General features: G+C 42.0%; 4 protein-coding genes across 7 annotated transcripts; 1 reads left to right on the plus strand and 3 right to left on the minus strand.

The window, feature by feature from the left end:
• Positions 1-58,646: 58,646 nt before the first annotated feature.
• On the minus strand, positions 58,647-65,658 carry spry4 (sprouty homolog 4 (Drosophila)). Its single transcript, XM_061739458.1, has 2 exons — positions 65,410-65,658; positions 58,647-63,195 (listed from the first exon to the last, which is right to left on the minus strand). Exon 2 carries the CDS (start codon positions 63,142-63,144, stop codon positions 62,002-62,004), a length of 1,143 nt encoding a protein of 380 aa, XP_061595442.1. The 5' UTR covers positions 63,145-63,195; positions 65,410-65,658; the 3' UTR covers positions 58,647-62,001.
• Positions 65,659-155,380: 89,722 nt separating this feature from the next.
• LOC133460212 (putative fibroblast growth factor 1) lies at positions 155,381-165,156 on the minus strand. Of its 2 annotated transcripts, XM_061740789.1 has the most exons (4): positions 165,008-165,156; positions 159,005-159,224; positions 158,507-158,610; positions 155,381-157,287 (listed from the first exon to the last, which is right to left on the minus strand). In XM_061740789.1, exons 2-4 carry the CDS (start codon positions 159,171-159,173, stop codon positions 157,105-157,107), a joined length of 456 nt encoding a protein of 151 aa, XP_061596773.1. In that variant the 5' UTR covers positions 159,174-159,224; positions 165,008-165,156; the 3' UTR covers positions 155,381-157,104. The 2 variants fall into 2 exon arrangements, with proteins under 2 accessions (XP_061596773.1, XP_061596772.1); XM_061740788.1 differs by lacking the exon at positions 165,008-165,156 and having other exon boundaries at positions 159,005-159,275.
• A 13,613-nt stretch (positions 165,157-178,769) lies between these two features.
• On the plus strand, positions 178,770-344,159 carry LOC133459484 (rho GTPase-activating protein 26-like). 2 transcript variants are annotated; one of them, XM_061739459.1, is made up of 24 exons: positions 178,770-179,333; positions 235,864-235,959; positions 241,882-241,943; positions 242,281-242,352; positions 253,529-253,630; positions 253,708-253,818; positions 254,881-254,985; positions 256,103-256,232; positions 259,632-259,732; positions 261,750-261,844; positions 265,303-265,381; positions 267,161-267,197; positions 267,337-267,402; positions 269,146-269,220; positions 269,876-269,960; positions 271,977-272,035; positions 277,266-277,371; positions 283,464-283,623; positions 285,137-285,281; positions 285,496-285,685; positions 336,196-336,231; positions 336,305-336,427; positions 338,517-338,608; positions 342,030-344,159. In XM_061739459.1, the coding sequence occupies exons 1-24, from the start codon at positions 179,180-179,182 to the stop codon at positions 342,116-342,118; spliced, it is 2,370 nt and encodes a 789-aa protein (XP_061595443.1). In that variant the 5' UTR covers positions 178,770-179,179; the 3' UTR covers positions 342,119-344,159. The 2 variants fall into 2 exon arrangements, with proteins under 2 accessions (XP_061595443.1, XP_061595444.1); XM_061739460.1 differs by lacking the exon at positions 178,770-179,333 and adding an exon at positions 184,558-184,717.
• A 734-nt stretch (positions 344,160-344,893) lies between these two features.
• LOC133459486 (glucocorticoid receptor-like) lies at positions 344,894-444,086 on the minus strand. 2 transcript variants are annotated; one of them, XM_061739461.1, is made up of 10 exons: positions 443,600-444,086; positions 440,787-442,009; positions 385,925-386,094; positions 383,277-383,303; positions 369,808-369,924; positions 366,568-366,840; positions 360,791-360,935; positions 358,254-358,384; positions 354,750-354,907; positions 344,894-350,839 (listed from the first exon to the last, which is right to left on the minus strand). In XM_061739461.1, exons 2-10 carry the CDS (start codon positions 441,998-442,000, stop codon positions 350,678-350,680), a joined length of 2,397 nt encoding a protein of 798 aa, XP_061595445.1. In that variant the 5' UTR covers positions 442,001-442,009; positions 443,600-444,086; the 3' UTR covers positions 344,894-350,677. The 2 variants fall into 2 exon arrangements, with proteins under 2 accessions (XP_061595445.1, XP_061595446.1); XM_061739462.1 differs by lacking the exon at positions 383,277-383,303.
• Between the last annotated feature and the right edge of the window lie 30,914 nt (positions 444,087-475,000).

Below are 475,000 nucleotides of genomic sequence, written 5' to 3' on the forward strand. Positions count from 1 at the left end.
GTGTGTCTGTGTGTCTGTGTGTCTGTGTGTCTGTGTGTGTCTGTGTGTGTGTGTGTGTGTGTGTGTGTGTGTGTGTGTGTGTGTGTCTGTGTGTGTGTGTGTGTGTGTGTGTGTGTGTGTGTGTGTGTGCTCATCCCTGTGCACATTTCAAATGGCTCCACACACATGTAGGTATACTTTGAAAGTGTTGGACTATTTGCTGTCAAAGCGGATATACAGTATGTATATATGTGACAGTATTTGTGTGTGTATGTGTGTGTGTGTGTGTGTGTGTGTGTGTGTGTGTGTGTGTGTGTGTGTGTGTGTGTGTGTGTGTGTGTGTGTGTGTGTGTGTGTGTGTGTGTGTGTGTGTGGACATGTGGATGTCACGCCAGCGTTTTCTACGGTGGCCGACAAGGGCTAAACACACTGCAACGGCCTAATGCGTCTCAGTTAAGGAAAACGGCTTCAAGTACAGAAACAATTCAAATTCACAAACTCAAAACGAGGTACAAAAAGAGGAACATGGTGCAAATGAAAAAAACCTGCTGCAAAAAACAAAGACAAATGCAGCATCATCAAACGCTGCAAATAGAGAAACGATGCAAAGCACAAAACGATATAAAACCAGAAACCATCTTCAAAAGAAAAACGCTTCATAACCGGTCACTACAACCGGAAGTGCTCCAAACCTGCAGGGGGCGCTGCTGACTGAACCACAGTGTTTACATCAATGGTTTAAACATACAGCGGGAACGGTAATGGGATTTTTATCTGACTATATTTATATATGATGTTTATATCACTGTACAACGCTGCACATTGTATCGTCTGGTGTAAAATATAATAAAGAAACGTCTCGTAATGTACAGCGTTGTTCTATTTGCAGCGCGTTCAGTCAGCAGCGCCCCCTTCAGGTTTGGAGCACTTCCAATTCAATTCAATTCAATTCAATTTTATTTATATAGCGTCTTATACAACAGAGTTGTCTCTAGACGCTTTACAGAGACCCATACCCAGAACATGACCCCCGAGCAGTTATTACATAAACAATGGCAGGTAAAAACTCCCCTAGTGGGAGAAAGACCTTAAGCCAAACAGTGGCAAGGAAAAACTCCCCTTTAGGAGGGAAGAAACCTTGAGCAGGACCAGGCTCATCAGGGGGGACCCTCCTGCCGAGGGCCAGACTGGTGGGTCAGGGACGGCAACAGCACAGCAGGCAGGTGGAAGCAGCAACGGGATGACCAGGGGTGGGGACCGCAGGCCAGCACGCAGCTCCCGAAGCTCCGGCCCAATCAGCAAGTCCCAGGTTGGGGTGCAGGGTCAGGAAAAGACTTGTGCTCCGTAATGCAAGCTACAAGCCACCCACGACCACCTGCAGGACAAAAGAGAGAAAAGGGAGGAGAAGGGGGGGCCAGCAACGGGATGACCAGGGGTGGGGACCGCAGGCCAGCACGCAGCTCCCGAAGCTCCGGCCCAATCAGCAAGTCCCAGGTTGGGGTGCAGGGTCGGGGAAAGACTTGTGCTCCGTAATGCAAGCTACAAGCCACCCACGACCACCTGCAGGTTCCGGTGTCCGGCAAAGGATGCTGCAACATGGACAAAAGAGAGAAAAGGGAGGAGAAGGGGGGGCCAGCACAAGAAACCACAGGAGCGACTCTGACACACTAAAGTTTACACTACCTAGAGATTTACCAACACCAGCTAGAGGTTTACTAAACAGAAAGGTTTTAAGTTTAGTTTTAAAGGTGGAGGTGGTGTCAGCCCCCTTAACCCAGATTGGAAGTTGGTTCCATAGTAGTGGTGCCTGATAGCAGAACGCCCGCCCTCCAAATCTACATTTAGATACTCTAGGAACTACGAGTAAACCTGCACTCTTCCGGTTGTAGTGACCGGTTATGAAGCGTTTTTCTTTTGAACATGGTTTCTTGTTTTATATCGTTTTGTGCTTTGCATCGTTTCTCTATTTGCAGCGCGTTTGATGATGCTGCATTTGTCTTTGTTTTTTGCAGCATGTTTTTTCATTTGCACCACGTTCCTCTTTTTGTACCTTGTTTTGAGTTTGTGAATCGTTTCTGTACTTGAAGCCGTTTTCCTTAACTGAGACGCATTAGGCCGTTGCAGTGCGTTTGGCCCTTGTCGGCCACTGTAGTTTTCTGATGCAACAGCTATTAGAGAGTTTATTATGGTTGTGAGATGCACCGTCATTTCCATTAGTTCACCTACGAGAGGTTGATGTGTTTGTATTTCGTGTAGCACTGAACAATCTGCCGTGTCGGGAAACAACCACACAGGCAAGAAAACTATAGGAACCTCATGATATAAAATGCTTTAAGTCCTAAAATGTGCTTTGATCCTCGTCTAAGTTACAACAATATTCATTTTTTCATTTCATTTATTGATTCATTCCAGACATGTCAAAACCATTGTATAACAACGTTAACTCTAGTATGAATCTATGCATCTACGGGTATATACAAATATTTATACATGTACACACATGCATACACACACATTTTGAACATACAGAATCCCTTGTAAGTAAATGTATATAAATAAATGAATCTATTTTAACTGAATGGGCACAAAATGAATACATTTATAAAGTAAATCTATACCCAATGTGCACACACCTACCTACATATACATACCTGTCTACATGCGCACGCATAACAATACACATAACACATCTTAACACATCTTTTTGTGAGTCATGGTACACATTAGCAGTCTCAAAATGATTGTTATCAATTTAACGAGCACAAAACCTCCCAAGTAATTTCATTATTTGGACACAAGGGGAGAAAACTACTAACTAACAAAGCAACTTCGCAAGTTTAAATAAGAGTCAAACTTATGTTACCAAATGTTCTGTTGGAATGACCGGTCAAAATATAAATGTAAACTTCAGATAAGACTTTAAATCCTGTTTACTCTTTATATTCTCGGGTTGTCAACACACAGAGGGAGAAGGAGAGAAAGCAGGATGGAGTCATAGCAATCCTGCCTCTGTTTCACCGGCATTCATAACGATTCCAGCTAAACTAACCAGCAAGTTGAAATAATGTTGCAAATTGTTTGATTTCACGAAGGCCGCGGTTCATTGTGTTCTGTACTTTGAGAGCTGCAGAAAAAAGGGTGGTTGATTGCAAGAATAGCAAGAGTTAAAGGGAGATGGATGAACAGTTTGGGTAAATTTAGCAAGAAGGTGAGAGACAGGAGAAGAGATACGCTAGCAGACCTTAATGATAATAGGATGTGATTTGAATAATGCAGAGGAGGGGTTGACACAAGGATTTACTAATTCACCATCCTTTTTGGTCCTTTTTTGGTCCTTCTAAGAAAGAGTTAATTACCTCATAGTAAGAGTGGTGAACCGATGCTAAAAATCTTTTAATATCCATTCATTCACAATACTTGCTTTACTCTGTTCAGGGTCTGAGAGCCTATCGCAGCCTTAGAGTTTAATAGGGGTGTAACGATACACTAATCTCACGATACGGTACGATACACGATATTGAGGTCACGATAACGATACGATATTATAGCAGTATTTTTTTAACAACCTTGAATGAGGAACATATGACTGGAAAAAATTGTCTTTTATTTGAAATACACAAAATACAAAACAATACTGTGCATTTGCCCTATTGTTCCAGTTTGTAATGCTTTATAACTGTTTAAGTTTTAAAGAGAAAGCCAGGCCAACCATTTTCCACAAACTGAACTAAAAGTAAATGTCAGGTTTGCATTATGCATCTTCAGTTTCATACCAGTACAAATATTTTACCACAAACTGAATAGTTTCTCTCATGTATGATTTAACTTTTTTCTTTTCAAGAAATGTATCAACTAAAATCAAATAAATAAATAAAAGTAAATAAATACATACAATTTTACATCATAAAACAGATTGATTCATGCTCACCTTATAAGTGTAAGAGGAGATTTATTTTTGTTAAGAAGGTTATTTTGGTAATTCAGGGTTGATTATTTTATAAATATATTCTTTATATTCTGATGTAAATCAGGGACTATAATGACACTATTCAGTTTATCTGTAGTGATTAGTCTGTTTTAGATTGGGCGGAGTGATATGCCACAGTACGGCACTAGGTGCTGTGTTGATGTTCTAAAATCCTACACTGTTGAGGGACATTAAAGTACACTGGAACTCAGCAGAAGTTTCCCCGTGTTTATCCTACTCACGACCCCAAAAAGGTTTAATTTAATAAGGTAAGGCTTAACTCTACACCAGCCTTACATAAGTAAAAGTTCAGAGCTCAAAACCCTGCAAGAGTCCCGTGATCGGGACCAAAACGGGACTAGTTTCTTCTGAGCGGAGGAAGATTTTGGTCCGCGGGTCGAGGCGCGGTCAGATGTGCGTTACTAGTCAACACAATAGATTAACATTAATAATCCAATATCAGATACAGTTTGTCACCTCCACGACACGTATCGTGACATTTTTGTATCGCGAAATTTCGTGGCACGATATATTGTTCACCCCTAGAGTTTAAGGATTTGATTTTCATTTTAAAATATCAGTTTTAATTTCATCTGAAGAAATATTTGATTGCTTTTAGGAACCATCATCTTGCACTTGTGCTGTACCATCCCTGCAGACTCCTTCAATAACTGTGTATTGCTTTACCGTAGCGTGCCAAATATCAGCTGCGATGAAACAAACCGACAAGGCTACAGTGGGCATGAAAGTAATGGAAGAAGAGAGACATTAACCTCCACACCCATAGGGGGAGCCAGCAGGCCAAACACAACTAATACTACTACAGGTCATTTAGGTGTATTTCTTTTGACTGATGGACATCACGGGGACAACATCCAAGTTTCACAAGCAAGAACTACAGCTGGGACACAACTCAGTTACTACCACGTATCTCAGATTGATTCAGTTTTTTAATCATCAAACTATACTTTGAAAAATGTAAAAGGTCCGTCATTGAGCCAATATTATAATTAGAGAGTTGAATGCCGAAGGTGGATGCTGGAGTTTGCTGCAACTCCTTATTTAATCTTGAAATGACGTAGATGGTCTGCTGTGTTGTTCATTATGTTTTGGAGCTTTTGCAACAGTCTTCTTTACACAATCACTCCCCTCTTGGGTTTCTTTAGTCCTTGGCACACAGCTCTGGTACTGTTTGCCGTGTGAAATGCACAGAGGTGGAACATTTCTGCTTCAGTTTTGCCTGGGGAGCTAGACTAGTAACAGCGGCAAAAAGTAAGAAAGACTAGCCAGTAATGCTCCCGTCACTCATGCCATGTTTAACGCAGCTTTCCAAGAGGAGGACACTGTTCTGCTATTTTGATGCTGTTACTCCGACAGATGACGATCAAAGACTAACAGGAGATGTGGAAGGAGACGATACCATGTCCCCTTCATGTGGAAACTTTTATGTACAGTAATCCCTGGTTTTTCGCTGGGTTACGTTCCAAAATGAACCCGTGATAGGAGAAATACGTGAAGTAATAACCTTTATATTTTTTACAATTATTATATGAGGCTTCAAATCCTGGAGATTAGCCCCGCCCACCGCCACCCGAGTGATTGAATTTTTAGCGGGAGAATCAGTGCAGAACGTTTTGTCAACATTATGGGTTTTGGAGAAAATGTGCAAACTTAAATTTGGCAAGCTGTTTTACGTACATGTACATATTAAACCATAATGTTATTGACACACAGGAAGTGAAGAAGCGGGGAGACTGTTTAGCCAATCAGAATGCAGAACACAATGCAAATTTGTGAAGCAGCGAGACCGGTGTTGTAGCGAGGGATTACTGTAGTTGCTTTTGCCGGTTTACACAACGATATGGTAGGAAAGCGTGAGCCGTGGTTCTTTCAAGGAATAACCTCATGGAAACGCAAATGTACAGGATTTATGTGATGATAAAAAAGATGTTTGTGTTACATTCTGTGTCATTGACTGCGTTTCCATGCATCAATAACCCTTTTAAAACCTGAATATTGGCAATAACCCGGCACGGCCATGTAAACACCAATAACCCCTTTGAATAACCCGAATTTGCTAATTTGCAAGGAATCCTGGTATTTTGAGTCCAGGACGTACTTCTAAACACGGAGAAACGCAAGACCACGCCACAATTTCGGAGTGAGGAGAAGACAAATTATTTTATAAATGTAATGAAGGATATGAACATTTCTGCATTTGTAGACGGTAGAAAGTACCGGGATAGAAGATTTAACACAAGGTGAGCAAAAAGTTGCGCAAATCAGCATTTGTTTTGAATTTGGATACAGGAAGAAGAAGAATGACGGGAATTGTGTCTTGACGTTCTCCGTGCGTCGCTGGTTTGATCCAGATATCCCAAATGAATAATTACCATGTTTCAGTAACCGGAATATTAGCAATAACCCGAATTTTGACTGCGTGTAAACGTATTCAATGTCTTTTCAGGACAGTAGGTTATCAGCATTTGTTTGCCAGATTGGTGCAGGGAGTAACTGATGTAAGGTTTTTATACGATGTAAATCTGTAGTCAAGTATTAAATCAGTACCACAGCTCAGGAGATAAAAGTTGTCAAACTGCATGTCAATTCAGTCAAATTCGCAACTCTGAACCCCAGGCTCACTTCTTAATATATATGGGTCTTTGTTATGCCAGGTAGTTGCTCCACCTCTTTTCACTCGGCCCTCTCGCACTTTTCTCCTCCTTCCTGCCTTCTCTCTGCCCCATCCTCCCAGCTAAATGAGAACCAGACGCGCAGCAGACCTAATCAAGATGCCCTCCGCTGAATGAGCCTTAATATGGGATGAGTAAACAGAGAGTTCCGATGTTGCCGGGGGGATGAAGTCCCGGGACAACCCGGGGTTGATTAACAACAACAATACTGACAACAACTCACAAAGCTGCAACTACTGTTTTGATGTGCGAAGGAGGAGAAGAAGCAGATCCCCTCAGGATCCAAGTAAAGCGATATATTCATCTGGAAATGGAAGCGATTGCAGATTAAGGTATCAGGGCTGGCTGTAGCAACAAGTCGTGCAGCAAAGTGCAAAGATATCCGCTTTATAAAGCTTAAGGGCATCAAATAGCACATCAGTTGCATGATATGGCGTCACACGGTGGACCTGGTTCGGGTTGCTGCTCTTCCAGACCGGCTCACGGGTTCCAGGATGGAGTTTGTGGAGGGCCAGCGTTTCCTCTGGATTGCTGATTTGATTCGGCTGCTGTAAACTCGAAGCTGTGCTTGTTTTGTTCGTAATTGCGAGAGGCCATTTAGGCCATTTAGACTAACAACCTGTACATAAAGCATGGCTGTAAAACTTGTGAGACTGCTGAGAGCTGGCTATCTCAGCCTTTATACGTCTAATCCTAAACGCACACGGAAGGAGTTGTTTCCAGTGTGTTTTGGGAAAAAAAAAGATAAGATGTACTTAAATAATCAATCAAAGCCATCAAATGCCTCGGAAAGGCTATTTTCACTGAAAATCCTGACTTTGTGTGACGTTTAAACTGGCTCCCTTGCACAAAGTCTGAATAATGTCTGAATGAGCCTGTGAGCTTTTTACGCTTTGAGTGAAATTCTAGACACTTCTGATTGTTATAGTTCTATTTATTATACCGATATAAAACGAGTCATCATTGTGCACAACGTATCAGCCTAACTTGCTATTGTATTCTCAGTTATAATGCTGGAGTATTTGGAGGAGCAGGAACACTCCTGCCATCTTGTTATTGTGTGAATGGAAGCGTCTCAGTTCAGGACCTGCTCCCTTTTGGATGCAGGACGTGGAGTTTTGGTGGAAAAACATAAAGTATATTGATAATTACAAAGATATCAACTTATTCCAAAAGGAAAACCCTTTTGTTATTATTTCAAAGACTGTAATAGTAATCTTAACTTTAGACCGTATCACTACAGGGACATCTTTATCCACCTGGTGCTTCCAGACTATGTGAAAGAATTAAGAACGTCAAAATCTGCTAACATTGACTGTGTTTCCATGCATCAATAACCCTTTTAAAACCCGAATATTGGCAATAACCCGAATTTGCACGGCCATGTAACCACCAATAACCCCTTTGAATAACCCGAATTTGCTCATATTTGGGTTTTTAAAAACCTGAATATGACCCCTGGGTTACTCCTTTTAAAACCTGAATATTGGGTCATGTAAACACCAAACAGAATATCCCCATCAAACGGAACAGGAATCTGTTTTCTGCTCATGCTCTGATCACAAGGAATCCTGGTCTTTTGAGTCCAGGAAGTTCTTATAAACACGGAGAAACCAAGACCAGGAGGAGACTAATCACTTCATAAATGTGATGAAGGATATGAACATTTCTGCATTTGTAGACGGTAGAAAGTACCGGGATAGCAAGATTTACAAGAAGGTGAGAGAAAAGTTGCGCGAAGCAGCATTTGTTTTGAATTTGGATACAGGAAGAAGAAGCGGAAATGACGGGAATTGCTTCATCATGTTCTCCGTGCGTCGCTGGTTTGATCCAGATATCCTGGATGATTAATTACCATGTAAACGGAATATTCCCAATGTTTTAGTAACCGGAATATTAGCAATAACCCAAATTTTATTGTATCATATTATGCACACACTGTCTACTTTTTAACCACTTCCGAGTCACATATTATTACGACTGAACCCTCCGTGCCGTTCAACTCCTTTAAAAGCGAGTGCTTACATCTGATGATGTGATGCACTGGCAAAATGGGAAAGAGGAGAGAGCAGTTGCTTCCCTGAAACCGATATCCAAAGCCAGCCACAGAAGCACTTTCACTGACATAACACATCCCATAAACTCATGCTCTTCTCAAACAGGATGTTGTCCCTTCATGAACTACTTTTACGTCATTGTAAATGAGCCCTGGACCGTCCGTGCAGTGATCTCTCACCTAGCTGGTAGTTGAAATGAGCCGAGCTTTGACCTTCCTGTACAGCGAGTTACAGCGAGTGCTACGGCACCTTCGGTCAACACTCTGCAGCCCGTCTGACAGACATCCAGTTCACCGGGGGTTTGGCAGGCAGACGTTTATTGCAAAATGTCCCAAGTAAAACATGTATCAGATCCCCCACCTCAACCTTGAACACACAAGAGGCACGTGCAACACAAAAACAGGTGACTCTGTATTAGTGGTGGGGAAAAAAATTATATTATATAATTATATTTTATTGCAATATATTTTTGTGCTCTCTGTCGCAATAAATAATCGATAAACTGAAGGCAAATATCGATATTTTATTACAACACACATAATGGATTTACGCGGTTGTCACCGCACTATTGTTCATGCACTTCAGTTTGTCCAGCTGTTCAGTGTTTACATTTACAAGACTAGGAGACAGTGAGCTACTATGCAAAATTAAGTTGCTTACTGACTTTTCAGTATTAGAAACAAAGCAGTGCACTGTGGTTTATATAAAACACATTATTAATGTTCATGCACTTTAATTTGTCCAGCTGTTCAGTGTTTACATTTACAAGCCTAGCAGGCAGTGAGGAAATATACAAATGCACTTTCTTTGTACATTGTATGAAGTTTTGGCATTGAATAAATGCATAACTACAGAGGTTTTCCTTTTTATGAGTATTTTTTCTTTTTCAGTCACATAGATCGTGATGATGAAATTTCTTACAATATATCGAATATGGTAGATATGGTGTATCGTGATATTATCGTTATCGTGGGCCACATATCGCCACAGTATTGAATCATGAGTTACCCGTATCGCCCCACCCCTACTCTGTATGTCATATAGGCTGCAGAAAACAAAGTATTTGGTTTAAATACGACCCAGATAAAGACTGACTGTTAAAACACTGAATGGTTGAACATCTCACTGGAAATAAAGGCTGTTAAAAACTGTGTTTCCTGGTCTTGTATTTTGCCTTTCATTCCTCTCAGGGCTGTCTGTAGCTTATGATTACCTGTAGCGCAACAGAAACCTCTCCAGGAGTGTCTGGGTGTTGCACAACTCACACACGAGTGCAGGCTATTGCGTGTTTCGTAAGGTACCGGAGAAACACGGGAGGACTTTTGACTGTCAGTCTTTGATGCATGCGTGTTCGTGGCATCTAGAAATTAGAGGAAGTTAAAAAATGAAGACCTTTTGTGATTCTTGGCTGCATTTTTGCACAACCTCTGCAAGGAAGTGCATGTGAAAACAAACTGATAATATTACCCAATCTTTTCTGACCAAAGTCTGGAGTGCAGATCTTGTATTAGGTGTAACTATTAGGTTCATATAAAGACTAGGCCTCCCAATGTGGCCCCTCTGTTGACAGCAGCTCAACACAAAACCCTTATCATAGGTAAACACCGAGCGGCCACTCAGCCATCCGGCCACAGCAATAGGCAGGGAGAGATAAACATCTCTGAGCTGACACGTAGAGCTGTGCGAAAACTCAATTTTGGAGGCTTGTTTATGTCCAAAAGCATCTGGAATATGAGCATACCCTTGGAAAAAAAGATTTCTGGCATACCTCATGCAGTGACCACATGTGTCTCTGCCATACGAGAGCGAGCATGTGTGTTGCAGGCCGAGTCCCAGACAGAGAGATCGGCTTGTACGTGCGCTAATATTTGGCTGCTTGATTGTTTTGAAAGAAATAAAATAATGAATTAATTTTACATTTAATTTCACGTGCGCGGCCAAAATCTTCATCAGTGTGGAACTCGAAAACATGACAATATTTTGTGGGCGCTCAGAACTTCATTAAAATTTGAAACCTGTTCTTTTTCATTTGTTTAATGGGGCGTATCGTTCCAGGATCAGGCTGCTGCTTTTATATTCTAATATTATTCAAAATGTCCACACGTGAATTTCTTCTATTACTTATGAAATAACCATAACCTATAATAGTTCAGTGAACGAACACACAAAATTAAGACTACTGGAAGGCAGTTGGTTTGGACCACAGACATGTGACCGTTGGCTGACTCCCCGGCCCGGCTGAGGGGTTGCCAGCGCTGGGAGGACTGGGAGGACTGGTGACCAGTTTGACACACGACTGGCTACATAAGTCGGAATAACTAATGTTATCAGCTCTCAGTATCTTATTCATTGCTGCTTTCGACCACTGTGCATTGTTTTTGACCTCGGGGTCTCGCTCGCATAAAACCCAATGAAAACCAGTTTTTGACTTCAAATCTAAAGCTCAGGTGAAGACGATGGTTTTCTCTCAGAGTATCTCAGAAGTATCTGAGAACACTGTCTCTCATATTTCTGGTATCCACTGGTGCATGAAAGCACAGAGCTGATGTTGATTATAATTATTTGCCTCGTCATTTAAAGGAGCATGAGGCAGGATTTATGAAAAAAATTAGTATACGTTTTAAGTTTTCTAGTAATAATGTCAGATGAAGCGTTCCAAACCAAATTCTGGGCCTGAATTTCCCGCGCTGTCCTGCGGGTGTGACGTCAAATGACGCTGCATGAGCGTTCTCGACGGCGCTCGGCTTGGATACAGGAAGAAGACGAGCGCGGTGGATCCAAACTTCTGTTTGGGTAGACATGGATTCTTCCACAGCCGGCAAACAACCCAGCGCCACTCAAAGCCCACTAAACCGTGCTACCAAGAAGAAAACGAAGCCTTTATCAGAGACAAGTCGAAAGGCGAGTCGAAAAGAAATTACGAGCAAAAACGGGCAGGCACACTAGTAAACATTGGATACGCGTTTGAGTCATGGAAGCAGCTTCAACTTGAACTGGGACTGAAAACAGATGCTGACATGGCTCATTTCCTACTGACCAGGTAAGATAACATTGTAAGTTATTTAGAGCTTGATTTGAAAATCACATGAGATTACCAAGGAGTCGGAGTGGCCTAACGTGCTAAGTAGCATTAGCCGCAAAGAAGTAACTTAGTCCACAGCTGTGTAGCAGACAGTGAATGGTTGCTGACGCCATACTTGTTTACTAAAGTTAGACTAAAATGAACATTGTTAGTTACTTACTTCGTGGCTTGACATGATGCTTGAAGAGGTCTTGCACACGTCACGTAAACAGCGTGAACAACTCAGTCACATCACCTGCAGTGCTGTGAGGAGTCCGTACGCGCTCCCGTGCCGGCTTCGCTGTTGGCTGCAGGAACCCCGACGGTCGTGGTGGCGCTAATGAGTCTCATTTCTTATTCTTGCCTCATGCTCCTTTAATGCAACTATATTTCAATGATATGTTTCCTGGTGTTTCGATAGACATACGGCTTTAAAGACCCCCGATTTCTGGAATTGGTGCTTAATTGGGAGTTTGTTGAGAATCAAGCATCTCCTGCTTCGGTGTAAAGCACCTGCGCTCGTGTGACACATGAAACAAGGAACAAGCTCTATTTTCAGTCCTCAAACTGTGAAACTTGATCTTAACTCAGGGGAACTTAATTCACACATTATGTGGGTTTATAGACTTTGCGTACGGTCCTCTGATGCTTTTTTGGGAGGGTGCGTTACCACACAAAGCCTGTTCCTCACAATGAACCTGAAACCAGAGTAGACTGGAAGGAGCGCTGTTGTAAAAAGTCTAAAAACAACTCCCTGCATGCTTATTTTGCTCTTGTTTTTCTGAAGCACACCAGTTTTTCATTTCGGGGAGGGATGGAGGAATGGAGTGAGGAGAGGAAAGCAGGCTAGAGAGCGTAGCGCTGACAATATTTATAGCCGAGTGTTCTGACCAAAAGTATCAGTGTACCACAAAATAACTTCCTCTGGCCTCACCGCTAAATAACAGGAAGCCTTCAATTGTGCATATTTATTAATTTTAACACACAAAGTTGGTGAAAAGTGCTCACACAAACAGCACAGTAAAACATACTCTGGAGTACACATGCATATGCAGTAAAGGTTTGCAGTCTTTATAAATAGAGCCGCTCCTGCAGCTCTGCAGAGCTGGCTGTGTAAACTTCCTCCGCTTCATGGGGTCACTTTTTCTTTGTGCTCACATTCAGACTGTAGTTAACCGTCCGCCACGCTCATGCTCACGCAGACGAGCACTTCTGGATCCGAGCACACCTGAAAGCACATACACAAACATCCCCCCCAAGTCTGGCCTCCATTAAAGGCTATTCAGCAGAGTTTGGGGGTCAAAGGCGAGAGTGCGTTAATAGGTGACATGGGGGGCCGTCTCTGCTTGAATGACCGTCCCTGCCGTGAGCACAAGCACGCACGGGAAAATAAACGCATGCATTTATACATTTTTTTACGTAAACTTGGGTTCCTTCCCGCCATCACCGCCGTCTCTTCCCAGGCTTTGCTTTGGGTCTGTAAATCACAGTTTGGATGTTTCAGCAAAGTTCAGAATCCAGTTGCACCTAGAGCAGTGGTTTCCAAACTTTTTTCCTTGTCCCCCCCCCTACTTGTACGTACTAGCACCAAAATAGTCTTTAATTAAAAAAATAAACATTAATTATGTTTTTTTGATACATTTCTCTTTGGTTTACTCTGTATACATATGACTTTGTTTTTCTCCAATGTCACCAATGTATAAAATACGCACAAAAGGACATAAAAGGACATACAAATATTTCTGAAAAATGTCTCTTTTAATACGAGACCAACATTTTTTAACATTTTTCCTTTAACAACCTGTCGGTGTAGATTAAATGTTGAGTAATGATATAATAATAAGGAATGAAATAATTTCCTGCGTTTGTCACCAGTGTATAAAAAACACAAAAAATACATTCATAAACATTCATAAATTATTCCTAATAATGTCTTATGAATGATTCATTCGCAAATATAATTTTTACGACTGCATAATTTCAAAGCAGACAAAGTTTCGCGCCCCCCTCAGAGATCTCTGGCGCCCCCCCAGGGGGGCCCGGACCCCCTGTTGGGAACCACTGACCTAGAGGACACGTCGGTGAGGAAAACTTTGCACTGGTAATACGTTAGCGGGACACAATATGATCAATAAGACAATATTCTTTTTTTTCCCCCTTCTTTTTAAAAAAAAATACATTTTCTCATTTAATTTCTCCATCTTGTTCAGTAACACAACAAAGGATTAAAGAGTAAATGGGGTGAGGATTTCCTGTCATCATGTCGGAAGTTAACCAGTAAACAGTAATCAGGATACAGCATGTTTAACTGACATTGTTATTTGCTGAATAAACCGCTGCATGGCAGTAATAAAATACAACAGATTAACCAGAAACATTTCAAGAACAAGTGCCGCTATCAGAAGAAGGCTTTATCTTATTCACAACACCTCCTCACAAAAAGGCAGGAAAACAGTGTTCCACATACCTGCAGATATGTACGACACACTGTGCTTATCTTTAATCTACCATAATAAAAATCTATTATTGCTCAGAGCATTCCCCCCCACACATCCACCATGCAACCCTTAATGGCAGGATTTCAGAGTTATGACTATTTTCTACTATATACTAAACTTGTGTGCCTTCTCAGTCAGAAATGCAAAAAAAAAAAAAAAAAATGAAAAGGTTGATAAGGATCATTCTCTACTATAAATCTGCCACATGCCTCGTCTAGACCAGGGGTCGGCAACCCGCGGCTCTAGAGCCGCATGTGGCTCTTTAGCGCCGCCCTAGTGGCTCCTGGAGCTTTTTCAAAAATGTTTGACCTTTTTTTTTCCTTTTTTTCTCTGTTTTTTCTTCTTTTGCTTTTTTTCTTCCTTTTTCCTTTCCTTTTTATGACATTTTGACTTTTCTCGACATTGACTTTTCTCAACATTTCAACTTTTTTCTCGAGATTGTACTTCAAGATTAATCTCGACATTTCGACTTTTTTCTCGACATTTCAACTTTCACCATTTGCCTTAATTCTAAGGCTGATACAAGACTTTTCATTATTTGCGGCTCCAGGGATATTTGTTTTTTGTGTTTTTGGTCCAATATGGCTCTTTCAACATTTTGGGTTGCCGACCGCTGATCTAGACAATATAAGACAATATTCTGCTGATGTGTGTTTGTGGTTTTGATGGAAATCAATTAGGAGTTGCAGAAAACGGGAGGTGACTGCATCCATGTGGTCCGAGTGTGGTTGACGCCATTAAACCTGACAGGGTGTGTGAAGGAGCCAAAGATCAACACGGAGACTTGTTTTGAGTACAGACTTAGGAGGGTAACTACCTATTACCCACAATCCACACCTGTACCGTGTACTATAAACCGCTTACATGCCCACGTATGGATATTTGTGGCATGCTGACCCAAAATGTGGCATGAATAGAAGGACTCTGTGTGTCTGCAGACATGGAAACCACATAGGGAGATTTAGAAACAGACCATGGAGTATTTTCATGCTAAAAAAAACTTGGGCTAAAGTTATATAAAGTAACTTTAGTCTCACGTCTCAGTCATCTCGGGTCAACTGTGCACGGCTGCACAAGCACCATGATAAATATCAACAAGGATAGTCAACAATGAGGCAGAGCCAGCGGAGGCAAATAGTGATGCAAGAAGTTACGAGGGAGGAAGAGAGGAAGAGAAAACAGAGGGTGACCAAGCAAGAGACCTGGATCAGATTAAACCTTAGCAACCAATGTTACTTAATCTCTAAGTTTATAGGAGGCTCTTCTGACTTAAAATGTTCCTTTGTCTCACTTTAAGACATAAATTTGACTGAATAGGTGGCCGTTTTTTTGAAACCACATAGTATTCTACTAGTGAGTACTGAGTTTGGCAAAATGTAGTTCATAGTATGCAGTATGCAAACAATTGCACTACTGTATGCATGAAGCCCTCAGATTGTTTGCTGCTGCTTGTTATATTCCATTATGCAGTGCAAAACCACAGCAGAAGCCCATCTGCGTGGTCATATGAACAGATTTGACTTGTGGCATGCTTTTATTATTGTTTTAAACCGCTGACAAGTATGCAGTATATACTATATACTACACTTTAAGTGCAGGATGTAATACGTGGTTCCAACAATGGTAACAATCACCCTCAATCCCCATTCTTACTCTGCAGTTCTTTCACCCAATTTACAAACAATCACAATTTAAATGAAGGACATGTAGTCAGGTATCATTTTTATCAGAAATTATTATTTGACTTTGTATGTTTTTAAGGTGGTAAAACAGACAACTGCAGTTTGTAGAGAATTAAGATAGAGACAAAACAGATGCATTTAACTATTTACGTTGCACATATGCAAAAAAGAAAGTTTTTCCCCCCGAATCTTAAATTCTTTAGTGTGGTGTTGCAGACAGTTCAGTTATTTTCACTTAATTTTCTCTTAACTTTGCATGAACAATTTCAGTCCAATGAAAGGATGTAAGTTCAATTCAATTCAATTCAATTTTATTTATATAGCGTCTAATACAACAGAGTTGTCTCTAGACGCTTTACAGAGACCCATACCCAGAACATGACCCCCGAGCAGATATTACATAAACAATGGCAGGTAAAAAACTCCCCTAGTGGGAGAAAAACCTTAAGCCAAACAGTGGCAAGGAAAAACTCCCCTTTAGGAGGGAAGAAACCTTGAGCAGGACCAGGCTCATCAGGGGGGACCCTCCTGCCGAGGGCCAGACTGGTGGGTCAGGGACGGCAACAGCACAGCAGGCAGGTGGAAGCAGCAACGGGATGACCGGGGGTGGGGACCGCAGGCCAGCACACAGCTCCCGAAGCTCCGGCCCAATCAGCAAGTCCCAGGTTGGGGTGCAGGGTCAGGAAAAGACTTGTGCTCCGTAATGCAAGCTACAAGCCACCCACGGCCACCTGCAGGACAAAAGAGAGAAAAGGGAGGAGAAGGGGGGGGCAGCAACGGGATGACCAGGGGTGGGGACCGCAGGCCAGCACACAGCTCCCGAAGCTCCGGCCCAATCAGCAAGTCCCAGGTTGGGGTGCAGGGTCAGGGAAAGACTTGTGCTCCGTAATGCAAGCTACAAGCCACCCACGACCACCTGCAGGTTCCGGTGTCCGGCAAAGGATGCTGCAACATGGACAAAAGAGAGAAAAGGGAGGAGAAGGGGGGGCCAGCACAAGAAACTACAGGAGCGACTCTGACACACTAAAGTTTACACTACCTAGAGATTTACCAACACCAGCTAGAGGTTTACTAAACACTAACTATAGGCTTTACTAAACAGAAAGGTTTTAAGTTTAGTTTTAAAGGTGGAGGTGGAGTCAGCCTCCTTAACCCAGATTGGAAGTTGGTTCCAAAGTAATGGTGCCTGATAGCAGAACGCCCGCCCTCCAAATCTACATTTAGATACTCTAGGAACTACGAGTAAACCTGCACTCTGAGAACGGAGAGCTCTGACAGGAACATAAGGCACTATCAGGTCTTGCAAATAATGCGGAGCTAAGCCGTTTTGGGCTTTATACGCCAGTAATAAAATTTTAAATTGGATTCTGAATTTTACGGGTAACCAATGGAGCGACGCTAACACTGGAGAGACGTGGTCTCTCCTGCTAATTCCTGTCAGTACTCGTGCTGCTGCATTTTGGATCAGCTGGAGCCTATTCAGCAAATTACTTGGACATCCTGCTAACAACACATTACAGTAATCTAGTCTAGAAGATACAAACGCATGAACTAGTTTTTCTGCATCACTCTGTGAGAGGATTTTCCTAATCTTTGCAATATTACGGAGATGGAAAAAGGCTATTTTACAAACCTGATTGACATATGGTTTAAACGACAAATCCTGATCGAAAATAACACCAAGATTTCTCACAGTTGCACTGGAAGCCATCGCAACACCATCTAATCCCTTCCTAAGATGCTCTGGACCAAGAATGATAACCTCTGTTTTATCTGAATTTAGAAGCAGGAAATTTCTGGACATCCAGTCCTTGATGTCCCTAAGACATGCCTGAAGTTTAACTAACGGTTCTGTTTCATCCGGCTTCATAGACAAATAGAGCTGCGTATCATCAGCATAACAATGAAAGTGTATGCCGTGATTCTGGATTATACTTCCCAACGGCTGCATGTATAAACTGAACAAGATTGGCCCTAGCACTGAACCCTGCGGAACACCATAACAGACCCTTGACTGTTCTGAAGAAACCTCATGTACATGAACAAACTGGAACCTGTCAGATAGATATGATTTAAACCAACATAGAGCTGTCCCTTTAATCCCAACAACATGCTCTAACCTGTGCAGTAAAATGCCATGATCTATAGTGTCAAAAGCAGCACTGAGGTCCAGTAGAACCAGTATGGACACTAATCCCTTATCTGAGGCCATAAGGAGGTCATTCGTGACTCGAACAAGTGCTGTCTCTGTGCTATGATGCATTCTGAACCCTGACTGAAAGACTTCAAACAGATCATTTCTATACAAATAGTCACATAACTGGCTTGAAACTGCCTTTTCCAGAATTTTAGACACAAATGGAAGGTTGGAAATTGGTCTATAATTAGCTAAGGTGTCTGGGTCAAGAGAAGGTTTTTTAAGTAAAGGTTTAATTACTGCGACTTTGAAAACCTGTGGTACATATCCTAAACTTAGGGATAGGTTAATTTGGTCCAGTATTGTCGTACCAATAAGAGAAAAAACATGTTTGAATAGACGAGTCGGGATGGGGTCTAACATACATGTGGTTGACTTAGCTCTATTAACGAGTGAAGTCAGCTCAGGGAGGTCTATAGGATCAAAACAGTCTAGAGACAAGTCAGAGCCTAGGGAAGTCGCTAAAGCTGAAGAAACACCTACAACCGGCTGGTTGATTTCTTCTCTAATTCTCGCGATTTTACTGTTGAAGAAGCCCATAAAGTCCTCACTACTGAGAGCTGCAGGAATGCACGGCTCAACAGAGTTGTGACTCTTTGTCAGCCTGGCTACAGTGCTGAACAGAAAACGTGGGTTACTTTTGTTATCCTCTATCAGCGTTGAATAATAAGCTGTTCTGGCTTTGCGAATGGCTTTTTTATATACTATTAGAATATCTTTCCATTCACGATGAGAGTCTACAGACCTACAAGAGTACCACTTCCTTTCCATTTTACGCACGTTTTGTTTCAACATGCGGATATCTGAATTGTACCAGGGAGTTAAGCTCCTGTGGCTAGAAACCCTCCTTTTCAAAGGAGCAACTTCATCTAAAGCTGAATGCAACAAATCAGCAGTGTTACTAGCAAGGAAATCAACATCTGCAGAGGTAGAACCCAGGTCACTGGCCTCGACTACATCACTATTTCGCACTGTCGTAAGATAAGCAATGGCCTCCCTAAATTTAACAATAACTTCATCAGACAAACATCTGCTAAAATAATACCTCCTATTTTGCACTTCAACATCAACAAAATTAAATTCAAACGTTATTAAGTAATGGTCGGATAAAAGGGAGTTTACAGGTGACACCAACAGACCATCAGTTTCAACACCGTAGGTGAGAACGAGATCGAGAGTATGATTAAAACAGTGCGTCGGTTTATCCACTTTTTGTGAGATACCCATTGATTCTAGAAGAGAATCGAAGGCTAATTTAAGATTATCGCTTTCAACATCCATATGAATGTTAAAATCACCCACTATGATGAATTTATCTGTGCTGATCAATAATCCAGAAAGGAAATCTGAAAATTCAGACAAAAACTCCAGATACGCACCAGCAGGGGGCCGGTACACTACCACTAACACAACTGGCTTCTCTGATTTCCGGCTCGGAAATTTCAGACCAAGCATGAGGCTTTCAAATGTATTATAGTTGCACTTGGGTTCAATTTTTGTTTGGAGACCGGAGTTATAAATTGTAAGTGTACTTCTGCACCCCAGTGCACATCAACAGGCAGCACAGTTCCTGCACCAGCACTAGTACTGCTCTTCTGCACAGACAGAAGCTTTTAGAGTGACCACTCAGGCCAAACAGAATAAACATTTACCCGTTTTGTTTTGTTATGTAAGCAGTGAGTCCAAATCCCACTCAGCTGATGTAAGAGCCCTCCACTGTTCCTGCATACTGTTCAACTCATCCGTTCTGTCGGCCAGGTGGATGCATTATCTGCGTTTCTGTGTCTGTGCCTGTGTGTGTGTGTGTGTGTGAGAGTGTGTGTGTGTGAAAGAGGAGGTTGGGGTTGCGTAATCACCATGTGCCTGGTGCCTGGAGCCGGCAGCTCGTTAACCTGCCTTCCTTCCTGCTGTCACCTCAAACTAAATAAACAAGAGGCTATCTGAATCTGCTGGGCATGCACACGTGCACACACGCTCACAGTCCACACACGTACACCTCACTAACCACTCTTGCATCTCCAATCACCCGTGTGCACGTGCATGTCAATCCTTCAACCTGAGCACATGAGCTCTGCGTGTAAATTATAGCAAAAACAAAAAAAAATGGACACTTGTTTTACAGACATTAAAAAAGGAAAAAAAATATCTGGGGCCGGATTCACCAATATGTTCTTAAGAACGATCTTAAGAAATGTCTTAAGATCTAAAATTAAGAAGTTCATAAGAAAGTTCTTAAGTGAAATTCCTCAATATTTTCTTAAGAACCATCTTAAGAACTGTCATTTCTTACGAATTTCTTATTTTTCCTACTTAAGAACTTCTTAAAATATGGCTGTATCTGAAATGGCAAGTACTACAGTACATGCTACATACTGCATCAGTATGTACTGTATACTGCATCAGTATGTACTGTATACTGCATACTAAATGAAGGATTCAGTAGTCGCTCCAGCAGACCGTTCACACAGCAGTAGCAGCCAAGTATCCCAGAATTATATTATATATTAATATTATTATTCTTCATTTCTTTATATTCAGTCGATGCACCTGAAGCGAGACTTCACTACACCGGTGCATCGCTAAATGTGTTGAAAAAGGTGATATTAGAGTTTTACCTTTTCACAGAAGAAATTTTTAGACAGGTCAAGGTTGTCTTAAAGTTACGAAAAAAGTCAAGAACAAATCTGAGAACTTTTATTTCAAGAATACCATTTATTCTTAAGTTTTTTCTTAAGAAGAAAGTTGAGAAAATACTTAGAACTTTTTTGGAGAATATGACTTCTTCTCTTTTTTCTTCTTAAGACTGAACTTAAGAAAAAAAAAGACATTTAAGAAGATTTTTTTTCTTAAGAATGTTTTGTGACTCCGGCCCTTGGTCTTTATCATGTCTTAAAATTAGGAAATATCAGGTGAACAAAAACACGTATTATATCATGTAAAAAAGAGCAAGCACTGAGTGTGTGGGGGATGGGAGTATGAGAGTGGCATTCAGCTCTGGGTGAACAAGATACCAAGCAAATTAAAGACATCAGCATTGATCTTTGAAATCCAATTCTTACTGTTTATACATTTAGAAAAACGCTTATAAGGTCATTTCCAAACAGTTTGTACTAGAATAGACTATTAATGACAGTTGCTAAGCTCCTCAGAGGGGACTGTCCCAGCCAGCCGGCCCCGCGGTGAGACTGCGTGAGACAGGAACTACATGTCATCCTCTAAAGGCCCAGTTAAGGTTCTTTACAGTCCAAATGGAAAAGGAGTGAACAGGTGTGACTGGCTGGGAGTGGTTGACAGCAGAAAGGCTGCTCATCTGAACAAACACCAGGACTATTGTAAAAGTGAGACCAGCGCAGGCCAACAGATGGACAGAAGAGGACGATGTGGACGTGTGATTATCGGCGCTTGCTTTGTGAACACTTAACATGAACTTTGAGTACTCGAGAGTCAATTGTGAGGCCCATCTGCAAATTTGTAGATCTAGTTGAGCTAAGGACTTCTCTTCTAATGTATAAGGCACAACAACCTACTTCCTTACTGCATTCAGGAAATGTTTTCACCCAGAGAAAGTCAGTATGAACTCAGGGGAACTTGTATGTTTAAAAAAATAAAGGTAAGGACAAACTTTAGAAGTAGATGTGTTTCTGTTAAAGGGGTAAACTTGTGGAATAGTCTCTGTGATGAGCTAAAAATGTGTAGTTCTATCCGCAAATTCAAAAAATGTTTAGGGCAATTGATAAATATAAACTATGACCAAGAACAGCTTCTCCTGTAAATCCTCTATATCACATGCTTTTGTTGTAATTGATCCATGTAATACTTTTTATTTTGATTTGTTGTGATGTGATGTATTGTAAAAAAGGGTAGGCATTATATAAGCTACGGCTTCAGTCTACACCTTTTTTAGTTCATTTATTTATATATCCAGCTTTACTGTGGTGCATGTTTTGATTGACTAATGGATCAAAATAAAGCTAGAAAAAAATAAAATCAAATCTGCCCATCTGGGCTAAAAACGGATCACAATAGGGATCCCAAATACGTTGTTGAATCTACAACCGAAATGATGAAAAAGTAAAGGCCTAAGAGGTTTAGAGGGCTCTTCATAAAAGAATATCTGCAAGCTTAAAAACTGAAAGAACATAAAAAACATCTCAACTCAATGATGTGAAAGACACAGAAAACATACTCAGAGAGGTCAAATCATTTACAGGACTGTCTCAGAAAATTAGAATATTGTGATAAAGTTCTTTATTTTCTGTAATGCAATTAAAAAAACAAAAACGTCATACATTCTGGATTCATTACAAATCAACTGAAATATTGCAAGCCTTTTATTATTTTAATATTGCTGATTATGGTTTACAGTTTAAGATTAAGATTCCCAGAATATTCTAATTTTTTGAGATAGGATATTTGAGTTTTCTTAAACTGTAAACTATAATCAGCAATATTAAAATAATAAAAGGCTTGCAATATTTCAGTTGATTTGTAATGAATCCAGAATGTATGACATTTTTGCATTACAGAAAATAAAGGACTTTATCACAATATTCTAATTTTCTGAGACAGTCCTGTAGGTGTACTTAGCTTTTAATACACTGTTTCTGTGTCTTACTTGAGCGTTTGTTCAGTAAATAAACGTTGTTGTCATTCATCTCCGATACTGAGGTAGTATTCACATTTTTTTTGCTTTTTAAGTGTTAAAATCTTAAAACTAGAAGACGGTTTACTTTCTATTTTGCATGATTGTTTGTCACCCAAGGCTCTTTCCTGTGAGGAGGGAAGATCATATATCCCTTCCTGATCACAAACAAGCACACACACACACACACACACACACACACACACACACACACACACACACACACACACACACACACACACACACACACACACACACACACACACACACACACACACACGTGAGCTTTTATTTACCCTTTGGGGAGGATGTTACAGTTAGGATGGGATACAACATGTCATGGAGGAATCCTGCCTCCCTGACAGTTGAAAACAAGCTGCTGGATCTCTGCACACTTCAACCTTTGCTTGCTGCTCTGGGGCCGCAGATGTTTTCCAAAGGGCAACCAGGATGTTATGAAACGGAGGAGTACACAAAGTATGAGGCCGAGTTAAAAAGCCCATGGTTAGTTGCAGAATCAAAGGTTTCAGGTTAACGCTTTGATTGATGTGGACCGACACGACGATACGTTTTTAATGAGTTAAAAGGTTTTTGGATTTCGGTATCTTTTCCTGCAAACGGGGCTGTAAATACTTTATGAGGAAACAATGACAGAGAGTGGTCTTCTTGACTTTACTGCCACACAGCAGGCTTACGTCACCCCGGTTCCAATCCCTGTTATTTCACGCGCAAACACGCCACGTTGACCATTTTATACACGCCTACTTGTTACTTTCACTTTGTGGGGAAATATAAAGAAAAAGATGTATTTTTAGACTGTTTGGATGCCGTCTCGGGCCGAAACGGGAATAATGTGATTCAGGCAATTGGGCTGATGTAAAAGTTTTACAGTCCTTGTTTTTTTATTATTTATTTATTTTAATTGTCCCAACATAGAATTTGTTTGAATATCCACCGACGACAAGACGCTGGTCAGCAAAGCCCCTTAAATCCGTTTATTACCCGCTACGAATCCTCTGCTTTTCATTCCAGCAGCACAAAACATTTTGGACCACATGTAACAAAAGCCACATCAAGGCTGCATGTTTGTTTCATAAAAAATAATGACATTAGCATAGCCCCTTTGTGTTGGCGTGCTTTTCAACTGGAGGCCAATGTCGTTCCTCCCAGTCAGTGGGGCTTTTGTTCAACTCTCTTTCTTTCTGGGGAAAAAATAAAATAAATAACACAAGAAAAAAGGGGTGGGACTATCCGTGGAAGCATTAATTAACAAAGAAATAAATAATGTTTATTGCAAGCCAGACATCACAGTGGGTTTATGGCTGGACTGTAAACTGGAAGGCCTGGCTTAGAATTTGTGTAATTACTTCCTGGTGTAAATTGTGCGCTGCAACCCCTCCCTCTGCCCCATTTGCTTCTTCCTCTCTTTCTTTCTGTCTCTCCCTTGCTCTCTCTCTCTGGCCCTGGAGTCTGGGTCAGTCGTAACAGCAGACGTGCACACGTTTGCGTGACCTCTTACAAGTCTCCAAAGAAGCACGGGCGCCGTGCAGGAGTCGGATAAAAAAACAACATGTCTCAGAAAAGCAGGGATAGGGGAAACAGAGTCATGAAAAAGCTGTGTTAAATAAAAAGGGAAACACTTGGTTTTAACAGTTGTCGAGGTTAATTGGAAACAGGTCGGCAGCGTGATTTAAGAGCGTTCAGGCGTCCAAGAGAGGCGGAGTCACGGCTGGGGGAGGGGCTTAACACTCCGTAACAATTTAAAATTAACTTTTTTTTAATTGACTGTTGCAAAGGTTTCAGCATGTACGCTAGATGATGTCATTCACAGATTCAGGAAGTCGGGTGCTTTGATAGTTCAGAGATTTTTGCTGGTAAATGTTATGATAACTAATGATGACATAATGAAAGTTGCTGCCGCTTTTCTACCGAGATCTGGAGCCTGATTTGGCAGAAATGAGTGAGCAGTCAGCGGTTACAGTACGTGTCAGCATGTTTGAATAACTCAAACACCCATCACAGTTTTGCAACGTGTCACCGGGCCCGTTTCCATCACCACTAGAATTGCACAAAACCAAATATCAAAAAAAGAAATCCTGTAATGGAAACGGCACGAATGCAAAAATCTCACAAAGATCAAATTAACCTCTTTTTTTTGCTTCCTGGAGGTGGTTTTTTCAGGCGATTCGATGAGCCACTTATTCACAAGTGAATGGCAGCACTGGATGTGATGGATGTCAATCTAAAGTAATGGCCTCATTAATACTCATTAATACCTCTGAATAATCATATGAACCATCGCGGCCTTCATCATCTGACTATTTTATCAACAGCAGTAGAAGCAATCGCAATCATTTGTCAAAGTCTAAAGATGCTGCAGGCAATGGGAACGCGACTACGGAGCCATGTGCGACTGCCAACGGAGGTGGAGTGTGCTGGAGGTCTCCAGCCATGGGGGGAATCTGGGAAAGCTCCATTGGAGATTCAAGTGATGGGATCATTGTGAGGAAGAGGGAATTCCGCAACGGACAGTGGAGATGCTGGGAACATTCACAGAAAGAAAGAAAGAAAGAAAGAAAGAAAGAAAGAAAGAAAGAAAGAAAGAAAGAAAGAAAGAAAGAAAGAAAGAAAGAAAGAAAGAAAGAAAGAAAGAAAGAAAGAAAGAAAGAAAGAAAGAAAGAAAGAAAGAAAGAAAGAAAGAAAGAAAGAAAGAAAGTCATTCCAGTTTTGCAGTACAGGTGTAACTCATTTAATTGGTTTTTATTAATTCAATTTAATTGGTGTAGTTTAGTAGTATTTAGTATCTTTTAGAGCAGTGTTTTGGGGGCTCCAAAGACTGAATGTGGTGATAGATTTATAGTTAAAAAGGTGGAGTTGAATTGGTATTTTTTTTATCATCATTTTTATCGTTATTGGGATAAATGCCAGAAATGATCGTGATACATTTTTTAGTCCATACCGCCCATCCCTACTGTTATCATCAGTTGGCAAATTGTGTCCTTGGCAGGCGGTCCAGGAGGCTGCAGCAACATTAGTCAAGGTCATTATTGCACGTCTATTTTTCTGTTATCCACTCATGTAAACACAGTTGTGACTTATGAACAATGGACTTGTGAACTTGAACTCACTTTGAAAGGAACCTGATCACATTCAGACCTGACTGACTGAGTTCTCCGTGTAACGCCTAGTCAGTAGTGAGAGGGTTGTTTTATTTATGACCTTCATGTTGATTTTATGTACTTTTATTTTAGGAGTTTTTTTATCTGTATCGTCTTGTTTTTATTGTTTTTTTTACTTTTATTGTATTGTTTTATCTTTTGTGAAGCACCTTGTGAAATTCCGTTGTCTGTAAAAGGTGCTATAGAAATAAACTTTACTTACTTACTTACTTAATGACCAAGAGACAACACCTTTCTAACTGCTTTTCTCACTTGCACATGTAATATTAATGTTCAGCATTGTCCCATGCACCGGAGATTTCTTCAGATACTTCTTTACTTTTGATGATATGATGCACCGTAGATGAGGAGATATTAATTATCAAAGTCTTCACAATTTGAAGCAGAGGAATGCTATTCTGAAATCATTTCACAATTTGTGATATAGTTTTCACAGATTGGTCAGCCTGTGCCCAGCTCTCCCTCTAAAACACCCAATCACATCGCTGAGCTGTCTTACACAGTGTCCTAATTTCTCTTCGTGTTGGGTTTCGGGTTGATCAGCATTCCAGCGAGATAAAACAACATTTCACAAAGCAACTCATCAAGTGGGAGTTGCAGAGAGGCATTTTTCTATCTCCGCTCCAGCACTGAATCATAAAGAACAGGGTTAGGTTGGGTTACTGGAGGTCAGGGAACACAAGGACAAATTGCTAAATGAAATGTTTCTTCCTTGGGGTCAGAATCTTTGCCTGTATGCAGTTTATGTTGTGGTCTCCAGAAGCGAAGAGATAGAGGCTGACCTGGAAGAGAGAGTGGTGCTTTGACTTTACTGCCTGTTTGTTTGGAGAAACAAATGTCCTGTGGTCATCTTTCTCTCCCTTCAATGTTCTCATTCTGTCCTCAGACTTTTGTTGTCTCTTTTTTGCTCTCCTTTCTGTTCTTTCCGCCCTCTACTTGCGTTTCAGAGCTTCTTTCCCACTGGGATGTGGGCCACATGCTTTGGAGGCTATCTGAGATGAAACCGCACGCTGGAGCTGTAGCAGGGGGTAGGAGAAGAAGTAGGCTCCACAAAAAGCTCTGCTGGCGCTCCTGGCCAACACACCAGCCAGAAACCAAAGTGGATGTGGTGAAACTGTCAAATTACTTAAGGAAACTGCAGCAAAACCTCAGGAGGACAAAACAGAGAGAGAGGAAAGGAGAGCGAGAGAGAGAGAGAGAGAGAGGTGGTGACGCAAAAGAAGCAATGCAAAATTTTATTTGTTAAAAGATTTGTTATTTTCAAAGTTTTCTGGGAGACTGTTGAACAGATCATTTAACAGATTCTGCTCATGCAGAACATTACATTCTTCTTTATTTTCATTTCTTTAAAGCCCACTACTACATCACATTCTGATAATTGCCTTCAAGACGCTGACCAGTTATTCCGATGATCAATCCACAGCCAGCAGCATTTCTTCTGTTGTGTGCGTTCCTTAAATCGCTCCCCGGCCTCAACTATGCCAGAGAGATTTATACTTTTATTTGTTTGAATAAATTTAAAGACAGAAATGAAACCAACAATTTCAACCGCAGAAAACAGAACAAAAAAAGCCATTTGAATTTTGAATACTGAAAATGGGGCTTCCTGTGCACAAGTATATATATATATATATATATATATATATATATATATATATATATATATATATATATATATAATACAGACCAAAAGTTTGAACACATTCTTATTCAAAAATGGGGAAGTGTGTCCAAACCTTTGGTCTGTACTTTTGTAGGCTTTTTATTATGTGGGGTGTTTATTTTTTATTTTTTTTATTTTTTATTTCTTTATCTATCTATTTATTTATTTATTTATTTATTTATTTATTCATTTATTTTTTTTTATTTAATTTTTTCTTTTTAGTCTAGTAGTCTAGTCTAGTTTTTTTTTAGAAGCAGGGGTTACTTACTAAAATGAACATAGATGTGATAATGTGACCTCATTAGTTTTTTCTTGTTTATTTCTTTGATCTATTTGACTGTTGTGTTTGGGTCTGTAGGTTTTTATTTTCAAATCTACAGTTCTGCACTCTCAGTCTTGTCTTTGCTCTTAGGCCTTCTTTGATTATCATTATTTTTTAACTGGTTTGGCCTGTGCTCATTAGTTAGCACCACTTCCTGTTTTATTTTGAAGGGCTACATTTCTTGAGCTTTCCGTTTAGTTCATTCTTGCTCTCCTCACCTGTTGCTCCTTACATGCTTCATTCAGCATGTACCTGGCATGTCTGCAGCTGTCGTGTCTTCAGCTGTTTCTCTTTTCAGTCAACTTTATTTCTTTATTCTTCTCCTGCCTTGCTGCAGAATCTTTGGTTTGCTTGTCTTTTTAATCCAAGTTGTTGTTTATTTGAACCCTCTTTTAGCCGGTGACCTCTTACATCACAGTGAGATCAAATAAAAACCTGAGACATTCCTTTCCTCCGTTCTTCTGCATTACTGTGGACATGTTGTAAACATCGTCAAATATAATCTGAACTTAAAATATGAAGTTATTATTTTTACAAGACACGTGGGAGAAATGGATTGCTTCATGTAAGGAAGCGTGGTAATGAGTTTCTGAAATAATCAAAGACATAAATAGCAGTGCGATGTGGACAGACAACCTACGGACTTTCAAACCTTTTAGGCAACAAATGTATTTTTGGAAAAGGTTTTCCAGTATTTGTGACTGAAATAAGCAAGTTGTGTCAGAACTACTTTAGACTGCTACATTATTCAACCCAAACCACATTCCTTCCAGACCAAAAGCCTTTTGTGCTTAAAAATAACCAGAAAATAAAAATAAACACTTACATTTCGTGGAAAAGGATCGAAATATATTGTCTATAAGTGTTTGCACCTATATTCTTCATATTTTGTCAAATTTTAAAGTGCAATTAAGGACAGAGGGCCATACTGACTTTATGTTAATGCATAAGCTTGTTTTTAAATTTGACAAAATGATAAATATCTCCTTTTGAAGGATCTTTAATTAAAACATTTCCCAGTTTTTTTGTTGGCTATATCGGAAGAAATATTTCTGACAACAAATTAAAAAATAAATTTTTCAACAAACCTAAAAAGTTCTAACATTTTATATGTTCTCAGAATCTGATTTTTATTCTGAGTGAGAGTCAAGCAGAGTAAAAGCCTGAATTTGTTCTTTTATGTTGATTATGAAATTAGTAGCATCCTCTTTCAGAAAGGTGGTTAATTCTGACACTACTGTGGAACCGTTAAACCAGTACAGTGTTCCAGTTTCATGTCATTTACAAGGAAGATGTAACGCGAACAAACTTTGTAAGAGTTGACATAAGGGATGAATCAGCTCATGCTCTTAGTGGATCATTATGCAGCTGTAAATCACTGCTACATGTTTCAAATAAAGTGTTACCATTTGTAACTGTGTGAGTATGTGTGTGTGTGTGTGTGTGTGTGTGTGTGTGTGTGTGTGTGTGTGTGTGTGTGTGTGTGTGTGTGTGTCTGTGCTCTGGCTCCACCGAGACTCCATGCCCAGCAGTTACAGACAGCAGAGACGGCTATAACTTCCACTGCCTCCATCGCTCGCTGTCTCACACACACACACACACACACACACACACACACACACACACACACACACACACACACACACACACACACACACACACACACACACACACACACACACACTCTCTTCCTCCTCCTCCTCACTCCCTAACAAACAGCGAGAGCCCGAGCCCCCAAGGCTTCCTGTATCCTACACACAGCCAGCAAATAAACACAATCACATTCATTTGCCCCTACACAAAGTCGTACACATGCACAGAAAAACGTTAATTTGTGCACAGCCTTGTTACAAACATACCCACACAAGCATTCAGGCATGTGCACGCAGAGAGACTGGAAGAGGACTTGGACCAAGTGGGTAACCACTGCCATTTCTTTCCCCATTAAGCAGCGATATTACGAGCCGACCCTCCTATAGGCCCGTGGAGCTGGATTTGCTGCCCCGAGGTTTCCTGTGTGGAGGGTAAAGGTCTCCTTCTGCCACAGAATCAGAGGCTCCAAAAAGAAATTCAATGAACATTTTAATGCCCATATTCCAGTGCTTACATGACACGTGTCCACAGGGCGGATTAGAAACACACACACTCTAAGACACACTGCAAAAACTCAAAATCTTACCAGGAATATTTGTCTTATTTCTAGTTAAAATGTTTCATTTTTAGTCAAAGAATCTCATTACAGTTAAAACAAGAGTCATTACCAGAAAAATAACTTGTTATTTGACAATTTTCACCTGTTTCGAGTAGATTTTCACTTGAAATAAGTAGAAAAATCTGCCAGTGGGACAAGATTTATCTTCTCATTACAAGCAAAAAAATCTTGTTCCACTGGCAGATTTTTCTACTTATTTTAAGTGAAAATCTACTTGAAACAGGTGAAAATTGTTGTTTTTTCCAGTGATGAGTCTTGTTTTAAGTGTAATGAGATTTTTTTGACTAAAAATGAGACATTTTAACTAGAAAAAAGACAAATATTCTTGTTAGGATTTTGAGTTTTTGCAGTGCAGTTTTTTAAATTAAGAATTTGACTTATTTTACATTGTCAACAAACTTTATGCAATTTTTTTAACAATTTTATTCTATCATAACAATAGAAATAATGTGATTACTCGTGCTAGATGCTAAGGATCAGAAACGTACAGACAAGTGACTGAAACTTTTTCTACAAGAAGTGGATTCATCTTGATTGTTTCACCTGCGTAGAAACTTAATAGAATACAAAAATCCAATCTTTACAGTGCAAGTAGAGCAAATTCAGGGATTCTGTGAATTAAAATGTGTTCAACAATACTTGCTTGAAATTAATCAAAGGATGAAAAGTGTGATGTTCTGATTTACATCTGGCACCAAGCTCTGTTGAATTTAACAAGTGTTTACTAAGTAGTTAGAACTTGAAGTTAGCACCTGGAACACTTCTGTCACTGGCCATGAACTATGTTCATTTAAAGTCTAACAACTGTTTTGACGTGCAGGTTTTTAAAATATAAAAACAGAAATAACAACAACATGAATCAAGTTATCTGGTTAAAAGTTATCAAGAGTTGTTCCTTTTTCCTCTGGAGTCATTTTTTTTGGCTCAAGAGTAGTTTGTGTGATACTTTTTAGGGCCCGAGCACTGACAGTGCTAGGGCCCTATTGTATCTGTAGGAATTCTTTTTTTTTTTTTCTCGTTTTCATTTTTCTGACGAAATTCCCCTTGGGTGAAAAAAGGGTCAACAAATTCAAAGTCAACAAATTTTGCACCAAGTCAGGCCTGGTGAAAAATTTGATATTTCATGGTTTGCATTAATGGGCGTGGCCTAATGGCTCAACAGCGCCCCCTAGAAAACTTTGTGCCTCCAGCCCCACAATACGGTTTGACGTACATGCACGAAAATCGCTACACACCTGTATCATGTCACAACTTAAAGAAAAGTCTCTTGGCACCATGGCCGAAACTGAACAGGAAGTCGGCCATTTTCAATCAATCGTGTAGTTTCTTGTGCTGGCCCCCTTTTTTCTCTTTTGTGCATGTTTGCAGGCCGGAACTTTGGGAGCTGGGTGCTGGCCTGCGGTAAAATTGAATTGAATTAATTTTGACGCAATTTATACCATTTCTTCGGCCACTTCTTCGCCCGAACCGCAATGTGCACCCAGGTGTGTTATACATCAAAATGTGCGTCTCCATCCTGCAACGATGCACATTACTTTTCTCAGTCAAACGTGTTACTGTGGCGACGATAGATGCCAAAAAGCGCCTTCATCTGATTGGTCCATATTTGATAGTTCCTACTTTCTGCCATAACTTTTGAATGGTTTGACATAAAGACTCGTGGGTGGTGTCATCGGACTCGGTTTTGAGTCCTTGACCTTTATTGGTGAAATATTGCACGTGCGAGGGCCCGTTCATCGCTGCTTGCAGCTTAAATTTAACTTGAGTTTCTTGTCCAGACTGAATGTTTCAGTTTTTTGTGTAGACGTTCAACAGGATGTCTAGATCAGGCCTGATAAAAGACCATTTCAGAGAAATCCAATGTTCTGCTCTTAGCCGTTCGTGGGTGTTTCTAGCTGCATATTTCTGGGTCATTATCCCGTTGCAGAACTCATGACCTGCAACAGAGACCGAGCTATCTGACGCTGGGCAGCACATTTCACTCCAGAGTGCCTTGGTAGTCTTAAGATTCAGTGTACCTGCAACAGATTCAGGACACGCTGTGTCAGACTCAGCAAAACAGCCCAGAACAGAGTCTCCTCCACGTTTCACTGGAGTCCTCTTTTGTTTTTGAATGCTTCATTTTTGTGTCTGTAAGCATAGATTAAGGTTTTTCTCCCACTAGGGGAGTTTTTACCTGCCATTGTTTATGTAATAACTGCTCGGGGGTCATGTTCTGGGTATGGGTCTCTGTAAAGCGTCTAGAGACAACTCTGTTGTATTAGACGCTATATAAATAAAATTGAATTGAATTGAATTGAATAGATCTGATGTGACTTGAATTGACTTGATACAGTTCCAGGGACCCGAAACATCTGAATGAAATTTGCAACTGTAGTCACAGCAACATGAAGCTGCTCGGAGTCATCTGGGCTTTACCTTTAACGTGTCTATTTCCTTCCTGATCTCCTCAGACAACTCTCTCCTTTGCTTCCTCTGGTCCTTGTTTAGTGTGGCGAACAGCATCATACTGTCACGCTTTTTGGCTTGTTTGTTCCTGTTTTATTTTGAAAGCCCGTGTCCTTGTGTTGTAGTTCTGTTGTGACTTCCCTTGTTCCATCGGCCCTGATTGTTTGCACCTTGGTCTCATCAAGCTCTATTAGTGTATCCTGTCCTGTCGTTCCCTTCCTCCCTGTTGATCCGTACTGTTCCTTGCCATGGTTACTGGTTTGTTCCTGACTGTTTTGTTTCTAATGTTTGCACTGCGATTATGGTTTGTTCCTGGTTCCGTCTAGTTTGTGCTTTTTGTTTATTCTTTAGTTTCCTGCTGATGCAGCGCTTTTGTTAATTAAAAATATTTGGTTTAGAGCTCCCGCCACCTCCGTCTCCTGCATTTGGGTACTACGTTTTCCTGACATCGTGACACATATCAAACACCAGGGTGATGACTTTTCACACTTTAAATATTCAGACTAGTCACATTTCCATTAGCCCTCGATATGTGCAAAAGCTGCAATGGAAATGCTTCCAATTCAGAAAATCTGCCAGATATTGCAGAAATCTTTTTACACTTTCATGAGGTAAGTTTTCAGACATGTTGATAATCCATTTTATTGCAAATTGTAACAGGCACGTCTCTGGCAATGCTTACAATTTAATGTCCAGCTGTTTTTGGCCTCAATAGCACGATGTAGTTAATTATAATGCATTACTGCATCACATAAGGGCTTTGCCTTTGAATAATCATTTGCCTTTATCTTCTGTTGACTATGTTTGCAGCAGAGATAGCGGCAGTCACAATAATTTGTGTAAAAACTAAAGATGTCTTCGATCATCTTCTTCGAAGTTAAGATCTTCCTTTTCTTTGATTTGAATAAAGCCTTGCAGGACAAGAAACGGAGAGAGAACTAGAAGAGTTATGCTCATAATAAGAAAAACGCTCAACGGAAACACCAACCCCAACACCAAAGTAGTAACTTTGTCACAAATTCTGGGTTTTGCTTGTGTTTTTAATCCACCTCCAATTGACTTGATGGGAAACTTATAAGCAGCAGGAGCAAATCATGTTCTCAGTCTATCAGTTCAACATTTTGACTGTGCAAGTGTTTGACCTGACGGGAGCGTGGAGAAGGGGCAGCAGAGTCTGGGTTTTGCTGGAGGAGCTCGTATCATAAAGGTGAGAAAGGTCAGACAGTGTTTTTGCAGATATTTTGCTGGACTCCTTCCCGATTCTCTGCATTCTGTTCCTATTGATGATGGACAGTAACCCAAAACCTCTAAATAAAGGAAAAACTAAGAACTGAGTCAACAAATGAATAAAACATTGTCATAAAAGTGTGGTAAACATTAAAATGGCATCCGTCGGTGGGCTGTCTGGCAGACTGAGCAGACATTAAGGTCAAATAGAGATATACGTAGCCGTGCACTCACTTAACAACCTGGCTGAGTGGAATTACAGGAGGAAAGACTGGGAGCATTTTTCAAAAAGATGTACTGCAAATGTCTCCAGAATAAATGTGTCAATTTATTCTATTTTGACATTGTGGATACACAATCCTATAAATTAATCTAAATGTTACCTAGTCCCGGCAACAATTTATTCACAAATTTAAGTAAATAACATCCCCAAAAATATCCAAACAAATTCTTTAACTTGCTGAATTTTACCACAGTGGATTTGAGGCACAGTATGTAAAATGAGCTAAAATTACCACTGCACTCTTGTAATTTGGATATAAAAATAATTGGCCACCATAATTAAAAGCCCACTCCAGCATGTTGCTGCTCTGGCAAAGACAAAGAGATATTACTGTTCAACTTTATACGGACCTTCTTTCAGCCTGAATCACCACCGAGCAAAAGCTAAGATTAAATGCTGCATTAGGGAGAAATGCAATCATTTCGGAGCTTGGATGGGGAGCAGTGGTTTTCAGGGCTAACCATGGCTCGCCGAGGAATCCAAAATGTCAAATATTCATTCTGCAAGTCTGTGGTTCTTTGTGTCAAACAAATGGCGATTCATTAAAGATAGAGGAAGATTGTGTGGTATGACTAAGCCCCAGCCAACACTGAATATGCTATTACTAAAAAATGAAGACCTAAATGGAGATTTGTGGACAACGGAGTTCCTTTATTTATTTACCGCCAGGATTTTGCAAAGCAACTAAGGTAAGGGGCTCGGGCAGGGATTCATTCAACTGGTGATAAGTTACTCAGCCCAGTGAGCAGCTTTACATTCTTAAACAATCATGTTGGAAGACGTATCCTGTTAAGAACTTCCCAACGCATTATTAAAATCTGGAAGGATGGTGGTAAACCATAATCTTCGAGGTAGAAATGTGGTTGGAAAAGAAATTTTGAGCGATTGTGATCAGAGGTCACTTTTGTGTTTTGGTGAAATATAAAAGAAAACCCTCAGTGGAACTTGCGGTGCATAAAAGTAAAATAAACATTCTATCCATACATATCATGTGCAGAATACTCAGGATATTGGGACTAGTCATCTGTGTTGCGAAAAGAAAGCTACTGAAAATAGAGGCCAATAAAAAGCTTACTAAGGCTGATAATGACTCTGCAGAAGTCACGTTTCCTCACGAGTCCAGGTTTACTGGTTTAGAGACGGAAACATCCACGTAAGAAGACCTAGTGATGAACTGATGCTCCCACCAAACCGCGTGCTTACACATGCGAGCCAGGATCTGGGGTTACTTCAGTTTCAGAAAAGTGAAAAAGAAACAAATTAATAAAAACCTGCTTGATAAAGCAAATTACATTATTTTTCCATCGGTATATTCATTTTCTTCTCTGGCGCAGGAATATTCCTAGACGACAGTCCTGGGGTTTTACTGAGTGGTTTCGGGGGCATTTTTTTCCCTCTTCACTTTTCATATTTTTATTATGTAAATCACCTTGAATTACTTTGTTGCTGAAATGTGCTGTACAAAAGAACTGGCCTCGCATGAGACATCAATTCAGTTCAATTCAATTCAATTCAATTCAATTCAATTCAATTCAATTCAATTCAATTCAATTCAATTTTATTTGTATAGCGTCTAATACAACAAAAGTTGTCTCTAGACGCTTTACAGAGATCCTGAACATAAACCCCAAGCAGTTATTACATAAACAGTGGCAGGTAAAAACTCCCCTAGTGGGAGAAAAACCTTAAGCCAAACAGTGGCAAGAAAAACTCCCTATCATCACATTATTATATATGGATTGTCGGCCACAGAGTCCCAGCGTTGACCACACTGAAGCTCTTGGAGATGCTGGAGAAGACTTTCAGCAGAGGTTTGACTCTCATCGGTCCAGGCAAGAAGAAGAATCAATGCAACTCTCCACAGAAACGTTATATAAGCTTGCATAAGCTCAACAAAACTATAAGTAATAGCTGCAATCAAAGTACACGTATTTGTAAGATCTCTTTTATTGGTGTATCTCGCTATGTGGCTTCCTTTTTACTATTTATTCCCAACAAACCGACATATAAATTAATAGTTTATTAATATTTAACAAAATCTATCATTTTTAGTTTTACCTATATTAGTGAATGAGCCACCTAAATATTGATTGATTGATTGATTGAATTGTTTATTTCGAACACATAAGGGGAAAAAAATATAAAATTTTAAAACAAATTCAAAACATATAGAAAAAAAGCAACAACAACAAAAATGTAATACAAACAGGGAAAAAAGAAAAACAGTGTCCGAAAAGGAGCAGGTAGAAGTAAAAGTTATTTAACCCTGCCCCTTTGTTACTTCTATTATAAATTAAACATAAATATTAATAATAAATAGCTGCTAGTTTACCTAATAGGCTACAGATTTTCCCATTGGTTGAGTCTTTGCACCTAACCAGCTAACAAACACAATCTTTCCTTAACATAACTCCTCAATCAAATAACTTCCCACAACTTCCTTTTTGTACCGTTTTTTAAATTGGTTTATATTCGTACATTGCTTCAACCCATCACCAACCCATTCCGTATAAGTTATAGATGCTGAACCTGAGGTAAAATCAACAAAATGAAAAGAAATAGAAACTGCTGGCTGTAACCAGCACTGTACACATATGTATACTGTAATACTGTACACCCCCCCCCCCAACCCAAAACAGAAAAAAAATGATAAATAAGTCCAACAATTCCAGAGGAAGTCAGCTTAATGAGCTCCAAGGTTGTGCACGGAAACATTGCACTCTTTAAAACTCTTCAAAGTACCACTTACACTCAATTTCTGTGACTATTTTGTAAATTCACAAGGAAAGCATTTCCTTTTTTTTTTTTTTTTTAAGTTTCATCTGTACAATTTTTTGTATTTTTTTTTTAGTCCATGTGTTTATAATATCAGTTCCTCTCGCCTCATCCTCCACCTCTTTAGCGTGTGAAAGGAAGATACGAGGGTAGCAGCAGAGGAAACATAGCAACCACATAATTGGTAGCCGGGATCAGACTTCAATCACGCTGAACTGTTGCTGAGGTTATGTACCCTGTTCTTTTCCCATATATCTTCTCCCATAATGACTGTGACACAGCTCTGCTACTACAAGGTTTCGGTTCACTTGGAATGTATGTAATAGGCGTACAACCGTCACAAGAAATTAAATAAAGAAGGAATTAAAAAAAAACTTTAAGAAAAGAGAAAAATCTACAGGATACTTCTTTTCGTTGTTGTTCTTTTTTGTATGCAGCTAATCAGCGAGTTTAAAAGCTTCACCATTTGGAAAGTAAGGGATTTACAGCTGCTGCAACGGTTACAAAAGCATAAGAAGTATATTATTAAGGCTTTGCCTCGCAGAGCAATAGGGCTGAAAAAGTCTGCTGCTGTTGGTTTTCATAAGGCACATACAGGACTGTCTCAGAAAATTAGAATATTGTGATAAAGATCTTTATTTTCTGTAATGCAATTGAAAAAACTAAAATGTCATACATTCTGGATTCATTACAAATCAACTGAAATATTGCAAGCCTTTTATTATTTTAATATTGCTTATTATGGCTTACAGTTTAAGATTAAGATTCCCAGAATATTCAAATTTTTTGAGATAGGATATTTGAGTTTTCTTAAGCTGCAAGCCATGATCAGCAATATTAAAATAATAAAAGGCTTGCAATATTTCGGTTGATTTGTAATGAATCCAGAATGTATGACATTTTAGTTTTTTTAATTGCATTACAGAAAATAAAGAACTTTATCACAATATTCTAATTTTCTGAGACAGTCCTGTATAGTGGACAACTATGTAACAGCACATAACGTTGACCTGCACTGAACTCTAACACACATGAACGTGAATGAAATGAAAGAAAAACATTGATGCAGGTTCGGTGCAGATCCCCTGTTGTCCTAAAGCCTTTTCTCTGTTTGGCTTTGACCTCGTATTGGCAACTACAGAATTTGAGAAATGTTACCTACGTTTATTCTGCGACTGCTGAGCTGTTTCCATGGAGATGGCAGTCTCAAGTTTAGCATCCATTTTCCCCCTGGGGTGGGGGGGGTTAGGCATGCCAACTTTTGGAAGTTTCATTTCTTTCTCCTTTTTGAAACAGGCGTTTTTTGAAAAAATGAAGTTAGAATATGATTTTAAAAAGTAGTCAAAGTGGTAAAGAGTGTTCTGAAAAGCTGAGATGATTACTCCGACCCCTCGGCAGCTCTGCAAACTCAAACACGTTTCTTTCATTATGAAAAACGATGTATAGCTCTTTTCATACGAATCGTGGGATTCACCACAAACTTGGGTGTGAAAGCATTTCTTACACTGCTAGAAATGTATTTTGAGGGATTACTGCTCACTTTTGTGTGTGTGTGTTTGTGTCAATAGAACAAACTTGCAGAAATAGGAAGTTTGCCGTGCCGTGTGCGTGTCCCAGCAGACACAGAAAGTTACAGTGTCCCGGAGGCCATTGTGTCGCGGGACAGAGGTGTCTTTGTCCGGGCTGAGTCACCGAGCAGGTGCTCCATCTCTATCGGCCTTCTCTTTTCTCTCCCTGGAACTCTGTCGTTCTCTCACTCTCCACATCTCCCACTGAGTTTCCCTTCATTACTACGCACAATAAAACACGTGAAATTACAAACACTGGAGGATAGTTTCCTGACAGGAACCCGCAACGTGGAAGCTCCAGCAAGTTTAGTTCTTGGAAAACTGAGCTTTCTCTGTTCTGCTCTGCTTGTTAACATTTCAAGTTTTATATCTGGTTGAAGGTGAGAATGTCTTCATTTTAAAGACATGTGGATATGAGCGTTTAAATGCAAGTTTCAAGTGTCAAGAAGAAGAAAGTATTTGCAGTCATGAGAGTGAAGGTTACAGGAAAAGATAGATAAATAGATGGATAGATGGATAGATAGATACTTTATTGATCTTTATTGAAAAGGTCATAATAACGCAATAATTATACATTTAATACATTTAGATACCTTACAAACCTGGCTGTTAGTGGAAATGACTGCTATACTGTATTAATGTTCCTTATTCTCATTCTCCTCCTTCACAAACACACTCCCAACATTGATCTCTGATCATTGCTCATGTTTGTAACTCTTCCGGACCAGCGCTACCACTTTTTACTCATATTTTATTTTTGTGTTCTGTGTTTTTTATATATGGTGTTTGATTGTTTTTTTTCTCTGTGGTTGCATGTGCTTGAGTCTTGAGAGAAACTGTTCTCAACTGACTTACCTGGTTAAATAAAAAAATAAAAAACGTTATAGCAGAAAATAGGGACAACCAATCAGAGGAAGGGGCGGGGCTAATTCAGGCCAATGAAGGTCAAGGACTCAATACGGAGTCAGATGACACCACCCACGAGTCTTTATATCAAACCATTGAAAAGTTATAGCAGAAAGTAGGAACTATCAGATATGGACCAATCAGATGACGGGGGGGGCGCGCTTTTTGGCGTCTATCATCGCCATAACGCTTTTGACTGAGAAAAGTAACGCGGGTCGTCGTAGGATGGAGACGCACCTGGGTGCACATTACGGTTCAGGCTGTATTAACAGCTGAAGAAATGGCATAAATTGCGCCAAAATTACACAATTAATTCAAAATGGCCGACTTCCTGTTCGGTTTCGGCCATGGCGCCAAGATACTTTTCTTTAAGTTGCGACATGATACAGGTGTGTACTGATTTTCGTGCATGTACGTCAAACCGTATTGTGGGGCTTGAGGGACAAAGTTTTCTAGGGGGCGCTGTTGAGCCATTAGGCCACGCCCATTAATGCAAACCATTAAATAGCCAATTTTTCGCCAGGCCTGGCTTGGTGAAAAATTTGGTGACTTTTGGGGCACGTTTAGGGCGAAAAAAGGCCCTCCTTTCGTCAGAAGAAAGAAAGAAAGAAAGAAAGAAAGAAAGAAAGAAAGAAAGAAAGAAAGAAAGAAAGAAAGAAAGAAAGAAAGAAAGAAAGAAAGAAAGAAAGAAAGAAAGAAAGAAAGAAAGAAAGAAAGAAAGAAAGAAAGAAAGAAAGAAAGAAAGAAAGAAAAATTCCTACAGATACAATAGGGCCTTCGCACTGTAAGTGCTCGGGCCCTAATTAAAAATGCTGTGATCAGTTATGATCTTTTATCGTAAGCATTCTCAGACTGTGTGAACTAAATCACTCATCCTTTTTCTCAATAATGACAGATAGATGGACTTTATTAATCGTTATTGAAATTTCTAGCATTTCTAGCAGAAATAAAGTTGAGTCAAAAGAATTTGACATCTCTGGTTTATAAGTGAATAAAATAAAGGTTGACGCAGTGACAGTACACGTTTTTTCTCTCACTGTTATCGTGTATCTGTAGATGGTAAGAACATATTTAAACTGGACTGAAAGTCCCAAACAAATAAACAACCTGAATGAGCTGTACACATTGTAAAGAGAAAATGAAAAAAATTGTGAACTTTAATTGGAAACCTTTTAGGGACAAGACAAGTCCCCCTCCTCCCCCCAACATAAAATGCCAGTTAATCCTGCATTAAAGCATTTTTCAGTAGCTTTACTTATCCACCAATGGATTGGTGTGATAAAATATAACTTATTAGCTGGAAAACTCCTAAAAATGTGTATAGAAATATCAGAATTGTGAGAACATAGTCATGCACACACACACACACACACACACACTGACATTCACACACACTCACACGCACACTGACAGACCCAGGAAAGAAGGACGTGAGAAAAGAACGAGAGGGAGATTAACATACTAATCCAATATCCGATGCTCCAGGACGGAGGAGCGGCTGTTGGATGTGTGCTCTTTTTCCTTTTCTCTCCCCGCGTACACTGTGCACGCAAGAAGACCCAAGCATGTGCGAGAAAGTATTTTTTTCGGTTCTCCGAATGATCCAGGTTGCGAACATTTTAGCGAGGCCGACCACTTCCTCGGCTTAACCCTAGGCACAAGGCCACAGGATTCCCATTCAGAGCCAGAAGGGCCAGACCACTTCTGGAGCCAGAACTCTTCTCAGAGACACTGAAAATCTGCAAAACCTGCTGCTAATATACTTCCAGCTGCAGGAATGAGAGCACGCAGGTGTGCAATAGTTCATCTAAACGTGTTTTTCTTTTCAGACATTGCATTTCATGGAAACAACTGACACTTTTCACAATGGTTGGAAGGAAGAAACCTCTGGAAGGTTCATACTCTTCCCCTCTTTCTGAGTTTTCAGAGGTTCTGTCCGGCAAGGCCCACTGATTGGCAGCTGGATTCAATGATTTGCTGAGAAAGATTAAAAGGAAATGAGTCAATTTAATGTTACCAACATGGTAACAGGACTCAAAACAAAGGGGACAAAGATTTCCCCAAATTATTACTGTAAAATTAGACATATTTTATACTTTAGTCATTTAATGTTTATTTCCTCCCTTTTGTTTTTTTTAAAGAAGACATTTCACATTGTTTTGAGTAACGGTTGCTCAGTGCAAACTCTTCTGTTGCTCGGGTCTTGCTTGCTCACTCTGGACAAGTTTCAGCGGAAATCTGTCAACACTTATGCGTGTCTCTTTTATCCCCGTGGTTTTCTTTTGTTTGCCTGGTTTTTTTTTGAATCACTATGGCCAATTAGACGGATTCATATTACTCTCTCTTTAGAATATACTTCCTCAACCCCGTGGCCATTGCTTTCTTAAAAGGTTAAAGTACCGGTACATTAACTATGCTTACAGGGGGGCAATGTCTGATATTTCTATGCCTTTTCTATAAAAAACGTGCTGCAAAAAACAAAGACAAATGCAGCATCATCAAACGTGCTGCAAATAGAGAAAAACGATGCAAAGCACAAAACGATATAGAACAAGAAACCAAGTTCAAAAGAAAAACGCTTCATAACCGGTTACCAAACCTGCAGGGGGCGGTCTCAGCGTAACAGCTCAATGGACAGACACACGGGATGTAGAGAGAGACTGAACAGCTGACTGAACCACAGTGTTTACATCCGTGGTTTAAAAATACAGCGGGAACGGTAATGTGATATAATGTGGTTTATATCACTGTACAACGCTGCACATTACGAGACGTTTCTTTATTATATTTTAACGTTACAGTCTGTCATGGCTCAGACAGGACAGAGAACCCAAATGCACAACACAAGGCAGATCAGTCCAAGAGGCTTTAATCAGGTCAAAAGGCCCTAGGGTTAGGGTTAGGGTTAACCCTAACCCTAACCAAAAAAAAACTGCTCCAAAAAAACCTAAAAACCTAAAAACCGCTCCAAAAAAAACCCCCTCACCTCTCCTCTCTGAACTATCAACCCAACCCCCCCTTCCTCTCCCCTTCCAAAACTCACAACTGTCCTCTCACAGTGCATCCACTAGCCACATACGAAGACACCGGATCCTCCACAATCCGACTGCACGCATAAGGGGTACCCAGTGACCTTGATACACCATACAGCACATCTCACATCAAAACTCTGAAACTATTCAGAGGTCTCGCACCATACGCTACTGACAAAAGTACTTTAGTGCATACGGATCTCAACTGGATGTACGATGTGAGAGTGCAACACTACCTTCTGCGATCTCTGGTAACGCCAACGAGCGTTAGGAGGCAGTAGCGTATTGGTTTCCGGAGCCGGAGTCGGGGCTGACAGGAGGCGGGGAGTCGGAGTCGGGGCTGACAGGAAGCGGGGAGCCGGCTTTGGGGGGACAGAGGATCCCCAGAGCTGGTTCGGGAAGACCCGGGTCCTCGGAGCTGCCTGAGGGGGGAGCCCGGATCCATGGCGCTGGCTGCGGGGGAGCCCGGGTCCGTGGCGCTGGCTGCGGGGGAGCCCGGGTCCGTGGCGCTGGCTGCGGGGGAGCCCGGGGCCATCACCGGCGCAGGAACGGGGGCCGGAGTTGGAGCTGAGGCTGAGGCCGAGGCTGGAGCCGAGGCCGGAGCCGAGGCCGGAGCCGAGGCTGGAGCCGAGGCCGGAGCCGAGGCCGGAGCCGAGGCCGGGGCTGAGGCTGGGGCTATGGCTGGGGGCTGTGGCTGGAGCTGAGGCTGGGGCCCCCCGGACCACCGCCGGAGCCGGAACCGGGGGCGATGCGTCCAGGACCACTTCCGGAGCAGAACGGGAGCAGGAGCAGGAGCTGGAGCAAGCTGGGGCTGGGGCTGGGGCTGGCGCTGACGCCGTCGTCGTTGCCTCCCCTGAGCCTGCAGGCTCCTGGGCCCACCCAGACCCAGGCGTGTTCCCCAGAAAGGGGGAAGAGACTGGGGTGGGTCCGGGACCACCTCGGGAACAGCAACAGGCTGGGACTGGCGGCATGTCCCTGTCCCCTTCACCATATGGTGGTAGAACACCACTTGGTGCCCATAAAAAAACTCCCATAAATCCACATCCTTACGTGGTGGGTCCATGCTGGCTGGGTTCATTCTTTTGGCCAGATTGTACTGTCACGGCTCAGACAGGACAGAGAACCCAAATGCACAACACCAGGCAAATCAGAGTCCAAGAGGCTTTAATCAGGTCAAAAGGCAGGCAGGGGTCAAAACTGGGCATACAGGCGATCAGGCAAACAAGTCCAAAAGGGGCAGGCAAAAATCCAAAACCGTTTTTCTTTTGAAGATGGTTTCTTGTTTTATATTTGATATTTGAATCGTTTCTGTACTTGAAGCCTTTTCGCTTAACTGAGACGCATTAGGCCGTTGCAGTGCGTTTGGCCCTTGTCGGCCACCGTATGATTGACAACGTGTCCAAGGCAAATCCTGTTTTATGGCTGATTACATCCATCCATTATGGATGGATGGATGGATGGATGAATGGACGGGTGGACTTCCTTTATGTGTTTGACTCAATATACGATTGAAAAGCCACCAACAAGCTGAATTGTATTTCAAAGTGGGTCATATCAAAGTGTGCAAAGTGTGCTCAAATGTCAGGGGTCAACATTACTCAGACTGCACAGAACTGTCAACCTTTTCAAGCAGGTGATGGTAATGTGATGCTAGGGTGCTGTATGTGAATATGTCCCAAACCATCAAGTGGGCATTTCTGATGACCCAGAAGCCTCCCTGGTAAGATTCAGCTTCTATTTTTGCATGTTTTAGACATCTCCCCATGGTTCATGGCACATTCATCCAACTTGAAGCCTTTTCCCCAAATCTGGTCCTCCAAATGATTGCATCTGGTCCCTGAGAGCTTGCAAAGACAAAGGTATATTTATGGTCGTTTTAGAGGCATGCATGAACTGCAACCACATGTCTCAAAATACATCACAAACTGTTACGTGTCCCATGATGACATCTATCCACTGGATGTTCGTGTCTCAAATTCATTCATTTATTACAACAGCTTAAAAAGTATTTGGAGCGAGGGGACAGTTTAAGGAGATCTGGGAATGAAATGCATAATTTCGGTTTGATAGATCAGGAAATATGTTTTTCCTGACCAGAAGCAGGAAAAACACCAGCTTGTCAAGATCTGATGTCTGAAAACAATATGCACAGCGCTGACTGTTAAAACTAAGTGTATAGAGCCCGTTATAATCTTTAGCAAAAAGAGTTATTTGTTTAGAATCAGCAGTCTATACATGCATGTCTTTGGACTGTGGGATTACACATGCAAACTCCGCACAGGGATCAATATTTGAACTGCCAACGATCTTGTGGGGCAGCAGTACTGACCATCTCCCAAATGTGGCCAAACAGGGCCGAATGAGGCTAGAAGTGGAGTAAAACCAGTTTAAGTCACTTATTATCACCCATGTTCAACGTACTGATTCTGGTGCGGCTGCGGCTGCTCTGATGGAACTCACCGATTCCTTTCCTTACAAGCCAGCTTAACTAAAGCCGAGGACACACCAACCCGACGTCGCCCGCTGTCGGCCGACTGCTGTGTCGCCTCGCGTTGCCTGTGTCGGGCTGGGTCGGGCTCAAAAAGAAGCACTAGACACACCGCAAAGACGACACCCAACGGCCGACTAGCATGTACGTTCTGCGCAGTCTGTGTTTCAATTTGCTGCAATGTTTTCGGAGAAGAGCCGCCGGTCCGGGGGTGCAGCAGCAGCTCAGATCGCCAGGTCAACCTGCCGTCGTCCCGGGGAGAAACCTGCAGCTCTGTGGAGAATTACAGCTGGCTGAAATAAATCATTTAGGAAGATAAATGTTGGTTTAATAGATGAAATCTAACAGTTGTAGCTACGCCTGTTAAGAAATTTGCTCAGAAAATTTCAGGATGTCTGCCTGCCGGCTCCGGAGCTAATTTATGGTTCCGCGCTAAATCGACGCAGAGCCTAGCGTAGGATACGGCGTACGGCGCGCGTCGCCGCGTAACCTACGCTGTAGGCTCTGCGTTGGTGTAACGCGAAACCATAAATCAGCCTTTATTCTGGCGAGGTTTGAAAAAGACTTCGCAACAACGGACAAACGAGTGATTATGTACATTCACTGAGTGAATATTATGAAAGTAAAATATATATTTCTCACTAAAAATGTAATCAAAATGCATTTTTATGCAGAAACTAACTCAAAATATTGATTTTATTCACAAAAAAATAAGAAATGTCCGCCATGTTTTTTTTTTGATTCATTTCGCAAATGACGACGAAAAGCATTCTGGGAAATTCTGGGAACAGCCAATCACAGAGTGAGCTGTTTGACCGACCGCCAACGCCGATTCGACATGTCGAATTGGCTGAAAAGATCCCGATGGGCGGCCGACCTGTGGCGACGTGCGGGACACACCGGGAATACTAGGCCGACAGACGCACACCAACGCTCATCGACGTCCCGACGGCCGAAAGTTGGCTTGGTGTGTCAGGGCCTTAAGACTTTTGCTTTATAGGAGAGAGTCTGTCAAAACGACGAGGAACTAGAGGGTGTGTGTTAGGGGTTGTCATTTTGTAAGTGCTGTCATCTTCTGTAAGACTCCATTAGCTCAGGGGACACGCGAAATACTGATTCATCACACGTGTTTGCAGGGAAACGGTCCCCCAGCCTCGTGCCTTCTCTGCTCATTCAATGATTCGATTCAGATCCTTTATGGATATCCCACCTGATTAAAGAAATGGGTGGTGTGATGTTTCCACCATGATGCAATAATATGGGCGGCTCACAGGGGCAGCCCTGAACCGAGGCCAGGGACGGTTAGCATGTTTGGGGGAATAGGGGAAAATGATTGCAAATATCTCGACAGGTTGGACAAAACCAGCAAAATAAGAACCCCAAAGAAAAATCCACCATATTCACATGAAAATGCACATGACAGTTAGCATTTATTGACCATTATGTCTGCAAGAGTCCCAGAAGTGCACGGAGCATATCTGTGACCTTCGTCAGAGCATGCATGACGGGAACTTCACAAGAAGCGTAAAGGTCAGCCAACGGGAGCACAAGAGTGCCTACTGAGCTAAAAGGAAACATCGAACTATGGTGAGACATGCCAAGTTAACCCCGCCCCGTGTTTCTACACATGCACAAACACACACACGCAGAGATTTAAAAAAAGAAGCACCCACCCACGCACAGATGCCCACAAATCTCACATATCTGACGACCTGACCTCCTTCTTCTTGGCCTGTAGGTGAGCTACTGTGAGATGTGGTGAGGGGTTGGCAGTTTCCGATGGGTTGCCATGGAGATTTTCCTTGTTGCTCATTAGAAAAGCGAAACAGTTGTATGTTAACTGGGAAGACTAACGGTATTTTAGGGCAGAGCGACATTAGCAACTGCCTGCAGAAGAAGACTTGACTGTGTGAAAAAGTGCTATGACTCACCGACGACGGCTTTTAAATATGGACTTTGTCGCTAGAAACGGTCCTTCATGTCATGTTTTTCTATTCATGTCCACCTGTACACACATGGAAATAGAAAGGCCATGTTAAAGTAAAAATCGGTCAATTTGATCACATTTGTACAAGCTGCTGCATTGATAGAGGTCATTAATGACCAGTTGTCATCTATTTCCCAGAAAGTGGCCACAGAAACCGGGTCTTGTTGAATCCCAATGTAACACTGAAGACATTTGTAAAGTTAAATAAAAAGTGGCGTGGGATAAGAAGAGGCCATGAGTGCAGCACTTACAAAACACACAGCAATTTTACCCAAAATCATTCACGCATACACCAAAATCTAAAATGAAAACTATACCTCATGTTTAATAATTAAATACAGATATGACTTTCTGTTACCCAAAATATAGAACTACCACAGGAAGCTGAAATCCAAGAGTCAAACTGGACATTGATTTTGTCCTCCTGTGCATCGAACAGCAAAGCTTAACTGTCAACCGCAACACTGACATGCACACCCAAATACACACCCACATGCACACCCACATGCACACCCACATGCACACCCAAATACACACCCACATGCACACCCACATGCACACCCAAATACACACCCACATGCACACCCACATAAACACCCACATGCACACCCACATACACACCCACATGCACACCCACATGCACACCCAAATACACACCCACATACACACCCACATACACACCCACATGCACACCCAAATACAGGACTGTCATAGAAAATTAGAATATTGTGATAAAGTTCTTTATTTTCTGTAATGCAATTAAAAAAACAGAAATGTCATACAGCCTTTTATTATTTTAATATTGCTGGTTATGACTTACAGTTTAAGATTAAGATTCCCAGAATATTCTAATTTTTTGAGATAGGATATTTGAGTTTTCTTAAACTGTAAGCCATGATCAGCAATATTAAAATAATAAAAGGCTTGCAATATTTCAGTTGATTTGTAATGAATCCAGAATGTATGACATTTTTGCATTACAGAAAATAAAGGCCTTTATCACAATATTCTAATTTTCTGAGACAGTCCTGACCTGTACACACCCAAATACACACTTAAGGCTCAGCACCGAGCAATCGGCTCACGTGCACACTGTTACAAACAGACATACACGTATATTATGATGTTACGACACTATTCATGGGTGGGTTCACATATACTGGACAGACATGAACAACCTTTACTTCTTTTGAGTTTTACACATAATCTTTCTGTGTGTGAGTGTGTGTGTGTTTATTTGGATGCTTGTTTGTGGGCCTTGTAGCGCCCTATAATGTAATAATTTCCTGAAAATGTAATAAAATTTGCACTTAACTCAATCAAAAATGTAATAAAACCCAATAATGTAATAACTTCACCAATATTGTAATAAAATATCATGACTGATATTGTAATAACATTTTTTACCGATAATGTAATACCTTATTACATTATTGGGAATTTATTACATGGTACTCAAAGGGCCTGATTTACTAAAGGTTTGCGTGCGTAAAAACGTGTGCAAACTTGACAGCACCCGCAAACCAAAGTGCCAGCTGATCTACTAACAGCGTGCAAAGAGGACTGCGCCTCTCAAATGAGCAAAATAGCACACGCTATTCATTTAGTACTTTTGCCCTGATGAATAATCAATATGGGGCGTACCCGCCAGAAATCGCTAAATACTGGGAGGGGAAGATGCAAATTGGTCCATTTACCACCCGCAATGAGATTTACCAAGCCTGAAAGTTTTTGCGGGGATTGTGATTGCGTCTGTATTTAATACGTTCGAAAGGAAGGTGCTAATCTCCACATGCAAAAGGAGAAATATTTTATTTGAATGTTAAATTGAGTATTATTCAGTAAAAGGTTGCCACAGGAGGCACATTCATTTTTTTATTTGTGATAAATACATCACGTGTTTTCATGGAAAAAAAAGTGTTTCTTATTGTGCGCCTATACTTGTTCTGCAGTTGTCATACCCCGGTGTTGTGCAGTATTCAGCACCCCTGCTGTGAAAAGCACGTGAAAAAAGCCATGAAAAACTTCCACTAATATCTCTAACCTCAACTTGTCAAATTTCATTTTGCGCTTGCGACTATATCCTGCTTTCCATCCAGACTCTCCATGGCGCAAAGTTTGCGCCACAAACCGTAAGACGCACAACAGCTCATTTAAATACTGCTGTTTGCACCTGTTATCAATTGCGCACGCAATCTTAGTTGATCACCCGCAAAACACACAACAACAGCACGCGCAAACTTTTTCAGTGCACACGCAATTTAGTACTCTTTATTTAGGATCTTAGTAAATCGGGCCCAAAGTCTGCAATTTAACCCAAAAGTCATTCTGGTGTTTCAAATCCAGCGTATATAACATTCTTAGATACTTAAAACACAAAATGTAGAACTCTGGACTGAAGATGAACATATATATTACATTATCTGTCAAGTATTACATTATCAGTTTGGAAAAAAAAAAGACCCACCTAAAAATGTAATCAATTCCCAATAATGTAATAAGGTATTAAATTATCGGTAAAAATGTTATTAAAATATCAGTCAGGATATGTTATTACTCTGTCTGATTACAATACAGTGAGGTATCACGACTGTATGACTCAAAGAGCAGATGCAAGTAGCGGATTGAAAAACATATGTTTTTGTCCCGGTATGCTCCAGCCTGTCAAAACTACTACTTTAAATCAAGGTATTTTCACAGTGGCACCATTGTAGTCATGAAGGCCACACAGGATGCAAAAAACATTCAGCATGGAAATGTTTCACACATTTGCTCTTTTAAACTTTTTGAAGCAGTCACACTATTAGTTAACTTGGCTGCACTTTACCTCAGCTCAACCTTAACCACAACATTTCCAGATCGACCTGCAGCTGCCATTTGGATGGGAAAATAATCCCACAGTGTTTGAATGGGAGGTGACATGATGATTTATACTCACCCATCTCATCCAACACTTAGTCTGGGTTGTGCTTGAATTATCACGCCAACATCTACTGATACTCCACTTAAGTCAGACTTTCTGAAATGACATGAAAGGAAAACTTTAAAGCTATAAAAATGTGTTGCATGATATCAAAGAGCCCAAAACTTTTAAGCGGAAACATCATGAACAATATTGATAGTCAGGTATTAAGACCACCCACAAGGCTAAAGCTACACGAGATGTGTATTTGTTTCCACACTGCTGTTGGTCGTTAATTTACAAGATGCATCAATGAGAGCCCAAACGAGAGGAATTAATTTGACATAGGGAAAGTATCATTCATTTTTAGGATTTGAATTGAGGCCTGCTCTACTTTTTTTTTTTTTTTTTTTGAGGACACATCATTTGAGTTCAGCCTTCAGCTGCAGGTTTAAAAGTTTAGCTGGTCATGTGACTTTCTTGCATCAGACACGGGTTCAAGAACAGCCCCAGACCACAGCTAAACTAACGACATGCCAATTGGCAGCTCATGTGTGAGTATTTAAGTTTTTGGATTTGCATCACAAAGATAGAGTTGCTTTATTTCCTGACATTTCATAGCCAGGACTGATCAAGCCAGAAAATCAGGTGTAAATCACCATGAAAGTAGTCTGAGACTTATACGGCTTCCGCTTTTAACTTTTTTTTTAAATCCATGAGCCAGGTTTTAAATATTTCTCCCAAAAAGATACTAAATCATTTTTTTTTAGGGAACTAGATAACTAAACTGAGCAGTTTTTTCCAACTCGGAGGCTTAACGGTGCAGGAGGCTGCCGGTCTCGGGAGGTCGGTGTGATGATACCATTACCTGCAGAGAACACCGCGCACAGACCTTTTAGCAGCAAACTTTCCCCAAGAAAAGAGAGAAGTCAATCTTCCAGAGAACATAGATAGGAACATTGTGACAGAGGGGAGGAGGGGCAGTGATATGAGAGCACAGATGTGAACCAAAACACTGTTGTGCAATACTGTTCCGTGAAACATGTGAACGTCCATGTTGCACATTTTCTGACTCGTGCACTCGTGTTGGTCTGTGCGAACGTGTCGTCCGTTTGTGTCGGTGTTGAGTGTCAGAGACACAAGCCGACAGATAAATGCGGGAAATGTTGTTTTGGCACATCTGGCGACGCTCCAGAGGAAGTGCTTGGCTTTGACAATGCGCTCACCAGGAATGCACTGTAGGCCGCCGCCAAGTGGGCGTGTCGCTGCTCCGGGGTCGGAAGCCAAGTTTGGTCGGCCCAGTTCTGGCCCCTCCGACGCCTCGGGGGACCCTCTCTCGCTCCGCTGTTATTCACAAACGCAGGGAACCGAGAGAGAGAGGGAGAGAGGGAGAGAGAAAGAGGGACGAGAAGATGTCTTTTTGTGTGTTCTTGTAAGCTCATTTTGTATAGATCTGAATGTGTGTGTGTGTGTGTGTGTGTGTTTTCCTTTTGAGAGGAGGATCTGAAAGGAATGCAACTGTTCCTTTACACATGTCCACCCCCCTTAGGCAGCTACAGGGCCTGTTGAAAACAGACACGCACCCATGACACACACACACACACACACACACACACACACACACACACACACACACACACACACACACACACACACACACACACACAGAGGTTGTGGAATGGAAGGAAGTATCAAACTACACCGGCAGAATACTTATCAAGACGGAGGAGCAAAGCTGCCCATTAGGATTCCAGACTTTCACTCCTTAACCTCTGCAATAAGGAAATAAAGAACAATATGTAGAATATCTTCCTTTTAGGCTTAAAATCCCCCACTTTTTCCTCAACCTTAAATGCAGCACCTAAACAAAACAAGGAAGAAACTCCCCAATAGCCAGAATCCAATGACAAGAAGTGGTAAATATGTCTGCTGTTCTGAGGTGTCTTCAGTATTCACATTCATTACTCAGGTAGAAGTATAGATACTAGAGTTTAAAAATACTCCTGTACAAGTTGAAGTATCAACTCAAGTTTTTTACTCAAGTAAAAGTATAAAAGTACTGGTTTCAAAACTACTTAAAGAATAAAAGTAAAAGTAATGTAAGGGGGAAAAACCCATTAAGGACAAAAGCCATTGAAAATGAATGAATCTTAGTATAATGTAAATATATTAAAGAAGCATATATGTGTACTATTGAGCATTAACATGTGTTTCAGTGAGCAGCAGATATGATGACTAGTTGTCTATAAGTATTGTAATGGTGCAAAAAGTCAAACTTCAGAGGCATGTTATCATTTATCCTAACCTTTATTGGAATGTACATCCAAGTTTAGTTGCAGGAATCTGAGGGAACGGATGTAAGAACAAAACTGGACAAGAACATCTGAAACAACCACAACCAAATTCACTCTATCCGGATGGAGCAATTTAACTGGATAGTTTTTATTAAAGGCCCAAATGAAATAGAGTAACGAGGCTGTTTTTAAAATGTAAGGAGTAAAAAGTACAGATAATTGCGTGAAAATGTAAGGAGTAAAAGTAAAAGGTCGTCTGAAAAATAATTACTCCAGTGAAGTATAGATAACCAAAATTTCTACTTAAGTAAGGTAATGAAGTATTTGTACTTCGTTACTTGACACCTCTGCTGCTGTCGGGGTAAACTTTTGATAAAAGATGTGTAAACATTACATAACACACGACACTCTTCATTTTTTACCTACAAGTTCACAACAGCGTCTGCTTTCTGGAAGTTAGAAACCGGGTGAGGGAAGTTTTTGCCTTTTGTTCAGAGGTCATGCAGAATTCACTTGAAAATGTTGTCTGATGAGTTTAATTTGTTTTTCTTTTCATGCGCTGCCCTTTCCGTTGACACTCTTGAAAGCTGAACTGAAGCCCTCCCGCGGGCCCCGGGTTAGTATCATGGTGGTATAATGGGAGAAGGCTGGAACACAAAGCTGCAGAGAGGCTGGTGTGGTGCGGGCCTTGGTGTGCTCTAGCCTGGCAGTGCCTGGCGATAAGAGGCTGCGGCCGCTTGGCCTCTCCGAGGGGAAGTGATGCAAGACAGTAGCTCTTTGTTTAGTGGCATTACTTGGTCCCGTGCCAGTGGCCCCGCTGAATGAAACGGGCCGGTTGGCTTGTTTGCTGCCTGGCTGGGTGAATAGTTTCATGGTGGACGAGCTGACTGTGTGGTTGACTTGGAAGGCAAGGCCACTGTGGCAATAAAAATCGTTTGCTAATCTCTCTTTTCTCCTCTTTTGCCTTCTCGGGCTGAAAAGCTAAATTTAAGCCGTGACCTTGGAAATATTTTTTTTTCCACGCTTTGGTAGTGAAAATGAAAACTGGACTTTTGACAATCACTGCATTTACATGCATAACCCTTTTAAAACCTGAATATTGGCAATAAGCCGAATTTGCACGGCATGTAAACACCAATAACCCCTTTGAATAACCTGAATTTGCTCATATTCCGGTTTTTAAAAACCCCAATATGAGCCCTGGGTTACTCCTTTTAAAACCTGAATATTGGGTCATGTAAACACCAAACGGAATATCCCCATCAAACGGGACAGGAATTAGTTTTCTGCACATGCTCTGTTCACAAGGAATCCTGCTCTTTTGAGTCCAGGAAGTTTTTATAAACACGGAGAAACACAAGACCAGGAGGAGACTAATCACTTCATAAATGTAATGAAGGATAGGAACATTTCTGCATTTGTAGACGGTAGAAAGTACCGGGATAGAAGATTTACAAAAAGGTGAGAGAAAAGTTGCACGAAGCAGCATTTGTTTTCAATTTGGATACAGGAAGAAGAAGCAGAAATGACGGGAATTGCGTCATCACGTTCTCCGTGCGTCGCTGGTTTGATCCAGATATCCTGAATGATTAATTACCATGTAAACGGAATATTCCCAATGTTTCAGTAACCGGAATATTAGCAATAACCCCAATTTTGACTGCATGTAAACGTAGTCAATGGCTTTTAAGGCGGAAATTATTGGCGAAAACCTTAGCCATATTGGTAATTGAATACGTCAGGATTCATCTGACAAGCTTTTTATGATTCAAAGTGATCACGCTGCTTTTTGCTTCCCGTTCTGCTCTGACCGTCCCATCAACTCCTCCTCCTCTCCTCTCACTTCCCAGGTGTTCACATGTCTATTGTTCCTGCAGCTGAAGCCATTCTTTTAGTTTTTAAACTCCATGGAGATAAAAGAGGAGAGAAGAAGATTGGACAGAGGAAGAGAGATGTTGACTGTGTGCTTGTTTGATGAAGTGTCATCATTGTAAAGTCTAAGCATCAGGAGATCCATTTTCAGACATCAGAACCATATGATTTTCTGCACAGTATGAGCTTATATCCTGCACACCTGTACAAGTTCTTGCATGTACTTTATGAGCACCGTCCTCACTCGCACATGGATAAAAGCCAAAAATGTCCGTTGTGCAACAGACATGGAAATAATGAATAAATCAGACAAAAACAGTTGTCCTAAATATTCATAAATTATGGGTCATGTAAGGCTTAAGATGTCGGTCCTCCTTAGTAATAAATTTAACTCATTAAACATACGTAAAGACCATATTTTAAGTCTGCCAAATTCTGTTTTGAGGATGGAGGTGAAAGTCTGAGCACATCACAAATATTAAGATAAAAGAAACAAAGCCTGCATTTTGCAACTTAAAATGTTTCAAGCATTATATAACAGATACAAGTACAAAATAAACTATTCTAATGCTAAAAATAAGAATACATTTTAAATGTTATGCCAACAGCAAACTTAGTTTTTACAGTCAGCAGATTGATTAGTACATTAACTATGAGGATAAACTATGACAATCCTCTGAAGCAAAAATCGGTTGAACTCCATAAGAGAATCACCAATTAGCTGCAAAACAATAATTCCCAAACCCAGAATGGTTTTGGGCCCTTGAATATTTAAAGAGTATAATATTGTGAAAAGGTTATGGAAGTCTGAGGAAACTTGAGTGTGCAAACGGCCTAAAAGCAAAGTTGCAGCTATGCGACCTTTGAGCTCCCAGGTGGCACTTCATAGAAATCTGTCCCACAAACACGGTCCGTATAGTCGTGGCCTTTGGAGTACTCTGGAAAAACATTGTCACTCAAGACGGCACGCAGCCACATTCAGAAATGTAACTTGAACCGGTAGTGTGCAAGGTGGAAGCCATTTATAAACCGAGTGCAGATATGTCGTGGAGCTCTCTGGACACTCCTGCTCATCTGAGGAGCAGGAAAAGAAGCCGGCCCTGAGGTCACATGAGTCCATGTTTCAGCCCAATTATGGGAGAAACTGACATCAGCTTCTACCTGCCAAAGAACAGGCTGCTATCAGGGGAAAAAAACACACAAAAGCCGTTAACAGCCCATAATGGTTATGTGGTTACATGAATGGCTTCACACCGTATATAACGGTACTGTTGATTTAGAGACAGAGAGGAGCCTTGGAGTTACGTCTTACCGTGAAGATTCTTCATAACCTCCAACAGTATGTTGTTTTTATCTCTTTTTGAAAATGTTTTTGTCTCTTTTTGAAAATCTATGTTGATGGCGGCCATCACTGGCAGAGATGGGTAGTAACGAGTTACATTTACTCCATTACATTCACTTGAGTACGTTTTTAGGAAATGTTGTACTTTTAGGAGTAGTTTTGAATCACTATACTTTTTACTTTTACTTGAGTAGATTTGTGAAGAAGAAACTGTTCCTCTTACTCCGCTACATTAGGCTACGTTGAGCTGTTACTTTTCTTTTATTCCTTTTATCCGCGTACGCGTCAATCTCATGACATCACTGGGTGATTCTTTGGGAAAAATGTTTGTTTTTGCATGTTTTGTCACATTTACACAGACTCAAACACACACAGAGTTTCTATGAGTTCATGGGCTTGTTCTAGTTCTGCCTGGTTAAAAAAGAAAAGTACAAAGGCTGGAATTTTTGTGCTACTTGTGCTTAATTTAATTTTTTATTCTGCTAATATTTTATTTATTTTATTATTTATTAAAGTACTTGAATTTACTTTAAGATTCTTTTAATTTAAGCTATTTTTTTTTATTGATTTAATTTGCCTGAAGATGATTATTTTGTACTTTTGTCTGTTTGAATGGTTGTGTTAAAAAAATAAATCAGACGTTACTCAACAGTTACTCAGTACTTGAGTAGTTTTTTCACCAAGTACTTTTTTACTTTTACTCAAGTAATTATTTGGATGACTACTTTTTACTTCTACTTGAGCCGTATTATTCTGAAGTAACAGTACTTTTACTTGAGTACATTTTTTGGCTCCTCTACCCAGCTCTGCTCACTGGTGACAAGTATTCATCATTGTCTGATTCAACAGTATCCAGCACGCAAAGAGACGCCACAAACACTCCCAATATGGAGGAAACATGACAGGAACACTTTGACGAAGAGGTAACGGCTCCATGATCATATTTGTACTTCATATTTACCACTATTTACAGATCTAACAGAGATTACCAGAATGCCTTGCTGCCTGCATCTAAGCTGTGCTCTGTGGAGAATAACAGAGAGAAATGGGGTGAGAGGAAAAGAGAGAAAAGTGTATGTCTGAGTGCACCTGGGGGTTGTCAGAGGTGCAAGGGGGTTTGCTTGAGTTCTATACCAGATGTGAAAATGGCTTTAGCAATATGTAATATATACAGCCAACTGCTAACTTGAAGCACATGAATGTGGGAGAGTCAAAGCTGCAGCAAACTTTTTTAACATTTCAAATGGATTCACAGCCGAAAACCGTTGGTCTAACACGTGTTACCTGGATATATAATTATGTTGGAAATGAAATGGTTTGTGTTTTTCAGCGGTTACATCAATATATTGCGATCGGGGGACTTGGCAGCGTTCTCCTGCCGGCTGTGAAACGCAGCAGATAAAAGAGTGGGATGGGGTGAGTCCGTCCTTCACTCCAGTGGCACTTTGTCTGCTGTTTTTGACGGGCTGCTTCAGTTTTCCAGACAATCCAAGTATCAAAAAAAGCACCTTGTAGTCTGAGGGTCACTGAAATACTTATGGCTGTTTCTTTTATTCTGTTTTTCCTCTCAGCAAGAAACACACATGCTTCTTAACCAAGTCCCACTTGCTCCGACTTGCAATAGTAGATAATTAATGCTATATTTTTTTTTTTACCTTAAATTCCTACCAAAATGCCAAATTTGGACTTAAAGATTACTTCTGATAAAGATCTATAAATGTCCAAATGTTACTTTTGACACCGTTTTCTGGTGTTGTTGCATTGTCATCGGTGTTAAACTCAAGCCTTGAGATGCAAAGTAGCAAACCATTATTCCCGTCCTCAGTGTCTGGACCAGGACCGGTTCCTCCGTGAGTTCAGTTAACCGCAGGAGCAGCGGATAATAAATGGTTTCTCTTCCACCTGCCTGCCGAGGCTTCCTGTGTTGATGATATGTATGAGGTTCGTTGGGGTGGAGATGACAATGTAGGTGTGGAGGAAGTCAAATGCAGGTGTTTGCGTACGTGTGTGTGTGCGTGCGTGCATGTGTGTGTGTGTGTGTGTGTGTGTGTGTGTGTGTGTGTGTGTGTGTGTGTGTGTGTGTGTGTGTCAGCCCAGGTGGGTGCTGACAGACCGGCAGGTAAACAGGCAGATTGCTCTCTGATCTCACCTGTTGGAGCAGACACACAAGCGCCTGCAGGGCTTTTGCAGCGGAAACATGTTCTTTATGTGGTGCTGGAAGGCCAGGCAAGGTCTCCTCTCCTCTCTTCTCTTCTCCTCTCTTTTCTTCTCTTCTCTTCTCTTGTGTGTACTCAGGTAAACAGGAATGAGCCAGGCCGGTGGAGGATGAAGGAGAGCAGCAGTAACACCTCGGGGTAGCGGCGCAGGGCCGCAGCACAGGTGGGCTGGGGGGTTGGGAGGTGATGACAGTAAATGTGTGAGGGCATGTGTGCCGGAGTGTAAGAGGAAGATTTCGTGTGTGCTCGGGCTTCAGAAAGTGGCGTGTTGGGGAGAAAGGAATGTGACACATCCAGATCATAACAGACCACCCCTATAAACAGCCAGGAAGTCCGTTGAACTTCCAAACACGGCAGCTACGGAGTTTAAGTTGTGATTAGAGGGGACCAGGTGAGCAGCTCACGGCTCCTGTTACGCCGTCCCAAGGGAAGTCCGTGGATTATTTACTTTCTGTGTAGGGTCTCACAGCTTATCGTGGCCTTCACGGCCCTGCTGGTATTTTATAACAACCTAAAAATGTGTAGTTCTATCTTCAAGTTAAAGGAAGTGTTTGAAGAAAATACTGTAAATAAATATAAAACACTATAAATATAAAGTTTACTATCAAAAACATTCTAGAATGTGAAACGTCAATTTTATATGTTGTCTTACTTATTTTTGTCTTCTTTATGTATGGTTTGTTTCCAATGCTAATGTAATGCTAATGCTAAGAGTAATGCTAATGTCTCATATTTAAGCTGATCATAAGATAAAAAGGGTCGGCACTATAAGCTACGGCTTCAGCTACACCTTTTGGGCAAAAGAAATGTTTTTCTTTTCACCTTTTCATCTTATTTTGTAAAAAAGTGTGTACAAGCCGAAATAAAGATTCATAACATAACATAAAGATCAGCTCATCCAGTCAGAGGAACAGGGACCTCAGGAAGTGGAAGTGACAATCTAAAGTAACTGAAGCTCCTAATTATTATTTTACAGATTGATTAGATAAAACATCAGCATAAGGAGTTTGAGTTGCTGAAGCTGCATAGCAGCATGAAACTAATGTCCTGTCCAGAAACTTACCCCACAAGCGTGCATTTGTCCGCTTAACATGAAGTGTAAATTATGGGAAATGTTTGCATAAGAGAAGATCCTGAAAATAAAAGTCTGTTCATTTTTAATTGCACTTAATGTCTTGCTGTGACCCGTCCAAAGGCATCGTGTTCACACAGAAATGTATCAGTGCATTCATGTGGTTTGAAAACTGGGCACAAAAGCAACAACACGACAGTATATTTAACAATATATATTTCCATTGTCAATGTACATTCCTTTTCGACATAAGCTTTCTTCACAAACAAAAAAGTTGGCATCTAAATAAATACTATATAAAATAGAACTTCAAAATAAATATATCTATAAAGGGAACCTTTTATATGAGATTTTTTTCTTTTCTTGTTATATTTAAACAAAAAAAAAAGAAAAAAAAAGCACAGATCTCATTTCTTAATCCTCAACAATGACATCGTAAAGGTATAAAGGAATGGAGTAGCAACTGTATGAGAGTTTTCCACATGTTTGGGTTAAAATAATTTAAAAAAAAGTCGGGCATTGATGTATAAAAGTCATCAAAACGCAGCAAACGAAAAAGAATAAGTTTTCATGTTTGAGTTGTCTTTGTTCGGTGTTTCCACACCAAGAGCAGGCCGGCGAGCACACGTGATAGTATAAAGCTAACATGAAAATCAAAACTTTACTTTTGCAGTGACTGAAAAGAAAGGCAGCAACTTTTGAAAAAGAATAAAGGTCCACTTGTGACACGGATGGCACTTGACACAACTCCGAAAGAATCAAATAAAGTTGGGGAAGGCGGGAGAGGAATGAAAGAATGTAAAAACAGGGGGAGAGAGACTGTCTCTCCTGTCTCCGTGGGATGACAAGTTTATGCACGGCAGCTGTGTCTGTCAATCAAGGCAGGCCAAGGGTGTTTGTCGGGCTATTTCTCAGGGAGGAAGGAGGGAAGAAAGAAAGGAGAGAGAGCGAGAAGGAGAAAAGGAGCTGTGACACTGAGCAGTAAAAGCAGGAAATGGGTTGATAGGGGTAGACTGTGTCCTCTGTGTGGATTCAATGAGTCCACAGTCTTTAGGGCTCACAGAGGGAATTAGCTTAGCCTCTCGACTGCTAATGAGCCATGGATAGCATAAATAGGAGTTGTTTTTTTAAACCTTTTTTTTTTATTGCCAGGCACACTTTTCTAAATCAAGTGTGAAATAGAAAGACCTGTCATTTTTGTTTCCTGAACCCTCCTCGCGAGCCACCAAGCTTTTCCTTTCCTCGTAAACCTCAAAAACATCTTATTCCTACCCTCAAAATATATATCTAATATATTCTCTATATACTTTGTACTGAATTGTAGTTATAATGTACCATGCAATCTTCCAATGACATTTAAAAGTCTCTTCTAAAGAACACAAATATTGTGAAACTATTTACAGCAAAAAACATTTCACCTGCATAGCTCTATTACTAAATATATTGTCAAAACATTTGTGATTTTTTGTTTTTTTTTCTGCCCACCTACCCTTGCCAGGCCTTCGCCCAGTCAAACATTCGTTCTCAGTTTTGGCACCTTTCTCTCAGACTGAGTTTGCTAGGTTTTGAAAATATTGCCTCATACATTCAATACTAAAGGACCAAGTTGTTGTTTTTTTCCTCTTTGCTTTTTTTTGTTGTTTTTTTTCTTGTGTGATATCAGCTTTTTGTGCAACAAGACAAATACAAGTATGAGCAAAGTGAAGCGCCCCGATGGAAGATAAGGGTCCGACTCGACAGAGGGTCATGTGTTATGGAACGACAAACACAGCGTGCCTTCATGCCAAACAGAAACGGCCATCTGTATTAAAGGGCAGCGCACCTTTTTACGACCAACTGCCGTCAGCTCCATTTGGCGAGGAGGCACAACAACTGTGATCACTCAAGACTGTGAAAACATGCTACTGTATAATAGCTTCCTTTGGCAAAGTTTTAAGAACGTCATGCAAGCCACAAAAATAGACTTTAGGAATAAAAGCGAGACTATCGGACTTACACAGCTATGCAGCATAGTGATTTTGTATCATGAGGACACTTGTGTCTAAGGAAAAGAGGGGGGGGGCACACGTCTGTGGACTGAATATAGTGGAAGTCAACGTAATGCGAGATAGCTGAGGTGGTTAATACTGTGCTTCAGTACATCCTTTAAGGGGTCCTAAAAAGGTTGTGCAATTGGCAGGTTTGATTTTGACAAAGGCAGACTTGACACGAACAGAACGACAACTTTGCTAAGCTTTCCCTCGCCCCCTTCGCTCTCTGCTACCCTCTCCTCCAGAAACATTTTAGCCTACTTGCTTTCTAAATAATTCACAATTGCCTTTTTGCCCCCTACATGTTTCTTTGCCTTTTTTTGTGCAAAGAGGAAGTAGACTAGCTTCTTGGGCAGTTTTAGAAGTCAACATGCAGTAGGCCAAGTTCTTAGAGATGACTCTAACAGTCCCTGAGAAGATTGGGTGTACGTTTTTTTGTGTTTTTTTTTGTTTTCTCGTCTAACACGTTTCTCTACCACAAATCCACTTCTAGCACGGCGGGTAACCATTAGACTAGAGCATGCAGATTGTGACATGCATTACATCTGAGGTGATCTGTGAACAGCATTCAAATACTTCAGAACGTCTAAGCTTCACCACCCAAAAATAGAAAAATGCACTGTGAGGTGATTATCTCTCACTTGCAGCACAACTGCTTATGCACAATACAGAGTGAGACTTATGGGAAATTACTCTCATTTTAAAGTCTAAAAAGGTTTGTTTTTACAGTCCTTCCATGGAGAATAAAACCGAGGGATAAAATGTCAGCAAGCCAGCGTATTTAAGGTATAAGTGGAGAATGGCAACATAGAAGATGTTGATCGTCATTATAGTGACAGAGAATGCGGTCTCTTGCAAAGGCCTGAGATGAAGCAGTGTTCTGTATATAATTACTTCCTTTCCATGTTTGACACTGGGTTGTGCTTTGAGCAGTGGGTGGGAGCAAAACACCTATGTATCTTCATCAATCATTTCAAAGTAATCTGAGGATCAGCAACCAGCTTCTGGTTAGTTAAGAGTTACAAAATTAGTTGAGAAATATTGAGCAGCAGAGAGGTACAATGACTTTGTGCCTTCAGCCATTTTCGCACAACACAAAAAAACACCAGTCCCACAATCAAGGCTCTTCTTCTTGTGTCACTCTTACAAAACAGAGAGGAAAACATCTCGAGGGGCCCGGTAGCTATTCCTACAGGCCCCCTCTCTCAGACGGCCCATATCCATCACCCACATCATCACCTATGGGTCAAGTTAGCCATTTAAGTACCTTTTTGTTTTAGATAAGTCAACTTCCAGCAGATTAATGGGGTAGTTTAAAGAGTCGGTGTTGGATTGTCCTGTCCTTAGAGCGTGAGCAAGTCCTGTCCATTTTGTAGCAAGGCCACCTCCAGACAGTTTGGTCCACTATCATGACCCCTGCTGCTGCTTTTCAGTCCCAACTTTTGCGTCCGTGCCTCCGTTTTTAGACGCGGGCACGCTGGCGCCGGCCTGCGAGTTCTTGCAGCGGCAGCCGGGCCTGCTAACATTGTCGTAACACTTCTGTCCCAGCTTGGCCAGACCCGTGGCTGGCAGATAACACACCAGGCAGGGCAGGAAAACGGAGAGGGCCGCCATGAAGGACCAGCGCGCGCAGCAGTTGGCCTGGGAGCACGAGCAGGGCTTGTCGGCGCAGGAGCCCTCGTCGTCCTCGTCCTCCGTGCAGTGGTAGAAGATCCCTTTGACCAGGCACATGCAGGTGGCCGTGTCCACCAAGCTCTGGGCAGAGCACAGGTACTCCTGGTTGCAGACCCAGCAAGAGGGTAAGGTTCGGGGGAGCGTACACTCAGTGCATCGACACTTCCCGCAGTGCTCGCAGAGAAGGAGGTGCTTCTTCTCCGTTGGGGACGAAGGGATCAGTGCCAACCCTTGCTGGCCACCGGTGGCGCACACACCTCCTGCGGGAATCTTTGTAGCCTTGAGGTCCAAAGACTTAGAGGAAGAAGAGCAGGAGGAAGCAGAGGATGATGACGTGAGGCCTTTAGATTCAGAGGAGAGACAGCCTGTCGTCTGGGACGAGATTGTGTGGACAGGACCATGGTGGTGGTGCAGGTGTGGGTGGGGGTCCACTATGGGCGTGGGTGCAGCGTGTTCCAGTAACCTCTGATCAGAGGAGGTGCTGCTGCTGCTGCTGATGGAGCTGGGTCTCCCGCTGAAGGAAATCCAGGGATGGGTGGTGGTGTCCTGGTGATGGTGGGACTCACACCGGACGTGCTGGTGCAGCTGATGTTGGTGATTGTGATGGTGGTTGTGGTTCGCCCCGACGAAGGCCTCTTGATTCTGACCGAGCCAAGTTATTCTTCGGTTGGCAGATTTCTGGCTGGGGGGTTGCTGGGAGACGACGGCAGGGCTGTCGATGTAGTCGTTCTCCACGTGCGATGACTTTATCTGGTCAATGGGGTAAATGGTGAGAGGGTGCTGAAGACGTCCGTAGGGCACTCGGCTGTCCAGCAGGGGTTGGGATATGAGGGAGGAGGACACTCCGGGAATGTGGTGGGGAACCCTGGACTCCATGTGTCGGCTGGTGCCTCGCACGTCTTCACTCTAGAGCAGCATTTAGCAAGTCTGCAAAGACAGTCAGAGAGGAGACAGTTACTACCAGCCACACGGCGTCTTCCTTCATTACAGTGTCTCATCTAAATCAGACATATCTCTGCTTAAGTTAACCTCCAAGAGACTGTTTTTTTAAACAAATTTTTACTTCTTATTAAATCACACATTTGCATAAACCTTAACTGTTACTATCTGGAGTATAAATGAAGTTTCCTGGACCCGCTCAGTGTTTAATCAGCATCCGTGTTAATATGACTGACACCTCTCTCCCAGAGTGAAACTTCTGAGGGCTGGTAAACTGTACAATGCCCAATAAGCCCCCAAGAATCATGAATTCTTTGCGCACAACACATTTTAGTTTCTTGACAGGTTGAAGCTTTGCAGTGATGTGGCTGCAGAGCTTTCAAACTATGGTGATTTTTAGACCGAGTACCAGCCGGGTATTCAGTCTGAACCTCCTCTATTCTAACTTTGACATTAGAACAATAGCAGTTGGGCTCTCCGCCCCTCCCCTCCAAAGACCAGGGAGCACCACGGAGCAGGGCTTGCATGCAAAAGACTCAAGGATGCAAAAGAAGGCACAGCAAAGAAACGAGGAAGTTGCCAGGAAAGAGAAAAAGAAAGCACAAATGAAAGGGGATGACGTTTTTTTCCTTTTCTTTTACAGCCAGTGATAATCTTCGATCATGAATCCTTAAAATGATCATATAAAGCGAGACTTTTGGTATTTTCTAGGTGAATCCACAGCAGAGTTCGCAGTCTCGGAATTTGTGAATGGGACTGATTTTATGAAGCGCATGTTTTTCTGAATGAGATCTGCCGGCCGCGCGCGGCGCTGCAAGCATGAATCATTGCGCTCCAGTTATGCTGAGACGCAATGAAATCAGTGTCATCCATTTCATCAATGAGTCCTCGACAGTCGCTGAGCCCACTTTGCAGACCATTAGAAGATAACTTATTTCCACTAACCCTCTCCTCCGTGAAGATAATATCAAACCATACAGGCTGCATTTGTCTGAGCCCATGAAACGACTGATGGTTCGGATTATTCTGTAAATTTGACAGCCTGAATTACTCAATGATACATTTAGAAAATTCGCGCTGGGGTTTAGTTTGCAAGGGAAATTAACTCAAAAGACTCCACAATGTGTCAAAAGGCTGCTCGGGTTTGAAAACGGCTGGTTGAGAAACCTGTTGCGACATCGCCGGTACCGATACAAGCGCGTCGCGTCCGTCGGATCCAGACCATGATGAGCTCCGAGCCGGAACTATGCGTGTGTGTGCGCGTCCCTCCCTTGAATATGTGAATGGACTGACTCATAAAAACCGGAGGTGGCCGCTCGACCGACTCAAATAGCCTGCTCATACCGGCGCCGGAGCCTCTTATTCAATATTTGATCTGTTATCGCCCTGAAACGGCAGAAATGTGAGCTGGATGAACAAGAAGAACACCGTGTGCCACCAGACAAGACAGCTGTGGGAGAGCTTTTCCTTTTGCTTTTGCTTTTTTTTTTTTTTTTTTTTTAAGAGTCGGCTGCAGTGTGGTGCGTAAATGTGGACCTTTTGCAATTAAAATGAATAAATTAATCAATACAAATAAACTGGTGTGTGATATTATCTACGAAGTTACTGGCATTAATCGTATAAAATGAAAAAAAAGAAGAGACTAATTAGAAAAACACCTGACTCGACTGACGTGGAGCGTGTGGACCGGCGAGGACGCACCGAGCCGGCCGGAGCTGGAGCTGCGCGGGTCGGTGTCGGTGCGTCCTCGCCCGGAGCCGGAGCAGGAGCTGCACGGGTCGGGTCGGTTCTCCGGGTGTGACGGCTCTTCCACCCGGAGAGGCAAATGCAGGTTTGCACTGCTGCGTTTTCAGCCTATGGACGTTTAAATACGTCACACATCGAGAAGCGATAGATGACCAAGTGCGTATCTGCTGCTCCGAGAATGAAAAAAGAGAAAAGGGGAGACATGCACCGTGTGGACCAGCACGACCCCAATCCTCTCCTCTCCTTCAGCCTGCGCTCGGTCCGCGATCGGTGCTTCAATATTGACTTTAAAGCGCAAACACGAGCCGGGGGGGGAAGCAGCTTGTTGCTGTATATACAGTACACGGGAGAACCGAGCGTTTTTGCGCGGATCTGCCCACCGTGGCACGGAGAGGCTGGAGAGAGCTGGAGCTGCTTGCACACTCCCGGAGAAAACTGCAAGAACAGATCACTTACTGTCGTTTCAGGATGCAATTCTCATCTCTTCGCTTGCGCACGGCGTTTGCAGCGCAGACTTAAGTCCTTAAGTCCAGCGGGCTGCGGGAGGGCGAGGAGCGGCGAGGAGCGGCTCCAGAACCAGAGAGCAGAGGCAGGTCCACGCGTCCCGGGGGGTGGGGGGTGTTTGGGGGGGGTGAAGCGAGCAGGTCTCCGGCGCGTCGCGTCGCTCCGCTCGCTGGCTCCACTGACTGCGGTCGAGGGGACGCAGAGCTGGAGATGTGATGTTGCAACCACCGAGGGGGAGGGAAGTGAGTTTTTATGAATGGGAGGGTAAGAAGAAAGGAAGGGGACGGTACTGCGCATATCCCCTCGGCTTTTCTTTTTTTTTTTTTCTCTCTGGATTTTTTTGTGAATGGGAGGGAAGAGCGACTCGGGACGGGTGAAATGCATTTTTATGAATGGGGAGGACCCCGAATGGCACTGCGCAGGCGCGATGCCCAAATTTTTATGAATGGGAAGAAATAGCGAATGAGGTGTGTGTGTGTGTTTGTGTGTCTGTGTGTGTAGGAAACGGGGAGGAGGTGGGGGCTTTTTAAATAAAATGATTGTCACAAGGGCAATGTCAGACCTGATTTACATAAAGAGTTTTATTTTAACCTGACAATCAACAGTTCTGCTCCTTAATGTTAACACGACTACAACTACGTGTGCTCTATATATATAAAAAAAGCAATAATGTGCAATTTATATTTCCATTGCTGGATAATATGACATGTTTAGTGGAACACGCGTTTAAATCTAATATTGTAGAAAAATATCCATCATTCTCCCAGAAAACGGGCGCAAAATCCACGTGGTTTAATGCATCCAATAATAGATACAACACATTTAACATCTGAAGGTGATTTTTTTTTTTTTTTTTTGGTGCTTGTTAATCCCTGTCCTCTGGACGAGGACGTCGGGATGCCAGAGGTCACATGCTCAGCTGAATAACAGCCGCTCCTCTGGTGTCCTCTTCTATCTAAAGCCGTTTATTGCGCGCAAGGACGTGCCCTTCCTTCCTCTGCAACAATGTGAGGTATGACTACAGCCTCTCTGACAGTGTAAAAACGAAAAAAAAAACGGGGGGTTGGGGTGGGGGTGGGAGGAAGGGGGGGCTATAACGCCCACTCTGAAACGCAAACCAGCATGAGGGCAGGCAGGATTCACAAAAGGACAGGATGTTGTTGATTTGTACCGAAACCACACGGAGGAAATGAGTGTGAATTTCCTTTCTCTCAGACATCCTAGTGCGTGTGTGTGTGTGCCCCTGCCACCCCCCCACCCCCAGACCACCCCAACCCCCACACCCTCAGCTTGGGGCTTTTAAATAGTCAAAGGTTAACAGTTGCCCCATTATCCTTCTGCATGCATCGCCATGGAAACCACTACACCTCCAAATTGGGATTATTGTTTTTTGGGAGAAAATGAGATGAGAAGGAAGAATGAAAACTGTTGAATCTGTGTTTGGATGGATGGACAGGCTGCTGTCAATAGAGCAGTTCATGCCAATTCACTTGTTCTGAAAAAGATACTGAATTTAATCAGGAAACATGACATTTGGCAACATGACACAGTCAATGTTACATAACACAAAGATAAGAGACTTTATCACACCTTCTCTATGTTTCTCCTGTGATTTTGCCAGAGGTGGGTAGAGTAGCCAAAAATTGTACTCAAGTAAAAGTACTGTTACTTCAGAATAATATGACTCAAGTAGAAGTAAAAAGTAGTCATCCAAATAATTACTTGAGTAAAAGTAAAAAAGTACTTGGTGAAAAAACTACTCAAGTACTGAGTAACTGTTGAGTAACGTCTGATTTTTTTTTTTTAACACAACCATTCAAACAGACAAAAGTACAAAATAATCATCTTCAGGCAAATTAAATCAATAAAATAATAAAATAAATTAAAATGAATAAAAAATAGCTTAAATTAAAATAATCTTAAAGTAAATTCAAGTGCTTTAATAAATAATAAAATAAATAAAATAATAGCAGAATAAAAAATTAAACTAAGCACAAGTAGCACAACATTTCAAGCCTTTGTACTTTTCTTTCTTTTTTAACCAGGCAGAACTAGAACAAACATGAACTCATAGAAACTCTGTGTGTGTTTGAGTCTGTGTAAATGTGACAAAACATGCAAAAACAAACATTTTTCCCAAAGAATCACCCAGTGATGTCATGAGATTGACGCGTACGTGGATAAAAGGGATAAAAGAAAAGTAACAGCTTAACGTAGCCTAATGTAGCGGAGTAAGAGGAACAGTTTCTTCTTCACAAATCTACTCAAGTAAAAGTAAAAGTATAGTGATTCAAAACTACTCCTAAAAGTACAACATTTCCCAAAACTTACTCAAGTAAATGTAACAGAGTAAATGTAACTCGTTACTACCCAGCTCTGGATTTTGCTGTAGGTTATATGATCAAATATGTCATATTCATAAAACTATAAGGATTCTGGGTGTGAGACATGATCTTATTGTGCACTTAACATGTTTAACTACTAAAACTATTGTAATGAACACTTATATTAATAATATAATTCAGTTGTTTATTAATATAAATAAGCGGGGGTGGGGGGGTATAAAGCAGTTTTTCAGTAGAAACCTGCCTTCAGCTGTTTCTTGATTTCAGTGTTGGACCTGGTAGGATTCACTTACTTCATGAAGTAACGCTCCACGCCACCTGGTGATGGTGGCGCATGATTTCACCTGTTTGCCCACCATCAATAAACAAGACAACAAAGAAGAATAAAAACAAAGTAGAATGGGAGATCAGAATTGAAAGAAGTGAGAGGGTTGCTACATTTGTGTGTGCTGTGTTTGCACTATGATGGGGCTCCAGCTCTTCATTAAGAGGACTTGAACCCGAAGGGCTGAACCACAGAAAAGCAGAGGCTGCAGAACCAGAGCCTGCACTCTCATGACAGCAGTTCAGGGCCCTCAGCTTTTGCAACAGCAACACCGACCAAAATGATTTATTTCAGAAGCACAAGGTGAAATATTTCCTTTATCTTTGGAAATCGATGACAGTTGACATGAGTAACGTTTATATATCCATCGATATGGAAAGTTTGATCTTAAATATAGCACTTGCTAACTCTGTGTTTCCCATCCCGGTGGAATTAGTTATCATATTATACAATAATTATAGTTATATAGTACAATAGTTGTAAATTATCTTATTATACAATTATAGAAACGTTTGTGCCAAACTGAGCTCTTTTTATTTGTCCGTAACTTTCTGAGCTCCCTCCATTCTTGTATTCACCTAATATCACGTAATGTGTCTTCTGGTACAAATTAAAGGAACTATAGTACACCTAAATATAGAATTCTCAATCTTAGCAAATAGCTTTATAAACCAATTGAAATAATAAACATGTATTATGTAGTACGTATTTTTGTTATACATCTACTTCATTTCTTGGGATTAAAAGACGATGTTTATAGTTTATAGTTTTATTTGGATCCCCATTAGCTGCAGCAAAACTGCAGCTATTCTTCATGGGGTACGACACATAATATACAGTACATGAGAAAAAAATTAAAAGCAAACCTAAAGAGGTAGTAAAGAAAAAGAAAAGAAACATAGAAAAGAAAAAAAAGGAAAAAAAAGGAAATTCTACTACAAAATATACTTTAGATTTCAAATAAGACCAGTGCTCCTTTTGACACTCACATTAAGGTTACAGTCATTCTGTTAAACATTTGGATATAATGCATTACAATGCAAAATCATACCTTCTTTAAATAGCATCAACCAATTCAAACAATGTATAGTCATCAACAATGCGTTTAAGTTATGATCACTTATCGTAACTTGAACCCATGACCATTTTTAGTAAACCAATAACCATTTAATAATAATTAAATACGTTTTATATGTATTTATTTAAGAGATGTTTCTTTACTAATAATTTGAATTCTTTTATGCTAGTCATGAAAGAATGGAAGCTTGTGTCTTATATGGAGGCAAAGCAGCTTGTCCTCAGATTTCTGTCTCTTGCGCACACACAGATGGACAGAGATGCACAAAGACCCATACTGTGGAAACGTTCAGATTTCTCTCCACAGCTGTGTGGTTTGGAGGCACGGCCAGCGAGAAGTGCTTGTTGAATTGTAGATTTTTCGCCGGTGTGATCATCCTGGGGATTCATTGATGGAAGGGAAAGCCCAGCGCTCTCTCCAGAGTCCTCTCTCCAAGCCTTTCCTGCTGCCACATCTGCCGGCTACTGCTGTGACTGGGAGATTATAATAGACAGCCCCATCTGGCTCCACGGCAGTCTGATGCATTTACCATTAAAACAGATCTCTTTCCATACCACTAAACATTCTTAAATGTATTCATTTTTAATCTAACAGTAAAAAAAAGTGCAATAGTGCAGATATTTCACTCTCAGCTTAAATCAGAATATTCGTCTGCTTTTTGTTTATCACATCGTTGGTTGTGTTTCACTAACCCTTTGGTATTTGCCTGTCTTATATTTCCCTCCCCAATTCTCAAGACACAATAACTTGAGAAAAGCTGGTAATGATTTATTGTGTGTGTGTGTGTGTGTGTGTGTGTGCGTGTGCGTGTGCGTGTGCGTGTGTGTGTGCGTGCGTGTGTGTGTATGTGTGTGTGTGTGTGTGTGTGTGTGTGTGAGAGCAGAGTGCTATTAGATGGCCATGCTTACATGTAAATTACAGAGAACTCTCAGTTTACATCAAAAGCTTCCTGTGGCAGGTAAGCCATCATTTACATCACCCCCCTCCTCCCTTGTCACTTCACAATATGCATTTTTCTCACCAATTAACAATTGTGTGGGACTCTTGCGGTGCTGCAACTGAAAGCCTTCAAAGTGCATTTTATGTTTGTGTGGCCACAGTTTTCCCTAAAGACGGGGAACAAAACCTATATAATGGTAAAATATGTCTGTGTAAATATGCAACACGCTGTAAAGAATATTTTTTATTATATGGTTTTGAACGATGTTTGTCCATCATAGAGTCCTTTTACAGAATAAGTGCGTGCTCTCTTCTAGATATGTGTTTTGTTAAGTGGTCCTTACTGTATGCTTTCGTACAGTCAGTGCATTTCATAACAACTTGGTCGGCTGAGCTTGGTTAGAGCTGAGTCTGGTTGTGGAACAAATGTTTGTTAGTCAAATTTACAGGAGGATGTTGATGCAAAGGTGCAGCGAATAAGAACATTTCTCCACCCTGGATCCTCGCACATTATCCTTCTTGGGATTTAGACATTTTGCATCACACTTCCTGTTTTTTTTTGTTACAACTTTAATCTGTCTCTGATACGGTCACATCTTCTTTATCTGCTCCAGACTGAGGAAGTCGCCCACAAAGTCAAACTGCTGTCTGCTTGGTCAATTATCAAATATAGAAACTTTGGTACATATGGCTTGAGTTTGAAAACCACTGTTTTGTCAGACAGAAAGCAGGTCGTGGTATAGTTTATCGGAAACATGGATGGAGTCGTTCAAGCCTTTCATTGTTTCAAACACACAAAGGGACTGCTTGAAAGACCAGAATAAGATATATACAGATTACTTTGTACTAGAGTGCCAGAATATATCTTCAAATGATCATAACAGCTCCCCTTTTGTTGTCATGTGATAGGACTGTGGAGGTATCAGACTGGAGAACGGCACAGTGTCCATCACCAACATGTGTTTTTGTGAAGTGTTACTGTAAGGGTGGGTTTTTCATCTAAACACTTGGAAAGGCTCAGGGCCAAAGCTAACAGTATTATTAAATGTAATGACGTGTTAACCTCCACCAACACTGAATCTGAGCAGGCTGAGAGCTGCATTGTAGAAAACTCCATAGTTTGCCTACACTGTAAAAAAAAAGCCTGTAGAAATTACCGTAAAAAAAAAGTGTGAAATAGACAACTTTTGTTGTATTAGACGCTATATAAATAAAATTGAATTGAATTGAAATTGAATTGAAATAGCAATGATGAAGGAATGTAAATGTTACAGATGAAAATCTTTGTTGACATTGTGTCAGAGTTTGGCCGCGTTCAGACTGCAGGCAAATCTGATTCATATCTGATTCCTTCCCATATCCGATTTTCAGGGCTGACTGTCCACACTGTTTTTAGCAAGTGTCCAAATCGGATCTGGCTCTGTTCAGACTGGGCCACATCATGACTGATCTGACGGGTTGCCGTAGCAACGACGTCGGAGCGGAGGCGTCACCCAGCGCGTGTATTGTGTTAAGTCATGTATTTTTTTTATATATAAAAAAATCCCAAAATATCTGTACCGTTTCTGATTGGGTCGGCACTGCGCATCATTTTTAGACACAACAATGAACGCATACCGCAAAAGTTGTGTCTCGGCAGAGGGACCCGATGTCCCAGCAAAATGAGAAACAGAGAAAAGTGTTCAGAACAAAACCACCAGCAAACTAACAAACCAACCAACAAAGCTCAGAGTTAACAAAACGAACCAGCAATGAACAACTGGCAGCTGATGAGCTGACGGGCTGCAGGTTCAGGCTCACAGCGCGACTGAAGGCTGATTTATGGTTCCGCGTTACACCAACGCAGAGCCTACGGCGTAGGGTACGCGGCGACCCGCACCGTACGTGGAAATGCGGTCTTTTTTTTCTGCTATTAAAACATGACTTGTAATGTGAATTTGCAACACTTAAACTACAAATAATAGTTTTTGACGTGACATCAGAGATTGTACATGCTCTCTGTGAAAGGATGAGTAGCTCCACAACTGGAAGTGGGCGGAGTGTTTGGAGCTGTTCAGACTGAGACGCATCTGCCCAAATGCGATAATGATCGGATATGAAACTACCTCCTGGAGGTGGTTTCCATCTGGTTTGCAAAAATCGGATCTCATCCGGTTTGGGACTGTTCAGACTTCAAAAGAGTCATCCAGTTTCAATCTGGATTGGCTAAAAATCGGATATTGGCTGCAGTCTGAACGCGGCCTTTGTCTGTCTAACTGGTAATAACTCATTTAATGAAGACATTACTCAAAGAATTCTATGATAGTATGTAGATGTTTATTTCACAACAAAACACCGGTATGAATACTACAAAATATATTACACAACACACAATCTTTTAATAAAATAAGCGGAAAAATTCAGTCAAATTACTGTCTTATAATGAGGCTTTTACCGATTAATAATGCCTCTATTTTGATGTTTTCCAGTGAAATTGAATAGGATTACATGTAAAATAAGCAATGGCTGCACGTAAATTGTACAGGAGAAAATAGCTTTAATGAAGGTATAGTCATGCTAATTTGGCTGAAAATGGATGTTGAATTGACCAGTTTTGTACGTCAATTGTATGATGTTATTTTGTAAAGGATTACAGTTTGAAATTGTAAAATGTACAGGTTGTTCTGTAATGTGTTTTACAATCCGCTGTATCTTTTACAGTATTATTCTGGCAACCACAGCTGCCAGGTTTTTTTTCTTACAGTGTACAGCGAGAGGCAGATCTTGACTGTGATGCCAGGTAGCTCAACTATTCAAATATTGACTTCCTTCCTCCCTGGCCGCCCGGTCAGGAGGTGTGTTTGTGTGCTCTGGAGTCGGCAGAGGTGTGTGGTGAGAGAGTAGGAAGAGGGGGTGGGGCTGGGACCTGTGGTTGTGTGTCTGTGTGTCCACATCCATCAAAATAAAGAGTTTGATGACTCTAGCCTCTCCCTGTTGCACCGTCAGAGAACACATTACACCCAATTCCCTTACAGCCAACGCAGGCTTTGAGAAATTAAAAGATTTAAAAAAAACAAGTGTAAAAATAAACATTCATGTCTGAAAGCAAAACAAGATCCATCTCTTCTCTGAGTTGTGTATTTCTATATCATCAAATCAGTGGGTAAATTGTTGATTTTGTCTGAAAACTCTTCGATAGAAAGTTCTGGTTTATAAAAGTGCATTTAATACCTTTTTTATCTTCTTAAACAAAATGACATTTGTTTTTCTTTTGCATGATGCCATTTCTTTTTCAGTCTGTCTGGTCCAAAAATATGCTGATTATTTTCTCTGACAATCTTTTCTGTTTTTCTTTTTTGCCCCTAATGGGACTTTTAATGCTTAGGGTTTAGCCATTCACGTGTCATTTGTGTCAGGTGTCTTATTTCAATAGATTGTGGGAAATGAAATATTGTTGTGAAAAATATTAAGCTTTCCAGACACTCAAATTTAAGAAAACCATTGTTTTATATACAAAAACTGAAATCCGATTTGTTGATTTCCATGTTGCGCTGAAAACTTTGCTTGGAACTTTAAGATTTTAGACTTTGAACTTGAACGCAACAGACAAAGGGCTTTTTCACTGCACAAACTGTTGCTCGTTTAAGTCTACAAGCATATTTAAAGGATTTTGTTTATGGGGTTTTAGCGTGGCGTTAAACTCTTCAGATTTACAGCAAACTGTGTTCAGTTAGTCAGATTTTGGCTGACAGCTGAAACAATTCATCTTCTTATGATTCTGTTTTTTTTTTTCTTTTTTTTAAATAATGGAGATAAATACCTAACAAATTGTACTTATTATTAAATCCCACATTCATACTTGTGAAATACTAATACATTGAATAAGTCTGGGTTTCAGCTCCATTACTTTCATTTTGTTGGTGATATTCTGGAAACTGAAGGATCACATGTTTTTATATCCTGTCATTTTGGTCGGCCATCTTTCCAACAGGTTGTCTTGATCTTAGGATTTTGAGGTTTATGAGGAGTTTGCATGTTATCCTAGTGCTTGCGTGGGTTTTTCTCAAGGTTCTCCAGCTTCCTGCCACAGTCCAAAAATATGAAAATTAGGTTAATTGGTGATTTGAAAGGGCCCATGTGTGTGGTTCTTTGTCTATATGTGTCTCTGCGGTGGACTGACCTATCCATGGTGCACTCCTGCTTCTTCCTCAAGAAGAGCTAGGACAGTCTTTGGTAGGCTCCTGAGACCCGGGATAGGAATACCCAGGTGTAGATAATAGATGGATGGATTTTGAAAGTGTTTTATACGGTGGCCGACAAGGGCCAAAAGCACTGCAACGGCCTAATGCGTCTCAGTTAAGGACGTTTTTTTCAGTTAAGTTAGTTTTTTCCCCTGGCGTGTTATCTATTTTTTCAGTCTGCTATGTCTTGATTGTCCCCACCTGTGTCTCTCCAGCTCTTCTGCCATGTTTGCATGTATATAGTCCCGTGTATTCCTCCTTCCCTTGCCAGCTTTCGGGTTAGGGTTATTGCTAATATTCCGGTTACTGAGACATTTGGAATATTCCGTTTACATGCATGAGCAAACAGGGTTATCCCTGTATACATGGTAATTAATCATTTGGGATATCTGGATCAAACCAGCGACGCACGGAGAACGTGATGACGCAATTCCCGTCATTTCCACTTCTTCTTCCTGTATCCAAATGCAAAACAAATGCTGCTTCGCGCAACTTTTCTCTCACCTTCTTGTAAATCTTCTATCCCGGTACTTTCTACCGTCTACAAATGCAGAAATGTTCATATCCTTCATTACATTTATGAAGTGATTATTCTCCTCCTGGTCTTGTGTTTCTCCGTGTTTATAAGAACTTCCTGGACTCAAAAGACCAGGATTCCATGTGAACAGAGCATGAGCAGAAAACGTTTGATGGGGATATTCCGTTAGGCGTTTACATGACCCAATATTCAGGTTTTAAAAGGAGTAACCCAGGGCTCATATTTGGGTTTTTAAAAACACGAATATGAGCAAATTCGGGTTATTCAAAGGGGTTATTGGTGTTTATTGGTGCCCTGCCCCTTCTCAACCTTTCCCCGACCCTGCACCCTAACCTGGGACTTGATGATTGGGCCGGAGCTTCGGGAGCTGCATGCTGGCCTGCGGTCCCCACCCCCGGTCATCCCGTTGCTGCTTCCACCTGCCTGCTGTGCTGTTGCCATCCCTGACTCCCCCAGTCTGGCCTTCGGCAGGAGGGTCCCCCCTTATGAGCCAGGTCCTGGTCCAGGTTTCTTCCTCCTAAAGGGGAGTTTTTCCTTGCCACTGTTTGGCTTAAGGTTTTTCTCCCACTAGGGGAGTTTTTACCTGCCATTGTTTATGTAATAACTGCTCGGGGGTTCATGTTCTGGGTATGGGTCTCTGGAAAGCGTCTAGAGACAACTTTTGTTGTATTAGACGCTATATAAATAAAATTGAATTGAAAATTGAATTGAAATTTACATGGCCGTTCAAATTTGGTTTTAAAAGGGTTATTGATGCATGTAAACGCAGTCAATGGTGTTTCCTGAGTTCCCTGTTTTGTGTTTTCCTCTCAGTTTTGAGTTTTTTACTATCCTGTTTCAGCAGCTCCTTTTTGTTTTAGTTTTTGTTTCAATAAAAGAACATTAGTGTTACTGATTCTGCTTTCTGGTCTTCTCGGGTCCTCAATTTCTAAATCCTGGCATAAATAGCTTAGGTGTGGTATCCATGCTGACAATTGCTCATCCATTCATCCATCCATCAGTTATCTAAACAGGCTTCTTAACATTCATGGTCACAGGTGTCTGCTTGAGCCTTGCCCAGCCATTTGGGGGAAAAGGTAGAAGTTCAAAGTGGACAGGTTTGTTGACCAGACCGCCCTGATGAAATGGTCTTTAGTGAGACCCTGAATCCCCGTCAACTGCAGGGTTGCTGATCTGTTGCTGACCCCGACCTGTGAACCTCCTGAGTTGGTGCAAAAGGAACATAACATTTTCTCAGAACGGTCCAATAATGGATTTGCATAAAAACTCAGTGACGCATACAGTATGTAGTCTACATGGATCCAGAAGTACTTGTATATCTAGCACTTAGAGGGCCTGGATGCATTCATTATTTGCTGTACAGCCTCTTGTCCTCATGCTGTAGTCAACGCAAACAACAAACACTAATTTGTCTGTTTGTTATAAGCAACACAAAGGAACACTCTTAAGTTTAGAGGATCTCAGTACAAGGATGAGGATAAGTTGCTTTTATGTCTGAGATTTAGGGCCAGTCCCAATCTCCCCCCTAGTCCTACTTTTCAGCCCTACACCTAAATTTTGCGCGTTCCCGTGAGGGTAGTGGTGTCCCAATTCCTCTTTGCATGTAGGGCTAGTGGACATAACGAGGGCTAGTGGTTATCAATCTAGCCCTTCACAGCGAGGGATTTCAGTTGCTGACTTCGCGACCGAGGGCCTGAGAAAATTTCCCAGAATGCTTTACGTCGTCATTTGCAGACTGAAGAAAAAAAAAACATGGCGGAAATTTCTTATTTTTTAGTGAATAAAATCAATATTTTGAGTTAGTTTCTGCATAAAAATGCGTTTTGATTACATTTCTAGCGAGAAATATATATTTTACTTTCATAATATTCACTCAGTGAATGTACATAATCACTCGCTTGCCCGTTGTTGCGAAGTCTTTTCAGATCTCGCCAGAATAAAGGCTGATTTATGGTTCCGCGTTACACGAACGCAGAGCCTACGGCGTAGGTTACGCCGTGACGCGCGCCGTACGCCGTACCCTACGCCGTAGGCTCTGCGTCGATTTAACGCAGAACCATAAATCAGCTCCGGAGCCGGCGGCTCTTATCATCCCCGAAAACATCGGATCAAATTTCTTAACAGGCGTTATTTGGATAAACTGAGCCCAGGTTGGGGATCTTAACGGTTACTTTTACGCCTGAAAAAATATTAAAACATAGTAAAGTGGCATATTAACAGCTACAGCTGAAATTAAAACAGCTTTTATCTCTGGGCTTCCTGATATGGTGTGACGTATGTGCAAACGTAACTACACAGTCGCTTACGTACCCGAATGTAAACCACGCAGTGACGTAGCAAGTGGTGTCCCAATCCCTAGGGAACATTACAAGGACCCTACCTATTTTTAGGGTGAAGTGGTAGTGAGTGAGGGCTAGTGGTAGTGAGTGAGGGCTAGTGGTAGTGGGTGAGGGCTAGTGGTAGAAAGTAGGGGGTATATTGGGATTGGCCCCTACTCTTGTTTGGTCTCTTGCTTAGTCACTCTCCCATTTCCTCTTCCTCCCCCCTCCTTATCACTTCTTGGGTGTCTTAGGTCGTTGTCACATCTAATAGTCCGGTAGACTCGATATGATTGGGGACACTCAGCAAGTCCAAATGTGGTTTCAGTATGCCCGTCATGAAAGGAACCAAACCCTTTCAGGAACGCTTCTCCTGTGATTGTACTGCACCAAGAATTTCTAAAGGAGATGACAAGTCAAACAGGGAAGAAGAAAACTCGGTCATCGATTGGTTAATGCAGCGCTAGATTCCCTGCTAGTTAGTCTGGAATCTTAAGTAAATGCTTACCAACAATTGTGATACATTTGATTTGACCCTACTGGTATAACAGCTTCTTCCTCGTCGTCACTCGACGTCTGACCGTGAAACATTTCACCTGGAGATCACTCCACACACATGTTTGCTCAGGTTGTATTTACTCACAATGCCTCATGTTGTATTCCACTTTCTACATTTGGTCCAATCTAAGAGGGGTGAAACCAATGTTTTTAGGCGGACCAGCCTTCTTTGACCAGAATCAGTTAGATTGCACATTCACACCTCCCCAAACGAACGACACTTTCAGAGCAAACAATCTCTGGTCTGTTTAAAGTGGATCAAAGAGGGCTGGTGTGAATGCACCGTAGATGCGTCTGCCATGATGCCCGGTGTAGCTCTGAGTTAACTTCAGCTCAAGGCCTGGTCAACTACAGGACTGTTTCAGAAAATTTGAATATTGTGATAAAGTTCTTTATTTTCTGTAATGCAATTAAAAAAACTAAAATGTCATACATTCTGGATTCATTACAAATCAACTGAAATATTGCAAGCCTTTTATTATTTTAACATTGCTGATCATGGTTTACAGTTTAAGATTAAGATTCCCAGAATATTCTAATTTTTTGAGATAGGATATTGGAGTTTTCTTAAACTGTAAGCCATGATCAGCAATATTAAAATAATAAAAGGCTTGCAATATTTCAGTTGATTTGTAATGAATCCAGAATGTATGATATTTTTGTTTTTGTAATTGCATTACAGAAAATCACAATATTCTAATTTTCTGAGACAGTCCTGTAGCACCCAGCACATTTTTCTCATGTGACTAATTCAAAGTAACCGTAGCAATCTTTTCTAGTCTATATCAAGTCGATGCAGTGTTACTCATTAACAATGTAATTTCACTGGGTGATAATGCACTTTTTAAATTTTTTTCAAATAGAGGTTGATTTTTCCAAAAGTTTTGCTTCTATAGGAAACACTTCTAACCAGTTTGACCAAGGTGAGCATCCAGTCCAATAAAATGAATGAACCAAAGAAAAAGAAAGGGGATTTTATCCAGACATGGCTATCCACTGCTCTACATCGGTTGCTTTGCAGAAATTACACCCTTTTACCATATTGATTACCATATTGATTGACACTGACAGAGTTGACACATTAACAGAACTCCATTCACCACCATAAAGATTATCACCATGATTACAATTTTAATGTATAGTTGATCCCAGGCAGTGCTGGAAATATAACCATGGCCTTTATTTGGTTACAATAAGAAATAACTTTAGAATCAGGGAGTTTATTTTTCACCAGAGTGCATGCAGTTGATGATATTACAAGCAAACCAAGCACAAAACTAACACCAGGGCTTTGGCTGCCGCCACAACCAACACCAGCTGTCCTGGCGAGTATGTGACCAGGAAGCGCTGCTGCTCGGCTGCAGACGCTGTTTGAGCCAGGTTTGGTTGTCTTGACTAACAATAAACATAAAACACATGTAAACATCCAGAAAATCAACAGTAATGTTCAAGTTATTTGATTAAATTGCTCATTACAGTTATGTCCAATTGCTAAAACACAATTTTGCTGAATAGGCTGGTTTTATCAAAATACTTCACACAATTCATAAAACCACACATCCAAACTGCAAAATACCTTATATATCCTGCAAAATGAAGCACTGCCACCAAAACTGCATATAGACTGATGAAAACCACACTTTTGCACCAAATGGCACACGTCATTCATATTACCAGATTTTTGTCTAATCAACTGTTGGGCATAACGAAAAGCTTACTCATCTTTAGTACGGTTTGCCATAATACTAAAATAGTTGTATAGGAGAAAATTCTTCAGATTGTTCACATGCAAATACACACACATGAATTTATTCTGTCATTTTTAACCAAACAAGTCAGTGCAACATATGCACAGCTGATATATTTACATTGGATGGAACAAAAGTATAGTAAAAATGTATAAAACAAAGGCAAGAAAAAGAATTAGGCAGCACCTTGCCACATAGCTGGGTCGGGCCATAAAGCTTCATCCACATCACTGGCAATATCTTCCCTTGCCAGCCAGGGAAAAAGCGCCTTGAAAGCCTTATTCATCCCTGAATTACACCCACATCCATTTCATCAGCCTCTTCCATGGCCTGCACAAGAGGCGTGCGCACATAGGGCTGCCGGTTGAATACCTTCCACCACCATGCCAAAAAGAACTCTGCCATGGGGTTCAGAAATGGTGAGTATGGTGGGAGGTATTGCACAAGAAATGTTGGCTGGTCAGCAAACCAACTGTGGACTGGGGCTACATGATGGATGCTCAAGTTGTCCCGTACTACAATGTACCGGTTTCTTGAAGGTCTGCATCGGTCAGACGATCTGGTGGGATGAGAATGTTGTGGAGTCTGTCCAGAAATGAGAGAATAAGAAAGAAAGAACACATGGTCTGGTTAAATTATAAAGAGAGTCGGTGGTAACACGATGTTAAATCAACTTCGGTCTTGAAATGTTTGTGTAATTGTTGTTCCTCATTTAGTAAGTATGTATTGTCCATTACCTTCTGCTACTGTTGTTCTGACCATCACTGACGTGTATGTATGTACTATATGTATGTACTATATGTCCATGTCCATTATGTCCATTACCTTCTGGTATTGTTGTCCTTACCATTGTTGGTATTTATTATAAATATAAGTTAACGGTTTATTATAAATATAAGTTAACGGTTAACTGTCACCCATGGTGACAATATATATTGTTCCTGGATTTGCACGCATTGTAATTGTGAAATGCATCTTTATTCATGGCCACAATGTGTGTAAATTTTATAGAGGTGAACTGTAGAATAATTTTTATTATAATTTGATATAGGTCTTTTGTTCATTGTTTTGGTTTAAATGTTGAGACAGGAGGAAGCCTTAAAAAAAAAAATCTGTCAAGTTGTTGATGAAAATAGGGGTGGGATTAAATACGTTTTCTTCTTCCCACTCCCTTTCGATTGTTAATGAATGAATTTGTATTTTGAACCTGCACCTGATAAACCTGATAAAGGTATTTGTTTAATTTTCTGTTGCATGCAGGTCACTTATGTTATTTTTGTATTTCTTGAAATAAATATGAATTTAATTGAATTGAATTACAGCTGTGTTGTACGGTCCAAGATTGGCATGACGTTGGAGGACACCGTGCATATTGGAGATGGCAGTGCACATTGTGATGTTCCCTCCCCATTGGCCAGGAACCTCTACAATGGCTCTGTGACCAATGATATTTCTTACCCTTTTCTGGTCTTTGCTAGATGAACTCATGTGGGATTGCTTGAGCATCCATTTCCAGCATTCTCTGAAAACAAAGAACAAAAATCTGTCAATATGGTGTTATCCAGTATGCCGGGAAACAATGTTGCGTGAATTGTGCTGAAATCACATCCACATATGCTCGTCTGAGCTCTTTGTTTCTTTGGGAGTTTCTCTCAAAAGGCACCTTTTAAAGTTGTGTCAGTCTGATTTGGTTTGGCTTGAGAATGCGAGCCATTGTGGACAGATTGTTGTTGAATATTGGATTGTCTTGGATGATGTAGCTTTGAATTTCTCTTACAGTATCACCTCTGAGAAGATGAACAGAAGTTAGTCTGAAAAAAGAAAACATCTCTGGACATCTTCCTCTCCTTCATTCACAAAACGGGTCACAATCATTACCCACAATTCCACCTTCTTAAAGTAAAAGTACGTTTGCAGAGTATCTTTCACTTAAAGATTTTGAATTTATAAAGAAATAGAGAAGACCGCAAAGTATATGCATTTGTGATGATCCCATATTATTTGACAACATGTAAAACTGAAGAAATGTCTAAGTAAAACAGTAATACAGCCAATTTGACCAATTTGAGATACATTCTCATCAGTTGTTTTTTGGGATTTCTTTCTTCTAGTTAACAGTAGACGTGTGGAAACATTTATCAAAATGTGAAAGCATGGACCAACTTTAACAAAAGGGCAAGAAATAATACATGTTTAAAGATACGTTCCAATAAACACACTTGGGCTGCGTCCCAATTGAACCCCTCGCCCTCGTTTTCTTCACTAACCCTAACTTTTGCGCGTTCCCGTGAAGGTAGTGGTGTCCCAATTCCTCTTTTCACCTAGGGGGAGGGGGCATAACAAGGGCTAGGGGCTGAAAATAGCCCCTTCAAATCGAGGGTGTGCAGATGCTGACTTGGCGAGCGAGGGGGTATGAAAATTTCCCAGAAGGCTTTTTTCGTCGTCATTTGCGGACTGAATAAAAAAAAAAAACATGGCGGACATTTCTTATTTTTTTGGGAATAAAATCAATATTTTGAGTTAGTTTCTGCATAAAAATGCATTTTGATTACATTTCTAGTTACAAACCAATATTTTACTTTCATAATATTCACTCAGTGAATGTACATAATCCCTTTTTTGTCCGTTGTTCGCTAAGATTGCGCCGGAGTAAAGGCTGTTAGGTTATGCCGTAGGCTACGCCGTAGGCTACGTAAGCTACGCCGTAGGCTACGTAAGCTACGCCGTAGGCTCTGCGTCGATTTGACTCGCCGACCGAAGGCAAACAGGCAGACTCGTCCCAGAGAAATAGAGAGAAATAATCCTGTGACTCGTCAGATTTGTTTTGGATGTTTCTGATATAATAGTTTTCAGAAACCACAAAGTAATCCAGCTGTTATCTGGGTAATTTACACACTTTCAGATAAAGTTGCCGAAGATCACGCCAGAATAAAGGGATTTATGGTTCCGCGTTACACAAACGCAGCGACGCGCGCCGTACGCCGTACCCTACGCCGCAGGCTCTGTGTCGATTTAACGCGGACCCAAGCTCCGGAGCCAGCAGACAGAAATCTCTAAATTTCGGAGCAAATTTCTCAACAGGCGTTATTTGGATAAACTGAGCCCCGGTTGCGGATCTTAAGGTTACCTTTATACCTGAAAAAATATTAAAACTTTATAAAGTGCCATATTAACAGCGCTACAGCTGAAATTAAAACAGCTTTTAGCTCTCTGCTTCCTGATCAGGGCAGGGATGAAAACGAGGGGTAGGGGGAGAATTGGGACAGGCACCTGGGCCAAGTGCCCTAGATCTCAAGTGCCCTAAAATCTCCCCCTTCTTTTTTAGGGGGTAGGGAAGAGAAGAAGTGCGAGTGGAGAAAAGAAGGGCGAGTGAAGTTGAATTGGGATTGGGCCTTGGTTTCAGAGGTGCACCATCTCTCCTTTTTGTTCTGGGTGGATGCCGACATTTAACTTTTTTTTTTGTTTGATTGATTGAAAACACCCTATCCAAAAGTGTTCCATATTTTCTTGTTACACCCGTACCAGATTGACGCCTTTCTCTTTATGGATTAGAAGAAAAAGAACAAGGAGATATTCCTTCTCAGTCGTAGCACCATCAAAGCAGTACTGAGCATATTTTCCTGTACAGTATAATGTTGTAGTACCAGGGACTGACTCGTGTCTTAGAGCCACTGTGTTGCCTTGTGGACATTCTGATGGTTTTTTTCTTTGACTTTTGTAAAGTACATGGTAACATTTACATCCACTTAAAACAATACATGAAAATCCATGTAGATGCAGTAAATCAGAAATCATGCAGACACGTTAGCACACGCAACCCCCACTTGGCCTGCCGTCACTGTTTCCACAGTCAACTTGACTGATATTATGTCTAATTTCAGGCATGTAATTAGTGTGTAGCCTGGTCTGCTTCTGTCTGGGTCAGTGTCGAGACTGTGTGTAAGTGTGAGGGTGGTGTGTGTGTGTATATATATATATATATATATATATATATATATATATATATATATATATATATATATATATATGTATGTATGAGTGGCCTTTGTGTGAGTTGAGTCTGAGGTTAAAAAAAAAAGAGAAAACTAAGTGCAAATGCATAAACACACACAAGCACATGTAAAAGCACATATAAATAGCATACGAGCGACCAAGGAACAATCCTCTTTACCAGGCAGCCACAAAGCATACATATACACATATACTCATATTTGAACTCTTAAATGTGCCAAAATAAGCCGCCACACAGACAAGGACAGAGTTTTCCCTTTTAAATTTTAGTTGAAATTATATGGCTACCTGTATCAGTGAGAACTGAGTATTTTAAAAATAAGACTGAAGGCTACATTAACATGTTACATAAATGTTCATGCATAAAGTGAACAGTATAATAGAAGGGAGAGGATGTTCCCAAACCACTTTATCATAAAGACATTGGAAAGATGCCACTAACACAATCACAGCCTCTTAAAAATCTGGCACAATACACATAAAGTTGCTTTTCAATACTGATTACGCACTATATTTCACTTAGACATTGATTACCTGTCATCAATCACATTTTCCATACATGAACTAGTTCCATCAGTCAATATTTCCTTTTCTTTTGTTCTCTACATTGTGTAGAAATACTAGTCTGTCCCAAACTGCTACATGTAAACAGCTGTTTCCTTTCTCTGTAAATTCAAACTCTTTTTCTTAGATCCATCAAAAGTTCAACAACACATGTGAGGAGATGAAGCAGTGAAAGTTGTGAGAAATTGAAGGGAAAAATCAAATGTATTTGCCATTTTGAAAATAAATGAAGTAAAAGTGTTGAATGAAAAACAGTGGAAGATGAGTGCGGCATCATACTGTACATTGTGTTTGTGCAGTTTTCAGTGTTGATACTACACATTGCTAAGAAATCAATGCAGCCAAAGTTGGATTTATTCACATTTTTTCACTTGCTGTTAAGTTTAACTTAACTTCTGGTCCAAAGGGAAACATTTATGCAGGCCACATGTAAATACATATGAATAACAGCGCAATCAGACCCAGAGCTGGGTAGTAACAAGTTACATTTACTCCGTTACATTTACTTGAGTAAGTTTTGGGAAATTTTGTACTTTTAGGAGTAGTTTTGAATCACTATACTTTTTACTTTTACTTGTAGATTTGTGAAGAAGAAACTGTTCCTCTTACTCCGCTACATTAGGCTACGTTGAGCTGTTACTTTTCTTTTATCCCTTTTATCCGCGTACGCGTCAATCTCATGACATCACTGGGTGATTCTTTGGGAAAAATGTTAGTTTTTGCATGTTTTGTCACATTTACACAGACTCAAACACACACAGAGTTTCTATGAGTTCATGTTGTTCTAGTTCTGCCTGGTTAAAAAAGAAAAGTACAAAGGCTGGACATTTTGTGCTACTTGTGCTTAATTTATTTTTTTATTCTGTTATTATTTTATTTATTTTATGATTTATTAAAGTACTTGAATTTACTTTAAGATTATTTCAATTTAAGCTATTTTTTTTTAATTAATTTTAATACATTTTATTATTTTATTGATATAATTTGCCTGAAGATGATTATTTTGTACTTTTGTCTGTTTGAATGGTTGTGTTAAAAAAATAAATCAGACGTTACTCAACAGTTACTCAGTACTTGAGTAGTTTTTTCACCAAGTACTTTATTACTTTTACTCAAGTAATTATTTGGATGATACTTTTTACTTCTACTTGAGTCATATTATTCTGAAGTAACAGTACTTTTACTTGAGTACAATTTTTGGCTCCTCTACCCAGCTCTGATCAGACCTTGAATCAAGTTACTTCCCATCCCTGAATCTGCATGTGATACTGTATATGCATGCACGTGTGCATGTGTGGTTCCTCCCTGGGATGCCCCCGGTGATATGTGTCCAGCAGCAGATCTCGGAGCGAGGGCCGAGGCTCCTCGCGGCCCCGCCCAAGACGGCAGGTCACGCTTCAGCAGTCGCTCGGTCCCCGCGGGTCGGAGTGCAGTCGGGGTCCTGTCACTCCACTGAAGAGAGGTCGAAGGTTAACTTCCACCGGAGCTCTCCTTTCCTCCTCTCGCCCAGCGGGGTTCCTTCTGCTTTAAAGGAAAGCCATGAAGTGAAAACTAAACTCAAGTTTTGTTTTCTTTTTTTCTTCCAGGAATCATGAATGAACAGGACAATGAGTCTTAGTCTTCGTGCATGCAATCTGAAATCCTCAACATAATATCCCACCGTGGTTTCCGTTCAGTACAAAGACAATACAACTTCTGGTCCTTTATGGGACTTTATGGTCCTTTATGGTCCTTTGAGTCCAGGCAAATTGCTTTATCTTCTCAGTTGTCCTGCAGTATTAGGTAACTTTATAGAAGAAATGGTGCACTTAAAGTGTATATTGTGCAAAGGAATGGTGGAGTATTCCTGCATGACCGGACCAGATGGTTGACACCTCAGAAATTAATGAACAACTCATGGAAAAAGACTCTGAAGCTGACAAGTGTAAGGTTGGTGGTTTGATCCCAGGCTTCTAATATACACATGTGGAAGTGTCCTTGGGAGAGACAATGAACTCCACGTAGCCCCTGACGCATTCATCAGTGTTAGTGTGCACAATAGGAAAGAAAAGAACTGCAGAGATGAAGAAAAAGTGCATAGATGAAGTGCCGTGCACATGTGTTTGTATGTGCGTTGATGACTGTGGCTTGTAATGTTTTCTGGGACAAAAGACAACATTTGAGTTGCAATACTGTGTAAAATGTACTCGTATGATGGATTCTGTTATGTTGTTATGAAGCTCTACATTAATGAGCTGACTCAGTGGGATGTGGTTACTCTGGTTCTGATTTACACAAACATCAACTACAATGGTTGGATTTTGACAACAAAGACTTGTATATAAATAGCTATACGCTTTAGGCCAGGAGACAGAAGTTTATGGCTCTTGTATGTCTGTTTACGCTGGTCCAATCATGATTTTGTGGCTGTGTACTGCACTATTCATTTGGACTCTGTCATTATGTTTTCATCTGATGATATCTTTTATTCTTTGACGTGAATAAGCGAACACACTTCTTCTCTTCGTGACTTTCCATGGCGACTACAATTGCACAAGCCCTAAATATGTCGAAGAAAAACCTGTAATAGAAGCACCTAGAATAAAAAAAAAACAGTAAAATATCGCAAAGACGTTTTTACGCTTTAATGAGGTGGATTTTTAGACGCGCCGTACTCCAATTTAGTGCAAAAGTGTAATGGAAACACTTCGCATTTGCACATCTCCAACATCATTTGCTGTGACGTAGCTGGTCATGTGACTTGAATGATCATCCGCTGACTTTTTCTTCTGTTGACTATTTTCACAACAGAAAGAAGTCTCCGCCCATGCTCTCTGAAGATGAGATACTCCTTTTCTTTGTTTGGAGGACAAGTCTCCCAGGACAAGGTTATAGGAGAGCGACTTTCATACAGAGAAGTATCGCAGGACGACATTTCACAAGAATTATGCTCAATCGCAGAAACACCGCCCCCCTAATAAGCCTAAACCTTTATAAGCATTTGTTTTCCCATAATAATCCGGATCATTTAAGGAGTTTTAAGGAGCATCAGTTATTTATAGATGTTTTCATTTCTTGTCCAACGGGCTTCAGCTGTTATTTAATAGTAGTTGGTCATTTAATAGTATATGATTAAACTTTTAAAGCATTTATGCACTGGTGACCTGTACGGGAGATGCTCCCGCCTTCCACCCCAAGAGAGTTGGGATAAATTCCTGCAGATCCCTGTGACGTGAAAAATGAAAAAGTGGGTATAGATAACGGATGGATGGATGAGCGGATGAGCGGATGAGCGGATGAGGGGATGAGGGGATGAGGGGATGAGGATGTGTCTACAGAAGGCAGTGACGGACAGCCTTTGCACAAGTTCAAGTGAACCAAACTAACCAGACAAGCAGAAACTAATTGGTAACCAAACTTAAAATGTTATGGAAAACAGTGTAGATTTGAAAGACTTGGATCCCTCTCAGTACAAGTAAGGTGCTCATGGAGACTCATGGACGGGTGGAGCAGGGTTAAGCAGGGCTCAGCGGATGGAAGGATGAAACTGTGGTCAGCAGTGCCTTCACTTAAACTCTACGTTTCCTTAGCTTGACCTTTCAGTCCACAGCCTTTTTATTTATTTGTTTTTTTATGTGTGACCCTAATATTCCCACAACCTGTCGAGGAAGTGGATGGATGGATGGATGGATGGATGGATGGATGGATGGATGGATGGATGGATGATGGATGATGGATGGATGGATGGATGATGGATGATGGATGGATGGATGGATTTATGGATGGATGGATGGATGGATGGATGGATGGATGGATGGATGGATGGATGATGGATGGATGGATGGATTTATGGATGGATGGATGGATGGATGGATGGATGGATGGATGGATGGATGGATGATGGATGGATGGATGGATGGATGGATGGATGGATTGATATATGATGGACGGACGGACGGAGGGATGGACGGACGGACAGACAGACAGACAGACAGATCTGTCTCATCTGTCCTCATCTCATTTTGGTTTACGTAGTAAATCCCTGCACATGCTGCTGATGGAAGTGAAGTCTTTTTGTTCTAACCTAGTTATGATGTCAAATAAGGCATCATAACTTTTTCCAGTTAGAGAAATGGGAAAAAAGACATACCATACTTTGACTGCAGTGGTTATAATACCAAAACCTTTATTATTTCTATGCATGTTTCCCCATATAATATAGTTTGTCTGTAATTTACAGCAAAGCTTATACAACTGACTTTTCAAAATCACCACAGCGAGTTTCAAACTGCCACATAAAAAAATCCTTTTATCCAACATCTTTCACCATATGTTGTAAAAACCAGTGACTCATATTTGCTAAATATAGTGTTGTTTCCTGTTGTGTCCCACTGAGCCAGCATGTTTTTTTTTTGTTATTTTTTTTTTTTTTACAGTAAATTACCTCGTTAAAAAGTGTGATTTCACATTTGGTCAAATGTAAAAACTATAATGAAAAACGGGATTGCCAGTAAAACATCAGAATGATATTTATCTTTTGTAAAACAGATTAAAACACCACGTTATCTCATCACATCTTCACCCAAACCACATCATTCATACAGTACGTCTGAATATGAATGTACATGTTTTATATTTGGTTTTTTTATTACTATTATCACACTTTTAAATTCTTAAAATTGAAAGCAGCTCATGTGAAAACTGAAAACCACATGGGGGGATTTTTTATCTTCTATTTTTAGAGTGTCTGTGATACATACCGTGTTCCAGCCCCCACTTGTGGATCTTAGTCTCTCCAGTTAATAGGTGAGTAATAATCACTTTGTTATGTCAAGGAGGGGAAAAAACCGCGGCGAGCGCTGTTACAACAGTCGTACTGCTGACAGAAGCTTTACAGACGCTGACAACGTTTCCACGTTTGCTCCTTTCTGAGGAATCTTAAAAAGTGGTTCAATAGTTTATCTTAAATAATTTTCTCTTTTTTTTGTTATTGCTTTCAAAACAAAAACTGAACACCATGTTGTTCATGCTAAGCCTGAAAGTGCATTGTTTTGAGGAAATCGTGTTTTTTTTTTCTGTGAAAATGACACACAAAAGAAGCATAAAGAGCTCACGTTGGGGTTTTTTTACAGAAAAACAAAGACCCGAGGAAAATAAAAAATGATCGAAAACACCTGGAGAAAAATGTTGGGTTAACTTTGGGAAAACTAAGAATGTCCGGCCAAAGTCTGGGCCTAAAAGTGGGAAACACCTCTCATGGTTATTTCTCGAATGACCATTTAATCAAACAGACAAAGATGGATCTGAATTTAAAACGGAAATCAATCTCTCTCAGTCTTTGATTCACCAAACTGTTTTTTACTAATAACTTTAAAATCCTGCGTTGGCTTTGCAATCTGTAGAAATATGTTTGAGGAGGGGGGTCTGCCGCTGCAGCTTCAGCAGTATCTCACTTCAGCTCACACACTGCAAAAACTCTAAATCTTACCAGGAATATTTGTCTTATTTCTAGTTAAAATGTCTCATTTTTAGTCAAAAAATCTTATTACACTTAAAACAAGAGTCATTACCAGAAAAATAAATGTTATTTGACAATTTTCACCTGTTTCGAGTAAATTTTCACTTGAAATAAGTAGAAAAATTAAATCTTAAAAAGATTTATCTTCTCATTACAAGCAAAAAAAATTTGTTCCACTGGCAGATTTTTCTACTTATTTTAAGTGAAAATCTACTGGAAACAGGTGAAAATTGTGTTTTTTTCCAGTGATGAGTCTTGTTTTAAGTGTAATGACATTTTTTTTTACTAAAAATGAGACATTTTAACTAGAAATAAGACAAATATTCTTGTTAAGATTTTGAGTTTTTGCAGTGCAGACCCTCGGATGACAATTAAACTATAAGAAAAAAGAGACAGGAGGACGAGAGGAAATGAAAGGAGCAGAAGACAGGAGGAGAGACAAGAGCAAAGGGCTGTACAGAGGAGGAAAAAGAAAAGAGACAAGGAGATGAAAGGAGGTGAGAAGAAGGTGACAAGGAGATGAGTTCAGAATGATCACGTGGTCTTCTGCAAGGAGATGGGAGAGCGAGGAGGGATGTGAGGGAAGGGCAGGAAGGCTGGAGATGGGAGGGACAGTGCAGGAGCTTCCTGTTAGTCATGAGTGCATGGGAACTTGAAAAAAGTGACGTGAACAAGGGAAAAAAAGAAAATCCGTTACAACTTAAAAAGAAAGCTACAAAAACTGTCCTGATATGGTCACATGGCTTATCAGGACAAGGTTTACGGCAGGGTTGCTCTGACACATCGGCTCAATAATGCACACTTACAGATTGCTAATGCTTTCTGTGAGGTGGATGCGTCTTTAAATCTTCAGTTGCATCTTTTCAGTCGATAAACGTTTTTCAATGGTGTATTTCCCAAAATGGACAACAGTTTGGGCTCGTTCCAGGTACGACTGTCTGGAGGTTTAAGTCCATCCACTTAATTTCTAACACAATTAGTGTGAGGTGCCTGACAGTTGGACATCTGACTCTTTTAAGCATCAGTCCTAATAATTTACAGATACTCAGTCTCAGACCAAAAAGCTGAATATAGATGCTTAATAAACTCCTGATGTTTGTTTCAATGAGCAAACAATCTGTCTGTGTGTATGAAATTATGTTTTTACTCAACCAAGAGCAAATAAATAGTGGAAATAAAGTCTTTATAGCTTATGTTTAATCTAACCCATTGAGGCTTAAGGAGCTGTTTCTAAAAGCCATGACGGAGAAATAAATGTATATGTTGTATTTGGTCGTTGTGGTTTAAAGCTTTTGTGATGCCATATTTTGTAGAGCTCCAGCGAAAAGTTTCAGGTTTTTATTTATCTATTTATTTTCGACTTCCCACATTTAACTAACTACATTTGAATGATTTTTCATCTGCACTTGGTTACACATTTCAACCAATCAGGTACAACTTTAGTTTCTCATTTCATTAAAGAAGAGGAACTCACGTGTCTGATACTGCATGCCGCCTCAACGTATGTACGTGCTTATGTGTGTGTGTATATATACATATACTTGGTGATACTTGTATGTATGTATGTATGTTGTGTTTCTCTTGCTCTGGTACCCCAACAAATAGAAATGTCACGACCAAAAACAAATAAACCTCCTTCCCTGACGGCTTAATTACCCCCCCCCCCCCCCCTTAGGATTCCTGAGCTTTACATTAGATCTTGGCAAAGAAAGCGTTCAGTAAAGGTGTCTGCTCGCTGTGTGTGTGTGTGTGTGTGTGTGTGTGTGTGTGTGTGTGTGTGTGTGTGTGTGTGTGATGATTAATTTAAGCAGATTTCCTCCTGAGCTGGGAGGATGTGGCTCCAGAGAGAGATGCTTTGAGTCACTGGCTCTTCTGTTGTGATAGATGATGAGCTGGTCAATTTCCCAACGCGCTTTCAGTCAATACAGGATGTGAATCAGGATCCAGTTCAATGCGAACGTAAAATAAAAGCTCCTCTTCTCCTTTAAAGTCTATTTTTACATGAAATGATTCTGCTAAATGAATCATTGCAGGTTCTGGAGCTGAGTGAATGGTATTGATTACATCCTATCATGTTTGTGTGTGTGTGTGTGTGTGTCAGATGAGACATGTCACTTAAAGCACTTACTTACAGCTTAAAAAATGCATTTATTGCCATCAAGAAATACCTCACTAGCCAAATAAAGTGAAATAAAAGAAAAGAAAAGAAACTTCTTATCAACTCCCTTCACTTAGGAAGCGTTATTACCGTCTGTGAGTGTGAACAGCTGATACAGATACCATTTATTACTTGTTTATGTGTTCCTTGCAATTCTCTGAGCACCTAATAAACGATCTCACTGATTACCTTCTCGGACTGATGTGAGTGCTCTTTATTTTTTTGTTCTTCCACCCTTCCCTTTATCACCACACCTCCATTTCCTTAATTGATCCCCACATCCTGCATATCAGGGAGATTAGGCCTGGATTAGCCAGGTAAACACAGCGTGTGTGTGTGTGTGTGTGTGTGTGTGTGTGTGTGTGTGTGTGTGTGTGTGTGTGTGTGTGTAAAACCTGGGGGGAAGTGGAGTCTTTGATCAGGCTAATGAGCTGCCAGTCCTTCCTCCAGGGCCTGCTGGTTGGCTGGGGGTGTGTGGACACCTGAAACAACATGGAGGACACGCATAGCACACACACACACACACACACACACACACACACACACACACACACACACACACACACACACACCCCTGTCGATGCAGCACACCCTCATCCTGCCACCATTCTTCCCGGGCCTCCACCTCCTGCCGTCCCCTGCTAGTCGTCTCTATCCATGCGTCAGTCACACCCTCTCTTCATCCCCAGCTCCTCCAGTCTCCCCTCACCACCAGTAGCCCGGCCTTTCACACCAGTAGCCACCCACTGGCTCGCCCCCTACCTATCCTCTGTTCTGGCACATCCACCCCCCCATGATGTTCCTCCAGCACCACACACACACACACACACACACACACACACACACACACACACACACACACCAGGGTTATAATAGTTTAGAATTTTTCATTTTAGTTTAGTTTTTTTTTCGTTTTGACTTTTTCTCCTTCAATTCAGTTAGTTTTAATTCGTTTTTAGTGTGGGTTTGCTAGTTTTTATTAGTTTTTATATTTTTCAAAAATGCTTAGTTTTAGTTTAGTTTTTATTAGTTTTAGTTTTAGTTTTGACGTCACGGACCGTGAGGCGTTCAGGTGCCGTAGCTGCCAGTTGGAGATAAACGGCCAGAGCGGAATAAATTGATCATACCAAGAGGCTTATATTGACAGGGAGGAAAACGGAGGAAATTATATCTATAATTTCAGTTCGTTTTAGTTAGTTTTCTAAACACGCAATATAGTTTCAGTTAGTTATCGTTTTTGTCTTTTAATTTTCGTTTCGTTATTTCGTTCGTTTTCGTGAACGATAATAACTATCTATCTATCCGTTTGCTCATCATGAACATGATGAACTGAACTTAATTCAACTTTTGTTAAACTCTGGATGTGAATTACAAAACAAACCCTTTGGACTGATTTGGCAGATGTGAACTTTTCTTTTTTGTCGGATTACGTGAGGCTTTTGTCACACATGATACAATAACAATATACAGGGGTTGATTTACATGTTTACATGCAGACATTATTAACACTTGCAATGCTAAAAAGTAAAAAAAAAACAACAAAAAAACAAACAAACATGGGTATCATGTAATTACTATAATTATTTAGTTTCATTTTTGCCAAAGAAGTCCCAGGTTGTTGTAGCAGTTTATTGATGTAAGCTGAACATACAGGACTGTCTCAGAAAATTAGAATATTGTGATAAAGTCCTTTATTTTCTGTAATGCAAAAATGTCATATATTCTGGATTCATTACAAATCAACTGAAATATTGCAAGCCTTTTATTATTTTAATATTGCTGATCATGGGTTACAGCTTAAGAAAACTCAAATATCCTATCTCAATAAATTAGAATATTCTGGGAATCTTAATCTTAAACTGTAAACCATAATCAGCAATATTAAAATAATAAAAGGCTTGCAATATTTCAGTTGATTTGTAATGAATCCAGAATGTATGACATTTTTGTTTTTTTAATTGCATTACAGAAAATAAAGAACTTTATCACAATATTCTAATTTTCTGAGACAGTCCTGTAATTGATCTGTTTCATTGTATTCACAGTTTGTTTTCATTCACCTGCGTGTCAGACGTCTGAAATCCCAACACCATGAGTGTGGTGTGTAGATGAATAAAGACCCAGACGTGTTCCCTGATCCGCTCACACAGACCCGTCTTACAGACCATAGTTACAACATGGTGAGATGATCCAAACTGTAGGCCCTCATTTTGTGGAGGCCAGCATCCCCACGCTCCATGAATAGCACACCATGTAATCCCATAACCATATATATGTTTTCATACATGTTTTTATAACCCCAGCCACGTGTGTTGTGACATTTAAACATGTATCATAACTCTAACTATAATCATGTGTTTTTAAATCCCAGTTTTAACCTTTCGTGACTGAGAGGGAAGTAGAAATATTGTGGTTTAGTGGAGTTAGCCGACTGAAAAACTCCTGGAGGATGGAGTCAGGTCTTCATGTTAGCTGCAAAAGAAGAAAACTTGTATAAATGAATGTTATAAAGTGCTTCACACAAGCAGCTTATTTTACATTGTTTTATTTTTATCTTCACACATTAACAACGGAACAAATGACAGTGTAATGGATCATCAGCCCAGGCTTTATACAGTTTACTTATGTCTACACGTCCTCTCCTCTCATGACCAAAACCACTAACTCCTCGAGGCCACGACGGTCCTTGAAGCAGCATTATTGCTTTAAGAGCAATCTCTTGGGACTCTTCTGGAGAAGCGACATGAAACAACAGTGTTCTTCCTTGCAGTGCTTTCTAACCCTAACCCTAACCCTAACCCTAACCCTAGCCCTAACCCTAACCCTAACCCTTTCTTCTCTCTTGGGGAGTCTGTGACACAAGGATGGATAAAAACACAACTGTGTTCACAGCCTCTAATTCTCCACCTCATCCAGACCTGGCATTAAAACGCATCCTGAGAGATCCGACCACGAGAGGCCATCACAAAGTCCCAACACATTCCTGGAAGGTGGCCTGGACAAATGTGGCATGTTCATTTACATGTAGGGCAGGAAGGTCACATGGTCTGTTTTACACTGGATCCCGCTACTATCGCTGGATGATGAACGCGTGTTTAACGCCCGATGGCAACGTAAACGCAAGGTGTTTTATTCGTCACCTCGGGCCTGAATGCGAGTTGAGGGGAGGGAAGGGGAGGTGGGAGGCGTTATCTGTGAAACATAGCGTAACCTGTGTGGGGGTGTCAGAGGTGGGTAGAGGAGCCAAAAATTGTACTCAAGTAAAAGTACTATTACTTCAGAATAATATGACTCAAGTAGAAGTAAAAAGTTGTCATCCAAATAATTACTTGAGTAAAAGTAAAAAAGTACTTGGTGAAAAAACTACTCAAGTACTGAGTAACTGTTGAGTAACGTCTGATTTATATTTTTAACACAACCATTCAAACAGACAAAAGTACAAAATAATCATCTTCAGGCAAATTAAATCAATAAAATAATAAAAAATAAATTAAAATTAATAAAAAATAAAAAATAGCTTAAATTAAAAAAATCTTAAAGTAAATTCAAGTACTTTAATAAATAATAAAATAAATAAAATAATAGCAGAATAAAAAATTTAATTAAGCACAAGTAGCACAAAATTTCAAGCCTTTGTACTTTTCTTTTTTTAACCAGGCAGAACTAGAACAAACATGAACTCATAGAAACTCTGTGTGTGTTTGAGTCTGTGTAAATGTGACAAAACATGCAAAAACAAACATTTTTCCCAAAGAATCACCCAGTGATGTCATGAGATTGACGCGTACGCGGATAAAAGTGATAAAAGAAAAGTAACAGCTCAACGTAGCCTAATGTAGCGGAGTAAGAGGAACAGTTTCTCCTTCACAAATCTACTCAAGTAAAAGTAAAAAGTACAGTGATTCAAAACTACTCCTAAAAGTACAAAATTTCCCAAAACTTACTCAAGTAAATGTAACAGAGTAAATGTAACTTGTTACTACCCACCTCTGGGGGGTGTATAGTAATGTATTATCCTACATCAGCAGGGTGATATGTGCCGTCAGACAGGTGTCGTTTTCAAAACCAGGATGGATGAACATCGGGATGAGTGTTTTTTGGTTTCTTCATCTTTGTGTCCACTTGTTCAAACAATGGACCATCATCCTTTGTGGTTCTGGACATACGGCGGTTTATGGCGTCCTCGTCTCCGAGGCTGAGCAGCTCCTGGATCTGCTCGTCTCCCCAGTTACTCATCTTGCAAATATTGATCCTACCTGTGACGTCCTGCTGCTGTTGTTACTCTCATCAGCTGTTTCCTTATTTTATAGAATAATACGTTTACGTGATCAACAAACCCCTCCCACAACAACCCGGGTTAGTTCTGTTTACATTAGACCTGGGGGGTATTCCAAGAAGGAAGTTTAACAAACACTGAGTTAAAGTCTCATCTTGAGGTTATCTGAACCCATGACGACTAAACCCGCTCAGTTGGTTCCAACACACCGGTTATGAATTAACTCAACTAACCCAGAGTTGGTTAACCCAGAGTTGTGCGCGTTCCCGGTGAATCTATAAAGACATCATCTATCGAGGGTCGATCTCTATCGAGTGTTAGCGTCGCTCCATTGGCTACCTGTAAAATTCAGAATCCAATTTAAAATTTTATTACTTGAATATAAAGCCCAAAACGGCTTAGCTCCGCAGTATTTACAAGACCTGATAGTGCCTTATGTTCCTGGCAGAGCTCTCCGCTCCAAGAGTGCAGGTTTACTCGTAGTTCCTAGAGTATCCAAATGTAGATTTGGAGGGCGGACGTTCTGCTATCAGGCACCATTACTATGGAACCAACTTCCAATCTGGGTTAAGGCTTACTTAACCTGACCATTTTGGAACGGAAAACCCAGGTTTACCATTTACCCTGGGTTAACATACCCAGTTTATTCTTGGAATACCCCCCTGACCCGAGGTTAAGACAACCCTCGGAGCCGAGTTATCGGCAGGGCGGCTGGACACGCCACCCGCGTTGGTCAATGTAAACGAGGAACACAACATGCTCCATCTGCCAGTTAAACACGGGGTCATTCGCCGATGTAAAAGGGGCTACTGAGGATGCATTTGGGTATACATTTGACTTACAGGTGTGAATGCACTCTAAGCTCTGGGCCACTTGTGATCTGATCATTCAGATCGTTTGAATGCAAGATCTGAACAGGGCCTGTAACCTGAGTGTGCTTCCTTCTTTCCTGTCGTTCACAGTCTCATACAGGTTCATCATGAGCCTGACCCTCGTTAACAACACACACACACACACACACACACACACACACACACACACACACACACACACACACACACACACACACACACACACACACACACACACACACACACACACACACACACACACACACTCAGGTCTACATCCATGCATAGTGTCACCTTTAGCGCCACACTCTGATACAGTACAATGAGGAGAATTTGAACATTTGAACATATTCCTTTTTTCAGTGACCGGTGTAACTGGGGTGTCGGCCTCAGGTCCCCTGCAGCCCTAGTTTCTGGGACTAGTTCACTGTGACGGCAGGAGAGCGATGCCAGGCCGTTTCTCAGGAGGATGTCGTCGGCCTGACTTCAGCTGCAGGAGGCTCTTCCAGGTTTCTAGGCAGAGCAACAGGGTTTACCCTGTAAATAGTCCCCGAAGTTGAGTGATGAAGCTCAGAACACAGCCAGGAGATATTCAGACGTATTTCCATCGGTGCATTAACACACCTCCACCGTGTTCCACAGTAGGAGTGTGTTAATGCTGTCATTACCCGATGTGAGTCGCTACCCGATTTGAGTCACACATGCACAGTCGCGTCCAACATTGTCGGCCATCTTGGAAAGCAATATACGGCAACACCACTTGGACAAACTACAGTTACGTCGCCAGACTTGATAGACAAGATCTAAACACACACTTGTTTTGATATACACTACTCACAATAAGTTAGGGATATTATTATTTACATGATTGCTTTTCCTATTTGGTCTGAGTTTTAATGAAATAAGTAAAAGTTCCCTTTGATATTACTAATGATGAATGAGAAGAACCATTTTCATTAGTTTATTTGTCAGCTTTTCCCAAACTAGGATGAAACTTTCCGGATTCCATGTAGGCATGGAGCTGATAGAAAAAATTAAAGTCGCTCATTTTAATCAATAATCAGGTAATGACAACACTCTCTACTTCTCCACTGACTGATTTCCTGCTGAAATGCACAGCGAAAAGTGGCGCATGCGCGGTAGCGACTCACATCGGGTAATGACAGTTTGTCCAAGTGGTGTTGCCGTATGTCGCTTTCCAAGATGGCCGATGATGTTGGACGCGACTGCGCATGTGTGACTCAAATCGGGTAGCGACTCACATCGGGTAATAACAAATGCCACCATTTTGTTAGCTGGTTAACCAAACGTTAGCGGCTGCAACGGCAGCTCCGTCGAGTTATTCTTGACGTTGTTATCCCAGCCGTTGCCTTCTGAAGCACTCAGAGGTCAACAGAAGATAAGGCGCAGTTTTAAAGTGGAAAGGAAAGAGGGGAGCCTGCCCACTTGCATCACATTGTCAAAGATGTATGAGTCACATGCGCTTTTGTTAACTGCTTTCACGTCTATCGGTCACATCCAATCTATGCCTCACTGACTGTTAGAGGGAAAAAAAACAGATTTGGGTCATTTGAACCCTGCAGCATAAACGGTGGCCCTTGATTAGAATTTGTTCACTCCTTGACACCAAGTTTGATCAAAAAGGCTCAAAACCTGTCCTACAATTACCGCTTTTGTGCTTTTATTGCGTCTTACAAAGGAAGTTTACAGCCCCTTGCACACGCACCCACCTGCATCGCACCTCTTCACTCCTCCTGACCCCTCAACCCTGATGCGTGTCACTCAAAGTGATGACAGTCAGAGATGGCACTGCCGACACGAGGGCACTCAAGCGATCAGCATTTGTGTTTGCCCCCCCGGCGTTTTCTCTGGTGTGGCCTTTGGAGCCTGTTGCTATGTGACCCATTGACCCGTGACTTGATTGGTTTCTGACAGCCATCAAAGCACTATTTTATTTCACAATGACAACTACAAGACAATATGTGTGAATCCTGTACAGGACTGTCTCAGAAAATTAGAATATTGTGATAAAGTTCTTTATTTTCTGTAATGCAATTAAAAAAACAAAAATGTCATACATTCTGGATTCATTACAAATCAACTGAAATATTGCAAGCCTTTTATTATTTTAATATTGCTGATTATGGCTTACAGTTTAAGATTAAGATTCCCAGAATATTCAAATTTTCTAAAACTTGAATTTTTAGATAGGATATTTGAGTTTTGTTAAGCTGTAAGCCATGATCAGCAATATTAAAATAATAAAAGGCTTGCAATATTTCAGTTGATTTGTAATGAATCCAGAATGTATGATATTTTTGTTTTTGTAATTGCATTACAGAAAGTCACAATATTCAAAATTTCTGAGATAGTCCTGTATGTTTGGAATACTTTCACAGATGAAATACATAAAAAAAAGAGCAGCTCAGTTCACCGCCCCTCGGATCGGCTGCGGTGCTCAAAATGTACAATCTGGAATAGTTTTTTGTTGTCTTTTATGTTGGGTTTTTTCTTCTCGGTTCTGTGGCACATGACCAGGACACTTTCTTAGGTGCTTATTTTATCATAAGTAACATTTCAGCTCCATAATCATCACAAGGGAAAAAAAATCATATTAAGATTCAAAATATCCGAGTATAACCGAGTCTTCAAAACGAGCTTTGTCTTAGTTAGCACTGAAAACCGTCTTACAGTAAACGTGACGCTCATATTTTCACAGTCTACATGTCCACAAAACACTTTCTAGCATGATTTCACAACCTTCGACCGCAGATGTCTCGGTGTTATATTTAGCTCTGTGGGACAGCAGTTGTATGCCGCTGTCATGGGAAACCGGAAAATAAGTTTCCGAGGTGAGTAAAACTGAAACAAAACACTGATACACTCATTCTGTGGCCTGATTTCATGATAAGATACTGTATGTTCTGGCATCTGCCCATATGATACATGCTAAAAGACTATATTGTGAATAAACTGAATAAATGATTGTGCTTTAGTTTGTTCAATTATGTGCCAAAACCTGTCAAATGGATTTGCATTTTAACATTTTGATCCTATAGAGACAAAAAGGGTCAAATCTATTTATTTGAATTCAAAAAACATCTTTTTCTGCATTTCTCCAGCTGAATCTTTACTCATGTCAGATGGACATGGTTCTCATATTTGTGCCTCTCTCGGTGTGTGTACAAGTATGTATCTTCTTATGCACTCAGGATGTTTTCACAGCACACACTCTTGACAGGATGATTTACATGCTTTCAGACATTACTTACCGAGACGGCACACACACACACACACACACACACACACACACACACACACACACACACACACACACACACACGCACACAAAGGCCACACGGTGCAGGCCGACGAGCGGAAGACGAGCTCAGCAAGAAAACAGGTTGATGATCAAACTGGTTTTGCAGAAGCTGAATAGTGTTTGAACGAAGATGGTCTGAGAGATCTGTTTCACATCCTCAGCCCTGACAGCTCTTCCGCTGAACCCTGAACCAGAGGGTGATGGATATTTCAGAAGTCGGTTGAGTCCTGTCGCACAAAACATTTCTTAAAAGACGCGGTTTTCTTGGCACGGGATGAAGACCGGGTCTAAAGCCGTAATTCTCCTTGATAGCAAAGCAATGCATTTTGAACTAACACCTTTTTCACCCCCGCAGCTCCGGCTTCATTCTTACCCCACCAAGGAAGTTTGATATACGATCATTTCCTCTTCTAATTTCATAAGTGCTGACAGGAAACTGATGGTGTAATTTACACAGAGGTTACCGGCTTGTAGGTGTTTCTGAAACTGCACCGATAATAGTTTGACATACATCAGACCTCTCTGCCCCGTCATCACTTTGTTACGTTAAAGCGACTTACGAACTGTAAAGTCGGTCAAATTGCAGCGTTTCGCTTTCAAGTACAGGTGACGAGCTCAAAGAGCCCTTTTTTTTAACAAACCCTTCTCGTTCAACATTTTTCAAATAATGTCATGTGTATACATGTCATTTAATTAGGGCCCGAGTACTTACAGTGCGAAGGCCCTATTGTTTTTCTCGTTTTTCTCGTTTTTCTTCCGACGAAATGAGGGCCTTTTTTCCCCCTAAACGTGCCCCAAAAGTCACCAAATTTTGCACCAAGCCAGGCCTGGCAAAAAATGTGACATTTAATGGTTTGCATTAATGGAAGTGGCCTAATGGCTCAACAGCGCCCCCTAGAAAACTTTGTGCCTCAAGCCCCACAATACGGTTTGACGTACATGCACGAAAATCGGTACACACCTGTATCATGTCGCAACTTAAAGAAAAGTCTCTTGATGCCATGGCCCAAACCCAACAGGAAGTCGGCCATTTTGAATTAATCGTGTATTTTTGGCGAAATTTATGCCATTCCTTCGGCAGTTAATACGGCCCGAACCGTAACGTGCACTCAGGTGTGTTATACATCAAAATGTGCGTCTCCATCCTGCAACGATGCACATTACTTTTCTCAGTCAAAAGCGTTACCGTGGCGACGATAGATGCCAAAAAGCGCCCCACCTTTACCTGATTGGTCCATATTTGATAGTTCCTACTTTCTGCCATAACATTTGAAAGGTTTGACATAAAGAGTCGTGGGTGGTGTCATCGGACTTGGTTTTGAGTCCTTGAACATAATTGGTGCAAATTAGCCCCGCCCCTTCTTCTGATTGGTCAATATTTGATAGTCCCTATTTTCTGCCATAACTTTTAAACGGGTTGTGATAAAGACATGTGGGTGGTGTCATTGGACTCGGTATTGAGTACTTGACCTTCATTGGCCTGAATTAGCCCTGTCCCTTCTTCTGATTGGTCAATATCTGATAGTTCCTACTTTCTGCCATAACTTTTGAATGGTTTGATATAGAGAGTTGTGGCTGGTTTCATCCACTAAATGTCCAGGCCTGAAGAATCTACATTCAGGTCATACAAGCTTCCACTGCAGCCTGAACGTGCACAAGGGTGCGAGGGCCCGTTCATCAATGCTTGCAGCTTTAATTATTATTAAAGTTCTCAAAAAACCTTTTTAATAAGTCCAAAACACTATCTTTTTTCTTTTACGTCTCATGAGAAATCAAGAAAAATCCATCATCGCTCCTGCATGAAGTCTCTGAGCTGTTCAAACATCACAAGCTCCAAAGAAATAGTTAAATCACACTCTTTCCTGTTTTTTTCGGTTTCTGACAAACTCTTTTGTACGAGCTAATTGATGGTGTAACAAGCATGTTTTTTACGGCCTTCGTAGCACAGAGAGCCCTTTACTGTAGATAACCGCCCTCCTAATGTTATTCTGAGCGCTGGGTTATGTCTTGACATGTCTGTTTCTCGGTAGCTGTCTGTGGACGGATATTGTTCAAGCAACAATGTCAAAAACATGTAAAGTGCGGTCACAAACCTTGACAAGAACATAAATCATAACCAGTGTGCTCAGACCAACTAGTTCTGGGAAAGAAAGGGGGGAAAGTTGGGTCTTGGCCCCCGCTTCACACACCTGTCCTATTCCTTCTCTTTGTCACGCATTCATAACTCCTCTTTAATAACTCTAGCACACTTCCTCTGCTCATTGAACTGAAGAGAGCACAATGGTACCAGAACACCAGAACCCTAATGAAGCACAGGTTTTCTGACCGTTGCTTCCACCTAAGCAGAGATCTGTTCGTTGGGGCTGTAGTGGCCATATAGTCACATTTAGGCCACGTTTACGTCTACACACACGGGTATTTACAAAAACGGATATTTCCCCCTCTACGTTTTGAAAAATACCCTTGTTTACACGAACCCGCATAAATACGCTGTTAAGGTGCTATGAGCAGCCAAACCTGCAGGGGGCAGTGTAACGAGAAGATAAAGTCATGCTAGCCAATCAGAATCTTGGAAAAAAACGTCAACAAATGACACGTGTGAAGCCTGAATAATATGGTTCCGCGTTAAATTGACGGCGTAGCCTACGTACGGTGCGCGTCGCCGCGTAGCCTACGCCGTAGCTCTGCGTTGGTGTAACGCGGAACCATAAATCAGCGTTGCCTGCCAGTTACTTCCAAGATGAACGAGAGTCTTTTGTTTGGAGTGACAGAGAAGTGGAGTTACTTTTAAGTGTGACTTTAGAATATAAAACAGGTAAAATACAAGAAAAAATTGACGGTGGCCAAACAAATTGTAAACACAGGTCACACTCATGACGCTGGTGACGTTTCTGTCTCATAATGTGACGTTCTGAAGCCTAAATGTCTGTTTTCCTACGTTTAGACGCAAATGTGAAAACGGAGTTTTTGAAAATCTCCACTTTGGCCGGAGTTTTCAGAAATGATGGTTTTTGGAGACTTTGAGCTCCGTTTTCGTGTAAACGAATGGCCAAAACGCATGAAAACGCCACCGTTTTTGCTACGTGGAAACGGGGCCTTATTCCAGGTTAATCTCTGAAGCAATTCTCATAAATGGATTGTTTGTTTTGAGGATAGAAACCAAAACCCTTTCACGGCTGCGTAAACATGTATCAGAGGACGTACGGTGGCCGCGTCTGAATGTATTCCTGTTCTGGTGAGGATGAGAAGCTGCACATGTACTCCAGATCTCTAACAGCTTCTCTTTGTGCTCCTCTTCTCTCCCACTGTTGTTCTCCAGCTCAGGTGAAAGGGATCCTGGGAACAGCCAGGTTCCAGCTTCCCAAAAGCCTCTCAGTGCTCACATCTGACAAAAGAACAAAGATTGTCTCAGTGTTGGGATTGTTCTGGGAAACCCAACCCAAACAGTAATGCCTACAGTTTGACAACTGAGAAATCAACGGTGGAGGTACGGATTTAGTGCACAAGTTAAGAGACAAGTTTAAAAAAAAAAACACTTTTTCTAGAGTTATTTATTGTTGAATAACGTAGCACTGAGATAATTGATTAAACAAGTATGTGGTGCACGTTAGAATTGGTTTTTCCAAGTGCTGCCTTCTCCTTCAGCGATTGATGACTAATATCGTTGCAGAAAAGTGCAACTTCTGGGGTATACAGGACTGTCTCAGAAAATTAGAATATTGTGATAAAGTTCTTTATTTTCTGTAATGCAATTAAAAAAACAAAAATGTCATACATCCTGGATTCATTACTAATTAACTGAAATATTGCAAGCCTTTTATTATTTTAATATTGCTGATTATGGCTTACAGTTTAAGATTAAGATTCCCAGAATATTCAAATTTTTTGAAATAGGATATTTGAGTTTTCTTAAACTGTAAGCCATGATCAGCAATATTAAAATAATAAAAGGCTTGCAATATTTCAGTTGATTTGTCATGAATCCAGAATGTATGACATTTTTGCATTACAGAAAATAAAGAACTTTATCACAATATTCTAATTTTCTGAGACAGTCCTGTAAATCTTGCCAGCGAACCAAGGACATGAATCTCAATGGGATATATTCCCCCAAACAAGGGACGATGTTAAATGAACCTACACCTGCGGGTTACCCGACTGGCAAACTCTTTACCGCTTCGTAAAAGGCCGCCACCATGGCCTGGTGGTCGGGGCAGTGGCCTCCCCGTGGGAGGGTCGCTGGTTCAACTCCCAGCAGTGTGAGCACGGCCTGTTTCCTCCTGCTTATGAAGGTCATGTGACCTAAAACACTCACATCTGTGTTAAAGCTTCACTGTGGTGACACATCCATCTAGGGAGGGGACACAATACAGCTATGATTTTGTTTTGCTTTATATTATAGTCAGTACTCGAGTTGTAAAAATAAATCAGGGGGGATGGTGGATTTGATCATATGGGGACAGATCATTTGTGCTGATTACAAATAATATAATATATTACAAATAATAGCAGTGACCAAAACACCTGCAGAAATACTGCAGGAATGACATAGCAGCAGTTAAATGCAGCCTTCTGTAAGCTTTAAATATCCACTGGGCTTACATCAAATACATCAAAACACAACAATAAAAAACACTTTTCTGAACTTATCAATATGACTCTGTCCTTCACAGGATAAGTAAAATGGATCACTGCAAAAACTCACAATCCTAGCAAGAATATGCAAGTCTTATTTCTAGTTATAATGTCTCATTTTAGTAAAAAAATCTCATTACACTTAAAACAAGACTCATCACTGGAAAAAACAACAATTTACACCTGTGTCAAGTAGATTTTCATTTGAAATAAGTAGAAAAATCTGCCAGTTGAACAAGATTTTTTTGCTTGTAATGAGAAGATAAATCTTGTCCCACTGGCAGATTTTTCTACTTATTTCAAGTGAAAATTTACTTGAAACAGGTGAAAATTGTCAAATAAGTTATTTTTCTGGTGATATTTTTCTGGTGATGACTCTAAATGTTGAAATAGCAGTAAAACCACATTCATTGATGAAATGACATAAGGGATGGAAAGGAGGGATGGCAGTTTTACAGGGGGGATGATTTGGACCGTTTTTATTTCAGGGGGGATGCCATCCCCCCTCATCCCCCTTCAACTCCAGTACTGATTATAGTCGATAAGAAAAGGTGAAAGTAACAATATTGTTAAAGGGAGAAAATCAAACCTGGGTGGGTGTGCTCAAACATAAACCATGAGAGGAAGCAGCTTGAGGCCTGACTGGCACAGGGGGATCCTCCCATCACATCCGTCTGGCTCCATCTTTACCTATTCTCATGGTTCCTACTCAGTTACTAACACCTCATATGTGGTTTGAGCATCCATGTGTACATCTGCAGAGTCCTGACTGAGATCTATTCATATTACCTTTTAGATTTTGCCCTTTTTTTTAAGCTTCCCATGCGCCGGTATGTGATCTGCACGACACTATCGCGGTGTGGCTAAGCTGTCTTCTTTTGCACGCTCGGTTGCACACTTTGACCACAGAGGTACTTTATGGGCCTTACAGACTTGTGCAGTTGATAAAATTGATATTATAAGTCTTATGCATGGGCCGACGTGGAAACCACAAATTAGCTTTCTTACCGGAATTTAGTTTTTAAATGTGGCAATGCCTTCGATCCTTGTTTCTGTAAAAAAAAAAACGGAGAAAAAGTAGCCCCCAAACCTGAGAGATCTCCTTCATGAGTCTCATATGGAGCTACAACAGTCTCATAATTCGCAAATGCACACACCGTTTCACAAATGCACAGGACAAAATTCACAAATGCACACACTGATCCGCAAATGCACAGAACAATTCACACGTGCGTAGGACAAGATATACAAATTTATTTTTGATGCACACACAAATATAACCTGATTTACAAACGTTTTTTTGTCTGTGAGCTGCGCTGGATTTGTGTGTGACTTTTGAGACTCTCCTAACGTGACTCGATCCACAAATACGTTTTTTTTAACACGGAAGGATCTGCAACCAATCAGATGTCTTCCTTTGTTTCAGCCAATCATAAGAGCGCACCCCACGTGGGGGACGCAGAGCAGTGGATAAAACACGACTTACTCGTAAACCAATCAGATTAAAGGGGCGGATACATTTGCGGATCAGTGTGTGCATTTGTGAATTTTGTCCTGTGCATTTGTGAAACGGTGTGTGCATTTGCGAATTATGAGACTGTTCTAGCTCCATAGTCTCATGTCAGTCTGTCTGTCCGTCTGTGTGGGTGCGGTCACGTCTATCTGAAGTTTCCGAGCTGAGCATTGTACAAGATGACAACCCCATCAAAGAGTCTGTGCCGGCATAAAAGGACATTTTATGACTCTGCCCTTCAAAAGAACAGTTTGAGGAGTTCAAAGCACACATAACACACGGGGAGAGGAAGCCTGCTGATGGAAACTCCAACACAAAAGCAACAGTAAGGCAGCGAGAGGATGGAAGAGAGAGAGAGAGAGAGACAGAGAGTGAGGGAAAGTCAGGCAGAAATATAAAAAGCCAATGGGTGGAAAACCCTCAAACGGCATTTGATATCTGTCGTCAAAGAGTGATACTAACCTGCATTGCTTAACTCAATGTTAAATCTGGAACATGAGGTTGTCATTCTCACCTCAGCACATCAAGCAAAGCTGCACTATTTGATCGGTCTCTCCCGCCCGCACGTGTATTTTAAGGGTGCACACCTTCTATCCATATGCTGAGGATTTCTTCAGACCACTTGAAATGTCATTTGGTGATTTACGGCGAGGTAACAGCGTTTGGTTAAAATAAGTCCAACAATCAAAGCTGAGCCAGACTGGACTGCCCTTTCGTACACCTATCCGCTGGAGATTTAAAGCCCCGGCTGAATCATCTGGCATAACGGCGGACACCTACTGTGTTTCTAAACAACGGCTGCAAATCAACGTTGTCAGGTTGCATTTTCTGCCCCGAATGCTTTTAAACTGTAACACCTGCCTAATACAGTCCTCGCTCAGACGTGACAAATCACAAAACCCAAATACCCCGATGTCATCGTCTGTAGTGTTGGAATGACATTTTAAAGGGGACATATTATGGCATCTAATACCTATTTTAAACAGGCCTTGAATGTCTTAAAAACAAGCTTTTGATTGTTTTTGCTAAATAAATTAGAAATTCAGCCTCTGATCCATGTCTTTATCTTTACCGTTTCTAACCTCATTATCTATGCGGGAGTCAGAGTGGGCGGGGCTATGATAATGAGGCTCTGTGCTGATTGGCTGCCTGAATGACGCGTAGCAGGAGGAGACAAAGACAGAATACAGACATTTGTGTTGGTTTTTTACAACTAACAACAGAGCAATTCGCATGTCTAGCTCGAACAGACGCCATCACGATACACCGCTACCAAAAAATGGCGGAAGCTCCGGCCGGCGGAGTTAGTTGTGGGTGTGGTTTCACGCATCGGATCCAACCGTTGTAAATCGCTCCCGTCGTTACGTAACGACGGGAGCAGATTCTTATTGGCTCGTAGATCCACATCACACTGGACGGCACATCCGGGCGATTGTACAGACACTGCAGAATCTGGTTGCTTTCCTCCTTCTCTGAGTTGCTGAGGGGAGACCACTTTATATATGTTAAAGCAAGAAAAAACCTGTTTTTCAGAATAGGTCCCCTTTAAGTTTGGCAGCGGAGACACTTCTCTGGTTTTTGTGAGTTCAGGATTCAGTTTTGGACAAATAACTAATTATTGACAGACAAATAACATAAGAGACTAACATGTAAAAGCTTAATCTAACCAGAAATACCTAAAGAATGAATGGGATTCTTCTGTGTTCATTAGTTGTATTTTCATATCATGAATATTCACATCTCATTTTTGTCCTTCACTAATTATATTTAGAGAGAAGCAAGTCCTTTTTTCACTAAAACTGAGTTACAAGTCGTGTTTCCACGACACTTTTCTGCAAAAGAAAAGCAAATCTCTGAATACGTGATAAAGGTACAGCTGCAGGATGGGGGTGTTTCCATTGAACAATGTTTTTGTTTTTACAAGTTTCCCTCCTGGTTCTCTCTCCGTATCTGGCCCTGCGAGACTTCTCTTCAAAACAATAAAAATGAAGATCTCGACTTTGAAGAAGATGGACATAAAGATGTTTTTAGTCTTTGACAGATTATTGCGACTGCGGCTGCTACTGTTGCAAAAATAGCCAACAGAAGATGAAGGCAGAAGATGATTCAGCGATTATTCAGACAAGGCTCTTATGTGGTGCAGTAATGCATAATGATTAAGTGGTGTTATAGCACAACTACATCATCTTAATGAGGCCCAAAACTGCTGGAAACTAGATAGATCCACTGGCGACGTCGTATCCAGCACTGACAGACATGCAAATGAGCGAAAAACCACTTCATGAAAGCGCAAAAAAGATTTTTTGCAATATTTGGCAGTTTTTTTTTTTTCAAATAAGAGGCGTTTCCATTACAAGATTTTCTTTGAAATAGCTGGGTTTTGCACAAATCGAGGGGTAATGGAAACGCGACTACAGGGTGCAGCGGTGAAAATGTTCTCATGAACACATGAATCGACTTGGTTGTGATTTCTACTGCGTGGGCTGGTTATTATTTTGGAATCATCTTCAGAAAATGGGGGAAATGGTGACCACTAAAACGTCTTCGGCAGCAGGGAATACTACGGGCCAATCCCAATACACCCCCTACTTTCTACCACTAGCCCTCCCTCACTACCACTACCCCTAAAAAAGAAGCCACAGATTTTAGGGCCCTTGTAATCTTCCCAGGTCTGTCCCAATACTCCCACTACTCCTACTTTTCAGCACCACCCCAAAATTTTGCTACGTCACTGCGTGGTTTACGTTCGGGTACGTAAGCGACTGCGTAGTTACGTTTGCACAAACGTCACACCATATCAGCTGTTTTAATTTCAGCTGTAGAGCTGTTAATATGCCACTTTATTAAGTTTTAATATTTTTTCAGGTGTAAAAGTAACCGTTAAGATCCTCAACCTGGGCTCAGTTTATCCAAATAACGCCTGTTAAGAAATTTGAACCCATGTTTTCGGAGAAGAGCCGCCGGCTCGGAGCAGCATCAGCTCACGGCCAGGTCAACCTGCGCCGTCGTCCCGGGGAGAAACCTGCAGCTCTGTGGAGAATTACCGCTGGCTGAAATAAATCATTTAGGAAGATAAATGTTGGTTTAATAGATGAAATCTAACACTTGTAGCTACGCCTGTTAAGAAATTTGCTCCAAAAATTTCGGGATTTCTGCCTGCCGGCTCGGGTGCTGATTTATGGTTCCGTGTTACACCAACGCAGAGCCTATGCCGTAGGCTCTGCGTTGGTGTAACACGGAACCATAAATCAGCCTTTATTCTGGCGTGATCTTCGCAACAACGGGCAAGCGAGTGATTATGTACATTCACTGAGTGAATGTACATAATCGATGTATTTTACAATGTTTTTATCTTTTACAATGTTTTTATCTTATTGCTCTTATCCATTCCTAGCTTGGAGGAAATTTTGCTCTTGGTGTTTTAATTCTTTTTTAGCCTCATGTCTTTTATTTCTTGTATTTATTTCATGAACTGCAGCACTTTCTGTCGAGCCGAAGCTGTCTCTTGTTTTATGTGTATGTGTTCTTCTTAAATGTCTTGTTCTTGAACTGATTGTCTGTTTTCTGCTGCTTGTTTAACTCTAGACTGCAAAACCAGTTTACCCTTGGGTACCAATAAAGTAACCTGAACCTGAACCTGAACCTGAATATTATGAAAGTAAAATATATATTTCTCGCTAGAAATGTAATCAAAATGCATTTTTATGCAGAAACTAACTCAAAATATTGATTTTATTCACTAAAAAATAAGAAATGTCTGCCATGTTTTTTTTTTTTAAATTCAGTCCGCAAATGACGACGAAAAGCATTCTGGGAAATTTTTTCTGGCCCTAGTTCAGCTAGTGTGCATCTGAAAACCCTTGATCCGTAGGGACAGATTCATAGCCACTACACTACTTTTCTCCACTACCCCTAGGTGAAAAGAGGAATTGGGACACCACCACCCTCACGGGAACGCGCAAAATTTAGGGGGTAGGGATGAAAAGTAGGGGAAGTGGGAGTATTGGGACAGGGCCTACGTCACCTGAAGTGTGGTTCAGAAGAATGGGGCTAGATAGCTGTGATTAACCCGCTCCACCATCTTCTGAAGCTCTATCACACACCGGAAGGGGTTCATATAAAAAGCTGCTTTAAAGCGACACCAGTCTGCCTCCACACTGCTGTTTCAACTCTGTGTCCTTTCAAAAACCCATATCAGGACCATCTCTGCACGCTGAGCATTCCCTGTGAGGCAGATTACTCTTATAATGGCTTCCCTGCAGCTCATGTAGGTAGTTGGAGTATATCAGATTTTTTTAACTTAATTTAATTTCTTAGAGCCTCCATGTTTTATGGGATGTAATGTAATGAAAGAGCTTTGCTGACTCTTGCAGCCCTCACAGTATCTGTACACTAAACGGATATGTGCATATGGACGGCTGGAGATGGGACCTGATACCAGTAATCACAGAGGGATCCGGATGTAGCGTCTTTCTGTTAAAAAACCACAATAACAACAAAAAAAACAACAAGTAATGCTTGCAGGTGTTATAAGTGTCATTTATTCATTCTTAGTTATTTTATTTGAGCTCAGTGAGGTAACAGGCTTAACGTATTCCAAGAGAAAAACACCTTAGAGCTGAAAAGGAAGTCCATCACAAGTCTGTGCAGGTAGTGGGCCTTTTCCTGAGTCTTTGTGTAACTGGGAGGGTTGTGTGGAGGTGATTAGAGCTAAAGGTGTGAAGACTTTTGTGAAGGTGACAACCCTGCCCTCACCTCCCTGACTAATCCCCCTCTAACAAAGGCCTGTGTCTCTGTGTGCTCTATTGGACTCTGCCTTCAGCCTGCAGGCCCAAAACCTGCTTTTTACCATTTTTCCACTCCTACTCCAAATGTTGCTCCACTTCTACAGAGAACTAAGGGCACGGTGGTGTTGGGATGTGTGTGTGTGTGTGTGTGTGTGTGTGTGTGTGTGTGCGTGTGTGTGTGTGCGTGTGTGTGTGTGTGTGTGTGTGGTGGAGGGTGGGGTGTGTGGGGTTGCAAATATGGAGAGAAGGAAAGAGTCAGAAAAGACACAAAGGTTCCGTTTTGTCCAACGGGAACAAGGAGGCTATTACACCAGGGATGCAGGGAGGAAGGAAGGAAGGGAGAATCACAGAGGGGGAACGGGTGCAAGAGGAGGAGGAGGAGGAGGAGGAGGGGAGGGAGGAGGAGGAGGAGGAGGGGAGGGAGGAGGAGGAGGAGGAGAAAGCCCCGTCAGGGATTAGTTGGCCAGCTGCTCCCTCAGGGGCCAGAAATGAGCCACACTTTAATTCTGACAGGAAGAGCAATTCCAGAGAGACGAGAGAAGACAAGGGAAGAATAACTGATGAAGGACAGACATAAAAAAGGAGGATCAGAAGAGTAAGAGAAGGACAAAGGTTATGAAAAGGAAGAATTAATGAACTAGAGTTACAGGAAGAGAGGTAGAAGAGCCGTTTATTGTCTACACTGTCACTCAAGACCTGTGACACCAGTACAATACATGCAAATATGTGTCTCTTTCTCCTTGTATTCTCAAAGATGGAAGAAATAAAAAGGTGCTATAATTTATTTACTGTATTATTGTTCCATTGGGGAGTCTCTCCTCTGTTTAGGATGCTTGGTCTTGATAGAGAAAAAAAGCAGATGCTATTCAACTTCTGGATGCTGTTAGTCAAAATGTGTTTTTCTGTTGTTTTTTTTCTTCTTACTGATTGACTGACAGATGCTTGCTAAAACTGCACCACTAATACAGTTATTCAGGTAATTGAAATGAACTCCCATCAACTATCATCCCGTCTTTCTCTTTCTTCTGACTTGTTAGTGAGTTTTGATTTTTAGAGCCACAAACATCTACAGCAGTCTCTTACACCTGAATCGTGAGTACTTGCTCATCAATTTGTACATTTCACTGAAGTTAAAGGGGCAAAGTTCTCATCAATTCCCACTGTTTACTAGAGGAAAGAAAACTTAGTCAGACCATTTTGTGAAAGATTATATACTTTTAACTTTAAAGAGAAAGAAAGGAAAAGCCTGAGGGGTTCAGAGGTCTCTATAAAATTGTGCAAATGCTTGCCTTTCAAAAAAGAAACATTTCCCGACCAAAAGAGTGCGGAGCATTATCTGAGAAGGCTTTATCATCCACTAGCTGCTCCATTTTGTTTAACACTTCACTGCTATCGCTTCTTGGAGACAGGATTGCTGTCCAAGTTACCAAAGCCCTGAGAGGATTTGTGGCTTAAAATATTTTTGTGAGCTCCTTAGTTCCTGTTGATTTCTGTCGAGCAACCCCCCCCCCCGACGTGGAAATGCGCAGAACTTTCACTCTCACTTTCTATAATGAAGTATAACACCTGCAGAAATTACAGTAACTATGCAAGATTACTAAGGTATAACGGGAAATATAAGTTATGGCTAAACTACAGAGAGTTAAGACTTGAGTACATTTGAAAGGAACAAGTTTGTTAGATTTAAGGACCCTCGAGCACTGTAAGATTACAATTTTTCTTTTTCAAACAGTATCTATATTTTTCCTGCATGTTAAGATACAAGCATGACAACTGGAACAGAAGAATCCAAAGTATACAAAACACACAAACACCCCCCCCCCAACAAAAACCAACACAAATAATAGTTAGGATAAATCTTACTATATCATACACATAGTCATACATATAAGATATAAACGTTAGTGGAAAAAGAGTCAAATTAGTATTAGGATCATATTATTGAGCATTGAAGCGCTGACGTTGTTCAAGAGAAGTCTGTTTGCTAGAAAATCTCTAAAGGGACCCAGATATTTTTCAAGGGCTCTTGTTTACCTCTGCTTGGGTATGTTATCTTTTCCAAAGGCAAAGCTGTTGACAGTTCTGAGAGCCATTCACCAATCCTTGGCCTGTCCACCTCTGTTGGCCAACAACAGGCTGATGTCCAAAAATAAAGTGGTCTCCTTCTTATGTTAGAGGTGGTTGGGTTAGACACCTAAAAGGAAAAGTTTTGGTCCCAAATTTTATTTTATTTGTAATATTTCCTCAATGCACTCTCCCTTCTTCCCAGAACTGACTTGCATCTGGGTATGATGTCACTGATGGTATGTGTGGACTCTACGATGACGAGACCTCCTGAATCATAGAGCACACCAGATGTAGAACATGTGAAAATACTTGACAAATAGTGGCGAAGGAGAAGAGTTTGGTCCTGGTCAGCATTAGGGAGTCGTGCCGAGTCACATGATTTGACATTATGTTGCATCTAATTTAAACAGTCAGTGGATGAAATCATAGGATTCCTGACATTGTGAGGACATTTTTTTCGGCAGCAAGACCTTTTAGATGCCAACTGCCAAATTTGCACACCATCGTCAAACATTAACGTTGTACAGCATAGGACCACTCAGGGTGGTTACATGCACATCTAAGTCCAGCTACTGGCAACAAGCTAGCTAAGGAGGGGGGGGCGGGTAGTCTAGGCTACAGAGGTGGGCTTGGGTCTGGAGGACCCCGGTTCAAGCCCCAGAATGGCAAGAATGGAATCACCTTGGGCCCCTGAGTAAGGCCTTAACCCTAATTGCTCCATGGTGAGCGTGTCTCAGATGTAGTAGTAGTAGTAGTAGTAGTAGTAGTAGTAGTATTAGTAGTAGTAGTAGTAGTAGTAGTAGTAGTAGTAGTAGTAGTAGTAGGGAGTTTCAGAGAATTCCAAGTTTACATGCACCAGAAAACAATCGATTATTGAGTGAGGTGCGTTTGACTCCAAGACGCTAGGTGGCGCCACACGCACTTTCACGTTGGCGTTTTTCCAGTACAATTACAAAACAAGCGCAAAGGAGGACAACAACATGAGAAGAAATGGACACTTACGATGCGTACATACTAAGCGCGTTCCCATGAGAGTAGCGGTGTCCCAATTCCTCTTTGCATCTAGGGGGAGTGCGGAAAACGAGGGTAGTGGGCATCAATCTAGCCCTACATAGCGAGGGTTTTCAGATGCTGACTCGCTGACCGAGGGCCAGAAAAAATTCCCAGAATGCTTTTCGTCGTCATTTGCGGACTGAATAAAAAAAAAAAACATGGCGGACATTTCTTATACTTTAGTGAATAAAATCAATATTTTGAGTTAGTTTCTGCACAAAAATGCATTTTCATTACATTTCTAGCGAGTAATATATATTTTACTTTCATAATATTCACTCAGTGAATGTACATAATCACTCGCTAGCTCGTTGTTGCGAAGTCTTTTCAGATCTAACCAGAATAAAGGCTGATTTATGGTTCCACGTTACACCAACGCAGAGCCTACGGCGTAGGTTACGCGGCGACGCGCGCCGTACGCCGTACCCTACGCCGTAGCTTCTGCATCGATTTAACGCGGAACCATAAATCAGCTCCAGAGCCGGCAGGCTGTTCTCATCCCAGCGGTAATTCTCCGCAGAGCTGCAGGTTTCTCCCCGGGACGACGGCGCAGGTTGACCCAGCTGTGAGCTGCTGCTGCACCCCGGGCCGGCGGCTCTTCTCCCAAAACATCGGATCAAATTTCTTAACAGCCGTTATTTGGATAAACTGAGCCCAGGTTGGGGATATTAACGGTTACTTTTACGCCTGAAAAAATATTAAAACGTAATAAAGTGGCATATTAACAGCACTACAGCCGAAATTAAAACAGCTTTTATCTCTGGGCTTCCTGATATGGTGTTACGTATGTGCAAACGTAACTACACAGTCGCTTACATACCCGAACGTAAACCACGCAGTGACGTAGCAAGCTAAATTCTAGTGGCTACAGAGGTGGGCTTTGACTCCACGACGCTAGGTTGCGCCACAGGCACTTTCACGTTGGTGTTTTTCCGGTACAAGTACAAAACAAGCGCAAAGGAGGACAACAACATGAGAAGAAATTGACACTAACGATGCAGCAGCTCTGTAAATGGCGTACATACTAAGCCTGATCATGTTGCAGGTAAGATGCACCAGAGTTTCCCTTTTTATTCTTCTGTCCCCATGTGGTTGTGATGCCGTGACTGTTGTTATTCCCGCTCCAGCGACTCGTCACTTCTGGAAGGGGCAGTTATTAGCTCAGTTAAGCCTGGGTTGCGTATACATGCCGAAATACCTCGGATTGGGACGTATTATCTGGCGCTAAAAGCAATCTCAAGAGTTTCAGTTTGGTTCGACTACAGCCCGACTGAGGTGTTACATGGCTTTTAAAAATTTGAAATTGGTCGGATTAAAGCAACAATTCGACTTTCTGTTCTGTGCATGTAAACGTATTGACTGATTCTTAGCTACAGCAAGAGATATGGCTACAATTCTTTCAAGACGTAATTATTTTCTGCTGCTTCCACCTGCCTGCTGTGCCGCTGACGTCCTCGACTCCCCCAGTCTGGCCCTCGGCAGGAGGGTCCCCCCTTATGAGCCTGGTCTTGGTCCAGGTTTCTTCCCTCCTAAAGGGGAGTTTTTCTTGCCACTGTTTGGCTTAAGGCTTTTTCTCCCACTATGGGAGTTTTTACCTGCCATTGTTTATGTAATAATTGCTCGGGGGTTTATATTTATATTTATAATTATATTTATGTTTATGTTCATGTTCTGGATCTCTGGAAAGCGTCTAGAGACAACATCTGTTGTATTAGACGCTATATAAATAAAATTGAATTGAATTGAATTGAATTAAAACAAGGAAGACTGTACTTCCACTACACCCTAACTGACCTAGACCAAGACTTAGGTTAAAGGAGCTTGAGGCTGGATTTATGAAAAAAAATTGTTTACGTTTAAATTTTTCTAGTAATAATGTCAGATAAAGCGTTCCATACCAAAAAGAATGAGCCCTCTAGTATATCTGTCCGTTGCCTTGAACAGGCTGTGTGCTGCAAAATGCGCTGCAAGGCTGGGGCCGCTTTTCCCGCACTGCCCTGCGGATGTGACGTCACATGACGCTGCATGCGCGTTCTCCCGTGCCGGCTTCACTGTTGGCTGCAGTACCCCCGACGGCCGTCGTGGCGAAGGGTGGCGCTAGAGAGTCTCATTTCTTAAAAGGAGCCTCATGCTCCTTTAAGGCTGTTGCTGTCACACTGTACCATGATTAAATTCATATTTGGACATAAAGGTGGTAAACTGTGCCACGTGAAATTATTAATTTATTCGATAACAACGCTGCCTACAAGAATAATAATCCTTGCCATAACTGGTGAAGAATTGTGATAAATTAGTGAAATTAGTGAAACGAAAAAACATTGAACCCTGTAAATTTCTATGAAGGTATCCATCTAGATTAGCAACTTCCCAAAGTCTGAAGACACTACAATTAATTATTGTTCATAACTGAACAGATATTAGTATTTTATTTTTCCATGTAAAGTTAACAGAATTGATAAAAGCTTTTGACTTATTTGTAGTTCTCTTAAATGTCCAAACGTTGGTTAATCATGTTTTTATTTGTCAATTTATTATTATTTCATAAATGCAGTTTTTCCTTTGTCTTACTTGAAATAAACTGAATGATCCATTTAAGCTGCATTTTGTTTGACTAAAAGAGTTGCACATAAATTATCTGGCAGTGTCTGTGTGGCGCGTAGACATAAGGGAGGTTGTGGCTGACGTACCGCAGACGCTGTACATCTCTGTACTCTAAAACGCTGTACATCTCTGTACACTAACACGCTGTACATCTATGTACACTAAGACGCTGTACATCTCTGTACACTAACACGCTGTACATCTCTATACACTAAGACGCTGTACATCTCTGTACACTAAGACGCTGTACATCTCTGTACACTAACACGCTGTACATCTCTGTACACTGAGACGCTGTACATCTCTGTACACTAAGACGCTGTACATCTCTGTACTCTAACACGCAGTACATCTCTATACACTAAGACGCTGTACATCTATGTACACTGAGACGCTGTACATCTATGTACACTAACACGCTGTACATCTCTGTACACTAACACGCAGTACATCTCTGTACACTGAGACGCTGTACATCTCTGTACACTAACACGCTGTACATCTCTGTACACTAATACGCTGTACATCTCTGTACACTAAGATGCTGTACATCTCTATACACTAAGACGCTGTACATCTATGTACACTAACACGCTGTACATCTCTGTACACTAACACGCAGTACATCTCTGTACACTGAGACGCTGTACATCTCTGTACACTGAGACGCTGTACAGCTCTGTACACTAACACTCTGTACATCTCTGTACTCTAAAACGCTGTACATCTCTGTACACTAACACGCTGTACATCTATGTACACTAAGACGCTGTACATCTCTGTACACTAACACGCTGTACATCTCTATACACTAAGACGCTGTACATCTCTGTACACTAAGACGCTGTACATCTCTGTACACTAACACGCTGTACATCTCTGTACTCTAACACGCTGTACATCTCTGTACACTGAGACGCTGTACATCTCTGTACACTAAGACGCTGTACATCTCTGTACTCTAACACGCAGTACATCTCTATACACTAAGACGCTGTACATCTATGTACACTGAGACGCTGTACATCTATGTACACTAACACGCTGTACATCTCTGTACACTAACACGCAGTACATCTCTGTACACTGAGACGCTGTACATCTCTGTACACTAACACGCTGTACATCTCTGTACACTAATACGCTGTACATCTCTGTACACTAAGATGCTGTACATCTCTATACACTAAGACGCTGTACATCTATGTACACTAACACGCTGTACATCTCTGTACACTAACACGCAGTACATCTCTGTACACTGAGACGCTGTACATCTCTGTACACTGAGACGCTGTACAGCTCTGTACACTAACACTCTGTACATCTCTGTACACTGAGACGCTGTACATCTCTGTACACTAACACGCTGTACATCTCTGTACACTAAGACGCTGTACATCTCTGTACACTAAGACGCTGTACATCTCTGTACACTAAGACGCTGTACATCTCTGTACACTAACACGCTGTACATCTCTGTACACTAACACGCTGTACATCTCTGTACACTAACACGCTGTACATCTCTGTACACTAACACGCTGTACATCTCTGTACACTAAGACGCTGTACATCTCTGTACACTGAGACGCTGTACATCTCTGTACACTAAGACGCTGTACATCTCTGTACACTGAGACGCTGTACATCTCTGTACACTAAGACGCTGTACATCTCTGTACACTAACACGCTGTACATCTCTGTACACTGAGACGCTGTACATCTCTGTACACTGAGACGCTGTACATCTCTGTACACTAACACGCTGTACATCTCTGTACACTAACACGCTGTACATCTCTGTACACTAACACGCTGTACATCTCTGTACACTGAGACGCTGTACATCTCTGTACACTGAGACGCTGTACATCTCTGTACACTGAGACGCTGTACATCTCTGTACACTAAGACGCTGTACATCTCTGTACACTAACACGCTGTACATCTCTGTACACTAACACGCTGTACATCTCTGTACACTGAGACGCTGTACATCTCTGTACACTAACACGCTGTACATCTCTGTACACTAACACGCTGTACATCTCTGTACACTGAGACGCTGTACATCTCTGTACACTAACACGCTGTACATCTCTGTACACTAACACGCTGTACATCTCTGTACACTAACACGCTGTACATCTCTGTACACTAACACTGTTACTGATATCTCCATCAAACAAAGACTCAGACATGCTAACTCCTCGTGCTGCACTCTACAGACGCCACAAGAAATGAAGCCATCAGGTTGGAAACATGTACACAGCACACTGAGTATCATCAAAAACTGATCGAAATTTCAAAAACCTTTGAAGAAAAAAAAGGAAAAACTTGCAAGGCCAGAGAGAGGAAGAGATGCAGATATTTTTTCCTTCCCTCCTTCCTCTTTTTCTGCCTTTCTGACTTTCATTCTCCATATGGCAGCCATTTGTCTGGAGGAGGTCTGTCAGACATAAATAATAGGTTATGAAAAAACAGGAGGGAGGGGGACGCTTGCTTTCTTCCTGAGGGACAGGATCTCTGGAGGCCCTGGTGTCCTTCACGGCAAAACAGGGAGAAAGTGAGACAGAAGGGGGGACAAACAGAGATGGGCTGAACGGGAAGGGGGTGGTCGGGGTGCAGACTCCACCATGGCCAGGGTTACCGTGAGATGTCTGGAATTATCATGCATTTTGATGGAAATGAAAGATAGCAGCAGAAAAACACATTAGGTAGGAGAAGTCTTTTGGGGGGAGGTCTTACTCTCTCAAGCTTGCACTAAAACAAGATGAACTTTGATTAATTGGCCAATCAGCGCTGCAGGAAAAAGAAAGCGGAGAAAAAAGTGAAAGTGAAGGAAAGACAGAAGAGGAGGACGTTTTCCGAACGGGAGACGAAGCGCAAGGCAACATTAAGGCCTTCTCAAGTTTGTGTGCGCTGATTTTCATCTGAAACCAATTAGTTCCAAACCACGAAGACAACACCAAGCCTCGTTTTTAAAAACATCCTCCCTCTTTCCTCATCTTCCCCCCCTCCTGTCCGTTCATGTGTCAGGCTCTGCAGCTCTCTGCTGGGTCTAGACCGTGAACATGCATGCAAGCGTGTGTGTGTGTGTGTGTGTGTGTGTGTGTGTGTGCGCGCGTGTGTAACAGTAAGTGCATGATTAACATTCGCCCCAATTCACTGAGGGACACGCATTCTAAGCCCTTCCTTCCTGCTCCGAGTGGAATTCTCATTAGCTGATAACTACTTTTCAAGAGACTGCTGCATTCCTCTACTGGATACCAGGGGCCTTACAGGACTCCAGTACACATGCATGCTCATGCAGACATGTGCATGGACACTCACTTTTACACATGCATGCACATACAAACATACAAGCGAGCCCGCTCCTGACGTTCAGAGACAAATACAACCATCTCAGGCTTTTTCTTCTTTATTTATTACAGAAGCTAAAAGTTTCATGGCCACATTATGCAGTACCAAACTCTCATAACTCCACTTGTTACCCCGAAGTTTCCACAAGCACAGACTAGTAGACAGGCAATAACACTAGGCTGTGCCATATTCGCTCTTCCCGAGCCAAAGGATAAGAGCACTTCTCTTTTTAGCGTCTAATCAGACATTTATCGTATCTGTTTGCAGTAAAACCACTGCATCGTTCACTCAGATCCCCGGACAATAACACGAGGGGAGTGTGGATAAGGCAGGAGAATGACAGGAACACCTGGTACTCAGTTTTATCATCATCACACCTGATTCGGCTTCATGGCTTATTTTGAACTTTGGGGAGAGCGATACAAGATGTTCCCCATGTGCAGAGCAATCTGACATTTATGATGCCTTTGTGGCAGTGAAATCAGTTTATAATATAAGAAAATATTGTAAATGTCACATTGAATTGGAATTATAAACACACGCCCACAAGTGAGGATGTGAGGGACATAAAGGTGCATGCAAAAAAAGAAATAGAAGTTGTCAGAATCATTGGTTAGCCGCAAATGCAAAAAATATAGTGGAAAGGCGCCTACTGTTTACCATCCATCCGTTGTTGCTCCGTCGTCATGTTAAACCCGAGACTTTCTCTACTGTCAGTACGTTTACATGCACTAACAGAAAGTCGAATTGTTGCCTTAATCCGACCAATATCGAAGTTTTAAAAGCCGTGTAACACCTTAGCCTGGCTGTAGTTGAACTGAACTGAAGCTCTTGAGATCCAGCTTTTAGTGCCAGTTAATGCATCCTAATCCGATATATTCTGGTATGTATATGCAACCAACGCTTAGCCGAGCTACTGACGGCCCCGGGAATCCCCATTCTGGAAGTGACAACATCGCCAAAGCCAGAATATCATGACAGTAGGAGAAGAAGACGAACAACAAAGAAAACAACATCACTTAAAGCAGGGTAAAATAACTTTTGCCATTTTTAATGAAAATCAAAAGCTTGCTATTGTTGCCTCTTTTGCTTGGTTACCCTCTCATTTTTCTTCATCACCTCTGCCAAGATGTCCACCGTATCTTGACAGTGCAGTAAAAGGATATGCCATAGTCTGTATGCAATATTTATCATAGCTGGAATCACGTTTATCTGATCATGTGAATGAACACCATGGTGGTCATGGTGTTCAACAGAGTTCTATACTTGGGCCATTACTTTTCAGTCATTAGGTAGGATTATTAGGCAGCATGGGGTAAAGTTTGTTATCTTTGGACCTGAGCACTGTAGAAATTGACTATCTAGTCATTTAGTAACTCTGGATGGCATTACATCAACATCTACTACAACTGTGAGGAGACTTTTGACCATGATTTGTCCTTTTCACACATTGGCCACTTTTTTAGAACTGTCTACATTCATCTTAGTAACATTGTCAAGCTAAGGAACATCTTGTCTCAGAGTCCGTGCGGTTGCATACACATCTAAATCAAGCTATTGGCAACAATCTAGCTAAAGATTAAACTGGAGGTTCAGAGAAATCCAAGAATACATGTGCGAGAAGACAATCGAATTATTGAGTAAGATCTGTTTGAGTCTGTGACTCAGCGACACTAGGTGGCACCACACGCACTTTCGCGTTGGCAATTCTTCCGGTACAATTAGTAAACAAGTGTGAAGGAGGACAACAACATGAGAAAATATGGACGCTAATGATGCAGCAGCTCTGTAAATGTTGTACATACTAAGCCTGATCACGTTGCAGGTAGTGCTAGTGGGGTCTAAAAGCAGCTCTGACCAGCATCCAGGTGAGTGGTGTATTCAGTGACGTATCACGCTGCAAATAGAGAAACGATGCAAAGCACAAAACGATATAAAACAAGAAACCATCTTCAAAAAAAAAATGCTTCATAACCGGTCACTACAACCGGACGTGCTCCAAACCTGCAGGGGGCGCTCCCGGCGTAACAGCTCAATGGACAGACACACGGGATGTAGAGAAATCCATGGTTTAAACATACAGCGGGAACGGTAATGTGATTTTTATCTGACTATATTTATATACGATGTTTATATCACTGTACAACGCTGTACATTACGAGACGTTTCTTTATTATATTTTAACGTTACACCAGACTGTAAACACTGTGGTTCAGTCAACTGTTCGGTCTCTCTCCACATCCCGTTTTGTGCTTTGCATCGTTTCTCTATTTGCAGCGTTTGATGATGCTGCATTTGTCTTTGTTTTTTTGCAGCAGGTTTTTTCATTTTCACCACGTTCCTCTTTTTGTACCTCGTTTTGAGTTTGTGAATTTGAATCGTTTCTGTACTTGAAGCCGTTTTCCTTAACTGAGACGCATTAGGCCGTTGCAGTGCATTTGGCCCTTGTCGGCCACCGTACGTATGGGACACAAACACCCTCTCTGCCTACCTACCTACCTACCAAAAACTCTCTTAGTTATTCAGTATTCACCCTCTCTGCCTACCTACCTAAACCTCTCTTAGTTATTCAGTATTCACCCTCTCTGCCTACCTACCTAAAACTCTCTTAGTTATGCTGCTATTCTGCTGCAGGACCTCCCATGATGGACTGGGCTTTTTTTTCTCTCTTCTCTGTTTACTCTTTGTACATGTTTATGTCAATTAACCCTGTGGTTCTGTTTAGTGTTTCATCTGCAGACATCTGGGGAATGCTCTTTTAGTTGTAGTTGGGGTCTCTTGTCTGTCCTCTCAGAACCCCGACTGGTTGAAGCAGATGCTTATCCTTCATGGGACTGATTCTGCTGGAGGTTTCTTCCAGTTATTTCTCTCCACTCTCACCTGTTGAAATGAGGAACCGAGCAACTTGTGAGCTTTGGAAACAATAGGAAAAAATATTGAATTTAACATACAGGGCCAAACCTCAAGATTTTCTAACTATGTTGACTATATTTGATTAAATGATCCCTCTGGTTAGGCAACTTAACACCATAACAAACCTGATACAAAAACAATAAAGCAGTGGAAGCATATTTGAATCAAACCTAAAGTTCAGTATTTCCTGTCTGTTTCCACAAAAATATTGAAAACCAAACCTTTGGCATGACAAAACTTGTTCTGTTGTGGAAAGTGCATTCTTGTGTGGCTCTGATGGATATGTAGGTTCATTCTCTCTGGAGGTTCCTGTTGTCTACCTGTGGGACTGATGTTAAAAGACTAGGGGTGTAACAATATATTGTGCCACGAAATTTCGCGATACAAAAACGTCACAATACGTGTCGTGGAGGTGACAAACTGTATCGCGATATTGGGTAATTAATATTAATCTATTGTGTTGACTAGAAACGCGCATCCGACCGCGGCCGCGACCGCACCTCGACCCGCGGACAGAAATCTTACTCCGCTCAGAAGAAACTAGTCCCATTTTGTGGTCCCGTTTTGAGCTCTGAACTTTTACTAATGTAAGGCTGGTGTAGAGTTAAGCCTTACCTTATTAAATTAAACCTTTTTCGGGTCGTGAGTAGGATAAACACGCGCGGGCAACTTCTCCTGAGCTCCAGTGTACTTTAATGTCCGCTCAACAGCGTAGGATTTTAGAGCATCAACACAGCACCTAGTGCAGTATCACTCCGCCCAATCTAAAACAGACTAATCACTACAGATAAACTGACTAGTGTCATTATAGTCCCTGATTTACAGAATATAAAGAATATATTTATAAAATAATGAACCCTGAATTACCAAAATAAACTTCTTAACAAAAATAAATCTCCTCTTACACTTATAAGGTGAGCATGAATCAATCTCTTTATGATGTCAAATTGTATGTTTTTATTTACTTTTATTTATTTATTTAATTTTAGTTTTTAAATTAGAAAGAAAAAAGTCAAATCATACATGAGAGAAACTATTCAGTTTGTGGTAAAATATTTGTACTTGTATGAAACTGAAGATCATAATGCAAACCTGACATTTACTTTTAGTTCAGTTTGTGGAAAAATGGTTGGCCTGGCTTTCTCTTTAAAACTTAAACAGTTATAAAGCATTACAAACTGTAACAATAGGGCAAATGCACAGCATTGTTTTGTATTTTGTGTCTTTCAAATAAAAGACAATTTTTTCCAGTCATATGTTCCTCATTCAAGGTTGTTAAAAAAATACTGCTATAATATCGTATCGTATCGTTATCGTGACCTCAATATCGTGTATCGTACCGTATCGTGAGATTAGTGTATCGTTACACCCCTATAAAAGACCAAAGCTGCCACCTACTTAGCTCTTATTCAGTAATGCGTGTGGTTCCTTCCCCTCCCAGGGGACGCTTCCCCAGCCTGTAAACTGATCACCGGATGGTGACTTGATTTTCGTCTCTTTTTCACCGTTGACTCCTTTCCTCCCTTTCCCTAATTTCCACTTCTTTCCTCTCCTGCTACATCCACTTTCTCTCCTGTTCTCTGGATCACCTTTCCTTAATTCTCTCAGTCCTCCCTCTAATTTCTCCTATTTCATCATTTTTTTTCTCTCTTCCGTTACTCTTTTCCTCTCTTAAATGGATGCTGGTCCTTAGGGAGTGGTCAGCCGAGAGCAGAGGAAGGAGGGCCAGCTTTACTGTGGAGCTGCATACTGATGCTCCACAAATGGATTGGTGGTATTGAATGTTTTTCCTGATATATTTGACCAAAGCAAGTCATAGATATCTTATTAGGGCCCATCGGCGTCGCCAGACATATTTTACAGCGGCACATCTCCTAGTATTGATCTGCAGTGCCCCAGTATAAATTTCCCCAGTCAAAAAAAAAAAAAAAAAAATCACTTTGGAGTTTTAAGTCTACATAGCATAAGGTACAAAATGTGCACATGGCTACTTAATATGGTAATTCAATCACGTGTAGGGAGGGAGACAGACGCTGTCTACCAGCTGAGTGATAAAACAGCCCCTAGCCAGGCAACATTAACCTGTGTTTATGATGTTAAGGTCATAAACGTATCAAGACAACCAAATTAACATTAATAGTACAGATAGTGACTTTTGTTAGAAGTAGCTAATGTAATAAGGGTGGAAACCCAAGTGATGAGAGAGTCAGACCCAAGGGGAATTGAAGTGACTATCAGCGTGAAATGGTGGGATCCTGCTGGTTCTGGTCAGGTTCTGGTCCGGACCTCTGCTCAATGATGACAGCTTGTCTTCACTAGATATAGCCAGTGGTTCAATCTCAAACAGTCTACCTTCGGGTTTGCAAATGTGGGAGCATTTTTCCTTAATCATTAAGCAGTGATTTACTTTTAAACCATTCAAATTTATTTCACATAAAAATTGCACAGTAATATGAACTTGTTTTGTCAGTAGGTTTGCCTTTATAATTGGCTAAAATACTAAAGTAAAGTTCATAAGTGGGCCAAATGCATCAGTTCATTCAGGTGGTAAATGGAAGATCCAGTCAACAACATAATCTGATCTGATTGTATAGTTTTTTTTAACAATAAAGTTGCCATTTGTGAAAATTCAGTGTTGTGATTTCTTTACAGTTAACATGATTCATTTGTCTTGTAACATAAGAAATGAAATGATGAAGAATCGGAGTAAATAACTGTTTAGAATTCAATTAAATCTTCCTGTGTGAAGACAAGGTGACTAAAGGCTGATTTATGGTTCCGCGTTGCACCAACGCAGAGCCTTCTATGGCGTAGGCTCTGCGTCGATTTAACGCAGAACCGTAATTCAGGCTTAAGATCTGTTTACACCCTGTAACTGAATGAGAGCGTCCGACTATCACGTCGAGCTGTGTGACATCGGACGCTCCCTGTCCACACTGAAACCATTAAACTTTCTCTGTCCACACTGAAACCGTTAAACTCGCGTCCAGTTAGGACAGTCCAATACAAAATAAAGCAATGGAATTGATTTTGTTGCTGACGCTCGATCGCATCACATGGGACACGCATTAATAGTGTAGCAGCCGCTGCTCTTCTGCCCAGAGAGGCTTTGTGTCCTCCCCTGCTACACGTCATTCAGGCAGCCAATCAGCACAGAGCCTCGTTATCATAGCCCCGCCCCCTCAGAATCACTCACAGAGGAGGAGGTTAGAAACGGTAAAAATAAAGACATGGCCCAGAGGCTGAATTTCTAATTTATTTAGAAAAAACAATCAAAAGCTTGTTTTTAAGACATTCAATGCCTGTTTAAAATAGACATTAGATGCCATAATAGGCCCTGTTAGGGCCTTAGGATATTGTGCTAACTAGGTAAAGAAAGGCATAGATATTTTCAATGTGCAAGGAAAAAAAACATTTTGTGTGTCTTTTCAGAGGCAGTGTCAACATCTTTGGACTTCCACTATATACTGTTGCCACCATAAGCCATAATTCACTTTTCCAGTGGACAGCAATGAATGTTTGATCAATTCAAATTGTCACCAGCAAGCGTAAAAGCAAGAGTCCGTGATGACATGGGTTTGTATTATGTGTCTTTGGTCAGATTTCTGTGCAAAAAGATTTAATGTAGAAAATTACATTGAGATTAGCAACATATACTGCCTTTAACAACACATCTTCCTGGAGTACCAGCAGACAATGCAAAACCACATTCTGCACACATTACAAATGCATGATTAAGTAAGAAGGGACTGTCTGGGGGTAATTAAAAAAAAGAGAGAAAGTGATGATGACCCAGTGCTATTTCATGCCTTAAGAAACATTTGCAAGAAAAATGAACTTAGTGTTTTGAAAAGAAATTAGAATAATATTAAGTGGATAAAATGTTGACTAGCCCAAGTTTGCTTGGTCGGTGTCGTTGTCCTCAAAGATCAAAAAATTATGTATGAATGAAATTGATGATATATGAACGAAATACATTTATGAAAACAAAAAACTAGACACTTTTGATGCATATGATTAATTTTAACATACAATACAAAAGAAAAAAAAATCAGGTCTTTTTTATGATTTATTATTACTATTTAATTGACCTACTATATTTGGTGAAGGCACCAAGTGGTGCAGCGCTCCCAATTTCTTTTTTCACTTACAATGACAGGTAAGGTTTTTCACATCCATCCATCCATCCATCCATCCTTCTCTCCGATGGCTCGTACCTGAAACTCCTCCCCTGGGAGTTCTTACACCTAACCATGGGCCTAAACAGCAACTCACTCCTTTTGACGTGGAGGAACAGGGTTCAGCTTTGAACCCCTCCCAAATGAGCTTCTACCCTGTCATATCACTAAGCCCCTCCCCCCCCCGGAACACAAAACATGTCATATTTGTTTTGAACCGTTTTAATTAATAAAATTAAAGTCATGCAAATATCAGAATCACAATGATTTTCCTTTAATGACTTTTTCTGATGTTAAAGCTTCTGCAGGATACATTTTACAGGTAGGTTCTACACAGAACATTTTACGAATGTTTTCTTTAAAAAAAAATATATAAAAAACTTTTGGAAAATTAAAAGTGCAGAAGAGAGTTGGGCAATTGGAGTCTTAAAAGGAACCCTGGCTATTAAGACATGTAGGTCTTAAAAGATAAATGTTGGTATCAATTATAACAATGTGATATAAAAAACCTTTTTGATGTCTTCGTTTTTATAAAATTTGAAAATATAATTTAACTAGTAGGTCGCCATTGTTGTTTACATTCTGGGTAGTGACGTCAGACGGTGGCTCCTGCTGGCCCCCGTACACTGTTTTGACACCCAGAAACAGATGAAAACACAGCTAAACAGGTGACGGCGCACCAGAAACACAGATCAAAACACAGCTAAACATTAAGGTGACGGCGCACCTACAAAAAAGTAAAAAAAAAAAAAAAAAAAAAGTGCTGCACCATACAGCATGAACTATAAAAACACCATAAAACTCAGATAGACTAACCGACCACACGTTTCAACTAGCAGATAGCCGATGCTACAATAAAAACCCCAGCCAGATCTGGCGTCATTAAATTAAATAAAGATGTTCTTGCCTTGAAGCGAAGTCTGCGCCTCCCGTTTCGTCAAAGTCCCGGGCCAGTCCCCTCAGCTTCTGGTCTGTCATCACCCAGCACCGAAGCCGGTTTTAGGGGGGGGCAGGGGTGGGCTATGCCCACCCAAACGTGCATATTGCCCACCGGCGTCTCCATCCCGGCAGCGGCGAGAGCGGAGAGCGGATGGCGGTGCGCTGCAGGCTGTAGAGCCCCGGCTACGCCGTCTACGCCGTCTACGCCGTAGGCTACGCCGTCTACGCCGTAGGCTACGCCGTCTACGCAGGAGCCTAATGCACTGGTAAGATGCGCACGACATTGATCATTTTTGCAGATCTCCCGTGCATCACAGAACTTTGATCCAGTTTGCCTGAACCGAGATGTCTTATGGGCTCCCTCGTCAGCCTCCACGGCCGGGAGATGCTGCTGATCTATGTTTTGGATACCTGTCCCAGTTAAACGCGGCTTATCTTCCCAGAGCCACCGCTCTACGTCATCGCCCCCAGAATGCATTGCGCAGGTAAAACATGGCACCTCCCGCAGGTCAAAATATGTGATAAACATTGTAGATTTTTAAAGCAATTAGATTATTTTATGTGTTTCTAACAACATATTTTAGTATAAGAGAACAATTGTGGCTAATTAGGGACTACATGTCTTAATAGCCAGGGTTCCTTTTAAGAGATAGCTACGAGTGCTTTAGGCCTTTTTGCATTTGTAGTCTGCCATGTTGATAATGATGATGATGATCATGTTACATCTAACACTGACAGGTTGTCACGGTTGGTGTTTGTTGAGGACCCAAACGCAGGAGAGCAGGAGGCAGGAAAAAAACAGGGTTTATTTTAAAGAAACCAAAAACAAAGCGCTGCTTAGCAGGATCAAAAAACACAAAACAGGCATTCAAAAAAACTGGAGCAAAAACAGTACGGACCGACAGGGAGAAGGGGAATGACAAGACCAGATATACACAGGGGATAACGAGACACAGGTGCAGACAATCAGGGCAGATTGGAAACAGGAGGGACAGAACTGAAACTCAAAAACTGGGGGGGAAGTGTCAAACCCTGACACTGGTGACGCAAGATAACTCTTTCTCTATCTCTCTAGAAAACATGAACAGAAATGTATTGCTTACAGCTCAATATCCAGGGTGCAGAGATGTTCCTTCTCATGAACTGGTCCAGAACTACATCATCTGATGTTAACAAGTGTTGGGATCCATCACGCAGATTCATGTCTCAACATCATAAGAATACATCAGCACCCACTCACACATTAAACATCATATTACATGGATTACATAACCTATGATATCTTTCACAGATGTAATTGCACTGACATTCGCCACAGTTCATGACAACACTTCCTACAATTTCCTGCTTTCTTTCTGCATTTTGACTAAATGTGTAGCTGAATATTTTGTGATGTTCCTGCAGGAACATATGCAGATGTACAAACTGGCTACCAGCTAATTAAACTAGACAACAGATGTGATGTGAACTTACCTATTGTAGCGTAGGTAAATGCTAAATGCTAGCCTCATGTTTCATGTGAGACACAAGAAACTCAAATATCTGAACATATGTTATAAGATCCAACAGAAATATGACCACCATGACATCCCTCTGCAATCCCCTCTGTCCCACAATAGTCACCTTCAACAAAACCCTCATAAATACTTACTTCCATTTTACTTCTTGCAGCAAACCATTTTTTTTGCTGTAGCTGTCTTCAATATAGAATTTTTTGGTGACAAATGCCAGTTTTTTGTGTGTTCTTGACCACTACGTTTATTTACTATGCCACCACAACTTTGTTTTGTCATATATGACAGCGAATAGCACATCTACCCACTTGCCTACAACCCCAGTCTCATGCACACATGGACAAGAAACAAGGCCAACAATGTGTGTTTTTTACACATATTCCAACCTGATGACATATGTTTTGTCAGAATATATACATTTATTTTAACCAATAAAGAAAACCTTCATTATCCACCTACACTGTTACAAATATTGTGCTTGATCTACTTAAAAAAATTAAGGCAACTTTTTGCATGAGATTATTATGTAGATCAAGAAAGACTAGTCTTTGTATAAACTACTTAATTTTTGGTATGTAAAAAATACATTTTGCAAGTACAGTCAACTTAATTGTGTTAAGTTTACTTTATTTATCAAAATTAAGTTGACTTTACTTGCAGATGAATTTTGTACATACTAAAAATTAAGTAGTTTATACAAAGACTAGTCTTGATCTACATAAAAATCTCCAGCAAAAAGTTGCGTTAATTTTTAAAAGTAGATCAAGCAAGATATTTTTTACCGTGGTTGTTCTCAAATAAAGCATGTTTAATCTAAACGTTGGTCAATCTGCCCATTAGATTAAAATTGTTAAAGGAAAAGTAAATACAACAAGATCATTGCTTGTTGTTTGTGTGTAAATGAAAAGATTACTGGGATTACAGAAATACTGCTGGTTAAGGAAAAATGCACAATGTCTTTTTTGAACAAATGCAGATAAAGTTCAAAACTAGATGTATTCATGTAAAGCAACAAACTTAATTTTTAATTGTTAATATCACAGATTTAAATATGTTATATTAACATGCGCTTAGATTGATTTTTTTCAGTGTATAAGGAGTAAAACATCCAATTCAGCCATAAAAACATTTAAAAATAAATCAGCTGTTGATAACCACGAGGTCGTTTTGTAACAACCAACTGATCCAGCTTTGCTCCACTCGCTGGGCCTGTTGACCCCCAGTTGTTGCATGATCAAACAGTCCCAGGGGCCCCGGGGCCGCTGGCTGGCTGCACATGTTTTCAATGGGGTCTTCCGTTGTCATAGTCAGCACCCTGGCCCTGAATCCCCGTGCACGCAAACACTGTGCCTACGTATCTGTTTGCACACGTGCTCACACACATCAAGGCTGGTTGAGGCTGCAGCCGGAGAGAGAGCGGAGCAGGGACGTGGTTGGCTGCTCGCTCCCTTTCAGCCGCTGAGCTACTAACAAAAGCAGCAGAAGCAGCAGAAGCTACAATAAAGGATCTCTTTTCCACACGACCCCTCCGGACCATATTGGATTTTGTGCAATTGCACATACATGTTGGGAGGTAGACCAGAGGGCGTGTAAGTGCATGTACGCATGTATTTAAACATTAAATGTAACAAAAAGAAGGAGATAGAATCAGAAAGGAGAACTGTAATCATATCTGCAAATGTTGGCAAGAGTTTCCTGAATGGATTCAGGAATATTAAATTTTCATTGACCAAAATGTTCTTGGAAATTGATGTGTAAAAGCCATTTGTGTCCGCAGGCGTTACCAGGGAAATGTTGCCATAATTAGTAAACACACACACTCACACACACCTATTATCCAGAAGGCTTCCTTCTGGATAATAGGGGAAGTGTCATCAAGAACCAAGAAAAGGAAGTCCAGATGCCTTGGGTCTGGCCAAGTGTTTCGGTTTGTTTTGTCCCATTCCTGACTTGAGATGTGCAGCGGTGGCTGGTTTGGCTGGTTTAACAAATTCAATGAAGTTATTGGTAAAACAAACGTGAAATATCTTGTCTTATTTATTTATTCATTCATATTCTTTTAACACCCCTTACTTTTCTGACCTGAGGTTGTGAATATTTGTTGAGTTCATCTGACAGTTTCACCACTTGAGGAAAGAACTGAGGCGAAAGTAAGACAGTTTCCAATGTATGTCAGTGGTTTAGCTTGACACTCTGCCGGTAATACCGGAACCAAACTGAATGAAACTAGGTCACCAATTCATCACTGCCTGCACATGTATAGTGATTAAGTAGTGTTGTAGCACAACTACGTCGTATGAATGAGGCCAAAAACAGCTAGACACTAGATTTGGATGACTTTAGATCAACCTACGTCCCATCCACGGTTACCAGAGACGTGCAAATGCAAAGAAAGATGACCAACATGTCTGAAAAACCACCTCACAAATGCACAAAAAGGTTCTTGTGGTATTTGGCATTTGTTGTTTTGTTTTTGAATTAGAGGTGTTTCCATTACAGGATATTTAGGTTTGCTCGAATCTAGGGGTAATGGAAAAGACACTACTGGCCTTTCCCACACTGCAGCTGTTGTAGGTTTGGCGGATGGCGATTAACTGACAATTAAATTACTTTAATAGAACAACTTCTTAGTCGATTAGGTTAATAATTGTTTACATCCCTAGTTTACATAGCATGTTATAGCTGTATGATGTTCACAGATGAACAAATGACATATTATGAAGCACCTGGACAGTTTCTTTTCTTTGACCTGTCATTCTCAGTTGACATCACTTGGCTATTTCCATTATTTCCTTTAACGGGGTCAATGCATATCATCTCTTCAGAAGATTAGCAATCTTATCACATTCACCCTCTATCATCAACTTAACAAATTTGAGCTGTTGTATGTGTTGGAGGAAAAGCCCATTCTAGACATTTTATTGTGCTTAAATGCTGAAATGACTTGATCCATTTGTTCCCCCTTATATTAAAAATTATTTAAAAAAATGAAGAGGAACTGCTGAAATTTTCATTGGTATTATGATTCAGAGCTCTTGAACTTTTTCTCGCCTAGTTTGATATAAAAGCTGCACGGGCTTAGTGTTCAAACGGTTTCCTCTCTTTGTGCCACATTCCTGCTCATTCACTCACTCCCACACAATTGAGTATAGGTGATGAATTTTCCGGTGAGTTGTTTTTGTGTCTATTTTCCACTCAGGTGACGTTAATCAAGGATATTTTTATTCTGATAATAGTTATTGAAGGTTAAGTATAGATTTGCCAGTTATGCAACAATTATCAAGCTATTATAGTTAGCATTTATGTTAAACTCTGATAATAAACAGCAAAACTAAAGTAAATCTACCGAATTTCTTTAGTTTTTAACTTTGTGTTTTTACTACCCTCTATCCAATATTTAAAAATTTTAAAACATTATTTTAAACTAGGCTGTTTAATATGGAAATGCTAAAAAGAAAAAAGTTTTTTTTTTCTTTTCAATTCTTCAGCTTTTACCAAGAATGAACTCTCTGAATGGAGTTGTTGTCAGGTTCAAGGCTGGAGGAAGTGCTAGAAATTGGTTCTTTCAGCACATACAAATACGGAAGTCCTGAAAATATGTGTGTGTATTTGTTAGAAGACTGACTCTCAAGACTCTCAAGGTTCTTGCTGAAGTGCGATGCTGGGAAAACTGTTGCAGGGTTTGTTTATGTGAGTATACAATGGCATAAACTAATATTCACCCCTTGATATTGTTCCTTTTTTTCTGATATCATTGCCAAAAACCACAATAAGGCACACACTTTGTTCACTACTGTTGACAGGCTAACAAACCCCCCCGAGTCAGTGGACCCTGAACTTCTATTCAACCGTGCCTGCAATGAGTTTGTCTCTTTCTTTACTGTCAAAACTCAGAACATCAGTCAGTGCTAGATGCAGGATATGTGCCGCCTCCATATCCACTGAGAGAAACCGTGACACAATTCTGTCCAATCATTCAAAAGGCAAGGCAAGGCAAGTTTATTTGTATAACACATTTCAGCAACAAGGCAATTCAAGGTGCTTACATAATAAATATATGAAGAGTGAAGAAGAGGGGAAAAAAAGTTACAGTGCAGTGACAGAATAAAGAAAAGTTAGAGTTGTGTAAATTTTTCACATAACCCAATTCAATACATGTGGGTAGATATTAGTATTTTTATGAATGAAATACAATTTATTTGGAAGCAGTTGTGTGTGGCCTTGGAATCATCCCTCGCCCCCCTCCCTTAGCTTTTCCTCTCCCACCTGCTGTCCCCCGCCTCTCTCTCTCCTGGAGGGGTCAAGTGATAACAAGACCTTTGTCTTCAGTTAACTTGATTTTAATAAGCAACTCGACAGAGCATTAAGAGACGTATCGCACAGCGTCAAAACCCTGCGCTCCTCACGCAGATTACTAAGGTTGTCTACACATGAAGAGATGTCTAAAGGCTGAGTTATGGTTCTGCGTCAAAACGAAGTCGTGCCTACGGCGTGTGCTACGCGTCGACGCAGACCACACGTCGCTGACGCCATCACTGACGCCGTCACTGACCTGCACCTCCCAAAAATTGTAACTACGCGTGGAGGCGACGCAGACCAAACGCAGACCGAGAGGGCTGTGATTGGTTCGCTTGGAAGCAACGCATTTCCGGTTCCGGTTTGAAGCAGTCGTGAACTTTCAGCGCTCTTTTCTTCGTGTATGTGTGATTTTTTTTGTTTTGGTTTTTTGCACAATAGTTGTCCTTATCTCTTTGATTTACTGTGACCGGAAAAAGTCGGATAAACCATTCAGGAAAAGATTGCGAATTAGCGGTCACAGCTGGTATTGCACCGCAGCGAAATGGAGTGACGGAGAAGTCCGAAGGTTCACGACGGCGTCACGGTGACGGCGTGTGCACGGCGTCGATTTGACGCAGAACCATAATTCAGGCTTCACTCTCAAATACTTCCTTGAAAGGGGGGGGGGGGGGTGCTCTTATGACACACACACACACACACGACTCTCAGCAGCAGCAAGTTGATGTGACAATAACACCCCAATGAATAGATTTGAGATGGAACTGTCAGAGCAAATTTCTTTTTTTTTTGAGAGCGCTCGTGCGCCCCCACCCAGATTGCGCCCTGGGCAGTCGCCCATATTGCCCATAGCAAAAACCGGCCCTGCCCCATAGTGCCAAAAACATCCTTCAAGAGATAAGAGGAGACGTTATCTGAAAGGTAGTTTTGAAGGTTGTGGAACCTCAGAGAGACAAGACACTGAAATGGGCTCAAACAGGTCTAAAACATGCAGCACTTCCAAGGTAGAGGACACTCAAGATCAATAGGGGTTACTAAAAATGATCTAAGGACAAATATTTATTTTTCCCATAAAAGATGTTTTATAAACTTGCAAACAAGCCCTGCTAAAAGTGTAGGTGGAGCAATTCAACCAAGGCTCAGACAGTTAGTGTGAGAGTCCAAAATGGTTGTGCACAAAGAGTTGATGACACCAATATACCAAAGGACAGAAAGAGGCCCGATGCATGTGTGGCCCAATACTGACTGGATGATGTCAAAAAAGGAATTAGGGTTAGGGTTAGGGTTAGGGTTAGAAATAATAGAAATCATAGAAATAATAGAAATCTTTCGTCATTGGCTTTTTTTATCACAGTTTACAAAAATCAACACAAATTCAAATTGATCATAATCCACTACAATGGATTGTCAAAAAATCAGCAAATTCATAGGTCAATGCATTACAGTGCAGTGCAGGGGAGAAGGAGCGTCCAGCTCAAAGAGCTGCAGTTCAAAGCTGTAGCACGTGATAAGCAACTGACACTAAAAGGTAGATTTAAATACAGCTGTTTGAAAAGGATGTGAACTCAACAGCTTGTTGTCTGGTTTCTGTTCGGAACTTGAAATCAAAGTCATGATATATAAAGAAGTCATTCAGTATAATTCATATTCAGTTATTCTTGCAAACATGGCTCTATATTTATGTTGACTAATTAACTTTTCATGGTTTAACATCATATTTGTTTTCTTATATTTACTTTGTGTTATTTCCTGGTTCACTAACATATTTATGAATTGATGTGTTAACAACATGTTCAGCTACAGTACACACTTCAGATGATGCAACCACATTTGGGTAACATTGTTTATATACAGTAGGAGGGAAGTATTTGGTCTCGGTTCAATGTCAGTTGGCCTCTATGGGTAATTAAACCCAGTACACTGTTTATTTCCTGATGCTGACCTCTTTCCCGGGCACACAGGATTTAAACACCAACTACAGTGTTCTGCTTAAGTAGATCTTGTAGGTGTGAGTTTGTGTGCAGATGTCACAGGAACAAGAAAGTTGGTTTGTCATATTTTTCTCTGACACATTCCCCGAACATTTAACCTCTTTTTGTCTCCTTTTACACTTCTGTCTGTCCAGTTTTTGGTTCTTATCTCGTGAGCTGTGTCTGCTCTGTTCTCTCCCTGTCTCTTCCCCCTCCGGTCTTCCCATGGGCCCACAGGAGATGATAAGGTGATGTCATACCGCTGCACCTCCGCTTCCTGACAATGTGAGTAACTGTACACTCTGGGCCCCAGGCAATGCCAGTGTGTGTGTGTGTGTGTGTGTGTGTGTGTGTGTGTGTGTGTGTGTGTGTGTGTGTGTGTGTGTGTGTGTGTGTGTGTGAGTGAGAGAGAGAGAAGGTCTCGGAGTAACAAGGAGGTTATGTTTTTGTTTTTAACTGAATGACAAAGTGAAAGAGGGTAGTCATACAGTGCTGGTTATTTTAGTGGTGAATAATAACAAAAACTGCCTGGACATCGTGTACTGAATGATTTAAAAAAAGCAAAGCCTCTGTCCAGACAGACAAAAACACACAACGTGTCATACTGAACACCAACTAACCTGGAGAGTCTGAGGTGTTGATTATTTATTTATTTAACTTTTTTTGTATTTTCTTGAACTTTGCACAGCTAGTCCTTGAGGCAAACTTGAATATCCATCCTGATGTTCCACTTGTTTATGCCTCTTTTTTTTTTTTATGAATTTCAGGGTTCCCAAGTACCACTATCCATCTATCCCAGTGTAGCCAGATTCATGTCATGCTCTTAATAATGTCATCACATATCAGACTTATAATATAATAATGATTTATGGTTCCGCGTTAAAACGACGCAGAGCCTACGCCGTAGGGTACACCTCGACGCGCACCTACGCCGTAGGCTCTGCGTTGGTGTGACGCGGAACCATAAACCCGCCCTGAGTAGCACTGAGGGGAGGGGAGGGGGGGGTGCGGGGCTGCCGGGCCGTCTTCGCATCGCCTTCGCACAGGGTGTCTTGATGATTTGCAATTACAGGCTGAGCCTACCGCTAGTTTTTAAACTGTAAAAAGTGGGGGGGACAAAAACACGATTTTGAAAAGTGGGGGAGGGGGCATGTCCCCCCTGTCCCCAGGCACTCACGGCGTTTAGCGCAGCAACGGCGTGCTGCCACTCACTCGCTTTATTTTATGCTATTTATATACTTTTTCTACTTTTACTGTGACCACCAAATAATGTGGTTTTCCTGTCCTCCACCTCATCCACAACATCTCCATCTCAGTCTCCGTGAGATTTAGTGGCACGGTGGCTCGACACGTCTCATTCATCCTGACGCCCAAACAGACTGCAGGAAGCTGCTGCGCATGCTCAGCAGGCTCATTTATATGCAAATACAGTCATTAACTTCTTTGCATTGCCCATTTATGGTATAATGTGGGCGTGTAGAGGGCGGGATATGAGGCGAATTCACCTGCGCAACCTTCCAACGGGACTGTGATTTATAAAGCGAACATTGCGTGCAAGTGTGCGTGCACGTGGTTTTATAAATCCAGATTTTTTTTTGCACCCGCCATTTTCGGCTTTTGGCTTTACGTGCACTTTTAGTATGAATCCTACACACTCTTTTATAAATGAGGCCCCAGGGCTGTCAATCAATTACATTTTTTAATCGTGTTTGATGGAAAGATTTTCTTAGTTTTTTTTTTTTTTTTTTTTTTTTTTTTTTTTAACCTTGTCTGCACACATATTATTGATTGATACCATGACGGTAGAAACCAAAAGTGTATATATGTGCATTATTACTATATGTAATATATACATATATATACGCACACATATGCGTACACATACATAAATATACACATACAAACCCAGTGTTTTTTTTTTTTTTTTTTTTTTTTGGTTTTTTTGGGGGGGGAGGGGGTGGGGGGGGGGGTGACGACATCCACTGCCAATCCAGGAAGCAGGAACACACGGAGACACACGTCAAGCACTGGAAATCTGCAACAAAAAACCACAAACAAAGCACGAAACCGGCACGGAGCCAACCAAAACACGAACAGCAATCGACCTAAATCTTGAGATCTGATCGCAGTCTGAGCTAAGCTATCGCTACCGCTACCTAAACCCAAAAACTAGAGAGCCAGCATGCAGGTGAACAAGCCAGTGTGTATGTCTATGTGTGTGTGTGTGTATGTATATGATCATGCGTGTGTGTGTGTGTGTGTGTGTGTGTGTGCATGTGACTAAATGACTATATGTGTGTATGTGTGTGTGTGTGTGTGTGTGTGTGTGTGTGTGTGTGTGTGTGTGTGTGTGTGTGTGTGTAATAAACCAAACAAAGCTCCACCTGAAGTGTATCTATAGTGGGGGAGGGGGGGGAGCGACCCCGCCACCCGCGAGACCAGAGGCCGACAAGGAAGAGCCCGGAACCCAGGCCACCGGCAAACCCCACAGAGGGGAGAAGTAGGAGGGAGGCAACCCACCGCCTGCGAGGCCCCCCCCCCGCCCGGCGGCGGCCGAGGGGGCCCGCGGGCGGGGCCCCCACGGCGCGGAAAGAAGCAGCCAGGGATCCCGCGGCGGCGGACCGCGACCCAGGCAATCCCCGGCCACCCGGTCCGGGCCGGACACGTGGCCAGGAGGCCCTCACCCTTCAGGCCAACGACCCCCACCCGGCAGGGGGCCAGCCTGCCCGGAGAGACAGAGCCGCCCCGGCCGCCGACGCGGGCAGGCGCACCCGTCCCCCACGAAAGTGTCCCTCCAAGACCAGAGGGGCGCCCCGCCGTAGAGGCAGCGGGGGGGACCGGAGACGGGCCCGGAGAGAGGGAACCCCCCAACAAGGCGACACCCGCGCAGGCCTGACAACGGAGGGCCCCAGACCCAGGCATCCCAATCATTCATCCATTCACCTATCCGATACCTATACTAATAATAATATAATATACTATACATAATAATAATAATAATACTAATAATAATAATAATAATAATAATAATAACCATCTTTGTATAATATAATATTGATAAATTATTAAGTTTTTGATGTCCTGCCAATGGAGGCTCAAATCCTCCATGGCAGGACCCTTCCATACCGCATTCTCACCGACACAGACATACAATCACGCACCGTTTCCCCCTCCCCGGGGGGGTCCAGCACCGCCAGAAGGCACCCCAGGCTGCACGGCGGGCCCCGCCAGGCCCGGGTAACCCGACCCACCCGTCCGAGGCCCAGGCCGGTGAGGGAACGCGGGTGATGTGGGACCCCCTCCCGCCCCTTGTGTTGAGTGCATGTGATTAATGCCATAAAAACAGGGAGGAGGGAGGGCCAAGTATCGATTGACACCGACCCCCCCCCCTCCCGAACTACGTGTCCTTGTCAAGTGTATTTATAAAGTGTTGAATGTGCAGTGTCTAGTTTGCTGTTAAAACCGTGAGGCGGGGAGTGCCGGGCCACGCGGGACAGTGCCCCCCACGACCCGGACCCCCCGCCTTTCGCCTATGTGCGTATGAATCGTGTAGGGGGGGCAAGAGGGGGAGCGGAGGCCGAAGCCAGGAGGCAGGACCAGCAAAGCTGGCCCTGATAAGACACCCGCGTCCCCCCACCGGCCATCCAGTAGACGGGGGCCGGCCCCCCGAGCCGGGCCAGGGCCCCACCGTACCTCCACGGGCGCCCCCGGAGCCGCCGGAGCCCCCAGACGGAGGGGGAAACGGTCCAACATCCTCCCATTCATACTGACAACATAAGACATAGATACCTGGGAATGGCGCCACCCCGCCGCCGCGCCCGCCCGTGCACCCCCCGGTCAGGGGAGGCCCGATCTCCGGACCCGGCCCCACCCCCCCCCGAGGCCACCCCGGCGGACACCCCAAGGGTCACGGAGTCCCCACATCCGCAGGGGCACTTGGCCCCCGCCCAGCGACGGAGGACCAAGGCAGCAATGCCCCCCCAGCGCAGACAGCCACCCCCCACCCAGGGAGGACCGGGCCCTCCGGGTGGGACCCCCACGTCCACGGCCCAGCCCCCCCCAGGAGGCCCGGAGACGCCCAAGCCACCGCCCCCCGCCCGAGCCCTCCCCAGCCACCCCCCCCACCGCCATGAGGTACCCCCCCCCACAGGCCCCCAAGGCCCCCACCGGCCAGGGACAGGACCCCGCGGCCCCACCCACCGCCCCCCAGGGGCCACCAGAGGCCCGCGCCCCAGACCCCCCAAGCCGACCCCCAACCCCAAGGGCTACGAGATCAAGATTTTCTTAGTTAACTCCCAATTAATTACAGTTAGTGGCACAAATAATGTCTTATAATGTTCTGTTTACCTTAACATATTTTAAAAATTGCAATAATACAGGAGCAGACAATTATCCTGAACGTCTAGAGAAGTCAAACTTTGGTCCAACAAGCAACAACTGATGTCGATTTAAGTTAGTGTAACACAAGGATGCATAAATAAACATTTGCTCCTTTTTAAGCAGTTTTTAATAAAAAGCCTGGTTAAAAAAAAAGTTTCAGTTCATGCTGACAGGGGTTTATTTTTGTTAACTACATCAGATAACTACATTTATGTTTAATATGAGGTGCACCTTTTTGATTGACAGTTGGCTCAACCAATGGCTAGCCATCATGGCCTCTAACCAGCAGTTAACACTAACGCAGCGTAGGCTAAACGCAGCAGTAATCTCTGTTTTTGCACCAACATGTTAATTATATAATAACAATTAAAATCCACCAGACTGTAAAAAACGTTGAAGCATTGAGTCACATAACCCATTTGTAAATCTGCAGAGCTGCCAGCAGAAGTTTACAGCGGAATATCCTGTTTCACATGTTGACTCGGATGCAAAATGTAAAAATGGCTGTCGCGTTTAGCCAACCCTGGATTAATACGAACTGCTGATTACTTCACTAAGCAAGGTAGCATGAAAATTACGGATAAGGACGTGATAGTGGCTAGCAATTGGTTGAGCCGATTGTCAATCACTCATGTTAGGAGTAGGTGTATTGCTTGAAATAAACTCTCCTGGCGTGGTACAAAAAGATTCTCTCCCCTCAGAGTTGTCATGGATGTGAACTCAAATGACTGAGACCAACACGTTTTTTGAACCAGGCTGTAGATATGTTGTTTTTCCTGCTCTTCTGCTCTTAAATTTGGTGTGAATGGAAATGGACTCGCTTTTGGAGCCAGCCTCTAGTGGCCAGTCAAGGAACTGCAATTAATCTTTATTCTGCAAGAGCCTCAACCCGGAAATTAGATGGTTGGCTCTCAGTATGATCCAGGTCCTGGTCCAGGTTTCTTCCCTCCTAAAGGGGAGTTTTTCTTGCCACTGTTTGGCTTAAGGCTTTTCTCCCACTAGGGGAGTTTTTACCTGCCATTGTTTATGTAATAATTGTTCTGGGTCTCTGGAAAGCGTCTAGAGACAACTTTTGTTGTATTAGACGCTATATAAATAAAATTGAATTGAATTGAATTGAATTGAATTGAATTGAATTGAATTGAATTGAATCAGTGTCTACAGGTAACTTTGATTGACGTGTGTTCCCATCAGCTTCCAGAGCAACATGACGATGCTTCGTATGAGGAAAAAGTATATATTCTTTGTTTTTTTTGTATTTTACAGTCTATAGGGGAAAAACAGCTCAAAACCAATCCTCAGAGAACCAGTCTGCCACGTAATCGAGTTGTCCTGCGTTGTATTTTACAGCTGCCACCTGTCCAGGAGCGTAAACCAGCTGTTCTTGTTTCTCTAAACTGCAGGTCATATTTCCTGAAACATATGTGTGTTAATTTCAAGTTTAAAAAAAAATACTTGCATTGAATATAATTTGCATTAACCCGTTATTAATGCGTTAACTCTGACGGGCCTCATGAAGAAGAAACTCTGACTGCAGTCTGAGGTTACACCAAGGGCCAAAAGAAAACTGTACTAACTGTTATATAAGCTGTATAATGTGTATTTAACAAAACGATAATTGCTATTATTTTCACTACCGTAAAACTTCACCATCTGTCCGGGAGCGTAGGCCAGCTGTTCATATGCTTCTACTGGGAAATTATGGTGCAGGTTCAAGTTCAATCCACCCAACAGTTGCATCCTCTCCAAAAGCACATATAATCCGATAACAACTTGGATTTGTGTCTTTTTTTTTTTTTGGCATTTCTGACTTTGCAAGTCTTTTCCGTGTTCCCGCCTAAGTCCCCTCCCCCGAAACGCCTCAGGTCAGCAAACAATACGGCGCTTCAAAAGGCCGCGTCGCTTTTTGACATTCCACTTGGAGAATGAGTGAACAATTATAGCTGCTCCTCTGGTCTGGGAACACACAGAAAGGATGTTGCCTAAAAACAGAGCGGAAAGGAAGTGGCAGCCGAATAAAATAAGGAGTGAGTGAGGCATAAAAAAAAAGAGAGGAAGCCGCAATATCCTGCAATGACATGGTCTCAGCCACAACCAAACACGATGACATATCAGGGATGTGTGGAATGTTAGATATTTGCCATAAATAGGCTTCAGCTGTTTGTTCTGAGATCTATTTTTCCTCTTTTTTTTCTCCTTTTCTTATTCATGTTCTGAATGGCAGGAAGGGGAAAGGGAAGAGGAAGAGACAAGAGTTTCAACTTAAGCATTTGTTTCCCAGAAAGGATACTGGGCAGCGACGCACAGAGGAGTGGGAGTAATGGCTTTGCTTACGCATGTACTACCAGAATAAGATTTATTCCATGACAACTTCCGGGGGAGGGGGCCTGTATGGATTTTTTTCACCTTAACCCTGACATTGGTGAGGTCATGCCTTTACTTTCATCAGTCGAATGGGGTCATTTGTTCCTGCCGGTGCATTAAAAACATCTAAAAAACAGGCACCAACACAGCCGATTAAGACTAATTTATCCCAAAAAGTCTCCAGGAACTACGAGGTGCAGCAGTACAAGATAAAACACCCCGAGCTCCCAGAAAACACACCAGAAAAACCATATAATCAAATGCAACAATAATAGAAAACGATAAAAGGAACAACCAAATGCAGGGCTGAACTTTCTGGTTAGATTAAAGGGTTCATGAGGTATGTCGAGCATAAAGTCATAAAGTTGGTCTCTTTTAACTTGGCTGGATCAGCATGCTGATCACAGACGCAGAAAAGGCTCCAGAAATAAAACTGGCTCTGAAAGTTGCTGCTCTTCAACTGAATCATTTCTTGATGAAAGTTCAGATGGAAAAATCAGAAAACAATTTGAAAACAAACTGTAGACGACTCTAATGGTTGATGTAAATGTTAAAAGTTTACTCATAATATCTTTTAAGCAGAACAGTTACAGTCAAACAAGTTGAGCATACACCCATTCTTCTTCTTCTTCTTCTTGTTTTTTCTTCTTCTTCGGCAGGAATGGTTTTGAAAGTGGCAATTTTCCTGATGACAATTTTCCAGATAACTTATTTTTATTTTATACGTAGTTTGAGGATTGGGCTTTTCCTCTGCTCTGAACGTCACAGGGAAGTCCAAAATGTCACATTTCCTTGGAAAGACACGCAGATAAAAGGTATTTAAAGCAGACTCCATCAGCGCCTGAGGTGTTCTTGGATATGACGAGGCATCGGTTGTCATCTTCTCCACAACTGCTTGTGTTTGACCCACGTCTGGCTCGCAGCCCACGAGTAGCGTGAACCACACGCAGGTGAAAAACAAGTGAAAGAAAAGAGAAAGTGATCTGACATCACAGCCAACCATTCCATTGAAGATATTTTTGACTGTCGCAGGCGTCATCGCTGTGCAAGAGCAATCTGAGACATCACAGCTGAGCACACAGGCCAGTGTGTGTGTGTGTGTGTGTGTGTGTGTGTGTGTGTGTGTGTGTGTGTGTGTGTGTGTGTGTGTGTGTGTGTGTGTGTCTGTGTGTGCATTCTTAACTAAAACAATGGATGACAGTCTTTCCATATTTGCGGATGTACAAGCAGTGATTTAGAGAGTCACACTGAGTGTGTGGGAATGTGTGTGTGCACAAGTTTTACTGGATGCAGGTGTGAGGAAACAATCGCCCCATCCATAATCGTCCATCTGTCACAGCTTTTAAGGATATTTGTGCGATCCTGACTCAACTTTCTATGTTCCCACACACACGGCTCATTGCTTCCTGTGTTGGCGCTGTGGTTAAATTTCAAGGTACAGAATGATACGTGAGAAAAAAAACAAAAAAACCCGAAATACACTAAACTAACTATGCTTGTAAGTGGTTGCACGGCAAATGTTCCAATTCCCCTTAAAATCGAACATATTTGACTTCATGATTAAATAGCTTTCAACAGCATATGGGGGGTGGTAGTCTAGTGGCTACAGAGGGCTTGGGTCTGGAGGACCAGGTTCAACCAAGGAATGGCAACCAAGATGAACCACCCTGGGCCCCTGAGCAAGGCCTTAACCCTAATTGCTCTATGGTGTGTGTGTCTCAGATGTAAGTCACTTTGCATAAAAGCGTCTGCTAAATGACAGTCGTAGTAGTAGTAGTATATGCATCCAAAATAACTGTATGTTGGATATCACACTCCATCGTGTGACACCTGCCTCAGGTGGAGGAGTTCAAGTATTTCGGGGTCTTGTTCACGAGTGAGGGAACGATGGAGCGGGAGATTGACAGACGGATCGGTGCAGCGTCCGCAGTTATGCGGTCGATGTACTGGACCGTCGTGGTGAAGAAGGAGCTGAATCGAAAGGCGAAGCTCTCGATTTACCGGTCAATCTACGCACCTACCCTCACCTATGGTCGTGAACTTTGGGTAGTGACCGAAAGGACGAGATCGCGGATACAAGCGGCCGAGATGAGTTTCCTCTGCAGGGTGGCTGGACGCTCCGTTAGAGATAGGGTGAGGAGTTCGGTCACCCGGGAGGAGCTCGGAGTCGAGCCGCTGCTCCTTCACATTGAGAGGAGTCAGCTGAGGTGGCTCGGGCATCTGTATCTGATCCTCCTGGACGCCTCCCTAGGGAGGTGTTCCAGGCATGTCCCTCCTCCCTAGGGAGGTGTTCCAGGCATGTCCCTCCTCCCTAGGGAGGAGTTCCAGGCATGTCCCTCCTCCCTAGGGAGGTGTTCCAGGCATGTCCCACCGGGAGGAGACCCCTGGGAAGACCCAGGACACGCTGGAGAGACTATGTCTCTCGGCTGGCCTGGGAACGCCTTGGACTCCCCCCGGAAGAGCTGGAGGAAGAGATGGAGGAAGAGCTGGAGGAAGTGATGGAGGAAGAGCTGGAGGAAGAGCTGGAGGAAGTGTCTGGGGTGAAGGAAGTCTGGGCATCTCTGTTGAGACTGCTGCCCCCGCGACCGGGGAACGGATAAGCGGCGGACGATGGATGGATGGATGGATGGATGGATGGATGGATGGATATCACACCGTATCAATCAAATTTAGATACCAGCTATGAAACCTTCATCTGAAAATCTTCTGGGTTTGTTTTCGGTCAAATGCAGGACACTTTGGGAGCTCCTGCTACTGCACATTCAGACATCATTGTCCAGAAGGACATCGAACGGACAGCACACGAATGAAGTAACCACCTCTAGCGGGTGTTTTATGCCTGCTCTCACCCATCTGCACGGTTTATTCCAGTTAACTCATCTCATGCATCGGTCTGACCCACCAATTCCTCACACATCTACTAAGCTCACCGCTGCTCCTCCAATCCCACCTCCTCCTCGTCTTCGACGCGTAAACTCTGATTCTGTGGAGGGTTTTTTCTGACTAATTATATGGCTGATTATATAACTAGGCGGAGTGGTAGTTTAGTGGCTACAGAGGTGGGCTTGGCTCTGGAGAACCCAGGTTCAGGCCCCGGATTGGCAGCCAAGATGAACCGTGGGCCCCTGGGAAAGGCCCTTTACCCTTCTTTTCTACATGGGTGAAATGTTGTGTTTGTTCTCTCAGATGTAAGTCGCTTTGGATAAAAGCGTCTGCTAAATAACAGTAGTAGTATTGCTAATAATCGGGGACTGATTAGAGTGGAGACTGGATGGTAAACTCAAGTGTTGTATCATTAAAAAAGCATTTGGAGTTTTATTGCTAGAGTTGACCGGCTGAAATTACAAACTACCAAACAAACTTAGACATAAATGCGGGGTCAGTCGGTATTTCTTTTTATTTGGGTCCACCGTTGCAGACAGGGTGTCAATGTGAACCACAAATGCCACTTAAGACTTTTCTCAGCAAAATGGGACACTTATTTGAATTTTTCCCAGAAAAGTTCAGGCTTTTTAGATTCTTTGTGAAGTTCTGGGGTCGTATAATCACTTCCTTGATGGCAGCATGTTGATATGTGAGAGCAGCATATGTCGTCTTTGAGATGACATCTTTCCTCAGCATGTCCATGCTTTTTCAACAAGATAATGCAGACCACATTCTACACCCTTCTGGCTGCAGCAGAAGGGTGTAGATCCTGGACCGGCCTCTGGTCCAGACCCGTCTCCAACTCAGAACCTGTGGCCAACTTTCAATTCAATTCAATTCAATTTTATTTATATAGCGTCTAATACAACAGATGTTGTCTCTAGACGCTTTCCAGAGACCCAGAACATGAACATAAACATAAACATAAACCCCCGAGCAATTATTACATAAACAATGGCAGGTAAAATCTCCCCTGGTGGGAGAAAAACCTTAAGCCAAACAGTGGCAAGAAAAACTCCCCTTTAGGAGGGAAGAAACCTGGACCAGGACCTGGACCATAAGGGGGGACCCTCCTGCCGAGGGCCAGACTGGGCGAGTCGGGGACGTCAGCAGCACAGCAGGCAGGTGGAAGCAGCAGTGGGATGACCAGAGGGGGTGACCAGGACCGCAGGCCAGCACGCAGCTCCCGAAGCTCCGGCCTGCAAACATGCACAAAAGAGAAAAAGGGGGGCCAGCACAAGAAACTACAGGAACGATGGACAAAAATGATGGTTATGAGATATTTATAATAAAGAAAAATGGAAATGGAGAAGAGAGGAAGGGAAGAGGAGAGGAGAAGAAAGGTGAGAGGCACCGCCCAGCGGATCATGTCGGTGCCCCCCTGCAGCATAAGCCTATAGCAGCATATCTACCACCAAGCTATATTTGAGACTAACTATTATAGTCTTGTTCTATAGCTGCAACTATGACTACTGACTCTAACACACTAGAGTTTACACTACCTAGAGATTTACCAACACCAGCTAGAGGTTTACTAAACACTAACTATAGGCTTAACTAAACAGAAAGGTTTTAAGTTTAGTTTTAAGGGTGGAGGTGGTGTCAGCCTCCTTAACCCAGATTGGAAGTTGGTTCCATAGTAATGGTGCCTGATAGCAGAACGCCCGCCCTCCAAATCTACATTTGGATACTCTAGGAACTACTTTCAAACAAAAGGTGCCACAGGGACACCCCTGTGTTGTTGCACGCGCAAAAGGGGAAAGACATTACTGTCCTACATTTTTTGGGAATGTTTGACAGGCCTCAAATGTAAAAATGGATGTATATTAACAAATTAAATTACGTTTATGCGAAAAAGAATTAAAATATTTTGGGTTCATATGGTTAGCAAAGAAATAAAAGTCAAAGTAAATGAAAGAGTCACCATGCTTTTATTCTTTTGTGATCTGGTGTCGTTATCTTTCGTTATCTCTTTTTAATTCATACCTTTTGTTGGGTTGGGGCAGACGCAGTAATGACATTTCCCTTGGCTGTTACTGGAACTGCTGGACAAGTCAAAGAATCCAAAACCAAAAGTAAACACTAAAAGGAAATGGGAAAACAAAGCAAGACGTAGGATGTCCCTCTTCTTAATCAAAGATGCGTGATGTGAGTTATCCCCACCAACCCACTGGTTTCCCATGAGGACCTGGTCTTCTGTCAGGAAAGAAATGAGGACATGTGGGGTCTCAGCATGAGTGTACTGTAGCTGCAGTGAGTGGACAATGACGCCAACACTCTTCATGGGAACTCCAAAGGCACAAGAGCGTCCCTATCAGTAAGAGACATAATACAGTGCGGCTTTCATAAAACCTCACACTTATCTTATCTGCCATGTTCAGAGGTGGTAGTAACAAGTTACATTTACTCCATTATATTTACTTGAGTAAGTTTGGGGTAATTTTGTACTTTTAGGAGTAGTTTTGAATCACTATACTTTTTACTTTTACTTGAGTAGATTTGTGAAGAAGAAACTGTTCCTCTTACTCCGCTACATTAGTCTACATTGAGCTGTTACTTTTCTTTTATCCCTTTTATCCACGTACGCATCAATCTCATGACATCACTCGGTGATTCTTTGGGAAAAATGTTTGTTTTTGCATGTTTTGTCACATTTACACAGACTCAAACACACACAGAGTTTCTATGAGTTCATGTTTGTTCTAGTTCTGCCTGGTTAAAAAAGAAAAGTACAAAGGCTTGACATTTTGTGCTACTTGTGCTTCATTTATTTTTTTATTCTGTTATTATTTTATTTATTTTATTATTTATTAAAGTACTTGAATTTACTTTAAGATTATTTTATTTTAAGCTATTTTTTATTTTTTATTAATTTTAATTTATTTTATTATTTTATTGATTTAATTTGCCTGAAGATGATTATTTTGTACTTTTGTCTGTTTGAATGGTTGTGTTATAAAAATAAATCAGACGTTACTCAACAGTTACTCAGTACTTGAGTAGTTTTTTCACCAAGTACTTTTTTACTTTTACTCAAGTAATTATTTGGATGACTACTTTTTACTTCTACTTGAGTCATATTATTCTGAAGCAGAGGTGGAAAAAGTACAAAAATATTGTACTTAAGTAAAAGTACAAATTTTCTGCTTGAAAATTACTTAAGTAAAAGTAAAAAGTACCCATTAAGAACATTACTTAAGTAAAAGTATAAAAGTACCTCAACTTAAATATAATGAAGTACCAAAAGTACATGGTGTAAAATGTACTTAAGTACAAAAGTAAAAAGTACAAAGTACAAAATTCAAAGTACAAAATTATTTTCAAAAGGATTGCAAAGAAATGAAGAATCCAAGAATTTGCTTACAACTCTAAATAATGGTGATATTATTATGACCCCTTTAGCGTTTGTTTCCATTAACCCATTTTAATTTTGTCGGCTTGAGCGTCGGCTGCCGCTCAAGGCTGATTTATGGTTCCACGTTACACCAACGCAGAGCTACGGCGTAGGGTACCCGGCGACCCGCACCGTACGGTGCGCTTCGCCGCGTACCCTACGCCGTACCTTATGGCGTAGGCTCTGCGTCGATTTAACGCGTACCGATAATTCAGGCTTCAGTCTTCATTCGTCCTCGACGCGACGGCGGTTCCTCCGGCCTTTCCGGCCCGCCTCTGCGGCGCAACTCTCCCGGGAGATGCGTCTCCTTCTCGGGGAGGCCAAGTCTCCCCGTCCACCCCAGGTGTCTCGCATGGATCTATAATATTAACGGTATTAAAGGTGTCTCGTCACGGACCCGCCGCCGGGCAATCACGGGCAATTCACTCGCCCCCCTTCCTTCCCGTCCGCCTTATGGTTCCGCGTTAAATCGACGCACACCCTACGCCGTAGGCTACGGCGTAGGGTGTGCGTCGCCGCGTACCCTACGCCGTAGCTCTGCGCCGGTGTAACGCGGAACCATAAATCAGCCCCCGCTGTGCTGTTCTCACACTGTGAGAGCGAGTAACGACGTGTCCAGATCAAATATAGCGGAATATCAAATATAGCGGATTAAAAGTACGATTTTTTCCTTGAAAATGTAACGAAGTAAAAGTAAAAGTACAGAAAAATGAAAGTATCAATAAAAGTACAAATTCTCAAAAATCTTACTTAAGTACAATAACGAAGTACTTGTACTTCGTTACTTTACACCACTGTTCTGAAGTAACAGTACTTTTACTTGAGTACAATTTTTGGCTCCTCTCCCCAACTCTGGCCATGTTGTAAAGTCAAAGTTCCTTCTCTTTCCTTCCGTCTTGTTTGGGCCCCAGTGAAGTGAAGGATAAATGGCCCAAGTGGGTGCCATGTGCACGATGAGGGCGGCATAATCCACCGGGACTCTCTCCCCCTCTCATTTTACAGTGATGTATCTTTTTTCTTCTGTTTTTTATTCCTCCCAACTGTGTAAGTTGCTCTCTGCTCCGCGCTGCAGAGCCCAGCGGTTGACTAATGCCATTTGCTCTCGCTGGGGACGGAAAGCTGCGTGTTTGCTGCCCTCAGAATGTGTCCATCCAGCACAAATCTCCTATTGGGAAAACAGTTGCTGTAGGGCAAACCACAAACATCCGGGCGATTCTCTGGGTTGTCAGAATGCTTGCCCCCCCCCCCATCCTCCCACCACTCGTCTCAGAAAGCGGCGGCAGATGGGGATACCGGTGTCAGCGTTTCCAGTTGGATCAGCTGACAGATATGCATCCCCTGTTTCCGTTGCGGTGCGTGTGTGAGCGGTGGCTTGTGTGGAGGAGAAAGGTGACAGGAATAGCTTGCATACGGCAACACTGACAAAGCATTTCTGTTTTCATTACGAAACCAGCTGAGCAGGATGAAAGAGAAGCAGGAGCACGGAGACACGGTGACATGTCCTAATTTAAAGAAGCACTGCTGCGTTTCAACGGCATGCTTCTGGAGACACATATTCACTGGGTGGTTTTCACTTCTTCAAATCAATATCTGACCAATCAGGTCGTTCCAAAATGTTCCCTGTTTCCCCTTTTATTCACACCGCACACAGTTAAACTTCTCTGATTTGAAGATTATGAAGAGGGAAGTGATGAAAGAATGTAAAAGAGAGGAAAAAAAGAAAACAGAAAAGCTATGTGGTTAAAAAAAAAGAAGAAAGAAAGAAAAGAAGATAGAGAGGCCTTTTCGAAAATTGTGGAGAAAAAAGCAATAAGACCGAGATGGAGGTTAATGGAATTTGAGAGACAGGCAGGAAGGGAGAGAAAGGCAAGATGGGACCGAGGAAAGAGAGACGAGTAACAGATGAGAGAATGTGTCTCAGTTCCAGGGTGTGTATGTGTTTATCCGTGTGTGTGTGTGTGTGTGTGTGTGTGTGTGTGTGTGTGTGTGTGTGTGTGTGTGTGTGTGTGTGTGTGTGTGTGTGTGCGTCTGCTAGAGTGGTTTGTGTTGCAGGGATCTTGGCCGCTGTCAGGCTAGGGGACTCCCAGAGGAAGCCATTCCTTGTTCAGTTTACAGTGAATGATTCCCTTCCTGCCCTGCACAGCCCAGCAGGCCAATGGCCAACCAGGTCCGTGTGTGTGTGTGTGTGTGTGTGTGTGTGTGTGTGTGCGTGTGTGTGTGTGTGTGTGTGTGTGTGTGTGTGTGTGTGTGTGTGTGTGTGTGTGTCTGAGAGAGAGAGAGAGAGAGAGAGGTCAGGGTCCTAAAGGTCGTTTCCTCTTTTTTCCCTTGTGTGTTATCTAGATAGATATATATGAAACACTTTTCAGAGACAAAAGATATCTGTGGTTAAATCTAACATATCTTTCTCTTAATTTCTCTGCTTTCTCAAACGTTCTTTCTGTCAACGGCCTGACTTTTCTTTGCAAAGCAACAGCAATGGAGGGGAAAGACAAGACGTACATGTTAGGTTGATTGGTGGAGTGTCTGCTTGTCTCACGTGACCTCACGTGACCTGGTGATGGACGTGTGAGACGTCCAGATTCTGCCTCACATCTTCACCAATTAACTGATCGGATGAAAAGATTTGACCACTTGGTTGAACAGAACTGTAAAGGCCCTGACACACCAAGCCGACTGTCGGCCGTCGGGCCGTCGGTGAGCGTCTGTGCGCGTCTGTCGGGCTAGTTTCCCCGGTGTGTCCCGCACGTCGCCACAGGTCGGCCACCCGTCGGCAGCTTTTCAGCCGATTCGACATGTTGAATCGGCGTTGGCCGTCGGTCAAACAGCTCACTGTGATTGGCTGTTCAGGTAGCGAATCAGTGGGTTCGGGTAAGCTCCTTGAACCTGTCGCTGTTGTATTCATGATTTCACCCATGTGGTGCGGTTTCTTCTTATTTTTCGCCTCCGCCTCCTCTTTTCTTCTTCCACAAGCTGAAGGCTGAGGGCTGACAACGCCAGTGCCGATTCTTTATTCTTACGCATTGTGGTAGCGAGAGTGGTGTGGAAATGTGGTGTGAATATGAAGCCTATTTGTTTTGTTTACGGCTTCCCAGAGCTTCCGGTTTTCCCTTGTTTTTGAGTGAATACAGACTAACGCTGCCTGCTGGTATGGAGGGGAATTACCTCTCATGCATGCGCAGAACGTACGTGCTAGTTGGCCGTTGGGTGTCGTATTTGCGGTGTGTCTAGTGCTTCTTTTTGAGCCCGACCCAGCCCGACACAGGCGACGCGAGGCGACACAGCAGTCGGAAGACAGCGGGCGACGTCGGGTTGGTGTGTCCTCGGCTTAAGAGTTCAGTTATACTGGTGAGTTCCCTCAACTGTTTGCCTTCTGTTAGCCTTCAATGAAGCCGTCCATGTCAGCGGCTGATAGCCTGTCATGTGGGGTCCCTCAGGGTTCTTTCCTGGGGTCTATTCTGTTCTCACCACTCCCACTGGGAAACGTTATCAGCCAATTCAGCAAAGTCTTCCCCTGCATTCATTCCGATCTATATTGAGCAGATCTGAGTTTCATAAGTTCTCAGGCTCTTTGCTTCACAATCAACCAAAAGCTAACACATAACTGCCTCCAAACAGATTGTGCAGTCATTGCCCCTGGCAGTATTTTCCACAAATCAGGCAGTAAATCGTCTCTTTGGGCTGTTGTATTCAACCAGTTAATATCTTTAGTCCGTCATTCTCAAGTTCTGGTCTAAAACTGGATGTTCTATTTGAGGAATGCTTCTTAATTAAGACGACTGGACCAGAAATAGATGAGTTTCCATGCTTTAATTTCTTCTCATTTAGATTACTTTAAAGGACTTTTCTCTGCTCTTACTAAAAAGGCCTTTGGTCATCTTCAGTGTGTGCAAAATAATGCATTGAGACTCCCCACTGGAGGTAATAGTAAAGCTCAGATGGCTTTAATGTTTTCTTCTCTTCACTTGTGTCTGTTACTTGTTCTGATTTAAGCCTGAATTATGGTTCTGCGTCAAAACGACGCTGTGCACACGCCGTCACCGTGACCCCGTCCTGAACCCTTCTGACTTCTCCGTCTCTCCATTTGGTCGCGGTGCAGTACCCCCCGTGACCGCTAGTTAGCGATCTTTTCCTGAATGGTTTATCCGACTTTTTCCGGTCACAGTAAATCAAAGAGATAAGGACAACTGTGCAAAAAACCAAAACAAAAAAAATCACACATACACGAAAAAAAGAGTGCTGAAAGTTCACGACTGCTTCAAACCGGAAACTGGAAATGCGTTGCTACCAAGCGAACCAATCACAGCCCTCTCGTCTGCGTGTGGTCTGCGTCTCCTCCACGCGTAGCTACAAATTTTGGGAGGTGCACGTCAGTGACGGCGTCAGTGATGGCGTGTGGTCTAGGTCGACGCGTACCACACACCGTAGGCACGGCTTCGTTTTGACGCAGAACCATAACTCAGCCTTTAATGTTTAAGTTTTTGATGCTAATTTGTAGGCGTTTGCTCGGTCAAGCACCTCAGTATATTCAGCATTCATTAGAGCTGCACTCTTCTGAAATGATCCCAGAGCATGGTGCTGCCGCCACCGTGCTAGACACTTGCTACAGTGCTCTCGTGACTGCATGGCCTTTACACATGCGTTCGTATCTCTCGTTGGATCACCAAACTAAAGCAGTGAAGAAATAGCTCAAAGAGACAACCCCTGACTTGAGAGAACCTCCCTTTTCTCCCAGGTTTCTTCAACATTCCTCTCTGTGCTTGGAGCTGCGGTCAGACAAGAAGCATTATTAAAAAAAACCCTAAATAAATGAATGAAAAAAAGTTTGAATATCTTCTGTGTAACCATCCTTTCCCGTATAACCATACTAAATAATACTAAATCTGCCTCAGAGGGTGAACAGTTCACATGAATCCTACTTGCTGAGATGGTTGTGTAAATATCTCACACACACATATAGCTGTAATAATCCGTTGTGTTGAGCTGCAATTTAAATGTAGCAGAATGAAAATATCCCTTTTTTCCCGTCAGAGAAACCCCCCGTAGGATAGCTGGCGCGCTGCACTGTTTCCAGGTCTGACATGACATGTTCAGAAAATAATTTCTGAAATTGGAAAATATAGAGCAACAGTATTACAATGTTTGAAATAATAATTTGTCACATCTGTGGTACTTGGATAAGTAATAATCCCACCATAATGTTTCTGGCCAACTCTGGTCGAATTCCACAATAATATGGAAATGGAAGCAAAATCAGCTCCAGTCATGCCAGACATTTGAAACCATGTTCCAGTGCATGCTTCCTGCAGTTGACTTTTTTCTTTTCCTGGAACAACAATCCCAGAAACAGAGTTCTGGGCCATGTTCTGTTTCAGCTGTTACACATTAAGTATGGATTAGATGAAGAATGCCATTGCCTCCAAAAAAAATGTAGTGAAAAATTTTGATTGGGGTGAACGGAGGTCGTTCTGTGGACTCTGGCATCGCAATTTCATGGTTTACATTCGTTTCCAGAGAAAAGCAGCGAGTCTTCACTGAACATGATACCAACACTTTGTATCCACAACTCAAACTTTGTCTGTGAATTAAAAAATTTGCACCCGTCACCTGATCAGATCATTTGGGAAATGTAGTTGTCATTACGTACTGTATATATATATATATATATATATATATATATATATATATATATATCTGTACGTGTACATGTGTGTGTATATATATGTATATGTATATGTATACATATACACATACATATACACATATGTGTATATGTATATGAATGTGTATATACTGTATATGTGTATATTTCTGTATTTGTATATATTTATATGTATGTATATAAACAGATAAAAAATAATAATTTCAAAGAGATAAAACTAGCAAGTTATATTCATTTGTGCATACAGCGTTTTGAAAATAATGCCCAGGTAACTGTTTGCTGGTCACGTCAGTTCTTGTGACAGATTACTTCTGCGTGTCTTGTGTCATCCATCATTTCCAGTCGTTTTCTACTTTTAATGTTTGTGTCTTCTCTACATGAATTCATTATAGACCAGTAAGTTTGTTTCTCACAGCGCCAACAACAAACAAACAAAAAAATCTTCTGAAGCTAAAGCAATGCTGCCATCTTGTGGCCAAACATAGGATTGCTTCATGTGCGGGTAATAAAATGTGCCCGTTTTCCTATAAATTAACACTAAATACAAATATTCACATCCACTTTCTTCGATATATTTGTGCTTTTGTTTTATCTGAAAGAAACACATTACAGTAATTCCAACCATTTATTTAGGTTTCATTTATAATACAGACATATAAGACATATCTAAATACATTTAATACAATATGTATTACTTGTGAAAAGGTGATCAAGTTACCTTTTTCCTGCTTTACTATATGCATAAATTATCTTAAGAAAGCGTGTTTCAGTGTTGAGTAAAATGATTATTTTTAGATGAAAAACTTAATAAATATTCACAATATTCATATTATAATGTTACAGTAACATACTATTTTGCAGTTTTACAGAAACTGCTGTGCAACAGTTGAGAGAGAATGGTCCATTTGATCCAGCACTACTTACTCACAACCACAATCAAATCACTTTCAGTACGTCCTCACAGTAGTTTCTCACCTATGTGAACACACACCCAGATTATAACATATATATAACATATATATTATAACAACACGGACTGTAGAATTGAAACTTCACAACAGATTCACATCAACCCAATATAATTATGATCAATAATTATATTCCAACGTCACCATAAACAATCGTTCTCAAGCATTGCAGCAGAGGTGTCTTCAGTATTCACATTCATTACTCAGGTAGAAGTATAGATACTAGAGTTTAAAAATACTCCTGTAGAAGTTGAAGTATCAACTCAAGTTTTTTACTCAAGTAAAAGTATAAAAGTACTGGTTTCAAAACTACTTAGCCATTGAAAATGAATGCATCTTAGTATAATGCAAATATATTAAAGAAGCATATCTGTGTACTATTGAGCATTAACATGTGTTTCAGAGAGCAGCAGATATGATGACTAGTTGCCTATAAGTATTGTAATGGTGCAAAAAGTCAAACTTCAGAGGCACGTTATCATTTATCCTAACCTTTATTGGAATGTACATCCAAGTTTAGTTGCAGGAATCTGAGGGAACGGATGTAAGAACAAAACTGGACAAGAACATCTGAAACAACCACAACCAAATTCACTCTATCCGGATGGAGCAATTTAACTGGATAGCTTTTATTTTAAAGGCCGAAATAAAATAGAGTAACGAGGCTGTTTTTAAAATGTAAGGAGTAAAAAGTACAGATAATTGCGTGAAAATGTAAGGAGTAAAAGTAAAAAGTCGTCTGAAAAATAATTACTCCAGTGAAGTATAGATAACCAACATTTCTACTTAAGTAAGGTAACGAAGTATTTGTACTTTGTTACTTGACACCTCTGCATTGCAGTACAATAGTGACACTATACCAGCTCTGGAAAGTTTTGGGTTTTAACCCTGTACTAATATTGTGTGGTAGTCCCAGGAGAAGGTGTCGTTCCAGCTTGTACAGTAGCAGCTTCTCAGACGCCCCAGAAAAGCCACGCTGTTGAAGAATAGCTTGTGCAGACACTGGATTCAGTTTGGTTTTCGATGCTTTGTTGTTTCTCTCCACTCCAGACATCATCTGTCCCCAGCTATTTTCGTGTTTTGCACATTTCGTTCTCCCAGCAGTGGCATTTCAAACCAAGGCTCAAAGAAGACACTCAATTACCTACCAGGACAACCACCGACGCTTGATATATTTGTTTGGTGCTGTTTAAAGAGTGTAATTATAAACTGAGAGCAATCCCAGCTCATATGATCAAACATTAGATTGTCAGCACTTATATAAAGCTGGACCTTTTTTTTTTAACTTTGCCTCAGGTTTTACTAACATGGACTGATTTTACATAACCTTTACAAACCTTCCTCCAGCACAACACTGCTCAGACTAATAAGTGTGTTCAAACGCCTGCAGACCTGGGCAGGAAGAATACGGCCTTCTGACCCTGGTGGGTGTCGGGTCCCGCTTTAGGCTGGCCGTTCCTCTTCAAAGCCACGTACCATCTGTATTTCTGAGAGCGATATGTGTTGTAGTGGTTCTCCTCGTACTTCTCCAGGAAGTAGCACTCATCGTTCAGCGCTTGCTGAGACAAGAAAACAGAGGAAAGAGTCAGAAGAAACGGTGGTTTTATTGGCTTTTAATCGTTCCTGTTGACGATCGCGCGGGAACTTAAACATTATCAGACAAGATTGCAATCCCTCGGCATCTCACGTTACTCATCCGTCATTTTTTACATGATTAATTATTGCTCACAGGGATATATATTACCTAGGAGTCATTGATTAGAGTGGGATTTTCCACCGTGTTATGGTTGTGGAAACCTACTCTGGCCAAGAGAAACCTATGAGGACTTAATGAGTGCTACCTGAGCTACTGCTAAACAAATAGATTTTATAAAGAGTTTGTTTTGTTCAGAGCTGGTAGAGTAGCCAAAAATTGTACTCAAGTAAAAGTACTGTTACTTCAGAATAATATGACTCAAGTAGAAGTAAAAAGTAGTCATCCAAATAATTACTTGAGTAAAAGTAAAAAAGTACTTGGTGAAAAAACTACTCAAGTACTGAGTAACTGTTGAGTAACGTCTGATTTATTTTTTTAACACAACCATTCAAACAAACAAAAGTACAAAATAATCATCTTCAGGCAAATTAAATCAATAAAATAATAAAATAAATTAAAATGTATAAAAAATAGCTTAAATTAAAATAATCTTAAAGTAAATTCAAGTACTTTAATAAATAATAAAATAAATAAAATAATAACATAATAAAAAAATAAATTAAGCACAAGTAACACAAAATTTCCAGCCTTTGTACTTTTCTTTTTTAACCAGCAGAACTAGAACAAACATGAACTCATAGAAACTCTGTGTGTGTTTGAGTCTGTGTAAATGTGACAAAACATGCAAAAACAAACATTTTTCCCAAAGAATCACCCAGTGATGTCATGAGATTGACGCGTACGTGGATAAAAGGGATAAAAGAAAAGTAACAGCTCAACGTAGCCTAATGTAGCGGAGTAAGAGGAACAGTTTCTTCTTCACAAATCTACTCAAGTAAAAGTAAAAAGTATAGTGATTCAAAACTACTCCTAAAAGTACAACATTTCCCAAAACTTACTCAAGTAAATGTAACGGAGTAAATGTAACTTGTTACTACCACCTCTGGTTTTGTTTTAAAAAAAAAGGGTCTTAAAGATGTAACTATAAAAAGTAATCCAGCAGTAAAATCATGGAAGTAGTTCCACGATTTCATATTGTAAGTGTATTTTGTGATCCTAGACTGTAAAAGGTAAAGACTCACTGATCCGTAGAGCCGTCCTTTTCTGTTCATGGCCAAGAACCTTCCTGTCACTTCTCCTCTGATGACCACCACTCCCACGCTCACAGCCTTCAGCCTCAGGATGTCTGCAAGACGCAACATCACACTGCTCCGTTACTTTCTGCTGCCCTGCCAGAGCTGAAGTTAGGAGCCAGACCTGCACAATGTAACCGCCGCGTTTCCAAATACAGTATTTGCCAAGCATAATTCAGGGGAAAGAGGCCCCTGGCCGTCCAAACGTACAGAGAAGCTCCAGAGAGGTGATTACGAGCCTCTTTCGTCAGCCCAAATGTCATTACACTTCAAGTCTCTATAACCAAAACATCTTTGAGTAACTATTTGCTGTTTTAACCACCAGAACAATCACTGTAATGTGGTATATATACTCCTAACATGGAGTTTAGCATCTGTCCTGCTCCTGATTGTGTTATACAGCTGCCAATCACAGACCAAACAGACGAGTGCTTTGATTTTCCTCACCGTATGTGTCGTTTTCCTGCCTCCCGCCGGTCACGGTCCCGTCCGGTAAGATCCTCAGGTGATACCCTCCGTTCTGGCTGTAGAGCCGGGTCAGCGTGCGCTGCTCTTGCCTGGACACGTCCGGAGTCCCGGGGCCAAAGGGCAGCAGGGTGACGTCGCCCTCAGACATCCCAAACCGAGGCTGAGGCACGAGTGAGGCGAGTGAGTGCTGTCCCTGAGTCTGAAAAGACAGGACAGAGTCGCTGTATTCACCGTCCATGTCACCCAGACCGTCTGACAGGGGGGAAAAAGGGAAGAAAAGGGAAGAAGAGGAGGATAACGCTGCTTTGGCTGTGATTACGGGAAGCGCTCCCCTCCCCAGCGTCCCGGGATGACGTCTTCCCTCTATCTGCCTCCACGCTGGCTGGTTCTGACGTGCATTCTTTGGAAGTGATAAAAGCAGCCAGCAATCAGACGTGGATGGAGCCCAGACATGTGAGCCGACACGTCTTCTGACTGAAACCTCACTTTACTTTACGTCTGTCTGCGTGAAAATCATTTCCAGATGACACTGATGTAACATTTAACCTGAAGAAAGAAAGAAATAACGCCCCCAAAAACAAACCTGAAAGGCCAGACAACAAACAAATAACACGTGGACCAGAGGTGTCAAGTAACGAAGTACAAATACTTTGTTACCTTACTTAAGTAGAAATTTTGGTTATCTATACTTCACTGGAGTAATTCTTTTACAGACGACTTTTTACTTTTACTCCTTACATTTTCACATAATTATCTGTACTTTTTACTCCTTACATTTTAAAAACAGCCTTGTTACTCTATTTCATTTCGGCCTTTAATAAAAACTATCCAGTTAAATTGCTCCATCCGGATAGAGTGAATTTGGTTGTGGTTGTTTCAGATGTTCTTGTCCAGTTTTGTTCTTACATCCGTTCCCTCAGATTCCTGCAACTAAACTTGGATGTACATTCCAATAAAGGTTAGGATAAATGATAACATGCCTCTGAAGTTTGACTTTTTGCACCATTACAATACTTATAGGCAACTAGTCATCATATCTGCTGCTCTCTGAAACACATGTTAATGCTCAATAGTACACATATATGCTTCTTTAATATATTTACATTATACTAAGATACATTCATTTTCAATGGCTTTTGTCCTTAATGGCTTTTTTCCCCCTTACATTACTTTTACTTTTATACTTTAAGTAGTTTTGAAACCAGTACTTTTATACTTTTATTTGAGTAAAAACCTTGAGTTGATACTTCAACTTCTACAGGAGTATTTTTAAACTCTAGTATCTATACTTCTACCTGAGTAATGAATGTGAATACTGAAGACACCTCTGACGTGGACTCAACAAACGGAGCAGATTGGCAGTAATGTTTCACTCCCTGCTGCAGAGGTTAGAGCTGCCAGCAACAGTCCAGCAAATAAACTGCAACACATGGCTTTGTAAACCCATGGAGCTCCTCACGTTGTTTGAAGAAGCATTTTGCACTAATGCATTAAATTCTCCTGGCTGACAGCAGGCTTCATTTTAACAGTCAAATAAATCAGCAGACGCTACATAGTTTAGAGGGCTCACGTCCAGCCGGGCCTGTTGGACTTACCCTCTGACTGTTTTCCTCCTCAAGCTTATCCAGAAAACAATCAGAGTCCTTCAAAAGCCACAATAATGTCACTTTTATCTGTATATCCTGGAGAGCAGAGGCCCCGGAGCCGCGGCAGCTGTCGCGGGGCCGGTCCCGGGGCTCGGTGGCCCCGGCCACCAGCGTTACCTGGACCTCTCTGGTCCTCACTATCACGTGTAAACAGAGGTAAAGCTGCGGCAGGGCCGAGCCATCCCACATTTGGAAGGCCTGGAAGGAAACAGCGAGGAGAGAGGAAGAAGCGCGGCCACCAGAGGAATGTAAGGCATACCCAAACACCCACTCACAGTCTGCTTTTGGGGGAAAAAGAGAAGAGAATAGTTCTGTCCAGACAGGGACCTTTGGATGAAATAGCAGCAGGGACTGACGTCAAACGTCCAGCCGATGACCGAGTCGGCGTGGACGTGTGGGAGGAAAGAGACGGCTTGTGTGTGTTTTGGGGGCAGGGAGTGTTGTTGGTCGGAGAGAGGGCGACACCGGGTAGAAGTGGAGTAAAGTTTGAAAGTGACTAAAGGAATGATAGTGAAAGGTGAACAAACTAACCGTCTTTGATGTTCTAACCTCTAAACGGCCTGAATGGGTCACACATCTGTGAGGAATGAACCTGAATCTGCACCTGCATATTCCTTAAACCAGTCACACAACAGCACAAACATCCACTGGGTTTTTCAAACATTTTTTTAAAACTTCTCTAGTGGTTTCAGTACATCCTGGCTCATTATTGTGCAGCATGAAACCCAACTTCTACTTAGGACCAATCCCAATACACCCCCTACTTTCTACCACTACCCCTAAAAAAGAAGGGACAGATTTTAGGGCACTTGAAATCTTCCCTGTTCCCTGTCCCAATACTCCCACTACTCCTACTTTCAGCACCAGCCCTAAAATCAGGAAGCTGAGAGCCAAAAGCTGTTTTCATTTCAGCTGTAGCGCTGTTAATATGCCACTTTATTAAGTTTTGATATTTTTTCAGGCGTAAAAGTAAACGTTAAGATCCCCAACCTGGGCTCAGTTTATCCAAATAACGCCTGTTAAGAAATTTGATCTGATGTTTTCGGAGATGAGAAGAGCCGCCGGAGTACAGACATGATCGCCGGGTCAACCTGCGCCGTCGTCCCGGGGAGAAACCTGCAGCTCTGTGGAGAATTACCGCTGGCTGAAATAAATCATTTAGGAAAATAAATGTTGGTTTAATAGATGAAATCTAACAGTTGTAGCTACACCTGTTAAGAAATTTGCTCCGAAAATGTCGGGATTTCTGCCTGCCGGCTCGGGAGCTGATTTATGGTTCTGCGTTAAATCGACACAGAGTCTACGGCGTAGGGTACGGCGTACGGCGCGCGTCGTGTAACCTACGCCGTAGGCTCTGCGTTGGTGTAACGCGGAACCATAAATAAGCCTTTATTCTGGCGAGGTTTGAAAAAGACTTCGCAACAACGAGCAAACGAGTGATTATGTACATTCACTGAGTGAATATTATGAAAGTTAAATATATATTTCTCACTAGAAATGTAATCAAAATGCATTTTTATGCAGAAACTAACTCAAAATATTGATTTTATTCACTAAAAAATAAGAAATGTCCACCATGTTTTTTTTTTTTATTCAGTCAGCAAATGACGACGAAAAGCATTCTGGGAAATTTTTCTGGCCCTCGGTCATCTAGTGAGCATCCGAAAACCCTCGCTCTGTAGGGACAGATTCATAGTCACTACACTCGTTTTCTCCTACCCCTAGGTAGAAAGAGGAATTGGGACACCACTACCCTCACGGGAAAGTGCAAAATGTAGGGGTAGGGCTGAAAAGTAGGAGTAGGGGGGGATTGGGACAGGGCCTAACTGTTTGGGAGCCGTCTTTGATGTTCTAACCTCTAAAGGCCTGAATGGGTCACACATCTCTGAGGAATGAACCTGAACCTGCGTAGCCTATTCCTCAAATCAGTCACACAACAGCACAAACTTCCACTGGGGTTTTTTAAACATTTTTTAAAACTTCTCCAGTGGTTTCAGCACATCCTGGCTCATTATTGTGCAGCATGAAACCCAACTTCTCCTTAATCATTCCTGTTGCTTCAATGCTCCCCTCTCACGATGCAGCAGATGTATTTAAGCTAGTTCCTCCTCTGGGGCCTTCTAGGATGATAAACGGACACCTTTACTCTCCCCCTTCTCAGTTTCACCATGACGTGATCATTCCAACACATCTGCATGGCTGCAGGTGTTGCACAGTTCCCTCCCAGAGGGCGTGTCCGTCACAGATGGGGACCCCATGAAATGAGCACGGCCACAGGTCATAAAAAAGGTTTCCAAAAGTGACGTTTAAAGCGTAGACCATAAAAATCACAACAGGCCCAACGAGGCCCAAACTGAACCTTAAACACAAGTTCACAGGTGAAACCGGGATAAAGAGTCAGTGCACCATCTTGCATGCTCCTGTACTCGCAACATTATATACTAACCTTCTGTATCTAAGGAATGAAAACAGTGTATTTGTACCGTTAATAAATCACCAAACTGTCTGCTCACTTGAACCTTTTCCATCAATAAATAAGTGTTTGATCTGTTTGGAGCACGAGCTGCGCTGGATTTTCATCATTCTGATGCAGTTTATACCTTTTCTGCCAGATGTTATAACAACATTTTAGTAACTGTCATGAGGTGTTATATGATGTGTTTTATTTTCCTCCACAAGGCCCCACTTTCATATTTTTACCATGAATGGAGAAGTTGAGTTTTCTTTGTCCCCGGAGGTTTCTTCTGTTTGGCAAAAGATCCAAACCTTCTTTTTTTTAATCTTGAACAAATGAGTTTAATTTTGTAAAGTGATATTAAGATTTTTATTTGAATTCATCCATCCATATGTTTATTTTGTCCATATGGATTATTTCTCTTTTGTGACATCCACTAGGGTGATGATTTTTTTTCTTCTAAATATTACATTTGTTAAAGGATTTGTTTTTAAATAAAGTAGACATGTATGTTGAAGTAAGTTAATTCCTCTGAATTTTTGCTCATCATTTCCAGACAAATTAAACTATCGAGCTTTTCCTTCTCATCTTTTGGAGTTTTTATACAAGACAGGCATTTTGTGTCTAAGTTCAAATGCTGTATTGTATTGTTGTTGTTCTTGTTTTCAATAACTGTACACAAGTTTCAAATACCTCCCTAATTTGTCATTATGTAAAGCACCTTGAATTTCCTTGTTGCTGAAATGTGCTATACAAATAAACTTGCCTTGTCTCGCTTAATTTACTGTCAGACGACCGACAGATGACCATGAGCACTTCAGGAGAGCTGGGATGTTTTATGAGGTGCGTAAATTAATATCTACAAAAACATACAGGAAAATTAGAATATTGTGATAAAGTTCTTTATTTTCTGTAATGCAATTAAAATAACAAAAATGTCATACATTCTGGATTCATTACAAATCAACTGAAATATTGCAAGCCCTTTATTATTTTAATATTGCTGATTATGGTTTACAGTTTAAGATTAAGATTCCCAGAATATTGTAATTTTTTGAGATAGGATATTTGAGTTTTCTTAAGCTGTAAGCCATAATCAGCAATATTTAAATAATAAAAAGCTTGCAATATTTCAGTTGATTTGTAATGAATCCAGAATGTATGACATTTTTGCATTACAGAAAATAAAGAACTTTATCACAATATTCTAATTTTCTGAGACAGTCCTGTATATAATATTCATCACATTACTTGTAACAGTGTCTCTTCTTAGTGTAGTCCTCTCAGTAGCTTTTATTTTTGCTTTTCTTCTTAGCTGGAACATCTACCTATATTGAAATGTGGCTTCAAACATCAACCTTTGGCATCTTTAACAGATCTTTATTTTCACTTTTTATTTTTCTGCACTGATTCAACAAAGAGTGAGATAAGAGAACTACCTTAAGAATAAAAACATCTCCTTCACCATAAAGTCAGTGCACTCTTAACGCCAGTGCGCTACATTGGTGGTGCACCCTCCACGTCTCTGCCTGCAGGTCCGACTGCTGACTCTTCACAAGACAACACAGATATAGTTACAGAAAGGTCATGTCACAGCTTGGATCACTGCTTAGAGACAATTGTGTGCATCTGTTTCCTTTTCAGAATATTTTGCATTTAAGTGGGAGTTGGGCTTCAGAAAGCAGTGTAGGTATTCAATTCAATTTTTTTTTATCACAATATTCTAATTTTCTGAGACAGTCCTGTATAGTAAGGTATGGTCATTGAACCTCATGTTTGTTGACTTGAATAAGGAATCCAAATAATCATAATAATCATAATCATAATCATCATCATCATCATCATTGCTTATAGTAAATCTTAGTTTCCACAGTCTCCTACCTGAGAGGAATGGATGTGACTGCCCTCCTGATGACCCGGGATCTCCTGCTTTTCCTTCTTTCAACAAACGTTTGGGTGAAACAAACACACGTCAAATGTTCCCCTTCTTGTCTGGACTTTATAGGCTTCAGTCCGAGTGTGTTCAGCATCTACTCCTCCCTCACCCAACCACGTCAGAGGACTCATTTTAACAGGCCGGTGTCAGGAGTAAAATTAACCGTCATCGCCGACCGTGGAGCGGGTTGGGCTCTCAGGGTCACAGGATTGAAACGGATCGTGAAAACACCAGCAGGCCTGCCTGTCTGGCTGAGACGCTGATGAGCAACGCAATGGAAGCGGCCATAAAAGACCAAAAAAGAAAAAAGAAGAAGGGTGACCTCTGTTCCCAGAATGGATCTGACGTAATGCCGGGGTCTCTGCAGTGGGATCAGAGTGAGGTCACGTTACCGGGTTACAGGACATGCTTCACATTCCTGCAAATGTGCAGTTCTCCCTCATCAAGATAGAGATACAGTAAAGTGTCAGTGAGAGTCTCAGATTTCAGCTTCCGCCCCAGAGGGAGTGAAAAACAAAAAGTAGTGGGTGAAAACTGGACTGAACTTAGTCCATCACTGTCAATAAAACACCTCCTGGCCAGACACAGGTCAGAACCAGAAGCATGAATCATTCTTGAAGAGAGTGCAACAGTTACGGCTGCATCCTCTATGTCATTTTACAGTTTGGTAACAAGTGTGCAACTGTTTTTGCAGGACAAAGTAGAAGCATTTTTAAATGAGTCAGATATGCACGGTGGCCCCTGGGTCTATTTTTGTGCAATTTCACTGTCAGTTTCCACTCGCATGACGATAAATGTCAGAAGCGGAAGCTGAGTAAATTATTCACAGCTGTTTTCTTATCAGCCTTTACAATAAAGAGGAGCTACTTCTCTCTATAGTTCATCTCCAGATGTTCACATCTTATAGATTTGTCTGGGGGAATGACAACAGGGCTGAAAGGAATGTGTTGCAATACTGAAAAAAAGAGGAAAAAGTGGTGATTTCACTTTTCTCTTCAGTGTTTTAGTTTTGAATAAAAGCGTTACTGCTGTTTACCAGCAGGGGGCGCAGTTGATTAACTTTACCGTGGCTCTGAAAACGTCAAACTTGAAATTCCAATAACGCCTTGATTTTATTGCTTGTTCAGTTCCTTTTTATTATCAAGAAATTACCCTCCTGTCGTGCATTTTCTCTTATCTCCCAGAAAATGATTAATTTTTTCTTTTAGTTCTTTAACAGACTTCTTTATCTTCCTACTTGGGTCACCAAGACACACATTATGACCCGTTATGACCCAATATTGCATGTCTGCTGTTAGGTAATAAAGGTTCTGATTGTCAGCCCAAAGTGTACCCAGAGAGCACTCGTAAGGACAAAGCTTGATTTTGCAAATATCTGGAAAGTGATCCGGCTCTGAACCAAAATGGAAGTGATGTTCCTGCGTTCAGGTCCAAGTCCCAGACAAGTTTCCTGGATGTCATCCTTGATCATGCACAGTAACCTCGCTGGCAAACATACTAACAGCATCATCAATCGTAATGAATGGAGCAGGAGGGCAATAAAGTTGTTACATAGTCAGTGCTAGTTCATGTGTTTGTATCTTCTAGACTGGATTACTGTAATGTGTTATTAGCAGGATGTCCAAGTAATTTGCTGAATAGGCTCCAGCTGATCCAAAATGCAGCAGCACGAGTACTGACAGGAATCAGCAGGAGAGACCACGTCTCTACAGTGTTAGCGTCGCTCCATTGGCTACCCGTAAAATTCAGAATCCAATTAAAAATTGTATTACTTGCATATAACGCCCAAAATGGCTTAGCTCCGCATTATTTGCAAGACCTGATAGTGCCTTATGTTCCTGGCAGAGCTCTCTGTTCTCAGAGTGCAGGTTTACTCGTAGTTCCTAGAGTATCCAAATGTAGATTGGATGGCGGGCGTTCTGCTATCAGGCACCACTACTATGGAACCAACTTCCAATCTGGGTTAAGGAGGCTGACACCACCTCCACCTTTAAAACTAAACTTAAAACCTTTCTGTTTAGTAAAGCCTATAGTTAGTGTTTAGTAAACCTCTAGCTGGTGTTGGTTAATCTCTAGGTAGTGTAAACTCTAGTGTGTTAGAGTTGCTCCTGTAGTTTCTTGTGCTGGCCCCACTTCTCTTCTCTTTTTTCTCTTTTGTACATGGTGCAGCATCCTCTGCCGGTGGCGAAGAGCATCTCTGAATGCAAAACACCGGATCCTGCAGCGTGGGAGTGAGGGGGGCAGGGTAACGGCCCGGGCAGGCGGGGGAGAGATTTGTCCCTCAAGACTCCTCTCCCTGGCCCTGCCCCTTCTCAACCTTTCCCCGACCCTGCACCCTAACCTGGGGCTTGCTGATTGGGCCGGAGCTTCGGGAGCTGCGTGCTAGCCTGCTGTCCCCACCCCTGGTCATCCCGTTGCTGCTTCCACCTGCCTGCGGTCCCCACCCCCGGTCATCCCGTTGCTGCTTCCACCTGCCTGCGGTCCCCACCCCTGGTCATCCCACTGCTGCTTCCACCTGCCTGCTGTTCAATTCAATTCAATTCAATTCAATTTTATTTATATAGCGTCTAATACAACAGAGTTGTCTCTAGACGCTTTCCAGAGACCCATACCCAGAACATGACCCCCGAGCAGTTATTACATAAACAATGGCAGGTAAAAACTCCCCTAGTGGGAGAAAAACCTTAAGCCAAACAGTGGCAAGGAAAAACTCCCCTTTAGGAGGGAAGAAACCTTGAGCAGGACCAGGCTCATAAGGGGGGACCCTCCTGCCGAGGGCCAGACTGGTGGGTCAGGGACGGCAACAGCACAGCAGGCAGGTGGAAGCAGCAACGGGATGACCAGGGGTGGGGACCGCAGGCCAGCACGCAGCTCCCGAAGCTCCGGCCCAATCAGCAAGTCCCAGGTTGGGGTGCAGGGTCAGGGAAAGACTTGTGCTCCGTAATGCAAGCTACAAGCCACCCACGACCACCTGCAGAGAGAGAAAAGGGAGGATTCTGCTGTGCTGTTGACGTCCCCGATCCCCCAGTCTGGCCTTCGGCAGGAGGGTCCCCCCTTATGATTCAGGTCCTGCTCAAGGTTTCTTCCGTCCTAAAGGGGAGTTTTTCTTGTCACTGTTTGGCTTAAGGTTTTTCTCCCACTAGGGGAGTTTTTACCTGCCATTGTTTATGTAATAATTGCTTGGGGGTTTATGTTTATGTTCTGGGTCTCTGGAAAGCGTCTAGAAACAACTTTTGTTGTATTAGACGCTATATAAATAAAATTGAAATGAATTGAATTGAATTGAGTGTTATTCTTTGTTCAAATGGGTTGATGTATTATATACTTGTTCAGTCTGCTAAACCTCAGTTTGTGGACGTAGATGACCATGTGTGGAGAACTGTGAGCGTTTTATGTTTATCTGGGATCTCATGGTGCTGTCTCAGTGCTGCATCCGCCAGCTGTGCCGTTACCTCAAGTATATTTTCCAAGACTTAGATTCACTGCTTAACCTCATTGTGAAGCTGAATGTTGGAGAAAGTTAAAATGATACCACTTGGTGCTTTGGGTCAGCTTGTTTCTATACAAACCTCTATCCACGTCCATTGTATCCCCATCATTTTGGCATTGTCACTGCAAGTTATCAAAATGTTAGTAAACAGTTGAATGAACAGTCATGGGGAGATTCTGTGCTCAACGAGACAACGAGACATGCCTTTATATGTGCTGTTATCATGACGGGCTGGTCTTTACTTGGATGTTTGGAGGCAGGAAAGCTGTGATCCGACATGGTGGAAAAACGTCTGACTGCCAAAGTAAAGTAGGTTTCTGGCTTTGCTGTCTGTCGGTGGAAAGACAAAATGAAATACTGAAGAGAAGAAGTTGAAAAGCCAGAAAAAGTTGGAACCATATTAAGAAAAAAATACAAAAAGCAGGACAGGGATATTATTAAAATTTACAGTAGTGTCTTTGCAGACAGTTTGAACCCGTGCCCCTTTTTCAGTTTATTTCATTGTCATGTGCATGCAGTTTTTTGCATCTGCGCAATTTTCTTTGGACAAAAAAATTGAGCCAGATTTCCATTTCTTCTCAAAGTTGGTAAAATCCTCTGACGTTGAGCATACCAAGGGACTTTTGCTTTTTTGCATGTCAATAATCATTTTATCCAATTCATTGTGCAAAAAACATGTGCAACAGTGATGTGTCTTAAAGTGTATCAATGCAGGGTACAACTTGTTTAATCCTCCACACAGGAGAGATCAGGACTGCAGGCAGGCCGGTCCTGCACCAGCATCCTCCTCTTCCTCAGCCAGGACTGTCACGTTTGCAGATTGTGGTTTCGTATTGTTGTGTTACAAAAAAGAATGAAAAGGATGCATGGATGTCATCTTGAAGGCAGCATATAGTGCTTTAACATCTCATTGCAGATTTCTGCATTTATGCTGCTATCACAGAACTGTAGATGATATTAACCAACGAGCACCATCATTCATCTGTAGCTGATCTACAAGGATCAGCAGCCCTTCTTTTTTGTTCCTTTAACCTTTAAAGAAATTGGCAGACGTGCTTTTAAGTTTAAAGCCCCATCAGACTGGAACAACTTACCCATTAATATAAGAAAACTTAATTTGTTACATCTCTTTAAAAACTCACTATATTCCAACCTCAATAATTGGAGCTTAACAAGCGAATTTCGGGAGCAGAACCACGCCTCAACCACGCCTCCTCCGACACCACGCCTCTTCCGGCAAACCTTCAAATACCAGCCTAACCCGCAGTTTCTCTTTGCTCTCGTCTCTGCAGCACGTTCGCTCTCGTTCTCCGAACCAGAACCGCAAGCACGACAACACTACTACACGCTCGTATCTCAGATCGTTACTCACCCACTCAGGCATGGATCTCGTGTCATTATCGCCATCGGATGACGACTTGTTTGCAGGGGATCATCAGCAAACACCAGCTGATCAAGATCCGGAGGAGAAAAAACTTTCAGCCGTGCCATGCCGGAAGCGCCGCAGGTGCGCAATCCACCGGTCCCGGCGTCGCCACGCTCCGGCGGGGTCCACCCCCGGCACCTACAACAGCTAACTCAGCCGGGGTTACTAGCACCGGGATGCTAGGCCCCCCCAGCCCACCCCCAGCACCTACAACAGCTAACCTGTGATCTGTGCACAGATCAACCAGCTGATCTGTGCGCAAACAAACCTACAACAGTAAAGGTTCGGGGCCGGGGTAACTAGCACCGGGTTGCTAGCCCCCCCCAGCCCACCCCCAGCACCTACAACAGCTAACTCAGCCGGGGCCGCTAGCACCGGGATGCTAGCACCCCCCTCAGCCCACCCGCGGCACCTACAACAGCTAAGTCAGCGGTGTTACTAGCACCGGGATGCTAGCACACCCCGCCATGTTTGGGAGGAGGCAAACTCCTCAGCCGCCGCCGTGCCCGAAACACCGCTCTCCCGAGCCCGACAGCCGCCCAGAAACTTCTGTCTCTTCAGTCGTCCACATTCCACCCGGTTCATCCCTTCTGAACATCCGGCATCACTGCAGCTCACCGTCTTCCAGCCTTTCCAGCCCACCTCCGCCATCGGAGGGAAGAGGACGCGGACAATCCGGATCAGCCCATAGCCGTCGTCGCAAGTCAGATTTCCACCCACACCAGCAATCTCCTCCCTCCCCAAGGTCCTTGGCACCGGGATGCCACTACAGCAGCTAGATCCGGCTGGGGTTTCTGGCACCGGGATGCCACTACAGCAGCTAGATCCGGCTGGGGTTTCTGGCACCGAGATGCCACTGCCCCCCCCAGCCCACCTCCACCAACTACAGCAGCTAGATCCGGCTGGGGTTTCTGGCACCGGGATGCCACTGCCCCCCTTAGCCCACCTCCACCAACTACAGCAGCTAGATCCAGCCAGGGTTTCTGGCACCGGGATGCCACTGCCCCCCTCAGCCCACCTCCAGCACCTAATCCACCTCCACCACCTACAACAGCTAACTTCAGCCGGGGTTACTGGCACCGGGATGACACTGCCCCCCTCAGCCCACCTCCACCAACTACAGCCGCTAGATCCGGCCAGGGTTTCTGGCACCCTCTCTCATCGCCACCCGCTTCCGGGCTGGTGTACTTCAGCGTCCGCTGGCGAGGTGCATACTACTTGCAGTCAGGCTCACCTTCGGCTGCAAGAGCAGCCCCTAACTTTTCGACACCTTCAGAGGCCCTCTGCTGGATCCTCTCCAACAACCATGGCATTCCTTCCTCGTCCATCTCTTGAACGATTCCTCATCGTTACCCCTCTCTCATCGCCACCCGCTTCTGGCCTGGTCACCCTGACTTCCGTTTTCTCCGAACTCGGGGTTCCATTGTCCGCTGAGAAAACGGTGGGCCCCTCCACCTCCCTCGAATTCCTCGGTATCACTCTCGATACGGATCTGTTTCAGGCTTCTCTTCCAACCTCAAAGCTCAACCGAATCGGTCTTCTTATTTATCGGTCTTCTTATTTCCTCTTAGCCCCAGGCTGCACCAAACGCCAACTCCTCTCCCTCCTGGGCCACCTCAATTTTGCCATGCGCATTATTCCCCAAGGGCGGGCCTTCATCTCCCACTTGCCGTCCATCGCTTCCGCTGTTCCATCTCTCTTGTCTCCCATCTCCCCAGACAACTCGAGCCGTGCCGAGCTTCGTTGTGGCTCAACATCCTTGCCACCTGGAAGGGGATCACTTTCTTCATGATGACCAACTGGCTCACCCCCACGACATCAATCCATACACTGATGCTGCTCCTTCAATCGGTTTTGGGGGCTTTCACGATGGTAGATGGTTTGCAGCAGGATGGCCCTCAGAGCGTGCAAACGAATACCACAACGTATCGACCAAACCATAGATCATCATCGCCATTGCCATCATCATTTGCATCGTCATCGTCTTCGCCATCGTCATCGCCTTCGTCATCGCCATCATCTTCATCGCCATCATCATCATCGCCATCATCATTCATCGCCATCATCATTCATCGCCATCATCATCGGCATCGTCATCGCCATCGTCATTGCCATCATCATTGGCATCGTCATCGGCATCGTCATCGTTATCGCCTTCGTCTTCGCCTTCGTCTTCGCCTTTGTCTTCGCCTTCGTCTTCGCCTTCGTCTTCGTCTTCGCCTTCGTCATCGTCATTGCCACCGTCATCGTCATCGCCATCATCATCATCGTCATCGCCATCATCATCGCCATCATCATTCATCGCCATCATCATCGCCATCTTCTTCGCCACCATCATCGCCATCATCTTCATATCGAAAAGTATCGACATAATTAATAAAGGACGCTCCAACTCCACATCCATCATTCTGTTCATGCGCCGTCTAGTCTGGCACTCAGCCATACATCAATTTATCCTCCATGCAGCACATGTCCCCGGTCACTCCACCACCATCACCGACTCTCTTTCTCTTTTCTCATCCCCGAAGACCAATCTCTCCTGAATACTTCGAGACCCTAGCCAACCACTTGTCTTTCCGGAAAACACAGAGCACATCTTCGACAGATCCTCGCGTCCGAGTCAGGACAGTCGTCACCAGTTCTGGTTTCACCATCGCTTCCGTCATATACTCTCCTTATCTGGCATCTCCCCAACGCACTACTCCGGTCACTCCTTAGGATCGGAGCCGCCACTCCAGCCTCCCGCTACGTATCCCAGAGCACCTCATACAGCTCATGATGGTCCTCCCAACTATCATCGCTACATTCGCTCAGATCTTAGCGACCTCAGATCCGCTCAGTCTCATCTCCTTAAATAATCCACGGTTTTGGGGGTTCGTCGTTGCCCGGGCGCCGCGGCAGATTCCCTACCAGCTTCCCCACAACGCATCGACCAATCCATAGATCATCATCATCGTCATTGTCATCGTCATCGCCATTATCATCACCATCGTCATCGTTATCATCTTCGTATCAATAAATCATTTAAACATATCCTGTTGATGGCGTGGTCCTTGCTAGTGAAACCATGTAGTTGCTTTTAGTGCAGTTACGGAGCGTGGGTCTCAGTACAGAGGGGGCGGAGCATTCTCGATGGGCCCTTATGATAGTCATTTTAACGTTCAACAACACCTCATCCTACCCATCAAACAACATTTATTCTCACTTTTATTGAGCCAAGCCTATAGGCCTATGCTGCAGAAAGCAGAGTAAAGTCACAAACTTGTTCAGAAAAACACACACGCACGCGCACACACACACACACACACACGCACACACACGCGCACACACACGCGCACACACACGCGCACACACACGCGCACACACACGCGCACACACACGCGCACACACGCACACACACACACACACACACACACACACACACACACACGCGCGCACACACACACACACACACACACACACACACACACACACACAGGTCTGACAGCTGTCAATCACACGGCGCTGAAAACTCAGATAGTCACGGACTGACTCAGTTCCATCTTTGATACACTTAAATACAAGAAAACATAACCGGTCTAAAATTACACAATCTATTTAGATAGATATAGACACAGCGGTCTATTAACATCATTTCTGATTCTAGAACAGAGAATAGACTCTAGTCTAGTTGACAACAACACAAAGCTCATTCAAATAGGCAGCTGGTCAAAGCTACCACAACATTCTGATAAAGAAACTATTTATGAAGGTTACACTGACTCACCAATGGCAGTTGACTGTTCCATAAAACTTTGTACATGCTTAGTCCTCTTTTAAAGTTTAGCGCTCGTCTCCTTCATGGCAGCAAATTTGCCGAGTCGGCGAATTGGCTGTAACTGTTAAGGCTGATTTATGGTTCTGCGTTACACCAACGCAGCGCCTACGGCGTGGGGTACGCGGCGATGCGCACGTACGTTGCGCACATACGTTGCGCGTCGCCGCGTACCCTACGCCGTAGGCTCTGCGTTGATTTAACGCAGAACCATTATTCAGGCTTTACAGCCAATCAGCGTTGGCTCACAGCCCTGATGCGTTCAGGACAGTTGTAAAGTAAGAATTAGTTTACACTGGCCGCACAATCCACATTTTATCGTAATTATAGCCTACAATTTAGGATTATATTTGAAGGTATCTTTTTTTTGTTTTTTTTGTGTTTCAGTCATAGTGACATGTACCGTCCTTTTTGCTCAGGAGTCAATATAAGTAATATAAGTTGTAAAAACAATATCCCATGCACACTCACACACACTTATTTTTTTGTCTTTATTCTTTATTATTTATATATTGCATTATTAGTTTGCCATCACTTTTGTGTAGTTATACTTTTTGTTTTTCTATGTTAATCTTGTGTTCTTTATAACACATGAAATTTTAATATCTTCGGTGGAGGCTTCAAATAAGCCCATAGGGTTTTTTGCCTCTTCCTGCACCTACAGTATTTATATTTGATATTTCCTGTATATTTTTCAAAACTGTGCAAAACAATAAACTAAACTAAACTAAACTAGGTAAAATCATGAAAAGACACGAGGCAGAGCTGAAGATGCTTAGCTTCTCTGTGGGAGTGAGGAGGAGGGACAAGATTGGGAACGAGCACATCAGAAGGACAGCGGTTGTCTGTTTGGGAGACAAAGTTAGAGAGGTGAAGGAGATGAAGGAGGTTTGGACATGTTTGGACATGTTGGAGGAGGGGCAGAGGGATATATGGATAAAAGGATGTTCGTGATGGAGCTACCAGGCAGGCAGAAAAGAAAGAGACCAAAGAGGAGATTTATGGATGTTGGTGTGAGAGTAGAAGAGTCAGAGGACATGGGTCAGATGGAAGAGGATGATTTGCTAAAAAGGGAAGATATTAAAAGTAAAGGTGGAGGGAAGTTTAAGGTCCAGAGGACTGTAGCCAACCTGCCTGGACGTGGCCGCAAGAAGAAAATTGATGAGATCGACTACACAAATGGAGGCCAGAACAACCTCCACAGAGATTCAAGCTGGATCTCTAGTTAAGGTGAACCTGCTGTATGTTTGTTCACAGCTGCAAAAATGAAGCATTCAAAGAAAAGAAGCCTGAACCCTTTTAATCCCGTGAAAGCCGGAGCCGTTTGCTCCTGAGGAGTAGACAAAGATAACTTATTACGATGCAGAAGTCTCATTGAGAGTTAGAGATAATCACATGGTTGCAGCAAACGGCCTTAAAAGGTTGTATAACAAAATATCACGTTTTTGTCCAGACATGTTTCATTACTTTTTCAAATTCAAAAGAAATGTATGATTTTCATTACTTCATTTTTAAATAAATTATTATTTAGTATAACTTGTGTCAGTTTCAAGCTGTTAGAGTGACCATTGAGAATTATTCCCTTCTTTCCATTGAAGGGTCCCAATACATGTGTCCATGTCTGTATATTCCTACTGTTTTATTACAGTCCTGTTTTGCTATCTAGTTTTTTTTCTTTTTAAACTTTAACTTGGCCTGTCATACCCAGAATAATGTATGTGTCAAGATGAGAATCGTGCGTGTGTTTACTAATCCGAGAGCAGGGGGACAATGGTGTTAGGGATGAAATTAGCCTACAGATGGGTTACAACATCCAATTAACAGCTTCTTGATGATAATAAAACATCCTGGTTGCGTGGGCTTACAGTAGCACCGATTTCGATTAAGGCCTCTTTCTTTAAATACACTTGTGGTTTTAAATCTTTTTATATTTTCACGGTTAGTTCAGAAGATGGTGCCGTTTAAGGAGCGCTTCTATTTTGAAAATATTGTGTCGATACTATGTTCCCTATGACAGTAAACACTGAACTCACTTTAACTGTCTTGGAGAGAGTTAAAGATAAATCAAATGCAGTAATCTGCCCGATCTCGTGCACTTATTGTGTATCATCACTAAACATTGCAAGTATGTGTACAAATTTGAATTTTTAAAGTTTACAGAAAGTAAAAAAAAAGTCAGAAAGTCCAAGAAGTCAGTTTTCCATTCTCACAATACATCAAAAGACAACCTTACTCTGTTTAAAACAGGGATGAAAGTAGGAATTTAGCCACTCAGCTGTCAGTGCAACACACATGTCTGTACATGATTATAAACTGGTTAAATCCAGTTGTTGAACTATCCTCCCACATATTAAAACTTCTACACAAACAGGTGACTTCCTGTAAATGACCGTTTTGCATGCAACACCAGGACGGATGGAGACAGATGGAGAAACGAGCAACCGACCACATGCTGCATTCTGCTTTACAGGAGGAAGTGGCTCTGCTAAACACGAGCTATTTTCACACAAGCACCTCAAACACATCCTGCACGCGTCGATGACACATGTGTGATTCTGAGCAAAACAAGAAACAAATAAAAGTCGGAGAGGGTAAAGCAGTAGTGCTGCTGGGTAAAATCGAAAAGCTCAATTTATCATTTGTAAATGGAAGATAATAACTTATAACACTAAAAGGTAAAACACAAACTGTACGCTTTTTAAAAAACATTTTAGTCATATTATAATAATATTTTTTTTTTATCTAGCTGCACAGTAAATGTACAGAAAAGTATTAGGGCCATGTAGGAGAAAAAATATTTGAGAGGGGAAGATTTTTTTTTACTGTGCAGTTCGAGAAAAAAGTCGAAATGTCGAGAAAAAAGTTGAAATGTCGAGATAAATGTTGAAATACAATTTCAAGAATAAAGTCGAAATTTGGTGAAAAAAGGCGAAATTTCGTGAATAAAGTCGAAATTTCGTGAATAATGTCGAAATTTCGTGAATAATGTCGGCATTTCAAGAATTAAGTTGAAATATATTTCTACTTTTTTCTCGAAATTGTACTTCAACATTAATCTCGACATTTCGACTTTTTTCTCGACATTTCGACTTTATTCTTGAAATTGTACTTCAACATTATATTAATCTCAACATTTCGACTTTCTTCTCAACATTTCGACTTTTTTCTCGACATTTCGACTTTTCTTTCGACATTTCGACTTTTTTCTCGAAGTGCATAATGAAAAAAAAAATCTTCCTCCTCTAAATTATTATTTTTATTTTTCTCCTGCGTGGCCCTTGGCGTGGCTCTTCCGTAGTAAATGTGTCCCGTGATGAAGCAATAACAAATGCAACCTCAGGACTGTCATGCACTGCCCTAGTCCGCCACCAGAGGGAGCCAGAGCTGTAACTGGTCGGGAACCAGACAGAACCTAGACCTCAGTCTCCTCCCACTGTCCGAGCCCAGGCCTCTGCTCAAAGATCGTCTCTGCAGGGAGTGATGCTGTAACACGTTACAGCAGGCTGGCAACCTGCAGCACTTCTCACTTCATCACAATGTTCTGCTTGTAGATCTTGTTTGAATGTATCCAAAATGATTTGAATTCATTGAAATAAGACCAAACCAACAACATCATATATTACATTGTTCACGGACACGAATGTCCATTGCTTCCATCCCCCCAACACACACACACACACACACACACACACACACACACACACACACACACACACACACACACACACACACACACACACACACACACACACACACACACAGATACCTGCACTACACATTGTTTGGTTTGAAGTTCAAAATACATTTTAGTGTCCCTACTGGCGTGTGTTCATGTTTCTCTGCCAGACATGTCAATATATTTTTCATAACTTCATAACTTCATTTTTGATTTAAACATTATTTAAATCAAAAATGTGCCTACATTTTAAAAGCTGTAACAACAGGACTAACCAAGTGTGATAGGCTCGTTCACCCTGAATAAGTGGGTGTAGAAATAGGATGGATGGATAGATCGATGGTAGTCTGTAAAACCATCTATCCATCTGAAACATCTCATTACTATCATATGATTTGATGTGGATTTTAATTGAGAAATGTTTTTATATGGCTTCATTAACTTTTGGACGCCCAGTTGATGTCTTTTTACATATAGCCTCCAGTTGGTTACTTTTGTTTATTTTTTATGGGGTTTTGCAAAAATATGATTACAAATTCAATCCAACTCTTTATTCCTGTCAATGTAAATACTGTACAGTACGATGGAGTATTAGGGCCAAACTAAAACAAAAAAAAAAAAAAATGAAAATTACGAGAATAAAGTCGTAATATTTTGAGAATAAAGTCGTAATATTACGAGAATAAAGTTGTAATATTAAATATATTATAAATATACAAATATAACTTCATAAGATGCACAATATTGCTCATTTTAACACAGAGAGAAGATGCTCTTCCTGTTAGAGTTCTCATAAATTATATTCTCATATTACGACTTTATTCTCATAAATTACGACTTTATTCTCGTAATGTTACGGCTTTGTTCTCGTAATATTACTTTATTCTCATAATATTACGACTTTATTCTCATAATATTACGATTTTATTCTATTACGACTTTATTCTCGCAACAATATGACTTTATTTTCGTAATTTTACGACTTTATTCTCAAAATATTATGACTTTAATCTCATAATTTCCCATTTTTTGTTGTTGTCTCAGTTTGGCCCTAATACTCCGTCGTAGTGATGTAAGCTATTTAAAAGTAAAATCCCCCCAACAGTCTCTCGAAATGAGAACAGAGTGAGTCATCTCGATCCTTTCCTCGTATTAAAGCTCTGAAGCCGCTCGCTTGGCTCCGCCCCCATACGCCCCGTCTCTCCGAGTGCGGGCCTCTCACTGGTCGACACAGCTGCCCGTCAGGAGATTATCCGCGTCGGGGTAGGCTGGCTACAGTGTACGGCGCCGGCCTGCGTGGGGGCGGCGCTGGCGGGAGTGGGGCTTCACGAGAGACCAGTGCTGCTGGAGGCGCCCAGTCCACGGACAACCCCTACTACACGAGTCCCACTTTGGTTTATCTTGCCCCGCAGCCTTCGTCCCGCCTCGCCTGTAACTGCTGTAACTGTGTCCGCCCGCTGCAGGATGAGCTGGTCGAGGGGAACGCCGCCCCGGTGTACCTGAGCAAGTGGACACCTTCTCCTCGGAGCCCCTGTGAGCGCTTTATCTGCGATGACCTGGTGTTGCGTTTAATTGGATGCAGCGCTGACACGCTCGAGCAGCGGGTTTATAGCCGGTCCTGCAGCAGCAGAGGGTTCTCCTCTCCTCCTCTCCTCGGAGCTCCAGGTCCCCCCAGGTTCCCCCAGGCCGGTGTCTGTAGGGCAGGGCAGAGATGGGGCTCCCCGCCCTGGAGTTCAGCGACTGCTACCTGGACAGCCCGCAGTTCCGGGAGAGGCTGAAGTCCCACGAGCTGGAGCTGGATAAGACCAGCAAGTTCATCAAGGAGCTGATCAAGGACGGGAAGGCGCTGATCCAGGCGCTCAAAGGTGAGAGGAGACCGGTTAAATAAAACATCCATGGTGGAGACACAGGTGGTCCGGGGGGAGGAGGGATGTTCTAGTTTAGTTTCAATGTGTTATGATAGAAAAAACCATGTATACGTACATATGTAGGCTATGTATGTATGTATGTATGTATGTATGTATGTATGTATGTATGTGTGTGCAGCCTTACCAGTTCAAGTGTGTTTAAAAGTGTGTGTGTATGGTGTGTGTGCATATGCAGCCTTGTCAATCCAGGTGTGTTTAAAATTGTGTGTGTATGTATGTACAGGACTGTCTCAGAAAATTAGAATATTGTGATAAAGTCCTTTATTTTCTGTAATGCAAAAATGTCATACATTCTGGATTCATTACAAATCAACTGAAATATTACAAGCCTTTTATTATTTTAATATTGCTGATCATGGTTTACAGCTTAAGAAAACTCAAATATCCTATCTCAAAAAATTAGAATATTCTGGGAATCTTAATCTTAAACTGTAAACCATAATCAGCAACATTAAAATAATAAAAGGCTTGCAATATTTTAGTTGATTGAGTCCAGAATGTATGACATTTTTTTTATTGCATTACCCAGAAAATAAAGAACTTTATCACAATATTCTAATTTTCTGAGACAGTCCTGTGTGTATGTGTTTAAAAGTGACACTGCGGTGTGTGTGTGTGTGTGTGTGTGTGTGTGTGTGTGTGTGTGTGTGTGTGTGTGTGTGTGTGTGTGTGAGTGAGGAGAGTGTGTGTGTGTGTGTGTGTGTGTGTGTGTGTGTGTGTGTGTGTGTGTGAACTGGGATGGTGATTCTGATTCTCCTCATCACCTTGATTCCTCCCCGTTTACATCATGAGACATTCTTTAGTATTTCTTCCACATTAATAACTGCTTTCATTCATGTGAAAGTGCTTCAGGCTCTGCTGATCACATTTAATGGCAAATATTTGACACCACTTCTGCTTGTCTGGTGTTTGATTTGCATGAATGAATATCAACTATCTATAAACATGTCCTGAACACTTGAGACAGATGTGCAGCCGTAAGATCCTCCTATAGTTCACATCTCCAGCTGTCACTTCTTTTAATTGTGAATATTCACAGTTCTGTTATATTGTAGCAAGACAGGATTTAAAGTTTTCAGCAAGGTTAGATGTTCCCCCAGCAGTGCTTGGAAAAGAAGTATAAAACATGTGTGATCTGGAAACGGCTAGATGAGCTCCATCTGCTGAGGGAGATTGCATGAGATGATCAATAAAAGATAGGATCATGTTGTTACACCAGAGGGAAGCTGTTCTCTGTCTATTATTACATGTATTACATGTGTAATTTGGTGTCGGTGCTTCATCAGACGTCTCCATCCTGACCTCAGATCATCCTCATAGCTGCTATAGTTCCTGCTCTGTGAGTCCATGTGTGTCTACATGTGTGATGTAACAGAGGCTCCGGTAGCATGTTGATGCAGCGTGGACTTGTGTGCTCACCTTGAAGCCAGTTGCATCATGCAAACATGATACGACTCGTCCAAGTGCAGTCTAAAGACGTGCACATCTTTTCTCAGGCTGAGCGGATGCATCAGGTGGATTCTTGACACTAGGAATGGGTGATATTTTACCGTTCACGATAAACCGTCAAAAAAATTCCCCACGGTAAGAATTTGTAAATTCACGGTAAAAAGGATAAATTCCCGTTGATGACGTTTTTGTGTAACAAACATGGCGGAAGGCGGATCTGAGAGCGAGGAGCTCGTTGTTAAACGAGACTCCAGCTCCGTTATCTGGCACTGGTTTGGATTTAAAAAGAGAGACGAGGAGCAAACATCATCTATTATGTGCAGAGTCTGCAAAAACAGAAGGAAATGGTTGTTACATTTTGATATAACGTTTGACTATTACAAAAAAAAATTGCCATAGTATCTAACTTGTGGCATGTTCCAACCACAGGTTAATTTGGACATTTTATTTATATTAGAAGAGGTCATCACTGATAGGATTTTATTTTCAGTGAACTTTTATTTATTTGTCCTGTTTCTTTATTTATCAGGTTGTATTTTTTTCTACTTTGTGATTTTATAAGCTAATAAAACTTGAAGGACAATGGTACTTTTGCTGTTTGCACTGTTATCCCACTGTTTAAGCCATAGTTTGAATAAATGTTAAATCTGTTCTTACATTTCAAACTTGTTTCATTTGAGTAATTACAGTTTTGCAGTACAGGTGGACTAATTTAATTAGTTTTTATTAATTAAATTTAATTGGTGTAGTTTAGTAGCATTTAGTATCTTTTACAGCAGTGATTTGGGGGCTCCAAAGACTGAATGTGGTGATAGATTTATAGTTACAAAGGTGGAGTTGAATTGGTATTTCTTTTTATCGTCATTTTTATCGTTATCGGGATAAATGCCAGAAAGTATCGTGATAAATTTATTAGTCCATACCGCCCATCCCTAGTTGGCAGCAAAGTGTCTCAATGGCCTCCAATAAACCACATAAAATCACAAGTAAAAGTAAAAGGAGAAGTCCTGGCTTCATTTTCTGAACCTGGAACCAGCCGCTATCACCGTTGCTAGGCGACAGCAGCGGCGTGGATGCTGTAAACAGAAAGCTCTGCATCAGCGGCTTGGTCCGGACTTTGCTGTCTTTACAGAACCCTCCTCAGTATCCGGATCTGCTCAGGATGGACTTCCTAAACCGGGACCTCGTTAGATGTTTATCAGTTTTATTTATAACTGTGCAAGATGGAGGCAGAAAATTGTCTACATGTGTAGTTCCTAACAAAGTTGAGAGAAACAGCTGCTGGATTTATGTAGATAATCAGAATCACAGTTAGTTTAGTTAATGTGAGAACTTTAAGGGCTGAGATCGGCTCCAGACTCCTCCCACGAGCCTGGATATTGATGACTCTGCAGATATTGATGACTCTATGCATGTGCCATAGCATGGTATAGGTTATAGTCTGGCACGATGTTAAAGTATTCGCTATGCTGGATGTGAAGTATAACATAAATGAGAGCATTAATGAGAAATGGAATGTGACTCAATGATGATTTTATCTGGATAATCTTGTCATGTTAGGAGCTTATATTGCAGCTCAAAATAAAATGTGATACATTGCAGTGTTCTGAAATGCGATAGTTGTGAGTAGTGAGGATGGATGTGATGTGGGAGGTCATTAGCTGCAGCGGCGGTGATTCCACAGGGGTCAATGACAGAGAAGGATATTGTAAGCAATCATCTTTGAAATCTAATCCTTTCCTGTGTCGGGCATGCAGCATTTGTTATTGGCTTTACCCTCTGTTAGCGAGCCACGTTGGAGTTTTCATCATCTCTTTTCAAATATGTTTTTTTTGGTGAGGATTTAACATTAAGAAAAGGTTTTTATATTTGAGGGTATTCTGTAGAAAAGACTGGTTTGAAGTGTCAAACAAAGGTTTTCAGCTGCAGCTACCGTCTGTGCTTGTCTCTGTTTTTGGTGTTTCATCCTCCTTCAATCACTTTGCATTGGACCCGAGTGTCTGCGTGCGTTGGTGAATAACCTCGGTTTCTGGCTCTGCGTTGAGTGAGATCAGTGCAGATGGAAACCTGCTGGATTCTGCTACAGTCAATTCTCCCTTAAGAGGCAGCACTAGCTCCATTTCATGACAGGCTGTTGATATTGATCCTGGTTTCTAATAAGGTTATCTCACTTTTAGTTCATTAGGTTTCTTCTAAGCCAGGTGTCGGCAACCCAAAATGTTGAAAGAGCCATATTGGATTGGACCAAATACACAAAAAACAAATATGTCTGGAGCCGCAAAAAATTAAAAGTCTTGTATAAGCCTTAGAAATAAGGAGAAAAAAGTAAAAATGTTGAAGAAATAGTCAAAATGTCGAGAAAAAAGTTGAAATGTCGAGATTATTGTTGAAGTACAATGTTGAGAAAAAGGTCGAAATGTTGAGAAAAAAGGTTGAAATGTTGAGAAAAAAGTCGAAATATTGAGAAAAAAGTCAAAATTTCGAGATTAATGTTGAAATACAATGTCGAGAAAAAAGTCGAAATGTCGAGAAAAAGTCAAAATGTCGAGATTGAAAAGGAAAGGAAAAGAGAAAAAAGGAAAAAAAAGAAAAAAGGAAAAAAGAAGAAAAAAAAGAAGTTAAAAAAAGGAAAAAAAAGGTCAAACATTTTTGAAAAAGCTCTAGGAGCCACTAGGGCGGCGCTAAAGGGCCTAGCCTAGCCTCTAGAGCCGCGGGTTACCGACCCCAATTCTAGGCAAAAATGAACTACTAATCCTTCTTTTGTTTTGTTGTGAGGATCATACAAAAAAACCCCACACTTTTTAAACATACTTCCAGTTTGTGTTGATTGTTGAGCTTTTTTTGCCTTTTGAGAATAGAAATCTAATATGCAGCAAATGCAAATGTTTAACACTATTAAAAAAGGCTGCAAGCCTCAAGCCTGACTATTGAACGACCTCCAAAGAGAAACCTGGTGCTGCTGTAATGCACACACAAGTCTGAACGACCGTCTACTGCCTGGAGCAGTCATTCAGCAGTCATTTCAGAAGGTGATGGATCTTCTAGGGGGTTTTGCAGGTGATTCTGGACAGGAGAGGTTCAAGTATGGGACTTTTTTGTAAACTTGCACTTCTCTTAGACGATGGAGGAGACGATGCAGAGCTGGAAGTCCCAGAAGCCTCCAACGCTGCAAGGCACAAGCCAAGTTCAGCCTTTTAGAAGCGGCCAATTGATCCGAGCTTCAATATCTTGTAGCTCAGACTTAACACCATGACACATCAATATCTAGAGCGTGTATTCAAAGTGTCAGGATTGGGCCGCTGTGACTCTTGGAGTAAACAGTGGGTCGTTTCTGGGAAAACACATAAAACGCTTCCAGTGAATTGGTGAAGTCACCTTTGGAGTATGAAAGCTGCAGGCACAGCAGTCTAAGTATTTTTTTTTCTTCTTTAATAGTTAGTGCACTGCATTAATCACACTTTTCTTCTTCAGTTTAGACAAATCGTGGAACATTTGATGTGAGCAGAAAGCTGTCGGCCACAGCTGTATAAAGCGATCCAGCTCAGCACTGTCGCCACAAAGCGCTCGTCAGCTGACGAGCAGCTATCAACACAATTCTTCTTTTGTCCATTTGGATCTATAAATCAAACAGCATGACCAGATTGACTGAGCTCATGATGCTTGCTCCGCTCTGTTGTGTCAGAGCGATGCCTGGCAGAGAGCGAGTCAGCAGATTCTTTCCAGTGATATTGTTATACCTGCACTATTCAGCATCGCAGATGCTCCAACAGGTTTTTGATGTCTAACTTTGAAATCTGTGAAACATCTGTGTCTCCTGAGGAGATGTATGTCATTGCTGGGAAACCCCTAGTACTTTTGTTCAAATCCTGCTGGTAAGTGTGTCTCCAGCTTTCACTTGTGCTTTTGTTTTAACGTCTACGTGCAGGTTAGGAAGGAAGTCCCTGACGGGCTGCAGTCGCCCAGTGGCACAGAACTCACACATGCATTCGCTGACTGGACCATAACGTGTTCATGCGCAGTCTAGGAATGGGCGATATTTTACCGTTCACGATATACCGTCAAAAAAATTCCCCACGGTAAGAATTTGTCATCTCACGGTAAAAAGGATAAATTCCCGTTGATGAAGTTTTTGTGTAACAAACATGGCGGAAGGCGGATCTGAGAGCGAGGAGCTCGTTGTTAAACGAGGCTCCAGCTCCGTTATCTGGAACTGGTTTGGATTTAAAAAGAGAGACGAGGAACAAACATCATCTATTATGTGCAGAGTCTGCAAAAACAGAAGGAAATGGTTGTTACATTTTGATATAACGTTTGACTATTAAGAAAAAAAATTGCAATAGTATCTAATTTGTGGCATGCTCCACAGGTTAATTTGCACATTTTATTTATATTAGAAGAGGTCATCACTGATAGGATTTTATTTTCAGTGAACTTTTATTTATTTGTCCTGTTTCTGTGTTTATCAGGTTGTATTTTTTTCTACTTTGTGATTTTATAAGCTAAGAAAACTTGAAGGACAATGGTACTTTTGCTGTTTGCACTGTTATCCCACTGTTTAACCATACAGTTGAATCTGTTCTTACATTTCAAACTTGTTTCATTTGAGTAATTACAGTTTTGCAGTACAGGTGTACTAATTTAATTGGTTTTTATCAATTCAATTTAATTGGTGTAGTTTAGTAGCATTTAGTATCTTTTAGAGCAGTGTTTTGGGGGCTCCAAAGACTGAATGTGGTGATAGATTTATAGTTACAAAGGTGGAGTTGAATTGGTATTCTTTTTATCGTTATCGGGATAAATGCCAGAAATTATCGTGATACATTTTTTAGTCCATACCGCCCATCCCTTGTGCCGTCACCTTTGGATATTGAGTCATGTGTAATGCAACTTTCTCCAGATCTCCGTCCTCTTGGCTGCAGAGTAGACGTCTTGGTCATGGATTCATCTATCTTTGTGCCAGTTTGTTCCTTGTGATGACTATGAATGAAACTGTGATGCAGAGACTTGTACCGCTACTTTAAGTCCAACTAATCTAAATGTATAGATTTAAATTTTTTTTAAATGGGCACTTTTAAAAGACATATTTGAGTAAAAAAGTATTTTTAACTGTCATGAAAGCATTTACATGATACAGATTTATCTTCTCTAAGCCAGTATCAGCAAAAACTGTTGTAATGATCTACTAATATCTCATTTTGATCACAAGCTTCCCTTTACACTTATGAACATCACTAATATAAAGTCACCAGTGTTGCAAACCAAAGATGCACTTATTGACCGCCCAGGGACCAGAGTTTGCAGATTTTGAGCGTGACTGCTGCGACCGGTAGTTTCCCATCACTGTTTTATCTCCGGCGGTGAAATCAGGGATGGCTGCTACGTAAACACCAGTGAATACAAATGGATGATTACTTCACGATGACGATGGCTGATGAGGAAGTGACGGTGGCGCGCCGTTGGTCAGGCTGACTGCCAATCAAAAGGCCAATCATATTAAAAATGCATTCATTGCTTTAATAGGAACTCACCTGAAGCGCTACTAGAGCCTTATTGGAGGTGGAATCTAGTAATTGAGGTTGAAACGGTTTTCATTTTATAAAGTCACCTGACGTGGTACAAAATTCTAGGCGTGTTTAGATCGGATCCCGCTAATATCGCTGGATGATTGGCAATGTAAACGCAGGGCGTGTAATTAGTCACCTCGGGCCTGAAGTTGAGTCGGGAGGCGTTATCCCTGAAACATCCCGTAACCTGTGTGGACGTGTAGAATGAGCTATTGTCCGTACATCAGTAGGGTAATACGTGCCGTCAGACAGGTGTAGTTTAAAAAACGAGGATGGATGCACATCAGGATGAGCGTATTTTGCCTGTGTTTTGCTTCTTGTAAAGCCCCAGTTTTTCATCTTTGTGTCCACTTGTTCAAACAACGGACCATCATCCTTTGTGGTTCTGGACATACAGCGGTTTATGGCGTCCTCGTCTCCGAGGCTGAGCAGCTCCTGGATCTGCTCGTCTCCCCAGTTACTCATCTTGCAAATATTGATCTTACCTGTGACGTCCTGCTGCTGTTGTTACTCTCATCAGCTGTTTCCTTATTTTATAGAATAATAAATAAATAAATGAAACCTCCCGTGGTGGGCTGTACTCATGTTACGTGATCAGTGGCGGAGCGTGGGTCTCAGTACAGATGGGGCGGATCATTCTCCATGGGCCTTATGATAGTCATTTTAACGTTCAACAACATCATCCTACCCATCAAACATTTATTCTCACTTTTATTGAGCCAAGCCTATAGGCCTATGCTGCAGAAAGCAGAGTAAAGTCACAAACTTGTTCAGAAGAACGCACGCACGCACGCACGCACGCACGCACGCACGCACGCACGCACGCACGCACGCACGCACGCACGCACGCACGCACGCACGCACGCACGCACGCACGCACGCACGCACGCACGCACGCACGCCTAGCACACACACACACACACAGATGTGACAGCTGTCAATCACATGGCGCTGAAAACTCAGATAGTCACGGACTGACTCAGTTCCATCTTTGATACAGCTGAAATACAAAAAAAACACAACTGGTCTAAAATTACACAATCTATTTAGATAGATAGACATAGCGGTCTATAACATAATTTCTGATTCTATAACAGAGAATAGACTCTAGTCTAGTTGACAACAACACAAAGCTCATTCAAATAGGCAGGTGGTCAAAGTTACACAACATTCTGATAAAGACATTATTTATGAAGGTTACACTGACTCACCAATGGCAGTTACTCTTCCATAACCCTTGGCCCGAACAAAATAACAGGGTAACATTCAAATCTTTGTACATGCTTAGTCCTCTTTTAAAGTTTAGCGCTCGTCTCCTTCATGGCAGCCAACTTGCCGAGTCGGCAAATTGGCTGTAACTGTTACAGCCAATCAGCGTTGGCTCACAGCCCCGATGCGTTCAGGACAGTTGTAAAGTAAGAATTAGCCTACACTGGCCGCACAATGCACATTTTATCGTTATTATAACCTACAATTTATGATTATATATGAACGTATCACACAAAACGGGGCCCTATCATTGGGCCCTATGAGCTTGTGGGCCCCGTGGAGACCGCCCCCTCACCCCCCTCTGGCTCTGCTACTGTACGTGATCTACAAACCTCTCCCACAACCCACCACCCCGCGTTAGTCCCGTTTACCTGAGCAGAGGGTAAGACGACCCTCGGAGGAGAGTTATTGGCGAGCCAGCTGGACACGCCCCCCCACGTTGGTCAGGGTACAAGAGGCAAACCAAACACGGGGTATTCACCCATGTAAAAGCAGCTAGTAACATGCAGAAATCAACATTTGAAGTGGGTGAAAAACACACTTACATGTTATGTGAGAATTTTAAACGATGTCCATTCTTGTGCTGGAACAACTCTGATGAAATGTTTTGATCCGGCTGAAACCGCAACTGCTGGAGGATCTTCAGAGGAGGCTCAGCCACACTTCACTCAAGTTATGGAGTTCATGTTTATAGCTGGCTGTTACTAAACAGAAATATGCAAAGTAGCAAATGACTTTATAACTATTATAACAATCACAATAATAATTAAAGCTGCAAGCAGCGATGAACGGGCCCTCGCACTCACGGCCACCACCCCCATGAGCATATCAGAAATGACACCACCCACGACTTCCTATGTCAAACCATTCAAAAGATATAGCAGAAAAAAGGGACAACCAATCAGAAGAAGGGGCGGGGCTAATTCAGGCCAATGAAGGTCAAGGACTCCATACAGAATCTGATGACACCACCCACGACTCTCTATGTCAAACCATTCAAAAGTTATAGCAGAAAATCGGGACGGCCAATCAGAAGAAGGGGCGGGGCTAATTTTCATCAATTATGGTCAAGGACTCAATACTGAGTCCCATGACACCACCCACGACTCTTTATGTCAAACCTTTCAAAAGTTATGGCATAGAAAAGTATTCTAAGGGGCGCTGTTGAGCCGTTAGGCAACGCCCATTAATGCAAACCATGAAATATCAAATTTATCACCAGGCCTGGCCTGCATGCAAAATTTGGTGACTTTTGGAGAACTATCAAATATGGACCGATCAGATGAAGGGGAGGCGCGCTTTTTCGCGTCTAGCGTCGCCACAGTAACACTTTTGAAAGAGAAAAGTAATGTGCGTCGTCGCAGGACAGAGACGCACATTTTGATGTAAAAAAAAAAAAAAATTGCTGACAAAAATTTCGGCATAGGCTACAGCCAGGCTCGAACTACCGACCTCTGGCACCAAAGACCGATACACTCTGGGTGAGCTATGTCTCAACCATTCCTTTTGCTTTGACTTACTTGCTTAGGAGAGACCAACATAGCAATAAAATGTCTGGAACTTTTTTTCCTTTTTTTTTTAAATATTTGTAAGGTATAAATATTAGTAAAACACTACAATTTCATTTATTACTCTTTCTGTAAGCATTCTACTGAGGTTCTAACCGGGCTGAGCACGGGACTATTTCTGACGTCACCACATTACAACAGCTGATCGGTCGGGGGGCAGGGCCGTCATCACCCTACTCGCCACTGATTGGTCGGGGGGCGGGGCCGTCATCACCCTACTCGCCCCTGATTGGTCGGGGGGCGGGGACGGCAGACGTTTGAATCAGGAAGCGGGAGTCAAACCATTAAAAGGTTATAGCAGAAAAAAGGGACAACCAATCAGAAGAAGGGGCGGGGCTAATTAAGGCCAACGAAGCTTAAGGACTCATTACAGAGTCCCATGACACCACCCACAACTTCCTATGTCAAACCATTCAAAAGTTATGGCAGATAAAAGTATTCTAGGGGGCGCTGTTGAGCCGTTAGGCCACGCCCATTAATGCAAACCATGAAATATCAAATTTATCGCCAAGTCTGGCTTGCATGCAAAATTTTGTGACTTTTGGAGAACTATCAAATATCACGGTAACACTTTTGAAAGAGAAAAGTAATGCGTGGTGTCGCACGATGGAGACGCACATTTTGGTGTATAACACACCTGGGTGCACGTTACGGTTCGGGCTGAATTAACTGCCGAAGGAATGGCATAAATTGCGCCAAAATTACACAATTAATTCAAAATGGCTGACTTCCTGTTCGGTTTCGGCCATGGCTCCAAGAGACTTTTCTTTAAGTTGCGACATGATACAGGTGTGTATCGATTTTCGTGCATGTACGTCAAACCGTATTGTGGGGCTTGAGGCACAAAGTTTTCCGGGGGGCGCTGTTGAGCCATTTTGCCACGCCCATTAATGCAAACCATGAAATATCAAATTTATCGCCAGGCCTGGCTTGCATGCCAAATTTGGTGCCTTTTGGGGAACTATCAAATATGGACCAATCAGATGAAGGGGGGGTGCGCTTGTTGGCGTCTAGCGTCACTACGGTAACACTTTCGAAAGAGAAAAGTAATGCGTGTAGTCGCAGGATGGAGACGCACATTTTGATGTATAACACATCTGGGTTCACGATACGGTTCGGGCTGAATTAACTCTCGAAGGAATGGCATATATTGCTCCAAAATTACGCAATTAATTCAGAATGTTCAAAATGGCCGACTTCCTGTTCGGTTTTGGCCATGGCGCCAAGAGACTTTTCTTTTAGTTGCGACATGATACAGGTGTGTACCGATTTTCGTTCATGTACGTCAAACCGTATTATGGGGCTTGAGGCGCAAAGTTTTTTCTGTTGAACCAATCAGATGAAGGGTGGGCGCGCTTTTTGGTGTCTAGCGCCGCCACGGTAACGCTTTTGAAAGAGAAAAGTAATGCGTGTTGTCGCAGGATGGAGACGCACATTTTGATGTATAACACACTTGGGGGCACGTTACGGTTTTGGGCATGTTAAGGGGGGCAAAAAGGCCTTCACTTTGTCAGGAAAATAATAATAATAATAATAATAATAATAAAAATTCCTACAGATACAATAGGGCCTTCGCACTGAAGGTGCTCGGGCCCTAATAATAATAAAAATTCCTGCAAATACAATAGGGCCTTCGCACTGAAGGTGCTCGGGCCCTAACAATACATGCCTAATGACAAAAACCAGGATGTGTTGCTGTAGACTTTGAGGAACACAAAGTTTCCCTTTTGGTTCTTAATTTATTTGAAATGCACACAAGTGTGGTAAATACATACGCACGCACGCACGCACGCACGCACGCACGCACGCACGCACGCACGCACGCACGCACGCACGCACGCACGCACGCACGCACGCACGCACGCACGCACGCACGCACGCACGCACGCACGCACGCACGCACGCACGCACGCACGCACGCACGCACGCACGCACGCACGCACGCACGCACGCACGCACGCACGCACGCACGCACGCACGCGTCAGTTTGCCAGATGTCATTTAAGGGCAGCTCCAGCTTGTTATTAAAGAGGTTATAAAAACGCCTCTGCTCCTCCTCTAACATGACACGACTCAATCAGCCCAACAAACCCGGACCGGCAGCCCGGTGTTCCCTGGTGTTCCCTGGTGTTCCCTGGTGTTCCCTGGTGTTCCCTGGTGTTCCCTGGTGTTCCCTGGTGTTCCCTGGTGTTCCCTGGTGCTGGTGCTGGGCGGGGAACCAAAACTGTGTTTATGGGACACTGACACACGATGCTGCCATGTTTTCAACTGACAATCTGTCACAGTCTTCACCCAAGAGGCTGGGAGTCTGTCATTTATTTTGATAGTCTCATTAATGTTCTGTTGTTTTTAATTTGTTTCTCTTTTGACAGTTAAAAATTGAAGAATTGCCATAGAGCGAATGTGTTATTAAATGTGTGTCAGTGGGTAATATTTTCCTCCAAATCAACATGGTAAGATAATATATTATTGCTGTCGAGTCTTATCTCTTGTCTTGTTTTTATTTAAAGGAATAGTGTGGAGATAAAACAACCCTTATTACACGGTCAGGCCAAGTAGGTTTGTGTGAAACAGGAAATGTGTTTGCAACAAAATAGCAATTAATGTCAGCACTTGAGGCCATTAACCTTCAATTTATAAGAAAAAGTATATGTGTGTGTGTGTGTATGTGTATGAATATATATATATATATATATATATATATATATATATATATATATATATATATATATATATATATATATATATATATATATATATATACTGTATATACACACACATGTATATATGTGTATTTTTAGATTTCATCTCAGAAGATTCATCTCTCCGTGCACTTCCTGTATTCTGCGTGCATGTGTGAGAGTCTCTATATCCAGGCAGCTGATTGGACGAGGCCTCCAGATGGAGATGAACATGTCCAGATGACATTTGTATAATTAACCAGTGACCGTTTTTACAGGGACAACAAAGTCAATGGTAGATGACCAAGGAATTTGTTCCCTTTTATGTCAAATTGTTTTAATTGTTTATAGGGTCCTCAGAAGTTTTTTTTTATTTAATTGAAACCAAAAGTCTCAAGTTCATTGTGCATGTTGGATGAAGATTCAGAATGTTTGAGGCTTTGTTTGAGCTGGTAAATGAAAGGTTGCGTGAACGTGACCTGGTTTGTTGATAGCCAGGACCGTAATAGAACGCCTGCCTCCGCTTTCAGTTGGAAGAAAAAAAAAAAAATAGCTGCAGCAACATTTTTGAAGGCCATTTCAGCTATATATAATTGTCATAATAGACTGAGCAGATCTTGCAAATAAAACACTGCCAGAGGACGCTGGGCTTTCGGGGGAAACGGTTGGTGCCTAAACTTTTATAAACACAAGCCTCAGGCTGAAATTGCTGTCCAAGAACCGCTGCTATATGGAAATGACACAGTAATCCTCAGAAAGGACGTCTGGCCCATGATGTATATGCTACATGAAAGGCTGGACCCTGCAAGCCTGCATGTTTTCCAGGCAGTGTGTGCGGCGCCTGTAACCGCTTTAAAAACAGCGTTCCATCCATTAGCATCATCTTGATAATGGTCTTGTTTTCGAGCCATTTACTCTAACTTTACAATTGAATCTGAGGGCTTTTAGCGGGCTCACAAACGGAGGGTTTGTGCTGCTGGAGGAGTGTTGGGAAATCCCTCCAACACACTCTCTCTCTGTACCTTCTGCCCCTGCCTCTCCGTAACCACCCACTGCGGTGTTGGTGAGTAACAAGAAGAGCAATAGCAGTCATTTACTGGCTCAGCTGTCAACCGTGTTGATAGATGGGGGGCTACACACACACAGACTCTGAGAATACCATAACTAATTCACTGAACCCTCTTTTAAGAGGTCCAGAGTAAAAGAGCAGTGTGTGCCGGGGGGGAAACTGGAAGAAAGGGTGAAGAAGAGGGGGGTGGCGTTGTCAGTCACAATGCTGCTGGAGAGCTGGCACGGCCTTGTTTGCCAAGGAACTGGGGGCATAGCCGTCTAGGCTGAGGATTATAAGGAGAGGATGAAACATGAGAATGATAGGAGAGCAGTATGTAGACGTCCGCTGTCACTTACTGCATTTTGTGAGCGGTTTTGCTCAATGTGCACAAATCATGCAGTGCATCATGTGTGTTTTCCATGAATGTCTGCAGGTTGATGGCCTGTGTGGTGATTGTGTATATCTGCATGTATATGCAGCTCGGTGGGGGTTGGGGGTCTTCCTCTCCTCGTTACGTAGCATGAAGGAGGGAAATTAGGGCACGACTTAGCTCAGCTCTTTTCCTTTTGTTGCCTCCCTTTGTCATCGCAGACACTCTGACACACAAACACAGATACACAAACACACATCTACGCTGGATCCAAATCACATTTATTTCTCCTTTTTTAAAAACATGAAGGCACAAACCCCCACTTGAAGAATTTTGTAACATCCTGGAACAATTTCTCCTTGTGTAATTGGTCATTTGTTTCCCAAGACATTTTGTAGAAATAAAGCTATAACTACGACAGTGTAGATGCTTAAACGTTTCTGCTACACGCTTTCAGTTGTGGCTCAACCAGAACTAACCATTATTTGTTTGTTTGGTAGATAGAAGGGTTTTCTTTTAGCTTTTGCCTTCAGATATGTTGGTTTTATTAAACCCGCAGTCCAAGACTCAGATCTTTAGCTACTTTGGGGCAAAAAAAAAACATGAAAGGAGCATTTAATAACTGCCAGACATTAGGCATCTTTGCCTGAGGAAGACTCAATATAAACCAAAAACAGCCATTTGATTTTGCATCCATGATAAGCTAAAGCAACCTCCTTTTATAAGAAGTTATGACTCGTTTTCATTGATACTTTAAGTCTCTAATGGAGCTCTGCATGTGGTCACAATAACAGCTTCACCCTGGGGTTAGAGAATGTCATCAGTAACTTTAGAGAAACGGTTTCATCAACAGGTTTTATTCATCAGGAACGTCTCCGGGTGTATTTGGCAGGTTCATCTTTTCTTAACGTACTCATTAAAAATCCATAAGGGGGAGCATGCTAGGTCATCCAATCCATCTAAAATTCACTCCTCAGATTTGTAGCAGAAACTCTAGCCAGTGTCCTTCTTCATTTCATTAGTGGGATCTTTGATGTGGAGGATTGGACTCCAGCTGGACCGAAGCTGATGAATATTTTAGCTGGGGGACGTATTTAGTCGTGCAGCTCGGCAGCCGCACAGGGACTTTTGATGCTCTTTGGCGTTGTGTGTGTTTTCTTTCACGATAAAGTGGACTGTGTTACATCAGTTTACTCGATCCCTTATATTATTAATCCCACAGTGGCGCACACACGTACAGGACTGTCTCAGAAAATTAGAATATTGTAATTTTCTGCAATGCAATTACAAAAACAAAAATGTCATACATTCTGGATTCATTACAAATCAACTGAAATATTGCAAGCCTTTTATTATTTTAATATTGCTGATCATGGTTTACAGTCCTAGAAAACTCAAATATCCTATCTCAAAAAATTTGAAAATTCTGGGAATCTTAATCTTAAACTGTAAGCCATAATCAGCAATATTAAAATAATAAAAGGCTTGCAATATTTCAGTTGATTTGTAATGAATCCAGAATGTATGACATTTTTGTTTTTTTAATTGCCTTACAGAAAATAAAGAACTTTATCACAATATTCTAATTTTCTGAGACAGTCCTGTATGTAGAGAAATGACATATTTCACACATTTCAACTCTGAAAGTTTATCTAAAAATCTAAAACATTAAGAGTGAGAATGAGTTTTCTGCAGAACGAGCACTGCGTGTACGCTGTAAGGAAAGAAACATATTTAAAGTTCTACAGAGTTGGATATGTGTCATTGGGGGAACTGAAATCTGGAACTACAAAATCAAGTTTGTTTTCAGGTGCCTTTAAAAAAAAAAAAAAAGTAAATGCACAAAATATATTTATTATAGTTCAGTTTGTTTGCATCTGCAGAAATTGTAACATGCAACCTACTGTACGAATGAGATTCACACATGGACAGCTGCTAGTGAAAACTGGAACTATAAGCGCCGCATCACGACCACACGACTACCTTAAGATACCGGCAAATCTTTTGACACATGAAGTGAATATTTAGCAGAAGTGTAAGCGGCCACATCCCTAAGCTGTTTCAGAATGTGTCAGTGACTTCAGACGTATAGACTGTATGCTTGACGCCATGCAAGTTCTGTCTCGAGTTAATCCTGCCTGAGAATAGTTTATCTGATGCTGATCATTACCAAATAAAGAAAAGCTGATTCTGCTTCTTCCTTTTTTGGGTATAGTTTAGTCTACGCTAAATTTGTTTGGCCAGATTACAGCCATTCTGATGCAGATCTGAAGAGACGTGCTGCTAAGGTTTTAACACCTTTGGGTTTGGGGGAAGGAAATTGAAAACGAAACAAGACAGGTGCTAGACTATACTGCAAAAATGCAAGTGCTGATGCGTCTTCTTGAAGAAGCTTCAGTCTTTTAATGCAGATCTTTGATACAGTTCCGTTGGACCGTGGTTTTATCTGCCAGCAGTCGTCCGTTGGGGCAGCAACATGGAACTCAAGCCAGTTGAACGAGTTGATAAGGAAGGAAAGCTAATGCTGAGGATCGGTGCATGTACTGTACTGAGAAATTGATAAAGTATATTTTAACAGAAATGAATGAGGTAACAATACAAATTTAAAAAGTGTTTGTTAATTCTTGCGTATATGTTTTAATAGAGAAAAGCATAAAAGACAGTAGTTGCAGCGTTTCAATATCTGATAGAAAGTCGATGCACTTTTTTACTTTTTCATATTTTCAATATTGTTTTTAACAAATGACATTCATGAAACTCAAAGTTCTAACAGGTCGGTTGTACCTAAAACAAATTAACTGGGAAAGGTTCAACAAAACTCTAAGATTATTCATAGCTTGATCTTTATTTACTTATTTTCTCAATAGCCACCTTGTTTTCCCTTGAAAATAAAAGGGAGTAAACTTGGACGGGTTTCATTATCGTGAGACAGATGCACAAAGAGCAAACATGATGTCTGAGGATGAATACAGTCCAGCTGGACACACATTAATCCGGTCACATTGCAGCACAATAAAACTCATACAGCACCTGGAACTGAGCAGGAAGCGAGAAAGGAAGTTGAACTCTCATTCTTACTCCCTGCACATGCTACCACCTGATCACTGCCGTTTGGTCATAAAAGGGGACAGTTTTGTGCTTCATTGCCTTATAAAAACATGCTTTTACTGCAAGTGGTAATGAAAGCTAGTTGTTTGATTGCAACTGTTGAAACAGCAGTTTTTTTGGGGGGGTGGGGGGGTTTCAGCTGGATGATTTACAGAAACATCATAAAGTTTTCTAATAATCAGAGCCAAATGCATACATATATATATATATATATATATATATATATATATATATATATATATATATATATATATAAACAAAAGGAAAAACATCCACATGCTTCTGTGTCTGTGTTAATATTTGATAATATGGTTCTCTTTTCGAAGCCCTTTAACAGCTCCAGTAAACCATCAGAGAAAGAGCAAAAAGTTTCATACTAGATGTTGTTAATTTTGCAGATCGCGCCTATAAAAGTGTCCCAACACTTTTTATAGGCTAAAGTCACAAGACCCAAATGATTGTTCTTGATGTTTTACACAGCACAACATGAATTATGAGATGGCGGGTTTCCATCATTTTTTTTTAATGCTCATTCTTAGATTTCCACAGAAAGAAAAGATTAAAAAAAAACAACCTCAACAAAAATGTTCTTATGTTTGTTTGAGGTATTTTGACCCATTTCCAAGTTTTGAGGTAACAAAAAGGATCCTTATATTACCAATCAGCTGTTTCTGCCTCATATGTTCATAGGCCACATCCACCCCACCCGGAGAGAGCGGATCCTCCTCTGTTACTCTAGTATGTGGTCCTTGATCTCATATATTGTGATGTGTGATACCATTCATCCGTGGGATTTGAAGGAAAATTGAGATATTGGAATTCCTGTGGGTTTTCCCTTTATCCCTGTGATGTGCGGTGGGGGGACACATTTCTTGGCAGGCATGAACAGAACTCGGTACACAGACAGGAAAGCTAAAGTCTGCAGCATTATGGGGAAAGTGACAGAAGTCTTTCACCAAAAATGCATTTAATTGTTTTTATTCAGAACTGTATCCTGCCACAATGAAATGTCCCAGTTCAGCAGGTCTGAAGAACTAAAGCTATCTGGTTCACACGGATGCCGTTTCACATGGGAATGTGATGGACGCATGTACTTTTGATTGTTAACAATGACTACGTTTACATGCAGTCAAAATTCGGGTTATTGCTAATATTCCGGTTACTGAAACATTCAGAATATTCCGTTTACATGGTAATTAATTATTCGGGATATCTGGATAAAACCAGCGACGCACGGAGAACATCATGACGCAATTACCGTCATTTCTGCTTCTTCTTCCTGTATCCAAATTCAAAACAAATGCTGCTTCGTGCAACTTTTCTCTCTCCTTCTTGTAAATCTTCTATCCCGGTACTTTCTACCGTCTACAAATGCAGAAATGTTCATATCCTTCATTACATTTATGAAGTGATTAGTCTCCTCCTGGTCTTGGTTTCTCCGTGTTTATAAGAACTTCCTGGACTCAAAAGACCAGGATTCCTTGTGAACAGAGCATGAGCAGAAAACACATTCCTGTTCTGTCTGATGGGGATATTCCGTTTGGTGTTTACATGACCCAATATTCAGGTTTTAAAAGGAGTAACCCAGGGCTCATATTCGTGTTTTAAAAACCCCAATATGAGCAAATTCGGGTTATTCAAAGGGGTTATTGGTGTTTAAATGGCCGTGCAAATTCGGGTTATTGCCAATATTCGGGTTTTAAAAGGGTTATTGATGCATGGAAACACAGTCAGTCAAATCAGAGTGATAGGAATTGGACATTTGTTGCTGGTAGCCGAACGTAATTCTACTGTACTTCCTTTTTTTTCTCTAAGTAGTTTTGTTTGTCTTGTTCCTTAAATCTAGTTACAGGTGGTATTTTTACGTATATTCCTACCCTGTGTGAAATAGTCTTTATAACCACCTGCTAATGAGGTTATTTGCCTTAGTTTATTACAATCCAGGTAATAGAAACTTCTTACCTGTATTTCATATTAAATAACATTTTAATTAAAGGTTTGCTTTCAATCTACTTGACAGATGGGAACACAGCAGATTTATCTAGCCTGAAGTTCTGCGTTATCCGGCGTTAAATCATAAGGTCATCATAATCAGGGAGGTAATAGAAACTCTTCTTACCTGTATTTCCTATTAAATTACATGTTAAAGGTTTGCTCTCAATCTACTTGACAGTTAGATGGGAACACATCAGATTTTCTCTAGCCTGAAGTTCTGCGTTATCCGACGTTAAATCAAGGTCACTATCAGGAGGAACCCACAGCCTGCGGTGCAGAAAAGGAGTGTTCCTAAGTCGTTAACATTTAACAAAAAAAACCTTGGGGCCACTTGAGATGTGGCTGTACGGACTTGCAACAGGTGTCATGTTCGGCTGCAAGATTCTTCTTTCCCTCTCTCCCTTTTGTGTTCACACCTTTCAGGGAACACCAAGCCCATCCTCTCCTCTCACCTCTGAAAAGGCTGAAACAAAGACAGGTTTTGCTTAAACGTGCAGAAATACACAAATACAGTGACGCACATGTGCCCTCACACTCACACGCATATAAAGTGAGACATCCCGACAGATGTTGTTGATAAAGTAACCACGTTTTTCCTCCACATCAAAGCTCTCAGAATGACCGAGAACAAAAGAAGAAAAGAGGGTGTTGCGAGTCGGAATCTGGCCTGGCGTTTCAGGAAGGTGAAACTAGGTTGTTATTGTACCCACGGGCATCAATACTCTCGCGATAAAGGAGAGAACAATCCCTTATTTTGTTCAAGGAGGTACTGGATGTAGACGGATACGAAAACAACAATTTGGGGACTATTGGCCCATTTGTGGTTCAGAATTGAGGTAGAATTGGTTGAGGGTCAAATAGGACTGACACACTTTGGCCCTGTCCCAATACTATCTATTTTTTATTTTTTTTATTTTAATTTCCCTTAGAGTCCCACAATGGGGAAATTCTTTTTCTCTGCATTTAACCCATTTTCTAGTTGAACTAGTAGCAGTGGTCGCCATGCAAAGGGCACGGCGCCGGGGAGCAGTAAGGGTTAAGGGCCTTGCTCAGGGGCCCAAGGTGGTTGACTTTTGGTTGCAATCCAGCCCTCCTCTGTAACCACTAGGCTACCACCCCCCCATCACCCCTACTTTTCAGCCCTAGCCCTAAATTTTGCGCGTTCCCGTGAGGGTAGTGGTGTCCCAATTCCTCCTTTCACCTAGGGGTAGTGAAGAAAACTAGTGTAGTGGCTACGAATCTGTCCCTACGGATTGAGAGATTTCCGATGCTCACTAGTAGATCTAGGGCCAGAAAAATTTCCCAGCTTTTCGTCGTCATTTGCAGACTGAATTAAAAAAAAAAAAACATGGCGGACATTTCTTATTTTTTAATGAATAAAATCTATATTTTGAGTTAGTTTCTGCATAAAAATGTGTTTTGATTACATTTCTAGCGAGAAGTATATATTTTACTTTCATAATATCCACTCAGTGAATGTACATAATCACTCGCTTGCTCGTTGTTGCGAAGTCTTTTTCAAACCTCGCCAGAATAAAGGCTGATTTATGGTTCCGCGTTACACCAACGCAGAGCCTACGGCGTAGGTTACACGGCGACGCGCGCCGTACGCCGTACCCTACGCTGTACCCTATGCCGTACCCTACGGCGTAGGCTCTGCGTCGATTTAACGCGGAACCATAAATCAGCTCCTGGGCCGGCAGGCAGAAATCTCGAAATTTTCGGAGCAAATTTCTTAACAGGTGTAGCTACAACTGTTAGATTTCATCTATTAAACCAACATTTATCTTCCTAAATTATTTATTTCAGCCAGCGGTAATTCTCCACAGAGCTGCAGGTTTCTCCCCGGGACGACGGCGCAGGTTGACCTAGCGATCACGTCTGTACTCCGGCTGCTGCTGCTGCTCCCTGGACCGGCGGCTCATCTCTGAAAACATCGGATCAAATTTCTTAACAGGCGTTATTTGGATAAACTGAGCCCAGGTTGGGGATCTTAACGGTTACTTTTACGCCTGAAAAAATATTAAAACTTAATAAAGTGGCATATTAACAGCGCTACAGCAGAAATTAAAACAGCTTTTATCTCTGGGCTTCCTGATATGGTGTGACGTTTGTGCAAACGTAACTACGCAGTCGCTTACATACCCGAACGTAAACCACCCAGTGACGTAGCAAGCTAAATTTAGTGGTGGTGCTGAAAAGTAGGAGTAGTGGGAGTATTGGGACAGGGCCCTGGGAAGATTACAAGGGCCCTAAAATCTGTGGCTTCTTTTTTAGGGGTAGTGGTAGAAAGTAGGGGGTGTGGAATAAATCATTACATAGAAAATACAGTTGGACAGTTTGTCCTTGGGTTTGCCACTTGCACCGGTTGGTACAGCTGAAGACAACACGTCTGGGCATGTACCACCAGAGCAGGTTCTGCAGCACAGAAGTGCTGCGGTTTGCACTGTTGAGTCAAAGCTGGAAGGTTCTGGTTCAGGTCCTGGCTAGGGCCTTGCAGCGTGAAGTGTGAACACCCTCCTCGTTGCTGGGCGCTCCCAGCTGCTCTGATCATCTTGTTCTCAGTTTAAACACAATGTAAAGTTGGGTATAATCAGTGATTCATTGTCTGCAGTTGCGAGCATGAGCACGCATAGTTGTCTGCTTTTGTTTCAGCCCTGTGATGAGCAGATAAATATCCTGTTCGCAGCGGTAGCTGAGGCCGGCTCCCTAACCCCATAACCTTGAAGGGATTAATGGTGTATACGAGCCACAGATCCAATTAGAGCCGGTGTATAAAGTCATGGGTCAGGCTGTGGGATGCATATTAAGCAGTTGAGCGAAATAGATTTGAGGTGCGGATAATTGCTGCTGAACACTCACACCTTTAGCTTGTTCTGCAGGTTTGCACAACAGACTAAAGACTTCTGGCACCAATTGATAGGGTCGCCACCTTTCAGAAATAGAAATAAGGGACGCTTCGATTTCAGCAGCCCAGGCGCCAAAAAAAGGGACATCCCCTAAACTTCTAAACTGCATAGAAATGTATTTATTTTATATGAAAAAAAAAAATGCTTTGATTTAAAGTGTAAAGTGCTTTAATAGCTTTGAACTTGCATGACTGTACAGACAGACAACCATACTAGCAACTGAAATATCCTCCTATGTATGTATGTCCACATCAGCCCAGATGTAGAATATAACCTACAGGTGAAGAATATGGTGTAAAAGTTAATTTATTTCAATAATTGAATTTAAAAGGTGAAACTACTAATTACATAGTCTTATTACATGCAAAACAAGATATGTTAAACCTTTGATTTGATTGTTGATTTCATAAAATATTCAAATATTTTGAGATTTTTTATTTGGGGTTTTCATAAACTGTGAGCCATAATCATCAAAATTATAACAAATAAAGGCTTGAAATATCTCACTTTGAATGTAGTGGGAAAGAATATATTGGTTTCACCTTTAGTTGAATTTACTACAAATATAGTTTTGCAATATATTCACATTTTCCCACCTTCACCTGTATATTATGACATCAATAAATAAGAGCATAATATGTGGCCGTAGTGGTTCAATACGGAACGCAACTTTTAATTCCCAATTACGTAACAATTCCGTATTTCAAGGGACGGGTGGCGAGCCCACCAATAGACCTTCTTCAAAGGTGCACGGAGAAGTGGGAACTCTTTGAGGTTAGAACTACCGCAGTTTTAAGAGTTGAACAGCTTTCATAAAACTCCACAGCAATACGTCCCTCGTATCACATCTAGAGGGAGCTCATATTTCCCTCTTAAATATATTATATTGTCTTCTAAATCGGCAGTGGTGTTCAGAAACTCAATCCATGTAATTCCTTTGACATGTTCCAATGCTGCGCCGCTTGCTGAGCGTTGCCAGCCTTTGCAAGGCCTCTTGGGTTTGTAAGGAGGTGTATGGCACGGAGGAGATGTGTGAGTCAAACAACAGAAGTATTTTGTATACGACAAGTAAAGCTGGTTTGCACAACAGGACCTGAACAGTACTCTCACGGAGTGGTGAAATAAGATTCCATCTTAGGTGGTTACTTGATACGCAATTTAAAAGTCATTGTAAACTTGCCTGCTTGGAGCTGTCTGGCTGTCGTTCGATGACCTAGGACGCATCATCAGGTGTCATCACGGCCTGATTGGTCTGAAACATAAAGTAACTCAAGGGACAAACAGGGAAAAAAGAGGGACAAATAGTCAAAAAAAGGAAACTTTTAAAGGGTTAAAATGCTCCTTTTAAGATGAGCAAATGAAAAACAAAACAGTTATTTGTGAGACATTGCAAGATCACATTTAGTACCGTATTTTCCGCACTATAAGGCGCACCGCATTATAAGGCGCACTAAATATCTGGTAAAATACCGTACTATAGTGGCCGAGGTTGAGTTACGTATCTACCTGATGGAGCTACAGGAAATGCTACAAAATCCTACAGCAAATGCAAAAAAAAAAAAAACAAGAAGAAAAGTACCGTATGTCAAACTTTATTAACAAAATAAAAACCAGCTTTGCTCCGTCTCGTCAAAGTTTTTTTTTTTTCAGACTCATTATGCGAGTCAGCGTCGCTGCTGTTGTCTTGAACGTCTGTGACGATTCCTGACGTTTTTAGCGCCATTACTTCGGCGACACCAACTACATTACCCACAATCCCCCTGACTACAGTAACAGAAATTACCGTAAATATCATATATAAGGCGCACTGTATTATAAGGCACACTGCCGTTTTTTTAGAAAATTAAAAGCTTTTAGGTGCGCCTTATAGTGCGGAAAATACGGTACTTGCAAACTGTAGTTTTAGTCTTTGTTGTCTTTTCAATGACTCCATGATATTAAAACCAATCTATTCTTTTTTTTCTACGATGAAGATGAAAATCTGGGTTCGTAAGAGAAGTCTTGAATGACAACTGATGCATAAATTGATTCTCGCTTTGTTTCTTGAACTCAGTCTCTTCTTCCGTAGCACTTATGGATAGTTCCACATGAGGAGTTTTCTGAGTTTCTTTGGATACCTGATGTGTGATAATATCAGCGAGCTTCCTCACTCCTCATCACAGCTTAATCCATTTTTGTCACAGGGACATTCACAAAGACGTTGACTCTTCTGGAGAATGATTTCCGCTTCCTGAATTATAGCTTCCCACCCCCTTCCTTTTTCCTTATTGTCTTTTTTTCCAAACTCACGTGGACATGCGTGTTGCCCACTGTCCTTCCTGCGGCGTTTCTTTGTTTCACTGTCTGTAGCAGTTCTGTTATTATGAAATGATAAGTAGTGCTTGTGGAGAAAGAGTTCACCATCATTGTAAATGGAGTGGCAGACTTCAGTTCTCCAACACTTATGATTCCTATTGTTTCATTCCTGCCGTGATAAGCGCAGCAGCTTATCCAGCCAGACCCTATAATGCACTTTTCCAGAGGTTGTGTTATTTTTATGAGAACAAGACATGAGCAAACCCCCCCTGTGGTAAAGTAATCAGACCGGGCATCGGTCCGAAGCAGACGCAGGAGGTTAGCGCAATGCTGTGTTCCAGAAAACTGCTCGCAGGTGGGAGAGAGTTTGAAAAATGATTTCCAAATGGAAAAATCTGATTCAATCTGATGCATACATGATGTGGAAAACGTGAGGCTTGAACCACCAACCCTGTGATTAGTGGACTACCCTGCTCTGTCCAGCTGGTCTTGGTCCAGGTCCTGGTCCAGGTCCTGGTCCAGGTTTCTACCCCCTTATGATCCAGGTCCTGGTCCAGGTTTCTTCCCTCCTAAAGGGGAGTTTTTCTTGCCACTGATTGGCTTAACGTTTTTCTCCCACTAGGGGAGTTTTTACCTGCCATTGTTTATGTAATAATTGCTCAGGGGTTTATGTTCATGTTCTGGGTCTCTGGAAATATCCTAGAGACAACTTCTGTTGTAATAGACGCTATATAAATAAAATTGAATTAAATTGAATACCTACACTGCTTTCTGAAGCCCAACTCCCACTTAAATGCAAAATATTCTGAAAAGGAAACAGATGCACACAATTGTTGAACTCTAAGCAGTGATCCAAGCTGTGACATGACCTTTCTGTAACTATATCTGTGTTGTCTTGTGAAGAGTCAGCAGTCGGACCTGCAGGCAGAGACGTGGAGGGTGCACCACCAATGTAGCGCACTGGCGTTAAGAGTGCACTGACTTTATGGTGAAGGACATGTTTTTATTCTTAAGGTAGTTCTCTTATCTCATTCTTTGTTGAATCAGTGCAGAAAAATAAAAAGTGAAAATAAAGATCTGTTAAAGATGCCAAAGGTTGATGTTTGAAGCCACATTTCAATATAGGTAGATGTTCCAGCTAAGAAGAAAAGCAAAAATAAAAGCTACTGAGGACTACACTAAGAAGAGACACTGTTACAAGTAATGTGATGAATATTATATATATTACTTTGATGTGCTACACTTTTACATTGGACCTTCTCTTCATCTATGTTTTTTTTTTTTTTTGCTGCTTATGCTTTTTGAAGCATTACATTTCATATGTTTGACGCTTAAACTCCTGTCTGCGTTTTAAAGGAGACTGGAGTTTGTGTTAACCACAGTCTTTTTGTCTCATTTTCAGTTTTTTCAATCAGTATCGACGCTTTCATCAACCCAATTTTGGCTTGATTGTTATTGGACTCGTTAATACTTTCTAGTTATCTGTTAATATTTCACACATGTGGCAATTCTTCTGCATTTTAGCATCTTGAAGCATCAAGCAGCTTTGAATACATTACATGGAGTTTCCTACAGTGTCCAAATAACTTTAGTTTGAGTCATTTGTCACCTCATGGCAGCAGTTAATGTGCAGGGTTGTTAAGTAGAGAACAGATGAGGACGTGACGTACACCCTGTGCTTGTTTGGAGCAGGGTTTGCTGGTGGAAGGAAGCATGCTGCTGCTCAACTTCCACCTCAGTCGTCCAGGTATTTCAGGGATTTTTGCAGCAAAATCATTTCTCACAGTGGTGTTTAAAGTCTAAAACAGACATGTGTACAAACGTGCAAACATGTGTTTACGTTAACCCAGAGAACATGAACTTTGATAGAGACTAGATGTGTTTGAGAGAGAGGGAGAGCGTGCATGGGTGGGCTGAGGGGAAGACTTGTCTCTTTGCCGCCCAGAGCCAACCCAAACAAACCACATTCAACTGGCATGGTGAGCAGGGGAGTGTGCGCTTGTGTGTTTAACAGAGAGTGTGTCTGCACTCAGCTGCTGTCTGTTTTTTGCCTCCTCGCTCCAAAAATAACCCCCTGCTAAGGATATTTAATCCCTAGGTTACTGCTCTTTCTTCCCATTCTTGCTCTTTGTCATAACCTCACACATTTGATATGCATACTGCACACACACTCATTCACACACACACACGCACACACGCAGGAGACGGAGGGCGGGGGTCTCTCTGTGTAAAGCCGTCCAAAACTCAAAGGCTTAGTGGGGGTAATCTGGTAGGCTGTGGCTGCTTTACTCGTTCTGTTTTCGTGTGTCTGGTCTTGTCATTAGGGGGTTAAGTGGCATTGGCTTGGACTCTTTCACTCATTTCAAAAGAGACATTTTTTCTTTTTTTTTTTAAAAAGTTGACGGCATTTCCTGAGGTCTCCGTATGTTTTACAGTTTTGCCCGTCGTCGTTTGTTTTTTGAGAGCGGGGTCAGCCATTCGGCTCAACCCCACCCCTCTCTTCTTTGGGGCGTGCATCTTTTGAAATTAATAGCCACTTTCGCATAGCAGTTGTGGGATAAGGACACACTGGAGGACCTTCACTCTCCAGTTGTGCATTCGTGGTGATCCCTTGAAGGCGCAGGATTTTCTTCCCAGTGTGTGTCTTATAAAAGCATTATGGCTTCCAAAATTTGTCCATGCCTTTCCTCTACTTTGTGGTCCACAGTGAGCAGCAAGTCCCTAGTGTCTGGTCCCTGGCTGCTTTATTCACTCCTCACTAAGTAAAACGTGACATGTTAGTGTTGGGATGGGGATAGGACTGCAACCACTGACTACGTTTACATGCAGTCAAAATTCGGGTTATTGCTAATATTCCGGTTACTGAAACATTCGGAATATTCCGTTTCCATGCGTGAGCAAACAGGGTTATCCTTGTATACATGGTGATTAATCATTTGGGATATCTGGTTCAAACCAGCGACGCACGGAGAACGTGATGACACAATTACCGTCATTTCTGCTTCTTCTTCCTGTATCCAAATTCAAAACAAATGCTGCTTCGTGCAACTTTTCTCTCTCCTTCTTGTAAATCTTCTATCCCGGTACTTTCTACCGTCTACAAATGCAGAAATGTTCATATCCTTCATTACATTTATGAAGTGATTAGTCTCCTCCTGGTCTTGGTTTCTCCGTGTTTATAAGAACTTCCTGGACTCAAAAGACCAGGATTCCTTGTGAACAGAGCATGTGCAGAAAACTAATTCCTGTTCCGTTTGATGGGGATATTCTGTTTGGTGTTTACATGACCCAATATTCAGGTTTTAAAAGGAGTAACCCAGGGGTCATATTCAGGTTTTTAAAAACTCGAATATGAGCAAATTCGGGTTATTCAAAGGGGTTATTGGTGTTTACATGGCCGTGCAAATTCGGGTTATTGCCAATATTCGAGTTTTAAAAGGGTTATTGATGCATGGAAACGCAGTCAATGACTATTCTGATGGTGGATTAGTTGTTTCAGCTCTAGATGGGGTCCCCTGTCGCTGCTGGCATTTGGGACGCTACTGGGGCTGCAGGAAAAGGAAGATGGCCCGAATTCAGTTGGAGAGAGCTCGTCCAGGTTGCTAAGCAAGGCAACAGGATTTGACCAGTAGCTAGTGCTCCAAGTCGTAGGGCAAAGTCCGGCTGGTCCTTGCCTCTCTGCGTCTTTAGCTCTTGTTTTGGCTAGGCTTTCTGACGGCAGGCCAAGCTGTCTCTCACTGTCCCCGTGATGGACTGATTTCCCCCCCTCCGTAGAGGTTAAAGCCATCCTTGCTCCTCTGTCATGTCCTTCTGCAATGCTGATTCACACAGCACTCATCTCCCCCCCGATGTTGCCTCTGTTCTTACCTCCCAAGGTAATGCCTTACAACAGGGGTAGGCAATTCCGGTCCTCGAGGGCCGGTGTCCTGCATGTTTTAGATGTTTCCCTGCTTTAACACACCTGATTCTAATTAATCATCGTCATCAGCTTGTCATCCAGGGCTGCACAATTCTGTTAATGACACAGGTACTTTTATCACGGTGTGCTGAAGCAGGGTAACATCTAAGACATGCAGGACACCGGCCCTCGAGGACCGGAATTGCCTACCCCTGCCTTACAAGGATGAAATGAAGTGGCTGTGTGAAAGAGGCTAGTGTTACAGCCCTGAGCAACCCAATATAGGGAATACTGAATGATGCATGATTATAAAGTTGAGAGAGAAAAGAGGGGAACAGGAAGTCCTCAACGTTCTGAGCCTAAGAACGAGGCTAAAAACCAAGGCTAGTACGACACACAGCCTGCAGCCCCTGCTTTCTTTCATTTACTGATTAATTTCATGTCTGCAGTTAATTATAGTTTGAAGAAATAAAATTGTAATCTGCTTCAGATCAGATCAGACCTTTTTAAGAAAGTTGGAAATCCCAATCATTGCATATCCACTTTGTTTTCACATGTTTCCTTTGAAGCTTTTGTATTTCAGCTCATCATTTGAAGTTTACATCGCTTAGATTGCTTTAGCTTTCAATGTGGGATTAGAATATCTATCTCAGTGATGATGGATAGAGGCAAAACTTATTTTTTTGAGTCCTTATCCGCTGTGTCAGGCCTGTCACTGATTACTGCTCCGTCCAAAGCTGATCCTGACTTGCAAGTTGATATTGAGGTCAAAGAAAACTCGTCCTCTGTTTGTTTGCTGCGCTGGCTCGGTCTGCTCACATTTGTTTTGCTGAGCTGTAATAGATCATTGAGTTGAATAAGCAATGTCTCTTTAGTAGTAATTGAGCCTTTTTCTTTGCTGCCTAATGACAAACAGACTTTAAAGACCGGCAAATATTCTGCATAACCTTGGTTTAATTTATTTGTAGCACTTTACTCTAATTTACTACCCTTCAATGCCATAAATGTGATGTTTTCCTGCTTCCTGATGTATTGCAGATGTTTTTCAACCTGAGTTTCTCCAACGTAGGAGAAAGTCAAGAGTGTTAAATGCTTTAGTTTAAGCTCATGCTTACTTTGGCACGATGTTAACGTGTCACCATCTTTTGTGTTGACCCAGAAAGTCAGATTGATTTGCTCGCTGTTGTGACGGAGGACTTTCCTCACTCCTGTTGGGAATTTGTACTGTCAAAATTCCTTTCTCCTCTTAAGAGCTTTACATAACATGACGCAGGCTTTTCAAAAATGATTTGTTCTGATGGGTTTCTGTGAAGAGGAGCATGCCAGGAGATGCCAAAGACTAATAATGCATTCCCATAACGCAATGCCGCATTATACTGCACAGTGATGGTGGAATTTAGTGTACGTGCAGCCTTTTCATCTCACATCTGTTGAGGCGGACGGGGAATCTTTTGTAAATTGAAAATGTCACATTGAGAAGCGTTGAATCCGTCTTAGTTGCTGACCACAGGAACGCTGCGGAGGATCATTTAATGATAAAAGCAAATTCTCTGCCCCAGACCTGAGATGGCGAAACCACAATAACGTAAAGCTCATTTGTCTCACTCTACGCTGTGGGTTCCACAAAGTCAATGTCCCGTCCAGTCTCAACAGACCATCACATGCTGGAAGCCTTTTTTTTCTTCTTTGTCATCTCCAGCGAAGGAGGTTAGTTGCTTTAAGTAGCTATCAATTAGGCTGCTCTCAGCTCGAAGAGGAACATGTTGAAATGCTAAATTGTGTGGAATTCCACTTTTACCTCATCTGTAAACCAATCTGCTTTCCTATTTGCGGGCTGTCCTGTATCATTTCCCTAACTAACACTGAAGTCTTAAACTGAGACTTCAGCCTCAATTTCAGATGCTCTTAATGATTTTTCTGACCAATTGGGTTGGACGTCAATCTCGGCGGGCTCCTACCACTAACACATTTACTAGGTTTTGTGGAGGTAACTGTATAACATTAGCGGGCATCCACATCCCCTTGGACTTTGCTGTAGTTTAAGGTTCGTTGTTTTCAACGTAACATTCAAAATGCAGAATATGTGCAGACTATACAGGACTGTCTCAGAAAATGAGAATATTGTGATTTTCTGTAATGCAATTACAAAAACAAAAATGTTTCATTACAAATCAACTGAAATATTGCAAGCCTTTTATTATTTTAATATTGCTGATCATGGCTTACAGCTTAAGAAAACTCAAATATCCTATCTCAAAAAATGAGAATATTCTGGGAATCTTAATCTTAAACTGTAAGCCATAATCAGCAATATTAAAATAATAAAAGGCTTGCAATATTTCAGTTGATTTGTAATGAATCCAGAATGTATGACATTTAGTTCTTTTTAATTGCATTACAGAAAATAAAGAACTTTATCACAATATTCTAATTTTCTGAGACAGTCCTGTATTTGTGAATAGCATCTAGATTAACATGAACTTCCCCATTGTTTCTATTCTTATTTTTCCCCCACATGTAAGCACTGGCAATGGCAGGAAGAGGATGGTTTGCACTGTTGTTGATTATGTCAGAGTTAATCTCACAAGAAAACATTTTCTAGGTATGAACCTGCCAGAAAAAAATGAAAAGAGAGGAAAGGAATTCATAATGCACCGCCTCTTAAGACTTTGACATTGTTCTCGCAGATTCTGCACGAACACGGCGGTCTTTCTTTTGATGGTTGGCTCTATTTTGAACCTGAAAGCCCATCATGGGTCCAGTTTGTCTCATCTTGGTCTCGGAGGAAGAACTCAGACTGACAAACCAGTCAGCTGTGCATCCCTGAGGCTGCTGTGATTCGTCCTGACATAACAGAGACACCAAAAGTAAACCGCAGGAGGACCAAGGGAGGGCATAGAGAGAGAGAGGGAGGAACGTTACCCTGTCAAAAGTCTGTAACAGGCCTGGAGCACAGTTCATGTACTCTGAGTTTAGCCACGCTATCTGCGCACATCTAGCTGTTGATCAGCAAATGAGACTGTACATGTGTGTAATGTGCTAATAATGTCTGATTGAGCCTTCGGGCTGGCTTGTACGCTCGCAATCGGAGTGACATGATGAGGAAGAACAGGGCAGGTTTTCTTTTTTCATTTTGCAATCAGGGTTTTGTGTAATTTGTTTATGTTAATAAATCATGACCAGAAGAACTCTTAATCTTCTACAACGGTACTCCCATTATTGCCGCAGGTCAGCTCAGAAGCAACACGACCTGTTGCACGGTGATTGTGACTTGGCTCCGGGCCCGGGGCTGCAGCAGGTGTCAGACAGCTTGCTTGCAGATGCATGCGCGCTCACAGAAGCATGAACCCATGCATGTTCAGACACACACACCTTATGACGTGCAGCATTTGTTTGCTCCGTAGCCATGGTCATACGACACTTAGCACATTAACACAAAAGAGATACAGTAGGGATTGTTTTTCTTGGTGATATCACATATGTAGTAATGAATGCATAAGGGGTTGATGTCAATACTGAAATTAGGCTGAATTAATAGGATTGTTCTTATGAGCTATTAACATCTTGACGGTAAAGGACCGATGAGGAGACTGGAGGAATAATGAAGGAATAAGGGGTGAGGCTGAGAGGATGAGAAGGGGAGGGAGTTTGAAGACTTTTGGTGGGATTCATGCTCGCGGTGGCGGGGGTCGACTGGGGGTTGGGCACGTATCTGAAAGACGTTGAGGCTCATTCATGCGGCTTAAAGGATATTGATTTAAATGCATATTCCCATGCGTCTAGGTGACGTCAGACAGAGGATGAAGAATGAGCCAGACTTGGAGGTTTATAAAGACGTGTTCAAGGGAGACCAGACTCTACAACTAGCATTACATCAATCAGCAACTTCTTGTTGTTATTCCTTTTTCCAGATTCTGTTTGAAACTGGATTTATCTGAATATTTTGTATGCCTCAGGAAAAGGCTCTGCTGCCACAGCACTTAGAGAGCAGTGAGGGGTGTGGGGTGTTACGAGGTTACGAGGTTGGCTGGTGAGTGTCAGACACCCATGGATACAACAACAAGACTTCTGTGTGTCTGTGCAATTAACAACTTGGCAAAGTTAAGGGACACCATTGTGGTCTTCCATTTTTTTGGCGTATGTGTTGGCCGTTTAGAAAAGTGTCCTGAAGTAATCCGGAGGTTTATTATGGGCATGCCAAGTAGTGGCATGACCATATTCGTCCAGAATGGCCCAAAGGGCAATGTTGCTAGCATTTTGCTAACAAGCTAAAGTCGCAAAAGTTCCACTGCGCACCAGCGGGTGTACAGCATGACCCCGCTCTGATGTGGAAAAGAAAAATCCCCCAAATGTAAAACACGGCCCGAAAAACCTGAAAAATGAAGGCGATATATTAGTATACAGAAAAGGTTTCCCTTTTCTTCCTTATTATTCCGCACTCTTTTTTCGTCCGTTAATACGGCCCGAACCGGAGCGTGCACCCATGCATGGCATACATCGTTGGATGCGTCTCCATCGTGCCTCGATGGGCATTACTTTTCTCAGTCAAAAGGGTTACCGTGGCAACGCTAGATGCCAAAAAGCAAAAAAAAAGGCGAAAATTCGGACGCTTATTGCTCGGCCGAACTTTATCGTAGAGACATCGTTCAAACTTTCAAACACTCGGCCCGATTGGCACTAACGGACCGTACAACCTCATTATGCCAATTATTACAGTTTTTGCGATATTTACCTTTCTTTTTTTTTTTCATTTTATTTTGGATGGTTGTTGCTAGACAACAGGTTATCATAGAGACAACATACAAATGTTCCCTGACTCGGCACGCTGTGGACTTCAACATATTGAAATTTCATGAAGCTGTGATTTAAGGAAATTGTATGTCAAAATCCATGCCAAATGGCCCCATTCATTCGGATGGGGTTTTTACCCTGGTGAAAAAAACCCCCATCCATTAACATAGCCTGAACCGGAACATGCACCCATGCATAGCATACATCGTTAGATGCGTCTCCATCGTGCCTCGATGGGCATCACTTTTCTCAGTCAAAAGCGTTACCGTGGCGACGCTAGACGCCAAAAAGCGCGCCCCATTATTAACTATCGGGAGCACAGGAATGAATGCAATACAACCGTAAACACCTCAAACTGACATAGAACCACCCCGAACACAACCACTACAGCCCCAAACCAAAGCAGCAAGAGGGGACGAATGGGCAGTAGGGCATGCCCATATAAAAATTTCCTGAAATTTTCTAGTTGTTACTAATATTCAAACCTTTAAACCTTTTAGGCTTCATTCACCCTAGTTTATTTCTGGTTTAAAGTGCTGTTTAAAAATGAATGGATCTACATTTGCAAAGTTCCGCTTTGTGTTGGGAGTAATCTGAATCCACGTAAAACCACTTTGCCCCTGTTGTCGTGCACATTTTCAAACAGGCTGAAAGGTGGAGATCCCCCTTGTTCCACATTTCTTTCATGACAACTTTCCTGCTGCGCATGAGTTCAGGTGCTGTATTCAGTGCAGATTTGGGCTACGTAACAGCCCATACCAAGCAGAGCTGCTCCAAATATCAGAAATGTACTTCCTGTGTACAATCCATGCCACGTTGTGTGAGAGAAAGTTGCGGGTGGCGAAGGGAAAACACAGACTGTACCGTTGTTTTCAGGCATCCTTTTCTCATTTTCCAGCGTTGACTGAAAGACAAGTTGAATGTTTACAAATCAACTCTTGTGTTTGTTGCGTACTTGCTTTAGTTGTGGGTGGTGACGTTTTTCTGACGTTTTTCTGTCTGCCAATCAACAGATTGTATCATGTGACGACAGTAGGTCCTCCCTTACGTACTGAACCATTTTTCTATGGACCTACAACTTAACGGGGCCCAGAAATGGTACGTTACTGGGCCCCGTTGGTATAATAAACAATGTTATAGTTGAACCTGGCATCCAGGTACAACTATAACATATTTTACCGTGTTATTGATGGGGTTGGATTAAATTTGTACTCTGCTATGAAGGAAATTAATGTTTTTTTAACTGCCCTAACCTTATTCAGCAGACAATTAATACAAAAAGATATCTTACAGTTTAACCTCACAATTCAGTACAGTTTACACTCTTTTGACATATTCTAATAAACTATTAACTAACACATATAACATGTTTCCATGCAAATCTCCAAATCTCTTAAAATTGTATTAAATTGCACTGACTTGGAAAAGATGTTTATATAGTTACACATTAGCTCTCATCCATAACAGAAAAAGACGATTTGCAAAATAAAAACTGGCTTTTATTTTCTCAATTGTGTTTTTAAGGCCTCAAAAAAAAAAGAAGAAGAAGAAGAAGAAAAAAAAGAAATGGTACGGTGTGGTTTGGTTGTACTGGACCCTTTTATAATGGAAACACAAATACAAAATACGGTACCAGACCGTACTGAACCGCTCAGTGGATCATCCCCCCTGTAAAACTGCCATCCCCCCTTTCCATCCCTTATGTCATTTCATCAATGAATGTGGTTTTACTGCTATTTCAACATTTAGAGTCATCACCAGAAAAATAACACCAGAAAAATAACTTATTTGACAATTTTCACCTGTTTCAAGTAAATTTTCAATTGAAATAAGTATGAAAATCTGCCAGTGGGACAAGATTTATCTTCTTATTACAAGCAAAAAAAATCTTGTTCCACTGGCAGATTTTTCTACTTATTTCAAGTGAAAATCTACTTGAAACAGGTGAAAATTGTTGTTTTTTCCAGTGATGAGTCTTGTTTTAAGTGTAATGAGATTTTTTTACTAAAATGAGACATTTTAACTAGAATTAAGACAAATATTCTTGTTCAGATTTTGAGTTTTGCAGTGATCCATTTTACTTATCCTGTGAAGGACAGAGTCATATTGATAAGTTCAGAAAAGTGTTTTTTATTGTTGTGTTTTGATGTATTTGATGTAAGCCCAGTGGATATTTAAAGCTTACAGAAGGCTGCATTTAACTGCTGCTATGTCATTCCTGCAGTATTTCTGCAGGTGTTTTGGTCACTGCTATTATTTGTAATATATTATATTATTTGTAATCAGCACAAATTATCTGTCCCCATATGATCAAATCCACCATCCCCCCTGATTTTTTTTTTACAACTCGAGTACTGGCCATAAGGGTTAAAATATTTTGAAATGAAAACATAAAAATGTGGACGTAGTCTTCACGTATTATGGGGGTCCAGGATTAGTGTCTTTATTTTGTTGTTGGGACTGTTTTGAATTATCCAAGCGGCAAACACACAAGTCCAAAACATAATGAATGTTTTCTCCAAACCTGCTTGCGTGCTGCGAGAGCTGATCTGGTTTCTCTCAAGCCGCATCAGCATTAGGTTCCAGCGATAAGCTTTTTTCTTTTTTTCTTTAGTCACAGTGCAATAAAAGCTAACAGTACATATTTCCTGGCTGGCAATGTAACAGAATGTTCCCAGAGCCCGACTGGGGTGAGTTTTTCTGGCTGGAAAAGAGTCCGGTTGGAGAACCTCCTTCCTCTTCCTCTTCTTGTTTGTAACTTCTTGATTCAAACTTCCCAAAGCAGCGACAAAGAAACAACGGGACGGTGGCCCCTTTAAGCCCGGGAGAGACTTTAAAGTCTTACTTATTGTACATACTGTTTGGTAATATGCCAGAATGTGTCAAAAAATTCATAAATGAAGAAATAAATTATTACATTTTCATTCATGACATAAAAAAAACAGCAATCAGCAAGCAGTTTATCTGTCAATTTATTGCTTTTCTTGTATATTTACCAACTTTTAATGTCGAAATCAGCATGTAGAGACCTGAGAATATGTCCTTGATTAGTTAATTTATCTCAAATTACTCAGATTTCACAGTTTCCTTTCCAGCAAAGTGGTAAAGTCACAATCCTCGTCTGCTGATGCAAACTCCTCACCTGCAGATGTCTCAGGTTTCATCGGTTGTGTTGAGCATTCAGTTTTTACATATTGATACAGTCTTATTCTCAGATTTAGACACATTTTCCTGACTTTTTCTCATGCTGTTTTCCATAATGTGTGTAGACTTACCTGCTCTGAGCAGCTAACTAAGTTTTTATAGCCATGAACCACATTGTAAATTCCTCACTTTATTGCCAATTTTCAGTATCTAATGAGCCATTATATTTCAAAAGGGGAAAAAAAGGTGAAGCAAGTCCAGCAATGTTGCGTCTAGAGTAATAGACTCAAAGACAGAAGCTCTTTTTTTGTTTTTTCTTCTCATGTCCTCATCTGTCTCATAAGTTTCAATGGAATGAGGCCAAGGAGAAAATTCAGCCAAGCTCGTTAGAGACTACTGATTTATTTCCTGCTTAATGTCACTCTGAGTCTTTGCATAGGGTTGCTGTCCTGTGTCGTCTAAGAGATGGAACATTGGCTTTCTCTTTTTGTTTTTCTTTGCAAAAATCCCCAGTGGACTCGGCCTGGCACCCGGGCCGTGTGTTGGAAGTTAAAACACTGGCATTTTATCCAAGTATTCAGTTGTGAGTCTGGCAGCCGTAGCGGGTGGACTGGCATGCAGCAGCGCTGGCATGTGAAGGACACGCCAATAACCATGTAATGCGTTTAAGGCTGGCATGGCAGATGCAATGGCTCTGATTTAATTTTGCTTATTTGGACCGCATTAAGTGCACGACCATGCCATCTCCTGAGTGGACCTTGTCATTATAGCTAATTCTCTGGTTTTATTAAAATGTAAACTGTTGGCCACTGTGGGTATACACTGAAAGGTCATGATTTATTACGTTTTTTTGTGTCATCGTGCATGAAGAAACATCTTCAAGATCCCATCCAATTTAAATTAATTTAGTTACTGAATCACCTAAGTGTTAAACTGAATGACATTTTAGAGAAACAAAAACAAAAAAGGCAAATTCTTTTGCTTTAAACATTTAATTACTGAAAAAGACTAAAATTGTTTGTCATGATATTGAGCCAAAAGGGATGAGTGAGGGTCGGATCTACACGTGACTTTGAGGATACATGTATCTCTATATGGTCTCTAATCAATCATCATCAAAGATATGTGCATCTTTCAAACTTACAGTGTGGACTTAATAAAATTGCAGACTAAATAAAAATGATTCAGGACTACAAAGTAAATGCTGGCAGAGGTGCTTAAATAAACCGTTAACTCTCAAAAACCCTAAAGTCCCCAGATCTGGTACCAGCAAAACAGGCTTAGAGTTCATAGGGTTCGTATTTGGCGAGAAACACCAGCATGACCTCAATAGTTCTCAAATAAATAATTGTGTTATGCAGGAATCACTCACGCATGGACGAAGTGGAGTTAATGCCACATTCAGAGTCTGTCTTTCACTTTTTTTGTGATTGTTGGGACCCAGTATTATTTTTAAAACACTCAGAAAAAATTTTAAACCAACCAAACAAACAAAAAAGATAAATATAAGGCCCTTAATTGGACTGGCAACCTGTCCAGCATTTACTCTGCCTTTCTCTCCAGCAGGCCCCTGAGATCCTGAATAGAAATGGCAAATAAATGTATAACAAATATTGGTGCAAAGTCAATAAATTACAAAAAACCTGAAGGTTTTCTGCTGATATTTCTAGTTTTTCAAAAGCTTGCCAATGTAATGGTGTTGGCGGGCAGGTTTAGGTTTTCCTGAGAACTATCAGTTTTTAGTGGGCTGTTTTTTAAAAGTAGCCTTAGGAATGAACGATTTGATTTCCAAATAAATGCCTTAACTAATGCTGATTTAAAGTATTTACCTTCACCTGAGCTTGGCTTTTATTAAAATCCATCCCCTTAGACTCCTTGGACTTTGCAACTGATGTGACGTACCTCTTCAAATATCCCTGGTTCTATGCCATCATCATTACATAATCCCACAAGTGCAACGGTGTTCAGGTTCAGACATTTACCTTATTTTCTGGACTATAAGCCTCTACTTTTTCCATAGGTTTTCAACCATGCAGCTTATACAAAGGTGCGGCTATTCTGTGGATTTTTCTTCCACCGTTCAGGGAGCTCTAACCGGAATTAGAATCAAAACTAAGACAAAATAAATGCAAATAAGAATACGCTACTTCTTCTTTAGCAGATAGAAGTAGGTAAATACCAGTTATTTTCTCTTAGTTCTGTCCCGTTTTAATCAGCAAAGTTGCTGCCATGTTAAAAGACACTGTTAGGAAAGGATCTCTTTAGGTAAAAACATGTACATAATTTACAGTTCAAAATCCTTCTGTACATGTAGTAAATATCTAATCTAACAACAGAAATATCTGCGGCTTGCATATCTTTTTTTTTTTTTTTAAATAGAGCGGATGCGGCTTGTATGCAGGTGCGGCTTATAGTCCAGAAAATAAGTTGTGTTGGTGGTAAAAAAAAACAGGGCAGTTAGTCTAATCTAAGATCAAGGTTGGCATCAGGACTTTGGTCATGATTGAAGAAATACCAGCAACCAACAGTAGACGATGACGATACTGCTCAGAGCTTGATATCCAAAAGTTTATGTTTCTAACATGCGACCAGTAATAAACGACGACTTCATCATGTGTTCACAAGGCCACGGTTTCATTCTTAGTTGCAGCCACCGTTCTGCCGTGTGTTTGTTACTGTCGGGACCCGAGGTCAGGTTTGTGTCGGTGCAGGGGAGGAAGTGGACGGATGCTATTTGGAGACTGGCACTAATCTGGTTAGTGTGGTTTCCACCCTCCTCTCTGTCTCGTTTCCCTGTCACCACCGCTGCCACACTGGCCTGATCCGAAGAGTGCCCAGCAGGCATTTTTATCGTAGGCTGCCGCTTCAGGGGAAATAACAGGAGGTGACTTTTTTTCGTTTTTGTGTCACAACTATTTGCATTCAAAGCCACAAGTATGCCCAAGCAGTCGTCATGTGAACATCACGTTCAAGATCAAGACAGATTTTGGACCGAGCTGAAGGAAAAACTGTATGAAATGCATCCTCAGAAATCATTGCTACAGTATAGTATGATTTATCCTCTTCGGGACATGATGATACAATCTTTATTTTCCACTGTTTGTGTTGGAAAAGCATTTAGTTTGTCTTGTGCCAGCGACGGCCTCAAGTGGAGCAACAGAATATCAGAATGACTGAAGCAAACCCCAGCAGAAGGGAAACGACTCATCTTCTGACTCGTCTCTCACTCCTTGTCTTACCTTTATGTTTATTCATGTATTTTTTTTACCCTTCTCTGTCTGAATGGTTCTCTTTTCATGACGTTGTGTCTCTGTCATCTCATCTGTTCACGCTGCGTTCCGTCCGTGAGGCGAAGGCCATATATTTGTGTGCATTTCCTGTTTTGCAGAGGATGTCTGGGCCGCGTGCAGTTCATGGCTTTCGGATCAGGGAATGCCATTAGATGAGATGCTGGATAACGACCACGCTTTTCCACCGCAGCATCTTTAGTGTGCTTAGATTGATTAGCAGACTTTCTGACATCCTGAGAAATTCATTAAGATGAGACGCTAGTTGGTGTTTTAATTTGATAATTAAAACAAAACCAAAATGAAGGCTGTGGCCTACTAAATGAAGCTCCAGCGGAGCCAGAGGGGGGTGAGGGGGCGGTCGCCCCGGGGCCCACAAGCTCAAAGGGCCCAATGATAGGGCCCCGTTTTGTGTGATACGTTCATATATAATCGTAAATTGTAGGTTATAATTACGATAAAATGTGCATTGTGCGGCCAGTGTAGGCTAATTCTTACTTTACAACTGTCCTGAACGTATCGGGGCTGTGAGCCAACGCTGATTGGCTGTAAAGCCTGATTTATGGTTCTGCGTTAAATCGACGCAGAGCCTACGGCGTAGGGTACGGCATAGGGTAAGCCATAGGCTACGCCGTAGGGTACGTGGCGACGCATATCCTACGCCGTAGGCTCTGCGTTGGTGTAACGCGGAACCATAAATCAGCCTTAACAGTTACAGCCAATTTGCCGACTCGGTAAGTTTGCTGCCATGAAGGAGATGAGATGTTACCCTGTTTTCCACGTTACCTGGATTATTTTGTTCGGGCCAAGGGTTATATGGAAGAGTAACTGCCATTGGTGAGTCAGTGTAACCTTCATAAATAATGTCTTTATCAGAATGTTGTGGTAGCTTTGACCACCTGCCTATTTGAATGAGCTGTGTGTTGTTGTCAACTAGACCGCCGAGTCTATTCTCTGTTATAGAGCTCAGAAATGATGTTATAAACCGCTGTGTCTATGTCTATCTGAATAGATTGTGTAATTTTTGACCAGTTTTTTTTTTTTTTGTATTTAAGCAAAGATGGAACTGAGTCAGTCCGTGACTATCTGAGTTTTCAGCGCCGTGTGATTGACAGCTTCAATTCAATTCAATTCAATTTTATTTATATAGCGTCTAATACAACAGAGTCGTCTCTAGACGCTTTCCAGAGACCCATACCCAGAACATGACCCCTGAGCTGTCAGGCCGAACGTTAAAATGACTATCATAAGGGCCCATGGAGAATGCTCGGCCCCCTCTGTACTGAGACCCACGCCACGCCACTGAACTGAAGTCATTGTTTTCATAACCAATTCATTAGATTTTTACTTTTCATTCGTTTTCTCCTCAAGTATACCCCTTTTCCACCAAACTGGTTCCAGGGCTGGTTCTTGGCCAGGGCTGAGTTGGAACCGGCTTTCTGTTCCCACTGACAAAGAACTGGCTCCGGGGGCAGAAAACCCGGTTCCAAGGTAGCACCAACTCCTTGCTGGGCTCGAGGAAAGAACCGCTTAAGTAAGCGGAGGAGGGCGGAGTTGTTAAGACCAACGGCAATAGTAAGACTGGGAAACGGCGACATTTTCAAATAAGTGACAAATTAATATGGATGCAGCAAAGCAGCAGTGGTCTGAGGAGGAGACAACCTGTGTTTTAGCAATATGGTCCACGGACGGTGCTACGTGGACCAAGTCCTTTATTAGTCTATTAGTCCTTTATTATTTTTTGTCCATCGTTCCTGTAGTTTCTTGTGCCGGCCCTCCTTTTTTCTCTTTTGTGCATGTTTGCAGGCTGGAGCCTCGGGAGCTGCGTTCTGGCCTGGTCCTGCTCAAGGTTTCTTCCCTCCTAAAGGGGAGTTTTTCTTGCCACTGTTTGGCTTAAGGCTTTTCTCCCACTATGGGAGTTTTTACCTGCCATTGTTTATGTAATAATTGCTCGGGGGTTTATGTTTATGTTTATGTTCATGTTCATGTTCTGGATCTCTGGAAAGCGTCTAGAGACAACATCTTTTGTATTAGACGCTATATAAATAAAATTGAATTGAAAAAAATTTAATTGAATTAGAGAAAATATGTTCAATTCAATTTTATTTATATAGCGTCTAATACAACAGATGTTGTCTCTAGACGCTTTCCAGAGATCCAGAACTCTGTTGTTGTTATGTTGTTGTTGCTTCAACCTTCGCGCCAATGCAAACGCAGTGACGTAACTGACGTTTGCAGTGACGTAATGACGTAGCTCCTCTTATCACCCGAGCTATGGAAAAACAAACCGGTTCTCAGCTGGTTTGCAAGTTGAACGAGTTGTCAACGAGTACCAGCACTGGCCCGGAACCAGCTCTGGACCGGTTTTGGTGGAAAAGGGTTAGTTCACTTGTTACGGTGATTGATTGATAGACAGATCGGTGCTGGGGTAAAAGAGGTCTGGGCCTCTTTGCTCAAATTAACGGATGGGTGGGTGGATAGATGGATGAGCTCATGGTTGAATGCATTGAATTTACAGAAAAAACTGTTTAGTTGTCTGTTTAGTTGTCTTACTTGTGTCTCCAGCAGTCTGGCGTCACTTTAGGAGTCTCTTTTTGAGCCACTTTATGTTGAAACTTTAACATGGCACCTTCATATAAAGGAAACTGGCTTTGCAGGTTAACATTAAAAAGGAGATACTCTGCTTGATTTGGGTACATGGTAGTTAATCTTTCAGTATCAAAGCACCATTTGAGGAAAATCATTTCTAAATGTGCAGTTTTTTGCAAATCTGGCAGGTTGAGCTAGTCTGGTATTTTAAGTTGGCCTAACTGGGACCAGCTCAGTATGAGTTAATGGAAAAGAGGAAGAAGAGGAACATGTAGCTTGTGCTCACCTTTACTATTTTCTGTACTGTTGTTTTTCTAATGCTTGTTAGAGGCTGTTTCAGCGTTGCAACAAGAACTCCAGGCCAAATGTTATTGGGGGCTTGCGGCTACTTGTGGTGTCATTGCCCTCCTCATTTCCCAGGAATTTTGTAAAATTGGCAGTGCGCTTGGTGTTTTCCTTTAAATTAGGAGGTTTCAGCCGAAGCTGGGCATTTTCTGGCTGTGTACGCTTAACTCAGATTCCAAGTAAGATTGTCCCACATTCCTGCCATGGATTTTTCCAGTGGCAGTCGGCGGTCTGCATGATGATCTCACCCCACAGATGCTCTTCTTTAAAAACTAGAAAGGAAAACCTCGTTGGTCGTGTCTCTTCGCTGTGTCAGCACCAGGCGTGGCAAGTGCCAAAAATGAGAGTGGTAGAAAGAGGTTGAAAGGGAGTTGCAGGGAGGTTTGTGAGGCAGCGAGCGGGAGGGTGATGGAGCAGGAAAAAGTGAGGGAAAACTGATGGTAACTTAGGGCCAATCCCAATACACCCCCTACTTTCTACCACTAGCCCTCCCTCACTACCACTAGCCCTAAAAAAGAAGCCACAGATTTTAGGGCACTTGAAATCTTCCCAGGGCCCAGTCCCAATACTCCCACTACTCCTACTTTCAGCACCACCACTAATCAGGAAGCTGAGAGCCAAAGGCTGTTTTAATTTCAGCTGTAGCGCTGTTAATATGACACTTTATTAAGTTTTAATATTTTTTCAGGCGTAAAAGTAACCTTTAAGATCCCCAACCTGGGCTCAGTTTATCCAAATAACGTCTGTTAAGAAATTTGATCTGATGTTTTCGGCGATGATAAGAGCTGGCTTGGAGCAGCAGCAGCAGCCGGAGTACAGACGTGATCGCCAGGTCAACCTACACCGTCGTCCCGGGGAGAAACCTGCAGCTCTGTGGAGAATTACCGCTGGCTGAAATAAATCATTTAGGAAGATAAATGTTGGTTTAATAGATGAAATCTAACAGTTGTAGCTACGCCTGTTAAGAAATTTGCTCAGAAAATTTCGGGATTTCTGCCTGCCGGCTCTGGAGCTGCGTTGGTGTAACGCAGAACCATAAATCAGCCTTTATTCTGGCGTGATCTTCGCAACAACGGGCAAACGAGTGATTATGTACATTCACTGAGTGAATATTATGAAAGTAAAATATATATTTCTCGCTAGAAATGTAATCAAAACGCATTTTTATGCAGAAATTAACTCAAAATATTGATTTCATTAAATGAAAAATAAGAAATGTCCGCCATGTTTTTTTTATTCAGTCCGCAAATGACAATGAAAACCATTCTGGGAATTTTTTCTGGCCCTAGTTCACCTAGGGAGGATCCGAAAACCTTGATCCGTAGGGACAGATTCATAGCCACTACCCCTAGTTTTCTCCACTCCCCCTAGGTGAAAAGAGGAATTGGGACACCACTACCCTCACGGGAACGCGCAAAATGTAGGTGTAGAGATGAAAAGTAGGGGTAGGGGGAGTATTGGGACAGGGCCTTAACATGAACAACAAATGCATGACTTAAAGGAGTGAGAGGAAAGATGAAAAGCATAAATACAGTATGATGCACAAAAGAGAGGACAGAATCTAAACTTTCTCCTCCCTGTTCATTCTGACTTGGTTGTTGATGTTGCTTGGACATGGGCGAGAGGATCAAGAACGTAAGTGCCTTGGTCTGCCGTTTCTACTCCTACGACAACAAAACAGATAACTTCCACATATCAGAACATGGCCTCATCCCAAAAACATCTTTCTCTCCCACTTCCTCTCTTCTTTAATCCAGCCAGGGAGCGGTTCACTTTTTCTTCCTCCGACTGCTCTTTCTCACCACTTTCTTCCTCTTAGTCCTCTCAGTTTCCTCTTTTCCTTTTCCCGCCCCCCACTCCACCATCCAGCTCTCGGTTCATTCTAGTGGGGACTTTTGTTTGCCGTTGAAAGCGCGGTTTTTGTTCCCGGGCTTTATTTAGCCATTGTTCTTTGCTTTGTTGGCCTCTGACCGCCATTCAGCCGGTTTCTGATGAGCAAAGTATTACAGGACAAAGAAAAGCCACCATAAACACGCACGGGTACATCGACTTTACGCTCTCTGGGAGAATTAGAAGATTTCACCAAGATGATTTCATCTTTTGTCCTTCCTGTCTTTTGCTCCTTCTTCACATTCCTTCCATATGATTCCTGTTTGGGATGGGCAGTTTGACTGCTGTTAAACAGGAATGAAGATGCAAGTGGGGTGTGCACATCAGCCTGTTAATAACCCTTCCCTTTAAGATTGTTTTTTTTATTTGAACGTATTGAGAAAATAACAAGGATCCAAATTAGGGGGTGGTTACAGTAACCCTTGTGCAGCGCATGCACACAAGCACTTGTCCCCTCAGTCACTGCACCGGCGCATTCAGATGTGATGAAAGCCATCTGCTGAGACAGACAAAGGGAATGTTTCCAGCGTGCTTGTGCGTGTGCTGGTCCTGCTTTGTCAGCCCTCGGTGCTGTGTCATGTGCTGGCTTACGTTTGCTTTTTTTCATTTTTTTTTTTTTAAAGTGTTTCCAAATGCGGGGCACCGAGAGCCCCTGCTCGTCCCGTTCGTGTGTGTGTTTGGCTATAAGGACTCCCACATGCAGCGCCGCTCGGCCTCGTACTAATGGTGTTTATGGTGTGCCGAGCTGCTGCTGCAGCACACACAAAAACCAAAGCTCCTCCTGAGAAATGCGCGTATGAGATAGGGCTGGGGATCGATTCAAATATCAAGAATCGATTCGATTTCGATTCTTAAGATTCAGAATCGATTATCAAGATTTGATTCAATCCAATTCGATCCGATATTGATTTGGGTTACTGTTAATACAACTGTTTTTTCAGCTGTTGCATGAATTATATGACTGTCTAGTTATGCAACATATGAATACTAGTATTATATTGAGATTAAACAGCAAGTATTGCAGCTAATGATGCTGTAAGGACCAATCAGCTCCCAGAATGCTGATAGAACTGAAACAGAAACATCGTGTGGGTCAGAATTACCAAACAGATCCAGGGAGGAAACAGAGGACGAAAGAAATCACTTTTATTTTTTCCCCATTTATGAGAATTTGGTTTTTAACATTTATGCAAATGTAACCCCAAGACAGTATATAAAGCAAAGAAATATAGACAATTTATGCAATTATAACTGAAAACTTTAATGTTTTCATACCTTTAAACATATTTAAAGGCAAAAACATGGCACCAGTTATTCTCGTGTCCAACAAAATATTCCTTTTTTGGGCATAAACAAAAAAGTACTAAAAGTTGTAATGTAATGATGAAAATCGATCTTTAGACATATGAATCGATTTTTAGGAATTAATATGAGAATCAATTTAAAATCGGAGAATCGATCTTTTCAACACAGGCCTAGTACGAGAGGGTATATGTAAACGTATTTATCAGCATGCCAATCATTTTTGAAGTGATCATGTTGACATTTTTAAGTATTTAACACTTGAACAGCTGTACAGTCAAAGTATTATTTTCTTTTTTTAAAACGTCGAAACTTTTTCTGAAACAATGTCAAATTGAAGGAGTGCAGCTGGGGGTACGACCGAGGTATTGGATGTCTGTGTTTCGGTCTGGAGTTTAACCACCATCAAGAGTATTTATTCAAGTTGCTGCATTTATGCGCTTGAGAACAAAAACTCTGCCAGGGAGCGTGGACTCATGTGAAATGTATCCCAGACCGATGGGTCTGTAAATTGTGGTAGATTATTTTGAACACTGGCCTATTGATTACCGCATTTCTGTAACTTCTTTTTAGTTGTTTAAATGCCATTTTATTGTGTTTCAGTCAGGGATGGGATTCATTGCCGTCGTTTCGAAGGGCTGCTACTCTAAAACCTCTAAATGCACGGCTGTTAGATTGTGGGCAAATGTTCATCATCATCATCAAGGAGACTTCTGTAATCCTTCAGTTTTCTCTGAGATTGCAGGATTGAGGTAAATGTTCTCACATTTTGGACTAGCAGAGATTCACATAACAATAAATTACAAGAACATTGGTGAATGCCTAACCTCTCATTAGGTGTCATTGTTTTCTCTTTAAGGGTTATGCGGTTATGTAAAATCTTATCTCTCAAAATGATTTCTAACTGGGCCCAGAATGTTTGTGTATTGGACCTTTTCCACTAGTACCTACTCAGCTCTTCTCATCTCAGCTCGGCTCGACTCAGCTCGGCCAAGTTTCTTTTCCACTACAATCCATTACCTGGATCAGAAGTAGGAGGTTGGAGAGAAGCTGCTGTGACGTATTTGATTGTGTATCTAAACGAACACTAAAGATGTAGAACCTGGAGGAGATGATAGATGTGCTGCTGGGTCTGTGGCTTGTGTTTCATATCAAGTTAAAAAATGAGAGAGAGAGAAGCTTCAAGCGGCGACGCTTTTTAATTCTTTTTGTTTGTCTCTGCGCTGCTGAAAAGTGAGCTGGAGCCGTGAGCAGCTATGAAGAGACAGAGCTCCTGGTAGATCTGGTCGTTCCTTATCGCCCGTCTAGATCCCTTTTAATTCTCTCCTCAGCACCAGGTTTATGAACATCTGACCCTCAGAGTTGGATCACCAAGTTTGGTGATCCAACTCTGAGGCAATGGCAGCACAAAAGTCTGTTTACAGACTTTTGTGCTGCCATTGCCTGTTGAATAAAATGAACAAGAAGCCGTCAGAGTCGCTCTTTCTCTGTCACATCTTGACTCAGACGTCTGACTCCAACCCCCCGACCAATCGGTGGCCTGTAGTGTGATGATGTCAGATACAGCCGACTCAGCAGCTTAGAACCTCGGCAGAATAGATACAGAAAAGTATCTACTCGGCACGTTAGACCCCTAGTGGAAAAGAACCAAACCGAGTGGAGGCGAGCCGAGCTGAGTAGGTACTAGTGGAAAAGTGCCACATATGTCTCCTGCATGTTGTGTGTGTACTGAGACCCACGCTCCGCCACTGATGAGAACAAATCCCTCCACAACAGCCAACTAAATCTCCTTGGTCAAACATGCTTACTTTCTTGTATTACAAGCAGTAAACGTATGAATTACTTGTATTACTTGTATTGTATTATGTTGTGGGGACATGAATCTGTTAATACGGTAATTCTACTGGGCTGGATCTCTGTTTTAGGGACAAAAAGGTCCATCTCCAATAACAAATCATAAGAGTTTAGGGCGATGACTTGATATAAGGTTGGAGTCAGGTTCAGTTAAAAGCATAAAGTATAAAGGGAAGTATCTATTATGGTTAGGGTTAAATAACTCCCCTGGTAACAAATAAGGAGATGTAATATTCATCCAGAGATGATGGAAACACGACGGTGTGCATGCATGAGGATGTGAGGCGGTCAGAAAGGTCAGATTCGGCTGTTGCAACACACGCGCTCTTAGAAATGAAGCGGGAACATCTCAGGTTTGGAAAATGCACATGTACGTCATTGACTGTTTGACAGTAGAAATGCGAGTGCAAGTGCAGGCTTTCCTGCAGGACGCAGCGCGAGGTCAGCTTGACATTCAGCAAAGAGGTACCATCACTGTCATTGCAACAATGAGCCACGACAGCAGGGAAAGTGCGCAACAAAGAGAAACGCGAGGAAGTGGAAAAAGCTTCTTTCCCGCGTCACCATGGAGAGTGCAGGTTAAAGGGAAGCAGGGGTCAAAGGTCATCATTCGTCTGTCAATTCTGCCCCGTCAGCTTTGTGAAAAGCTAACAGCATGGACGCGCCTTGGCACAACATATCCGGCCTTAGCACTCTTAGCTTCTGGCCCCACAGGAGCATATATTAGTGATCATTTGGCCATTGAAGAAGATCCTCTTACACACCCACATTTGAGATCTATGGCTTTTTCCTTGAAGGCCATCCGCCAACTCAGCTGGAGAACAATGGAATGAGGTGTCGAGCAAAACAAACGCTCACATGTGGATCTGGATAGTTTTAAAAAGAGCCACATAGGACAAATGACACCATGGTTGGAGTTTCTTGTTGCTGATGTTAGCCAGGGACTGCTAAGCTCCATCAGAAACTGTTGCTTTCCGAGCCAGAGGACTTTGAGTTAGCTTTTATAGTCAGTGATTAATATAAAACAGAGATAGGCAGCCGCTCCAGCTGCTGACCAGTGCAAACTGTGTCGCCTGACAAAACTCCCATTGCATTCCTAATGGGAGCGGATGACAAAGGGCTAGATTTTTGATGCAGACAAGTCGAAGTATGCCCGACAATGAAGTCATTGTTGGTCCACATGCTGCGGTACTAACATCACCATCTCATACACATTAACATGGGAAAACACGTGTTGCTGTAATGCCGGGGTGTCCAGCTCTAGTCCCTGCGGGCTGCCTCCTGCATGTTTTATATGTTCCCCTGCTTCAACACCTGATTCAAAACAGTCATCATCAGCTTGGCATCAAGGTCTGCACAAGGTGGACAACGGTGCTTTAATGCCCACCATATACTTTGTGATACAGTCCTTTTGAGATGTGAAAACAGGTTCATGTTAAACGGCTAAAAGTAGACGAATAACAGCAGTGGGATCAACTTTTTCTGAGTCATTACTGAACACCGTTGTTAAACAGTTGGCTTCAAAAAATGGCATGTGAGTGAACATTTTATCAACATAGGAACAAGAAAAACTACATTTGTGTATGTTTTGTTATGACACAATGGGAATCAAATCCAAGACCCCTTCAAAGCTGAGCAAGTCCGAGATGGATGCGAAAACAAATAACGTCACCTTGGAGAGAGAAAGAGTTAGAGGTTGGCAAAGAAATGGAGGGAAAGGGGAAGAAAAACAGCTCAGTTATATTTTATCTCATCACAGTCCACTGGCTATGCTGGGTGCCTGTACAGTTAAAATGTCATCAGGAAAAGCTGCTGCCAAGGTGCTTTAAACAACCTCAGGGCTGTTGCTAACTCTTTACACAAACACCCCTGCAAACATGCAGGACACACACACAACATGCAGGACACACACACAACATGCAGGACACACACACAACATGCAGGAGGGGGCAGAGCATTCTCCATGGGCCCTTATGATAGTCATTTTAACGTTCAACAACACCTCATCCTACCCATCAAACATTTATTCTTACTTTTATTGAGCTAAGCAAGCCTATAGGCCTATGCTGCAGAAAGCAGAGTAAAGTCACAAACTTGTTCAGAAGAACTTGTTCACACACACACACACACACACACACACACACACACACACACACACACACACACACACACACACACACACACACACACACACACACACACACACACACACACACACACAGGCCTGACAGCTGTCAATCACATGGCGCTGAAAACTCAGATAGTCGGACTGACTCAGTTCCATCTTTGATACAGCTTAAATACATTGTACGTGCGCGTCGCCGCGTAACCTCGCCGTACCCTACGCCGTAGGCTCTGCGTCGATTTAACGCAGAACCATAATTCAGGCTTTACAGCCAATCAGCGTTGGCTCACAGCCCCGATGCGTTCAGGACAGTTGTAAAGTAAGAACTAGCCTACACTGGCCGCGCAATGCACATTTTATCGTTATTATAACCTACAATTTACGATTATATATGAACGTATCACACAAAACGGGGCCCTATCATTGGGCCCTATGAGCTTGTGGCGACCGCCCCCTCACCCCCCTCTGGCTCCTCTACAGGTTCTCATAGTAACATCCAGACGCCCTCATTTGAGGAAAAAACATCTCATCTAAAAAATGTTTGATTATTGAATCAGCAATGCTGCTCAACAGAACCTTAACTTAATCATCGTTCTTCATATGTTAAATCCATACAAACTGAAATGTGATTAGTATATCTCCTCTGCATGTTTGTTGTTCTGGAGCTAGCCTCTACGGCTCCCACTGTTTGGGGAACAATTAAGGCCACAATATTTACACTGTGCCTTTTCGATTCCTTAGATAGTAACGACTCTAAATTGTATATTTAATGTTCAAAACTAGTAAACTTCCAGAGTCCTGTTGTGGGATTTTTGCAGTCTTTCCTTGTGCAATTAAATCGCTCAATTCCAGCCTTTGCTCGGCTGCTGGTTCATATAAAGAATAAGATGAGGAGACTCAAATCCAGCTTTGTCTTCAGCTGTAGTGTGTGTGTGTGTGTGTGTGTGTGTGTGTGTGTGTGTGTGTGTGTGTGTGTGTGTGTGTGTGTGTGTGTGTGTGTGTGTGTGTGTGTGTGTGTGTGTGTGTGTGTGTGTGTGTGTGTGTGTGTGTGTGTGTGTGTGTGTGTGTGTGTGTGTGTGTGTGTGTGTGTGTGTGTCCCATTTGATGAATAGGGTTTCTATTCACATGCATCTGGAACAAAGCTACTGCAGAGTTCAAGCTACTGCTGGATATCCTGTTGATATCACACAAGCCCATTCTTCTGCCTGTGTGTGCGTGTTTGAGTGGACACACATAGCAGTCGTTGTTGGGCCGCTGCAGGGTTCTGGCTAATTACAGCCGTCTTTTGTGCAGCTTACAGTGCTGGGTGCGAATGTACGTCCTTCCCTGTGTATTTCGTTCTTTTTTTTCAAGCAAGTTGGCACATTCCAGCAGTGGTCACTGCATTTTATATGTCGTTGAACATGTGACAAGCTGGGTTGGAGCGTTTTATTGCTATGATAAGCAAGGCCTGTTTCCAAAGAAATCCTGCACCGAAGCTGCAGAAGAATTCTTCTTGCATTGCAATACATCTGATGTCCTGTAGTTCTGACATCCCGTGCCGGCTCTACACCACACCAAGATACTTGTAGGAGTGTAAACAATTCCAATGCTTGTGATGGGACCACATAATGGCTTTTTATTTATGCGTCTGATCGGTTGCTGTCATGAGCTCAGAACGCGGTGAAGGACAGGGAAGGCATGGCAAGAATCCCGTCTTGTGAGTGTGAGAGAAGAGGGGAACAGGACGTCAAGCCCGGTGTCAAAAGGGTCAGCTATTTTTAGATCTGGCTGTCCTCCCTGGCAGGACTCAAACACATGCCCACAAATCCACCAAAAAAATGCTGAACAGCACTAACCTCTGAGCATCATTTGCATTTTTCATCCAGTAGCTTCAAACAATGACCCATTTCTCTTTAAGCTGCAAATCTGATAGGGCATATTTAAAATATTTCACATATTTTCCCTCCGTTGGATAATTTCTGTCACATTAGCAACAGGCCCACACAGCAACTGTAGCTGCCGAGGCTACGGAATATATGATTTTGTTTATAGGGCCTGTAATTCACAAAACCAGGGGTTTACACTAGGGATGGGCGGTATGGACTAAAAAATCTATCACGATCATTTCTGGCATTTATCCCGATAACGATAAAAATGACGATAAAAAAATACCAATTCAACTCCACCTTTGTAACTATAAATATATCACCACATTCAGTCTTTGGAGCCCCCAAAACACATAAACTACAGTACACCAATTTAATTTTTCTTTCTTTCTTTCTTTCTTTCTTTCTTTCTTTCTTTCTTTCTTTCTTTCTTTCTTTCTTTCTTTCTTTCTTTCTTTCTTTCTTTCTTTCTTTCTTTCTTTCTTTCTTTCTTTCTTTCTTTCTTTCTTTCTTTCTTTCTTTCTTTCTTTCTTTCTTTCTTTCTTTCTTTCGGGAATTTATCGTTTAGTTTAGGTTTAGTCTGGATCTGCTGGTCCAGGACTAAGACTGGACCATCAGCTGGTTCAGGTACCAAGAGGATCTTCTGGATCTCTGTCCTGAACTGGACCAGCTGCTCCGGTTCAGACCAACATGATCTTTCAGCTGGAGCTGCTACAGGTCGGACATCTCTGTCACCATGACGACCGTATGGGACGATTACTGGAGATTAAAGCCAGATCCTAAAACGTCCCATAACTGTTTCTGGACAGAAAAACATTAAAATACATTTTGCAGCAAAGAACCGGTTCTGTAAAACTCAATAAAGTGTACATTGGTCTTAATCCGTCAGTATATAATACGCATGACAATAAAGCAGAACGAGGAGCCGTTTTTCATCCACCAACTTAAGTTCTGGTGTCGGTTCTTAAAATACAAACAAGAAAAGCAGAGTGTAATGATGCACTAACGCTGCCCATAAACATTCACAAACCCGTACGATCATAATAAAACCACAACTCTTCACGGAACGCAACACAAAGCAAAGAACAACAATACCCATAATGCAATGCAGCTGAAATCGGAAGAAATGCCCCAAATAAATTATTTTTTCCAGGCCTAGACTTTTGACAGGACTATCTCCAGCTCACAGCCGATGTTTTTTTTAAATTAGTTTTACTTGTTTTTGCAAGTTCCTTGTTAGGATGAGCGGTTTTTAATGGATAATTATCTTCATTATCATATTCAAATGTATGTATTTGAGGGAGACAGGGCGGAGTGTTGTGCTCCTGCATGTGTGCTCAAATCCACGCGTTTTATCAATGATTTACTCCACAAACGGTATAAAACTATAGGTTTTCTTGCTTCGTGTGATAGCGTTTAATGATTTGAGAATTAGTTTTTCTGTTGTAGCCACAGGAATGAAACAATTCACAGCTTTAACAAGAAACAACCCATTTCCATGATCCTTTTCACTGTGAATCCTGGCTCCCTTTTGAGTGTTTTTCTATTCATTAATCACTAGCATTTTAAAGTTGAACTAGTGAAGTGGATGCCACGAAGCAACGAGCCGCTGTGAGCAGACCTCCCCTTACATGACAGCTCCTCTTCACAATGCACTTGTTGTTGCATGTGATCATGCTTTTGTTTTATCGTAAGTCATTTGTGCTGGCGAGATTTCGTAGAGTCATATCAGCCAACAATGTGGTTTGGATTAGAAATCCTGGTTTGGTAAGCTGAGAGTCCTGCTGTGGGGTTGTGTATGTGTGTTCTTGTGCACATATGTGTCGGCGCTGTCAGCATGTATCAGTGGGACGTCTGTTGGGAACATTATTACACACATGATACATCCAAAGCCAGAAAAATGTATTACCTCATCCAGCTGTTGCACACGGAGAGACGCCGTTCAAACGGCCTGCTCGTTCTGTTTATTTTTCATGACAGTTTTTAAAATGATGAGGACTTATGTCATCTTTTTCAGACTGGAATCAGTTCAGTGTTTTCCACATCGATAGAGGAACAGTGAATTTTTTATTTTTTTTTTGTGAAACTTGAGATTCCTGTTATTTCATCAGCATGTGATGCAGCAAGTTCAAATTACCGGTCTGAATTAAAGCAACATATTGAACTCATCTTTCATGTAACGCTGTATTTGAGCCACTTTATTCTACATTTTGCACACAAACCGATTTAAACCCAGAATAAGTGGTTAAAAAGAGGAAACAATTGGCAAGGAAGAAAGTCCTTGCTAGTACTGATGGAGACCATTTGTCAGCGTTACCAGCAGATCTAATATAGAAACACATATAGAGTTTATAGCTATGATTTTCCTCAGGTGCTGTGCGATGAAATCATCCTGAGGTGCAGTTGCAGAAACCTAAAGCCGTTAGACGTTGTAGACACTTGAAACCAGTATGATGCGTCAGAGCTGTTAATAATTACCGGGATCATGATTTGATCAGACGATGATACACAGAGTTCTGCAGGATCTTCATTCATAAATGCAAGCAGTCATATAAATCTGAATTCCCTTTTTCTCCATTTAACGCTTGCAAAAACAAGCCAGCCGACTTTAATTTAACAAGCCGTATCTCGTCGGTACTCGTGTATGACTGCTCCAACTGAGCATGGTAAATGTTTCTAATGAGTCATTTACCACAACATAGGTTTTAGTTTCCCCGCAGAGTGCAGTTATACGCTGTTTCTGCTGAAACATTTGCCTCTGCTGGGAGTTTATGTGGTGCCTCCGAGGTCCTCAACACCTTCTGTATTTAAAGTATTATTTTAAACCGATACTTTCCATTGCCTACTCTCTGGTCGGCGGTTAGTTCTGATGTTCACGAGGGACAACACGTGGAGTTTGGCTCGAATCGGAGGGTTGAAATCCACCCAGCGTTACTCGCGAGGTGCTGAGAGGTATTGTCAGTGGCGGTGAGGAGGAAAGGTACTATTAAAAGAAATGGAAAAAGTGCAGATAAAGAGCAAGCAAGCAGAGACGCAAGTGTGGAAAGAGAAGTAATGTTGTGCAACTTTATACAAATATAATGTGATTCCCTCGGAATGTAGCCGTGCTGAAAACAATTCCTCTAATCCATTGTTTTAAAAACAGCAAATAAAAGCATTGCGTGACAGAAAACAGGCACCTTGCTTGTTTCTCATAGTTTTATTCGCAGAAGTTGCTTCATGTTTGTCCATCTCGTGCAGTCGGTGATCCAAACAATGCAATTGTGAAAAACGTAGAGCAGAACGTGACTTTTAGTCATATACGTTTGTTATTTTGATGATGCAGAAGCAGAGCCACCCTGGCTCGTTGCTCGTCCGCATCCCGCCAGCCTTTTCCCAATCACTCACGAGGGAGAAAGCGATGTGTGTTTGGTGTGTTGGCGCCTGCGAGCAGCAGCGTTTCTGGCAGCACACGCAGGAGCTGCACGGCCTGGACTTTATTTCTCAGACTGGCAACAAGCACGGATGCCGTGCCACGCATGAACATGGCCAAATACTTTGTACGCCTGCTCTCGCTACGCTCGCTGTCCTTTCCCTGACTCCCATCTGTCTCTGGGTGACTCCTGATTCATCCTTTCTTCTTCCCGCTTTCTTTGTATCCTTGTCTGGGATTTATTTGAATTCTATTTATATTTAACCAAACACCACGGGAATGCATACTGTATTTGATTATTATTCTTTATTTATGCCTTGTATAGATTTTCTCTTCTTGGGTTGGACTACATCATACTCAGATCTTTCTTTCTGCTTTGGCCGTGGAAGTAAACAGATGCACAGAACTGGGGCGAAATTTCGGACGCTTATTGCTCGGCCAAACTTTACTTTAGAGACATACTTTCAAACACTAGGCCCGATTGGCGCTAACAGACCGTACAACCTCATTATGCCAATTATTACAGTTTTTGTGATATTTACCTTTCTTTTTTTTTTTATTTCCATTTGACTTTGGACGCTTGTTGCTAGGCAACAGGTTGTCGTAGAGACATCGTACAAATGTTCCCCGACTCGGCACGCTGTGGACTTTAACATATTCAAATTTCATGAAGCTGTGATTTAAGGAAATTGTATGTCAAAATCCAGGCCAAATGGCCCCATTCATTCGGATGGGGTTTTGTACCATGGTGAAAAAAAAACCTATCCGTTAACGTAGCCTGAACCGGAACATGCACCCATGCATGGCATACATCGTTAGATGCGTCTCCATCTTGCCTCGATGGGCATTACTTTTCTCAGTCAAAAGTGTTACCGTGGGGACGCTAGATGCCAAAAAGCGCGTCCCATTAATAACTATTGGGATCACAGGAATGAATGCAATACAACCATAAACACCTCAAACTGACATAGAACCACCCTGAACACAATCACTACAGCCCCAAACCAAAGCAGCAAGAGGGGACGAATGGGCGGTAGGGCATGCCCATATCAAAATTTCCAGAAATTTTCTAGTTTAAAATGTACTTTTATTCCTGGTCGCCCATAAACGTACGTAGAGTAGTTGTGCCATCAACTTTTATCTATCTATACCTGGGTGACCTCATCCAGCCCAGCAACAGTTGAACCTGCCAGGAGTTCCAGCGTGTCCATCTCCACGGAGCCTTCAGAGCCTGGCGTGTTATTTGAAAAGCAGCCAGCTGTCCGAAGCTTTTCCCTGCCTCTTTTGGCTGACGGGACTTGCGTGTAATGGAACTTTTCTTGGTCTTTTTTAGCGCAAACACATGTGTGCACATGCACAAGAGCTGTCAGCCTCCATCACTAACGCCACAGGGGACCCACGCACGATAACCACCTAAGTAGCCTTTTTCCACCCTCAGTGACAGCAGTAGAGACTGTTCCTCTCACATGTGGGTTAGTTGCATATTTTTGAAATCAGGTAACCTAAATTTAAGGGGGAGGGGTGTGTTGTGATCTATGTTTTAAATTGAGCGTCTTTAACACGGGCTATGAAGCATTGTAAGCTCTGGCAAAAGATTGGGCTCTTAACCTAAAACGCACACACTATGTAAAGCTTTCTCACCGGTAAGATATAAAAAGTATGGATGAATGTAGAGGTCTCATCTTTTACTCCTTTTCTTTCAGGTCTGTCAACGGCGAAGAGGAAATTTGCTGACTCCCTCAATGATTTCAAATTCCAGTGTATTGGAGACGCTGAGACTGATGACGAGATATGCATCGGTAAGTTTACAGATATAGATGTAGCACAACGGGAATATCTTTAGACAGACTCTAGACATGACCAATGCCTTTAAAGATGCTGAAATACAACATTAGTTGGAGCACTTTTATGAATGGCTTTTGATTTTGTTCAGGAATGTTAGATGCTGAATAACATGTCAAATAAGACAACCGGTCTGAATATGGTCTATAAATTTGTGATTACTCTTTGTCTTGACGTTCATTCTGTGATGAATACTATGAAACAGAATTGCAATTTACGATACTGTAATTTCAAATGTGTCAAGCCACATCCCGACCTAAAAATAGGAGAAACACTGAAGAAACATTTTCTTTTGGACCATAAGGAATACGTGGGGCCAGTTATCACGAGGTTTAGAACCAGATAAATTAGCTTGTCGTACATTGTTTTCATTTCAGCCTCTTCTGATGACTGAACTGCAGATTCTGGGTAAAGACGCGGCCATTTCATTGTTATATTTGGAAAACTAGCAAGCAGTTCAGTAACCATTATTGGAGTGTTTTCTTTCTAATACATTTATTCCTACAAAGAAATCCACATTTGAATGTGTTTCAGAGTTATGAGGCTTTTCTAAATAGTATCTCATCTCAAACATACAGAGAATTACTACCTCGATCCATCTATTTATTTCCCATGTTTCTTTTATTTTCTCTTTTTATTTCTCTTTCAAAACTTTACTGGGCCATGATAATTTTTTATTATTCATATTTAAATAGAAGGGGGAAAAAACAACCATGACATCCAACAGACTGACAATGATTGATACGTGCAGTGTGCAGTACGTGATTTCTGCAGCAGACGGTGAGGTTGCCAGAATCAGACGGTAGGACAGTTGCTTTTCTGCTCTAGGCTGAGTGTATCAGCAGGTCCTCCATCTTTGTCCTCATTGGTCTGTTCTTTTCATCGCCAAGCATACTTTCTCTGTAGTTCAACTTGGCCAGCTTGGAGCATGGAAACTGCAAAGAAGAGCACTTATAGTGGAGGGATTGTGGGAACCGGTGTCACACAGGCAGAACTACCAGTACAACATGTAATCCTGCAGCAACGTGCTACCGAAGGACGTTTAGGCCCTGTCCCAATACTCCCACTACCCCTACTTTTCAGTCCTACCCCTAAATTTTGTGCGTTCCCGTGAGGGTAGTGGTGTCCCAATTCCTCTTTCCACCTAGTGGGAGTGGAGAAAACAAGTGTAATGGTTATGAATCTGGCCCTACGGATTGAGGGATTTCCGATCCTCACTACTTTGATCTAGGGACAGAAACATTTCCCAGAATCCTTTTCATCGTCATTTGCAGACTGAATCAAATAAAAAAAAACAATATGGACATTTCTTATTTTTTAGTGAATGAAGTCAATATTTTGAGTTAGTTTCTGCATAAAAATGCGTTTTGATTACATTTCTAGCGAGACATATATATTTTACTTTCATAATATTCACTCAGTGATGTACACTATCACTCTGTGATGTATCACTCGCTTGCTCGTTGTTGCAAAGTCTTTTTCAAACCTCGCCAGAATAAAGGCTGATTTATGGTTCCGCGTTAAATCGACGTAGAGCCTACGGCGTAGGTTAAGCGGCGACGCGCCCCGTACGCCGTACCCTACGCCGTACCCTACGCCGTAGGCTCTACGTCGATTTAACGCGGAACCATAAATCAGCTCCCGAGCCGGCAGGCAGAAATCCCGAAATTTTCTGAGCAAATTTCTTAAATTTCTTAGGCGTAGCTGCAACTGTTAGATTTCATCTATTAAACCAACATTTATCTTACTAAATGATTTATTTCAGCCAGCGGTAATTCTCAACAGAGCTGCAGGTTTCTCCCTGGGACGACGGTGTAGGTTGACCTGGTGATTACGTCTGTACGTGAGCTGTTGCTGCTCCGAGCCGGCGGCTCTTCCCCGAAAACATCAGATCAAATTTCTTAACAGGCGTTATTTGGATAAACTGAGCCCAGGTTGGGGATCTTAACGGTTACTTTTACGCCTGAAAAAATATGAAAACATAATAAAGTGTCATATTAACAGCGCTACAGCTGAAATTAAAACAGCTTTTGTCTCTCAGCTTCCTGATTTTAGGGCTGGTGCTGAAAGTAGGAGTAGGGGGAGTATTGGGACAGACCTGGGAAGATTTCAAGTGCCCTAAAATCCGTGGTTTCTTTTTTAGGGGTAGTGGTAGAAAGTAGGGGGTGTATTGGGATTGGCCCTTACACTACACGCAGTTTTCTCACAAAACATACACGGCCATCTGTGTCGCCACACCGGTGTAATGATGTTAATGTCAGTTGTTTCACAGGCGAGTTTACTTATAGCACATGCAGCGGTTATGTTGCAATGTACAGAGGAAACACTGACTATTTAGTAGACGGTGACACAACCTGAACACAGCACAGGACTCTGTTGCTTTACGTTTTTCAAATGAAATGTCAGAGAAGATCTCCTTCCATAATACACAGCTGTAATGCTTGTGACATGGCCATCCATGCTCACTGGGCACATGCACGTGCATGAAAACAGGCTCAGATTGCTTTCAGCACAACGGGTGGGTATTGCCAAGGCCTCATGATACGATACACATCAGGATTCATGATACAATACGATATTGCGATATCCAGATTTTTGCGATATATTGCAATGTTATACATAGTTCGCTGAAAACTGTAAAAGGCATTATGCATCTTAAAATCCAAGTTGCACGTACATCAGATTACAGTGATAATTCATGGGACAAACTGAGTCAAAACAATATACCGTATTTTCTGGACTATAAGCCTCTACTTTTTTCATAGGTTTTCAACCGTGCAGCTTATACAAAGGTGCGGCTATTCTGTGGATTTTTCTTCCACCGCTAGGGGGCGCTCTAACCGGAATAAGAATCAAAACTAAGACAAAATAAATGCAAAGAAGAATACGCTACTTCTTCTTTAGCAGATAGAAGTAGGTAGAAGCAGATTTCAAACAGATAAATAGATAAATAAATTATCTTGGTCCTCTCCCGTTTTAATCAGCAAAGTTGCTGCCGTGTTAAAAGACACTGTTAGGAAAGGATCTATTTAGGTACAAACATGTACATCATTTACAGTTCAAAATCTTTTTGTACATGTAGTAAATATCTAGGGCTGTGCGATTAATCGATTTTAAATCTAAATCGGATTTATTAATCACAATCGATGTTAAAAAAAGGAAATTGGAAAATGGATTTTCCTTTTTTGCAGCTGGCTGCATTACAGACAGAGCTCGTCTAGTCATCTTTGTTTGGTCAAGAAAATTGTAAATGTTGTCACTTTACTAAACTCAAGGAGGATTTACAGTATCTTTCAGTTGCACTTCATTCCCAATAGGGAAATTTGTTTGCTATTTTTCTTTAAAAATAAAGATAAAATATTTGAAACAATTTTTTCCATTGTCTTTTGTAGTTTTACCAAAAAAATTGAAAATCGGGTTTTCAGAGAAAAAAATCGGGATTTTATTTTTTTTCCAAAATCGCCCAGCCCTATAAATATCTAATCTAACAACATAAATATCTGCGGCTTGCATATCTTTTTTTTTTTAAATAGAGTGGATGCGGCTTATAGTCCAGAAAATACGGTAATTCAAATTATATGGGCTAAAATTACAACATATTTGCATGTTTTTCATAGCTTCAAGCTTCAAAAAACTCCTGCTTCGACTTTTTATGCTTTACCTTTCCTTTCACTGCTACTACTTTGTCATTTCTCACCCCTCACACATTTCCATTTAGGGCCAATCCATACACCCCCTACTTTCTACCACTAGCCCTCCCTCACTACCACTACCCCTAAAAATCAAGCCACAAATTTTAGGGCCCTTGAAATCTTCCCAGGGCCCTGTCACAATACAACCCCTACTCCTACTTTTCAGCACCACCCCTAAATTTTGCTGCTACGTCACTGTGTGGTTTATGTTCGGGTACGTAAGCGACTGCGTAGTTACGTTTGCACAAACGTCACACCATATCAGGAAACCCAGAGCTAAAAGCTGTTTTAATTTCAGCTGTAGTGCTGTTAATATGCCACTTTATTAAGTTTTAATATTTTTCAAGCGTAAAAGTAACCGTTAAGATCCCCAACCTGGGCTCAGTTTATCCAAATAACGCCTGTTAAGAAATTTGATCTGATGTTTTCGGGGATGAGAAGAGCTGCCGGCTCGGAGCAGCAGCAGCCGGAGTACAGACGTGATCACCAGGTCAACCGGCGCCGTCGTCCCGGGGAGAAACCTGCAGCTCTGTGGAGAATTACTGCTGGCTGAAATAAATCATTTAGGAAGATGTTGGTTTAATAGATGAAATCTAACAGTTGTAGCTACGCCTGTTAAGAAATTTGCTTCAAAAATTTCGGGATGAGAACTGCCTGCCGGCTCGGGAGCTGATTTATGGTTCTGTGTTAAATTGACGCAGAGCCTACGGCGTAGGGTACGGCATAGGGTCTGCGTCGCCGCATAACCTACGCCGTAGGCTCTGCGTTGGAACCATAAATCAGCCTTTATTCTGGCGTGATCTTCGCAACAACGGGCAAACAAGTGATTATGTACATCATCCACTGAGTGAATATTATGAAAGTAAAATATATATTTCTCGCTAGAAATGTAATCAAAACGCATTTTTATGCAGAAACTAACTCAAAATATTGATTTTATTCACTAAAAAATAAGAAATGTCCGCCATGTTGTTTTTTTTTTATGATTCAGTCTGCAAATGATGACGTAAAGCATTCTGGGACATTTTTCTGGCCCTCGGTCAGCTAGGGTGCATCTGAAAACCCTCGCTCCGTAGGGCTGGATTGATGCCCCCTAACCCTCGGTTTCCCCACTCCCCCTAGGTGGAAAGAGGAATTGGGACACCACTACCCTCACAGGAACGTGCAAAATGTAGGGGTAGTGCTGAAAAGTAGGACTAGGGGGGGATTGGGACTGGGCCTTAATCCTATAAACTTGATGCAGATCCTGACACATGTAATGACAGTAATATTGGTCTGCTATTGGTGAAGAATATCAGCGTTATTTCCACGTCCTCATGTGGAGCGTTGCTGTGCAAACATCCTGCAGTGTGAGGGGGCGTGCAGCCGCCACACCCTCCCCTGCTGCCGGGCTCTGCCTGTGCAGGCCGCAGCGCTTCACTCTGACCCGCCCATGACTCTTGTTTAACTATCCACACATATCTTTCCTGAACAGCTTGCACCACACCACTGTTGTTTTTAGGGTGGTCATAGTCCAAACGTTTCCCTCCTGATACAGCGCTGATCCCGCACCGAGATGATCTGCAGCACATTAGTTTAAAGAGAAAATGATGGTTTCTCATGGCAGAGCAGTTGAAATAGCATCTGTATTTTTCTTCATGGCTGATTTACATGTGGCTCTGTGCCTGAATGAAAAAGTTGGGAACAAACTTTAGGCTGGAATGAGCTTGAAGAGTCGCTATCATTTGTACTTGTACATGCCGCTGCACATACTGCATGTGCTCGTCGTGTACTGGGGGGTAAAACCCCCGTGTTTCTGAGGAACAAAGTGTGTTTGTTGTGGGCCTGAAGTGCCGGACGGAGAGGGCTAACTGAAGTGGAAACTCTTACCCAAACAATGTCTGTTGCCTCACTGGGAAACAAACGCTTAACTCTGTGTTCACTGTCCGTAGAGAGCAACTGTGTAAATGTCGGTTTGACTTCCAGTTAATTACTCTCCTGTGTCCGAGCGGTTCAGCAGCAGCAGCGACGCCCCATCATGCCGTACCCAACACACGCTGCCAGCTTTGTTCTGCTTGTTTGTGCTCATCATCGTCGTTAAAAATAACAAGCCCATCTCTCTCTCCCTCCTTGTTTTCTCTCTTCATCTGCCTTCCCTCGTGCCTCTCTCTCTCTCTCTCTTCCGACTACCAACGGGACTTTTCCCAGCCAAGTCGCTCCAGGAGTTCGCCGCCGTCCTGCAGAATCTGGAGGATGAGAGGACAAGGATGGTGAGTGGTGAATACCATGTTACAGGAACTACAGGAGATTTTACTGTTTACAAGCTTTTATTGTCAGCTTCTCTGGCATCGTAACCACCCTCACAAACAGGCTTCGGCCCCTTCACAACAGGCCGCGTTGTAAAGGGTTACAGCAGCTGTCACGTCTCTGTGACCTTGGTAACTGTGATGTCACATGCCGTGGTGGCTGATGTTTGGGTTAAACAATAACTCTGGATTCCAGCAATGTTAAACGGCTTAAATTTATAGCTTTCCAGACAATAAATGATGTGACTAGTAGTTATACTGACACGACTGTGAGCTTTAATGTGTGCATGTGTCCCTGCAGATTGAGAATGCCAGTGATGTGTTGATTATGCCGCTGGAGCGGTTCAGGAAAGAGCAGATCAGCGCGGCCAAGGTAAGAGGAGTAAACAGTCCTGTCGTTGACAGGAATGGTTTGAGCTGCGTTTGCTGTGGATGTGTATTGATACATGTACAGTATGCTGGCAGTGAAACCCAAATCAATACGGCCCTTCAGTGTTCCCCTGGCAGCTGGAGGACTCACGCGTACACAGCAAATAAAACAGAGGTTAATAAGGATTTTACCTTTTAATAGTTTTAAAGGCCTAGATGTGATCGTCATGATGCACTTCAGGAAGTAATGTTTATCCCATGTTTTGTAACATTTTCAGATTTGCTGCCTTTTATCAATTAAAAAAAAAAAAAGAAAATCCTTGACTTACATGTAAACTACATACTGGAGATGAATCTTTCTTTCTTTCTTTCTTTCTTTCTTTCTTTCTTTCTTTCTTTCTTTCTTTCTTTCTTTCTTTCTTTCTTTCTTTCTTTCTTTCTTTCTTTCTTTCTTTCTTTCTTTCTTTCTTTCTTTCTTTCTTTCTTTCTTTCTTTCTTTCTTTCTGGCTCATTTCTTCCTTCCTTCCTTCCTTCCTTCCTTCCTTCCTTCCTTCCTTCCTTCCTTCCTTCCTTCCTTCCTTCCTTCCTTCCTTCCTTCCTTCCTTCCTTCCTTCCTTCCTTCCTTCCTTCCTTCCTTCACGTACGTTGTGCGTGGATTTAACACAGAACCATAAATCAGTTTTACACAAAAACGTCATCAACGGGAATTTATCATTTTTACTGCGAGATGACAAATTCTTACCGTGGGGAATTTTTTTGACGGTAAATCGTGAACGGTAAAATACCCATTCCTACTACATACCAGCCAGATTAACATTAGTCAGGTAGTTTCCAGTCAGGTTAGTTTAGAGAAAACTGTTTTCTGTGGATAATCTGGTCACAACCTGCAGTTGCAGGAAAAGAAATCATTACTGTTTGCAACTTGCTTTGATCAGTCATCCTACTTCCTTTCCTCGTTGATACAGTGGGGCAAAAAAGTATTTAGTCAGACACCAGTTGTGCAAGTTCTCCCACTTAAAAAGATGAGATACCTGTAATTTTCATCATAGGTTTATCTCAACTATGAGAGACAGAATGAAAAAAGAAATCCAGGAAATAATATTGTCTGATTTTCAAAGAAGGTATTTGCAAATTATAGTGGAAAATAAGTATTTGTCAATAACAAAAGTTAATCTCAAAACTTTGTTACCGTAGATGACCATTTAGTAGCCCGGGCGTTTAATATGCTAAATCCACTTGGACTCCAGCCGTTTATAAGAACCAGGCGGGTATTTGCACCAGGCTACAATTTATTTTTGCAATGAGCAGCACCAGACCATTACTTACAGAGAACATATGAGATCACCATAGTACCACTGGAACTAAAATTGTACACACTGTACACAACACAACACCTCACGAAGAGCTCCCGATCACGAATCGTGAGGTCGCAAGAAAATCAAGCATGTTTGAAATCCTGGTCGCTCCTCGTGAAGGAATCACAGTTGAAGCAGCTGCGACCCGATTTGACTCATCCTTTCACAGAGAGCATGTACAATCTCTGATGTTACGTCAAAAAACTATTATTTGTAGTTTAAGTTTTGCAAATTCACATTACAAATCATGTTTTAATAGCAAAAAAAAGAGCGCAGTTCCACGTACGGTGCGGGTCGCCGCGTACATTACGCCGTAGGCTCTGCGTTGGTGTAACGCGGAACCATAAATCAGCCTTTTGTGTGTGCGCTGTCTGCTCTTCGGAAAACCTCTTTTTTTCTCTTCTCACTTTGCTGGACGCCGGGTTCCTCCGCCGAGACACAACTTTTGCTGTACGCGTTCTTTGTTGTGTCTAAAAATGATTCGCAGTGCACACACCCAATCAGAAACGGTACAGATATTTTGGGATTTTAATATAAAAAAAAATTTAATTATAAATAATAAAGAATCCCCATAACCGCTCCACTCTGCTCACATGCTCTGATATACAAAGACAGTGACCTGTGTAACGGCGACACACGGAGCTGATCAGAGCAGTATGAACGATACTGTACACAATACAATGCAAATACAGTGTTATTACCAGGTTATTACCGGTAGTCGCCCGGGCGTTTAATTGAACCGGCGTTTAATATGCCAAATGGGCTCGGGCTATTAGAGCACAGGCGCGTATTTGCGCGCGGGCGACTATTTGGTCATCTACGGTATATACCCTTTGTTGGCAATGACAGAGGTCAAACGTTTTCTGTAAGTCTTCACTAGGTTTTCACACATTGGTGGCTGACTAAATATTTTTTTGCCCCACTGTATAAAGATTTATTATGGTTCCTCTCAGTCCAGAGGGGGCGGAGCATTCTCCATGGGCCTTATGATAGTCATTTTAACGTTCAACAACACCTCATCCTACCCATCAAATATTTATTCTCACTTTTATTGAGCCAAGCCTATAGGCCTATGCTGCAGAAAGCAGAGTAAAGTCACACACACACACACACACACACACACACACACACACACACACACACACACACACACACACACACACACACACACACACACACACACACACACACACACACACACACACACAGTTCCATCTTTGATTCAGCTTAAATACAAAAAAAAAACATAACTGGTCTAAAATTACACAATCTATTTAGATAGATATAGACACAGCGGTCTATAACATCATTTCTGAGCTCTATAACAGAGAATAGACTAGTCTAGTTCTATAACAGAGAATAGACTCGGCGGTCTAGTTGACAACAACACAAACATTCAAATAGTGGTCAAAGCTACCACAACATTCTGATAAAGACATTATTTATGAAGGTCACACTGACTCACCAATGGCAGTTGACTCTTCCATAACCCTTGGCCCGAACAAAATAATCCAGGTAACGTGGAAAACAGGGTAATATTCAAATCTTTGTACATGCTTGGTCCTCTTAAAGTTTAGCGCTCGTCTCCTTCATGGCAGCAAACTTGCTGAGTCGGCAAATTGGCTGTAACTGGTAAGCTTGATTTATATATATCTGTAGCAAGCTCGTTGCCACTGGGGCCGACCGAAAGGACAGAGGACACAGGGTTCAGTGCAGGAAACGTTTTTATTCTCGTTCACTGCAGTCACACGTGCACCAGCACCTTCAGCAGAGACCTCTTGCTGGTGTGCAGCCACTTCTTATCTAGCCAGGCAGGGTGGAGAGGTCGATTGGGCACACCTGGGCCCAATCAACTGAGTGGCTGCTTCTCCACCCTGCCACAATATCCTTTATTTAACCAGGTAAAAAAACTTATTGAGATTAAAACCTCTTTTTCAAGAGTGACCTGGCCAAAATGGCAGCATAAAAACAATACATACATACAAAGACAGACAGTCACACATCCCGGGGAAACAATAGTAAAACAATAGTCAAATTTACACAACGGGGCAGTCACAAGAGCCGAGAGAGCTAATTATGGTTCCGCGTTACACCAACGCAGAGTCTACGGCGTAGTGTACGCGGCGATGCGCACGTACAATGCGCATACCGCGGACCCTACGGCGTAGGCTCTGCGTTGGTGTAACGCGGAACCATAATTCAGGCTTTCCAGCCAATCAGCGTTGGCTCACAGCCCTGATACGTTCAGGACAGTTGTAAAGTAAGAATTAGCTTACACTGGCCACACAATGCACATTTTATCGTTATTATAACCTACAATTTACGATTATATATGAACGTATCACACAAAACGGGGCCCTATCATTGGGCCCTATGAGCTTGTGGGCCCCGTGGAGACCGGCCCCTCACCCCCCTCTGGCTCCGCTACAGTTTCCAGGGAATAGTACCGACTGGCGCAGAAGAAACGGCGTCTGAATGCTGTTAGATACGTATACCGCTAATCAAATGGAAGCTTGTGACGTATGCGGAGCGACAGCCAGACTAGTATCAACAGTAATGTGCAGCAGAACAGCGCTGGGAAATAACTCACGTATGCTGTGCAGTAAAAAACTTGATGGGTGTGTTGTTAACCATCCTGCAACCATCTCGATTGTTTTGAGTAGTCACTCTTGAACTCTCTTGGATGAGTAATTGCATAAACTCCGCCCCTGCCACACTGCCATTGGTTGGGCACGTTCTGGAGTTGGTTGTGAATGAGGAGCATTAAACCCGGGAGAGGCCTTTTAAATCTAATCACTAGGGTTGTCCCGATCAGGATTTTTTAGCTCCCGATCCGATCCCGATCACTTGAGTTTGAGTATCTGCCGATCCCGATTTTTCCCGATCTGATCACTTTTTTTGGCTCCCGATACATTTCCGATACTTTTTCCCAATCAGATACATTTTGGCAAAGAATTAAGTAAAAAAGTAAAGTAAAAAAAAAGTAAAGTAAATTAAGTAAAAAACTGTATTGTCCATTCTCTCCAACATGGACATATTTTTGTTTTTTCACTGACTGCATCATTGGATCAAAACAAAGCTTATCAGCTCTGGTGCCACAAAATGTAGAAACATGAAATTGTAAACTAAAACAAAAAGTTCAGAATAGTAAAATAACAAAAATAAATCAATTTCACTTCAAAAGGAGGTAGTTTACTTACGAGGTTTAAAAGTTGAATGACATCCAGTCAAACTCACAATCAATAAGAAAATGAAAATACATTTTGGCTTAACCGTAGTGCAGAATTCTCAACAGCATGAAATGAATAGCAGCAGATATTCATTGTGGCTGTTATAGTTTTCTGTCACTGTGTTGTGCTGATGTCACGCAGAGCGTAGGAACCAATTGTGGTTGTTCAGACACGGACCCTTTAGACCCGGTCTGACCGTAACACCAGCCTGCAAAATAGCAGTCCGTCATCCCTGTGTTGTTACCGAGTCAATAAAGTGGACCAAAAGATGATTTACGAGTGACGGATAATCGTTTACATAACACTACAGTCACTTTTCTCCGACAGCTTTTCTTTGTTTTTAAAACTTTCAGACCGTTTATCTGAGCGTAGCCTAGCTGCTGTTAGCTCTCTGTTAGCCACGCTTCCTTCCCCACCAGCACAAACGATTCTTCAGCCGCCGGCGCTGCCCAAAATCTTACAATAAACACATCAACTGTCTGTATTGTTAAATGCAATTATAAAATGATTAAATAATTAATATATGTTAAAACATAGGCACAGAGCAATAAGCAAACAAATAAGACGAACTGGCCTGGAGCTGCTGGAGCCGCTCTGAGCTACTGCTGGGCAGAACCGCCCGGCTCTTCTGGCCGCTGCGCCGACTCCGCGCTCCCAGTGCTACCGGGTCGCGGAGTCGGAAACCAGCCGGCCGAGCCATAACAGTATGTCCCGATACTTTTTTGGCCGATCCCGATCTTTTGAAAATTACGTGATCGGGCCCGATCGATCGGCCACCCGATCGATCGGGACAACACTACTAATCACACACATTAAAATTGCATTTATAAGGCATTATAACTGTAGTTTTACCTGAAATGCCATTATGCTTTGTTAAATACCATATTTTCCGGACTATAAGGCAATTCAATGACGTATTTTAAAACTTTTTCCGTATATAAGGAAAAAGTATAAGCATTATAAGGCGCACTAAATATCTGGTAAAATACCGTACTATAGTGGCTGGGGTTGAGTTACGTATCTACCTGATGGAGCTGCACTACAGGAAATGCTACAAAATTCTACAGCAAATGCAAAAAAAAAAATAAGAAGAAAAGTACTGTATGTCAAACTTTATCAACAAAATAAAAACCAGCTTTGCTCCGTCTCTTCAAAGTCTCCATTATGCGAGTCAGCGTCGCTGCTGTTGTCTTGAACGTCTGTGACGATTCCTGACGTTTTTAGCACCGTTACTTCGGCGACACCAACTACATTACCCACAATCCCCCTGACTACAGGAACAGAAATTACCGTAATGATCATATATAAGACAGGTTTTTGAGAAAATTGAAGGCTTTTAGGTGCGCCTTGTAGTGTGGAAAATACGGTACTTTAAAATGTATTGATCATTTTATACTTTTTGTATATTCTTTATAATAGAACACATCTTTTGATTTTTGAAGTTTTAGGTACAATAAACTGGTACATTTTACCCTAAAGTGTGAATGAAAGTATAATTTGTGATCTGTTTTTTTCTTTTTTCAAATACATCAAACACACTTGTGTGTACAGTTTCATCACACATTGACCATAACGGCTGAAAGTTCCCTAGGAGGATGCTAATATTTAAAATGTGGGTGCACGTACAGATGCAGCCTGTATGTTTCAGGGTCTGAACATTACCATATGACCTGGATAGGAGATTACAGTTAAATATAAATCACTTCCCCCCCACTGGGGGTCTCTAGGTCGGCAGGACCCTCATGGCATGGAAGCAGAGAACGTAAGAGCAGTAACCTGCTGAGCAGGAAGATGTCTTCCAGATTTTCTTTTTAAAATATTTGGAAAGAGAGAGAGAGAGGAAAAATAAATACTTTCAGCACCATTCTCAAATTAAATCCATTTTTTGGCCGGGTAATCCCTCCTCCTCTGTAGTAACGGTTCGGTTTCTCATTGTTTATAATCCACTTACATTAGGTCATGTGCTCCATCATTGGCCGTAGCAGTTAGACGAGGATCCGCAGGGTTTCCCGCATACATTTAATATTAAACAATATCATCCGGACCGTCTGCTCATCCATCCCTCTGGTGCAGGTCAGCGTCTGATCTTGATGCTGAGATCAGATTAAGAAGCGAATGCATAATCGGTGAAGTTAGGTCACGCGGGCGATGCGCTAATCCTAGTTTAGCCCTAAAAGAACTGATCAAATCTTTGCCTGGCACAGGTTCACCTTGTGGCAAAGCTGCAGCGCTCCTGCAGGTCTGCACATAACCACATATGGTAATAGATAAATAATCTGACTTGAATGAGCCCTGTTGCACATTATAGAGTTTATTTAAAGACTATTCAGGTCCAGGTTGTAATCTTATCCGCTGAGGAATTTTGACTAATTGAATAATTGCAGCAAGTAGGTCCCAGAAGGAGCATTGCACAAGCAATTGTAGTAAATTCAGCATGCTCTGCAAATGCAAAACTAAAGCAAATGAAGCTGGCACAGCGGGTTTGGATATATATATGAAGACATCACCCTTTTAAAAGACTGAATTATTCTTGCGTTCAGCTGCAGGTTTTCACAGGGTTCCTAATTGTCTTGTTTAATGTCAGTTTTACTGGATGATGTCAAGGATCATTTAAGCTTTAATTGGCGTTTCAGCATCATTCCTGACCAGGACTCCCTGGCAGAAGAGATATTGTATCTCAATGGGACTTTCCTGGATAAATAAAGGATAAATAAAAAAATTTGAGGCTGCAGATACTTTCTCCATCAAGGATGGGTTTAACAATACCTGAGGGTTTGCTGTTATTCTCGGTTATTCTCGGTGAACAAAAAGCACAAATGAGGTGAATGTTTACACTGCCCACGCCTTGTAATGCATCCAATGATTTTGACGGTGTATTGTTTAGCTTTATGTGTGACCTCAGGGGGAGAAAACATCAGTATCAAAGCAGCGGGGAGAGGAGTCCAACATGAGTCAGTCTTGGGTGAATGTCTGATCCTGGATCAAAAAATGTAATTGCTTTGAGAAAGTAAAAAGGCATTAAATCCTAAGGTTTTAGATTGAGGAGACACTGCCACCTGCTGGCTGAAAAAGGAAGTTGTTTTTTTAACGTCATCTTCTGAAATCTTATTTGGAGATCACTAGAAAGGATGTCAATTTATTTTTCAGTGAAACATATTTTATAGAACATGTAGTGAGGAACTCAAAGGAGAGTGTTTTAGTCATTTCAGGCACGATCTCCCCAGAGAATCTGAGAACTCATTCACTTTAAACAGACTCATTGAGGCTGAGTTTAAACAGAAGCCTTACGGGAGTGTTTATTATTCCTGATGTTTTCTGCATCTGCTGCTGTATGTTCCTCTTTTGGCCCAGAGGAGCGGACATGCCGCTGACGCTCCAGCATTACTTTACCATCAGTGGAATTAAAATGAACAGTTCAGTAAACACAGGGACGACTTAGGGGTATTTATTTAATTTTTTATTTATTCATTTCAGATCCCCATTAGTTGCTGTCTCAGCAGCAGCTATTCTTACTGGGGTCCAACAGTACAAATATACATTTCTATAAAACTTTTACAGTACAATATAAAATGTTAGTTAAACAGAATAAAACAAAGTAGATAACAAGTACAAAGAACAACAACTAAAAAGAAAAACAAGACAAAAAAAAAAAAATAAAGATAATAATAAGCAGAAAACAATGAAAAAAAGAAAATGAATTTTCCTAAATGAAAAAAACAAAAATGAAAAAAAAAACAAAAAAAAAAACAAATAACAACCAAAAACAGATAGATTAAAGATAAATCCAAGTACAACTAAAGATAAATAAGTGCATACTACTAAATGAGGCAAATACAAAAACAAAAATAGTGAAAATAACCAGAAACGTCACAAAACTTCAGCAAAATAAAATACTAAAAATTGAAATTAAATGCAGAGCAAGAAAATATGTTTATTTATATAACTCCTAACTCAATTAAATCAATACAAATCAAATTGACATTGACAATAAGCTAAAACCATTAGACAGAATCTAAAACAACCAGTTTCTTTTGAACTGTATGCACACTTGCATCCCTTACATGGTAAAGCCATGTGCTTTATTGTGTATTGCACTTATTTTCATACACCATTCATTTTGATTCTCTTATTCATATTTATTGTGCGAGTAAAAAATAAAAAAGTGCAGTTGGAAAACTTTATATGATATGTAATATACATACATAGGATTTTACATGATAAAATGCACAAAGTGGGAATTGCATCTTGAAAAGCCACTAAATATAATGGTTACAAGAGTTAATGTTCTGCTGCTGTGTGTCCTCTCTGTGGAGCTTTAGTCTGCTCCAACTCCTAATTTAGGATAAAGAGAAACAATACCGTTAACAGGCCTGGACAGATGTGCAGTGATAGCACCTCTGGGTGCAGGAAAACCCGCCCTGATCTGCCCTTCCTCTGTTTATGTCGTTTCTCTTTATGTCTCTCGCACCACTGGTGGAAAGTAACTTTTTGAACTTTATCTACAGTTTTATTCTGCTTTAAAATGTAGTTCTTTCAACAGAAATATTGTTACGTTTATCTTTTTAAGCATTAAACCAGCCGTTTCCATGGGATTTCTTACAAAAGGCAACTTGTAAGCGGTGTCATATGGGACACGGTGCCGTGTCTCATGAAAGATTGATGATCTGTGGGAAAAGTCCAGACTGAAAATACATCTTTTAAAAAAAAAGAAATCTCCTGTTAACCACATCACAACTTCACTGATCTATTCAGTTCAATTCAGTTCATTCAAATAATGCCAATTCACAAAAAGGTCATCTCAGAACACTATGAAGACCAAGTACAAAAGTTTAGTTTGGATCCAATTTATCACCTCGAGTCAAATCCACTTATAAGATAATTCAATACAGTTTGGTTTTCAGTTGAAGTCATAACTTTGTTGTCCTTTTTCCTTTTGAATACAGTTCACATTAACATCTAATTCCCTTTTGTTCAGGATCAACTGGGGAGTACAATAAACTCACTCCAGATCACTATTTGGAAAATGTCAAATCCAAAAAAACTTAAACTACATGAAGTGTTTTGAACCAGCTCCAGCTGGAACATCTGCACGTCTTCATCTGTCTCTCTCTGTGACAGGCTCTTTAACGCACTAATAATTCAGTTTAATGTCAGAATATCGGCATATGATCACATTTATATGTTTATACGATGTGTGGTTGTTCATGCAGGACCGTTTTATCTATTTTGAGTTATTAACTTTGCCATAGTTGTAGCTGTACTTGGAGAATATGTTAACGTTTTTACACTTTGTGCATTGATGTGCATATTCACTCTGCTCGTATTCACTCTCATCCGTAAGTTTAATGATCCCAAAGTGACTGCTAATATTCAGAAAAGAGACAGCTGGAGTTTCCAGTTTTTCTCAGTGTTTCTCGGCCCAGCGTTCACACCCATCTCCTCATCATCCATGTGTCTCCGTCACCTCGCTGATCTCACTCCTGATGAAGCAGCCTATTGTTTCATAACCAGCTGTGCTGCCCGGGGAGGATTTCATGCTGGGCTCTCTGAAAAATGGAAAACATGAAGGCTAGAAGAAATCTACACGTTACCACTTTTTTGGTCTTTATTCTTCAAGGCCTGTTCACCTACTGATGTGGGTTATAAGGATCACACAAACACACTGTTTTTAAAATCGCATGTGTTGAAATTCTGGGACATTGTCAAACTAAAAACTCTACAAATCATATTCCAAGCGAGAACTGATTCACTTCCAGGAAATTTACAGAAAATGTTTTGTGTGATGGGAGGGAGTTATAATTTAAGAGGAAAATTGCATTTAAAAAAAACAATGTGTTCATTCTAAAAGGAAAAACATATGTATCTCAGTTGTTGGAGTGGATCTATGGAATGGGTTGGGTGATGGGTTGAAGCAATGTACAAATATAAATCAATTTAAAAAACGGTACAAAAAGGAAGTTCGGGGAAGTTATTTGATTGAGGAGTTATGTTAAGGAAAGATTGTGTTTGTTAGCTGGTTAGGTGCAAAGGCTCAACCAATGGGAAAATCTGTAGCCTAATAGGTAAATTAGCAGCTATTTATTATTAATGTGTATGTTTAATTTATAATAGAGGTAACAAAGGGGCAGGGTTAAATACGTTTTACTTCTACCTGCTCCTTTTCGGACACTGTTTTTTCCCTGTTTGTATTACGTTTTTGTTGTTGCTTTTTTCTGTATGTTTTGAATTTGTTTTAAAATTTTACATTTTTTTCCTTATGTGTTCGAAATAAACAATTCAATCAATCAATCAATCAATCAATCAATCAATCAATCAATCAATCAATCAATCAATCAATCAATCAATCAATCAATCAATCAACATCAATCAATCAATCAATCAATCAATCAATCAATCAATCAATCAATTCTGTTTGATCTGTCTCTTGAAAACCTGCAGCTGTCATTGTTTGCAAATTCTATTTACTGATCACATTACCAAAACCAGAGTGTTATGGAAGAATAAACTATATTAGTTTGGATTAGGGGAAAAGCTTCTTTATTTTAGTATGTTTGTCTTACAATAAAGTTGACTTTTACTTTTTGTTTTTTGACAGGAAGCCAAGAAAAAGTATGACAAAGAGACGGAGAAGTATTGTGCAGTGCTGGAGAAGCACCTGAGTCTTTCAGCCAGGAAGAAAGAGTCCCATCTACACGAGGTACGAGAGCGTCCCTTTACTGTTTACACAGTTTTACTTCGGTTTTCCACTTTTATGAATTTCCTTCCCCGTCGTAGGCGGACAGCCAGGTAGACAACGTCCGGCAGCATTTCTACGAGGTTTCTCTGGAGTACGTCTTCAAAGTGCAGGAAGTTCAAGAGAGGAAGATGTTTGACTTTGTGGAGCCGGTAAGAAACATTTTTTCCCCCACTACTTAGATGTAATCTAAGTAGTGGGTAATCTAAGTCTTTTTTTTAAACTATCATAGTCTCTTCAATAAGCTGTGTAAACATGCTCTGTTTTAGCATTATTTTGCTTTAATACCATATTTTCCGCACTATAAGGCACACCTTCAATGAATGACATATTTTAAAATGTTTTCCATATATAAGGCTCACCGCATTATAAGGCGCACTAAATATCTGGTAAAAGAGCATTAGACCCGGGAGAGGCCTTTTAAATCTAATCACACACATTAAAATTCCATTTATAAGGGATTATAACTGTAATTTTACCTGAAATGCCATTATGCTTTGTTAAATACCATATTTTCCGCACTATAAGGCAATTCAATGACGTATTTTAACACTTTTTCCGTATATAAGGAAAAAGTCTAAGCATTATAAGGCGCACTAAATATCTGGTAAAATACCGTACTACAGTGGCTGGGGTTGAGTTACGTATCTACCTGATGGAGCTACAGGAAATGCTACAAAATCCTACAGCAAATGCAAAAAAAAAAACAAGAAGAAAAGTACCATATGTCAAACTTTATTAACAAAATAAAAACCAGCTTTGCTCCGTCTCGTCAAAGTCTCCATTATGCGAGTCAGCGTCGCTGCTGTTGTCTTGAACGTCTGTGACGATTCCTGACGTTTTTAGCGCCATTACTTCGGCGACACCAACTACATTACCCACAATCCCCCTGACTACAGTAACAGAAATGACCGTAATGATCATATATAAGGCGCACTGCCGGTTTTTGGGAAAATTAAAGGCTTTTGGGTGCGCCTTATAGTGCGGAAAATACGGTACTAATCCAATATTCAATTTTTCATTTCACTGCAAATAATAAGTTTACAAATATAACTTTATGTTATCCTTTCTCTCATCCTCTCCTCCCTCTTGCATATTTGTAATAATTCCTCATATTTCTGCGGTAACTGCTTGTCTTTTCATCTCCTTCTCCTTGTTGCTGTCTTGTTTTTCATTTACTTTCTTCCCTTTGTCACTGTTTTCTCTCTCTCCAGTTGCTGGCATTTCTTCAAGGCCTGTTCACCTACTATCACCATGGTTACGAGCTGGCAAAGGACTTCAACCACTTTAAGACCGACCTCACCATCAGCATACAGAACGTAAGAGCACACAGAGACCCAGATATGACACTTGTAGAAGATGAAGAGGTTCATCCATCATCCTTATATTGATCTGCTTTGATAGAACAGTTTAAAGCCCTTTACCTCTGCAGAACAAAGGTTTGAGGTGTAATACTCAATTTATACAAGTGGTTTTCAAGATGAAGGTTTAGAAGTCGTTTGAAGTCAGTTCTGTCAGCTTCTTGAGCCACAAATAAATGTATAGTTTGGGAGTTTAAAATTTTGAGTCTCTGGAATAATTGTTAAAGGCCTGCAGGCAGAGAGAAATTCAGTGGTCAGCTAAGACAATTAAAACCTTGTAAAATCCTTTAAAAGAAAAACAATCATTATTTAAAAATAATTCACCTACTTATCCTCTGTTTGGTGACGTGCTTGGTCTTTCCACTGTAGCCGGAGGAAGAACCTGCATATTGTTGATTATTTTAATCTCACATCACCTTTAATAACTTGATTGCATGAGGCAATTAAGAAAAAAAATTTAACTTTATATTTTTGACGCAAGTTTGAAATGCAGTGGGTATACAGGACTGTCTCAGAAAATTAGAATATTGTGATTTTCTGTAATGCAATTACAAAAGAATTTGCTGATCATGGCTTACAGCTTAAGAAAACTCAAATATCCTATCTAAAAAAATTATAATATTCTAGGAATCTTAATCTAAAACTGTAAGCCATAATCAGCAATATTAAAATAATAAAATGCATGTAATATTTCAGTTGATTTGTAATGAATCCAGAATGTATGACATTTTTGTTTTTTTAATTGCATTACAGAAAATAAAGAACTTTATCACAATATTCAAATTTTCTGAGACAGTCCTGTAAGTTGTGAACTTGCATGCATGCTTGCAGGGCGGAGGCCTGTTGTGTTACCATGTTCACATGAAAAACCAAGCATAAAGAATACTGCCATTTATGCTTCATGGGGAAATGGTGAAAGAAAACAATGTTTTTGAGTAATTACCAACTGTAATTTGTTACCATGATTTATTATTATTATTTTTTTTATACTGGAGTCTAAGTTCTGCTGTTGATACAAGCTGCACAGGATCAGGACACGTGATGGAAGGTCTGCGTTCTCTGTTTGTGTTGACAGACGAGGAACCGGTTTGAGAGCACGCGATCTGAGGTGGAGAGTCTGATGAAGAAGATGAAGGAGAATCCACATGAACACAAGAGCGTCAGCCAGCACACCATGGAGGGATACCTGTTCGTGCTGGAGAAACGTACGTGTGTGTGTGTGTGTGTGTGTGTGTGTGTGTGTAGAGAAGTTCTGTCTTTATTTTTATCAATGCCTTTCACACAACAGAACATATTGATCTTTACAGTTCTTCAGTTCTTTACAGTTCTTTTACAGTACAGTAATAACCAGGTAATACCATGGTAATTACACTGTAATTACCTAGTAATACCTTGTATTTACACAGTAATTACATGGTAACTACCGGGTAATTTACCCAGTAAGTACTAGGTAATTATTACGTATTTTCTTGTACCATGTAATTATGTGTATTTACCATGTAATTACATAGTAAATAGCTGGTTGTTTAAACTAAACATTACTAGGTAATTAAAAAGACATTAGATGGGAACTATGAGGGAAATTACAGGTATTTACTAGGTTAATATTGGTAACCACCAGTCAATTTACCATGTAATTAAGTAAGTACCAGGTAATTACTAAGTATTTTTCTGCGAACTACCAGGAAATTATAACCAATATTTGAGGTAGTTACCAGCTAATTACACTTCAATGACCATGTAGTTATCTTGTATTTACTATACATTTCATGGATAACTACCAGGTATTTACCCATTCATTATTGATTTATGTATTATCAATGGATTGGTGCATGTACCCCCGAGGGTGTAAATGACTCTATTGACCTTGTAATTAACCTGATAGTTAATCAGTATTTACCCAATAAGTACAGACATTTTTACCTGGCTTTTACTCAGTAATTAAAGTGAAACTGGACTGTAAAAGAAAGCGTGTGTTGTTTCCATAATATTACCTGGTAATTGTAGATTATAATTATAAAGATTTGAACAATTGGCAAAACGTCTGATAATTACCTCCCCTTTACCCCGCAATTAGAAAGTTGGACCACACCCCCTCACATATACCTCCTCACACACACCCCCTCACACACCACCACCACCTTGTAACAAATACGATCACAAAACAGGTGATCTGTCAAAGACTTTTTTTTTTTCTTCAAAAGGATAAAGAAAAAAATACAAAGTTCTGTATAAAAACATATTGTACAGTGTAAAACGTATTGCATAGTGTAAAACATAAAACTAGGCACAGTGTTGAAAATATAGGCACATTCAGTCAATCAATGCAACAAATAAAAAATACAGTGCATTCAATAACGATATAACAACATATTTAGATCTCAAAGTGGCATGTCAAGGACCCCAGTATTATCTGCATTTGGCCATCACCCTTAATCTCAATTTATTTTTCCAGAGACCCTCAGAGAAGCAAAGATTTGAGACATGTAAACAACAAAAACACGGGGCGAACCACAATAAAATAACTTTTCATAAGTTTCAACACAAAATATGACAAGTTAATCATTTGCTTGCATATTTTACCAACTCTGGAGCAGCGTTAGCACGCCCGAACGGGAATAGGAAGTTAAGCTTCGTCAATAACGGAGGTAACAGAGGAAGAACGGTGCTCTTCAAAATAAAAGCATAAAAATAAAACGTAAAATGACAGAAATGCTTAATTCACTCTGCACGTAATCTGCTGCCATTTACACGCAGCACCAGCTGAAAAATAGCAGATCTACAAACTTATAGTGCAGCAGTCTGCCCTGAGTGCAGCGATATGAGCTTGTAGATTTGCTATTTTTCAACAGCTACTTTAAATATTGTAAAGTAGCATTTCTGGAAGTAGCAAGGATTGGCAGAACTCCTGGCTCCGTCATCAGAGATGCTCCGCGTCGTGACGTTGTCGTGACGTTGTTGTGACGATCATATATATTTTATATCAAAAATGCATATATATATATATATATAATATATATATATATATATATATGCATGCTTTAGGTTCTTACCAACATGGTATTAACCATTAATATATATGCAGACAAAAAAAAAATAATAATTAGGGGATGTGCGCCTTTTCTGCTTCTGTCTCGGGGTGGTTTTTACATTTCTGTGGATAGTGTGATATTATATTATAATTTCAGCCTAATTCACCCCATATACTGTATCAATCTGATATTTTTAGATGATAATCATCCAGAGATTAATAAACATTAAGCTTCACACGGAGAATTGTGAAACAAAAAGTCCAGATAAGCAGAAGAGCTACAATGAGATGATGAAGTGGGCCTGCGTCTCACAGTAACAAAGTTTTGTTTCTTTCATCAAGCTTAAAGCGTCCCTGGCAGCGCAAGACTGTCGGGGTTTCAACCCGCTTGTTTAGTGTTACCATGGCAACTGAAAACATAGGCCTCGCCATTTTCATTGATGGATTGAAACCTTTATTGTCCCCTCTGGGGAAAATTATTATTATTATTATTATTTCTGGTCGAGAGGTAATTTTATCTAAACGTTTAGACAGGATATAATACTATAAACCATTATTTTGTTTGTGCAAATGTAAAATAGTGACTTTTTATCGGCCTAAATATTATTAAATATTTATTAAAACCATAAGAGTGAGTGTGTGTGTGTGTGTGTGTGTGTGTGTGTGTGTGTGTGTGTGTGTGTGTGTGTGTGTGTGTGTGTGTGTGTGTGTGTGTGTGTGTGTGTGTGTGTGTGTGTGTGTGTGTGTGTGTGTGTGTAACTCACTTGGACTATTATGAGAATATATCATAAAAGAGTCTTGAGGAAAGTGTTTCTCTATATCAAACTTCCCGTTCATCTTTTCTTGGTTTCCTGTCAAACCACTTCCTTGTAATTGCTTTTTTATTTTGCTTGGCACAGATAGTATTTCAAAAAGGTATTTGTCTTGGGCGTTAGGAGCGAGTGGTATTCTCCCTGAATATATACTGCTGAAACTACAAGTAAACACAAAAAGTACTAAGTATCTCTTCTCTTTTGAGTTCTTCCTGTTTCTGACTACAATGTTTGAATCATCAGTTATAAAATACAGTGTATGGAATTGTTTGCCAGCAAAAAACAGATTCTGGCTTGCTGTTTTGTGAATATTTAAATTTTCTGCAACTGTATTCTTCCATAATAATGAAGAGAACATGGCTCTGTGTGTGTGTGTGTGTGTGTGTGTGTGTGTGTGTGTGTGTGTGTGTGTGTGTACTCGGCACAGCACATGCATTTTGGTAGCATTTTGCTCGGTGCACACACGTGCACACACGTGCACACACGTGCACACACATGTTTTGTCAGAGAAAAAGAACAAACAAACCATAATGAACCAATAGCTGACAAAGTCAAGTCTGATCTGCTGGAGACGTGACTGCAGCGCCGTCCGCATGCAGTTACCATGGTAACACATCCAGCACTAAAAGAGGCCTGACTCATCCTTTTTTTCTGTTGTTTTAACCCTGCCCGCCTCTGACTGTGTTTTTTCTCAGACAGTTTGACATCATCATTTACTCTTCTCTCCTCTGATCTCCTGTCTTTGTGTCTGCTTCTTGCAGGTTCATTCGTATCCACATGGGTAAAGTACTACTGCACATACCACCGCGAGCCCAAGAAGGTCACCATGGTCCTGTTTGACCCCAAATCTGGAGGCAAAATGGTCAGTAAACAAGAACCCAAGTGTGCTGACGTGTTTCTCAAAAAGAAAAAAAAAAAAAAAAACTATTCTCTGAGTGTCACTTGATCCTGTCGTGTCCAATTTGCAGTTCATCCCTTAGAGCTGCCTTCCAGTTAACACTGCTGCTTGCTCTTGGTCGTGACAGTCTCTTATTTTATGTCTGTGTATATTATTTCCAGTAATCGAAAGTTACGTCAAGGTCAAAGCAGCTTACGTGCTCGGCTTTAAATCAGCGGTTTGTCTTTTTCCTGGAAACTGCCAGCTTGTTTCTACAACAAACTTTCATCCCCCTCCCTAACGCCGAACCTGCAGCAGCTCCATGAGCGTGTGTGGGCACACACAAAATAATCATTCAATCTTTATTTCTACACCTTTCCACAACAAATCCTAAGAATTCTTTTATTAAAAAAACAAAACAAACCTCCATACTGAGCTTTCCGATGGTTTTTGAAAACCTGTTCCAGGCTTTCATTTTTATAATTAAAAGGACCTAATGTCTTCTACAAAAAAAACAAAAAAAAAAAACATTGAAGGTTTCAGCTTGGCCAGCAATTTCTTCTGGCAATCCAGCTACCTTTTGTCTGCATTATTTCTGGAAATATTTCTTAAAATGTATTTTGAATTGGGGCAAGCTTATAAGACAAGAGAGATAAGATAAGATATTCCTTTATTAGTCCCACAGCGGGGAAATTCGCAGTGTACAGCAGCAAAGGGGATAGTGCTAAACAAGAAGCATCAATAGAAATAATAATAATACAATAATAAATATCAGAGTATGACACACTATAAACAGTACTGGTATATACAATAATAATAATAATAATAATAATAAAAAATACTGGTATATAAAATAAGATAACAGACGGATATTTACATAATTGCACGTTGCAGTGAATGATATTGCACATTATTTTCCAGTATGTACATTTATTGTCAGGTTTATTGTCAGACTGTTATGTACAGTCATTCTTCACGAGGCTGGAAATTTTGATGTTGTTGATATTTGACACTGATTTCTTTGGTAATTATGCACTTGCACTTCACACTCCCCCATAAAACATAGAAGTGCCTAAAACACACACAAAGCTGCTAAAATGTTTCATCCCAAACAAATTAACCTGGCTCCTTGGATACGTTTTCTCAAACCTTGTCTCTTTGTTTCCATACATAGACAGATTTTTGATAATCTAGTAAATGTGTCATGATTTTGTACATGTGGAAAACCGACCATAACGGCCCCTCTGCCGTGTTTTACAGTTGTTATTATCCGTCTGTTTCATGGGGGGTCAAACTGGAAGCATAATAAATAAATAATAACAAAAATAAATGAAGATGACGGCTACAGTTTTAGTATTATTTATGTTTTACATTTATTGAATCAAATGTTCTTCCTCCAGATTTTTAGCTTCTACAGGACTGTCTCAGAAAATTTGAATATTGTGATAAAGTTCTTTATTTTCTGTAATGCAATTAAAAAAAACAAAAATGTCATACGTACATTCTGGATTCATTACAATCAACTGAAATATTGCAAGCCTTTTATTATTTTAATATTGCTGATTATGGCTTACAGTTTAAGATTAAGATTCCCAGAATATTCTCGTTATTATATAATATTCTTGTTTTTGTAATTGCATTACAGAAAATGACAATATTCTAATTTTCTGAGACAGTCCTGTATATTGGATGTGTGTACATCCAAACATTATAATTTGTTGTTTCTTTGTAGAAAAAGTTCACAAACTAGGAAACTTGATCACAATCAAATTGGTTTAAACTTATTCTGCAACATAATAGGAAGCAGAGGAAAGGGTCAAACTCTGAAAACCAACATATTTTATTGAAAAACACCCCAAACATTATCATACTGAATGGCATGCAGAACAAGTTTGATCTTGCACTTAGGGGATTAAGGATTTTTCCATGTCACTTTTGGATGCATTGGTGAAAGTGTTGCCGTTATGATGCAGTGATTTTTCTCTCCATGTTTCTTTGTCAGGGAGAGGAGGAGAGTTTCAACCTGAAGTCGTGCACCAGGAGGAAGACGGACTCCATAGAAAAGAGGTTCTGTTTTGATGTGGAGGCGGTGGAAAGGTGAGTGTATGTGGAGACTCCCTACGTAAGCTTTTGACCCCTACTGTAGCTTTAATAGTTTCAGGTGTTTGTTAATATAAATCCATTTTATTAAAGGTTTTGACTTTGCTATCACATCAGAAATGAACTTGAGGATTACTCTATTCTCTAATGCATACATAATGGGAGAAAATAAAAAATTGGAAGTATACAAATGGCAAAAAAACACTACAATATATATATATCAAACAAAAATGGGAGAAAGAGTCAGGTGCACAAATATGAGAGGAAGACTGGACGGAGATATGTGAGACACAGGCAACCACTGCAAACTCAAGAGCCCTGAGAGAGTTTGGCTGGAAGAATATTGTGAGATACTTCATCACCCCCAGAATAACAGCACTACAAACACACACTCAGAGCCGGGGATTTTGTTGGAGGCAATGCGGAACCTCTATGGCAAACCATTACCATATTCTCTGGGCTTGCCCAAAGATACAGCCATATTGGCAGGAGGTGCAACAGCGATATCTGAAATGTTGGGAGTGGAGTTAGATTGCTCGTTCATCACATTGTATTTAGGAAAGATGCCAGAAACTGTTCCTCTTAAAGATAAATATTTGCTGAAGATACTTCTGGCAAGCAGCAGGAAAGCGATAACTCGTAGTTGGTTGCATGCTGACCCTCCAACTAGTGCTGGGCGGTATACCGGTTCATACCGAATACCGGTGTTTATTTTTCTTATGATATGAATTTTCATATACCGTAATACCGGTGAGTATGTACAGTAGCTACACAACGTTGGGAACGCGGCGCTACGTTCCGCCGCGCCGCGGAAGGTAGCGCCGCTGGACACTGTTTGTGAGGGGACTGTTTAGCCGTATTGATGCACCGATTGTTCGTTAACCGAAATTGTTCGGCCGAAAATGGCAAAAAAACACTTTTGGTGTTAGGTGGAATAAGTGGGAAAAAAAAACGAACAATTAATAACGGCGTTGTAAAATAAGGAAACAGACTGACCGCTCCCGTAACAGTTGCACCACAAACATAAATCGTTGGCCAACCAAAAAGTAACCACGAAGAATTTGACCTAACATTCACCAGGAGGTGGAACCTAAACAACATAATGCTGGAAATTAAAACATGTTCAGTTTTTTACGTTCAATAAATATTTTCTACCTTGTAATTTTGTAAAAGATCAGTCAGACAACACTTAAAGTCTTTAAGTGTTGTCTGACTGATTCTCTCACTTCATTAGAATCAGAAGTTTACCTCATTGTAAACGGCATAATTTTGTGAGGCCATGCAAACCTGTATTTATAGTAGTGTGGACATTAATGTTTTTCTACAATATTTCCTCCTCATGACAGTAAAATAGGCCATTCTAAGCCAATTTACTGCAGCAATTCCTTTCCAAATCATTAGAAAATGTGGTTAACACCCAGTTGTGCATGAAAAAAAAAATAGCGTGATATACCGTGAAACCGATATAATTTTTAAAAATACCGTGATATAAATTTTTGGTCATACCGCCCAGCACTACCTCCAACAAAAGATCAGTGGCTGAAGATTGTAGAAGGTGTTTATTGTATGGAGAGACTCTCTTTTGTATTGAAACTTGAACTGCAGAAATGTGACTAACAAAGATATGACACGGTAGCACGATGTATGGAAGAAATTGTATTGCCTTGACTTTGTAACACCCATGATGCCCTCGGGTTCTTTGTTGCCTAAATAAAAAAAGAGTATAAAAAAAAAAAGAAATGAACCTGAGGTTCCCAGGGTGTAATTGCAGCCGTCCTGCACACGAGGGCGCTGCAGAGTTGATACTAACTGAAGATTGGACTTAGCAATGTTGTACCTGGGGTGCTGTCCTTCCTCCCCCTCCTCCTCCTCATCAGCTTCATGCTTCACTTCACCACTGCGTTGCTATTTATACGTCTGGGTGTGTGCGTCTACTGGTTTGTGTAAAGTTAGTTAGAACAACTTGTGTTACTTTTTAAGAGACTGATTAAACCCCAAAAACACTTATTCAAATGGTTTTTGTAGCTGTTAGTATTAGTTTGCAAGAATGTGCTTGTATTTCCATACCTAGGGGCTTGAGTGGGCTGCTGAGCTGTCTCTGCTCTTAGTTCAGGTACTGTTCTACAGGAAACTTTTTCATTCCCAAAAGGAAAAAAAGTGCTTTATTATTCTTATTTCATCCCCCGCTACTCAGAATAACAGGCATCATAAATGAGAGCGGAAACTTCTGTTGTCTCTAGTAGCGAGCGCTTCCCAGAATTGATGTTTAATTCACACAGATCTTGGTTTTATTTATATATATATTTTTTTACATTTTCCTGGTGGAATGCCACTTTGCTGTTTACTCCCACCTCCGTCCTGCAAACACGCTCGTAGCTGAGCGGTGCAAGCTGGGATTGACAGAGCCACTTCTGAGATGTCTGTTATCTCCCAGGTTCGTTCAAGCTGGACAAAGTTGTACTGATTCTGCACCGCGGCCTCGGGGGGGTAACGGGGGGTAACGGGGGGGTTTGGGCTGGGATCCCAGTGTGTCTGGATGAGTGTACAAGATGAATGTGCAGCGAGTGACAGGCTGACTGTAAAACATCAATTGCAGACCTGCAGACGGGGGATGGACAGAGTTAATTAGGCTGCAGGTCAGGGAGGTGCGAGCACGCTCGCTGACTGATGCCCCTGTCAGGATGATTTGTCTAAGCTGCTTAATCTAATGAATTCTTGTTAGCTGATGAATTTTTCAGGCGTTGCTCCTCATCCTCGGAGCCTTTTATGGTAAAAAAATTGGACCTGTGCAGTTGATCATCTGATTTACAATAGTCATTGTTCTGGCATCCACAAATGAATATAATTTACTCCGGGGGGAAAAACTGAGGAAATGAGTAAAATGAAAAAGAAAATGAGTCAAGTGCAGTTTTAGTGAAGGAACAAGTGAAATAACTTAACTGGATAACAGTTTATTTCATTTGAAGCTCTTTGGTTAGTCTCTTTATCTCACTGAATCTAACTGACGATGTTTGCCACGTGCTACAGGACTGTCTCAGAAAAGTAGAATATTGTGATGAAGTTCTTTATTTTCTGTAATGCAATTAAAAAAACAAAAATGTCATACATTCTGGATTCATTACAAATCAACTGAAATATTGCAAGCCTTTTATTATTTTAATATTGCTGATTATGGTTTACAGTTTAAGATTAAGATTCCCAGAATATTCAAATTTTTTGAGATAGGATATTTGAGTTTTTATTAAGCTGTAAGCCATGATCAGCAATATTAAAATAATAAAAGGCTTGCAATATTTCAGTTGATTTGTAATGAATCCAGAATGTATGACATTTTTGTAATTGCATTACAGAAAATCACAATATTCTAATTTTCTGAGACAGTCTTGTATATGATATAACAAACTAATGTGTGTGTGTGTGTGTGTGTGTGTGTGTGTGTGTGTGTCTCTCTCAAGGCCGGGTGTGATCACCATGCAGGCGATGTCAGAAGAAGACCGGCGGTTGTGGATGGAGGCTATGGACGGTAGAGAACCGGTAGGTTACCATGGTTACTGGTTTGTGCTTACGTGACAGAATCAAAAGAGATGACGGAGACGGATGATTAGACCGAGGGACAACATGTCCCCTCAGCTTTACCTTTAAAAAGGAGTTTTTTTCAGCAATAAAATCAATCTCTGCACCTCTCCCTCCGTGCAAACCTGTTCCAAGCTGCCGCTGGGCGTTAACATTCACAACAGAATTCCAAACTATTCGTTTGTGCTGTTTATAAAATGAAATTGTTCACTCTCAGGCAAGTGTGTCACGGCTGTGTTCAGCACTCATTCAGATTTGTTTTCCCCCTTTTTGCGTGTCAAGACACTGTCTTCGTGTCTACATTTGGATTGATAAAAGTAACCAGCATCCATTTACTGCAAACACGTTAGAACAAGCTGCTCCTGAGCTCAGGGAAAGCTGCTGGAAACCCAGAACTGCTTGGGGTTTTTTGTCTTTCTTTGCTGGGAGCTGATGCTACCAGAGCTGGTAGAGGAGCCAAAAATTGTACTCAAGTAAAAGTACTGTTACTTCAGAATAATATGACTCAAGTAGAAGTCAAAAGTAGTCAAAAAGTAAAAAAGTACTTGGTGAAAAAACTACTCAAGTACTGAGTAACTGTTGAGTAACGTCTGATTTATTTTTTTAACACAACCATTCAAACAGACAAAAGTACAAAATAATCATCTTCAGGCAAATTAAATCAATAAAATAATAAAATAAATTAAAATTAATAAAAAATAAAAAATAGTTTAAATTAAAATAATCTTAAAGTAAATTCAAGTACTTTAATAAATAATAAAATAAATAAAATAATAACAGAATCAAAAAATAAATTATGCACAAGTAGCACAAAATTTCCAGCCTTTGTACTTTTCTTTTTTAACCAGAACTAGAACAAACATGAACTCATAGAAACTCTGTGTGTGTTTGAGTCTGTGTAAATGTGACAAAACATGCAAAAACAAACATTTTTCCCAAAGAATCACTCAGTGATGTCATGAGATTGACGCGTACGCAGAAAAAAGGGATAAAAGAAAAGTAACAGCTCAACGTAGCCTAATGTAGCGGAGTAAGAGGAACAGTTTCTTCTTCACAAATCTACTCAAGTAAAAGTAAAAAGTATAGTGATTCAAAACTACTCCTAAAAGTACAACATTTCCCAAAACTTACTCAAGTAAATGTAATGGAGTAAATGTAACTGGTTACTACCACCTCTGGATGCTTCCTACTGTTGGAGTAAACTCTTTTCACTTCTGTGGTTGTCAGTGAGTGCAACGTCACCAGCAGTTCCAGTTTTGTGGCGGCACGTCTCAGACAAGTAGATAAATGTGAACCCGAGTGCACATTTCTCTATTGTGGTCTGTTAGATGTGGAAAGTCTGATAACTTTGGATACAAAAGACCTCCAAAACCCACATTTTCTGTGGCCGGTCTCCTCCGATCTCTCTGCTGAAACGGGTCTGGTATTCCCTCCCGTTCCCAGCCCGTCATTAGCTGCTGTCCCTACTCAGCTGCACGCTATTTTCTGTGTCCTGGGTTCAAATGACTGGCTGATTGCTGGGCTGTTGTCTGGCCTATATCACATGCTTTGTTTTTCACTGGTTGTATGCTCATCCAGTGGTGTCCGGAGGCAGTTTCTCCCGTGCCTGTTGGTGCCTGTCGACTCTGGGAATCCAGTCAAATCCAGAGGACTAATTCTTTGTATTGAAGAGAAAGAGAGTTAAGATAAGTTGGCCAGCGAAAAAGTGTATATAAATGGTCTATTTTTCTTTATTTGTAGGTGTACAATCTCAACAAGGACAACCAGGCTGAAGGCAGTGAGTAGCTTAAACTGGGATTCATTCATTGTTTTGACAATAATTTGTCATCCACTTTAACTTTAACTGCTTAGGCTAAATTAAAATGTTATTTTAACATACATAACATACTGGTCTTGTCCATCTGTCTCTTCGTCAGTGGTCCAGCTGGATGTGGTTGGGTTCAATGTGATGAAGAAGTTCATCTATGCTGTGGAGACTCGAGGTACACCCACATTCTTTCACTTTTTTTCTCTCTCTCTGCTGATATCTCACTGCTTTCCTCTGTTATTCTGTATTTTTCCCTGAAATTACATCAAAACACAGATCACATAACGGCAGATGATAAATCAGATCCGTAAGGATCACTGGATGCACAATCCCCTGCTGCTATTTAACCTGAATTTTTGTCCAAATGGCTCATTTAAATGATGTACAGAGTGACTGTAGAAAGATGCTTTTGCTTTTGTCTTCTAAAATGAAACTAATACTACTAGGATGGATCCATTTGTACTTGAACTCATGTTTGTGTGACTGCACTGAGTTCATTAGAGGACTGTAGGTAGACATTAGGCATGCTAGGATGAGCATAAAATCACATCAGAACCATCTGTGGAGTCTTTTTTTTGACTACAGATGCTCTCTTGCTGAGTCATGCGTTGAGTTAAACTACAGTAAATGAGCTGAACGCACTAAAGAACAGACCCCTGCCTTTGAGGTTTCTAACTGGAAACAAATGTGAGACTGGGATGACAAAGAAAAGCAAGAAAACAGCATCTTATGAACGGTCATTAGTTCCAGGAGCATTGCAAAGCTGAGTTAAAACAGAAAAATACAAAAGAAAAAAAAAAAGTGGTCCACTAACTGATAAAGGGAAAATGTGGAAAAGAGGGAATCTAGATCTAACTAGATAGAACTTCAGCATCATATGTGGTATTGTAATAGTCGTTCAGGATTCTGGTCTTAAATAGAAATTGAACCCGCCTCAGAGGGAGGATGTTACACTGCAAACACCCAAAATCTTACCAGGAATATTTGTCTTATTTCTAGTTAAAATGTCTGATTTTTAGACAAAAAATCTCATTAAACTTAAAACACGAGTCATCACCAGAAAAATAACTTATTTGACAATTTTCACCTGTTTCAAGTAAATTTTCACTTTTTAGAAAAATCTGCCAGTGGAACAAGATTTATCTTCTCATTACAAGCAAAAAAATATTGTTCCACTGGCAGATTTTTCTAAAAAGTGAAAATGTGTAATGAGATTTTTTTTTACTAAAAATGAGACATTTTAACTAGAAATAAGACAAATATTCTTGTTAAGATTTTGAGTTTTTGCAGTGTATACTCTGATGTATCTTGATATCCCTCCCTACAGATATGTTCTTCTAAAATGTCACGGTAAAGGTCCATATGTCCACAGTATCAGCCCGTGCTTTTATCCTCTGCTGCAAGGTCATGCAAGGTCGTGCACGGCTGCCCCCAGTCTCCTCCTCATTGGCTGCCCCATGCATTCACATTTAGAGTTCAACATGACCTTGTGTTTGTACATTGCCAGATTCATTCTTTTGATTTCAACACAACAATGGTACAAATATATATGGATGTTAGTAAACCCTTTTTTTACATCAGCTTAGATGTTAAAATGAAATGTTCTGCCTCGTCTCCTTCCAGGAGCAGCAGAAGCCTTCATGAACTTTTCTGACACAGATAATTCACTGTTGTAACAATGAAAATGAAAGAAAATACTAAGTAAGCATGAATATGTGTAACCTCATGCCCAAAATGACATTTTCAATTACGATCCTGCCATTTTCCAACGGATGGATTCCCGTCTGGTTGGTGCGGATCTGCTGCTGATGCGTCAGTTTCGGTGCAGTAAATCCACTGCAGAATCCTCCGAAGAGGAAATGTGCTGATGAATTTTTGATAAGTGGATGAGAACCGCTTTGCCTCTCATCTCCTCCAGGTATTGACGAGCAGGGCCTGTACCGAATTGCTGGTGTTAACTCCAAAGTACAAAAACTACTGAGCCTGGCGATGGGTGAGCACACAAACACACACAAATCCATTTACCGTATTTTCTGGACTATAAGCCGCACCTGCATACAAGCCGCATCGGCTCTATTTAAAAAAAAAAAAAAGATATGCAAGCTGCATCCGCTCTATTTAAAAAAAAAAAAAAGATATGCAAGCTGCATCTGCTCTATTTAAAAAAAAAAAAAAAGATATGCAAGCCGCAGATATTTCTGTTGTTAGATTAGATATTTACTGCATGTACAGAAGGATTTTGAACTGTAAATGATGTACATGTTTGTACCTAAATAGATCCTTTTCTAACAGTGTCTTTTAACACGGCAGCAACTTTGCTGATTAAAACGGGACAGAACCAAGAGAAAATAACCGGTATTTATTTGTCTATTTATCTGTTTGAAATCTGCTTCTACCTACTTCTATCTGCTAAACATGAAGTAGCGTATTCTTCTTTGCATTTATTTTGTCTTAGTTTTGATTCTAATTCCGGTTAGAGCGCCCCAAGTGGTGGAAGAAAAATCCACAGAATAGCTGCACCTTTGTATTAGCCGCATTGTTGAAAACCTATGAAAAAAGTAGAGGCTTATAGTCCAGAAAATATGGTAATCGAACCAGAACACAACATTATGAATGCACCTCATTTTGGGATATTTCTGTCTTGTCAGATCCAAAGACGTGTGCTGACGTTGAGCTGGAAAGCCCGGAGTGGGAGATTAAAACGATAACGAGTGCCATCAAGCATTATCTCAGGTGTGTGTGAGCCTTCTCACCTCTGACCTCACACTTTTACCCTCTCACTGCTGCGCTGCACGATGCTTCATCTCAAGCTTTAATTCTTCCAAAGACGGTGATCTCAGCTTGCAGTCTTTTACTTTTCACTCTGACAAATCCACACTTGTAAAATAAAGACACTTTTACCGTCTTCGCACTGTGACGGTTAAGGGCAGGATAATGAACCGGAACAGTCAGCTAAACGGAAGGATGGTTATAAGTAGAGACCAGTGCCTAAATGGATCCACGCTGCGCTCAACACAGATCCACAGGTGCACATTCACATGGAAACTAGGGATGGGCGGTATGGACTACAAAATGTATCGCAATAATTTCTGGCATTTATCCCGATAACGATAAAAAAAATACCAATTCAACTCCACCTTTGTAACTATAAATCTATGACCACATTCAGTCTTTGGAGCCCCCAAAACACTGCTCTAAAAGAATACTAAATACTACTAAACTACACCGATTACATTGAATTAATAAAAACCAATTAAATTAGTACACCTGTACTGCAAAACTGTAATGACTCAAATGAAACAAGTTTGAAATGTAAGAACAGATTCCACATTTATTCAAACTGTATGGCTTAAACAGTGGGATAACAGTGCAAACAGCAAAAGTACCATCGTTGTTGGGGATTGGACCCCTGAGAAACTGGTGTAATATGAAGATTGACCACTACAGGGTTCCGGTCAGACATCTGAATATTCCACACGTTACTGTATTGAGGATTCACATACAGATGACGGACGGTGACAGAAATGAACTGATTGAATGATGAACAGATGAAAGATGAAAGAGTTTCTGCAATAAACAAAGGGAATGAATCACAAACACGAAGTATTAACATTAATAAGCATTAACTAATGCAGCAATACACACATATTCTCAGGGATGCAGCTCGCTAGCTAAATTAGCCACTTAGCTCGACGTTAGGCTATTATTTGAATGGCTAATTACAAAACAAACACTTATTAATATTAAATATACTCAAGAGGATAAGAACAATTAGAAACGGAACAGTTTTACCACATAAATCAACATTACATGACTTACATAGTCAATGACTCAATCTAACTGTCCTGTCGGCGCTACGTAACGGCTAAATTGCGCAACCGGAAGTGGTTAGCGCCGTTAGATTACGTTTCAAAATAAGAGCGTCTTAAATAAATAAGAGCGTCTTAAACTGATCGTCTCTGTCCGTGAAGAATTCACAACAATCGTCCTTCAAGTTTTCTTAGCTTATAAGATCACAAAGTATAAAAAAAATACAACTTGATAAACACAGAAACAGGACAAATAAATAAAAGTTCACTGAAAATAAAATCCTATCAGTGATGACCTCTTCTAATGTAAATAAAATGTGCAAATTAACCTGTGGTTAGAACCTGCCACAAATTTGATACTATTGCAAATTTTTTTTCGTAATAGTCAAACGTTATATCAAAATGTAACAACCATTTCCTTCTGTTTTTGCAGACTCTGCACATAATAGATGATGTTTGCTCCTCGTCTCTCTTTTTAAATCCAAACCAGTTCCAGATAACGGAGCTGGAGCCTCGTTTAACAACAAGCTCCTCGCTCTCAGATCCGCCTTCCGCCATGTTTGTTACACAAAAACCTCATCAACGGGAATTTATCGTTTTTACCGTGAGATGACAAATTCTTACCGTGGGGAATTCTTTTGAGGGTTTATCGTGAATGGTAAAATATCGCCCATTCCTAGTGGAAACACTCACAGACCCGCATTTCCATCAATACCTGCAGTCCAATCTCACACGCAGAGGTGAGGCCTCATTGAGAACCAGTAGGAGCCACCGGCCACTGGGAAAAGCCATGCAAAACTCTCGAAGTAAAGCGTCTTAAACAACTGCTCATCCAAAATAAAAACCCTTTGTTGCTGTTTTTCTTACAAAGCATCCAAGCTGCAAGTCTCAGTTCATGTTCTGATCTTCTCACTTCCTCCTGACATGTGTGTGTTTGCAGGATGCTGCCGGCTCCTCTCATGACGTACCAGTACCAGAGGAGCTTCATCAAAGCTGCCAGTGAGTCCTCTCATGCATCTTATTTGCCTCTCAAATGTTCCGTCTGTAGACAAAACATTGCAAACAGCTATTCAAAACTACATTGCATTCAAAATAAAAGGCTGTTTTGAATAAACGAGCGCATAGTTTATATAGAGCGCGCAGGCTCTTAAATTACTGCACGGAGAAATCATTTAATAACCTTCGAGTCGACGCGGAATGGTTTGAGTCGTTTTATGGTGAGATGAACAGTTAATCGGAGGATTCAGAATGAGTAGTGCGTAAAACAGGGATTACGTGTCCTGTCCTGGTGAATGTACGTTTGAGGATTCAGGACTCAAGCTCTGCCGAGAGATGAATTGGAAGAATGAGAGTACAGGACTGTCTCAGAAAATTAGAATATTGTGATAAAGTCCTTTTTCTGTAATGCAATTACAAAAACAAAAATGTCATACATTCTGGATTAATTACAAATCAACTGAAATATTGCAAGCCTTGTATTATTTTAATATTACTGATTATGGTTTACAGTTTAAGATTAGGATTCCCAGAATATTCTAATTTTTTGAGATAGGATACTTGAGTTTTCTTAAGCTGTAAGCCATAATCAGCAATATTAAAATAATAAAAGGCTTGGAATATTTCAGTTGATTTGTAATGAATCCAGAATGTATGACATTTTTGTTTTTGTAATTGCATTACAGAAAATCACAATATTCTAATTTTCTGAGACAGTCCTGTATATGAATCAGTGAATGTTGATGAGGTGGTAATGAAGGCCTTGAAGCTGAGTGTGTGTGTGTGTTTGACTGTGTGTGTTTGCATGTGTACACGTGGAGCGTTATATACGTCAACAGACCAGATTCAGATTCCTAATGAAGCGTGAAAGCTGCACCGCTCATGTACATGCTGCAACCTCGTCCACTTTTTAGTGAGTTATGTTTAGTCAGGCAGCAGCTGCAAAATGTTGGGGTGCGGTTTTATTCCATATTAATTTCATTTAAGGGAGAAAAAAAAAAAAAAGAAAACCTCAGCTCACTCAGCTCCCTTGAAGATATATTGCCTAAATTCTCCGACTGTCGGAGCAATCGCTTCACTGCTGCATTCTTCGACGCGGCTGCTAGGATACAGAATAAACTCTCACAAGCACAAATGGATTCAGACCATGAAATAGATACTTTCCACGTCTACATGTCTGATCAGCCAAATCTGTTCGAACTGGTTCATGTGAACGTCTGGGATCTACTTCAGCGTGATCGGGCCTCTTTATCCCAGCCGTCTGTTTCACGCCGTTACTGCTGCTCGTTACTGGAGGTTCAAAGACAGTTGGGTTATACGAGCAAGTCGAGGTGCAGAGACCCGTTTTCTTGTTTGTCTGTAGCTAATCCTTTAAAAAGCAGAGCTGCAATGCAGGAAGAAAAAGAAAAAAAAACCTCCAGGAAATGACTTTGTGTGTCTGGCAACACCACCAGGAAGAGGCTTCATACATCGCTTTGCCAACTGGAGAGAAAATAAAAGAAGTGTTTTTATACGAGTTTGTGTGTGCGCTTGAGGAGAGAGGAGCGTAAAAGCAGAGTCTGCAAAGAGAACTGCTTTCATTTAAACTTTGACCACTCGTGCTTTTAAACTTGGAATCATGGTTGATCATGATTTATAATTTATGTTTTTAGAGTATTCACCGAAATGTCTGATGTTTCCCAGATTTAAAGGACTTTGCTCCCTTTTTCCTCTGGAATTAAACAGTTTTTTTGGAAATTCAGTGTTTCCATGTTATGTATTTGTGCATGAATGTGCCTGTGCATGAGAGGGAGTATATCTTTTTTATTTTTTTTCTTCTAGTGAAGAAGCAGGAGTGTATTACGAGGACAGTGTCCTGGTTTGAACTCACTTTTTCAGCCCCACCCCCTTTTCCATTTGTTCCCATCCTCCCCAGCTCCTCCCACCGCCGAGCTCGCATTTCTCCTCCTGAGCTCCATCATAATTTTCTCTCATCCTGTTTTGAATATCAGATCTGAACAGAAATCAGGGCTTGGGAGGAGAGAAGGAGGAAATGTTGCAGGGACATGCAAGGTGTGTGAGGAAGAAATTAAAAAAGAAAAGCAGTATAAAGGGGAGGAGAGGAAGAGCAGACGGGCCGGGGTTGGCTTGCTCAAGCCTGCTTTTTGGAAATACTTGCTGCAGACATTGAGTCTTAATTGCAGTATTGTTTTGTTATTAAGTCAGTTTTTCCTTCACAGTTCAGCTGTAATTCTGTATTTTGAGCTCATTACTCATCTCACATTTTCACTCTCTCTCAGAAAGGATTGGGTTTTTTTTCAATCCTGCAAGTTTTTTTTTTCCAGTTCTGCTTGTTTATACAGGACTGTCTCAGAAAATTAGAATATTGTGATAAAGTCCTTTATTTTCTGTAACGCAATTTAAAAAAAACGCAAATGAATATAATTTACTCCGGGGGGAAAAACTGAGGAAATAAGTAAAATGAAAAAGAAAATGAGTCAAGTGCAGTTTTAGTGAAGGAACAAGTGAAATAACTTAACTGGATAACATTTTATTTAATTTGAAGCTCTTTGGCTAGTCTCTTTATCTCACTGAATCTAACTGACAATGTTTGCCACGTGTTACAGGACTGTCTCAGAAAATTAGAATATTGTGATAAAGTTCTTTATTTTCTGTAATGCAACTAAAAAAACAAAAATGTCATACATTCTGGATTCATTACAAATCAACTGAAATATTGCAAGCCTTTTATTATTTTAATATTGCTGATCATGGCTTACAGCTTAAGATTAGGATTCCCAGAATATTATAATTTTTTGAGACAGGATATTTGAGTTTTCTTAAGCTGTAAGCCATGATCAGCAATATTAAAATAATAAAAGGCTTGCAATATTTCAGTTGATTTGTAATGAATCCAGAATGGATGACATTTTTGTTTTTTTAATTGCATTACAGAAAATAAAGAACTTTATCACAATATTCTAATTTTCTGAGACAGTCCTGTATGTTGCTGTCAGTACACGTGTCTGATGGAAGAATACTGCTCTTGCGAAGTGGTGGAAACAAATAATGCACAATAGAGAAAGACGCTACTGTCTTCAGCTGCATCTCTTTTTGGAGAGATGTGTGTCTGTCGTTAGAGGCATTTCACTCAGCTCTCTAAGTGACTAGTTACGTGTTTTATGTTTATGGTATTAACACCAGCTGCCGTCTCTGTCTGTGCGTGTGTTTAACTGCTCGTGAGTATTTGATTTCCCTGCATTAGAGTGTGTCAGTGCCCGTGATCCTGCTGGTTGTTAAGGGCTGGTCTGTTTCTGAGATGCTCAGCCAGCAGTCGGGGCATTACCCGGCCCCGGCAGCCAGGGCCGGAGGGCGGATCCAGCGGGAGTGATCCGTCGTCTCTCTCCCCGCCGACTTTTTATAGCGACGTGTTAACAGCAGGTCTGTCTGTCTGGCAGAAAACGAGTGCTCGCCCACTTTGCCGCGGTGATAAACGCTCGGTGACAGAAGCTGCCCGCTCTTGTCGTCTGTTCACCTCGTGGAAATGAATGATCCGTTTTGTAACATGTTTACCGCAGGTCACGTGTCATTTCCTAAAACAGCAGGGTCCGTCTCAAACACGAGCCGGTAGTTTGGTTTGTGACGTTTATCTTCATGGATTTGTACAGACTTGGCACTATAGTGAGGAAACATTTACAGGACTGTCTCAGAAAATGTGAATATTGTGATAAAGTTCTTTATTTTCTGTAATGCAATAAAACAAAAATGTCATACATTCTGGATTCATTACAAATCAACTGAAATATTGCAAGCCTTTTATTATTTTAATATTGCTGATTATGGCTTACAGTTTAAGATTAAGATTCCCAGAATATTCTAATATTTTGAGATAGGATATTTGAATTTTCTTAAGCTGTAAGCCATGATCAGCAATATTAAAATAATAAAAGGCTTGCAATATTTCAGTTGATTTGTAATAAATCCAGAATTTTGCATTACAGAAAATAAAAGACTTTATAACAATATTCTAATTTCCTGAGACAGTCCTGTAAGTAAATCAATGCATGAGCTCTCTTTGGTGTTTAGACTCTGTATTATGCAGGATTGCACGTCCTGCTTCAGTGCACACTTTAGTTTTCAGAAGACACTTTGCTTAATGATTTTTCTTTTTCCCCCCTCAAAGTGCACATTGCACTCGTCACCAGCCTGAAATAATCCCGTTGAGTAAGAGGCCGTTAAATGTTCACTGTGTTAGTGGATCCGCCGTAGTCGAAGGAAGAAAGTAATTCATACATGTGAATCAATACATATTTGTATTGATATACGTGCTCCTTGGTGTTGTTGATGAGAAACAGAAGGAGACGAGGGTTTGCCAGTGGTTTCAGATGGTTCACAGCAGTGGTGTCTTCTCTGGGAGGAGATCACTCCCTTTGCTGCACAAACAAACACACTCACTTGAAAGGCCTTGATATACGAGCTGGATCCTCTTTAAAGGGTTTGGATTGCGAGGCGGAGTGAATTGTGGATATTTACACAGATAACACTTCTTAGAAGATCTTTTGTTAATATGTATATTTTTGAGATATTTTGTATGTTTTTTTTTGAGGAAAAACTAATTTAACCAGCGTCACTTTTTACACTTGTGATGAATATACAGGACTGTCTCAGAAAATTAGATTATTGTGATAAAGTCCTTTGTTTTCTGTAATGCAAAAATGTCATACATTCTGGATTCATTACAAATCAACTGAAATATTGCAAGCCTTTTATTATTTTAATATTGCTGATCATGGTTTACAGCTTAAGAAAACTCAAATATCCTATCTCAAAAAATTTGAATATTCTGGGAATCTTAATCTTAAACTGTAAACCATAATCAGCAATATTAAAATAATAAAAGGCTTGCAATATTTCAGTTGATTTGTATTGAATCCAGAATGTATGCCATTTTTGTTTTTTTAATTGCATTACAGAAAATAAAGAACTTTATCACAATATTCTAATTTTCTGAGACAGTCCTGTAGTAACCACTGAACCTCATTTATTTAGTTTGATTTATTTTGAAGTCCTTTTAATGATGGTTTAATTTCTTTGCTGTTCCTTAAGATGAAACCTTTCCCACACTCTTGTATGTAAAAATAAGAATAAAACCACGTTTGTATTCCAGTTGGAGGAGCTTTATTCCAGCTATTGCTGATTGAATGTATCCGTCTCCCGGTCTGACACGTGTCTCTCCTCATGTGTGTGTGTCCAGAGATGGACAGCCCGGACGCCCGGGTGACGGAGATCCACGCCCTGGTCCACCGGCTGCCGGAGAAGAACCGGCAGATGCTGGAGCTGCTGATGAAACACCTGGCCAAGTAGGTGGACGGAGGGACTGAAGCCAATATTTAAAGGGACCTATTATGGCATCTAATACCTATTTTAAACAGGCCTTGAATGTCTGAAAAACAAGCTTTTGATTGTTTTTGCTAAATAAATGAGAAATTCAGCCTCTGAGCCATGTTTTAGGCCCAGTCCCAATCCAACCCTAGTCCTACTTTTCATCCCTATCCCTAAATTTTGTGCGTTCCCGTGAGGGTAGTGGTGTCCCAATTCCTCTTTTCACCTAGGGGGAGTGGTTTAAACAAGGGGTAGGGGGCATCAATCTGTCCCTACGGATCGAGGGATTTCAGATGCTGACTAGCTGACCTAGGGCTAGAGAAAAATTCCCAGAATGCTTTTCGTCGTCATTTGCGGACTGAATCAAAAAAAAAAACATGGCGGAAATTTCTTATTTTAAGTGAATAAAATCAATATTTTGAGTTAGTTTCTGCATAAAAATGCGTTTTGATTACATTTCTAGCGAGAAATATATATTTTACTTTCATAATATTCACTCAGTGAATGTACATAATCACTTGCTCGTTGTTGCAAAGTCTTTTTCAAACCTCGCCAGAATAAAGGCTGATTTATGGTTCCGAGTTACACCAACGCAGAGTCTACGCCGTAGGTTACGCGGCGATGCGCGCCGTACGCCGTACCCTACGCCGTACCCTACGCCGTACCCTACGCCGTACCCTACGCCGTAGGCTCTGCATCGATTTAACGTGGAATAATCAGCTCCCGAGCCGGCAGGCAGTTCTCATTCCGAAATTTTCGGAGCAAATTTCTTAACAGGCGTAGCTACAACTGTTAGATTTAATCTATTAAACCAACATTTATCTTCCTAAATGATTTATTTCAGCTGCAATTCTCCACAGAGCTGCAGGTTTCACCCCGGGACAACGGCGCAGGTTGACCCGGCCGTGAGCTGCTGCTGCTGCTGCTCCCCGGGGCCGGCGGCTCTTCTCATCGTCGAAAACATCAGATCAAATTTCTTAACAGGCCTTATTAGGATAAACTGAGCCCAGGTTGGGGATCTTAACGGTTACTTTTACGCCTGAAAAAATATTAAAACTTAATAAAGTGGCATATTAACAGCGCTACAGCTGAAATTAAAACAGCTTTTATCTCTGGGCTTCCTGATATGGTGTGATGTATGTGCAAACGTAACTACGCAGTCACTTACGTACCCGAACGTAAACCACGCAGTGACATAGCAAGCAACATTTATGGGTGGTGCTGAAAAGTAGGAGTAGTGGGAGTATTGGGACAGACCTGGGAAGATTACAAGGGCCCTTTGTGGCTTGAATTTTACGGGTAGTGGTAGAAAGTAGGGGGTGTATTGGGATTGGCCCTTTATCTTCCCATTCTCTAACCTCATTATCTATGCGGGATTCTGAGTGGGCGGGGCTATGATAATGAGGCTCTGTGCTGATTGGCTGCCTGAATGACGCGATACACCGCTACGAAAAAATGGCGGAAGCTCCGGCCGGTGGAGTTAGTTGTGGGCGTGGTTTCACGCATTGGAGGCCAAACTATGTAAATCACATTTTGGTTCCGTAACTTTGGGGATCAGAATCTTATTGGCTCGTAGATCCACATCACACTGGACGGCTCATCTGGGCGGCTGTACAGACACTGCAGAATCTGGTTGCTTTCCTCCTTCTCTGAGTTGGCAGGCTGAGGATGGACCACTTTATAGATGTTAAAGCAAGAGAAAACCTGTTTTTCATAATAGTTCCCCTTTAAAAATCTCTATTATAAAAGACGTAGATGAAGCAGTGCTGCATTTAGTTTTTGAATTCTTATGTAGAGACCACAGTGAAAGTGAAACTCCCTGCCCCTGTTTTCATTTGTAATACCACAGTATAACTCCCCTTGATTGCTGTTGCCATCAATCCTCAGAAAGGATTAGTGCTCGGTCTAATCCCTTCACCACATACGTTGATGCATTGTAGGGTGAAAATAGAAACCCAGCAGCCACCGGGGTGAATCTATTTCCCAGATCTGTCAGGCGAAAGTCTTTTTATGGCGCTTTTCCACTAGTACCTACTGGGCTCGGGTCATACAGTCTCTGACGTCATCACACTATACTAACATCAGCTGAAGAGACTCTGACGGAGCTTCTGGTTCATTTTACTCCCCCGGCACTGGCAGGACAGAAGTCTGCTCTGGTCCAACTCTGAGCTGCAGATGTTCATAAACCTGGTGCTGAGGAGAGAATTAAAAAGGGATCTAGACGGGCGATAAGGAACGACCAGATCCACTAGAAACTTTCTCAGTCCATAGCTGCTCACAGCTACCAACCTCTTTTCAGCAGCGCGGAGACGAGCTAACGATAATTAAAAAGCCTCTCCGCTTGAAGCTTCTCTCACAAGCCACAGACCCAGCAGCACATTTATCATCTCCTCCAGGTTCCACGTCTTTGGTGGGGTTTTCTTCTTCTTCATTCACTGTATTTCCATGCAGTCAATAATCCTTTTAAAACCCGAATATTAGCAATAACCCAGTTTTGCACGGCCATGTAAACACCAGTAACCCCTTTGAATAACTAGAATTTGCTCATATTTTAAAAACCCCAATATGAGCCCTGGGTTACTCCTTTTAAATCCTGAATATTGGATCATGTAAACACCAAACGGAATATCCCCATCAAACGGAACAGGAATTTCATGAATTTAATCACTTCATAAATGTAATGAAGGATATGAACATTTCTGCATTTGTAGACGGTAGAAAGTACCGGGATAGCCAGATTTACAAGAAGGTGAGTGAAAAGTTGCGCGAAGCAGCATTTGTTTTCAATTTGGATACAGGAAGAAGAAGCAGAAATGAGGGGAATTGCGTCATGACGTTCTCCGTGCATCGCTGGTTTGATCCAGATATCCTGAATGATTAATTACCATGTAAACGGAATATTCTGAATGTTTCAGTAACCGGAATATTAGCAATAACCCGGATTTTGACTGCATGTAAACGTAGTCAGTGTGTCACACGATCAAGTAGGTCACAGCAGCTTCGCCCCAACCCGCCTTCCTCTGCTCCGGGGGCTGGATTGTAGTGAAACAGGAACTGGGCTGAGTTGAGATGAGCAGAGCCCAGTAGGAACTAGTGGAAAAGCCATTAGAGACGTTGACAAGTGTAAAAACTCTTGTGGTCACAAGTGAGTCCGGACTCATTCAAGTAAAATTAACTTGAAAACAATCAGAATATCTGGGTTCAGTTCAACAATACTTGTGGGGAATGATTTAGTTGTTATAATTAGGGTTTTATTAGGATCTAGCACCAGCATGTAGCGCTGTATTCAAGCAAACCTTCACAGGGCAAATACTCGTGATTCTTTGTGATATGTAATTATAAATAATATTAGAATTAAAAAATGAAAGCAGCAATAATGTGATTTGTCTCATATTGAAGAAGTTTTGTAACTTGATGAGGCATGCTACAAAAAGTCCAACCCCACCCCCCCTGCCCCACATAAAAAAGGGCAGGGCTGTTGGCTTAAGTGTAATTATTCCTTAAGCATCCAGATGACTTCAGTATTCAGTTTAAATCTGCATCTAAGCCCCCTGGCTTAATCAGGCGTTTCTTCACATGATACAATCGGTGATAAAGACACCAGGAGCCATATTTCTACTAAATATGCTTAAGCACAAATGTCCTGTGGGAGATATGCACATTTATCTGGGGTTAGTGGGCTCACCTCCTGACGGAGATCATAATCACGAGCTCAGAGATCACATGGCTGCAGCAAATCACATTGCAGCTTTATGTCTTTCTGTCTCTATACGATGAAGTCTGAGGATTTACTCTGTAAGCGCAGAATAAACAGCACTAAGTCACTCACACTAACAAGGTTGCAGAAATGAGGATTACTGTGCAGCGTGAGATATGAAAAAAAGTGCAAGTTAGAACTATTTATCAAACGGGGGTGATTTTCTGGCCTGTCAAGTTTTTATACCAGTTAAGCCTTTCTGGGATGTCAAAATGGAAATGAATGGAATAATATTTAATTACTCCCCAAAGGAAGATTTTACTGATGCAGCAGAAATTATTAAAGAATAAAAAAAGAAAAAATCAGTTAGAGTGAAAATGAGTAGACAAAGCCGTCTCACAGATAGAAGGTCCTGGGCTCAGATCTGGCCGGGGACGCTGTGGTGGAGTTTGAATATTTTAAAGAAAAAGGAAAATGAGTAGACAAACTGCTGGAAATGCTTTTTTTTTTTTTGTGTAAAAAAAAAAAAAAACAATCATAGAAATTGTCTCAGATGTTTGAGCCCGTCTCTACGACGGAGTATTAGGGCCAAACTAAGACAAAAAAAAAAATGGAAATTACGAAAATAAAGTCGTAGAATTACCAGAATAAAATAATAATAATAATGTTGTGAGAATAAAGTCGTAATATTACGAGAATAAAGTCGTAATATATAATATAATATATAAATATAACTTCACAAGATGCTCAATATTCCTCATTTTAACACAGAGAAGATGCTCTTCCTGTTAGAGTTCTCATAAATTACGACTTTATTCTCGTAATATTACGACTTTATTCTCATAAATTACCACTTTATTCTCATAAATTACCACTTTATTCTCATAAATTACCACTTTATTCTCGTAATGTTACGACTTTATTCTCGTAATAGTACGACTTTATTCTATTACGGCTTTATTTTCGCAACATTATGACTTTATTCACGTAATTTTACGACTTTATTCTCATTATATTATGACTTTATTCTCGTAATTTCCAATTTCTTTTGTCTTAGTTTGGCCCTAATACTCCGTCGTACGTCTCAGATGGAAAAAAAGTACTTTTTTCATTGTGCCGTTATTTATTTACCAAAATGAAGCCAACAGGAAATGGAAAAAAAAAGTAGTAGATCCACTTTTTCTGACAGTAACTTCCTACTGTGGCATTAAACATCTAACAATCTGAACTCAGGATTGACAACTACCTTGAAGGCTTTTCTAATTTTGCTGAACTTTACATTTGAAACTGTTTGTCCTCTTTTACGATGTATTCTCAGTAACAACTGCTCGTGTTAACACGACCCCAAGCACCTGAACACCAGAAGATGTGCAGATGCTAAAACATCTGCACCTATTAACGGTTTGCAGTCACGCCAATGATCCATTCATGAGAAATGGACAACGCGGAGGCTTGGATTCATTCAAGTCCTTGTGTTTTGGTGCTGGTTTAATCACAACTGCTGGTTTAAATTTAGCAACGTTATATTTGTCTAATACTGAAACCCACCATGATCAGATGATCTTGTTTTCACACACAGACACACACAAAGGACTCTAGGAGGGGATACTGGTTTCTGCACATGAATGCAGCAGAGACAGAGGCGTGGTTGAAATCCTGAGAGGATTCCATGAGCCATTATCCTCACTGCTAATGTCTTGCCAAAGCATTTATGTTACATAAACAGAGAAGATCTCCTCTGTATTCTCTGGCTGTCCCCTGATGTCCAGTCTTTGCAGCCAAAGCTCTGACCTGCGTGACCTGCTGCTGCTGCAGATGATGCTCCTCGTCCCCTGCACTCCGTCACACTTCAGGGTTACTGATATACAGTATTTATTTTTTTTCATGCCTTTGTGACCGTTGTAACCGCTGTAGCCAGAGGCTTCTGGTTTTCAGAACAACTCCATCGGTCTGTCCTCCTCTCATGAATGCATTAACTGTTAAACCTCTTGAGGGAATTTCTTCCAAATTTGGCACAAACTTGAGTAGTTAATGTTCTTAAGTTACATTCACTTAGATCTTTACTTAAACAGACTCCTGTATTCACCCTGACCCACCAGCTATGTTTGGTATCTAGTTTTACACCCAACTCCTTATATTCACTACGGGAGTACTAACTGTATCTTCCTGCTCCCATGCTTTTCCTGGGAACTTCCTTTAGGTCAAAATGGATTGATGAGAGCCGTTACATAAATTCAAATTTGTAAAGTTTAAGGCCTGCTATCATCAAAGTAATGACTGAAAATGCTGTTTATGGAAATAACATATGAAGTATTGCAAACCTAGTGTAAAAAAACCTTGTTTTCTGTTAAATGTGGCTACCTTTCTCTGCAGTGTGGCCAGTCACCACCAGCACAACCTGATGACCGTTGCCAACCTGGGCGTGGTGTTTGGGCCGACGCTGCTCCGCCCGCAGGAGGAGACGGTCGCCGCCATCATGGACATCAAGTTCCAGAACATCGTGGTGGAAATCCTCATAGAGCACCATGAAAGGGTGAGAGTCGGTGCATGTGCGTGTACCTGCGAGAGAATAACACTAACGGGGAGCTTTGTGGCACGACAGAGGATTAAACGGATCTTGGACAATAACTGGTGCATTTGCACATTCAAGCAGCAAATATGTCACCTATTCATTTACACTCTTTACACTTGCTATATCATTAAAGTGTTGTGCCACACAGTAGAGATTAGGGGTGTAATGATACTCTAATCTCACGATACGGTACGATACACCATATTGAGGTCACGATAACGATACAATATTATAGCAGTATTTTTTAACAACCTTGAATGAGGATCATATGACTGGAAAAAATGGTCTTTTATTTGAAAGACACAAAATACAAAACAATACTGTGCATTTGCCCTATTGTTCCAGTTTGTAATGCTTCATAACTGTTTAAGTTTTAAAGAGAAAGCCAGGCCAACCATTTTCCACAAACTGAACTAAAAGTAAATGTCAGGTTTGCATTATGATCTTCAGTTTCATACAAGTACAAATATTTAGACACAAACTGAAAAGTTTCTCTCATGTATGACTTGACTTTTTTCTTTTCCAGTAATTTAACAACTAAAATTAAATAAATGAATAAAAGTAAATAAATACATACAATTTTACATCATAAAAAAGATACAAAGTACAAAGTTTATTTACAGATACAAAATATCTATGGCTTTAATTTGAGCCCATAGGTCTGCAGTCTGCTTACACGTCACCATGACGATAGTTTGTCTACATGAATCCGTAGGGTTGTGCAGTGTTCAGTCGGTGGAGCGAGAGAAACAATTAGAAACAGATAGATGACACATTTGCTACATCTGTCTCCATGCATACAAAACAAGAGGATGTGTTTGGAAAGGATAACACATCAAGGTGTCCCGCTCTGCTCTTAAGACTAAACAAACATCAGGTGTTGGTACTGAAATGTGCAAATAGAGTGTAAATGCTCTGAAGCAGCTGTACATTGCTTAAGTACTGTAGCATTCACTTTGTGTATTTTATGACTCCAGGCTCATTTGTCCTTGCATTGTTCAGTTCTGCAACGTAAGCAGCTCATTGAGTGTTAAGATGGAGATGTTTTTTCTTCTCTGGTGAGTCTTTAAATTTGAACTCAGAGGATCATTGCTGGTGGCAGGAAACACTGCATCAAATTTGGACCAGTCACAGGATTAAAAAAACAAATTTAGTGTGTGTTTTTTTTGCATGACAGCTTGGGATTTCCTACATCTGGCAAAATAATACCTGAAGGAGTGAAATTAATCTGCTGAGAGTACAAATTGTACACTGACAGAGTCAGTGTACAATTTGAGTTTTTGCTTGGGAAACATTACTGTTTCTGTCTTCAAATCTTGTGCATTTCATATAACTTTTGAGTAAGACTTTTGCTCACTATCGTTAAATGTTTATGGCTGCAATAACATGTTGGTTTTTAACATCTTTTGCAATCTGCAGATTTATAAAAAGTGTTGTAGTTTGATTGTACTTAAACCTTTTTTTTTAAATACAGATATTCAGAGATGTGCCGAATTCTGCGGGCGCTTTGACCAACATGCAGCTCAACCCGCCTCGGAGGAAAAGCGCCGAGTGCAAACCCCCGTCCTGCAGCGAGAGACCTCTCACACTCTTTCACACACCAACACATTCCCAGAAAGGCGAGTCCAATACTGATATCACACATTTTTGTCAAATAGTTTTCTCTTCTCCTTAGTTTCTACACTTCCTCGTGAGGAAACTCTCCTAAGTTGCATGCTAATTGCTTTCGTGCAAATGTCTTTGTAGTCAGTGGGTGTTTTAACAATGGTCTACAGAATGTGTTGGTGACTTCAAAACATCAAATTAAAGTAAAAAAAACCTTCTTATCTGTAGGTGAGAAGAGGAACAGTGTTGGCAACACCACGGCTGCTGACCCGCAGCAGCCGGTTTCCTCCTCGGCTAACTGCAACAGCAGCAGCAGCAGCAGCAGCAGCAGCAACGGCAGCCGGAGCCGGACCCCGAGACACAGTTTAACCAGCAACGACGGAGAGACGGACGGCCGGCAGGTCCGACCCAGCTCCCTGTGAGTACTGGAACACAATCAGATTTAGTCTGCACAAGGGAAACTTCCATTGGATTTATTTTAGGGCTGTCAAAGTTAACGCGTTTATAACGCGTTAACATAACGTCCTCTTAACGCCGACAGTTTTTTTAACGCACGGTTAACGTGCAGGATAAAAAAAACAAAAATGCGCATTTTAGTGATGCACCGAAATGAAAATTTGTGGCCGAAACCGAAAATAACAATAAACACTTGGCCGAATACAGAATAATACCGAACAATGGTTCTTCGCAGTTTTTCATTTATTTTGCCAATTTTTTCACCATTGCATAAATCAAATAAATGTACAGTGAAATACCCGCCAGTCACAATTTGTCTTACTGTACTTATTGTATATTTTCTCATAATCCTTTTTCATTTTCTCCCGTTCAAATCCAGTTAATCGGGTTGCGGTGGGGTGGGGCTGATCTCTGCAATTTGAAGCCTTGTATAATAATTGTAAAAATTTGGGTTATTTTCTTGGAGGATCTCGTTGTATCAGACAGTGAGAGTTCTCCACCACATCGGTAGTACGGTCCCTTCTCTCTGCAGTCGTCCCGTCACCGTCTCCATCACCAAGCGGTTTCCCAAATCCAACTCAGCCTGGATGATTTCTCGTGTCCTCTGCTTTTTCCCACATCCAAGTAATGATCTGACATGCTGACATGTTTGCTGTATTAACACCGCCCCCTCTTCACTCCACGCTGTTCCCTGTTTGATTGCGTCATCTAAACATGCCGTTAATAATTGTTCGGTTTTTTCCCCACTTATTCCACCGAACACCGAAAGTGTTTTTTTGCTATTTTCGGCCGAACAATTTCGGTTACCGAACATTCGGTGCATCCCTAGCGCATTATATAATTTCTGGCGCTCGACGGCACCCGTAGTTTGAGGAAAAGTCTGGTGAACTGAAAGATGGAGAATGAAAAGGGACTTTTGAACAGCTAGTTCACTTTCAGAAAGATGCAGATGGTTCGCTGGACAAGACTAAAGTTATTTACATGTACTGTCGATTTGAAATAAATTACCATCAAAGTACGTTGAGTCTCAAATACCAGAGAGCGCGCGCTGCGCTTGAATAAACATTGGCGTAAAGCAGCATATTTGCCCTTTCTCAGGTTGTTAACAGTATTAGAAATATTTAAAAAATACCTAAAGGTAATTTAGAACAGCAAAAAATGTGTGAATAAATGTGCGATTAATATGCGATTAATCGTGAGTTAACTATGGTCAACATGCGATTAATCGTGAGTTAACTATGGTCAACATGCGATTAATCGCTATTAAAAAAACGTATCGTTTGACAGCCCTAATTTATTTATTTATTTGTTTATGATTGCCTAATGGAATTAGTTGAAATGTGGTAATCCAATAGCAAACATTGCTCAGAAAGTGTAAGCTTTTAATGGGAGCTGCTTTTATACCCAGTCCTGGCCCCCTCACCATCACCAATACATCCAACAGAATCATCGTACTTACCTGGGTTTCTTTTCTACTCTCCTTACCTTTTGTAGCATGAGGCTGCCATCACATTTCAGATTCAATTGTATTTTCTTAATACAATAATGTTGGTCAGTTGAGGCACTCAAAATAATTTATATTGCACATACCCTATTTTCGGCACTATAAGGCGCACTTAAGATACTTAAGTTTTCTCAAAAATGTACATTGTGCATTACAATGTAGGAATTGTATGAATGAATTCATACAATGTAATAATTCTTGTTGTGTTGACTGACCACGAACCAGTTTCATGTGCCACACTGAACTAAAAAATCTGCCTAAATATTTGAGTGACTTTGGAGCCGTTCAGCTGACACATTAAAGTCAGTGTTTGGATGGATACGGGTTGCAACGTCAGACAACAGTAGATATCCAACATCCAGTCCATGTTACCTCACTATTATTAGATGTCAATTCAATGTTTTTAGCGTAAACCCAATTTTCAAATCTGTATCATAATCCAGTTATAATCAAAAGTTGTAATACAGTGTTGTTGCAACCTCACACTAACTTCAGGTGTCCGCTGGAAAAAAACAGAGAACAGGACGTAGTACGACGCTTACCCCGTCCACTTTTCATTTGTAGATTCGTGGAAGACGAATTATTTAAAATGTTCGTTTATTTTTCTGTTTTAGTTACAAGTGAGTTATTGTGAACGAGTTGAATGAAGTTCGACTTACCGGACTGTTTTGATTCGCTTTATATGTTTTATCATGCACCTTATAACCCGGTCCCCTTCTGTATGAAAATAGACCCGTTCATTGATATTGCGCCTCATTAGGGCTGGGTGATATGGACCAAAAGTCATAACCTGATATTTTCTAGCTGAATGTTGATACTCGATATATATCTCGATATTTTTTCTGTGCCATAATTGGGGTTTCCCCCAAAGCATTATAGCATAGCATCTCTGTTAGCTTCATTTTTTCTGAGGCAAACCCTTAAAAAAAACAGTCAGTTTTAATACAAAGCCTCGTGCCAAATGTCACACAGGTTCCTTTATTAACAGAGGTCTGCACAATATCAAAATGTATAAAACAAATGAAATAAAAATAAACTGCCTGCATATATAGAATAAAATGCTTCTTGAATAAAATAAAACAAATATCCCTTTCCTGCATAACAATTACATTAAAATACACTGTGCAATTAATACAGTGTAGACAGTAACAGGCAGACTTTTCCACTGAGGTTGACGGTTGTGCAAATAACAAAACATTTGTGCAAATCTCAAATAAAACATTCAAGTCAATTTGTCACAAAATAAGCTATATCAAAATTATTTATTTATTTTTTATTTTATTTTTTTTTAAATCAATATAAACGATATTGTCTCGTACCATATCGCGTTTGAAAATATATCGATATATATTAAAATCTCGATATATCGCCCAGCCCTACGCCTCATAATGCGCTGCACCTACTGGTCTGCAGAATACGCTATCTGTTAAATGAAGATTCAGATCTGTTAACATGCTCCTGCTTCTAGGTATAAACTTTATTTCAATCTGTGGTCCTATTGTTCGGCTTTTGGCAAAATCTTGTCCTTACTGCAAAAACATGCAGATAAGGTTCAGCTCAATTACACTCCGTGATAAGAGGAGCCATTACTTATGGATTTCCAAGAGCTCTTTTCTCTGGTGTGTTTTTTCTAGAACCCAAACTTGCTGTTTGCAGGTTGCACAGGTCACACGGATTCATTTAGCAAACAGCCTTTTGGCAGTAGATGATTCATTCCTGCTTGGGAGGTCTTATACCCCGATGGAAGGAGAACTGACATCGTAACAGATCTGAAGTTCACTCTGGTCATGTTGTTACACCTCAGCAGAAGTTAATCATTCAGCTCTTGTTCGGACTCAGCAAACACAGAGAGAATTATTATTTTTTTCCTTTTTATTGCAAACTATTTGTTCTTATTAAGACTGAAAATAATTGGATTGTTACTGGCATGAACCTTCTTTTTTATATATATATATATATATATATATATATATATATATATATATATGTATATATATATATATATATATATATATGTATATATACATATGTATATGTTTTTATTGGCAGACTGTTTCCACAATACAGAGCAAAACGGATGAACATACCTATTATTTTCTTTTCCTCCCTCCCCCCACAGTTATCGTCATTAATTTTCCTTTGGGAATAGCAAAAAAAAAGATAGAGTAAAAAGATAGTAATATTGTGACATAACAAAAAAGTAGTAATAGAAGTGCAATTAATTAAATTAATTAAATATTAACTTAAATAAGAAAATAAAATGAAAACAATGGGTTATCTAGAGATTAATAATTTGTTCTTAGATCAATGATTAGCAATTCCAGTAATTGTCAAAAAGTTATACTAGTAAATACTTGAGTCAGAATGTTGTATATATATATATATATATATATATATATATATATATATATATATATATATATATATATATATATATATATATATATATATATACATGTATACATGTATACATATATCACCCCCATAGTTATATACCAATGTATTAGTAATTAGTGCCACGGCTGCGCCACGTGGCACTCCTCCTCCATTGAGATGCGCAAGCTCAATGGAGGAGGAGTGCCTCGTGCGCAGCACGAGGCACTCATACTATTGCTCAGGCTTATTAGTGCCACGGCTGCGCCACGTGGCACTCCTCCTCCATTGAGCTTCGCAATGGAGGAGGAGTGCCTCGTGCGCAGCACGAGGCACTCTTACTATTGCTCAGGCTTATTTATTTATTATTCCATATTCTTCCGTATAAACTTCGGCGCGTAACTAGTCCCACAGCTTTGAGAAAACGCGAAAAGTAAAAACGTAGAAACGTGCGCCTTAATCGGGAATCGATTGGTATGACTTTTATTAGCGATTGGCGTGCACATTTTTGCGCAACGTGCACAAACGTGCACTTTTTGCCCCATCCGGAACGCATTGCGTCAACTTTGGGGCCTCACCACTCGCACACCGTTACTCGAAAAATTATGAACCGATTTAGAAAGTTGTAGGCCCTGAATTTAACTACATTCCTGTGGATTTTCAGAACGATGGCACGAATAGTTTTTGCACGAAGTGCAAAAACATTTCCAAATTTCCAAACTAATGGGGACCATGTATTTGTATGGGGCAGCATTTCACACTGTGTGTGGGATGAGGTTAAAAAAAAAAAAATCACCTTTTTTCTGAGTCACCTATCTTTCTCATACTTGCACGTAGAAACGTCATTCAAACTTCAAAACGGAGGAAAACTTCTCTTCTCTCTCCAAACCCCGGACTGTTTTTTCCTAAAATGTACACTTTTCAAGATATGAGCCCTCAAGCGAGGACTGGAAATCACTTTTTTGTCAAATCTTCAGTGCGGTTCTAATTGATCAGAGTGCGAGAGACTTTGAAAAAATGACCATAATTTTTATTTGTAACTTGAGCTCACGGCCGAACCGTAAAAGCTAGAAAGATAATCTTTGGTCAGAATGTAGACATAGATGTTGAGATTCAAATAATGTGACTTTGACAGGCGTGGTGTGCACAAAATTTGAACGGGGGAGCCAAGAGTCACGCCAAATCCTGCCTCTGTCTCCATTAAGTCTAATGTTAAAATAAGTTTTCTTCAAAAAAATCTCATTTTTGTTTTCGAATTGCCGTTACTAACACATTTTAAGGAATATCTGAATAAAATTAAGATTGTCAGAATCTTCCGGGTTCTGTCTCTCTCACGATGTCTTTGTTTTTCTGCTAGGAGCTACAGTTTGATTACAAGGTGAAGTTATTTGAGGCTTGTCAAATCCGAAGAACTAGCTGAGTCATTCCAATACAATATACACTACCATACTTCCGGGTCATGTGACCCAGAACTAGTCACATGACCCACTCAATGCAGACTTCATAATACTTTACCTTGGATAATGGAGGAATCTGAACCCTGACCTTTTGACCTTACATGATCCCCAGTCCTGCTGGGGACAGGTTCATGGGATATATATGTATATTATTATTATTATACATATAAATATTTACATTTGTATATTATATATACATATTAGCCCCGCCCCTTCTTCTGATTGGCCGATACGTTATAGTCCAATATCTTTTGAATGGTTTGACATAGAGACTCACGGGTGGTATCAAATGACTAAGTATCGAGCCCCTGACCCTCATTGGTGCAAATTAGCCCCGCCCCTTCTTCTGATTGGCCGATACGTTATAGTCCAATATCTTTTGAATGGTTTGACATAGAGACTCACGGGTGGTATCAAATGACTAAGTATCGAGCCCCTGACCCTCATTGGTGCAAATTAGCCCCGCCCCTTCTTCTGATTGGCCGATACGTTATAGTCCAATATCTTTTGAATGGTTTGACATAGAGTGTCACGGGTGGTATCAAATGACTAAGTATCGAGCCCCTGACCCTCATTGGTGCAAATTAGCCCCGCCCCTTCTTCTGATTGGCTGATACGTTAAAGTCCAATATCTTTTGAATGGTTTGACATACAGAGACATGGGTGGTGTCAAATGACTAAGTATCGAGCCCCTGACCCTCATTGGTGCAAATTAGCCCCGCCCCTTCTTCTGATTGGCCGATACGTTATAGTCCAATATCTTTTGAATGGTTTGACATAGAGTGTCACGGGTGGTATCAAATGACTAAGTATCGAGCCCCTGACCCTCATTGGTGCAAATTAGCCCCGCCCCTTCTTCTGATTGGCTGATACGTTAAAGTCCAATATCTTTTGAATGGTTTGACATACAGAGACATGGGTGGTGTCAAATGACTAAGTATCGAGCCCCTGACCCTCATTGGTGCAAATTAGCCCCGCCCCTTCTTCTGATTGGCTGATACGTTAAAGTCCAATATCTTTTGAATGGTTTGACATACAGAGACATGGGTGGTGTCAAATGACTAAGTATCGAGTCCCTGACCCTCATTGGTGCAAATTAGCCCCGCCCCTTCTTCTGATTGGCCGATACGTTATAGTCCAATATCTTTTGAATGGTTTGACATACAGAGACATGGGTGGTGTCAAATGACTAAGTATCGAGTCCCTGACCCTCATTGGTGCAAATTAGCCCCGCCCCTTCTTCTGATTGGCCGATACGTTAAAGTCCAATATCTTTTGAATGGTTTGACATACAGACACATGGGTGGTGTCAAATGACTAAGTATCGAGTCCCTGACCCTCATTGGTGCAAATTAGCCCCGCCCCTTCTTCTGATTGGCCGATACGTTATAGTCCAATATCTTTTGAATGGTTTGACATAGAGAGTCATGGGTGGTGTCAAATGACTAAGTATCAAGTCCTTGACCTTCATGGGTGCATCCCGCGATCATCCGGCAGTAGTCCGTGGCACTTCAAAATTTCCCGGGAATTTTGGTCTAGTTATTAGTGCCACGGCTGCGCCACGTGGCACTCCTCCTCCATTGAGATGCGCAAGCTCAATGGAGGAGGAGTGCCTCGTGCGCAGCACGAGGCACTCATACTATTGCTCAGGCTTATTATTATTAGTGCCACGGCTGCGCCACGTGGCACTCCTCCTCCATTGAGCTGCGCAAGCTCAATGGAGGCGGAGTGCCTCGTGCGCAGCACGAGGCACTCATACTATTGCTCAGGCTTATTATTATTATTATATATTCTTCCGTAAAAACTTCGGCGCGTAACTAGTCCCGCAGCTTTGAGAAAACGCGAAAAGTAAAAACGTAGAAACGTGCGCCTTACTCGGGAATCGATTGGTATGACTTTTATTAGCGATTGGCGTGCACGTTTTTGCGCAACGTGCACAAACGTGCGCTTTTTGCCCCATCCGGAACGCATTGCGTGAAGTTTGGGGCCTCACCACTCGCACACCGTTACTCGAAAAATTATGAACCGATTTAGAAAGTTGTAGGCCCTGAATTTAACTACAGTCCTGTGGATTTTCAGAACGATGGCACGAATAGTTTTTGCACGAAGTGCAAAAACATTTCCAAATTTCCAAACTAATGGGGAGATTTTCCCATGTATTTGTATGGGGCAGCATTTCACACTGTGCGTGGGAGGAGGTTAAAAAAAAAAAAAAAACACCTTTTTTCTGAGTCACGTATCTTTCTCATACTTGCACGTAGAAACGTCATTCAAACTTCAAAACGGAGGAAAACTTCTCTTCTCTCTCCAAACCCCGGACTGTTTTTTCCTAAAATGTACACTTTTCAAGATATGAGCGCTCAAGCGAGGACTGGAAATCACTTTTTTGTCAAATCTTCAGTGCGGTTCGAATTCATTAGAGTGGAGAGACTTTCGAAAAATGATCATAATTTTTATTTGTAACTCGAGCTCACGGGCAAACCGTATAAGCTAGAAAGATAATTTTTGGTCAGAATGTAGACATGGATGTTGAGATTCATAAAATGTGACTTTGACAGGCGTGGTGTGCACACAATTTTAACGGGGGGCCCAACAGACACGCCAAATCCTGTCTCGCTCTCCATTGAGTCCCATGTTAAATGAAGTTTTCTTCAAAAAAATCTCATTTTTGTTTTCGAATTGCCGTTACTAACACATTTTAAGGAATATCTGAATGAAAATAAGATTGACAGAATGTTCTGGGTTCTCCGTCTCTCACGATGTTTTCATTTTTCTGCTAAGAGCTACGGTTTGACCGCAAAGTGGAGTGATTTGAGGTTTGTCACAACCGAAAATCTAGCTGTCATTCCCGCTCCCTCTGTATCAGGTTCTTGTTGCCCCTAACAACCAGAACTCAGGTGTACTGATTAGACTGACCCAGACCTTGTCACATGACACAGTCATTACAGACTTCATGTAATATAACCTGGATAATGGAGAAATCTGAACCCTGACCTTTTGACCTTACATGATCCCCAGTCCTGCTGGGAACAGGTTCATTGGATATATGTGTATATTATTATTATTATACATATAAATATTTACATTTGTATATTATATATACAAATTAGCCCCGCCCCTTCTTGTGATTGGCCGATACGTTATAGTCCAATATCTTTTGAATGGTTTGACATACAGAGACATGGGTGGTGTCAAATGACTAAGTATCGAGTCCCTGACCCTCATTGGTGACAATTAGCCACGCCCCTTCTTCTGATTGGCCGATACGTTATAGTCCAATATCTTTTGAATGGTTTGACATACAGAGACATGGGTGGTGTCAAATGACTAAGTATGGAGTCCCTGACCCTCATTGGTGCAAATTAGCCACGCCCCTTCTTCTGATTGGCTGATACGTTAAAGTCCAATATCTTTTGAATGGTTTGACATACAGAGACATGGGTGGTGTCAAATGACTAAGTATCGAGTCCCTGACCTTCATTGGTGCAAATTAACCACGCCCCTTCTTCTGATTGGCTGATACGTTAAAGTCCAATATCTTTTGAATGGTTTGACATACAGAGACATGGGTGGTGTCAAATGACTAAGTATCGAGTCCCTGACCCTCATTGGTGCAAATTAGCCCCGCCCCTTCTTCTGATTGGCCGATACGTTATAGTCCAATATCTTTTGAATGGTTTGACATACAGAGACATGGGTGGTGTCAAATGACTAAGTATCGAGCCCCTGACCCTCATTGGTGCAAATTAGCCCCGCCCCTTCTTCTGATTGGCTGATACGTTAAAGTCCAATATCTTTTGAATGGTTTGACATACAGAGACATGGGTGGTGTCAAATGACTAAGTATCGAGTCCCTGACCCTCATTGGTGCAAATTAGCCACGCCCCTTCTTCTGATTGGCCGATACGTTATAGTCCAATATCTTTTGAATGGTTTGACATACAGAGACATGGGTGGTGTCAAATGACTAAGTATCGAGTCCCTGACCCTCATTGGTGCAAATTAGCCCCGCCCCTTCTTCTGATTGGCCGATACGTTATAGTCCAATATCTTTTGAATGGTTTGACATAGAGAGTCATGGGTGGTGTCAAATGACTAAGTATCGAGTCCCTGACCCTCATTGGTGCAAATTAGCCCCGCCCCTTCTTCTGATTGGCTGATACGTTAAAGTCCAATATCTTTTGAATGGTTTGACATACAGAGACATGGGTGGTGTCAAATGACTAAGTATCGAGTCCCTGACCCTCATTGGTGCAAATTAGCCCCGCCCCTTCTTCTGATTGGCCGATACGTTATAGTCCAATATCTTTTGAATGGTTTGACATAGAGAGTCATGGGTGGTGTCAAATGACTAAGTATCGAGTCCTTGACCTTCATGGGTGCATCCCGCGATCATCCGGCAGTAGTCCGTGGCACTTCAAAATTTCCCGGGAATTTTGGTCTAGTTATTATATATTCTTCCGTAAAAACTTCGGCGCGTAACTAGTCCCGCAGCTTTGAGAAAACGCGAAAAGTAAAAACGTAGAAACGTGCGCCTTACTCGGGAATCGATTGGTATGACTTTTATTAGCGATTGGCGTGCACGTTTTTGCGCAACGTGCACAAACGTGCGCTTTTTGCCCCATCCGGAACGCATTGCGTGAACTTTGGGGCCTCACCACTCGCACACCGTTACTCGAAAAATTATGAACCGATTTAGAAAGTTGTAGGCCCTGAATTTAACTACAGTCCTGTGGATTTTCAGAACGATGGCACGAATAGTTTTTGCACGAAGTGCAAAAACATTTCCAAATTTCCAAACTAATGGGGAGATTTTCCCATGTATTTGTATGGGGCAGCATTTCACACTGTGCGTGGGAGGAGGTTAAAAAAAAAAAAAAACACCTTTTTTCTGAGTCACGTATCTTTCTCATACTTGCACGTAGAAACGTCATTCAAACTTCAAAACGGAGGAAAACTTCTCTTCTCTCTCCAAACCCCGGACTGTTTTTTCCTAAAATGTACACTTTTCAAGATATGAGCGCTCAAGCGAGGACTGGAAATCACTTTTTTGTCAAATCTTCAGTGCGGTTCTAATTGATCAGAGTGCGAGAGACTTTGAAAAAATGACCATAATTTTTATTTGTAACTTGAGCTCACGGCCGAACCGTAAAAGCTAGAAAGATAATCTTTGGTCAGAATGTAGACATAGATGTTGAGATTCAAATAATGTGACTTTGATAGGCGTGGTGTGCACATAATTTGAACGGGGGAGCCAAGAGTCACGCCAAATCCTGCCTCTGTCTCCATTAAGTCTAATGTTAAAATAAGTTTTCTTCAAAAAAATCTCATTTTTGTTTTCGAATTGCCGTTACTAACACATTTTAAGGAATATCTGAATAAAATTAAGATTGTCAGAATCTTCCGGGATCTGTCTCTCTCACGATGTCTTTGTTTTTCTGCTAGGAGCTACAGTTTGATTACAAGGTGAAGTTATTTGAGGCTTGTCAAATCCGAAGAACTAGCTGAGTCATTCCAATACAATATACACTACCATACTTCCGGGTCATGTGACCCAGAACTAGTCACATGACCCACTCAATGCAGACTTCATAATACTTTACCTTGGATAATGGAGGAATCTGAACCCTGACCTTACATGATCCCCAGTCCTGCTGGGGACAGGTTCATGGGATATATATGTATATTATTATTATTATACATATAAATATTTACATTTGTATATTATATATACATATTAGCCCCGCCCCTTCTTCTGATTGGCTGATACGTTAAAGTCCAATATCTTTTGAATGGTTTGACATACAGAGACATGGGTGGTGTCAAATGACTAAGTATCGAGCCCCTGACCCTCATTGGTGCAAATTAGCCCCGCCCCTTCTTCTGATTGGCCGATACGTTATAGTCCAATATCTTTTGAATGGTTTGACATAGAGTGTCACGGGTGGTATCAAATGACTAAGTATCGAGCCCCTGACCCTCATTGGTGCAAATTAGCCCCGCCCCTTCTTCTGATTGGCTTATACGTTAAAGTCCAATATCTTTTGAATGGTTTGACATACAGAGACATGGGTGGTGTCAAATGACTAAGTATCGAGCCCCTGACCCTCATTGGTGCAAATTAGCCCCGCCCCTTCTTCTGATTGGCTGATACGTTAAAGTCCAATATCTTTTGAATGGTTTGACATACAGAGACATGGGTGGTGTCAAATGACTAAGTATGGAGTCCCTGACCCTCATTGGTGCAAATTAGCCACGCCCCTTCTTCTGATTGGCCGATACGTTATAGTCCAATATCTTTTGAATGGTTTGACATACAGAGACATGGGTGGTGTCAAATGACTAAGTATCGAGTCCCTGACCCTCATTGGTGCAAATTAGCCCCGCCCCTTCTTCTGATTGGCCGATACGTTATAGTCCAATATCTTTTGAATGGTTTGACATACAGAGACATGGCTGGTGTCAAATGACTAAGTATCGAGTCCCTGACCCTCATTGGTGCAAATTAGCCCCGCCCCTTCTTCTGATTGGCCGATACGTTAAAGTCCAATATCTTTTGAATGGTTTGACATACAGACACATGGGTGGTGTCAAATGACTAAGTATCGAGTCCCTGACCCTCATTGGTGCAAATTAGCCCCGCCCCTTCTTCTGATTGGCCGATACGTTATAGTCCAATATCTTTTGAATGGTTTGACATAGAGAGTCATGGGTGGTGTCAAATGACCAAGTATCGAGTCCTTGACCTTCATGGGTGCATCCCGCGATCATCCGGCAGTAGTCCGTGGCACTTCAAAATTTCCCGGGAATTTTGTCTAGTTAGTGCCACGGCTGCGCCACGTGGCACTCCTCCTCCATTGAGATGCGCAAGCTCAATGGAGGAGGAGTGCCTCGTGCGCAGCACGAGGCACTCATACTATTGCTCAGGCTTATTTATTTATTTATTTATTTATTCTTCCGTATAAACTTCGGCGCGTAACTTGTCCCGCAGCTTTGAGAAAACGCGAAAAGTAAAAACGTAGAAACGTGCGCCTTAATCGGGAATCGATGGGTATGACTTTTATTAGCGATTGGCGTGCACGTTTTTGCGCAACGTGCACAAACGTGCGCTTTTTGCCCCATCCGGAACGCATTGCAAGAAGTTTGGGGCCTCACCACTCGCACACCGTTGCTCGAAAAATTCTGAACCGATTTAGAAAGTTGTAGACCCTGAATTTAACTACAGTCCTGTGGATTTTCAGAGCGATGGCACAAATAGTTTTTGCACGAAGTGCAAAAACATTTCCAAATTTCCAAACTAATGGGGAGAGCATTTTCCCATGTATTCCTATGGCGCCATTCAAAGCGGATGGGAAAATGTTGAGAAAAAAGACAAAATTCACCTTTTTTCAGAGTCACGTATCTTTCTCATACTTGGACGTAGAAACGTCATTCAAACTTCAAAACGGAGGAAAACTTCTCTTCTCTCTCCAAACCCCGGACTGTTTTTTCCTAAAATGTACACTTTTCAAGATATGAGCCCTCAAGCGAGGTCTGGAAATCACTTTTTTTTCAAATCTAGAGCACGGGAGTCAGTTTGCTAGAGTGTAGTTACACTGAAAAAAAAACATGATTTCTTATTTGTAACTCGAGGTCACGGCCAAATCGTAAAAGGTAGACAGATCATTTTTGGTCAGAATATAGACATAGGTGTTGTGATTTATAAAATGTGACTTTCACAGGCGTGGTGTGCACAAAATTTTAACGGTGGAGCCAACAGACACGCCAATTCCTGTCTGTCTCTTCATTGACTCCCATGTTAAATGAAGTTTTCTTAAAAAAAATCTCATTTTTGTTTTCGAATTGCCGTTACTAACACATTTTAAGGAATATCTGAATAAAATTAAGATTGTCAGAATCTTCCGGGTTCTGTCTCTCTCACGATGTCTTTGTTTTTCTGATAGGAGCTACAGTTTGATTACAAGGTGAAGTTATTTGAGGCTTGTCAAATCCAAAAAACTAGCTGAGTCATTCCAATACAATATACACTACCATACTTCCGGGTCATGTGACCCAGAACTGGTCACATGACACATCAATGCAGACTTCATAATACTTTACCTTGGATAATGGAGGAATCTGAACCCTGACCTTACATGATCCCCATTTTATTTTTATAGGATGTTAGTGTTATTATGGGATGGCAGGTGTTTTTATAGGATGTTAGTGTTATTATGGGATGGCAGGTGTTTTTTTAAGGTTTTTAGCGTTATTATGGGATGGCAGGTGTTTTTATAGGATGTTAGTGTTATTATGGGATGGTAGGTGTTTATTATGGGATGGTAGTGTTATTGGTGTTAGCGGTCCCGTTAGCGGTTCTGTTAGCGGTCCTGTTAGCGATCCCGTTAGCGGTCCAGTTAGCGACCCCGTTAGCAATCCCGTTAGCGGTCCCGTTAGCGGTCCCGTTAGCGGTTGTTAGCGATCCCGTTAGCAATCCCGTTAGCGGCTCGGTTAGCGGTCCCGTTAGCGATCCCGTTAGCGATCCCGTTAGCGGTCCCGTTAGCGGTCCCGTTAGCGGTTCCGTTAGCGATCCCGTTAGCGGTCCCGTTAGCGGTCCCGTTAGCGGTTCCGTTAGCGGTTGTTAGCGGCTCGGTTAGCGATTCTGTTAGCGGCTCGGTTAGCGGTCCCGTTAGCGATCCCGTTAGCGATCCCGTTAGCGGTTCAGTTAGCGGTTCTGTTAGCGGTCCTGTTAGCGGTTCCGTTAGCGGTTGTTAGCGGTCCCGTTAGCGACCCCATTAGCGGCTCTGTTAGCGATCCCGTTAGCGATCCCGTTAGCGGTCCCGTTAGCGGTCCCGTTAGCGGTCCCGTTAGCGGTCCCGTTAGCGGTTCCGTTAGCGATCCCGTTAGCGGTCCCGTTAGCGGTCCCGTTAGCGGTCCCGTTAGCGGTTGTTAGCGGCTCGGTTAGCAATTCCGTTAACGGCTCGGTTAGCGGTCCCGTTAGCGATCCCGTTAGCGATCCCATTAGCGGTTCAGTTAGCGGTTCTGTTAGCGATCCCATTAGCGGTTCAGTTAGCGGTTCTGTTAGCGGTACTGTTAGCGGTTTCGTTAGCGGTTGTTAGCGGTCCCGTTAGCGACCCCATTAGCGGCTCCGTTAGCGATCCCGTTAGCGGTCCCGTTAGCGGTCCCGTTAGCGGTCCCGTTAGCGGTTCCGTTAGCGATCCCATTAGCGGTCCCGTTAGCGGTCCCGTTAGCGGTCCCGTTAGCGGTTCCGTTAGCGGTTGTTAGCGGCTCGGTTAGCGATTCCGTTAGCGGCTCGGTTAGCGGTCCCGTTAGCGGTCCCGTTAGCGATCCCTTTAGCGATCCCGTTAGCGGTTCAGTTAGCGATCCCGTTAGAGGTTCCGTTAGCGGTTCTGTTAGCTATCCCGTTAGCGGTCCCGTTAGCGGTCTTGTTAGCGGTTCTATTAGCCTATTACATATTTTCTGTAATAACTTTTGAATGGTTTGACATAGAGAGTCATGGGTGGTGTCAAATGACTAAGTATCGAGTCCTTGACCTTCATGGGTGCAAATAAGCCCCGCGATCATCCGGCAGTAGTCCGTGGCACTTCAAAATTTCCCGGGAATTTTGTCTAGTTATTTATATATTCTTCCGTAAAAACTTTGTCCGGCTACTCCTCCTACAGCTTTGAGAAAACGCGAAAAGTAAAAACGTAGAAACGTGCGCCTTAATCGGGAATCGATGGGTATGACTTTTATTAGCGATTGGCGTGCACGTTTTTGCGCAACGTGCACAAACGTGCGCTTTTTGCCCCATCCGGAACGCATTGCGTGAACTTTGGGGCCTCACCACTCGCACACCGTTACTCGAAAAATTATGCACCGATTTAGAAAGTTGTAGGCCCTGAATTTAACTACAGTCCTGTGGATTTTCAGAACGATGGCACGAATAGTTTTTGCACGAAGTGCAAAAACATTTCCAAATTTCCAAACTAATGGGGAGATTTTCCCATGTATTTGTATGGGGCAGCATTTCACACTGTGGGTGGGAGGAGGTTAAAAAAAAAAAAAAATCACCTTTTTTCTGAGTCACGTATCTTTCTCATACTTGCACGTAGAAACGTCATTCAAACTTCAAAACGGAGGAAAACTTCTCTTCTCTCTCCAAACCCGAAACTGTTTTTTCCTAAAATGTACACTTTTCAAGATATGAGCCCTCAAGCGAGGACTGGAAATCACTTTTTTTCAAATCTAGAGCACGGGAGTCAGTTTGCTAGAGTGTAGTTACACTGAAAAAAAAACATGATTTCTTATTTGTAACTCGAGGTCACGGCCAAACCGTAAAAGGTAGACAGATAATTTTTGGTCAGAATATAGACATAGGTTTTGTGATTCATAAAATGTGACTTTGACAGGCGTGGTGTACACAAAATTTTAACGGGGGAGCCAACAGACACGCCAGTTGCTGTCTCGCCCTTCATTGACTCCCATGTTAAATGAAGTTTTCTTAAAAAGAATCTCATTTTTGTTTTCGAATTGCCGTTACTAACACATTTTAAGGAATATCTGTATGAAAATAACATTTAGATAATCTGGTAGGTTCTCCGTTTCTCAAAATGTTTTCGTTTTTCTGCTAAGAGCTACGGTTTGAGCGCAAAGTGGAGTGATTTCAGGTTTGTCACAACCGAAAATCCAGCTGAGTCATTCCCGCTCCCTCTGTATCAGGTTCTTGTTGCCCCTAGCAACAGAGCTCAGCTGTACTGATTAGACTGACCCAGAACTGGTCACATGACTCACTCAGTACAGTCTTCATACCTGGAAAATGGAGAAATCTGAACCCTGACCTTTTAACCTTAGATGAACACACACACACACACACACACACACACACACACACACACACACACACGATAGGTGTTATTATGGGATGGCAGGTGTTTTTATAGGATGTTAGTGTTATTATGGGATGGCAGGTGTTTTTATAGGATATTAGTGTTATTATGGGATGTCAGGTGTTTTTATAGGATGTTAGTGTTATTATGGGATGTCAGGTGTTTTTATAGGATGTTAGTGTTATTATGGGATGTCAAGTGTTTTTATAGGATGTTAGTGTTATTATGGGATGGCAGGTGTTTTTATAGGATGTTAGTGTTATTATGGGATGTCAGGTGTTTTTATAGGATGTTAGTGTTATTATGGGATGTTAGTGTTATTATGGGATGGTAGGTGTTTATTATGGGATGGTAGTGTTATTGGTGTTAGCGGTCCCGTTAGCGGTTCTGTTAGCGGTCCTGTTAGCGATCCCGTTAGCGGTCCCGTTAGCGGTCCAGTTAGCGATCCCGTTAGCGATCCCGTTAGCGACCCCGTTAGCGGTCCCGTTAGCAATCCCGTTAGCGGTCCCGTTAGCGGTTGTTAGCGATCCCGTTAGCGGTTCAGTTAGCGATTCCGTTAGCGATCCCGTTAGCGGTCCCGTTAGCGATCCCGTTAGCGGTCCAGTTAGCGACCCCGTTAGCGGTCCCGTTAGCAATCCCATTAGCGGTCCCGTTAGCGGTTCCGCTAGCGGTTGTTAGCGATCCCGTTAGCGGTCCTGTTAGCGGTTCTGTTAGCGGTTCTGTTAGCGGTCCCGTTAGCGGTTCCGTTAGCGGTTGTTAGCGGTCCCGTTAGCGACCCCATTAGCGGCTCGGTTAGCGGTCCCATTAGCGATCCCGTTAGCGATCCCGTTAGCGATCCCGTTAGCAGTCCCGTTAGCGATCCCGTTAGCGATCCCATTAGCGGTCCCATTAGCGGTCTCGTTAGCGGTTCCGTTAGCGGTTGTTAGCGGCTCGGTTAGCGATTCCGTTAGCGGCTCGGTTAGCGATCCCGTTAGCGATCCTGTTAGCGGTCCCGTAAGCGGTCCCGTTAGCGGTTCCGTTAGCGATCCCATTAGCGGTCCCATTAGCGGTTCCGTTAGCGGTTGTTAGCGGCTCGGTTAGCGATTCCGTTAGCGGCTCGGTTAGCGGTCCCATTAGCGATCCCGTTAGCGATCCCGTTAGCGATCCCGTTAGCGGTCCCGTTAGCAATCCCGTTAGCGATCCCATTAGCGGCCCCATTAGCGGTCTCGTTAGCGGTTCCGTTAGCGGTTGTTAGCGGCTCGGTTAGCGATTCCGTTAGCGGCTCGGTTAGCGATCCCGTTAGCGATCCTGTTAGCGGTCCCGTAAGCGGTCCCGTTAGCGGTTCCGTTAGCGATCCCATTAGCGGTCCCATTAGCGGTTCCGTTAGCGGTTGTTAGCGGCTCGGTTAGCGATTCCGTTAGCGGCTCGGTTAGCGGTCCCATTAGCGATCCCGTTAGCGATCCCGTTAGCGATCCCGTTAGCGGTCCCGTTAGCAATCCCGTTAGCGATCCCATTAGCGGCCCCATTAGCGGTCTCGTTAGCGGTTCCGTTAGCGGTTGTTAGCGGCTCGGTTAGCGATTCCGTTAGCGGCTCGGTTAGCGATCCCGTTAGCGATCCTGTTAGCGGTCCCGTAAGCGGTCCCGTTAGCGGTTCCGTTAGCGATCCCATTAGCGGTTCCATTAGCGGTTCCGTTAGCGGTTGTTAGCGGCTCGGTTAGCGATTCCGTTAGCGGCTCGGTTAGCAGTCCCGTTAGCGGTCCCGTTAGCGATCCCTTTAGCGATCCCGTTAGCGGTTCAGTTAGCGATACTGTTAGAGGTTCCGTTAGCGGTTCTGTTAGCTATCCCGTTAGCGGTCCCGTTAGCGGTCTTGTTAGCGGTTCTATTAGCCTATTACATATTTTCTGTAATAACTTTTGAATAGTTTGACATAGAGAGTCATGGGTGGTGTCATTGGAATCTGTATCGAGTCCTTGACCTTCATTGGTGCAAATTAGCCCCGCCCCTTCTTCTTATTGGCTGATACGTTATAGTCAAATATCTTTTGAATGGTATGACATACAGAGTCATGGATGATGTCATATTAATCAGTATATTAATCAGTATCGAGCCCCGCGATCATCCGGCAGTAGTCCGTGGCACTTCAAAATTTCCCGGGAATTTTGTCTAGTTATTTATTTATTCTTCCGTAAAAACTTCGGCGCGTAACTAGTCCCACAGCTTTGAGAAAACGCGAAAAGTAAAAACGTAGAAACGTGCGCCTTAATCGGGAATCGATGGGTATGACTTTTATTAGCGATTGGCGTGCACGTTTTTGCGCAACGTGCACAAACGTGCGCTTTTTGCCCCATCCGGAACGCATTGCGAGAAGTTTGGGGCCTCACCACTCGCACACCGTTACTCGAAAAATTCTGAACCGATTTAGAAAGTTGTAGGCCCTGAATTTAACTACAGTCCTGTGGATTTTCAGAACGATGGCACGAATGGTTTTTGCACGAAGTGCAAAAACATTTCCAAATTTCCAAACTAATGGGGAGATTTCCCCATGTATTTGTATGGGCCCATTCAAAGCGGATGGGAGAATGTCGAGAAAAAAAAGACAAAATTCACCTTTTTTCCGAGTCACATATCTTTCTCATACTTGCACGTAGAAACGTCATTCAAACTTCAAAACGGAGGAAAACTTCTCCTCTCTCTCCAAACCCCGGACTGTTTTTTCCTAAAATGTACACTTTTCAAGATATGAGCCCTCAAGCGAGGACTGGAAATCACTTTTTTTCAAATCTAGAGCACGGGAGTCAGTTTGCTAGAGTGTAGTTACACTGAAAAAAAAACATGATTTCTTATTTGTAACTCGAGGTCACGGCCAAACCGTAAAACGTAGACAGATAATTTTTGGTCAGAATATAGACATAGGTGTTGTGATTCATAAAATGTGACTTTGACAGGCGTGGTGTGCACACAATTTTAACGGGGGGCCCAACAGACACGCCAAATCCTGTCTTGCTCTCCATTGAGTCCCATGTTAAATGAAGTTTTCTTAAAAAAAATCTCACTTTTGTTTTCGAATTGCCGTTACTAACACATTTTAAGGAATATCTGTATGAAAATAACATTTAGATAATCTGGTAGGTTCTCTGTTTCTCAAAATGTTTTCGTTTTTCTGCTAAGAGCTACGGTTTGAGCGCAAAGTGGAGTGATTTCAGGTTTGTCACAACCGAAAATCCAGCTGAGTCATTCCCGCTCCCTCTGTATCAGGTTCTTGTTGCCCCTAGCAACCAAAGCTCAGCTGTTGACTGATTAGGCTGACCCAGAACTGGTCACATGACTCACTCAGTACAGACTTCATGTAATATAACCTTGAAAATGGAGAAATCTGAACCCTGACCTTTTAACCTTAGATGAACACACACACACACACACACACACACACACACACACACACACACACACACACACACACACACGATAGGTGTTATTATGGGATGGCAGGTGTTTTTATAGGATGTTAGTGTTATTATGGGATGGCAGGTGTTTTTATAGGATTTTAGTGTTATTATGGGATGGCAGGTGTTTTTATAGGATGTTAGTGTTATTATGGGATGGCAGGTGTTTTTATGGGATGTTAGTGTTATTATGGGATGGTAGGTGATTATTATGTGATAGTAGGTGTTTATTATGGGATGGTAGTGTTATCGGTGTTAGCGGTCCCGTTAGCGGTTCTGTTAGCGGTCCTGTTAGCGATCCCGTTAGCGGTCCCGTTAGCGGTCCAGTTAGCGATCCCGTTAGCGGTCCAGTTAGCGACCCCGTTAGCGGTCCCATTAGCGACCCCATTAGCGGTCCCGTTAGCAATCCCATTAGCGGTCCCGTTAGCGGTTCCGCTAGCGGTTGTTAGCGATCCCGTTAGCAATCCCGTTAGCGGTCCAGTTAGCGACCCCGTTAGCAGTCCCGTTAGCAATCCCGTTAGCGGTTGTTAGCGATCCCGTTAGCGATCCTGTTAGCGGCTCGGTTAGCGGTCCCGTTAGCGATCCCGTTAGCGATCCCGTTAGCGATCCCGTTAGCGGTCCCATTAGCGGTTGTTAGCGATCCCGTTAGCGATCCTGTTAGCGGCTCGGTTAGCGGTCCCGTTAGCGATCCCGTTAGCGATCCCGTTAGCGGTCCCGTTAGCGGTCCCGTTAGCGGTTCCGTTAGCGATCCCATTAGCGGTCCCGTTAGCGGTCCCGTTAGCGGTTCCGTTAGCGGTTGTTAGCGGCTCGGTTAGCGATTCCGTTAGCGGCTCGGTTAGCGGTCCCGTTAGCGATCCCGTTAGCGATCCCGTTAGCGGTTCTGTTAGCGGTCCAGTTAGCGGTTCCGTTAGCGGTTGTTAGCGGTCCCGTTAGCGACCCCATAAGCGACCCCATTAGCGACCCCATTAGCGGCTCGGTTAGCGGTCCCGTTAGCGGTCCCGTTAGCGGTCCCGTTAGCGATCCCATTAGCGGTCCCGTTAGCGGTCCCGTTAGCGGTTCCGTTAGCGGTTCCGTTAGCGGTTGTTAGCGGCTCGGTTAGCGATTCCGTTAGCGGCTCGGTTAGCGGTCCCGTTAGCGGTCCCGTTAGCGATCCCTTTAGCGATCCCGTTAGCGGTTCAGTTAGCAATCCCGTTAGAGGTTCCGTTAGCGATCCCGTTAGCGATCCCGTTAGCGGTCCCGTTAGCAGTTCCGTTAGCGATCCCATTAGCGGTCCCGTTAGCGGTCCCGATAGCGGTTCCGTTAGCGGTTGTTAGCGGCTCGGTTAGCGATTCCGTTAGCGGCTCGGTTAGCGGTCCCGTTAGCGGTCCCGTTAGCGACCCCGTTAGCGACCCCATTAGCGGCTCGGTTAGCGGTCCAGTTAGCGGTTCCGTTAGCGGTTGTTAGCGGTCCCGTTAGCGACCCCATTAGCGACCCCATTAGCGGCTCGGTTAGCGGTCCCGTTAGCGGTCCCGTTAGCGGTCCCGTTAGCGATCCCATTAGCGGTCCCGTTAGCGGTCCCGTTAGCGGTCCCGTTAGCGGTTCCGTTAGCGGTTGTTAGCGGCTCGGTTAGCGATTCCGTTAGCGGCTCGGTTAGCTGTCCCGTTAGCGGTCCCGTTAGCGATCCCGTTAGCGATCCCGTTAGCGGTTCTGTTAGCGGTCCAGTTAGCGGTTCCGTTAGCGGTTGTTAGCGGTCCCGTTAGCGACCCCATTAGCGACCCCATTAGCGGCTCGGTTAGCGGTCCCGTTAGCGGTCCCGTTAGCGGTCCCGTTAGCGGTCCCGTTAGCGGTCCCGTTCGCGATCCCATTAGCGGTCCCGTTAGCGGTCCCGTTAGCGGTCCCGTTAGCGGTTCTGTTAGCGGTTCCGTTAGCGGTTCCGTTAGCGGCTCGGTTAGCGATTCCGTTAGCGGCTCGGTTAGCGGTCCCGTTAGCTGTCCCGTTAGCGATCCCTTTAGCGATCCCGTTAGCGGTTCAGTTAGCGATCCCGTTAGAGGTTCCGTTAGCGGTTCTGTTAGCTATCCCGTTAGCGGTCCCGTTAGCGGTCCCGTTAGCGGTCTTGTTAGCGGTTCTATTAGCCTATTACATATTTTCTGTAATAACTTTTGAATGGTTTGACATAGAGAGTCATGGGTGGTGTCAAATGACTAAGTATCGAGTCCTTGACCTTCATGGGTGCAAATAAGCCCCGCGATCATCCGGCAGTAGTCCGTGGCACTTCAAAATTTCCCGGGAATTTTGTCTAGTTAGGCTGTTACTATTCTTAGGGATAGAAAAACGACAAACAACGAAAAACAAAGACATCAACTCAGTCCTTTGGAAATACTCTCACATTTTTAAAGGCATGAACCTTCTTGACCCCTTCGGTCTGCGAGTTGTCTTGATACTTGTCTATGCTGACTTTTTTTCGACATGGAAGTGTGTGTGTGTGTGTGTGCGTGTGCGTGTGCGTGCGCGTGCGCGTGCGCGTGCGCGTGCGTGTGCGTGTTGGTTTGTCCTAACACAATGAATTGATGAGTTGATGGTCCATCAGGGTGAGTAGGAGGAAAGACATCTGTTTAATTAAATCAGTTGTCCAGTGTGCTGTGAGTGGGATGAGAAGACCAGACTTTACCCGAAAAAAATGCTGATTAGTCTGTTTAGTTCTCTAGCAGCCTGCCAGCAAATGTTAGGAAAATATGAATAAAACCAGAGTACATAAAATAGCACTAGTCTTCACCATACCTCTTGTTCATTGATACTTGTTCATTTTTTCTCTCCAACAATGGTGATGGATGGAGTGATGGAGTGGGTTAAAGGCTCTGGAAATGACTGAAATCAATTCAAAGAGCAGATGAGAGCAGCCGCATAATTTATCAGTGGACAGGACTAAGTGAAAACCTGCATGTGGTCTCCATGCGACCATATTAGCATTTTGTGCAGGGATAGTAACTCTATTACTCGTATAGTGTTCACATCCTGATTTTTGGGCTCATTTCTCTTAAAGCTGGCCACCTTCCGGCAAATGGTCAGAGTGCAAAGCCACAGTAAAAGCAGGGATGTACCCTCACAATGTGAATGTCCATGGTGCTGCTCTCTTGTCTCATTTATCAATTCTGAATTAGATTTCCACCACAAGAGGAAAATGTGGATTAAGACCATCGTGATCTGTGTGAGACGTGTCAGCCCTGAATAATACCCATATTGAGAAAAGGAAGCCGTGTTGTGTTTAGCTGCTCAGTGGAGACACAAAGAGAGTGTTGTTGGTTAGATGAAAGAAACCGCAATCCTAAATCCAAAGCCATGAAGCAGAGAAACAAATTAGTGTTTTCTGATTGTTTGACAGTGGTAACATTGTGAAGCCCAGAAAAAACCTCTGCCTGTTTTCACGCCGTCACGGCGACGTTTCCTGTGACTGCAGCTCCTCTGTGGCATCACCGGCTCAGCGTCACGTGCTGCAGACACACGTAGCTTGTGATCTGACAGAGCAAAGACCTTGCTCATTCTTTTCAGTAAAACAGACTCATTTACTAGGCTGCTTTCACCTCTGTCCCGTTTGGAGCAGTTGTTCTGAAACAGGGAGCGTTTCCCCCTAAAGATCGATTAGTTTGGTACATGTGAACACAGCAATCGCGCTCGGATGCGGCACAAAACAAGCCAGCCGAGATCTCCTAGGAGAGGTGGTCTCGGCTCGCTTCCATTCCAGACCTGGAGCGGGTCATTTTTTTTATTTGTATTGAGAACATAATCCACACAGCAACCGACACAACTCCATTCATGTGTATGTGCGACCGCAGAGCCTCCACCGCCTTCTCTACTATTGGACGTGCCGAGATGTAGTCACAGCGCAGTGAAATAAAAAAAAATGTTCAATTGGGGCAGGGTTTGCGCAGTGCAAACGCCGCGGCAGGCGGCCTCTCGCCCGCCGCCGAGCTCGCCCGCAGAGCGGCCCGCTCTTGCGCCGGCAGCACATAAATGAACGGGAAAGCCGGCGGCGGTCTGCGCTTTGCGCCCTCTCTGTGAAAGGGCCGTGTTGTTTTTCCCGGGGTACGGAAGAGGAAACTCCTTCCGCGTTCATTTCTGACCAATGAGAGAACAGCTGGTTCATGCATGGCATTTGTTAACAGCGTTGAACTGCTACAGATGCTTGCCTTGTGAACACAAACCCCACAAACGAGAAACGAAACAACTGTATCGATTTAGCCCCTGAATCGGAACAAAACAAACGGACCACAGGTCTGAAAGCACCTTAATCCTTACGCCACACTGTAATCATGAAAGACCAATCATTAAGTTCCTGTGGCATTACGGTCACCTGAGCAACCGTTAGATAGCAGTGTGTATGTGTGTGTGTATATACTGTATATACACACACACACACACACACACACACACACACACACACACACACACACACACACACACACACACACACACACACACACACACACACACACACACACACACACAGGACTGTCTCAGAAAATTAGAATATTGTGATTTTCTGTAATGCAATTACAAAAACAAAAATGTCATACATTCTTAAGAAAACTCAAATATCCTGTCTCAAAAAATGAGAAAATTCTGGGAATCTTAATCTTAAACTGTAAACCATAATCAGCAATATTAAAATAATAAAAGGCTTGCAATATTTCAGTTGATTTGTAATGAATCCAGAATGTATGACATTTTTTTTTTTTTTAATTGCATTACAGAAAATAAAGAACTTTATCACAATATTCTGTGTTAGAGATGCACCGATCGATCGGCCCCCGATCGGGATCGGGCCGATAATGGCCCTATCGGCTTTGATCGGAGATCGGAAAAATAATAGTTCAGAGTGGCCGATCTGATGATGTTTACAACAACAATTTTTTACAATGTCTGAAAAGGACAACAGATTTGCAGTTTGCAAAGTGTGTCCAAAGGAGATACCATGAGGAGTAATATTACAAAAGAATCACAACATAACGAAGCTTATTAGACTAAGGTTTATAGTTTGCAACTTGTATCAACTTTTAGAGAGTGACATGTCTGCTGTTTCTGTGTTGGTCACATGTTGTACATAATTATTACCACAGGAAAGCTGAAGCTAGTAAATTACACTTACTCTTTATAGGCCGAGTTTACACCTAATCTCCTAATTTTTATACCTAATAATACAATGTCGGTGTCGTGTACATGAGACAACAATATTGACGAATTTATGTATTTCACCCTGTGATCGGCAAAATCGGGATCGGCCGATACTGGTTTTCGAGATCGGTGATCGGTGATCGGCCCTCAAAATCCTGATCGGTGCATCTCTATTCTGTGTGTGTGTATGTATATATATAAGAAGGATACAACGTTAATAAAATAGGACAATGTACCATCAGTTGGAGTTGATTTTATATTTAAGGAAGATATGACCGTGAGTTTAAAAAAAAAAAGGATGAAAGGTAGTGTACTCAGTACGGAGCCCTGAGGAACACCTGTGGTTCCTGGAAGAGTGTGATCTGAAACGTGGGATCTGTAGGACAAAGGTATGACAGATCCAGAAAGGTAAGATGTGAGCCAGCTGAGGGATGTGTCACTTCTTCAGAGAGATGATAATCTGTCAGGGAGAATGCTGCGTGAGACGGTGTTGAAGTCTGCACTGGGATCCAGGAGGACGAGCATTTCCTTCCCTCCACGTGTGAAAAGACCACCACGATGAAGTCAGTTTGCAAATCCTTCTGTTAAGGCCAAGGATGAACACGGACCCAAAGGCTGAAATTAACACATCGCAGTTTATTACATCAACAAAACCAGCAGTGGTGGAACACAAACCTGGTCCGGGGGTCGGCAGTAGCTCCTGGAGGTCTGGGCCGCCCCGGCACCAGACAGACAAATGGAGCCATCCAGTGAAGAAGGGATGAGAAACCGCAGTTTAAGTATGGAAATCTTGATTGGGGCAGATGAGGACCAGATGAGGACCAGGTGTGCAGAACTAGAGGCCTCAAGGAGCAGCCAAGCAGCAGACACAAATTGAAGTAGCAAGTATCTTATTCACATGATTAATGACTCAATGTTCATCTGCATCTAGAGAATAAACTAATAAAATAAATGCAACATAAAAAAAAATAAAAAAAGAATATGGAATAAATAATATGCAATGGTAGAAGATTTATCAAGAAGCCATGGTTGAAGTTCAGGCAACAGTGGGGGATAAAAAAAGGATATTGAAATGAGGGATATTTAAAATGAAATCTGATCAGAGAGGAAAACCACAGCAACAAGGTGTTGCCCAGGTAGGGGTGTAACGATACACTAATCTCACGATACGGTACGATACACCATATTGAGGTCACGATAACGATACGATACGATATTATAACAGTATTTTTTTAACAACCTTGCATGAGGAACATATGACTGGAAAAAATTGTCTTTTATTTGAAAGACACAAAATACAAAACAATACTGTGCATTTGCCCTATTGTTACAGTTTAATGCTTTATAACTGTTTAAGTTTTAAAGAGAAAGCCAGGCCAACCATTTTCCACAAACTGAACTAAAAGTAAATGTCAGGTTTGCATTATGATCTTCAGTTTCATACAAGTACAAATATTTTACCACAAACTGAATAGTTTCTCTCATGTATGATTTGACTTTTTTCTTTTCCAGAAAACTAAAATTGAATAAATAAAAGTAAATAAATACATACAATTTTACATTGATTCATGCTCACCTTATAAGTGTAAGAGGAGATTTATTTTTGTTAAGGTTATTTTGTTAATTCAGGGTTCATTATTTTATAAATATATTCTTTATATTCTGATGTAAATCAGGGACTATAATGACACTAGTCAGTTTATCTGTAGTGGTTAGTCTGTTTTAGATTGGGCGGAGTGATACGCCACAGTACGGCACTAGCTGCTGTGTTGATGTTCTAAAATCCTACACTGTTGAGGGACATTAAAGTACACTGGAACTCAGCAGAAGTTGTCCCCGTGTTTATCCTACTCACCACCCCAAAAAGGTTTAATTTAATAAGGTAAGGCTTAACTCTACACCAGCCTTACATCAGTAAAAGTTCAGAGCTCAAAACCCTGCAAGAGTCCCGTGATCGGGACCAAAACGGTACTAGTTTCTTCTGAGCGGAGGAAGATTTTGGTCCGCGGGTCGAGGCGCGGTCGTTACTAGTCAACACAATAGATTAATATTAATAACCCAATATCGCAGTACAGTTTGTCACCTCCACGACACGTTTCGTGACGTTTTTGTATTGCGAAATTTCGTGGCACGATATATTGTTACACCCCTATGCCCAGGTGATGGGTCCTGGACATTAGCTTGTAAAAAAAAAAGGCCAGCCAAGAGACACAGTCCCTCCAGCTCGCCCTGGGTCCTCCCTTGGGTCTCCTCTCAGTGGGATATGCTCTGGATCATCAGGGAGGTGTCCAGGAGCTGCTCCCCGGACACCTGAGCCACCTCACCTGGCTCCTCTCCATAGAAAACAATCACAGTGCGTTTTACACATATCTAAGAGATATTTTAATTCACATTTGAGTTATTGTGATTTTTGAGCTGGACTTGATCTAACGCATCATTGGGGTTTTTTGCAGCTCAAAACCAGGAATTGGTCTAATCCAAGATACCCCCTGCAAAACATTTTCCCAGGTGTATCTGAACTGCTCTTCTGGTACATGAAAACTATGCACAGAGGTGTCTTCAGTATTCACAAGATTCATTACTCAGGTAGAAGTATAGATACTAGAGTTTAAAAATACTCCTGTAGAAGTTGAAGTATCAACTCAAGTTTTTTACTCAAGTAAAAGTATAAAAGTACTGGTTCCAAAACTACTTAAAGTATAAAAGTAAAAGTAATATAAGGGGGAAAAAAGCCATTAAGGACAAAAGCCCTTGAAAATGAATGTATCTTAGTATAATGCAAATATATTAAAGAACCATATATGTGTACTATTGAGCATTAACATGTGTTTCAGAGAGCAGCAGATATGATGACTAGTTGCCTATAAGTATTGTAATGGTGCAAAAAGTCAAACTTCAGAGGCATGTTATCATTTATCCTAACCTTTATTGGGATGTACATCCAAGTTTAGTTGCAGGAATCTGAGGGAACGGATGTAAGAACAAAACTGGACAAGAACATCTGAAACAACCACAACCAAATTCACTCTATCCGGATGGAGCAATTTAACTGGATAGTTTTTATTTAAAGGCCGAAATGAAATAGAGTAACAAGGCTGTTTTTAAAATGTAAGGAGTAAAAAGTACAGATAATTGCGTGAAAATGTAAGGAGTAAAAGTAAAAAGTCGTCTGTAAAATAATTACTCCAGTGAAGTATAGATAACCAAAATTTCTACTTAAGTAAGGTAACGAAGTATTTGTACTTCGTTACTTGACACCTCTGACTATCCATCCCTGTGGACTCCTCGCTTTTCTGCATCCCAGTAATGATGAGCATGTTGACAATGCTGACGGTGTTTACCAGCAGCATCCTGGAACAGACTAATTGTTGGACGGTCTCACGGTGGCCAAAAACTTCCAAATTAAACCAACTTCCTCACAACACTACATCTCCAATCCTGCCAGTAATGCACTCAAGATGAAACCAAGGCCAGTCTTTGGTCGCTGCATCAGCCTGTATCTGGTTTAATAAACTGACAAATTGGTTGAGATCTAACTGAAAACTAGCTTGCTCTGACCGGCGTCTAAAATGCCAGTCAGAGCAAGCAAACCTCATTCTTTTTTCCTGCTGCAATAAACACCAACGCCCAGCTCTCCAAGTCGCTTAGCAACCGGTTTGACTGACAGGCCGAGCAGACAGTAGTGGAATACAACATCCAATAACAAACAAGCACGTCAAAAACTCACATAAAATAAGATACCTGCATTAATTCATTAATAATTATTATTTATTATTAATTATTATAATATAATAATTAATTTAATTTGAACAGAGCTAATTAACTACAAAAGTTACTTTAGGGCACAAAACATTAAATCAAACTTCAAATAAACATTATCCACCCTAATTGGCTCCATGTCATTGACATCAACAAATCAAGCCAGAAATCTTGGTGTAATTATTAACTCAGACCTGAACTTCATTAAAAGTTTATCATTAAATCTGCCTATTAACACCTGAAAAACATTGCTAGAATTAAGGGGATTCTGTCTAAACAAGACATGGAAAAACTTATTCATGCATTAATTTTCAGTAGGTTGGATTATTGCAATGGCATCTTTACAGGCCTGAACCAGAATCTATCAGGCAACTGCAGCTGATCCAGAACGCTGGAGAGTCCTTACACCAGGAAACTGGACCATATTACACCAGGAAACTGGACCACATTACACCAGGAAACTGGACCATATTACACCAGGAAACTGGACCTTATTACACCAGGAAACTGGACCATATTACACCAGGAAACTGGACCATATTACACCAGGAAACTGGACCACATTACACCAGGAAACTGGACCATATTACACCAGGAAACTGGACCATATTACACCAGGAAACTGGACCATATTACACCAGGAAACTGGACCATATTACACCAGGAAACTGGACCACATTACACCAGGAAACTGGACCATATTACACCAGGAAACTGGACCACATTACACCAGGAAACTGGACCATATTACACCAGGAAACTGGACCATATTACACCAGGAAACTGGACCATATTACACCAGGAAACTGGACCATATTACACCAGGAAACTGGACCATACTACACCAGGAAACTGGACCATATTACATTATTCTGCTCCTCACTGGTGGAACAAACTTCCTGTAGACCTGAGGTCTGCTCAAACGCTCAGCTCCTTTAAATCAGGGCTAAAAACATTACTGTTTACTCAAGCGTACTCTTACATTAATACTTAATGCTGTACTCTACTGCCCTTACTTTATAACTTTACTTTACTACTAACTAACTTTACTTTAACTTTTAACTTGTGCTTTTTATTATTTTACCTCTTTTCATTTTATTTCATTTTATGTGTTATTTACTGTTTAATTGTGTCTTGCTGATTTTAATGCTGATGTAAAGCACTTGGAATTACCTTGTGTTGAATTGTGCTATACAAATAAACTTGCCTTGGCCTTAATCCTTAATCAAGGCCGTAATCCAGTTGACCAACCCATTATTTGTGCCTGTAACCTCTTTAAAAAGACCCTGCTTCTGAGTCTTTGTATGTGAATAAGTACGCTATAAATAAATATTAATGAAATGACTCAATTCAATTCAATTCAATTTTATTTATATAGCGTCTAATACAACAGATGTTGTCTCTAGACGCTTTCCAGAGACCCAGAACATGAACATAAACCATGCATCCATCCATCCATCGTCCGCCGCTTATCCGTTCCCGGGTCGCGGGGGCAGCAGCCTCACCAGAGATTCCCAGACTTCCTTCACCCCAGACTCTTCCTCCAGACTCTTCCTCCAGCTCTTCCTCCAGCTCTTCCGAGGGGTGTCCGAGGCGTTCCCAGGCCAGCCGAGAGACATAGTCTCTCCAGCGTGTCCCGGGTCTTCCCCGGGGTCTCCTCCCGGTGGGACATGCCTGGAACTCCTCCCTAGGGAGGCGTCCAGGAGGCATCCGGTACAGATGCCCAAGCCACCTCAGCTGACTCCTCTCAATGTGAAGGAGCAGCGGCTCGACTCCGAGCTCCTCCCGGGTGACCGAACTCCTCACCCTATCTCTAAGGGAGCGTCCAGCCACCCTGCGGAGGAAACTCATCTCGGCCGCTTGTATCAGCGATCTTGTCCTTTCGGTCACTACCCAAAGTTCATGACCATAGGTGAGGGTAGGTGCGTAGATTGACCGGTAAATCGAGAGCTTCGCCTTTCGACTCAGCTCCTTCTTCACCACGACGGTCCAGTACATCGACCGCATAACTGCGGACGCTGCACCGATCCGTCCGCAATCTCCCGCTCCATCGTTCCCTCACTCGTGAACAAGACCCCGAAATACTTGAACTCCTCCACCTGAGGCAGGACTGAACATAAACCCCCGAGCAATTATTACATAAACAATGGCAGGTAAAAACTCCCCTAGTGGGAGAAAAGCCTTAAGCCAAACAGTGGCAAGAAAAACTCCCCTTTAGGAGGGAAGAAACCTTGAGCAGGACCAGGCTCATAAGGGGGGACCCTCCTGCCGAAGGCCAGACTGGGGGAGTCGGGGATGTCAACAGCACACAGCAGGCAGGTGGAAGCAGCAACGGGATGACCAGGGGGGGGGGGATGACTGGGTTGTAAAATGTCCAATTTACAGCTGTGAGATGAAAAAAATTGGTTATAATAGGAGATTCATGACCTTCTTCGCTGTACTATCTTGCTTGTTGTAAGAACATCTTTTTAACGGGGGTGGTAGTCTAGTGGCTACAGAGGTGGGCTTGGGTCTGGAGGACCCAGGAACCGCCCTGGGCCCCTGAGCAAGGCCTTAACCCTAATTGCTCCATGGTGTGTGTGTCTCAGATGTAAGTCACTCTCACTCACTCACTCATCTTCTCCCGCTTTATCCGTTACCGGGTCGCGGGGGCAGCAGCCTCAGCAGGGATGCCCAGACTTCCCTCACCCCAGACACTTCCTCCAGCTCTTCCGGGGGGAGTCCGAGGCGTTCCCAGGCCAGCCGAGAGACATAGTCTCTCCAGCGTGTCCTGGGTCTTCCCCGGGGTCTCCTCTCGGTGGGACATGCCTGGAACACCTCCCTAGGGAGGCGTCCAGGAGGCATCCGGTACAGATGCCCAAGCCACCTCAGCTGACTCCTCTCAATGTGGAGGAGCAGCGGCTCGACTCCGAGCTCCTCCCGGGTGACCGAACTCCTCACCCTATCTCTAAGGGAGCGTCCAGCCACCCTGCGGAGGAAACTCATCTCGGCCGCTTGTATCTGCGATCTTGTCCTTTCGGTCACTACCCAAAGTTCATGACCATAGGTGAGGGTAGGGGCGTAGATTGACCGGTAAATCGAGAGCTTCGCCTTTCGACTCAGCTCCCTCTTCACCACGACGGTCCAGTACATCGACCGCATTACTGCGGGCGCTGCACCGATCCATCTGTCAATCTCACGCTCCATTGTTCCCTCACTCGTGAACAAGATCCCGAGATACTTGAACTCCTCCACCTGAGGCAGGACTTCTCCACCCACCTGGAGAAGGCATGCCACCCTTTTCCGGTCGAGAACCATGGCCTCGGTCTTGGAGGTGCTGATTCTCATCCCTGCCGCATCGCACTCGGCCGCAAACCGCCCCAGCACATGCTGGAGGTCCCGGTCTGATGAAGCCAACAGGACAACATCATCTGCAAAAAGCAGAGATGAAATCCTGAGGTTCCCAAACCGGATCCCCTCCGGCCCCTGGCTGCGCCTAGAAATCCTGTCCATAAAAATGATGAACAGGACCGGTGACAAAGGGCAGCCCTGCCGGAGTCCAACATGCACTGGGAACAAGTCTGACTAACTGCCGGCAATGCGAACCAGACTCCTGCTTCGATCATACAGAGACCGGACAGCCCTTAGTAGAGGGCCCCGGACTCCATACTCACTCAGCACCCCCCACAGAATGGCACGAGGGACACGGTCAAATGCCTTCTCCAGATCCACAAAACACATGTAGACTGGTTGGGCAAATTCCCATGAACCTTCAAGCACCCTGCGGAGGGTATAGAGCTGGTCCAGTGTTCCACGACCGGGACGAAAACCGCATCAGATGTAAGTCGCTTTGGATAAAAGGTTCTGCTAAATGACAGTAGAAGTAGTAGTAATATTCTAGTTCTCAACGTAGAATAAAGAACGTTATGTTAAAGGGGACCTATTATGAAAAACAGGTTTTCTCTTGCTTTAACATACCATATATAAAGTGGTCTCCCCTCAGCCTGCCAACTCAGAGAAGGAGAAAAGCAACCAAATTCTGCAGTGCCTGTACAGCCGCCCGGATGAGCCGTCCAGTGTGATGTGGATCTACGAGCCAATAAGATTCTGCTCCCGTCGTTACGTAACGACAATGCAATTTACATAGTTTGACCTCCGATGCGTGAAACCACGCCCACAACTAACTCCACCGGCCGGAGCTTCCGCCATTTTTTCGTAGCGGTGTATCGCGTCATTCAGGCAGCCAATCAGCACAGAGCCTCATTATCATAGCCCCGCCCACTCAGAATCCTGCATAGATAATGAGGTTAGAGACTGGGAAGATAAAGACATGGATCAGAGGCTGAATTTCTAATTTATTTAGCAAAAACAATCAAAAGCTTGTTTTTCAGACATTCAAGGCCTGTTTAAAATAGCTATTAGATGCCATAATAGGTCCCCTTTAACTTTTATTTTGTTATTTGTCTACTCGGCCTGGGGGTCGTTGCCGTGGCGATCGCCCTGGTCTAGGTGACTGGGGGTCGTTGCCGTGGCGATCGCCCTGGTCTAGGTGCCTGGGGGGTCGTTGCAGTTTGTCTCCATGAACCCTCCAAGAGTAAATGCAGGTGAAGTCAGTGTTTCCCCAGTTAGTTTCAATCTGGATCTTCACGTGACTGAAAACAGTGTTATCTGCATTATTCAGTTGGAAGAACTGGAATTCCCTACCGCCTCGATCATACTCCATCCTTCCCAGAAATGTACCTTTCCCATCAGCCGTCTCCATTCCATAGACAGAGAAGGTCCTGGGTGCACTTTCCATCCGTCCATAGAGGGCTTGACTTTCCAGGATGTGTCCAAGTGTCAAGTGAGTGATGGAAACAGGGTGAGACAGAGCGAGGACTAAATGTCCACGGTTTCCTGGGAGACACCAGCAATCACCTGCCTGTAGTGTGGAACGCTCCTTGATCACTATTTCCTTTTTATTTTCTGAAAGTGGAAAAATCCAGTGGAATATTCTCCACAACACTGATTTTTTCTGTTCTGGGGGCAAATATGTGTCTGAGGACAAGTGTTTAATAACTTTGGCTCCAAGATAGGCAGAGGCAAAATTTGGTTTTGCGATCGTCTGAACGTCTGGTAAAAAACTGTTCATCTCCTTTTGTAATGAATGCAGTTCCTCATTGACGTTTGTTAAACGATAAAACGTGAATGCATTTCCAAGACCCAGAACAAGGAAAAAGAAAAAACACATAATGGTCATTAGCCATGACCTTTTTTGTCCTCCAGTCTTCCTGGTTTTCTTACCTTTTCTCAATTGTTGCTGTGTATTTGTATTAACGCATCTGGAGTAGGGGCCCAGATTATTTAAAAAGCTGCCACAGCTTGTACCAATGTGAGGATCTTGCTGACCTCTTTCATATTTTCTATTGTCTTTATAAGAGATAATTGGCTTTCCCTCTTCATTATAATATCCCGCTTCCTGCAGGCGCAAACCTCTTCTCAGTGAGGAACTTTGGGATTCTGTTGACATTTTTTGTTGTTTTCAGTTGATTCAGCGTCCAGAACTTGAGTGCACTGTGCTCTTCCTCTTTTTGAATGAGCAACAAATGGGTGGAATGCAGAATTTATAGACTCTGGCTGTCTTTAGCCTCGCCCACAAGCCACTGATGTCATGGATGTGATGACATCATAACGGAACAAACATATTCTTTGATCTTCCTGAAGATCAAAGAATATGTTTGATTGCATCATCGGACATTCCGTTTTCAGTTTGGTTGCTAGAATTCCTCCACTTTCTTACTGGCTGGGCCTTCCTTTATCGTGGTTTAATATTTGTATGATTTGAATGAGAGTAGCGCAGATTTATTTTACTCTCAGTTCAGAAATCTAGTCTGAAGTTTCTCTGAATTTATAGTGGGATTTTAACAGTTATGTAGCAGGCCAAGTGCTGAGGTTACAAACAAGTGGCTTTTCTGCTTTCTGACACCGGTTTCTCCACTGGCTGCTTGTGTCAAAATATTTAGTGATGGCTGTGTGAATCCAGCGGGGAAGAAATCCTTCACGCACGAGACAACTGGAGCAGTTTACTGGTGAAGAGTTGACCAAAATACCTGTCTACAGGTGGAAAGTCTCAGTGAGAGTTACAGCCATCACCTGGTTGTGTAAATAAAGCTGAGGATACTAACTCATTTGTCAAGGATAGTTTCATTAGTTTGTTTATGTATTTATTTCATATGATTTTGTTGAACTATTAATCAAAATTAATGTCTGATGTTTACTTGTCAGTCATTAGGGCCCGAGCACTGACAGTGCGAAGGCCGTATTGTATCTGTAGGAATTTTATTTATCCTTTTTTTCCTTCTTCCGACAAAATGAGGGCCTTTTTTCCCCCTAAACGTGCCCCAAAAGTCACCAAATTTCGTGAGCAAGCCAGGCCTGGCAAAAAATGTGATATTTAATGGTTTGCATTAATGGGCGTGGCCTAATGGCTCAACAGCGCCCCCTAGAAAACTTTGTGCCTCAAGCCCCACAATACGGTTTGAAGTACATGCCCGAAAATCGGTACACACCTGTATCATGTCGTAACTTAAAGAAAAGTCTCTTGGCGCCATGGCCGAAACCCAGCAGGAAGTCGGCCATTTTGAATGAATCGTGTAATTTTGGCGCAATTTATGCCATTTCTTTGGTCGCTTCTTCGCCCGAACCGTAACGTGCATCCAGGTGTGTTATACATCAAAATGTGCGTCTCCATCCTGCCACGATGCAATATTACTTTCCTCAGTGAAAAGCGTTACCGTGGCGACGCTAGACACCAAAAAGAGCGCCCCCCTTTCATCTGGTTGGTCCATATTTGATAGTTCTTACTTTCTGCCATAACTTTTGAATGGTTTGATATAGAGAGTCGTGGGTGGTGTCATCCACTAAAAAACACGCCCACAACTAACTCTGGCCGGAACAACAACTAAGGCCCAATCCCAATACACCCCCTACTTTTCTTCACTAGCCCTACTTTCTTTCACTCGCCCTCACCACTTCATCCCCGTTCCCTCACCACTTCATCCCCGTTCCCTCACCACTTCACTCAGTGTGTTCCCAGATCCCCCAAGATACATCATCCCTCCAGTGGTTGAACATTTAGCTTCTGTGTAATTTCAGTGTATATATTCTTTTTTTATTAGCTATCGGGAAAAACCGGAGTGCCCGGAGAAAACCCGAGGCCTTACGTAAAACCCAGAAACCTTCCATTAATTTCATTTGAACAGAGCTAATTAACTACAGAAGTTACTTTAGGGCACAAAACATTAAATCAAACTTCAAATAAACATTATCCACCCTAATTGGCTCCATGTCATTGACATCAACAAATCAAGCCAGAAATCTTGGTGTAATTATTAACTCAGACTGAACTTCATTAAAAGTTTATCACTAAATCTGCCTATTAACACCTAAAAAACATTGCTAGAATTAAGGGGATTCTGTCTAAACAAGACAGGGACAAACTTATTCATGCATTCATTTTCAGTAGGTTGGATTATTGCAATGGCATCTTTACAGGCCTGAACCAGAATCTATCAGGCAGCTGCAGCTGATCCAGAGTCCTTACAAACACCAGGAAACTGGACCACATTACACCAGGAAACTGGACCATATTACATTACTCTGCTCCTCACTGGTGGAACAAACTTCCTGTAGACCAAGGTCTGCTCAAACGCTCAGCTCCTTTAAATCAGGGCTAAAAACATTACTGTTTACTCAAGCGTACTCTTACATTAATACTTAATGCTGTACTCTACTGCCCTTACTTTATAACTTTACTTTACTACTAACTAACTTTACTTTAACTTTTAACTTGTGCTTTTCATTATTTTACCTCTTATCATTTTATTTCATTTTATGTGTTATTTACTGTTTAATTGTGTCTTGCTGATTTTAATGCTGATGTAAAGCACTTGGAATTACCTTGTGTTGAATTGTGCTATACAAATAAACTTGCCTTGGCCTTAATCCTTAATCAAGGCCGTAATCCAGTTGACCAACCAATTATTTGTGCCTGTAACCTCTTTAAAAAGACCCTGCTTCTGAGTCTTTGTATGTGAATAAGTACGCTATAAATAAATATTAATGAAATGACTCAAGTCAATTCAATTCAATTCAATTTTATTTATATAGTGCTAATACAACAGATGTTGTCTCTAGACACTTTCCAGAGACCCGGAACATGAACATAAACCATGCATCCATCCATCCATCGTCCGCCGCTTATCCGTTCCCGGGTCGCGGGGGCAGCAGCCTCACCAGAGATTCCCAGACTTCCTTCACCCCAGACTCTTCCTCCAGACTCTTCCTCCAGCTCTTCCTCCAGCTCTTCCTCCAGCTCTTCCTCCAGCTCTTCCGAGGGGAGTCCGAGGCGTTCCCAGGCCAGCCGAGAGACATAGTCTCTCCAGCGTGTCCCGGGTCTTCCCTGGGGTCTCCTCCCGGTGGGACATGCCTGGAACTCCTCCCTAGGGAGGAGGGACATGCCTGGAACTCCTCCCTAGGGAGGCGTCCAGGAGGCATCCGGTACAGATGCCCAAGCCACCTCAGCTGACTCCTCTCAATGTGAAGGAGCAGCGGCTCGACTCCGAGCTCCTCCCAGGTGACCGAACTCCTCACCCTATCTCTAAGGGAGCGTCCAGCCACCCTGCGGAGGAAACTCATCTCGGCCGCTTGTATCAGCGATCTTGTCCTTTCGGTCACTACCCAAAGTTCATGACCATAGGTGAGGGTAGGTGCGTAGATTGACCGGTAAATCGAGAGCTTCGCCTTTCGACTCAGCTCCTTCTTCACCACGACGGTCCAGTACATCGACCGCATAACTGCGGACGCTGCACCGATCCGTCCGCAATCTCCCGCTCCATCGTTCCCTCACTCGTGAACAAGACCCCGAAATACTTGAACTCCTCCACCTGAGGCAGGACTGAACATAAACCCCCGAGCAATTATTACATAAACAATGGCAGGTAAAAACTCCCCTAGTGGGAGAAAAGCCTTAAGCCAAACAGTGGCAAGAAAAACTCCCCTTTAGGAGGGAAGAAACCTTGAGCAGGACCAGGCTCATAAGGGGGGACCCTCCTGCCGAAGGCCAGACTGGGGGAGTCGGGGATGTCAACAGCACACAGCAGGCAGGTGGAAGCAGCAACGGGATGACCGGGGGGGGGGGGATGACTGGGTTGTAAAATGTCCAATTTACAGCTGTGAGATGAAAAAAATTGGTTATAATAGGAGATTCATGACCTTCTTCGCTGTACTATCTTGCTTGTTGTAAGAACATCTTTTTAACGGGGGTGGTAGTCTAGTGGCTACAGAGGTGGGCTGGTAGTCTAGTGGCTACAGAGGTGGCTGGTAGTCCAGTGGCTACAGAGGTGGGCTTGGGTCTGGAGGACCCAGGAACCGCCCTGGGCCCCTGAGCAAGGCCTTAACCCTAATTGCTCCATGGTGTGTGTGTCTCAGATGTAAGTCACTCTCACCCACTCACTCATCTTCTCCCGCTTTATCCGTTACCGGGTCGCGGGGGCAGCAGCCTCAGCAGGGATGCCCAGACTTCCCTCACCCCAGACACTTCCTCCAGCTCTTCCGGGGGGAGTCCGAGGCGTTCCCAGGCCAGCCGAGAGACATAGTCTCTCCAGCGTGTCCTGGGTCTTCCCCGGGGTCTCCTCTCGGTGGGACATGCCTGGAACACCTCCCTAGGGAGGCGTCCAGGAGGCATCCGGTACAGATGCCCAAGCCACCTCAGCTGACTCCTCTCAATGTGGAGGAGCAGCGGCTCGACTCCGAGCTCCTCCCGGGTGACCGAACTCCTCACCCTATCTCTAAGGGAGCGTCCAGCCACCCTGCGGAGGAAACTCATCTCGGCCGCTTGTATCTGCGATCTTGTCCTTTCGGTCACTACCCAAAGTTCATGACCATAGGTGAGGGTAGGGGCGTAGATTGACCGGTAAATCGAGAGCTTCGCCTTTCGACTCAGCTCCCTCTTCACCACGACGGTCCAGTACATCGACCGCATTACTGCGGGCGCTGCACCGATCCGTCTGTCAATCTCACGCTCCATTGTTCCCTCACTCGTGAACAAGATCCCGAGATACTTGAACTCCTCCACCTGAGGCAGGACTTCTCCACCCACCTGGAGAAGGCATGCCACCCTTTTCCGGTCGAGAACCATGGCCTCGGTCTTGGAGGTGCTGATTCTCATCCCTGCCGCGTCGCACTCGGCCGCAAACCGCCCCAGCACATGCTGGAGGTCCCGGTCTGATGAAGCCAACAGGACAACATCATCTGCAAAAAGCAGAGATGAAATCCTGAGGTTCCCAAACCGGATCCCCTCCGGCCCCTGGCTGCGCCTAGAAATCCTGTCCATAAAAATGATGAACAGGACCGGTGACAAAGGGCAGCCCTGCCGGAGTCCAACATGCACTGGGAACAAGTCTGACTAACTGCCGGCAATGCGAACCAGACTCCTGCTTCGATCATACAGAGACCGGACAGCCCTTAGTAGAGGGCCCCGGACTCCATACTCACTCAGCACCCCCCACAGAATGGCACGAGGGACACGGTCAAATGCCTTCTCCAGATCCACAAAACACATGTAGACTGGTTGGGCAAATTCCCATGAACCTTCAAGCACCCTGCGGAGGGTATAGAGCTGGTCCAGTGTTCCACGACCGGGACGAAAACCGCATCAGATGTAAGTCGCTTTGGATAAAAGGTTCTGCTAAATGACAGTAGAAGTAGTAGTAATATTCTAGTTCTCAACGTAGAATAAAGAACGTTATGTTAAAGGGGACCTATTATGAAAAACAGGTTTTCTCTTGCTTTAACATACCATATATAAAGTGGTCTCCCCTCAGCCTGCCAACTCAGAGAAGGAGAAAAGCAACCAAATTCTGCAGTGCCTGTACAGCCGCCCGGATGAGCCGTCCAGTGTGATGTGGATCTACGAGCCAATAAGATTCTGCTCCCGTCGTTACGTAACGACAATGCAATTTACATAGTTTGACCTCCGATGCGTGAAACCACGCCCACAACTAACTCCACCGGCCGGAGCTTCCGCCATTTTTTCGTAGCGGTGTATCGCGTCATTCAGGCAGCCAATCAGCACAGAGCCTCATTATCATAGCCCCGCCCACTCAGAATCCTGCATAGATAATGAGGTTAGAGACTGGGAAGATAAAGACATGGATCAGAGGCTGAATTTCTAATTTATTTAGCAAAAACAATCAAAAGCTTGTTTTTCAGACATTCAAGGCCTGTTTAAAATAGCTATTAGATGCCATAATAGGTCCCCTTTAACTTTTATTTTGTTATTTGTCTACTCGGCCTGGGGGTCGTTGCCGTGGCGATCGCCCTGGTCTAGGTGACTGGGGGTCGTTGCCGTGGCGATCTCCCTGGTCTAGGTGCCTGGGGGGTCGTTGCAGTTTGTCTCCATGAACCCTCCAAGAGTAAATGCAGGTGAAGTCAGTGTTTCCCCAGTTAGTTTCAATCTGGATCTTCACGTGACTGAAAACAGTGTTATCTGCATTATTCAGTTGGAAGAACTGGAATTCCCTACCGCCTCGATCATACTCCATCCTTCCCAGAAATGTACCTTTCCCATCAGCCGTCTCCATTCCATAGACAGAGAAGGTCCTGGGTGCACTTTCCATCCGTCCATAGAGGGCTTGACTTTCCAGGATGTGTCCAAGTGTCAAGTGAGTGATGGAAACAGGGTGAGACAGAGAGACGACTAAATGTCCACGGTTTCCTGGGAGACACCAGCAATCACCTGCCTGTAGTGTGGAACGCTCCTTGATCACTATTTCCTTTTTATTTTCTGAAAGTGGAAAAATCCAGTGGAATATTCTCCACAACACTGATTTTTTCTGTTCTGGGGGCAAATATGTGTCTGAGGACAAGTGTTTAATAACTCTGGCTCCAAGATAGGCAGAGGCAAAATTTGGTTTTGCGATCGTCTGAACGTCTGGTAAAAAACTGTTCATCTCCTTTTGTAATGAATGCAGTTCCTCATTGACGTTTGTTAAACGATAAAACGTGAATGCATTTCCAAGACCCAGAACAAGGAAAAAGAAAACACACATAATGGTCTTTAGCCATGACCTTTTTTGTCCTCCAGTCTTCCTGGTTTTCCTACCTTTTCTCAATTGTTGCTGTGTATTTGTATTAACGCATCTGGAGTAGGGACCCAGATTATTTAAAAAGCTGCCACAGCTTGTACCAATGTGAGGATCTTGCTGACCTCTTTCATATTTTCTATTGTCTTTATAAGAGATAATTGGCTTTCCCTCTTCATTATAATATCCCGCTTCCTGCAGGCGCAAACCTCTTCTCAGTGAGGAACTTTGGGATTCTGTTGACATTTTTAGTTGTTTTCAGCTGATTCAGCTTCCAGAACTTGAGTACACTGTGCTCTTCCTCTTTTTGAATGAGCAACAAATGGGTGGAATGCAGAATTTATAGACTCTGGCTGGCTTTAGCCCCGCCCACAAGCTACTGATGTCATGAATGTGATGACATCATAACGGAACAAACATATTCTTTGATCTTCCTGAAGACCAAAGAATATGTTTGATTGCATCATCGGACATTCCGTTTTCAGTTTGGTTGCTAGAATTCCTCCACTTTCTTACTGGCTGGGCCTTCCTTTATCGTGGTTTAATATTTGTATGATTTGAATGAGAGTAGCGCAGATTTATTTTACTCTCAGTTCAGAAATCTAGTCTGAAGTTTCTCTGAATTTATAGTGGGATTTTAACAGTTATGTAGCAGGCCAAGTGCTGAGGTTACAAACAAGTGGCTTTTCTGCTTTCTGACACCGGTTTCTCCACTGGCGGCTTGTGTCCAAATATTTAGTGATGGCTGTGTGAATCCAGCGGGGGAAGAAATCCTTCACGCATGAGACAACTGGAGCAGTTTACTGGTGAAGAGTTGACCAAAATACCTGTCTACAGGTGGAAAGTCTCAGTGAGAGTTACAGCCATCACCTGGTTGTGTAAATAAAGCTGAGGATACTAACTCATTTGTCAAGGATAGTTTCATTAGTTTGTTTATTTATTTATTTCATATGATTTTGTTGAACTATTAATCAAAATTAATGTCTGATGTTTACTTGTCAGTTATTAGGGCCCGAGCACATACAGTGCGAAGGCCGTATTGTATCTGTAGGAATTTTATTTATCCTTTTTTTCCTTCTTCCGACAAAATGAGGGCCTTTTTTTTCCCCCTAAATGTGCCCCAAAAGTCACCAAATTTCGCGAGCAAGCCAGGCCTGGCAAAAAATGTGATATTTCATGGTTTGCATTAATGGGCGTGGCCTAATGGCTCAACAGCGCCCCCTAGAAAACTTTGTGCCTCAAGCCCCACAATACGGTTTGACGTACATGCAGGAAAATCGGTACACACCTGTAACATGTCGTAACTTAAAGAAAAGTCTCTTGGCGCCATGGCCGAAACCCAACAGGAAGTTGACCATTTTTAATTAATCGTGTAATTTTGGCGCAATTTATGCCATTTCTTTGGTCGCTTCTTCGCCCGAACCGTAACGTGCACCCAGGTGTGTTATACATCAAAATGTGCGTCTCCATCCTGCGACGATGCATATTACTTTCCTCAGTGAAAAGCGTTACCGTGGCGACGCTAGACGCCAAAAAGAGTGCCCCCCTTTCATCTGGTTGGTCCATATTTGATAGTTCCTACTTTCTGCCATAACTTTTGAATGGTTTGATATAGAGAGTTGTGGGTAGTTTCATCCGCTAAATGTCCAGGCCTGAAGAATCTACATCAAGTCATACAAGCTTCCACTGCAGCCTGAACGTGCACAAGGGTGCAAGGGCCCGTTCATCGCTGCTTGCAGCTTTAATTTTGGGATTGTTGTTGCTTTCTCTTTCTTCGATCAAAAGGTAGCAACAAACCTAACCATGTGTGTACATGTAACATAGAAAAATTAACTGAAAGGATGTTTTATAACCAGATCTTACCTTGTACATGAGCTGTTTGGCAGCTGAATGTGTGTGTGTCTGTTAACCAGCATCTTGCAGCAGCTGAGTTGATGGATTGAGTGACACATGAATTGGTAAAGGCACGCAGACTGCTCAGATAAAGAAATAGATTATATTTTACAGGACTATGGTGACAGGAAATTAGATTATCAAAGAGACATGCTCGTCTCTAAACCTGGAAAGAAACAACATTTATACGGAGTCACAATAGCAGGGGAAAAAATATTGATATGAAAATGGCCTTTTTACAACATGCAACATTGTTTTTTAGTATTTTCAAGTAGGGTGCAATGATTAGTCGATGTTGTCTGGAAAAATCGTTAATAAAAATAGTAATGAACTTAATTGTCGATCAAATTCAAGGGAGTGAGGAATCTTCTTCCTTTCCATCTCTGCAGAATTGAATTATGTGCAGTTGAACCACTATTGTCACCACACATGCTCATGTTTTAGGGTTTGCTGAGCAACTCTGTTCTGGTAAAAGGGAGAAACTTTCTACAGTGTCATTAGATTTTCTAATGTACTATTTCTTTTTCTTTCTTATCTAGTTATGTATTACTATTTTAACTATTTATTTTTAATTATTTGATTATGTATTTATTCTTTTATGTTAAAGGGGACCTATTATGAGTTTTTTCTTGCTTTAACATATATAACTGTGAGGATGTGCATGAAAATTACCTCTTTAAAAAGACCCTGCTTCTGAGTCTTTGTATGTGAATAAGTACGCTATAAATAAATATTAATGAAATGACTTAATTCAATTCAATTCAATTTTATTTATATAGCGTCTAATACAACAGATGTTGTCTCTAGACGCTTTCCAGAGACCCAGAACATGAACATAAACCATGCATCCATCCATCCATCGTCCGTCGCTTATCCGTTCCCGGGTCGCGGGGGCAGCAGCCTCACCAGAGATGCCCAGACTTCCTTCACCCCAGACTCTTCCTCCATCTCTTCCTCCAGCTCTTCCTCCAGCTCTTCCGAGGGGAGTCCGAGGCGTTCCCAGGCCAGCCGAGAGACATAGTCTCTCCAGCGTGTCCCGGGTCTTCCCCGGGGTCTCCTCCCGGTGGGACATGCCTGGAACCACCTCCCTAGGGAGGCGTCCAGGAGGCATCCGGTACAGATGCCCAAGCCACCTCAGCTGACTCCTCTCAATGTGGAGGAGCAGCGGCTCGACTCCGAGCTCCTCCCGGGTGACCGAACTCCTCACCCTATCTCTAAGGGAGCGTCCAGCCACCCTGCGGAGGAAACTCATCTCGGCCGCTTGTATCAGCGATCTTGTCCTTTCGGTCACTACCCAAAGTTCATGACCATAGGTGAGGGTAAGTGCGTAGATTGACCGGTAAATCGAGAGCTTCGCCTTTCGACTCAGCTCCCTCTTCACCACGACGGTCCAGTACATCGACCGCATAACTGCGGACGCTGCACCGATCCGTCTGTCAATCTCCCGCTCCATCGTTCCCTCACTCGTGAACAAGACCCCGAAATACTTGAACTCCTCCACCTGAGGCAGGACTGAACATAAACCCCCGAGCAATTATTACATAAACAATGGCAGGTAAAAACTCCCCTAGTGGGAGAAAAGCCTTAAGCCAAACAGTGGCAAGAAAAACTCCCCTTTAGGAGGGAAGAAACCTTGAGCAGGACCTGGATCATAAGGGGGGACCCTCCTGCCGAAGGCCAGACTGGGGGAGTCGGGGATGTCAACAGCACACAGCAGGCAGGTGGAGATGAAAAAAATTGGTTATAATAGGAGATTCATGACCTTCTTCGCTGTACTATCTTGCTTGTTGTAAGAACATCTTTTTGACGGGGGTGGTAGTCTAGTGGCTACAGAGGTGGGCTGGTAGTCCAGTGGCTACAGAGGTGGCTGGTAGTCCAGTGGCTACAGAGGTGGGCTTGGGTCTGGAGGACCCAGGAACCGCCCTGGGCCCCTGAGCAAGGCCTTAACCCTAATTGCTCCATGGTGTGTGTGTCTCAGTGTCGCTTTGGATAAAAGGTTCTGCTAAATGACAGTAGAAGTAGTAGTAATATTCTAGTTCTCAACGTAGAATAAAGAACGTTATGTTAAAGGGGACCTATTATGAAAAACAGGTTTTTTCTTGCTTTAACATATATAAAGTGGTCTCCCCTCAGCCTGCCAACTCAGAGAAGGAGAAAAGCAACCAAATTCTGCAGTGCCTGTACAGCCGCCCGGATGATCGTCCAGTGTGATGTGGATCTACGAGCCAATAAGATTCTGCTCCCTTTCGTTACGTAACGACAATGCAATTTACATAGTTTGACCTCCGATGCGTGAAACCACGCCCACAACTAACTCCACCGGCCGGAGCTTCCGCCATTTTTTCGTAGCGGTGTATCGCGTCATTCAGGCAGCCAATCAGCACAGAGCCTCATTATCATAGCCCCGCCCACTCAGAATCCTGCATAGATAATGAGGTTAGAGACTGGGAAGATAAAGACATGGATCAGAGGCTGAATTTCTAATTTATTTAGCAAAAACAATCAAAAGCTTGTTTTTCAGACATTCAAGGCCTGTTTAAAATAGCTATTAGATGCCATAATACCGTATTTTCGCGACCATTCGGCGCACCGTGTGGAAAGGCGCACCCTCATTTTTGTGTGTCATTTTTAGATTTAAAACATACATATGGCGCACCGACCCAAAAGGCGCAGTCTACAGAGCAGAGCTGCACACACGCGTGCCGCAAAACACGCCGGCCGGAAAACACACACACCCGCTGCAGAACGCACACACATGCAGAACGCACACACAAGCACACAAGCGCTTATTTAAAAAATAGAGCGGGAGCAAAACCTCTGTTTCTGCATTAAAGAGCTCCGCTAATTCAGCTGCGCCAGTCCGAATTTCCTCGGTGTCAGTCACTTTCTGCACAACAGTAAATAAACTTTTCATACCCCGTTGTGCGGATCCTCCACCGCGCAGAGCCCGTCTCTCCCCAGCGGGGTGGAGCAGCGCGCGTCACAGCGGCTTTAACCGGGAATGTGACCTGTTCGGACCGGCTGGGACCGAAGCCACCCACCTGTATGGGAGTAGGGGCTCCCGGGGAAAGACCAGCGGCATTTCGGCCGGATCTGCCCCGGGGATGGTGCGCCCTGGCCCGGCAAACCCGCGGCGGGAGCCTGGCGGCTCCTGAGCGCATCCTCTGCATCTTGGTTAGGCTACCAGAGATCAAACCGACAGATTTGCCTGAAAATCTCGCAGGGTGAAGTTGTTCCGACCTGGGACAGACCCCTGAATAAATAAAGGTAAGAAAATAAACGTTTCATACCCCGTTGTGCTGCGTTGTGCTGCGGATCCCGACCGCGGCGGTCCCGGGTCCCGCGTCCCGGGTCCCGCGTCCCGGGTCCCGCGTCCCGGGTCCCGCGTCCCGGGTCCCGCGTCCCGGGTCCCGCGTCCCGGGTCCCGCGTCCCGGGTCCCGCGTCCCGGGTCCCGCGTCCCGGGTCCCGCGTCCCGGGTCCCGCTCCGCGCTGGTCCCGGGTCCGCTCCCCGTCTGCTCCCCCGCGCTGGACCCGCTCACACACGCGCTGTCGGGGAGCCGGTACCGGGGTTTGTATCCGACAGGAGCTCCAGTCCGAATTTCCAGACCTGTCTCAGCCACCTGATCATCATCATCCCTTCATCCAGCCCCCCCCTTTCCATTCGTCCTTATAATGACTCCGGCTGGAAACGTCTTATGCAAAGTTTTTCTTTTAAAAATCACCATAGGTTTCTGTCCATCAGCTGCGCCAGTCAAGCGCTACATAAATGAGAATCTGTGTGTCGCGCCGCGAATACACACCCGCGCATGTCGGGGTCCGGTACCGGGTTTGTAACCGACAGATTTGGCTGCAAATTTCGGAGGGTGAAGCTGATCAGACCTGAGACAGACCCCAGAAATCTCTGCTCGCAAAGCGGCCGGGAACCAGGTCGATTGGACCGCTTGGGGAACCAGGAAGTCGGGTTGCAGCAGCGCCCATCACCGCGCTGCTCCAGCCGCTGCTTTAACCGGGGAAAGTCACCGGTTCCGACATGCAAAACACACGCGCGCTGCAGAACAAATGTGTGCTTATTTAAATAGAGCGGGAGCAAAACTTAGTTTGATTGTATTTTATTTCACTTTACACATCAAGCAAATCCTTAAAAGTTTTCATCTTCTGTTTCGCATTAAACAGCTCAGTGGATGGTCTCATTCAGCTTCACCCGCCCCCTTCTCCCTTTACCGTTCTCATGGCCGGCCTTACATTACCGTAATTCAGGTAATAGACACGGCGCACCGTTTCTTAAGGCGCCCGGCACATTTAAAAAAAAAAAAAAAAAAAAAAGTTGCGCCTTATGGTCGCGAAAATACGGTAGGTCCCCTTTAACTTTTATTTTGTTATTTGTCTACTCGGCCTGGGGGTCGTTGCCGTGGCGATCGCCCTGGTCTAGGTGACTGGGGGTCGTTGCCGTGGCGATCGCCCTGGTCTAGGTGCCTGGGGGGTCGTTGCAGTTTGTCTCCATGAACCCTCCAAGAGTAAATGCAGGTGAAGTCAGTGTTTCCCCAGTTAGTTTCAATCTGGATCTTCACGTGACTGAAAACAGTGTTATCTGCATTATTCAGTTGGAAGAACTGGAATTCTGGAATTCCCTACCGCCTCGATCATACTCCATCCTTCCCAGAAATGTACCTTTCCCATCAGCCGTCTCCATTCCATAGACAGAGAAGGTCCTGGGTGCACTTTCCATCCGTCCATAGAGGGCTTGACTTTCCAGGATGTGTCCAAGTGTCAAGTGAGTGATGGAAACAGGGTGAGACAGAGAGACGACTAAATGTCCACGGTTTCCTGGGAGACACCAGCAATCACCTGCCTGTAGTGTGGAACGCTCCTTGATCACTATTTCCTTTTTATTTTCTGAAAGTGGAAAAATCCAGTGGAATATTCTCCACAACACTGATTTTTTCTGTTCTGGGGGCAAATATGTGTCTGAGGACAAGTGTTTGATAACTCTTGCTCCAAGATAGGCAGAGGCAAAATTTGGTTTTGCGATCGTCTGAACGTCTGGTAAAAAACTGTTCATCTCCTTTTGTAATGAATGCAGTTCCTCATTGACGTTTGTTAAACGATAAAACGTGAATGCATTTCCAAGACCCAGAACAAGGAAAAAGAAAACACACATAATGGTCTTTAGCCATGACCTTTTTTGTCCTCCAGTCTTCTTGGTTTTCTTACCTTTTCTCAATTCCTGCTGTGTATTTTTATTAACGCATCTGGAGTAGGGGCCCAGATTATTTAAAAAGCTGCCACAGCTTGTACCAATGTGAGGATCTTGCTGACCTCTTTCATATTTTCTATTGTCTTTATAAGAGATAATTGGCTTTCCCTCTTCATTATAATATCCCGCTTCCTGCAGGCGCGAACCTCTTCTCAGTGAGGAACTTTGGGATTCTGTTGACATTTTGAGTTGTTTTCAGCTGATTCAGCTTCCAGAACTTGAGTGCACTGAGCTCTTCCTCTTTTTGAATGAGCAACAAATGGGTGGAATGCAGAATTTATAGACTCTGGCTGTCTTTAGCCCCGCCCACAAGCCACTGATGTCATGAATGTGATGACATCAATTGCTTTAGCCCCGCCCACAAGCCACTGATGTCATAACGGAATGTGTGATGATGCAATCAAACATACTCTTTGATCTTCCTGAAGATCAAAGAATATGTTTGATTGCATCATCGGACATTCCGTTTTCAGTTTGGTTGCTAGAATTCCTCCACTTTCTTACTGGCTGGGCCTTCCTTTATCGTGGTTTAATATTTGTATGATTTGAATGAGAGTAGCGCAGATTTATTTTACTCTCAGTTCAGAAATCTAGTCTGAAGTTTCTCTGAATTTATAGTGGGATTTTAACAGTTATGTAGCGGGCCAAGTGCTGAGGTTACAAACAAGTGGCTTTTCTGCTTTCTGACACCGGTTTCTCCACTGGCTGCTTGTGTCCAAATATTTAGTGATGGCTGTGTGAATCCAGCGGGGGAAAAATCCTTCACGCATGAGACAACTGGAGCAGTTTACTGGTGAAGAGTTGACCAAAATACCTGTCTACAGGTGGAAAGTCTCAGTGAGAGTTACAGCCATCACCTGGTTGTGTAAATAAAGCTGAGGATACTAACTCATTTGTCAAGGATAGTTTCATTAGTTTGTTTATGTATTTATTTCATATGATTTTGTTGAACTATTAATCAAAATGAATGTCTGATGTTTACTTGTCAGTTATTAGGGCCCGAGCACTTACAGTGCGAAGGCCGTATTGTATCTGTAGGAATTTTATTTATCCTTTTTTTCCTTCTTCCGACAAAATGAGGGCCTTTTGTGCCCCCCTAAACGTGCCCCAAAAGTCACCAAATTTCGCGAGCAAGCCAGGCCTGGCAAAAAATGTTATATTTCATGGTTTGCATTAATGGGCGTGGCCTAATGGCTCAACAGCGCCCCCTAGAAAACTTTGTTCCTCAAGCCCCACAATACGGTTTGACGTACATGCAGGAAAATCGCTACACACCTGTAACATGTCGTAACTTAAAGAAAAGTCTCTTGGAGCCATGGCCGAAACCCAGCAGGAAGTCGGCCATTTTGAATTAATCGGGTAATTTTGGCGCGATTTATGCCATTTCTTTGGTCGCTTCTTCGCCCGAACCGTAACGTGCACCCAGGTGTGTTATACATCAAAATGTGCGTCTCCATCCTGCGACGATGCATATTACTTTCCTCAGTGAAAAGCGTTACCGTGGCGACGCTAGACGCCAAAAAGAGCGCCCCCCTTTCATCTGGTTGGTCCATATTTGATAGTTCCTACTTTCTGCCATAACTTTTGAATGGTTTGACATAGAGAGTCGTGGGTGGTGTCATCCGCTAAATGTCCAGTCCTGAAGAATCTACATCAAGTCATTCAAGCTTCCACTGCAGCCTGAACGTGCACAAGGGTGCGAGGGCCCGTTCATCGCTGCTTGCAGCTTTAATTTTGGGATTGTTGTTGCTTTCTCTTTCTTCGATCAAAAGGTAGCAACAAACCTAACCATGTGTGTACATGTAACAAAGAAAAATTAACTGAAAGGATGTTTTATAACCAGATCTTACCTTGTACATGAGCTGTTTGGCAGCTGAATGTGTGTGTGTGTTAACCAGCATCTTGCAGCAGCTGATTTGATGGATTGAGTGACACATGAATTGGTAAAGGCACGCAGACTGCTCAGATAAAGAAATAGATTATATTTTACAGGACTATGGTGACAGGAAATTAGATTATCAAAGACACATGCTCGTCTCTAAACCTGGAAATTTATACGGAGTCACAATAGCAGGGGAAAAAATATTGATATGAAAATGGCCTTTTTACAACATGCAACATTGTTTTTTATTATTTTCAAGTAGGGTGCAATGATTAGTCGATGTTGTCTGGAAAAATCGTTAATAAAAATAGTAATGAACTTAATTGTCGATCGATGTCTGCAATAAAATCAAATTCAAGGGAGTGAGGAATCTTCTTCCTTTCCATCTCTGCAGAATTGAATTATGCGCAGTTGAACCACTGTTGTCACCACACATGCTCATGTTTTAGGGTTTGCTGAGCAACTATGTTCTGGTAAAAGGGAGAAACTTTCTACAGTGTCATTAGATTTTCTAATGTACTATTTCTTTTTCTTTCTTATCTAGTTATGTATTACTATTTTAACTATTTATTTTTAATTATTTGATTATGTACTTATTCTTTTATGTTAAAGGGGACCTATTATGAGTTTTTTCTTGCTTTAACATATATAACTGTGAGGATGTGCATGAAAATTACCTGATGTGTGTTTTTAACCATGAGTGTGTCAGTTTTTATATATTTGTGTTGATTTTATTATGTGAAGCACTTTGCGCTACTTGTGCTATATAAACAAAGTTTGATTTGATTGGATTCTCATTGTTTATTTCCAGGCTGAACCCAAAGGGTCGGGGCATCATACCGCCAAGGTAATAAAAACGTGCTATACATCCAGTATTTAGTTCTATCTTTCTCTAATATTGTTGTGTATGTCTGTGTTAGTGTTCCTGTCAATGCAACATCTCCCAGTCCCACCTCGCCACGTTCCCCGTCCTGGCCCATGTTCTCAGCCCCCTCCAGTCCTCAGCCGGCGTCCTCTGCTTCCAGCGACTCCTCGCCCGTCAGGTCAGTCCCAGCCGCGCGTGAGAGACAGAAACTGAAAGCAGCTTGTAATTGGTCTCAAAGTAGCGAACAGCACACTGTACACGGGGCAGGAAACTGTCATCTAAAGTAAACTCTGGATGAAAGCGGTGCATCGGGATCCTCAACCCACATTATTCCGGGTCTTCCCTGCTGTAATGTCCCCCAGCAGGAATCTTCCACCTCGCAAATCTCTGCAAGCCGATCCGTGGTGGATGTGATCTCTTATCTCCCTCATCAGACCAGGGAATTCACCAGTGCATCGGTGTTCCAGCTCAGATCCAGAATGTGTTCTGAACTATTTTTACTCAGATGGGCCTGCACCTCTTCTTACATAAGCTCCCCCATTTTCAACAATAAAAATGCACCTGTAGTTGCTGCAGTTATTTAAAGGGGACCTATGATGAAAACCAGGTTTTTTCTTGCTTTAACATTTATAAAGTGGTCTCCCCTCAGCCTGACAACTCAGAGAAGGAGGAAAGCAACCAGATTCTGCAGTGTCTGTACAGCCGCCCGGATGAGCCGTCCAGTGTGATGTGGATCTACGAGCCAATAAGATTCTGCTCCCGTCGTTACGGAACGACTGGAGCGATGCGTGAAACCACGCCCACAACTAACTCTGGCCGGAACAACAACTAAGGCCCAATCCCAATACACCCCCTACTTTTCTTCACTCGCCCTACTTTCTTTCACTCGCCCTTCTTTTCTTCACTACCCCTAAAAAAGAAGGGACAGATTTTAGGGCACTTGAAATCTTCCCAGGTTCCTGTCCCATTTCTCCCACTACCCCTCGTTTTCATCCCTACCCCTAATCGGGAAGCTGAGAGCTAAAAGCTGTTTTAATTTCAGCTGTAGCGCTGTTAATATGGCACTTTATTAAGTTTTAATATTTTTTCAGGCGTAAAAGTAACCGTTAAAATCCCCAACCTGGGCTCAGTTTATCCAAATAACGCCTTTAAATAAAACCTTTATTCCGGTGAGGTTTGAAAAAGACTTCGCAAAAACGGAGAAAACGAGTGATTATGTACATTCACTGAGTGAATATTATGAAAGTAAAATATATATTTCTCGCTAGAAATGTAATCAAAACGCATTTTTATGCAGAAACTAACTCAAAATATTGATTTTATTCACTAAAAAATAAGAAATTTCCGCCATGTTTTTTTTTTTTATTCAGTCCGCAATTGATGACGAAAAGCATTTTGGGAAATTTTTCTAGCCCTCGGTCATCTAGGGTGAATCTGAAAACCCTCGCTCTGAATGGGACAGATTCATACTCACTCGCCCTCGATATGTGCACTCCCCCTAGGTGAAAAGAGGAATTGGGACACCACTACCCTCACGGGAACGCGCAAAATTTAGGGGAAGGGATGAAAACGAGGGGTAGGGGGGGAAATGGGACAGGCCCTAACTCCGCCGGCCGGAGCTTCCACCATTTTTCCGTAGCGGTGTATCGTGTCATTCAGGCAGCCAATCAGCACAGAGCCTCATTATCATAGCCCCGCCCACTCAGAATCCTGCATAGATAATGAGGTTAGAGAATGGGAAGATAAAGACATGGATCAGAGGCTGAATTTCTAGCAAAAACAATCAAAAGCTTGTTTTTAAGACATTCAAGGCCTGTTTAAAATAGGTATTAGATGCCATAATAGGTCCCTTTAAAGGAGGTACAGCATCTGCTGCCTCACATTTCCAGAAACAAGTGTCCCAGTGTTTCTGGGGGAAGATCCCCAGAGCTGCTCCTCTCTGCATCCGTCTGCAGAGTCTGTGGCACGTCCAGGAATCTGAGAAATGACTTGCATGAGAAGTGGAGCGGGAGTTTGTCCCGCCGAGACCCGGAGCTCCGTTCAGACACGAGCTTTACTCGTCGATCGCGTGTCGTCTTAATGAAGATGAAAACGTTGCACTGCTTTACACCTTTTACAGTCTGACAACATCACATTCGTTACGATGTGCAGAAAATAACCGCGATAAGGTGTTAATGTAGCAACTTTGTCATTATGAAGCAGTGGTTAACGCTGAAACTATTCTCGTTTCCCATGAACTGAATCACAGCTTTAGTTTGTGCTTGCAGCGCTGCGGGGAGGAAGGCTCGGGCGCTGTACGCCTGCAAAGCAGAGCACGACTCGGAGCTGTCCTTCATCGCCGGGACCGTCTTTCAGAACGGTGAGTCACGCTCCGGTCCCGCCAGGAGCAACGCACAAGGAAAAATGTGTTTTGGCATTTGGAAACAATTTGTTGTCAAAACAGTCATCCACAAAAAATGTTTCTTTTCCCCAATGCCGGATTTCTGTAACTATTTAGATGAGTCCCAACTGTAACAGCAAGCAAAGACTCGCATCCAAAAGGTTTTTTGACTGTAATGTAAAATATTTCCAGTAAATATTTCTTCATGTTGAAGAAAAGAGTTGTTTAAAAAAAGCTTACAGGACTGTCAGAAAATTTGAATATTGTGATAAAGTTCTTTATTTTCTGTAATGCAATTAAACAAACAAAAATGTCATACATTCTGGATTCTTTACAAATCAACTGAAATATTGCAAGCCTTTTATTATTTTAATATTGCTGATTATGGCTTACAGTTTAAGATTAAGATTCCCAGAATATTCAAATTTTTTGAGATAGGATATTTGAGTTTTCTTAAACTGTAAGCCATGATCAGCAATATTAAAATAATAAAAGGCTTGCAATATTTCAGTTGATTTGTAATGAATCCAGAATGTATGACATTTTTGCATTACAGAAAATAAAGGACTTTATCACAATATTCTAATTTTCTGAGACAGTCCTGTATAAACCAACACTTTACATGTGGAGACTGAATCCATCGGGTTTCAGGCACTTTCTCTTTTGTTAAGTCTCTTTTTGTGGTATTAGAATATACGGTGTTCAACGCTGGCGTGGAAGACGATGCTGCCTCGCTCTCCCGCCTGCAGCACAGATCTTAACATCTTCTTTTACTTCGGAAAAGACTTGTTTGCTTTGTTTTGGATGAAAGTAAAGTACGGTTATCCTCGCCGTTCAAGAGCGCACAAAGGGAGATCGCTCAGCTCTTCTCTCCCCTCTTTGGTAGCAGATTTGAGCAGATTTAAGGAGGAATATAACCACTAGCTTTGCTCTGTAATCTCACCTCATCTCAGTTGGCATTTACAGCAATCGTTTTACGTTAGGAGAATTTCTGTTTCCCCTCAGAAGAGTAATGACAGGGCTTTATTTTTCTTGGTCATGCCAGATGATAGAGTCTATTTAGAGTCGGCTGCACGAAGACTGTTGAGAGTTATGTAACCCTAGCAGTGTTATCTGAGCCTCTTGGGTCAAAATGTGACCCTGGGGACATGTAATCCTCCGAGTGGTATCTGAACACTGCAGCCTTTTCATCGCCGGCCAAGGACGTAACATTCGATCCGTCCCCATGGAGTCATGCTACTACCTAATGCCTTATTATAGCAGTCATGAAAATACATATGGATGGTAGAATCTCAGAGGAGTGTTTGTCTTAATTACAGCAGTTGTGACTCATGCTTTGTCCAAACTATGAATTTAATTTGGGCAGATCAAGGAGAATCAAATAAAGACAGCATAGGCTTTTTGTAGTTTCATGTTAGTATTTTTTTCCTCTTTTAACTATGTAAATGAGTGGCAGAGCACGTTGCAGCATTTGCACTTTAAAAACCCCGTCATGGTAAATGTGGTGGACCTGCAGCCGGTCTCCATTGTGACTCTACGATTCATTATCCTAATGTTTCAGTGAAACCGGAGGAGTTGCTCCTGCTGGTGGTTGGTTTGAACGCGGGTTCGAGAGGCTGCGTCCTCTCGTACATACAGTTCACGGCTTTACTATAATTGCACGCTCACAGCGGTAGCTCAAATTCTTACCAGCTGCTGAATTGCTACGACGGTCAGGACGAGCAGAGCGACGGCGCTCCGAGCATCCTCGCTGCTTTCACAGGAACTACACTGCAAAAACTCTAATCTACACAAGAATATCTTATTTTATTATTTATTATTATTATTATTATTTTTTTATTATATCTTGTCTTATTTCTAGTTAAAATGTCTCATTTTGAGTCAAACAAATCTCATTACACTTAAAACAAGTGTCATTACCAGAAAAATAACTTATTGGACAATTTTCACCTGTTTCAAGTAAATTTTCAATTCAATTCAATTCAATTCGATTTTATTTATATAGCGTCTAATACAACAAAAGTTGTATTAGACGCTTTCCAGAGACCCAGAACATAAACCGAGCAATTATTACATAAACAATGGCAGGTAAAAACTCCCCTATTGGAAGAAAAACCTTAAGCCAAACAGTGGCAAGAAAAACTCCCTTTAGGAGGGAAGAAACCTGGACCAGGACCTGGATCATAAGGGGGGACCCTCCTGCCGAAGGCCAGACTGGGGAGTCGGGGACGTCAAGAGCACAGCAGGCAGGTGGAAGCAGCAACGGGATGACCGGGGGTGGGGACCGCAGGCCAGCACGCAGCTCCTGAAGCTCCGGCCCAATCATCAAGTCCCAGGTTGGGGTGCAGGGTCGGGGAAAGGTTGAGAAGGGGCAGGGCCAGGGAGAGGAGTCTTGACGGACAAACCTCTCCCCCGCCTGCCCGGGCCGTTAGCCCTGCCCCTCTCACTCCCACGCTGCAGGTTCCGGTGTTGTGCATTCAGAGATGCTCTTTGCCACCAGCAGAGGATGCTGCACCATGTACAAAAGAGAAAAAAGAGAAGAAAAGTGGGGGCCAGCACAAGAAACTACAGGAGCGACTCTAACACACTAGAGTTTACACTACCTAGAGATTTACCAACACCAGCTAGAGGTTTACTAAACACTAACTATAGGCTTTACTAAACAGAAAGGTTTTAAGTTTAGTTTTAAAGGTGGAGGTGGTGTCAGCCTCCTTAACCCAGATTGGAAGTTGGTTCCATAGTAATGGTGCCTGATAGCAGAACGCCCGCCCTCCAAATCTACATTTAGATACTCTAGGAACTACGAGTAAACCTGCACTCAGAGAACGGAGAGCTCTGCCAGGAACATAAAGCACTATCAGGTCTTGCAAATAATGCGGAGCTAAGCCGTTTTGGGCTTTATACGCAAGTAATAAAAATTTTTCACTTGAAATAAGTAGAAAAAATCTGCCAGTGGAACAAGATTTTCTTGCTTGTAATGAGAAGATAAATCTCGTTCCACTAGCAGATTTGTTCTACTTCTTTCAATTGAAAATGTACCTGAAACAGGTGAAAATTGTCAAATAACAAGTTATTTTTCTGGTAATGACTCTTGTTTTAAGTGTAATGAGATTTTTTGACTAAAATGAGACATTTTAACTAGAAATAAGACAAATATTCTTGGTAAGATTTTGAGTTTTTGCAGTGTAACTGACATTAGGGAGCTTTTATCACACTCAACAATAACATCAGTTCTTGGCTACGTATGTCCCCTCCGTCATCTTTGTATTTTTACTTATCCTTATCTTAATTCCAACTCCTCAATCCTACTTCAGGTGTGCTTTTATGTCTACAAACATTCCCCCAGTTTCTTCAAATATCACATAAATAAACCAATGTTTTTTGTGTTTTTCCCCTGCAGTCCATTCTTCCAGGGAGCCTGGCTGGTTGGAAGGGACTCTGGAGGGTCGAACCGGACTGATACCAGAGAACTATGTGGAGTATCTATAGTACAAGCCCAAACAAACAAACAAACAAACCAAATCTCTGGATAGTTGTGGAAGTGAGGAGACCACACTGGACCTGACAGAACCGGAGATGACCGCCCCACGTTGGACTGACTCCATTAGCGCTTACATTGTAACCAGTGCTCTCTTTGGGCTTTGTGTCCTCTAGAACGGGAAGAAAAACTGGACCAAACAGAACCGCAGTGGCCGACTGGAGAAACCCCCACAATGCACTGGGAAAGAGGACTGGCTGTGATTGGATTTTTGTGGATGGCCATCGATGCTGTGGTGGAGATGACGAGTGTGTGTGTGTGAGTGTGTGTGAGGGAGAGAGAGGAACACACTGCAAAAACTCAAAATCTTAACAAGAATATCTGTCTTATTTCTAGTTAAAATGTCTCATTTTTAGTATTAAAAAATTCTCATTACACTTAAAACAAGTGTCATCACTGGAAAAAACAACAATTTTCACCTGTTTCAAGTAGGTTTTCACTTAAAATAAGTAGAAAAATCTACCAGATATTTTTGCTTGTAATGAGAAGATAAATCTAGAGAAGATAAAGTAGATTTTTCTACTTATTTCAAGTGAAAATTTACTTGAAAAAGGTGAAAATTGTCAAATAAGTTATTTTTCTGGTAATGACTCTTGTTTTAAGTGTAATGAGATTTTTTGACAAAAAATTAGCCATTTTAACTAGAAATAAGACAAATATTCCTGGTAAGATTTAGAGTTTTTGCCGTGCAGAGGACAGTTGGAGGTGGTTAGAGAGTTATTTGTATAAATGAGTTGACTAGTGTGAGCTGAGCTTATTTAGGTCTGCACTGCCACCGCTTTAGCATTTCTTTCATTTCATGAGGTAGATTTTCTTTCTTGCAACATTAATTAATGACAGTGAACATGAAAAGGAGCGAGCAGCTTTAACCTACCGGTCTCACTCCCTGGCCGACTGACGGCTCACGTCTCCCTGAGAACTGGGAGGTGATAAAGCAAACGGACCGGTGGGTTTGGGTGTATTTGGGAGACCTCGTGACAGCGGCCTGCACATTTCAGGGGACTGGACTCGCCCCGGGTCACATTTGCAGGATCCCCGGGGCTGGACGGGGAGAGCAGGGAATGGCCCCGGCCGGCCAGGAGGTCAGCGCCGTAGTCATAGTCATTTTCTGTTTACCCCTGCAGAGCCGGCACTAAAAATCTGAAACATTTCACTCAACTTCCACCATCACATTCCCAGCGGCGTGCAGGAGTGTAGGAGTAGGAGTGATTCCGGCTGCAGGGCCTCCGTCGTGTGGTCCGGTGAGTCACGGTTCTGCTATGACGGCCCATTCCAGGACTCGCAATCAAACAGGAAGTTGTATTTTTTTCTTTTTAAACTCACGTGACAGAGCACTGAAGTCTCCTCCTGGTTCTAAAAGCTCGTCAACGCCGGTTACCACCTCCAGGATCTTTCTTTTATTTTTTTTTTAAGTGTAAAATTACAATAACATTGCTGAAAATAATTTGGATGGAAGTTTAATCTTGTTCGTTGAGAATAGCTCAGCTTTAAAGAAAAGCAATCATTTAGTTTCAAAATTGTTCTTTGATGTATATAAAGCTAGTCTGCCTGAGAGTTTCATTTTACCCTTCCGTTTCTTTTTCCTTTAGACTGCTTGGAGAATCTTTTTATCAAATTTTCTAGATTTTTTTTTTAAGAACATTTTGGTTTTTAGTCAGAGTAATAAATGGGAGGCTACAAAATAAAAGCTGGAATGTGAAATGAGACTACTTTGTTCATATCTAAAGTTATTTATAAGACTTTCTTAAAAGTGAAATACTGGACTGTATCCGTTTTGAGGTGATTATTGAGCATGTAAATAAGTTCACAGCATTTGATGAGGTATAATTTTTTCAAGCGTGAAATTTTATATTTTGTATTTCTAGCATACTAACTTAATTCCTTAATTCCATCTTTGTTGCCAGAATTTTGTAATATTTAACACTGTCCGCAGCCTTAAATATTCTTGCAGATGTTTTGGTGAAGGATTGTGCAGAATTAAAGATAAATCTAGAAAAGTCACTGCTTCAGTTTTTATTATGCCGCCTGCCTTTTTCTGTTTTTCTTTAAAGTGTCACCAGCAGAAACCACTCCCTGTTCATTCACCAGCTCCACACACTGAAATAACTCCTCAAATACCAGAAATTGACTTAATTCCACACATGGACTGAATAAGATGTAACATATTAATTATTTAACAGCAGAAATTTAGCTAATGGTTCTTTTAAGCTGCTGGTAATTATGCCTCAGTTCATTTTGCCTTCAGACTTTAATTTATCGAAGCAAAGTTGAAAACGGTAAATAAATAAACTGCGTCATGAATCAAAATCCCAACCTGCAGAGGAGCCTGGTTGCCATGGGAACTGATAAAGTGATTGATATCAGTCAGAGAATCCTCAACGCTCCTGCAATAGTTATTTTTCACTCTGTAATCATTGATTTTGTTCTAATTGTCTCAGAAATGTAAAGCAAGTCCAGAAAAACTGGATTTATTTCAAACAGACAATTCTGACAAAGGTTATCGGTTATCTTTGAGTCATGCTGCAGTGGAAATGCTAATATTTTGGTACTCGTGGGTAAAAGAAAAAATAAAATATAATAATCATTGGGATATTAAACAAAAAGGCTAAATTTCTACCTCTTCCAGTTACTCCTGAGTACATATTACACAAAAATGATCATTACCACATCCCATTCAATCATGAATCCCCTGGGAGAAAGTATAAATGAATCAAACCACCATAGTGTTGAAAACCAGGAAACTTTATTGTGCAAGATGGTTAAACTAAAGAGAAATAAGTTCTTCCAAATTTCTGCTTCGCACCAGTGATGACAGAAGCCTCATCCAACACAACGCCAAATCCTATGTCAAACAACGATACGATCACTTAATTCAACATTTAATCAGATAGGTGAAAATATCAACACTGACTACAGAAGTGTAAATACAAACTACAGTTTTTTTTTAAGCAAACTTTTTTATATTTATATATTTTCTTTACATTGGATTACATATATTTAACTGAAATACAAACAAAACAGACTTCAATGAAAGCTGTAGCTATGTATACCAGTGAAACATGATCTGCCCTTAATCTTTAAAGATATTTGCATTTATTTTATACAAAACAGACCGATATGAGGGTAGTGCAATACCATCAAGCTCCAGAAAATTTAGTTGCACATAGATTCTGTTTTTTTTGTTGCTTTTTTTTCTTGTTTTCTTTTTCTTAAAGTGACCAGTAAGTCCTCACAGCAATATACATGAGATCCAAAGCTAAGACCTTTACAAAAGACACATTTGAGATAAAACCAGAAGGGCTAGAAATAAGCCAGTAGGTGCTACACAAAATATAACTGCTTGATTACTTTTTTTTTGTTTTTTTTTTGTGTTTTTTCCTCCTTTCCTCCTCTGCTTTGGTCACTCTTGTATAGCGCATGAATCAGTCCTTCTAACTTGCCGTCCCTCCCCCTCTGCATCATTTCCTTATATCTTAAAAAACCAAAAACAAAACCACAGTGATTATTCGTGTAGGCTTTTCCACTGACTGCTAGGATTTTACATTTATGTCACGAGACAAACATGTTTAACGCGTCCTAATGTATTCAACACATCTACCTTTTTATCAAACACAAACCAAGAAACCGAAAAAGAGAAGAACAGAAGTATTTACTTTCTCGACTCGTTCAATGTACAAAAATGATTGAGTAAAATTAGTCATATCAAAGAGGATCAAGCAGATGTATTCAAAATCACAGAAAATATTGTCATTTTTTACAATAGATTAATCTCCAAAAGCTCTAATATAATGTCCATTTCCTGATTTGAAATCGTATTTCTATGGCTCTCTGTCTCCCTTTCGCAAGGCCTTTAAGTTGAGCATGTAGTTGAAAGATAAGAGAAACTTGAGCGTATAGAGGTCAATGTAAAAATATAATGTAGGAACAGACACTGTTGAAGTGTGGCACCGAGTCCAGTGCTGCTATGTACAACTACGCCATGTAGACGCGAGCTGGGGTCTACACGTTAAAGCTGGTTCTTCTGAAACACCGCCGCCCGGAAACCACGGAACTGTAGAAGCGTTTAGTCAAATCCTCCCCGAAATAATACGACACGCAGCGACGTGAGCGGCGTGAGCAGCGTGAGCAGCGTGAGCAGCGTGAGCAGCGTGAGCCGCGTGAGCAGCGTCGGCGGTTTGAAGCTTAAGCCTGCGCTGCACAGGAACAGACCCTGCTGCTGCAGAAACAAATGAAAGAAAAAAGAACAAGAAAAACATGCTTCCTAATTGAACGGTAGCACGGACGCTTTCAGAGCCCGCTGGGCTGTTAGCGCTGGGTCACGTACAAATGACCCGTCGCCATGGCGACCTGCTATCTGGCGTTGAGGTTATGTGTGTGCGAGCGGAGTAAACGGCTGGGGATCTATACGGCCGGAGAGGCGGGTGGACGCGGAGGACGGGAGAGGAGGGTGGAGGCACTCGCTGCTCCGGCTGCACCGGTGTTCTGACAATTTCTGCTGCTTTGCCAAAAAATGCTCCCTAATGGTTTTCTACCTTTGTAGAGCTACAATTTTACTGTGTTTTACTCCCTAAACCACTTCCTTTTCCCCCCAAGTGGTCCTTGTCTCTTGCCAGGCCGTCATTGTAAATAAGAATGTTCTTAATGACCTGCCTGGTTAAATAAAGGCTAATGACTGAATGAATATCAAATAAAGCCATAGAATTGTTTTTGTTTTTTCTCTTTATCGTATAATGTTCACAAAGTGTAAAGGCTGATTTATGTTAAATAGACGCAGAGCCTACGCCGTAGGGTACGGCGTAGGCTCTGCGTTGGTGTAACACGGAACCATAAATCAGCCTTTCTGCAATTCATGTCATGGGTCGTGTATTCTGAAGGATCAAATACTCAACATCCCATATTATCCATTTTACATCGTGCAAGAAATGATGCAAACTTTGAAAATCGACTGTGCGCGTGCGCAGAACCACAAAGTAGCATTTCTCGGCAGGGAGCGAGGATTGGCAGAACACCGGCTGCTCCGTATCTGAGCTGGTTCCTGTATTTGCTTTGGCCAAAACGCCGGCCAACACCCGTGGATGACGACCGCCGGGCCGCTGAGGCCGGTGTCGGTGTGACCTTGCACACGGAGGGTGTGACCTTGCACACGGAGGGTGTGACCTTGCAGACGGAGCAGCCCTACGACTCCACATCACATCACACCTCCGGGGAAAAGAAAGAAGAAGAGAAACCCTGCCGTCACGTTTGGCACTGCTGAGACGCGTGTGTGAATGCTGTGATCACTCGTAGCCTGAGCTTTAGTTCCCAAATCTGTCGGACTTTAAATGCAGCTTTTCCCAACATTTCAACTTCTAAATGAGCTGAAAATAGAAGTGGGTCTATTATAATCACCGTAATAGACGTTTAAAACCAAACAACCCAGAGTGTCCGTGTTACTCTGTTTTCCAGGTACAAAGTCGTAATAAGTGTAGTTTAGTGTGCGGATGTTAGAATGAAGTTACTTAAAGGGTTTGTGTAGAACGGCTGTGAGTGGAATGTTTGTTTATCTTGGGGGTTTTAGTCGTCTTATTTGAGCTTAACGAGAGGCTGCAGGACTAAGAGCTCAGTCGTCTTCTCTCAGAGCAATTAGCACTTTCTCCAAACTTTTTTTTTTCATTTCAGGACTATTACATGCTTAGTTTAATGTGAGTTGGTTGATATGGAATTACTGTGATGGCGGTACTTTATCTGAGGCCGTAATCATCGGCCCGCTGGAGAAAAACAAGCTCGGCTTGAACCAACGGGCTTGCTCTAATTTCCTGAGGACCAGAGAGAGAGAGTGGACCTGCACTGAAAACACTTTGTTATCTGAGAATCGGAGCGGGATGACTTTATTCCAGGTATACTCCAATCATTATGGCTGTTTTCTAACACAAAGACCCTGGAGATTTGACTGTGTGCGTGCGTGCATGTTGGATAAAACCCTTATTTGTTCAATTGCATCTGCGAAAATTAGCTATTTGTTATTATCAAGATGTTAAAGCAGCACAAAGGACTTTATTTTCTTCTTCCATGTTTAAAAAAGGGTTTTGATTCAGTTTTAAGGACTATTTGCCGTTGTTATCAGCAACTTTGGACTCTCCTCCTCCCTGACTGCGTATCGTTACGTCACCGGCGGTGATGAAACCAGTCAGATCTGCAGACCAGACGTTGGGGGTTTGTTGTTGTTTTCACCGCCACTACGGACGTGAGTGCGATCCATCGCTCGGGTCAGTGTGAACACGGCAACCACTCCGGTGCGTCCAAACCGCCGTAGCGAGACCCGTCTCCGGAGGTGGAGAAATCTTTGCGTGTAGAAGCCGAGAGAACTCCTGCAGACGGCCGGCTCGTGCGTGAGCACACGGAGATTGCAAGAGAAAGTAACGGTAGCATTCGCTGCACAAACGACCACAAGCTCGCGCTTCATTTACAAGCTGTGTAGTTGGTCTGGACTGTTCCAAACACACACACAATGCAGAGGAAACACGTCCAACTCTGGGGTCAAAACACCTCGTAGCATCTCAAGACTGAGTTATGGTTCTGCATCAAAACGACGCCGTGCCTACGGCATGTGCTACGCGTCTACGCAGACCACACGTCACTGACGCCGTCACTGACGCCGTCAGTGACGCCGTCACTGACGTGCACCTCCCAAAAATTGTAACTACACCTCGAGGCGACGCAGACCAAACGCAGACGAGAGGGCTGTGATTGGTTCGCTTGGTGGCAATGCATTTCCGGTTTCCGGTTTGAAGCAGTCGTGAACTTTCAGCCCTCTTTTCTTCGTGTATGTGTGATTTTTTTTGTTTTCGTTTTTTGCACAATAGTTGTCCTTATCTCTTTGATTCACTGTGACCGGAAAAAGTTGGATAAACCATTCAGAAAAAGATCGCGAATTAGCGGTCACGGGGGGTACTGCACCGCGGAGAAATGGAGTGACGGAGAAGTCAGAAGGTTCACCACAGCGTCACGGCGACGGCGTGTGCTCTGCGTTGGTTTGATGCAACCATAATCCTCTACCGCCTCAGGCCGTTGCCGTGGAAACGGGCCCACCACGGCACCGATCGTCGTCACGCGGCTTAAGCTTAGCTGAAAACAAGGCCTGCGGACGCCAAGCGAACTCCCGGAAGTCGTAAAGCAGTATCATCTAGCTGCACCAACATATCTGACTCCAGGAGACGGAGGAGGAGACAGAGACCAAACAGTGACTCTAAACCGGACCAGGAGAGTCAAACATGACCAGGTTCCTTTGTGCTGCTTTAACGTACCTGTGAATATTAGCTGTTTTACACTCCCGTGGAGTTTAAAGAGCTCGGTGCTGCTGGCGGCGCGTTGAGATGAAAGTATCTGTCGGGATAATCAGGGAACTCTGACTTTAGACACGATTCACGACCGATACGGCGGTGCGACGAACATCTGTATAATATAATATATAACGTCACATGGCTAAGGAGAAAATGTGTGAAAGTGTGGTGATCGTTTTTCTTTGATTTTTAACTTTTTTTTTTCTCTATTTACCTGATTATCAAAATGTCCCTGAAAAAAATGAGAGCATTAAAATGTCACGCTGCCGTCACGCCTCCTACTCCGTACCGACGCTCGTCCTGCAGGTCAGAACCCAGAACATCAGCCGTTTAACAGCAACACAAACACAAACGTCAGCTTGGAAAGCAGAGAAATCAACCGGGACGACGTCCACGCAGGATCTCACAGGAAACATCGGCTTCAGCAAAGACGGCCGGGACAACTTGAAGAACTAAAAGGCACTGGTTTTCCCTCTGATACATCCTGTGTAAACATTTGGCTAAGCGAATCGTGTCTGCATAAAAGAAATGAAGAATCTTCCCGGAGCTGTTTAGGTTTGAACTGGTCAGGTAAGTTGATCTGGTTCCACTCTCTCGTGTCAGAGAACGTGTCCAACTTTCCCGCGTTTTTTTTTGTTTTTGTTTTAGTCCTCTTCTTCATCCTGAACGGGTTCCTGGAGCTGGTCAGCCGGCGAACTCTTGGCTTGATCTGACAATCGTGGCTGCTGAGTGTCGTGTGGAGGGAGGAAACGGTGCTCTCTCAGCCAAACACAGCGCTGACGCTCTGGAGGCGGGAGAGAAAGCACGAGGAGGATGGACGTCGTAAGAAAGTGCTGTTTATCTGAGCTGAGGGCCACGGGGGGGGGGGGGGGGGAGGAGAGGGGAAGGGGTTACAAAACAGAAAAAAAGGCTAATTCTTCTTGGCCTAGCCGGGAGGGATGAGCTCCAGGTCAGTGGTTGAACGTCCTGCCGGAGGACTGGAATAAAGAGTTAGAGGACGCGGGTGTTGAGCTCCAACACGAGGCTGGATGGTCAAAGCCTGGATGGGTGTGGGGGTGTGGGGGGGCTCAAAGGAAGCAAACAGAAACAACCAAAAACAACCAACCAAAAGCTTAGACGAGGAGAGGCGGGGGAAGCAGGCAGGGCGGGGCGGGGCGGGGCGGGGCGGGGTTTAAGGCATCGGTTCACAGTTTAAGGCAGTCCTTTCTGGTGGAACAGCAGAGACTTGACTCCACCCTCCTTGAATTTGGGCAGCTGGTTGGCGATGATCTCCGACAGCATCTCCGGGAACTCCACGCTCAGGGTCTTGTTCACGAAGGTGTAGAAGCAGATCTGGAGCAGACCCTCCACCATCTGGAGAGACAAAGCCCCGTCAGTTACAATCCCTCCTTTATCTCTCTCATTAGCAGAATTAGATTTAGAGCAGCGACATAAGGTGCGTCTTCACCGCTGTTTTAAACAGATGAACACGGAATAATAAACTGAAAATCAGGGGCCGGATTCACAAAACATTCTTAAGAAAAAAAATCTTCTTAAGTATCATTTTTTTTCTTAAGTCTTAAGAAGTCTTCAGTCTTAAAAAGAAAAAAGAGAAGAAGTCATATTCTCCAAAAAAGTTTTTTCTCAACTTTCTTCTTAAGAAAAAACTTAAGAATAAATGGTATTCTTGAAATAAAAGTTGTCAAATTTGTTCTTGACTTTTTTCTTAACTTTAAGACAACCTTGACCTGCCTTAAGATGTCTTCTGTGAAAAGGTAAGACTCTAATATCACCTTTTTCAACACAGTTTAGACAAGTTTAGACTAGTAGGTCATAGTTTGAGGATATACTTTGTAATTAATTACACAAAGAGCCTGTTAACTGTTTGTTAGCATGTTAGTTAGCGTGGTAGTTAATTATTATTAATTTTCCCCAATAGTATTTTTTTCCCACATTAATCTCATCCACCATAACCTTGAAAAGTTCCTGCATCTCTTTTTCTCCTTCTCCATGTTTAGTGAGTGACTGACGGTTAAGACCAAACTACCTATAAATGTTGTTTGTTGGCGCGTGCAATGCAATGACATATTTTAAGAAGTTTGTAAGTAGGAAAAATAAGACATTTGTAAGAAATGACAGTTCTTAAGACGGTTCTTAAGAAAATATTGAGGAATTGCACTTAAGAACTTTCTTATGAACTTCTTAATTTTAGATCTTAAGACATTTCTTAAGATCGTTCTTAAGAACATATTGGTGAATCTGGCCCCAGGATTTTAAAACATTTCCCAGCTCACACTTGGTCAAAAATAGTTCCAAAGGAAACCTATACAATGTTAAAACAGAAAATGTTTGTTCTGTTTCTTTTACATATCAGTTGTAAATTTAGACCTCCGTGTGTGAGAGTGTCTCATTAATGTGGCCAAATGTCAAAGCCATTTAGTCTGAAATTCAATGCTAAATTTAAGTACCTCAAAATAATATGATCAACCACAAATATTCCTGACAATCTGCTGTTTTAGGTGTCCCTTGTTTTTTCTTTTCTTTTGTTTGTCGTCTGTTAAATGTGCGTTTATACACAAGGTCATTTTGCCATATCTAAAAATGTATACATTATCAAGCCAAGAGAGCGGGAATGACATTTGTATGTAAATGCAACATGTTAAAATCAATAAAGACATTGTTGGGAAAACAAAAAGAGCAAAAAAAGAGTTTTCAAGCGTCAGCCAATCAGATTAAAGCTCCAGTGAAATCAATCATGCTGCTTTCTCCTTTACCCGGGGGGGGTGGGGGGGGGGGGGGGGTGTCTGTAGTTATTGGATTGGTACGACCAAGGCTCCAGCACGACCGTGTCAAACTACGTCCAGCGCTCCAGAACCCGCTCTAAAGTCGGGCAGACACTGTGCGATTGTCGGCTCGTTTTGAACCGATTTTCCAGTCGTGCCACTATTTTTTCGATCGGGACAGATTTCAACCCAACCCAACGACGAGAGAGTAACACCTCACGACGAGCTCCCGATCACGAATCGTGTGCTCGCAAGAAAATCAAACGTGTTTGAAATCCTGGTCTCTCCTCGTGAAGGTAATGTCAGGGTTTGACATTTTATTTCCCCCAGTTTGAGTTTCTGTTCTGCCCCCCCTGTCTTCCATCAGCCCTGATTGTTCACACCTGTGTCTCTTTATCCCCTGTGTATATCTGGTCTTGTTTTTCCCTGCTCCCTGTCGGTCCGTACTGTTTGCTCCCTCCATGTTCTCCCGTAGTTTCTTGGATTCCTGTTCTTGTTCTGCCCTGGCGATCCTGCTCTGCAGCGTTTTTGGTTCTTGTTTTTGGTGGAATAAACCCTGTTTTTGGAACTCCTGCCTCTCGCTCTCCTGCTTTTGGGTCCTCAACAAACCACACTCGTGAAGGTATCGCACAGTTGAAGCAGCTACGACCTGATTTGACTCATCCTTTCACAGAGAGCATGCGCAATCTCTGATGTCACGTCGAAAACTATTATTTGTAGTTTAAAGTGTTGCAAATTCACATTACAAATCATGTTTTAATAGCAGAAAAAAAAGACCGCATTTCCCACGTCTGCCCAGCCAATTCCTTGTCCAATCACGACGTTGTCTAATCTTTTTTCAATTATCGCCACACAGAATGGCACAAATTGCTAAAGGCTGATTTATGGTTCCGCGTTACACCAACGCAGAGACTACGGCGTAGGGTACGGCGTTGATTTAACGCAGAACCGTTCCAGTTACAGAAGTCCGACGTGAGGATTATGATCGTATAGTGTGAGCAGACGGAGCATCAGAGCTTCAGGTCGTACAGTGTGAGATCATAAATCGTGGGCTGTGAACTTTTGAACTCAGCGATCCAGTCGTGCAGTTTGAGATGGGACTGAATCAAACCATTTAAAATATCGCACAGTGATTGCCCAGCTTAACTGACCTGCCAGCAAACACACGCTGAAACCTCTGCTTCACTCTGGACGGACTGACGGAGCGACGAGACCGAGACATTTCCAGCACCAAGTCAAGAAACGTGTTTACTTCTCATTCAAGACTCCAGCAGAAACGCTGCAAACGCTCGGCGTTGTGAAAAGGAGAGGTGACGCAACAGATAAACAGATAAACGTGCCCCTGAGCTAAGCTTTCTCCGCTCGTGTCGCTGGCATCAACCATCTCCTCAAATTACATTAGAAGTGACTCATTTTCAATATCTGACACCAGACTGTTGGTTTCTGTTGCTGAGCAGCTTTTAAGAAGTGGCTGCTGAACCGAGCTGGACGTATCGGTGGGCTGGGGCTGAACTGGACCAGTTACGAGGCCTGACGTGACGTCAGCCGGAGCTGGAGACAAATAAAACCCTGGGACATTTGACACAGCCGTCCTGCGTCAAATGTAAACAAAACAATGCAGTTTAATGGTTTGATAACCTCATAAACCACAACAGAACATCAAACACACGTCACACAAGGAAAGGAAGGTATTTTAACTTTTTTACTATTTATTTTTACTAACTATTTTAACTGAATTTAATGGCTGAAACCTTTTTTTTTTTTTTAAGTTGAGACATGGGAGGAAAAATAATCCACATTATATTATAAAAATAATACCACTTAGTCAAGAGGAAGTCCGTTATAATAATGTGTGTGTGCGTGCGTGTGTTTGTGTGTGTGTGAATGTGTGTGTGCGTGAGTGTGCGTGTGTGTGCGTGCGCGTGTGTGTGCGTGCGCGTGTGTGTGCGTGAGTGTGCATGCGCGTGTGTGTGCGCGCGTGTGCGTGCGTGTGCGTGCGTGTGCGTGCGTGTGCGTGCGTGTACATGCGTGTGTGTGTGCGTGAGCGTGTGCGTGCGCGTGTGTGTGAGTGTGCGTGCGAGCACGTGTGTGCATGCGTGTGTGAGTGTGCGCGAGTGCGTGAGCGCGTGCGTGCGTGTGTGCGAGCGCGTGGCGTGCGCGCATGCGTGTGTGTGCGTGCGCGCGTGCGTGTGCGTGCGAGTGTGTGTGCGCGCGTGCGTGTGTGTGTGCGTGTGAGTGTGCGCGTGTGTTACCTCCTGCATGGAGTCCAGTAGCTTAGTTAGCTGGTAGAGAGTGTGTGTGTGTGTGTGTGTGTGAGTGTGTGAGTGTGTGAGTGTGTGTGTGTGTGTGTGTGTGTGTGTGTGTGTGTGTGTGTGTGTGTGTGTGTGTGTGTGTGTGTGTGCGTGTGTGTGTGTGTGTGTGTGTGTGTGTGTGTGTGTGTGTGTGTGTGTGTGTGTGTGTGTGTGTGTGTGTGTGTGTGTGTGTGCGTGTGCGTGTGTTACCTCCTGCATGGAGTCCAGTAGCTTAGTTAGCTGGTAGAAACGCTGCCAGTTCTGGCTGGCATTCTCCTCCCTCTTGACGATGGCTTTGCCCAGCTCCTTGATGTAGGACATCCTGATCTCGTCAAACACTCCCTGGCTCTTCAGGCCGTCCTTCGGCACTAGAGACACACACACACACACACACACACACACGAGAAACAGAGACGTCCAGAGATGCATTAGTTTGCAGCTTCAACTTCATTTGCCAAGACTTGGAAACATCAGATGAAGTTGTTTGACTCTGACATCTAAACATTAGGGGTTTATCCTCCACCCATCATCCATCATGTGTTATTTATTTGTTGGGGGGGGGGCTGCTAATCTTATGATGTTCACATGTGATCTGCACTTAAACACATCAGCCCACAAATGTGTTTTCCACCATCTGAACAAGTCTGGAGCACATTTGGACCTCACTACCAACAGCAGTGCTCTCCCTTCTCCCCCTGCTCTTCATCTGCTCTTCATCTGCTCTTCCTCCTCTCCTCCGCTGCAACAGCCAGCTCGGGGGACTGAAGCCTCGTTATAACTCACAGCAAGGAGCCTCCAGGGACGCCGGGTAAACACCCACATGCATGCGTGAACCCCGTGACCAGAGCGCTGCAGGCCCCCGGAAAATCAAGCAAAAGTCACGCCGCCACGCGGCTGCAGCGCACGTTTCTCCACGAGAGTATCTCCAAGAATGCGTGGAGGATTTTACTGCGAGCAGTTGTTCAAACAGCCACGTCGATACCCGGGTTGGCTCCAGAGCCCACAGAGATCAGCGGTAACTTGCAAAGATCACGCAAGGCTGACACGAGCGTGACTCGCCGTCGCATTTACATAATCAAATGAAGTGGAAACAGTGCAGTGAAAGTGATGTCAAGACTCTGACGTTTCTAAAAGATATCAGCTATTATTGTTCTTTTAAAACTCCATGATCCATTTTGGGGGTAATTTACAACTCTGCTGCACATATTGAGTAAAAAGGGAAGTGAGGACCTGGGTTTGAACTTTAAAGATCATATTTCTTATACTGGAGGTGGCCTCGGTTTTCTTTGATCTTCATGAGAAATGATTAAAGCAGCCCAAAGCAAAGCTGACCTGACCCGATAGTTTTCCGTCCCTGAGGGGAACAGATGGAAATAGCTCTCAGGTACAAAAATGCAACCAGTGAGGGCTGAGTATGGAAATATAATTTCCACTACCTGATGAGCGAATCGTCTATGAAGCGCATCCTTTAGTCCTGCCAGTCTCCGAGAGAGAGGCAGAAAAGAGAAAGAAACGTCCCTCCCTCCTTCTGAGCAAATCACAATTTACATAAGAGGGAAAAATTTAATTTAGTGGGACCGCTTTGTCACTGCTGATGTTTATTGGCCGGGTTTTAGATTTAGTCTAATTACAGCTTTGAGTATTTTCTCTCTTGAGCAAGTCAGAATAAAAACCAGCTGCTGACTATTTAACTTGTTGCCCCCGGAGCCTCGTTGGAGACCCTCGTCTGACGCCGTCCCTTATTCACACGTTTTAAAGTACGAATCAAATCTATTTGGAGTAAATTACCAGTGCATGAATAAATATGGCCCAAATCCAATTTTCACCCAGAAAAACGGAAATGTGCAAAATAGGGAAAATAGGTTCTGTAGTAATGAGTTGTTTTGTTTTTTTTTTCATGTCACAAAGTGCTCCTATTAAAGTAATTTGCGCCGATTACACAGCAAGTCAAACACCGGCCTGAAATGTGTCCTCTGAGATAAGAAACAAAACTGCTCTAATTTCACTTCTACTTGACCTCCGAGTCTGGTAATAAAGAGAAAACTGGGTCCTGAGGTTTTTCTCAACTTACACACAAGAGGAACTGGATTTATTTCCACTTTAGGAAAAGTGGGGGCAGCAATATTTATTGATTTTTTCAAAAATGAAAGGCCCCTAAAAGAAAAATGTCCCATTTTTAGCGTCCTGGAGGGCCGTGCGGGACACAGCCGAGACACAGCCCAGCGTCGCCTTCCTATCTGCTCCTGGACGACCTCCATGAAACGACTTAACCTGGTTGTCAGATTGCTTCTTTTTTTTAAAATAAATGTCTCCTTGAGTGAATCCTGAATTTTGGTACAAAAAACTGGAAGCAGACGAGACGACTTCAGGAGTTTAAACCTGCAGGGAAAAAAATAACTGGCCATCAAAGCAAACCCCGACTTCAAACACCTGAAAACATTCAGACGGAAACTCTGAATGGGAAGAAAAACCTCAGCAAAAGCCTAAGTGAAGAGCAAGTAAATAAGGCAAGGCGTTTACTTGGCTTTCTGTGAGCAAATCAACTGCAAATATTTCAGGAAGAATCTATTTTGCAAGCACTTGTATTTTCTATGGCTTTGTATTGACTCACGCAGGTAAACGCAGGACACGACCTGCATGTGCAGCTGCTTCTGTGTGCACGTACAGGAGCTGGTGTTACCAGGATTACTGGGATTTAAAATGAGGGAAAGACGATGATACAGAGAAACAACAACACTGTGTGCACACGTTCATTGTTATCGTTGTAGGTATTTTATGCACAGCTCGTCTGAGCAGCAGGATGGAGGTCTGGACTACGGCAAGACTTCTCCATATTCTCTGCTGTTCCTGGGATCGTTGTCCCGTCGCTCTACTCTAGGAATGGGCGATATTTTACCGTTCACGATAAACCGTCCAAAAAATTCCCCACGGTAAGAATTTGTATCTCACGGTAAAAACGATAAATTCCTGTTGATGATGTTTTTGTGTAAAACTGATTTATGGTTCTGTGTTAAATCCACGCACAACGTACGGGAGGGAGGGAGGGAGGGAGGGAGGGAGGGAGGGAGGGAGGGAAGGAAGGAAGGAAGGAAGGAAGGAAGGAAGGAAGGAAGGAAGGAAGGAAGGAAGGAAGGAAGGAAGGAAGGAAGGAAGGAAGGAAGGAAGGAAGGAAGGAAGGAAGGAAGGAAGGAAGGAAGGAAGGAAGGAAGGAAGGAAGGAAGGAAAGAAATATTACTTTGCACTAATAGGGGAACTGTTAACTTTCTAAATACTGACAAACTCCAGCTGTTTTCATGGCTTTCCAGACCTTTTTACCCCTCCTTTTCTTCATGTGTTCAATACTTATTCCCTGTGCCATTTCACTTTATTACACATAACTTCATTTATGGACATAGATGTTTGGATTTCTTTGTATGTGTGCATTACTTGGGTTGATGATCTGGTGAAAATTTCATGTCAATAGCTCGATTAGAAATACTTATTTTCCTCGCTGTATCTACCTAATTTTAAGACCTAATGAAATCCAGATTAATTTTTTAACCATCAAGTGATATTTTAAAAGCCTTCAGAATTTAAATACGGCCTACTTTTTTGTTTACACAACTGTACAAAAGTGCTGTTTTTTAAATACCAGAGTTAACTATTCAGTGAGTTACATGAACTGGACTCTGGAGCGAGTGTGCTGTTGCGTGTAGTGATTTAGAGCAGCGTTACCTGTGCTGAGCAGCAGCAGCACCTTCATGCACAGGTACTCCTCGTAGGACACCTGCAGGCGGACGAACTCGCTGCAGATCTTCAGCATCTGCTTGCACTGGTCGGTCATGAAGGGCAGCTTCATGCGCTCTCTGAGACGGCACAGACGGGGGAGAGAAATCTGATCAGTGCGAGCAGGTGGGAACAGCGGAGGAACAAACACGGCAAACACAGAGGCGGGAGCAAAACATTCAATTAGACGGACAGCTTTTTTCACTCCTGTGATTTGATTCCCGGCGAGCAGGTGAACGCTGCAGGAGAACGCTGCAGCCGCACGATGAGGAGCGCAGGCTGCAAACCCGTCGCCTCACCCCAAACAGCCCGCGGTCATTTTTCTACGTGTATTTATCTCTAAAATCAAGAAACCACATTCTTCAGATACTGTGAGCTTAGTGGCGCCTGAGTTTACATATTTCTGGTAGCGACTCCTCACAAGAAAGGCCCTAATGTTTATTTTATTTCATTTATGTATTTATTTTTAGGGGGATTGAGATGTATGTCACTGTGTCTTTGTGATTCTTGTACCATTTAAAACAACATTTGAGGGCGAGACCGCCTAAGAACCAAAACCTTGAGTGAAGCACTAAAGTTTGCACGTTTAGATTGATAAAGAAGCTGCCAGAGCGGCCCCCCCTCTCACGTATCACACGCATGTGATACGTGTGCACGTCCCTTCATTCCTGTGGTGACCTGCGTGACCTCTGACATAGTTGCTAGTGTTTTCTGCAGTCTCATTTGAACACTTTAAACTGGGGAGATGGACTTTGGAGAGAAACGCCCAACTGGCCGCTGATAAACGTGATGAAACCAGAGGTTTCTCTTCCATACCAGCAACATTAGTGATTAGGAAACGTCCAAATATTTGATTTATCTCAATAAAAAAAATCAGATTTGTTATATTTTTCAGGGTTCAGCTTCATTCTGAAAATAAGCTTGATACATTTTTGAGGCGCTCTCCTGCTACTTACTACAGTAATGGCACTTTTCCACTAGCACCTACTCAGCTCGCCTCCAGTCCACACAGTTTGGTTCTTTCCCACTAGAGGTCTAACGTGCAGAGTAGATACTTTTCTGTAACTATTCTGCCGAGGTTCTAAGCTGCTCAGTCGGCTGTATCTGACATCATCACACTACAGGCCACCGATTGGTCGGGGGGTTGGAGTCAGACGTCTGAGTCAGGATGTGACATCAGTGAAAGAGCGACTCTGACGGATTCTTGTTCATTTTATGGCGGCAAAAGTCTGTTTCATGATCCAACTCTGAGGGTCAGATGTTCATAAACCTGGTGCTGAGGAGATAATTAAAAAAGGATCTAGACGGAGATAAGGAACGACCAGATCTATCAGGAGCTCTGTCTCTTCATAGCTGCTCACGGCTCCAGCTGACTTTTCAGCAGCGCAGAGACAAACTAAAAAGAATTTAAAAGCGTCGCCGCTTGAAGCTTCTGTCTCTCTCATTTTTTAACTTGATATCGAACACAATCCACAGACCCAGCAGCACATCTATCATCTCCTCCAGGTTCTACATCTTTAGTGTTCGTTTAGATCACACAATCAAATACGTCACAGCAGCTTCTCCAACCTCCTACTGCTGATCCAGGTGCTGAATTATTATGGAAAAGAAACCAGGCCGGGCTGAGATGAGTAGAGTAGGTACTAATGGAAAAGTGCCAGAACTCTCTGACAAACAGCATAGAGACGTAATAAAGACACACCGTCTGACACCACGTCAAGCTTGTAAATTGACCTAAACTCATCCAGCGAGTTTCAGCTTTCAGAAATAACCGTGAAGTTTAAGCTTTAAGTTTACAGGACTATCTCAGAAAATTAGAATATTGTGATAAAGTTCTTTATTTTCTGTAATGCAATTAAAAAAACTAAAATGTCATACATTCTGGATTCATTACAAATCAACTGAAATATTGCAAGCCTTTTATTATTTTAATATTGCTGATTATGGTTTACAGTTTAAGATTAAGATTCCCAGAATATTCTAATTTTTTGAGATAGGATGTTTGAGTTTTCTTAAACTGTAAGCCATGATCAGCAATATTAAAATAATAAAAGTCTTGCAATATTTCAGTTGATTTGTAATGAATCCAGAATGGATGACATTTTTGTTTTTTTAATTGCATTACAGAAAATCACAATATTCTAATTTTCTGAAACAGTCCTATAAGTTTGCCTCCCTGAGAAACGCCTCACCTCTTTTCTGCTGGAGATCAACACGCCGGGCACGTCTGCTTCCTCACAACGACAACTACAAAGGCATCGGTACTGACGCAACAACCGGGGGAGAGGGAGTTTACCTCTCATGTTGATTTCACATTTCTGTTTGATTCAGAGTTTGTGATAACGTCTCCTCATTACGGTCAGACCTCCGTCTGCTTCTCACCCAGGCTGAGTCATAACGATGTAAACGGTCGAGGCCGCACGGCCCCGTACGAGCAAACACACACACACATCAAATGTCTGGGCAGAGGAGATCAGACGGCTCACTTGTTGATGATGAGATCGGGGGCGAAGCAGAGCAGGCTGCCGTTGCACTGGTCGTACGACCTCCAGCCCAGGCCGAAGGACATGAGGAAGAGCCAGGAGCACTGCAGCAGCGTCATCTGGTCGTCCAGGTGCAGGTTACGGAAGCCTGGCAGGAGAGAGCGGGTTAGACGCAGCACAAACCAGACTGGACAAAGCTGCTATAAATATAGCAGAGGTGTCAGGTAACAAAGTACAAATACTCTGTTACCTTACTGTAGAAATTTTGGTTATCTATACTTCACTGGAGTAATTATTTTACAGACGACTTTTTACTTTTACTCCTTACATTTGCACGCAATTATCTGTACTTTTTACTCCTTACATTTTAAAAACAGCCTCATTTCATTTTGTTCTTACATCCGTTCCCTCAGATTCCTGCAACTAAACTTGGATGTACATTCCAATAAAGGTTAGGATAAATGATAACATGCCTCTGAAGTTAGACTTTTTGCACCATTACAATACTTATAGGCAACTAGGCAGGCTGTGGAACAGCCTGCCGGAGGATCTGAGAGGAGCTGGAAATGTGGACATTTTTAAACGTAGACTAAAAACTCATCTCTTTGGTCTGGCTTTTATGTAGCATCACATTTTATAGTTTTAGTTTTATTCCGTTTAAAATTTTTTAAAGGTATCTGTTTTATTTATTTATCTATCTCTTATAATGTTTTTATTATTTTTATTGTTGTGGACTGATTTTTTTTTTTTTTAGCCTTAATCCTTGAACCTTTATCTTTTTATAAATTGTATATATTTTATATTGTATGTCAGGGTGCATTGGTCTCCCAGTTTTTATCTTTTTGGTCTCCCAGTTTTTATTTGTTTATTATGCTTACTTTTCAATCAAAATGTCAAAGCACCTTGTATTTCATGTACCTGGACGAAAGGTGCTATATAAATAAAATTTGATTGATTGATTGATTGATAGTCATCATATCTGCTGCTCTCTGAAACACATGTTAATGCTCAATAGTACACATATATGCTTCTTTAATATATTTATATTAACACATGTTAATGCTCAATAGTACACATATATGGTTCTTTAATATATTTGCATTATACTAAGATACATTCATTTTCAATGGCTTTTGTCCTTAATGGCTTTTTTCCCCCTTACATTACTTTTACTTTTATACTTTAAGTAGTTTTGAAACCAGTACTTTTATACTTTTACTTGAGTAAAAAACTTGAGTTGATACTTCAACTTCTACAGGAGTATTTTTAAACTCTAGTATCTATACTTCTACCTGAGTAATGAATGTGAATACTGAAGACACCTCTGCAATATAGGAGGGCGACTTGCTGCCGTAATGGTTTATTCATGGTGTCGTCTTTACGAACAAAGTTTTAATTCTTTATTCCTTTTGTCATGGAAACCCCTTTAAACAAAGCAGCTTAGTAAAAAGGAAGTGAGAACAGAATTTTTGGTTCAATTGTCTTTTGTGTGTCGGAGCAGACCAGCACAGACAGCCTTTCACTTTGCATTTTATTTTAATCCATGTCCTGATATCAGGCCAGATTTGTCCCTCATCCCCCTGTCACATGGAAGAGGGGAAGAGGGGGGGGGCTTAAATCTCATTGGAAGTTCCTCCTCAGAGAAATATGCCATAAAATCTAGCAGCGCATACTTGGAGTGATTATCAAGTCATGTGATTTTGTTTTTCTTCCCCGTGACCGAGAACTTCCATCAGAGCGGGCGCTTCCCAACGCTCCGTCTCTGCTTTCCTCATGTGGAAACCGATTCAAACCGATTCCTGGATGTTTACTAAGTGAATAGAGGCTGTTTTGACAACAGTAAAATGTAAGAGTGGATTGGTGGACTGAATCTCAGAGCAGCTGGTCTTTTAGAGTCTGACCTGAAAAACACAACTGGACTTTATTAATCCTCAGAGGGAAATCATCGGTGGAGGATTAAATGTGAGAAAAACCATGTATAAATAAATAAGTAACTCAGCGAGTAAGTAAAGAGAGAGTTGGTGCAGTCATTGGCCCTTGAGGTGGTTGCCTGGCAACAGGGACAGGGATGGAGACTCCCCACCTGCACCCTCCCCACCTGCACCCTCCCACCTGCACCCTCCCACCTGCACCCTCCCACCTGCACCCTCCCACCTGCACCCTCCCCACCTGCACCCTCCCCACCTGCACCCTCCCACCTGCACCCTCCCACCTGCACCTGCACCCTCCCACCTGCACCCTCCCACCTGCACCCTCCCCACCTGCACCCTCCCCACCTGCACCCTCCCACCTGCACCCTCCCACCTGCACCTGCACCCTCCCACCTGCACCCTCCCACCTGCACCCTCCCCACCTGCACCCTCCCCACCTGCACCCTCCCACCTGCACCCTCCCACCTGCACCCTCCCACCTGCACCTGCACCCTCCCACCTGCACCCTCCCACCTGCACCCTCCCACCTGCACCCTCCCACCTGCACCTGCACCCTCCCACCTGCACCCTCCCACCTGCACCCTCCCCACCTGCACCCTCCCCACCTGCACCCTCCCACCTGCACCCTCCCACCTGCACCCTCCCCACCTGCACCCTCCCACCTGCACCCTCCCACCTGCACCCTCCCACCTACACCCTCCCACCTGCACCCTCCCACCTGCACCTGCACCCTCCCACCTGCACCCTCCCCACCTGCACCTGCACCCTCCCACCTGCACCCTCCCACCTGCACCCTCCCACCTACACCCTCCCACCTGCACCCTCCCACCTGCACCTGCACCCTCCCACCTACACCCTCCCACCTGCACCCTCCCACCTGCACCTGCACCCTCCCACCTGCACCCTCCCACCTGCACCTGCACCCTCCCCACCTGCACCTGCACCCTCCCACCTGCACCCTCCCACCTGCACCCTCCCACCTGCACCCTCCCACCTGCACCCTCCCACCTGCACCCTCCCCACCTGCACCCTCCCACCTGCACCCTCCCCACCTGCAGCCTACCCACCTGCAGCCTCCCCACCTGCACCTGCACCCTCCCACCTGCACCCTCCCCACCTGCACCCTCCCACCTGCACCCTCCCACCTGCACCTGCAGCCTCCCCACCTGCACCCTCCCACCTGCACCCTCCCCACCTGCACCCTCCCCACCTGCACCTGCACCCTCCCACCTGCACCCTCCCACCTGCACCTGCACCCTCCCACCTGCAGCCTCCCCACCTGCACCCTCCCCACCTGCACCTGCACCCTCCCACCTGCACCCTCCCCACCTGCACCTGCACCCTCCCCACCTGCACCTGCACCCTCCCCACCTGCACCCTCCCCACCTGCACCTGCACCCTCCCCACCTGCAGCCTCCCCACCTGCACCTGCACCCTCCCACCTGCACCTGCACCCTCCCCACCTGCACCTGCACCCTCCCACCTGCACCTGCACCCTCCCCACCTGCAGCCTACCCACCTGCACCCTCCCCACCTGCAGCCTACCCACCTGCAGCCTCCCCACCTGCACCCTCCCCACCTGCAGCCTACCCACCTGCAGCCTACCCACCTGCACCCTCCCCACCTGCACCCTCCCCACCTGCACCCTCCCACCTGCACCCTCCCACCTGCACCCTCCCCACCTGCACCTGCACCCTCCCACCTGCACCCTCCCCACCTGCACCCTCCCCACCTGCACCCTCCCACCTGCAGCCTCCCCACCTGCACCCTCCCACCTGCAGCCTCCCCACTTGCACCTGCACCCTCCCCACCTGCAGCCTCCCCACTTGCACCTGCACCCTCCCCACCTGCACCCTCCCACCTGCACCCTCCCACCTGCACCCTCCCACCTGCAGCCTCCCCACTTGCACCTGCACCCTCCCCACCTGCAGCCTCCCCACCTGCACCCTCCCCACCTGCACCCTCCCCACCTGCACCCTCCCCACCTGCACCCTCCCACCTGCACCCGCCCACCTGCAGCCTCCCCACCTGCAGCCTCCCCACCTGCACCCTCCCACCTGCACCTGCACCCTCCCCACCTGCACCCTCCCCACATGCACCTGCACCCTCCCCACCTGCACCCTCCCCACCTGCACCCTCCCCACCTGCACCTGCAGCCTCCCCACCTGCACCCTCCCACCATGTCCACTGAAATACTGAAATAAGTTGAAATACTTGAAATGTCTCTCCCTCTTCCCTCCTTCCTCTTTTTCAACTCTTTTTTCTGGGTATTACTTCGTGTTTGGAGAACGTCATGGGATGTTCTCAGTCGTTTACTTCTCATAGTCTTAATAAATGCTAAACAACACAAAACACACAAAACCTTTTTGAGATGAGGGAGATGAAGGAAACATTTTTGCACTAAATCCCTTTTGCATTTTGGAGGAACAGCATGTTTTATTGTTATTTTTTATGTAGATTCTAAGAACATTCAAGCGCACTGGAGAGTTTTTTTTCCCCCTCATAGCCACAATTACTCTCTCCTTCCACTTAATCGTAGATTAAGCTCTTGCAGAGGTCACACTCGTTATCACATGATTACTGATCGGCCTCTACTGCCAAGAAAAGACATTTAAACGGACGGGGGAAAAGAAGTGAGTCTATGCAGTCGACCCAACTAAGGGCAGGATTCAATCAGCTAAATGATGCCTCCTGAATTCAATCAGCGAGAAGCAGCAGTTTTTAACTGTACCTAACGGGACATTTCAAAAGATAACTTCTGCTTTTCTTTCCTGGGATTGGGTCGTTTTTCTATTATTTCAGAAGTGAATCGCCACCTTAAGGAGCAGGACAGGCATTGCTCAGTTATCTGGCAAGAAAAGGCCTTTATTGGGGGTACTGTACGAGTCTAGATCTATAGAAATGTGGCCTTTTCACTTTTTCACACTTCCTGTCAGAAAAGGTTAATCTCAACTCTCTCTCATTCTTAATTTAATTCTCAACTCATACTACCACTTGTTGATTATACAGATATTGTTTGCAAAATACTCCAGATACCCATCTTAAACCTCTGACTGTATTATTTAATTAATTGTGTAGATTTGTGTTACGTTGTCCTTTCAGAACATCATTGTTTTATGTTTGATTCATTGAACTGGTTTCAACCCAAATCTAGACGGCAGTTTCACTGGCTTCACTTCCTTTTTAAATGTGTTTATTTTCACCGTCCTCCATATTTAAAATAACTCATGATTCTATATAACTCTCCATACTCACTCAGACATATTCATTTTCCTTTTTTCTTTGTTCCTAGAATTTTAAAAAAGGTTGGTAAAAGATAATTTTATTTTAAAGCTCCATCAGATTGGAATAATCTTCCCCTCTTTTTGCATTCTATTACCTCTTTTCATTGTTTTAAATTGGCATTATATTCTCATCTTAAAACAAATTGCCTATGTTTTTAATTTATTTATGTATTTTTTTTGTCCTTTTTTCTATTTATTTATTTATTTGTATTTATTTATTTATTTTTTCTCTGTTATGTTATATTTATCTCATTGTTTCAGTTATTCAATTAGTCTACTTTGTAACTAGACTTATGTGTGTAGGGGTTGTGTGTGGGAGGGGGTTTGTTTTATGTCATGTATGTCTGTACTGTAATGTAATATGTTGTAATGTTGTATGTTTAATGGGACCCCTTGAAAATAAGATGTTACATCTCAAGGGGCTATCCTTTAATAAACTCTAAATTCTAAATTCTTTTTTATCTCAAAGTGACGCCGTTGTCATTGCTGCGTATAAAAAGCAACAAATGGCCCTAAGGTGGCTGGAACCCCTTCAGGACTTCTCCATGACGCGGGTCTGCGTTACCTGGCAGGGACTTGGCCCACTTGACTGCAGAGATGACCTGCTGGCCGCCCAGTCTGTTGAGAGTGGTCATGAGGCGGGAGGACGTGTCGGGCAGCGTCCCGTCGTAGCCCGAGTAGATGATCTCCGGCTCGATGGCCTTCAGGACCGACAGCATGGTGGGCAGGAGCTGGGGCATGCTCCGGGGAACCACCAGGACCGGCATGTTGCTGACGGACTCCGGGGGCCCGGCGGACCGCGGCGCCTTCATCTTGATCAGCTTCTTGTTTTTCCTCGCTGGGCGGAAAAACAGCAGAAAGAAAGAAGTGACGTTTGAAGCAGATGTTCAGCAGGCTGCTGGCACGTAAACCGGTACTCCCCGTGCATGAATACCACGTTTACTGCTCTTTAGAGTCCGTACTGAAGCGTCTGGAGAGAATGGAGACCCGACTCTGATTTAACACATCCGTGCCACACTGTAAGGAGTTTCACGGTTTTAAACCTGTAACTCAGTGAGTCCAGCAGATTGACAGGGAACCATCAGAGTTGGGTAGTAACGAGTTACATTTACTCCGTTACATTTACTTGAGTAAGTTTTGGGAAATTTTGTACTTTTAGGAGTAGTTTTGAATCACTATACTTTTTACTTTTACTTGAGTAGATTTGTGAAGAAGAAACTGTTCCTCTTACTCCGCTACATTAGGCTACGTTGAGCTGTTACTTTTCTTTTATCCCTTTTATCCACGTACGCGTCAATCTCATGACATCACTGGGTGATTCTTTGGGAAAAAAGTTTGTTTTTGCATGTTTTGTCACATTTACACAGACTCAAACACACACAGAGTTTCTATGAGTTCATGTTTGTTCTAGTTCTGCCTGGTTAAAAAAGAAAAGTACAAAGGCTTGAAATGTTGTGCTACTTGTGCTTAATTTATTTATTTTTATTCTGTTATTATTTTATTATTTATTAAAGTACTTGAATTTACTTTAAGATTAATTTAATTTAATTTAGCTATTTTTTTTTTATTTATTGATTTAATTTGCCTGAAGATGATTATTTTGTACTTCAGACATCACTCAGTACTCAGTACAGTTACTCAGTACTTGAGTAGTTTTTTCACCAAGTATTTTTTTACTTTTACTCAAGTAATTATTTGGATGACTACTTTTTACTTCTACTTGAGTCATATTATTCTGAAGTAACAGTACTTTTACTTGAGTACAGTTTTGGGCTACTCTACCAGCTCTGGGTACCACGGACCGGGCTCAGAGCTGAATCATCCAGCTCCATCTTTGACTCAGTGTTGTGTCACTGACTGTGGTATTTTGACCAAAGCACAAAACAGACATTTCACAAAGACCTCGGGGGATTTTGTATCAGGGGAAGAAAAGGAAGAAGAAAAATTAAAAAAAGAAACATCTGTGAAACTACATTAGAAGAAATGCAGCATGCATCTTCTGACACATCTATATTATTAAAAAAAATAACCAAATAAAGACAGAAGATGGCATTTATGCACTTAATCTAGGTTCTTTTACATCCTGGATGAGCCTGTGGCTCCTTCAGGCCTGACCCAATAGAACTGATTCAATAGAAATAAACAAGATGAGGAGGCTGGGTCAGCAGATCCAGCTCTGCTGGCTTCCTCATCTACACCTTTCAGTTTCTGAGTGATCTGATCTCTTCTCAGTGTGTCCGCACCAATCCCAGAACGCTGCAGCCCTGGACACGAGAAGCTGCAGGTTTCGTCTCGAATTAAAAAATGTGGAAAACATATTGGATGTTGAAAAAAAACAACTCTCTCTTTCATTTTAGCATTTCCTCTGCTGCCTGGTGTTCCTATGGTAACTAAAAGCCTTTCAGGTGGAAGGCTGTCTGCTGATGTGCTGACGTCCATCCGTTCCCCGTCTCTCTCTGCATTTGGAGCTACCTTCTCCTCTCACTGGAACTAAAACTGCTCTTTTTGCATGTACTCTGAGTAAACACTGAGCTGCAGAAGCTAATGACGCCATCGTGATGCTCCGAGCACGAGCTTAGAGGACTCACGGACTGGAGCAGGTGTTGGAGCTTTGCCTGTTACTTTCGAGGTCTATCCTCCCTAACCCGGTTACAGCTTAACTTGAGGATTCTTGGACAAAGCGGTGACTGAGTCTGAGTCCCTGTCTGTAAGGAGGTGATGCTCCCTGTCTGAACACCCAGAGGGGGAGGAGGGAGTAACTCCCGGGTGACGGCACGGACACACCCGGCCAGAACCCAGGAGACGCACTTAAGAAGTTATGTTCTAAATGGCTGGACAAGACATAAATATTCATGTTGAAAATGGGTTTTAAAAACTGTTGCAGAACCAATGTGGAATATTTCTGCTCACATCCGAGGTTTGCCATGTTTTATACATTCAGACCAGGCCTGGGAGATCAGATCACATGGTCTGCACACATTCCAGGATGGATTCTGCTATAAATATATATCTATATCTATCTCCATAGATATATATACAGGACTGTCTCAGAAAATTAGAATATTGTGATAAAGTTCTTTATTTTCTGTAATGCAATTAAAAAAACAAAAATGTCATACATTCTGGATTCATTACAAATCAACTGAAATATTGCAAGCTTTTATTATTTTAATATTGCTGATTATGGATTACAGTTTAAGATTAAGATTCACAGAATATTCTAATTTTTTGAGATAGGATATTTGAGTTTTCTTAAGCTGTAAACCATGATCAGCAATATTAAAATAATAAAAGGCTTGCAATATTTCAGTGGATTTGTAATGAATCCAGAATGTATGACATTTTTGTTTTTGTAATTGCATTACAGAAAATCACAATATTCTAATTTTCTGAGACATCTATCTATCTATCTATCAACACCTAAAAGTCCTTTCTTTCCAATTTTAGGTCAATCACAGAGATTTTATGTCTATTTTCATGTTTTTGCAGGTATTTTGGAAAGACACTTGCTGTTAGGTTGGTATTACTGGTATTACTTAATGGGCTATTAAAGTAGTTAAAGAAGTAACTAATTATCTGACAACAACAACAACATCAAAACCACCAACAACCGCTGCTTTTAATTATAATTATTTTAAGGAGGGGTTGCTGTTTTTTTTTCCTGGGGTGGATTTGACCACACCCTTAAACAAATGGGTCAAAAACATGTCATATCTTCTCATCTCTCCTTCTCTGTTAATACATCCTCTCTAATGCAGCAGGTCAGCGATCGTGGCCCGAGTCAGAGAGGGATGAGACTGTTCACCTTCCAAGTTCATGCCGGCTTGAAGACATTTCCTGAAGCGGCAGGCCGGGCAGTTCTTCCTGCGGATCTTATCAATGATGCAGTCGTTTCTCCCTGCACACAGGTAGTTGTGCTGACCTGCGAAGACAAGCGGGACGGAGAAGAAACAGGATAAGGCAAACAAATTAACCTGCTAAGAAGGTTTGAGGGGGATTAGTCAGGGGGGAATGCACGGCTACACTCGCCACCTGTTGATTGTACAGTAAGCCTCACAAGCGCGTCGCCTCCCCGCGGCGGCGACAGCTTCACTTGCACTGCACGGCTCAACAACCGTGTGCAAAGCTCTTTCACTGTCCTACTGCGCTGAGAACGGCTGCTTCTAATCCATAATTACAGGGAGTTGTTTTGCCTTTGATTTTAATGTAGAAAAAATATCCAAAGCTGCAACTTTGTGATTATAAACACATTATTGTTTTAATTTGTCAAAAGCAGCAGCGGCAAAAACTAGTGGGAAGAAATTCAGGGGGTTGAAAAAAAAAAAAAAGGGGACTGAAGGGCTTCTGCTTCTTAACAATACGATCGTCTCTTAAGTTAATATCCTTTGTTAATTTGATTTATGCCGGTTTAATTTCATGAGAGTTAAAAAAAAACAGTCTCATTGATAAGTGTGCTGTTCGTTACATAGTAATGCACGCCTAAAGATCTATTTACATCATATTTCAGCATCACTTCCAGAGCTAAAGCCTCAGTCACAGGCGGCGCTTGTTTGACAAAACCCGAGGACTATCACATGAATTTCATCTTAATCGTCATCGGCGGATTCTTGTGAGATAGGATTGAAGCATAACGGGCCAAAGCAATGAGAGTAATCTCCGTAGAGCGCGTTTTAATATTTTTTCAGCCGGCTCGGGAGCTGATTTATGGTTCTGCGTTAAATCGACGCAGATCCTACGGCGTAGGTTATGCGGCGCCGCGCACCGTGCGGCGCGCGCCGCCGCGTAACCTACGCCGTACCCTACGGCGTACCCTACGCCGTAGACTCTGCGTTGGTGTAACACGGAACCATAAATCAGCCTTTATTCTGGCGAGATCTGAAAAGACTTCGCAACAACGGGCAAGCGAGTGATTATGTACATTCACTGAGTGAATATTATGAAAATAAAATATAAATTTCTGGCTAGAAATGTAATCAAAACGCATTTTTATGCAGAAACTAACTCAAAATATTGATTTTATTCACAAAAAATTAGAAATGTCCGCCATTTTTTTTGTTTGATTCAGTCTGCAAATGATGATGTAAAGCATTCTGGGAAATTTTCTCTGGTCCTCGGTCAGTGAGTCAGTATCTGAAATCCCTCGCTCTTAAGGGCTAGATTGATACACACTAGCCCTCGTTTTCCCCACTCCCCCTACATGCAAAGAGGAATTGGGACACCACTACCCTCACGGGAACGCGCAAAATTTAGGGGTAGGACTGAAAAGTAGGAGTAGGGGGGGATTGGGACTGGCCCTAAATGTGCAGAATCCGAACCAGCGCATTTCCCTTGAACCATCACCCACCGGTGAACTTCACATCAGCTACTGAGATCATGCAACACTGTGAAAAACCCTTCACACGTAATGCATCTTTTCTTAGAAAGGGTTTTTCTGGGTTTGGTTTCACCACATCCTACCAGCTATCGGACACTGCGAACAGGAAGTCAGCGGTGTGAAGGCTTTTACCGCCGATGGTCTTACATTTACATTTACATTTCCGCCGTGGGTCATATAGGTTATGGAAAGTATGGGTAAAGAAAACACGGCACACTGAAGAAGCTACGGAAAACAAAGGAATGAAACTGTTTGTTTCTCTGCTAAAGAAACATTGGGCACTAAGAACAGCCTGCTCTGCTACATCCATCCACTAAAGCAGTGTCTCCCCTTTGACGATATGTAGCTGTAAAAATTATATTTACGATGTTAAATATATAAAAAATCATAATAACACACCCAATGGAATACAGTAATCCAAGTCTGTATAAACCCACTTAGAAATATATTTTGGTAATTTTAAAATAGTTATTTAGCAGGATAAAAACTTAAAAACATATTATTATATAATTATTCAACATTTAATCATACTACTACTCCGACAGGTTGTTAAAGGAAAAATGTTAATAAATGTTTGCTCTCATATTAAGAGACATTTTTCAGAAATATTTTTATGTCCTTGCAATTATTTTTTGTGCGTATTTTATACATTGGTGACACAAAATGAAGTGAGAAAATCAAAGTCATATGTATACAGGGTAAACCAAAGAGAAATGTATCAAAAAAACATAATTAATTTGAATTATTTCAATTAAAGATTTGTAACGAATCACTTTACTCTTTTAGGGGGGGCTGGTTGGTCGCGACACAAGTAGGAAAAAAGGTTGGGAACCGCTGCACTAAAGGATGCAAAGTTCAGACGCATACGTGGATCAGAATGGCTATTTTAATGTCTAAATTAAATGTAATTCTCCTTTACCAAATATAGATGGTATGATGTGGGGTGAGGGGTGAAAGAGCAGCTCACTTGTCACAATCTCATTAATCATTAGGGGATCTAAATAGCTGCTGCAGGCTTTGGCCAGTGATATAATACGCGCCACAGGCTATCGACAACTCTTAATGTGGATGATAGACCTACGACTCCAAACAAATGCTGGGTGGCCAGAGAGCCGCAGATATGGGAGGACTGTTGATACGAACACCGAGACGCTTGTGCATGAGTGCAGGACGCAGCGTTAGCAGAACCAGAGGCCTGGCAAAGTGCCCGACTGATGTACTGATCTTTACAGATCTTTGAACTATCCAGTCTTTGATGCAGCTATCAGAACTAAAGGGCATCCCCTAATAGGATCTGAATATCTTCTCTGTAAGTTCTCTGTGATAATAATCATTTAAAAAAACAACCTAATGCTAACCATTACCGCCGCTAATATGACCTCGTAACCTTTGGTTAGATGTTATTTGATTGAGCCTCTCACTGCAGTTGGACCATCTTTTGTTAATACTTTAGTGTGAAATGGCTCAAGAAAAGGCCGGACTCTGTGAGTTCCTTCCACGATCCAGCAAACGTGTCACCGGAAATAGAAACGGGGTGCAAAACAACCGCTCACAGGTGAATATACGATACGCTCTAATCTGGGTTGGAGTTTTAGGATCTCTGACGTGGTGAGTCCATTGTCCACAAAAAAAAAGGATGAAACTCTTTGACACTGAAAGAAAATGTGAAGCTTTTATTCATAAAATATACTCAACCAGTTGTTTAAATTCTCCTTTTTCGACCTTTTAAAAATCTGGACCCTTTCCCAACTGTAATCCGCTGAGAGGCAGGACATACCATAAACAATTTTAAAAATATATTTGGCTCTGCCTTGATACTAAGACTAAATTTAGCTGAAAATAAATCACCCCAGCACAATGTGCATTTCTGAACAGGCTCTGTAAGCGGATACTTCATAAAATGGTACCAGGAGCCTTCTGGTTTCAGTTTGTAGTACTGTATTAATCCACCTAACGGGGATCAATTGGGTTCAAGCGGGATTTAGCTGCACACAAGTCGAGTGGCGACGTAGAAGAGCCACGCAGGTGGAATGAAGCCAACATAAACGCTTTCTACCAAACCACCTGCATGAGTCTCTAGTCACTTCACTGCAAAAACTCAAAATCTTAACAAGAATATTTGTCTTATTTCTAGTTAAAATGTCTAATTTTAGGTCAAAAACTCTCATTACACTTAAAACAAGAGTCATTACCAGAAAAATAATGACATAATGACAATTTTCACCTGTTTCAAGTAATTTTTCACTTGAAATAAGTAGAAAAAATCTGCCAATGGAACAAGATTTTTTTGCTTGTAATGAGAAGATAAATCTTGTTCCATTGGCAGATTTTTTCTACTTATTTCAAGTGAAAATCTACTTGAAACAGGTGAAAATTGTCAAATAAGTTATTTTTCTGGTAATGAGTCTTGTTTTAAGTGTAATGAGATTTTTTGACTAAAAATGAAACATTTTAACTAGAAATAAGACAAATATTCTTGGTAAGATTTTGAGTTTTTGCAGTGTTCCCGACCATTTAAAGCCCAGCTATTCCTTTATTGTGCATCTAAGTTTCACCTTTGATAGGCATCAACGTTTCACATTTGACATCCTGTCATTGCGCTGCGTTTTGCTGACTGTTCAACTGCTGTGAAACGCTGCTCACTTCCACCTCCCACAGTGAGCCAGCCAGTTTCGCTTCCTTTGCAGCACCAGGCACTGCTTCAGTTTGCCCCTGAATATTGAGCCCAGCGCTGCGGCCTGAATGCCCCTGGCACCAGTAAACACCCAATCTGGGACATCAGGCCAATGATTAGCTCAGCTTAACGATGCTTCATCCTGCAGTGATGGTGGCTGACGTTCGCCGGCGTCTGGAGTTAAGATGGCGCAAACATGCCCCCATACAAGAACTGTGTTTTTATCTATGAATGAATGAATGAATCTTTATTTTGGCTTGTACACACTTTTTTACAAAACAAGATGAAAAGGTAAAATAAACATTTCTTTAGCCGAAAAGGTGTACGCTGAAGCCGTAGTTTATAGTGCCTTCCCTTTTTATCTTAAGATCAGTTTAAATATGAGACATTAGCATTACTCCGTGGAAACAAACCATACATAAAGAAGACAAAAATAAGTAAGACAAAATATAAAATTGACGTTTCACATTCTAGAATGTTTTTGATAATATACTTTATAATTATAGTGTTTTAAATTTATTTACAAGATTTTCTTTAAACATTTTCTTAAACTTGAAGATAGAACTGCACATTTTTAGGTCGTTGTCACAACTATTCCATATTTCTCTAGCCTTAATTGATGTCCATCTCTTTTTAATATTATTTCTTGCTGTCGTCGTCTCAAACATGAGTTTCCCCCTCAGGTCATAGTGGTTTCTTTTATTTGGAACAGGTCATGAATGTAGTTTGGAAGTAGTTTCTGCTGGGCTTTAAAGGCAAATAAAACAGTTTTCTGCTCAGCTATATCATGGAATTTGAGTGTATTTTGGAGTATTATATTTAATAAAGATCTATTTCAGCAAGACTAATAAAAACTCACCATTGTGCTTCATTTTATGGTCAAATGTAACTTAAGGTAGATAGTTTGTGGTTACCCAAGTCCCAGTTTTATTATGTTTATATGGCAAAAGGTTATAGAAATTTGAGGATTTGAAACCCAAGAATACTCATTCTCCACATAGATTGGATATGAGTGGGCATGTTTGATGGTGTGAAGACAAAATGTCAGCATCGGGGGTGCAAATTACAGCCATGGCTGATAGCATAGGAAGACATTACGGACAACAGCGTAAACAGCCATCTGTGGTGACAAATTTGCAAATGTGCCAGCTGAAACTCTTATCCTGCCCCGATCTGCTAAAGAGGCTGTGGCAACACCCATCGGCCCGGCTGGCCAAGCATCCAGCTCAGCAGGCAGAACTAGAAAAGAGAGTGACGGAGCAACATTACAATTAGGTGCTCTAATCCTCAACAAATTGGTGTGCACTCCTCAAACATTTGACTTCATTGGTTTTTGAAACAACACAGAAACCTTGAACGGGCTTGGAGCAGCTTTAACGCTTCTGCCAGTGACATCTATGAATGTGCAGATCTTGAATCACTGATGTTTCCACCCAAAGCCAGATGGCATAGGCCCGGTTTCTTGTGTTTATTTAAACTATCATGCTTCGCAAACACAATAGCCGTGCACTATTTTTGTTTCCATCTTACACAACATTAGAGATCTAACAGTTTTAGGGAGGTAAACCCTCGACGTCTGAGTGGGACCAGCGGCCAGTACTGGAGATGAGGGGGGATGAGGGGGGATGAGGGGGATGAGGGGGGATGAGGGGGGATGAGGGGGGATGAGGGGGGATGAGGGAGGATGGCATCCCCCCTGAAATAAAAACGGTCCAAATCATCCCCCCTGTAAAACTGTCATACTTCCTTTCCATCCCTTATGTCATTTCATCAATGAATGTGGTTTTACTGCTATTTCAACATTTAGAGTCATCACCAGAAAAATAACACCAGAAAAATAACTTATTTGACAATTTTCACCTGTTTCAAGTAAATTTTCACTTGAAATAAGAAGAAAAATCTGCCAATGGGACAAGATTTATCTACTCATTACAAGCAAAAAAATCTTGTTCCACTGGCAGATTTTTCTACTTATTTCAAGTGAAAATCTACTTGAAACAGGTGAAAATTGTTGTTTTTTCCAGTGATGAGTCTTGTTTTAAGTGTAATGAGATTTTTTTACTAAAATGAGAAATTTTAACTAGAAATAAGACAAATATTCTTGTTAAGATTTAGAGTTTTTGCAGTGATCCATTTTACTTATTTATTTGATGTATATATATTTGATGTAAGCCCAGTGGATATTTAAAGCTTACAGAAGGCTGCATTTAACTGCTGCTATGTCATTCCTGCAGTATTTCTGCAGCTGTTTTGGTCACTGCTATTATTTGTAATATATTATATTATTTGTAATCAGCACAAATTATCTGTCCCCATATGATAAAATCCACCATCCCCCCTGATTTATTTTTTAAATCTCAAGTACTGCCAGCGGCCCACTCCTCAAGAGTGAAAGAGTTACAAAACAAGAGGGGAAAAAAAGAGGGAAAACCTGATTATGGACATGTGAACGCTTTTACCCTTTGTAATTAGTTTACTGGTCAAACCCATTTGTTGTGGAGGTAAAACTTGCAAAGTATTTACCCATAAAAATGAAGACTGCAGACCTGTTAAATGTGCAGCATCTTGACGGGTCACAGCAATGTCTCCACATAAACTTCGGTCATTGTTAATATCTTTTGATGAGAAGTGAGAGGCTTACAGAATCAGATTTTGTCATAAGTCATTTAAAAAAAACAAAAAAACAAGTCTGTCGTCATCACAGCAAGAGCTAAATACATCGAGCAGCTTCTCCTCTCTGATCTTTTGGTTTTGGCACCTTATTCGCCTCGCCAGTGTTCGCTTCTCATTTTTAGTTCCTCTCATATTTTACTGGGAACATGTGGGCCGTCTCGTGACCAAAGGCTGCTTTGCGGAGTGAAATTAGAAATCCACACTTAAAGTGTTTATGGCAACTTGTAAAAATATACCTTAAGGGTATAATGAGGTTAAAAATCAGATTTTAGTAGACGAAACCCTTCCATTACAATCATGTGGAATCATACTTTCAATCCTTGTGTGCATATGCAAGGATTATATGTCGCAGAAACCGCAAACCTGGAGGAGTACAGCTCATCAGTGTTGGGTTACGTCGCGTTCTGCACCGACGCTGTTCTGACCAAAGTCACCACCAAGCTTTATCCAAACCAAAAACCATAGCTGGACAGAAAAGTCCGGTCCCTGCTCAAAGAAGGAGATGCCGCCTGACACAGGAGGCAGGCTTGGCCTTCATCAATGCCCAGAGAAAGCTGGAAAAACAGGCATTAAAGAGGCCAGAAGAGATAGCAACAGCACATCGAGGGCCACTTCAAAAACAATAACCCTCGTGAAAAAGCGCCATCAAGACTATGACAGACACCAGGAGATGTGCCCTGCTCAAGAGCCATGAGGACTCACTTCCAGATGCCCTGAACGAGTTCTTCACACGTTTGGACAGTGCCAACACCCAGTCAGCATTGCCACAAAGGGCCAAATCCCAATACACCCCCTACTTTCTACCACTAGCCCTCCCTCACTACCACTACCCCTAAAAGAGAAGCCACAGATTTTTAGGGCACTTGAAATCTTCCCAGGGGCCTGTCCCAATACTCCCCCTACCCCTACTTTTCAGCACTACCCCTACATTTTGCTTGCTACGTCACTGCGTGGTTAACGTTCGGGTACGTAAGCGACTGTGTAGTTACGTTTGCACAAACGTCACACCATATCAGGAAGCCCAGAGATAAAAGCTGTTTTAGTTTCAGCTGTAGTGCTGTTAATATGCCACTTTATTAAGTTTTAATATCTTTTCAGGTGTAAAAGTAACCGTTAAGATCCCCAACCTGGGCTCAGTTTATCCAAATAACACCTGTTAAGAAATTTGATCTGATGTTTTCGGCGATGATAAGAGCAGCAGCAGCCGGAGTACAGACGTGATCGCCGGGTTAACCTGCGCCGTCGTCCCGGGGAGAAACCTGCAGCTCTGTGGAGAATTACCGCTGGCTGAAATAAATCATTTAGGAAAATAAATGTTGGTTTAATAGATTAAATCTAACAGCTCCGAAAATTTCGGGATGAGAACTGCCTGCCGGCTTGGGAGCTGATTTATGGTTCTGCGTTAAATTGACGCGTAGGGTACGGCTTAGGGTACGGCTTAGGGTACGGCTTAGGGTACGGCGTAGGGTACGGCGTAGGGTACGGCGTAGGGTACGGCGTAGGGTACGGCGTAGGGTACGGCGTAGGGTACGGCGTAGGGTACGGCGTACGCCGCATGTCGCCGCGTAACCTACGCCGTAGGCTCTGCGTTGGTGTAACGCGGAACCATAAATCAGCCTTTATTCTGGCGAGGTTTGAAAAAGACTTCGCAACAACAAGCAAGCGAGTGATTATATACATTCACAAAGTGAATATTATGAAAGTAAAATATATATTTCTCGCTAGAAATGTAATCAAAACGCATTTTTATGCAGAAACGAACTCAAAATATTGATTTTATTCACTAAAAAATAAGAAATGTCCACCATGTTTTGTTTTTTTTTATTCAGTCTGCAAATGACGACGAAAAGCATTCTGGGAAATTTTTCTGGCCCTCGGTCAGCTAGTGTGCATCTGAAAACCCTTGCTCTGAAGGGCTAGATTCATACACACTAGTCCTCGATATGTCCACTCCCCCTAGGTGAAAAGAGGAATTGGGGCACCACTACCCTCACGGGAACGCACAAAATTTAGGGGTAGGGCTGAAAAGTAGGGGTAGTGGGGGGATTGGGACTGGGCCCAAGCCTGGAGCCAGTGCTCGTCCTACAGCCCAACCAGGTGAGGATGACCCTGGAAAAGATCAACGCCTCAAAAGCAGCAGTGAAGTCACTGAAGTCAGGTGCTAACCAGTTAGCAGTGGTGCTAACTAACATTTTCAATCTGTCTCTGCTGGAGGTTGTGGTCCCCACATGCCCCAAAACCACTACCCCATTGTTCCACTTCCCAAAAAGCAAACAGCCACCAGTCTCAACGATTACCGGCCACTTGCTCTAACACTAATTGTTATGAAGTGTTTTGAGAGGCTGGTTCTCCCACACACCAAGGACAGCGTTCCCACTGATCTGGGCAGCCATCAGTTTGCTAATCTAGGAAATAGGTCAACAGAAGATGCATATCTCAGTTGCACTTCACATCACCCTGTGTCATCTCGAGCATCCCAACACATGTGCCAGGATGTTATTTATTGACCTAGCTCTAATACTGTTCTGCCCCACAAACTGGTGAACAAGCTCACCAAGGAGCCCACCAAGGACCAGGACTAAACACCACTCTCTGCTCATGGATACTGAACTCTCAACAGGGTGGGAAACATCACATCATCCACTCTTAACCTGAACACAGGAGCACCTCAGGGCTGCGTTCTCACCCCCGGTCCTTTTGTACGGTGGCCGAGACCCGCCATTGCTGAAAATTAAAGAAACGCTGCAAATAAAAAGAAACACCGCTGCAAATAAAATAAACGCTTTGCAAATAAAATAAACGCTGGAAATAAAAACAAACGCCGCTGCAAATATAAAGAAACGCCACTGGAAATAAAAAAAATGACGCAAATAAAAAAGCCACAACGGAAGTGAATTTTTTTTACGTAAGAGGTGAAGAAGAAGACGAAGAAGACGTAAGTGAAAAGGAAGAAATAAGAAGAGCGAGGAATAAGAACAACGAACGAGAAAATAAGTGAAAAGGTTAGTGTTCAACGTCGCTACGTGTAAGTTTTAACGTGCAACCCCGGTGCATCGGCAAAAATAGTCCCCGGTAATTCACTTCCGTTGTGGCTTTTTTATTTGCGTCGTTTTTTAATTTTATTTGCAGCAGGGTTTATTTATATTTGCAGCGTTTCTTTTATTTGCTAAGTGTTTATTTTATTTGCAGCGGCGTTTGTTTCTGTTTGCAGCGTTACTTTTATTTTCAGCAATGGCGGGTCTCCGCCACCGTACTTTTGACCCAGTTTACACACGACTGCACACCCATCCACACCTCCGACACCATTGTGAAATTTGCAGATGACACCACTGTATTGGGTCTGAACTGGAGACAATGAGACCCACTACAGCGCAGAGGTGCAACACTTGGTGAAGTGGTGCTCAGATAGCAAAGCTGGTCTTGAATACATCCAGGACAAAGGGGATCGTTGTGGATTTAGGATAACCGGAAAAACGAAAAGCCAGGGGGGTCGTTATCCTGGCTCTACTGAAGTCTCTTTAGTCTTGGATCTATTCAAGACTGTGTTCAGTTCAATGGTATTATCTTGAATGTATTCCAGACTAGCTTGTGGAGCCCCATCACATTCCTGGGGCTCCACGTCACAAAATACCTCAAATGGACTGTTAACACCTCCCACCTGGTGAACAAAGCTCAGCAGAGACGCTTTTTGAGGAAACTCAAAAAAGCCAGACTCCCCATTCAGCTTCTGATTAGTTTCTACAGGAGCACCATTTGCTGTGGTGCTACACCGTGGTACTCCAGCTGCACTGCAGAGAATCGGAGACACGTCCAAGGAACAATACGAACTGCACAGAAGTTTTTCCACAGCCAGGTGAGAAGTGGGCGGGTTGGGGTGAAGCTGCTGTGACGTACTCGATTGCGCAACAATCGCCTGTGGATCTGATCGTTCCTTATCGCCCGTCTACATCCCTTTTTTAATTCTCTCGTCAGCCACTAGGTTTATGAACATCTGCACCTCAGAGTTGGATCATGAAACAGACGTTTGCGCTGTATAATAAAATCGCAGCGAGTCGTTCTCGCGCTGACTCCCGCTTCCTGATTCAAACGTCTGACGGCCCCGCCCCCCGACCAATCAGTGGCGTGGAGGGTGATGACGGCCCCACCCCCCGACCAATCAGTGGCATGGAGGGTGGTGACGTCAGATATAGTGCCGGCTCAGCCCGGTTAGAACCTCGGCAGAATGGTTACAGAAAAAGTATCTGCTTGGCACGGCTCGGCCCACCATGGCCCGTAGTGGGAAAGCGCAAGACGGGGGCGTGGCGGGTAGAAGCGAGCTGAGGTGGTACTAGAGGAAAAGGGCCATAAGAGAAGAAAGAAAAAAGGGTTGCCAACCCTTGGCCCAATGGATGCATAACGTAACCCCAGCCTCTACTGTAGCGCCTTATAATGCGGTGCGCCTTATATATGGAAACGTTTTAAAATATGTCATTCATTGAAGGTGCACCTTATAATGCGGTGCGCCTTATAGTGCAGAAAATACGGTGTGTATATATACAGTATATATATATATACACAGTATATATATATATATATATATATATATATATATATATAACATTATTTTTCCTCTAAGTGTTATAAGGTAAACTGACCTCCACATTGTTGATCTGCACATTACTGTACATGTGTTCACCCACCGTGCTGCTTTAGAATTGTTATATACCGTTGTTTCATAAGTTGTCTTTATATTGTATTTATACTATCTTGTGTACCATATCGTATTTTTTTAATGTTTTCCTGTTTCATATGTACATTGTGCTGCTAATGTCTGAGAGTTACCAATCAAATTCCATTGTGTCTCTGATACAATGACAATTAAGTATTACCTTATCTTATTTAAGTAAGTATTTAAAAACACATTTGTAAACTCAAATCAACATGTTTAGTTGTCTGGAAATCCATTTATATAAATTGTGTACAATGAGACCCAAAACTTGAGATACATATAAAATGATTTCATTGAAAACAATTAAAATCCCCAATCTTAAAAAGAACTAAATCAATCTGTGCTGAAAGAAACAAACAAACCAACACACAGTTAGATGACATGAAGGGAAATCACTGCGCTGCAGGAGATGATTGACAAACACTGAGCTGTGAAAACACAGTGGTAATATTACGTGTTTTAACCCATCGACCAAATTAATCACTTTAACACAGCAATACTGAAAATTAAATATCATTAAACCGTGATCTGATCAGGTGACAATCAGTCCTGTGGGGCGGGGCTGCTCATCTCAGGCCCCGGGGGTTTCACATGTTTCCCTGCTTCAACACGCAGGGAAACAGATTCACATGAAGGTTTCGTTACAACAGTCTTGATGACAAGCTGCTGGTGATCCATTCATCTGAACCCGGTGTGTTGCAGCAGGGGAACGCGGGTCCGTGGACTTCACGGCCATCGGTTTTTTGTTTTGAAATGACAAAATAAAAATAGAGATATAATCCAAAATAATCCGTTTCCCATCTTTTGTTTTGATAATAAAAAACGGAAAACGGATCGTTATCCATTATCCATTATCCGTTATCCGTTATCCGATGTCATTGATGTGTTTGAAAATCGAAATTGGGAATTAAAAAAGCGAGTGGAAAACTCTTTTCTCTATTTCCTATTCGTTTCCAACGGGGGGGGCAGTATGTTAGAGTTCAGTACATGTTATTGATTGGACGCTGCAGCTGAACGGACTGTCACAACATCACTGCAGTTTCATGACGAAGTGAAGACAGATTACAGATTAAACTCATGTTTCACTCCCAGGTTTCATATTTGATTTATTTTCTGTTTTTTTTTCATTAAAAAATCTAAAACTGTTAATTTTCAATCTGATCAACAAAAGAACCAGAAAAAACTTTCTTAATTTATTACTGCACATGTGCAATCCCCCCATTTGTCCAATCCTTGTTTTCAGTATCCTTGGAAACGAATAGGAAATTTCCATTTTCCGTTTTTTATTATCAAAACAAAAGATGGGGAACGGATTATTTTGGTTTATTTCTCTATTTTTATATTATCATTTGAAAACAAAAAACGGATGGCCGCGAAGTACACGGACCAACGCGCCGCCCCCCCCCCCCGGGGTCCGGCATGGGGCAGCCCTGCCGTTGGGCGTTTTTAAAAGCAGAAACTTCATTACAGATTAAACAGTCGTCAGTGTGAGTGAGTGAGACACTTGAGCAGTGGGAGTGGGGGGGGGGGGGGTGGGGGGCAATTTGTGACATCAGATCAGGTAAAGGCCGACTAATTGAAGAGTGTGATTGCAGTTTGGGGATTTAACACGTGTGAAGATGATGAGGTGGAAGAGTCTGAGCAGAAAATGAAGAGCACAAAAATCATTCACAGGCAGTCGGCGCTGATTTGAATAACCGCTTCAGAACATTTGCATGCATTCAGAGGGTTGGCAAAAGAGAGAAGAGTCAGTATTTCCATCATTCACCATAATCATTCCATTCCATCATGATCCTCATCATTACAGTAATAATTATGATTGTTATTGAGAGTGCATTTATTTACCATCTGTGTTTTGTCGAGCTCTCCATCCTTCACCATACAGACAATGAGCGGAGAATGGAGGAGAGAGAGAAAAACAAAAATGACATAACTTTCTCAGTGCTACTGGAAGAAAAATAAAATCTACACTTTAGTGTAGTTTTAACAATTTATTTTTCTTTAGGTTTTCAAAACGCATCCACAGGTAAATTCAGGTCACATGGCTCTCTACAGCAGGCTTGTGGAGTACATATATCAAATATCCTACTTCCATCAGTATCCAAGCCTGTCACTCAAGACATGATTAGTCCAGACTGACGGAGACATGTTTATTGGGAATAACGGCAGAAACAAAGCGCTACATGGTGCGTGAGCAATAAGACGCTCTATAGAGTGTGTGTCTGAGGATGAGGAAGCAAGAAAAGCATTTGCAAAGCATTTACCATTTATTATCCAGACAAAAATGCCCCCAAAATGATGCTGCCACCACCACATTTGACTGGAGAGATTGTATTAATAAAGTGGGGGCAAACATGTGGCTTCCTACACACATGTTGGCTTTGAAAGTTACATTTTTCTTTAATCAAATAAGAGGATTCGCTTCTTGTGGTCTAAGAGTCATACAGTGGCTTTTAGAAATCCCAGCAGGCGGTCAAGTGCTGTTTGGTGTTTAAGGTCCCTATGAGGCTCTTATTCCGTTTGAAAGGAAGATCTCCGAAGTCTAACCCTCATTTATTACAGAACGATGTGGTCTGAAGCTCATTTGGGCGTCTTGGATGCCGCCCGAGTCTTCTTTTATTATTCCGAAGCATCTTTGTTTGACACGATGCATTGTTGAAGGATTGTGGACAATCCTCTCCACTTTTATTAAATTCCCTCCGACTTACGCCTTCATCTGTGAGACATTACAAAATACTGTATATGCATTCTACACGCCCTGAAGAAAAGGTCTGAATACTTGTGTCACAGTGATATTTATGTCCTACTTTTAATATACTGTATTTTCTGGATTATAAGCCGCTACTTTTTTCATAGGTTTTCAACCGTGCAGCTTATACAAAGGTGCAGCTATTCTGTGGATTTTTCTTCCACCGCTCAGGGCGCTCTAACCGGAATTAGAATCAAAACTAAGACTAAATAAATGCAAAGAAGAATACGCTACTTCTTCTTTAGCAGATAGAAGTAGGTAGAAGCAGATTTCAAACAGATAAATAGATAAATAAATACCGGTTATTTTCTCTTGGTTCTGTCCCGTTTTAATCAGCAAAGTTGCTGCCGTGTTAAAAGACACTGTTAGGAAAGGATCTATTTAGGTACAAACATGTACATCATTTACAGTTCAAAATCCTTCTGTACATATAGTAAATATCTAATCTAACAACAGAAATATCTGCGGCTTGCATATCTTTTTTTTTAAATAGAGCGGGTGCGACTTATATGCAGGTGCGGCTTATAGTCCAGAAAATATGGTACTTACAAACAATCCAAGACGATAAATGAGTCAGACAGTTTTACAGTTCATCTGTATCGTCCTGTGTTGTACTCTGAAAGTATAACCGTGTTTAAACTGTGTTCACCTGTAAAAACAAAGCTTTTCTAACAGCAGGTCTGGTCACCGACAGTTGCAGCACAAGCAGTGTTAGTGGCAGATACGGAGGAAGCAGGGTTAACAAGTGCAGGAAGAGGACGAATGAAGGGTTACTGGTCCTTTCCACTTGGGAGAAAATGCAGTTAGTGACGGTGACCTCTTTGCATTAAGTATACAATATTGATAAGTGCAAGCAGCGATCAAACAACGGTAAGAAAACAGCTCAGAGAGTTATGGCACATCTGCAGAGAAAGCGTTCGGAAAGACGAGACAGGAGAAGAGAAGCGCAGAGCTGAAAAGACAGGAATGCATGACAAAAAGCCTGAAACACAAAACACTTTTTGTCCGTCCAATGCATTTCTGTCGCTCCCATATCAACAATGTCAAGATTCAAAACAAGCACTCTGATATGCACGAGTTATTTGCCTTTGACAAGGAACTTCTTCTTTATCAAACGATAGGAAATGCTCGTGTTGCAGAGTGAATGAAACCCGTGTAGTCAACACAGATTAACTCCAAAGGATCAGGGTAGTTATTGTATGTCTTTTGGTTTGGACTCTATTGTCTGCAAGTTTTCTTTTTTTTTCTGAATCAAATTCACTTGTGAGGAATCTTTGCTTTGACACAGGACAGAACAGGAAGGGGAGAGGAAGACGAGGTGGTCATACGAGTTCAGGACTAATATTCCAAACCACAAGAATGCCAGTAAATTACCATGAGAATCGCTTGATTCTCCGGGGCTCTGAACTTAGATTTAGAGAAATAATCTAGTTATCTGCAGCTTAACAACACGGGAGCTGGCAAAGACGTTCACATGTGTCAGCAGCTAAAGTTACGCAACTAAACGAGAACCTCTGGTACAGAATGTATAACGTTAATGGGAGCTGATTAGATGCACATGTAGACGCTTGCTGCCGCTGGATTCTAGCTGGCTGTAAAAGTCGAACACGGTTAATCACATTTATTGAAAGCTTAACTTCAGGCTGTTTTCCTGGTGAAGCTTATGTGAAGTCCGCTGGTCCGATCCGAACCAGAGGACGTGAATCTGAGGGTGTGAGTGCAGACGGGTGTGTGAGGGACCAACCTTCCACGGCCCTCTTGAAGAACACCTTGCAGCTGCCGCACGTCACCACCCCGTAGTGGCAGCCGGAGGCCTCGTCCGAGCACACCAGGCAGATCTTGTGGGTCTGCCCGCTGGACTTGGACGGGTTTGGCAACGCGGGACTGCTGGTCTCTCCTGTCCTGGGTGAGGAGCTGGAGGATGAAAAAACATGGTGGGGGGGTGGGGGTAAAAGAAAAGGAGAGGAAAGAGTTATATTAAGAATCATGATTTGCATTTAACTATGCAGAGTAGGGATGGGCGGTATGGACTAAAAAATGTATCACAATAATTTCTGGCATTTATCCCGATAACGTTTAAAATGACGATAGAAAAAATACCAATTCAACTCCACCTTTGTAACTATAAATCTATCACCACATTCAGTCTTTGGAGCCCCCAAAACACTGCTCTAAAAGATACTAAATACTACTAAACTACACCAATTAAATTGAATTAATAAAAACCAATTAAATGAGTTATACCTGTACTGCAAAACTGTAATGACTCAGATCCTCCATGTTTGTTACACAAACACGTATCAACGGGAATGTATTTACCTACCTTCCTTCCTTCCTTCCTTCCTTCCTTCCTTCCTTCCTTCCTTCCTTCCTTCCTTCCTTCCTTCCTTCCTTCCTTCCTTCCTTCCTTCCTTCCTTCCTTCCTTCCTTCCTTCCTTCCTTCCTTCCTTCCTTCCTTCCTTCCTTCCTTCCTTCCTTCCTTCCTTCCTTCCTTCCTTCCTTCCTTCCTTCCTTCCTTCCTTCCTTCCTTCCTTCCTTCCTTCCTTCCTTCCTTCCTTCCTTCATGTACGTTGTGCGTCGATTTAACGCAGAATCATAAATCAGTTTTACACAAAAACGTCATCAACAGGAATTTATCGTTTTTATCGCAAGATACAAATTCTTACCGTGGGGAATTTTTTTGACGGTACATCGTGAACGGTAAAATATCACCCATTCCTAATGCAGAGCCTTTTTTTATTAACAGAGAAACCAAATGTGAGTTGAAATCATGATTTTATCATGGTTCTGATCAGAATGTGAAAACAACCTGATGGTTCAGCGTATTCAGACAGTCAGCTGACCTCATTTCTGATTCATTTCACTCAACCTGGACCAACCGAAACAACCCCCGATCCTGATCGGAGCATCACTCCATCCCCTCAATGATTTATAGTCAGTCAGAGAAAGTTAAATCGTTGGTTCCAAACTAATCTAAAAGAAAAGGAAATCTCGACATATCAGTTTCCTCATTGTTAACCTATCATCTTACAGATAAAAACAACACATCAAGTCTTTTTGTGGGCACTAATGTGAGTGTAACAGAAGCCGCTGCCCTCAAGGAGGAAACACTGAAACGTCTCAATGGTTTACTCATTTACAGAAAATCATTGGTTCTCCTTCATTGATAAAGCAAATAATCCCAAGACTTGTAGCCACTTCTGGGTGCAGTGGCTAAGCTCTAAATCTCAGAACACGCCTGCGATCATGTTCTCATAGATATAAAGCCTGGCTAAACCCTCACTTTTATAGTTGTCATTTTCATATCTTCCAGTCAAAGTAGGCCCCGCTCTGCAGCGCGAGGCTTAACTAGTCACCGACACAGATTTGCAGCTTTATTGGAGGTAAAAACCATAGCATGTGCAGCAGCAGCAAATGACAGTTATGCAATTCATGACAAGAATTTGACTGCACAGAACAGGCTTTAATCTTCCCTCCCGTGTTTGTTTTGGTGGCACACTGATTAGAATGAAAGGCGGATTACGCAACTGAGCTATTTTGCAAGCCGAGATAATGACTTTACATTTAGGTCTATATATACCGCCTGGCAAAAATGGAAAGAAAAAAGAAATGGCACAATATTTTCTTGGTCCGAAAACATTGATTTCGGTAAGGAGTTGCGATCACATTTGTACATAATCTGGCCGTGCTGAAAGACCTCCAGCGGGATTAAGGTCTGGGTTCTGTGGTCGTCCAGAGTGAGGACGATGTCTCGTGCTCCCTGAACTCGTTCTTTCACAGTTTGAGCCCATTTAAATCCAACATTGTCATCTTGGAACATCACACCCTCGTGGAACAAAGGGAGGCAAAGCTGCTGCAGATCATAACACTGGCCTGCAGGCCTGCATGAAAGGACGGACGCATCACCTCACCCTGCTCTCCTCTAAGCCTTGTGCACCCATTGATCTGGTCCAGGGTAAATCTGGACTCATCGTCTGGGCTGATTACGGACGCTGGGTTTATTTCAAAGCCTCACTAGTGTAGTAGAGGGTTCTCCTGAAGATACGCAGCCGTTTAGTCTCAAAATACACTGGAAAATGAATAAATAGTTCCTGTATATATTGTTCCTGGATTTGCACACATTGGGCCCGATTTACTAAGATCCTAAATAAAGAGTACTAAATTGCGTGTGCACTGAAAAAGTTTGCGCGTGCTGTTGTTGTGTGTTTTGCGGGTGATCAACTAAGATTGCGTGCGCAATTGAGAACAGGTGCAAACAGCAGTATTTAAATGTGGTGTTGCGCGTCTTACGGTTTGCGGCGCAAACTTTGCGCCATGGAGAGTCTGGATGGAAAGCAGGATATAGTCGCAAGCGCAAAATGAAATTTGACGAGTTGGAGTTATAGAGATATTAGTGGAAGAGGCAAATTGTTGTGCCGTATTCAGCACCCCTGCCGTGAAAAGCACCCCCTCGTATATTCAATGATAAGTAGACCAAGAAAAAAAACAACACACTGACACTTCAATATATTTATATATACACACTCACACAAACACATACTTAGGAGTTTATATTATATATATTTACAAATATTATGGAAGACAACACAGTAAGCAGGCTATTAATGAATGACATCAATAACCATTTACCCGATTTTTGTTTTCTGTGACTGTGATTGTGGGAAAGTATGACTATTGTGGAATCCATGAGCGCATTTAAACATGAGTCATTAACACAAAACTGGACGCTAAACAGAACATGACACGGAATAAGAATATCATTTTTGTCAGACGAGGGGGTTCTTTTCACGGCAGGGGTGCTGAATACGGCACAACACAGGTGTATGACAACTGCAGAACAGGCGCACAATAAGAAACACTTTTTTCTCCATGAAAACACGTGATTTATTTATTATCACAAATAAAAAAATGAATGTGCCTCCTGTGGCAACCTTTTGCTGAATAATACTCGATTTAACATTCAAATAAAATATTTCTCCTTTTGCATGTGGAGATTAGCACCTTCCTTTCGAACGTATTAAATACAGACGCAATCACAATCCCCGCAAAAACTTTCAGGCTTGGTAAATCTCATTGCGCGTGGTAAATGGACCAATTTGCATCTTCCCCTCCCAGTATTTAGCGATTTCTGGCGGGTACGCCCCATATTGATTATTCATCAGGGCAAAAGTACTAAATGGATTGCGTGTGCTATTTTGCGCATTTGGGAGGCGCAGTCCTCTTTGCACGCTGTTAGTAGATCAGCTGGCACTTTGGTTTGCGGGTGCTGTCAAGTTTGCACACGTTTTTACACACGCAAACCTTTAGTAAATCAGGCCCATTGTGGTTGTGAAAGGCATCTGCATTTCAAAACCACAATCTGTTTAATTTTCTGTTGCACGCAGGTCACTTAAGTGACCAAATATAGCTTCGTGGTAGATATGCTGCTATAGACCTATGCTGCAGGGGGCACCGACATGATCCGCTGGGCGGTGCCTCTCACCCTTCTTCTCCTCTCCTCTTCCCTTCCTCTCTTCTCCATTTCCATTTTTATTTATTATAAATATGTCATAGCTATCATTTTTGTCCATCGTTCCTGTAGTTTCTCTTTTGTGCATGTTTGCAGGCCGGAGCTTCAGGAGCTGCGTGCTGGCCCCCCCCCCCCTCTGGTCATCCCACTGCTGCTTCCACCTGCCTGCTGTGCTGCTGACGTCCCCGAACCCCAGTCTGGGTCCCCCCTTATGATCCTGGTCCTGGTCCAGGATTCTTCCCTCCCTAAAGGGGAGTTTTTCTTGCCACTGTTTGGCTTAAGGTTTTTCTCCCACTATGGGAGTTTTTACCTGCCATTGTTTATGTAATAATTGCTCGGGGGTTTATGTTCATGTTCTGGGTCTCTGGAAAGCGTCTAGAGACAACATCTGTTGTATTAGACGGTATATAAATAAAATTGAATTGAACTTATGTTATGTTGTATTGCTCGAAATAAATATGAATTGAATTGAATTGAAATAAATGAATAAATGTATAATAAATAAATAAAAGGTGTTCCGTCCGTCGTACGGATCAGCCCCAACCCCACTCCTATTTTCAAACAGCGGCTGCTGCCCCATGGTCACTGGAAAGACGACACCTGAACTGGAACGGAGCAGAGGAGGAGTGGCGGGTCTGGGAAGAAATCCAGCCAACATGTCGATCCGTATCTCACCAGCGAGGTGGGCACCGTCCCTCCCAGCGCGGGCCGACACGCCTCCACCCAAACCCCAAATAAGAACCATCCACATGGCGACACCTCCCGAGCCTCTCAGTCTCACCAGATACACCGATCCCGCTGCCTTTTGCAGACGGCAGACATGTTGAGGAAACGGGAGCTGCAGCTGGAGCCGGAGCCCGGAGGACGCGTGACCGTCCCTGATGTCGCAGAGATCCTGAACCGCGTAAACACCAGCGAGAACAAGTCAAATGCTTCTTGTGAGCTGAACAACATTTTTATGCCCGTGTTCATCTTGGATTTGCTTCTGCTGACTTTAACCACCGTGGGGGTTTCCCTGAGCTGCAAACAATATCACTGCCTGTCCCTCTCGCCCTCTCTCAGACGCTCGTCTGTGACAACTCCAGTAGTGTGACCGTCCCAATTTTAGCCTCTCTCTCCCCTCTGTAATACGGACCAACTATTTCCAACTGTGTTGAGTATGTTTGGATTATTTCCTTTGCGAGCTGCCGTATTGTGCCACAGAGTAACAGTTATTAACACGAGTCCTCCCCTTCACCAACCTGAGCTAGCAGATAAAGCAACAGCACTCTTGTGTCCCATCTGTTGCCACAGCAACAGGAGACAACTCGTCGTCTACCTCATCAATCCCTGTTGCCTTTTCTATCTGCTGCACAACTCGGCGACCACCACAAAGTAACCCGGTCTCAGCTGCCAAACGTTGAGAGACGGGCTCTTCGTGGGGATTACGTGGTCTGAACGTGGGAGAAACGTCGGAGCACGAAGAGCGTCGTCCAGTTCTCAAGTTGGTCCATCGACCAGCGTCTCTGTGCATTTTTCTAGCATTCTGCACGCATGAAACTTTATTAAATGATAATGCTGTTAGCGTGTAAGAGAATGCCTCGCATTGTAATTATTACATTTAGTGGATTCAGTTAAATCATTTGCAGTCCACTCCCACATGGACATCTAAGCCCTGACCACCTAAACAAGGTTACGCACACACCAGAGCTTTGCTCGCCGTATTCACCTTAGCCTTACACCTGGGTCCTTATATGATGAACAGTCATTATTACTGTATTACACAGTCATTAACAGTCATTATTACTGTATTACAGTCATGAACAGTCATTATTACTGTATTACACAGTCATTAACAGTCATTATTACTGTATTACACATTCATTAACAGTCATTACTACTGTGTTACACAGTCATGAACAGTCATTATTACTGTATTACACAGTCATTAACAGTCATTATTACTGTATTACACAGTCATGAACAGTCATTATTACTGTATTACACAGTCATTAACAGTCATTATTACTGTATTACACAGTCATGAACAGTCATTATTACTTTATTACACAGTCATTAACAGTCATTATTACTGTATTACACAGTCATTAACAGTAATTATTTCTGTATTATACAGTCATTAATAGTAATTATTTCTATATTATACAGTCATTTACAGTAATTATTACTGTATTACACAGTCATGAATAGTCATTATTACTGTATTACAGTCATGAACAGTCATTATTACTGTATTATACAGTCATAAACAGACATTATTACTGTATTATACAGTCATTAACAGTCATTATTACTGTATTATACAGTCATGAATAGTCATTATTACTGTATTACAGTCATGAATAGTCATTATTACTGTAGTATACAGTCATTAACAGTCATTAATACTATATTACAGTCATGAACAGTCATTATTACTGTATTACAGTCATGAATAGTCATTATTACTGTAGTATACAGTCATTAACAGTCATTAATACTATATTACAGTCATGAACAGTCATTATTACTGTATTATACAGTCATCTTCCTGTCTAAGATTGTGTAAATGTCCATCCTGCCTCCAGAGCAGCTCATCCTGATGGAGTAAAGCCGTGGGCGGGACGGAGGGCCCGCGGTGAACCGTTTACTTGTTAAGTAAGTGCTGACTATCAAGATCACGCTGGGTCTGACGGGGTTGATGGCTGTGTCACAAAAGAGACATTTCTCATGCTTTCATGCACTGGCAGGAACATTAGAGCCTGCTGTCATTTCCTCACTTTCAGAGGGGTTTCCGTGTCGTGGCCAATCGTTATGTTTGATGCATCAACAACTCCACACCGAGCGGTGGTTGTCTATAAGTCTGTCAGTAACGATAACGCGATAGCCTCCTCGCTTCACGAGGGCTGCCTTCAATCAGTCAAACCTGTTAATAGTTAAACCTGGCCTGCAACATGACCACGATGCAAATGTTGGGCCGTCAGTCTGGCAGCGGTGAGGTATTTACACTAAATATACCCTTTTCACCTCTGTTATGAAGGGTAGAACAGAGTGCTGGGTGTTCATCTTTACCTCTGCTTCACTGCAGACTGCTCACACACAATACAGAAAAGAAAAGGAAAGAAAAAAGATTGCCGGTCAAGTGGCAGATCACGAGATAGTACTACCAGCAATCAAGTTAGTCCAACTGCCTTAGAGAGCTTAAATGCTGCAGGATTTATATTAATAAGGCGTGACTTAAATGCTGGTCCGATAAAATGAGAAGACGGTGGTGTACTGTATGCATGAAACATTTGCAACCCCCTGCTTCTCCTTTTGCACTAATTCACATGCTCCTCTCATTGCCCAACACGGTGCGGGGGATCGAGCCAACTAGCACAGATTCAAGACGAGGAATGGCTCCATACTGGGCCGGAGCTCGGCAGACGTACACACTTGCACACTCGCACACCGTCACATACGCTGGCTTCATTCAGACGGACGTTGGAAAAGGCTCTGATGTATGGAGCTAGAACAGTCTCATAATTTTCAAATGCACACACACCGTTTCACAAATGCACAGGACAAAATTCATAAATGCACACACCGATTCGCAAATGCACACACCGATTCCCAAATGCACACAGCGTTTCACAAATGCACAGGACAAGTTTCACAAATGCACAAAACAATTCACACGTGCGTAGGACAAGATATACAAATGTATTTTTGATGCGCACACAAATATAACCTGATTTACAAACGTTTTTTTGTCTGTGAGCTGCGCTGGATTTGCGTGTGACTTTTGAGACTCTCCTGACGTGATTAGATCCACAAATACATTTTTTTTAACACAGAAGGATCTGCAACCAATCAGATATCTTCCTTTGTTTCGGCCAATTGTAAGAGCGCACCCCACGTGGAGGACGATTTACTCGTAAACCAATCAGATTAAAGGGGCGGATACACCTGCTGTTTGAACTGTGTTCGCGTCGTTCGCTTATATCTCGAGTGAATTGTTCTGTGAATTTGTGAAACTTCTCCTGTGCATTTGTGAAACGCTGTGTGCATTTGCGAATCGGTGTGTGCATTTGTGAATTTTGTCCTGTGCATTTGTGAAACGGTGTGTGCATTTGCGAATTAGCTCCATACTGATGCACAGGATTCATCAGATACACCCACACGCAGAACAGGCACGACTTTTTTCACACCACAGTTAGAGTAAATGTGTTTTACTCCACGTGCAAATTTAAACCTAAAAAAAACACCAAACTGACCATGTGGAAACAAGATGTGAAGAAATAATTGGAACTCCTAGAAGGCCTTGGCAAAAACATTCAACCCTGCTGCAGCGAAAACAAAAGGCCCTGCGGGGTTCTCCTTCTGCACTCTCGAGGATCAGATCAGAATTAGCAGTTCCTTAATGACATCTCTTCACACGACGGAGTGCTGGAGGAGAAACGTCAGCGCCGACGACGGCCCACAGGGATCAGGGAGAGGCCGTCTGAACCGAGCTGACCCGCTATCTCGCAGGGGAACCACGCGGCCGTGGCCGGGGTGGGAACCGAGGCGAGCCAAGTTTTTCCAGGCTACCGTGTGAGGTGGCCGTGGGAGAGTGGAGCGGGTCCTTCAGAAGGGATACGAGTGAGATGTGTATCGCTCTAAACACGTACTGATTAGACACCCTTCTGAAAACCTCCACCCAGTATTTGAGAGTCGCTGTTGTTTTTCTGTTGTTCCTTGTGTTTATTTGTAGTTGCACAGGTCAAATTGCCTCACATTTTCAACAGCGTCCTTTTAAAGTGGCTGGAGTTTTGGCCTCTTCAGACCTTTCTAGGCACCTTGAAAGTGAAGAATTTGAAGGGTTTGATACTATGGACATAAAAAGGATAAAGGTTAACAATTTAATGTTCTTGTTATGTTTTTCCAAGAGTTTAAATAAAAAACTTTGCAAATCTGATGGTATCAAGTCTCACATTTTATTCTAAAGTGATGCCAACAAGTACTTTTAGTTTAAAAAAATAAATACAGGACTGTCTCAGAAAATTTGAATATTGTGATCTGATTGTTTGAATGTCATACATTCTGGATTCATTACAAATCAACTGAAATATTGCAAGCCTTTTATTATTTTAATATTGTTGATCATGGCTTGCAGCTTAAGAAAACTCAAATATCCTATCTCAAAAAATTAGAATATTCTGGGAATCTTAATCTTAAACTGTAAACCATAATCAGCAATATTAAAATAATAAAAGGCTTGCAATATTTCAGTTGATTTGTAATGAATCCTGAATGTATGACATTTTTGTTTTTTGAATTGCATTACAGAAAATAAAGAACTTTATCACAATATTCTAATTTTCTGAGACAGTCCTGTATATGAGGCAATTGTATCAGTAGATAAAATGTTTCTGGCAATGGCAGGTAGTTTCAGGGGAACAAAAGCATGCACAAGAGGGGAAAAGTCCACGTTAACCCTTCTGACTCCGTCCCGGTTGTGTAATTCCCAGCTTTACTGTACATCTTCCTCCATGCACTTTCCTCACTCTCACTTCCTCTGTCTCCATCACATCCGTTTCGCTCAGCAAATCTCCCTCTACTCCTTTCTTAACGCTCCTTCCCCCCCGCTTCTTCCTTCCTCTTCCTCTTATCCCGCCTCATCTAGCGAGGGTTATATAATACGTGTATTTCTGCTGCCGGGGGAAAAGGCGCCTCCCATCCCCGCCCCCACCCGGCCTCCCTCGGCCAATCCCGTGTCACCGCTGGCAGGGAGTATGGAGGAGGTCAGGCGAGTCATGAGATTATCCGACTCACCTACCCAGAGACAAGCGTGTGTGAGACACTAATAGGAAGCTTGCATGTTTGCACGAACATGTTTGTATTTGGAGTCACTGAGGAGGAACTTTGGCTGCGCGGTTATAAAACGGCCTTCACGACGGCTCCCTCTTTTCCTCCTCTTTCACTCTCCTGAGTCACACCGCTCACCCACCCACCCACCCGTCCTCACATGAGTGTCTACAACTCCTACACACACTGATGCGACTTCAGACGTCAATAGTTTCAGCTGCTCGCAAAAGCAAAGGCGGCAGAATGAATGGAGGAGGAGCGCGGACGGTGGAAAAGAAAGCCAGCACTCATCCCTAAGCAAGACTGGTCCAAAAGTGAACTTATATGACGTGAAAAAGAGGTAAATGACGTCCCTTCATGTGCAGGAAACTGTCCAAATACAGTGTTTTTAAGCCTGTGCGGTAAATAAAGACCTGGGGGTGGAGTGATTGAGCAAAACAAAGAAAGGAAAGAAAAACAAGTCATTCAACAAAAGCACTTCCTCTTTGACTCAGAGCGACGGTTGATGTTTGTGCCATCCCACTTCTCCTCGTCCCTCTGACTCTCCGTCCTCTGAAACTCATAAAGAATCGTTAGCGAGGCAAAGGCGACACCTCGCAGGCCCTCATTTCCTCGGCGGCCGGCACGTGAACGGGGCGGGCTGTCGTCGGCCGCTCTTTCTGCAATCTTGACATAAGGTCTGAATGCAAATGTCCTCTCCACTACAAGCACACAGCTCAATGGACTAAAAATATCCACTGCATGGCAGCCCGACATGCAGCCCGCCAAACAAATGCAAGAGCGTTCATTAAAACGTCACGATACCAACTGAAGCCACGCGGCACAGAGTCACGGTGTTGTTTTTGCATAACTGTCTGCCGAACATGCATCTGAGTTCACTTTTATGGTGAACATCAGTGTGCATCTGCTATCAGGCACCGTTACTATGGAACCAACTTCCAATCTGGGTTAAGGAGGCTGACACCACCTCCACCTTTAAAACTAAACTTAAAACCTTTCTGTTTAGTAAAGCCTATAGTTAGTGTTTAGTAAACCTCTAGCTGGTGTTGGTAAATCTCTAGGTAGTGTAAACTCTAGTGTGTTAGAGTCAGTAGTCATAGTTGCAGCTATAGAACAAGACTATAATAGTTAGTCTCAAATATAGCTTGGTGGTAGATATGCTGCTATAGGCTTATGCTGCAGGGGGGACCGACATGATCTGCTGGGCGGTGCCTCTCACCCTTCTTCTCCTCTCCTCTTCCCTTCCTCTCTCCATTTCCATTTTTATTTATTATAAATATCTCATAGCTATTGTTTTTGTCCATCGTTCCTGTAGTTCCTTGTGCTGGCCCCCCTTTTTTCTCTTTTGTGCATGTTTGCAGGCCAGAGCCTCGGGAGCTGCGTGCTGGCCTGCGGTCCCGCCTCCATCCCCGGTCATCCCGTTGCTGCTTCCACCTGCCTACACGGATGTCTGCTGTGTGCTGCTGACGCCCCTCCCCCCCTCTGGTCATCCCGTTGCTGCTTCCACCTGCCTGCTGTGCTGCTGACGTCCCTGACTCCCCCAGTCTGGCCTTCGGCAGGAGGGTCCCCCCTTATGATCCAGGTCCTGCTCAAGGTTTCTTCCCTCCTAAAGGGGAGTTTTTCTTGCCACTGTTTGGCTTAAGGTTTTTCTCCCACTATGGGAGTTTTTACCTGCCATTGTTTATGTAATAATTGCTCGGGGGTTCATGTTCTGGTCTCTGGAAAGCGTCTACAGACAACATCTGTTGTATTAGACTATATATAAATAAAATTGAATAGAAATTGAATTGAGCATCAGCTGCTCCAAGGATTCATTATGAGCCTTTTTCTTGATCATAGACGCATAAAAACCCCAGAAAAGCTTCAACAGTGTGACTGATCTGGCCTTGGATCCGCAGCAATTCAACAGACCGATTTTTAGATTGCGTTGTCCTGATCACATGATACTGTGGCATAACTTGCGGCCCAAGTTTCCTTTTAGAACAGATGATAACAAGTATGCTGCAGTAAAAAAGAAAAGAAAAAGAAAAAAACCGCCATAGAAACATGAAAGTTTGTTTGACTTCACGCCTCCTGTCAGGATGTCGTTAGCTAAGACAAGTATTATTTATTCATTTCTGATATTCTAACTTTCTGAACGGAGAAAAGTTATTTCTAAGATTCAGATGTGCAGGTATACGCAAGAGGAACAGACTGGTCTCTGTGCGCGGCTTCACACAAAGCCAAGATGTGTGTGGAGCAGAGAGGATTAGAGACGAGACAATCAGCTGCACAGAGCGTTAACTGAAGGGACGCCCGAGTCTTCTTCCACCGCTCCGATCTGCACAATAACGCGCAAAGAAGGAGAGGAAAGCAGTTAAAAAGTAGCTCAACAGAACTTGGACTGTTCCCGTCTCAGGAGGGTATCGCCGAGGTCACGTCTTAAATCCCCGGAGTGAAGTTCAGAAACGCTGGAATGTGGAGCTTTACAGAAAACTGGGCCACACGGTGCAGACTACAGGGAGCAGAACGAGGGGAAAGTTTACATCTGTTTCACCGAATACGAGCTCTGGCAGTGATAGATGGTCCACTCGGTCAAAAGCACTTCAGCAAAGACGTCCCCCTGTACATTTAAAGCAGAATACAACAACTACTACTAACTTCCCTTTATAACATGCTTTTTTCCATTTTCACGTAATTTTTTATAGTAACATTAAAACCATTCCATCTTTTATCTTATGAAGGCTATACTATGCAAACGTAATTTAAAAGAGTCAAAAATGATTCAGTTAAAGGGGACCTATTATGGCATTTTATGTCTACTTTAAACAGGCCTTGAATGTCTTAAAAACAAGCTTTTCATTGTTTTTTCTATATAAATTAGAAAATTCAGTCTCTAAGCCATGTCTTTATCTTCCCATTCTCTAACCTCATTATTTATGCAGGATTCTGAGTGGGCGGGGCTATGATAATGAGGCTCTGTGCTGATTGGCTGCCTGAATGACGCGATACACCGCTATGAAAAAATGGCGGAAGCTCCGGCCGGTGGAGTTAAGCCTGAATTACGGTTCTGCGTTAAATCGATGCAGACCCTACGCCGTACGGTCTGTGTAGGGTCTGTGTTGGTGTAACGCGGAACCATAAATCAGCCTTTACACCGTGTCATGCATGCGAGCGAGCGTCAGCGACAACATTAATTCAATTGCTTTATTTTCTATTGGACTGTCCTAACTGGACGCAGCGACGCAGCGCCGTTTTGAGCTGAACATTTGCTTCTATTTTCTTCCTGTTGCTCGCGTTGAAAGCCGGTTGAAAGCGCTGTAGGAAACGGTCATGAGGAACGGCTGATCCAGTGAGTTGAAATGAGAAGTTATCTCTATGATTCCTCCTCATTTCACTATAAAAACCTCAATAAAGTGGCAGCTGCTGGAGGGAGATGGACAGAGAGCGACCGATGTCACGCAGTGCTACGATAGTCGGACGCTCGCATGCAGTTACACAGTTTTATAGTTGAGGGCGTGGTTTGCATTTTGATTACGTAACGAAAATGCACCGAATCTGAACGGCTCGTAGATCCACATAACACTGGACGGCTCATCCGGGCGGCTGTACAGACACTGCAGAATCTGGTTGCTTTCCTCCTTCTCTGAGTTGCTGAGGGGAGACCACTTTATATGTTAAAGCAAGAAAAAACCTGGTTTTCATAATAGGTCCCCTTTAACAACTGAATGATGGTCATTTCCTTCACAAACTTTCTTCTATATCAATTGAACGTATTTCACTTCTTAAGAATGTTGAGAAAACAAAGTCTCTAGTGATCATTTAGCATTCTTTTGGTTATAAACATACATTTGGAGAAAAGAACAGATAATCCAGCTTTTCATGCTGCTCCAAAAACTGCTGCACAGAACCGTCTCCAGTTCATCTCTGAGCAACGTCCGCTAAATAAAACAAAGAGGGTGAAAAACGCTGAAGTAAAGCCTGTGTGATGTTCACCTTATCTCAACACAAAGAAGTGTGTGTGTGTGTGCGTTTGTACGCATGTGTGCAGCAGAGAACCTTCAATTGCTCCCTGCAGATTCGATTTGCTGCTGGCACATTGTGTGTCTTAAATCAGATAGATGGCCGGGTCCCAGAGGGTGCACAGCACCCATTTCCCCTGCTCCTCTTATGTAATTAGCTTTCAGTTAGGAGTTTAATGCGTTAACCTGCACAAATTACCCCGAAGAAAGACCTCTCTCCCCTTTTCACACACTTTTTCTCTCCATCTTGCTCTTTCTCCATCTCAGTAATATGATAGAAGAAGAAAAAAAAAAGCAACCTTTCCCTCTCACCATGTTATGATTAATAACCTTACATGTCACCATTACTGGTATTGCAAAAAAATCTAAATGATGGCCTTCAGGAGGAAAACTGTGCCGTCCTTCGTCACTTTCCTTTTGGTTTGCTTTGAAAAAGCCAAATTAACATGCGGCAGTGACATAACAGAGAGCCCACCACAGCAACAAATGTTTATCAAGGCCATAAACAGCTAAATCCTAATGATGCAAACATCCTTCTGCAGAGAGAACTGTTGGCGGTGACAGTTTCAGCTCTGAGGGGAGAAAACTGGGATAAAAGTGAAGTGAAAAGACTAGACGTGGCTTGTTGAAGTAAAGTGATCCAGGGGGGAGAAAACAAACCACACGCATGCAAATCTGCAGAGTAAAAGTAGCTGGATTTTAACCACGTGGACTAAAAAAAAAAAAAACAAGAAGCAAAAAGAAGGATCTCATGGTGTTGCAGTCTTTTTTTTTTTTTTTTCCTGAAATAAAATCTTGAAACTGAAATGAAAGCAGAGGAATGAAGGAGCTGAGGTCGACCAAGTGTTGAACGTTAACCCCCCCCCACACACACACACACACACACACACACATAAATGCAATAAACACTGGTAACCTGATACACGAGCGTAGGATAGTCACAAGGTCCTGGCTGCAGCAGACGAGGAGTGCAGCCATCAATTCATGACAGAAAACTGGAATCAGTTTAATGTTTACCCCCAATTTATTTGCTTAGACATTTCATATTCAATTTCATTTATTATTTAAGCTACTTTATACATTTACACCAATGTGCTTTATCTACAATAATCTGAGCAAATGCTCCAAACATGCCGAGAGAAGGAGGGGAAATGCATGCAAGCAGGACGAGACGCCTGCAGAGCAACTAGGCAAGAGGTCAAAGTAACTGTCAACAGCTGTAGCAGCAAAGTTAGCAGAGGATAGCGGTTGAGAGGCTTCGGCTGACTAATGGAGGGTTTCATTTAGTGCATTTACATACACCCACCGCCTCTGTCTGCTGAAAGATCAATGGCTTAAAGATGCAAACCTAATTCTGCTGGCACACACAGAGATATCATGCAACGCCGGCAGACGAGCGGGCTAACTGTGGGTTAGTAGTCGGCTGTACGGATAAATAAGGTCACGATGTGTCGAAAATAATCGAGAAGGGTTTCGTATCGGAAGTGGCCTTCAATAACTTGCAGATACTTAATATCCATGATCAAGTCTGACCTAGAAAAGGTATCATATTTTTAACAGAATAGGCTTCTATTCCGTCTAGAGATGTGATGTTTATCTAATATTTCACATCAGCTACTGGGAAATGTGATCACCCTGTCAAACTAGTTTTTAAGTTATCAACCAGCAAATTACGACACGCCCTCCACCGAGAAAATGAGACTGCTTTCTATGAAACGATGGAAAGGAGAAAAAAATCTAATCACAGCTTGAGAAAACCAAATAAGAGCTTCATAGTGAAATAATACAGGGTTCCTTACCAGCACTGAGAACATCATTTATAATTCTTAAAGAGGAAAAAAAAAGCTCATCAAAAAGTAATCTTTACTTGGTCATAAAGTGTTATTTAAAGGAAAATGAGGTAGTAATGAAATGTCTGCAACATGCTTTGATTAAAATAACACATAAATACAGTGCAAACAGTTTATTTTCAGCCATTTCTTTCCACCTCTGCTCTAAACATCCAGTTTAAGGGGGAGGAGTCGGTCACTGGACCCTCCTCCATGCTCTGCTGCTGCCTGGGCCTTTGTTCAAATTGACATTAAAAGTTTGCATTTCACATTTCAGCGGTGCAGCAAATATAGCAAGATGTGAAAGTTGGTGAAGATGTAGGGAAAGCTAAATAATTCTACTCTGATCCGGGTCTGTGATGTCGCTGTAGTACTTAGCCTCCTAAAAGCACTTACATACTGGTGTTCTGTAACATTTAAGTGGGCCACCACGTTTACTCCATTGGTCTTTACAGATACCCCTTTTCCACCAATCTGGTTCCAGGGCTGGTTCTGGGCTAGAGCCAGACTTAGCACCAGTTCTTTGGTTTTACACAGCCTAAGCTCCGGCTCCTGGCTCTCAAAACTGGTGCTACTGTAGCACCAGTTTTGAGCTGGGCCAGGTCTAGAACCGCTTTACGTCGGGGGCTGGGGGCGGGGTTGGGGGCGGGGCTTGGGGCGGTGTTACTGAACAACCAAAGCAGAGTAAACACGGAAGAGCGCCATTTTTAAACAACGGAGCGTTGAAGACGGCGGTTAAGTTAGCGGACTCTTTTATTATTACATCCATTTATTTAATAATGGATGGAAAACAGAAACAGCAGTGGTCTACGGTACAATCCAAAACAGTAACGTCTGCGGGGGTCCCACATCACCCGCGTTCCCTCACCGGCCTGGGATAGGTGGGTCGGGGTACCCGGGCCCGGCGGGGCTCGCCGTGCAGCCTGGGGCGCCTTCTGGCGGTGCTGGACCCCCCCGGGGAGGGGGAAACGGTGCGTGATTGTGTGTCTGTGTCGGTGAGAATGCGGTATGGAAGGGTCCTGCCATGGAGGATTTGAGCCTCCATTGGCAGGACATCAAAACTTAATAATTTATCAATATTATATTATACAAAGATGGTTATTATTATTATTATTATTATTAGTAGTAGTATTATTAGTATTATCGTCACCCCCCCCCCCCCCCCAAAAAAAAATAAAAATAAAAAAATCACTGGGTTGCCTCCCAGTTGTTGTTTTGGTTGGCTCCGTGCCGGTTTCGTGTTTTGTTTGTGGTTTTTTGTTGCAGATTTCCAGTGCGTGTTTCCATGTGTTCCTGCTTCCTGGATTGGCAGTGGATGTCGTCACCCCCGCCCCCCCCCCCCCTCCCCCCAAAAAAAAATAAAAATAAAAAAATCACTGGGTTTGTATGTGTATATTTATGTATGTGTACGCATATGTATGCGTATATATATGTATATATATTAAATATAGTAATAATGCACGTGTGTATGCTTTTGGTTTCTACCGTCATGGTATCAATCATTAATATGTGTGCAGACAAGGGAAGAAAAAAAAAAAAAAACAGTAACGTCTGCGGGCTCCGTGCCCGCCGATGGAGCGGCAGCCTCGCGTCCGAGCCTGCGGGGGAGCGTTCCAGCTCTGGGACGCGAGGCTGCCGCTCCATCGGCGGGTTCCCGGCCTGCGGGGACGCGTCCCAGCCCGCTCCCAGCCCGCTCCCAGCCCGCTCCCAGCCCGCGTCCCAGCCCGCAGTTCTGGTTCCGCGTTACACCAACGCAGAGCCTACGGCGTAGGTTACGTAACCTACGCCGTAGGCTCTGCGACGATGTATGCGGCGACGCACGCCATAATTTCTTAACAGGCGTAGCTACAACTGATAGATTTCATCTATTAAACCAACATTTATCTTCCTAAATGATTTATTTCATCCAGCGTAATTCTCAACAGAGCTGCAGGTTTCTCCCCCGGGAAGACGGCTGAGGAGCTGCTGTGCCCCGGGGCTGCCGGCTCTCGAGTCAAATTTCTTAACAGGCGTTATTTGGATAAACTGAGCCCAGGTTGGGGATCTTAAAGGTTACTTTTAAGCCTGAAAAAATATTAAAACTTAATAAAGTGCCATATTAACAGCGCTACAGCTGAAATTAAAACAGCTTTTGGCTCTCAGCTTCCTGATCAGGGTAGGGATGAAAACGAGGGGGAGTGGTGGTGACGTATACTGTAACGTGATGACGTGGCTCTCTGGCCAGCTGCAGGCTAGCACCAGCTTGTGTAAAAGCAAACGGTTCTTACTTAGAACCAACCGCGAACCGGCTCTAGCACCAGCACTAGCACCAGCCCTGGAACCAGCTTGGTGTAAAAGGGGTAATATTGGCCCAAGTCCTGCAACCGTGTGTCTTTACAAACACGAAACCGGCATTCTGAAACTGTGTAACTGGACGATACAGGAGTGGTCAATCACGTCAATTGCGCTCATATTAGCAGCTGTGGCTCCACATGTAGTTCACCACCATGGAGTATGAAGGAGGAGTGAATGAATACTGGAGCCATTGTGAGCGCTTTGAGTGTCCTAGAGAAAGATATCAATCTAATCCATTATTAAAAAAGGGGGAAATGTTCCGCAAAGAAATGCCAATATGTAAGGGCATTTATTGACACATGAGGCTAAGGTGGTCCCCCCATCCCCCCCAAAAAAAGAATCTCAGTCATGGATGCATCTATCTTAAATCTTTTTAGTTGGAAACTACTTCACACACCAAAACATACAGGACTGTCTCAGAAAATTAGAATATAGTGATAAAGTTCTTTATTTTCTGTAATGCAATTAAAAAAACAAAAATGTCATACATTCTGGATTCATTACAAATCAACTGAAATATTGCAAGCCTTTTATTATTTTAATATTGCTGATTATGGCTTACAGTTTAAGATTAAGATTCACAGAATATTCAAATTTTTTGAGATAGGATATTTGAGTTTTCTTAAGCTGTAAGCCATGATCAGCAATATTAAAATAATAAAAGGCTTGTAATATTTCAGTTGATTTGTAATGAATCCAGAATGTATGACATTTTTGCATTACAGAAAATAAAGGACTTCATCACAATATTCTAATTTTCTGAGACAGTCCTGTATACCGTCGAACACAAAGTGTTTCTTTAAAAAGCATAGTGGTTCATTGAATCTCTATTTTATGTTTAAGTGTTACATGTTGAGAATCAGGAAAACAGACATTTCAGTGTTGATAACAATGCAACATAATGATAAGATGAATGTATGTGTGATAAAGCAAACATCTGCGTATGTAACACATATCTGGAGCTCACACACTCAACAGAAGCTCCAGACCACCACACACACACACACACACACACACACACACACACACACACACACACACACACACACACACACACACACACACACACACACACACACACACACACACACACACACACACACACACACACACACACACACACACACACACACACACACACACACACGTTGTTTGTCATCTCTTAAAATTAAATAACTTGTCCTGGACAAGAAGGCATGCAAATTAATGCACACATGTGAACTTGATGGGATTAATCTCCGCTCCGACGCGTAGAGAGGCAGACGTTCAGATGTCAGATATAACGGTGAGGAAGCTGGTGTGAGACCAGATCTCTCTTCACTCTTGGAGCAGAAGATGACACGAGGAAGCGCTACAGGATCGATGAGGTTACGCTCACATCAATTAACATCTGGTTACAAGCAGATTAAAAGTTAAAGAAGACTCTCCACCAGGAAAGCAACACCATTGTTCTCCACCGCCGTCATCGCATAAAAGCCATCTGAGCCGTGATGAGACCTACTGTCTCCTCCCTCCACCAACTGCTCAATCAATCCATCATTTTCTATTCACTTTAAAAATCTAAGCCTCTTTCTAATTTTTCCTTTTTTCTATACACCCCAAAAGTTTGGTCACCTTACCAGCAGTTTTAAATAATAATCCATAACTCATAACTGTTCATGGATCTATCATTTTGGAGAGGAAAAACTGTCAAAGATATAAAAGAAAATCAGTCCAAATAACGAGGTAAATTATTCTGTACAATTTGCCACAATGTGGACATTATTGGCCCTCAAATGTTAAGACAGCTTATGATCAATATTTGGGGTTCATACAACCCCCCCACGACCTTACAAGCAGACCAATGTCTCTCCCAGCAGCCTCTTTGCAGAGCTCTAGCAGAAAGTGAGCGGTTTGTCGTGAGAGCGCATCACGGACGGACGGCGAATCCCTTCATTTCCTAAGCGCGCATGCAGAATCACCAATGATAACGACAAGGATTTCCTCCCCATCAAATGTCAGATTGTTGGAAAGGAAAGAGGCATCCTGATCCCCTGACCTCTGATAGATGGGCAACTGGTTACGGAAAACCATATGAAGCTGTAGGGAAGCTCTCGGGAAGAGATGGACCATGTCAGTCCCACAAATCATCACCAGTGTTAGAAAAACATTAGCAGAGGTGGTAGTAACGAGTTACATTTACTCCATTACATTTACTTGAGTAAGTTTTGGGAAATGTTGTACTTTTAGGAGTAGTTTTGAATCACTATACTTTTTACTTTTACTTGAGTAGATTTGTGAAGAAGAAACTGTTCCTCTTACTCCGCTACATTAGGCTACGTTGAGCTGTTACTTTTCTTTTATCCCTTTTATCCACGTACGCGTCAATCTCATGACATCACTGGGTGATTCTTTGGAAAAAATGTTTGTTTTTGCATGTTTTGTCACATTTACACAGACTCAAACACACACAGAGTTTCTATGAGTTCATGTTTGTTCTAGTTCTGCTGGTTAAAAAAGAAAAGTACAAAGGCTTGACATTTTTTACTACTTGTGGTTAATTTATTTTTTTATTCTGTTATTTTATTTATATTATTTATTAAAGTACTTGAATTTACTTTAAGATTATTTTAATTTAAGCAATTTTTTATTAATTTTAATTTATTTTGTTATTTTATTGATTTAATTTGCCTGAAGATGATTATTTTGTACTTTTGTCTGTTTGAATGGTTGTGTTAAAAAAATAAATCAGACGTTACTCAACAGTTACTCAGTACTTGAGTAGTTTTTTCACCAAGTACTTTTTTACTTTTACTCAAGTAATTATTTGGATGACTACTTTTTACTTTTACTTGAGTCATATTATTCTGAAGTAAAGGTACTTTTACTTTTACTTAGTGGGATAGTTATGGACAGTTGTCATCAACAACATCAACAACATAAAACACAGTGCCACAACCTCCTGTTCTAAAGGGCTGGTGCTGGTTAAGAGGGGGATGTGGGAGCCACCGTACGTTCATCACAGATTATCGCTTGTAGACGCTCCCCTGTTAGCAGGCCGGTAAATAAGTTCTTTTTTTTTTTTTTTTTTTTTTTTTTTTTTTAATATTTTTATCCCAGTTTTTTCCCCATTTTACCACCCCGTGCTCCTACCTAACAGTCCTGGGCATTGCCATCCTCTACCAACCCCGGGAGGGCCCCGCACTGAGCTCAGGTCTCCTCCTTAACCTGAGGAGTGAGCAGGCCGCATCTTTTCACCAGACAGGGTGGGGTTTCTCCTCCCCACCCCATCTGTTCCCCGGTTGGCCAGAGGGGGCAGTAGAGCCCAGGACTGCTGCATGTTTTTGTGAGGGTAGCTCACATTAGCTACCCAAGGGAACACGGGGAGAACATGCAAACTCCACACAGAAAGATCCTTTCGCCGGTAAATAAGTTCTGATAATTACGCATGATATTAACATGGAAAAGGATAACGGGAATTAAATCGGCCCGGCATAAATACGTGCAAACCTAACTAGTGTTGTTTCTGTCAGCCTGTTTCAATTCTAGTTTTAGTCTAGTCTTTGGGTCCAGCTATCATTTTAGTTTTTATTAGTTTTAGTCACGTTCATTCTCCTTTTAGTCGTGTCAAGTTTCAGTCGACTAAAAGTCTGAGCTTTTTAGTCTTATTTTAGTCAGAATTGTCCAGGATCATTTTGGTCTAGTTTTAGTCAAAGGTTGTATTTAGCCAAACCCATTTTACAATTCAAACAAGGTTATTATTATTATTATTATCTTATTATTATATTATTGTTACCTTATAGACTCAAGGATACATTCATTCCAGATACAGAAGACTCTAATCTGAGTTTACAACACATTTTTTTTCCACATTTCTCCCCATCTTTTTATTTTTCGACGACACATTGGGTTTTCTTTTCCACGTAGGAAATGTAGGAAAGTGGATCCAAAGATGTTTCTTCTTCTTCTCCTCCAGCCCCAGAGCAGATCCCCGTGTTTCTCTATGGAACTTAGTTTTTAATGGACGTTAACTAGAGCTCTGCGTTAACGGCATCAGCCTCTAACTCTGCAGCTGCATCTTCTGGATCTGATTCCCCGCTGCAGCCACTGGATTGAGGACTAACGTCACCCAGCAGAACTAAACCAAAACATTTGAATATTCTGGGAATCTTAATCTTAAACTGTAAACCATAATCAGCTATATTAAAATAATAAAAGGCTTGCAATATTTCAGTTGATTTGTAATGAATCCAGAATGTATGACATTTTTGTTTTTTTAATTGCATTACAGAAAATCACAATATTCTAATTTTCTGAGACAGTCCTGTATATATTTAATTATCGTTATCGTCACATGATCAGCATTTTCGTTGCATCTCGTTTTCCTCAGGTGATAAAGGTTTGTTGACGACGATATTTAGTCATAATTTTCGTTGACGAAAGCAACTTTAAACCTAACAGCACCACTTCCATTCTTGCAGCTTTGGGTTGACTGGCTCACAATGTCTGTCACGGGTTATTTATCTCCCATTTCCCACCGCTGACACCGAGCCAAATTTCTGCTTCTGGAATGCTGGAAGAGTTTGCACAATCTTCCAACCTTGCTGGGTCCAGCACGTAAACATGACCAGGTGAAACTGACGGGACATTTTCACGTAAATATTAAAAACAAGGTCAGTCTGCAGGAGCCCACGGACTCTCTCGTCTGGTCATTCTGCTTCCACGCGCACAGAAAGTTGCTCAATCTCCGTCTGCTCTTATCTCTCCCACACAAAGACACCAAGATGATGAAAGAAAACAATCATTAACCCAGTGAAGTACAATAAATATCCCTTCATGGGATCAGATATCCACTCCTCCCTCAGCCAAAACAGACAACATCAAGAGAGACACCACCAATAAAAGGAAAAGGGAAGATCTTAGATGGGTTTTTTTATTGAAAGTCTTTCCGTCCAAAACAGACTAAGCAAAAGATATTTTCCCACAAATTTCAAACATTACAAATAATGCCTACTTATGATTTTACAGGACTCTCTCAGAAAATTAGAATATTGTGATAAAGTTCTTTATTTTCTGTAATGCAATTAAAAAAACAAAATGTGATACATTCTGGATTCATTACAAATCAACTGAAATATTGAAATCCTTTTATTATTTTAATATTGATGATTATGGTTTACAGTTTAAGATTAAGATTCCCAGAATATTCTAATTTTTTGAGATAGGATATTTGAGTTTTCTTAAGCTGTAAACCATGATCAGCAATATTAAAATAATAAAAGGCTTGCAATATTTCAGTTGATTTGTAATGAATCCAGAATGTATGACATTTTTGCATTACAGAAAATAAAGGACTTTATCACAATATTCTAATTTTCTGAGACAGTCCTTTATTTTAAATGAATTTATTTAAAACAAATTGTTACAGATTACTTTGTAATACTGTATTTGACCCGGTCTTCGTACATTTTGACCATATAGAAACCTAATTTTTGCCATTGTAAGAATGAGATGAACCTGCTGGATCTACTGCCCTTACTGTTTAACAACTTGTGTTTTTTATTATTTTACCTCTTTTTCTTATCATTTTAATTCATTTTATTTTTTATTTACTGTTTAATTGTGTCTTGCTGCTTTTAATGCTGATGTAAAACACTTTGAATTACCTTGTGTTGAATTGTGCTTTAAAAACAAACTTGTCTTGCCTTAAAAAGCAGCCGAGTGGAAAACTGGTGCACGAGTTGTGATTGACAGAAACAGGAGAGACGAGGTGATAAAGAAATATTGATTCAGCAGAGGCCGGTGCAACGGCCAGCGGAGCGGGGCACGTGGTGTTGATTCTGAAGGCAGGACCCGTCCTTCCCTTACATTACAGCGTCCTGCAGGAAGGCCGAGGGGGGAATACGATCCCGGACCCCGGCCGGGTGGAGGAACGACGCGTCGGGATATTAGCTTTCACTCAGGTGAAGTGGCCGATGGCAAAAGAGCAGTTGAGGCTCGATAAGAGCCGGGGAGAGATGACTCAGACCGACTCGCTCCTTTCATTGTGATCTAAACAAGCAAAGATACAAGTTCACAGCATGGCGGACGGAAATTACCTCTGCCTCTGTCAACATGGGGAGGAGAGAGCATGTTTGCTGGTGCAGGATAAAACGCCGTTGATCTCATATTAGATTACCCAAGACTGGCGTTAGCTTGAGATATTTTTAGAGGGAGGAATATATAACTCAAGACGTACAGATTCCACTCTGAACAGAGGTGTACTGAGTCGACACGTAGCTGGAGAGCAAAAACAGTCGGTTAAAATTGAAATATCAGCTACAAATGAGCAGTACAGGCTTTTTTTTTTTTTCCATTACAGCTCAAAGAATGATGGGGGAAAAAATATAGCATCTGGTGCACTGATTTAATGGAAGTAAACAAAACCATTAGTGGTGAAAGTAGCAGGTTTCACAACGGGTCAGCATTAATGGAGCGAGCACATAAATGAATGCGTTCTCAGATAAGCTCCGGAGAGGATGTGTTTTAATTCCCACACATGCAGACACACTCAAGGACGTTCACCTCTCCATCCTGCCAGGTGCTCCCGCCCGCTCAAACCACTGGAACGTTAAATCTTCACTGGCTTTTTGGTCTTTTTTTTCCTGCTTTCCCAGTCAACATACGAGAGCAGCCCAGCTCTTCTAAAATCAGATCTCCTAGCTCCTTATTCCACCGTATTCCAGTCCTGTTTGGATAAATATTCAGAGAGATAGCAAGCGCAGACAGCTGGTTTGGTTTTATTCTGGACCGACGACGGCACAGCCCAACACTGAGTTCAACCTTATAGGGAGAGAAACATCAACCTGCACAGAAGTCCTTCTCATTTTAGATTTTGTTAGAGTTAGATTTGAAAAAACAAACACAAAAACTTCTCAGAACTAAGAAGAAAGCACTTATAGGTACTTGTAAGTGTTGTGGCTCCAGATGAAACGATGCTGACGCTGAAATCACTGACTACTTTTACATGCAGTCAAAATTCTGGTTATTGCTAATATTCCGGTTACTGAAACATTCAGAATAATTTGTTTACATGGTAATTAATCATTCAGGATATCTGGATCAAACCAGCGTCGCACGGAGAACGTCATGACGCAATTCCCGTCATTTCTGCTTCTTCTTCCTGTATCCAAATTCAAAACAAATGCTGCTTCGTGCAACTTTTCTCTCTCCTTCTTGTAAATCTTCTATCCCGGTACTTTCTACCATCTACAAATGCAGAAATGTTCATATCCTTCATTACATTTATGAAGTGATTAGTCTCCTCCTGGTCTTGGTTTCTCCGTGTTTAGAAGAACTTCCTGGACTCAAAAGACCAGGATTCCTTGTGAACAGAACATGTGCAGAAAACAAATTCCTGTTCCGTTTGATGGGGATATTCCGTTTGGTGTTTACATGACCAAATATTCAGGTTTTAATAGGAGGAACCCAGGGCTCATATTGGGGTTTTTAAAAACCTGAATATGAGCAAATTCTGGTTATTCAAAGGGGTTATTGATGCATGGAAACACAGTCACTGGGAACGAAGGAAGTTTTCAAATCCTACAGTGACAAATAAAGCACAAAAAAATGTAAAAGTGTACAAAGCTTCATCTGAACAGGAATAATCCATTAACTAAAGGTTTTCCACTCGGTAATACTTTGATAACTCCGATAGTCGGTCAGTAAAATTCTGATGCATTTGACTAGGGCTGGGCGATATGGACCAAAAGTCATATCTCGATATTTTCTAGCTAAATGGCGATACTCGATATATATCTCGATATTTTTTCTGTGCCTTAATTGGGGTTTCCCCCAAAGCATTATAGCATAGCATCTCTGTTAGCATCTCTGTTAGCTTCATTTTTTTCTGAGGCAAACCCTTAAAAAAACAAGTCAGTTTTAATACAAAGCCTCGTGCCAAATGTCACACAGGTTCCTTTATTAACAGAGGTCTGCACAATATCAAAATGTATAAAACAAATGAAATAAAAATAAACTGCCTGCATATATAGAATAAAAATGCTTCTTGAATAAAATAAAACAAATATCCCTTTCCTGCATAACAATTAAATTAAAATACACTGTACAATTAATACAATGTAGACAGTAACAGGCAGACTTTTCCACTGAGGTTGACAGTTGTGCAAATAACAAAACATTTGTGCAAATCTGAAATAAAACATTCAAGTCAATTTGTCACAAAATAAGCTATATCAAAATCATTAAAAAAAAAATGTAAAAAAGAAAAAAAAATCTTTTTTTCTTTTTTTTTTTTTAAATCGATATAAACGATATTGTCTCGTACCATATCGTGTTTGAAAATATATCGATATATATTAAAATCTCGATATATCGCCCAGCCCTACATTTGACATAATTAAAAGTGTTTTTCTTCTAAAACATACTTTGATACGTTACATGTTTATCAGCAGCGAATACTGAGGGAGCCGAGCCGAGATTATGTAGCGAACGACAACTGGAAGCACATGAATCCCATTTCGCTCTAACAATCAAAGCGTAAAGATCAGACAAATCTAAAACCTGCCTCCGTAAAATCTTCAAAGTCAACCATTTTTCACCCGGAAGCTTCTTCTAATTCTCAGAATATTAAAACACACTTTTACTTCACATGTCGCTGGTTAAAAGAGATGAGAAGAGACAGGCTGTGATGTTAGGGCTAATGTACTCTGACAAACACTATTTAGCATTTCGGTGTAAGAGAGGGAGTAGACGGAGAGGACGGAGCGATGAATCAGTGAGAGATGGAACAAATACAGAGAAGAGAGGAAAGAGGACAGCGGAGAGCAGATTGAGGAAAACGGCGAGAATGTCAGCCGTAATTAATTTCTGAAAAGCTGATGTGCTTGTGCAGTGAGGAGCAAAATGTGCCGGCGAGGGAACGGGAGACATTAGAACAAAGGCCCAGACTGTCAAAGTAGGAGTTAAACTCACGTAATGTGCAGAGGCAAGTACGCCGCAGCTGCAGCTGCATCATGGGAGACCAGGAATAGCCAAACTTATGACATTAAAACAACTGTGGAGGCCAGCTTTCAGAGCATCTTTTTCTTTTTTTCTCATATAATAAACCTCTTCAGTCCCAGACTTTAAAATGCCTTCTTGTATATGTTTTTCTTTTTTTTCTGTCCTTATTGCATTTAGTTAAACGGCTGCATATCCTGGTGCAGGAAGTGGAAAGTCCTGTTACTGAGGTCATCGCTCTGCCTTTTCTTTTACAACGTAGTATAATCACCGGGAAGATGTTGCTTGGTTTTTAGACCCATGGAAACTGTGATTTTTGACTTTTTCCACTAATGTAAGACCAAGCGTGAAGTTAAATGATTCACGGAAAAATATCAACAGGATGTGAACACTGAGACTCCTCCAATACTTATATATGGGTCAATGACGAATAAGGATTTTCAACAGGTCCATTTTTTGAGTTTTTTGAGTGAATTGGCACTTGCCTTAAAAAAAGTTAATGTGGTGCAACCATGATTAATATTAAAATAAATTAAATTTCCTTAACATCTTGACATCTTTTTTTTTTTTTTTTTACAAGTTTTCAGTATTATACAAAAATGGTTATTTTAATGGTCGCGTCACATGATATTTCATAAAATGGACATCAGTCAAACTTTGCTTGTATATTTTGATGGAAATATAAATACAAATGTGTTGCAATCTTACACAATACAAGATACTTTGGAAATCATGCCAGATCGGGCAGAAGATTGATTTAAATACATTTAGAGTGATTTCAAAAAAGTTTTAAAAATAAGAGTAATGGTCAGACGGTCGCACCACATTACATTTTGACGCTTAAAGGAGCTTGAGGCTCCTTTTAAGAAATGAGACTCTCTAGCGCCACCCTTCACCACGACGGCCGTTGGGGGTACTGCAGCCAACAGTGAAGCCGGCACGGGAGAACGGGGAGAACGTGCATGCAGCGTCATGTGACGTCACATCCACAGGACAGCGCGGGAAATTCGGAGTCCGAATCGCAGCACATTTTGCAGCACACAGCCTGTTCAAGGCAAAGGAGAGATACACTAGAGGAAACATTCTTTTGGGTTTGGAACGCTTCATCTGACATTATTACTAGAAAACTTAAAATGTATACGGATTTTTTTCATAAATCCTGCCTCAATCCGGCCTCAAGCTCCTTTAAAACAACAACAAAATCCCAAATAACTAGTATTTTTTGTAAAATTCAAGTGAGTCCATATGTGGGACAGGTAGGTCATATATATGGTTTTTTGTTTTTATCCATTTAAACCTTTTTTGAATTGAAAAAAAATCAGTTTTTCAGAAAATATAGGCGTCACGTCATTGACCCATATACACTAATTAATTTACATTAATTCAATTGTAATTTATACATTTTCTCGAAAAAACCCAAATTTTTAGCACAATTTCATCTTTTTCCATGGAAGAAAATCTGAATGTGTTCCTAAATGTATAGAAAATGTCACAACTTCGAAAAAAAGACTAACTGACGGTAGTTTTTAAAGGGATTGTGACATGAAAAACAAATTTTTCTTGATTTTTTGTGTTTTGTTGGGTGTCTTGACATCAATTACACCCAAAAAACAACGAACTTTTAACATTCAGTGTATTGTGTGCTTTCTGGGATTTTCCGCATAACTGTGCAAAAACGGCGCATGTGGTTTGGTGGCGGATCGTTACGTAACGGCCCGCTAAATCACCGCCCCCTCCACCCAGCTCCTGCCTCCTCTCCTCTCCAGCGCATCATAAAGGCTGATTTATGGTTCCGCGTTACACCGACGCAGAGCCTACGGCGTAGGCTCTGCGTCGATTTAACGCGGAACCATAAATGAGGCTTAACACGGAGCTGTTTAGAGCGTCTTTTGTTCCAATCACCGGAGGAAAACTGCTAAGAAGACCCGCGGCCACTGACTGGACTTAAGATAAGGGGACAGTGCTGCTTGCATGCCTTTATTTTTATGATTGTTTGCTGTGGTTCTCCCTGCTGCTCTTCCGTGCATGCTTCGCCTGTCGCTCCGACGCCGCTGTGAGCGTATGGCTGGAGGAGGAGGAGGTTGGGAGGAGGAGCGGAGCAATGATTGACAGGAAAGGGGGGAAAGGAAGCATTTTTCACGGCGCAAAAAAACACTGTAATAAAAAGCCAGGAAAAGAGTACTAAGAGTGAAGTTTTTCTTGTTACACTCTTTTAGACACATTTGAGGGATGTTCGCCAAGACTTTTAATAGTGTTAAAAGCCTGTTAAAAATGATGTCACAATACCTTTAAAGTTAGAGTGCAGTTTAAGTTGGCTCTACGACATCAAATTAAGCTGTCCATGTAAAATAATTCACTTATTGACATACTTGTGCTGGTATAATTGGGTTAGTTAGCAAAACAGGACCAATTTACGGGACAATTGAAGGCACTGAAGCCAAAGCAGCAGATACTGCAGTCAGTCCTGTCAGTTAAAGCAGCAAAACCACCCAAACGTTTCAACCCCAAAGCTTTCCTCTCGGCCCTTGTTGTTGTTTGTGCTATTATTATTTGTCTTTGCAATAACGACAAGAGAAATAGGTGACCTATATGTGGCCAACAGGAAGCCCGTCAGGAATTCCAGACGGAGCAGGCCCGCTATGCCGCGGGAGAACAATAGCCAGTGTGAAGAAGCTTCTCAGGCAGCGAGAAAAAGCCCAAACAGAGACTTCAAGACAGAAAGTCAGATGAAAGGGTTACTGCGGTTCAGGGAAAGTTAACGTGAGCTTCAAACTGAGAGAGAAATGCAAGTTGAAGTCTGCCAGAGAGATGAGGGGAGAATGTGAAGCAGAAACGCTGCTGGATTTGGGCCCATTTACAGTAGAGCTCCTCCTGCAGTCCTCTTCCTCCTGCCCGTCCTCCTCCTCCTCCCCGTCCTCTTCCTCCTCCCCGTCCTCCTCCTCCTCCTCCTCCTCCTCCTCCTCCTCCTCCTCCTCAGCCTCGCCCCGGCTCAGACTGACAGTCACAGCAGGAACAAGGAAAGAGTTGTATGTGTAGCCAGAAATAAACAGGATGCAAATAAATAAATGAATACGATACTCTGCGAGGTTTTTTTTTCCGGCGCTGTTGCTTTCGTACGGGTACCAGACAAACGATTAGGAGGCCAAAGCTGTGGTGGATTTGGTGACATGCGGCTCTAAGCCCCGAGATGATTCATTTAAAGCAGCCATTCTTGTTACATCTCTTAAGAGCTTATCCATGTTTTTAATAGACTAAAATGGGATTAGAGCCAGCGGCCGCAGCGGGAGCTGCCGTCCTGAGTTATGTGGAGTCTGAAGCAATTTTTCTGCAATAACCGACTGAACTTTCGTTTTCTTTCAGCAACAGATACAAAGTAAAAACAGAACTGAAAGTTCTTGAAAACTGTGATTTCCCATGATTCTCATGATCTAGGTGCGTTGGTGTTCACGAGTGGCTGATGCCGTTTCACCGATGCGTCGTCTCATTTCAAGTAACGAGGACTACACAGCCCGGTGTAACGCCGTCACGGCTCTGAAGTGTCGCTCCGGTATTTGTGCAGGCGGAGCTGTGAGGACGCCCGTGCATTTTGTTGTTCTGTCTGGAGAAAAGGGGGAAGAAACCAAGCGGGTTTCTGAGCAACGAAATGAAACGGGCCGAGTGCAACCAGCCCTGCAGGAAACAGCTCAATCACATGAGCAGCTGTCGGCGCTCCCACATCAACCATCACCCTGCAACAAACAAGTGCTTTCATCTGAATACGCTAAACAAGTTCAAAGCGTATTTAGAAGTATTTGTGAAAAGTGATCAAATTAACTTTCTTCACAATTGTACACCGGTTCGTTCAGACACTGTTGAGACCGAACCTAAAGCGCCAAAGAACCTTAAACTTATAAATCTGAGCTGCCTCCCCAGACCCATAGTAATGTCATATTGGAGATACTACAGGACTGTCTCAGAAAATTAGAATATTGTGATAAAGTTCTTTATTTTCTGTAATGCAATTAAAAAAACTAAAATGTAATACATTCTGGATTCATTACAAATCAACTGAAATATTGCAAGCCTTTTATTATTTTAATATAGCTGATTATGGCGTACAGTTTAAGATTAAGATTCACAGAATATTCTATTTTTTTAAGATAGGATATTTGAGTTTTCTTAAGCTGTGATACATGATCAGCAATATTCAAATAATAAAAGGCTTGAATATTTCAGTTGATTTGTAATGAATCCAGAATGTATGACATTTTTGCATTACAGAAAATAAAGGACTTTATCACAATATTCTAATTTTCTGAGACAGTCCTGTATATGAATAATGTCATATGGCTTGCTGTTGATCACAAACCTTCCCCACTGTGGTTGTTGTGGTCCGCGTGCCTCTCCGTCTCCCGGGGCAACGAGGGTCTTCACCTGCACCGCTATATAAACCTGCTGGGCCTTCAGGTCATGGTTGTTTTGACCCGGCGGTGCCGCATTTGGCCATCTAGAAAGAGTTTGCTTGCCAGTTTGATCCGTCTCTGGTTCTGGTTGTTCCCGTCAGTTTTCAGACCTGCCTGCCTGTTCAGAGGTGTCAAGTAACGAACTACAAATACTTCGTTACCTTACTTAAGTAGAAATTTTGGTTATCTATACTTCACTGGAGTAATTATTTTTCAGACGACTTTTTTCTTTTACTCCTTACATTTTCACGCAATTATCTGTACTTTTTACTCCTTACATTTTAAAAACAGCCTCGTTACTCTATTTCATTTCGGCCTTTAAATAAAAACTATCCAGTTAAATTGCTCCATCCGGATAGAGTGAATTTGGTTGTGGTTGTTTCAGATGTTCTTGTCCAGTTTTGTTCTTACATCCGTTCCCTCAGATTCCTGCAACTAAACTTGGATGTACATTCCAATAAAGGTTAGGATAAATGATAACATGAACATGAAGTTTGACTTTTGCACCATTACAATACTTATAGGCAACTAGTCATCATATCTCCTGCTCTCTGAAACACATGTTAATGCTCAATAGTACACATATATGCTTCTTTAATATATTTGCATTATACTAAGATACATTCATTTTCAATGGCTTTTGTCCTTAATGGCTTTTTCCCCCTTACATTACTTTTACTTTTATACTTTAAGTAGATTTGAAACCAGTACTTTTATACTTTTACTTGAGTAAAAAACTTGAGTTGATACTTCAACTTCTACAGGAGTATTTTTAAACTCTAGTATCTATACTTCTACCTGAGTAATGAATGTGAATACTGAAGACGCCTCTGGTCCTGTTCCCCCGTTTGCTCGCCTGCCTGCCTGCCTGCCTGCCTGCCTGCCTGCCTGCCTGCCGTCCACACCTCCAGTAAATCAAACCTCAGCTCAGCAGCCGCTCTCGGCTCCTACACATCGCTACGCACACAACACCATTCATGTTGCTCTTCTGTTTGAGACGCTGCTGCAGCTCCCGGCTCCTTCAGGCCAAATTCCAGAGTGAAAACACCCCTCGGTCTATTTTTAGATGCTAAAGACAGAAATCTTTCCCTAAAGACGGAGTCGAAGCAGTTTTGACTTTGAATTTGCAGAAATATGGACATTAATCTTTGTCCTGAGGGCAAACTGCTCGCCTCCAGCGATGGATCGGTACTTATATACAGTATTTATGACCAAATACTGTAGGCAAGGCTATGAACGCTCCTTTTTTTTCAATTATTTACAGAACTTGCACGTTATCAGTAGTCACTTTATTAGACTTGTGACGATGCAGCAGTGAACAGAGGGACATTCCTGTGCAAACACGTTCAAAATCAAATTAAAACTACCTCTGTGTCGAATCCCTGACGGTGGGCGTGGAATGATTTTTTTTAGTTTATTCAAAGCTTGCAATTAAACAATTCCCCTGGTTGCCTTCTGGAAACATATATATTCATTCAGGTTGTCTTGGACCCTAACAAAAGTCTTCAGTCTTTACCATCCCGCTACAGAACCAGGATTGTTTGAACTTTACGGGCCTGCTCTGCTGTTACCAAGCAAACTCCTGAAAAGCCGAGGCCGCCGTGCAAACGCTCTTTGCTTGGCTGCTGTTTGTCAAAGTGACCTCAAACTGGCATTGCGTAAATGTGTTTCAGGGTGACGTCGGCAAGTGAAGGGGGGGGGGGGGTAACTGCCACTGGCATTGACTCTCAAAGTGTTGGTTTTCATCCTTTTTGCTTCAATGGATGCAAGTGATACCACAGACTTCAGATCGTGGCATCATGCGGTGCACGCGACCGCCCAGGGATGACATGCGGTGGGTTTTTAAGAGGAATCATACATCATTAATTCAAATTAAAGGGGACCTATTATGAAAAACAGGTTTTTTCTTGCTTTAACATATATAAAGTGGTCTCCCCTCACCCTGCCAACTCAGAGAAGGAGGAAAGCAACCAAATTCTGCAGTGTCTGGTCACCCCGCCCGGAGGATCCTTCCAGTGTCATGTGACTTCTATGAGCCGTTCAAATTTGCGCATTTTCGTTATGTAACCAAAATGCAAACCACGCCTCGGTCTCCTCCGCTGCTGAAACCACGCCCACAACTAACTCCGCCGGCTGGAGCTCCGCCATTGTTCAGCGGTGGCTTTTTGAACAACGAGGGACAGTAGAAATTAGGTTTTGCATCGACATTTACCCTCATAAAAGGATCAGTTCCAACAGCACGGACCCGGCAACTGCACACGAGTCAGCGGTAAGTGACGTTAATTTTTTATGTTATTTATATTTGTCTACAATTATGATCTTTGCATGGGCTAAGTATTTAGCTCTGGAGCACCGGAGCCACTCACCGGACCGGTGAGCAGCTCCAGTGGCTCCAGTGTTCCCTAACGGAGTGTTAGGGAACACCGGAGCTCTATTAGTAATACATTTTTTTCTGTTCATGGTTTCAGATCTTCCAAGCACCTGAAGCTTCAACGACACCTTCCTTGAGCCAGCAATAGTGCATACATGTTATTTATATACAACTTATGTTATTTTATTTTTTTAACAATAAAGTTGTCATTTGTGAAAATTCAGTGTTGTGATTTATTTACAGTTAACATGATTCATTTGTCTTGTAACATAAGAAATGAAATGATGAGGAATCGGAGTAAATAACTGTGGTGTACCTGTTTAGAATTCAATTAAATCTTCCTGTGTGAATTAGTGTGAAGACGAGGTGACCCGTTCCCTCTTCAGGGAACTAAAGCTGATTTATGGTTCCGCGTTACACCAACGCAGAGTCTACGGCGTAGGGTACACGTCGATTTAACGCAGAACCTTTTAGATCCCAGGGAGTCATTTACACCGTGTCATAACTGCATGCGAGCATCCGTCGCGTCGAGCTGCGTGACATCGGACGCTCTCTGTCCACACTGAAACCATTAAACTCACGGCCAGTTAGGACAGTAGAAAAATAACAATAGAAAATAAATAAAGCAATGGAATTGATTTTGTCGCTGACGCTCGCATCGCATGGGACACGCTTTGTGTACGGAGCCGCTGCTCTTCTCCCCGGAAAGGCTTTGTTCCCTCCCCTGCTACATGTCATTCAGGCAGCCAATCAGCACAGAGCCTCGTTATCATAGCCCTGCCCCCTCAGAATTACTCATAGAAAAAGGCTTTAGAAGCGGTAAAACTAGAGATAGGGCTGCACGATTAATCGTTAAAAAATCGCGATCTCGATTCATGCTTGAACGCGATCTCATTTCCAAATGACGACGATTTATTTTTTTTTTTTTTTAAAGATGGCTGCATAAAAAAGGACTAGGCCTATGTTCTAGGTTGTTGTAGTCCTGTCATGGTCAACTATCATGTTGTCATGTTTGTTATATTTTGTTAATGATTGTGGATTACATTTGGAGAAACATCTACCTTTCTCATCACCTGACACATATTGCACATAAATATTGTTAAAATTGTTATTGTTAAAATTATTTAAATACAAGAAGGTGTTTATTGTTTTTATGTTCAATGTCAGCTGTTACAGCAAAAAGCAGCCAGAGGAATAATTTGTTGCCTCAGAACTACAGGATCTGTTACAAGTCCCCTTTCTGAAAGGGTGTTCAACTCAGGGAGGAACAAATATTGTTAAATTGTTATTATTGTTTAAATTATTTAAAGACAAGAGAGATGTTTATTGTTTTTATGTTCAATTTCAGCTGTTACAAAGTTGATGCCAGTCTTTTATCAGGCACCATCATATTTTTTGTAACGTTTACCTTTTGTATCGGCAGCTTCTTAATAGCAGCAAAAGGCAATGGGGGGTTCATCCCAGCCAGAGGAATAATTTGTTGCCTCAGAACTACAGGATCTGTTACAAGTCCCCTTTCTGAAAGGGTGTTCAACTCAGGGAGGAACAAATATTGTTCAAAATTGTTATTATTGTTTAAATTATTCAAAGGTTTGTGTAAAGAATACAAGAGATGTTTATTGTTATTATATTTTTGTTCAGCTGTTGCAAAGTTAAAGTAATAAGTGCAATACATTTTATATTGGAAAAAAAATTGTGAGAGAATCGTGATCTCAATTCTAAGCAAAAAAATCGTGATTCTCATTTTGTCCAGAATCGTGCAGCCCTAACTAGAGCCATGGCCCAGGGTTGAATTTCTGATTCATGTAGAGAAAACAAGCTTTTGATTGTTTTTAAGACATTCAAGGCCTGTTTAAAATATACATTAAATGCCATAATAGGTCTCCTTTAAGGTCCAAAATGTTCACATGCTGGTGTAGCCACGTCACCGAGCCTGCATGGCGCGCTGATTTCCAGGAGGGTAAATGTAAACAAGCGTAGATGCCCGACTAAGCCGTGTTACATAAACTGGCCAGCTTCCAGATCCAACACGAAAAACCAGAAAATGACGGGCTGCAGATTCCCACCCCAATTATTAAGTCAGACTGACTGTCGTTTCTTTTGTTCTCCTTGTGTCTGAGGTAAGAGATGAATAAAAATATTGACTTTACACTTGAACTTGTACTGAAGCGGTCTGCGCCGCGCCGGCACTACACCAGCAGACTAAACTGAACGTATGACATTAGCCTGTTACGAGAAACTTAAACGTGCTTGTTTTGTCAGTAACACAAGTTGGACCAGTTCCAAATTTCCCCAACTTAACCTTCGACGGGAAGTCTGCAGACTTTTGATCCCTTTGGAATTATAACTATGAGTTTAAATAGTTAAGAGAGTAGCTGTCAGCCGTTTGGTGTCGGCGGCTGCAGGCGGTTCAGGGTCAGGATCGCCGTCAGACGGGTTTCTGGTTCCCCCCCCGGCCCCGGCAGAGCTTGGCTGCGGTCCAATCAGGTGCACCGTCTCAGACCAGACAAAGCAAATGAAGAGTCCAAACAAAAAAGAAAGTCCAGAGTGAGTTTCTGAGCATAAGTTTGCTATTAGAAAAGCTAATTTTGATTACCCAATGGCTAAGCATTTTTTTGAAGCACATGAAGCAACCCAGGTTCACTTATGGTTGAAGGCCTAGAAGGTATTCAAGAAAACATTAGAGGTGGTGACAGACTCAAATTACTTCTGCAGAGAGAGACCTTTTATATTTACCAAATGAAAGCCACTATCTATCCAGGTTTAAATGAGGATATTGATTTCAGTCCTTTTTTGTAACTTTTCTTCTCCTATCTCCAGTGTTTGGTTGTTTGACAATTGGTGGAGCCATCTATTGGACATTATCTGTTGTTTCTCTTGTTTTGCATTTGTCCTCCCACCTGCCCAGGTGATTTCAATCATCCCATTTAAGGAGAATCAGTGCGTTGAGTGTTACACCCTGAGGAAGGCTGTGGCCCAAACGCGTGGGCTGTAACCCACTTTTTTAATCTTTTCTACATAAAATAGCCAATTTAAATAAAGGCTTTTTATATTTGCAGAAGAGTGCCTTGGATTTTTCTTCTTTTTTGAAAGCAAATGATGGGCTTTAAGAGAAATGCTGCAGTGGAAGAGTTTCAACCACCACGCCTGCAAAACCAAAGCCGCTCCTCCGGGTTTCACACCGGTGCCCTAGAGAGGCGAGTGGACGCAGTGATGCATTCACTTTCATTCAAACACTTCAAATATAAGCTTGTACTTCTTAATTCAACTTTTATGTTTTGGGTGAGTTATTATAAATAATCTTAAACTTTTGTGTCCAAAAAAATAATTTGACCAGCATGTTTATACTGGACTGTCTCAGAAAATTAGAATATTGTGATTTTCTGAAATGCAATTACAAAAACAACTGAAATATTGCAAGCCTTTTATTATTTTAATATTGCTGATCATGGCTTACAGCTTAAGAAAACTCAAATATCCTATCTCAAAAAATTAGAATATTCTGGCAATCTTAATCTTAAACTGTAAGCCATAATCAGCAATATTAAAATAATAAAAGGCTTGCAAAATTTCAGTTGATTTGTAATGAATCTAGAATGTATGAAATTTTAGTTTTTTTTAATTGCATTACAGAAAATAAAGAACTTTATCACAATATTTTAATTTTCTGAGACAGTCCTGTACACTCTCTGTAGCTGCAGCACAATCCAGTCCGTATCTGACTCCACCATCACATGTATAGTCATGCCCTACTTGACTATAGTGCAACCTCCTCTTACACAAGCCAGCTGTACGCTCTTTATTACATGAAATTAACGGATGAAAACAAAGAGGGCAGGCAGTGCAGATGACCCGTACCTTAGTGATGTCATAAATGTCACGTAGATGATTTATTGCAGGTAATAAGTGAACCGGCTCGGCGTGTTTGAAATAAGGTACTCAGAAGGCAGTTTTCATAGCTCTTTTCCTTTTTCACATTGCAGTGACCAAGTTTAGGGTTTTTCCCGCCGCATTGCTGAAGATAAGGAGCAAAGCGAGGGCACGGAAAGTGGTCGAAGGGAGCCAAAGATGACTCACGGTGTAATGCGAAATTTGGGCCAAGCAGACAGATGGCAAGAATGCAGGGAATGAACATGACGGCTGTGACGTAGCGCGATGCTTGAAGTGGTGGAGGAGACCTTTAGACAGTAGAGACATGAAAGAACGGAGAGAAGTGGGAGGAAGAGGAAGACGTGCGTGTGGGTGTTCAGGCGGGTGTCGTACAGCAACAAACTCGTCTTTTTGTTGTCAACATGCACAGAAGAAAGAAATGCTCTGCAGCTTTGCAGTTTGGGGCAGGAGAGCAGGAGATGGCAGAAACCCACGATAATATTACAGCCGTGTTTTCAAGTTAGGAAAAGTATACCACGGTCACGTGAGCATATCTGATTCTGCAGGGCATCCCTGTAAAGGATGATGGGAAATACTGTGTTAGTTTAAAACGGCAACTTCCTCTTCAATCAACATCCACTAAAACAGCTACAGTTGTCAAACACAAAGCCAGGAGCGATCGGTGGCATAAAAGCTATTTTCCAACCGTGATGATCAGCTTCAAGCTACATTCATTACATTTACTTTTGAACAAAAATCATTAGCTGTTCTTAAGTTGGCAGCATGATTGAGAGTTTTTCTGCGTGTGTGTGTTTGAAATCTTTTCCAAGTCAAAAAGTGTATTTGTGGCAGGGTAGAGGAGCAGCTACTCAGCCGATTGGGCACACCTGTGCCCAATCAACCTCTCCACCCTGCCTGGCTACATAAGAAGTGGCTGCACACCAGCAAGAGGTCTCTGCTGGGAGAAGGTTCTGCTGGTGCACGTGTGGCGGTGTGATTGAATAAAGGAGGTCCTGCACTAAACCCTGTGTCCTTTGTCCTGTCGGTCGGCCCCAGTGGCAACGAGCTTGCTCGTTGCCACCCAACGCCCAACTGCCCAACGCCACTGTCTGGCGCCCAACGTGGGGCCCGACAGGACAGAGGACACAGGGTTTAGTGCAGGAACTCCTTTATTCGATCACACCGTCACACGTGCACCAGCAGAACCTTCTCCCAGCAGAACCTTGCTGCTGTGCAGCCACTTCTTATGTAGCCAGGCAGGGTGGAGAGGTTGATTGGGCTGAGTGGCTGCTCCTCCACCCTGCCACAGTATTATGTTGACTCTGTGATGGGAACCACGTCTTCCCAGGGAGGATTGTACCTCTGTGAGTAAAAAACACCCAAATAATAGCACATTTGCTCAACCTTTAACGGAAAATAACAACCCCTGGTGAAACAACAACCAAAATGTTTAGGATTACAGACTTGATCTAATAAAAAAAGGATAAAAAAAATACAGTTAATAGTGCAAACAGTCACCAGCTCTTTCACTGGTTGATGATATAGAAAGAAACGTGTATGACGTCTTATAACTTTCGTATAAGGCAACCCGACCGTGCCATCCATCATCAGCTGTTAGCAGCAAATACAGACAAGAGGAAAACTATAGGCTGGATTTCAAAGGCAGCCGAGTTATCCCTGAATGTAAATAACCAATAAGTCATAGCGGTAAATACAGACAAAATGACAAAGTTATCTGCTTCTCCCATCGCACAATTATGTTTCCATTGAAAAAAACTAAACAAAAACACACACACACACACACACACACACACACACACACACACACACACACACACACACACACACACACACACACACACACACACACACACACACACACACACACACACACACACACACACACACACACACACACACACACACACACACACAATTGCCGGACTTGCAGCAATGCAACCTAGCATATGTCTAAAAATAGTGTCCTGGCCTTCGCCCCAGCGAGGTGAAAATAGTGCGGCTGCAGACGTGCAGGGGCTTCTGTTTTAGCAGGGTGACTCAACGGTGGGCGACAGGTTGGTCGATATTCACTGGCCAATAATTGGATCTAAACGACAAGAAGGGCTGTGATCAATTCAGCCAATTCAGTGGAAGTGGGGACGGGAACAATCTCCAATGAAAAGAAAAGCTTTCTGATTACGTCGATTGTTCAAACCACCACCCAATAAGTGGTCCCTTGTTGTTTGCAAGAATGGTGGAGTTGGTTTTGTCTACTGAGCTGAAGACGCTGCTGCAAACTCTAGTAGGGAGGAGAGTGAGTAAAACAGGATAGGACGAAGACAAAATGTTGAAAACAACTGCAGCTACGAGGTGTCGTCAATGCGTGGAACCACGCACGTCCTGAACAGACACCGGTCGGTGATAAAGTCGGCGGCCAACCAGCTGTTTCAGCAGCTGTTTGCTTAGTCGAGATAATAACGTGAGGTTTACGCCCGTTCTGCTCCGACCTGTTGCTGATACCGGTCCGTGCTGCAGGACTCCAGCCGTCCCCACAAACAGATCCTGCTGTCATGACGTACGCGAGGAGAGCGCTCTGCACAACCAAAGTTACTGTCAGGCCCAGTCCCAATCCCCCCCCTACCCCTATTTTTCAGTCCTAACCCTAAATGTTGCGCGTTCCCGTGAGAGTAGTGGTGTCCCAATTCCTCTTTTCACCTAGTGGTAGTGACTTAAACGAGGGTTAGTGTGTATCAATCTGGCCCTAAAGAGCGAGGGTTTTCAGATGCTGACTCGCTGACCAAGGGCCAGAAAAATTTCCCAGAATGCTTTTCGTCGTCATTTGCACACTGAATCAAAAAAAAAAACATGGCGGACATTTCTTATTTTTTGGTGAATAAAATCAATATTTTGAGTTAGTTTCTGCATAAAAATGCGTTTTGATTACATTTCTAGCGAGAAATATATATTTTACTTTCATAATATTCACTCAGTGAATGTACATAATCACTCGTTTGCCCGTTGTTGCAAAGTCTTTTTCAAACCTCGTCAGAATAAATGCTGATTTATGGTTCTGCGTTACACCAACGCAGAGCCTACGGCGTAGGTTACGCGGCAACGCGCGCCGTACGTAGGTTCTGCGTCGATTTAACACGGAACCATAAATCAGCTCCCGAGCCGGCAGATCTTCTCATCCCCAGAAAACATCGGATCAAATTTCTTAACAGGCGTTATTTGGATAAACTGAGCCCAGGTTGGGGATCTTAACGGTTACTTTTACGCCTGAAAAAATATTAAAACTTAATAAAGTGGCATATTAACAGCGCTACAGCTGAAATTAAAACAGCTTTTGGCTCTGGGCTTCCTGATATGGTGTGACGTTTGTGCAAACGTAACTACGCAGTCGCTTACGTACCCGAACGTAAACCACGCAGTGACGTAGCAAGCTAAATTTAGGGGTAGTGCTGAAAAGTAGGAGTAGTGGGAGTATTGGGACAGGGCCCTGGGAAGATTACAAGGGCCCTAAAATTTGTGGCTTGAATTTTAGGGGTAGTGGTAGAAAGTAGGGGTGTATTGGGATTGGCCCTTAGTCGTGGAAGATTCAGGTTTTCACCACCACATGGCCGTGCTCTCGGCCCGGTAGTTTATTTCAGGTTCAGAAGCTGGAATTGAGTGAGTACTGACAACCAGTCAGCAAACATAAAAAAAAAAAGGAAATAGTTCTCCTGGCAGGAAAGAAAGAAGGAAAAAAAGACATTAGACCTCCACTGAAAGTGCAAAATTACACCATTATTAGATATTCCTGCAAAGCAGCTTTCCAATATTCTAATAATAACCCGGTGCAGGCCTGATACCAGCTGAAGGCGGTGCATGTTTGCCTCCATATGTACAGTAACTTTGCTCTGGTAAATCATTGACGAGACTCCCGTCCTCTGCGTTGTCTAGTGACGGCTACAACATGAGCTCCTGCAGCCTTGGATCCCAGCCGCTCGTCTGCACGCTCCCATGCATTTCCCCCCACCTTCAGAATATTCAGAGCTCTAATACCACAAAACTATTGCATTTCTTTGCTTAAAAAATTAAAAACTTAATTTAATGGGGCACTTGAGCAATTTTTGACCGACTGAAAGGGCGGATTGACAAACGCCCTTTCACTTTCAGGCCATTAGCATTTACAGCTTAAACTGTCCATAGTCCACCTCTTCAAGGACAAATGGCATTTTATGCCAACTGATAAAAAGCTTTTTAAGCACTTTATATTTCATGTAAGCCTCCAATAATCAGATAAAAAAAAACTATGGAAAAATAACTTTAAAATGATTCAACCCGTTAAGACCCAAAGTAAGAAAAATAAATAGTTTGAAAGCAGCTTCCCAGTATTTCCACTACAGCCATGGCACGAGTTATCGCTGCCCATCAATATCATTCTCTCAGTAATGAAGGAATAAATATGAAATATAAACGTCTTGAAACGAAATGATAATAAATCAAATGGTCTGAGTTGTAACTATCTCCAACTCATCCCGGTGCAGAGCAGCAACCAAAAACTGTTTCAGCTCCAAGATCATCCAGACGCCAGCGTGCTTATTGGTTATATAACAGACTAACGTCAAACTGTAGCAGATATGAGCCAGGTCCAGATAACATCTTTATTTAAAACACCACAAATATATGCACTTACGCTTTACACGGCCAATCGGCCAGCGACTTTGAACACGATTCAAAAAGTAAAACCAGATAACCTTCCTATCCTTTTTTACTTTGGTCTAGACATGATTAAAAGTTACAAATTGACTTTGTGGAAAACAAACTCCTTTCAAACGCCGTCCCACTTCTGGTGTGGAAAACAAACAGATGAACGAGCGGTGATCCCTGAAACTTGGCCGTCAAACCCTCACACGCCCAGATTAGTTCTCCTCCCGTCCAATCAGAAAGGCGGAGCGGGAGAGTAATGTGTGCAGAGAAGACGTTTGTACTCCGGCAGATTAACGGCCTTCTTGCTGAGTCGAGGAGGAGGTGGATTAAAGGTGATGCTGCGAGCCACACTGACCCACATTCAGGTGCACGACGGCAGAAATGTCACCGTTTAGGAGGGTTGCGGTGAAGACGCGACGTCCTACTTTTCACCCAGACAAACCAGCAATGGAAAGAAAGAAAAAGAAAGAAAGAAGGAAATTCCTCATCTTGACTCATGATCAGAAAACATATCAAGACATGCCGGAGAATTCATGGCGCTTGCAATGGCGCGCCGTAATTATAAAAGCATTTTATGACAGCTGTCTTCGATAGAAACAGTGAAAAGATGGAACTTCTGACTGTTTCCACAACGTGGAAAATGATATTTAAGAAAGCAGAAGTTTTAAAGAAACACATGCGTTAAATCGAGAGAAATTCATATTGGTAAACCACAAACTTTCAGCGTTTAAGGACGTCTCGAATCACGAAAAAAGTAGCTGTAATTACACAAAAGGAGAGGACAAAGGGCCCTGATTATTTAATGTTTCTGTTGACTTCCCACATGTGCATCTTAACGGGAAGAAAATGCAGTTTTGTGGTCGAAAGAAACTCTATTACGCTGCCGTGTTACGGGCTGAGTGAGTAAGTGAGAAAACTGTTTGTGGCGTGATCTTGAAATCAATCTGATCCCAGGACGGAGCGGCGCTACGGGGCCATCTGTTTCACTCACACACCATTGTAGTTCTGCCCACGGTTCAACTCCATCTTGTTCAGACGGCAGACAAACCAAATGAATCGGGTGAATAATTCAGCCGAGAAACAAGCGCCAATGCATATGCATGCAACACCTGAACCCTGGCATGTTGGGTAGCTGTAACTGCTCTCGTTATCGCTGCAGCGGAACAGCAGCCTCCTGTTTGTTTTTATTTCAATTTACCACCTGAATGCATGCAAACGAGTTTGGGGACTTTTTTTTTTGTGTGTGAACGCGGGCGGCTACGGCAGAGGATGGCTTCGTTTTCACCAACACTTCCACTAATCAATTTCCTGTTGAAAACCTGAAGACGTTCTGTTTCTTTTTTCAAAAAAATTAGCATAAGCACATTTCCACCCTCTGTAGATGGAGATGTGCATCTTGTGCTTTTGTGAAGATGTTGTCAGAAGTGTATCAGTTTTCTTTTCCTGGCTTTTCCTTTCTGAAGAAAGCAGGAATGGCTCTGGGAGGTCGCTGATCCGGAGAGCCGACCCGACCCTGCCGTAGCTGCTGCGGTGCAGCCAGTATTCGAGTTTAAAAAGAAATCCAGGGGGATGGTGGATTTTATCATATGGGGACAGATAATTTGTGCTGATTACAAATAATATAATATATTACAAATAATAGCAGTGACCAAAACACCTGCAGAAATACTGCAGGAATGACATAGCAGCAGTTAAATGCAGCCTTCTGTAAGCTTTAAATATCCACTGGGCTTACATCAAACACATCAAAACACAACAATAAAAACAGTTTTCTGAACTTATCAATATGACTCTGTCCTTCACAGGATAAGTAAACTGGATCACTGCAAAAACTCACAATCTTAACAAGAATATTTGTCTTATTTCTAGTTAAAATGTCTCATTTTAGTAAAAAGAATCTCATTACACTTAAAACAAGACTCATCACTGGAAAAAACAACAATTTTCACCTGTTTCAAGTAGATTTTCACTTAAAATAAGCAGAAAAATCTGCCAGTGGAACAAGATTTTTTTGCTTGTAATAAGAAGATAAATCTTGTCCCACTGGCAGATTTTCCTACTTATTTCAAGTGAAAATTTACTTGAAACAGGTGAAAATTGTCAAATAAGTTATTTTTCTGGTGTTATTTTTCTGGTGATGTTTCTAAATGTTGAAATAGCAGTAAAACCACATTCATTGATGAAATGACATAAGGGATGGAAAGGAGGGATGGCAGTTTTACAGGGGGGATGATTTGGACCGTTTTGATATCAGGGGAGATGTCATCCCCCCTCATCCCCCCTCATCCCCCTCAACTCCAGTACTGGTCTTAGCTACAACTGCTATTATAGATTCCCAACATCAACGAGGGCCGAAGGGGGCGCAGGACTAAGGCGGGCCGGGCTTTTAAACCTACGAATGCTGCCGTCATCATCACCCGCATCCCGCTGGTAGAAACTCACGTACGCCACAGTGGAAAGTAAGTCATCCAAGTGATAAAGATGGGGGAGCTGAAATGCAGGCGGTCGCTGTGCCGGTGGAGCAGACGACAGATAGCCATCGCTTCATTCAGGACCCCTGAGCTCATACTCCATTTTAAGGGCCGGCTGCCGACACAGTCCAGAGTCTCCGTTTATACAAGCGAGGACGCAGAGCGTGTGTGACTGAGCCCTGTTCCAATATGGATTAGAGTTGCTTTTCAGGTCTTAACATGTATTTATTTACCTCTGCTCAACCACGAGTTCAACCCATAAGTCCCAATAAGAGCGTCAACATTTGAGAAGATAACACGAGTAAGTCACAAAACTGGCTATTTGGATTATGAATAGTACAAAAGGGTACTGTGTACCTTCTAGGAATGTGTATACAGTGTTTGTATAGACTGTTTTTTAATTAATTTATCAGTATCAGCACTTTTTTAATGCAACAAATTGCAGATTTTTGCACACAGCTGCCAACTTTCTCTCTGTGTTCTATTGAATGTGTTATGTGTTTGTTATGTGTGTGTTTGGGTGTGAGCTGCCAAATCAAACTGCCCTTCAAGGGATTAATAAAGTTGTTTTGAATTTGAATTTGAATTTAAAATGATCACAAGTAAGAAAACTGAATTCAGAGTCTTTTGAAGTTGTGTTTTTAGGCTTCGCCTCAAAAGCAGACTCATAATGTTCAATTTCCACTTGACTAAAATGACCTCTGGACCTGGACGTTACACCCTGACGTCTGTACGCCTGTACGTCTGTTCCCAGCTCCGTCCGTCTGCACTGGAAGAGCCGAGTCATTTACAGACATCGATCCCAGCAGGGACGTCGAGGCTTTGCATCTGATTCACTCATCACCTTTTATTTAATCTGATCAGACACTCCAGGGGGAGATTTCAGCCTCACATTTTGACAAGTGACCAAATCGGAAAATGCATATCAGTGTAATAAGTTGCCATGGTAACAATAAACCTAATGATAAATATTTCCATGGAAACCCCGAAGGTCTTGAGCTGTCAGCGATGAAAGATAAAACATTTCTTCCTAGAAGATGCAGCCACATGTGTCATTATCTCTGTCGTCTTTTTTCAAAAGTCCCCGTGTGAATCTCAACGTTGATTCATTTTTCTACCATTATCATCTGAAAATATTAGATCATAATTAATACTGCCCTATGGACTGCAACCGCCAAAATTATGGCGGGAAAAAGGCCGAAAAGGCGAGAAATAAAAAATAAAAGATTTCCAAAAGTGGCCAAAAGTTTCTGGATCTCAAACCCAAATTGACGGCTGGTTCCTGGAGGTCAGACCTCCCGGTCTGGACCTAGAAATCTAAATTAAACTGGCGTTCTGCAGAAAAGAGAAGCGTTGTGTGTTGATAGGGAACAATAAGGTCCTGATATTAGATAGACCTGCGCTGAAAAGGCTCCACAATCAACTGTCCAGTAGGATTTTTTAATTTTCTATTTAAAAAACCATCAATAACTTCTGCATTTACTTCATTAGTAGAGCAGCTGCAGAGCCCTCTCTCTCTGTCACTGGAAACCCCCCAAATTAGACTAAATTTAAAATAAACGGCATCAGAATAAATCCAGATTTCTCTTTTTTACTTGTCTGAAAATACAATAAAAGTGTTTCAGATTTTTTTTTCGCCACCCCACAAACCTTGAACCTACAGTAGCATAAAAGTGCTGAATCTGTGCGTTGGCAAATGTAAACAAGTACACCAGGTAATAAAAATGCAACATTAAGCATATCAAGTAATATCCAATGTCCAAGAGTGAGTTGTAAACCTGACGGGGAGTGGTTTCCAGCAGGTCGGTGTGTGGCGGCACAATATATAATATCTATTTTGAGCTTAGGTAAAGTTCAAATTCCTGAAACGTGTATCTCGACGACAAAGAAATAAAGAAATAAATAAAATAGCTGCGTATCAAATGGGAGCAATGACATGCAGTGACCGGGCTAGCGCTGGTACATGCTCCCAGTGAAACATTACACCAAGGACACGGCGCTGCAGGTGAACATGTGACCCCTCGTCCTTCTCTGCATGAGGCTTTTACGGACCACAGGAAAAATGGGATTTCTCAGCGTCTGAGCTCGTGATAGCTGGTCCAGCTGGAACCGGCTAAGAAATGGCTGCATCCTTGTTACGGGCCAGTTATGCATCTCCTTTGTGAAAATATGAATTTTAGTGTATACATAATAAACGATAGTGAAGTTTAAGGGATGTACAGGACTGTCTCAGAAAATTAGAATATTGTGATAAGGTCCTTTATTTTCTGTAATGCAAAAATGTCATACATTCTGGATTCATTACAAATCAACTGAAATATTGCAAGCCTTTTATTATTTTAATATTGCTGATCATGGCTTACAGCTTAAGAAAACTCAAATATCCTATCTCAAAAAATTAGAATATTCTGGGAATCTTAATCTTAAACTGTAAGCCATAATCAGCAATATTAAAATAACAAAAGGCTTGCAATATTTAAGTTGATTTGTATTGAATCCAGAATGTAGGACATTTTTGCATTACAGAAAAAAAGGACCTTATCCCAGTATTCTAATTTTCTGAGACAGTCCTGTATTTCCATGGCAACTGAGCAAATCAATCTGCTAATAAGGGGCAAAAGGCTTCGCTGAAAGAGGGAGCAATAAGTAGGTATTTTTTCCCATTTTGCTGTCATCTTTCCAACTTAATTGCATTATAAAGTTGTACAGTAAATGTGAGTAGCACATGATGGATTCGTAATGTCAAAAGTCTTCTGCAGCGATACGACTGCTCGGCAGATACACAAGAATCACTGCATTAGACTTGAGTTTTTGGAGATCTTCTACACTCCTCACACCGGGATAAGGACGTGCTTTCCAAAGCCTGTGAAATGCATTTATGTTTTCCATACGGGGATCCGTTTAAATGCATCATGTGGCCTGTTAGACGGGCTTTGATATGCGCTCAGGACCCGCCGCCCGCGTAAACAAGTCGGCCGCCACCTTAACAGCCTTAAAAAAGAAACAGCTTGGCTGCTAAGAAGCCTCAACCTTCTTTGGATCTCTCCGCACTCGCATGACCCCGGCCGGAGCTTACACTTCAAACACTCAGTACAGTAGGAGGGGGGGGACCGAGACATATGGAGAGGATGAAAAAGAGCAACCAGATTGAAGCGGCTAAATAGCTGATGATACGTTTCCACTTTCAGCTGCATTTATGAAGCCTCTTTTGGCAAGCGTGCTGGAGGTATTTTCTCCTCCGTGCCTCGGTGAGGACACATTTAGAGACGCTGCCTCTTGAAATTGAGAGCTCACACGAATTTCTAGGGAACCATCAATAAAATTCAGCTGACGCTTCAAAAAAGATAAAAACTCGTAACGCTTTCAAGATTCCAACCGTCCAAAAACAAGAGCATGCAGTCACAGCAATCAATCAGCAAATCAACAGCTGCACATCGTGGCCCAGATGTTCCCAATATCTGAGAGCGAGTCCCGGCGTCTGCAGACGACGACGGGGCAGAGGAATTAAAACGTTAAATAAAAGACGTGCGTCGAACAAAACAGTGAAATGCACTGAGAGGAAACTTGTAAAGTGCCCCAGCGCAGATCAAGGGGATATCAGCAGCAGCGATCATGCAACAGGAACTTACACAAAGTAACACGGACTGTTGCTGGCACAATGTTATAGATTACAATCCAGGAAGCAGAGCCAAGAGAGGGGAAAGTGACCTAGTTCTTGTCTCAGGTGGAGTTATCCCTGCTGGGCTTGATACCTGCCTGTGGTGAAGCCCCTGTTACACTAGGCCTGTGTTGAAAAAAATCGATTTCCCAATTCTAAATCGATTCTCATATTAATTCCTAAAAATCAATTCATATGTCTAAAGATCGATTTTTTTTTTATTTATTTTTTTTTTTTTTTATGTATTTTTTTCATCATTACATTACAACCTTTGGTTATTTTTTTGTTTATCCCCAAAAAAGGAATGTTTTGTTGGACATGAGAATAACTGGTGCCATGTTTTTGCCTTTAAATATGTTTAAAGGTATGAAAACATTAAAGTGTTAGGTTATAATTGCATAAATTGTCTATATTTCATTACTTTATATACTGTCTTGGGGTTACATTTGCAAAAAATGCTAAAAACCAAATGCTCAGAAATTAAAAACCGAAATAGACCGAAAATGGAACAAATAAAAACGGAATGTGGGAAAAAATAAAACCGATTTCATCCGTCTCTGTTTCCTCCTGGATCTGTTTGGTAATTCTGACCCACGATGTTTCTGAAAGCAGTTCTATCAGCATTCTGGGAGCTGATTGGTCCTTACAGCATCATTAGCTGCCAATACTTGCTGTTGAATCTCAATATAATACTAGTAGTAATATTTTGCATAACTACAGTCATATAATTCATGCAACAGCTCAAAAAACAGTTTTATTAACACTAACCCAAATCAATATCGGAATAGAATCAAATCTTGATAATCGATTCTGAATCTTAAGAATCGGAATCGAATCGATTCTTGACATTTGAATCGATCCCCAGCCCTATGTTGCACTAGGGAACAATGTACAACACGCTCCCGCAACGCAAAAGCAGTTTCACCCTCTTAAATATTCACTCAATGAACACAGGAAGCATATCAATAATTTATGCTTTTTGTGATTAGCTGGTTCCTTCTGTTATTGATCAACCTACAGCCATCAATCTGTGTGACAGCTGGACGGAACGTTGATGGAACCATTAATCAAAACAGCACGGTCCAAGGTTCATCACGGCATGCGACTGAAAGTTAAATTAACCATAAATATCCGTCAGAACAGAACCCAGCCGGACTATGCTGGCTCGCATCCTGGAAAATCCTGCTCGCCCCAAATGCCAGTTTAAGACTGCAGACTCCATTTATTTATTTGTTATCTTCAACTCTAGCTAATTCTGAAACCACAAGGAAGAAACACAATCCTACAAACAGGCTGGACTCCCCAAAACAAGATGATATCTCAGTTTTTCTGCCGTTTGCACAAGCAGCAACATGTAAAGATATGCAGCTGGGATGCATGAAGCCACACACAACTGAAGCTAAAGAGAAACTGACTACAGCTGAGAAGACTCTGTAATTGTTATCATTAAAGTCAAATCAAACGCATCCAGATCTCAAATTGGAAAATCTAACCGGTGTTTAACTTTTTGCCACATTTTGACTTTTGTCTTTCTTCCCAAATTGTGACAACAAGAGCTTTCTTTTGACATTTTTCCCAAAGAATTTGCAAATTTTTACGAAGGGAATATTCTGCATGTGAAAGTAACTTTTAAAATGATGGGAATGTTTCAGCTTTGTTTGGTTACATAATCAATCAAAAGCACGGCTGAGCAACTGGAACAATTAGCTATTGACTAAGTTTACATGCAGTCAAAATTGGGGTTATTGCTAATATTCCGGTTACTGAAACATTGAGAATATTCCGTTTACATGGTAATTAATCATTCAGGATATCTGGATCAAACCAGCGACGCGTGGAGAACGTGATGACGCAATTCCCGTCATTTCTGCTTCTTCTTCCTGTATCCAAATTCAAAACAAATGCTGCTTCGCGCAACTTTTCTCTCACCTTCTTGTAAATCTTCTATCCCGGTACTTTCTACCGTCTACAAATGCAGAAATGTTCATATCCTTCATTACATTTATGAAGTGATTAGTCTCCTCCTGGTCTTGGTTTCTCCGTGTTTAGAAGAACTTCCTGGACTCAAAAGACCAGGATTCCTTGTGAACAGAGCATGTGCAGAAAACAAATTCCTGTTCCGTTTGATGGGGATATTCCGTTTGGTGTTTACATGACCCAATATTCAGGTTTTAAAAGGAGGAACCCAGGGCTCATATTGGGGTTTTTAAAAACCCCAATATTCAGGTTATTCAAAGGGGTTATTGGCGTTTACATGGCCGTGCAAATTTGGGTTATTGCCAATATTCGGGTTTTAAAAGGGTTATTGATGCATGGAAACGCAGTCACTGATAACTTATAATCAGGAGTGAGGGGGCTTTCATTATCCTCTAGTTGTATACAGTATTTACCTGGTTAATAGTTCATCTACATATCACAGTTCTGTGTGCAGCACTGGAACTGTAAATGCTGCCAGCCTTCGCCACCATGTGCCATTTGGAAGTAAATTGCCCGAGTCCAGCGTGTGATAAGTTCCAACACCTGCTGCTGCAACTGGAGGCCACTTTTATCAGACGGCGTTGAACTCCATTGCCAGCGTTCTGCGTGAGCAGAGATAACAAATGGTTGGATTGAGGGACCTCGGCTCGTTGGTTTTGTGCATCTTACAACCAAAACAGTCCAAATAAGGCGACGCTCTTCTGATATTTAGGTGGCTGCTTTCTGAAGGAAGGCATAAAGTCTACCAAACGGTTCGCAGACACATCTGTGAATCTCATAGAAAATAAATTATAATCCGAATGAAATGAAAATATACGTTCAGTGTTGGCCACATTTTTAACAGGCTACAATGCATGCGATTAATACAAATGAAGGTATAATCAGAATCATGACTGGAGCTGATGCTGGGAATACACCAGTCACTCTTTCGCTGCTCACAATCAGGGCTGGGCGATATATCGAAATTTTTATATATATCGATATATTTTCAAACGTGATATGGTATGAGACAATATCGTTTTATATCGATAGCTTATTTTGCGACAAATTGACTGTACATCAACGCTGACCCCTGAAACCTGACAGTGTTGACAGGTTAGTTTTCCTGGCACAAAATCTGTAAAATGTACAGTAGTTGACTTGTTGTAATTATTTGAGATTTGCTCAAAAAGATGCAATATCTGTTTACATGTTTTATTTGAGATTTGCACAAATGTTTTGTTATTTGCACAACTGTCAACCTGAGTGGAAAAGTCTGCCTGTTACTGTCTACATTGTATTAATTGCACAGTGTATTTTAATTGTTATGCAGGAAAGGGATATTTTTTTTATTTTAATCAAGAAGCATTTTTATGGAAAAAATATCGATATATATCGAGTATCGCCATTTAGCTAAAAAATATCGAGATATGACTTTTGGTCCATATCGCCCAGCCCTAAGCTCTGGCAGTGTTGACCACATCTTTAACAGGCTACGATGCAAGCGTTTAATACAAATGAAGGAATAATCAGAATCATGACTGGAGCTGATGCTGGGAATACACCAGTCACTCTTTCACTGCTCACAATGCAAATCAGGAAGAAGAAACTGTTCCCCAATGATTCGGCAAAGGTCACAAACAGCAGCCTCAGCGGAGCTGTAGCATGAGTGTTTGTTGGCAATAATCAGGCAAGATACCCCAGAAACTACACAGCTCAGCTCTGTATTATAACATCCACAGAAACTACAGCAGCTTTGAGCCAGAGTGAGTCTTAACTTGTTACCAACTGCGCTGTAAACGGGATCAGAGAAAGATGATGTAATGTTGAATCAGCCGGGTCCTTGTTTCTCCTGGGGAGACGCTGAACGTGGAGCACGACCTTTACGTAACAAGCGCTTCTGAAACCCGGGCCCATCTGGACCCTTAATGGCTGATTATGAAAAATCTGATCACATCTGCCCAGACGCATTCCACAGCTGCATGCAGCTTCCCAAAACAGCTAACAGCCACATTACCCACAATGCCGCTTTCTTAAAAAGGAAAAAAAAAAAAAAGAAAAAGCACAGCTGGTACAGAAATAGCCCATTCCTGTCGAGCGCTTAGGCACTTAAAAAAAAAACAATAAAACTTCACTGGAAACATGTTTAACGCCTTGAATTTCAATCAGAATTGTGGTTTAATTGTGATTAACTTCACAGATCAAAAGTTTGGACCACCTGACAGCGCTCGTCTGCTGCGTTACAGCCGGTGTGAGTGTGTTAGCATGGCATGTTTGTGCTAACCGCTCCTGCATGCCTCTGTGAAATGGAGAGAGCTGCGAGGGGTTCAGGAGAGGTGAGGAGGTGACTGACCGTCTAAAGAGGAAAGGGCAGCAGCACCAGTGCAGATCTGTACACGTGGCCTGCCAGCTCGCACGCACGCACGCACGCACGCACGCACGCACGCACGCACGCACGCACGCACGCACGCACGCACGCACGCACGCACGCACGCACGCACGCACGCACGCACGCACGCACGCACGCACGCACGCACGCACGCACGCCTTTACTATCACAGCAAAAACAGTAAAAATGCTTCAAATTCTAGGATTAAAAGTTTGTAATACACATAAAGCAGCGGACTGTTGAGTTAATTATTATCTGCGTGGCAGATGACAGAAGGAAAACAGATGAGCGTGTGCCAGCTGCAGGGATTATCATATTGTTGTGATCCTCGTGTCACAATGAACACGGAGCGTTGCATGTTTGTCTATTTACTTATCCGTTACGTAACGAGAACTTTCAGCCGAGCGGCGGGACTCAGCCAAACTGGACTTGAATGAAAATGTTCAAAACTTGTGCAGAGAAGGCTTCGTAACATGCAGCGTTAGTTAGACCACAAGTCTATGTAACTGTTGAGTTCCTGCACTGATTTGCACAGTTTATAATCTGACATTACCTATAACAACAACTCTAGCGGGTTATCAGGTAATAGGCAACATCTTTTGGTTGTAATGACCCTTAAATCTGACATTTTTCTGTGTCTTCATTGAGAAATTAACATTAGAATTATAAACAATGTTGTAAAATAAAAATTGCACTTCTTGTAAACTTGAATAAAAGCAACTGAAACCTGATATCAATAAATATTCAAGCCAAAACTCCAAATAACTAGAAGTTACCTTTTTAAATGAAGTCCCTAGCTAATAAAAGTGTATTTAAATCGATCTGCAGTGAACATGGTGGTGAATATAAACTTGTATGTACAGTATATGACTGTGTTTCTGTCACAAAGAAGTTCAATTCTCCTGGATTTTTGGTCAATTTCGTTCCTTGTTCATCACAATGATAATCACTAACACAGTGAGTAGGAAATCAAAAGTTGGATCCTTGCATGGCGTCAGCAGCGTTAATCAGAGAAATGCGACATGGAACCGGCACACTTTGCTGATGCAACCAGGCCCGTGGCCAGGAAGTGAGACGCAACAGCAGAGCCGTGGCGTTCAGGACTAAAACCTGCTCCGATTCTGCAGGAAAGGCCTGGGACTGGACCGTGAGGGAGAGACTGCTGACACGTATTATTGCCCTGCGTTAGTCAAACACCTTCTTGTGTTGCACTGAGCTGCTCAAGAACCCACGCAAGATAAAATAAATAAATCTCTTTCCTCCAGCGTGACACCGCAGAGCTCCCTGGGTTATCAGGAGCTACGCCCGAGGTGAAGAGAGGCACGTCCACCACGCAGCGCTCTCTCCCGGGACTCACGGCCCTCGTGTTTCACACAAACACCCTGCATCGATACGGAAATGCATACTACGTAATTCACCAATAAATTACTTCTTATTTCCCTTCGGCACAACTGTGAAATTAGAGAATGAGTGAGATGAGAGAAAAAGTGAGACGGGTTTCCAAAGGCCACACCTTTGGAAAATGATTTGTGACGGGTGGATTTTTGACACATTTTGAATAAATGAGTTACAATTTCATAATCGTTCAAGAAGATAAAAAAGAAAAAAGCTCCTCCAGGCCATAATATCCACGGCCCTGCAACACGGCGGGTCGATCAACTCATCGTGTCACCAGGTTAACCTCGTTTTTCACTAATCCAACACCTGTCCTTATAGCCATCCCCCTCACAATGACTAAATAAAGGAAGGAATAACCCCTGCAGTTCCTCCACGACATTCCTCCAAGCTCACGCGACCCGGATAAAATGAAGGAATGTGTGTTTGAGTCCGACTGTGTGTCTTTTGGAGGTGATAAACAGCAGATGCCCCCCCCCCCCCCCCCCCCACCCCCCCAGGGGTGCTCAAACATCTCTCACACAAGAATGTCGCAGGAAAAATTACAAAACCTGAGCACCTTTCTGTTTTTTCTTTTCTTTTTTCTTTTGTTGTTTAGACACCAGCGGCAGAATCGTTCAGCGAGAGTTGTGTACTTGCGGTTTCCAAACCAGCAGTGCAACACAACACCCAAAAGTGTTTCAAAAAAACAAAACAAGGTACTCTACTGAGGATATCAAGTGACATCACAACCAGCGGTGAGTCACGGCGTGTACGGTGAAACATTTATCACAGCACAAACCCTGCAGCACAGCAACCAACTTCTCTTTCTCTGCCATTAAAGATGCAGGAAATGTGCCCTGGGAGCTCGTACACGGCAATCAAGTGCACCAACGAAAACGAAAGTCAACAAAGAGGCCTACCTGGAGTAGCTGACGGGGAAGTTTGGCAGAGCCGGGGCGGACGGGAGGCCGTCGGCGCCGCCCTGCAGCCCGGAGGATTCTCCAAAGCGCTTCCCTCCCATCCAGCGCTCCCCGACCGGGGGCAGGTTTGAGTACATGCCAAAAGGCTTCTGGTCTGGCAGGCCCAGCGCGGTGGGCGTGTTGGCTCTGTAGTGGTAGCTGGGTCCCGAACCAACGCATAGAGGGGAGGACATGGCCCCGGGGCCGGGGCCCGGGCCGGGGAAGCCCTGGAGACACGGCGCCTGGCAGTAACCGCCGCCGTCCGGCTTCTCCTGCTTCACCACGCCGGGAGTGCAGATCTGGATGAAGTCGGGGTCCTTCTCCTCCTTGATGATGACGCTGGAGAGCATGGACTGGTGCTGGAGCTGCTGGTGCTGCTGGTGCTGGTGCTGGTGCACCAGGTGGTGGTGCGGCAGCAGCTGCTGCTGCTGCTGCTGCTGCTGGTGCTGCTGCTGCCCCGTGCCGTTCACCGCCGTGCAGTTGTCTCCGTTTCCCAGAGCGCTGGTCTCCTTGGCGAAGGCTCCAACGCAGACCCCGGAGCTGCTCTGCTGCAGCAGGCTATCCAAGTGCTCCACCTCCGTAATCAACTCATCATCGCTGATTTCCTTCAGCGGGTTCGTGAGGTCCAGGTCTCGCAAAAACTCTGCGTCGTCAATCAGGCGGCTGCTGTTATCCTCCAGGTCGATCGGGACGGCGCCCGGTTGTCCACTGTAAGTTCCCATGTCTTTGTACAGGGAGAAAAGCCCCTCCTGCTTGATGCTCTGAGGGAAAAAGTTGGGCAGAGCGAACATGGTGGGGTCGGAGGGGTTGGCGACCGAGCAGGACGTTTGGTCGAGAATGGAAATACTCTGGTTCAACAGCGACAGGTCGTCCCCCATGGTGAGCATGTCAATGTCCTGCTGCTGCTTCTGCATGCGGATCATCTTCCCCTCCTTCAGGTCCTCACACTGCTGCTGCTCAAAGAGGCCCCCGAGCTCCGCCGGGTCTTTGGTTCCGCCGCCGGCGTTGGGGGCCACGGAGCTCTGGGACAGAGAGCCGGGGCTGGGCAGGTGCATGGCTGATGTGAGCGCTAAAGCCGGCGCTTCGCCCGCGTCTCTGCACGCTTCAGGTCCGAGCTCCCCGCATTTCAGGCTGGCTTCTTGATTACCGTTGAGCTTCAGTCCACTCGGATCCATCTCCTCATCCTGAGAGCCGCAAGGACGGAGAGAGGGAGGGAGAATGAAAGGAAGCACGGCATTAAAATATCAAATCAAAGATGGCAAAACAACAAATAGAAAAGCTCACTGAAACATAAATCACGTACACAAACAGATGTCAAAATTAGCATTACGATGTGTCACATGCACTTCAAAAGTAAAGCACATTGCTTGCATTTTCCTGAGGCTGATCAAACTCGCGTCGCCCTCCCACCATATCTGCTATGCCCTTTCATCGTGTCATCACACTAAAACAGCTTGGTAGAGGCACAAATGAGACACGGTTTAAGCACAAAATGGGACCGGAGCGTTACATAAAAGAAATGACTGATAAGCCGGTGTCATTTCATCTGAACCGTGGCCTCCGCTCAGCCGAATTATCAAGGCATGCCCAGGCATAACTGGAGCTGCCAGTTGCCCCGCTGACAGTCTCCTCGTACAGTAACCGTGTGTGCAAACGGCATGCAACTGTGGAAAGAGATTATCCCAATCTGAGGCCCCTGGGCATTCGCTGCAAGCCCCACCAGCCGGCTCCCACTTGCCACAAGAAAAATGATCACGTCAAAATGAAGACATAAGACAGTAAATACTGCAAATTGTTGTAAAACAAGCAGCCCATAATCCAACACAAAACGAAACCCTGTAATAACGCATTTTCCAGCAGTTTGAGGGGGCTGGTTGGACCCCATGCAGTTTAAGTGCTGCTGTGCATGAACAGCCTTTTGCAGCACAGTTCATACAGCTGCACTGTTAGTTAGTTAGTTAGTTAGTTAATATTTATTACAGTCAATCACAAACAAGATAACACAGGTTTTTCCCTGGTCAACATTGTGATTATTTTGACCGAAAACGTCTGGGCTTGAAGCATAAAGCTTATCTTGCCCACCTTTTAACAGAATAGAATATATAAAAAAGACTGTGATGTGCAGGAATGATCCTCTGGATTTATATATAAATACTAGATGAAGGCAATAATCGCAATTCCTGATGGGAAATAAGAGTCAGCTGCAGAGTTGTCAGCTGCAGGATGTGACCTCGCTGTTATTACATGTTTATTACGCTGTTTTTGTTTTGTTTTTTGTTTTTTTAGATGAAGGCAGCTCTCACGGGAATGTTTTAGGCTTGAAAAAGTTTGAGGTTTCCTGACTTCCCGCACTGTACTTTTCCACCGAGCAGGGCGAGCGGCCGCACCAGTGCCCCCTGTCGGCGAGACGGAGAACTGCAGCTCTGTGGGCTCTCACGCCTAAAGAGAGACGCAGATCAACCGCGGAGAAGTTTCTGTTCTTGTTTTGGTTTGTTTGGTTTCTTTGTTTGTTTTTATTTCTTTTCTGATTGCTAAAAACTTAAAATAACCGAGGTTGGGGGTTTGTTTCCCTGCGTTTTCCCCCCTGAGCGCGTCAGGCGGAGCGCAGCTGTCAGAGCGCTCCTCACGCAGCTCCAGCTCCGCGTCCGTCGGCCTACTTACTTCACTGCTCCACTTTCTTTCCCTTTTCTTTTCTTTTCTTTCCCGCAATGTTTCTGCAGTAGTGTAAAAATAAAAATAAAATAAAATAAAACCAACACCAGACTAGTCCGTACCTGTGGTGGGGGGTTTGGGGGAGATGCCCTCCGACGGGTTAGGTCATCTCCCTTCAGTCCGAGTGGAGGAGAAAAAATAAAACACTAGAATAAACGACGGGGCGTGAAGTCCTCACGGAGATCCCGCCGGGGGCGGCGGTGCAGCGGCGGAGCGAAGCTCCATGCACGGCGGGGGAAACAAGCTCCGAGCCGGGCTGGCCCTCAGCACACCGACCGACCCACGACGTCCCGAGTCCCGGCGTGTGCGCGTCCGTCCGCGGGGCCGGCAGCAACTTTTCGTGCGCGTCCCCGACAAGAAGGAGGAGGAGGAGGAGGAGGTGGTGGTGGAGGAGGTGGAGAAGGAGGGGGAGAAAAGTGATCGGTGGGTCAGATCGGTCTCCGGCTTTAATCCGCCGTGCGTCCTCGGGTCGCGGGTGCAATGCTCGTCCCCTCGCACCAGTGCACGGTAAAGTTGTGTAATGAAGCCGCGGCGCTCGCAGCTGGAAAGTCCGACGGGGCGAGCGGTTAGTGAAGGGCTCACGATCCAGCCAAGAGACACGCGCGCATCCGCTCTGACCTGTCAAAATAAAGGTTTGAAGTTAGAATGTACAGTTCAAATAAGCTTAATAAACGATACAGACTCATGAAAACGAGGACAAACAGACTCAAACACAGCTTTTATCCAACAGCAATAACCACCCTTGACAAAAACAGAAGCTAATATGCAATAGCAATAACAAAAATGATTGTATGCTTATGAAGGTTCTTGTGGGGTCCGTGTGTTGATGTGGAAGGGTGAATGTGTCTAGAGATATATAGATTTATTTTATTTGTTTATATTTTAAATTACATTTTATTCAGTTATTTAATTTTTTATATATGATGCGCTGACTGGAGAGCACTTTTAATTTCGTTGTACATAAGTTATAATGACAATAAAGAACTATCTATTCTATTTACTGTTTGGCCTTTAAGGAAAAAACTTCCACAACAAATATCAGAAGTTTTGAAATGACTCTTGGCTTAAAATAACATCGAAAGATTAACTATTGTTAGCTAAAATGGCTCACTTGTGCTTTTATTGTGAAATAGAGAGAAGTGCATGTCCTTCTCGTCTCTGTTCGTCCGCAGCAACTTCACTCCGACTGACACTTCACGGTGAACGCCCCTTCGCTCCGAAACTGCTGCTGCTCGGGAATCTGTCAAAGTGCTTCACCTCTCACCTCCAAACGCAAGATCGTGGATACATTAATACTCGGTTGTCCAACCACTCAGCCATTCCTCATGTTTGCTGCTGCAAAGCCCCTGGCAACACTTCCACGCATTACGTGCCGCGTGAATACGCTTTTCACGACTTCTTCTCATGACATATTGGCATCTTCACTCGCATATTTCGAAGTGCTCGTCTTACTTCACAGGAATGCCTGCTGCCTGCAGCTACAGATAAAGTCTGTGATTTCGAGCCGAAACAGAAAAACAGAAAGCCATTCTTGTCAGACAGCTGGCGACAAGTTCGAGCCCTCCCCTTTATGCAACCGTGAGGAGGATGATCTGTAGCAGAGATGACCTCAGCACTTTCACTGCCATCGATCAATCTCCTTATGTTAAACACAGTGAGCTTATAGATGAGGAGATCACCCACATCTACTGTTGTGAGAGGGAAACGTGAGGGGAAGAGAGGCAGGTTAACAGTCAGGACCACCAGGGAAACGTGAGGGGAAGAGAGGCAGGTTAACAGTCAGGACCACCGGGGAAACGTGAGGGGAAGAGAGGCAGGTTAACAGTCAGGACCACCAGGGAAACGTGAGGTCGAATCTGAAGAGTTTGCAACATAGAAAAGCAGCTGACTGATAGAATTCTGCTTGAGGCCCTTTCTCCCTTTTTCTGAGAAGATATTGCTGAATAACACACACACACACACACACACACACACACACACACACACACACACACACACACACACACACACACACACACACACACACACACACACACACGTGTTATACAGTATGTATGTATGTATGTATGTATGTATGTATATATGTATATATATATATACATATATACAGGACTGTCTCAGAAAATTAGAATATTGTGATAAAGTCCTTTATTTTCTGTAATGCAATTAAAAAAGACTAAAATGTCATACATTCTGGATTCATTACAAATCTTTTAAGATTAAGATTTCCAGAATATTCACATTTTTTGAGATAGGATATTTGAGTTTTCTTAAGCTGTAAACCATGATCAGCAATATTAGAATAATAAAAGGCTTGCAATATTTCAGTTGATTTGTAATGAATCCAGAATGTATGACATTTTTGCATTACAGAAAATAAAGGACTTTATCACAATATTCAAATTTTTATATATATATATATATATATATATATATATATATATATATATATATATAATCACAACCCTTACTGCTCCCCGGGCGCCGTGCCATCGCATGGCAGACCACTGCTCCTAGTTTGACTAGAAATGGGTTAAATGCAGAGAATAACATTTCCCCAATGTGGGATTACTAAGGGAAAAATGTATTTATTATTTATTTTCATACACCGGGAATGTCTGGAGGAAGAGCTAGAGGAAGTGTCTGCGGTGAGGGAAGTCTGGGCATCTCTGCTGAGACTGCTGCCACTAGGCTCGCCACCCGTCCCTGGAAATATGGAATTGTTACGTAATTGGGAATTAAAAGTAGCGTTCGGTATTGAACCAATACGGACACATATTATGCTCTTATTTATTGATGTCATAATATACAGCTGAAGGTGGGAAAATTTGAATTTATTGCAAAACTTCATTGGTAGTAAATTCAACAAAAGGTGAAACAAATATATTATTTCCCACTACATTCAAAGTGAGATATTTCAAGCCTTTATTCGTTATAATTTTGGTGATTATGGCTCACAGTTTATGAAAACCCCAAATAAAAAAATATCTATATTATGAAATCAATAAACAATTCAATCATCAAAATTATAACAAATAAAGGTTTAACATATCTTGCTTTGCATGTAATGAGACTATGTAATATATTAGTTTCACCTTTTAAGTTGAATTATTGAAATAAATTAACTTTTACACCACATTCTAATGTTCTGACCTTCACCTGTAGCTGTATTCTACACCTTGGTGGATGTGGACGTACGTATACAGGAGCATTGGAGGATATTTCAGTTTCTATATGGTTGTGTCTGTACAGTCATGCAAGTTCAGTGCTATTAAAGCACTTTAAACTTTAAATCAAAGCATTTTGTTTTTTCATTGTGGAATGATTTTTCCCACTTGGCAAAGACTCTTCCTCTTTGAAATGTTACAAAAGACGTTTGAAGGAACTTGACTGCTGTTTTGTAACTGTTTTCCCAATGTATTGTTGTACATGTATCCATGTTCTTTTTTGTGTGTGTTTCACTCATAGTGACATGTACCGTCTTATTTGCTCAGGAGTCAATATAAGTAATATAAGTTGTAAAAACAATATCCCATGCACACTCACACACACTTATTTTTTGGTCTTTATTCTTTATTATTTATATATTGCATTATTAGTTTGCCATCACTTTTGTGTAGTTATACTTTTTGTTTTTCTATGTTAATCTTGTGTTCTTTATAACATGTGAAATTTTAATAACTTCGGTAGAGGCTTCAAATAAGCCCATTGGGTTTTTTGCCTCTTCCTGCACCTATAGTATTTATATTCCTGTATACTTTTAAAAACTGTGCAAAACAATAAACTAACTAAACTCATATAAATAAATACATTTCTATGCAGTTTAGAAGTTTTGCAGATGTCCCTTTTTTTGGCGCCTGCGCTGCTGAAATCAGGGCGTCCCTTATTTTTATTTCTGAAAGGTGGCGACCCTATCTGCCACCGCGACCCGGTAACGGATAAGGGGTAGAAAATGGATGGATGGATGATGGATGGATGGATGGATGGATGGATGATGGATGGATGGATGGATGGATGGATGGATGGATGGATGGATGGATGGATGGATGGATGGATGGATGGATGGATGATGGATATATATTGGCTGAGCGATGGGCTGACTGGCACCAGCAGCCAGAAGAAGAAAGGTAAAGGGGACGGGAGGAATAGGGGAAGGGGTGCAGGTGTGGCTCTCCATGCAAGTCATCCGATTAAACGGAGCAGAATCTGTCCTGAGCATGCAGATGTCTCATTAATACCCAGCGTGGCTGGAGAGAGGCAGGAGGCCCCCAGGGCCGGAGAAAACCACACTGTTCTCAAAACATCACAGAGAACACGGTGCGTTTTAATGCCGGGTAATAATGGCCCATCCCATTTTCAAATAAAAATAAAAAATAAAAACATTGCATGTTGCATGTTGGGTGTGCGCGTATGTAGAGCTGGAAGTTTGGTGGAGAAGTACGTGGTAATGCTCTGGTAACACGTCTCACTCTGTATGGCGTGTAGATTTCCCTGGAGTCGGTGAACATGCTGCTGCAGAGACAACGACTTGTGAATATTCATCAAGTACACTCACATGTGCCGGTGCCAAATGAAGGCTGAAGTCTGGGTTCCAAATGTTCTTCACCTCTGAAAAAAACAAAAAAACAACACAGCACAATTGAAGTTTTTCATTTCAGCAACTGCTTTTGACCGGTGGAGGTTGCAGCTCCTTGGTGGGTTTTAGTTTTTTTCTGCTAACATTCTGAAAAATTGGTTGTAAAAGCGCTCAGGGAATGTTGTTTGTCATGTTTGTAGAGTTTTTTCTACAAAGCCGTCTTTTCAAGCGAGGCATTCCAGAGACAGCGTTCTGATCAAATCTCTTGCATGTTAACAATTTGAATTCAGAGCTTGAGCGGAGAATTCGCTGGCGGATTTTTTAAAAGCTGCGGCCAGTGAGATAAATATTTACATTGCAAAAGACTGGTTTGAGGAGGTGTGTCAAATCGCTTTTTTGTGATTTGGTTTGATTGGGGACCATATTGCTCAAAAATAGCTAACAATGTGCAGTATTAAGAAATGCTAGAATGTATTAGTTTAGAAGAACACGGCTGCCATTTGAGGTTAAACACCCGATTCCAACTAGACGGCCTACAGAGGCCGGAGTAAGTAGGGCATCTGGTGCTTATATAATCCAAATTGGCATATTTCCAAACTCTGATTAATTGGTGTTGATGCCAGTGATGGTAAATTACGTGTGAGGGTGCAGACAAGTCCACCACAGCGGCTGGAACCAGATCTGTTTTTGTATCTTCCTTTTCAGAAATCCCAAACTTTGCACATGAATCACTTGCCAGAGTGCGTTCAGGCTGCTGGTGAGTTCACAGCCATTTGTCTCATGTCCTGATTTTGTAACCGCAGTTCCCTTTCTTACAAACTAATATTACAGATGCCCTTCTTACTAATGTTACCCTTATTTCCTGCTGGGCCACCGTTTAATGACCTTAAATGTCATCCTCATTATCTACATTCATTTCATTTTGTGGCTGAGTTAAGTTTCTTCCTCCCCACAGGTTTGGACCTTTGTGTTTGAGTGCAAATGAATGTGTAGTTAATCATTCATAAGTAGCGCTTGCTATTCATTTGTTTGTTTTTTGTTCGTCTTTAAAGAGCTTCAGACTCGTCCCAGTTTCTAAGAATAGCTGCTCTCTCAGCCGTTAGTCATTGCAGACCTTCCACATCAAAGTTCAGACCAAAAGTCTCAAAAATATCAAACGTTTTTTATATAAAATGACCCTGACAAAAACATAATGTTCGGGCCGGCGATGTCCTCTCTGCCTTCATGATTACACTCAGTACTCGAGTTGTAAAATAAAATCAGGGGGGATGGTGGATTTTATCATATGGGGACAGATAATTTGTGCTGATTACAAATAATATAATATATTACAAATAATAGCAGTGACCAAAACACCTGCAGAAATACTGCAGGAATGACATAGCAGCAGTTAAATGCAGCCTTCTGTAAGCTTTAAATATCCACTGGGCTTACATCAAATACATCAAAACACAACAATAAAAAACACTTTTCTGAACTTATCAATATGACTCTGTCCTTCACAGGATAAGTAAAATGGATCACTGCAAAAACTCTAAATCTTAACAAGAATATTTGTCTGATTTCTAGTTAAAATGCCTCATTTTAGTAAAATCTCATTACACTTAAAACAAGACTCATCACTGGAAAAAGCAACCATTTTCACCTGTTTCAAGTAGATTTTCACTTGAAATAAGTAGAAAAATCTGCCAGTGGAACAAGGTTTTTTTGCTTGTAATAAGAAGATAAATCTTGTCCCACTGGCAGATTTTTCTACTTATTTCAAGTGAAAATTTACCTGAAACAGGTGAAAATTGTCACATTTTTCTGGTGATGACTCTAAATGTTGAAATAGCAGTAAAACCAGATTCATTGATGAAATGACATAAGGGATGGAAAGGGGGTATGGCAGTTTTACAGGGGGGATGATTTGGACCGTTTTTATTTCAATGGGGGATGCCATCCCCCCTCATCCCCCCTCAACTCCAGTACTGATAACACTGATATGATTATACTTGTTCTTTTGTCGCCCGTGTGCTGCTATAGATCTGGAAACATCGTAGTAATTGAGTTGGGGAATTGTACTAAGGGCCAACTCCAGCCCTGACATTTTCAGGACTCCTGACTTGATTCAGAGTTGGACTGGGATCACTTGGACTTGTTTGGGGTCATAAATCAGGCACTGAGACTCAGAATTTCATTTTATTTTATTTGATGTCATAGACTTTCCCATACAAATGCCCTGCCAAGTGTCCGTCTGTAAAAGAACCATCAAGGAAACCGTGACGCGACTTCATGGTGATTTTCCTGCCCACTGTCTCCTTGTGCATGCTCAGGCGGGGAAATCCACTCACAGTGAAAATATTTTTGGTCTCTTAGCTTCACTGATTTGTGTTTTGTTTTGTTGTGAGTGTGACTTGTCTTTATATTAATATGAATTGGTATATGCTATCATGAATTTGGTTACAAATGGACTATAAGAAAGTGGATTCAGGTGAAATATAACTAGATTATAACTGGACTGAATTGGGCTGCATGACATTTACTTGTTAAGTTTCTCTGTAAAGCTAGTTTATGCCGTGAAAAGGCTTTGTAGAAATAAAGTGATGAGATTTGGAAAGTTTGGTTCTCTCTTCCTTAAAATGACAGAACTTTAGTTCTTGGTTACGCCTAAATGAGCCCATCAGGACCTCATTAGGAATTCCCCCAATTTCAAGTTTAGGGCATACCATTCTTTTAAGATCTTCAACCCTTACAGTAACTCTCAGTAATCACGCTACCCGTGAAGAATCGTGCATAAAAAGGGAGAAGACCGACGGGAAAATTCCTCCAAGCTCTCATTTCTACTGTACAAGCTGTCATTGGTAGTTGGTAGTGTTTAGGAGCTGAGGAGGAAAGAAAAAGACCTGCAAACTCAAGTAAACAGCTTGGATGCCATTAATATTCTGCTTTGAGCTCAATCTCTGGCACATGAAACATTCAACAGACAAATGGAAGAATAAATTCCAACAAATGTCATCAAGTTTGGGAGGAAATGCGATGGGGAATGTGATATTCACAAGTCAACAAGGCATACAACATGTCAAAAAGTGCAAAGATTTTAAAAAGTACTTAGTTTGATCTTCCCTCTGTACAAGTACCAACTAAAAATGAAATAATGAACTACAATTTAAACTAAACTACACTTGATTGACCATTAAATGGATTCTTCTTCAATCCTGTTTTACTTTAAACCCCAGAGTTTCCTCCAAAGCTTCACAGTGACATTTATACAACAGGGCTTAACATACAATACAATTATGCAAGATAGAAGACACTGTAAGAAAGAATGTTTTTTCTTTTCATGCAGAAAAAAACAGAAAGGAAACACTGATTACTTATTTAAAGGTCAATAGGTAGTTCAGCAACCTCCTCATTTCTTTCTTCATATCTGAGATAAAACCTCTGTCAGACAATGAGTCGTGAACATCTAAAGGAGGAAGGATGAAAGTGACAGGACGAGGAAGGATTTCCAAATAGACTACAAACGTGTCATTTCTCAGTGTCGTAATTGTGTTTTGTGGAGGAAGGGTGTGGCAGGGCAGATAGCGGCCGATAGCGGCGCACGCATGAGTCTCACATGGCTCCATCACAAGAGATGCGTTTGCAGCTCGTTCATGCTTGAGGTGGTTTGCTCAAGCGCGGAACTTCAATCTAGATTTGAGGAACTTGTGTTTTACATGTGCTTCTGTCTCATAAAACCATTGTGATTTACACTGTGCTGTATTTATTTTGCAAAACATAATTACCCATAAGTCACTAAAGCTACCGAGAGATAAACTATACGAGGCAGATTCAAGAGGTAGATGGCAACTATATATAAGTACTAAATGCTATAATCTTATCCATTTCTGACAGTACTGTACTTCTAACAACCTTTAAAAAATACAACTTCTAAATTAGTTGTTAGGGCACAACTGAAAAAAAGAAAAATATGGATAATAATTTAGTATAAACTCTGGCGGTGTAATGGGTAAATATTTGAATATATGTTATTTTTATTCTAGTCTCTGTCTCTCTTCTTCATGACATGAGATTTTGGCTGCGTCCGAAATCCCATACTTCCACCCTAATGAGTAGCAAAATGAGCATGCAAGATTTTTTAGTGCATCCGAAACATTAGAAGGTACTCAATAGTATGTACTATCCATACTCATTCTGGAGAAATGTATTAGTGTGGATTGATGGACACTAGCCGAGCAGAAACTTCCCACAATGCAATTCAGCGGTGTTTGGTTGCTAAGTGATACGTATATGCAGAGCTGTCTGCAGAGGCGATTCTAGGGTCTGTTGGGGCCCTAGGCAAACATTTCTAGGGGGCCCCTCAAACCAGCGTTCATCACCGTTATGTTATAATAAACTGACACCAACGAAAACTTTATGAAATTTATATTTATTTACACACTGCTAATTTACACACACGACACTGTGTGTAGTTTTTTTTTTTTTTTTTTTTTTGACACTGCATATAGGTGGATGGCCGTGATCATGGGAATGACAACATGGGGCCCCTTAAGGGAGGTTTCTTACTGGCTACTGAGGTGTCATTGATAATTGCCTTATGTTTGTTTAAGGAGGAGGATGTGGTCATTGTGGTTACCACATTTTGAGATCTGTACAGTAAAAACAGCCTTCAATACTTTTTTAGTCCTCAAAACCCCTGATAGGAAACACTTTTGTAATAAAAGTAATTATTAAAAAAAAAAAAAAATGTTTTTTTTTTTTTGGGCCTCATGGGCCCCCCAACAACTCGGGGCCCCAAGCAGTTGCCTGCCTTGCCTGTTCACAAGCTGCGCCCCTGGCCGTCTGGGAGATTTGCAAGGCCCTGTGCAAAATGGCCGGGGTTTTTTTGGGGTTTTTTGGGTCGGATAGGGTGTCTATATGCGCAATTTTAACTCTCCAATTATCAAAATACTGGATACCTTCCCCTGCCTCATCATCATCTCTTGCCTCGACGCGGGGCCCCACGGCTGCTTGAGACCCGGCCGGATCAGTGATTTTTGTAACAAATTTATCAAACGTGCCTTTCAGAGAGGCATTAAACTCTTCCATTTTCTTTAGTTTTTTTCTTTTTTCATCCCCTGATGGAAATTTCCTGATTCTGTCTCGTTCTCTCGACATTGTGTGACAGTTTGTTCCAACTCCACCGTCTGGATCAGAGCAGCTTGTGTCTGCGCTTGGTCTGATCAGTTGTATTGAACAACAGACACGCGCATCATTGCACATATATTTATTGATATGCACAGACTAGTACACATTTAGGTCTGTAATGGAACATGACTGTTGATATTTATAAGGGAAAGAAGGAAGTAAAGATCTGGAGGCTGATGCACACCTAGAAACACTCGAAAAACAGGTGCGTTGGAGTAGGTAGGAGTGAACAAAGGAAAAAAGGGGTCTCCAGCACACTGTCAAGTCACTTGCAAAAGACCTTAATAAAGCAAACAAACAACGTTTCGGTCCACAGGACCTTTCTCTTCGCACACCCCTTGCGGCGGCCCTGCGTATATATCATAAGTATAATATTAAGTATAATTCAATTCAATTCAATTTTATTTATATAGCGTCTAATACAACAGAGTTGTCTCTAGACGCTTTACAGAGACCCATACCCAGAACATGACCCCCGAGCAGTTATTACATAAACAATGGCAGGTAAAAACTCCCCTAGTGGGAGAAAAACCTTAAGCCAAACAGTGGCAAGGAAAAACTCCCCTTTAGGAGGGAAGAAACCTTGAGCAGGACCAGGCTCATCAGGGGGGACCCTCCTGCCAAGGGCCAGACTGGGGGTCGGGGACAGCAACAGCACAGCAGGCAGGTGGAAGCAGCAACGGGATGACCGGGGGTGGGGACCGCAGGCCAGCACACAGCTCCCGAAGCTCCGGCCCAATCAGCAAGTCCCAGGTTGGGGTGCAGGGTCAGGAAAAGACTTGTGCTCCGTAATGCAAGCTACAAGCCACCCACGGCCACCTGCAGGACAAAAGAGAGAAAAGGGAGGAGAAGGGGGGGCCAGCAACGGGATGACCAGGGGTGGGGACCGCAGGCCAGCACGCAGCTCCCGAAGCTCCGGCCCAATCATCAAGTCCCAGGTTGGGGTGCAGGGTCGGGGAAAGGTTGAGAAGGGGCAGGGCCAGGGAGAGGAGTCTTGAGGGACGAACATTCTCCCCCGCCCAAAAGGGGCCGTTACCCTGCCCCCCTCACTCCCACACTGCAGGTTCCGGTGTCCGGCAAAGGATGCTGCAACATGGACAAAAGAGAGAAAAGGGAGGAGAAGGGGGGGCCAGCACAAGAAACCACAGGAGCGACTCTGACACACTAAAGTTTACACTACCTAGAGATTTACCAACACCAGCTAGAGGTTTACTAAACACTAACTATAGGCTTTACTAAACAGAAATGTTTTAAGTTTAGTTTTAAAGGTGGAGGTGGTGTCAGCCCCCTTAACCCAGATTGGAAGTTGGTTCCATAGTAATGGCGCCTGATAGCAGAACGCCCGCCCTCCAAATCTACATTTAGATACTCTAGGAACTACGAGTAAACCTGCACTCTGAGAACGGAGAGCTCTGACAGGAACATAAGGCACTATCAGGTCTTGCAAATAATGCGGAGCTAAGCCGTTTTGGGCTTTATACGCAAGTAATAAAATTTTAAATTGGATTCTGAATTTTACGGGTAACCAATGGAGCGACGCTAACACTGGAGAGACGTGGTCTCTCCTGCTAATTCCTGTCAGTACTCGTGCTGCTGCATTTTGGATCAGCTGGAGCCTATTCAGCAAATTACTTGGACATCCTGCTAACAACACATTACAGTAATCTAGTCTAGAAGATACAAACGCATGAACTAGTTTTTCTGCATCACTCTGTGAGAGGATTTTCCTAATCTTTGCAATATTACGGAGATGGAAAAAGGCTATTTTACAAACCTGATTGACATATGGTTTAAACGACAAATCCTGATCGAAAATAACACCAAGATTTCTCACAGTTGCACTGGAAGCCATCGCAACACCATCTAATCCCTTCCTAAAATGCTCTGGACCAAGAATGATAACCTCTGTTTTATCTGAATTTAGAAGCAGGAAATTTCTGGACATCCAGTCCTTGATGTCCCTAAGACATGCCTGAAGTTTAACTAACGGTTCTGTTTCATCCGGCTTCATAGACAAATAGAGCTGCGTATCATCAGCATAACAATGAAATTGTATGCCGTGATTCTGGATTATACTTCCCAACGGCTGCATGTATAAACTGAACAAGATTGGCCCTAGCACTGAACCCTGCGGAACACCATAACAGACCCTTGACTGTTCTGAAGAAACCTCATGTACATGAACAAACTGGAACCTGTCAGATAGGTATGATTTAAACCAACATAGAGCTGTCCCTTTAATCCCAACAACATGCTCTAACCTGTGCAGTAAAATGCCATGATCTATAGTGTCAAAAGCAGCACTGAGGTCCAGTAGAACCAGTATGGACACTAATCCCTTATCTGAGGCCATAAGGAGGTCATTTGTGACTCGAACAAGTGCTGTCTCTGTGCTATGATGCATTCTGAACCCTGACTGAAAGACTTCAAACAGATCATTTCTATACAAATAGTCACATAACTGGCTTGAAACTGCCTTTTCCAGAATTTTAGACACAAATGGAAGGTTGGAAATTGGTCTATAATTAGCTAAGGTGTCTGGGTCAAGAGAAGGTTTTTTAAGTAAAGGTTTAATTACTGCGACTTTGAAAACCTGTGGTACATATCCTAAACTTAGGGATAAGTTAATTTGGTCCAGTATTGTCGTACCAATAAGAGAAAAAATATGTTTGAATAGTCGAGTCGGGATGGGGTCTAACATACATGTGGTTGACTTAGCTCTATTAACGAGTGAGGTCAGCTCAGGGAGGTCTATAGGATCAAAACAGTCTAGAGACAAGTCAGAGCCTAGGGAAGTCGCTAAAGCTGAAGAAACACCTACAACCGGCTGGTTGATTTCTTCTCTAATTCTCGCGATTTTACTGTTGAAGAAGCCCATAAAGTCCTCACTACTGAGAGCTGCAGGAATGCACGGCTCAACAGAGTTGTGACTCTTTGTCAGCCTGGCTACAGTGCTGAACAAAGTATACTAAGAACAGTATAATAATATTATTATATAATATTAATATTATAAAATTTCGTATATAATAATATTATATAATGTCATCTTGTTTGGGCCAGGATAAACGGGAAAGAGCGGAGCGGTGCTGTTACTGCTGCTGTTACCATGGTAACAGCTGCTACTGCTGCTGTGACACCTCACTTCCTCCCAACGGCAGGAAGTGACGTGTGCACTCTGAATAGTACGTCCGAATTAATGCACACTACTGATATTTACTCAAAAGTGTGCCGAACTTAAGTATACTTTTTAGTATATACTGTTTAGTATTTTTATTTTATTCAACCTTTATTTCACCAGGAAACAAAAACTCGTTGAGATTAAAAATCTCTTTTATAAGAGGGTCCTGGCCAAGACAGGCAGCAACACAGTAACATGACATATGACACGACACATAACAAAAAAAACACTGTTGACATTACTCATAGCATTTGCAGGCAGAATTGGACATCTCAAAATCTGTCAGGAGCGATTTAAAAGCATTAAGTGAGACCAGTTCTCTGAGATTCAAGGTGTTTTGCAGCTGGTTCCAGGAGGAAGGCGCAGCATACCTGAAGGCCTTCTTTCCCAGCTCGGTATGCACTCTAGGGACAGATAGTAGCAGACGCTCCTGAGAGCGTAGATGGTAGCCTCCTGATTTTTTACGGTCAATGTATGACTGTAAATATATTGGAATCAGACCAAGTATAGCCTTATAGACGAAAATGTAGTATGTATTTCAAACGCACCGATAGTGTCCTCTCTTCAGAGAATGCTGAGTCAGGGGAGCGACGTCACCTCTGCCGGAGGCCCAGGACGTAAACAAGGTCAAGGGTTGTAAACCGGGTCACAGGAATGAAAGTGTGCAACTGAACTGCGGATGTTGTGAGGAGACGGGGGTCTCTGCTCTGGCTTTGCTGTATACTTTGTTTGTGTGTGTAACTTTCAGTGACTTCCTCTCCCTCTCTGTTGAGAAGGGCGTTATACGTGGCGGGGGGCAACGCGCTGTGGTTGCAGCGCCTCAGATACCGTGTTTAACGCTCTCCCTGCAAGTTAAATGAACATCTGTCTTCTGCTAATATTTAACTGGAGTCAGTTTGATTTCAGATTATGTTTTCTGCAACATATTTACATACAAGTGTGATTATCTGTGTGATTCTTCATTTGACTTTGAACCACAGAAAATCAGCTCTCGGCAGAGAAAAACATCACAACGTCACAAAAAACCAGAGGTGTCAAGTAACGAAGTACAAATACTTGGTTACCTTACTTAAGTAGAAATTTTGGTTATCTATACTTCACTGGAGTAATTATTTTTCAGACGACTTTTTACTTTTACTCTTACTTTTCACTTTTACTTACATTTTCACACAATTGTCTGTACTTTTTACTCCTTACATTTTAAAAACAGCCTCGTTACTCTATTTCATTTCAGACTTTAAAAAAAAACTATCCAGTTAAATTGCTCCATCCAGATAGAGTGAATTTGGTTGTGGTTGTTTCAGATGTTCTTGTCCAGTTTTGTTCTTACATCCGTTCCCTCAGATTCCTGCAACTAAACTTGGACGTACATTCCAATAAAGGTTAGGATAAATGATAACATGCCTCTGAAGTTTGACTTTTTGCACCATTACAATACTTATAGGCAACTAGTCATCATATCTGCTGCTCTCTGAAACACATGTTTATGCTCAATAGTACACATATATGGTTCTTTAATATATTTACATTATACTAAGATACATTCATTTTCAATGGCTTTTGTCCTTAATGGCTTTTTTCCCCCTTACATTACTTTTACTTTTATACTTTAAGTAGTTTTGAAACCAGTACTTTTATACTTTTACTTGAGTAAAAAACTTGAGTTGATACTTCAACTTCTACAGGAGTATTTTTAAACTCTAGTATCTATACTTCTACCTGAGTAATGAATGTGAATACTGAAGACACCTCTGCAAAAAACCCAACAAAAATCACACTGATGTGACTTTACAAGAATCGCATTTTTGCTTTTAGTTCACACTCACGTGTCTGGCATCTATGCTAATCAGGGATAATCAATAAAAGGCTGACTTCCATCACAGTAACATAGTAGCATAAAACAAAGTAGTATCATCTCTCAGAATAGTCAGACATGAACTGCTCCCACATATGTTCTTCTATGAAGAGGTGATGAAGAAAACTGCTGTTTATTCAGTCCATAACTGGAAAAGAAAACACAAATTGCAAAGTTTACCACGTACCACCCTGATACAAGCGAGGACTGATAAGTGGAAATAACAAGTGATTCACTGTTACGTCATTGCCGACACGTGTTTATCTTATCTGATGCAATATCGTGAAGTCCAGTCCCTCCTTTTGAAGTTATGTTCCCTTGTTTTCTTGTTTTTTTAGTTTTTTTTTATGATTTCATGATTTAGTAGTTATTTTCTCCTCTAGGGAAATTCAGAGTCAAATGACCGACATGTTTTATGAACCCACGCGAGATTTTAGCTGAGTAATCTCAATTCCCAACCCACCAGTGACGTCTGCATCCTGCAGCGCTGTTCTTTACTTTGTTGTGGTTACAACACAAAGTATAGCATGTCAGTGTTTAAAGAAAGCAAATATTTGCTTGATTTCTTTTTGTTTGTTTTGAACTTTTCTCACACTAACTCCCTCGCTCCCCCGAGAGCAGAGATGTGAAAGCTCAAACCTCCACCGTGACGGGCAAACACGTCTCGTAATGCCTAAAACAACACCGTTTCCTGCATTAAAAGCTCAGATGCAAAGAGATTTAGATCCTGAGTACAGTAAGTCGGGTTTTTTTTTTTTTTAGGCAAACACTCAAGCCTCTTGACCGCAGTGACCTTTGGATTCAAAAGCTGACAGGGCAATCTGAACTATTAGCCGTGAGACAAAGCTTTAGAAAGAAATCTGCCGTTCACACATCAATTAGCGGACGACAAAGCGGCTGCCCGGTGGAGCGCTTTACCACTCACAGCTCCATTTGCCTGCATCTTGTTTGTTGTCGGTCCAAACGTCCGGTCCCAACAAAGGAAATGTTGTCCTCTGCCTTGGACAGTTCACCACAAGAGGCCTCATGGCATGTCCTTATCCGTCCATCGCATGCGAGGGGGAAAGTTCAGAAGCTCAGCCTGCAGAGGATTCAGACTGCAGAAAAATAGAGGGAAGAAAAACTAGATTATGATCAATTAGACTTGTTATACTAATATGCTGATGAGTGATTATTTGACTTGACTATATATCAAAGGACAGAATGACATATAAACAATCCCAGACAAGCGTGCACGAAGGTTTGGGCCTCTGGTCAAATCAAGATGGTTGTGTTTACAGAAATACTGCAAACTAAAAGTTTACTTCAAAAGAGCTTTTGTGTCAAATTATGAGAAAATAATCAAAACATAAGTTTCTTGAAACTACAAATATTCAGTTTCTCAGCTGAAGTTCCAGTTGCGTGACTACATTTGTGCACTGTTAACCAGCACATATGTGTAAATTAGGTCTGTGTTGCAGTAGCACTTCCAAATGGGACAAAATGACTCCCTGAAACTGGAGCTGGAACTGAAAGGTCCCAGAAAACATCCATCCATCCATCCATCCATTATCTATACCCGCTTTATCCTTTGCAGGGTCACGGGGGTCTGCTGGAGCCTATCCCAGCTATCTCGGACAAAATCAGGAGGTCGGAGAACATTTTAAGCTCAGAGTCCAAGTCAGCTTTACCGTATGTACAGATCTTGAACCTCTGCTTTTATGCATTTTATTAATACCAAAGCATATTTCCCTCATAATTACTGAAGACTTACATGATTGTTCTGTCAAACCTCATCTGTGATCAGGGCCGCCGCAAGGGGTGTGCGAACCGTGCAACTGCACGGGGCCTCGCGCCCAAAGGGCCTCACGCTATGGGCCGTTTTTTTCCTCTTTTTTTTTTCCAATTTTTTTTTCCCTTTTTTTTCCTTTTTTCCGTTATAAATATCAACAGTCACGTTCCATTACAGACCTAAATGTTTACTAGTCTGTGCATATCAATAAATATATGTGCAATGATGTGCGTGTCTGTTGTTCCATACAACTGATCAGACCAAGCGCAGACACAAGCTGCTCTGATCCAGACGGTGGAGTTGGAACAAACTGTCACACAATGTCGAGAGAACGAGACAGAATCAGGAAATTTCCATCAGGGGATGAAAAAAGAAAAAAACTAAAGAAAATGGAAGAGTTTAATGCCTCTCTGAAAGGCTCGTTTGATAAATTTGTTACAAAAATCACTGATCCGACCGGGTCTCCAGCAGCCGCGGGGCCCCTCGTCCAGGCAAGAGATGATGATGAGGCAGGGGAAGGTATGCAATGCTTCATAATGAAACGTGTGTATGTGTTTGTATCCAGTATTTTGCTAATTGGAGAGTTAAAATTGCGCATATAGACACCCGATCTGACCTGAAAAACCCAAAAAGCGAGCGTTCGAGGGCCCCCCCCCCAGCCATTTCGCACAGGGCCTCGCAAATCTCCCAGACGGCTCTGTCTGTGATGACATATTTTCGTGGTTTTTGTATTCACAAATACAAAAACCATGACCGGTCTGAATTCCCGTTTCTCACTGTGCCATTTTCAACTCTGATACCAAGCAGGGTGCGCTCCTCCTGATTCACCCCAGTGACCGGTGTTGCACGTTTCCATTGCTGAATAAAAACAAACCATTTGAGTCCTCACTAATCCACAGTGTATCTGTTTCTTTGCCAGTCAGCTAACAGGTTCCTGTGTTTCTACTGTACCTCCACAGCATGACAAGTATCACTTCTTTTGGTTCCCTTCTGAAAATACGCGAGACATTATGTTTTTTTGCCTTAATATTATATCTTTTCAGTTTATTTAAGACTTTTTTCAAAGCTTTTGTCCTCAGTGTAATTGCACTTTTTGCACAATTGCTGCCCAATTGTGTCCCGTTTGGAGCTAGAACAGTCTCATAATTTGCAAATGCACACACCGTTTCACAAATGCACAGGACAAAATTCACAAATGCACAGCCCGATCCGCAAATGCACACACCGTTTCACAAATGCACAGGACAAGTTTCACAAATGCACAGAACAATTCACACGTGCATAGGACAAGATATACAAATGTATTTTTGATGCACACACAAATATAACCTGATTTACAAACGTTTTTTGTCTGTGAGCTGCGCTGGATTTGCGTGTGACTTTTGAGACTCTCCTGACGTGACTCGATCCACAAATACGTTTTCTTAAACACGGAAGGATCTGCAACCAATCAGATGTCTTCCTTTGTTTCAGCCAATCATAAGAGCGCACCCAACGTGGAGGACGATTTACTCTAAACCAATCAGATTAAAGGGGCGGATACACCTGCTGTTTGAACTGCGTTAGCGCCGTTCGCTTAGAAAAGTGATTAATATTTCGAGTTGGTGGAATAAAGATAAATAAACAAGACAGCAACACAGTATGGAGAGGAGATCACTGCTCTGCTTTTCTTGTGTCGGTAAAGAAAACAGCACGATCGGAGATGGTTTGTCAGGCTGTTCAACCAGAGCCGTCGGGAGACTGCAGAGCTCCAAGTCCTGCAGATGCAGCAACTGATGATGAGAAAGTGTTTTACGGCAGAGGAAGGTCTGAATGAAGACAGATGACGATACAAAATTATGTTATTCATTTTATTACATTTCTTATTTGCTTTTTCGATTAGTCTATTTATAAAAGCAAAAAAAAAAGAAAAAAATCTTTACTTTTTTTCATCTGGGAAGTGTGTTTGCTTCAACCTGGGAATGACATTAACCAAAGGAAAAGTTGCTGATTACAAACGGCAGATTTCCCTAAGGGGCCGAGACACAAACAGGTGGTTCAGAGGGATTTAACGCCACGGGTAGGAAGAAAAACAGGTTCTGCTCAGCGTGTGTCTCGCGTGTCACGTCTTCACCAACAACAGCACCGGTGACAGTTTATGACACAAAATAGATACCTTTGTTGCTCATATTCCCAGGAGGAACTGAAATGATGGCTGTTCCCTGTGGATACTGTTATACAAACAATATAATACACTTTATTTCAAAAGATGTTGAAAATAAAAATTCATTTGGCTCTCACTAGTTTGTGGATTAAATCAGTCAAACAAAAAATTACAGCAGCATTTAAAATTAACGCGCAAATTGATCATCGCCAAGCGTGAACACCTTGATAGATGGTATTTATTTAGAACTGTGTTCACACGATGTCAAATGAGTTGCAAATGTAATAATATTAGAAAAGCCGCTCATTAATCTGGAAATGGTTATAAGGTCATTTCTAAATAGTTCCCAGTTAGATCCACAGTGAGAAAGATTATTCACATGTGGAAAACATTAGGTACGCAAAGCTGCATCTAAACAAATCACAAGACGTCTGAAACAATATCCTTCAGTTAGGCGAGAACAAAGTGGAGAGGTTTGGCCATCTGCTCGACAGCTGAAGCTGGGCTGGAATTAGGTCATGCAACAGGACAGTGATCTCCAGCACACGAGCACATCCACAGCAGAATGATATTAAAAGAAAACCTGGTGCAATGGTCCAGTCAACGTCCAGGCCGCGACTTAACGGAAATGGAAATGGCCTTAAACCTCAATAAAAGCAAGCATTGTTGTTCAAAACAAGCTACGAATTCCTCCAAAAGACGGGGGAGACTGATAACATCGTCAAAACTGATTACTTCAGGTTTTTCCTGCTAAAGGTGGTGGGCTCTTTGTTTTTGTCCACTATTTTTGCATTTTGGCTTAAGTTTTTTGGTAGATTGATCAGAAAAACGTCAAGACTGTTAGAGAATGCACTTCTTTTTTCACGTCATTGTAGGACGAAAGCTATCATTTAAAATAATCAGAGGTGTCTTCAGTATTCACATCCATTACTCAGGTAGAAGTATAGATACTAGAGTTTAAAAATACTCCTGTAGAGTTTTTTACTCAAATAAAAGTATAAAAGTACTGGTTTCAAAACTACTTAAAGTATAAAAGTAAAAGTAATGTAAGGGGGTAAAAAGCCATTAAGGACAAAAGCCATTGAAAATGAATGCATGTTAGTATAATGCAAATATATTAAAGAAGCATATATGTGTACTATTGAGCATTAACATGTGTTTCAGAGAGCAGCAGATATGATGACTAGTTGCCTATAAGTATTGTAATGGTGCAAAAAGTCAAACTTCAGAGGCATGTTATCATTTATCCTAACCTTTATTGGAATGTACATCCAAGTTTAGTTGCAGGAATCTGAGGGAACGGATGTAAGAACAAAACTGGACAAGAACATCTGAAACAACCACAACCAAATTCACTCTATCCGGATGGAGCAATTTAACTGGATAGTTTTGTTTTAAAGGTCGAAATGAAATAGAGTAACGAGGCTGGTTTTAAAATGTAAGGAGTAAAAAGTACAGATAATTGCGTGAAAATGTAAGGAGTAAAAGTAAAAAGTCGTCTGAAAAATAATTACTCCAGTGAAGTATATAGATAACCAAAATTTCTACTTAAGTAAGGTAACGAAGTATTTGTACTTCGTTACTTGACACCTCTGAAAATAATAACTAAATTCCTGGATATCTGAGGCCAGAAAAGACATTGTATGTGCAAGTGTAGGCACTTCATGTTTGAATTGTTTATGTTTGATACGGAAGATTCTGTCAGCTGGAGACATCCTGTCTAGCCCTGCACTTTGCTCCGCTCTCACCTGCATCACTAAACACACACACTCTCAAACACACACACACACATGCATGCATCCAGATATGGCACATTGCTTACTCACAAACACCCACGTGAGGATGTGACAAGGAAATATGTAACGACGTAAACACAGAGATGAATCTTGCATGATCACTGAACCGTTACAGGTAATCAGCAGTCCACTGCACTTTCTGCTGTTCCCTCAACACTGTTGGGACATTAGTCTGAAGCTGCTACAGTTTCCCCCAAAGGAAAAGTTGCAGTAAAGTCTGACCGAGCGGCTCAGCTTTCAGTGCAACATTCGGGTTCCTTTGGGTCATGTTGTCTGATTTTTCTATCTGTATACAATTGCCAAGAAGGAAAACAGAAAAGAAAATGAAAAAACCTTCTGAGTGCGTTACATAAAAATTGTCTTGAAAGTTAACAAAAAAAAAAAAGGAGAATTGGGTAAATACTGAACTGTGCTCTCTGAGAGTTGTAAATAACAATGTAATGTTGACTTTTGTTTTCAATAAAGCAAATAAAAGGCTGGTCTGCACGTACTCCAACACAAACAAGCAAGCTGAACCGTAACATCCTTAAAACACAGAGCCAGGTTAACAATCCAAGAGCCTTTACTGCTCCAAATATCCTCAAATCTGCTGAGCAGTCCCTCGTATCTCCTCCGAGGAGTCTCGGAGCCCCAGGACGGATCAAACCCACACAGGCCGGTCCCCCCTCCTACGGGAGTCGGTGGGCGAGCCAGGTCGGAAATACTCCAGTCAGGAACCAACTTCAGCTGCAACGAATTCTGAACCGTTGGAGGTTAAAGCCACATGATCTTCAGTGAATGAAACAATAACACCTGATAGCACTAAGCCGTGTTTTGCTCCCTGAAAACCTTTGTAACTTTATACCGAGTTGTTTTTTATTCAAATAAACTACTTAGATAAGGTTTTCTAAGAAAAAGAAAAAGAAAAAGAAAACTATTCTATTATGTGTGGAAGATTTGAAGCTTAAACTGCCTCCCCGGTACAGCATTTATATTTTATTTCGCTGATGTTTCGGCTAGTACATATTTAGTTTGCTCAAAATCCCTGGAGTCATGTGGGAAGATGGAAATTTACAGAGACTGTGCAGTTTTTTCTGAAATCTTAAAGCAACCCCAGCAAGCGCTCTCATGGAGGTTTCACGGTGAAGCACAACAGTGCTGCCGTCAATGAAAAATAATTCATCTAAAGAAAAAAAGACGATACATTTATGCATTATCTGTCTGAAGTAAATTATGCGTTTTGGCTGGCTACACCTACACACGTAATGTACTGTTGTGCAACTCTTGTCTGAACAAAGTCAACCTTTGATACCAGCTATGTTTTACAGTGTCGCTGTTACTGCAACAGCATGAAAATGAAACTAACTCCTTGGCACAGAAAGAGGCCAACCAGCCAACATAACCTAAAGCCACTTGCATGTTTGATGTGTCAATAGTCTCGTCTGCACATGAGGGCAGTTTCTGCAATCTCTAAAGCCACATAGTCAGTGAGGTTTGCTCTCTTTGCTGCCATCCTTGCATGTGAAACTAACAAACTACAAGTAAATAATTAAGAAATACTTCTAGAGGTCTCACATGTTAAAAAAAAAAAAAAAAAAATCAAAACACACCTACTTTCAATAAGGAAAAATGTACTGCATACCGTGTAGATTTGATTATTAATAGATAAAATGTACATTTTTAATGGAAAGTAAGTCTGGAAATAAGACTTATATAACTATGGGTTAATGATAGGTGTGTGGCCATTTCTGTTTATTTTATTGCAACACTTTTCTCTATTTAATTTAATTATTTTCAAGAACATTCAAACATTATCTATGTCAGCTTCTTCATGTTCAGGGTCACAGGGTCTGCTGGAGTTGATCCTGACTGTTTCACATGAAAAGCACAACAGGTCGCCTGTCCATCACTCCCAATACCTCCTGGTCAGTAGAGACTCACTGGTTTAGACTGTGGGAGGAAACTGGAGAAAACCACAAGCATGGGGTGTAAACCCCTACAATCATGGGGTGTAAACCCCTACAATCATGGAGTGAAAACCCCTACAATCATGGAGTGAAAACCCCTACAATCATGGGGTGTAAACCCCTACAATCATGGGGTGAAAACCCCTACAATCATGGAGTGAAAACCCCTACAATCATGGGGTGTAAACCCCTACAATCATGGGATGTAAACCCCTACAATCATGGGGTGTAAACCCCTACAATCATGGGGTGTAAACCCCTACAATCATGGAGTGAAAACCTCTACAATCATGGGGTGTAAACCCCTACAATCATGGGGTGTAAACCCCTACAATCATGGAGTGAAAACCTCTACAATCATGGGGTGTAAACCCCTACAAGCATGGGATGTAAACCCCTACAATCATGGGGTGTAAACCCCTACAATCATGGGGTGTAAACCCCTACAAGCATGGGGTGAAAATCCCTACCATCATGGGGTGTAAACCCCTACAATCATGGCGTGAAAACTCCTACAATCATAGGGTGAAAACCCCTACAATCATGGAGTGAAAAATCCTACAATCATGGGGTGTAAACCCCTACAATCATGGAGTGAAAACCTCTACAAGCATGGAGTGAAAACCTCTAGAATCATGGGGTGAAACCCCCTACAATCATGGAGTGAAAACCCCTACAATCATGGGGTGAAATCTCCTAAAATCATGGGGTGTAAATCCCTACAAGCATGGGGTGTAAACCCCTACAATCATGGGGTGTAAACCCCTACAATCATGGGGTGTAAACCCCTACAATAATGGGGTGAAAACCCCTACAATCATGGGGTGTAAACCCCTACAATAATGGGGTGAAAACCCCTACAATCATGGGGTGTAAACCCCTACAATAATGGGGTGAAAACCCCTACAATCATGGGGGCCATACAGCAAGTCCGCAGCCGGGATTCTAACGAGTGACCAGGAAATGCACTATTGTGGTGAAAAGCACAATAGCAACTAAGAGTTTGCGCTGATACAATGCACAATAGCGGGATGCAGTTGATTGAGTTTGAGCGTGCTTTTCCATCTGAGAGAACTGGAAATAAACTGAGAGTGAGATGAAAATACTGTGGTTGAAAGAAAGAGTTAAAACAAAAGTTACAATGCCAAGCAGAGATAATGAGGAATGTAGGCTTCCTTAACCCCAAATCTCTTTGCAAGCTTTTTATTTATTTATTCATTTATCTATTTATTTATTCAAGCATCAAAAGGGGCTGTTTTTAATGACATTTCACTCTTCATCTGCACATAAAGCACTCATTTAAAATAATATTAGATTACTTTCTGCATTACTGTGTAATGTGTATATGTTTAATTGTTTTTTTTCTCATAAGTTTCATAAATAAAGACTCAGAAAATCGGATGGATATAAAGTGTAATTATGGATTATTGGAGAAGGGGTAGGATTACATAAATTGTACTTCTTCCAACCCCTTTCCAGAAATGTTAAACAGGATTTGTATGTTATGTGTATTGTTAGGCGTGTGCACGTATGTATATGTAGGTAGGTGTGTGCACATTGCTATAGATTTACTTTATAGATTTATTTATTTTGTGTACATTCAGTTAGAATAGATTAATTTATTTATATACATTTATTTACAAGGGATTGTATATGTTCAAATTGTGTGTGTATGCATGTGTGTACATGTATATGTATATTTATTTGTATATAGATACATAGATTATTACCAGTTAGTTAACCTTGTTATACAGTTATTTTGACATGTCTGGCATGAATCAATATCTTAAATGAAATTGCATGACACGTACGCCAACCAGGAAGCAGAGAGGGCTGCATTGTGAAGCAGAATTAAAATAGGTTAGTGAGGGGTGTTCAGTCTTCAACTGGCTGGATCCCCATGGTTCCTGAACACATCAGTTGAATTAAGTTAGACATTTTCAAAAACAATGCTGCCTTGATGGAAAAAATGCAAAACAAAGGACGTTGTCGTGACCTAATAATGTCCAAAGTTCTGAATATTTGTATGGTTATGGTGACAGATGTTGCTCTGTATGACGGTTCTTGAGTTTTATTTGAGAGTTTTATTAATGTCAACAGAAGCTTCCAGGCAGAGATCATGTGGAAACTGTAGGTGAAAATACCCGTGAAATGTTTATTCCGATACTCCTCCTCTCTCCTCCTCCACTCACCTTTAGTTAATGAGCGTATGGATAAATTCAGTGGTTAAATGATCAGGGTTATTGATACTATTGCTCCCATCAAGCTGAAGGTTATCATTGTTAAAAAGAAACCTCCATGCGGAAAAGCTGAACGCAGGTGGCGGAAAAATAAATTACAGATTCATTATGACATCTATAAAGAGAAACCGAGCATATATAATACAGAGCTCAGGAATGCAAGGCAATCATATTTTTCTGATATCTGCCAAAATCAACAATAATGCACGCACTGTGTCAGTGGACCCTGAACTTCTATCCAACTGTGCCTGCAATGAGTTTTTCTTTGACAGTCAGTGCTCCTGCTAGATGCAATATTTGTGATATATGTGCCGCCTCCATCTCCACTGGGAGAAACCACGACACAGTTTTGTCCAGTTACTCATGAGAACCTGGGGCCGGATTCACAAAACATTCTTAAGAACACTTAAGAAATCTTCTTAAGTGTAATTTTCTTTCTTAAGTTCAGTCTTAAGAAGAAAAAAGAGAAGAAGTCATACTGTATTCTCCAAAAAAGTATTTTCTCAACTTTCTTCTTAAGTTTCTTCTTAAGAAAACACTTTTTTCTTAACTTTAAGACAACCTTGACCTGTCTTAAAATTTCTTCTGTGAAAAGGTAAGCCTGAATGAAATGAATAATATATATAACTTTGTATACCAAGTACGTAGAGGCGCACTAAATAAAAAGCCAAACATATGTAGCTTAATAAAATAAAGTGAAATTCAATAGACTGATATGTTCATTTTAATACATTTATTAAAATTGTGACGGCTCTGATGTACAGGCGTACTGAATCCTTCATGTAGTATGCAGTATACAGTACATACTGATGCAGTATCTAGCATGTAGTACCTAGTATGCCATTTCGGATACAGCCATATTTTAAGAAGTTCTTAAGTAGGAAATATAAGAAATTCGTAAGAAATGACAGTTCTTAAGACGGTTCTTAAGAAAATATTGAGGAATTGCACTTAAGAACTTTCTTATGAACTTCTTAATTTTAGATCTTAAGACATGTCTTAAGATCGTTCTTAAGAACATATTGGTGAATCTGGTCCCAGGATGATCATACATCACCTGATCTCCACTACTTGCTGCCTTGATACTCTGCAGACAGGGCTTTTTAAAAGTGTCACACATTGTATGTCCTCAGATCTGCTACACATTGTAAATACATGTAAACTCTTACAGGTATCTTTCCTCTGTGCCTAAAAACAGCCATCATTAAGCCACTTTTAAAAAAGAACAGTCTAGACAGGTCACAGCTATAGGCCCGTATCAAACCTCCCCTTTCTTAGTAAAATCATAGAAAAAGCTGTTTTTCAACAGCTGTATAACCTCCTGACATTAAATGATGGTTTTGATGTCTCCAGTCAGGTTTTACGGCCACATCCCAGCACTGAGACAGCTCTAGCAAAGGTCCTTGATGACATCCACTCCAATACGGATAGGGACAGCATTTCAGTCTTGGTCTTACTGGATCTCAGTGCTGCATTCGACACGGTTGACCAGAACATCTTGATAAACTGGTTTAAATATTGGGTGGGACTTTCTGGCACAGCACTTACTTGGTTTGAGTCCTATCTAAAAGACAGGGACTATTTTGTGTCTTTACGTAACTACAAATCAGAGCTGACAAAAATAACATGTAGCATTCCCCATGGTGGCCTCTGTTGTTTCACATTTATATGCTCCCACTTGTTCAATTTATGAAAAAGAACAAAATGTGTTACCATAACTATGCAGATGAAACACAAATCTATATAACCATCTCGCCAGGAGACTATAATCCAATTCAAACATTGATCAAATGCATTGATCAAATTAGAAAGTTGATGTGTAGGCTGCTCGGTGGCACAGTGGGTTAAGCAAGCGGCTCATATACTGAGGCTACAGTCCTCCTGCAGCGGTCGTGAGTTCAAATCCTGGCCTGTGCACCGTTGCTGCATGTCATCCCCATTCTCTCTCTACCCCTTTCCTGTCTGCAACTTGAAATGAAGAGGCACTAGAGCCCAAACAAATATGTTAAAAAAAAGGAGATGTACCAGAATTTTCTTCAATTCAATTTTATTTATATAGCGTCTAATACAACAAAAGTTGTCTCTAGACGCTTTCCAGAGACCCAGAACATGAACCCCCGAGCAGTTATTACATAAACAATGGCAGGTAAAAACTCCCCTAGTGGGAGAAAAGCCTTAATCCAAACAGAGGCAAGGAAAACTCCCCTTTAGGAGGAAGAAACCTGGACCAGGACCTGGATCATAAGGGGGGACCCTCCTGCCGAAGGCCAGACTGGGGTTCGGGGACGTCAGCAGCACAGCAGGCAGGTGGAAGCAGCAGCGGGATGACCAGAGGGGGGGGGGGGGGGGCCGCAGGCCAGCACGCAGCTCCCGAAGCTCCGGCCTGCAAACATGCACAAAAGAGAAAAAAGGGGGGCCAGCACAAGAAACTACAGGAACGATGGACAAAAATGATAGCTATGAGATACTTATAATAAATAAAAATGGAAATGGAGAAGAGAGGAAGGGAAGAGGAGAGGAGAAGAAGGGTGAGAGGCACCGCCCAGCGGATCATGTCAGTGCCCCCCTGCAGATGAAGACAAAACAGAAAAAGATTAAAATTCAGCACTCAGCATCAAGCAGTAAAGCTAAAAACCAACCTGATCTCACAAAAATCCGTGAAATGCCCACGACCTCTCACCACTATTTTCCGTGATACCAACACGGAAACTGGTAAAATTACGTGTGGGCACCACGGATATTGTACCATGCAAAGTCAATGGGATCCGTGGTCGTGATATATACACGGATTATGACATTATTATTATTTATATATTATTCTTTGTTATAGTGGCTAAATTATGCGTTTTTGTCGCGCAAGGTACGGTTTTTTACTGTCAGTTTGTAAAAACATGTTTTTAACGCTGTTTTAGCAGTGTTTTAATGAAGTTTTAATCTGAGCACCACGGATATAGTACTATGCAAAGTCAATGGGGGCGTGGTCGTGATATATACACGAATTATGACATTATTATTATTTATATATTATTCTTTGTTATAGTGGCTAAATTATGCGTTTTTGGCGCGCAACGTACTGTTTTTTAATGTCAGTTTGTAAAAGCCCGTTTTTAACGCTGTTTTAGCAGTGTTTTAATGAGGTTTTAATCTGAGCACCACGGATATAGTACTATGCAAAGTCAATGGGGGCGTGGTCGTGATATATACACGAATTATGACATTATTATTATTTATATATTATTCTTTGTTATAGTGGCTAAATTATGCGTTTTTGTCGCGCAACGTACTGTTTTTTAATGTCAGTTTGTAAAAGCCCGTTTTTAACGCTGTTTTAGCAGTGTTTTAATGAGGTTTTATTCTGAGCACCACGGATATAGTACTATGCAAAGTCAATGGGGGCGTGGTCGTGATATATACACGAATTATGACATTATTATTATTTATATATTATTCTTTGTTATAGTGGCTAAATTATGCGTTTTTGTCGCGCAACGTACTGTTTTTTAATGTCAGTTTGTAAAAGCCCGTTTTTAACGCTGTTTTAGCAGTGTTTTAATGAGGTTTTAATCTGAGCACCACGGATATAGTACTATGCAAAGTCAATGGGGGCGTGGTCGTGATATATACACGAATTATGACATTATTATTATTTATATATTATTCTTTGTTATAGTGGCTAAATTATGCGTTTTTGTCGCGCAACGTACTGTTTTTTAATGTCAGTTTGTAAAAGCCCGTTTTTAACGCTGTTTTAGCAGTGTTTTAATGAGGTTTTAATCTGAGCACCACGGATATAGTACTATGCAAAGTCAATGGGGGCGTGGTCGTGATATATACACGAATTATGACATTATTATTATTTATATATTATTCTTTGTTATAGTGGCTAAATTATGCGTTTTTGTCGCGCAACGTACTGTTTTTTAATGTCAGTTTGTAAAAGCCCGTTTTTAACGCTGTTTTAGCAGTGTTTTTATGAGGTTTTAATCTGACCACCATGGATATAGTACTATGCAAAGTCAATGGGGGCGTGGTCGTGATATATACACGAATTATGACATTATTATTATTTATATATTATTCTTTGTTATAGTGGCTAAATTATGCGTTTTTGTCGCGCAACGTACTGTTTTTAATGTCAGTTTGTAAAAGCCCGTTTTTAACGCTGTTTTAGCAGTGTTTTTATGAGGTTTTAATCTGACCACCATGGATATAGTACTATGCAAAGTCAATGGGGGCGTGGTCGTGATATATACACGAATTATGACATTATTATTATTTATATATTATTCTTTGTTATAGTGGCTAAATTATGCGTTTTTGTCGCGCAACGTACTGTTTTTTAATGTCAGTTTGTAAAAGCCCGTTTTTAACGCTGTTTTAGCAGTGTTTTTATGAGGTTTTAATCTGACCAGCACGGATATAGTAGCCTACTATGCAAAGCAACCTGATCTCACAAAAGTCTGGGAAATGCCCACGACCTATTTCCGTGGTACCAACACGGAAAGTGGTATAATTCCGTGTGACCACCACGATATAGTACTATGCAAAGTCAATGGGATCCATGGTCGTGATATACACACGGATAATGCCCACGACCTATTTTCCGTGGTACCAACACGGAAAGTGCTATAATTCCGTGTGACCAACACGGATATAGTACTGTGCAAAGTCAATGGGATCCGTGGTCGTGATATATACACGTTTTTTGACATTATTATTATTTATATATTATTCTTTGTTAAAGTGGCTAAATTATGCGTTTTTGTTGCGCAAGGTACGGTTTTTTACTGTCAGTTTGTAAAAACATGTTTTTAACGCTGTTTTAGCAGTGTTTTAATGAGGTTTTAATCTGACCACCACGGATATAGTACTATGCAAAGTCAATGGGAGGCGTGGTCGTGATATATACACGTTTTATGACATTATTATTATTTATATATTATTCTTTGTTATAGTGGCTAAATTATGCGTTTTTGGCGCGCAAGGTACGTTTTTACTGCCAGTTTGTAAAAACATGTTTTTAACGCTGTTTTAAGAAGAGACAGGCGATATTTAAAGTTTCTCCCATTTCGTCAACCACAGGGGATTCCCTGGGCGTCCCCTCTACGTCATAGAGTGACGAGGGGGGATCCTGATCACGTGACGGATCCCCCCGAATAATAATGATAATGCTAATGATAATAGTAATATTAATAATAATAATAATAATAAGAAGAAGAAGAAGAAGAAGAAGAAGAAGAAGAAGAAGAAGAAGAAGAAGAAGAAGAAGAAGAAGAAGAAGAAGAATGATAATAATAATAAGAATGATGATAATAATAATGATAATGATACTAATAATAATAATAACAATGATGATAATAATAATAATAATAATAATAATAATAATAATAATAATAATAATAATAATAATAATAATAATAATAATAATAATAATAATAATGCAGAAATTAATTAATTATTTATATTAATCATAATATTAATATTTAGTATAATAATAAATACACCTGTAGCACAAACCAGTGTTTATAGCAAACATTCAGAGACATTATCAGACAATGATTAATGACGCAACACAGTCTCACTCCGGAGGCGCAAATAGGCTCCTATTGGCTGCAATGTAATCCCGTCTGCGGCTAGATTTGACGCTCGGAGCAGGTGATCACCGCGAGCGGCTTCCCCATTCCTCTTTTTTTTTTAAAATGCATATACTTCAATTTAAAAGATGGTTTGATGACATTTCTAGCGAGAAATTTTCAGACACAAATAGAATACACCAAATTGTATGACACTTCCAATGTAATCTGCTTCTGCTTCCGCCTGCCTGCACCCCCCCCCCCTCTGGTCATCCCGCTGCTGCTTCCACATGACTGTTGTGTGCTGCTGATGCCCCCCCCCCCTCTGGTCATCCCGCTGCTGCTTCCACATGACTGTTGTGTGCTGCTGACGCCCCCCCCCCCCCCCCACCTCTGGTCATCCCGCTGCTGCTTCCACCTGCCTGCTGTGTGCTGTCGACGTCCCTGACTCCCCCAGTCTGGCCTTCGGCAGGAGGGTCCCCCCTTATGAGCCTGGTCCTGCTCAAGGTTTCTTCCCTCCTAAAGGGGAGTTTTTCCTTGCCACTGTTTGGCTTAAGGCTTTTCTCCCACTAAGGGAGTTTTTACCTGCCATTGTTTATATAATAATTGCTCGGGGGTTTATGTTTATGTTTATGTTTATGTTTATGTTTATGTTCATGTTCTGGATCTCTGGAAAGCGTCTAGAGACAACATCTGTTGTATTAGACGCTATATAAATAAAATTGAATTGAATTGAATTGAATTAATCCCGTCTATATGTGACGATCAGAGCAGTACTTCAATTTAAAAGTGTGGTTTGATGACACTCCTAAATTAAATACTTACCTGCTGTATTCTACTGCCCTTATTTTTAACAGCTTGTGCTCTTACAACGCCATATTAAAACAAATTATAAACCACATTAACACTTCATAGAAACAAAGATCGAGGGATGAGGTCTTGAAACGTTGTTTAATACGTTACGCCACTGAACGCAACCCTTCCTGTCGCCGAGATAGGCAGCAGGACAAAACGTTAAAATAGCACTAATAAATGCATATATTGATCTTTTCCATCACATACATCTACTCACGATATAAATATACATTTTATGGTCACACTTTGTCTGTTGAAAAATGAGCGGATATATTATTTCGGAACCCTAATGTCAACATCTTAACCCTAAACCGGAAGAGGTTACAGAACTACAATTTGCGCCAAGTTACAATACACAGCA

This window comes from Cololabis saira, chromosome 14 (genome assembly GCF_033807715.1).
Source record: "Cololabis saira isolate AMF1-May2022 chromosome 14, fColSai1.1, whole genome shotgun sequence".
Taxonomy (NCBI): domain Eukaryota; kingdom Metazoa; phylum Chordata; class Actinopteri; order Beloniformes; family Belonidae; genus Cololabis; species Cololabis saira.

What these genes read in the sequence shown, in the direction of transcription:
- spry4 (XM_061739458.1), bottom strand. Translation starts at nt 63,144, where the DNA reads ATGGAGTCCAGGGTTCCCCACCACATTCCCGGAGTGTCCTCCTCCCTC.
- LOC133460212 (XM_061740788.1), bottom strand. Translation starts at nt 159,263, where the DNA reads ATGGACGGTGAATACAGCGACTCTGTCCTGTCTTTTCAGACTCAGGGA. An exon ending in GCAGGAAAACGACACATACG is followed by an intron (nt 158,611 to 159,004) that starts GTGAGGAAAATC and finishes TGCGTCTTGCAG; the next exon opens with ACATCCTGAGGCTGAAGGCT. An exon ending in AAGGACGGCTCTACGGATCA is followed by an intron (nt 157,288 to 158,506) that starts GTGAGTCTTTAC and finishes TTCTTGTCTCAG; the next exon opens with CAAGCGCTGAACGATGAGTG.
- LOC133459484 (XM_061739459.1), top strand. Translation starts at nt 179,180, where the DNA reads ATGGGGCTCCCCGCCCTGGAGTTCAGCGACTGCTACCTGGACAGCCCG. An exon ending in AGGATGAGAGGACAAGGATG is followed by an intron (nt 241,944 to 242,280) that starts GTGAGTGGTGAA and finishes GTGTCCCTGCAG; the next exon opens with ATTGAGAATGCCAGTGATGT. An exon ending in GAGCTTCATCAAAGCTGCCA is followed by an intron (nt 272,036 to 277,265) that starts GTGAGTCCTCTC and finishes GTGTGTGTCCAG; the next exon opens with AGATGGACAGCCCGGACGCC.
- LOC133459486 (XM_061739461.1), bottom strand. Translation starts at nt 442,000, where the DNA reads ATGGATCCGAGTGGACTGAAGCTCAACGGTAATCAAGAAGCCAGCCTG. An exon ending in AGCTCGACAAAACACAGATG is followed by an intron (nt 369,925 to 383,276) that starts GTAAATAAATGC and finishes TTGTCTTCGCAG; the next exon opens with GTCAGCACAACTACCTGTGT. An exon ending in TACTGGACTCCATGCAGGAG is followed by an intron (nt 350,840 to 354,749) that starts GTAACACACGCA and finishes TTGTCTCTCCAG; the next exon opens with ATGGTGGAGGGTCTGCTCCA.